Raw genomic sequence first — 576,716 nt, 5'->3', positions numbered from 1 at the left:
AAATATTCTTCAAAGTTGAATTAAAATCAACATTTTCAAATACATGAATGCTGAGAGAATTCTGTTGGAAAATCTGCATTTTAAGAAATTATAAAGACTTCAGGCTGAAGTGAAAATATATCAGTTGGAAACAGATCTAGAAATGGCAAATAAGTAGATAATTTTATGAATTGTTTTTGTTTTCATTTTCTTTTCAAAAAAAATTTTGAATGATATTCTATTGTTTAAAGTGAAAACAATAAAATTTTGTTTGGGGGTTTCTATCAAAGGTAGAAGTAAAATATATAGCCCAATGACACACAGGACCAGAGTGTGGGCAAATGGAATTATTTTATTGTAAGTTTACTATCTTAAACATAAAGTTATATAATATTATTTAAAGATAGGCTGAAGTGAGTTAAAGATGGATGGATAAAGAATATGTTGCACATATGTACAATGAAATTTTACTCTTTTGAGCTCTACTATAAAAGAAGTAAAGAAGGAAGTATAGGTAAAAATCTCATAGTTTAGGTAAAGTGCAATACTAAAATAATGTTCAAATAATTTACTAGAAAAAAGGATAGAAGTAACAATAAAATGGAGGAAAGAGAAAGCAATTAATGAGATAAGAGACAACACAACCATATGAATAATTACACTAAATGTAAATGGAGTCAACATTCAAAATACTATAATTTTTTAAAAAAGATGAGCGATAGATATAGATAGATTTGATTAGATTACATTTTTTAAACATCTTTATTGGAGTATAATTGCTTTACAATGTTGTGTTACTTTCTGCTGTATAACAAAGTGAATCAGCAATATGTACACATATATCTCCATATCCATTCCCTCTTGTGTCTCCCTCCCACCCTCCCTATCCCACCCTTCTCGGTGGTCACAAAGCACCGAGCTGATCTCCCTGTGCTGTGCAGCTGCTTCCCACTAGCTATCTATTTTATATTTGGTAGTGTATATATGTCCATGTCACTCTCTCACTTCATTACAGCTTACCCTACCCCCTTCCCGTGTCCTCAAGTCCATTCTCTACATCTGCGTCTTTATTCCTGTCCTGCCCCTAGGTTCATCAGAACGATTTATTTTAGATTCCATATACATGTGTTAGCATATGGTATTTGTTTTTCTCTTTCTGACTTACTTCACTCTGTATGACAGACTCTAGGTCCATCCACCTCTGTAGAAATAACTCAATTTAGTTTCTTTTTATGGCTGAGTAATATTTCTTTGTGCATATGTGCCACATCTTCTTTATCCATTCATCTGTCGATGGACACTTAGGTTGTTTCCATGTCCTGGCTAATGTAAATAGTGCTGCAATGAACATTGTGGTACATGACTCTTTTTGAATTATGGTTTTCTCAAGGTATATGCCCAGTAGTGGGATTGCTGGGTCATATGGTAGTTCTATTTTTAGTTTTTTAAGGAACCTTCATACTGTTCTCCATAGAGGCTGTATCAATTTACATTCCCACCAACAGTGCAAGATGGTTCCCTTTTCTCCACACCCTCACCAGCATTTACTCTTTACAGATTTTTTGATGATGACCATTCTGACTGGTGTGAGATAATACCTCATTGTGTTTTTGATATGCATTCCTCTAATGATTAGTGATGCTGAGCATCCTTTTGTGTGTTTGCCGGCAATCTGTACATCTTCTTTGGAGAAATGGCTACTTAGGTCTTCTGCCCATTTTTGGATTGGGTTGTTTGGTTTTGTGATATTGAGCTGCATGAGCTGCTTGTATAGTTTGGAGATTAATCCTTTATCTGTTGTTTCAATTGTAAATATTTTCTCCCATTCTGAGGGTTGTCTTTTTGTCTTGTTTATGGTTTCCTTTGCTGTGCAAAAGCTTTTAAGTTTCATTAGGTCCCAATTGTTTATTTTTGTTTTTATTTCCATTTCTCTAGGAGGTGGGTCAAAAGGGATATTGCTGTGATTTATGTCATACAGTGTTCTGCCTATGTTTTCCTCTAAGAGTTTTATAGTGTCTGGCCTCACATTTAGGTCTTTAATCCATTTTGAGTTTATTTTTGTGTATGGTGTTAGGGAGTGTTCTAATTTCATTCTTTTACATGTAGCTGTCCATTATTCCCAGCACTTATTGAAGAGGCTGTCTTTTCTCCATTGCATATTGTTGCCTCCTTTATCAAAGATAAGGTGACGATATGTGCATGAGTTTATCTCTGGGCTCTCTATCCTGTTCCATTGATCTATATTTCTGTTTTTGTTCCAGTACCATACTGTCTCGATTACTGTAGCTTTGTAGTATAGTCCGAAGTCAGGGAGCCTGATTCCTCCAGCTCTGTTTTTCTTTCTCAAGACTGCTTTGGCTATTCAGGGTCTTTTGTGTTTCCATACAAATTGTGAAATTTTTTGTTCTAGTTCTGTGAAAAATGCCATTGGTAGTTTGATAGGGATTGCACTGAATCTGCAGATTGCTTTGGGTAATACAGTCATTTTCACAATGCTGATTCTTCCAATCCAAGAACATGGTATATCTCTCCATCTGTTTGTATCATCTTTAATTTCTTTCATCAGTTTCTTATAGTTTTCTGCATACAGGTCTTTTGTCTCCTTAGGTAGGTTTATTCCTAGGTATTTTATTCTTTTTGTTGCCATATGATAATCTCAATAGATGCAGAAAAAGGTTTCAACACCCATTTATGATAAAAACCTTCCAGAAAGTAGGCATAGAGGGAACCTACCTCAACATGATAAAGGCCATATATGACAAACCCACAGCCAACATTGTTCTCAGTGGTGAAAAACTGAAACCATTTCCTCTAAGATCAGGAATATGACAGGGTTGCCTACTCTCACCACTATTATTCAACATAGTTTTGGAAGTTTTAGCCACGACAATCAGAGAAGAAAAAGAAATAAAATGAATCCAAATTAGAAAAGAAGAAGTAAAACTGTCACTGTTTGTACATGACATGATACTACACGTAGAGAATCCTAAAGATGCTACCCAAAAACTACTAGAGCTAATCAATGAATCTGGTAAAGTAGCAGGATACAAAATTAATGCACAGAAATCTCTTGCATTCCTATACACTAACGACAAAAAATCTGTAAGAGAAATTATGGAAACACTCTCATTACCATTGCAACAAAAAGATTAGTTTTTTTAAAATCCCAACTACATGTTGTTTACCAGAAATGTACTTTGAACACAAAAACACAGTTTCAAATTAAAAGAATGGAAAAATATGTACCATGCACACACTAGCTATGAGAAAGATACTGTTAATACTTAAAAACCAGACAAATAATTAAAAATGGAATATTGCCAGGGATAAAGAGAAAGATTTCATATTGATAAAAGGATTCATTTTTGTAAAAAACTGTGTATATATCTTATAATAGAATTTTATAGTAACTGAAGCAAACATTGATAGGACTAAAGAGAGAAATAGAAATGTGGAGATGTGTAAATTTCAGAAGAAATTGATGAGAGGGTCAAAAATGGTTGCCTCTGAAGAGAAGGCTGAGAAAAATGAAGGGAGTGTTCTAACTATCTCTCTTCTATACAAAAATATCTATATATGATAATGAGACAATAAGAGTTTTATTTTAGTATTTATATGCAATATATAATGGTTCTTGTATTAAGGTAATTTTTTTTAAAAACTAATTTGAGAAAAATATTCAAGGACCAGTCATGGTGACAACAAACATCATTTCTGTTCCAACTAGCATACTGTTTCTGCTCAATGGAAAAACACAAAACGAAGAAATATGTGGTTTGGACAAACTACTTCATTCACAGATTTTAATATTATATAGTTAACTCCATAGAAACTAACAACAAATTATTAAATTTAAAAAGAGATACTATCAAGATTGAGGTTAATAAATAATACAATTGCATTTTAACAAGGAAAAATGAGAATATTATCTAATATGATACAAATAATAAGATGCTCAGGAATAAATATAATTTTAAGAGTACAATAAGTTTATGAAGTAAATTATAAAACTTTCTTTGGAAAACACTAAATAAAACCTAAACTACTGAAAACAGATATTATGTCTATGGATAAGAAGACTCAGTATTGAGTATATGTATATATATATATATTTAGTAGGTAGATAGATAGATATTTATCCTTCCAATTTCTTGGTATGTTCAATGCAATTTCAATACAAGTCTCAATAACATTTTCCAAATACTTCAACAAACATATTTTAAATTTTAGTTGGAAGGATAAAGAAAAGACATTTCTGAAAAAAATAAAAATTTGGGGCTCCCTGCCTTACAATACAAGAAGATCATTTCAATTTTATGGACATGGAGATTAAGTTAATGAAAGAGGTAGAGAACTCAGACACATACCCACAGGTCAAAGAAGCTCAGAGAAAACCAAGCAGCATAAATACAAGAACAAACAAACAGACCTATGCATATCATACTTAAACTACTGAAAAACAAAGGCAAAGAGAAAAGGGTAGACAGAGAGGGCAAAAACACATCGCCTACAAAGGAACAAAGAAATAATTACAGCAGACTTCTCGTCAGAAATCAGTGAGGGAAGAAAATAAAGTGGCATCTTTAGGATAATGAAAGAAAAAAAAAATGTCAACCTATAAATCTATATATAAATCTCTCCATAATTTGAAGAGAATATCCTCCAAAAATGAAGAAGAAAAAAATAATCATACATTCTCAAACAAACAAAAACTGAAGGATTTAATTCCCAGTGTATCTAACCTACAAGTAATGTTAGTGGAAGTTCTTTAGATAGCATATTATTTGTTTAAAAAAAAAAGAATTTGGATCTAGAGAAAAAAAATAAAGACCATTGCAAATGGAATAAATGGAGAGAATATATAATTTTTTTATTTTTAATTGTTCTACTTGATAGTTGCTTGTATAAAATAATAATTATAAGAATGTATTAGATTTTTATAGTATATGTAAAAGTGAAATATATGACACAAAGGATAGGAGGCATGAATTTAGAGTATACTGTTATAAGGTCTTTACACAACATGAAAAGTCATATGACATTAGGTGAAGGTGGATGTAGAATACTTTAAAACGCGTATTTAAAATCCTAAGGCAAGAATACAAAATATTTTTCAAAGAAGTTATAAATTATGAGAATAATGGAAATATTTTAAAATGCCCAATTAAAGTCAGAGCAAGCATAAAAGGAGAAAGTAATGGGGAAATAGAACAAATAGAAAACAGCTAGCAAGAGGGTAAATTTTAATTCCACTATGTTAATAATAACTTTAAATGTGATCCACACCCACATGTTAAAGATAATCAGATAAAATAAAAAAGCAACTTAGGAAGGTTAAAAAGTAAAAGGAGTGAGAAATATATACCATGAGAACACTGATAAAAAGAAAGCTGGTGTAGACATATTAGTTTGAAACAAAGTAGAGTCCAGAACAAAGATAATCAGGGATAAAGAGGTCAGTTTTCCAAGAAGACACAAAATAATCCTAAATCTGTATGCACATAATAGCAGAGGAACAAAACACATGAGGATATCTGTGAAAATGGTGGAGTTAGCTTTAAGGGCCCATCCCTCCACAGAAACATAAAACAACCAAGAAAAACTGTCAGAATCAACTTTGTCAGAACCCTGGAGAGCAGCCAAAGGTTTACAGTAACCAACCACATAATGAATCAAAAATTACAATGAACTGAAAGGAAATGAAATGAAAATTTAATGTAATTTAAAGGGGCAACTTAAAAAGGTGGTAGCAAGAGTAGTAGTAGAAAGGAAGAGCTAAGTGATAGAATGAATGTGTATGTCTCCCAGGAAGATACTCCCTGGTCTTTGATTGGACTTGGCAGCATTCTGAAAAGTCCTGGGCAGATACTAGGGAAACTACTCAACAACTCATCTATAAAACCTCTCTTGGGTCCTTTCTTTTTAGAGATGGTCTATTGCTGATTTCAGATCATTCCAATTCTGACTTTATCCCCCAATGTTGGGATTGTCCTCTGAGAGCCTTGTCAACCAAAAACGCTATATCTGACAAAACTGTCCTTCAAAAATGAAGAAGAAATTAAAACATTCCTACACAAACAAATGCTGGGGGCATTGCTGTTTGCTCACCTCCCTACAAGAAATGCTAAAGGGAGTTCTTCAGGCTGAAATGAAAAGACACTGGACAGTAACTTAAGACCATACAAAGAAATAAAGAACTCTGGTGAAGTAATGACATAGGTAAATAGAAATGTCAATTTTATTATATTTTTGGTTTATAACTCTTCATTTTATTTCCTATATGATTTTTAAATGCATAAAACAATAATTATACATCTGTCTTAATCAGTACACAATGTATAAAAATGTAATTTTAGACAATAACTTCATAAAGGAGGAGACACAACTATTTATATAGGTTCAGAGATTTTGTATCGTATTGAAGCTAAATTGACATCACTTCAAATTAGATTGTTATAAGTATAGTATGTTAATTGTAACATAAATATGTATGTTAATGGTAACCACTAAGAAATCATCGAAAACTATACAGGAATGAAATGAGAAGAACAGAACAATATTACAAAGTATGCATTCTACCTCCTCTAGGAGGTGATGCTTAATTCCTCCCACCACCACCTCCCCCCTCCTTGAGTATAAGCTGATTTAGCAACTTGCTCCCAAAGAACAGAATGGAACAAAACAGAAGGAGGAAAAAAAAAAAAACTTTACCATGGATAAACCTGGAAAACACTACTCTGGCCAGGTGATCACGGAAAACATCACCAGTGACATCTTATTATCATGTACCCCCTAAGATGATGCAATATACAGAGTCCTTTACATGTGTAGTAGTCTTCCCCAAAATGTATAACCTCGGTCCAATCACGAGAAAACATAAAACAAACCCGAATTAAGGGAATCTCTATAGCATACCTGACCAGTACTTCTCAAGGTCATCAGCAGTGAGAAACTGCCACAGATCAGAGGAAACAAAGGAGTTATATGACAACTAAATGCGATGTTCTATGCTGGATTGCAAACGAGAACAGAAAAGTGCACTAGTGGAAAAACTGATGGAATTCGAATAAAGTCCACATTTTAGTTAACAGTGTTGTATTATTATTGTCTTAATTTTGGCAAAAATGGACTCTGGTCACTAACATTAGGAGAAACTGAATGAAGGGTATATGGCTATACTTGGTACTATCTTTGTAACTTTTCTGTAAATATAAATGTATTCTAAACTTCAGAAGTCTTTAAAAAATGGTTTGCCATCGGAGAAAAGGATTGACTTCCTGTGAAAAGGAACAACATATGCAAAGACCTGGAGGAAAGCGAAAATATATCTTGTTCATGTAATAGTGAGGAAAATGGCCTGGTTGGAATAGAGGATGCATGAGAAGTAGGCATGGTAGTTGAGATGAAAGAGAGTTTTGAAGGCTAGGCTGAGGAGAATGTGGCTGAGAGAATCAAACACCACACCCTGGGGAAGGCACAAAGCAAGTCTGAGCCTGGCCAAGGAGTGAGATTTCTCTGGGTACCAGAGATCTCTCAAGACCTCCTCTCCATCACTCAGCCCACTCGTTCCAAGACAACTGTTCTCTATTGTGTGCTGGGCCCTGGACTGGGCAGGAGGACAGAAGGACAAAGCTTTGTCCCCTGGGGCCACATCACCTGGAGAGAGCCACAGAGTCAGGCCTGGGTCAAAGTGACTGGGACGATGGGATGTGTGCCAGAGTGAGAGACAGAGGGGTGAGAAGGAGCCAAGCACTGGGTGGAGGCAGGGAGGGCTTCCCAGGGGAGGTGACGCCTGTGCTGAGACATGAAAGGGGGAGCAGGAGCTGGCCAGGTGTACGAGAAGGAGAAGGTTCCTGAGAAGGAAATGCTGTGATTTCCAAAGAATGGGGTCTGAGGCTAACTTGTGGAACGACAAGCAATTGCCAGAATAGAAGACTCTCACTATGGTTCCGTGACAGAAACTGACCCAGTCTCACTTTATAAAGAAAATGATTCAGAATGTATTGAACCGTGTGCGCAGGCTAAGAGCAAAACGTCACACTTACCACCTGAAACAGTATGTTTTAAACATGAAGTAAGCATTAGGGAAATAATTCGAATTTCACTGACTAAAAGAAAAAAAAAAAACTCACACAATTTAAAAACATAAAAGAATTTAAAGCAAAACACTTTGGACATGGAAACTGACTCCCACAGGGTAAGAAGAAAAGAGGAGGAAAGTAAACAGTATTCTAGGCAAGTTCTCAACTTGTCTTAAATATAAGCGCTGCACTGGGCAGTGCTTTTTTTGCTAAGCGACTTCTACCTAAATACAAATTGATAAAAATTGGAGAAGCTACCTAAGGTAAGAGTCCTGGAGCAGCTTGGATTTAAAAATAATAATAATAAATGCAAAATGCGAAACTTGTTTTTAGGCAAAGACACCGGAAAAAAAAAATAGTTACTAACTGTGATTCTCTATAATTACTGACCAGAAAACCATGCCCGTGCCACTTTGGAGCCCTTCCCCTGACAGCCCTCTAGCCTCCCTGGCTCTGCTCTGAATCAGGCTCAAGTATACAGTAGCCACAGTGAGGACCACTCAGATTCGCCAGGCAGCACACATGCCTACACACACCCCAGAACACAGACAAATCCAAAACAACCCAGTAATTAAATCTGGAGAGTCAGGCAACCATCATCTGAGACTCATAAGTATCTGGCAAGCAGATCGGCCAGTGACAGTGCATCAGACAACAGCTGTCACCTGCTATAATTATTTTGGAACTATCTTTAAATCTCTAAGAACTAACATTGAGTGACCAATGCAATCTTCTGTGACAGAATGCAAAAGACAAGCCCATTTTGAGGAGAAGGAATACCACACTTTACGCTGAAGAGCAGTGGCCATTGGCACCCAACAAATCTCATTCATCCTTCAGCTTGAGGAAGAGACACTGGACAAAGAAAAGGCTGTCCCCAAACTGTCAATTCTACACATTTTGCCCATCACAAGCCCAGCCCTATTGGAGGAGTTAATTTGTTCATTCTATTCTCCACAGTGACAGGACAGATGACTTTCCAGGATCACTATAACATGGGTGATGACCACTCACTACCACTGTTTTACCAGAACTTTCTGTCCCCTGTGTCTGAAGCTATGTTAGATGGTGCACACAGTATACACAGCAAACCACTTTTAGCATATGGGGATGTCTACTTGAGTGAGATATGCTAACTAGCTCAGTCCCAGTGTTAGAGCATGACTCCCCTAGGGATGTTGACGATGGCTATTCCAAACTCTCAGATCCTCTGGAATCACACCATGCTTCCTATCCTAGTGTCTTCCTGGTCCTAGTCCAAAACATGCTGCCCAGTCCTCCCAGGTACCAGTCCCTAAATGCCTGTTGATCTTCATACCCTATCAAATCCCCCAATACTTCCTTTGTGGCACTTCTGTCAGCCCTTACAGGTGTCAACTGTTCTTCAGAACACAAATGCATTGCAAAAAGGAAGGTTAGCGTGGAGTAAACATCACACATTAGAGAACACTTTCAACATCAGAAACAGCCATGGGGGGCTCAGGAGCAGAGAACAATCGCAATGAGCTACATTTATACTCAGGCCAAGTTTGCAATGGCTTGCACACTGGTTTTCATTGGCTGAGACTGTAAGACAGCAGTCAGAAAGAGGGGAAATTATATATATTATTTTTCTTTACATAAAGAGCCCAGATCCATGAGTGACCCTTTGGAAAAGAAGTACCAGGAATGTCAAGTAACTTGGCCACTTCAATGGTTACAGTCTGAAATAGGTGCAAGAAATACACTTGTGTTACCTCCATAGATTTGGTTACTTGTTAGAAAATACCAATACCAGTGACCATGTGTGTGACGTTCAGAGCCTGGCACGTGCGAGGGCACACGGCAATAGTCTCATGTCTTTACTTATTAAATCTAGAGGGAAAACTGCTGACACAAGGTAGGGTACCAATTTATCCAATTTAAAGCTTCTGTGCCAAGAACTGTGGTTTCCTGTGAAATGGGGGTGGGTGTCAGATATACTCCTCCTCTGGAATATCTAAACAATTGAAAGGTAAATCAATAGAAAATGTTTAAATTATAATTTGTTTTAAATTATCTGAAGATTTATAACCACAGCTTTCTCAAATAATTTAAACATGCACATGGTGGTTACAGGCATGGGCTTTGGAGTTCATCAGTAGACATTACTTACATTCAGGTTATACGTGTATGAGGTGGGTAAATGGGGAAAATGAGGTTAATGGGTTAATAAGGCTGTCTTAGACTTGTTCTGAAGATTAGAGACCACAGATTGTATCTGGAACATAGAGAGCACTAAATAAATACTGGTAATTCTTATTCTAGAAAACATTTTCTTAATTAAAATGCATTCAACCTGTCTCTGGTCTAAAATGGATAGATTAAAATAAAATGTAAAAGCCTGAGGAATCTGTAAAAATAAGTTCCTCAAAGTTTGATTTTACAAGGTAAAGAGAAACCCAAGAATTGTTTTCCATTTTGCAGAGTAATCATTTGAAGCTGTGGCTATACAAACATAGACAGAAAATCAATAAATTTATTTATAAGGAATAAATGTGCTATAATTCGGAAATTCTCAGAGAATACACCAAAATTAAAGTTAGTTAAATCGTGAGATTCTTATTTCCCCTAAAAATAGATTCTTTTTTGACAATCTAGTCATCATGGGTTATCTTTTAAATTGTTATGATGTCAGTGCATCCTTATGTGGGCACAGATACAAGCTCCTTGCTTGAGAGTCCTAGGAGCAGAAAAAGTACATAATTAAAATGTTAGAAGCTGCTGTCAATACAAATTCTAACCAAAATTAATGTAAAAATTTCTCTAAAGCTATAATCTGTCAGTGAACATAATCCTACCTCCAAAATTCCACTTAAGGGTAAGCTGTACAAAATTACATCTACTGTTGTTCTTAGTGTGAGGTTCACGGGCAAGTGCACTTGTTCAGCTGCCAGCAGGTCTCTTTCCAAAACAACTCTGCACTCTTTTTGGAGGCCAGCACACCATTCAGCCCCCTCAGTGGAACTGTAGTTTCTTTCACCACAAGGAAGCTGCACAGGGCAGATGAAAGAGCTCTGGGCTTCACAAAGGACCCTTCTATTCTTTTAAATATTGTTTCAATGAATCTTTTTGCATCTTTTGAGTTTTTGGCCCCCTCTTCTGGACAATCTGTTTCACAACTGCAAATTGCTTCCATAAAAGCTGAGCTGAGTACATGGATGACTGAAATGTTCTAGGCAAAATGAAATCAAAAACATAATTTCCAACAGTTAAGGGTAATTCTATTTCTAATGCCTTCGGAAAACTTGCTTGTCTTTCCAAGTAAATAACTATGCAAAACAGGAGTCAGTTATGTCCTAAGCTTGAGCCTATTTTTCACAGAGGTCCAGAAAGTTTGAGTTCCATCTGCAATTAGAGAAGGTCTTGTGCATTTTTAAAATAATGGCATCTGACATTATAGGATGTTGCTAACTTTCAGCCCAGAACTCTGACTACCAACTATTAGCCTGGGGCTCTGTAGATAAGCATTCTGCTGTAGAGAACACAGAGAGGCAGCAAAAGGGCTGTAAAATCAGTGTGTCCACACAACCCCAAATACTGCTCATTAGGGACATGAGGTCTGATGATGTAAATCAGGCCATGGTGAGAGCCAATTTCATCAGAACCCTTAGGCCAATGCAGGGCCCACATACATATACTCCATCAATCTTAGACAGGAGCTTCCCAGCACGCCCAAGAAAAGAGAGGCATCATGTATGGAATGCTAGGGTAATGAGGCTTTGAGGAAATGGCTGAGGGTAGGGGTGCATGTGGTATGCAGGTCAGGGGGCTAGACTCTCCTTCAGGCTCTCCCACCACCTGGGTGCTAGACCTTGGGTATAGCTAAGCTTCCTCATGTGTCACATAAGAGAATTGGGTCATAAGTGGTACCTGAGGTTGCTGCTGGCTCCTGCTGTCTACAGGATGCTCAAGCAGATGATTGAGATGAAATGAGCTGTGAAGCTGCACAATAACAAAAGTTTGTCCAGTCTTCACATGGCTCCTAGCAACTGGACACATCTGTAAGAACAAACCAAAGACAATACAGGCCAACACAGGACATCCCACTGCATGATGAAATGTGCTCATCACCAAACTCTTAGAATGATTCTAAAAGTCTGGCCTAGTGTTGTGGAGAAAACAGCAAGCCTTGCTAACAGGGTGAGAAACAGCCCAGTGCTGCGCTTTGGCTCTTCTGATTTGGGCAGATTCTCAGACATCAGAAACACAGTGGTGGGGAGGGGGTGTTAACATCTTCATTAAAAGCCTCATTATAAGCAGACTCATTGTTCTTGTCAATGCTGTTTGCTAAAAAGTTACTTTTTTTAAAACATCTTTATTGGAGTATAACTGCTTTACAATGTTGTGTTAGTTTCTGCTGTATAACAAAGTGAATCAGCTATATGTATACATATATCCCCATATCCTCTCCCTCTTGCATCTCCCTTCCACCATCCCTATCGCACTCCCATATGTGGTCACAAAACACCGAGCTGATCTCCCTGTGTTATGTGGCTGCTTCCCACCAGCTATCTATTTTACATTTGGCAGTGTATATATGTCCATGCCACTCTCTCACTTCGTCCCACCTTACCCTTCCCCCTCCCCGTGTCCTCAATTCCATTCTCTACGGCTACACTTTTATTCCTGTCCTGGTCCTAGATTCCTCAGAACAATTTTTTGTTTTGTGTTTTTTTTAGATTCCGTATATGTGTGCTAGCATACAGTATTTGCTCTTCTCTTTCTGACTTGCTTCACTCTGTATGACAGACTATAGGTCCAACCACCTCACTACAAATAATTCAATTTCATTTCTTTTTATGGCTGAGTAATATTCCATTGTATATATGTGCCACATCTTCTTTATCCATTCATTTGTTGATGGACACTTAGGTTGCTTCCATGTCCTGGTTATTGTAAATAGAGCTGCAATGAACATTGTGGTACATGACTATTTTTGAATTATGGTTTTCTCAGGGTATATGCACCGTAGTGGGATTGCTAGGTCATATGGTAGTTCTATTATTAGTTTTTTAAGGAACCTTCATACTGTTCTCCATAGTGGCTGTATCAATTTACATTCCCACCAACAGTGCAAGAGAGTTCCCTTTTCTCCACACCCTCTCCAGCATTTATTGTTTACAGATTTTTTGATGATGGCCATTCTCACTGGTGTGAGGTGATACCTCATTGTAGTGTTGATTTGCATCTCTCCAATGATTAGTGATGTTCAGCATTCTTTCATGTGTCTGTGGGCAATCTGTATATCTTCTTTGGAGAAATGTCTATTTAGGTCTTCTGCCCATTTTTGGATTGGGTTGTTGGTTTTTCTGATACTGAGCTGCGTGAGCTGCTTGTATATTTTGGAGATTAATCCTTTGCCAGTTGCTTCATTTGCAAATATTTTCTTCTGTTCTGAGGGTTGTCTTTTTGTCTTGTTTACGGTTTCCTTTGCTGTGCAAAAGCTTTTAGTTTAATAAGGTCCCATTTGTTTATTTTTGTTTTTATTTCCATTTTTCTAGGAGATGGGTCAAAAAGGATCTTGCTGGGATTCATGTCAAAGAGTGTTCTGCCTATGTTTTCCTCTAAGACTTTTATACTTTCTGGCCTTACATTTAGGTCTTTAATCCATTTTGAGTTTATTTTTGTATATGGTGTTAGGGAGTGTTCTAATTTCATTCTTTTACCTGTAGCTGTCCAGTCTTCCCAGCACCACTTATTGAAGAGGCTGTCTTTTCCCTATTGTATATTCTTGCCTCCTTTATCAAAAATAAGGTGACCCTATTGTGAGGAGAAAGATATCTTTTTCCACCCCCTCACTTTCAGTCTGTATGTGTCCCTAGGTCTGAAGTGGGTCTCTTGTAGACATCATATGTATGGGTCTTGTGTTTGTATCCATGCAGCCAGTCTATGTCTTTTGGTGGGAGCACTTAATCCATTTACATTTAAGGTAATTATCAATATGTATGTCCCTCTTACCACTTTCTTAATTGTTTTGGGTTTGTTATCATAGGTCTTTTCCTTCTCTTGTGTTTCCTGCCTAGAGAAGTTCCTTTACCATTGGTTGTAAAGCTGGTTTGGTGGTGCTGAATTAGCTTAGCTTTTGCTTGCCTGTAAAGGTTTTAATTTCTCCGTCGAATTTGAATGAGATCCTTGCTGGGTAGGGTAATCTTGGCTGTAGGTTTTCCCTTTCATCACTTTAAATATGTCCTGCCACTCCCTTCTGGCTTGCAGAGTTTCTGCTGAAAGATCAGCTGTTAACCTTAGGGGATTCCCTTGTATGTTATTTGTTGTTTTTCCCTTTCTGCTTTTAATTTTTTTTCTTTGTATTTAATTTTTGATAGTTTGATTAATATGTGTCTTGTTGCGTTTCTCCTTGGATTTATCCTGTATGGGACTCTCTGTGCTTCCTGGACTTGATTGACTATTTCCTTTCCCATATGAGGGAAGTTTTCAACTATAATCTCTTCAAATATTTTCTCAGTCCCTTTCTTTTCCTCTTCTTCTTCTTCTTCTGGGACCCCCATAATTCAATGGGGGTGCATAAATGTTGGTGCATTTAATGTTGTCCCAGAGGTCTCTAAGACTGTCTTCAATTCTTTTCATTCTTTTTTCTTTATTCTGCTCTGCGGTAGTTATTTCCACTATTTTAACTTCCAGGTCACTTATCCGTTCTTCTGCCTCAGTTACTCTGCTATTGATTCCTTCTAGAGAATATTTAATTTCATTTATTGTGTTGTTCATCATTGTTTGTTTGCTCTTCAGTTCTTCTAGGTCCTTGTTAAATGTTTCTTGTAATTTCAACATTCTATTTCCAAGATTTTGGATCATCCTTACTATCATTACTCTGAATTCTTTTTCAGGTAGACTGCCTATTTCCTCATTTGTTTGGTCTGGTGGGTTTTTACCTTGCTCCTTCATCTGCTGTGTGCTTCTCTGTGTTCTCATTTTGCTTAACTTTCTGTGTTTGGTGTCTCCTTTTCGCAGGCTGCAGGTTCGTAGTTCCCATTGTTTTTGGTGTCTGCCCGCAATGGCTAAGGTTGTTTCAGTGGGTTGTGTAGGATTCCTGGTGGAGGGGACTAGTGCCTGTGTTCTTTCTGGTGGGCAGGACCATGTCCAGTGGTCTGTTTTGGCATGTCTATGTCCTTATTATGATTTTAGGCAGCCTCTCTCCTAATGGGTGGGGTTGTGTTCCTGTCTTGCTAGTTGTTTGGCATACGGTGTCCAACACTGTAGCTTGCTGGTCTTTGAGTGGAGCTGAGTCTTGGCGTCGAGATGGAGATCTCTGGGAGAGCTTTCACTGTTTGATATTATGTGGAGCCAGGAGGTCTCTGGTGGACCAATGTCCTGAACTCGGCTCTCCCACCTCAGAGGCACAGGCCTGACACCCGGCCAGAGCACCAAGACCCTGTGAGTCACATGGCTCAGAAGAAAAGGGACAAAAAAAGAAAGAAAGAAAAATAAAATAAAAATTTTTAAAGTTATTAAAATAAAAAATAAATATTATTAAAAATAAAAAAATTAAAACGTAATAAAAAAAAGAAAGAAAGAAATGAGAGAGCAACCAAACCAAAAATCAAATCTACCAATCATAACAAGTGCTGAAAACTATACTAAAAAACAAAAAAAACAACAAAAAAAAAACGGACAGATGGGACCCTAGGACATATGATAAAAGCAAAGCTATACAGACAAAATCACACAAAGAAGCATACACATACACACTCACCAAAAGAGAAAAATATATATCTATACATAAAAAAAAAAAGGAGGAAAAGAGCAACCAAATCAGTAAACAAATCTACCAATGATAATAAACTCTAAATACTAAACTAAGATAAACATAAGGCCAGGAACAAATTAGATGCAGAAAGCAAACCCCAAGTCTACAGTTGCTCCCAAAGTCCACCGCCTCAATTTGGGGATGATTTGTTGTGTATTCAGGTATTCCACAGATGTCGTTTACATCAACTTGATTGTGGAGATACAATCCGCTGCTCCTGAGGCTGCTGGGAGAAATTTTCCTTTCTCTTCTTTGTTCGCACAGCTCCTGGGGTTCAGCTTTGGATTTGGCCCTGACTCTGCATGTAGGTCACCTGAGGGCATCTGTTCCCCACCCAGACAGGACAGGGTTAAAGTAGCAGCTGATTAGGGGGCTCTGGCTCACTCAGGCCAGGGGGCAGAGGGGTATGGAATGTGGGGCGAGCCTGTGGCAGCAGAGACCAGTATGACATTGCAACAGCCTGAGGCGTACTGTGTGTTCTCCCGGGGAAGTTGTCCCTGGATCACGGGCCCCTGGTAGTGGCAGGCTGCTCAGGCTCCTAGGAGGGGAGGTGTGGATAGTGACCTGTAGCTGCACACAGGCATCTTGGTGGCTGCAGGAGCAGCCTCAGTGTTTCATGCCCGTCTTGGTGTCCACGCTGATAGCCGCTGCTCGCGCCCAACTCTGGAGCTCGTTTGGCAGTGTTCTGAATCTCCTCTCCTCACACACCCTGAAACAATGGTCTCTTGCCTCTTAGGCAGTTCCAGACTTTTTCCTGGGCTCCCTCCCGGCTAGCTGTGGCACACTAGCCCCCTTCAGGCTGTGTTCACGCAGCCAACCCCAGTCCTCTCCCTGGGGTCTGACCTCTGAAGCCCGAGCCTCAGCTCCCAGCCCCCACCCACCCTGGCGGGTGAGGAGACCAGCCTCTCAGGCTGGTGAGTGCAGGTCGGCACCGATCCTCTGTGCAGGAATCTCTCTGCTTTGCCCTCTGCACCCCTGTTGCTGCGCTCTCCTCCGTGGCTATGAAACTTCCCTTCCCCCGCCGCCCAGCCCCTATCTCCACCAGTGAAGGGGCTTCCTAGTGCGTGGAAACTTTTCCTCCTTCACAGCTCCCTCCCAGAGGTGCAGGTCCTGTCCCTATTCTTTTGTCTCTGTTTTTTCTTTTTTCTTTTGCCCTACCCAGGTATGTAGGGAGTTTCTTGTCTTTTGGGAGGTCTGAAGTCTTCTGCCAGCATTCAGTAGGTGTTCTGTAGGAGTTGTTCTACATGTAGATGTATTTCTGATGTATTTGTGGGGAGGAAGGTGATCTTCACGTCTCACTCCTCCACCATCTTGAAAGTCTCCCAGTCTCTCTTCTTTTAATAGATCCATTCAGATATTCTACTTCTTCTACAGTCCTTTTTGGTAGTTTGTGTTTTTCTGGAAGTCTATTTCATTTGGATTTTCCAGTTTGTTGGCATATTGTTGGTTATAGTTTTCCCCTAACATTCCTTTGGTCATAATGGTCATAATGTCCCCTCTTTCATGTCTGATTTTTTAATATGAGATTTCCTTTTTCATGTTCAATTTAGGTAATACCTTGTCAGTTTGTTTATCTTTTCAAGGAACCAACTGTTGTGTTGTTTTTAACGTGTTATATTTTTATACGTTATTTCATTAATTTTACTCTAATCTTTATTTCCTTAATTTCAGTTGCCTTGAATTTAGTTACATTTGTTTCTAGCTTCCTAAGATGGAATAGGATATTGATTTGAGATCTTCTTTTTAAATGTAGGCGTTTAGAGTTATAAATTTACCACTGAGCACTGCTTTTGCTGTATCCCATAAGTTTTGTTTTTTAAATTGTTGTTGTTCTCTTTTACCTCAAAGTATTGTTTAATTTCTCTTGTGATTTCTTCTTTGTTTTATTTCCACATATTTGTGAATTTCCCAATTATCATCCTGTTATTGATTTTTAATTTTTTACAGTTGTGATTGCAAACATGCTTGGTATTATGGCTACTCTTGTTTTTGAACTATAGTTATTTAAATACATAAAATATTATTATTACAATATTATTTGTTACAAGTGTGCAACATAGTGATTCAAAATTTTTAAAGATTATATTCCACTTATAGTTAATATAAAATATTGGCTATATTCCCCATGTTGTACAATATATCTTTGTAGCTTATTTTATCCCTAATAGTTTGTACATCTTAATCCCCTTCCCCTATGTTGTCCCTCCCACTTCTCCCCACAGGTAACTACTAGTTTGTTCTCTATATCTGTGAGTCTGTTTATTTTTATATTCACTAGTTTATTTTTTTTAATTCCACATATAAGTGATATCATATAGTATTTGTTTTTCTCTGCCTTATTTCACTTAGCATAATGCCCTCCAAATCCATCCATGTTGCTTTAAGGGAACATACCTCAGCATAATAAAGACCATATATGACATACCCACAGCTAACATCATACTTCATGGTGAAAAGCTGAAAGCATTTCCTCTAAGATCAGGAACAAGACAAGGATGCCCACTCTTGCCACTTTTAGTCAACATAGTTTTGGAAGTCCTAGTCACAGAAATTAGAGAAGAAAAAGAAATAAAAGGAATACAAATTGGAAAGGAAGAAGTACAACCATCACTGTTTGCATATGACATGATACTATACATAGAAAATCCTAAAGACGCCACCAGAAAACTGCTAGAGCTCACCAATGAACTTAGTAAAGTTGCAGGATACAAAATCAATATAAAGAAATCTGTTGCATTTCTATACAATAACAACAAACTATCAGAAATATAAATTAAGGAAACATTTACCTTTGCAATAAAAAGAGTGAAATACCTAGGACTAAACCTACCTAAAGAAGTAAAAGACCTGTACTCAGAAAACTATAAGACACTAATGAAAGTAACTGAAGACGACACAAACAGATGGAAAGATATATCATGTTCTTGGATTGGAAAAATCAGTATTGTTAAAATGACCATACTACCCAAGGCAATCTGCAGAGTCAATGCAATGCCTATCAAAATACCAATGGCATTTTTCACAGGTTAGAAAAAATAATTTTTAATATTTGTATGGAAATAGAAAAGACTCCAAATAAGCCAAACAATCTTGAGAACGAAGAACAGAGCTGGAAGAATCACCTTCCCTGACTTCAGATTATTCTACAAAGCTACAGTAAAAGCTACAGTAATCAAAACAGTTTGGCACTGGCAAAAAAGAAACACATAGATCAATGGAACAGAATATAGAGCCCAGAAATAAACCCATGCACTTATGGTCAATTAATCTATGGCAAAGGAGGCAAGAATATACAGTGGAGAAAAGTCTCTTCAATAAGTGGTGCTAGGAAAACTGGACAGCTAGTTATAAAAGAATGAAATTAGAACATTCTCTAACACCATATACAAAAATAATTCAAAATGGATTAAAGACCTAAATGTAAGACTGGATACTCTAAAACTCTTAGAGGAAAACACAGGCACAACACTCTTTGACATAAATCATAGCAACATCTTTTTGGATCTGCCTCCTAAAGCAAAGTAAATAAAACCAAAAGTAAACAAATGGGATCTAATTAAATGTAAAAGATTTTGCACAGCAAAAGAAACCATCCACCAAATGAAAAGACAACCTACTGAATAGGAGAAAATATTTGTAAATGATATGACCAATAAGGGATTAATATCCAACATATATAAAGAGCTCATACAACTCAGTATCAAAACAAACAAACAGCTCAATTATGGCTATTCTTTTAAATTGATTGAGACTTGTTCTGTGATCTGTCCTCAAGAATGTCTCATAGGTACCTGAGAAAGATGTGTATTCTGTAGTTTTGAGTGAGTGTGCTATAGAAATCTGTTAAGTTTAATTGGTTTATAGTATTCACATCTTCTGTTTCCTTGTTAATCTCCTGTCTAGTTGTGCCATACAGTATTGAAAGTGAGCTATGATTATTGAATTACCTAGTTTTTCCTTAAATTCTATTGGTTTCACTTAATGTATTTTGGGGCTCTGTTTTTAGGTGCAAATATATTTATAATTGTTACATCTTCCTGATGAATTGATTCTGTTATCCTTTAAAATGTTCTTTTTTGTAGTGACAATTTTTGTCTTAAGGCCTATTTGATAGGATTAATATAAACACTCTAGCTCTCTTTTGCCTACCGTTTGCATAATATAGTTTTTTCCATCCTTTTACATTCAGTCTTTGTGTTTTTCGAAGTGAGCATGTAGTTAGATCATGTTTTATTTTAAATGTATTCTGTCAATCTTTGGCTTTTAACTGAAGAGTTTTAATCCATTTGCATTGAATGTAACTACTAATAAGGTAGGATCTACCTATGCTATTTTGGTAGTTTTGTATATGTATTTTGCCTTTTTTATTCCTCAATTTTCTCACATCTGCCTTTTCCCATGTTAAATAGATATGCTGTGTACATGTTCTAATATACCATTCCAATTTCCTTATTGTTTCCTTTGGAAAATGATTATTAATGCCCTTCCTCATTTCCCATGCTTCCTCAGGTGCTGGGATGTTGGGTTTTTATGGTCATCATTGTTACAAAATTAGTGTTGATGTGGTTCAGCATACACTACCCCAAAATATATCACCTTGGCATATTGAAAATTTTAAGCTCAAGGAGTCTGAGGAAACAGCACAAGCAGGAACATTACTTCAATCTTCCACTGCCCTTCTCATCATGAAACAGTTCAAAAAAACCCTCAGGTGATAGGTACCCTCCCTATACCTGGAAGAAAGGAACATCTTTTGAACCATTCAAAAATATGCACATCAGGTCAGGAAATCATTAAGCTCTGATTTTACTAGAGCTTATTAGCAACTAAAATCTCTTTTTTCAGAATTCAAAATTGTTTTATCATGTGGAGATTCCCCCTCTTTTTATGTTGTCTCCCTTTTCCTAGAGGCTCCAAGAGGGAAAAACCTTAGCAAAAATTATTACTTACCATATTAGTTTGCTTGGGCTGAAAGCAAAATATCACAGACTAGGTGGCTTAAACAGCAGAATTATATTTTCTCATGATTCTGGTGGCAAGAGGACCAGATCATGCCACCCAAAGCTATACTACTTTGGCATAAAGATTACGTTGAGCTTGTTATTTTGAAAAACTGCAGAATTAGGAAAAACTTTAAAACAGGGCATAAGTTTCCCTTTTGCAAAGGAAACTTACATTTGTAAAGGTATCCTCTCCTTTTCTCCCCTCCCTACCCTCAGCCCTGTCTCTGACCTTGCTCCTGCCATGGATTTGATGAACCAACTGTCTTATAGTTGGGTCTCTCATTTTAAAATTTTATAAATAATTTTTACCTCTGACAACAGAAAGCAGCAAAACCTATGCACCAAAGGTTTGTCATATGCCACCACTTCATTTTGTTCTTTTTCCAATTAGTGATTTTGCCACATTTTACTGAATCAGGGTCATTTTAGTGGCTGTGACTTTTCACACCAACTGTGTTGAGGGTCCCTGAGGCCACCATCAAATTGGATTATTTGCTAGCAGGCCTTAGAAGACGCATTCAACACCCATACTCATGGCTATGACTTATTACAGCAAAAGGATACAAACCAAAATTAGCAAAGAAAAAGGGGTACATTGGGCACAGTTTAGAGCAAATCAGATGCAAGTGTCCAAGAGCCTTTTCCCATTTAATTCCCCCAGCAAGGAGCTGTGATATAAAATGCTGTCTATCAGAGAAGCTCACTAGAGCTTCAGCACCCAGGGTTTTTACTGGGGTTTAGTCATGTAGGCATCCTCTGCCTAGTGGATACCAAAATTCCAGACTCCCAGGAATAAAGCAAGTGTTTGCTATAAACCACATTGTTTGCACAGTTTGGCACAATTAAACCATTCTTATCAGTTCCGAGAATGGCAAGAAACTTTCTGAAATCCAAGTTCCTAGATATCCGCCTTGTAAGCAAGTCTTGTAAAGGACAGCAGTCAGGCCTGTTATATTACCCGTTAAAAGATAAACTGAGGCATACTGTCAGTTTTAAGAGTTTGAGCAAAAATCAATTTGAATCAGGCAGCATCCAATGTAGCATACAGAAAGGAGCCCTGAGGATCTGTACACAATGAAAGACTTTTATAGCCAGCAGAGGGTGGGAACAAGGAAGTTATACTAGACAAAAAAGCATGTTGGTTATTGCAAGGTATTTTCCTTTAGGAGATGGCAGGGGTCTATCAGGCAGCTTACTTAACTAGTGCTGATAAGGCAATTCCTGATTGACTGGTTTAAGATTTCATTTCTGGCAGACCCAAAACTGTAATTAAGTATTGGTTTGGTGACATGGGGCTTAGTATAAGCAACTCCATTTTCATCCTATTGTCTTGTTTTTAACACTTCCACCTTTTGACCAGACTCTCAACCTGAGAGATGTAATAAAAAACACAGGCATAAGCACTACTCCCAGCTACTGCTCTGTAGTTCTCACAGTTTTTGCTCAGTCTCTGTGTGGCATTCAGCAGGTTACAACATCAGGTTCACATTCTTTAAATTGATCATTCTCTTTGTTTCTTTTCCAACATTCTATTTTTAGAGAGGTTATTTGCTTGGCAGTTAGTGGCTACAAACATGCTTTTAAAGCTTTTGAGAGAATACAGTGCACCAGGGAGACTGCTGTTACTATAAGCAAGATAATTCCCAATGTCTGCAGTGCACTTTGGAGCCATGGTCTCTAAGACTCAAACCAATCAGAATCAAATAAGTCAAAGAAAGACCCCACTGAAGGAGTCACTTTCTTAAGGTAACTGGCTTGTTTGTAGCTAATTCGCAGCTTCCTCAGAAGCATCAATCCAAGTGCAGCAAGTGGTGTTGGCCATAGCACAAACAGGTACTTACTCAGCTAAAAGATAATCAAGGGCTAACCTATTATTAAGAACTACTTTGGCCAGGGAGCCTAGGGGGTTTTGTTGTGCAGCTATTGCTTTAGTAGCAGATTCTGCAATATCTTTAAGAGTTAGGGAGAGGTTCCTGATCATAGCATAACCAAAAATTCGGTCCTTGTCCCCGATGCCTAATGAGAATAACAAGGACAAGGTTTTGAGTATAAAGGAAAGAGACATTTATTAATTTGTCAGCAAATGAGGAGGGTAGCAGAATGACATTTTGAAAACTACCATCCTTCTCTCTGAAAAAGGGCAGGTCTATTTAAGGAGAATTTTCAGGGTGGGGATCTACATGACCAAGGCCTTGATGAGCTGGCACTGCTGTTCTTGACATTTCCATGATTCATGGCCATTGTGGTGGTCTGTCTCCGGTCAAGATGTTCTGACTCTTTTTCTGCTGACTGCTTGATCCTACACACCTGTGACTCAAGATAAGCAGGACCAGCAAAACAGAAAAGAACTTATCAGCATAGAAAGCAGAGAGAAACAGCATGTGTACATTACTGGATTTAATGCATGAGTTAAAAGAGGTTAGTTGTTAAATTTTTAACTCTATATTTGACTACAATAGATTTTGTCATCTATGTTCATCAGTGATATTGGCCTGTAATTTTCTTTCTTGTGTGATATCTTTTCTGGTTTTGGTATCAGGGTGATGCTGGCTGGCTTCATAGAATTAGCTCAGAAAAGTTCCTTCATCTACAAATTCTGCAATAGTTTGAAGAGGATAAGTTTTAACTCTTCTGTAAATACTTGGTGGAATTCACCTGTAAAGCCATGTGGTCCTGGACTTTAGTTTGTTGGGAGTTTTTTTATTATTATTATTGCTTCAGTTTCATTACAGATAATTGGTCTGTTCATATTTTCGATATCCTCTTGATTTATGTGCACTTGAAAAGTATGTGTATCCTCCTGCTTTTGCATAGACTGTTCTGTATTTATCTACTAAGGCCATCTGGTCTAATGTGTCATTTAAGGCCAGTGTTTCCTTATTGATCTTCTGTCTGGATGATATGTCTATTGATAGATGTGGGATGTCAAAATGCCCTACTGTTATTGTGTTACTGTAAATTTCTTTATGCCTCCTAATATTTGCTTTATATAATTGGGTTGCCTGTGTTTGGTTCGTATGTATTCATAATTGTCATGTGTTCTTTGGATTGACTCCTTGATCGTTATGTAATGTTCTTTGTCTCTTGTTACAGTCTTTCTTCTAAAGACTTTGTTGTCCAATATAAGTATTGCTACCCTGCCTTTCTTTTCATTTCCATTTGCATGGAATACCTACCTTCTTTCATCCCTCACTTTCAGTCTGTATGTGTCTTTCACTCTGAAGTGAGTCTCTTGTAGGCAGCATGTATGTGGGTTTTGTTTTTGTATCCATTCAGCCACTCTGTGTCTTTTGATTGGAGCATTTAGACCATTCATATTTAAAGTAATTATTGATGTGTATGCACTTATTGACATTTTCTTATTAATTGATTTGGGTTTGTTTTTGTACTTCTTTTTTTGTTCCCTTCCTCTCTTGTTCTCTTCTCTTGTGGTTTGAGGACTATCTTTATTGTTATGTTTGGATTCCTCCCTCTTTTGTGTGTGTGTATCTATTGTAGGTTTTGGTTTACAGCTACCATGAAACATATATAGCAATATACACACGATTAAGTTGGTGATCTCTTAATTTCAAATGCATTTTAACAACCATGCATTTTTACCTTCCTCCCCTCATGATTAATATTTTTGACATATTTTATATCTATTTATTTTGTGTATTCCTTAACTGCATATTATAGATGGTTTTACTACTTTTGTCTTTTAACATTCCTACTAGTGTTTTATTGGTTGATTTACTACCTTTACTGTATATTTGCCTTAACAGATGAGCTTTTTCCTATCATAAATTTCATGTTTCTAGTTGTGACCTTTTCTTCTTCACTTAGAAGAAGTCCCTTTAACATTTCTTGTATAGCTGGTTTGGTGGTGCTGAACTCTTTTAGTTTTTGCTTTTCTGTAAACCTTCTGATCTCTCCATCAAATCTGAATGAGAGCCTTGCTGGGTAGAGTATTCTTGGTTGTATAATTTTTCCTTCCATCACTTTAAATACATCATGCCACTCCCTTCTAGGCTGTAGAATTTCTGCTGAAAAGTCAGCTGATAGCCTTATGGTAGTTATGGTATGTTATGTGTTGCTTTTCCTTTGCTGATTGTAATATTCTCTCTTTAAGTTTTTCCATGTCCTCTTTCGGTTAATCCTGTATGGGACTTTCTGAGCTTCCTGGACTTGGATGTCTGTTTCCTTTCCCAAGTTAGGGAAGTTTTCTGTTATGCTGTTTTCAGATATGTTCTCAGCCCCTTTCTCTCTTTCTTCTCCTTCTGAGAACCCTATAACGCAAATATTAATGTTTGATGTTGTCACGGTAGTCTCTTAAACTGTTCTCGTTTCTTTTCATTCCTTTTTTTTTTTTTTCTGTTCAGCCTCAGTGATTTCCACTACTCTCCCTTCCAGCTCACTGATCAGTTCCTCCGTATCATTTACTCTACTGTTGATTCCTTCTAGTGTATTTTTCATTTCAGTTATTGTACTCATCGTCTCTGGTTGTTCTTTAGATTTTTTAACTCCTTATTCTTACAGTTTATCCATTCTTCTCCCAAGTTTTTTGATCATCTTTATGATCATTACCTTGAAGTCTAGGTGGATTACTATCTTCACTTCACTTAGTTCTTGTGGGGTTTCATCTTGTTCCTTAATTTGGAACATGTTCCTCTGTTGCCTCATTTTGCCAAATTTGCTGTTTATATTTCTTTGTATGTGGTAGGTTGTATATATTTCCCAACCTTGGAGAAATGTCTGCATCCCAGCTGCACATTGCCCTCTGGTCACCAGAAATATATACTCTATGGGTGCTCCCCATGTGAGTTGCATGGGTCCTTCTGTTGTAGCAGGCTGATTACTATGGGTAATCAGCCTGCTACAACTATGGGTGGTCTGGTTGGTTGCCAGGCCCAGACTTGTGCAGAGCCTACCATCCACTAGTTGGTGGGGCCGGATCCCAAGGTGGCTGGCTGAGAAACCCTGGAGAGCCATACAGCTAGTTCCAGTTCACTGGTGGGCAGAGTTGGGTTCCAGGAGAGATCCCAAGGCTGCTGCCCACCCACTGGTGGGTATAACCAGGTCTTAGGGCTAGTGCCAGCCCACTGTCAGGCAAAGCTATGTCCTAGGGTCTGCCTGCAGGGCCCAGGTGTCCCAGAGCTTATGTTGGCCTGCTGGTGGATGAGGCTAGGACCCAGCCACTTCTAGGACTGATACTGGCCTGGTGGTGAGCGGGCTAGGTCCTGCCATGGCAGGATGCAAAGTGGCAATTGTTCTGCAGCTGGTGTCTGCCTGCTAGTGGGTGAGGTTTGTCCTGAAGCTAGAGCAGACTCACTGGTGGGTAGAATTGGTGCTGGCCTACTGGTGGGCAGAGCTGAGTCCCAGGGACTCTAGCTGCAGGGCCCTGGGTTGAGGGTGGGTGGTCCCAGCTCTAGTGTCTGCACACTGGTGTTTGAGGCCAGATCCTGGGCCCACTAGTGAGCAGGGATGTGTCCACGGGCACTGTGAGCTCAGGGGGCCTTAGGAGAGCCTGTTTGTTTGTGGGTGGGGCTGTGTCCCCCCCCCCGCCCAGTTAGTTGCCTGGCCTGAGGTGTCCCAGTACTGGTGCCTACTGGCTGGTGAGCAAAGGCAAGGCTGGGTCCTGAGGCTAATAAGCTAGAGGGAGGATTCCAAAATGGCACTTGCCAGCACCAGTGTCCAGGTGATACAAGTTCCCACAAATGGCTGCCAGCAGTGTCTATGTTCCCAGAGTGAGCTACAGTTGCCTCCTGCCTCTCCAGGAGACTCTTAAATCAGCAAGTAGGTCTGACCCAGCCTCCTTTCAAATTACTGTTTCTATTCTGGGTCCTGGAATATGAGACTTTGTGTGTGCCCTTTAGAAATGAAGTCTGTTTCCCACTGCCCTCTGGGACCCCCAAAAGTAAGCCCTGCTGGCCGTCAAAGCCAAACATTCTGGGGTCTCATCTCCCTGGCATGTGACCCCTGGGCTGGGAGCCCAATATGGGGCTCAGACCCCTCAATCCTTAGAAAGAACCTCTGTAATTGTCATTTCTCTACTGTTTGTGGGTCACCCACCTTCTGGTAGGGGTCTTGAATACATCATGACTCCCCTACCTGTCTCATTGTGGTTCTTACTATATATCTTTAGGTTAGATCTTTTCTGGTAAGTTCCAGTACTTTTCATTAATAGTTTTTGTGTAAGTAGTTGTAATTGTGGTGTGCCCATGAGAGGAAGTGAGCTCAGGGTTGATCCACTTGGCCATCTTGGGAACTCTCCTAATGATACTGAGCCCAAGCTCACTCTGCTCACCGCACATTATTCTTTGCCCCAACCACTGGGAGACAAGTGGTTGGGGCAAAGAATAATGACTTTCATCAGAAAGCTCACAGACCGAGATAGCAGACTAGTGTCTCAAAGAACCAACTTCCCTCATTCTAAATTCCAGCTCCTTTTATACAGAGGAAGAGGAGGGGGAGAGGCCCACTGGGATGCCAACCAATGGCTGAGCATGACTGCTTACAGCCGCTCGCTAACAGCCACGTGCCTGCCTTACCTCTATCACAATCCCCGACTAGCAATGTCCATTCCACAATCTTGTGAGAAAATGGACAATGATCTTGTTACCCAACACAAGCCCGTATGCCCGACACACAGCGAGGCCAAACAATACCAAAACATTGGAGTTTGGAACAGAGAAAGGTTTATTGCAGGGCCATGCAAGGAGACAGTGGCTCATGCCTTAAAAAGCCCAAACTCCCCGAAAGCTTTCAGCAAATCCCATTTACAGGAAAGGTGAGGGAGGGGCGTGATTAGTTGTGGCAAAATTTTTGGTGCCAGATCCTTTGTTCTTGAGGTCAGGTAATGATGTTCCTGTAAATCTCCACCAAAACAAATGTTATTCTTTGTTCTGACAGGGAAGCGCAAGGTCCTAAGGCCCAACTTTCACCCTCCGACGTCCAGGTCCTTCCTCATAAGAAGGGGGCCCCGCTCAGGCCAGTTATCCTGTCCCTGAGCATTCATCCAGCACTCAGTCTGGGTCCTCCCGCCAGTGCCCAGGCCCAGATGAAGAGGCAGATCTCAGCTGGTAGTGCCTTCAGGGTCAGGTTCCCAGACCCTACCCAGAAGTCATCACTGAGGGAGCAAGGCACCCAGGATCCAGCTGGCCCTCAGCTCTTCAGGCCACCCAAACATGGGGGTTGGGGGGTATGCCGGGTCCTGCAGACTACAATCCATGCAGACTGCTACTGCCACTAGGTCGCAGAGGCAGGGACAGGGGAGAGGTTAGCATTGCCCCAAGGCCTGGGCCCGGTCAGTGGGTGGCCGTGGCAAGGGCTCTGAAACTCTGCAGGACACAGCCCCCAGCCTTCTCCCCAGGCCCCCCAGCTCACCCACAAGCCAGAGGCTGGGGGGCCTACAGCAGCGGTCCCCAATCTTTTTGGCACCAGGGACTACTTTCGTAGAAGACACTTTTACCACGGACCGGGTTGGGGGAGAGTTCAGACAGTAATGCAAGCAATGGGGAGCGGCAGATGAAGCTTCAATCGCTCGCCTTCTGCTAACCTCCTGCTGAGAGGCCCAGGGCGTGGTAACCCCTGGCCTGGAGGACCCTGGGGAGAAGGCTGCGATCCACCTCTTACCACGCTCTCTGCCACAACAACCACCACCTGGCCGACCGTTGGCCCAGCGGGGCCTCTAACCACCGTGCTAGTGGTCTTGCGCTAACAGTTGCCTGGTAACGGTCGTTCAGGTGCATCTGCTAACAGCTGCATGCCACCTTGCTTCTATTACAATTTCTCCCTTTTCTTTGATATTCCTCAATGTTGAGGAGAAAACGTGGGTATGTTTTGGACAGAGCGGTTAATCATAAACTCAGTAGAGGAACTGGGTTTTAGGGGGGCTCGGTTTCAACCTCCAATCATGTTTCATCCTTCACAAATTCTTTCAGGGAATGGGGAGATAATCACTCTAGCTATTTCCTGATGAAAAAGGGGTAGTCCTCCCTTGATTTGGGGAATGGTACCGAGCTGGAAATATTCCCAAGTTCCAAGTACTGGATCCAACTCTTGTGTAAGAAAGATCTCATTCCCAGAGGAATTCAGGAGAATAAGCCTGAAAACCAGTCTAGACCTGGCACTTTGGGGGAGACTTGTTGCCACGTAGCCAGTTGTCCACTTTTATCAAAGTAGGCTTTAACTTCTGACATGGTATTAACATATACATAACAGGAGCTATTGGCCACTACACGTCTCCTTTCTCAGCTAACATCTGATCTAAAACAATTTCATTCTCTAATAATTTAATAGGTATAAGAGAAGACCCAAAGGTCATAAGGTTGCAGCCGCCATCGGCCAGCAGACACTGCTTTGAGAATGGCTAGTGGCATCCCAAGGATGACACAGCTCAGAAAATGCAAGTTCTCAGAAATACAGGAATGTGTCTGAAATCACAACCAATATGGCCACCTAGTTTTTACCTTGGATGTCTGAACCACTGTTATTAAATTTTTGAATGTCAAATGTATTCCCCTCCTCAGTGGCTAAGGCTGATGTACAATGCATGTCCAAAAGGCCACAAAACAGGCCGCTCTGGTCAGTAAAGTTTCACACATTATTCACCAGAGACGTATTAATACATCTTTTGTTACCCAAACGTGATTGACTGGAGATGTATCAGTACGTTTTTAGAGAGCGAAACAATTGACATCACTGTGCGAAGTTGTCAGAGCTTAAAATTGATCAAGGGTGGGTTTCTATTGGAGTAAATGCGGTTTATTCAATGTGTTTAAAATTTCTCGTACCCTTAATGCACAGAATAAAATGACTTAAAAGCTATTTTTGTTAGCAGTAGCTAGAGAATGGGTAACTGGCCATTCTCGTGAATGTAGTGGTAGTCTAGGACCTGGTCCTTCTTGTGGCATTTCTAAAAAAGCCCCCCATGAAGACACACTTAGACGAATATAAGGTAAAATAAAAGAACATATTCTAGAAGAAATAATACCCATGGGACTAAAAACAAAAAACAAAAAAAAACCTGCCTCCAGAAAGTGTAGAGTCTGCTCTTCCAGGGGAAAGCTCAGTGAAACACAGTATATTTGTAATAGATTTTCTGTTTCCATGCACAGAGGTGCCTGCTATACTGCCTATCACACTCTAACGAAATAAAAGAATGCTTTAGTAAGACATGTACAAAGTTTCCAATAACTACATTAAATGCAAAACAAGCTGTTGATATTTACTCAAATGCCAATGTTTCAATATTCACTTACATAACAAATTGCCAGCCACAGGTGTTAGTTTCTGCAAAAAACCCGCAGTATATAATGTGTTAAGTTAAATCATTTTTCAGCTGAGGTGAAGTGAAGATGGCAGAGTGAGAGGACGTGGAGTTCACATCTCCCCACAACTAGGGCACCTACCAGATGCTTTTGGGGGACCTTGACACTCAGGGGTACTGGAGGAACCCCTGAGCAACTGGGTGGGATGTGGTGAGGGGAGTGAGGGGGGAGAAGTGGAGGCCGGATGGAATTGGCGTCCCTGAGGGGTGGTATGGGGAAGGTAGGGGTTCCCACGCCTGGAGGGACCCCCCCGGGACTGGAGAATGAGAGAAGAATGTGCCTAGCATTTCCACTACCCACTCGGGCCCCAGGGACCTGCTGGGCTCCCGGGCCAGGGCCTCTGCCCTCCAGGATTCCCTCCAGCCGCACTGGTCCTAGGGGCGTAGGAGTGACGGGGGGGGAAGAAGAGGAGAGGCAGACAGGGAGGGGCCCTCCGGGACCGGAGGATCAGGAGAGAATGCACCTAATGTTTCTCCTGCCCACTCGGGCCCCAGTGAGCCTGCTGGGCTTCTAGGCCGGGTTCTCCGCCCTCCAGGGGCCCCTCTGGCCACATTGGTCCTAGGGGCATAGGAGGACGGGAGGAGGGGGGAAGAAGAGGAGAGGCGGACGGGGAGGGGAACCACCGAGACCAGAGGATCAGGGGAGAATGTGCCTAGCATTTCTCCTGCCCACTTAGGACCCAGGAAGCCTGCTGGGCTCCCGGGTCTGGTCCTCCACCCTCCAGAGCCCTCTCTGGCCACGTTGTTCCAAGGGAGGTAGGAAGATGGGAGGGGGGGAGAAGAGAAGGAGAGGTGGACGGTGGGGTGAAACCTCTGGGATTGGAGGCTCAGGGGAGAATGTGCCTAGCGTTCCCCCCACCCACTTGTGCCCCAGGAAGCCTCCAGGGCTCCTGGGTAAGGTCCTCTGCACTCCGGGGCCCCCTCTGCCACGTGGTTCCTAGGGGTGTAGGAGGAAGGGAGGAGGAAGGGGGGAAGAAGGAAGAGGAAGAGAGGCTGATGGGGCGGGTTCACTCAGGAACCAGAGGATCAGGGGAAGCATAGCTGGTGTTTCCCTCACCCTCTCCCTATGCCCTCTGGGGCCCCCTCTGGCCACGTGGGTCCTAGGGGCGTGAGAGGGAGGGAGGCAGGGAAGCAGAGGAGAGGCGAATGAGGAGGGACCCTCTGGGATCAGAGGATTGGGGGAACATGCCTAGCATTTCCCTCACCCACTCAGGCCCAGGGAACCTCCTGGGGTCCCGGGCCTGGTCCTCTGCCCTCCTAGGCCAGGGGAACTCCGGGGGCCTCCAGCCTCCCTGAGTCTAAGCCCCAACCCCCACCCCCAGGGCCTTTTCTGGCCACATGGGACCTAGCCTAAACCCCGCCTGCTGCCTAAACACCACCCCCCCATAGCCAAGGCCTTTTACGGGTTTTTTTTTTTTCCATTTTTTGCTACTGTGGTTCTGTTTTACCTCCTGGTTGTTGTTTCATCTTTATTTTTATTTTTTTCTAACATATCTGTTTGTTTTCTAATCTTATTTTTTACTCTTTCTTATTGTTGTGCTCCTTTTTTGTTTTTATTTTTCATGGCCACCCCACACGGCTTGCAGGATCTTGGTTCTTGGACCTGGGGTCAGGCGAGCTCCTGTGGTCGGAGGTCCGAGTCTGAACCACAGGATGAACAGAGAACCTCAGACCACAGAGAATATTCATCCGAGTGAGGTCTCCCAGAGGTCCTCATCTCGGTATCAAGACCTGGCTCTACCCAACAGCCTACAAACTCCAGTGCTGGAGGCCTCAGGCCAAACAACCCATAAGACAGGAAAACAATCCCACGCATCAAAAAACAAAAAAAATGAAACGACAAAAAAAAATCTTACAGTTGAAGAAACAAGGTAAAAACCAACAAGAACAAATAAATGAAGAGTAAATAGGCAACCTACCTGAAAAATAATTCAGAGTAATGATAGTAAAGATGATTCAGAACATTGGAAATATAATGGAGGCACGGATCGAGAAAATACAAGAAATGTTTAGCAAAGACCTAAAACAACTAAAGAACAAACAAACAGAGATAAACAACACAATAACTGAAATGAAAAATATACTAGAAGAAATCAGTGATAGAATAATGAAGCAAAAGAACGAATAAGTCAGCTGAAAGACAGGATGGTGGAAATAACTGCCAAGGAGCAGAATAAAGACAAAAGAACAAAAAGAACACAAGACAATCTCAGAGACCTCTGGGACAACACTGAACACACCAACATTCGAATTTTAGGGGTCCCAGAAGAAGAAGAGAAAAAGAAAGGGTCAAAAAAATATTTGAAGAGATTATAGTTGAAAACTTCCCTAATGTGGGAAAGGAAATAGCCACCCAAGTCCAGGAAGCAAAGACAGTCCCATACAGGATAAACCCTAGGAGAAACACACCAAGACACATATTAATCAAACTAACAATAAATTAAATTCAAAGAAAAAATATTAAAAGCAGCAAGGGAAAGGCAAAAAAACACTTATAAGGGAATCCCCATAAGGTTATCAGCTGATTTTTCAGCAGAAACTCCGCAGGCCAGAAAGGAGTGGCAGGACATACTTAAAGTGATGAAAGAGAAAAACCTACAACCAAGATTACTCGACCCAGCAAGGATCTCATTCAGATTCGCTGGAGAAATCAAAAGTTTTACAGACAAGCAAAAGCTAAGAGAATTCAGCACCACCAAACCAGCTTTAAAACAAATGCTAAAGAAACTTCGCTAGGCGGGAAACATAAGAGAAGAAAAAGACCCACAGAAACAAACCTAAAATGATTAAGAAAATGGTAATAGGAACATACATATTGACAATTACCTTAAATGTAAATGGATTAAATGCCCTACCAAAACACAAAGACGGGCTGAATGGATACAGAATCGAGACCCATATATATGCTGTCTACGAGAGACCCACTTCAGACTTAGGGACACATACAGACTGAATGCGAGGGATGGAAAAAGATATTCCATGCAAGTGGAAAACACAAGAAAGCTGGAGTAGCAATACTCATATCAGATAAAATAGGCTTTAAAATAAAGACTGTTACAAGAGATAAGGAAGGACACTACATAATGATCAAGGGATCAATCCAAGAAGAAGATTTAACAATTATAAATATTTATGCACCCAACACAGGAGCACCTCAATACGTAAGGCAACTGTTAACAACCATAAAAGGGGAAATCGACAGTAACACAATAATAGTAGAGGACTTTAACACCCCACATAAACCAATGGACAGATCATCCAAACAGAAAATAAATAAGGAATCATAAACTTTAAATGACACAGTAGAACAGATATTTAATTGATAGTTATAGGACATTCCACCCGAAAGTGGCAGAATACACTTTCTTCTCAAGTGCACATGGAACATTCTCCAGCTTATATCACATCTTGGGTCACAAATCAAGCCTTGGAAAATTTAAGAAAACTGAAATCATATGAAGCATCTGTTCCAACCACAACACTATGAGATTAGAAATCAATTACAGGGAAAAAAACTGTAAAAAACCCACAAATATATAGAGGTTAAACAGTGCACTGCTAAATAACCATGAGATCACTGAAGAAACCAAAGAGGAAATTTTAAAAATACATAAAAACAAATGACAATAAAAACACGAAAACTGAAAATGTACAGGACACAGTAAAAGCAGTTCTAAGAGGGACGCTTATAAGCAATTCAATCTCACCTCAAGAAACAAGAAATATCTCAAATAAAGAATTTAACCTTACACCTAAAGCAACTAGAGAAAGAAGAACAACAAAAAACAAACAAAAAAAACAAACTTAGCAAAAGGAAAGAAATCATAAAGATCAGATCAGAAGTAAATGAAAAAGAAATGAAGGAAACATTACCAAAGATCAATAAATCTAAAAGCTGGTTCATTGAGAAGATAAACAAAATTGATGAACCATTAGACATACTAATCAAGAAAAAAAAGAAGACTCAAATAAATAGAATTAGAAATGAAATAGGACAATTAACAGCTGACACCACAGAAATACAAAGGATCATGAGAGATTACTACAGGCAACTATATGTCAATAAAATGGACAACCTGGAAGAAATGGACAAATTCTGAGAAAAGTACAACCTTCCAAGACTGAACCAGGAAGGAACAGAAAATATGAACACACCAATCACAAGCACTGAAATTGAAACTGTGATTAAAAATCTTCCAACAAACAAAAGCCCAGGACCAGATGGTTTCACAGGCAAACTCTATCAAACATTTAGAGAAGAGCTAACACCTATCCTTCTCACACTCTTCTAAAATAAGGGAGGAACACTCCCAAACTCATTTTCCGAGGCCACCATCACCTTGATACCACAACCAGACAAAGATGTCACAAAAAAAGAAAACTACAGGCCAATATCACTGATAAACATAGATGCAAAAGTCCTCAGCAAAATACTACCAAACAGAATTCAACCACACATTAAAAGGTCCATACACCAAGATCAAGTGGGGTTTATCCCAGGAATGCAAGGATTCTTCAATATATGCAAATCAATCAATGTGATACACCATATTAACAAATTGAAAGATAAAAACCATATGATCATCTCAATAGATGCAGAAAATGCTTTTGACAAAATTCAACACCGATTTGTAATAAAAACTCTCCAGAAAGTAGGCACAGAGGGAACCTACCTCAACATAATAAAGGTCATATATGACAAACCCACAGCCAACATCATTCTCAATGGTGAAAAACTGAAACCATTTCCTCTAAGATCAGGAACAAGACAAGTCTGCCCACTCTCACCACTATTATTCAACATAGTTTTGCAAGTCCTACCCATGGCAATCAGAGAAGAAAAAGAAATAAAAAGAATCCAAATCGGAAAAGAAGAAGTAAAACTGTCACTGTTTGCAGATGACATGACACTATACATAGAGAATCCTAAAGATGCTACCAGAAAAGTACTAGAGCTAATCAATGAATTTGCTAAAGTTGCAGGACAGAAAATTAATGCACAGAAACCTCTCACATTCCTTTACACTAACAATGAAAGATCAGAAAGAGAATGTAAAGAAACAATCCCATTTACCTTTGCACCAAAAAGAGTAAAATACCTAGGAATAAACCTATCTAAGGAGGCAAAAGACCTGTACTCCAAAAACTATAAAACACTGATGAAAGACATCAAAGATGACACAAACAGATGGAGAGACATACGACATTCTTGGACTGGAAGAATCAATATTGTGAAAATGACTCTACTACCCAAAGCAATCTACAGATACAGTGCAATCCCTATCAAATTACCAATGGCATTTTTCACAGAATTAGAACAAAACCTTGTACAGTTTGTATGGAAACACAAAAGACCCCGAATAGCCTAAGCAATCTTGAGAAAAAAAAAAACGGAGCTGGAGGAATCAAGCTCCCCAACTTCAGAATATATTACAAAGCTACAGTAATCAAGACAGTATGGTGCTGGCACAAAAACAGAAATATAGATTAGTGGAACAGGATAGAAAGCCCAGAGACATAAACCCACACACCTATGGTCACCTAATCTACAACAAAGAAATCAAGAATATACAATGGAAAAAATACAGCCTCTTCAATAAGTGGTGCTGGGAAAACTGGACAGCTACACGTGAAAGAATGAAATTAGAACACTTCCTAACACGATACACAAAAGTAAACTCAAAATGGATTAAAGACCTAAATGTTAAGGCCAGATCCTATAAAACTGTTAGAGGTAAACATAGGCAGAATACTCTCTCACATAAATCACAGCAATATCTTTTTTGACCCCCCTCTGAGAGTAATGAAAATAAAAACAAAAATAAGCTAATGGGACCTAATGAAACTTAAAAGTTTTTGCACAGCAAAGGAAACCTAAACATGAAGAAAAGACAACCCTCAGTATGGGAGAAAATATTTGCAAACGAAGCAACAGACAAAGGATTCATCTCCAAAATATACAAACAGCTCATGCAGCTCAATATCAAATAAACAAACAACCCAATCAAAAAATGACCAGCAGACCTAAATAGACACTTCTCCAAAGAAGACATACAGAGGGCCAAGAGGCACATGAAAAGATGCTCAAAACTGCTAATTATTAGAGAAATGCAAATTAAAACTACAATGAGGTATCACCTCACTCTGGTCAGAATGGCCATCATCATAAAATCTACAAACAATAAATGCTGGAGAGTGGAAGTTCCTATGCAGAGCCTTTTTTAAAACTTCCACTTATGGCCAAGATGGTATAAAAGGAATAATGTAATAGGTCAAACAACTGGAAACTACACAAAATCAATGAAAAAAATGACCTTTAGACATTACACACTGGACAATGGCACTGGAAAACAAGGACCTCTGAGAGAAAGGAAAGAAATAGAATTTCTAGGTTATGGTACAGAAGGAAGACATCAATCACAGCCTGCTGATCTCAGTAACTACAGAAGGCAATGTTGGGAATTCAGGAAAGCCAAAACAATTAGAATTTCTGGCATAAAAAATTTCAGAGGAAAAGGTACAGTGAGAGAAACCCAGAAAGGCCACCTTGAGTAAATTTTACATTCAAAGGAAAAATTCCAACAATGGAGGAAAAAGAACCCAAATGCAATAGGTTGAAAATTACCCAAGCATACACAGAGACATGAAGTTTAGAAAGAGTGGAAAGATCTTCTAATGCATGAGTTATTAGACGTTCTGTTTCCAAAAAGGTATATTGTCCTACTAGTGTGACAAAATTAGCCCTACAGAATGCTCTAGACCTGAAATTATGACAAGTAAACACTGAAGTATTAATTGATTTACTCAAATTAAGTTAAATTACAAGCAAGCACTGAATGGATTGAAATTACAGCCAAGTCATTTACTGAACTCCATAAAAATGCCCCAAAGTATCTAAACAAATATAACAAAGTCTAGCAACCAACAATGTCAAATTCACTATATTCAACAGACTATCAAAAATAACCAAGTATAGAAAGGAGGAAAATATGATTCATGACCAGCAGACAAGTCAATAAATGGAAAAGAACAAGTAATATCACCTGAGATAAAATTAGCCCCCAAGGATATTAGAACTGCTATAATACACTCCATATGCTAAGGAAGATAGAGAAAAACATGAACATGGTCAGAAAACAAAGTTATTAAGAAATGTCCTAATTTCAAAGTCAAGGCAGGAAAATATACTACCCAGGAAAAAAACACTAAAAGACTCCAAAGCGTTCTGTGATATGGATTAACAATATTTACATTAGAAATTAAAACAGACATAGATCTCTTTAGTAAGACATCTAGGTTCTCATGTGCTTCTGCATTCTATCCATTGTTATCTTCCAGTCATGTATTTACTTGGAAATTTCATTGTTTACATATAAATGGTGAAAAAGGGTAATATCTTAGTGTCTTTGTGAAAAGCTGACCTCCAAGTCACTCTGAAAAGGTCACTGGCCTCCCACGTCAAAGGACTATATGGTCTTAATGCACCTGCCATATTCAGTGCCTCCAGGAATTCCTCATAAATTTCAACAGGCACCTGGCCAACTGAGCACTCTATTACTCTACTAGTTCTTAAGGTGTGCTTCTGGGGTGACACGTGAATTTGCATGTCTAACCAATTCCACGATGATTCACACTCTTTAATACTGGAATATAAGACATTTCTGTTCCCCTTTGATTTATTCTAAACAGCAGCTTTTAAAAAGGAGTCAATGTGCCCAAACACAGGATTTTCAAACTGTTTATGCTTATCTTATAAAATCAGTATGCCATTCACGTTACCAACTTTCTCTGCTAGATAAAGGACCCAAAATTAGTATTAAGTTTCAACTGCCCCCAAATCAAGTGAGGCTCCTCTTCTGTCCCCAAACCAGTTATTTGGAATCCTGAGCAAACTCAAACAGAACTCAGAGCGCTAGTAATAATCCAGAAAAAAATAACATTTTTAGACAAATAAATAAATGAAACCCCTTCCCAGCTGACCTGATCTAAAGAAAAGTTAAAAGAAGTTATGTAGATTTTAAAAAATGATATCAAGTGTAAATTTGAATCTACACAAAGAAATAAAGAGAACTAAAAATAGAAACCATGTAATTAAAACACAAGGTTCTCATTTAAAAAATCAATTAGAGTGTAAATGACATTTTATAAAAAGATAGTAACAGTGTATTATGTAACCACAAGATATGTAAATGACAACACCACAAAGGATGAAACACAAAATGAAAATATTCTGTTGTAATATTCTTACAACAAAGTTGAAGTAACAAGATATTATTTGAAGGTAGACTGTGACAGTTTACACATAGGTATGTAGCAACCACTAGAAAATGAAAACAGATATATGTAACACAAGCCGAAAGTGATTAAAATGGAGTCATTAAAAATAAGCAGTTAATCACAGAGAAGTCAGGGTAAAGGAAAAAAATATAGATAGAAAAAATTAGAAGGTAAATAGCAAGATGGTTTCAAATTCAACCACAAAGATAACCCTAAATATAAATGATATGACCATTTCAACTAAAACACAAAAACTGTCACAGTGAATAAAAAGCAAGACGTAAACATGTTGTTTCATAGAAACTGACTGTGACTATAAAGACACAGATAAGTTACAAATGAAAGAATAGAAAAAAGTATCTATCATACTAAGCACACACTCAGCAAATGAAAGTCTGACTGACTATACAGTACCAAACAAAATTCAGAAAAAGAAATCTCACTAGGAACACATATAAGCACTGCAATATGCTAAAAGGGACAATTCATTAAGAGGATGTAACAATCATAAAAGGTTTAACGCTTGAAAACAGAGCTTCAAAATGCATAAAGCAAATTCTATTAAAAAGGACAGAAGTTAACAGACAAATGAATTATACTTGGATACACTCCTTTCTCAATATTTAATAGAACAAGTAGATAAGATATTAAAAGGATACAGGGGACTTCCCTGGTGCAGTGGTTAAGAATCCACCTGCCAATGCACGGTACAAGGGTTTGATCCTTGGTCTGGGAAGATCGCACATGCTGCAGAGCAATGAAGCCCGTGAGCCACAACTACTAAGCCTGTGCTCTAGAGCCAGTGAGCCACAACTACTGAAGCTGGCATGCTTAGAGCCCGTGCTCTGCAGCAAGAGAAGCCACTGTGATGAGAAGCCCACACATCACAACAGAGTAGCCCCCACTCTCCACAACTAAAGAAAGCCCACACAGCAAAGAAGACCCAATGCAGCCAAATAAGTAAATAAATAAATAAACAAATCTTTAAAAAAAAAAAAGATACAGAAGCCTTGAACAATACGATCAGCCCACTGGAACTAATTCCGATCTAGAAAATGTATTCTTTTCAGTCACATATGGAACATTCCCCAGGATCATATGCGAGACCCTAACACAAGTTACAATACATAAGACTGAACCATGCATGAAATCTTGTCCAAAGTAACACACAAAGAAAGAAGTAAATAAAAAATTATAAGAGTAAAAAATTATAAAATGCACAAATATTTGGAAAGTAAACAAATTCTACGAAACCAATGAATCAAGAAGTCACAGACACAAACAGGCCCTGAACCAAGATGGCAGAGTAGAAGGACATGCTCTCACTCTCTCGTGAGAACACCAGAATCACACCTAGCTGCTGGACAATCATCGACAGCAAGACACTGGAATTCACCAAAAAAGATACCCCACATCCAAAGACAAAGGAGAGGCCACAATGAGGTGGTAGGAGGGGCGCAATCACAGTAAAATCAAATCCCATAACTGGTGGGTGGGTGATTCACAGACTGGAGAACGCTTATACCAAAAAGTCCACCCACTGGAGTGAAGGTTCTGAGCTCCAAGTCAGGCTTTGCAACCTGGGAGTCCGGCAATGGGAGGAGGAATTCCTAGAGAATCAGACTTTGAAGGCTAGTGAGATTTGATTGCAGGACTTCGACAGGACTGCGAGAAACAGAGACTCCACTCTTGGAGGGCACACACAAAGCAGTGTGCTCATCAGGACCCAGGGGAACGAGCAGTAACCCCAGGGGAGACTGAACCAGACCTACCTGCTAGTGTTGGAGGGTGTCCTGCAGAGGCAGGGGGTGGCTGTGGCTCACCGTGGGGACAAGGGCACTGGCAGCAGAAGTTCTGGGAAGTACTCCTTGGCGTGAGCCCTCCCAGAGTCTGTCATTAGCCCCACCAAAGAGCCCAGGTAGGCTCCAGTGTTGGGTTGCCTCAGGCCAAACAACCAACAGGGAGGGAACCCAGCCCCACTCATCAGCACTCAAGCGGATTAAAGTTTTACTGAGCTCTGCCCACCAGAGCAAGAGTCAGCTCTACCCACCACCAGTCCCTCCCATCAGGAAACTTGCACAAGCCTCTTAGATAGCCTCATCCACCAGAGGACACACAGGAGAAGCAAGAAGAACTACAATCCTGCAGCCTGTGGAACAAAAACCACAATCATAGAAAGACAGACAAGATGAAAAGACAGAGGGCTATATATTAGATGAAGGAACAAGATAAAACCCCAGAAAAACAACTAAATGAAGTGGAGATAGGCAACCTTCCAGAAAGAGAATTCAGAACAATGATAGTGAAGATGATCCAGGACCTCGGAAAAACAATGGCAGCAAAGATAGAGAAGATGCAAGAAATGTTTAACAAAGACCTAGAAGAAATAAACAAACAAACAGACATGAACAATGCAATAACTGAAATGAAAACTGCACTAGAAGGAATCAGTAGCAGAATAAGTGAGGCTGAAGAACGGATAAGTGACCTGGAAGACAGAATGGTGGAATTCACTGCTGCGGCACAGAATAAAGAAGAAAGAAAGAAAAGAAATGAAGACAGCCGAAGAGACCTCTGGGACAAGGTTAAACGCAACAACATTCGCATTATAGGGGTCCCAGAAGGAGAAGAGAGAGAGAAAGGACCAGAGAAAAATATTTGAAGAGATTATAGTCGAAAACTTCCCTAACGTGGGAAAGGAACTAGCCATCCAAGTCCAGGAAGCGCAGAGTCCCATACAAAATAAACTTAAGGAGAAAACGCCGAGACACATAGTAAGCAAAGTGGCAAAAATTAAAGACAAAGAAAAATTATTGAAAGAAGCAAGGGAAAAACGACAAATAACATACAAGGGAACTCGCATAAGGTGAACAGCTGATTTCTCAGCAGAAACTCTACAAGCCAGAAGGGAGTGGCATGATATACTTAAAGTGATGAAAGGGAAGAACCTACAACCAAGATTACTCTACCCAGCAAGGATCTCATTCAGATTCAATGGAGAAATCAAAAGCTTTACAAACAAGCAAAAGCTAAGAGAATTCAGTACTACCAAACCAGCTCTACAATAAATGCTAAAGGAACTTCTGCAAGTGGGAAACACAAGAGAAGAAAAGGACCTACAAAACCAAACTCAAAACAATTAGGAAAATGGTCATAGGAACATACATATCGATAATTACCTTAAACGTGAATCGGTTAAATGCTCCAACCAAAAGATACAGGCTTGCTGAATGGATACAAAAACAAGACCTATATATATGCTGTCTACAAGAGACCCACTTCAGACCTAGGGACACATACAGACTGAAAGTGAGGGGATGGAAAAAGATATTCCATGCAAATGGAAATCAAAAGAAAGCTGGAGTAGCAATACTCATATAACATAAAATAGACTTTAAAGAATGTTACAAGAGACAAGGAAGGACACTGCATAATGATCAAGGGATCAATCCAAGAAGAAGATATAACAATTATAAATATATATGCACCCAAGATAGGAGCACCTCAATACATAAGGCAACTGCTAACAGCTATAAAAGGGGAAATCACCAGTAACACAATAACAGTGGGGGACTTTAACAGCTCACTTACACCAATGGACAGATGATCCAAAGTGAAAAAAAAATAAGGAAACAGAAGTTCTAAATGACACAATAGACCAGACAGATTTAATTGATATTTATAGGACATTCCATCCCAAAACAGCAGATTACACTTTCTTCTCAAGTGTGCACAGAACATTCTCCAGGATAGATCACATCTTGGGTCACAAATCAAGCCTCAGTGAATTTAAGAAAATTGAAATCATATCAAGCATCTTTTCTGACCACAACACTATGAAATTAGAAATGAATTACAGGGAAAACATGTAAAAAACACAAACGCATGGAGGCTAAACAATACGATACTAAATAACCAAGAGATTACTGAAGAAATCAAAGAGGAAATTAAAAAATACCAAGAGACAAATGACAATGAAAACATGACGATCCAAAGCCTATGGGATGAAGCAAAAGCAGTCCTAAGAGGGAAGTTTATAGCTATACAAGCCTACCTCAAGAAACAAGAAAAATCTCAAATAAAAAAACAAACCTTACACCTAAAGGAACTAGATAAAGAAGAACAAACAAAACCCAAAGTTAGCAGAAGGAAAGAAATCATAAAGATCAGAGCAGAAATAAATGAAATAGAAACAAAGAACACAATAGCAAAGATCAATAAAACTAAAAGCTGGTTCTTTGAGAAGATAAACAAAATTGATAAACCATTAGCCAGATTCACCAAGAAAAAGAGGGAGAGGACACAAATCAATAAAATTAGAAATGAAAAAGGAGAAGTTACAACAGACACTGCAGAAATACAAAGCATCCTGAGAGACTACTACAAGCAACTCTATACCAATAAAATGGACAACCTGGAAGAAATGGACAAATTCTTAGAAAGGTATAACCTTCCAAGACTGAACCAGGAAGAAATAGAAAATATGAACAGACCAATCAAAAGTAACAAAATTGGAACTGTGATTAAAAATCTTACAACAAACAAAAGTCCAGGACCAGGTGGCTTCACAGGTGAATTCTATCAAATATTTAGAGAAGAGCTAACACCTATCCTTCTCAAACTCTTCCAAAAAATTGCAAGGAAGGAACACTCCCGAGCTCATTCTATGAGGCCACTATCACCCTGATACCAAAACCAGACAAAGATACTGCAAAAAAAGAAAATTACAGACCAATAACACTGACAAATATAGATGCAAAAATCCTCAACAAAATACTAGCAAACAGAATCCAACAACACATTAAAAGGATCATACACCGTGAGCAAGTGGGATTTATCCCAGGAATGCAAGAATTCTTCAATATACGCAAAACAATCAATGTGATACACCATATTGACAAATTGAAGAATAAAAACCATATGATCATCTCAATAGATGCAGAAAAAGCTTTTGACAAAAGTCAACACCCATTTATGATAAAAACTCTCCAGCAAGTGGGCATAGAGGGAACCTACCTCAACATAATAAAGGCCATATATGACAAACCCACAGCAAACATCATTCTCAATGGTAAAAAACTGAAAGCATTTCCTTTAAGATCAGGAACGAGACAAGGATGTCCACTCTCACCACTATTATTCAACATAGTTTTGGAAGTCCTAGCCATGGCAATCAGAGAAGAAAAAGAAATAAAAGAATCCAAATTTGAAAAGAAGAAGTAAAACTGTCACTGTTTGCAGATGACATGATACTATACATAGAGAAACCTAAAGATGCCACCAGAAAACTCCTAGAGGTAATCAATGAATTTGATAAGGTTGCAGGATACAAAATTAATGCACAGAAACCTCTAGCATTCCTATACACTAATGATGAAAAATCTAAAAGAGAAATTAAGGAAACACTCCCATTTACCACTGCAACAAAAAGAATAAAATACCTAGGTATAAAACTACCGAGGGAGACAAAAGACCTGTATGCAGAAAACTGTAAGACACGGATGAAACAAATTAAAGATGATACCAACAGATGGAGAGATATACCATGTTCTTGGATTGGAAGAAGCAATATTGTGAAAATGACTATACTACCCAAAGCAATCTACAGATACAGTGCAATCCCTATCAAATTACCAATGGCATTTTTTACAGAACTAGAACAAAAAATCTTAAAATTTGTATGGAGACACAAAAGACCCTGAATAGCCAAAGCAGTCTTGAAGGAAAGAAATGGAGCTGGAGGAATCAGACTCCCTGACATCAGACTATACTACAAAGCTACAGTAATCAAGACAATATGGTACTGGCATAAAAAAAGAAACGCAGATCAATGGAACAAGATAGAAAGCCCAGAGATAAACCCACACACCTATGGTCAACTAATCTATGACAAAGGAGGCAAGGATATACAATGGAGCAAAGACAATCTCTTCAATAAGTGGTGCTGGGAAGACTGGACAGCTACATGTAAAAGAATGAAATTAGAACACTCCCTAACACCATACACAAAAAGAAACTCAAAATGGATTAGAGACCTATATGTAAAACCGGACACTATAAAACTCTTAGAGAAAAACACAGGAAGAACACTCTTTGACATAAATCACAGCAAGATCTTTTTTGATCCATCTCCTAGAGTAATGGAAATAAAAACAAAATTAAACAAATGGGACCTAATGAAACTTCAAAGCTTTTGCACAGCAAAGGAAACCATAAACAAGATGAAAAGACAACCCTCAGAATGGGAGAAAATATTTGCAAAGGAATCAACAGACAAAGGATTAATCTCCAAAATATATAAACAGCTCATGCAGCTCAATATTAAGAAAACAAACAACCCAATCCAAAAATAGGCAGAAGACCTAATTAGACATTTCTCCAAAGAAGACATACAGATGGCCAATAAGCACATGAAAAGCTGCTCAACATCATTCATTATTAGAGAAATGCAAATCAAAACTACAATGAGGTATCACCTCACACCAGCTGGAATGGGCATCATCAGAAAATCTACAAACAACAAATGCTGGAGAGGGTGTGGAGAAAAGGGAACCCTCTTGCACTGTTGGTGGGAATGTAAATTGATACAGCCACTATGGAGAACAGTATGGAGGTTCCTTAAAAACTAAAAATAGAATTACCATATGATCCAGCAATCCCACTCCTGGGCATATACCCAGAGAAAACCATAATCCAAAAAGACACATGCACCCGAATGTTCATTGCAGCACTATTTACAATAGCCAGGTCATGGAAGCAACCTAAATGTCCATCGACAGACAAATGCATAAAGAAGATATGGTACATATATACAATGGACTATTACTCAGCCAGAAAAAGGAACGAAATTGGGTCATTTGTTGAGACGTGTATGGATCTAGAGACTGTCATACAGAGTGAAGTAAGTCAGAAAGAGAAAAACAAATAACGTATATTAATGCATATATGTGGAACCTAGAAAAGTGCTACAGATGAACTGGTTTGCAGGGCAGAAATTGAGACACAGATGTAGAGAACAAACGTATGGACACCAAGGGGGGAAAGCAGCGGGGGTGTTGGGGCGGTGGTGTGATGAATTGGGTGATTGGGATTGACATGTATACACTGATGTGTATAAAATTGATGACTATTAAGAATCTGCTGTATGAAAAAATAAATAAAATAAAATTTTTCTTAAAAATGACACACACACACACACCAAAGGAAGTCACAGGATGGGAGTTCCTTGGCAGTCCAGTGGTTAAGAACCCGCCTTACAATGCAGGGGATGCGAGTTTGATCCCTGGTCGGGGAACTAAGATACCACATGCCATGGGACAACTATGCCCACACACCTCAACTACTGAGCCCACGCACCACAACTAGAGAGAAGCCCACACACCACACGAAAGATTCTGCATGCCGCAACTAAGACCTGAGGCAGCCAAAAATAATAAATAAATAAATATTAAAAAAAAAAAAGGTCACAGGACACTTAAAAAAGTATCTTGGACTAAATGAAAATAGAAACACAACATCAAAATCTGTGTGTGCAGGGACATCCCTGGCTGTCCAGTGATTAAGACTCCGAGCTTCCACTGCAGGGGGTGCAGGTTCAATCCCTGGTCAGGAAAGTAAGATCCCACATGCTGCATGGTACGGCCAAAAAAAAAAAAAAATTGTGTGATGCAGCTAAAGCAGTTTTCAAAGGAAAATACAGAGCCTTATGCCTACATTGAAAAAGAAAAACAAAGCCTCAATTCATGAGCTTAAATTTTATCATAAAAAAGCAAGAAAAGGAAGGGCAAGTTAAACCAGAGTACAGAAAATCCTAAGGAATCCAAAAACTAAATAAATAAAGCTAATAACCATGTTAACCAAGGTTGCAGAATACAAGATAAAGATGTAAAAATCAGTCGTATTTCTATACACTAGCAATGAACAAGCCGAAAATGAAATAAAGAAAACAATTCCACTTACAATAGCATCAAACAGAATAAAATACTTAGAATAAATCCAACAAAAGTATAAAACTTACCCACTTAAAGCAACAAAGTGTCATTGAAGTAAATTTTCAAAGACCTAAATATGTCAGTCCCAAACTCCCTATACACACTGCTATATTAAAAATGGATAACCAACAAGGACCTATTCTACAGCACAGAACTCTGCTCAATATTATGTAACAACCTAAATGGGAAAAGATTTTGAAAAAGAATAGATACATGTATAAGTATAACTGAATCACTTTGCTGTACACCTGACACTAACACAACATTGTTAATCAACTGTACTGTAAAATAAAAAGTTCAAATAAAAACAAATATAAAGTTCACATTTTCATATGTTTATAGAAATACACAACAATAAAGTGGCAGTTATGATAGTAAAATATAAAAAAATTTAAAATAAAAGACCTAAATAAATGGAAAGACACATACCTCATATTCAAGGATCAGAAAAGTTAGTATTGTCAAGATGGCAATACTCCAGAAATCGAGCTACAGATTCAACCCAACCCCTATCAAAATCACGGCTCTATTCTTTTACAGAAATTGACAAACTAATCTTAAAATTCATATGGAAATGTGAGTTACCCAGGATAGCTAAAATAATCTTGATAAAGAAAAGTTAGAGGGCTCTCACCTTTCAATTTCGATTACTCTATGTTTACAGAAAACACTCCTGTTTTTCCCCTGTATTACTGTAACACTCTAGTCACAGAATACTTCTGTATCTCAATACTACTTCACTGCTGGTCACTGAATGTGTAGAGGTTTTTCACATTACCAAACAATTCTGCAACACCAGCAGGGTGTCCTACAATTCAAGTCAGGCCTGACTCTACCTACCTGGACTCCACAACAGATCTTACCAGTTAGAAGTTCAGCTCAACAGGACTGCCCCTCCTTACACTTCAGATGCCAATTACAGGTCCAGATTGCCACCTGTGCTTTCGACCAACTTGCTATAAATGGGACAGCCTCATCCTCAGGTTCAGTTAATTTGCTAGAATGGCTCACAGAACTCAGGAAAATAGTTTACTTACTAGATTGCCAGGTTTATTACAAAGTATACAACTCAGAAATAGCCAGAGGAAAAAGCTGCAAAGAGCAGTCTTCTATGCCCTCTCCAGGAGCATAACCCTCCCAGCACCTCCACGTGTTCACCAACATCAAATCTGTCCAAAGCTCTCCATAGTTCAGAGATTTTTATGGAGGCTTCATTATGTAGGAATAATTGCTATTAGTGATTAAGTGAACCTCCAGCTCCCCCCCACCTCCCTAGAGGTCAAGGGGTGTGCCTTCAAGTCACAACCCTCTAATGACTTAATTGGTATCCCTGGCAACAAGCCTACATCCTCAGGGGGGGTTCCAAAGGTCTCCTCATTAACATGAATTCAAGCATGGTTGAAGTGGCTTGTTATGAATAACAAAAGACAACTTAATCTCTCTTATTACTTAGGAATTTGCAAGGGTTTTAGGAACTCTGTGCCAGGAACAGGGATGAAGACCAAATATGTCTTTCTTATAAATCACAATATCATACTATGCTACTAAGGTATAAGAACAGACATCATAAGAATAAAAAAACCTTAAAAGTACAATGGAATACAATTGAGAGGCCAGAAATAAACCCTTACATTTATGGACAATTGAATTTCAACAAGGGTGCCACAATTCAATCAGAAAAATAATACTCTTTTCAATAAATGGTTTTGGAACACCTGAATATTCACATGCAAAAGAATGAAGTTGGGGCTTCCCTGGTGGTGCAGTGGTTGAGAATCTGCCTGCTAATGCAGGGGACACGGGTTCGAGCCCTGGTCTGGGAAGATCCCACATGCCACGGAGCAGCTGGGCCCGTGAGCCACAGCTACTGAGCCTGCGCGTCTGGAGCCTGTGCCCCGCAACGGGAGGGGCCGCGATAGTGAAAGGCCCGCGTACCGCGATGAAGAGCGGTCCCCGCACCGCGATGAAGAGTGGCCCCCACTTGCCGTAACCAGAGAAAGCCCTCGCACGAACCGAAGACCCAACACAGCCAAAAATAAATAAATAAAGTAGCTATAAAAAATTAAAAAAAAAAAAAAAAAATTAAAAAAAAAAAAAAAAAAAAAAAAAGAATGAAGTTGTACCTCTGTCTCACACCATCTATAAAAATTAACTCAAAATGAGTAACAGACCTAAATGGAAAGACTAAAATTGTAAAAAATGTAGGGAAAAAAGAGGAATAAATATTTTTGATTTCTGGTTAGGCAAAGTTTTCTTAGATTTGACAAAAACAAACAAAAGAAAAATAGACCAACTGGATATTATCAAAATAAAAAATTTCTGTGCTTCAAAGAACTCCATGAAGAAAGTGAAAGCAACCCACAAAATGGGAGAAAATATTTACAAAAATTTAACTGATAAAGAGGCTTGTACCCAAATCATATAAGAAATCTTACAAGTCAACAACGAAATGACAAATAACCCAATTTATTAACGGAGAATGAATGTGAACAGACATTTCTCCAAGGAATATATACAAACAGCCAATAAAAAATTAGAATACGAAAAGATGCTCAACATTAGGGAGATGCAAATCATGACCATAATAAAATCCCACTTCACATTCACCAGGAGGGCTTTTAAAAAAAAGACAGACAATAACAATGACTAATGGTAGTTGTGGGAAAACTGTAACCCTCATTCATTGCTGATGGGGTGGTAAAATAGTTCCACTGCCTTGGAAAATTGTTCTGGCAGTTTCTAAATTTGTTGAACAGTTACCTTATCGCCCAGTAATTCCATTCTAAGTATATACAAAGTAGATTGGAAAACTGGGTACACACAAAAATGTTTACACAACTGCTCATAACAGTCAAAACAGTCATAACAGTCAAAACAGAAACAACAAATGTCTATCAACTGATAAACTGATAAACAAAATGTGATATATCCATACAACTAAATATTAGCTTGGCCAGAAACTGAACTGGATTACTGATGCGTATTACAACAGTGATGAACCTTAAAAAGGTCATGCTAAATGAAAGAAGCCATTCACCAAAGGGTACATATTTTGTGATTCCATTTATAGGAAACCTCCAAAATAAGCAAATCTCTAAAGACACGGAGTAGATTAGTAGTTCCTAGGAGCTTGGGAGCAGGAATGGAGAGTGACTACTAAAGAGTACAGGGTTTCTTTTGAGGGTGATGAAATTATTCTAAAATTAAATAGTGGTGATAATTCCACATCTCTGTGAACATAGTTTAAAAAAAGCACTGCACTGCACAAATTAAAAGGGTGAATTTTTGGTACAAGAATTGTACCTCAATAAAATTGTTATTTAAAAAAAAAAATTCTGACAAAGTAAACTTCAGGTCCACATTGTTTCTGTAGTGAATTCTAGAGTGAATTTTTAAGGAAGAAATGACACTAATTTTATAGCACTAGGAATAGGAGGAAAAGAAAAGATCTGACAATGAGAAGCTATTTAAGGCATATGACTAACATCATACTTAGCAGTGAATAAATGAATTCTTTCACATTAAATCCCAGCCTGACTGAAAAAGAAATTAAAGTGCACAGAGATAGAAAGAGATAAAAAAATATGCTTATTTACAAATCACACTATTTAGTATGTAAAATCAAAACCAAAAAACTAGAACCCATTAGCAAGTAGCATCCATACAAGAATTCAAGAGTAAGTTACCATTCTAAAATCCATTTCAGCTACCTCGAAAATTTGCAGATTAAAGAAAATAAGCTATACCTTTACTACAATACATACAAAAAGGTATTCAATATAACTCAAGAGTGTACATTCCTGACTCAAGTAAAATCTTAGCAAACTAATCATAAAAGGAAAATAACTTACATTGATAAAGAATGTATAAAACAGGCTGAGAGCAATCTGAAATCAAGAGTTAAATCCATCACACCACAAAGTGGGAAATGAATAGAGAGCTGACCTCAGATATGTTCATCTTCTGTAGCGTTTAGGAAGGTGCAGAGGACTGAAGATTCAGCTGGGGGGACAGAAAAAGGACACTGTCAGGACACCTGGCCTGCTTTACAGTTCCTACATTCATTCACCTCCCAATCACATCAGCAGCCCAGCTGAGAAGGAGCCTCCCTACAGCATCCCTTCAGCCCTTGAAATGGCAAGGGAAAGATCCTGTGGAAACACCATCTGTCCATCTACCAGTTTGAAATGATCACGGGGCTTAAACCTACCACTCTCATTTGGTAAAAATAATTTTGTCTATTGATTTAAATTGATTTAATTAAATACAAACAAAAATGGAAAAACAGATGATTGAAGTACAGCAAAGGATGACATTACTTCATTAAAATTAACAGTAAAAAAAAGAGACACAGGCTGCATCCTTTATCTATTTTCCTAGCAAAACTGTTTACCCCTTGAGTTAGAGAATCCACAGACTGCCCAATAAAAAGGATGCGGTGCTTTATGGCAAAGTGTTAAAACTTACTACTTTCTAGTGGGCTGAAGTTTCTCAAAAGGGACTCTTGATAAGTTTCTTTTGATTGACTGAACAGTATGAACGACTGTTCGACTCCTGGCTCTGTCACAATCCGGTTAAGCCTGGAGAAGTCACCGGCCCTCTCAAACTCAGGACCACCTCACCAACCTGAGACTCAGATTTGCTTTTTGCTTAACGTGTGTCTAATGCAGATGCTCATACCGTTATCACGAGATAATTGGGAGGCTTATGTAAACCACCCAATGAAAAGAACAAAGTGCCTTCTAAATAACAACATTATCACTTTTTCGACGGTTAGTACCTGGCACTTGGCTCTTTTTCCAAACGACCCATACAGATTTCTCAGAACAACGCCATGAAGCAGGCATTATTCATAGCCTCCTTTGCAGACCTGACTCGCCCCCAGGTTACTTCTCCCGCCCACAGTACAGGTGACACGGCTGTAACTGACCGGGTCTCTCCCGCTCCAGAGCAGGGCTGCCCAGCACACCCTCCGCCCGCGCTTTCTGGCCCGCTCACGGCCAGCGTGACCACCGCGCTTTCCCTCCCACTGTCCGCCCCGGCGTCCCCCCGTCAGATGCGGGCGGGGCCGGGCATTCCGTCCCCACACGCACCGTCCCCTCTCCTAACGGGTCTCAGCTCCACCGGCCCCCGAGACCACAAGGCCCGAACCGGGATCGCCCCACCCACCTTCCCAGGGCGGAGGTCCAGGCCAGACCCGGGCACTGCAGTCCCGCCTGGGCCAGAGGACGGCCCGAGACGTCCCGCGACGTCCCGCTTCTGCCCCCGCCACAAGAACGCCGCTCTCAGCGAAGCTTCAGGCCACGCAAGTCCTGCACCTGCCACGACCAAAGCTCCAGGTTCTTCTCACCTCGAGGCGCATGAAAGCGGAAGGGGTGAGGCGGGCCCTACGTTGCACATGCGCAGAGGAAGCCGCTAAAGACCAGGAAGACAGTAAGAGGGAGAAAGACTACATTTCCCTTGGCCCCCTGCACCCTGGGTTGACTGTGAACCAAGCAATCAATTTAGTACTTCAGAGTAGAAATACGGGGGGAAATGCTTATCCCAGGGTCCTGGGTGCCCTGAGACCCCTGACTGGGTGTGTGTCTGAGGCAGGAGATAGAGGGGCCCCAAGCCAGGCATTCACAACTAACCTCCCGTTTACATTTCATGGGGCAGGAAAAAGTGGGCTTCCGACACTTACAACTTAGTCTCCTGTTTACATTTGCTGAGACAGGAGATAGATGGGCTTCAGTTTAGACATTTAAAATCAGCCTCCTGTTTGCTCTCTGAAATGGAAGTAACTGCAGAAACAGGGTAAATACCCAGGCTTTGTCTCCCGTGAACACCTTAAGATAACAGTCATGGCAGGAATAGAGAGGGGCTAACCCTTGTTTGAGTCAAGGATCAAAAGGTCATATATTTCCCATCCTTGGGGCAAGGGAGACACTGCACATGTGCAGAAAGGTTCCTTGGGGGTCAAAAAGGAGGGCACACCACCCCAGAATGTGTGATGCTAAGGCCGTCTCATAGGCCTCTGGGCTGAAATCCATCTTGGAAAAAAGTTGCACAGGCATATTGGGGAGGGTCCTAGGGCAGGTCAGGTGTAGAAGAAGAAACCAGATAATTGGCCAAAGGTACACAAAGACCCAGAAGAACTGCCCTGTATAAATGATTTAACCACCTTTTTACTGCGCTTCTCCTCATTAGGGGGGACGCCCACACCCTCTCTATCCAGATGTGCATCTCTGCCTTGCTTCTGTCTTAACTAAACAAACTGTTTCTCTGTGTGCTATGTCTCTAATAATAAACTTTGTACCTGTTTTTACAGTTTTTGCCTCCGTGAGCAATGCATTTTTCACTGGGGGCAAGAGCCGGGGGTGTGGTGGCTAGGATTCCTGGTTTTCATCCAGGCTGCCCAGGTTCAATTCCTGGGCAGGGAATTAAGATCTCACTTCATGCCACCACTCACTGCTGCCTCTCCAAGATCATGTCCACACTGTGGCTCTTAGGCCATCTGTATACCTGGGTCCCAGGGCAAAACTAGGAAAGCTCGTAGCTGAAATCATATTCTCCAAATTGCTAGATCCTGATAGTCCCGAGAAAATATCCTCCTAATGGAATAGAATTTTCCGTCTCTGCATTAATTAACCTACTTGGCATCAAGGGGGCATCCTTTGTGAAGGACAAATAGCATATTTTCTCAAGAGTGAGTTCACTGGTTTAGTCATAATGGAACAGACTTCTTTTTTCATTTATTGCAATTTTCAAACCAAGCAGGATGCTGCAGGGCCTTTCTGGATACAAAAGCCTTTCCCTGTCCTCTGCTTCTTTGGAGGAAAAAGGTTTCAGCTCCTAGACTGTTGTCGCTGAGTTGCAAAGGACAGATTCAGACAGTTACTAATAAGGAAGAAGAGAAAATACAGAAGCAAAGGAGGGGCAGTCAAAAACAATAGGGTAGCTATAAAACGGGGACCTGTTTCCTCCTCAAGGGATATACATAGCAATATCTATGTATGTGTCTTGTTATGCATAACAATATGTGCAGGATCTAAAACTCCCACTCTGCTGGAGGATGGTAACTTCAGATTGAGTACAATATTCCTAAACACCACCCAGTCACCTCATTACCAACAAAAGTCACACATCCTATAGGCTTCGCCCCAAATTTTTACTATAAAAACTCTTCCACAAAAATCATCCAGGAGTTCAGGTCTTTTGAGCACGAGCCACCAGTTCTCCTTGCTTGGTCTTTGCAATAAATCTTTACCTGCTCCAAACTTCGACGATTTTGTTTGTTTGGCCTCACTGTGCATCAGGTACATAAACTGGCATTTGGCAATCATTTCCTATGTAAAAATCCATGAGCTCCTAACGTTAAAGGTAAATATGAAAGTATAATGAACTGACAGCCATACCATGTTTGTTTTATGCAAACCAGATGGCCCTCCTCATGACATAGGCCTAGCAAAATACTCAATATTGTTTGCAAATTTTTTGTTCATACACCTCCAATTCTGACCTGAGCAAGGCTGTTGAAAAATCATTATTCCTTCAACACTTGATGGAATATTTTCTGTGTTCTTTATTGTATATAAATATATTTCAACATTTTGTTTTAAATTATACAAAAACACAGGGTCAGTTTAATCAAAAGCATAGTGCTTGATGGGATTATTGGAGGAAATTTCCACTCTGCATCTCCTTCCCAAATGGAACCAATGTTCATTAGCCTCAACTTTATTCAGTGCAGTCCACTACACAAATACATTTTTCAAATAGGAGCTTTTCTTTTTTCCACTTATTTACAACTCATTTTGACTCAATTAAAGTGTAGTCATATTATCAAGTCAAATTATTTAAAACTACATAGTTGGGCTGCAACACAGAGGCTTGAAAGAATGAAAAAAGAGCCCAAAATCAGCGACAGAGACATCAACGATTTAATGGATGGAGGATCTTACATGTCTGAAGTGTGGTCCTTGAGTGACATCCCACCCTGTGCAGCAGACCACAGGAAGGACGTGGCAGTAGTCTTCCCTAGCAGGGGTTGGGGGGAAGATACCAGTTATAGGGGGAATTGACCTCAGATTGGTTCATCAGTTACCAGGGAAACCAACAGAGCTACATGATTCTCACCGTCCCTTTGATAAGCTATCAGCGTGGCGATGTTCTGCTCTAAAGCTAGAACAGTCATTGGCTGGGGCATGGGGCAAGTATGCAGGAAGGTTACTCTTCTGAGTAGGGTGTAGGTGAAGCAAGCACTGGTCAAGCAGGAGATGTACAAAGAGCAAGAGAACAGGCATTTTGAGTGGCCTGACCATACATACATCATACTTTTTCTTGGCTGCATGATATTTTATTGGAGGGGTATATGATTTACTTAATAAAAACCTTTTACATGGATGTTTAGTTTGTTTCCAAATTTCATTATTGTAAATATGCAGTAAATATTTGTGTCTATACTTCTTTGCATATTTGCATTATTTCTGCAATACAAATTCCAAAATATACAATTGCTAAATTAAAATAGATACGTAAAAGTTGGTAGATGTTAACAATAGGCCATCAAAGAAGCTATGCTAATTTATACTCCCACTAGGATTTGTGAAAGAAAAAGCCTTTCTGACACTTAGTAAAACAGTAAGACTTTTTTCAAGAAAATTACAATAGGGCAGAGAGATCAGACTTAACTCCAAATACAGCAAAGAAAGCTGGGGACTTATAGCTGATGAGCAAAGTGAGGGAATATGTGGATGGAAAATGACTAGAAGGAGACTTCAAAAGTAAAGGGATTCTTACTAACCTGACCTAACGAGATTCTTGCTAAAGAGAGGCCAAGTGCTTAGATGTCAAAGGTGAGGGATGAGGCTCAAGGATGAAGATTCTATCTAAACTGACTTAGCAGGATTCTTGCTAAAACTGGACTGTGTACCCCTGTCAAGGATGGGATGGATATGGAATGCTAAGGTCAGGGCTTAGTCTAAAAGAGGGTTTAGAGGAACCTGACTGAAGTTTGGTCAAGAAGGGCATTTGGGTCACATTACATGAGAGTTCCACTCCCCTCATCCCTATTCCAATACAGGATTTCACTGTTCTTTGATAAATAGTTATTACAGAGGCTAATCGAATAGATGATTTACATCTACATATTTCCATTGGGCATTATCTTACTGTATGTGTGAGAGTTACAAGTTCCAAATTTTTTATACAAATAGGTTCTGAGACCAGAGTCCTTTGTATTATTCTGAAAACCAACTTATATTACATATAAAATTCCATTATATATTTGGATCTATTGATAGAGTTTTGTTGTTGTTGTTCCCTTGGTCTATCTATCAATGCACCATTTACACAATGTGTTCATTACTTTAGCTTTCTTATAGATTTAACTATGGTAATCATATCTTTTGACTCAATTTTCAGAATTTCCCTAGCTATTCTCACAAGCTCTTCATCAAGAGAAACAGTATAACTTTCTAGGGCCAAATCTCTAAAAATAATCATGCTGAGGTTCTGATTAGCATCATACTTATGAATTGAAGTGAGACATAATATTGTTACAATGGTAAAATAATGACATTATCCAGTCTGCCAATAATATACTTCTGGCCACTGTATATCTCACTCTCCTTTAGATCCCTTATGTAGTTTAATAGTTTTCTATATATAGATATACATATAGGCAAACATTGATTCAGTTCTTTCAACTGGATTCTTATAGTAAATGAAACATTTTCACATATGGTATAATATGTATTTATTTGCACATGGGAAAGTTGTTGGTTTTGATATAGTAACAATGTTTTTTGCTTTATTCTCTGATTTATTTTTTCAACTAGTTTTAATGTTAATGATCTTGGATATTCATGCACATAATGACAAGCCACTGATTTTCAACATTTATCATTATTTGTACTTCTATTATGGGCTGAATTGTGCCCAACCCCTCAAATCAATATGTTGAAGCCCTAACCCTGAGTACCTTAGAATGTAACTATATTCAGAGTTAGAGCCTTCCAAGAAGTAATTACATTAAAATGAGGCTGTGAAGGTAAGCTCTAATCCATTCTACCTGGTGTTCTTATAAGAAGCTTTGGCTACACAAGGAGACACAAGGAATGCATACATACAGAAGAAAGACCATATGAAGACACAATAAGAGGGCAACACTAAAAAAGTCCCAGAGATCTCAAGCACGATATAGTGAATATAAACAACAGTATTGTATTATAGTCATCAAACTTGCTAAAAGACTAGATCTTAATTATCACAATCACCAAAAAGAAATGATAATTACATGACATGATCAAGGTGCTAATTGTCACTACAATGGCAATCATATTACGATACCTAAATCTACCAAATCAACATGTTTTACACCTTAAATTTACACAATATTATATGTCATATATTTCAATTAAAATTGAAATATATTTCAATTAAAATATGTCAAATATATTTCAATGTTATATGTCAAATATATTTCATCTCTCCTTGGCTTGAGACCATCTGCAAGCCAAGCAGAGATGCCACAGAAGAAACCAATTTACTGACACCTTGATTATGAATTTCTAGCCTCTCAAACTGTAAGAAAATACATTTCTCTTGCTTAAACACCCAGTCTACACTTTGTTGTTATGGCAGACCTAGCAAACCTATACACCTTATAATGAATTAAACATAATGAGCACAAAAAGTCTGGTGGAGCTATATTAAATAAGTCATAATAGACTTTAACATAAAGATTAATAATAGAGATAAAGTATATATAATCATATACTATATACATAATATATATAAAATATCTTTTCTGTGTATTTATTATTGATTCTTTGTAATTCTTATAACCTGTCGTGTGACACCTGGTCTTCCAGATGCCGGATTGACAGCAGGGAAAAAGAAATAAAAATCCCTCTACTCTGCTCTTGGGTTTGTGTTCAGGGTTGGTGTGGGGAGCCTATTAGATGGAGTCACAGCAAGAGAGCAAGGGAGTATGTCCCTACCTGGCAGAAAGTCCTGACGAAATGGGTGCTGCTCCCTTAGGTGGAGGTGCTTGGTCATGGCTGGCCCTTGGTTCAGTATAAGATAGACCAAAGATGAGCCTTCCTCTCATCTCACTTAACGAATCTTAATGGCAAAACACAAAAAGATCAAACAGGTTACAAATGACAGAAATACATCTCAGAACCAAGCTCAAGAATATTTATATGTCTACAAAATATCCACCACCCAGCAAGTCTGGAATCCAATTAAAAATGACCAGATTTAACAAGAAAATGGGACCCATGAGGAACAAAATAAATCAGTTAAGACTGTTGCTAATCTGGGAATTCCCTGGTAGACCAGTTGTTGGGACTCCATGCTCTCCCTGCGGAGGACCTGGGTTCGATCCCTGGTCAGGAACTAAAATCCCACAAGCCACATGGCATGTCTGGAAAAAAAATTTTTTTTAAATTGTTGCTAATCTGACACAGGTGTTAGAAGGGTATTAATACAGTCATTAGCACTGTATTCCATACAGTCATTATCCCTGTATTCCATAGATTCAAAAAGTTAAGTACAAGCATGAGAGATAAAACAAAAGATTCAAATTGAACTTCTAGATGTAGATAAAAACTACAATGCTTGATATAAAAAATAAAATGGATGGGATTAAACAGCACATTATACATTTCTACAGAAAAGACAGGAAAAAAACAGAGGAAAAATTAGCAATGAACAGCAAATGGTACAACAATTTCAAGTGGTCAGATAAATATGTAATTGGAGTTCTTACAGGAGTGTGAGGGAGTAGGGGAGAAAATTGAAAGAAATAATGAGTGAAAGTTTTTCAAACTGTAAATCCATACATCCATGAAGCTTAGTGATCTCAAGTATAAGAAACATAAAGCTACACTAAGGCACATCACAAACAAATTGATCAAAACCAGTGATAAATATAAAATATTAAAAGCAGCTGGAGGAAAAAAAATTGTTTGTACAAAGAAGCCAAGATCGGGGGGGACCTTCAAGATGGCGGAGGAGTAAGAGGTGGAGATCAACTTCCTACCCACAAATATATCAAAACTACATCTACATGTGGAACAACCCCTACAGAACATCTACTGAACGCTGGCAGAAGACCTCAGATTTCCCAAAAGGCAAGAAAATCCCCAGATACCTGGGTAGAGCAAAAGAAAAAAGAAAAAACAGAGACAAAAGAATAGGGACGGGACCTGCACCTCTGGGAGAGAGCTGTGAAGGAGGAAAAGTTTCCACGCACTAGGAAGCCCCTTCACTGGCAGAGACAGGGGATGGGCGGGGGAAACTTCGGAGCCACGGAGGAGAGCACAGCAACAGAGGTGCTGAGGGCAAAGCGGAGAGATTCCCGCACAGTGGATCAGTGCTGACCAGCACTCACCAGCCTGAGAGGCTTGTCTGCTCACCCACCAGGGCAGGTGGGGGCTGGGAGCTGAGGCTCCAGCTTCAGAGGTCAGATCCCAGGGAGAGGACTGGGGTTGGCTGTGTGAACACAGCCTGAAGGGGGCTGGTGCACCACCGCTAGCTGGGAGGGAGACAGGAAAAAAAGTCTGGACCTGCCGAAGAGGCAAGAGACCATTGTTTCGGGGTGCACGAGGAGAGAGGTTCCTTCCCTGTGTGCCCACAGAAGGCAGAGCACTGCCTAAGCAAGTTCCAGAGACGGGAGCGAGCTGTGGCTATCAGCTCGAACCCCAGAGACAGGCATGAAATGCTAACACTGATGCTGCTGCCACCAAGAATCCTATGTGCAAGCACAGGTCACTATCAACACACGCCCCCAACCCTGAGAGCCTGTGGAGCCCACCACTGCCAAAGTCCCTTGATCCAGGGACAACTTCCCTGGGAGAACACACGGCATGCCTCAGGTTAGTACAATGTCATGCCAGCCTCTGCTACCAGAGGCTCACCCCACATTCCAGTTATGACTACCATACCCCTCCTTCCCACCAGCCTGAGTGAGCAAGAGTGGCCTAATCAGCCGCTGCTTTAACCCCTCCTGTCTGGGTGGGGAACAGATGCCTGAGGGTGATCTACATGCGGAGATGGGACCAAAACCAAAGCTGAACCCCAGGAGCTGTGCAAACAAAGAAGAGAAAGGGAAATTTCTCCATGCAGCCTCAGGAGCACCAGATTAAATGCCCACAATCAACTTGATGTACCCTGCATTTGTGGTATACCTGAATAGACAACAAATTGTCCCAAATTGATGAGGTGGACTTTGGAAGCAACTGTACACTTGGGTTTTGCTGTCTGCGACTGATTTGTTTCTGATTTTTATATTTATCTTAGTTTAGTTTTTAGCGCTTGTTATCATTGGTGGATTTGTTTATTGATTCAGGTGCTCTCTTATTCTTTTTATATATTTTTTATTTTAATTACTTAATTTTATTTATTTTTTCTTTCTTTTTTTTCTCCCTTTCCTTCTGAGCCATGTGGCTGACAGGGTCTTGGTGCTCCTGCCTGGTGTCAGGCCTAAGCCTCCGAGGTGGGAGAGCCGATTTCAGGACATTGCTCCACCCGAGGCCTCCCAGACCCACGTAATATAAATCAGCGAGAGCTCTCCCAGAGCTTCTGTCTCAATTCTAAGACCCAGCTCCACCCAATGGCCGGCAAGCTCAAGTGCTGGACGCCCCATGCCAAACAACTAGCAAGACAGGAACACAACCCCACCCATTAGGAGAGAGGCTGCCTAAAATCATACTGAGTTCACAGACACCCCAAAACACCACCAGACGTGGCCCTGCCCACCAGAAAGACAAGATCCAGCCTTATCCACCAGAACACAGGCACCAGTCCCCTCCACCAGGAAACCTACACAACCCACTGAACCAACCTTAGCCACTAGGGGCAGACATCAAAAACAATGGGAACTACGAATCTACAGCCCGTGAAAAGGAGACCCTAAACACAGTAAGTTAAACAAAATGAGAAGACAGAGAAATATGCAGGAGATGAAAGAGTAAAGTACAAAATGAAGAGGATATAGGCAGTGTAACTGAAAAACAATTCAGAGTAATGATAGTAAAGATATCCAAAATCTTGGAAATAGAATAGAGAAAATACAAGAAACGTTTAACAAGAACCTAGAAGAACTCAGGAGCAAACAATGATGAACAACACAATAAATGAAATTAAAAATTCTCTAGAAGGAATCAATACCAGAATAACTGAGGCAGAAGAACGGATAAGTGACCTGGAAGATAAAATAGTAGAAATATCTGTCACAGAGCAGAATAAAAAAAAAAGAATAAAAAGAATTGCGGATAGTCTCAGAGAGCTCTGGGACAACATTAAACGCACCAACATTCGAATTATAAAGGTCCCAGAAAAAGAAGAGAAAAAGAAAAAGAAATATTTTCAGAAGAAAATATTTGAAGAGATGATAGTTGAAAACTTCCCTAACATGGGAAAGGAAAGAGTCAATCAAGGCAAGGAAGTGCAGAGAGTCCCATACAGGATAAACCCAAGGAGAAACATGCTGAGACACGTATTAATCAAACTAACAAAAACTAAATACAAAGAAAATATATTAAAAGCAGCAAGGGAAAAGCAACAAATAACATACAAGGGAATCCCCATAAGGTTAACAGCTGATCTTTCAGCAGAAACTCTGCAAGCCAGAAGAGAGTGGCAGGACATATTTAAAGTAATGAAAGGGAAAAAATTACAACTAAGATTACTGAAAATCTGAAAAGTAAATTAAGAAAACAAACCCATTATCAACTTCAGTACAAAGAATACAATACTTAGAAGTAAACTTAACTAGAGGTGAAAGACCTGTACACTGAAAAGTGTAAACAATGATGAGGAAAATTAAAGAAGACACTGATAATATGGAAAGACATCCCATGTTCATGGTTACTATTTTTAGAATGTACATACTACCATAGTGGTCCACAGATTCAATGAAGTCCCTATTAAAATCCCAATGGTGTTCAATACAGAAATAGAAAAAGCAATCCAAAAATTCATAGGGAACCACAAAAGAGCCCAAATAGCCAAAACAATCTTTCGAAGAATAAAGCTCAAGGGATCACACTTCCTGCTTTCAAAACATATTACCAAGCTACAGTAATTAAAACAGAATAGTACTGGGTTAAATACAAACATATAGACCAACGGAACAAAATAGAGAGCCCAGAAAGAGACCCATGTATATACAAGAAACAAAATATCACCACTGAATACTCTCCATCAAATACTTATGAAAAGTCCTAAATACACTTTTGTCAAATGTTTGAATCCTAAACGTTAGTAGCATGGAACATAAAAATACATCCAAAAAAAACCAACACCATTTTATATTAATTTAAAATAAAGTCACAAAAAAATGGTATAGGCTTCTCATATCATAAAGCTTCCTTCCAACCTGTAACAACCATTACATCTTCCCAAATGCAATCTAGATTTCAACAAACAGGAGCAATACCACCACCACCACCATCACCACCACCAACAGCAACAAACAGCTGTAACAGAAAATCCTGATGGGAAGGGAGAATCTGATTTCCGGAATTTCTACTTTATGTTATTTAACATATAAATTTTCAACAAAGAGTTATGAGGTATGAAAATAAACAACAAAGTATGATCCATGAATGAGGAAAAAAATGTATATATACATATATATATATATTTATATATATGTGTCTGTGTGTGTGTGTATATATACATACACATTGTCCACACAATGTGGACATACACATATACACATTGTCCAGGCATAAAAAGACTTTAAATCACTCTCTTAAATATTCCCATAGAACTAAATGAAATTTTGGACAAAGAACTAAAGGAAATCAGGAAAATGGTGCCTCACCAAGCGATGAATACTAATAAAGAGAAAGAAATTACAAAAAGGAATCAAATATATATTCTAGAGTTGAAAAGTGCCACAACTGAAATAAGAAAGTCATTAGGGGGATTCATTAGCAGATTTAAGCAGGCAGAATAAAGAATTGGCACATTTGAAGAAGAACTGATTGAGACTATCCACTCTGAGGGGTGGAAAGAGGAAAGAGTGAAGAATAACGAGCAGAACGTAAAAGACCTACAAGACATCATCAAGTATGACAACATATCCATAATAGGAATCCCACATGGAGAGAAAGGGATAGAAAGTCAGGGAAAATATTTGAAGAGATAATTGTCCCAAACTCCTCAAATATGATAAAATACATGAAAGTACATATCCAAGAAACTCAATGAACTCCAACAGGAGATCTACACAAAAACACTATATTAAAATTGCAAAAACTAACAACAAAGAGAATTTTGAAAGCGTCAAGGGAGAAGGCTGGTGGATTTCATATTCACGTGTTGAAAGAAAAACACTGTTCACCAAGAATTCTATATCTGGTAAAACCATCTTCCAAAAATGAAGGACAGCAGTGATATAGGTAAGATGGCAGAATAGGAAGCTCCAGGTATGTAACCCCATGAAAACTCTGAACTAAACAATAGAATACAAATAGCTTTGTGGGAGCTCTAGAAACCAGCCAGTAATCTGAAGCAACAAAGTGAATGCCCAGTAAAGAAAGAGTCACTCTCAAAATGAGAGCAAATTTCGTGACATTTTTGCTCACTCTTATCCTAACCCATTCCTGGCTCAATATGGTGCAGTAGAGTGAAAGCTGCCCAATTACTGGTCCTCCATTGGGAGAAAAGTAAAAGAGTGCAACTTGATTGCAATGTGTGGCATGCCAGGCAATGTCTGAGAGTCTGATTTCTGTCTCACATGACTCAGAGCTGAGATAGGAATAGTGGAATATTTTGTATATCAGATTGGTGGCTGTGAAAGCAATGATGGATTCAATGGCCCATGAAAACTTCATGGCAACTGTAGACCTGCACACACCTGGAGGGCAGAGATTATTGACAGAGGAATACAACAGAACATTTAAGGGCCAAGAAGCCAGGGGTGAGGCTCTTGGAGAAATGAAACAATTAAAAACAGCTGTGTGTGTGGCAGAATTAGGGGCTTGAAGCTGGGCTTTACACACAGGCCCAGTGAAGGCACATCCTCATAAAAGATCGGAGACGACCTGAAGTCTTTACACCAGGCTGATTAGTGAAGGTTTTCCTCTGCAAGTATCCAGTCTACAAGGCTGGGAGAGGTGGCTGTTTTGTTCAATATGCAATTTTTGACAAAAACTCACAAAATACAGAAAAAACAGGGAAATGTGGCCCATTCAAAGGAACATAATAAATCTCTAGAAAGTGACACTAAAGAAACACAGGCTTCAGGGGCTTCCATGGTGGCGCAGTGGTTGAGAATCTGCCTGCTAATGCAGGGGACACGGGTTCGAGCCCTGGTCTGGGAAGATCCCACATGCCGCAGAACAGCTGGGCCCGTGAGCCACAATTACTGAGCCTGCGCGTCTGGAGCCTGTGCTCCGCGACAGGAGAGGCCGCGACAGTGAGAGGCCCGCGCACCGCGATGAAGAGTGGTCCCCACTTGCCACAACTAGAGAAAGCCCTCGCACAGAAACGAAGACCCACCACAACCATAAATAAATAAGTTAATTAAAAAAAAAAAAAAGAAACACAGGCTTCAGAGTTGCTAGATGAACTCTTGAAAACAACTGCCTAGGAAGTCAGGAAGGTGATATATCAACAAAGTGAGAATATCAACAAAGAGACAATTTATTTTAAAAAAGCAAATGTGGAGCTAAAAGTGTAAATTGAATATTTCACAAGAGGGGTTCAAAAGCAGACTGCAACAGGCAGAGGAAGGCATCAGCAAAGTTGAAGACAAATCACTTGAAATTATTAGTTCTCAGAGCAAAAAGGAAAATGAATGAAGAGACGTGAACAGACCCTAATGGAATTATGGGAATCCAAAAAAGAAGACATTATGGGAATCCAGGAAGAAAAAAGAGTGAGAAAACAGCGGAAACCTCGTCTGAAGGAATAATGGACAAAAACTTCCCAAGCTGTGAAATACTTGGATATAAAAATACAAGTTAAACGAACTGTAGGGTGAAATCAAATAGACCCACACTAAAACACAGAGCTCCTTAACAGATGAAACAAACATTGATGGAAGGGAGAAACAGTAAGAGTTGGAGACTTTGATAGCCTTCATTCAGAAATGGGAGAGAACAACCACACAGAAGATCAGGAAGGAAACAGAAGACTTAAACCACAGTATCAACCAAATGGACCTAACACACACATATATACACAGCTCTCTACCCAAAGACAGTAAATTATAGATTTTTCTCAAGTGTACATGTAACATTTCCAGAATAGGCCATATGTTAGGCCACAAAACAATTCTTAATAAAAATTAAAACTATTGCAATCACACAATGAATCTTTTTCTATCACAACGGAATAAAAGTGGAAATCAGTAACACAAGGGAAACGAAAATTCACAAACATGTGGAAATTAAACAGCACGCTTTTAAACAACCAATGGGTCGAGGAAGAAATTACAAGAGAAACTACAAAATACCTTGAGACCAAAGAAAAAAAATACAAAATACCAAAACTTACGGGATGGAGCACAAGCAGTGATGAGAGGGAAATTTATACCTGTAAAGGCTTACATTTAAAAAAGAATAAAGATCTCATATCCACAATCGAACATCTTCCTTAAGGAAGTAGAAAAAACTTAACCCAAGGCCAGCAGGTGGGAAAAATAATAAATATTACAGCATACATAAACAAAACAGAAAAACAATATGGACAGTCAATGAAACCAGGAGTCGGTTATTAGAAAAGATCAACAGGTACCTCAAGATGGACACAGAAGAGACTCCTGAATTTCCCTCCTTCCATGGATGCACTGAATATACAGCTACACACAGATCAATTCCCTCTGAAAGATATCAAGAAACTAACTTTAGTGACTCCTACACATTGGGAAACTGAGAAAATACCCACAAGGAAATGTGTAGGAAAGGATGAGACACACTCTTACTATAAACCCCACCCAAGAACAGCGCCTTATAATCTTTCTGAAACCACCAACTCCTAGCCTCTTCCCAATTAGCGCACTGTTTGCACCACATTTCTAATGTCCCAAATTTTAAGGCTGCCGCCTGAGGGATGGGCCCCCAAATCATCTAGCTCTGAGAGCCAAACGGGCTTCCCTTCACAAGTCCCATGGTATTAGAGCAAACAAATAAGCAGTTTTTACAAGGTGCTTGAGCACTCCCTCTGGCTATCTCCCCAAGCTCAGAGCAGAGGGAACACACACAAATGCTTATCTCCCAATTTCTTCCTGGAGGGTGTTGGACTACATACTTTCCCAGCTACTGTCTGAGGGCCCAGCTTCTAATCAGCTTGCATTTCAGCTGACTGGAATCCTGCCTAGAGCCCCAAAGAGCCAGTGGGTACTTACCCTGCTCTCTCCCCCCAGCTTCCTTCAACAATAAAGCCAAATCTCCTGCATGTCCCTGGAGGGAGCTTGTCTACACATTTAGAACCCTGACTTTTAAAACTGCCACCTGAGGGATGGACCCCAAAATAACCTGCCTCTGAAAGTCAACTGGGCTTGCATTCCTGAGCACCACAGTACTATAGCAAACAAAGAAGCAGTTTTTAAATGGATGCATGAGGATTCCCTGTAGCTATACACCCAGACCCAGCATGGAGGGAGATGACAAAATAATGCCCATCTCCCAGTTTCTCCCTGGAAGGAAGTTGTATATTTTCCTAGCTGCTGCCTGTGGTTCTGGCTTCCAGTTAGTCAGCATGTGGAAGCTCACTGGGATCCTTTTGTGAGCCTGGTAAACCTGGTGGACATGTCCCCTGCTATCTCTCCCAGCTCCAAGTAAGACCAAATTTTTATCTTCTCTCCTGAAAGGAGCTTGTCCACACCTCTAGCACACCAGTTTTCAACTGCCACCTAAGGGACTAGCCCCCAATTCACCTAGCTCTGGGAGCTGAAAGGGCTCAGCCTTCATGAGTCCCTGGGACCACTAAAAACAAAGGCTGTTTTACTTGGACAGAGAAGCATTCAGAGCAACTATTTCCCTTGGCTCAGCACAGAGTGAGGAAGAAAAAACTCTTCCAGCTCTGGATTCTTCTTCATAGGGGCTACCCGGCATATGTCATATTCTGACTTTTCCAACTCCTGCCTGATAACTGGGCTTCCAATTCACCTGCATCAGGGAGTTAAAGCAGCAGGCAACTGGCAGTTGTCCAGAAGCCTACACAGGCATATGAGCATTAACCACATCTTTGAGGACACTGATGGGTCTTGGAACACCCTCAACTACTGGAAGTCACTAAGAACAAAGACAATGATTTCAACAACCAGGCCAGGCTGATTAAGGAGGTTCATATCCTACACAAGGCCAATCTGTCAAAACTGGGAAAAGTGGCTGTTTTATACAAAAACCAACACAGAGAGTCAAAGAAAGTAAAGAAACGGGGATGTTTCAAACAAATAAACAGATCTCTAGGAGCTGACCTTAACGAAGTGGATATAAGTGAATTACCCAACAGGGAGTTCAAAATAATCGTAATAAAGATGCTTACTGACGTCAGGAGAATAAAGCATGAACAAAGTGTGAGTTTCAACAAAGAGACAGAAAATATTAAGAAGTACGAAACAGAAATCATAGATTTCAAGAATAAATGAACCGAAAAATTCAATACAGGGCTTCACAAGCAGACTAGGCCAAATGGAAGAAAGAATCAGACAAGGCAGTGGAAGTCATCTAATCAAAAGAGCAAAAAGAAAGAAGAACAGAAAAATGTGAAGATCACATAAGGGACACCAGTAAGTGGATCAATATATGCGTTACAGGTCTTCAAGAAAGAGAAGGAAAGAAAGGGCAGAAAGCATATTCAAAGAAATAATGCTAAAAACTTCCCTAATGTGGGGAAAGAAAGAGATACCCAGATCGAGGAAGCCCAAAAACTTCCAAAGAAGATTAATCCAAAGAGATCTACACATAGACACACTATAATGAAATTTTCAGCAGATAAAGACAGAATCGTAAAAGCAAGAACAGAAAAGCCACTTGTCTAATACATGGGAATCCTCATAAGATTAACAGATTTTTCAGCAAAAAATATTGCAGCCCATAAGGGATAGGAATGATATATTCAAAGTGTGCAAAGAAAAAAAAACTGCCAAGAATACTGTATCCAGCAAACTTGTCCTTTAGAATTGGAGAGACAGAATTTTCACAGACAAACAAAAGCTGAAGGAGTTTATAAAAAAGTTGTTAAAAGTTCTTCAATCTGAAACTTGAGGAGACAAGAATATACAATGGAGAAAAGATGGCCTCTTCAATAAGTGGTGCTGGGAAAACTGGACAGCTACATGTAAAAGAATGAAATTAGAATACTCCCTAACACCATACACAAAAGTAAACTCAAAATGGATTAAAGACCTAAATGTAAGGCCAGACACTATAAAACTCTTAGAGGAAAACATAGGCGGAACACTCTTTGACATAAATCACAGCAAGATCCTTTTTGACCCATCTACTAGAGAAATGGAAATAAAGACAAAAAAAACCCAAATGGGACCTAATGAAACTTCAAAGCTTTTGCACAGCAAAGGAAAACATAAACAAGACGAAAAGACAACACTCAGAATGAGAGAAAATATTTGCAAATGAAGCAACTGACAAAAGATTAATCTCCACAATTTACAAGCAGCTCATGCAGCTCAATATCAAAAAAACCGAACAACTGAATCCAAAAATGGGCAGAAGACCTAAATAGGCATTTCTCCAAAGAAGATATACAAATTGCGAACAAACACATGAAAGGATACTCAACATCACTAATCATTAGAGAAATGCAAATCAAAACTTCAGTGAGGTATCACCTCACACCGGTCAGAATGGCCATCATCAAAAAAATCTACAAACAATAAATGCTAGAGAGGGTGTGGAGAAAAGGGTGCCCTGTTGCACTGTTCGTGGAAATGTAAATTGATACAGCCACTGTGGAGAACAGTATGGAGGTTCCTTAAAAAACTAAAAACAGAACTACCATATGACCCAGCAATCCCACTACTGGGCATATACCCTGAGAAAACCATAATTCAACAAGAGTCATGTACCACAATGTTCATTGCAGCTCTATTTACAATAGCCAGGACATGGAAGCAACCTAAGTGTCCATCAACAGATGAATGGCTAAAGAAGATGTGGCACATACATACAATGGAATATTACTCAGCCATAAAAAGAAACGGCATTGAGTTTTTTGTATTGAGGTGGATAGACCTAGATCTGTCATACAGAGTGAAGTAAGTCAGAAAGAGAAAAAGAAATACCGTATGCTAACACATATATATGGAATCTAAAAAAGAAAAAAAAATGGTTCTGAAGAACCTAGGGGCAGGACAGGAATAAAGACACAGAGGTAGAGACTGGACTTGAGGACACGGGGAGGGGGAAGGATAAGCTGGGACGAAGTGAGAGAGTGGCATGGAAATATATACACTACCAAATGTAAAATAGATAGCTAGTGGGAAGCATGCACATAGCACAGGGAGATCAGCTCAGTGCTTTTTGACCTCCTAAAGGGCTGGGATAGGGAGGGTGGAAGGGAGAAGCAAGAGAGAGGAGATATGGGGATATATGTATATGTATAGCTGATTCACTTTGTTATAAAGCAGAAACTAACACACCATTGTAAAGCAATTATACTCCAATAAAGATGTTAAATAAATAAATAAATGGAATCATATGGTATTCATGATTAAGTATATCTGCTACGCCCAAATACATTATAAAAACACCTTCAGAGTGGAATCCAAAGAGAATCCCATAATAATATTGTAATTATCGAAATCTTTTTTTTGACACACAGGGTTAACATAAATTAAAATGGCACATAAATGATGCACATGGGTCCAATTATATAGTACAACACGTATGTAAAATCTGACAAAAATCTTTCTAACACCTACATCTAACAGCAGCTCTTTAAAGAAATTCCATAACATTTCAAAATCTGTGGCTCCTAAACCAGGTCAACTCCCAAAAAGAATATGGTGTAAGATTAGAAAAGTATATCTGGGGAGTGAAATTAATGAACAAAGCAGAAAGAACTTCCAGCCAGTAACATTTTTGGAACTTTCCACTTTATTAATAATAACCTCTTATGGCTCCTAAGTACTCACCTCAACATGAATATGTCTCCCCATTAAAGCAACAGCAATATAATTAACAACACTTCCTACACTCATGTTGTGCCTCTCTTTCCTTTTTCCTGTGGCCAACTCTTGAAAGTGTCATTTACGTTTCACATCCTCCACTTCCCAGCCCTACTGACACCCAGTCCATGGCAATCTGACTTGCGTCTTAACCCATCCATTAAAACTGCTCTCACTACAAGTCATTAACCGTCAATTATTCCTAAAACCAACAGACACGTTTCAGTCTCTGTCTTACTTGAAAGCTCAGCGATACTTGCCTCCTACAATTCTCCCTCTCAGTTTCCTTTGTGGGCTTCTTGCCCTCTGACCACCTCTCTAATATTTATGTTCCTTGGTCCTCTGGCCTATGTCCTATTCTCTCTCACTCTGTTTACTCTCGCACTGGAAGTACAAGCTCAGCATGTCCAAGGAACCAGGCTGATAATGCCAGAAGCTAGTCATTGATTTTAGCTTTACCACAAATGGGATGGCCAGACATTGTGTGCTCTGATGTGTTCAGTGTGACATACAAAACTAGTAAGAAATTACTCTTATTAGAAGCCGTTAATGCTCATTTTCAGTTGTAGGAAATTCAGGACATAGAGGAAGAAGTTAGAAAGCACCACGAGGAAACAGACAGATCTAGATTGTAGAACATCCTACAGGAGAGCAAATCAATGGTGTGGAAAACCACTCAGGATTAGAAGATATTTAAGAGTTAACCACAACATGCCATGTGTGGACCATTTTTGGATTCTGATTCCAAGAAATACACTGTCAAAGAGATGTCTTTATGATAATCAGCAATATTTTAATATGGACTATTGGATGGTAAAAAAGAATCATTGGTAATTTCTTCAGAGGTGGTAATAGTTTTATGAGAAAATGACCATATTTTTAGAGATGTATGTTAAGGTGTGTAGAGGTGGAATGAAAATAATGTTTGGGATTTTATTTCAAATACTTCAACAACTCAACAAAAAAGAAAAAAATTAAGTTATCATATTCCTTCCTCCTCTGCCCATCTGAATCTGTCCCACCTCGTGTTTTATTATCTCAGTAATATCAGTGGCATCACTCATTTGCTCAACTAGGAAATCCTGATTCTCTGGTCCCTGAGCTTCCACTTCTAATCAAAGCTTTGTAAAGCAAAGTTTTGTCAATTATATCTCCTCAATATCCCTCAACTTGTCTCCTCTCTATCCCAACTGTCTCTACCGTACATAATTTTAATCCACAATTTCTACAATGACCTCCTAGTTGGTCTCTTGGGCTCCAGTCTGATCTCTCGTTTATCGTTTACCTCACCACTAGAGCCTAGGCATTTTTCTGAAGTGCATCTCTAACCATGTCAGTGCGTCTGTGATCTGGCTCATGAGAACTCCTCCAGTCCCAATTCTTGAACTCTTATCTTGAACTCCATGTCTGAAACAGTGACCTTATTATAGTTCCTCACAAAATGCAGTATCAATGGCCTTTTCCAGTTATGACAGAGTTGTCTGCTATTGGAATTACCCTCCCACCATCAATAATTATAAAATGGACATAAAAATATAAAAATGGACAAGTCATATGAAATAACTGTTTTTAGGCATTAGTTAGTAGACAGCACAGGACTGCCATTCCTAAAAGAAGATAAATATATAAGGTGGGTCCCACATTCCGCTGTTTCTCTGCCTAACGGAAATCTCCAAAACTGCTATGTAGGAAAATGGAACCCAAGCAGAGAGTTGAAGTTTTGCCAGGCAGAGGAAACAGATTCTAATGTGTCTGGAATTTGCAAGGCAGAGTACACAGAGGAAAGAGCCACAAAGAAAGGTGTCCCAGAAATCTGCACAGCTGTTCCCTCGAAGTTCCTGGCCAAATCCAAAACTGCACACAGACAGAGCAAGATTCCACAAGACTCACGCAGAGCATTGAGAGTGAACAGAAATTTCATAGGTAGTACAGTGCTGGAAAGACATTAGATTTCTGAACCAGACAGAGTAGAGAGACATTGGTGAAAACCCTAGGCATTCAGTTGAGACCCAGAAAGGCCATTCTTTGGGCATGAGGACTAGAAGAAAAACCAAAATAGGCCCGCCCTAACAAAGTCTAATTCCAAGCCTCAGTAAAACTAAAGTGATCCATCAGTAGGTTAATTGTCTGTCAGAACAAAGCACACAACACTCTCTAGAGAAATACATAATATAACCCAGAGTCCCTGTATCATAGCATTCATAATGTCCAGCAAAGATAAAAAAATAATAAGACTTGTAAAAAAGCAGGAAAATAACAGCTTTAATCAAAAAAAAAAACATTCAGTAGAAGCAGACCCATAGAGGCCATATGTTGGAATAATTATAAATAATTGTATAAATAGTTTAAGACTGTGAAAAAATATAAACAAATTGGCAGAGAGGAGAAATCCAGCAAAGAAATGGAAATTTCAAAAAAATACTTGAAATTATAGAACAGAGGAATATAATACCTGAAATGCCTAAAAATCCCTGGACAAACCAGGGGTAAAAGATCGGTGAAACTGAAGATACAATCAATATAAATTATCTAAACTGAAGTAGAGAAGGAAAAAAAGATTTTTAAAAAACAGAGCCTCAACGATTTGTGGAACAAAGTCAAGAGGTCTAATATACATGTAATTGGATCTCCAGAAAAGAGAAAATAGGTTAAAAAAACTTTTAGAAAATATAATGCCTAAAAATTTTCCAAAATTAATGAAAGATAGCAATCTTCAGATCCAAAAAGTCCTGAAAATCCCCAGCAGAATATATACAAAGAAAATCACATGTAAGCACATCACAGTCAAATTGCTGAAAACCAAAGATAATGAGAAAATCTTAATGTCTGCCAAATAGAAAAGACAGAGGGAACAACAATAAAAATGGTTGATTTCTCACTGGAAACAATGGATACCAGAAGAAACTAGAATGACACTTTTTAAGTGCTGAAAGAAAAAAACGCTTCTTGCTTTTTTAGCTGGCCTTTCCAGACTCACCAGTTTAGATTGTGTCCCTCCTACGTGCTCCTGTAGAATACTGTACTCCCCTATCACAGCACTTGCTTAATTATTGATCTGATATCATGATTATAATCTCAATAAAGATACAGACTATTTCACCATGTTTAATATTGTGCCCTTAACTTTTAGCATAGTAAGTTCATATTAAGTGCTCAATTACTATTCTCTAAGTGAATAAAAAATGCTATAGTAAATTTATAAAATGATGGCCTGCATCAATGAAATATCAAATAGGCTAAAAGTATTTAGGAACATTCTATGTAGACTTTACATAAGCTAAATCTAAAAGGCAAAAAGTAATCTACTTAGTAACTATTTCTTATGGTTAATTAATGCTTATGTGGTTTTCAGTGACCATGAAGATATCTACTTAGGAGCTTACAAAAAGCAACAACCTGGATTAAGAATATATTCAAGGTAAATTATCCTATGAATATAGTATAAATTAAAGGCTAAGTTATTTCACATGTATGACTTAGATATAACTTCTTTAGAGCTATTCTACTTAAAAAGACATAGACAACTTAGGAAAATTCTTCAGTGATGTAGTTTTCAAAAATAAAACCGTCATTAACAACATTTAGTCATACGATATAGAATTGTAATAACAAGGTTGGAAATGTACAGAGAGACAAGGAAATAAATTGTAAGATAGCCTTACAGCAATAACTTGGAGTTGCTGGCCACATCAGTTCAGCTGGCCTAGATCTGAGGCCCCTGCTGTCAGTGTAAATTCCAATGCTCTTAAAACATAACAGATACTCAATACTAGAGATCTCAATTGCACAGAGAGCATCCACTGGTTGATGTGCAATAAATGACAGTGTAGGGTCATGGGAGTGCAGCATCCTGTATGGAATTCTTTCTCTCCTCAAGGGGTATCTCAGGAATCCTGATTGGAATCCTACACAGAGCTGTTCGCTGAAGATGCCCATCCACTGGACATTGGTTGGGATTTGGAGCTCTTTAAATTTTCTGTGAGAAATTTTCTTGCTCTGAAACAGCTTGTAACAGAAGACTTGGCTTTTCCTAGCCACACAGAGGCATGTATGGGCCCCTTGGCACACTGTTCCAGAAGTCACGGTCTGGCACCCTTTGGTTTCTGCCAGCTTGTGAATATCAGTCTTTCGTCCATCCAAAGCTGACATGGGAAACAGCTGCACATGGTGACTTCGTCCTGAGATCACTGCAACCATCTGGCCATGGGGGATAAGCTCAATCTGGTGAATCTTCTTCATGTAGCCAATGCGAATAATTTCTACACAAATAAGCATATTTGTAAGTCATTTTAAAATTCATAATAACTTCTGTTTACTTATTTCAACTGTTCTCCAAATTTTACTCATAAGCAACTAAGAAATTTTTCCCAATAAAAATGATCTGATAAATCTTCTTAGTGTCATCAACTTGAGTAATTTCTCTACAAATAAAACAGCAAGTCACCTTCAAATAGCAATGTTTTCTTATTTTTTTATTTTCTTTATTGAGGTATATTTGACATATAACATTATACTAGCTTCAGGTGTACAACATAATGATTCAATATTTGTGTGTATTGAGAAATTGTCACCACAATAAATCTAGTTAACATCCAACACTGTAGATAATTACAATTTTTTCTTGTAATAAAAAATTTTAAGATCTATTCTCTTAGCAACTTTCAAATACACAATATAGTATTATTAACTATGATCATGTTGCTGTACATGACATACCAAGGACTTATTTATTTTATGATTGGAAGTTTATACCTTTAAAACCCCTTCACCCATTTTGCCCATTACCCCCACCTCTGGCAACCACAGATTGTTTTCTGTATCTATGAACATGTTTGTTTAGATTCCACATATAAGTGAGATCATATGGTATTTGTCTTTCTCTGTCTGACTTCTTTCACTTAGAGTAACAACCTCGAAGTCCATTCATCTTGTCATAAATGGGAAGATTTCTTTCTTTTTTATGGCTGAATTATATATATATATATATATATATTATATATTATATATATTTTTTATATATAATATATATAATATATATATGTATGTATGTATATATATCTCACATCTTTACCCATTCATCCATTGGTAGACACTTAGGTTGTTTCCATATCTTGACTATTGCAAATAATGCTGCAAGGAACATGGAGGTGCGATATCTTTTCAAGTTAGTGTTTTTGTTTTATTCGAATAAATGTCCATAAGTGGAATTGCTGGATCACATGGTAGCTCTATTTTTAATTTCTGAGGAACTTCAATACTGTTTTCCATGTGGCCGCAACAATATACATTCCCATCAACAGTGAACAAGCGTTCTCTTTTCTCCACATCCTCACCAACACATTATTTCTTGGCTTTTTAATAATAGCTATCCTAACAGGTATGAGGTGATATCTTATTGTGGCTTTGATTTGCATTCCCCTAGTGATCTTGAGCACCTTTCATGTATCTGTTGGCTATCTGTATGTCTTCTTTGGGAAAATATCTATTCAGATCCTCTGTCCATCTTTTAATCAGATTGCTTAGGCTTTTTGCTATTGAGTTTTATGAGTTTTTATATATTTTGGATATTAACCCCTTATCAGCTATGATTTGCAAATATTTTTTCCCATTCGATAGGTTGCCTTTTCCTTTTGTTGATGGTTTCCTTTGCTGTGCAGAAGAATGTTTTCCTATTTTAAAATTCTTTCCGATTTTTACTCCAATGGATTTAAATCAGGTTCTAATAAAATCACAGACATAAACGCAAAGGGTAGGTTTGAGAAGGACCAAAAAGGGATAGGAAGAGGATAAGAGATCAAAAATTATATAGGTTAAAAAAAAAAAGATAATTATTCCATAGATAACATAATTACCTTAAACATAAAATTAGCATAATAAAGCACTAAATTCAGTCCTGAGATTCCAGACAGCAAGGCGAACACCCTCAATGTCTGACAAGTGGAAATATACTGCTTCTTCTTTTTTTTTTTTTTTGGCCTTGCCATGCAGCTTGCAGGATCTAGATCTGAACAGGGATCAAATCCAGGGCCCCGGCAATGAAAGTGCCGAGTCCTAACCACTGGACCACCAGGGAATTCCCAATATACTGCTTCTTTAGGGAACAAAACTGTCCTTTTTTTTCTGGCACTAAATTGATTCCTTTATTACACAAACATTTGTTGATTGACTACTATGTGCCAGGCACTGTTTAAGTGCATAGGATACAGTGCTGAACAAAGAGAGACAAGTCCCTGCTCTTATGCTGGCACCTGGTGGACCTTTCATGGGTCTCCTCACCAGGACTGAGTCACCCACACAGCATGGGAAGCCTTCAATGGAGAATAGCTAATGCCCTTCAAATGCAGGTTCTCCTTTAACTAACTTATCATTAGAGTGCAAGACATTCAAGAGAACATCTATATTACAATGACTCCTCTTCATTTCATCTACTCCCCCATTTCTCCCTCAAACAACCATGAGAGCCAAACAAAAACAAACAAAACAAAAACAGAAACAGAGAACTCTGCGGTCTTATCTGAGAAGTATTCACTTTATGTTGTTACTCTTTGTGGTGTCAATGTACTAGTGGGGGAGGGGGATTCAAGCAGAAGTGTTTCCTTTCATGCACCAACTTGAAGACGGTAAACTAAGTTCTTACAGCGCACTTATTAGATAAAATCACTTGTGAAGATATTTGGACACACTACTATATATAAAATAGATAACCAAGAAGGACCTACTGTATAGCACAGGGAGCTCTACTCAATCTTCTGTAATAACCTATATGGGTAAAGAATCTGAAAAAGAATGAGTACATGTATATGTATAACTGAATCACTTTGCTGTACACCTGAAACTAACACAACATTGTAAATCAACTATACTCCAATAAAATTTTTTTTCAAAAGATATTTGGACTCTGGAAGATTATGGATCTCTGAAAGGAGAAAAGTCATCAGTTGACTTGAAAACACATCGAACCAGATGTGGAAAATTTCTTTTACAGAAAAGAAGAGAAGAACCTGATATTATTACTATTAGAGTTTAAAGTTATTCCAGAACAGTAAATACTCTCCTTACCATCTATGGTAACGTGGACAACAAATAACCCTTCTTCATTTCCCAGAGCGATTCTTTTGTGATCTATATTTGACACATAAATTAAAATATCAAGTATTTTTGGGGGCAAACATTAAGTGAAGCTAATAAGATAAACTGGACAAGTTTATCAATGTTGAAAAAGTGTAGAAATCAAATTAAGTATATATTTAGCAATACTACAGTGAAAAGAAACATAAAAATAAATAATTGGCACTATGATTTTTCTTTCACATTACAGAAATAAGCATAATAAAACATTACTTTTCTCAACAGAAAGATCATTTTACAAAGTAATCTTTATGAATACTTAGAGAAAGTATAATATTCAAGTAATGATAAACTGTCAAATTTGCTATAAATAAGTGATGTTTCATGAATGAAAAAATTTTATAAAATAATTTGGTGACCTTGGCCTGAGCTAAAACAGCATGGGGAGGTATGTCACAACAGAGTGAGAACTAAAAAAGTGCAAAGATAGCACATTACGTGAAGGCTTTGAATACAAAGCACAGATATTACATATATAAGCTCATTTAATCCTCTCCATAACTGAAAAACTGGAATTATCTGCATTTAACACATGAAGTTTAGTAACTAGCTCCGTGACCCCCAGGAGGAAATAGCTAAGTGGCTCTATTGTCACCAGTATCTAATGCAGAAGAAATGCTGTTTAAGAGATGCAAGTATTCTTGTCTATTGATAAAACTTTCAGTATTGATCTTAGCATTTCATTCATTGATTCACTTGATTTTCACTTATTTATTGAGTATTGGGCGTTGGGATTTGAAAGACAGTCTCTGCCCTTAAGGCAGGTAGTTCACAGTTACACACAAGGTCACACCCCTTATGTGTTTGGGGCCAGATGTGTTTGGGAGCTCATAATTTTTCAGACTTGAAAAGGTAGATTGAAAAGACTTGAAAGGTAGATTAAAGAAACGCCCTTTTAGGCAGGACCTGGGGAGCCATCATATAATCAAATATATTTTTGCAGAGAATCTGATGAGTAGCTGTGGGATAGAAGTGGGAAGACAACCCTCCACCCCCGGGTAAGCCTCATTCACTCAGGTTTTGCTGACAAATGAATTGTGGATAAAGTTAAGGTTTTCAGATTTCAACATTGGGACTGTGGTGAAAGGTAGGAACCTAGCGGGATAAATGTTGTAAATCCATACCTATGATTGCAGCTGTCTGGGTGGTTTTGATCAGGGGTAGATTGTTGTCATAAGCCTCTTTCAGAACATAGACTGAGCGGTCTCCGGAATGACTTTTTCTCAATATTTTGTGCAATTCACTCAGCACGCTCACCCACTCACTCTTCTCATTCTCGCTATCTGCTAAGATTGGGATTGAATATCTATTACTAGGTGCTGAGAGCTGGGAAGCTGTGACCTAGAATGATTTAAGGAATATCTAGGTTATAAGAAAGCAAGCATTCTTTATGCCAGCCTGTCTAGCATTTTTCATAAAACTCACCATTGTTAAACGAAATGTTAAATAACATTACCCTCTTCCTGGTAGTAAAATAGATGACGTGAGTATCAGAAGCAGGCCCAAAGCAAAGTGTCAGAAGCACTTCTATTTTGATCCTCATAAAACCACCGGTGTTCTCTGACTACCTAAAGTCTTGTACTTCATCAAATGGAAATAGCTACCATTTATTGAATGCTGACTCTGTACCAGGAACTGCTCTAAGAAATTGACATGTGTTAATTGATTAAATCCTCACAGAAACCTCAGTGCCTAGTTACTGCTATTCTCTCCATTTTATCAGTGAGAGGACAGGAGCACAGCAGGGTAGAATGCAGGCAGTCTGATGCCAGAACCTCCACTCTGAGTCTCTCTATTGCTTTAATTCTAACACACAGCTTTGCATCTTTAGCTTATCTCTGAAACGGCAATGTGTTTTGCAATGGCAATCATCATAATCAATTGTGATATTACAGAATGTTCAGGAGTTTTTTGTTGTTAAGTTAGAAATATTCAAAAACACATGTTTTCCTTGTTGCTACATGCCTATAACTTACATTATACTAGTAAATGGCAAATCAGATTTAAATTTTAAGGTATATAATTAAGCTAGCAGAACTCTAATATATAAAACTTTCTTTTGTGAGCATGAAGTTAGCAGCAATGACATCATAAATTCCCACTGTAAGTCAGTTCCAAATGGCCAGGTCTTTGTAGTCTCTTGGTGGTTGGGTACAGTCTAAATAGATGTCTATCTTTGCACTAAGGAACTAAGAATACTCCTGTCTGGCCTTTGTTAAACCAAGATTCCTAGGTTGACTGTAACCACATGGGTCTCGAGGGGATAACAGTCCTTTGCTTTCTCTGTCACTTTATTTAATCCATTCCAGAATCACTTTTATTTTTTACATGAATTTTAAAGAGCAGAGTGTCTATTTTTTAGAGTTTGCAAAACAACATCATTCCCCAATTTTTCCATTTTGTACTCTTGGCTTGAATCTGAATTATGACTTCAAAATATTGTCTCAGAGGAGACTTATTTTACCAAGTACCTCTAGTTTTAGAAGTTGCACATTCATGCTATTGTAGGTCCATGAATCGGCGACCTTCCTCTATGTCTGACCCAGAAGTATATGGTCTCTCTTCCTCTGTTACTGTTTTTTCCTTCTTCTTTCACACCCCCCACCCCAGTACCATTCTGCTTTGTAAGCTTCCCCTGTTTTCAGCTATGAATTAGATCTGTCCTGTTACCTTAGTGTGGAATGAATGGACACCCTCAGGAACATTTGTATCTTAAGTCTCAGATTTAACTGTAGAATGAAAGATGTGACACCTGCCAAAAGCTATTTATAGTATTTTTGAATAAGAATAAAGGGCTAGATTTCTTGTGGCAAGTGGGAGAGGGAGGGAAACTATCCCACAGCACTTCTAAAACCTCAACCTCCAGGTACCTTCAGTAACCCAAGGAGCCCTGACCTCTAGGAACAGGCAGAAAAGGGATGAAACAAAACATACAAGGGATCCAATGACAGTATGCAAGCTTACCTTAAACATACGAGGCATTTCCTTTCTCCTTGCAGGAATAAAATCAGAGGGCCAGACTGAACTAACAGAAAACGCTCCATCCCTGAAGGAAAAGCAAGACACTGGGAGTGAGTAGAATCACCGGAAAGCGAGTAAAACAATACATAAACATAATCCTCAATTTTAATTTCCCTGATTTTTAACATTCTTTTTTGTAGTAACTGACAGTGGTCAAAACATTGTATCAGCAGTACCCGGCCTGTCGCATATTATCAGAAAACGCAAGTTAACTCTGGGCTGTCCCTGACTCACCATTCACAGGGAACTAGGAAGGAGCACCTGTCTGACTCCAAAGCCACGGTCCCTAGAAGATGGGCCATGTGCCCTCAGATCAGCTCATTTGTATATTTTTTAAATGTTACCGAGATAGACTTGACATATAATAAACTGCACGTTTTTAAAGTGAACAATTAGGTAAGTTTTGATCTATGTATACACCTGTGAAACCATCACCACACTGTAGGTAATGAACATGTCCATCACCCCCAAAAGTTTCCTGGTACAGCTTTGTAACCCCTACCCCCCATCCTTAGCACTCTTCCCTCCTCCCCCACTGATCTGCTTCCTGTCACTCTAGATTAATTTGCATTTTCTAACATTTTATAGAAATGAAATATACAATATGTGGTCTTTTTGTCTGGCTTTTTCTCAGCATAACAATTTTGTGATGCATTCATGTTGCCACATGGATGAACACTTCATTTCTATGTATTGTTGAGTAATATTTCATTGTATGGATATGCCACAACATATGCGTTCACCCATTAATGGGCATTCGAGTTGTTTCAAGTTTGGGGCTATTTTAAATGAAGCTGTTATGAATGTTCATGTATGTCTTTATGGACATATGCTTTCTCTGGTAGAAATACCTAGGAGGAGAATGACTAGATCATATATTAGGTGTGTGTTTAGCTTTTTATGAAACTGCCAAACTCTTTTTAACAGTGGTTATATGATTTACAAAGCAATATATGAGAGATCTAGGTCCCCCACATCCTCCCAATACTTGAAATAATCTTTTTAATTTTAGTCTTTCTTATGATGTGAAGTGGTACCTCATGGTTATTTTATTTGAATTTACCTAATAATTAATGGTGTTGAGCATGTAAGTATCTGTTATGTGCTTATTTGACATATGTATCTTCTCTATTGAAGTATCTTTTCAAATCCCTTGCACATTTTTTTTAAATTGGGCTATTTTCTTATTATTGGGGTGGCCAAAAATTGCCTTTGGTTTTTAAATAAAAATAAAAGACACATTTTTCATTTTCACCAAGAACTTTATTGTACAATGCATTCACCCTCTTTTTCCACTACCTTCTGCCATTTTTCAGGCAACTCCATAATTCCATCTTCCCAAAACTTTTTATCTTTTTGAGCAAAGAACTGTTCCAGGTGCCTTTTACAGTCTTCCAGGGAATTGAACTTTTTTCCATTAAGAGAATTTTGTAAAGACCGAAATAAATGGAAATCCGAAGGTGCAATGTGTGATGAATACGGAGGATGAATCAGAACTTCCCAGCCAAGCTGTAACAGTTTTTGCCTGGTCATCAAAGAAGCAGGCAGCCTTGCGTTATCCTGATGGAAGATTATGCATTTTCTGTTGACTAATTCTGGACGCTTTTCGTTGAGTGCTGCTTTCAGTTGGTCTAATTGGGAGCAGCACTTGGAATTAATCCTTTGGTTTTCCGAAGGAGCTCATAATAGAGGACGCCCTTCCAATCCCACCATATACACTTTGGTGTGGTTTGGTGGTGGTTCATTTCTCTTGCCCCACGATCTCTTCCATTCCACATTGTTGTACAGTATCCACTTGTCATTGCCCATCACAATTTGTTGCAAAAATGGAACTTTTTCATTACGTTTAAGTAGAGAATCACACACGGAAATATGGTCAAGAAGGTTTTTTTCACTTAACTTATGTGGCACCCAAACATCAAAGTCATTAACATAACCAGGCTGGTGCAAATGATTTTCAACACTTGATTTGGATATTTTGAGTATGTCGGCTATCTCCCACATAATCATAACGTTGATTGTTCTCAACTAATGTCTCGATTTAATCGCTATCAACTTCAACTGGTCTACCCGACCGTGGAACATCAGCCAGCAAGAAATCTCCAGCACGAAACTTCGCAAACCACTTTTGACGTGTTTGATCAGTCACAGAACCATCTCCATACACTGCACAAATCTTTTTTTGCATTTCAGTTGTGTTTTTACCTTTCTTGAAATAATAAAGCATAATGGGCCGAAAATGTTGCTTTTTTCCTTCCATCTTCAATATTAAAATGGCTACACAAAATTCCACCAATTTTGATAAGTTTTTTTTTAATGCACGCTGATATGACAGCTGTCACATACAATCTAACAAAACTGTTTCGAATGAAGTCAAAGACAACTTAGTGCTACTAGAGCCATCTTAGAGAAAAAAACAAATGAACCTTTTGGCCAACCCAATATTAAGTTTTAAGAATTTTTATATATTCTAGATATAAGTCCTTTACCAGATATTTGATTTGCCTCCAGTCTGCAGCTTTTATTACTTCTCTTGACAATGTATTTCAAGGAGCAGAAGTTTTAAATTTTGATGAAGTCCAATTTATCAATTTTTAAATTTTACCTGTTGTGCTTTATGTTGTATCTAAGAACTATTTGCCTTATCCAAGATCAGAAATATTTTCTCCCATGTTTACTTCTAGGTGCTTTATAGTTTTAGGTTTTACATTTAGTTCTATGGTCTATTTTGAGTTAAATTTTGTATATTGTAAAAAGTATAAATCAAAGTTGATTTTTTTACACATAGATATCTAAAATTCCAATTTCATTTGTTGCTAGATTTTGCAACTTGTTGAAAATATTGTATATATTAAAGTAACAGAAAATGCAGAAATATAGTTACAAATGTTTTATATATGAAAGTATATTTTATGTGCATGTTAAAAATATATATGTAAATATATTTTATATGTATATTAGAAATATATATATTTGTACATATATTTCTAGGTTTGTTTTTTTTTTTTTTCAAAGTTGTTTTGGCTCTTCTAACTCTTTTGCATTTTCCTATGACTTTTAGAATCGGCTTGTCAATTTCTACAAAAAGAATTAAGAAGCCTACTGGGATTTTGATTAAGATTGTGTTAAAACTATAGATCAATTTTGAGAACAATCACATTTTTAAAATATTGAGTTCTGCAATGCATGAACACAGTCTCTCTCTCTATTTATTTAGATCTTTGTTAATTTCTTTCATCAATATTTTATAGTTTTCAGTGTACAAGTCTTGCACATCTTTTGTCAGATTTATTTCTAAGTATTTTTTTAATATTTATTTATTTTATTTGTTTTCCTTATTTATTTATTTTTTAATTATTTTTGGCTACGTCAGGTCTTAGTTGCAGCACATGGGATCGTCCTTGAGGCATGAGGGGTCTTTTTGTTACAGCACATGGTCTCTTCGCTGTGGTGCTTGGGCTTCTCTAGTTGTGGTGTGTGGGCTTCTCCCTAGTTGTGGCACAAGGGCTCCAGAGCACATGGGCTCTGTAGTTTGCAGCACGCAGGCTCTCTCATTGAGGTGCACAAGCTCAATAGTTGGGGCTCGCAGGCTTAGTTGCCCCAGGGCATGTGGGATCTTAGTTCCCCAACCAGAGATGGAACCCATGCCCCCTGCATTGGAAAGCGGGTTCTTTACCACTGGACCACCAGGGAAATCCCTATGTTTTGATGCTATGGCAAATGGCATTACTTATTTAATTTTGATTTCTGATTATTTGTTGCGAGTATAAAGAAATGCAATTTATTTTATATATTGATCAAGCATCCTGCAAACTTGCTGAATTCATTGATTAGTTCTAATAGCTTCTTTGTAGATTACATTGAATTTTCTCCATAGATATTCATTTTGTCTATGAATAATTTTGCTTCCTTCTTTCCAACACGGATGTATTTTATTTCTATTTCTTCCCTGGCCTGGATTTCCAATACAATGTTAAATAAGTGTGGTGAGATCAAACATCTTTGTCTTGTTCCTGATCTTAGGGAGAAAGCATTGAGTCTTTTGCCACTAATTATGATGTCAGCTGTGGGATTTTCATAGATGCCCTTTATCAGGAGGAAGATGCTCCCTTCTAAGTGTTCATCAAGAATATATGATTTTGTCAAAAGTGTTTACTGTATCTACTGACATGATCTTTTTCATTTTTTGATACGGTAAAATACATTGATTTTTTAATATAAACCAGCTTTCCTGAGATACACTACACTTGCTCAAGATGCAATATAATTTTTACATAATATTGGATTCGATTTGCTAACATTTTGTAGTTTTCCTCACATGTATGTGCTGATCAGTAATCTGCTGAATCCTCAAGCTAGATCCTCTGTAGATCCATGCAGAGCTAGTGCATGCTCTCAATCTCTCCCTCCCTCCCTCTCTCCCTCTCTCTCTCTCTCTCTCTCTCACTCTCTCCTCTCTAGCTCTGTACTTTGTCCTGTGAACTCTGGCTACTGGGTCTCTCTGGACTCTCAGCTTCATCTCTTCAGTTCAGGGAGTTCACCTGGGTCTGCCTGGGATTCCAATTTCTGTGTTATATACTGGAAGCTCTCACAAGGCAGTAACCTGGGGCAAGTATAGAGCTCACCTCATTTACTTCCCTTCATTGTCTGATATCCAGAACCTTAAATCAGTTCTTTTGTTATTTCACGGGGAAGGTTAAATATAAATATGGCCCCTGTTACTCCGTCTTGGTTGAAAGTAGAAGTCTGTTTGATTCAGCTCACTTGATAATTTTTGGCTTCTCCAACACTTAAAACAAACTCATTTCTTTCCCCCAATGCTACCATTCTCCATTATATCCCTACAGCTGTCAATGTGACCCTCAGTTTTTCAGTCTTGATGACTTAAAACCTCAGTACCATCTGGTATTGCAACTCTTTTCTTCATCTTCCTTTTTCTGCCACTCACCATGTCCCATGAGGTCACTTTAGTAATATTTCCTGCACCTGTCTCTTCTTTTGTAATTCCTGCAGCCACCGCTTTAATGCAGACACTCATTTGATCTGAAGGATGGACAATTGTAAGCTGGACTCCTTGGCTCCAGCACCACTTTAATTTTCCCTGTCCCCAAAATGAAACACACACACACACACACACACACACACAAACACACACACTCCCAAACCAACTTATTAAAAATCTACATCAAGAGTAACTTTCTAAAGTCACCTTCAAGATTATCTAGTTTCCTGTATCAGTTATTTAAGGTAATACCAAATTTCTGACAAAGATGACATTAGCTGATGTGAAGAATACAAAACAAAGTTTGTGAGTAAGGAATCAAAATAAGACAGGATGAATGTAGAGACCCACAGAATCTGTGATAAGGAGAAAGTTCAGGCTGAGCAAGCACACAGCCATCACAGGGCAGGTTACACCTGGAAAAGAAGTGTAAGGGAATACTATGAATAAATGTCTCACTACCTGGAGCCACAGGAAGTGAAGGGACCACCCAGGGAGTGTGCAGAGAAGGAAGAAAAGAAGGCCAAGGACAGATGCTCAGAGACACTAAGAGAAAAGTGTAGAGGAGCCGAAAAGATGCAGAAGAATCAGGGGGAGCAGAGAGCATATTGCCTTTCCCCGAAGGATACACTTTCTATAAGTTCACCGATTCAATATTCTTTATTAAACACTTAAAGAGTGTCTGGAGTGACATTTGCAACAATGGCAGAGTAAGGATCTCTGAAGATTCTCTCCTTCATAAAAGAAATGAGAAAACTAGCAAAATTCATCAGAAACAACTTTTTTAGAACTCTATAAATTAACCAAGGTTTGTGGCAATCTGAGGAGGATTTATTTAAAATAAAAAAGTAAAAAAAAAGCCGAATCTTGGTAAGAAGTATGAGCTTTGTGGTAGCTTAACTCGCCCTAGTCCCATGCTCCATTTCCAGCTCCTCAGTAGCCTTGAAAAATGGCAGCCTGCATTCACAGTGCATCCTAGAAGCCACTGGACACCTGAGGGACCTGGAAAGAGGAGGAAGAAGGAGAAAGGAGCTGGAGTATTAGGCTTGATTCAGAGGTCTCCCAGGGAAAAGTCTATTCCCCAAGGGGAACTTATAAAAAACTATTTCATGCAAGCATTTTAACTGCATAGCTGCCTATGCAGTGCTTAACAGCTGGACAAAATAATAGATTAACCAAAACTCTTAAAAGGAAAAGTTAGAAAATGAGATATCCATAGGGGTTTTGAAAAGGTCTGACATATTGCTAAGAATCTAGAGCATCATGCACATGCATAGAACTGTGAACATGCCTAGGGTTATGCATATGCTCAGGAAAGACCAGAGAAGGACATAAGTTCTCACCTCTGGCTGACATTGGATGCATAGATAAATGTTTTTCATCAAATTTCAGAGGTTTTCTGCCATTATCTCTTCCAATATTCTTGAGGCTTTGCACAAGTATAACGTGTTGTCAACTGCCTGGCTGAGTGTTGAAGAAGTGACCCCACTTGCACACAGAGCTCTTCAGCAAAGTGTGGGAGATTCACTGGTTCCAGATGTTTAAAGAAATCTCTGCAAAATCATTAGCTAACTACTAAGCTAACAAAGTAGAGACATCAAATAACTACACATGACTAAGAATAAAGACTTTATAGATTAGTTTGAAAAATTCACTGAACAAACAAACAACAACTACAACAAACAACAATAACAAATCCTGGAGAAGAAGTAGAATTTGATAACTAGAGCTGACAATAGTATTATTTGAAATGTCCAGTTTAAAAAAATATATACTGTATGACTTGCAAGGAAGCATAAAAGTATGACCAATACACAGGAAAAAAGCAATCAATAGAAGCTATCTCTGAGGAAACCCAGATATTGGATTTACCAGACCAAGATTTAAATCAGCTATTTTAAATATGTTTGAAGACCTAAAGGAAATCATGCCTAAAGAACTAAATGAAAGTATGAGAATGATGTCTCACCAAGTAGGAAATATAAATAAGGAAATAGAAAATACAAAAAGAACCAAACAGAAATTCAAAGGTTGATGAGGACAATAACTGAAACGAAGAATTCACCAGAAGGGGTCAACAACAGAACTGAGCTGGCAGAAAGCAGAATCACTGAACTTGAAGACAGGTCAATTAACATTATCCAGTCTGAAGAAAAGAAAGAAAAAAGAATGAAGAAAAATTAATAAAACCTCAGAGTTCCTTGGGACACCATGAAGAATACTAAACTATATATAATGGGAGTCCCAGAAGGAGAGGAGAGAGAAAAGGGGTCAGAAAGGATAATTGAATGAAAATCTCAAATCAATATATAACCTAACTTTCCATCTTGAGAAACTAGGAAAAGAAGAGCAAACTAAACTCAGAACAAGCAGAAGGAAGGAAATAATAAAGTTTAGAGTGGAAATTAATAAAACAGAGAATAGAAAAATAAGAGAAAATCAAGAAAACCAAAAGTTGGCTTTTTGAAAAGATCAACAAAACTGGATAAACTTTTAGCTAAACTGACCAAGAAAAAAATGAAAGAAACCTCAAATTACTAAAGTCAGAAGTAAAGTGGGAACATTACTTCTGACCTTTCAGAAAATAAAAGGGAATACTATGAACAAGTGTATGCTCCCAAAATTAGATAATCTAAAGAAAATGGAAACATTCCTAGAAAAACACAAGGTACTAAAGCTGACTCAAGAAGATGTAGAAAATCTCAATAGACTTATAACAAGTAAAGAGATTGAACTAGCAATCAAAAAATATCCCATAAAGGAACCCCCAGGACCAGATGACCACACTAGTGAATTCTACCAAACATATTTAATACCAATCCTTCACAAACTCTTTCAAAAATAAAAGAGAAGAGAGTACTTTCCAACATAATCTGAGGTCAGTATTATCCTAATACCAAAACCAGGCAAAAATATCACAAGGCAACAAAACTATAGACCAATATCCTGTGTTAATATAGATGCAAATATCTTCAAAAATTCTATTGAACCCAATCCAACATATTACAAAAAAGATTAGATACCATGACCAAGTGGGATTTATCCCAGGAATGTATGATTGGTTCTATATACAAGTAACAATTAATGTAATACATCATGAGAATTAAGGGGAAAATAATCATGTGATCTTCTCAATAGACACAAAAAAAGCATTTGTCAAAATCCAACACCCCTTACAGATAAAAACACTCAACAAACCAGGAAGAGAAGGCTGTTTTCTCAACCTGATAAAGGGCATCAGCCATGAAAAATAATGAAGTATTGATACATGCTACATGGGTGAGTCTTGAAACATTATGCTTAGTGAAAGAAGCCAGTTACAAAACTCCACATGTTGTATGATTCCATTTATATAAAATTCAGAATAGGCAAATCCATAGAGATAGAAACAGATTAATGGTTGCTGGGGCTGGGGGCAGGGGTGAATGTAGAGTGACTGCTAACTAATAAAGGTTTCTTTTTGGTGTGATGAAAATGTTCTAAAATTAGATTGTAGTGATGGTTTTACAACCTTGTGAATATACTAAAAACCACTGGGTTGCCCATTTTTAAATGGTGAATTTTATAATATACGAATTATATCTCAATATAAAGAGCATCTGGTTTTAAGGTTGTATTTCCTTTTCTGCTACACACACACATACACACACACACACATAAGAATATAAACTTCTGACTAAAAAAAATAAATAAATAAACTATTACAAATATTACACAATTATAATCCATACCCAAGAGGTAATGATGCAAACTTTAGGCAGAAATCTTCTATTTTAAAGTTCACATGGCAATGGAGAAAATTAGAAACTTAACATAAGTTAAATGACAACACTATTTTTAAAAATTTCAGAAACCATTTTTATTCCCAGATTTTTTTGATAAAAAATACTCTCCCTTTCGAAGCTTACCTCATGTCAATCACTTGACTAACTACAACATTGGGTGTTGAGTCTTCTTCTTCATCCATATCATACAGGAAGAGTTTGAAGTCACACACTACAGCCAATGCCCTCTGCCATCCTTTTTTCATCCCTGCTTTCTTTGGAATCTTTAGTTTTTATTTTTCAAAAAACAAATAAAAGCAATCCAAGCTGAAACATCAAATACTACCCAATTATTACATATAAAATTAAAATAATAAAAATGAAAAAAAAATGTGTTATAAATCTACCACTTGTTAAAGATTGGAACAGAACTATATAACATAATTCCTTTGAGGACTAAACAATTCTTAGGTTGTGAAAATAAGATCAATACCATTTCCATTAACACTAGTCACAGCGTTGCCTCTACCTAAGATTAAATTCAATTTTGGTAGCCTCAAATTCAACTCAGATTTTAAATATTTCTGAAGAAGATTCTTTCACTTTTAGTTTCATAATTTATTATTACTGACTGGAAGTCAAATTTACACCATTAGAAGGGATTTTAGCATTCGTTCATTGCAAAGTAAGGTCTAAACAGAAAACTTTGGGAAATTTGAAAATATCCTATCGGGGACACTTAAACTTTATTCTGAAATCATATTCTTCAGATGATTTTCAATTGCATATAATTAATATCATATAACATATCATAAATATTTCTGAAAAATATTGTGCACACATGGTGAAAAGTGATTAATAAACTCTTTAAGACTTCATCTGAAACCAAAATATTGACACTTACCCAGACATGGCCTTCATAGGCTGTTCCCATGCCTTTCTGTGAGTCTAGACAGAAGGCACCTTTCTTCTGATGAAAAGGCACGGGACAAGTTTTTGGAGCTTTTTCTACACAGGTTGTGTGACATGAGAACCCACATGCTTTTTGAGGGAAATAAAGAGATATGATTGTAGGGGATATGATGGTTTGACTCCCTCAACCCCCATTGCAATTCTCTCTACTACTGTAGAGATGAAATGCTAAAAACTACATTTCCCAGACTCCCTTGGAACTAAGTTTTGGACCTGATGTAAGCTCCACTAATAAGATAACTCTCTGTAAGACTTTGAGTTGAGTCAAGATGGGAGAGATGCCTGATGTAGCACATCCATTTTACTGGCTTGGATCTTGACAGAGGGAGTGTGAGGTCACAGCTGCAGTGGTGGTTTCTGAATTTGATGGAAGCTCTCTTAACTCTGCAGCAACAGGGTCTTTCCTGACTCTGGCAGAAGTTGCAGGTTCTGAGGGCTGCAGCAGTGGTGGCAGCTTCCAGATTCACCATCTTCTTGTGACAAAGGTGGGGCTGTCCCAGGCTCAGCAGAGACTGAGTAATGCTGGCAGCAGGAGATGCTCCTGGGAGCTCAGCTCAGAGCCTGCCTCTGCTGCCCTAGGAGAATTGTATGGGCACATAATTCCCCATTTAAAATCCTATTTTCTTTAATATGCTAGGACACATTTATGGTTAAGGCATCTCTGACTGTCACAATGCTGAGGGCAGGAAAGTTGTCCTGCTCAGCACTGTGTGTCCCTGAGTGGACACTCGACAGGACTGGCTGGGGAAACCAATGAGTACGGAGTCTGTTCCCTAGGATGACGTATGAGGTGCCTGTGTAGCACTGTGATCCACTGTTTGATATTTCCAAAAAATATATTTCTTTCTTTCAACGATATCTGCTGTAATAAATTCATTGAGTAAAATAAAAGGATTACAGCTCAAGGATAGTATTCCATTTTCCTGTCACATAAGCTGGTGGATGTCATCCTCATACTCTACTGAGTGTGTACAGGGGCTACCTGCTTTTTCTCAGATCTTCAATTTATTCCCCTCTTTTCAGCACCACATGTCACCTCTGCCTCCTAAAGGACTTGGTGTCCCTAATCCCTGAATCCTTCTAGGTTTCCAAAGTATTAATTATCTTGTGACTTTTTGGCAAGTCATTTCTAAGCACCTGACATTCATATTTCTCAGCTCTCCTAACCCCTCACTCAGGTTCTTCCATCTTTCAAAATTATGTTGACTTATTTGTCTACTCTCTCTCTTTAGTCTGTTTAACAAGTTTCATTAGAAAGCAAAAGTGTAGGCATTTTTGAATCTACTATGTTTAACCAGAAGTCTCCAAGAAAAAAGGAAGAAAAGAAAGAAGGGAGGAAAGGAGAAAGGGAGGGAGGGAAGGGGAGGGGGAGGGAGGGAGGGGTTAGAGACCAAAACGAACTTATTCTCATTTTTCAAGGACCTGCTAAGTTTATAACTAAATCAAGTACCTGAGTTGGAAAGAGGATTCTATTATGATATTCCTTTCTCTTTATCGTTGGGGTGTGAACTGGAAGGTGAGCAGAATCTGTGATCTGAATCAAAGAGACAAAAATAAATATAGGCAAGTTACCTGTCACCAAAATTATAAGAATTAAATTATTTCTCAAGTAAGACAAAAGAATAATACTTGTTAGACAAAAACACAATAAAACTAAAATTCTCACAAAGCTGAAAATATATTTTAAGTAATTTAAATCTATGCTTTCAATTTCTACAAACAAAATACATGTATATTTCATATACTTTATATCAATTTGGCTATTTTTAAATGTGTGTCATAGCATGTGCATGTAGACTACATTAAAAGGAGAATATTAATCATACACGTATTTAAAGATACTTTCATTAAGTAGATATACGATCAGAATCTTCAAAAGATTTCTTCAACTACTTGTCTTATAAATGTAGAAGGGATTTATGGCTGTAAATATGTAGAAATACATTAAAATCAATTATAGAGGGTTCAGCAAGATTTTGTGAATACTACTAATCTAAAAATGGGTGCAGGTAACTTAGATTACATTTCTTAAATTAGACTTCAAAAGCATATGAAATTGGGCTGTTTATATGATATAAAATTTTTCTTTCCGAGGAAATAGTAGAAAATACGTTTTGAAATGGAAAGAATTGGATGCTTACAGATGTTACTGGGGAATAAGGTTTGATTGTAAGTGAAGATGCTGCACAGCTGAGCAGAGCATATAAGTATATAGACTTGAATAATGACAAATACAATGGAGAAAAAATACAAGAAATTGATAGTAAATGCAGGAGATTCAGAACATTTGCCAAATTTTCAAAGTTATGAAGAAAAAAATGCCTCTTTGTGACACTTGATGAACCTACACAGACACATCGTAATCACACGAAGTCCATAGTCTACATTAGGGTTTACTCTTGGCCCTGTACATTCTATGGGTTTGGACAGATGTATAAGGACATATGTTTATCAGTATGGCACCATACAGAATCGTTTCACTCTCATAAAAATCTTCTCTACTCTGCCTGCTCATCACCTCACCCCCAACCCCTGGAAACTACATGATCTTTTTACAGCATGTAGTTTTGCCTTTTCTAAAATGTCATATAGTTGGAATCATACAGTATGTAGCCCTTTCAGATTGGCTACTATCACTTGGTAAGATGCACTTTAGATTCCTATGTCTTTTCATGGCTCCATAACTCATTTATTTTTATCACTAAATAATATTCTATTGTCTTGACGTATCACAGTTTATTTATCCAGTCACCTACTGAGGGACATCTTGGTTGCTTCCAAGTTTGGGCAATTATAAATAAAGTGGCTATATACATCCACGTACAAGATTTTGTGTAGAGGTAAGTTTTCATTTCATTCGGGTAAATACCAAGGTGCTAAGCTGCAGGATTGTTTGTTTTCTTATTGTAGAGTTTTAAGAGTTCTTTGTATGTTTTGGATAACAAATCTTTATCAGATTTGTCTTTTGCAAATATTTTCTCCCTGTCTGTGGCTAGTCTTCTTAGTCCCTTGACATTGTCTTTTGCAGAGCAGAGGTTTTTAATTTTAATAAAGTCCAGCTTATCAATAATTTAGTGGATCATGCTTTTGGTTTTATATTTAAGAACTCATTACCAATCTCAAGGTCAATGAGATTTTCTCCTATGTTGTAGTTTTGCATTTTATATTTAGGTTTATGATCAATTTCAAATTAATTTTTATAAAGAATGTAAGGTCTGTGTCTAGGTTTATATTTTTCCATGTGGATGTCTAGTTGTTCCAGCACCATTTGTTGAAGAGACTCTCTTTGGTCCACTGTATGCTTCTGGGCTCTTTATTATATTCCATTGATCTACTTGTCCATTCTTTTGCCTTAAAAAGGATTGAAATTCTGACACATGCTATAACATAGATGAAATGTGAAGATATTAAGTGAAATTAGCCAGACAAAAAGGGGCAAATATTGTATGATTCTACTTATATAAAATATATAGAATAGGCAAATTCATAGAGACACAAAGTACTTCAGAGTTTACCAGGGACTGAAGGGAAGGGAAATGACAAGTTATTGTCTAATGAGGATAAAACTTACTTCTGTTCGGGGAGATGGAAAAGTTTGAGAAATAAATACTGTAATGGTGATGTTTGCAGAACATTGTGAACGTAATTTATGCCACTGAACTCTACACTTAAAATGAATAAATAGAAAATTTTATGTTATGTATATTTTACAACAAAACAAATAAGTAACTAACTAAAAATAGCTCGTACATGACAGAAGTGACATTACAAATTGTTAGGGAAATGATAGACTAGTCAGTGAATGGTACTTGGACAACTAACTTTCATGGTATCAGGGTGGCAAAAGTTAGATTCCTACTTCATAGCAAACAAAGATATAATTTCCTGGTGATTTAAGGACCTAAATGCAAAAAAGCAAAACTTTAAATCTTTTCAAACCTTTGGGGACAGAAGGATACTATAGAAATGGATTTCTTAGAAAAAAAGCTCAAGCAATAAAAGGAAAGACTGATAAATTTTAGTAATTAGAATTAAAAATCTCTGCATGACAAAATGAAAGCAATAATAAGACACCACTTCATCAGAACTACAAAATTTCAAATGTCTAGTAGCAGCAACGGTTGACATGGGTATAACAAAATGAGAACTCTTACATGCTGCTAAGTGAGAGTGGAAACTGGTTTTTAAAAACTCTATTGCCCAGCAAAGTGAGAAGAGCATGCACATGGAGGGTAATTTAAGGTGGGGACGCAGAACCCATGTAGTGTGAGAAGTGATGGGTTAGCTGCAGAGATGGCAGATTGGTCACAGAGAATAGAGCCACTCAAATAATAAGCATATTGAGAATAATAAAAGGCAAGTTTCTCACTATCATCACAGAAAGGAGCTACAAATATGGAAAGAGAGAAAACGAGAATGAACCCTATAATGTTGGATTGAAATTAGAGGTATGAATATGTGTATGAACTCATAGTTTTTATAGGTAAGTAAGTAGACAGCTAGGTAGGTAGAGATGATAGATGGACAAATAGATGATAAATAGATACATATAGAGAGACTGATATATAATATATTTTTCTCCATCTCTATCCAATAAAACGTTCTGGAATACTGATACCCCAATAGCAATAAGCACACCTAACACCCAGATATTGACTTCTAAATACCATTTTCCACTAAAAGCAATCAGAGTGCCTTGGAGAAATGGCTAAATCTAGGGCTGGGAAAATACAGATGAGCTGTACAGCCATTTGAATGCCAGAATAAATTAAGACTATAATGGATTATAAGCCATGGATAAAATTAAAAATACTATGTGTCCATACAGATATAAATAAATTGCAAGTTTGGTGAGAAATGGGGTACTTACCATTTCAGAGTACCTCTCTACAAAGTACTCATTAATTACAAAGGAGAAAAAGTAATTTCAACATGGAGAGGCCTGGAAAAATCTCACCTTAGTGCAGAGGTCAAAGTAAACATCATCAATAATGGAATAAGTCAAAATCATATACCACCTGACAGGATACAATGAGAAGACCCCAGTATCACTTCTGTGATATTCTTAACAAAGATGCATAATCTGAATCAAGTCGTGAGGAAACACTTGTATAAAAAGAGAGACATTCTCTTCTACACCAGCCTGTGACTTTCAAGAGTATCAAGGTAATGAAGTAAAAGAAAGACTAAGAAATTCTTCTATATGGAAAGAGACTAATGAGAGATGACAACCAAAAGCAAAGTACAATTTTGAACTGCATCCTTTTGCTATAATGGACACATGGGGACAGTTGGTGATACCTGAAGTGGTCTGAGGATTAGATGATAGTAATGCATCAATGTTAGTGAGATGGTTGTATTATATATTATAGGAAGTAGGAGAATATTCTTATTGGTCAGAGTACAAGATAAAGAACTCAAGGTGATGGAAAATCAAATGACAACTTTCAAATAGTCTAGGAAAAATAAATTTATACTCTACTTGAAATATTTCTGTAAAATTTGTGATTGTTTCAAAAACATTAAGCCATCAGTTGGCAAAATTTTACATTGAAAATATGCATTTCACCACCCAACAACTAACAAATTCTCCCATATGTATATAGGCAAGTGGGTCCCAACGGGCTCATTATAATAGAGAAATTGTAATAAGGAAAAAAAGTCATCAACTGATCAAAAGGAGCATGGTTATGTGAATCCAAGTATATTTATACACTGGAATACTACACAGAAGTTAAAATTAATGAGCTGTTTTGACATGAATAAATAGTGTGAAAACAATAAGTTGTAAAACAATAGGGATAATATTTGTGTGTTTTAAGCAGACCAAGAAATCCTGTGAACTTGAAGGATACATGCTTATGATATAAAATATAAGAAGGTGAAGGGAAGAATGCACACCATTTCAGAATATTCAATCACCTCCCAGGAAAAAGAAGAATGAAGCTAGATGGGCTCAACTGTTCAGTATCAAATTAATTTTCTTTTTATCTGAATCAAAAATGGCAAACTGTTTTGCTAAATTTGTGGGTAGTAGGTTAATGGGCTTGCGATAGATTATTCCTTGTACCTTCTTCCATGATGGAAATATTTTATTGTTAAAAATTTAAAACAATAGAGCAGCTCCCGCAGCTCCTGCTCTGGTCCGCCTCGGTCCGCGGCGGCCATCAGACCCCTCGGCTTCGGCTCGAGGGGCCGGGAGCCGCGCGCTCGGCTCGGTCAGACCGACACCACCCTCCCCGCGCGGCCCGCAGTCCGCCCCGCGCGCTCCTCCCCGAGGAGCCGAGCCCGCGCCCGGCCCGCTCGCCCGGCGCTGCCCCGGCCCTCTCCGCCCGCGTGAGGCCGCCCGCGCCCGGCCCCGCCGCCGCCGCCGCCGCCGCCGCCGCCGCCGCCGCAGCCCGGCCGCGCCCCGCGCCCCGCCGCCGCCGCCGCCATGGGCTGCCTCGGAAACAGTAAGACCGAGGACCAGCGCAACGAGGAGAAGGCGCAGCGCGAGGCCAACAAAAAGATCGAGAAGCAGCTGCAGAAGGACAAGCAGGTCTACCGGGCCACGCACCGCCTGCTGCTGCTGGGTGCTGGAGAATCTGGTAAAAGCACCATCGTGAAGCAAATGAGGATCCTGCATGTTAATGGGTTTAATGGAGAACAATATTACCCCTAGATGATGGCTTCAATTTCTCATCTTCCCGGCTATGTCCCATCACACTTTGCATGCTGGAATTGCCCGTCTTAGGAACTTCTAATAAGAATACTATTCTGTTGGGGAGGGGGGAGGGGGCCCTACCACCTAACCTCTAAAGATAACAAAAAACACCAAAAAAAAAAAAACAAAATAAAAAAACAAAAAAAGGAATCCCTAATTGACAAAACTGTAGTGTATCAACCATCCAAGGCATCTACATAAAAAGTGATTGACAGTTTACTGTACCAAAAGTTGGCATTTGAGAGCTATGACACATCCTTACTGAGCCACCTACTGTGTACTAGATGCTATGCTAGACCCCTGAACCCTTCTAATACCTACTAACAGCCTGCTCTTCTATCTGTGACTCTGTTCTACAAGTAGAAATAAGTATTAACATGTGATAAATAAAAATTATCTGCATGTCTCAGCAAAAAAAAAAAAAAAAAAAAAATTTAAAACAATAAAATAAAAGTGTTATCAAAATTTTAGAGGCTCTGAGCAGAATTTGAAAACAAGGTCTGGCCTGGCTATAAACCACACTGAAATTTTCCAAAGCAGACCACATGTCTCCAGAAGAACTCTCCATCTCGCCTCCAGAATTCCAAAGTGGGCAGCAAAGAACCCTGCCCAGATTATTCAGGGTGAATGAGATGCAGAGAAAGAAGGGAATAGCATTTTTGAAGAGGGAGAATATGAGCTGGGAGACACCAAACCCTTTCACTTGAGGAAACATTTTCTTTTGCAGAGAGTCAAGCTCTCTGATTAACATGAAGGGCAAATAGTTGTTTTATGTCCCATTATATAGGAGATATGAAATTATCTTTAATTTTAAGTGCAGTCACAAATGTATTTCTTTGTTTTGTTTTTGTTTGTTTGTGGTTTCTTGCATGACGGAAGGTCTCTGAGGGTTATTTGTATTTTTTGTTTGTTTTTTTTTTTGATTTTATATTATAGTTGATTTACAATGTTGTGTTAGTTCCAGGTGTACAGCAAAGTGATTCATTTATACATATAAACATATCCATTCTTTTTCAGATTCTTTTCCATATAGGTTATTACAGAATACTGAGTAGAGGTCCTTGTGCTATAAAGGAGGTCCTTGTTGATTATCTATTTTATATATACTAGTGTGTATTTGTTAATCCCAAACTTCTAGTTTATCCCTCCACCCCATGTTTCCCCTTTGGCAACCATAAGTTTGTTTTCGAAGTCTGTGAGTCTGTTTAGCAAATGTATTTTTATGCCTTACATAATACCAGACTTGATGTTATGATATGATTGTGTAAAATATTCCTGTTACAGCATGACTCTGTAATGTTAATTAAAACACTGCAAATAACAAGAAAATTTTCCCTGCCAGACCATGTCCCCTCATGCTTTGTACCACAAGTTTTACTGACCATTTCATCATTCACCTAACTGTGCTCTCTGCTCTTTTAAATCCTTGCTTCATAGTAGACCCCATCATTAAGTTCTCTGTTCAAGTGCAGGTAGAATTTTTTCTTTTTTCACTGATTTTCAGGAGCAGTTTTCTCATTTGAATTTCAAATCTTCCTGTGTTATCAGTTAAACTTAATATTCTCTATAGACTCTTCCTAAGCAATGCATCTGATTAGGAGAGAAACAGCAATGTTTCTGAATGGGATTCAGTCTCCCTTTGTTTGTTACAAGTGAAAAGTTCTGAAGCAAAGCTACCCCAGAGAGGCACCTTCACTGGGTCTGCTTCGTCTCCACTGTATGAGGATGGAGATGTGGATCTGGAACTGATGTAAAACTTGATATTTAGATTCTGTTCAAATATGTTCTCAATTGGATCAGCCTAGAAAAACAAGTTAGGGAAAACAAAATTTTAAGAGATCACTGTGAAGAATTCAGGACTCTTAATGGAAGTCATGAACATTACAATGCTTCCTAATAATGGGTGACAAAATTATTATTTTAGTATATTTGTTAGAAATATGTCAACCCACAAAACCATAGCCATAATGCTTCAATAGTGGACACAGCTGTTCCCACCTGCACCTTCTCTTTAGCAGGTGTTGTTTCACATCCATCATTCCATCCCATGTGGAGGTACCATGACATTAAAAAAAAAAAAATTGAGCAGGTAGATTTCATCCACAGTGGGTAATAGAGAAATGAACTAGAAACTAAAGATAAGAATTCTATCCCTGAGGGTACCTAGTAAAAAGATTCAGAATATATCACCCCAAAATATGCCACTTTGACATATTAATTATTTGAATTAAAATACTTGAGAAACAGCCATGCAAGGACACTGTGACCCTCCTTTGTCCTCCTGAAGGCAAGATATAGACCTCCCCTGTGAAAGGCACCCTCCCTGTACCAGGAGGAGGGAAGACATTCTTATCACCAGACACAGCGAATTTAAGGCCATGAAGGCTGCATAAACAAACCTTGTTAAACAACCCATATCTTCCTTGTTACTTCACCATTCATTACCCATAACCCAAACCACTTTGTCTATCAATTCTTCACAAATTTACTGTTTCTTTGACTAAAAAAGTGTAAAAGCTTCTTACTCTGGTCACTTCAGGTCTTCTTTCTCTTGGGAAGGCTCCCATGTACATGTAAAAATTCAATAAAATGTGTATGCTTTTCTCCTGTTAATCTGTCTTACGTCAATTTAAGTCTTAGGCCCAGCCAAAGACCCAAAGAAGGTAGACAAGAATTTTTCCTCCCCCACACCAGATTAGGCATTAAATGAAAGCAAAAGAAACTAATCATTGTGATTAATAATTGTGACTAATGGTGCAAATGCAAACCCCTGCTTATTTCACAGTGTAGAAATCCTGGCACTCAGGCGTCGCCATCTTTTATGTTTAGAAATTTTTAAACTTTACTTTGGAAGATCATATTGTTACCAAGCCGGCTTGCCACATGACAGGCCAATAAATTGGGAGACAAGGTGCTGAGGCAAGGAATAAGGACTTTATTCGGAAAGCCATCAGACTGAGAAAATGGCAGACTAGTGTACCCAAAAAACCCACCTTATGGGGTGTCTGGTTGCCAGTTTCTTTTATAGAACAGAGAGGGGGAGGAGGGGAGGAAGTAAAGTGAAAAGGCCATTTATCTTGCAAAATATCTCCTGCTCACTTGGCCTGCATTGGGGAGGGGATGTGTTAATTTCTTCTTTTCTGTAGCAACTCACAGGTGGGCAGGGTCAGAATGTCTCCCTGTGAGGTGAACAAAGGCCTTTTAGTTTAACAGTCAGGAAGAGGGGCAGGGTTCCCTGTGGCAGGCCAGTGATTGTAACAATAACAAAAACAATGAAAAGCAAACGTTAAAGTAAAAGAAACAGAATCATGGAGTCAGAGTTTGCTCTTCCCTGTTACACTATAGTGCATAATTTAGTGAGGAGGCTATAGGGCAGCCCTCCTGGAGTTGCATACACTCCATATGGTACTTCATATGGTTCTAGAGAATAAAAATAGTGTTTTGCTATTTTCTTTACACATAATATGTAATATACATGAGATGGTTGTGGTGGTGATAGCAGTTGTAACTGGGATTTAGGGGTGGGGGGAGCTGGTAGAGATTATAGAAAGGCTAACACAGCCCTGAGCACACCTTAGTCGTAGACTCTTAGAAAGTCCTATGGGTTTGTATGAGCACGTTTTTTGGCTAACAGAATAAACTCTCTTTAGAGAATAAGGCCAAATAATAAGGAACAGAAATAATAGATGATGTGCAAAGCAAAAAGCTTTGGTTAGTAAATTACTTCTTAAGCTTGCTGTCATTTCAAGGTGGCATCAGACATGTGGCTTAAATCCCCAAATGCCCAGTTTATTTTCTCAGTATCTTCCATTGTTAATTCATGTGACCACTGTTATGAAATACAGTGTACTACTATTCATATAACATTTGATTAATTTTTTTTTTTTTTTTGGTGTGGTGAATTTAAAAGTCTGCTTTTGGATTGATTCCTGGTACAATTTTCTATGTGGCTAATACTTTAGAGATCAACAAGTCTCCCAACAAAATACTTGAGCCTAACACTGAAGGCTGGAACTTTAAAACCAGCGAGATTTGCCTGTTGCTAATAGACGTGTTTCCTGGTAGGGCCATGAGCCTCACTGGGACAGAGTCCTCATCCACCTTGCGTGTGCAACTCTCAGCACAATGCCTGGCACAACTGAAACTCAAGTCTTCCCACCTCCATTAGCTGCCTTCTCCATATGCCACCCTCCCACCCTCAGATCACAGCAACATCCTTCACAATCACTACCCTCTACTTCACCAGCTGGTCTGTTTATATCCTCTCTCTCTCTCCTTTTTTTTTTTGCAAACTAGTTTTTCAGTGTGAGGTGTAGCAACTAAATGGAAAAAGGGCATAACTCAAATATATAATGCTAATTAAGTATTATGATGCAAACAACCAGGGACATACCGCCTATGGCAAAAGAAGCCCCTCTTGTGTCCCAGTCAACTGCCTTCCTTCCCCAAAGGAAACTACCTCTGATCATCTCTTTGCATTTGTTTAGAATTTTAGCACATTACATTTGCATCCCTAAACACTACTGTAGTGTAAGTGCCTGAGATTAAACTTTGGATTGTAGTGTAAGTGCATGATATTAAACTTTGGATTGCTGAGGCATCCATTACAAAAGACATCCATCGTGAATAAACATCTTGCCTGCCTATGACACAGCTACCAGCATAACAACCATATAAGGAGTTGTCACCCCAGCCATGAAGTTTCCTTTCAGAAAGCCCTCAGCAACCTAGATAACTGACCACTTGAGCCACCCGTTTATCCCTTCCCATGCCCTGAATCCTGCTCTTAAGCTTTAAATTAGACAATAGTGAAACCCTGAAACCCGAGACACCCTACCCTCCATCTTAACAAAAGCAGAGCCCTGGGTCCACTTTCTCTCCTGTTCTCTCTACCTGCCACCTCGTTGTGTGGCCACTGGGTATGCCATGTACCCTCCAGGACCTGTGAGTGATCAATCCTGTTCCTCAAAGTTCCCTGATAGTTTTTACTGAAGCACATCCTGCTATCATAATAAGAACCACAAGGCTTGGTCCAGCCACAACAATGGGCCCTGTGGTGGTGGAGAGGAATGTCTGTGGGACTCACTGCAAGTACTATGGCCCAGGTGAGTGCCCCGGGCATTCCTAGCCAAGAGCATCACTACCAATAGGCTGAAACTAACACAAAAACCATAGTTTAATTTTGCTCATAGTGTGTTCTTTTTTGTGCCTGGCTTTTTTCACTCAACATTATGCTGAGAGATTCATTCATGATGTTGTGTGCAGCTATAATTTATTCATTTTTATTACTATAGTGCATTCCATTATATTCACATAACATAATTTCTTTATTCATTCTACACTTTGATGAACACTTGTGTTTTAGCTGTTACAAACATTCTTCTACGTATCTCCTTGAATAAAATGTGCAAGCATTCCTGTAGGATGTATTTCTAGAAATGAAATTATAGTATATGCATGTTCATATTGCTTCAAATACGCACCAGCACTTGCTTTTATAGTCATTTTATTTTAATTATTTTAAATAGTGGCATCTCATTAGGTTTAGAACTTTTAATACGTTTATTGTCTATTTGGATTTCCTCTTTTATGAGTAGCCTGTTAAATTTCTTGCCACTTTCCCACTGGGTTGACTGTCTTTTTTGTATTGATTTACAGGGCTCCGCACATATTCTTGATATGAGCCTTTGTTAGTTGTATGTGTTACAAGTATCTATCTCCACTCTAAGGCTTGTGTTTTAATGGTCTTTTTCCCACTGTTCTACACTACTAGCATTATAATAAATTAAGTATTCCTAATACATTTTTTCTGGGAACTGTTGTGTTCCACTGGTCTATGTGTCTATGCTTTTGCAAATACCATACAGTTTTAATTACTGTAGTTTTATAATGTCTTGATACTTTTGAGTGCCAATTTGTTCTTCAAAAGCATTTTTACTTTCTTGGCTTTTTGTGTTTCCATATAAATTGCGAATTCCATAAAAAAATAGGATTTTAATCAAGATTATATTGAATCTTGATATATTATATTGAATCTTCAATCTTGGTGGAATCTTGATTGAACTGATATATTATCAGTTAAGGGAGAATTAATATCTTTATAATATTCAGTCTTTCAATCTAGGGTTATAGTGTTACTCTCTATTTAATTTAGGCCTTTTCAAGTGTCCCTCTTTAAATTTTATAATATTTCTTCCTAGAGGCCTTTTAGCTATTGTTAGATTTGTTTCTAAATACTTGATTTCTTATGCTATTGTAAATGGTGTTTAAAAAGGTAATTATTTAATATTTCTTCTTCGTCCATAGAAAGACATTTGAGTATATTGATGTGATATATATCTATTTCTGTATATTACATTGTAGTCAATATATTCTGTACATACAATATACTCTGTATATTGATTTTTGTACATTGACATGGTAGTTAACCACCTTGTGAAACTCTTTTATTAATTCTAAAAATTTATTGAAAGACCCTGCATTTCATAATGATTAGAAATAGTCATAGCAGGCATCTTTGTCGTGTCCCTAAATATAAAAATGGAAAAGTTTCAGTATTTTACCACTAATTACACTGTTTGCTATGAATTCTGTTGCTGGTGCTGATACCTTCCATCAGATTAAGGAAGTTCTTTTCTATTTCTAGTTGGGAAGAGGGGTTTTGCTTTTGTTTTTGTATCATAAAAGAATGTTGAATTTTATCAGATGTTCTTATGCTTTTATTGATATATGGTTTTTATTTTTAATCTGTTACTATGTTATGCTCATTCATTTTCTAAAGTCAAACTTTGTGTATCAGGGATAATACCAAATTAGTCATGCTGTGTTATTCTTTTTATATATAACTGGATTCCATTTAGCAATGTTTTTTAAAGAATTCATTATGTTCAGCATTTCATGGGAATTCCCACTGTAGAGCTAAGAGTGTACAAAAGATCAGATTTGGTATGTGTTTTATGAAGATGTTCTACCACTGGGCAATAACGATGAAATATACTGAAAACAATGTATATAATCTTTGAAGTGGTCCAAGGAATGTCATTGCTAGCAGCACAGATAAAGCCATACATGTTCTTGTTAAAATTCAAACTACAGTTCAAAGAATGCTTCTGTATTTTCAGCCCAAAGCCTGGATTGTGTACCTTTGTCTTTAACAGCCATAGGAACATTGTTATCCTAGCCTTACCCTCAATAATCTTTTAAATCAGTGGCTAAAAATTAAAGCTCTGTTTTCAGTTAAGACAAAACCTTTATTTTTCACAACAGGTATAAAACCAACAATATACTCATTAATGTCAAAAGAAGAATTCTGTATGTTCACAAGTAAGATGAGACTACAATCTTCCCTTCTAATATTGTCCTCATCGGGTTTTGGTATCAGGTTACAGGAGCCACATACAATAATTTGGAGAGTGTCTTAGTCAACTACAGCTGCCAAAACAAAATACCATGGACTAGGTGACTAAACAACAGGGATTTATTTCTCTTCGTTCTAGAGGCTGGAAGTTTCAGATCAGGGTGCCACCGTGGTTGGTTTCTGGTGAGAATTTTCTTTCTAGTTTGCAGACAGCCGACTCCTCACTATGCCCTCACGTGGAAGAGGCCACCAATACTATCAGACTAGGGTCTCACCCTTATGATCTCATTTAACCTTAATTACCTCCTAAAAACTCTATCTCCAAATACAGTCACACTGGGGATCAGGGTTTCAATATGAGAATTTAGCAGGAGACAAAATTCATTTCATAGTTTGCTGCCCCACAAAATTCATGTCCTTCTCATATGAAAAATACATTCATTCCAGCACAACAGTCACGAAGTCTTAACTCATTTCAGCATCATCCCTAGTGCCTGAAGTCCAAAGTCTCATCTAAATATCTAAATCAAGTATGTTTGAAATTTGAGGTACAGTTCATCCTGAGGCAAACTTCCTCTCCAAGCTGTGAATCTATAAAACCAAACATATTATGTGCTTCCAAAATACAATGTTGGGACAGGCATAGGATAGACTTTCCTACTCCATGAGGGAGAAATAGGAGAGAAGGAAGGGGTGGCAGGTCCCAAGCAAGTTCAAAACATAGCAAGGCAGACTCCATTAGATCTTAAGGCTCCAGAAGAATCCTCTTTGCCTCAATGTCCTACCTTCCTGGCCCACCGAGGTGGCAGCATCACCCTCACCCCCCACTCCTCTGTGGGGTGACCCTGCCCCTTCAGCTAGATGGGACCTGCCCACATGGCTTTCTACAGAAGCTCTGCCTCTGAAACAGAGGAGCAAATAGTTTTGTCCCCTGGGGCTATGATGTGAGTGGCAGCCCTCATGATCTCTGAATTGCCTTTCGGGTCATTCTTGCCTTTCCTTTAAGAATAGTGCAAGTTCACAGCCACATAGCTCTAGGTCCTCTTCTGTAGAACCCAAGAAGTCTGACAGCTTTCCTTCATTCTCCCTGGCTTTCTCTGTCCCCTTTACTTCAAACTGGCAGTGTCTCTGCTGGTTTAATGCCATCTCTATTCCTGGCCTCTGCTGAGATGACTCATTAAATCCCTGTGTCATACCCGTGATCTTGTTATCAAGTGGCTGTTCAGCCACACCCTCAGTGTTCTCTTCAGAACAAGCTTTCTTTTTTTGCAATATGATTGGGTTGAGAGTTTTCTAAATTTCTAATTTCTGGTTCCTTTTTGCTTAATAATTCCTTCTTCAATTCATATCTCTCCTCTTGCATTTTACTGTAAGCAGTAAGGCGAACCCAAGCCACACCTTCAATACTTTGCTTAGAAATCTCATTTGCTAAATATCCAATCTCATTGCTTGCAAGTTCTACCTTCCACAAAACACTAGAACACCCTTCAGCCAAGTTCTTTGCCACTTTATAACAAGGATCACCTTTCCTCCAATTTCCAATAAGCTCTTCCTCATTTCCATTTGAATGGCCCTGAACATCTACACTCCACCAATATTCTGTTCATGAATATTTATATATTTTTCTAAGTAGATGGAGGCTTTCTCTCCACCTCTCCCTTTTTCTTTTTGAGCTGTCAGCAGAATCACCTTTAATGTCCATATTTCTACCAACAATCCCTTCATAGCAATCTGGGCTTTTCCTAACATGCACCTCAAAACTCTCCCATCCCCTCTCCTTTACAGTTCCAAAGCCGTCCACATTTGTAGGTATTTGTTACAGCAGCACTTCTCTTCTAAGCACCAAAATCTGCCTTAGTGTTCTCGAGAGGAACAGAAACACCAGGAATGTATATCAGTATCTGTATCTATATATCTATATCTCCTATTGGTTATGTTTCATAATCATGTGAGCCAATTCTTTTTAATATCTGTATCTTTTTATGTATCCTTATGTATGTGTGTATATATATATATATATATGTTTTTGTCTTATATAAATATATATTTATATGTATATTTTATATATATTTATTTATTGTAAGGAATTGGTTCACATGATTATGCAGACTTAGAAATCTCAAGACCTGAAGTCAACAAGCTGGAGCCCCAAAAGAGTCAATGATGTAGTTCGAGTCAAATCTGAAGGCCTGGGAACCAGGAGAGCTGATGGTGTAAGTTCCAGTCCAAAAGCCAGCAGGCTTTTAGACCCAAGAAGAGCCAAAGTTCCAGTTCAAATCCAGAGGCAGGAAAAGACTGATGTCCCAGCTCAGTAGTCAACCAGAAGAAGTGATTCTCTGGAGGGTTAGTCTTTGTGACCTATTCATGTCTTCAACTGATTAGATGAGGCCCACTCACATTGGGGAGAGCAATCTTCTTTACTTAGTCCCTCAATTTATATGTTCATCTTATCCAAAAATACAGTCACAAACACACTCGAATAATGTTTGGCCAAATGTCTGAGCACCCTGTGGCCTACTCAAATAGATTTCAATAGTTATCTTTAACTATCTGCCCCAGATATAATGCCTGTTTTATCATTTTTCATATTGGTTTTATGTGTCTTTGTTTGTTTCTTAATGAACCATGTCACACTTTTGTCAATTTTGTTAGTTTTATCAAGGTTGAAACTATTGGCTTTACTGTTCCATTCTATTTTATGTTACTTTTTTACTTCATTATTTTTTTTACTTTTGCCTGCCACCTTCTTTGGGTATAAATTGCTTTTCTTTTTGTAACTTCTTAAAATGGATGCTTAGCCCATTAACTTTTCAGGCTTTCTTCTTGTCTAGCTTATGTACATAAGGGTATAAATTTTTTCTAAATACTGCTTTAGCTGCATTCCACAAGTGTTGATATGTAGTATTTTATTACTGACTTCAAACTATTTTCTAATATCCATTAGAATTTCTCCTTTGATTCATAGTTTACTTAAAAAGGTATTTCTTGATTTACATTAGGAATTTAACATATATTTTAAAATATTGATTTATAACTTAGCTTTCTCATGGTCAGAGAGCATACTTTCCATGAGTCCAATCCATTTACATTTGTTGTTGAGTCTTAGTTTGTGGTCCATCTGCTTATTTTTGTTAATGTTTTTGTGATTTTAAAGAGAAAATGCATTCAGCATGTGTTATGTGAACTGTTCTATATTTGTCCACTTTCCATATTTGTCCACTTTTGTTAATCATTTTATTCAAATATTGTCTGTCAATTACTGAGAAATGTGTGTTCAGATCTTCCACTATAGTTGTCAGTTTGTCTATTTCTTCTTGTAGTTCTGTCAAATTCCATATTATTTATATTTAGACTACATTATATGGTCAATATATATTTAAGATTAGTGTGACTTCCAGGTAAAATAACCTTTATTATATAATTGACTTGCTTTACCTACAATAATTTTTTTTGCTTTAGATTTTATTTTATCTGATATTTATGTAACTTGTTTTAGCTAATGTTTAGATATTAATGCTTTCTGTATACTTATGTTTTACATGTTTCCCTTATGGACAGTATATGTTAGATTTTATTTTTATCTAGTCTGACAATCTTTATTTTTTCACTGGAGTAATTTTCTTCCCTTTTAATCATTTTAGTTACTGACTTACTGAGATTTATTTCTATCATCTTAGTTTGTGCTATTTGTCCCATCTATTCCTTGTTTCTTTTCCTCTCCTTTCTTGTCTTGTTAGATTAGCCAAATATGGTTATAATTACTTTTTCACCTTTGAACTTGTTAATACTGTTCCTATCCTATTTGTAGTTTCCCTAGAAATTAAAGCATGTACAATTAACTCCACAAATCTGAATTTAATCAAATCCTTACCCTCCTCCTGAGCAATACATGGATCTTGGAACACTTTCAATTCATTTACCCCTCTTTTGAATTAAATGTTATTATCTCCATTTGAAAGTCCATCTTGGTTTGTTTTTTAATTCTGTAGAGATTATCACTGTTTTATTCAGTCAATGCTAATTTACATTTGCTTATATATTTACCACTTTCTTTGTTCTTTTTTCCTTTCCTATCTTAGACCTACCATTTGGGATCAGTTTCCTACTGCCTAAACTACACTCTTTAGAATTTCCTTTAATGAGATTTTGTTGCTGACAGATCCTCTTCTCTTAATTTTCATTTATCTGTAAATAAAAAATTCATCCTCATTTTTGATAGATAGGTTTACAGTTATTTTCTTATAGTACATTGAATATATCTTTCCTCCTCTAGCTTCTGTTGAAATTTTTAAGAATTCAGCTATCATTCCCTCTGTTATTATTTTTAGGGTAATCAATCTTTTTTCTCTGGATGACTTAAAGATTTTGTTCTTCATCATTTTCTGCAGCTCTACAATGTATCTAGACATGAATATATTCTCCTTTATCATGCTTGGAATTTCTAAGCTTCTTGCGTCTGTGGATCTAGTCTTGAGTCTGAAAAAGTCTCCGCTATGACATTTTTAACTATTGCTCTGCTCTCTCTACTCACCTTTCAGGACTTGAGCCAACTGCTGGGAATTTCTCACTTAATTCCTACAATTTTTATCCTCTCTGCTGTATTTTCTATTTTCTCTCTCCATTTTGTTCTGGTTTGTCTTTTAATTCACAAATTCTCCCTTCCACTGTCTTCATTTTGCTTCCAGTTATGTCCACTGATTCTTTTTTTAAATATGCCATGCCATATTTTATTATTGCTTCCCTGAATTTATTTCCAAGTTTATCATTGACCATATTTTACAACTTCTAAGATGCACATTTTTTTTTACATTTTAACATCTTTGAAATAGAGATATTTCTGAAAATCACTATTATTTTACAATTATCATCAGCCAAAAAAGCAACCAAATCATTTTGTGCACAAAACTGAACCTACAAATTGGTATAAAAGGAACAAAAGCATTTGTAAGATTGGTAACTATGAACCAGGTACAAGAGCTTCTTAAAATTTTTCTCCCATAAATATAAGAGATGCAGAACAGGAGCTGAAACTACAGCCACCATTTGATTAAGCTTCAATAAACTACGGCATTCTCCAATATCTATGTGCTTTTGCACAGGGCAAGTAGGTGATTAAAAGAGATTGAAAAAGACAACCAGCCCTGCATTTTTCAAATCTTTGCACTACCCTCTTCAACTGCCCCCAGGACATTGGTATTGCTTTTGCTTTACTATTTGCATTAGTTTTCTATTGCTGAGTAACCATTTACCACAAACGTGGCACCTTGAAACAATACCCATTTATTATCTCACAGTCATGCATGTCAAGAATCTGGGCTTGACCCAGCTCCCAGAGAAATGGAAATAAGAACACAAATAAACAAATGGGACCTAATGAAACTTAAAAGCTTTTGCACAGCAAAGGAAACCATAAACAAGACCAAAAGACAACCCTCAGAATGGGAGAAAATATTTGCAAATGAAGCAACTGACAAAGGATTAATCTCCAAGATTTACAAGCAGCTCATGCAGCTCAATAACAAAAAAACGAACAACCCAATCCAAAAATGGGCAGAAGATCTAAATAGACATTTCTCCAAAGAAGATATACAGATGGCCTACAGACACATGAAAGAATGCTCAACATCATTAATCATTAGAGAAATGCAAATCAAAACTACAATGAGATATCATCTCACACCGGTCAGAATGGCCATCATCAAAAAATCTAGAAACAATAAATGCTGGAGAGAGTGTGGAGGAAAGGGAACACTCTTGCACTGTTGGTGGGAATGTAAATTGATACAGCCACTATGGAGAACAGTATGGAGGTTCCTTAAAAAACTACAAATAGAACTACCATACGACCCAGCAATCCCACTACTGGGCATATACCCTGAGAAAACCATAGGTCAAAAAGAGTCATGTACCAAAATGTTCACTGCAGCTCTATTTACAATAGCCAGGACATGGAAGCAACCTAAATGTCCATCGACAGATGAATGGATAAAGAAGATGTGGCACATATATACAATGGAATATTACTCAGCCATAAAAAGAAATGAAATGGAGGTATTTGTAATGAGGTGGATGGAGTTAGAGTCTATCATACAGAGTGAAGTAAGTCAGAAAGAGAAAAACAAATACAGTATGCTAACACATATATATGGAATCTAAGGGAAAAAAAAAAAAAAAGGCCATGAAGAACCTAGTGGCAAGACGGGAATAAAGACACAGACCTACTAGAAAATGGACTTGAGGATATGGGGAGGGGGTGGGGTGAGATGTGACAGGGTAAGAGAGTGTCATGGACATATATACACTACCAAATGTAAAATAGATAGCTAGTGGGAAGCAGCTGCATAGCACAGGGAGATCAGCTCGGTGCTTTGTGACCACCTAGAGGGGTGGGATGGGGAGGGTGGGAGGGAGGGAGATGCAAGAGGGAAGAGAAATGGGAACATATTGTATATGTATAACTGATTCACTTTGTTATAAAGCGGATGCTAACGCACTATTGTAAGGCAATTATACTTCAATAAAGATGTTTAAAAAAAAAAAAAAAAAAAAAGAATCTGGGCTTGGCATGGCTGGGTAATCTGCTCAGAGTCTCACAAGGCTGAAATCAAAGTATCAGAAAGGCTGGTATCCCATTTGAGGTTTGGGGTCCTCTTTCCAGTTCATGTGGCTGTTAGCAGAACTCATTTCCTTGCAGCTATAAAACTCACGGGGGCTGCATTTTCAAGGTCAGCATAATAGCATCTCTCTGACACTCAACCTTCTTGTAAAGAGTTCACCTTATTATGTCTGGTCCACCTAGCATAGTCTCCCTTTTCATTAACTCAAAGTCAACTGATGAGTAACCTAATGATAAGAATGATATTCTATCATTTTCACTGATCCTCCCCACACTCAAGGGGAGGGGATTTTACAGGGTATGTACAGCAGGTGGCAAAAACTAATTCTAAAGGTCAATTCAAATTCTGCCTACCAGACTACCCCAAAGAGAAGGCCTCAGGGCTTCCATCTGGCTCTTCTTACCATAATAGGCCTCCCTCACTCCCCAGACTGCAGAGATCATGCATGGATCATACCAGTTTTTTAGTATATTTATTCAAATTATATATTCAGTAACCACAGGTTAGATTCACGGTCCCTTGGAGTCCACTGAGACACAGTCCCAGCCCAAAATGTCATTTACCTCCTGTATGATATAGCTCCAGGCTGACTTGTGGACATTGGTGGTGCTTTGTGTCCCAGAAATTAGCATTGACAAAGAGCCAGTGTTTACCATCTCTGAAAAGTCTGGTGTTTCCTTTTGCCTAGTGCACAACGATTCTGTAATTGCCTGCAGAGCCCTTCCTTCCAGCAGCAGTGGGTCCTGGTCCGCAGTCTCCTTCTACACTCTGTGAACCAGCCCCATCTTCTAAGCTTCTAGGTTCTTAAACCCCAACCCCTTCCTTTTGTTTTTCAAGCTCCAGAGATGGTAGCTTCTCCTGCCTCTGTGTCACCTCACCGTTTGCTTTTTGCATTTTTAGTCCTCCAATGTCTGTTTAACCAATTCTCTGTTTTAAAATAAAGGAATGAACCCAGAGGACATTATGCTAAGTGAAATAAGCCAGTCACAGAAGGACAAATACTGCATGATTCCACTTATAAGAAGAATCTAAAATAGTCAGACTCATAGAAGCAGAGAGTGGAATGGTGAATGTCAGTGACTGCGGGGAGAGGAAAATGGGGAAATGTCTGTCAGTGAGTGCAAAGTTTCAGTTACGCAAGATGAATAAATTCTAGAGATCTGCTGTACAACGTTGTGCCGATAGTTAACCATACGGTTAAATGCACTTAAGAACTTGTTAAAAGGGTTTATGTTAAGCGTTCTTACAGGAATTCCCTGGCAGTCAAGTGGTTAGGACTCTGAGCTTCCACTGCTGGGGCCCAGGGTTCAATCCCTGGTTGGGGAACTAAGACCCTGCATGCCACACAGCAAAGAAGCATAAAAAACAAACAAACAAAAACAGTGTTCTTACAACAACAAAGAAGAAGCACAAGGAAATTTTTGGAGGTAATTGATATATCTATTACTTTGTGGTGATGGTTTCATGGGTGTATGTGTATGTACAAAGTCATCAAACTATATACGTTAAATATGTACATCAGTTGTATATCAACTGCACCTAAATAAAGCTTTTCAAAATAAATAGATAAAATAAAATGTCTCCATTAAAATAACTGTTACAGTTCCTATTTTTCTGACTGGAGCCAGACGTATATCCAAGGGTTCCTCAATAATAGAATGGGTAAATAAACTACAATATATTCATATAATGGACCATCATATATATTGAAATACAGTTGAACATATTATTGCTGCACATGGATGAAACTCACCCATGCTGCGACACAAAAGGACATATACAGTATGATTCCACTTACATACATTCTAAAATTAAATCCTCTTGTGTAGGGATGCATACATCGTGTGTAAAAACATAACAAAAACAAGGACGTCCTTACCATGAGCAGCAGAGTAGCAGTTGCCCACAGCAGAGAGGGAGGGCTTGCTACCAACTAGAAGGGCACACTTCTGGGGCATCAGTCGTGTTTCCTGTCTTCACCTGAGTGCGGACTATAGAGGTGTTTTTTACACTTTGCTGTACGTGTGTCATAGTTCACAGTGTAAAATATTTTGTTTGTTATTTTAATTCTAATACAGATGACCTTGTAACTTACATAAACTTGCAGCCTTACTTTCCATGAAAACTGTTTCTTTCCTATGTGCTTATATCAAGACTTCAGGCCTCTCTCAGGGAATAATATTAAAAACAGTTTTATTGCAAGAAGAAAGTGCCACTCTGAGCACATCAGTGACTGCTGAAGTGGCTGTAGAACATACTCAAGAAGTTTAGTACTTACTTCACACTGAGCCACGGCATAGGTAGTTGTATTAAAACGTGCCAAGGAAGATGAACTTGGGTCTGGTAGCACTAAACCTGGAACACAACAGCAAACATTTATTAAACTCAGAAAATTGAAACTAACGTTCATGCCTTTTTGGACCTTAATCTCTTTAAAATTGTTCTCAAACCATATTTTCAGAGGTAATCTGATCTATCATCTATATATACTTAAGTCAAAGGATGTTTATATTTATTTGTGTATGTTAAGTACATTTAATATGTCTAAGCATTCTGCATCTCAAACGAAACAATAATTTTTAGCAAATTTATGGTAAACTTATCATGGAAGTATATAAATAAATTATATAAGTTTTCATGAATTAACTCCTGTGTGTCAAATCACAGCTTTCTTTTCCCTAATAGTATTAGGTTTATATAGAACTTGAAACAATTTTAGAAGCCCCAAGGGGATTTCAGCAATATGGTGATGCCAATGATGGCTGCTTTTCCTATGCTAGTTTCTCCCCACTTCAGGAATCAATTTCAAATGATTCCTCTTAGGTACCTAGTACAATTACCCCTCAGTATCCAGAGGAGATTCATTACAGTACCCACTGCAGATACCAAAATCCTCTGATGCTCAAGTTCTTTATATAAAATGATGTAGTATTTACATATAACCTACCCACATCCTCCTGTATACTTTAAATCATCTCTAGAATACTCATAGTACCTAATACAATGTAAATGTTATGTAAATAGTTGCTGGCAGGTGGCAAATTCAACGTAAATTCTATGTAAATAGTTGCTGGTGCATGGCAAATTCAAGTTTTCCTTTTTGGAACTTTCTGGAATTTTTTAATTTAATGTTTTTGATCTGAGTTGGTTGAATCCACAGATGCGAAACCCGCAGATATGGAGGGTCAAATGTATGCATTTCTTTGCCTAAGTTTCTATAAGAAGAACACAGGCAGACATAAAACAAATATTAATTATACTTAAAACTTTTATCATATTGTCAAGGCTTTGTTTATTTAGACAGAATAAAGTATCCAACTACAAGGTTTTTTTCCTTAAAGGAACTTTAAAGAAATTCCATGCATTATCATTTAGCAATTTTACTAACTTTAAATATATTCAAAATGAAGTCTTATTGTAAGATTATAATTTTACTTAAATATGAGAGAAGAAAAAGCACGAATTCAGACTTTCTCTAACAAGCATACCTTTAGCAACTGACATTGCCAGGAGTATGAATTTTCCAGCTATAAATCACTAAACCCAATTGCTTAATACTCAAACAAGGAAAGGTGTTCAGAAATGCCACATAATACCGCACAAAGATATTATTGCTCTGCAGCATTTAGAGAAAAACTAATGGTAAAAATAAAATTCCAGGATAAAAATGTTAACTTGATAAAGTATTGTGATTATATAGATATATAGAGATATATATAGATAGATAGATATGTAGTCTTTCTCTTTTAGGTTCCTTCTAAAAATTGTCAAACCTATCATTACTCCCACCTATCAATGTTTTGTTATCCAAAGTACCCCATCCGCTGGTGCTGTGTAGTGAGCGATACTCTGGCCTTGACTTCTTTGCTGCAGCCTGAGCCCCGGAAGCACCACCACCTGAGCACGCTACATCACTTACCCTACATTCAGTGCTTCCTACGCCTCTCTTGAATTAGAACCTGTCTTGGTTCTCATCTTTGCAAGGGTACTCAAGTTCTCTTTAATTGTTTCTTCTATTGCCCATAAAAAAGTCCACTCACAACTATTTATTGGACAAATATTTACTTCCAGAGTTTGCCTATCCTGAATTCCTTATGAGCCTACTCTCTCCCTTCCAGAATATTCATCAGCTGGCACAGGCCCAGAGTCATGGGACTCTAATCCAGGCCAATGTGAGCCAAAAAACTGGGGCATGAAAGGAAAGGGGAACTCAGACAGGTAGAAGCTCCACTAACTCATTTGCATAAGAAATGGCTTCTGTTAAGACAATAAAATATCCCTTCAGTTAAAAGTAACATCCACAGTTTTTTTAAAAAATTAAATTCTCATATTATTAATATCCTCATAATGAGAAAAACTTAAGAAACCCATGTACTGAAAAGGGTGACACATTCTTAGCTTCCAGAGTCATGGGCAAATGTCAGGAAATCTTAGTGGAGAACAAAAAGGTTAAGAGATAGTTGAAAATGGCTTAAAGCGGGATCGCGGAGGATGAAGAGCGGAGGAGGATGAGGGGCATCGTGATGCAAGTCTGAGGGAGTGTCCCATGACGTCTCCGCAGCTGCGCTTTGCCGTATCCCACTCTGCCTCTTACAGCTCTGAACACACGGACCCGTGTTGCCTCGACTCTGTCCAATTTGAACAACAGCCGACTTCCCCATCGCCAGAGTGGTTTGCCTCATGCTGCAACACATGGGAGCATTCCAAAACTGGGAAGTGATTGGTATGAATTGAAAACTTTTACCAATGACAAACATGTTTTATGAAATATTTCGTCATGCTGAAAAAAAGGTAGTTCCAGTTAAGCATAATATTTTGCTTTCTTTGTGATAGAAAAATCTCTAAATTGTATAAAATAAAACCCAACAAAATGGCTCTTCGAATATTTTACCAAATGAGAGTAGAAACACACACACACACACACACACACACACACACACAGTAACCTTGGGCTCTAAGCTGGCTTCCAAGAGCTAATCTCCCACCTTCATAGTAACCTGGCTCCCTTGTAGCCAGCTGGGCCCATGGACGTGTAGCGCAATAGGTCCTGATTTAGGCAACACTGAGCCCCATACCCTTTTAGGTCTGAGTTCCTCACCCTTATTCAGGTGTTCAATTTCTAACCACAGGTCAGATTGGTACTTCTCTCTGGCTTTCATTTTACTAAAAGAGGCAGAAAGAAGGGAAGACATCATTAAGTGCTAAGTGCAAGAGACTGACCTATAATTGGATCCCACATAACTGGAATGTGGGGCTAATACAGTTAGTCTTCAGTCAAGCTGAACGTCTTACAACATTCCAAATAACATTCCTTGTTTCATAAGGAACCCAAATAATGGAGCAAATAAATGTGTATATTTATTAACTTTCAATCTGATTTACATGCCTACTTTTGAGCAGATATGAGAACTGAGATGCCCTAAGCATAAGATGAAATAACATGTTTATTGTGGACGATTACACAGATGTTATTTGATAGCTCTTTACACTGTATCATTCACACAATGAGAAATGTCTTTTCCTTTTCATGTTTAATAAAGTATACTGGTCTTATAACTGGATCATTTGCAGCATATAAAGCTTTTGGCTTTAAATAATTCAACTTCTTGCACTGAAGTTGATCCACATGTTAACGATTACAGTTAAGTGAATAAGGCTTTAGGCATGAAAGTGGCCCTCAGAGGCTTATGTTTCTTCTCATCTCACTAAAATGACTCTTTTGGAGCATGTTTATATAAGAAATGGATGTCATATATAGTTTTTCACACTGGTTTGAATTTTCTTTCTTTTCTTCCTTTTACTCTGATGTATTCATTAGCTATGTTTATTGTCTATTTGTATGATTATCATCTACAGTGTTGGAGTTTAATTTGCTCTATTTTTGTGGTAAGAATGAAACAAACTGCTTCACTAACCAGCAAACAGAATGGAGAGAGGAGCCCTTTAAAAAATATACATGTTGCAATATACAAGTTACAAGCTATAATTAAAAATATGAGAAAACCAACCTCAGTAGACCCTTTAGAAGTTAAAGGTCTATGGGAAATAGGCCACATTTTGAGTTTACCTCATTCTATTTTCATTCAAAAATTTTTTTCCTACATATACGAGGTGTTTCTTACTAGAGGATTTTGGGTGCCTGTGAATCAAGGAAATTTTGCAAATAAGGAGAAAACAACAGAAACTTCATTCACAGATGATTCAGTTTTCAGTATTATTGATACCATTTTGTAGAGATGCCAGAATCAATTAAAGCCTGTTGAAAGTACATATGTTATGGGCTTCCCTGGTGGCGCAGTGGTTGAGAATCTGCCTGCTAATGCAGGGGACACGGGTTCGAGCCCTGGTCTGGGAAGATCCCACATGCCACGGAGCAGCTGGGCCCGTGAGCCACAATTGCTGAGCCTGCGCGTCTGGAGCCTGTGCCCCGCGACGGGAGGGGCCGCGATAGAGAAAGGCCCGCGCACCGCGATGAAGAGTGGCCCCCGCTTGCCGCAACTGGAGAAAGCCCTCGCACGAACCGAAGACCCAACACAGCCAAAAATAAATAAATAAATAAATAAATAAAATAAGAAAATCCTTTAAAAAAAAAAAAAAAAAAGAAAGTACATATGTTAAAAGTAACTAATTGCTTTCAAATTTTCATTACTTTTCATTTCATAGAAAAAAACTATTCTTTAAAAAAAAAACACTAAACTTTATGTCATAGGAAGAAACTAAACACATAACTATGCTTTAAGTACTTTGCAACCAGATTATAAATAAGTCGTTTTAAAAATGGTGTCAGTCGGTCTCACCAGTTTAGAGTGCTTGGAGCAGCCTCTGGGAGGATCTTTCTGGAAATTCGCTCTCTGTCGAAAGCCAGCTCCAACTTAAGCATAGCTGACATATCCAGTTTATCAAATCGCTCCATTGCCCCTGGCATTTTCTACAAAATCAGATAAGAAGGTTTTGATTTCCATCTTATATTTACAAAATTTTAAATCACTTCTAGAAAAACTTAGAAGGTGCTGGGGACCATTAGTTTTCTTGAATAGTGAATAGAAAAACTGATTGTTAAATTGTATTATTTTCATTAAATTTGGGGATATTATTAAAGATTCATATGAACAGTCTCATTTTTCTGCTTATAACTATGATAGCTGCCTCCCCTCCCAAAAAAGCAGGGCTCATCTCTTATGAAAAGGCATTTTTCAGGTTGAGATCTAGACAAATTGACATTATTCAGCAACTTTATTATCATCATTTTTAGCTTTCCTTTTTTCCATTCTATGAGTCTTCCTGGGCTGTGACTGACACTCACTCTTGCTCCTTTAACCAAGCTGGAATTTCGTAAAGACTCCACTTCTTTGGTTTTTTCTAAGATCAAGTCCTGGGCATCCTTTTCATCCTTGATGCTGCAATATAGAAAGAAAAAACAGATATAAAATGCAAACATGGAAAAAAATTAATCAACCTAAATGAGGATATGAGAAAGATACATGACAGCAAATCTTAGCATAAGACTATTTAAGGAGTCATAACAAGTAATTTACGACCAACAGAAAAGAGTAAAAATCTAGAGATGCTACCAAAATATATAGCCCTGGATTTTCACAATGCTCTTAGAAAATGTGAAGTGGCTGGCTGGATTTAAGGAACATTGGACAGGAGTAGACGAATTCCTAGGTTCAGACCATGTAGTTGGGGAAATCATTAATTCAAGGCAAAGACAGTTTTATGGACTTAATTAAGAAATGTCACTATTCCGAACTGTTTATTCTTAATTAGAGATTAATGTAAATATTAATGTAAGCATTGAAAATCTACACTACACCCATCTGTAAAATAGCTTACTGGTAAGCATTACGTACAGTCTACACCACTTATTACTATAACGGCCTTAAGCCTCCATTCCCAGAAGGATTGCTCAGTTAATGAGATGGTTAGTCCCATCACTCCCTAGCAAGTTCTGTGCTGGCAAATAAAAACTCAGGTATAAAAGAGAACGAAAGAAAATTTTAGACATACAAAGAGGTAGAAAGTTTATAACACACAGACTTTTCTGAAAGAATTCTTCCAGGATGTTCTCTAGTGCAAAACAAAAGCTGAATTCAAGAGAGAGGGAAACAGGATACAAGAACAGTGGCAACAACTATAATTGTAACTTATGATTAAGTCTAATATACTGTCAATAAATTATAATCTGGATCTAAAATCCCATATGATATCAGCGTTAGATCTGGAGTGGAACTCTCAGAGTTCTGGGCCAAATGCAGGGAGAACACAAGAGCCCTACTCTCACTGTCTCCACTGGCCATTCAATCTTCGTGAAGCAGCAGTCGTCATAGAATAATGACTCTGCTGGATCAAAATCAACGCCTACCAGTAAATAAGCAAATTCTTTGAGCACCTTAGAAAAGATGTGCCTTATAGAAACAAATTACACAATTTTGAATATTTTTATTGTTAATGAAAACTTAGAGCATCTTGTATCCTTACAGTAAGACGTAATATCACAGATTCTCATATAACTGAACTTGAAAAATACATTTCTTCGAATCTGATCTCCAGAAACTTTGTTAGGCTCAATTATGATGTTTTTGTATTAAGTGTGATTATAGTGGAAATTTTTGAAATAAAGCTGCATCTCACATATACTTACATGTGATACATGATATGAAGGGCTTTCAGGAGAAAAAAATATTTCTTGTGTGGCTTTCCTGCATGTTAATAATCAAAGAAGCAAACTGAGCACAATGCTTGAACAAATTCTTATGGAATTTAAAAGGAAATAACTGCCTACGAACAAATCACAACTTAAAAAGTTTAGGCAAAACACAAGACAAACACAAACCAAAATATGTGCAGGGAAGAAACAACAGTGAAACTAGTATAGGCATTGGGTCACATATTCCTGGGAACCAATTTGGTTCTAGCTTCTAGGATTTATGTGAACCTAAGTATATTAAAAGCATCTCTGGGGACTTCCCTGGTGGCACAGTGATTAAGAATCTGCCTGTCAATGCAGAGCGCACGGGTTTGATCCCTGGTCTGGGAGGATCCCACATGCTGCGGGGCAGCTAAGCCGGTGCGCCACAACTACTGAGCCCACGTGCTGCAACTACTGAAGCCTGAGCACCTGGAGCCCGTGCTCCACAACGAAAGAAGCCACCACAGTGAGAAGCCTGCGCTCTGCAAAGAGGAGTGGCCCCCACTCACAACAATTAGAGAAAGCCCATGTGCAGCAACGAAGACCCAACGCAGCCAAAAAATAAATAAAAATAAGAAATAAAATTTTAAAACAGCATCTCTGAATTAAGACACAAAATGGAGTATTAATATGTATTTAACTGGCAGAGTAGTTAGAAGCATCTGAAATATATACATTCAAAAAATTGTGTGTGTGGGCTTCCCTGGTAGCGCAGTGGTTGAGAATCCGCCTGCCAATGCAGGGGACACGGGTTCGTGCCCCGGTCCAGGAGGATCCCACATGCCACGGAGCAACTAGGCCCGTGAGCCACAGCTGCTGAGCCTGTGCGTCTGGAGCCTGTGCTCCGCGTCTGGAGCCTGTGCAACGGGAGAGGCCGCGACAGTGAGAGGCCCGCGCACCGCGATGAAGAGTGGCCCCCGCTCGCCACAACTGGAGAAAGCCCTCGCACAGAAACGAAGACCCAACACAGCCAAAAAAAAAAAAAAAAAAGAACACTTCTTACATACTCACAGTACAAAAATAAAAACCTGGAAATCCAACATCAACACAACACTATTAACTAAAATATAGCCTATATTTAAATTTTGTTAATTTTCTTTATATATGTGTGTGTGTATATATATATATTTGCACATTGTGGACACACAGCTTTTTTGTTGTTATTGTTAAATACACACCAAAAAAGAGCTTACAGAAATTGTCTTAATTTTTAATCTCAGTCAAAACTTTAGACTTGATAATTCAGGAAAGTGAGCTGAAGAATGTTTAAGAGTAATAAACACATTTAATTTCCTAATTCATTAATTTCATGATGTATTTAAATATAGTGCTACCTGTATTTCAAAGCACCATTTCCTGTTATAATTTGTAAGAAAAGAAAATAGAAATTTAGCTAAAAAAAAAAGTATTCTTTTGAAAGCAGAAGCCCTGAAACCCAGCTCTAAGTATAAACACTATTTAGCATATATTTTTAAAAAGTGTAATTGAGTTATTACTGGTAAATTAATAGGAAAAGAACTGCAGACATGGGCCTTAAGTACCTTCCTGAGGCATTCTGTAGGGGCTTAAAATCATTCACCCTACAGAACAAGGGCGTTCTGTCCTTGCTCATAGTGACACAAACAGTCCCAGGGTTTCCCCTCCTGGAGATCTTGGTGGAGCAGGGAGGCCTGAAAGTCTAGCTCCAAGTCCTGCAACTGTCCAAAGGAGCTGCCAGTGTGAGGCCAACTGCTGCTCCCTGAGGCTGGAAGGGTCCTGCCCCAGGATTCCAAGGAAGGCACTGGCCTCAGTGGCAGTTAAATGAGAAGACCTAACTGTACAGGCTTGATGGGCATCCATGTATAATGGCCCATCCTGTGGGAAAGGAGGAAATCCTTCCCTGGATCATAGGGTGGGAGAAATCCAAAAGGGCATTCTGGTGATGACATTGTGATACTGAATCATTCAACATAGCCTTTGAACTCTGAACTTTCATATACATACATATATATACAAAATATATATGATTTTATATATATATATAGGACAAGCAGAAATCACTCTAAGTCATTTCATAATTTTTTTATTCTGTTTTGTTTTGTTGAGATATTTCCTTTTGGTAACCATTAATTTTGATAAAATTTCAAACTTGCAGAAAAGCTTAAGAATAGACAAAGGCCTCCTGTAAATTCTTTATCAAATTTACCATTTTAAACATTTTGCCCCATTTACTTTACCTCTCTCTTATTCTCTCACTCCATTTGTTTCTTTGTTTTGTTTTGTTTTTTTTCTGAATCATTTGAAAGTAAGTCATAGACATTAAGCTTTATTACCCCTGAAATACTTAAGAATTAGGACACTCCTTACATAATCACAGTACAAAATTAAAAACCTGGAAATTCAACATCAACACAACACTATTAACTAAAATATAGCCTCTATTCAAATTTTAATTGTCCTAATAATGTCCTTTGTAATTATTTTTCTCCAGGTTCAGGATGGAATCCAGGACTGCTAGCTGCATTTAGGTGACATCTTTAATCTGGAGACGTTCCTCAGTTTGTCTTTGTCTTTTATGACTTGGAGGCTTTGACAAATACAGATCAATTATTTTCAGTTTGGTTTCCACATGATTAGATCCATGTTAGCAGCTTGGAGAGGAATTCCATAAAACTGACGTTCTGCCCAACTGCACCCTCTAAGATGGCACAAACTCCAACACCATGCGCCCCAGGGACACTTGATGTCCATTTGTTGGTGATATTAACTTTGGGTAACCAGATTGTTTCTTTACTGTAAATTTTCTGTTCTCCATTTCTAACTAATAAGCTGTTCTGTAGGAAAATATTTCAAAACTAAGCAGTTATCCTGTTCCTCATCAAACTTTCATCCACTGATCATTCTTACCTGAATGTTATTAATATGCTCTGAAGACAGGTTTCCAATGCCATCATTCCCTCTACATTTGTTAATTGGCATTCACTATAAGAAACAGCTTTTCCTTTTCTCTCACTTATTATGTATTCATTAATTTATTTATACCTGAATATACTAATGGGCTCCGATTTCATCTTATTCCTTATTTATTTTGATGCTCAATTGTCTCCTGTATTAGTCAGCTCAGGGTACTATAACAAAATACCATAGGCTGGGTAGCTTAGACAACAGAAATGTCTTTCTCACAGTTCTGGAGGCTACAAGCCCAAGAACAAGGCATCATAAAAGTAGGTGTCACCCTGAGCCTTCTTCTTTTGGCTTGTAGGTGGCTGCTGTCTCACTGTGTGCTCATATGGCCTCTTCTTTGTGTGCGCTTGGAGAGAGAGAGAGCGGTTTTGATGCCTCTTATAAGTGCCTCACTCTCATGACCTCATCAAACCTAGTCACCTCCCAAAGCCCCCACCTCCAAATCCCATCACATTGGAGGTTAGGACTTCAACATATGAATTTAGGAGGGGAAAATATATTGATCCCGTCTGGACAATTATCTCCTATTGGTCAGAGGGAAACACTTCAAGCCGACTCTTCAGTCCTTTTCACAAGCTCCAATATTATTGGAAGGCTTAATTGTTTTCTGGCATAAGATGTACCAAGGTCATCTTGTTCTTTCATTGTCCTAGATATGGAATCAAGAATTTTCCAAGGACCCCTGTTTCTTTTTATGGGGAGTGATATTTAGAAAACAGCACACTATATGTGATGTTTGCTACTGGCTTATTGCTCACTGCTACTGGCTTATCCCTGCTCTCGGTCCTCTCAGCAGAAAGAACTAGGTGAACATGCAGATATATGCACACACATATACATATACGCACACACATGTACGTATACAAACATACATATACACGTACACGTACCACTCAAATACACATACCCATGTACACACACATGCTTGTATGCATACCACACATGCACAAACTTATATATACACACACAGACACAGAGACACAGACATATATACATGTATATAAGCTTTGTAAAAATAATAAAATGAAACACAAAATAGACATTTTAAATCTGATTCCTGAACCTGACACTATCACAGAAGCATATCTCTTAGGAAATGGAGTAGGAGCTAGACAACATGGTGAACAAACCTCATAGAATCAGGAGTCATTGACTCTTACCACACCTGTTCACCTGAGAAGCAGCTGTGAAGCATGCTAAGCAGAGTGGCAGCTGTATCTCTTAGCAATACCTTGAGTCTTAAATGTTCTGTGTTCAAAATCTCTACTCTTATAGTCACAAAGGTCATATTCACATTTACTTTAACGTTGGAATAAATATGGCTATATAACAACAACTCTTAGTCTGTAAAACATAGAGATGAATACCTGTTTTCCTTGGGGACTTTGCTAGTGCAAATCCTTCATTTGGTTGGGCTCATACTGAATGATGCACAAAGAGGCAAGTAGTGGATCAAGGGAAGGCAAGACTCCATGGGACACAATCTAGTCCCTAAATCTCAACTCTAGACCATGAGGAAATTCTCATTTAAATGAGAATTAAATGCAGTTCATTCAATGCTCTTAGCTATATTAAATTAATAGGTAATATTCTATATTATAAATCTCTTTTATAATGTAATCTTTGAGGGCAGGATTGATACACTCATAGCATTTTAGTGGACCTTCTGAAATTTGCTTCGAGAAGACTGGAAGGCAGTGTGAAAGAATGCTGTATCAAGGCTTGCTGAATGATGGATGTTATCAATGAGACCATCCAGTGTGGGTCAGCTCAGGGACACTCCAGATGATGGTTTCCAAGACAAGAGTAAATAAGGACCAGTTGGTCTGAAAAGTGTAATTGGAAACTGTTCTATATACGTCAAATTGTTTAAGAAAATTAATTAATTCAAGGAAGATAAATGATTATCCGCCACCATATGAAGTTTTGCTTGTTAGTGAGGGATTACACACATACACAACCACACACAATATTATTGAAAAAATTTTAATGATGGTTCTTTCCAGAATACTGTGTTCACTACTACATCTGGATAAGAGGACCTGTGTAGAAATCGTATACAAACTCCTCTAACCTCTTCCAACAAGCTCTAGTTTCTCCCCATTTTAAGCCAAAAAGAAAAATGATAAAACTTCAGCCCTCAGCTAAGTTTACCCCAGAATGACTATAAAATAAGACTAAAATAGCATAAAACAAAAATCCAGGTCTTTGAAGCCATTTGAGGACAGCCAAAGCCACCAAGATACCAGAGTAAAGGGAAATACATAGAGTGGGCCTTATATTCACCACAACCCTTTCCTTCAGAGCATTTGTTAGTTTGCCATTCTGCGCACAGACACAAAACAAAAAATAGCAGCCCAGAGCTTACAGCAATCTCACTGGGCTGCAGGAGCTGATGGCCAAAATTTGAGAAGAAAGGGAACCAAAGAGGACTTGACATTCTGCATGCAACTTCCTTCTGCACAGGGCATTTGATAAATTCTAGGCTGTACGTATGGATCAAAGAAGACAAGCAAAAAAGCAGTTTTAAGAGACTATAAAATGAAAGCAGAGTTTCAGCTGTTTAATAGTGCTGGAGAAATGGAAGTTGGAGTTCAGAGCCTATCAAAGAGCAGAAGTCCTGGTCAACATTCGAGGTTTTCATTTGAGACCTCAGAAAGTCTTCACCATGGGAGTCAGAACAAACTAGAAAATGCCAGCTTTAACAATGTCTGAAATACTATCTGAACTGGATTCAGGTGAACTACCCACTCTCTATCTGCCTACCAGCAGAAAATCCAATCTAAGGAAAGACAGCTTCATCCTGAGCCTCTATAATTGCTTATGAAATTTCTGTTATTTAATGAAAATGCAGTGCACTAAGAATTCCAGAAACATGATCAGGTAAACAAAAATACAAAAGTAAAAACAGACAATAGAGAAAACCCACAGGTAAACCATATCTTGTCATGTCTCCAATCCCGCAGAGGCCAACTGTGAGTCAGAGTTTATTCAGAAATGCACTCGTGAGCAATAATTATGGAAGGGAGGGTACAGGGGCAGTACTGGGAAGAGAGAGAAGTTGAGTCATCATGAAGACCCAATTATAGTTTAACTGACTCCATGGAGAACTCTAGACCAAGAATGGGCTTTCTGAGTTGTGTTAACTTGCGCAAAGATAGGCAGACATTTATGTTCCTGATCAGTCAATGGATGTGGGCTCCCCTAGGATGGTAAGACCTTGGCAAAGTGGTTCTGCATCTACAGCTGAGGCAATCCCTGGAGTTACTGAGAGCTGAAAGCTGTCTGCTGACAGAACTCTGAGCAGTGGAGCCAACAAACGTTTCAGTGAAGAGGGAATGTGGGTACACATCACATGTTCAAGAGGATGTATAAAAGATGAAAGATAGATACAACTAAACTGGGATTTAAAAAAGATGTCGTGTTATTGGGACCTACGAAAAAACAGAAGCCAAGACAAGATTCAATGTGCAAGATATTTATTGGGAGAAACACTTGTAAGAGTGTATTAATCATGTTTGTTATTTTCTATATTTTATGATGCTTTGACATCTTGAGGCCTTATGGACCCAGAGAGAGATTGACCCTTGCAGGGTTAACTAACTCCTAGAGATAGCAAACAACTTGCCTGAAAGCATGCCTCTGATATGCAAACCAACTAATCCAGAGCCTATATTCCCAACTACTTCCTTTATCTAATTCTCACACACACCAAGCCAGTACTCCTCCTGCCCTACATCACCTCCGTGCCAGGTACCAGACAACTAGGGATGACTTTTATAGCCCAGAGTCCACCAAAATCATTCAAACTATCCAATCTTAGACCTGCTCAGATGCTTAGCCTGTCTTAACTTTCCTCCCCATGAAACCACACTAAATTCTCTGGCTCATGCTTTCGCCTCTCCTTCTCCCTCCTGACTGACCCTGGTGCTTCCCCATGTGGCCCTGCAGGGCACAGTATGCTCCCTCCCCTCGGGAATTTTAAGTAATAAACTCCTCCTTCAAGGCAGTCATCAGTCCATATCTGTCATCTTACCATACCTAATTAAACCAAATCCAAGCACCCACCATAACAGAGAGGAAATGGAGAGGGACCCTGGGAGAACCCAGATATGACCCCAGGAGAAGGAAAGAGAGAAAAAAGGAACATGTGTGGAAGGACCTTATACTGAAGTGCAGTTCTAAGGTATGCCTGGCAAGGATGTCAGGGACACCTTAAGGCAAACTCTCCTGGCAAATGAGTCCTCCATCTCTCAGGGCCATCCTGACCTTGGTATTCCTACAAAGCTCACTGTCTGGGATCAGCCTGTGGGAATCACAGCCCCAGTACAAACACTGTGATGAATTTAGAATGCAGCTGCTGAGACCAATGGTCAATTAAATATAGTCCCTACTTTGGGAGGTAAGAGGTGCATTCTCATGGCCACAAAAAATGGTAATTCTAGAACACAAAACATGTAACTTGAAACAGAGATTCAACAGATGGGATATTAGTGAACAGGAAAATGGGTCAATAAAATTTTTTTCGATAGAAAAATTATGGGAAGGGAGAAGGAAAATACAGAAAGTTTGAAGACTGTACATGAAAAGCAGTGAAAATGTATAACAAAAATATTTATAGTAGAAGAATAATGAAGAGGGAGAATTGGACAAAAGTAGTATTAGAATAGGTACTGATCAAGAATTTTCCAAAATTAATATCAAGTGACAAATTCAGAAAGCGCTACAAACCTCAACTCTGGCAAACAAAAAATAAGCCAAATCTAAGTTTATCTTACTAAAATTGCCGATAATCAGTGACAAAGAGGGGGAAAAGAATCATTTTGCTTTCAAACAGAAAACAATAACATTTTTCAGAAAAATTATGGGAGTAGCTCTCTCATTATTTGGTCAATAAAAGAACAACATTTTTTAAGTGCTTAATGAAAATAACTGCCAACTTACAATTCTATACCCAGTAAAGAATATACTTCAAAAAAGCATGTGGTTATACTGGAGATATAATATGGAACATGATGAGTATCGTTTACATGGCTGTATGGTATATTTGAAAGTTTTTAAGAGAGTAAATCTAAAGAGCTCTCATCACATGGGAAAAAAAAACCATTTTTAGCTATATGAGATGATAGATGCTATCTGTAACAATTACAAATTCACATACTCTTTCACTCAGCTATTCCACATATAAGAATTTATACTACAAATAAACCCTCAAATGTTTGCAAGAATGTACGGATAACATTATTATCCGTGGCTTTTGTTTAAGGACAGTAAATGGTTAAATCAATTTTCATACTTTGACTCAATGGAATACTAAGTGGCCATATCAAGGAAATGATCGTGTATTGATAGATTGATCGCCACTATACTCTTAAGTGAAAAAAGCAAAACATATAACAGAATACACAGTATGCTATCTTTTGTGAAAAGGAGAGTATAGAAGTATATATGAGTATTTGTATCTTCCCTGAATGTATGCATAAATTTTCTTTGAACAAATATGTTACAAATTAATAATATTGCTTGCCAGCAGGGAATGGGATTGATTAAGTGGGAAACAGCAGAATAAGGGAGATTTTTCACTGTATGCTCTTTTGTAACTTGTAAATTTATTATCTATTCTGTCCATTATTTTTTTTTAAGTAAACACTGGAAGTTTCCAGTTCTGGTAAAGATGGAACAAGTACGCTCCATCTTATTGAAGGCAAATAAAATCCTAGGGCAGAATAAATGGAACAGCTATCTGAGGACTCTGAAATGTAAATGGTAAAAGGTAGATTGAAGAAACAAACCAGAATCCAAGTAAGAACAATCCAGCAGTGAGGTTCATAGATATTTCCCCCCCCCCTTTGGTATCTCCTGACCTGAATTCAAAGTCAGCTTGAAACCTGAAATTGCACACAAGGTGTAGAGAGAATGAATTCCAAGAGAAGCCTTTTCTTTCTGATCTACCTTTAACAATAAAGAAGGGTGACTTGTGGGGGATACTCAAGATCAAGAGGTGAAGTCAAGGGCCAAGGAGAGTTATTTCTAGACCTTGAAACCTAATTGAGGAACCCCCAATATTTACCTGGCTAGATTTCAGAACGTGTATGGTAAAGAGACTACTTTTTTACCTTCCATTTTATCTCGTTTTGAATCACAATGTCTAAAGCTTCTATCCTATGCCTGCTATCATGCCCTTGTATAATTCCATTCTGCTGAAGGTGGGTGGGCCACGTGACCTGCTTGTAGCCTATAGAATATGTCAAAAGTGATAGCATGTTACACCTGTGACTATATTGCCTTATATAAAATTCTATCTTGCTAGCATAGATTCTCCTTCAGAGCATGATGAAGTAAGTATCCATGCTGGAGAAGCTCACATGACAAAAGCAGATGGCCTATAAGGTCTGAGAGAGCCTCCAGCTGATAGCCAGCAAAAGTCATATAGCTGCAAGAAAATACATTCTGCCAACAACATGAATGAGCCAGAAGTAAATGCTTCTCCAGTTAAGCCTCCAGATGAGAATACAACCTGACCAACACTTTGATTGCAGCCATATGAGACACTAAGCAGAAGACTCATCTAAATTTTATCTGGACTCTCCTGACTCACATAACCTCTGAGATAATAAATGTATGTGCTATTTTAGCCACTAAGTTTAAGGCCATTTGTTATGCAGCAATAGAAAACTGAATATAGTGGAATGAAATGCACTGAACCACAGAGAGAAAAATAGATTGGAAAACAAAAAAGGAACAGAGCCTCAGACTTATTAGACAACATCAAAGGGTTTAATATTTGTGTCACTGCAGTCTTAGAAGAGAAGAGAATGTGTGCAGAAAAAATATTTTAAGAAATCATGACTAAAAACTTCCCAACATTGGCAAAAGACATAAACTTCCACATTGAAGAAACTCAGTGAATCCAAATAAATCCTTACTCAGATACATCATGAGCAAACTGCTAAAAAAAAAAAAAACAGAGAAAAATAATGCATAATACAGAGAGAAACAGTGATTTGAATGATGACATGTTTCTCATCAAAAACCATAGTGGCATAATTCAAAAAGAGTTATGTACCACAATGTTCATTGCAGCTCTTTACAATAGCCAGGACATGGAAGCAACCTAAGTGTCCATCGACAGATGAATAGATAAAGAAGATGTGGCACATATATACAATGGAATATTACTCAGCCATAAAAAGAAATGAAATTGAGTTATTTGTAGTGAGGTGGATGGACCTAGAGTCTGTCATACAGAGTGAAGTAAGTCAGAAAGAGAAAAACAAATACCATATGCTAACACATATATATGGAATCTAAAAAAAAAAAAAAAAGGGTTCTGAGGAACATAGGGGCAGGACAGGAATAAAGACGCAGATGTAGAGAATGGACTTGAGGACACAGGGAGGGGGAAGGGTAAGCTAGGATGAAGTGAGAGAGTGGCATGGACTTATAAATACTATCAAATGTAAAATACATAGCTAGTGGGAAGCAGCCGCATAGCACAGGGAGATCAGCTCAGTGCTTTGTGACCACCTAGAGGAGTAGGATAGGGAGAGTGGGAGGTAGACGCAGGTGGGAGGAGATATGAAGATATATGTATATGTATAGCTGATTCACTTTGTTATAAAGCAGAAACTAACACACCATTGTAAAGCAATTATATTCCAATAAAGATGTTAAAAAAACAAAAAAAACATAATGGTCAGAAGACAGTGGAACACATGTTATGCTAGGAGAAAAAAATCCATGTGCATGTAAAATATTATTCAGGAATGAAGGCAATAAAAAGATATTCTCAGGGCTTCCCTGGTGGCGCAGTGGTTGAGAACCTGCCTGCCAATTCAGGGGACACGGGTTCGAGCCCTGGTCTGGGAAGATCCCACATGCCGCGGAGCAACTGGGCCCGTGAGCCACAACTACTGAGCCTGCGCGTCTGGAGCCTGTGCTCCGCAACAAGAGAGGCCGTGATAATGAGAGACCTGCGCACCGCGATGAAGAGTGGCCTCCACTTGCCACAACTAGAGAAAGCCCTCACACAGAAACGAAGACCCAACACAGCCATAAATAAATAAATAAATAAAAATTAAAAAAAAAAAGATATTCTCAGATGAAGGAAAATTAAGAGAATTTGTCACCAGCAAACCCACTGTAAAAGAAATGCTGAAAGAAGTTCTTGTGAAATAACACCCGAAGAAAATATAGAATTTCAGGAATAAGAAAAGAGAAAAATAAATAGTATCTATTTAAATATTTTAAAATTTTCTCTGCTTAAGTTCTTTTCAATATGTGTGACAACTAAAATCAGAAATTATAACATTGTCTTATAGGATTTTGAATATATGTCTACAACATAAATGGGGGAAAGTTAATGGACTCTTGTTGTGGTAAAGTTTCTATATTCAACTTGAAGTGGTAAAATGTAAAATTCTTAGTATAATAAGAAATGTTAAATATGTATATTTTAATACCTAGAGCAATCAATAGAAAATTACAGAAATATTATTTTTAAAATTCAATAGATAATTTTAAATGGAAACCTAAAAACAATTCAAATACTTCAAAAGAAGTCAAGAAAGAATAACCAGGAACAGAAAACAGAGGGAATAAACAGAAAACAAGTAATAGGAGAGTAGACCTAAATGCACACATATCAATATTATGTTATTTGTTAATGGTATAAACACACAAATTAAAAGACAGAGATTGTTGGAATGGATTTAGAACTGACTGTATGCTGCTTGGAAGAAATGCAGTTTAAATAAATGATACACACAGGTTAAATGGGAAAGGTTGAAAAAAGGATAAACCATGCAAACACTGGTGAAAGCAGGAGTGGTTACACTAATATCAGACAAAGTAGATTTCTGAGCAAGGAAAAACAGCATGAATAAAGAAGAACATTAAATAATGACAAAAGTGTCAAATAACAAAGAATACATAACAGTCCTAATGTGTATGCATCAAACAACAGAGATTCAAACCGCATGAAGCAAAAACTGAAAGAATGGGCAGATCTACAGTTACCGTTGAAGACTTCAGTATTCCGTTCTCAGTAATCAATACAACAATCAGAGAGTAAATCAGCATGAATATAGAAGAACTGAACAATATCATCTAACAACTTGATCTAATATTTATAGAACACTTCATCCAACAGGAGCAGAATTTTCATCAAGAGAGATCATATCCTAGGTCATAAAACAAACCTCAACAGTCAGACAGACTGTTCTCTGACCATAATTAAACTATCTAGAAATCAATTATAAAAAGATAACTGAAAATTCTCCAAATATTTAGAAACAAAAAACACACTTTTAAATAATCTATGTGCAAAGAGGAAGTTTCAAGGGAAATTAGAAAATATTTTGAACTGAATGAAAATGAAAATATAGCTCATCAAAATTTGTGGAATGTAGCTAAAGCACTAGAGAGAAATTTATAGATTTAACTGTTTATTTAGAAAAGAAGAAAAAATTCAACTCAGTAATCTTAAATTTCCAACTTAAAAACTAGAAAAAGAAGAAGGAAAAAATGCAAAACTAGTGGAAAAAAAAGAATTAGTACAGATAAGAACAAAGGTCAGTGAAACTGAAGACAGAAAAACAGTAATGAAAATGAATAAAACCCAAAACTGATTCTTTTTTAAAAATTAATAACTTTGATAGACCTCTAGCCAGAATAACAACGAAAAAGAAAGAGAAGACACAAATTATCAATAACAGGAGTGAAAAAAAAAGATACCACCCCAGACCTCACAGATATTAAAAGGATAATAAGAGAGAAATATAACAATTCTAGGCACATAAATTAGACTTAGATAAAATAGACAAGTTCCTTGAAATCCATAAACTATACTAAAGCTCACCCAAGAAAGACTAGACAAGCCAAAGAGTACTATATCTAACAAGGAAATTAAACTCATAATTTAAAAATACCCCTTCACAAAAGACTATAGGCCCCAATAGCTTCACTGGAAAATATTATCAAATCTTTAATGAAGAAATAAATCTTCATAAATAAATGGTGCCAGAACAATTAGTTACTTGTATGCAAAAGAAAAAAACCCTCAAACTAAACTTCACACCTCATACAAATAGTAACTCAAAAGTGTACCACAGATCTAAGTGTAAAATGTAAAACTATAAAACTTTTAGAAGAAAACATAGGAGACAATCTTAATTACCTTGGTTGGGCAAAGTGTTCTTGGCATGTTTTAAAAGAAAAAAAATAATAAATTGAATTTCATCAAAATTAAAAACTCTTGCTCTGTAAAATATATTATTAAGAGAAAGAAGAAACAAGGTATAGACTAGGAGAAAACATTTACAAAACACTTATCTGACAAAGAACTTATATCCAGAATATACATATATTTTTTAAAATTTCCAAATCTCAACAGTAATAAAACAAACCAACTTTTTTAAATGGCAAAACATTTGAACAGACATTTCACCAGAGAAGATGTATTGTTGGCTCATCAGAAGATTCTCAGTATAATTAGCCATTATCTATTTGGGAAATGCAAATTAAAATCATAATGAGTTATAGTTTCACACCTATTAGAATAGCTTAAATTTTTTAAAATGTCAATGCCATGTCTGGCAAGAACACAGGGTAACTTGAATTCTCATACATTGTTAGTAAGAATGCAAAATGATACAACCACTGTGGAAAAGAGCTTGGTAAGTTCAAGAAGTTAAATATACAAACACTATATGACCCCAAAATCCTAATCCTGTGTATTCACTCTTGATAAATAAAAACATGTTGACAGAAAATCTATACACAAATGTCTATAACAGCACTCTTTATAAATCATCAAAAGCTGCCAACTAGAGAAATGTCTTTTAATAGGTTATTCAGTAAATTCTGATACATCCATACAATGGAATATTACTGAACAATAAAAAAAACCTAAACTATTACAATACACAACTTTGATAAAACTTAAGGACATTACACTCAGCACAAAAATCCAACCTCAAAAAATTATATACTCTATGATTCCATTTATACAGTACTCTACACACATGCTCAAACTCATATACAACTGTACACAAAAGAAAGCCGACTTACTATATGTAAAATTTTTAAATAATATAAATTAAAATAAACAATGCAAATGAAGCTGTAGGCAAGAAGCACAGGATTCCTCAAAGACTTTCTAGTTGATAGTGTGTGTTTTGTCCTGGTGCTTCTCTAAATTCTTTAAAAAATTTTTTTCCTATCTGCAAACAGCAAATGCTGGAGAGGGTGTGGAGAAAAGGGAACCCTCTTGCACTGCTGGTGGGAATGTAAATTGATACAGCCACTATGGAGAACAGTATGGAGGTTCCTTCAAAAACTAAAAATAGAACTACCATACGATCCAGCAATCCCACTACTGGGCATATATCCTGAGAAAACCATAATTCAAAAAGAGTCATGTACTCCAATGTTCACTGCAGCACTATTTACAATAGCCAGGACATGGAAGCAACCTAAATGCCCATCGACAGACGAATGGATAAAGAAGAAGTGGTACATATATACAATGGAATATTACTCAGCCATAAAAAGGAAAGAAATTGGGTCATTTGTAGAGAGGTGGATGCACCTAGAGTCTGTCATACAGAGTGAAGTAAGTCAGAAAGAGAAAAACAAATATTGTATATTAACACATGTACGTGGAATCTAGAAAAATGCTACAGATTAACCAGTTTGCAAGGCAGAAATAGAGACACAGATGTAGAGAACAAACGTATGGACACCGAGGTGGGAAAGCAGGGAAGGGGTGGTGGTGGTGGTGGGATGAATTGGGAGATTGGGATTGACATTTATACACTAATATGTATAAAATAGATAACTAATAAGAAGCTGCTGTATAAAAAATTAAATTAAATTAAAAAAAAATTTCCCTACAGTTGTGGGTGAGCTAGGAATCATTCCCCATTTGGCTCATTTGTGGTTCAATGAACCAATCTCATAATTGGCCACTTGAGAATGGAAAATTCTCATTTGGGCTTTCCCTTTAGCCTTGTCCAAGTATCCTACATTTTGACTGCACTAAAAGATTACTAAATACAAGAAAGGAAAAGGAGAAAGGAGAAACATATTAACCTGTGCACTTACCATATTTTATACAACTATCATCAATCTACAGGAGGGCCAGTTCCACAGCTAAGGTGCTAAGGTCTCCCAGAGCCTTCTGCTATGGCCCAACTGCACCAGAAGGTTTGAGGTGAACTGACTATATGTAATAGAGGTTTAATTCTCGTGGTAAGGTAGCAAGTGAAAGATGAAGTACAGCAAGGGACAGGTACGGCCAGAAGAATTTTTCAGCAAACTTTCTTTAATTTTCTACTCAACATTAGTAATAATCAGATATTCTGGGGGTGATATTTCCTTCCTTGAATGGTTTATGGAAAAAGCCATCACCTACCCTTCCTGAGACAGGCAGAAAAAGAGACAGACTTGTGTACACACAACTCCATAAACATGACATGGAGGTCAGACCCCTGCCTCACTCACTCATGTCTGAGATGACTGACAGTAATGCTATCTGATTCTAACTCCTTCTTTCTCATTTGGGACTCAGGGAAGTGGGCCACCTTTAAGAGAAATATCACCAAGTAGGAAGCATATAAAAGTTCCCTTGGCAAAGAACAGACACACAGACTTCACCAGGTCTCTCATGCTTTTATTCCCTCTCTTGTAACTTAGGTAAATGGCCTTTTGGGAAGACAATGGTCCCGCCTCATGGTATTCTCAAGTGACAGCTTGGCATATCTATCTTTTCTGAAATGAAAAAGAATTGTTACAGCACAAATGGCCAAAAATCTTGTCCTGCAAAGTGGTATTTTCCAAGGGGCCACTGAACACCAGGCAGGCTTGAGTTTCCTTAATAAAGTCCCAAACCATTGTCAGTGCAGCTACAGCCAAACTCAGCTACAGCCTTGGCCTCTGTCATAGTCCCCCAACATCCAGCAGGTACCCCAGACACTCACATCTGTCTAATTGTTACCACTTTTGTGGCCTTTTCCCAGCCCACACATTTGCTTCTGTCTTTCCCCTGACTTCATATTTGCCCCTGTTCATACCCTTGTTTCCTCCAGCCTTTTCCTACCCAGTCCCCACCACTTCTCCCCATCCCCCCTGCTCACTTATTTCAGGATTTTCACTCAATCCCTTTTCTTCTCAACAGTTCTTTTCTGTTTTTCTAGTCCCTCCCGGTCACTTGGTCATTGATCAAAAGACATCTTTTGAGAGCGATAATAAAAAGTTTTGGCAAGGATGTGAAGAAATTGGAACCCTCATACAACGCTGGTGGGAATATGCAATGGTGCAATTGTCAGAGAATAAAGTCTGTCAGGAGGGAATTCACAGAACCTGTGGAGTAGGATGTGCCAGGAATCTGTCTCTCCATCTAGACAAAAATTGCACTGACAGAATCTGTCTGGTGTAACTATGTGGGAAATCTGGAGCCTATTGAAGGCTTGCAACTTCCAGGGAAGTCTTGGATGGTAAATTGCAGTCAATTTGGGGCAATTTCAGCTCTTACCACAGTAGCAGCTACCCATCCCCCAACTACAGCCATGTGGCAGGCAGCTGTGCACGTGTTCTATGCACAACCTGAACAGAGCTTGTAGGAGATGGGATGAGGAAAAAGGAGTCTATCCTCCAAATATGGGGGGTCTGTGCTCTAATTGTTTTTGGGGGTTTTTTGGTAATGTATTTTTTTAACATCTTTATTGAAGTATAATTGCTTTACAATGGTGTGTTAGCTTCTGCTGTATAACAAAGTGAATCAGCCATACATATACATATATCCCCATATCTCCTCCCTCTTGCATCTCCCTCCCACCCTCCCTATCCCACCCCTCTAGGTGGACACAAAACACCGAGCTGATCTCCCTGTTCTATGAAGCTGTTTCCCACTAGCTATCTATTTTACGGTTGGTAGTGTATATATGTCCATGTCACTCTCTCACTTTGTCCCAGCTTACCCTTCCCCCTCCCCGTGTCCTCAGGTCCATTCTCTATGTCTGTGTCTTTATTCCTGTCCTGCCCCTAGGTTCTTCAGAACCAGTTTTTTTTTTTTTTTTTAGATTCCATATATATGTGTTAGCATACAGTATTTGTATTTCTCTTTCTGACTTACTTCACTCTGTATGACAGTCTCTAGGTCCATCCACCTCACTACAAATAACTCAATTTCATTTCTTTTTATGGCTGAGTAATATTCCACTGTATATATGTGCCACATCTTCTTTATCCACTCATCCGTTGATGGACACTTAGGTTGCTTCCATGTCCTGGCTATTGTAAGTAGTGTGCTCTAATTGTTGATTGCTGCTTCTGGTCACAGAGGCACAGATGAAGAGGCATGCAATCATTGTTGCTGCACCTTTGCCCACTGTTGCAAGCCCCTCCTATTTTGGCTAATGTGATTTCCAGGAAATTTCAAGGGCTGGTGCCATTTTATCCCACTACATGTTTTGCTTTTCCTCATTCAGAAGCCAGACATTAAAGACTAGGACATCCAAAAACAAGCGCACATACAGGAAAAATTTAGAAAGTTGCTGGGCATGCCTAAAGTATCAGAAAAGACAGAAGAAGACATTAAGTTTATATCACAGGCTGATGCTCAGCACAGAGAGGCTGCAATAGTCAACAAAAACAAAACCAATAGACAAAAACAATGACAAAAAATAACAAGCCCTGGGGAAGGCTAGAAACCCTGATTTCCAGAGTTACTGAATTATTAAATTCAAGTGTCCAGTGTTCAGAAAAACCACAAGGCATACAAAGAAACAAGAAAGTATGGCCCAGGGACTTCCCTGGTGGTCCATTGGGTAAGATTCCATGCTCCCAATGCAAAGGGCCTGGGTTCAACCCCTGGTCAGGGGACTAGATCCCACATGCATGCCACAAGTAAGAGAAGTCCACATGCCGCAACTAGGAAGTCTGCATGATGCAACCAGAAGATCATGCATGCCGGACTTCCCTGGTGACGCAGTGGTTAAGAATCCACCTGACAATGCAGAGCACACGGGTTCGAGCCCTGGCACGGTAAGATCCCACATGCCGTGGAGCAACTAAGCCCGTGTGCCACAACTACTGAAGCCCGCGTGCCTAGAGCCCGTGCTCCGCAACAAGAGAAGCCACCACAGTGAGAATCCCGCACACCGCAACAAAGAGTAGCCCCCACTCGCCGCACCTAGAGAAAGCCCGCGCACAGCAATGAAGACCCAATGCAACCAAAAATAAATTAATTAGTTAATTAATTTAAAAAAATAAATGGATATTAAAAAAAAAGATCCCGCATGCCACAACTAAAGATCCCACATGCCATAGCTAAGACCCAGCACAGCTGAAATAAATAAATAAAAATAAATAAATAAATAAAATATTACACACAATAAAGAAAGTATGCCTCATCCAAAAGAAAATAATAATTCAACAAAATTTGTCCCTGAAAAAGACTTAACATAAGACACATTAGACAAAGTCCTCAGAATGACAGTCTTAAAGATGCTTGAAGAATTAAAGGAAGATGTGGAAAAAATCAAGAAAACGATGTATGAACAAAATGGAAATATCGATAAAGAGATAGAAAACCTTAAAAGAAATCAAAATGAAATTCTGGAGCTGAAAATTAAAAAAACTGAAATTTAAAAATTTACTAGAAGGATTCAAAGACAGTTTTGAGCAGGCAGAAGAAAGAATCCATAAACTTAAATACAAGACAATGGAAATTATCAAGGTTAAGGAACAAAAAGAAAAAAAAGAATGAAGAAAAGTGAACATAGCCTAAAAGAAATAGGGACACCATCAAAAGAACTAACATATGCATCATGGGAGTCCTAGAAGAAGTAGAAGAAAGATAAATGGGCAGAGAGGATACTCAAAGAAATGATGACTGGAAACTTCTCAAATTTGAAGAAAGACATGAAAATAAACATACAAGAAACTTGATAAACTCCAACTGAGATGATCACAAAAAACCCACACCAAGACACATTAGAATCAAACTTTCGAGAGTTAAAGATAAAGAGCAATCTTGGAAGCAGCAAAGGAGAAATTAATCATCACTTACAAGTGATCCTCACTAAGATTATAAGCAGATTTCTCATCAGAAACTTTGGAGGCCAGAAGACAGTGAGCTGATTTATTCAAAGTGCTAAAAGGAAAAAAAACTCTCAAGCAAGAATACTATATCTGGCAAACTGTTATTCATAAGTGAGAGGAAAATCAAGACATTCCCAGAGAAACAAATGTTAAGGGAGTTTCTGACCACCAGACCTTCCCTGCAAGAAATGATCATTAAAGTCCTATGAAGTGAAATGAAAGGACAAAGATGGTAACTCAAAGGTGTGTGGAGAAATAAAGATCTTAATAAAGATAGATACATGGACAAATATAAAAGCTTGTATTACTGTGACAATGGTTTGTAACTATACTTTTTGTTTTCTGTATATTTTAAGAGACAAATACAGTGGGATAGATTTAGAAATCAATAACACAAAGAAAACTGGAAAATTCACAAAACGGTGGAAATTAAACAACACACTTTTAAACAACAAATGGGTAAAAGAAGAAATCACTAGGGAAATTCAAAAATAGAGATGAATGAAAACAAAAACATACCAAAACTTATGGCTCTCAATGAAAGTGGTGTTAAGGAGGAAATTTATAGCTATAACAGCTTACATTTAAAAAACAAGAAAGATCTCATATCAACAACCTAACTTTACAACTTTAGGAACTTAAAAAGAAGAACAAACTGAAACCAATCTAGCAGAAGGAAGGAAATAAAGATTAAGCCAGAGATAAATGAAATACAGTATACATAAACAATAAAGAAAATCAATAAAACCAAAAAGTGTTTCTTTCAAAAGAGGAACAAAATTGGCAATACTTTAGCTAGATGGACCAAGGGAAAAAAAGAGAGAAAACTCAAATTACTAACACCAGAAGTGAAAGTGGGGGCATTACTCTCAATTCCACAGAAATAAAAAGGAAAGTACTGTGAATCTTTGTACTCAAAAAAATTGAATAACTTAAATTAAGTGGACAAATTCCTAGAAACACAAAACCCACCAAGACTAAATCACAAAGAAATAGAAAGAGAATAGACCTGTAACTGGTAAGGAAATTGAATCAGTAATCAAAAATGTCCCCAGAAATAAAAACCCTGGATCTGTTGGCTTCACTGTGAATTCTACCAAACATTTTAAAATGCACTAATACCAATCCTTCTCAAATTTTTCAAAATATTAAAGAGGAAGGAACAGTTCCTAACTCATTCTATGAAGCCAGCATAACCCTGACACCAAAGCCAGACAAAGATACTACAAGAAAACTACAGACCAATATCTCTTATGAAACTTGATGCAAAAATCCTCAACAAAGTACTACCAAACAAAATTCAGCAGCATGTTAAAAGGATTACACACCTTGACGGAGCAAGATTTATTCCCGGAATGCAAGGATGGTTCAAAATATGAAAATCAATCAATGTAATATGCCACATCAAGAAAATGAAGGGAAAAAACCACATGATCATCTAAATGGATGCAGAAAAATTATTTGAAAAAAATTGAACATCTTTTTACAATAAAAACTGTCAACAAAATAAGAATAGAAGGAAACTACTTCCACATAATAAAAGCCATATATGAAAAACCCATAGTAAACATGTGATGAAAGATGGAAAGCTTTTTCTCTAAGATCAGAAACAAGACAAGGATGCCCACTTTCACTACTTCTATTCAACGTAATACTGGAAGTTCTAGCCAGAACAATTAGGCAAGAAAAAGAAAAAAAAAGACATCCAAATTGGAAGGGAAAAAGTAAAATTATCTTTGTTTGCAGATGATACAATCTTATATGTAGAAAATCCTGACAACTCCAAAAAAATATGTTAGAACTAATAAATGAATTCAACCAAGTGATACAAAATCAACACACAAAATTACTTGCATTTCAGTACACAAATAATGAACAACCTGAAAAGGAAATTACAAAGACAATTCAATTTACAATAACATCAAACAGAATTAAATATTGATACTTAGGAATTATCTTAACCTTAACCAAGGAAATGGAAGACTTATACAATGAAAATGACAAAATATTGGTGATAAAAATGAAAGATGACAAAATAAGTGGAAACACATTCCACATTCAAGGACTGGAAGAGTTAATATTGTTAAAATGTCAGTATTATGCAAAGCGATCTACAGATTCAATGCAATCCTTATTAAAATTCCAAAGATATTTTTTGCAGAAATAGAAAAATCCATCCTAAAATTCATATAGAATTTCAAGGGACCCCAAATAACTGAAACAATATTGAAAAAAAAAGAACAAAACTGGAGGACTCACACGTCCTAATTTCAAAACCTAATACAAAGCTATCATAATCAAAACAGTGCAACAAGTGCAACATTGGCATGAAGACAGACATATAGATCAAAGGAATAGAATAACGAGCCAGAAATAAGCTCTTTATTATATGGTGAAATGATTTTTGACAAGGTGCCAAGACCATTCAATAAAGGACAGTCTTTTCAACAAAAGGTACTGGGAAAACTGGATATCCACATGCAAAAGAATAAAGTTGGAAAGTTGGACCCTTACTTAACACCGTATATAAAAATTAGCTCCAAATCAATCAAAGATTTAATGTAAGACCTAAAACAGTAAAACTCTGAGAAAAAAAAAAAACAAAACATGGAACAAAAGCTTCACAACTTTAGATTTGCCAGTGATTTCTTGGATATGACACCAAAGGCACAGTCAACAAAAGTAAAAGTAGACAAATTGAACTCCCTGAAAATTTTAAATTTTTTGTCAAGACATTATTCACAGAGTAAGAAGGCAACCCACAGATTGAAATAAAATATTTGCAAATCATATGTCTGATAAGGGATAATTATCCAGAATACACAGAGAACTCCTAAAACTCAACAACAAAAACAAACAACCTGATTCAAAAATGGGTAAAGGACTTTAATAGATATTTCTCTAAAGAAGCTATACAAAAGGCCAATAAGCACATGAAAAGATGATCAACTTCACTAATCCTTCAGGAAACGCAAATGAAAGCTGCAATGAGATACGACCCTACACCCATTTAGATGGCTACCATCTAAAACAACAACAACAAAACAATGTGTTGGTGGTGAAGTGGAGAGATTGGAACCCAGTGCAGTGTTGGTGGGAATGCAATATGGTATAGTCACTGTGGAAAACACCATGAGGTTCCTTGAAAAATTAAAATTGAATTAGCATATGATCCAGCAATTCCATGTTTGGGTATATATCCAAATGAAATGAAAGCAGGGTCTCAAGGAATATCTTCACACCCATGTACATAGAAGCATTATTCACTACAGCTAAAATATGGAAGCAACCCAAATGTCCATCACCAATGAATAGGTAAGCAAAATGTGGTACATACATACAGTGGAAGATTTTTCAGCCTTAAAAAGGAAGGAAATTCTGCAATATCCTACAACATGGATGAGCCCTAAAGACATTATACTAAGTGAAATAAGCCAGTCACAGAAAAACAAATATTATATGAGTCCACCTATATGAGGTACTTAGAGTAGTCAAAATCATAAAGCGAGAAAGTAGGATAGTGGTTGCCAGGGGCTAGAGGGAAGGGAGAAAGGAGAGTTATTATTTAATAGGTAATAGAGTTTCAGATTTGCAAGATTTGTTGGAGGGGATGATGGTGATGGTTATATAGCAATGTGAAAGTATTTAATACCATTACACTTAAACGTAGTTAAGAAGGTAAATTTTACGTTATGTGTATTTTAACACAATTTTTAAGAAGGAGGAAAAAGTCTGGCAGTTCCTCAAAAGGTTAAACTTAGAAATACCATATGATCCACCAGATGGTGGATCAACTAGACAAAGACAACTGTCTTTGAAATAACTGTCTTAAGGATGTTCAAAGAACTCAAGGAAGATGTGGTTAAAGTCAAGAAAACAATGTACAAACAAAATGGAAAGTGTCAATAAAGAGATAGAAAACATAAAAAAAATCAAAAGGAAATCATAGAGCTGAAAATTACAACAACTGGCAAAAAAAAAATCACTAAAGGAATTCAAAGGCAGATTTAAGCAGGCAGAATAAGGAATTTGTGAACTTGAGGAAAAGAAATTATTGAAGCTGATGAACAGAAAAAGACTGAAGAAAAGTGAAAAATGCCTATGGGACTTATGGGGTACTATCAAACAGATCAACATACCCATAGTTGGGAGTCCTAGGAGGAAAACAAAGAGACAGAGAAATTATCTTAAGAAATAATGGCTGAAAACTTACCAAGTTTGATGAAAGATATGAATACAAACATCCCAAGAGCTCAACAAACTCAAACTAGGATGAGCTCAAAGAAATCCACACCAAGACACGTTATAATTAAACTTTCAAAAGACAAAGACAAAGAGAGAATCTTGAAAGCAGCAAGAATGAAGCAACTTGTCACATACAAAGGATCCTAACTAAGATTATCAGTAGATATTTTTCATCAGAAACTTTGGAGGCCAGAAACAGTGGGCTGATACATTCCTAAGTGCTAAAAGATAAAAAAAAATGAACAGCTAACAATCCTATAACCAACAAAACTGTCTTTCAAAAGTGTGAAAGTAATTAAGACATTTCAGGTAAACAAAAAATAATGTAGTTTGTGACACTAGACCTGCCTTGCAAGAAATTCTAAAGGGAGTCCTACAAGTTGAAATGGAAGGACACAGACAGTAGTTTAAAGCTGAATGAAGAAATAATCCTCAAGAAATGTAAATATATGGGCAATTATAAAAGCTAGTATTATTCTAACAACAGTTTGTAACTCCACTTTCTGTTTCCTCCATGATTTAAGAAACTAATACATAAAAAGTTATTAGTCTAAATGCTAATATTATTCAAACTTTGGTTTGTAACTCCACATTTTGTTTTCTACATAATTTAAGAGATAAATGCATTTAAAAAAAATTATTAGTTCATGTTTTTGGACACACAATGTATAGATGTAATTTCATGACATCAGTAACTGAAAGGAGTGGGGACAGAGCTGAAAAGGAGCAGAGTTGCTTTATGTTATTGAATTTAAGCTGTTATAAATTCAAATTAGAATGATTTAACATGAGGATGTTAAATGTAATCCCCAAGGTAACCACAAATAAAATAGTTAAAACATGAAAGCAACCCAAGTGTCCATCGATAGATGAATGGATAAACAAAATATGGTGTATGAATACAATGGAACATCTTTCAGCCTTAAAAAGGAAGGAAATGCTGCCACAGGCTACAACATAGATGAACACTGAGGACATGATGCTAAGTGAAATAAGCCAGTCACAAAAAGACAAATTCTGTGTGACTCCACTCATATGAAGTGCCTGGGGTAGTCAAATTCATAGAAACAGATAGTAGAATGCTGGGGGCCTGGGGGAAAGGAGGAATGAGGAGTTATTGTTTAATGGGTAGAGACTTTCAGTTTGGCAAGATGAAAAGAATTCTGGAGATGGATGGTGGGAATGGTTGCACAACAATATGAATCTATTTAATGTCACTGAACAGTACACTTGAAAATGGTTAAGATGGCAAAAACTATGTTACATGTATTTTACCATAATAAAAAAGAGCAAGGGAGTGGCTGAGTTCCTGAAAACAGGTGTGTGGGTGAGGGGACTGCTCAAGCCTTCAGAGCTTGGAAGTATGAGCTCTGGAGTGTAGTCTTCCCTGTGCTTTCATGTTGATGATTTTGCTTGGACCTCACAGTCATCTGTGCAGAAGGCAGACCCTTACTTCCCCATTTTAAAGATCAGACTAGAAACAATAAATGCTGGAGAGGCTGTGGAGAAAAGGGAAAACTCTTGCACTGTTGGTGGGAATGTAAATTGATACAGCCACTATGGAGAACGGTATGGAGGTTCCTTCGAAAACTAAAAATAGAACTACCATACGATCCAGCAATCTCACTACTGGGCATATATCCTGAGAAAACTAGAATTCCAAAAGAGTCATGTACCAAAATGCTCATTGCAGCTCTATTTACAATAGCCAGGACATGGAAGCAACCTAAGTGTCCATCAACAGATGAATGGATAAAGAAGATGTGGCACATATATACAATGGAATATTACTCAGCCATAAAAAGAAACAAAATTGAGTTATTTGTAGTGAGGTGGATGGACCTAGAGTCTGTCATACAGAGTGAAGTAAGTCAGAAAGAGAAAAAGAAATACCGTATGCTAACACATATATATGGAATCTAAGAAAAAAAAAAAAAGGTCACGAAGAACCTAGGGGCAAGACGGGAATAAAGACACAGACCTACTAGAGAATGGACTTGAGGATATGGGGAGGGGGAAGGGTTAGCTGGGACAAAGTGAGAGAGTGACATGGACATAGATACACTACCAAACGTAAAATAGATAGCTAGTGGGAAGCAGCCGCATAGCACAGGGAGATCAGCTTGGTGCTTTGTGACCATCTAGAGGGGTGGGATAGGGAAGGTGGGAGGGAGGGAGACGCAAGAGGGAAGAAATATGGGAACATATGTATATGTATAACTGATTCACTTTGTTAGAAAGCAGAAACTAACACAGCATTGTAAAGCAATTATACTCCAATAAAGATGTTAAAAAATAAAATAAAATAAAAAAAGATGTTCTTCGGGGAGAAGGAAAATAATACAGGTCAGAAACTCAAATCTACATAATAAAGAGTATCAGAGAATGAATAAGTTGAAGGTGAAATAAAAACATATTTTTCTTATTCTTTTGTTCAAAATAATATTAGCAGCAAGGTATTCAGTTATGTATGCTTATGTGTGTATGTATGTGTATATAGTAAACATACTCTTACCAAAAAATCCAACAATAGCACTTTTTGGTATTTACTCAAATGAACTGAAAATGTATGACTACGCAGAAATCTGCACATAAATGTGTACAGCAGCTTTATTCATTCATAATTACCAAAACTTGGAAGCAACCAAGACATCCTTAAGTAGGAGAATGGATGAATAAACTGTGATACATCCACAATGGAATACTATTCAGCACTAAAAAAATGAGCTATGAAGCCATGAAAAGACATGGAGGGACCTTAAATGCATATCTCTAAGTGAAAGGAGCCAACCTGAAAAGGCTACAAGCCACATGATTCCAACTACTGTATATGACATTCTGGAAATACTAAAAACTATGGGGACAGTGAAAAGACTAGCGGTTGCCAAAGGTTAGAAGAGAACAAGGGATGAATAGCTGGAGCACAAAAGATTTTTAGGGCAGTAAAACTTCTGTATCATACTATAATTGTAGATACCTGTCATTATAAGTTTGTCAAAGCCAGTAGAATGTATAACATCAAAAGTGAACCCTAATATAGCCTATGGACTTTGGGTGATAATGATGTATCAGTGTAGGTTGATCAATTGCAACAAACAGACCTCTCTGGTCGGGGACGTAAATAGTGGATATTGATAGTGGAATAGACTGTGCCTTGTAGGGACAGGGAGTAAATGGGAAATTTCTGTGCTTTCTGCTCAGTTTTGCTGTGAACCTAAAACTGCTCTAAAAAAGAACTTATTCATTAAAAAAAAAAACATAACCACAGGTAGCAAAGACATGAACAGTATTGTTCTGTTGTTATTTTTATGGTGATTACATTGTTAATTTTCCTTACAGGAAGTGAGGAAGTGTTTTAGCTATATTAGTAAATTTCTAACCACCTGCTCATTCCCTTGGGAATTCTAAGAGGTTTTAGAACTCATTGGGAAAACCACTTACTCTCCACAGAAATGCAGCTTTAGTATTTAAATCCACATTTAATCACGGAAATAAAAAGGAACACAGTGTTAAGTGGGTAGCCTTGCAAACGTCTTAAACACTATTGTGCAAACCTGCCATTGAGAAGTCCAGCTCAAAGAAATCCAGCAAAGGGGATTGGCATGTTGTCAAACTCGTCCTACTCCCTGTGGATCCTGAATGTTTGACTCCAGAAACCTGGCACTTCATTTTAATCAAGATTTTCAAGAAGACACAGGACATTCCTACTTTCCTTGGCTCCTTCCCCATTTCCAACACAAATAAGATGTGCTCTGGGCTCAGGACTAGCATGGCCACACACCCGAACACTCAAATGTTTGGAATGAAGAAGGAGTGGTTATTAATTTCCTCCAGTCTGTGACATAAAAAACAAACAAACAAACAAACAAACTCAGTTTGAGAGCTCAAGGTTGCAGACAAAAAGCACAATAGGATTTCATTTTAAAAATCTGATTGAACACAACTCGGTCCAGAATTTGGGAGAAGGAAAGATTTTGGGGCTCCACCTAGGAGGGTCTGGACCCTGCATTTGGAGGGCACTTTGCTCAAGATGGAGAACAAGCTGACTTTCAAATCAAGTAATTATGAGAAACGAGGAGAATAGGGACTATAAGGAGTTTAGAGCCTCCCTTGGCCTCCGCTTGGCGCTGCCCTGATTCCACCACCTCCTTTCTGAGCGCCTCTCTGAGTCCCTACCACTTGGACCAACATGGCAGCTCATGATGGGCTTTTATGTTGCCCTATACATAATTTGGCTTGAACTTTATGCTAACTAGAACAACCCGTCTTGTGGTCTATGAAACATACATTGTACATCTGCTTTAACCATTAAAGAAAAGGGTGCATTGTCCAGGGGTAAAGAGTGTCCATCTGGAAGACAGAGATAAATGCCTCCCTTCCTGGGGCGCCTTTGATGGTAAGGCTTCCTTCCTACGAGCTAAGGCCATACTGACTCGCTGTGGATGTGCCAATCTGTCTTTCTTGAAACCTTGAAGAAATGTACCCCCATCAGGTTTGATGTTCTGTTCCGACAAAATATCAAACTGTCCTGAAAACCATGCTTCTCTGGAGCATTTCCTCAGAGCTATCTGAGAAGCTGTCTTCTGGGCTGTAGTCCCCAGTTTGGCTTGAATAAAACTCTCCTCTATTCTTACTATAGATTGGTTTATTCAGTGTTTCCAGTGACATCAGCAATCTTAGCGAGCACCCTGTCAAACCCCTTCATCTACAGATCAGGAAACTGAGGTTAAGAAAGGTGGAATGACTCACCTGAGGACACCAAGAAAATAAGCAGCAAGCACAGAAGGGAGGTCAGTCACCAATAGGTTACCCTTGTTCACTGTGCCAAGATGAATTGTGCCAACTGTCTGACTCCTTCCTTTAAACCTTGCTGATTGAGGTGGGAGGAAGAAAGGGCGTGAAATATAAACATGACACAGAGGGTCCTTTTGCCTTATTCTCTGATCATATTTTTGTTCAGGGTACATATGAATGCTTTCTTCAACCTAGATGACCCAGAGGAAGCCACAGGTGTGCATGTCTGGTCCACCTCTGCTGGGGATCCTGGCAAGTCACCTAGTAACTCCCTAAATTGGCTCTGAACACATCCTCCAACTTCCAGGTAATGGGTCCCTGCCCTTCTGTCACCACTGAAACTGGAACTTCTCCAATGATTACAATAACTGCCAGTTATTACTGTCTATTACTGTGCTAGGTGCTTCATATTTATTAAACCATTTTCTCTTCATGATAATCCAAGAGGGAATTACCATTTCCATGGTACAGATGAGAAAACTAAGAAAGCAGAGGGATTCTTTTAAATGTGCGGAGAAGGTTAAAGCTAGGACAGGAGACCAGACCCATTCACCTGGGCCTGGGCTACACTCATTCCCCCGCTCTGGGGACTGTGGCCTTCTGTCCCCACTCCAGCTCCCAGACATGGGCCTGCAGCCTTCCCAAAAGAATCAAACTTAAATCTTTTTTTTATTCCATGAACACATCACAGCTGGAACCCAAGCTAGACCCAGAGCCTGGGGCTCCTTGACTATCTAATAAAGAAGATTGGTATGATTACTTTGTTTCAGGGTCTTCATCTAATAAAGAAATGTAATAGATGGAAAAATAGAGAGAAGAAAGGAGAAGTGAGGAAGGGAGAGAGAAAGATACTAAAGCAAACCTCCCTATACTGGCTTATCTCACTACCCTGGGGGTATTCATAGTAGTGCAAAGCAGTGCATCAATACATACATGCATACATATACATACACACATGCATGCACATACAAACACATGAATGCATGTGTATATGCAGGAGTGCGTAGACATGAATATATATGTAATGTATATATTTGACTCTAATGTATAAAACTAGTAAGGATTGGTTGTACATGATTGTGAGTCATTGAAATGGAAATGCTAAATGCATGTGAAAAGATGCTTCCTGAATGACAAATGCAAGTCATCCATCTCAACCAGTGGAACAGGAAGAGGGGACACTTGGGCATCCCACGATCACCTGGTGGGATCTGAATAGCTCCGACTTCTCTTTTTCCCTGTCACTGGGGAAGGTCGTTAACTGTGCTGGGTGGAAGGTGCCCCGCCCCTGCCTCTGTGCCTTTGCCCACGCTGTTCCTGTCTCCTGAAAACCTCATTCCCAACTCCCTACTCAACCCCTCAGTTCATCCTCCTCCTCCTTAAACGGCCCAGCTTAAGTCTTCCTATTCCAGGAAATTTTTTCCTGATCAACACAAGCTCACAACTCTTTTCTTGTCTGAAACCCTATACAATGAGTTCTTCTTTACTGTTATTTATTGTTGAGATTGTCATGAGGAGTTAGGGAGATAAGTGACATAAAAGCTCCCAGCACTAAGTCTAAAACATGATAGGTACTCAACAGTGAAGACTGCTATGACTATGCTGGAAATAACATAGAACAGGAAGCAAAATAAAAACAAAAATGTAAGTTTCTTGTAGAAATGTTTCATTTTAAAACATCTGGATTTTTTTTCCCACACAATAGTATTAAGGGTCTAGGTGAATGTAGGTTACGTGCTAGACACAGTTCTGAGCACTTAGCATGTGCTGTCTTGTTCTGTCTTCTTTATTCCCCCACGGTCATCCTTGGAAATGAGTTCCACCATCATCCTTGCTTGACAGATGAGGGAACGAGGCACACAACTAGGAAGAGGGTGTATGGGGCTTAACCCATCCTCCAGACCACTCTGCACCCCCTTGCTCTCCCCAACACGAAGCACAGATCTTGTAAGGTCAGAAGGTTCACCTTCAAAATAGCATTTCCTTTAAAAAAATGTTTTTTTTAATTTTATTGAAGTATAGTTGATTTACAATGTTGTGTTAGTTTCTGCCACACAGAAAAGTGACTCAGTTATATATATACATATCGTTTTTCATATTCTTTTCCATTATGGTTTATCACAGGATATTAAATATAGTTCCCTGTGCTATACAGTAGGACCTTATTGCTTATCCTATATATAATAGTTTGCATCTAAAATAGCATTTCCTTTTGTCCAAGCCCAAAGCCCAAAGCCCAAAGCCCCTGGTGACTTTAAGTTCACGGATCTGTTTGTATGACCAGCAGAGTTGAGAATTGCAGTGTGCCTGGGACTTCCCTTTAAACAGCATGCTTCCCACTGCCTAGTACAAAAGCACAACACAGGAGAACAACAAACATTATCAACAGCATTTTTTCTCTTGAGTGTATTCATTTTAGCAGTTCAAATTCATTTTTCAAGTTTCCTATAAGCAGTTTCTCTATTAAATTGGACTCCTCAGAACTCACGTAAACTCTTCACTCTTTTTTCCTTCCCTAGTAAATTACATTTGTTTTGTTTTGTTTTGGAAATAGGATTTTGACTAATTTTGTTTCCTTTGAAAGAATAAAGCAGTGAAAAGAATAAAACACTTTTAAGCAGGTAAAATTCTATTCTTCTCAGGAAGTGGAGAAAAGTTCACCAGCAGAACCCAGGGAAGATCTGGGCTGATTCCAGGCTGGCGTTGGGTTAAGCTGCAGTGCCTGATTCAGGGGCAACCGCACTGGGCAACCGTCCATCTGAGAGATGAAAATCCCTCAACTGCTGCTGGCGTGAGTCTCCTTGGTGGCCCAGATGCATTTCAGGGCCCAGCGCTCACTCCTGGCAGAAGCACTGCCCTGCAGTGGGCCCTGGAGCTGCCTCCAGTTCAGACACGGCCAGCTCACTCAGGGATCACTCAGGGGCCATTCAGGGCTCCCCCATTTGGCTCGATGAACCTTCAAGAGAAGGTAGGCCACTAGAATCATTTTCTACATTCCAGATATTTATCTGATATGACCTTTGAGCCCTTTATAAAGATATTCTCTACAGGTGCATAGTAGTAGTATTAAAGATCACCAATTAAGAGAAGACATTTTAATTAAAAACTAATATAGTCATTGGAAAGAATGTTTATATTTTGCTCATTATAGGGAACAGAGATAGAGTTTGCTAAGGACCAAGGACTCCTGGCCCTGGGTCCTCTCAGTGGCTTCAGAACCAGGATGGCCTCTGCCACAGTGTTTCCCAGAGCTGCTCCCATCCATCGACTCCTCCTATTCAGAGAAGCGGAGAAAACCTGTCTATAACAGGTCTCCTAAAAGACAGTGAGGGGTCACGGGGTCCCAGCTCATGCAACTAACTTATTCCTGCCTCTCTGTACCTTGATGGGTAATGGCCGGACCACAGGAAGTATTTGCAACTCCTAGAAAAGAAGGGGATTACAAATTAACACAATGTAAATATAATAAAGTAAAATGTTATCCTAAAACAGAGAGGTGCACAACTGTTTTTCTTTTACAACGTGTCTCTGTCTCTAACTAGCTAGGTGACTTTGAACAAGTCACTTTATCCCCTGTCCTTCCGCCCCTGAGTTGTTCCCTCTGAAAAATGACTGAATTTGAACTTGATGGCTCCTGCATGCCCTTCATGCCCCGCAGTCCCGGGCACTCTGGGCTGCCATGCGGGGATGATGGCTTCTTGGCAGGCTGAGGCATCAAGTGAGAGCAGCATGGTGTACCAGGTACTTGCAGCCACAACTTGATTTAATTTAAACTGTATTTCATGAGGTAGATATTAATATCCCCATTACAGATGGGAATACAGAGGTTTAGAGAGAATAAATGATATACCAAGATTCCTAGAGCTGGTTAAGTGGTAGAGCCTGGATTCAAACCTTGAAAACCCATGCTTTTGGTGGCTCTGCGTTGAGATCCTGCCACTATGCTAGACATTGGAGTAACAACCCCAGGTACACAGCACTTACCAGGAGCCAGACACAGTTCTAAGCACTTTGCATATACTAATTCGCCTAATCCTCACAACGGTCTCATGCCATTTCACAATTGAGGAAACTGGGGCACAGAGAGATTAAACAACTTGCCCAAGGTCACAGAGCTGGTATGTATAGGAGGGATATTCATAAACACAAACGATAACTTAGAACTGGGTTTCTCCTTTAAAATAAAGTATGGAAATACTATTTTTTTACATCTATCTGTAGAATATTGGCACAGAAATTTTTCCAATACCAAATCATCTACCTTTCAAAACTTCCTCCAATACTAAGATTCTGTTCCCCAAGAAACCTAGTCTCAGCGTCACGCCAGGACCCTCAGGTTGGGTATACTATAAAATACATTCGTTTCTAGAACAATTAATTTATCCTTCTTTAAGAGGGCTCTCCTAATTATGTTAATCTGCACTTTTAAAAAAAATGTGTAACGTAGTTATCCAAAACTTGAAAGATGAATAGGATTCTATAACATTATAAATTGTTTATTTGTAGTATCCTGAACTGCAACTTAATAATTTCACCAAGCATAAAATAAGCTCTTGTTTAAGTAAAATGCTGGACAATCATTGCTTGGACAATCTAAGATCACCCTTTTGAAGTTTTTCAGGATTTAGGATTCAAAATAACATTTTTAAATGACTCAGTGTTTATACAACACCAGCACAGGGAGATGTGGGTGAAGGTGAGAGAGCAAAACACAGTGCTCATATATTTTATAATTATTTATTGAGTATGCACTAGATACTTGTGAATACAGTGATGGAAATATTGTCACAGCTCCTATCTTTGGTCAATGGAGAAGGCAGACATTAATTCATACATACACAACTACATACTTAGGTTTTATTACGTGAACCCAAGAAGTGCAGAGTCCTGAAAAATAAAGAAGTGCAGAGTCCTAAGAGAGCTTATAACTCAGGGAGGGGAGAGCTCCCTGAGAAAGTAATGTTTGAGCTGAGATCTGAAGGATATATATCTCAGATCGTGGTTGAGAGATGAGAGCATCCTAGGTACAGAGTGTGCATTCCAGGTACATGTGCCAAGATGCACAGCAGAGGAAAGGAAGGGCTAGTGGGGATGGGACGCAGGAGGAAGGGCGCTTAAGGATGGGGCTTCAGGTAACGGCGTGGCTGGCACAGTGGCACATCCAACTCTACTCCCTCTTTCCCGAAAACAGAACCCCACTTTATTCAGGCAGTGGGCAGAGACCCCTTGATCTCAGGGAAGGCAGGCCCAGCCCCCAGACTCAAAAGATACGTCATAACCGGTTGGCTAATTCTTTGCCTCCTTTCCCAGTGACCGGAGAGGGGTTGGCAAGTGGCCAGTTCTGACCAATAAAGGAAAAATGCAAGAATGCTGGAGGGTTCTTGGGAAAAATTAGATTTCCAAATAAAACCTCAGAGATCAAGAGAAGACATCCTTTTTGCCTTGCCCCTCTTGTCCTGACTGTATGTGGCAGTGCGGCACTGTGGTCATCTGGAATGCATGACAATCTTAACAACACAAAGCCACCGGGTGGAGGATGGCAGAGTGGAAAAGTAGCATCTGGGTCCTTGACATTTCCAAGCCTCTGAGCAAACCCTGGAACTGCCTCCCCCAGGCTCCTTGATATGTAGGATCATGGAAGGCCTTTGTTTAAGTCATTATTGCTCAGGTCCTCTTATTCACAGCCAGATGCAACCAAAACTGATATGTGGGGGAAGACATTTGTTTCAGTGGTCTATTGTTAAGTCATGAACCACCTCAGAACTTGATGGCATAAAGCACCCATTTATTATTATCTCTCACAGTTCTGTAGGTTGACTGTGCCCAGCTGGGCAGTTCTCACTTGAAGTCTTACAGGTGGTTGCCGTCATACAAAAGCTGCAGTCATGTGAAAACTCGACCAGGTTGGATGCCCAAGGTGGCTCACTGACGTGTATGTTGGCTGGGTGCTCAGCTGGGGCTGTCAACCATTGTGCCTATTCATGGCTTTTTCACGCAGCTTTAGCAGCTCACAGTATGGTGGCTGGTTTCCTAGAGGGAGTATTCTAAAAAACAGTGTTCTAGCAGAAACAGTAAAGTTTTTTATGACCCACTTTCAGAAGCCACATGGCATCACTGGTCAAAAGCAAATTGCAGAGCCAACCCAGATTCAAGATGTGAATACCAGGAGGTGTAATTCAGTGGGAGGGTCGTCTTTGAAGACTAGGTGCCATACAGTTGAAGGATTTTAAGTGATGAGTGATGTAGTCAGATGGTTGCTGTATCGAATGGATCGGTGGAAAGGAAGATAAAATCGGGAGACCAGTGAAGTGGCTTTCGAGGATTGTGATTGACTCCAATATCCATTCTGTTCCTCCCATCGGGTATCAGCAAATCATCCCTTCTCTCCTTTACACTGACTGATTCAGGTGTGGACAGATCCAAGTCATGCAGACCAGGGAGACTTGAGCAGAACTCTCAGGGTCTCTTAGAAAATTCGTTCCTTGCTCTTAAGAAAAAACCTCTTGAAACCAGTCTCTCTCTTTGCCTGGACGTGAACATGGAATCATGCAGAACTGATTACCATCAGCTGCTGTCTTATAGCCAGTGAGGAGTACTGGTCTTAAAATTATCTTGATATTGGTCTTACAAAGAAGTTGATGCTGTGGGTAGTGGAACAAAGATCTCAGAAGAACCAGAGGCTTCAATAGCTTTGTTGAGCCACAGGACTGGAGTTATCCAGGGATGACCTGAACCTCACTTTTTAAACTTTTCACAAATTATTTGATTGATTGATTATCACTGCATATTTTGCAAGGCTACGGGTATAATTAAAGACATTAGAGCATGTGTCCAGAAGGACAAGGGATGAGAATGGGAGTGGGGACTGGAGACAAAGTGGGGGGAAATGAATGGATGGATGAATAAAGAGACTACAAGTGATTTATAAACTTAGCAGTCTGAATAACTCAACTTTATACCCCTACAATAATAAAAATAATACTAATGAATTGAGAGCCCTTAAGAAATATTATCTAAGAAAGGGTTGCAGGAATGGATTCAAGGGTGTGTATACAAAACTACCTGTTTGATATACTGCAGGGTAATGGGAGATTTAAGGGATTTTCAGTTAATTTTAATAATATGCCAACAAATCTATTTGATTTTAGATCCAAACAGAAGTTTTTCTACATCCCACAATAAGATATTTTTCCACTGTTCAATACACATAAATCACTGATAACAGTGACTGACACATAATGCTAAATACGTTAGGTAAAATATTATAAAGAACAATTAAAGATACAACTTGGCTTAATTTTGATTTTTTTCCCATTTAGTACATATACTATATACACATATACATATATACTTACGTATATTATAGCTTAAGAATTCAGATAAAAGCACGAGGTTTATAAAAATAAAAATCTGTCCTGGCCCACCCTTCCCCAGCCCAGATTCCCATTTCCAAAAGGCAACTACTTCTTTGAGTTCCTTCTAAAAATTTCTTTATATTTTTAAGCAGCTTGCTCTTCTTGTATTTATGATGTTTTCATTTTGCTGTTATTCGTTAACAACATGTTATAGAAGATGAAGATTCAGGTGTCTTAACATTATCCCTCACACACATTTCAACATTTCACCAACTCCCATCTTCTCAATATAGTTGAACCCATTTTTCAGTTAAGTTCATTCACAGTGTTTCTATTATTAAATGACTTTAAACGTTGTTCACTGTCAAGCCAAATAGTGATTCCTCTCTGTAACATTTTTCTTCTGGGTTTAATTGCCTCTTTTTGTTAATTTTCTTGATGTTGGACCCACTTAGATCCATTCCTTCTGTCCTCCATCCCGTTAATCCAATTTGGCCTAGTCACACTTAGGCCTGCCCACAGCTGTCATCCTGGAATCTCCTTCCCTTCTTTTCTGTGTGAGGTGTCCCATGCCATCTTCTTTCTTGTTTTGCTACTCATTTGGGAGTGGCATATCACCCAGGAGTTTCTTGAGAAAGAGTACCAAGGTGGATCGGTTATTAAGAACTTGTGTGCAGGCATCAGTGCTGTTCTGTTTTCCAGACATGGAGTAACATCACACCTCCTCGCCACATGAGTAGAAGTGGCATGTCACCTTCATGCCACAGCACTAATTGCTAGTGTGAAACTGGCAGTAACACAATGATAGGTGATGTCCAGGATGGTGGCTGTTGTGTTGGCCTGGATCATGAAAAAGGGCAGTGTTGCAGAATCTCCCCTACTCTCAGATTTACAAAGGGGTGTAGCATAAGCAAGAAATAAACTTGTTATAATAAGCCACAAAGATTTGGGGGATGGTTGTTACGGTAGCATCACCTAACTGATGCTAATTGATATACACTGTATGTCTTCATTCTACTTTTATTATTGAGTAATAGTTAATGATAGACTCCTTTGTTGGAAATCATTTCCTTCAGAAGTTTGAAGGCATTGAGGACTTCCCTGGTGGCGCAGTGGTTAAGAATCCGCCTGCCAATGCAGGGGACAGGGGTCCAATCCCTGGTCCGGGAGGATCCCACATGCTGCGGAGCAACTAATCGCATGTGCCCAACTATTGAGCCTGCGCTCTAGAGCCCACGAGCCACAGCTACTGAGACCGTGTGCCACCACTACTGAAGCCTGCATGCCTGGAGCTGGTGCTCCGCAACAAGGGAAGCCACTGAAATAAGAAGCCTGCGCACCGCAAGGAAGAGTAGCCCCTGCTCGCAGCAGTGAAGACCCAACACAGCCAAAAATAAATAAAATTAATTAATTAAAAAAAAAAAGTTTGGGGCTTCCCTGGTGGCGCATTGGTTAAGAATCTGCCTGCCAATGCAGGGAACACGGGTTCGAGCCCTGGTCTGGGAAGATCCCACATGCCTCGGAGCGACTAAGCCCGTGAGCCACAACTACTGAGCCTGCGCGTCTGGAGCCTGTGCTCCGCAACAAGAGAGGCCGCGATAGTGAGAGGCCCGCGCACCGCGATGAAGAATGGCCCCCACTCGCCGCAACTGGAGAAAGCCCTCGCACAGAAACGAAGACCCAACACAGCCAAAAATAAGGATAAATAAATAAATAAATTTAAAAAAAACAAAAACAAAAAAACAAAAAAACAAACAAACAAAAAAAGTTTGAAGACATTGCTCTATGCTGTCTGGCTTCTAATATTGCTAATGAGAAGTCTGACCCTATATTTACACTTGATCCTTTTTATATGACCTGTCCTCCTATCCCCCCTTTTAGAAGATTTAGGAGCTTTCTTTATTTTCATTTTTCTTTAACTTTACAATGGTATAAGTAGTTGTGGGACTTCTTATAATCAGTATGTTGGGCACTTGAGGGAGCCTTTCAATCTGGAAACTCATGTCCTTTGGGGAATTTTCTTCTATTATGTCTTAGATTGTTTCCTCTCCATCTTTTCCTATGTGCTGTCTTTCTGGAACTCAAGTATATGAATCTTGCAATTCCTAAACTGTTTCTCTCATCTGTATGTCTTTTGTCCCTAATTTCTATCTCTTTGTTTTTTGGTTATATTTTCTGGGACATTTCTTTAACTTTATCTTTCAATACTTTTAACACATTCTTTCATTTCTGCTTCCATGTTTTTTGTGTGTGTTTTTTTTTAATTTATTTTATTTTTATTTTTATTTTTGGCTGCATTGGGTCTTTGCTCTCTCTAGTTGCAGAGAGCGGGGGCCACTCTTCGTTGTGCGGGCTTCTCATTGCGGTGGCCTCTCCTGCTGCAGAGCACGGGCTCTAGGGGCGCGGGCTCCAGGGGCGCGGGCTTCAGCAGCCACGGCCCGCGGGCTCCAGAGCGCAGGCTCAGCAGTTGTGGCACACGGGCCTAGCTGCTCCGCGGCACGTGGGATCCTCCCGGACCAGGGCTCGAACACATGCACCCCGCATTGGCAGGCGGACTCCCAACCACTGCGCCACCAGGGAAGCCCTGCTTCCATGTTTTTAATTCCCAAGAGCTCTTCCTTATTACCTAGATGTTCCTTTTTATGACATATGGCTCTTGCCTCATGGTTGCATTATATTCTTCTTCTTTCCATGAAACTATATTTTTTCCTTCTTCATTTCACATTAACCCTGTTTCCCCAAGTTCCTTTTTTGTAAAATAAGCTTTTTATTTTACAGTAGTTTTAGATTTACAGAAAAAATTGTGACGATAGTAGAGTTCCTATATAACTCACAACTAGTTCCCCTATAATTAAACAGCTTATACTAGTATGGTGCATTTGTCACAACTGCAAAGCCAGTTGTGCCAAGCTCTTTTTATTCTTTGTTTTGGTGTTTTTCTTTCATGTTAAATTATTTTTTCAACTCTGCGGTGACTCTTGGATGACCATTAATATTTAAGAGTTAGGAAAATCCTGATATATAAAGTAAATGGGATTTTACTGGGCTTTAATAAAACAGTCTTTTCAGTGACTATGGTAAAGTCTGTCACTATATTAACATTCACTTTATTCAGTGTCTGAGTGGGCAGCAGTCCAAGGTAGGAAAAAATTAAAATTTTAGAAAATTTTTTTAAATTTTAGAAATTTTTTCAAATGTGCTGGAAACTAATACCTAATATGACCAAATAGAAGTAATATCTGAGGAAATATGGTTAATAGGGAAAACAGGAGGCCATCTTAAAGTAAATGTAGTTAATATACCCAGAAAGTGGTGCTTTAAGGCAGAGCCTTTATACCTCTTTTCTCCTGTATCTACACTCATTTCCATTTCTATTCCTTACCTCTCTTCTGAACTTCAGATCCAAACATCCACCTGCCTATGGGACATCTCCATGTAGATGTCTAACATTTGCTTTCAAACTTGCTCACCTTCAGTCTTCCCCATCTCAAAAAATGGTAATGCCATTCACTCAGTGATTCAGGCTAAAGACCTTGGAGAATCCTTGATCTACCTTTCTCTCCCATCCCACAGTGGCAAATCTTATCAGTTCTATCTTGAAACTGTCTCTGGTATGATGACTTCTCACCTCATCCAACTCTACCACCAGCGTCTAACTAAGTCAGGGCCTTTGCAGTAGCTCCCCTCATCCTACACCAGCCACACTCTCGTCTTTGGTATTTCTTGAACTCCCAAAATATTTTCTCATCCCTTGGTCTTTCCCCTACCTATAACACTCTTTCACCAAACATTCATAAATTTCATTCCTTTATTAAAAGTTCTGCCCAGGGCTTCCCTGGTGGCGCAGTGGTTGAGAATCTGCCTGCCAATGCAGGAGACACGGGTTCGAGCCCTGGTCTGGGAAGATCCCACATGCCGCGGAGCAACTAGGCCCGTGAGCCACAACTACTGAGCCTGCGCGTCTGGAGCCTGTGCTCCGCAACGAGAGAGGCCGCAAGAATGAAAGGCCCGCGCACCGCGATGAAGAGTGGCCCCCACTTGCCGCAACTAGAGAAAGTCCTCACACAGAAACGAAGACCCAATGCAGTCATAAATAAATAAATAAACCCAAAGTTTAAAAAAAAAAGAAAAAGTTCTGCCCAAACAACAACTCTTTAGAGAGCCTTCCCTGTCCACTTTCTGTAATTCTTTATCTCTATACATACTTTCCCTTTCTTCATAGCATTTCATGACATTAAGCCGTATATTTTGTTGTTTATCTGTTTATTACCTGTCTACCCACTAGAGTGTAAGCACCAAGAGGGCAGGGATGTGACATTTTTTGTGCATTTCTATGCTCCAGTGCCTTAGGAAGTAAATGCTCAATAAATAAATGTTGATGAATTCCACATCTAGAATTTTAAATAATTTACTTCTCTAGAAATTAAAAATGATCACTGAAATTAGATTTTAAATCAATGACCTGATGGGCTGAATAGGCACAACTAAAGACAAAATGGTGGACTAGAATATTGACACCAGGAATTTTACCAAAATGAAGCTTAAGAGGACAAAAATTGGAAATGTTGGAAAAAAAGTTAATCTATACAAAATTTAAATACATACATATAAAGAAAAAGGAGTTCTTTATTGTGGTAAAACATACATACATAACAAAATTTACCATTTTAACCACTTTTAAGTGTATAATTCAGCACCATTAAGCATCCTTTTATGTGCTTAGTGACTATTTGTATACCTTCTTTGGTGAAATATCTGTTCAAATCCTTCGCCCATTTTTTAACTTGGTTGTTTGTTTTGTTGTTTTTGTTCAGTTGCAGGAGTTCTTTATACATTCTGGATATTAATCTCTTATCACTTACGTAGTTTGCAAATATTTTCTCCCATAAATAAAAAACTGTTTTAAAGGTAACATAAATAATGAGGTAGAAATAGTCAAAAAAATTGTTCTAGAACTGAAGAAAGACATAATGCTTCAGCTTGAAAGAAACCACCTAGTACCCAGCAAAATAAATGAAAAATGTTTAACATTACTACATATAATACTTGTGTGTGTTGTGTTAGTCTCAGACTCTTGATAGTGATGCTTATGGTTAGGAATGCCTGAGACACTTGCCCAGGGCCTATATTACAAGCAGCCAGTCCCCACAGACATTTCCCTGACCTGAGCCAATGTTGTGGCTGGTCTGGTCCTTGCAGTACTTATTATGATTGCAGGATGCACTTCAGCAAAAACCATCAGGGAACTTTAAGGAACAAGGTTTATTACTCACAGGTCTTGGAGGGTACACGGCAAGCTCCAGGGCCACACTGTGAGGTCATGGAGAGGGAGGGAGGGAGGGAGGGAGGGATGGCGGGGCGTGGGGGGGGGAGAGAGAGAGAGAGAGAGAGAACCTAGCAAGAATCAGGGGCTCTGCCTTTGTTAGGGTCCCAGGTTGGGGTGTGTAGGGTTTTGCAGGTTCACTCTGTCAGGAGGAAGAAATTTTTCTCTACCCTTCTAGGTTCTTCTGGCTGGTCTAAGAATTAAATTGACATGAAACAGATTAACAGGAGAAAATCACACAAAATTTTAATAACATGTATACATTGGAGAGACCCAGGAAAACCGCATAACTCACCAAAATGGCAGGAACCCTCACCTTACATATCATCTTCAGCTAAAGACAAAATAGGATGTTGGGGATAGCAGTTTGGGACTTCAAAGAGGGGGAAGGCAATTTACATGGAGATGGAAAAGCAACTGTTTGGTAAACAGATGTTTGCTGGCCATGCAGAGACAGTGAGACAGAGAGGAATTTTAAAAAACACACTGCTAGGTTCCTCCCTGTGTACACACCCAGTTCATACCATAGTTATCTATGGTGATAGCTCCCTTCCTGAAACAGGTCCTCTATCTACATTCTTTAGGCAGTTAGGAGGAAGGTCAAAGGTTCTTCCTGAGTCTTTTGGGCTTTGATTTTTTTCAGCTCAAAATAATCTGCATGCCAAAGAAACATTTTGGGGTGAGAAATTTTGCTCCTCTGTAGTCCCACTTTTGAAACTTCAGTTTCACAGTCCAGAAGTTAAGTTGATAGATTGCTTTATATCTCACTGAACCAGTATCTCAGTCCTGATCAGTTCAGTTACTCATTTCAGGAAGCAGAGATGCAGGTGGGCTCCCAAAGCTAGGCCTATAGGGTGTGAGAAGTTGGGTATTTAATAAGAGGCATTTCTACAGAGACAAAGGAAAAACAATGGTTAATGATTGGAGCAAGTTATAAACTCACTGTCTGAGTGAGTTCTGATTGCTGCCAGTGCAGAAGGTTTCTTGATGTCAGGATTGAAGCATCTTTTGCAGTTTGAAATGTCTCTGAGGATGTCATCAGGTGTTCAGGTAAACTTTCTGAGTGCCTTACACAGCAATAAGCACAGAGATGGTCTAAACATGGGCTATTGAGGTAACCTCTCTTAAGTTTATTCAAGTTGTTCAGTTTCAGTTCACAGGGCTTCAGGAAAAGGGCAGTTTTAGTTCTCAACGATTCCAAGTCCAAAGTGGGAGAAAAATTGGAAACATTAGTTTGAAAAGTTGTAGTAAAAGATTTGAGTAAACTAGAAGAATTCAGGATCCAGACCAGCTAACGAGTGGAAAAGCAAAACCTTGAAGACAATTAACAGAACTAGAATCTAATACCCATGACTGTGTAGTAAAGTTCTACTGAAAAACAACTTTTTTCTCTAAAGTCATCCTCATTTCTAACAAAGATAGCTGAATTAACATTTAATTTGTTTGCCAAATAAATTTAGTTTCATTAAACCTAGCCTGATTACTTAAATCCAGAAAGAATAGTGATTGACCATAAAGACTATTTTATTTTATTTTATTTTTTATTTATGGCTGTGTTGGGTCTTCATTTCTGTGCGAGGGCTTTCTCCAGTTGAGGCAAGTGGGGGCCACTCTTCATCGCGGTGCGCGGGCCTCTCACTATCGCGGCCCCTCCCATTGCAGAGCACAGGCTCCAGACGCGCAGGCTCAGCAATTGTGGCTCACGGGCTTAGTCGCTCCGCGGCATGTGGGATCTTCCCAGACCAGGGCTCGAACCCGTGTCTCCTGCATTGGCAGGCAGATTCTCAACCACTGCGCCACCAGGGAAGCCCATAAAGACTATTTTAAATTTGCTTCACTGGAACTTTTCACAAGGAATCCCAGATTAAATTTTTATTAGCCTATGGAGGCCAGGAAGCCATGAAGCCACACCAAGGACTTGCCATCTGACTTGCCTGTAATACCTATATATTTGGGTGAATTCCTCTCTTCTTGAGGTCCCCCAAATATTCTGAGATTCTTGTGCCTGCCAGGAAGTGACCTTCCTTACTCACCTGGTAAGGCCACTGAGAACCTGTTAGCAGGGTACCAGGCTAACTTTCCAAGGGATTTTATGGCTCCCTAAAGTCAGCCTCAGTTCCTTAAGGCTGTCTGGTTGTATCTGATTCTATGCACATTCTCAAATATGACTTTCCAGCCAAAGCCATAGCCAAAGTTTCCAATTGGGTCCTGTTATAAGGGGAACAGATTCTTAGTGAACTTATACAAATAACTAGATTGCCATGAAAATAAGAATACTCACGAAGAGTCTCCAAATTCTGGAGCAATCAGGTAGGGAGAAAAAAAGATAAATGTTTCAATGCTACTTACAAATGTATAATTTACCAAGTAGCTATAATATTGTCAGCTTAAGAGGAAAGATTTCCTTATATCTGGAAAGCAAAGATTAAAAAGCCTGTAATAGTTCAGATGAAAAATCATAAAACTTATGATCATGTTCATCAGTTCATTCAGTTTGGTATAATTAATTCTTATTGATCTTGATCTTTGTTAGCAGTTTTATGAAACCATCAGGGTTTTCATTAGAGTTCTGTAATTTCTTACTCAGTTAAGTATATGATTTGAAAGTTATCAGACAGGTATATATGTCAAAAAATTCTTTCTATAAATCTTCTTGAACATGAAGCATTTTTGTAAAAGCATGAGAGTAAAACAGTAACTGTCTATAAATGACAAAATACTTAAAATGGTATGGTTAAAGATCTTATTATAATGCAATTGACAAGGAAATTTGGTTATTTCTGTGACATACAACATTATAAAATAATAACTAGAATTGTGATGGATATTATACCAGGACATATCTGAGTTTTAAGAATTTTATATAATTTCTATAACATTTATATTAGTAACATTCATTCATACAATATAACCTAAGGTTTATCTCAAATTATCACTCATTTGACAATGCTTTCCATGTAATTTAACATACCAAATAAGCCTAATAAGTTTAATATCTCTCTTTGAGGTTTTTCAGGGGCGCTCTGAAAACCTCAAAGTTAGCTAGAGGTCAAAAAGACTTCATCTAGAATTTGATTTGGGGAAATTTGTCAAAGATATCAAAAGGTTTAAAACACTTGGTCAAATAGGATCATAGGTCACTGTGAAAGAATACTTATTCACTTAACCGAAGTGACAATAAGATATTTCAGGGGCTTCCCTGGTGGCGCAGTGGTTGAGAATCTGCCTGCTAATGCAGGAGACACGGGTTCGAGCCCTGGTCTGGGAAGATCCCACATGCCACGGAGCAGCTGGGCCCGTGAGCCACAGCTGCTGAGCCTGCGCGTCTGGAGCCTGTGCGCCGCAACGGGAGGGGCCGCGATAGTGAAAGGCCCGCGCACTGCGATGAAGAGCGGTCCCCGCACCGCGATGAAGAGTGGCCCCCACTTGCCGCAACTAGAGAAAGCCCTCGCACGAACCGAAGACCCAGCACAGCCAAAAATAAATAAATAAATAAATTAATTAATTAATTAAAAAAAAAAAAAAAAGAATTGTTTAAAAAAAAAAGATATTTCAAAGGCAAATACAGAAACTTACAACAGATTATTTAAAAGGTAAAGAAATTTTACAATCTGCTATCAAAAACAGATCAATATTGCAAGATAACTTTGTCCACTTAACAGAGAGAAAAATTCAAATTCTAGTTTTGAAACAGCTTAGTTTTAATATTAAAATTCATTCACTCAACTAAATTTATTATATTTATTCTAGATTTATTCTATTTTATTCTTAGCCAGTCCTAACCACGCACAAAAATTTTTCTCAGGGTTTCTTTTCCGTAAACCTCTATAACACCTTTCTTTTGTATATTCAAATTTTGTCTTATGCTTTCCCTTTCTCTCTCTCTCTCCTTTTTTTTTTAACTTCTTTTTAGGACAAAATGACTTGTTTTCCCCTTAAGAAAATGCATTTCCATTCCTTATACTTTTTTCGCCTTACATATAAAGATGTTTTCCGTATTAATTTTAATAATTTTAATTATTTATATTAATTAGAGTTCTTAACCCATAGAAACCTTAATTTCTAGTGAAAACTAAGGAGTGAGCAATTGTGACCTGTTTGTTATACCAGTATTTTTTGGTTGGCAAACATGTGAATACATTTCATAATTTCTAGAAACATACATTTCCTCATAACATAATAATTTTTTTTCAGTGTGGTACATGACGTGTTTCTAATAAATCTAAACATATTCAGTTTTTCTGTAATAAGAAGACAAAAAGTAGGTACATTTATACTTGTTTAGCAATTAATATTTCAGCAATTTATCATATTTGGAAATGATCTAGACATTCGATGAATTTTCATCATTTAATTTAACTTAGCAAAACTGTACAGTTTTGTTACCAAATTATTTTGGAAGCTGTTTTTAAGATTTAGCTTACTTACATTTATCTACATCACTTGTTCCCCAAAATTATGTTTAGATCACCCTTGAAAACTTCAGGACACATTAGACAAAGTCGATCAACATCCCAAGCTATTTTTCTTGCTGGCAAATTTTGTATCAGAGATAACATAAACTTATTTGACTTTTAATACATTTTTTGGGGAATTATTTATTTATTTATGGCTGTGTTGGGTCTTCGTTTCTGTGCGAGGGCTTTCTCTAGTTGCGGCAAGCGGGGGCCACTCTTCATCGCGGTGCGCGGGCCTCTCACTATCGCGGCCTCTCTTGTTGCGGAGCACAGGCTCCAGACGCGCAGGCTCAGTAGTTGTGGCTCACGGGCCCAGCTGCTCCGCGGCATGTGGGATCTTCCCAGACCAGGGCTCGAACCCGTGTCCCCTGCATTGGCAGGCAGACTCTCAACCACTGCGCCACCAGGGAAGCCCCCTTGACTTTTAATAAACCTAGGTTGAATAAAAGTTTTACATTTAATGCTGACAACTCTAAACACATGCCTATTTTAATTGAACTGATAACCTTAAATTTACTTTTATTTGTTAAAGATTAATCCTGGATCACATGAACTTGAAAAATATTTGGGTTTGTTTCTATTACATTTAAAAATATTTAATTTGTAAGCACTTTTAAGCAAAGTAAACAGAGCTCTTTTACAAATTAATTTCAATAATACTATCAGAGGTAGAAAAAAATACCGTATCTCCAACATACACCACAGACATACAGACACAACCAGTGATCTCATAGCTTCATTTTAAAACTTCAGTCATGAATCAGGTATTACAATATAAAACTCACTAGTTTCTAAATAACAGTTGGAATAAGCTGTTTATCTGCTCAGAAGACTAAGGTTTTTTACTATTTGTGGAAGAGACTTTTAAGATTTGCATTTGTCCTTGAAAAATCTTTACAGAGAGTATGAATTAGATTTTGGGGCAAGGAAGTCTTTCCAGCAGGTTGTACTTTTTGAAAGCTCTCTTTCCCTCTTTTTTCCCCCTTTGGTTTCAGGTACTACCTGACTGAGGTCACAGGGCCCAGTCTTAGGCAATAATGAGCTGTGTTTACATTTCTGATTAGGTAGAGATTACAAGACAATGTTTTCAATTTCCCCAAAGAACTGGGTTGCTGCCTAAATGATATGAAAAGGCTGACTTGCTGGTCCCATTACATTTTCTTTCACTTGCTTCTTTATATCAAGGAGATTTCCAACAACTAAAATGGAAATCAAAATATTTCTATGTTCTAGAATTTCGGGGTTTATGTACCACATCTTTAAAAAATCTGCACAAGGCATTCAACAAAGGCCCTCTATCTGAGTGCATAAGTCAACCCTAAACCAGTTCACCCTAGGGATAAAAATCCTCCGCTACTACTCCTGTCAACCCCCAGTTTCCACCTTACACTACGTGGGATCAGGCAACCCTATTGACTTCTTTTAGTATCTTCAATTCACGTACGACGTTGCCCAAAAGGTGGATTTATATGGCCTGTCTTACAATACCAGGCAGGGGAAGCATTCCACAGTGAGACACAAAGTTCACTCCCACAAAACAATCAGGCAAAAGAGACACAATCATTTTACATAAAGCCCATTCAAATATTCCCATTTTCTCCAAACTGAGGTAAATAGAGCAGACTTGTTTGGGGCCCTTTAATGTTGGGGGGATGAGTAGGGGAGTAAGTACCCACATCAGTGTTTGTTTTATATATCACACTTCTTAATAATTATCAAAAGATTTTCATTCCTCTGTGATGAATCCCATGATTCTTCCTTTTTTGATTCCTCTTTATTCTGCCTCTAGCAATATTTGTTAGACGTAGGTTGTTGTGAGGTTGCCCCTGAGCAGAGCTATTTACTTAGGTGGCAGCTGCCATTAAAAGTGCTAAAGAAATTCAGGCAGGGCAAACTTGACTCAGAGCAAAGTGTCAGGTTTGCTTTCTCACCACTCAAGTGGCTTATTTTTCCTTGTTAGACCCTAGCTGATACATTGCTTCTAAAATGATCCCATGAATCAATTTTCAAAGAGCTGGCAGAGAAATCCTGGCAAATGCAAGCCAGAGCATGTCTCTCTTCTGTTCAGAACCCTCCAACAGCCCCCATGTCATCTGGGAAATGGCAGAGTCCTGAGAGCGACCTACAATCCCCATAAGACCAGGCTTCTTCCTCACTCCTAACCTCACCTCCTACTCTTCTGTCCTCTGGCTCAATCCAATCCAGCCAGATTGGCCCCTCATTCTGCCTTGAGCATTCTGAGAATGCTCCAACCTTAGGGCCTTGCACCTGTTAGTCTCTCTACCTGCAAAGTTCATAGGAGCTGAGAAATTTTTGTAGTGTGTAGCACAAAAGACAATAGTATTGACTAGGTATCTGCATGGCTAGCTCTTTCATTTGCAGCTAGGATTTAAGTCAAAAGTTAACTTCTCAGTAAGCCTTCCCTGGTCATCCGATCTAAAATATCAACCTCGCAAACAATTTATAATCCCCTTCCCTGCTTTATTACTTTCTCTCTAGCATTTATCACTATCTAAGACACTATATATTTTCCTTGTCTGTCTTGTTTCTTTCTGGTTCCCTTAGTAGGATATAAGCTCCAGGAAGAAAAAGATCTTTGAAGATTTTGTTCACTTCTTTGTCCCTATCTCCTTAGGCTTATAGTGGGTACTGGTTAAATATCAGTTGAAAAAGTAAATGAAAAGAAAATGTAACCTCATGAAAGAAGAACTGACTGTTATGAATAAGAAATAATGAGCCAACTGAATTGCTACATTCACCAGAACAAAATACCACAAAACTACAGTGAATTAAAAAAAACATGGTGCAAACCACTTAATGGCAAAGGAATAGTATCTAGATTACACAAAGAACTCTTAAAACTGAACAGTTAACATAAAATCCAGTTGGAAAATGGGCAAAAGACAGAAATAGACATTTTACCAAGGTTGATATACAGACCTCTCTCATCCTTATTTAATAACAAATAAACATATGAAAATTGGAAAATGCAAATTAAAACTACAGTGAGATATAATTACATACCTATCAGAAAGGCCAAAGTAAAAAATTGTGACAACACCTGGTGAGGATGTAGAGAAACTAGATCACTGATATGTTGCTGAGGGGAAAGCAAAATGGTACAGGCACTCTGCAAAATAGTTTGGCAGGTTTTGTAAAACTAAACATAAAATTACCATATGACCCACCAACTTCACTCCTGGGTATGAATCCCAGGGAAATGAAAGTTGATGTCCACACAAAAATCTGTACACAAATCTTAATAGGAGCTCTAAAACTGGAAACTACTCAAGTGTCCTTCAACATGTGAATGGCCTAACAATGAGCAGAGCTAACAATGGCCTAACAATGACCTAACATCCATATCACAGAATACCACTCAGTAATGAAAAGGGAAACACGATTGATACATGCAACTTCCTGGATGAATCTTAGGGAATTACGCTGAAATTTCAATGCCAATCTTAAAATTTCCCCTATGGTATGATTCCATTTATATAAAATTCTAAAAATGCAAAATTATAGAAATGGAGAACAGATTAGGGGGTGTCAGGGGACAGAGACTGAGGAGGGAGAAGGGGAAGTGGGTGTAGCCATAAAAAGGCAAAATGAGGGATCCTTGTGGCAAGGGAATGCTTCTGTATCCTGACTGTATCAATGTCAGTATTCTGGTTTTAATATTGTACCATAGATTTGCAAGATGTTATGATTGAAGAAAACTGGGTAAAGGGGACATGAGATCTCTCTGATTTATTTCTTACAACGCCATATGGACCTGAAAATATTTCAAAATAAGTAATTTATTTTTTTTAAGTAATATTGTATCAGAATGGGCACAAATAAAATAGATTAATGGAATCAAATAGATGCTCCAGAAACAAACTCTATCAAGTTTGGTTTTCCAGAAGCAGACTACGAGGCAAGGATATGTGTGAAAATGATTTGTTAAGAAGCATTCTCGGGAAAAACTGGTGGGAGAGATTGGTGGTAGGATCAGAAAAGAAAGGAGGCTGTAGTAAGTTGAATAGTGGCCCCCAAAGACATGGTTTTATCCCAATCCTAATCCTACATTGTAAATGTCACCTTATTTGGAAAAAGGGCTGTAACAGTTGTAATTAAGGATTCTAAGATGAGATCATCCTAGATTATCCAGATGGGTCCTAAATCCTGTGACAGTATCTTTATAAGAAACACAGAGGAGACATACACAGAGAAAGAGGAGAAGACCATGTGAAGATGGAGATAGAAATAAGAGTGATGCAGCCACAAGCCAGGGAATGAATAGAGCCACCAGAACCTGGAAGAAGAAAGGACACATTCTCCCCTAAAGCCTTCAAAGTGAGTACAGCCCTGCAAACAGCTTGATTTTGGATTTTTGACCTCTCAGAATATAAGAAAATAAATTTCTCTTTTTTTTTTCTCCCACCCCATTCGTGGTAATTTCTTATGACAGCCCTAGGAAACTAATACAGATTTTGGTACTAGGAAGTGAAGTGCTGCTGTAACAAATACCTAAAACCATGGAAGTGGCTTTGGAATTAGGTAATGGATAGAGGTTGGAAGAATTTTGAGGTGCATGAGAGAAAAAGATTTGAAGAGTCTGCAAGTAGAAATATGGGCTTTAAGGATAATCCTGGTGAGATCTCAGAAGAAAGTGAAGAGCATGGTAGAGAAAATGTCTGTCATCTTAGAGAATGGGGATCCCATCATGACCAGAATGTTAGTAAATATGGATGTTAAAGTCCTTTCTGTTGAGGGCTCAGAAGGAAATGTGGAACATGTTATTAGAAACTAGAGGAAAGGCAATGGTGGTGATACAGTGGCAAAGAACCTAACTGAATTGTGTCCTGTAGCTACGGTGGAAAGCAGAACTTTTAAGTAATGAACTTGGATAATTAGCTGAGGAAATTTCTAAGCAAAGTGTTGAAAGTGTGGTCTGGTTCCTTCATGCCGTTTCTTCAAAAATATGAGAGGAAAGAGGTAAATTGAGGAAGGAACTGTCAGGCAAAAAAGAACACAGCACTTGATGACTTGGGAGGTTCTTGGGTTATCCATATTGCAAAGGATGAAAAAATTAGTAGAGTCACTGTTGGGAAAGTATGCTCTGGAGAGAGGGCCAAGGATGCAGCTGGACAAACTTTTTGTAAAGAGATTAACTATGTGACTCATGGATCCACTCAATCATCTCAGCAGAGCCAGAAGTAGAGACGGGGTTATTCAGACAAGATCTCTGGAGGACTCTCTGTTTATGGCACAGTCTCATGACGTACATGGGAGACCCACAAGGTTTCTGAGAATGTTGTATCAGCAGAAACACGGTCAGCTTGGCCTGAAGGGACAGAGACAGGACAAAGTGAAAGAGTGCTGTTGAATTTCCAGAATTCTGTTGAATTTCCAGAGTTCTACAGGGCTGTTAAAGCTTCTTAGCTATAAGCATATGCTCCCCTTCAAGAAAAATGAAGAATGACTATAAGGGCAGAGCCATGGACTCAAGAGGTAGAAGCTGGAGGTGTAGGAGCAGAGACCTACCAATCTACCATAGGTGCAGAGGCCTATGGAGCTGTGTGCCCAGATGATGTAGCTTCATAACACAGAATTATTCTCAGGTCTTGAAACAAAATGAAACTGGCCCTGCTGGATTGCTAACTTTCTTGGGACTGATGACTCCTTTACTCCTTGCATTTTCTCCCTTTTGGAATGGAAATGTCTATCCTATTCCTGTCCCACCCTTGTATTTTGTATGTGACCTTCTGGCTTTACAGGTCAATAGATGGAGGATTTTGCCGTTGGATGGGTTATACCTAGAGATTCATTCATATCTGATTTAGATGACTTAGATGATGAGATTTTGGACTTTTTGAACTGATTTAGATGAGGGTTGAAACTTGTGGAAATGTTGGAACGGAGCAAATGTATTTTGCATGTGGGACAGATGTGAATTGTGGGCCAGAGATTGGACTGTAGCTGAGATGAATGGTGGGCCCCCAAAGTACATGTCCATGTCATAATCTCTGGAACCTGTGAATATGGTCTTATTTGGAAAAAAGTTTCTTTGCAGATATAATTAAATTAAGGCTCTTGAGATGACATCAGCCTGGATTATCAGGATGGGTCCTAAATCCAATGACAAGTGTGTGTAAAGAGACACATATAGGACAGAGAAGATCATGTGAATACAGAGGCAGAGATTGTAGTTGTGCAGTCACAAGCGAAAGAATGCCAGGAGCCACCAGAAGCTGGAAGAGACAAGGAAGGATTATTCCCCAGAGTCTTTGGAGGGAGTGCAGCCCTGTCGACAACTTGATTTTGGACTTCTGGCCTCCAGAACTGTGAGAGAATAAATTTTTGTTGTTTCAAGCCACCCAGTTTCTGATAATTTGTTATGGCAACCTTAGGAAAATAATACAGGGACCATGCAAGAGTGCAAAAGCCTGCAAGGTTCCACAGGGTACCCATTCCAGTGATCTATTGTAGCAGATAACTTCTACATAGCAACCAATCCCAAAGCAGTGGCTTAGGACAATAACAATCATTTGTCTTGCTCACAAATTTTGGGGTTGTCTGAGCTTAGCTAGACATTTTTCACTCAAAGTCTCTCAGGTGGTTGAACCAGAGGGTGATTAGAGCCAGGGTCATCTTGAAGGCAACTTCCCTTACATGTCTGGCACCTGGACTGGTAAGACTCAAACAGCAGGGGGCTGGAGCAGGTGGGGTCACTTCGCCATCTCTTTTCCTGTGTATGAGGTACCCACATGATCTCTCCACATGGCAGCAGCAATCTACTGTAGAAGTTGTCACAAGGTACACCCAGATTCAAGCAAAGAGAACATAGACTCTACCTCTTGATGGGTGTGTCAAAGAATTTGCACACAGTACCCTTGACTCAATCTAGAGGAGATGGTGAGGTTCACCCCTTCGAATTGTCTTGCTCTGTGCGGCCAGGAAGCTCCAATATTTTACACCCCAGCAACCATCAGTCACCCACCCAGTAAAGGGCTGCCTGAGAAAACATGTTCTCAGATCCTTCCAGTTCTCCATGAGAGTAGGAAACATGGGTTCTGGCAGCCTGAAGGTAGGCCTCTGAAAATTGCAGGAGCTGGCTGTTGGGAGTGAATGCACCTGGGCGAGGCAGCGTGCGCAAGCGTGGTACTGGATCCCAGGGCACCAACATCATCGGGTACATAGTGGCAACTTCATGTGCAGTGCATAGTGCTGGTGCCATTTCACAGAATTTGGGAAAATCAGGATTACTCAGATAAATGGCACTGAGAAAAATGGTTATTCCTTTAGGAAAAAATAAAGGCCCATACCTCTCATCATACAAAAATATAATTTCCAGAATAATTAAAGAGCTAACTATGAACAACAAACTGAAGCATGGGAGGAAAACCTAAGTGTGGTGAAGATGGTCTTTCTAAGCAAGATACAAACCCACAGGCAATAAAGGAACAGACTGACACATTACATAAAAATTAAAATATAGGTATGACAAAAGACAATGTAAACAACTAGACAGAAATTGGGCAAAAATAATTGTCACATATGAAATAGGAAAATATAAGATATTCAGAATGCATAAAGAACTTCCATACATCCATTAGAAAGTGAAAAATAACTAATAGAAAACTGGGCAAAGAATATGAATTGATGATTCACAAACGGACTACAAATGTCAATAAACATATAAGAATAACCATGAATAATTTTACTTTCCAGCAGCAGGGAAAGTAAAATTCAGTGGAGACATTTTATCTCCATTAAATTAAATTGGCCAAAAATTTTAAAAGATTGATAATATCCATCATGAGATAGAGTGTGAATACACTTTCAAACATTTAAAATTGGTTGAGCCATTCTGGAGAGCAGTATGGCAGTATTTATCGACATTAGCGTGCATATTGAGTAAAATTCGACTCTGAGGAAACTTGTCAGATATACCCCAACACGCACAGAAAGACAATAGGGCACATCAATGTTTACTGTAGCATTGTTTGTAACAGGTGAAAAAGTAGAAAAAACCTAAGTGTTCACCAATAGGAAAATGTTTAAATAAAACGGAAAGAGAAATACACATAACAAATTATTCCAATCAATAGGCTTCTTCGTTGATTAAAAACACAAGATTTATAGCCAAAAAAAGAATGGAAGAAAAGCAATTGTAGAACAATATTGTCCCTATGCTCCCGGTTATATTGAAGAATTCCAACCGAAGTGTGTGTGCACACCACGTTGGGATACAGAGGCTCTTGAAGGTTCCACACCAAACTCCTATATGGCTTAACACCTGCAAATCCTTAGGCTAGGCTTTATACACAGTAAGTGCTATATAAGAGTTGTCTATTTTTTTTTACGATAATGCATTCCTGCATTACTTATGTAATTTAAAAGTAAAGAATATGTTTGCGATTGCATTAATAACTCCCTGCACCAAACTGCCTCACAAGCGCGAGGACCATTCATTAAAATCTCTCCATCCTGAGAGCCTAGCACGGGGTCTGGCACATAAGGGCCACGTTGTGAACACCTGCTGCGGGGACCAGCCTGCCGCTTCCCACCCCTCCCCGCACCCAAGCGAGACCTCAAGTTGACCTTCCACCCCGAAACTTTCCTCAGCCAGCGCAGCCACCGGCCGCCCAGTACGCAGGCGCGAGAAGGCGGGGCCCAACTCACGGCAGCCCCGCCTTCCGGGCGTGTAGACGTCACTGGACCGCGCCGCGCAATATCTGACGTGCCTGCGGCCCGCCTTCCGGAAGGAAACCCTGGCGGCTAACTATGGCGACGGTGGCGGAGCAGTGGGTGCTGGTGGAGATGGTCCAGGCGCTCTACGAGGTGAGCTTGGCGGCCCCAGGGGTCCACGACCACACCCAGCCCTGGGGAGGTGGGACGTTTTGTGTGGATTTTTGGTCTGAGGCCTGGGCAGGCCTGGCCCGGTTACGCCCGGACCCCCGGCGTCCCTCGCTGGAAAGGCTCATAGGCGCACCCATTTCCCAGTGGCGGAATGTAGGGAGGCACGGGCGGGAGCCGGAGCCGGGGGTCTCGTATTGCGCTGCTGCGAGCGCGGAGCCCTCTCCAGGTCCTGCCCGGATACAGGAGAGAGGCTAGTCAAAAACAAGAGCTGGGACTGATGGTAAAACGGAGTGATGAAAGTAGAGTGGAAAATCTCAGTCTGGAGAGGTCCCAGGGAAGACAAGTTCTCGGAACTGTGGAGCAGGGAATAGGGGAAAGAATTGTAATAAGTTGGACTTTGTTTTTGTTGGGACGTGGGGTTAGAAAGGAAGCCGAATGATTTAGGTATGTGAAATAGTTTGTCATTCTTCCCGCCTACGTCCCATCTTCTGTCTCGTAAAGATAAAATTATTTTAGTAAAAATCTAAAGAAAGACCAGTTCGGAGCTTTTTTGAAAGGCCAGCTGTTTCAAGTAGGTAAAATAATATGAAATTTAAATGTCAGTCTTGGAGAATGTTCATTCATTTGACATTTAGTGAGTTTCCATGCACTGTGCAATGGAACTTTCTGCGTGTTCTCTGAGCTGTTCAGTACAGTAGCCCACTAACCACATATGGCTGTTAAGCACTTGAAACGTGGCTAGTGCAACTGAGGGGCTGAATTTTTCATTTAATTTAATTTAGATGTGTATTGAAATAGTTGAATGATGCTAGTGACTACAGTATTGGACAGCAGAGATCTAGATGCTAGGAATAGTGCAATGAGGGAACAGGTAGAAGTCCCTGTGCTTACAGAGCTTACATTCACTTAAAGTGAATCTGTTTTCTTTTGATAATTTTCTTAAAACTTAATATAGCGTTTACTGGTAAGGGTGATGATGCAAGATGTATTATTGCAAAACCCATCAGGACTTTTTGAAAAAAAACAGTTAGGAGAGCAAATAGAGCTTAGGTGATGTCCAACCTTAGGTAGATTATAGTGACTAAGAAGAACCACTAAAATCTAAGATTTCTTTCTTAGAAATGAATAATTTCTACTATATGTTGTTGCTGCCTTTTTGAAGACTGCCCTTTGACTATGTAACTTCTCATACCCTGATATTGACCATGAGTGAGACTTGAGAGAAGGTCTCCTTGATGTAACATTTCCTAGGGAAGAAAAGAAGCCACATTTGTGATTTTTATTAATTCAGTAGACATTTCAACTTTTCTTAGGATTTCTTTGTGGAGTGGAATGTTTAGTGACTTGGACATATGTTTGTCAACTATAATCCAATTATTGATAAAACCAAAAGGATTTTTTTAGTCGAGTCCTCATTCTTAAATGAATTATAGTCAGGAGGGATCAGCAAATTTTAAAAATAGTCTTAGATTTCTGGTTTTGCTTCTAATTTCTGTGCACAGTGTATGCAGAATTTGAGGAGTCTTGCTGTGTACCCATACATATGTAACATGTATGTAGTTTTAAAGTTATTTGTCCAATGACCTGAAAGTTTATTTATGAAATAGTCAGCAGTTTCCCTGGTCCCCGCTTCTGAACTTTTTTAACTATTGTGAATCATCATTGCTTTTTTTTGTCTAATGTTTGAAAATAATTTGTATTTACGTTTCTAAATACCTCTTTTTTTTTAACATCTTTATTGGAGTATAATTGCTTTACAATGGTGTGTTAGTTTCTGCTTTATAACAAAGTGAATCAGCTGTACATGTACATATCTCTTCCCTCTTGCATAAATACCTCTTTTTTTTTTTTTTTTTTTTTTTTTTAAGGGGTGACAACGTTTTTATAGCTACTTTTATTTATTTATTTATTTATTTTTGGCTGTGTTGGGTCCTCGGTTCGCGCGAGGGCTCTCTCCAGTTACGGCAAGCGGGGGCCACTCTTCATCGCGGTGCAGGGACCGCTCTTCATCGCGGTGCGCGGGCCTCTCACCATCGCAGCCCCTCCCGCTGCGGGGCACAGGCTCCAGACGCGCAGGCTCAGCAGTTGTGGCTCACGGGCCCAGCCGCTCCGCGGCATGCGGGATCCCCCCAGACCAGGGCTCGAACCCGTGTCCCCCGCACCAGCAGGCAGATTCTCAACCACTGCGCCACCAGGGAAGCCCAAATACCTCTTTTAAATGACTTTTCAATGACAACCTATTGGAATGTAGCACCCGATAACTGACTTATGGAGGTTTAGTTGATACCTGGAATCTTTTATATGCACTTACTGTATCTAGTTGTGTAAGACATAGAAGTCAGCCTGGCTTTTATCCTGGAAATGTTCAGTTGAAAAGAAGACCTGATGTGGATAATTTCATTAAAGTACCTTTGTGGATGTTGACATGGAACACACTACATACTTTCGGGGAACTGTGGTAGAAAAGAGACCTGCTATTTCTTTAAGCACTTATAAAGTCTTTTTTTCTCTGCCACGTTCCAAGGAGAATTTAAAGAGGCCTATTGGGGATACAGGAAATATAGTAAGTTGAGCAAAAGTCTTTGAGAATTATGGAAACTGGTGTCCAAATAATTCTCAATTTATCCATGGTATGTGGGGGTTGTAGAAGGCTTGTGAAGCTGTGAAATGATTGTTACAGTCATTTCCCACCAGTAAAAATATAAATTACCTGAAGGATCTGATAGTTGATATTGTTTGACTATTGGAATTCTGTGTCAGATTTAATTTTAAAACTTAATTTTATTCCTAAAGATGTTTTTATTCCTAACGCTGCAGTTTTAGAGATTTTTCATGTAGGAGAAATTGCCTTCTGTTAGAAATGGGAAAAGGAATGAGTAGAAATGAAGTGCGCTTTGAAAGTAAATTTTAAGAAGTAATAAATAGGTTAAAGGTCATGGGAGCAGTATGTGCAAGTGAATTAAATTTTATGTGCAGGTTTTGGAAATGTTTATTTCACTTCTTGTTTTGCTTCTGTTTTTGACTGACTCCTAGGCTCCTGCTTATCATCTTATTTTGGAAGGAATTTTAATACTCTGGATAATCAGACTTCTTTTCTCTAAAACTTACAAGTTACAAGAACGATCTGATGTTACAGTCAAGGTAAGAAGTTAAATCTCTATTTTATTATTTGGTGTATGATTATAGTTGCTACATCTTTCGAAAAAGGACTTGTGGTGGCTCAGCTATAAATGTTAAAAGATTTTCTGGAATGTAAGGAAATCAGGGTAAGCAAAATACGCGGAAGCCAGAGATAAAGTGAATACACAAAGGAGTACCATGTTACAGGCCTTTATACTTTGCTAGGAGTAAACAGCAGCCTGGGAACGTACTAGATGCTGGACGGGAAGCATGGATGCATGCTGCATTTCAAATGTCCGTATACAAGAAAGATTACATGAGTTGCTCGGGAAAAGCACCACTATTCCTGAAGCCTGAATGAAAGTTTTCCCTGTAGTCTTTATAAAGGAAATTCAGAGTTAGAAAGAATCCTCCCCATCCCACTGCTCTCCACCTTCCCACCCCAAATCAAATTTTGATGTGTTCTGTATGGTAAGGGACCCAGCTCCAGCCCAAGCTAGGCAAACCTTAGGAAGCAGAAGTGTCGAGAGGACTTGCAGTCCTGCCCACTTCGAGTCTGTTAGTATGAGGGACCAAGGGGTTTGTGGCATCCCCTACCTTCTCACGCAGGTAGGAACGCTTAGTAACTGTGCCCCAGGTGTGAGAGGAAGAGCAGTTTTGACTGCAGTGTGGTTTCTGTAGCTTGGATGGTTTCCTTATCCGGCCTCTGTAGCAGTGTGCCAGCATACTACTTAGGGATACAGAGACGGTGAGAGATGTTTTCCCACAAAAATGCCTGAAACTTTGGTTCACAAGGCAGCATTGAGTGCGGCACAATGATGGAGCACAGCTCTCTTCTGGAGCATTCACAGAAGGAAGTGCAAGTGGAATGGAATTACAGCAATGTGGCGATTGTTTCCCTGGTTTCACTGGCTGCCCCTGCTGTCCTGATCATTCATATTTGTCATGAGATGGTCAGGCAGTATCCCCCCTAGGGGACAAGGGATATGCAGCAGATGGTTCTTAGGGCAAATAAGTTTTGGAAACCTGGGTAAAGAAGACTAAAGAGGTGTCTCATTGCATGATTTCTTGTAACCTTTAATATGACAGTGGCTATCTGAACTGCTGTTTGGAGAACTGCCCTAAACTTGACCGTAGATCCGCAGCCCCGCCTGTGTTTTATGAATACCGTGTGAGGCGAGTGCGCCATAGAACACACCTCTGATGGTGTCGCAGCAGGATCGGGCTCTCCGGGCCAGAAGCCCTGTCGCTGCTCTTTTCCCTTGGTATTCAGGAACTCCACGTGAATGACCGTGAGGCCATGGAATAGATTTCTAGCCCAGCTTTTTAAGGGGTTGATCATTGCTAATATTCTTAGTTTCAGTTTAAACAAGTCAGTCCACACAAATATGCATTTTAAAAGAAGGATACTGAAACATAATTTTAGGATAACCCTCTAAAAGCAGAACTTACCTAGAGCAAGATTCAGTAATCACTGACATCTTACCCTAAAAGCTGTGGAAGAAAAAAAAACGATATGAGTGTTTCTAAAGCTTAACTTATGGCAGCAAAGAAGAAATGCCCTTCTCAGTTTTATAGGTCTGCAGAGTCTCTTTTTTTATTATTAATTAATTTATTTATTTTATTTTTGGCTGCGTTGGGTCTTCGTTGCTGTGCGTGGGCTTGCTCTAGTTGCAGCGAGCGGGGGCTACTCTTCGTTGAGGTGCGCAGGCTTCTCATTATGGTGGCTTCCGTTGTTGCGGAGCACGGGCTCTAGGTGTGCGGGCTTCAGTAGTTGTGGCAGGCAGGCTCAGTAGCTGTGGCTCACGCGCTATAGGGTACAGCCTCAGTAGTTGTGGTGCACGGGCTTAGTTGCTCTGCAGCATGTGGAATCTTCCCGGACCAGGGCTTGAACCCATATCCCCTGCATTGGCAAGCAGATTCTTAACCACTGCACCACCAAGGAAGTCCCCTGCAGAGACTCTTGAATACCAGGCAATCTTGAGTTGATTCTCAAATCTGTCTCTGTGGTAGCAAGTGGACAGTATGCATGATACATACTTCAGGCTTGTTCAGGCTGCTGTTCTGTGCAGTCATTGGCAGAAATAGATGAGGAATTTATTGGCTGATTTATTCAGCCAGCATTTTTGAGTGCCTGAGCATCAGGTGAATATGCTCCTAGCCATGCCCTAGAATTGCCTATTAGGAGAAAAGTGCACAGAAGCATTTAACAGGAGTGTGAAAATAGAAGTATTGAGAGTGGGCCTATGTAAGGCAAGAATTACTGTGGCTGTCATGTTCATCAGGTGCCTCATCTCATCCTGTACATCCAGACTACATTTTCAAAATTACATTGTTTTCTAGTTCAAGAAAGGATAAGAAACTCAAAATAGTCAAAATACTTGGAATGCATGAAATAACAGGTAAAAGGAATAAAGTGGTTTTTTATGAGAAATTTCCAAACAACTAAATCCTATTACAATAATTATTATAAGAGAGTCTTTTGGTATATTTCAGTTACTTCTGAATCCTTGCCAATGGCTTGTAGAAACAGTGCTTTGTAGTCTAGTTGATCCCTTCCTGTGACAGTCATGCCTGTAAGAACTTAAGGCATGGCTGTCTGTCATATCTTGCAGTAGAGGCTGAGCTCCCTTACCTGCAGTCATGCCTCTCACCTTTGTGTTATAGACTTTTTGTTTTATCATCAGTAGCAGTTATACTTCCTACTTCCCACAGTGAAAAATCCTGAACATAGAAATACAGTTTTTAAGAAATTTCCAGTCAGCCACAAAGCTTCATGGAAAAAGAGCCTTTAGCCTGAGATAAGGAAAGAGGTGAGGGGTTAAGAGCACAAAACTCAATAGTGATTCTGTGTCATTTCCAGGCACAGCAGCTGGACGTGTGTGTCTAGCAGTGTGTTCATTATGATGGTTCCATTACAACAAACAGCTTAGATACCGCTAGAGTTGCTGTCCAGTAATTAGCACTGCACTGTATTTTAACTGCTTTTCTCCTGTAGGAAAAGGAAGAATTGATTGAAGAGTGGCAACCAGAACCTCTTGTTCCTCCTGTCTCAAAAGACCATCCTGCTCTCAACTACAACATCGTTTCAGGGTAAATTGTTTTTGCTAGTCAAGGGCTTATATTTGGTTTCCTGTAGGAAACCAAAGTATACAGTGGTTTATATAGTATTCCTTTTTTAACTGAAATAAGATTTTTAGAAATTTCTGGAGATCAGAAACTGCTTTTTAATAGTCTCCAATTTGGGTTTCTGAGTTTGTCCCTTTTTAAAAAAAATATATATATATATTTTAAAGTAATACACACATGTAATATTTCAAATGGGAAGACAGTTAAAATGAAAAACAGCATTCCTACTTTTTCCCACCTGGATTGTTTCTGATTTTAGATCTGTTGAAGGTTACCTTCATAGCTAGATATTAACAGTATGCTTACACTACTGTTTCTTGATTGATTAATGATAGGCAGTGCCTGTTGACTTTCACAATATGAATTATGAAACTTCAGCTCACTTATGCTACCTACCTCCTGGCTTCCAATGTTTTATTTATTTTTATTTTTATTTCTTAAATTTAAGTATACAGAAAATATCAGGCACATATGTATCTGCCACCCAGAAGTAATAGGTATTAACATTTTGCTCTCTTTACTTTAAATCTATTTTTTAAAAGAAATAAAACATTAGAAATGCAGTTGACCCTTGAACAGTATGGGGGTTAGGGGCCCTGACCCTCTGGGCAGTCAAAAACCTGCATATAAATTAGAGTCAGCCCTCCAGATACCCAGTTCCTCCAGATATGTGGTTCTACATCCATGGATTCAAGCAACTGTGGATCATGTAGTACAGTAGTATCTACTGTTGAAAAAATCTGTGTATAAGTGGACCTGCACAGTTCAAACCCATGTTGTTCAGGGGTCAAGTGTATCACTAAAGAAATCCCTTCCCATCTATCACTTACTCTTGCCTCCCAGGCAAGATAACCACCATCTTGAAGTTGGTAGATGTTTTTCCTTTGCTTATATTTATACTTTTGCCACAGCATGCCTGTTGCCATGAAAGTGTTTAGTATTCTATTTAAAAATATGATGTAGGATAGTCTCCTGAGTATGTCCTTCTACTTCTGGTCTGATGTGAGAGAGGCTTGTATTCTTCACTTTCGCGAATTTCTTTGGTCTCATGAAAGTTTTACTTGTCCTGAAATCAGACTTAACCAATCATTAATGTTATGGTTATAAAATCCTTCCTACCACAAAGGTCTAATTTGCCTGTTTTCCGTATGACAGGTAGTTGTCCCAACATTATTAGTTGAATAGTCCATTTTTTACCTACTGATTGGAAATTTCCCTTCTTTCATATGTCAAGTTCCCTTATAAAGGATCTGTTTCTGGCTTTATTTCTATTCTTTTGGTATATTTATCTCTCCCTGTGCCAGAACCTCGCTTATACCACAGCTTAATAATAGGCCTTGACTAGAGTGAGTCCTTCACCTCCTTGTTCTTCACAATTGTCTAGGCTATCCTTGACTCTTCACTATGAGTTTAGGTTTAGCTGCTCAGATTTGACCAGAAAATGGGTTTGGGTTTGTGACTAGTAATGCATTGAATTTATGGATTAATTTGGAGAGAATTGGTATATTGCTAATACTGAATCTCTTCACCACGTACCTTGTGTGTCACTTGTATACTTAGGTCTTTTATGTCTCTGAGAGAAGTTACATAACGTTCTTCATAAAGATTTTGCTTACCTTTTTTTTTCCTACTTTTTATTTGGAAATAATAGTAGATTCACATGCAGTTGTAAGAAATAATACAGAGAGATTTCATATACCCTTCATCAGTTTCCCCCAATGGTAACATCTTGCTTAACTATAGTACAGTATCACAACCAGGAAATTAACATTGCATATCTTTTAATAGCTTCGTCTCTGGGTTCCAAAGAGTTTTCACTTCTGTCATGAGGCATCATTTTCTTCTTGTTTCTGTGTTATTGCATTGGCTAGGATACCTACCATGCAGTGTTGAATAGGAGTGGTAACAAGGGCCTCTGTATCTTGTTCCGGATGGCTTTTAAGGGATAACCTGTATGGTGTTATAGGCCTTCCTTTCTCTTCCTAGTTTGCTAAGGGAACTTTTTGTTAGTTTTAAAGTCAGTGTTAAATTTTATTAATTTTTTTTTTTTTTTTTATTGAGATGGTTGTGACTTTTCTCCTCTAATCCATTGCTATATTAAATTGTACTGATCGATGTTTTTTACATTAATTAAGCATATACATAAATTTTTATGAGAAAAATTGCAAGCAACCATGCCACTCATCCTCACCCCAGATCTCAGCTCTGTAGACTTGCAGAAAGATGGGAGATTTACTCTCCGGAAAGGCTAAATATCAATTGAAAGTCCTAAGAATGTGTGAGGAGGCGGGTGCCATTCTCGAACAGAAAGCAAGTATATAGTGAATAATGGGATGCTAATCCCGTTTCCTCCAACTCAGCTTTCAGAACGTTGGCAACCAGATTTATATCCTCATATACACCTCACTGGAGGATTCCTCTCTGGTGAAACTCAAAGTCAAGAGAATAAAAACAGAAAATTTTGAGTTTGGGGTCTCCACAGATGAATAAACAAGTCTGTGTCTCATTATCATAGAGTGAAGCCCACCATTTACAAAGAAGCCAAGCCCATTTACACAGTGCTTGCAATTAGCATTTCAGTGTCTTACTCTTAAAAATGTGTGGACAACCTTAAATTATGGTCCACTGATTTTCAACAGAATGCTGAGACAATTCAGTAGGGAAAGAATACTCTTTTTAACAGATTGTGATGGGACAACGGGATATACACATGTAAAAGAATGATGATGGAACCTGACCTCACACCATGTGTAAAAATTAGCTCAAAATTAATCATGGGCTTAAATTTAAGAGCAAAAACTATAAGTTCTTAGTTTAGAAGAAAGAAAACAAAAGAGTAAATCTTCATAATCTTGGATTGGCCAGAGATTTTTAGATACCACACAGAAGCACAAGCAGCAAAAGAAAAAATAGACAAACTGGACTTCATTAAAATTAAAAACATTTGTGCTTCAAAGTCCACTACTAGAGAAATGATACAAAACCCCACAAAATGGAAGAAAATATTTTCAAGTCATATATTTGTTAAGGGGCTAGTATCCAAAATATTAAATATATAAAAAGAACTCTTACAACTCAGTGATAAACCCTATTTAAGCGTGACTATTTGGTTAATTTTTATTAATTGTTGGATTTTTTTTTTTTTTTTTTGGCTAATATTTGGTATTTTTAGCATCAGTATTGAAAAATGAGTTTAGTCTTTTTCTTTTCCCTTACTGTGCTGGCCCAGCTTTGGTATCAGACGTATATTAGTCTTATAGTTTTCCGGGCAACATTATTTGTGTTTGTTCTGTTGAGCATAGATTTTTAATCATGAATTTAATGTCTTCAGTGAGTTTTTAAAGCTGTTCATATTTCCTTTTTGAGTAAGTTTTTGTTACTGCCATTTAGTAATTGTTCATTTCTTCTTTTGTTTTCAAATGCATTGGCATGAAGTAGTTCATAGAAGTAGTGCATGAAGTAGTTCATAGAAGTAGTTCATAGTAGCTCCTTTCATATTACTTCTTCTGCCCTGGGTCCTGGAGTGTTTGAGATTTTGTGTGCAGTCTCTGTTTCCCACAGCACTCTGGCTCTCCCTAGAGGAAGCTCCACTGACCTTCAAAACCAAATGTTTGGGACTTCCCTGGTGGTCCAGTACGAATCCACCTTACAGTGCAGGGGACCCGGGTTCAATCTCTGGTCAGGGAACTAAGATCCCACATGCAGTGTTGCAACTAAGCCCACGCACCACAACTACACCGAGCCCACGTGCCTCAACCAGAGAGCCCACGTGCTGCCAACTACAGAGCCCACGCGCTCTGGAACCCCTGCGCCACAACTACAGAGCCCACACACCCCAGAGCCTGCACGCCACAACTAGAGAAGAGAAAACCTGCACACCACAACTAGAGAGAAGCCCACGTGCCACAACGAAAAATCCCGCATGCCTCAATGAAGATCCTGCATGCCTCAACTAAGACCCGGTGCAGCCAAAAAATAAATAAAATAAGTAAATAAATAATAAATTTTTTAAAAAAACGCAAATGTTCTGGGGGTTCATCTTCCTGGTGCAGGACATCCAGGCTGGGGAAGCTCTTGTCGGGCTCAGACCCCTCACTCCTTGGGAAGGGCTTCTGCAAGTGTAATTATTCTCCCGTTTGTGGATCACCTACCTGCGGGTATCGGTCTTGACTATACCATGTCTGCACCTCGCCTACCCATCTCATTGTGATTCCTTCTTTATATCTTTAGTTGTGGAAGATCTTGTCTGCTAGTCTTCAGGTCATTCTCATTGATAGCTGCTCTGTAAATAATTGTAATTTTGGTGTGCCCATGGGAGGAGGTGAGCTCAGGGTCTTCCTAGTCTGCCATCTTGGCCACTCCCAATGCAATAAATTATTATTTATTTATTTATTTTTGGCTGCGTTGGGCCTTCGATGGTGCACGCGGGCTTTCTCTAGTTGTGGCAAGCAGGGACTACTCTTCGTTGTGGTGCACAAGCTTCTTGCTGTGGTGGCTGCTCTTGTTGAGGGCTCTAGGCGCACAGGCTTCAGTAGTTGCAGCATGTGGGCTCAGTAGTTGCAGCACACGGGCCCTAGAGCGTGCAGCTTCAGTAGTTGTGGTGCGTGGGCTCAGTAGTTGTGGCTCGAAGCCTCTAGAGCGCAGGCTCAGTAATTGTGGAGCACGGGCTTAGTTGTTCTGTGGCATGTGGGATCTTCCCCGACCAGGGATCAAACCTGTGTCCTCTTCATTGGCAGGTGCATTCTTAACCACTACACCACCAGGGAAGTCCCAATACATTATTTTTTAATTAAGGTGTGTACATTGTTTTTTAGACATAATGCTGCTGTACACTTAATAGACTACAGTATGGAGTAAACATAACTTTTACATGCACTGGGAAACCAAAAAATTCATGTGGTTCTCTTGATTGCTATACTTGCTTCATTGCGGTGGTCTGGAACTGACCCCGCAGTATCTCTGAGGTGTTCCTGTATACACAGTTTTCTTGAGTTCTGGATTCTTTCATTCGTCCGGTTGTCTGTTCTCCCTCAAGTGCCAAACCTGTTGTTAATGGGGGTCTGTAGTATTTGTTTCTTTCTGGTAAAGCACCATTGTCCTATTTCTAAGTTCACTTATGTAATTACTGACTCTCACTAATAGTGTGGTTGTGGGTTTTGGCTGGGAAGGGTTTTATTTTCCCTCCTTTGACTCTTCTGAAGCCTTGCTGTGGAGACGTCTTTCTGTATCGGTTTTATTTGCCTCTGTGAGCAACTTTGAAGTGTCTTCAGCTCCAGTATTCCTGTGTTAAGTGCCCTGTCTGGCTTGCTGCTGCAAGCCTGCATGGGGCACAGGTGTTAGCCTTCCACTTCTCATGGAAACTGTTCTCCTTTCCTGCCCCATGTGCTAGGCAGAAACAAGGTGTCTGCATCCCTACGTCATGCTGGCAGCTTATCGACTCTGGTCAGGGGCTTTGGGTGTACTTATTCCTGATAGTTTGATTTCTCTGTGTGTCACAGTTTTTGTAGAATGGCTTCAACTTTCACAGCAGCAACTGTTAGTACAGACTTGTCTATGTGGATATTTTGTTTTTTCATCTTTTTGTGGGTGCCAACACCTCCACATCAGGGAGGACTTACAAAACTGAAGAAGTCCTGGGAAGTGGGAAACTAAATAACAGTGGATTATTTGAAAGAGAAGAAGCTCTTGAAGCAATAGGAAAAAGGAAGAAAATATGTAATGAACACCTCTTATAATGACAAGTTGAGAGATGAAGTAATTGAGGCTTATGCAGGCCAGGTAACATCCCTGAGTTTCTGAAGTGGTCAGTAGCCATAATACTGATGGGATCTGCCTGACTCCACAACCATGTTCTTTTCACCGAGTCTTGTGTGAGTTCATCTGCTTTTGTGAATTTACTTCAAGTAGTCATTCTTTTCCTTCCCTGGTTTCCCAGCATCTTTCGTTATTTTTCTCATAGAAAACCAGTTCTGTTAAAACATACCAGTGAGAGTGGTGTTCCCCCGTCTTTTCTGACCACAGTGCATTTTACAGAGCAGCCCAGTGCACAGAGCAATGCATGTGTAGAACAGTTCCGTGCCACCGTCCTTTCCCTGGCCCTGTTGGTGCATTTCCATTCCGTCCTATTCTTATGGTTTACTTTAGGTGAAATAGGCTGGCTGTGACTAAGTGAATTGATCTCACAACCCTTTAAGAGCTCATGTCCCATAGTTTGGCCAGTGTTTTTGAAGCATGACTTAAAGCTAGAGTATTTGTCAGCAGAGGACATAATAGGTTGTCTCCTCAAGAGCCCATCTCTTGTCTCAGCTGAACTCAATCCATGCTTCTCCTATGCAACTGGCCACTCTATTTTCCCCCCTTTTTGGATGAGGGGGATTCCTTTTAAATGGTATTCCAGCATTAACTTTAGAAATTGGGAACAGCGCTTACTTATTTTGGTGGCTTCCTGTAGGTAACATGTAATTTTTTTTTTAATATTTATTTATTTTTATTTATTTATTTATTTTGGCTACGCCGGGTCTTAGTTGCTGCATGCGGACTTCTTAGTTGCTGCATGCAGACTTCTTAGTTGCAGCGTGCATGCGTGATCTAGTTCCCCACCAGGGATCAAACCCAGGCCCCCTGCATCGCGAACGCAGAGTCTTACCCACTGGACCACCGGGGACGTCCTAGTAACATGTATTTTTAAACCACTTAACTGTAAGATTGTTGCTTGCTCTGCCTCTTCATACCTTTGATCTTGATCTTCTTATGTTTCCTCCCTGTGTGTCTCATTCCAGGTACTTTATTTAGCAGCTTCTTTCTTAAGTGAGTTTTAGAGCTAAAGCAGCGGTGTGCCAGTAATCTAGGCGCCGTGGACTTCTAGCTCACTTCTTTATCTGAGTAGTGCGGGCGACCTATTCAGAGTAGAGCTGATGACCGAGTGTCTGACTTTTAATATGCTACTGTCTAATTCTACTTCTTAAGAATAAAAAGAGAGAGAGGAGGCTAGAGTGCAAACAGAGTAGAATGGCAACACTTGGGTGTCCTGTCGCCTTCCCTCTTCTGGACAGCTGATAATGTGTGTCCTGTAACAAGAATGACTGCTGAAGTATACCACTCTTGTCTCTTTCCCCAGCCCTCCAAGCCATAACATTGTGGTGAATGGAAAAGAATGTATAAACTTTGCCTCATTCAATTTTCTTGGACTGTTGGATAACCCTAGGCTCAAGGTAAGTAGCACATATGCTGAAGTGGACAGATAACATGACTGACATAAGCATCTGGACATAAAATAAGAGACAAATGCAGAATATCAGAAAGGGCTGTGTAAGTACTTACTCTTGACTCTTTAGTGACAGAGCTGTAACCTAGTTTTCAACAAAGGGAGGCAAGGGTGTCCTAATGTGGCTTAGTGTTGGGTGACAACCAGAGAACTATATGAACCAGACCCAGGTAATAGTTGGAGACGTATCTAGGAAATTGCTTCATCTCCTGTTGGGATTGTGGGCCAGTAAACATTTTTTGAGGAAAGACCTATGCCCACAAATGCCAGAAAGTGCGAATGCATTGAGTTAACCAGGTTTTAATGATCAAGCTAATATAACTTTTCCATGTTTTAAGTCGTATACCTAAGTCTTCCCATCCCTCTTTTCTTTATATCCTGTTAGAATGGTCTTAGTACTAAGAAAGGGAAAGCCAGGGTACTGGGGAGCTATGTGGGTTAAAGAATAGGAAATGTCATTTTTAAACTGTCGAAGATATATTATTACAGTCTAATTTTTTTTTTTTACTTTCACGAAGGCGGCAGCTTTGGCATCTCTAAAGAAGTGTGGTGTGGGAACTTGTGGACCTAGAGGATTTTAGGGCACATTTGGTATGTTTTCTGTCATATTTTTCAGACTCCTGCTTTCAAGAATTAAGATTCAGTTTGATTTCAGAACTCCTTGGAAAAGGTACCCTTAATGAGTTGTGGTAATAAGCTGGCGAACTTTCTAGATTTTGTGTTTGAGATCATTGGTAGGAGCTGCACTGGTCTGGGGCTGACTGTCCCTGTGGAGAAGAGCCATAGGTACCTAAGGCACACTGTCTCAGTAGGGCGAAGCCCGAGCTCTTGCTGCATTTGCCCCAGGAGACAGTGGTGTGAGGAAACTGTTTCTGCCGGGCATGACAGTTGTAAGGGGAGGCGTCCGGCTGTGAGTGGCTCTGCTCTTGGTAGTCGTGCAGGAGCCCAGATTCTCCCTGTCTCGTTGCTCTAGGCCTGAGGGCACCATCTTTGTCTGTGTGGCCGAAGCCAGGTGATGAGTATGGGGGAGCAGGCGTGCAGGGCATGGGTACCTGTTCAGGTGGGCGGGTGGGGTTGCTCATCATTCTGCCCACATTCTGTTGGTGAGAACATAACCCAGGTCACGTCTCCCAGCAGAGGGGCTGGAAAGTTGCTCTAGCTGGGCGGCCACCACGTGCCGGGAGGAAAGTGAGAACGGATTTGGGGGATGGGGCAGGTCATACACTGTGTAGCCCTTTTCTTTCTGGAATGAAGACAAAGGATCATTGATTTCCTTGTGTGTGAATGACCTGGAGATGGGCTAACTACATATTAGGATGAGAGTGTGATTTCAAACACTATGAACTCCCTAAATCAGAGTCATCAAAGAAGACCCTGGAATTTTTATGGTGGTTTTTTATTAAACGTATATTGTTCTTTGCTTCTGAAAATTTCAAAAATGTTGTTAAATAATTTTCCAAATGAGTGTATTACTGGAAATAACATTCTGGTTTACAAAATGTCAGAGGGTAGGGACAATGGGGCCAGGGAAGTCTCTTTTGTCTTCTCTACTTATTTTCATTTCTGGGTCTTTGTTGTTTTCACTTTAACAGTTAAGATGTTTTTATTTAAGGGAGCACCTTTCTTTATCCCTTAGCTAATTTAGTGGTTAAATTATTTTTATTGGAAACAGATGATGGGAGTTGGTGTCCAAGAATCCTACAGCTGGAAAGGATCTTTAAAATCTTGTATTCCAGCATCCCAGCTAGTCAGAAGAATAGAAAGCTCAGAGAGGTTAAGTGACTTCCTCATGGTCACATAGCTAATTAATTTCAGCCCTAAAACTAGAAAATAAGTATTCTGATTTGCAATATTAATGGCAAGCTCAAAGACTTAAAAGAGCTCAGATCAGAGGCTCCCTCTTTCCTCTAGCCTAGTGCAAACATGATTTGTTTGCCTGCTTTTTATTGGTAGGGTATTATTTCCTTCATAAGAATTAGAAAACCAGAAAAGGCATTTTTTTTACAGGGTTGTTTGTTGTAATCTGATCAACAAGGCTTTCTTTCCATGATCTGCTTGCGGGGTAAAGAAATTTTTTCTTGAAAGCCTCTCTTTCTAGTAGATTTTATTTGCATGTGTGGCCTTGGCTCTTGCTCGGGAGTTAAATCTGAGAAGACCGATAAGAGATTTATTGCTAAATTTAGTGGGAAAAAAGTTTCAAATCTTCAAGACCAGTTTTCCCAGAGCTATGGAAATATGTTGTTTTAATTGCCCAGTCAATTTTTCATTTGGGTCACCTGAAATACGTGTAATAGGATGCTGTGTGCCTCTAAACTTGGGGAGGGGGGTCGTTAAATTAATGATTTAAAAATTTTTTAAGTTAAATATAGTTGACATACAATATTATGTTAGTTTCAGGTATACTATATAGTGATTTGACATGCATGCATTATGAAATGATCACCATGGTAAGTCTAGTAACTGTCTGTCCCCAAAGTTATTACAATATTTTTGGCCATATTCCTTATGCTGTATGTTACATCACCATTGCTTATTTATTTTATAACTGGAGCTTTGTACCTCTTAATCCCCTACACCTAATTTTCCCCACCCCTGATCCCCTTTCCCTCTGGCAACCACCCCTTTGTTCTGTGTTTCTATGAGTCTGTTTTCATTTTGTTTTATTTTGTTTGTTTTGTTTTTTAGATTCCACATATTAGTGAGATCATATGCTATTTGTCTTTCTCTGTCCAACGTATTTCACTTTTCATAAAACCCTCTTGATCCATCCTAAATTAATTTTCTTGATTGAATAATTCAATCCATGATATAAACCTCAAAGATTTAAAGAGATAGTGAAGTCTTCTCCCCACTGCCATTCCACCCCCAAAAAAGCCAGCTGCTATCAGTAGTTTCTTGTTCATTCTTCCAGGCTTTTTTCAGTGTGTGCAAACCACTTCCATACATTTTCCCCCCCGTTTTACAAAAATGGTAGCATACCACATACGTGTGGTGTGCTGTTCAAGTGCGTTTTAAATTTAAATTGGATTTCATCTTTCAAGTGTCTGAATAGGCCACCAGAGTCAATATAATGAACACATAATTGTGTATTAGCTACTCTGAACTACTTATTGGTCACTGTGTCATCCTTATCCTAATGTAGTAGAAGGTTCAAACAGACTGTGGTATCTGGACAAAGGTTGAAGGTTAATTGGCAGTGTGATGGTTTTGTAATAAGACACCAAACCTACAGCTTGGAGTAATGTGTATTGTTTTTTGAGTACATTGTCCTTCCTGTAAACTTGTTTTGTTCCTTTTCAGCAGTTGCCCATGCTTGCTTATCATCTTTTTTCCTTTCTTTATGTGTATATCGTATGTATTTTTACTTGGTTTTCCAACAGGGTATTTTCTGTGTTTTTCCTTATTCTGGAACTAATCACTTAAATTACTGTAGTTGTGTTAAATTACCTTGAAATTTCAGTGTTAGATAAGTTCAAGAAGCTACTTGAGGTCAGCTAAGGCTATATTTTAAATCTCTAAAATACCCTTGGGACTTCCCTGGTGGCACAGTGGTTAAGAATCCGCCTGCCAATGCAGGGGACACAGGTTCGAGCCCTGGTCCAGGAAGATCCCACATGCCACGGAGCAACCAAGCCTGTGTGCCATGACTACTGAAGCCCGTGCACCACAACTACTGAAGCCCGCGTGCCTAGAGCCTGTGCTCTGCAACAAAGAGTAGCCCCCACTCGCCACAACTAGAGAAAGCCTGCGCACAGCAACGAAGACCCAACACAGCCAAAAATAAATAAATAAATTTATTTTAAAAATAAAAAAAATAAAATACCCTCTATAATTAAAGTATTCTGAATATTTAGGGTACGTTTGCCCTTTGTACTGAGCATTAAAGCAGAAGTGAATTTCCCTTTCCTCTCATTTTAGTAGCTTACATGTGAGGCTAGGGTCTCTTTCCCAGGCCCAACCAAAAGGTTGCTTTTGATTTTGGCTTTTTCTTTTCCTGGAAGTACTAATATCACTCAGGCATCTGTTTTCAGTGATGAAAATGCTCCCTCTTTTAGCTCTTTTCTCAACTTTTCAGATAGTGAATGAAAATCACTTATTGGAAAAGTAAATTTCCTTATTAAAACATTTTCTGTTTATTATTTCATAGTAACATAATAGATGATACTAGATGATTAACACAGAAAAAGAAAATTGACAGTTGAATTAAAATTCTTCTAGTTTCTGAGGCTAAATGTTCTCCTGCCTCCTGAAGGCCCAGCAGGTTCTTAAAATAGTCTTGTGAGGACTGTGTGGATCCGAAGTTTTCCACCTTCTCATCTTATTGTTTTAATGTGTAGTTTAGAATCAGTCAAGTGATTTTATCAGGTTGTGGAGCCTTCCTTTCCTCTAAGGCTAATGGGGCCCCTATGCACTTTGATAGTTTCTCTTGTTGAACCTCTCTGATTGTTTTGTTTGTAATGCATTCAGATCTCATTTACATGTGGTTTATCCCTGTGCCTGGGATCTGCTTTGCATACATGATGCCTACTTGACTCTTTGGTCTTAAACTAAATCAAAAGACAATTAGTGGCAGAGTTTCATGGTGAGAGATAGTGGCATGTAATTGTGTTCTAGAGCCAATAGTAAACAATTGTTCATTTGTTTATTTTAAAAAATATTTTCTCTCTGTTGTAGGACCATGACTACATGTTTTAGTAGGAAGGGCATTTGGTCATAAAATTCCTAGATCTGCCACTTCTTGCTACCAGTCATGGAATTGTAGTTTTCGCAGTGTAGGCAGGGAATGATCTTAGTTGCACAACTTAGAACATTTTGGTAAGAATCACATAAGATACCGTATGTGAAAACATTCTGGAAAACATTCAGCACTGTTTTTAATGTTCTAATGAGTACATAGGTGATATTTGTACTTTTAAGAAAATTGTCCAAGTCTCAAGGGATTTAAAAAAAGTATGTAACACAAAAATATGGAGATTTTAAGAGAAAATATAGTTGGTTGTTTTTAAACTGTTCTAAAGTTGGGTATTTCATAGTCTTTCCTCTGAAAAACAATCAAGAAGGCCATAACACCTCCTTTTATTCTGATAAGTAGGAACTTGAACAAGTGGCTTTAATATAAGATAGTCCTTAAATATCCAGGATTTGGATAACTTAATTAGCAGATAGCGTACCTTTTTTCCTTCTAAAAGATTACTTTTTTTTATTCTACAAATATTGAGTTAATTGAACAAACACCAGCATGTTGCTTTTTCGATGCCAGACATCGTTCTGAGTGTTTTATAAGCATTCTCTTGCGGTTCTCCTAACAATCCTTTGAGGCAGGTAGAACTGTTAACCATTTGACAGGGGAAGGACCTGAGAGGCACAGAGCAGTTTTGGGCCTGTCCCTGGTTCACAGCTGGCAATGAGGGAGCCCAGATCTGAACCCCCTGTGATGACTGCCATGGCCAGGCCTTGTGTTTGGTGTGGGGCATCCTGCCCTGGCCTTGCCTCCCATCTGTTACGTTCTGGTGAGGGAGCAGGTGCCAGAAAGGGCAGCAAGTGCTGAGAAGACACAGAGGCTTTCTGGTCACCTTCCTCCGTGGCCTCTTGCCTACCATATTGGTTCCTAACAGTGAATGAGAGAATGACGCATGCAAATCTGTGGCACTAATTGTTGAAATGGATCATACACACAGAAGATAGGCATCCAAAGTTAAAGAACATGCCCTGGTAGTTTTTCTGTTTGCTGCCTCCCCCGCCCTTGGGTTAAGAGTTTCTTCCTTGCAGAGTAGCTATCAGACATCAAAAGAAGTTATGCAACTGTCCGTGTTTACCTGTCACAAAACCTGCTTTGCAAGGCTGACATCAGCTAAAACCCAGTGTCTTTAGATAGGAGGAGGAAAGGCCCATCTTTTTTAAACTTTTGGGACTAGGCAAGAACCAGTAAGTCATTGATTTATTGTAGAGGGATTCTTCTTACCACTTTATGGCAATGACATAAAAATGGCTATGAGTATGTATAATGAGAATACTAACATAATTTTTATCAACTGGGTAGCTAACTCTAAAGCCCTAAAACAAAGCCAAGAATGTTTTACTGTTTTATTGCTAATCAATGAGGAGAGTCATTTAGAGCTACAGAATGATTTAAAATCCTTTTTTGTAGTTGGCAAAAACAGTTTGTCTGTATCCATAGCATGTTTTTTTCTTTTTAAAATGGAGATACTGAATGAGAGCAATTCACTGTGGCTTGGGTTGTCCATCTGCTAGCTAAATTGTTGAGATTTGGGATAGATAATTCCCAGTTCAGAGGCAGCATTGTAATTTGAAGGAGGCCTCCTATGGGGGACCTGGCCTCCTGTCTCATCAGAAGTGAGAGGCAGCAGAGTGGTGGGGACCTATCTGTGGGCAGGGTGCTCAGAGAGCACTAACAAAGAGGAAAGGAAGACATGCCTGAGACACGCCCGTGCTCAGCTGCATGGACGTAGCTGGTTCTCTGGTGCTTTGCTGCTTTCCTCGTTCTTGCCAGACTTTGCCTGCAACACTTCCCTGGCAGCATATCTCGTGGAAGGGCGGGCAGTCAGGAGCAGGATCAAGTCTTCAGACTTGGTGGTGTTGATGTCACAGATTTGATGCTTGAAGAGCTAAGCACTCTTTTGGTGCCATTTTGATCAACCGGGATGCATTCTTCTACACGTTACTGTGAAATCTCATATTTATTTAGTGTTGCTCTAATGAAAGTGTCACTTCTATAAAAATGACTACCTGATTGGTAATGGAAATCAAATGGTATTTCATGTGTTTTTTATGCAATAAGCTATGTTGGTATACATTTTAACTTATAAATGGGAAGAAGCATGCCTAGTTGTTTATCATTACTTGATGGGATAAATTGGAATGGGATAAATAGTTCATTTTCACAATTCTATATCATCCTTTAAGAAGTCTACAAGTGAAGTGGTCTTCAGTTTATTTTATTATTTGGATATTGCTGCTAAATTTTCTAATTCCTCACTATACCTCTCTTGCCATCAAACTGAGGTGTCGTTCGGACCCTCTGTGTCGTCTCATCTCTCACTCAGTAGCTGGCGCCCACCCCAGCAGCCTTTGGTTCACAATCGAGGGACCTCTGTGCCTTTAGTCAGAAGTCACTGTGAATGTGTTGTAGTTCTGAGTGTAGAAGGGCCCCAAGTGCTTCAGACCAGGGGAGTGAAGGCACAGCTTAGCCTTGTATCTGCCCTCTGGGCTCCGAGTTCTCCATTGACAGCTGCCAGATGCTTCTCTTAGCTGTCTCACTTTGTCAAGTGGCAGAAACCCTATATTTCTCTTTGATCCAGTGCTTATCAGAGTATTTTTATGTGATACTTACTAAATGTTTGATTAACAATTGAATGAGATTGTTGGACAGCCCTCATTTAACTACTTATTAAAATTTAGTCCTTTGTGAAGTTGTATCTTTTATAATTCTTAATTTTGTCTTTTACTAGTTAAAAAGCATCACAGTAAGATTAACTTGCCTCTGATAAATCAGTGAGTGGGTTTACAGATTTTAGACACTTTATTCAAATGTTCTAAAAAGTTGTTTATTCCTGTTGCTGAGCTGACCTTACTCACTTGTTCCTCCCTGGAAGTTGGTGGAAATCTCACACTTAACAGCTAACCAGGTCTCTGTTGGAAATATTTAGTCCACTCAGTGTCCAGCCTTGTATCCAGCTGGGTGAAGTTGTTTCTTTTGTATATCTCAGTCCTGCAGGTCTTTTCCCTCTCCCCCTTCTCACCAGGAATGTCTCTGGTAGGGAGGGGCATACTTGGAGGGAAGGCTGATGCTGAAGGGGTCTCCTGGAGCGAGGCTCCCAGCCACAGGTCCTCGACATCTGAGCCGGAGGGCTCTGCCGGGCCATCAGCCCTCTCCACCGCCCCTCCCTGGGGAACGTCTGGGTCCCCCTGCCACTGCCTACACTTCTGAGTTCCCCTCAGTGGACATGCCGTGGCTCTGAAAGTCTGCCTTTACTCCTCAGAGTTCCTCGTTTCTCCCATGAAGCTCCAAGGCTGGAGGGGCCTGGCTGCATCCTTCCTGTATCAACTTCTGAGTTCTCTTTGCGCAGAGCATGTGGTAAAACTCTGATCTCGTTCTCCAGACTTGGGTCCTGCTGTAGTTAAAAGAGCTAAAGAAAGTTTAAAAAAATTTTCTCTGCCTCATTTTAAGACACTTGGAAGTTTTCTAGTTCACAGCCAGCTGGTACACTATTTATTTTAGACATCGCTGGTCCCTCCATCCCAGGGTGTGAAGCCTCATGGCTTAGCCTGGGAAGGTGAAAGGCTATATGGAACGATGATGTAAGAGAGAAAAAAAAATACCAGTTTAATAATTACAGTTTATCCCTATAATTACATCAACATTCTTCTTAAGCTGCTTCCATAAAAGGACCATATTTCTCTTTGTACTATACGTTTGAATTCACCAGTACACTTCAAAAGAAATTTAGACAGAAACTCAGTACTGCAGAGTGATGGCAGGTGCCACCACTAAGTGCTGACACAAACTGTTAGAGGAGTGACCACCACAACTGAAAAAGTTCCTGTCTCTTGATGCAGAGTATGTGGGGTTCTTTTTAACTTAACTACTTTTCTTTTTTCTTTCTTTTCCTTTTAAAAGCTGGTTGACAGTTGTCTTCATGCCTGGTTTGGTCACTTCTCCTAAAATGCAAAACGGCGTTAATAAGTTAATGTCGTACATTGGTAAAGTCTTGGCATTGTTGGTTGAGGGAAGTTAAAGCAGGCAAGGTCACTGGACCTTGAATTCTTATTGCTAGAGTGATATAAAAGCAAAACCTAGAGTCAGAGCTGTCCCAGTCACATATTTATAGACAAATGAGTAGCTGATTCAGCTCACAGAGTATAGAAACAGTTTTGGCCCAGAATTATCTTAGTAGATATTGTATGACTTGTAACTTCAGAACAATTACATTTTGACCACAAGGTGACAGTATTAATAGCTAAACTGCTTATGTTATTTTATTTATTCTTTAGTCAAAGAAAAAGAATTATGAGACAGTTTAACCATTTAACTTTGTACTCTTGAACTAGATGTGCACTTGGATTTGGAAGACCGCCTGGCAAAATTTATGAAGACAGAAGAAGCCATTATATACTCATATGGATTTGCCACCATAGCCAGTGCTATTCCTGCTTACTCTAAGAGAGGGGACATTGTGTTTGTGTAAGTAATCTTTACTGACATTTCTTATCAGAATTCCTTTGGAAATAATATTGGCCCTCCTAGAGAATTCCTTTGTTAGAGGTCATCTGCCTAAAATAATATTGATTTTTTTTTTTTTTCATTTTTAAAGAAATATATAGTCACCCAGCCAAGTAGTTCTGCAGAACTAGTGAGACCTCCACTGGAAGGATGCCTTAAGGTGTCGGTACTTTGTTATCTGCCATTATGATTTTATTTATTGATGTTGAGAAGACCAAACTTATGTAGGAGCGGACCAGCCCTCTGTTTTCCCTGTGCAGCTCTGCGACAGTGTGGTGTCCTTGTGAGTCCATGGTCGTAGCCCACATAGCCACTCATACTACCTGATAAAGTCACTCCACTTCTCAGTACCCTCGCTGCAACTCTTGGTCTCTGCTGATCTTGCTTCATGGCTTGTTAAGAATATAGAAGTCATGAGTTGCAGACTTCCTTAACTTTCCAGGAACAAATTACACACTTGCATACATGTGCACTAAATGTATGGTGTTGCTTTTTACTGTGGAGGGGAAGAGCAGAGAGGAGTAGAGTGAGGGCTGGCATAGCCCAGGCAGCTGGTTATACCCGTCAGGAGCACCTGCCACTAGCCCGAGCCTCTGTTATCTTTTGAGTGGACAATTAAATGACTCTCTTCATTTAGGTCTCAGAGTGACTTTTGTTTCCTCTTTTCCTTTTTGACACCATAGCCAGACACTCCATTTAAGAGCTTCCATTGTTCCTAAAATAAATATCCAAGTTCTTATTATGATCTTGTACATTCTAGACTACTGTTTTAGGCCCATTTTCTACCATTTCCCCTTAGGTGGTCATGCTGTGTAGCCTTACCAGCCTTATATGCTAGTTTCCCCTCAAGGCCTTTGCACGTGCTAAGACCCTAAGTCCCTACGCCTAGAACGTTGTTCCTCCTCTCATCTCCTACTTAATTCCTGCTCATCCTGCACATGTACCACCTCTGCAGGAAAGCCTTCCCCAAGCTCTCAGACCAGGTCAAGACCCCTTGCTGCATGTGGAGAAAATTTTACAGCCAGAGGAGTTTGGTATCCTTGTGAATCCATGACCACGCAGGCATTTACGTGCCTGTCAGAATCACTGTTTCTCAAGCCTCCCTTAACTTACATATGCAGGTGTGTGCGTGTGTGCTCATGGGCGCCCGCACCGTCTGCTCTTGGCTCAGCTTGCCTCACGCTCACTGTACTCTTTTACACCACTTTCAACGGTTCATACCAGCCCGTTGCCTAGGATAGCATGTGCCATTTAGTGGTGCTCAGTAAATACCTTCAGTAAGAGAATGAATGGAGGCTGGGGCGCAAAAGAGGGGTCCAAGTGACTGGACTTCAGAGCCCGGCTCACCTCAGTCCCTGTACCATCCTGCTGCTTCTCACTCACTGTCGGAGCACCTGTAGTGCAACAAGCTCAAGCACACGCTGCAGGGCTGGCTCTTCCTGGGGGTTTTCAGCACGCTTGTGTCCCATTCTTCCCCACAGCCCTGTGACAGTTACCTGGGAGCACTCCAGCACATGGCCTGGGCCTGAGTAGAATTGTTTCCCAATGTGACCATGAAAATGAATGTTTCTATTAATTTCTTGCACATAGTTTAAAAAATCAGTAATAATAAAGACTCATCACAAATTTGAGAGCCAGTGATTTAAACAGTGATTCTAGGTTTTTAATAAAGCATAGTTGCAGACAACTACAATACAGTGTCAGCCAATATCGCTTTATACAAGCCCCCACCATAAATTCCTTTTTGAGTTTAAAGTCCAGAAGAAGTTTACAGTTACAGTTGAACTTGTATGCTTCCTTTGTCAGATAATAAATACTATATTGTCCTTTTGGTTTTCACTGCTAGGAAACCTAGTCTAAACTCACTTTCAAATCTTATGCCTGGTGTCTTAGAACTTCAGTTTCTAATGAGTCATTAGACAACTTAATTATTCCCTTATACATAATTTTAAATATTCCACCTGAAATTCATTTGAAAGTAGGAACACTAGAGGTAAAAATGGTGTTTAGTAAATTATTTGACAAATTGTTTTTGATAAATTCATTAGGCATAGACAATATGTTCGATGTTTTATTTTCTTTCTTTTCTAGTAAACAGTGATAATGCTTTGCCAGTAGGTCTCAGAACAATGGTTGTTTATATACCTAAGTCTTTCCTTGTCACTCTGTCTGTATATTACTTTGTGTACCCTTTTCTAATGAAATGTTTTATATTGAGATAATTGTGGATTCACATACACTTGGAAGAAATAATACAGAGATTTTATGTGCCCTTTACCCAGTCTTCCCCAATGGTCACCTCTTGCAAAACTGTAATACAGTTTGAAAAGTGGGATGTTGACATTGATAAAGTCAAGATAATCCCTCTTGTTGCCACACCCATATCCCTTCTACCCTACCCACTCTTTAGCCCCTGGCAACCACTAATCTGTTCTCCATTTCTGTAATTTCATGATTTCAAGATTGTTGTACAGGGACTTCCCTGTTGGCGCAGTGGTTGTGAATCCGCCTGCCAATGCAGGGGACACGGGTTCGAGCCCTGGTCCGGGAAGATCCCACATGCCACGGAGCAACTAAGCCCGTGCGCCACAACTACTGAGCCTGCGCTCTATAGCCCGCGAGCCACAACTACTGAAGCCCGCATGCCTAGAGCCTGTGCTCTGCAACAAGAGAAGCCACCGCAATGAGAAGCCTGCGCACCGCAATGAAGAGTAGCCCCCGCTCGCCGCCAACTAGAGAAATACCGTGCACAGCAACAAAGACCCAACACAGCCAAAAATAAATAAATAGCTTAAAAAAAAAAATGTACAAATGTGAGTCATACAGTAGGTAAAACATTTGAGGATTGGCTTTTCTCATTCAGCATTAATTATTTGGAGATTCTCCAGGGTTGTTATGTGAATCAAGAGTTTGTGCCTTTTGATTGCTGAGTCATATTCCATGGTATGGATACACCACAGTTTGTTGAACCATTCACCTATTAAGGATATCAGAGTTGTTTCTAGTTTGGGGCTATTACAAATAAAGGTGCTGTAAATATTCATGTATAGCTTTTTCTGTGAACATAAGTTTTCATTTCTTTGAGGTATATGCCAAGGAATGCAGTTGCTGGTCATAAAGTATTGTGCGTTAAGTTTTTTAAGAAATTGCCAAACTTTTCCAGAGTGGCTGTATTATTTTACATTTCCATGAACAGTGTATAAGTGATCTAGTTTCTCCAACATCCTCAGGAGCATTTGGTGTTGTTGCTTTTTTTTTTTTTTTTTAGCCATACTCATAGGTGTGTACAGATATCTCATTGTAGTTTTAGTCTATATTTCCCTGATGCTACCATACTTACTGTTTTTAGGCTTTGGTCTTGGCATCAGGGTAATACTTCATAAAGTCAATTTGAAAGTGTTCCCTCTTTTATTTTCTGGAGAAACTGTATAAAACTGTTGTTAATTCTTTAAATGTTTGGTAGAGTTCTCCAGTAAAAACAGCTGGACCTCGAGATTTTTTTTTTTTTTGGAAGTATTTTTACTATGAATTTAATTTCCTTAGTACTTGTAAGGCTATTCAAATATTGAGTGAGTTGAAGTAGTTTGTGTTTTTCAAGGAGTTGGTCCATTTCTTCTAAATCGTCAAATTTGTATGTGTAGCATTGTTTGTGATATTCCCGTACTATCCTTCTAATGTCTGCAGATCCCTGTTTCCTTCCTAACTGGTAATTTCTGTCTGCTCTCTTTTTTGTCATTTTTGCTAGAGATTTGTCAATTTTATTGATCTTTTCAAAGAATCAGCTCCTTGTTTCATAGATTTTTCTACGTTGTATTTTTGTTTTCATTTCTACTGATTTCTGGTATTATTTCCTGCCTTCTGCTCATTTGCAGTTTAGTTTGCTCTTTCTAGGTTCTTGAGGTGAGAACTTCAATTACTGATTTGAGACTTTTCCTCATTTCTAATGTATTAGTGCTATGAATTTCCCTGTCATCACTGCTATAGTTGTGTTCCACAAATTTTGATGCGTTTATTTTCATTTTCGTTTAGTTCATTTTTGTGTTTTATTTCTCTTTGACCCATGAGTTATGTAGAAGTGTGTTGTTTAGTTTCCAAGCATTTGGAAATTTTTAATTTGTTACAGTTTGTTTTATGGCTCATGATGTGGTCTATCTTGGAATATGTTCCATAGTCACTTAAGAAAGAATATTCTGGCAAATACAGAGAAAAGGCCACGTGAGGACACCAGTGAGAAGGTATCACTCCATGATAGGACACATGTGATTAATTTCCTTCTTTATACATTTCTGTTTTTCATATAATAGTATTCAATGATCAAATGTTACACTGATCATTATTTTTTAAAAGTCACTGATATGCAAATTAAAAACCAGAAAAAAACATACAAATTGTTCATTTGCCACTTCTATCCTTTAATCCAGTAAGAGAGAGCGCTAGTTTTGCATGTCAACTTCCTAAGGTATACTTATATAAAAGTTTTAGTGAGACAAAAAGCAATTTACATATGAAACTTTATTTACCTTTTGAGAGAAATTTTTTTTTGTCATTATCATTAAATAGAAAAAAAAATATTCTGCTGAATGGAGTGTTCTATAAACGACAATTAGATCTTCCTAGTTGATGCTGTTATTGAGTTCTTCTATATCCTTGCTGATTTTCTGTTTGGTAGTTCTGTCAGTTGTTGTAATTTGTCAGTTCCTTCTTTCACTTTTATCAGTTTTTGTGTCTTATCTTTTGTAGCTCTGTTATTTGGTGCACATTTAGGATAAGTTTTCCTGGTTAATTGAGTCTTTTTATCATTATATAACATCCTTCTCTGTCTCTGGTAATTTTCTTTGTTCCAAAGTTTACTTTATCAGATATTAACATAGGCACTCTGCTTTCCCTTTTGAATGTTTGCATATGTTTATTGTATGTAATATATATGTATACCCTTACTACCTATATTATTGTATATAACATACATACATATATATAGCATATAACTATATATATATACATATAACTACATGTGTGTGCTCATGTGCGCCCTCAGTGCGCCCTACACACACACATTCCCTTACTACCCATCTCATTACATTTGAAGTGAATTTCTTATAGGCAGCATGTTTAATCCACTCTGCCACTCTGTCTTTAAATTGTATATTTTAGCCATTTACATTTAATGTAATTATTGATATATGGGATCTTAATCTCCCAATTTTTATTTTTTGTTTCTTATTTGTTCTCTCTGTTTTTTGTTTTCTTTTTTCTTTTTCCTGCCTTTCTCAGGGTTAATTGAATGAGTTTTGGAGTTCCATTTTTATTTATCTTATTTATTTTATTTATTTGTTTTCAAGTGTTTCCCTTTGTATAGTTTTTTAGTCATTGCTGTATTCCTTTTTTAGCACTTTTATGAGTTCATCAGTTTTTCCTTAGAGTTCTGAAAATGCTTATTCATTCAGTTCAGCAGTACAGTCAGTTACCAGAAACCTGTACTTGTCAGAGCCTTTTCCATGAATTTCTTGAAGATGAAACCCTTTTATAGGAACATATTTGCAAATTCATCAGAGTACACCCAGAACTGTCTGTAAATGACAAAAGACTTAAAAATGACCATGGTTAAAGATTTGATGAAAGTTCATAATAATGCAGTTGACAAGAAAATTAGTTATTTCTGAGATATACATTTTAAAGTAATAACTAGAATTATTATAACATTATACCAGAACATATAAGATTTTGAGAAGTTTCCTGTAATGTCTGAAACATTTATATTAACATATTTCCATACATATTTCCATACAAATACAAATATAAGATTTTTAGAAATTTCATGTAATGTCTGAAACATTTATATTAACATATTTCCATACATATTTCCATACAAATACAAATATAAGATTTTTAGAAATTTCATGTAATGTCTGAAACATTTATATTAACATATTTCCATACAAATAACCCAATGAAAGTTTAGTATTAGTTGTTTTGTTTGTTTTTTTATACTGCAGGTTCTTATTAGGCATCAGTTTTATACACATCAGTGTATACATGTCAATCCCAATCGCCCAATTCAGCACACCAGCATCCCACCTCACCGCAGTTTTCCCCCCTTGGTGTCCATATGTCCATTCTCTACATCTGTGTCTCAACTTCTGCCCTGCAAACTGGCTCATCTGTACCATTTTTCTAGGTTCCACATACATGCATTAATATACGATATTTGTTTTTCTCTTTCTGACTTACTTCACTCTGTATGACAGTCTCTAGATCCATCCACGTCTCAACAAATGACTCAATTTCGTTCCTTTTTATGGCTGAGTAATATTCCATTGTATATATGTACCACAACTTCTTTATCCATTCGTCTGTTGATGGGCATTTAGGTTGCTTCCATGACCTGGCTATTGTAAATAGTGCTGCAGTGAACATTCGGGTGCATGTGTCTGTTTGAATTACGGTTTTCTCTGGGTATATGCCCAGTAGTGGGATTGCTGGGTCATATGGTAATTCTATTTTTAGTTTTTTAAGGAACCTCCCTATTGTTCTCCATAGTGGCTGTATCAATTTACATTCCCACCAACAGTGCAAGAGGGTTCCCTTTTCTCCACACCCTCTCCAGCATTTGTTGTTTGTAGATTTTCTGATGATGCCCATTCTAACAGGAGTGAGGTGATACCTCATTGTAGTTTTGATTTGCATTTCTCTAATAATTAGTGATGTTGAGCATCTTTTCATGTGCTTCGTGGCCGTCTGTATGTCTTCTTTGGAGAAATGTCTATTTAGGTCTTCTGCCCATTTTTGGATTGGGGTGTTTGTTTCTTTGATATTGAGCTGCATGAGCTGTTTATATATTTTAGAGATTAATCCTTTGTCCGTTGATTCATTTGCAAATATTTTCTCCCATTCTGAGGGTTGTCTTTTCGTCTTGTTTATGGTTTCCTTTGCTGTGCAAAAGCTTTGAAGTTTCATTAGGTCCCACTTGTTTATTTTTGTTTTTATTTCCATTACTCTAGGAGATGGATCAAAAAAGATCTTGCTGTGATTTATGTCAAAGAGTGTTCTTCCTGTGTTTTTCTCTAAGAGTTTTATAGTGTCCGGTTTTACATATAGGTCTCTAATCCATTTTGAGTTTCTTTTTGTGTATGGTGTTAGGGAGTGTTCTAATTTCATTCTTTTACATGTAGCTGTCCAGTCTTCCCAGCACCACTTATTGAAGAGATTGTCTTTGCTCCATTGTATATCCTTGCCTCCTTTGTCATAGATTAGTTGACCATAGGTGTGTGGGTTAATCTCTGGGCTTTCTATCTTGTTCCATTGATCTATGTTTCTGTTTTTGTGCCAGTACCATATTGTCTTGATTACTGTAGCTTTGTAGTATAGTCTGAAGTCAGGGAGTCTGATTCCTCCAGCTCCATTTTTTTGCCTCAAGACTGCTTTGGCTATTCGGGGTCTTTTGTGTCTCCATACAAATTTTAAGATGATTTGTTCTAGCTCTGTAAAAAATGCCATTGGTAATTTGATAGGGATTGCATTGAATCTGTAGATTGCTTTGGGTAGTATACTCATTTTCACAATGTTGATTCTTCCAATCCAAGACCATGGTATATCTCTCCATCTGTTGGTATCATCTTTAATTTCTTTCATCAGTGTCTTATAGTTTTCTGCATACAGGTCTTTTGTCTCCTTAGGTAGGTTTATTCCTAGGTATTTTATTCTTTTTGTTGCAATGGTAAATGGGAGTGTTTCCATAATTTCTCTTTCAGATTTTTCATCATTAGTGTATAGGAATGCAAGAGATTTCTGTGCATTAATTTTGTATCCTGCAACTTTACCATATTCATTCATTAGCTCTAGCAGTTTTCTGGTGGCAGTTTTAGGATTCTCTATGTATAGTATCATGTCATCCGCAAACAGTGACAGTTTTACTTCTTCTTTTCCAATTTGTATTCCTTTTATTTCTTTTTCTTCTCTGATTGCCGTGGGTAGGACTTCCAGAACTATGTTGAATAATAGTGGTGAGAGTGGACATCCTTGTCTCTTTCCTGATCTTAGAGGAAATGCTTTCAGTTTTTCACCATTGAGAATGATGTTTGCTGTGGGTTTGTCATATATGGCCTTTATTATGTTGAGGTAGGTTCCCTCTATGCCCACTTTCTGGAGAGTTTTTATCATAAATGGGTGTTGACTTTTGTCAAAAGCTTTTTCTGCATCTATTGAGATGATCATATGTTTTTTATTCTTCAATTTGTTAATATGGTGTATCACATTGATTGATTTGCGTATATTGAAGAATCCTTGCATCCCTGGGATAAATCCCACTTGATCGTGGTGTATGATCCTTTTAATGTGTTGTTGGATTCTGTTTGCTAGTATTTTGTTGAGGATTTTTGCATCTATATTCATCAGTGATATTGGTCTGTAATTTTCTTTTTTGGTAGTGTCTTTGTCTGGTTTTGGTATCAGGGTGATGGTGGCCTCATAGAATGAGTTTGGGAGAGTTCCTTCCTCTGCAATTTTTGGAAGAGTTTGAGAAGGATGGGTGTTAGCTCTTCTCTAAATGTTTGATAGAATTCACCTGTGAAGCCATCTGGTCCTGGACTTTTGTTTGTTGGAAGATTTTTAATCACAGTTTCAATTTCATTACTTGTGATTGGTCTGTTCATATTTTCTGTTTCTTCCTGGTTCAGTCTTGGAAGGTTATACCTTTCTAAGAATTTGTCCATTTCTTCCAGGTTGTCCATTTTATTGGCATAAAGTTGCTTGTAGTAGTCTCGTAGGATGTTTTGTATTTCTGCGGTGTCTGTTGTAACTTCTCCTTTTTCATTTCTGATTTTATTGATTTGAGTCCTCTCCCTCTTTTTCTTGATGAGTCTGGCTAATGGCTTATCAATTTTGTTTATCTTCTCAAAGAACCAACTTTTAGTTTTATTGATCTTTGCTATTGTTTTCTTTGTTTCTATTTCATTTATTTCTGCTCTGATCTTTATGATTTCTTTCCTTCTGCTAACTTTGGGTTTTGTTTGTTCTTCTTTCTCTAGTTTCTTTAGGTGTAAGGTTAGATTGTTTACTTGAGATTTTTCTTGTTTCTTTAGGTAGGCTTGTATAGCTATAAACTTCCCTCTTAGAACCGCTTTTGCTGCATCCCATAGGTTTTGGGTCGTCGTGTTTTCATTGTCATTTGTCTCTAGGTATTTTTTTATTTCCTGTTTGATTTCTTCAGTGATCTCTTGGTTATTTAGTAACGTATTGTTTAGCCTCCATGTGTTTGTCTTTTTTATGTTTTTTTCCCTGTAATTCATTTCTAATCTCATAGCGTTGTGGTCAGAAAAGATGCTTGATATGATTTCAATTTTCTTAAATTTACTTAGGCTTGATTTGTGACCCAAGAGTGATCTATCCTGGAGAATGTTCCGTGTGCACTTGAGAAGAACGTGTAATCTGCCGTTTTTGGATGGAATATCCTATATATATCAATTAAATCTATCTGGTCTATTGTGTCATTTAAAGCTTGTGTTTCCTTATTTATTTTCATTTTGGATGATCTGTCCATTGGTGTAAGTGAGGTGTTAAAGTCCCCCACTATTATTGTGTTACTGTCGATTTCCTCTTTTATAGCTGTTAGCAGTTGCCTTATGTATTGAGGTGCTCCTATGTTGGGTGCATATATATTTATAATTGTTATATCTTCCTCTTGGATTGATCCCTGGATCATTATGTAGTGTCCTTCCTTGTCTCTTGTAACATTCTTTATTTTAAAGTCTATTTTATCTGATATGAGTATAGCTACTCCAGCTTTCTTTTGATTTCCATTTGCATGGAATATCTTTTTCCATCCCCTCACTTTCAGTCTGTATGTGTCCCTAGGTCTGAAGTGGGTCTCTTGTAGACAGCATATATATGGGTCTTGTTTTTGTATCCATTCAGCCAGTCTATGTCTTTTGGTTGGGGCATTTAATCCATTCACGTTTAAGGTAATTATCGATATGTATGTTCCTGTGACCATTTTCTTAATTGTTTTGGGTTTGTTTTTGTAGGTCCTTTTCTTCTCTTGTGTTTCCCACTTAGAGAAGTTCCTTTAGCATTTGTTGTAGAGCTGGTTTGGTGGTGCTGAATTCTCTTAGCTTTTGCTTGTCTGTAAAGCTTTTGATTTCTCCATCAAATCTAAATGAGATCCTTGCTGGGTAGAGTAATCTTGGTTGTAGGTTCTTCCCTTTCATCACTTTAAGTATATCATGCCACTCCCTTCTGGCTTGCAGAGTTTCTGCTGAGAAATCAGCTGTTAACCTTATGGGAGTTCCCTTGTATGTTATTTGTCGTTTTTCCCTTGCTGCTTTCAGTACTTTTTCTTTGTCTTTAATTTTTGCCACTTTGATTACTATGTGTCTCGGCGTGTTTCTCCTTGGGTTTATTCTGTATGGGACTCTCTGCGCTTCCTGGACTTGGGTGGCTATTTCCTTTCCCATGTTAGGGAAGTTTTTGACTATAATCTCTTCAAATATTTTCTCTGGTCCTTTCTCTCTCTCTTCTCCTTCTGGGACCCCTATAATGCGAATGTTGTTGCGTTTAATGTTGTCGCAGAGGTCTCTTAGGCTGTCTTCATTTCTTTTCATTCTTTTTTCTTTAGTCTGTTCCACAGCAGTGAATTCCACCATTCTGTCTTCCAGGTCACTTATCCGTTCTTCTGCCTCAGTTATTCTGCTATTGATTCCTTCTAGTGTAGTTTTCATTTCAGTTATTGTATTGGTCATCTGTGTTTGTTTGTTCTTTAATTCTTCTAGGTCTTTGTTAATCATTTCTTGCATCTTCTCAATCTTTGCCTCCATTCTTATTCCGAGGTCCTGGATCATCTTCACTATCATTATTCTGAATTCTTTTTCTGGAAGGTTGCCTATCTCCACTTCATTTAGTTGTTTTTCTGGGGTTTTTTCTTGTTCCTTCATCTGGTACATAGCCCTCTGACTTTTCATCTTCTCTGTCTTTCTGTAACTGTGGTTTTTGGTCCACAGGCTGCAGGATTGTAGTTTTTCTTGCTTCTGTTGTCTGCCCTCTGGTGGTTGAGGTTATCTAAGAGGCTTGATGGGAGGCTATGGTGGTGGGTAGAGCTGACTGTTGCTGTGGCGGTCAGAGCTCAGTAAAACCTTAATCCACTTGACTGTTGATGGGTGGGGCTGGGTTCCCTCCCTGTTGGTGTGGCAGTCAGAGCTCAGTAAAACCTTAATCCACTTGACTGTTGATGGGTGGGGCTGGGTTCCCTCCCTGTTGGTTGTTTTGCCTGAGGCAACCCAACACTGGAGCCTACCCGTGCTCTTTGGTGGGGTTAATGGCAGACTCTGGGAGGGCTCACGCCAAGGAGAACTTCCCAGGACCTCTGCTGCCAGTGTCCTTATCCCCACGGTGAAACAGAGCCACCACTTGCCCCTGCAGGAGACCCCCCCAACACCAGCAGGTACGTCTGGTTCAGTCTCCCCCAGGGTCACTGCTCCTTCCCCTGGGTCCCGATGCACACATTACTTTGTGTGTGCCCTCCAAGAGTGGGGTCTCTTTCCCCCAGTCCTGTCACAGTCCTGCAATCAATTCCCACTAGACTTCAAAGTCTGATTCTCTAGGAATTCCTCCTCCCGTTGCCGGACCCCCAGGTTGGGAAGCCTGACGTGGGGCTCAGAACCTTCACTCCAGTGGGTGGACTTCTGTGGTATAAGTGTTCGCCAGTCTGTGAGTCACCCACCCAGCAGTTATGGGATTTGATTTTACTCTGATTGCGCCCCTCCTACCGTCTCACTGTGGCTTCTCCTCTGTCCTTGGACGTGGGGTGTCCTCCTTGGTGAAGTCCAGGGTCTTCCTGTCAATGATTGTCCAGCAGCCAGTTGTGATTCTGGTGCTCTCGCAAGAGGGAGTGAGAGCACGTCCTTCTACTCCGCCATCTTGGTTCACCCTCATGAAACATTTTTATCATGACTGTTTTAAAGTCATTATCAGATCATCCTGACAACTCTGTCATCTTAGTACTGGCATTTGTTAATTGTTTTTTTTCTTTTTTTTTTTCATTGTTTGATATTTTCTGGTTATTGGTATGACAAGTGAAACATGAACAGTTTCATATTATGCTGTTATAGTTTATGCTTTATTTAAACTTTCTGTTTGAATTGGCTTTCTCTGACAGTCTTCCAACAAGGGCAGGGGGGCACTGCTGCCTCATTACTGTCAGGTGGAAGTACAAGTCCAGGGTCCCCACGGGGCCTCCACTGACACTGAGGTGGGGTTATTTTCATTTCTTCTTGTTGTTGGTGAGAGTCCTACTCTTGTCTGAGCCTCCCCTAACACAGCCTAACCATAGGCAGGGGAGAGTGTCTCTCCCTGCAGGAGATTGGAAGTTAGGTCTCTCCACATGGTCTTCACTAACACCACAGTGGGAGCCACTTGTTACTACCCAACGGAGATACAAGTTCTGGCTCCCTTCTCTGACAGCTCCCACAGGGGTATTGGGGAGCCTTGTTATGGCGTCGTGAAGGCTAGAGTCTGGGTCCCCCTCTCAGCCTTTGCTAGTGTGGAGGGGACAGGCCCAGGTTTTTCTGTGGTTTGGCTGCAGTAGAGACCTTTGCTGGGCTGCCCCCTTTCCTGTCCCTTTGGCTACAGAGAGCAGACTTTTGTCAGAGCTTTTCTGTCTCGCCTGTTGGCATTTCCAGTTTGCCAGCTGCATCAGTTCCAAGTTAGGAAAATCCAGGAACTTGTTTCATGTCATTTCTCAGATCCCTCGCTGGTCTGCCTTTTCTCTCCATTTTTCAGCATCATCTTATGTTTGTCTTATACATGATGTCCAGGATTTTTGGTTATACCCAGTGAGAAAAATAGGGAAAATATGTCTATTTTCTCAGAAGCAGAAGTGTTGCATGTACTTTTAAATAATACACTTAATTTAAGAAATATATCCTGCCCCCCATTAACTCAATTTAGGAGATCTTACTGAAGATTAATCTGCATGACTCAGAGTTCTCCCCTGGGTTATGTGGAGTCAGTAACCCAGTATTCCTTTTGATGGCAAAGTAATGGCAGAGTGGTGGCCAGTCAAATCAGAGATGCCACTGATGGTGAGATGCACCAATATTTCATTTATTTTTCAGAAAGAGAAAAGTACTTTGAATAAACTAATATGCCATCTGTATAGTAAGATGCATGCTGATTTCTCAGAGGTCAAAATATGGCAAGAGTTTGCTTCGTGGAACAGAATCAGTATGGTAGTTATGTGGAAAGGTTTGCAGAGTGAAGTGCAAACGATAATATATTAATGTTCAAACATGTTTTATTTATTTGCCATGTTCAGTTTAACAAGTGGATGTTGGTCAGCTTACAAAAGCAAGCATTCCTTTTCTGAGAATGTTGACAAGACCCTTTAAACCCCAATTTGGTGGGTCTTTCTTCCTTGCAGAGATAAAGCTGCCTGCTTTGCTATTCAGAAGGGATTACAGGCATCACGTAGTGACATTAAGCTATTTAACCATAATGATATGGATGACCTGCAGCGACTATTGAAAGAACAAGAGATTGAAGATCAAAAGGTATGATTCTTTTGAAGAAAATTACACAGTTCTTTTGTACTTTCTAACCAGCTAAATTATAAATGAAATGGTAATTTGTCATGAAAACTTGCCTGTGGATCACATGTGGACATTAAATAAGGGTGTTTCTGCTTATTAAATGTACCTCAGATTAGAGAGTCAAGCCTGATAGTAATTGCCTCATCATTGCCATAATTATATATGGCAAATGTGGGGGAAGGTTATCTAGGCAGCTTTCTAAAAGGGAGAGAGAAAAACAGCATGCATTTTGGGGGTGGAGGGATGTACACTCAACTCTACAGAAGTAACAACAGAACTCATTAGGGCATTAACAAGATGTATCTAGTGAATTCAAAATAGGCTTATTCATATCAGAATAAATCATGTATCGATTCACCAGAAGAAACCATGGCGGCAGATCTTAATTAATGAATTTATGAACAAAGTGAAGACTCTTTCTCCCTACCCCAACCTCATCCCAGATCTCTGAGCAGCTGCTCCCTGTGGGAAGCAGCTGCCTCACGCATGGTTTCCTTCTACGTTGCAACCTATTTACACTTCTTCTCAAGCACCTGTGTAGTCCCTTGGGACAGGGAGGGAATTAGGCAGGTGGAACTTGCTCCTTGTTGTTCTGATAGAGAGTGGAACAGAGGAAACGTGTTCAAAGCATCACTGTTAGAATTAGCATTTATTTGCCCCTGACAACATGAACAGAGAAGGTAGTTCTGTGGTCTGTGGTTCTGCAGCAGGAACCACTGTGTGTGAAGTGTACTGGGAACCTGGTCACCACATCCTTTGTCTCAAACACCACTTTCAAGTGGACTTTCCCAGTGTAACTCATCCGTTACTAGAGTAACTGATAAAAATGCTCATCACATCCTTAATTTTGTGTTAATTTCCATTTTTCCAGATATTTGAATTATTCCTTTTGGATTCTGTCATCTTTGTTTAGGTGATAGCCTAAGAGCAGCACTTCATGATTATACACATTCTTGTGATGAATATGCATAGACTTCTGCTATTTTATGCTAGGTGTGCTACAGACAGTGTTTTATAAGTATACAATGTAGAAGAATGTATAGGGAAAATCTTAAAATTGAGACCGTTCCACCAATGAATTCTTTCTACAGATTGTAAAAAGATGTCCCTTTTCTGATTCAGTAATAGAATGCTACCGTATTGAAAAACACTGCCTTAGAAAGTGTGACCAATGAACCAGTCTGCTGTAGAGTTATTTTGCCAAGTTAGCATTGTACAAATTTGGAAGACAACATATTCAAGTTCTGTGTGTGTGTTGTATAAGATTTATAATCTGTGGAACTTTTATTTTAATGAATAACAAGAAATAAAGTTATCTTAAAATTTATTTCCATTTTATAGTTTTTACCTTTTTACTAATTAATTTATACCACATATTCCTGCCAAGAGTAGGCTTTCTAAATTACTTTACATTTTGGTTTTTAGAAATAATTCTTTTTTAATTTTGTTTTCACAGAAATAATAAATGTTAAATTTTTAAATATTTTGTACTTAGATGCTTATATTTCCTTTGAAAGTAGGTTAAATAATCTGAGTTTGGATCAAACTCTTTTTGTCAGTTTCCCAACTAATGGAGTTCATATGTTTTTTCATTCCTTTTCTTATAGAGTTCTCTTATCCCGTATTAATCCTTCTTAAAAAAAAAAGATAATAGGTAAAAACAGCAGTTCATAGAAGAAATGCAGATAACTGAGCAAATAGAAAATAGTCTGACCTCACTAACAGTTACAGAAATTAGGGTAAGAGTTTTTGTCTGTCCAATTAGGGAAAACTTTTTATGGTAATAATCAGTTTCACACTGATGTACAAAGGGCCTTCCAAAAACTCTGAGGAGAGCTTCAGTTGGCACAGCCTTTCTAGAGGGTAAATGGGCAGGTATATTCTGGGATTCTTAAATATCTATACCCTCCGGAGTGCTATCTTTAGAAGAGAATCAGAAATGGTGTCAGAGATCGAAGGGTATTCACGTGATGTAAAAAAAAAAAATGAAGGAAACAACCTAAATCCAGCACTGTGGGAATAGTTAAATAATTTACGGTGTATCTGCAAGGTGGAATATTAAATCTCCATTAAAATTATGGTTTAAATAATATTAAATAATGTGAGAATGTTCACAACATAATATTTTAAAAACTCCGGTCCTAGAACGATTGCGGTAAAATCCTGATTTGAACAAGGTAATTTACAAAGATATTGTACTTACAAGAAAAAGTTACCAGTGTGTGGTGTAACGAGCTCATTTGTTAAATTCTTTTTTGTACTTTTCCATTTCCCAAGAATATTCCAAAAATAAAATATTCTTTCATTGAGTATTTTAAGATCATAAGAAAGATACTTTGTGTTTTAAAGGCAGGGAGAGGCGGGATGCCCCCAGGTCCTCAGCTGTGACCTCCCAGCAGACCCGCAGCCTCAGGTTTGACTTAGGGACGGAGTGAAGATGACCAAGAATGATGTAAACTTTCGCATGCTTCAGCCGACACTTTTTTCAGTATTACATACAGCTGTGGGTTCTAAAATACCCCTTAAAGAATAGCTCTGATATTTGAGTTTCTAGTTGTTCATTAGAAGCTTAGAGGCAAGAAACCTTTGAGTAGAAAGGTGGCGGCAAACTCTGTGGAATTTTTTCAGTGCAGTGTACCTGAAACATCTACAGATTCAGCAGTGGGAGTGGTTTATTAGTGATTTGACGTCAGTGGGGTGTGGGAAGGTGTGTGTTACTTGAAAGAGTCCCTCCACTGCACCACCCCCGAACATGACTGGGTGAGGGCATAGTCCAGTTTTACTTGAACCAGTAGTGAGGAGGCAGGAAGGAGAAGGGTTTCATCTGTTTTTTGGTAAGTAAGGGAGGTCAGGGTTTGTCTGTTTTTTAACTTTTTATTAGGAAAAATTCTGGCACATTCAAAGGAAACAGTAGTATAGTGAAGCCCCCTGTACCCTTCTCTCGGCTTTGTTTTCAATATTCTGCCACTCTTGTATCATCTGAACCTTCACCTAACTCCCCACTCAGTCTCTGTGATGATGATGATTATCATCATCATCATTAGAGTTCTTTTTATTTTAGGTAAAATTTACATTGAAATACATTAGTCCTAGTTATACAGTTTTGACCAGTGGTTATACCTGTGTAGCCCAGGTATCATGGCCCCCATCATGACATAAAACGTCCCCATCTCCCCCAGAAAGTTCCCTTGGGTCCCTTCCTAGTCATTCTGGGCTTGGAGGGTTTTGTTTGTGTTTTAGTATTCTCGGTGTCTAAACAGTTTGTGTTTGTGTGTGAGGCCTCCTAGTTGACTGTGTGACCTGAAAACATGTCTGAGAGAAGAAAGCACTGTTTTTCATCTCAAAATAACAGGATCTCAAACCTTGAGCTTGAAATTGATTTAGTCTATCTATTTGTTGATTTATCTTGGTGAATAAATCTTGTAGGGTGAAAGTGCTAGAGAGCATATAACAGATTTTGTATTTGGAGTTACTGAAATTTAAAACATCTATTTTTTTTTTCTTTTAAAGAATCCTCGCAAGGCTCGTGTAACTCGACGTTTCATTGTAGTCGAGGGGTTATATATGAATACTGGAACTATTTGCCCTCTTCCAGAATTGGTGAGCAACCATGTTTATTTATTATTTCAGTATTCAGACTATTTGGCAGTTATGCCTTTTGTTTGTGACCATTTTCAATGTATAATGTCTGCATTGCTTTGCTTAATAGGTATCATAAACACATTCTGATCATACTAGGGAAGTAGATTAACATTAAATGCCAACCCTGACCTTTAAAGAGTAATCAAGACTGAGTTTTATAAAACCAACTTTATTGAGGTATAATTGACACATAATAAAATATACTCACCTTAAGAGTACAGTTTGATAAGTTTTGACAGATGTATACTCCCCTATCACCATCACCATAGTCAAGATATAAAACATTTCTGTCACCAGAAGTCCCTCATGCCCCTTTGTAATCAGTACCCCATTCCTGGCCGCAAGCCAAGTTGATCTGCTTTCTGTTCCTGTAGTTTTGCTTTTTGTAGAATTTCATATAAATGAAATCATATAATATGTATTTTGTAAAACTCAGCTTTTTAAAAGGGGATACAATACACTGTCTTTAGAAACCATGACTATTGAGATTTTTTTTTTTTAGGTGAAATTCACATAACATAAAACTAGCCATTTTAGAGTGTAGAGTTCAGTGGCATTTAGTACGTGCACAGCGTTGTGCACTCATCAACTAGCTAGTTGTAAAACCTTTTTGTCACTCCCAAAGAAGACCCAGTACCCATTAAGCAATCACTTCGCATTTTTCCTTGCCCCTAGCCCCCACCAGTCTGCTTTCTGTCTATATGGATTTACCTATTCTGGATATTTCTGATAAATGGAATCATATAATATATGACTATGGCTTCACTCACTTATAATGTTTTCATTGTTTATCCAATTTGTGGCATCATTTATCAGTACTTCATTCCTTTTTTCTTCTTTTTTTTAAAATTTATTTATTTTTGACTGCGTTGGGTCTTCGTTGCTGTGCGCGGGCTTTCTCTAGTTTTGGCAAGCAGGGGCTACTCTTCGCTTCATTCCTTTTTAAAGCTAAGTAATATTCCATTGTGTGGGTGTATCACATTTTGGTTTTTTTGTTAACAGATATTTGGATTGCTTCACCTTTTGGCATTTGTGAATAGTGCTGCTGTGAACATTCATGTACAAGTATTTGTTTGAATCCCTGTTTTCAACTCTTTTATGTATGTGCCTAGCAATGTAATTGTTGGATCATGTGGTAATTCTATTTTTAACTTACTGAGGAACTGCCATACTGTTTTCCACAGTGGCTTGTACCATTTTACATTCCCACCAGCAATGGAGGAGGGTTTCAGTTTCTCCACATCCTTACCAATGTATACTTTTTTTTTTTTTTAATTTTTGCCATTCTAGTAGGTGTGAAGTATATTTGCATTTCTGATTTGCATTTCTTGAATGACTAATGATGTTGAGCCACTTTTCTTGTGTTGGCCATTTGTATATCTTTGGAGAAATGCCTCTAGAAGTCCTTTGCCCATTTTTAAACTGGGGTGTCTTTTTGTAAAGTTCTTTATGTATTCTGGGTACTAGACCCTTAATCAGGTATGTGATTTGCAAATATTTTCTCTCATTCTATAGGTTGTCTTTTCATTTCTTTGATAGTGTCCTTTGATGCACAAAAGTTTTTAATTTTGGCAAAGTCCAATTTATCTAGTTTTTTGTTGTTGCTTGTGCTTTTAGTGTCATATCTAAGAAATACATTGCCAAATCCAGGGTATGAAGATACACCCCTATGTTTTCTTCTGAGGTTTTTATAGTTTTAGCTCTTATTTTAGGCCCTTGATCCATTTTGACTTAATTTTTGTATATTCTGTGAGAGAGGGATTCAACTTCATTCTTTTGCATGTGGTTATCCATTTGTCCCTGTACCATTTGTTGAAGAAACTATTGTTTTCCCATTGAATGGTCTTGGCACCCTTGTTGAAATCAGTTGACTGTAGGTATATGGGTTTATTTCTGGACTCTCAGTTCTATTCCATTTGTCTATATGTCTAGCCTTATGCCAGTACCATGCTTAATTACTTAATTCATGTAGCTTTGTGGTAAACTTTGAAATCAAGACGTGAGTTCTCCATTTTTGTTATTTTTCAAGATTGTTTTGGTTATTTGGCGTCCCTTGAAATTCCATTTGAATGTTAGGATCAGCTTTTCCATTTCTGTAAAAAATGGCATTGAGATTTTTTATAGGGATTGTAGATTAGGTGACCATAGGTGTGTGGGTTTATGTCTCTGGGCTTTCTATCCTGTTCCACTAATCTATATTTCTGTTTTTGTGCCAGCACCATACTGTCTTGATTACTGTAGCTTTGTAATATATTCTGAAGTTGGGGAGCTTGTTTCCTCCAGCTCCGTTTTTTTTTTCTCAAGATTGCTTAGGCTATTCGGGGTCTTTTGTGTTTCCATACAAACTGTACAATTTTTTGTTCTAATTCTGTGAAAAATGCCATTGGTAATTTGATAGGGATTGCACTGTATCTGTAGATTGCTTTGGGTAGTAGAGTCATTTTCACAATATTGATTCTTCCAGTCCAAGAATGTCGTATGTCTCTCCATCTGTTTGTGTCATCTTTGATGTCTTTCATCAGTGTTTTATAGTTTTTGGAGTACAGGTCTTTTGCCTCCTTAGATAGGTTTATTCCTAGGTATTTTACTCTTTTTGGTGCAAAGGTAAATGGGATTGTTTCTTTACATTCTCTTTCTGATCTTTCATTGTTAGTGTAAAGGAATGTGAGAGGTTTCTGTGCATTAATTTTCTGTCCTGCAACTTTAGCAAATTCATTGATTAGCTCTAGTACTTTTCTGGTAGCATCTTTAGGATTCTCTATGTATAGTGTCATGTCATCTGCAAACAGTGACAGTTTTACTTCTTCTTTTCCGATTTGGATTCTTTTTATTTCTTTTTCTTCTCTGATTGCCATGGGTAGGACTTGCAAAACTGTGTTGAATAATAGTGGTGAGAGTGGGCAGACTTGTCTTGTTCCTGATCTTAGAGGAAATGGTTTCAGTTTTTCACCATTGAGAATGATGTTGGCTGTGGGTTTGTCATATATGACCTTTATTATGTTGAGGTAGGTTCCCTCTGTGCCCACTTTCTGGAGAGTTTTTATTATAAATCGGTGTTGAATTTTGTCAAAAGCATTTTCTGCATCTATTGAGATGATCATATGGTTTTTATCTTTCAATTTGTTAATATGGTGTATCACATTGATTGATTTGCATATATTGAAGAATCCTTGCATTCCTGGGATAAACCCCACTTGATCTTGGTGTATGGACCTTTTAATGTGTGGTTGAATTCTGTTTGGTAGTATTTTGCTGAGGACTTTTGCATCTATGTTTATCAGTGATATTGGCCTGTAGTTTTCTTTTTTTGTGACATCTTTGTCTGGTTTTGGTATCAAGGTGATGGTGGCCTCGGAAAATGAGTTTGGGAGTGTTCCTCCCTTATTTTAGAAGAGTGTGTGGGCTTCCCTGGTGGCGCAGTGGTTGAGAATCTGCCTGCTAATGCAGGGGACACGGGTTCGAGCCCTGGTCTGGGAAGATCCCACATGCCGCGGAGCAGCTGGGCCCGTGAGCCACAATTGCTGAGCCTGCGCGTCTGGAGCCTGTGCCCCGTGATGGGAGGGGCCGCGATAGAGAAAGGCCCGCGCACCGCGATGAAGAGCGGTCCCCGCACCGCGATGAAGAGTGGCCCCCGCTTGCCGCAACTGGAGAAAGCCCTCGCACGAACCGAAGACCCAACACAGCCAAAAATAAATAAATAAATAAATAAATAAGAAAATCCTTTAAAAAAAAAAAGAAATTAAGCAAGTGCTGTGATAGGGGAGTACAGTATTCTACAGGAGCACGTAGGAGGGACACAATCTAAACTGGTGAGTCTGGAAAGGCCAGCTAAAAAAGCGAGAAGCGTTTTTTTCTTTCAGCACTTAAAAAGTGTCATTCTAGTTTCTTCTGGTATCCATTGTTTCCAGTGAGAAATCAACCATTTTTATTGTTGTTCCCTCTGTCTTTTCTATTTGGCAGACATTAAGATTTTCTCATTATCTTTGGTTTTCAGCAATTTGACTGTGATGTGCTTACATGTGATTTTCTTTGTATATATTCTGCTGGGGATTTTCAGGACTTTTTGGATCTGAAGATTGCTATCTTTCATTAATTTTGGAAAATTTTTAGGCATTATATTTTCTAAAAGTTTTTTTAACCTATTTTCTCTTTTCTGGAGATCCAATTACATGTATATTAGACCTCTTGACTTTGTTCCACAAATCGTTGAGGCTCTGTTTTTTAAAAATCTTTTTTTCCTTCTCTACTTCAGTTTAGATAATTTATATTGATTGTATCTTCAGTTTCACCGATCTTTTACCCCTGGTTTGTCCAGGGATTTTTAGGCATTTCAGGTATTATATTCCTCTGTTCTATAATTTAAAGTATTTTTTTGAAATTTCCATTTCTTTGCTGGATTTCTCCTCTCTGCCAATTTGTTTATATTTTTTCACAGTCTTAAACTATTTATACAATTATTTATAATTATTCCAACATATGGCCTCTATGGGTCTGATTCTACTGAATGTTTTTTTTTTTTGATTAAAGCTGTTATTTTCCTGCTTTTTTACAAGTCTTATTATTTTTTTATCTTTGCTGGACATTATGAATGCTATGATACAGGGACTCTGGGTTATATTATGTATTTCTCTAGAGAGTGTTGTGTGCTTTGTTCTGACAGACAATTAACCTACTGATGGATCACTTTAGTTTTACTGAGGCTTGGAATTAGACTTTGTTAGGGCGGGCCTATTTTGGTTTTTCTTCTAGTCCTCATGCCCAAAGAATGGCCTTTCTGGGTCTCAACTGAATGCCTAGGGTTTTCACCAATGTCTCTCTACTCTGTCTGGTTCAGAAATCTAATGTCTTTCCAGCACTGTACTACCTATGAAATTTCTGTTCACTCTCAATGCTCTGCGTGAGTCTTGTGGAATCTTGCTCTGTCTGTGTGCAGTTTTGGATTTGGCCAGGAACTTCGAGGGAACAGCTGTGCAGATTTCTGGGACACCTTTCTTTGTGGCTCTTTCCTCTGTGTACTCTGCCTTGCAAATTCCAGACACATTAGAATCTGTTTCCTCTGCCTGGCAAAACTTCAACTCTCTGCTTGGGTTCCATTTTCCTACATAGCAGTTTTGGAGATTTCCGTTAGGCAGAGAAACAGCGGAATGTGGGACCCACCTTATATATTTATCTTCTTTTAGGAATGGCAGTCCTGTGCTGTCTACTAACTAATGCCTAAAAACAGTTATTTCATATGACTTGTCCATTTTTATATTTTTATGTCCATTTTATAATTATTGATGGTGGGAGGGTAATTCCAATAGCAGACAACTCTGTCATAACTGGAAAAGGCCATTGATACTGCATTTTGTGAGGAACTATAATAAGGTCACTGTTTCAGACATGGAGTTCAAGATAAGAGTTCAAGAATTGGGACTGGAGGAGTTCTCATGAGCCAGATCACAGACGCACTGACATGGTTAGAGATGCACCTCAGAAAAATCCCTAGGCTCTAGTGGTGAGGTAAACGATAAACGAGAGATCAGACTGGAGCCCAAGAGACCAACTAGGAGGTCATTGTAGAAATTGTGGATTAAAATTATGTACGGTAGAGACAGTTGGGATAGAGAGGAGACAAGTTGAGGGATATTGAGGAGATATAATTGACAAAACTTTGCTTTACAAAGCTTTGATTAGAAGTGGAAGCTCAGGGACCAGAGAATCAGGATTTCCTAGTTGAGCAAATGAGTGATGCCACTGATATTACTGAGATAATAAAACACGAGGTGGGACAGATTCAGATGGGCAGAGGAGGAAGGAATATGATAACTTAATTTTTTTCTTTTTTGTTGAGTTGTTGAAGTATTTGAAATAAAATCCCAAACATTATTTTCATTCCACCTCTACACACCTTAACATACATCTCTAAAAATATGGTCATTTTCTCATAAAACTATTACCACCTCTGAAGAAATTACCAATGATTCTTTTTTACCATCCAATAGTCCATATTAAAATATTGCTGATTATCATAAAGACATCTCTTTGACAGTGTATTTCTTGGAATCAGAATCCAAAAATGGTCCACACATGGCATGTTGTGGTTAACTCTTAAATATCTTCTAATCCTGAGTGGTTTTCCACACCATTGATTTGCTCTCCTGTAGGATGTTCTACAATCTAGATCTGTCTGTTTCCTCGTGGTGCTTTCTAACTTCTTCCTCTATGTCCTGAATTTCCTACAACTGAAAATGAGCATTAACGGCTTCTAATAAGAGTAATTTCTTACTAGTTTTGTATGTCACACTGAACACATCAGAGCACACAATGTCTGGCCATCCCATTTGTGGTAAAGCTAAAATCAATGACTAGCTTCTGGCATTATCAGCCTGGTTCCTTGGACATGCTGAGCTTGTACTTCCAGTGCGAGAGTAAACAGAGTGAGAGAGAATAGGACATAGGCCAGAGGACCAAGAAACATAAATATTAGAGAGGTGGTCAGAGGGCAAGAAGCCCACAAAGGAAACTGAGAGGGAGAATTGTAGGAGGCAAGTATCGCTGAGCTTTCAAGTAAGACAGAGACTGAAACGTGTCTGTTGGTTTTAGGAATAATTGACGGTTAATGACTTGTAGTGAGAGCAGTTTTAATGGATGGGTTAAGACGCAAGTCAGATTGCCATGGACTGGGTGTCAGTAGGGCTGGGAAGTGGAGGATGTGAAACGTAAATGACACTTTCAAGAGTTGGCCACAGGAAAAAGGAAAGAGAGGCACAACATGAGTGTAGGAAGTGTTGTTAATTATATTGCTGTTGCTTTAATGGGGAGACATATTCATGTTGAGGTGAGTACTTAGGAGCCATAAGAGGTTATTATTAATAAAGTGGAAAGTTCCAAAAATGTTACTGGCTGGAAGTTCTTTCTGCTTTGTTCATTAATTTCACTCCCCAGATATACTTTTCTAATCTTACACCATATTCTTTTTGGGAGTTGACCTGGTTTAGGAGCCACAGATTTTGAAATGTTATGGAATTTCTTTAAAGAGCTGCTGTTAGATGTAGGTGTTAGAAAGATTTTTGTCAGATTTTACATACGTGTTGTACTATATAATTGGACCCATGTGCATCATTTATGTGCCATTTTAATTTATGTTAACCCTGTGTGTCAAAAAAAAGATTTTGATAATTACAATATTATTATGGGATTCTCTTTGGATTCCACTCTGAAGGTGTTTTTATAATGTATTTGGGCGTAGCAGATATAATTAATCATGAATACCATATGATTCCATTTATTTATTTATTTAACATCTTTATTGGAGTATAATTGCTTTACAATGGTGTGTTAGTTTCTGCTTTATAACAAAGTGAATCAGCTATACATATACATATATCCCCATGTCTCCTCTCTCTTGCTTCTCCCTTCCACCCTCCCTATCCCACCCCTTTAGGAGGTCAAAAAGCACTGAGCTGATCTCCCTGTGCTATGTGCATGCTTCCCACTAGCTATCTATTTTACATTTGGTAGTGTATATATTTCCATGCCACTCTCTCACTTCGTCCCAGCTTATCCTTCCCCCTCCCCGTGTCCTCAAGTCCAGTCTCTACCTCTGTGTCTTTATTCCTGTCCTGCCCCTAGGTTCTTCAGAACCATTTTTTTTTCTTTTTTAGATTCCATATATATGTGTTAGCATACGGTATTTCTTTTTCTCTTTCTGACTTACTTCACTCTGTATGACAGATCTAGGTCTATCCACCTCAATACAAAAAACTCAATGCCGTTTCTTTTTATGGCTGAGTAATATTCCATTGTATGTATGTGCCACATCTTCTTTAGCCATTCATCTGTTGATGGACACTTAGGTTGCTTCCATGTCCTGGCTATTGTAAATAGAGCTGCAATGAACATTGTGGTACATGACTCTTGTTGAATTATGGTTTTCTCAGGGTATATGCCCAGTAGTGGGATTGCTGGGTCATATGGTAGTTCTGTTTTTAGTTTTTTAAGGAACCTCCATACTGTTCTCCACAGTGGCTGTATCAATTTACATTTCCACGAACAGTGCAACAGGGCACCCTTTTCTCCACACCCTCTCTAGCATTTATTGTTTGTAGATTTTTTTGATGATGGCCATTCTGACCGGTGTGAGGTGATACCTCACTGAAGTTTTGATTTGCATTTCTCTAATGATTAGTGATGTTGAGTATCCTTTCATGTGTTTGTTCGCAATTTGTATATCTTCTTTGGAGAAATGCCTATTTAGGTCTTCTGCCCATTTTTGGATTCAGTTGTTCGGTTTTTTTGATATTGAGCTGCATGAGCTGCTTGTAAATTGTGGAGATTAATCTTTTGTCAGTTGCTTCATTTGCAAATATTTTCTCTCATTCTGAGTGTTGTCTTTTCGTCTTGTTTATGTTTTCCTTTGCTGTGCAAAAGCTTTGAAGTTTCATTAGGTCCCATTTGGGTTTTTTTTGTCTTTATTTCCATTTCTCTAGTAGATGGGTCAAAAAGGATCTTGCTGTGATTTATGTCAAAGAGTGTTCCGCCTATGTTTTCCTCTAAGAGTTTTATAGTGTCTGGCCTTACATTTAGGTCTTTAATCCATTTTGAGTTTACTTTTGTGTATGGTGTTAGGGAGTATTCTAATTTCATTCTTTTACATGTAGCTGTCCAGTTTTCCCAGCACCACTTATTGAAGAGGCCATCTTTTCTCCATTGTATATTCTTGTCTCCTCAAGTTTCAGATTGAAGAACTTTTAACAACTTTTTTATAAACTCCTTCAGCTTTTGTTTGTCTGTGAAAATTCTGTCTCTCCAATTCTAAAGGACAAGTTTGCTGGATACAGTATTCTTGGCAGTTTTTTTTTCTTTGCACACTTTGAATATATCATTCCTATCCCTTATGGGCTGCAATATTTTTTGCTGAAAAATCTGTTAATCTTATGAGGATTCCCATGTATTAAACAAGTGGCTTTTCTGTTCTTGCTTTTACGATTCTGTCTTTATCTTCTGAAAATTTCATTATAGTGTGTCTATGTGTAGATCTCTTTGGATTAATCTTCTTTGGAAGTTTTTGGGCTTCCTCGATCTGGGTATCTCTTTCTTTCCCCACATTAGGGAAGTTTTTAGCACTATTTCTTTGAATATGCTTTCTGCCCTTTCTTTCCTTCTCTTTCTTGAAGACCTGTAACGCATATATTGATCCACTTACTGGTGTCCCTTATGTGATCTTCACATTTTTCTGTTCTTCTTTCTTTTTGCTCTTTTGATTAGATGACTTCCACTGCCTTGTCTGATTCTTTCTTCCATTTGGCCTAGTCTGCTTGTGAAGCCCTGTATTGAATTTTTCGGTTCATTTATTCTTGAAATCTATGATTTCTGTTTCGTACTTCTTAATATTTTCTGTCTCTTTGTTGAAACTCACACTTTGTTCATGCTTTATTCTCCTGACGTCAGTAAGCATCTTTATTACGATTATTTTGAACTCCCTGTTGGGTAATTCACTTATATCCACTTCGTTAAGGTCAGCTCCTAGAGATCTGTTTATTTGTTTGAAACATCCCCGTTTCTTTACTTTCTTTGACTCTCTGTGTTGGTTTTTGTATAAAACAGCCACTTTTCCCAGTTTTGACAGATTGGCCTTGTGTAGGATATGAACCTCCTTAATCAGCCTGGCCTGGTTGTTGAAATCATTGTCTTTGTTCTTAGTGACTTCCAGTAGTTGAGGGTGTTCCAAGACCCATCAGTGTCCTCAAAGATGTGGTTAATGCTCATATGCCTGTGTAGGCTTCTGGACAACTGCCAGTTGCCTGCTGCTTTAACTCCCTGATGCAGGTGAATTGGAAGCCCAATTATCAGGCAGGAGTTGGAAAAGTCAGAATATGACATATGCCGGGTAGCCCCTATGAAGAAGAATCCAGAGCTGGAAGAGTTTTTTCTTCCTCACTCTGTGCTGAGCCAAGGGAAATAGTTGCTCTGAATGCTTCTCTGTCCAAGTAAAACAGCCTTTGTTTTTAGTGGTCCCAGGGACTCATGAAGGCTGAGCCCTTTCAGCTCCCAGAGCTAGGTGAATTGGGGGCTAGTCCCTTAGGTGGCAGTTGAAAACTGGTGTGCTAGAGGTGTGGACAAGCTCCTTTCAGGAGAGAAGATAAAAATTTGGTCTTACTTGGAGCTGGGAGAGATAGCAGGGGACATGTCCACCAGGTTTACCAGGCTCACAAAAGGATCCCAGTGAGCTTCCACATGCTGACTAACTGGAAGCCAGAACCACAGGCAGCAGCTAGGAAAATATACAACTTCCTTCCAGGGAGAAACTGGGAGATGGGCATTATTTTGTCATCTCCCTCCATGCTGGGTCTGGGTGTATAGCTACAGGGAATCCTCATGCATCCATTTAAAAACTGCTTCTTTGTTTGCTATAGTACTGTGGTGCTCAGGAATGCAAGCCCAGTTGACTTTCAGAGGCAGGTTATTTTGGGGTCCATCCCTCAGGTGGCAGTTTTAAAAGTCAGGGTTCTAAATGTGTAGACAAGCTCCCTCCAGGGACATGCAGGAGATTTGGCTTTATTGTTGAAGGAAGCTGGGGGGAGAGAGCAGGGTAAGTACCCACTGGCTCTTTGGGGCTCTAGGCAGGATTCCAGTCAGCTGAAATGCAAGCTGATTAGAAGCTGGGCCCTCAGACAGTAGCTGGCAAAGTATGTAGTCCAACACCCTCCAGGAAGAAATTGGGAGATAAGCATTTGTGTGTGTTCCCTCTGCTCTGAGCTTGGGGAGATAGCCAGAGGGAGTGCTCAAGCACCTTGTAAAAACTGCTTATTTGTTTGCTCTAATACCATGGGACTTGTGAAGGGAAGCCCGTTTGGCTCTCAGAGCTAGATGATTTGGGGGCCCATCCCTCAGGCGGCAGCCTTAAAATTTGGGACATTAGAAATGTGGTGCAAACAGTGCGCTAATTGGGAAGAGGCTAGGAGTTGGTGGTTTCAGAAAGATTATAAGGCGCTGTTCTTGGGTGGGGTTTATAGTAAGAGTGTGTCTCATCCTTTCCTACACATTTCCTTGTGGGTATTTTCTCAGTTTCCCAATGTGTAGGAGTCACTAAAGTTAGTTTCTTGATATCTTTCAGAGGGAATTGATCTGTGTGTAGCTGTATATTCAGTGCATCCATGGAAGGAGGGAAATTCAGGAGTCTCTTCTGTGTCCATCTTGAGGTACCTGTTGATCTTTTCTAATAACCGACTCCTGGTTTCATTGACTTTCCATATTGTTTTTCTGTTTTGTTTATGTATGCTGTAATATTTATTATTTTTCCCACCTGCTGGCCTTGGGTTAAGTTTTTTCTACTTCCTTAAGGAAGATGTTCGATTGTGGATATGAGATCTTTATTCTTTTTTAAATGTAAGCCTTTACAGGTATAAATTTCCCTCTCATCACTGCTTGTGCTCCATCCCGTAAGTTTTGGTATTTTGTATTTTTTTTCTTTGGTCTCAAGGTATTTTGTAGTTTCTCTTGTAATTTCTTCCTCGACCCATTGGTTGTTTAAAAGCGTGCTGTTTAATTTCCACATGTTTGTGAATTTTCGTTTCCCTTGTGTTACTGATTTCCACTTTTATTCCGTTGTGATAGAAAAAGATTCATTGTGTGATTGCAATAGTTTTAATTTTTATTAAGAATTGTTTTGTGGCCTAACATATGGCCTATTCTGGAAATGTTACATGTACACTTGAGAAAAATCTATAATTTACTGTCTTTGGGTAGAGAGCTGTGTATATATGTGTGTGTTAGGTCCATTTGGTTGATACTGTTGTTTAAGTCTTCTGTTTCCTTCCTGATCTTCTGTGTGGTTGTTCTCTCCCATTTCTGAATGAAGGCTATCAAAGTCTCCAACTCTTACTGTTTCTCCCTTCCATCAATGTTTGTTTCATCTGTTAAGGAGCTCTGTGTTTTAGCGTGGGTCTATTTGATTTCACCCTACAGTTCGTTTAACTTGTATTTTTATATCCAAGTATTTCACAGCTTGGGAAGTTTTTGTCCATTATTCCTTCAGACGAGGTTTCCGCTGTTTTCTCACTCTTTTTTCTTCCTGGATTCCCATAATGTCTTCTTTTTTGGATTCCCATAATTCCATTAGGGTCTGTTCACGTCTCTTCATTCATTTTCCTTTTTGCTCTGAGAACTAATAATTTCAAGTGATTTGTCTTCAACTTTGCTGATGCCTTCCTCTGCCTGTTGCAGTCTGCTTTTGAACCCCTCTTGTGAAATATTCAATTTACACTTTTAGCTCCACATTTGCTTTTTTAAAATAAATTGTCTCTTTGTTGATATTCTCACTTTGTTGATACATCACCTTCCTGACTTCCTAGGCAGTTGTTTTCAAGAGTTCATCTAGCAACTCTGAAGCCTGTGTTTCTTTTTTTTTTTTTTTAATTAATTTATTTATTTATGGTTGTGGTGGGTCTTCGTTTCTGTGCGAGGGCTTTCTCTAGTTGTGGCAAGTGGGGACCACTCTTCATCGCGGTGCGCGGGCCTCTCACTGTCGCGGCCTCTCCTGTCGCGGAGCACAGGCTCCAGACGCGCAGGCTCAGTAATTGTGGCTCACGGGCCCAGCTGTTCTGCGGCATGTGGGATCTTCCCAGACCAGGGCTCGAACCCGTGTCCCCTGCATTAGCAGGCAGATTCTCAACCACTGCGCCACCAGGGAAGCCCCTGAAGCCTGTGTTTCTTTAGTGTCACTTTCTAGAGATTTATTATGTTCCTTTGAATGGGCCACATTTCCCTGTTTTTTCTGTATTTTGTGAGTTTTTGTCAAAAATTGCATATTGAAAAACACAGCCACCTCTCCCAGCCTTGTAGACTGGATACTTGCAGAGGAAAACCTTCACTAATCAGCCTGGTGTAAAGACTTCAGGTCGTCTCCGATCTTTTATGAGGATGTGCCTTCACTGGGCCTGTGTGTAAAGCCCAGCTTCAAGCCCCTAATTCTGCCACACACACAGCTGTTTTTAATTGTTTCATTTCTCCAAGAGCCTCACCCCTGGCTTCTTGGCCCTTAAATGTTCTGTTGTATTCCTCTGTCAATAATCTCTGCCCTCCAGGTGTGTGCAGGTCTACAGTTGCCATGAAGTTTTCATGGGCCATTGAATCCATCATTGCTTTCACAGCCACCAATCTGATATACAAAATATTCCACTATTCCTATCTCAGCTCTGAGTCATGTGAGACAGAAATCAGACTCTCAGACATTGCCTGGCATGCCACACATTGCAATCAAGTTGCACTCTTTTACTTTTCTCCCAATGGAGGACCAGTAATTGGGCAGCTTTCACTCTACTGCACCATATTGAGCCAGGAATGGGTTAGGATAAGAGTGAGCAAAAATGTCACGAAATTTGCTCTCATTTTGAGAGTGACTCTTTCTTTACTGGGCATTCACTTTGTTGCTTCAGATTACTGGCTGGTTTCTAGAGCTCCCACAAAGCTATTTGTATTCTATTGTTTAGTTCAGAGTTTTCATGGGGTTACATACCTGGAGCTTCCTATTCTGCCATCTTACCTATATCACTGCTGTCCTTCATTTTTGGAAGATGGTTTTACCAGATATAGAATTCTTGGTTAACAGTGTTTTTCTTTCAACACGTGAATATGAAATCCACCAGCCTTCTCCCTTGACGCTTTCAAAATTCTCTTTGTTGTTAGTTTTTGCAATTTTAATATAGTGTTTTTGTGTAGATCTCCTGTTGGAGTTCACTGAGTTTCTTGGATATGTACTTTCATGTATTTTATCATATTTGAGGAGTTTGGGACAATTATCTCTTCAAATATTTTCCCTGACTTTCTATCCCTTTCTCTCCATGTGGGATTCCTATTATGGATATGTTGTCATACTTGATGATGTCTTGTAGGTCTTTTACGTTCTGCTCGTTATTCTTCACTCTTTCCTCTTTCCACCCCTCAGAGTGGATAGTCTCAATCAGTTCTTCTTCAAATGTGCCAATTCTTTATTCTGCCTGCTTAAATCTGCTAATGAATCCCCCTAATGACTTTCTTATTTCAGTTGTGGCACTTTTCAACTCTAGAATATATATTTGATTCCTTTTTGTAATTTCTTTCTCTTTATTAGTATTCATCGCTTGGTGAGGCACCATTTTCCTGATTTCCTTTAGTTCTTTGTCCAAAATTTCATTTAGTTCTATGGGAATATTTAAGAGAGTGATTTAAAGTCTTTTTATGCCTGGACAATGTGTATATGTGTATGTCCACATTGTGTGGACAATGTGTATGTATATATACACACACACACAGACACATATATATAAATATATATATATGTATATATACATTTTTTTCCTCATTCATGGATCATACTTTGTTGTTTATTTTCATACCTCATAACTCTTTGTTGAAAATTTATATGTTAAATAACATAAAGTAGAAATTCCGGAAATCAGATTCTCCCTTCCCATCAGGATTTTCTGTTACAGCTGTTTGTTGCTGTTGGTGGTGGTGGTGGTGGTGGTGGTGGTATTGCTCCTGTTTGTTGAAATCTAGATTGCATTTGGGAAGATGTAATGGTTGTTACAGGTTGGAAGGAAGCTTTATGATATGAGAAGCCTATACCATTTTTTTGTGACTTTATTTTAAATTAATATAAAATGGTGTTGGTTTTTTTTGGATGTATTTTTATGTTCCATGCTACTAACGTTTAGGATTCAAACATTTGACAAAAGTGTATTTAGGACTTTTCATAAGTATTTGATTGAGAGTATTCAGTGGTGATATTTTGTTTCTTGTATATACATGGGTCTCTTTCTGGGCTCTCTATTTTGTTCCGTTGGTCTATATGTTTGTATTTAACCCAGTACTATTCTGTTTTAATTACTGTAGCTTGGTAATATGTTTTGAAAGCAGGAAGTGTGATCCCTTGAGCTTTATTCTTCGAAAGATTGTTTTGGCTATTTGGGCTCTTTTGTGGTTCCCTATGAATTTTTGGATTGCTTTTTCTATTTCTGTATTGAACACCATTGGGATTTTAATAGGGACTTCATTGAATCTGTGGACCACTATGGTAGTATGTACATTCTAAAAATAGTAACCATGAACATGGGATGTCTTTCCATATTATCAGTGTCTTCTTTAATTTTCCTCATCATTTTTTACACTTTTCAGTGTACAGGTCTTTCACCTCTAGTTAAGTTTACTTCTAAGTATTGTATTCTTTGTACTGAAGTTGATAATGGGTTTGTTTTCTTAATTTACTTTTCAGATTTTCAGTAATCTTAGTTGTAATTTCTTCCCTTTCATTACTTTAAATATGTCCTGCCACTCTCTTCTGGCTTGCAGAGTTTCTGCTGAAAGATCAGCTGTTAACCTTATGGGGATTCCCTTGTATGTTATTTGTTGCTTTTCCCTTGCTGCTTTTAATATTTTTTCTTTGTATTTAGTTTTTGTTAGTTTGATTAATACGTGTCTCAGCATGTTTCTCCTTGGGTTTATCCTGTATGGGACTCTCTGCACTTCCTTGCCTTGATTGACTCTTTCCTTTCCCATGTTAGGGAAGTTTTCAACTATCATCTCTTCAAATATTTTCTTCTGAAAATATTTCTTTTTCTTTTTCTCTTCTTTTTCTGGGACCTTTATAATTCGAATGTTGGTGCGTTTAATGTTGTCCCAGAGCTCTCTGAGACTATCCGCAATTCTTTTTATTCTTTTTTTTTTATTCTGCTCTGTGACAGATATTTCTACTATTTTATCTTCCAGGTCACTTATCCGTTCTGCTGCCTCAGTTATTCTGGTATTGATTCCTTCTAGAGAATTTTTAATTTCATTTATTGTGTTGTTCATCATTGTTTGCTCCTGAGTTCTTCTAGGTTCTTGTTAAACGTTTCTTGTATTTTCTCTATTCTATTTCCAAGATTTTGGATATCTTTACTATCATTACTCTGAATTGTTTTTCAGTTACACTGCCTATATCCTCTTCATTTTGTACTTTACTCTTTCATCTCCTGCATATTTCTCTGTCTTCTCATTTTGTTTTAACTTACTGTGTTTAGGGTCTCCTTTTCACGGGCTGTAGATTCGTAGTTCCCATTGTTTTTGATGTCTGCCCCTAGTGGCTAAGGTTGGTTCAGTGGGTTGTGTAGGTTTCCTGGTGGAGGGGACTGGTGCCTGTGTTCTGGTGGATAAGGCTGGATCTTGTCTTTCTGGTGGGCAGGGCCACGTCTGGTGGTGTTTTGGGGTGTCTGTGAACTCAGTATGATTTTAGGCAGCCTCTCTCCTAATGGGTGGGGTTGTGTTCCTGTCTTGCTAGTTGTTTGGCATGGGGCGTCCAGCACTTGAGCTTGCCGGCCATTGGGTGGAGCTGGGTCTTAGAATTGAGACAGAAGCTCTGGGAGAGCTCTCGCTGATTTATATTACGTGGGTCTGGGAGGCCTCGGGTGGAGCAATGTCCTGAAATCGGCTCTCCCACCTCGGAGGCTTAGGCCTGACACCAGGCAGGAGCACCAAGACCCTGTCAGCCACATGGCTCAGAAGGAAAGGGAGAAAAAAAGAAAGAAAAAATAAATAAAATTAAGTAATTAAAATAAAAAATATATAAAAAGAATAAGAGAGCACCTGAATCAATAAACAAATCCACCAATGATAACAAGCGCTAAAAACTAAACTAAGATAAATATAAAAATCAGAAACAAATCAGTCGCAGACAGCAAAACCCAAGTGTACAGTTGCTTCCAAAGTCCACCTCATCAATTTGGGACAATTTGTTGTCTATTCAGGTATACCACAAATGCAGGGTACATCAAGTTGATTGTGGGCATTTAATCTGGTGCTCCTGAGGCTGCATGGAGAAATTTCCCTTTCTCTTCTTTGTTTGCACAGCTCCTGGGGTTCAGCTTTGGTTTTGGTCCCATCTCCGCATGTAGATCACCCTCAGGCATCTGTTCCCCACCCAGACAGGAGGGGTTAAAGCAGCGGCTGATTAGGCCACTCTTGCTCACTCAGGCTGGTGGGAAGGAGGGGTATGGTAGTCATAACTGGAATGTGGGGTGAGCCTCTGGTAGCAGAGGCTGGCATGACATTGTACTAACCTGAGGCATGCCGTGTGTTCTCCCAGGGAAGTTGTCCCTGGATCAAGGGACTTTGGCAGTGGTGGGCTCCACAGGCTCTCAGGGTTGGGGGCGTGTGTTGATAGTGACCTGTGCTTGCACATAGGATTCTTGGTGGCAGCAGCATCAGTGTTAGCATTTCATGCCTGTCTCTGGGGTTCGAGCTGATAGCCACAGCTCGCTCCCGTCTCTGGAACTTGCTTAGGCAGTGCTCTGCCTTCTGTGGGCACACAGGGAAGGAACCTCTCTCCTCGTGCACCCCGAAACAATGGTCTCTTGCCTCTTCGGCAGGTCCAGACTTTTTTTCCTGTCTCCCTCCCAGCTAGCGGTGGTGCACCAGCCCCCTTCAGGCTGTGTTCACACAGCCAACCCCAGTCCTCTCCCTGGGATCTGACCTCTGAAGCTGGAGCCTCAGCTCCCAGCCCCCACCTGCCCTGGTGGGTGAGCAGACAAGCCTCTCAGGCTGGTGAGTGCTGGTCAGCACTGATCCACTGTGCGGGAATCTCTCCGCTTTGCCCTCAGCACCTCTGTTGCTGTGCTCTCCTCCGTGGCTCCGAAGTTTCCCCCGCCCATCCCCTGTCTCTGCCAGTGAAGGGGCTTCCTAGTGCGTGGAAACTTTTCCTCCTTCACAGCTCTCTCCCAGAGGTGCAGGTCCCGTCCCTATTCTTTTGTCTCTGTTTTTTCTTTTTTCTTTTGCTCTACCCAGGTATCTGGGGATTTTCTTGCCTTTTGGGAAATCTGAGGTCTTCTGCCAGCGTTCAGTAGATGTTCTGTAGGAGTTGTTCCACGTGTAGATGTAGTTTTGATATATTTGTGGGTAGGAAGTTGATCTCCACCTCTTACTCCTCCGCCATCTTGAAGGTCCCCCCCGATCTTGGCTTCTTTGTACAAACAATTTTTTTTCCTCCAGCTGCTTTTAATATTTTATATTTATCACTGGTTTTGATCAATTTGTTTGTGATGTGCCTTAGTGTAGCTTTATGTTTCTTATACTTGAGATCACTAAGCTTCATGGATGTATGGATTTACAGTTTGAAAAACTTTCACTCATTATTTCTTTCAATTTTCTCCCCTACTCCCTCACACTCCTGTAAGAACTCCAATTACATATTTATCTGACCACTTGAAATTGTTGTACCATTTGCTGTTCATTGCTAATTTTTCCTCTGTTTTTTTCCTGTCTTTTCTGTAGAAATGTATAATGTGCTGTTTAATCCCATCCATTTTATTTTTTATATCAAGCATTGTAGTTTTTATCTACATCTAGAAGTTCAATTTGAATCTTTTGTTTTATCTCTCATGCTTGTACTTAACTTTTTGAATCTATGGAATACAGGGATAATGACTGTATGGAATACAGTGCTAATGACTGTATTAATACCCTTCTAACACCTGTGTCAGATTAGCAACAATTTAAAAAAAAATTTTTTTCCAGACATGCCATGTGGCTTGTGGGATTTTAGTTCCTGACCAGGGATCGAACCCAGGTCCTCCGCAGGGAGAGCATGGAGTCCCAACAACTGGTCTACCAGGGAATTCCCAGATTAGCAACAGTTTTAACTGATTTATTTTGTTCCTCATGGGTCCCATTTTCTTGTTAAATCTGGTCATTTTTAACTGGATTCCAGACTTGCTGGGTGGTGGATATTTTGTAGACATATAAATATTCTTGAGCTTGGTTCTGAGATGTATTTCTGTCATTTGTAACCTGTTTGATCTTTTTGTGTTTTGCCATTAAGATTCGTTAAGTGAGATGAGAGGAAGGCTCATCTTTGGTCTATCTTATACTGAACCAAGGGCCAGCCATGACCAAGCACCTCCACCTAAGGGAGCAGCACCCATTTCGTCAGGACTTTCTGCCAGGTAGGGACATACTCCCTTGCTCTCTTGCTGTGACTCCATCTAATAGGCTCCCCACACCAACCCTGAACACAAACCCAAGAGCAGAGTAGAGGGATTTTTATTTCTTTTTCCCTGCTGTCAATCCGGCATCTGGAAGACCAGGTGTCACACGACAGGTTATAAGAATTACAAAGAATAAATAATAAATACACAGAAAAGATATTTTATATATATTATGTATATAGTATATGATTATATATACTTTATCTCTATTATTAATCTTTATGTTAAAGTCTATTATGACTTATTTAATATAGCTCCACCAGACTTTTTGTGCTCATTATGTTTAATTCATTATAAGGTGTATAGGTTTGCTAGGTCTGCCATAACAACAAAGTGTAGACTGGGTGTTTAAGCAAGAGAAATGTATTTTCTTACAGTTTGAGAGGCTAGAAGTTCATAATCAAGGTGTCAGTAAATTGGTTTCTTCTGTGGCATCTCTGCTTGGCTTGCAGATGGTCTCAAGCCAAGGAGAGATGAAATATATTTGACATATAACATTGAAATATATTTGACATATTTTAATTGAAATATATTTCAATTTTAATTGAAATATATGACATATAATATTGTGTAAATTTAAGGTGTAAAACATGTTGATTTGGTAGATTTAGGTATCGTAATATGATTGCCATTGTAGTGACAATTAGCACCTTGATCATGTCATGTAATTATCATTTCTTTTTGGTGATTGTGATAATTAAGATCTAGTCTTTTAGCAAGTTTGATGACTATAATACAATACTGTTGTTTATATTCACTATATCGTGCTTTAGATCTCTGGGACTTTTTTAGTGTTGCCCTCTTATTGTGTCTTCATATGGTCTTTCTTCTGTATGTATGCATTCCTTGTGTCTCCTTGTGTAGCCAAAGCTTCTTATAAGAACACCAGGTAGAATGGATTAGAGCTTACCTTCACAGCCTCATTTTAATGTAATTACTTCTTGGAAGGCTCTAACTCTGAATATAGTTACATTCTAAGGTACTCAGGGTTAGGGCTTCAACATATTGATTTGAGGGGTTGGGCACAATTCAGCCCATAATAGAAGTACAAATAATGATAAATGTTGAAAATCAGTGGCTTGTCATTATGTGCATGAATATCCAAGATCATTAACATTAAAACTAGTTGAAAAAATAAATCAGAGAATAAAGCAAAAAACATTGTTACTATATCAAAACCAACAACTTTCCCATGTGCAAATAAATACATATTATACCATATGTGAAAATGTTTCATTTACTATAAGAATCCAGTTGAAAGAACTGAATCAATGTTTGCCTATATGTATATCTATATATAGAAAACTATTAAACTACATAAGGGATCTAAAGGAGAGTGAGATATACAGTGGCCAGAAGTATATTATTGGCAGACTGGATAATGTCATTATTTTACCATTGTAACAATATTATGTCTCACTTCAATTCATAAGTATGATGCTAATCAGAACCTCAGCATGATTATTTTTAGAGATTTGGCCCTAGAAAGTTATACTGTTTCTCTTGATGACGAGCTTGTGAGAATAGCTAGGGAAATTCTGAAAATTGAGTCAAAAGATATGATTATCATAGTTAAATCTATAAGAAAGCTAAAGTAATGAACACATTGTGTAAATGGTGCATTGATAGATAGACCAAGGGAACAACAACAACAAAACTCTATCAATAGATCCAAATATATAATGGAATTTTATATGTAATATAAGTTGGTTTTCAGAATAATACAAAGGACTCTGGTCTCAGAACCTATTTGTATAAAAAATTTGGAACTTGTAACTCTCACACATACAGTAAGAAAATGCCCAGTGGAAATATGTAGATGTAAATCATCTATTCGATTAGCCTCTGTAATAACTATTTATCAAAGAACAGTGAAATCCTGTATTGGAATAGGGATGAGGGGAGTGGAACTCTCATGTAATGTGACCCAAATGCCCTTCTTGACCAAACTTCAGTCAGGTTCCTCTAAACCCTCTTTTAGACTAAGCCTTGACCTTAGCATTCCATATCCATCCCATCCTTGACAGGGGTACACAGTCCAGTTTTAGCAAGAATCCTGCTAAGTCAGTTTAGATAGAATCTTCATCCTTGAGCCTCATCCCTCACCTTTGACATCTAAGCACTTGGCCTCTCTTTAGCAAGAATCTCGTTAGGTCAGGTTAGTAAGAATCCCTTTACTTTTGAAGTCTCCTTCTAGTCATTTTCCATCCACATATTCCCTCACTTTGCTCATCAGCTATAAGTCCCCAGCTTTCTTTGCTGTATTTGGAGTTAAGTCTGATCTCTCTGCCCTGTTGTAATTTTCTTGAAAAAAGTCTTACTGTTTTACTAAGTGTCAGAAAGGCTTTTTCTTTCACAAATCCTAGTGGGAGTATAAATTAGCATAGCTTCTTTGATGGCCTATTGTTAACATCTACCAACTTTTACGTATCTATTTTAATTTAGCAATTGTATATTTTGGAATTTGTATTGCAGAAATAATGCAAATATGCAAAGAAGTATAGACACAAATATTTACTGCATATTTACAATAATGAAATTTGGAAACAAACTAAACATCCATGTAAAAGGTTTTTATTAAGTAAATCATATACCCCTCCAATAAAATATCATGCAGCCAAGAAAAAGTATGATGTATGTATGGTCAGGCCACTCAAAATGCCTGTTCTCTTGCTCTTTGTACATCTCCTGCTTGACCAGTGCTTGCTTCACCTACACCCTACTCAGAAGAGTAACCTTCCTGCATACTTGCCCCATGCCCCAGCCAATGACTGTTCTAGCTTTAGAGCAGAACATCGCCACGCTGATAGCTGATCAAAGGGACGGTGAGAATCATGTAGCTCTGTTGGTTTCCCTGGTAACTGATGAACCAATCTGAGGTCAATTCCCCCTATAACTGGTATCTTCCCCCCAACCCCTGCTAGGGAAGACTACTGCCACGTCCTTCCTGTGGTCTGCTGCACAGGGTGGGATGTCACTCAAGGACCACACTTCAGACATGTAAGATCCTCCATCCATTAAATCGTTGATGTCTCTGTCGCTGATTTGGGGCTCTTTTTTCATTCTTTCAAGCCTCTGTGTTGCAGCCCAACTATGTAGTTTTAAATAATTTGACTTGATAATATGACTACACTTTAATTGAGTCAAAATGAGTTGTAAATAAGTGGAAAAAAGAAAAGCTCCTATTTGAAAAATGTATTTGTGTAGTGGACTGCACTGAATAAAGTTGAGGCTAATGAACATTGGTTCCATTTGGGAAGGAGATGCAGAGTGGAAATTTCCTCCAATAATCCCATCAAGCACTATGCTTTTGATTAAACTGACCCTGTGTTTTTGTATAATTTAAAACAAAATGTTGAAATATATTTATATACAATAAAGAACACAGAAAATATTCCATCAAGTGTTGAAGGAATAATGATTTTTCAACAGCCTTGCTCAGGTCAGAATTGGAGGTGTATGAACAAAAAATTTGCAAACAATATTGAGTATTTTGCTAGGCCTATGTCATGAGGAGGGCCATCTGGTTTGCATAAAACAAACATGGTATGGCTGTCAGTTCATTATACTTTCATATTTACCTTTAACGTTAGGAGTTCATGGATTTTTGCATAGGAAATGATTGCCAAATGCCAGTTTATGTACCTGATGCACAGTGAGGCCAAACAAACAAAATCGTCGAAGTTTGGAGCAGGTAAAGATTTATTGCAAAGACCAAGCAAGGAGAACTGGTGGCTCGTGCTCAAAAGACCTGAACTCCTGGATGATTTTTGTGGAAGAGTTTTTATAGTAAAAATTTGGGGCGAAGCCTATAGGATGTGTGACTTTTGTTGGTAATGAGGTGACTGGGTGGTGTTTAGGAATATTGTACTCAATCTGAAGTTACCATCCTCCAGCAGAGTGGGAGTTTTAGATCCTGCACATATTGTTATGCATAACAAGACACATACATAGATATTGCTATGTATATCCCTTGAGGAGGAAACAGGTCCCCGTTTTATAGCTACCCTATTGTTTTTGACTGCCCCTCCTTTGTTTCTGTATTTTCTCTTCTTCCTTATTAGTAACTGTCTGAATCTGTCCTTTGCAACTCAGCGACAACAGTCTAGGAGCTGAAACCTTTTTCCTCCAAAGAAGCAGAGGACAGGGAAAGGCTTTTGTATCCAGAAAGGCCCTGCAGCATCCTGCTTGGTTTGAAAATTGCAATAAATGAAAAAAGAAGTCTGTTCCATTATGACTAAACCAGTGAACTCACTCTTGAGAAAATATGCTATTTGTCCTTCACAAAGGATGCCCCCTTGATGCCAAGTAGGTTAATTAATGCAGAGACGGAAAATTCTATTCCATTAGGAGGATATTTTCTCGGGACTATCAGGATCTAGCAATTTGGAGAATATGATTTCAGCTACGAGCTTTCCTAGTTTTGCCCTGGGACCCAGGTATACAGATGGCCTAAGAGCCACAGTGTGGACATGATCTTGGAGAGGCAGCAGTGAGTGGTGGCATGAAGTGAGATCTTAATTCCCTGCCCAGGAATTGAACCTGGGCAGCCTGGATGAAAACCAGGAATCCTAGCCACCACACCCCCGGCTCTTGCCCCCAGTGAAAAATGCATTGCTCACGGAGGCAAAAACTGTAAAAACAGGTACAAAGTTTATTATTAGAGACATAGCACACAGAGAAACAGTTTGTTTAGTTAAGACAGAAGCAAGGCAGAGATGCACATCTGGATAGAGAGGGTGTGGGCGTCCCCCCTAATGAGGAGAAGCGCAGTAAAAAGGTGGTTAAATCATTTATACAGGGCAGTTCTTCTGGGTCTTTGTGTACCTTTGGCCAATTATCTGGTTTCTTCTTCTACACCTGACCTGCCCTAGGACCCTCCCCAATATGCCTGTGCAACTTTTTTCCAAGATGGATTTCAGCCCAGAGGCCTATGCGACGGCCTTAGCATCACACATTCTGGGGTGGTGTGCCCTCCTTTTTGACCCCCAAGGAACCTTTCTGCACATGTGCAGTGTCTCCCTTGCCCCAAGGATGGGAAATATATGACCTTTTGATCCTTGACTCAAACAAGGGTTAGCCCCTCTCTATTCCTGCCATGACTGTTATCTTAAGGTGTTCACGGGAGACAAAGCCTGGGTATTTACCCTGTTTCTGCAGTTACTTCCATTTCAGAGAGCAAACAGGAGGCTGATTTTAAATGTCTAAACTGAAGCCCATCTATCTCCTGTCTCAGCAAATGTAAACAGGAGACTAAGTTGTAAGTGTCGGAAGCCCACTTTTTCCTGCCCCATGAAATGTAAACGGGAGGTTAGTTGTGAATGCCTGGCTTGGGGCCCCTCTATCTCCTGCCTCAGACACACACCCAATCAGGGGTCTCAGGGCACCCAGGACCCTGGGATAAGCATTTCCCCCCGTATTTCTACTCTGAAGTACTAAATTGATTGCTTGGCTCACAGTCAACCCAGGGTGCAGGGGGCCAAGGGAAATGTAGTCTTTCTCCCTCTTACTGTCTTCCTGGTCTTTAGCGGCTTCCTCTGCGCATGTGCAACGTAGGGCCCGCCTCACCCCTTCCGCTTTCATGCGCCTCGAGGTGAGAAGAACCTGGAGCTTTGGTCGTGGCAGGTGCAGGGCTTGCGTGGCCTGAAGCTTCGCTGAGAGCGGCGTTCTTGTGGCGGGGGCAGAAGCGGGACGTCGCGGGACGTCTCGGGCCGTCCTCTGGCCCAGGCGGGACTGCAGTGCCCGGGTCTGGCCTGGACCTCCGCCCTGGGAAGGTGGGTGGGGCGATCCCGGTTCGGGCCTTGTGGTCTCGGGGGCCGGTGGAGCTGAGACCCGTTAGGAGAGGGGACGGTGCGTGTGGGGACGGAATGCCCGGCCCCGCCCGCATCTGACGGGGGGACGCCGGGGCGGACAGTGGGAGGGAAAGCGCGGTGGTCACGCTGGCCGTGAGCGGGCCAGAAAGCGCGGGCGGAGGGTGTGCTGGGCAGCCCTGCTCTGGAGCGGGAGAGACCCGGTCAGTTACAGCCGTGTCACCTGTACTGTGGGCGGGAGAAGTAACCTGGGGGCGAGTCAGGTCTGCAAAGGAGGCTATGAATAATGCCTGCTTCATGGCGTTGTTCTGAGAAATCTGTATGGGTCGTTTGGAAAAAGAGCCAAGTGCCAGGTACTAACCGTCGAAAAAGTGATAATGTTGTTATTTAGAAGGCACTTTGTTCTTTTCATTGGGTGGTTTACATAAGCCTCCCAATTATCTCGTGATAACGGTATGAGCATCTGCATTAGACACACGTTAAGCAAAAAGCAAATCTGAGTCTCAGGTTGGTGAGGTGGTCCTGAGTTTGAGAGGGCCGGTGACTTCTCCAGGCTTAACCGGATTGTGACAGAGCCAGGAGTCGAACAGTCGTTCATACTGTTCAGTCAATCAAAAGAAACTTATCAAGAGTCCCTTTTGAGAAACTTCAGCCCACTAGAAAGTAGTAAGTTTTAACACTTTGCCATAAAGCACCGCATCCTTTTTATTGGGCAGTCTGTGGATTCTCTAACTCAAGGGGTAAACAGTTTTGCTAGGAAAATAGATAAAGGATGCAGCCTGTGTCTCTTTTTTTTACTGTTAATTTTAATGAAGTAGTGTCATCCTTTGCTGTACTTCAATCATCTGTTTTTCCATTTTTGTTTGTATTTAATTAAATCAATTTAAATCAATAGACAAAATTATTTTTACCAAATGAGAGTGGTAGGTTTAAGCCCCGTGATCATTTCAAACTGGTAGATGGACAGATGGTGTTTCCACAGGATCTTTCCCTTGCCATTTCAAGGGCTGAAGGGATGCTGTAGGGAGGCTGCTTCTCAGCTGGGCTGCTGATGTGATTGGGAGGTGAATGAATGTAGGAACTGTAAAGCAGGCCAGGTGTCCTGACAGTGTCCTTTTTCTGTCCCCCCAGCTGAATCTTCAGTCCTCTGCACCTTCCTAAACGCTACAGAAGATGAACATATCTGAGGTCAGCTCTCTATTCATTTCCCACTTTGTGGTGTGATGGATTTAACTCTTGATTTCAGATTGCTCTCAGCCTGTTTTATACATTCTTTATCAATGTAAGTTATTTTCCTTTTATGATTAGTTTGCTAAGATTTTACTTGAGTCAGGAATGTACACTCTTGAGTTATATTGAATACCTTTTTGTATGTATTGTAGTAAAGGTATAGCTTATTTTCTTTAATCTGCAAATTTTCGAGGTAGCTGAAATGGATTTTAGAATGGTAACTTACTCTTGAATTCTTGTATGGATGCTACTTGCTAATGGGTTCTAGTTTTTTGGTTTTGATTTTACATACTAAATAGTGTGATTTGTAAATAAGCATATTTTTTTATCTCTTTCTATCTCTGTGCACTTTAATTTCTTTTTCAGTCAGGCTGGGATTTAATGTGAAAGAATTCATTTATTCACTGCTAAGTATGATGTTAGTCATATGCCTTAAATAGCTTCTCATTGTCAGATCTTTTCTTTTCCTCCTATCCCTAGTGCTATAAAATTAGTGTCATTTCGTCCTTAAAAATTCACTCTAGAATTCACTACAGAAACAATGTGGACCTGAAGTTTACTTTGTCAGAATTTTTTTTTTTAAATAACAATTTTATTGAGGTACAATTCTTGTACCAAAAATTCACCCTTTTAATTTGTGCAGTGCAGTGCTTTTTTTAAACTATGTTCACAGAGATGTGGAATTATCACCACTATTTAATTTTAGAATAATTTCATCACCCTCAAAAGAAACCCTGTACTCTTTAGTAGTCACTCTCCATTCCTGCTCCCAAGCTCCTAGGAACTACTAATCTACTCCGTGTCTTTAGAGATTTGCTTATTGTGGAGGTTTCCTATAAATGGAATCACAAAATATGTACCCTTTGGTGAATGGCTTCTTTCATTTAGCATGACCTTTTTAAGGTTCATCACTGTTGTAATACGCATCAGTAATCCAGTTCAGTTTCTGGCCAAGCTAATATTTAGTTGTATGGATATATCACATTTTGTTTATCAGTTTATCAGTTGATAGACATTTGTTGTTTCTGTTTTGACTGTTATGACTGTTTTGACTGTTATGAGCAGTTGTGTAAACATTTTTGTGTGTACCCAGTTTTCCAATCTACTTTGTATATACTTAGAATGGAATTACTGGGCGATAAGGTAACTGTTCAACAAATTTAGAAACTGCCAGAACAATTTTCCAAGGCAGTGGAACTATTTTACCACCCCATCAGCAATGAATGAGGGTTACAGTTTTCCCACAACTACCATTAGTCATTGTTATTGTCTGTCTTTTTTTTTAAAAGCCCTCCTGGTGAATGTGAAGTGGGATTTTATTATGGTCATGATTTGCATCTCCCTAATGTTGAGCATCTTTTCGTGTTCTAATTTTTTATTGGCTGTTTGTATATATTCCTTGGAGAAATGTCTGTTCACATTCATTCTCCGTTAATAAATTGGGTTATTTGTCATTTCGTTGTTGACTTGTAAGATTTCTTATATGATTTGGGTACAAGCCTCTTTATCAGTTAAATTTTTGTAAATATTTTCTCCCATTTTGTGGGTTGCTTTCACTTTCTTCATGGAGTTCTTTGAAGCACAGAAATTTTTTATTTTGATAATATCCAGTTGGTCTATTTTTCTTTTGTTTGTTTTTGTCAAATCTAAGAAAACTTTGCCTAACCGGAAATCAAAAATATTTATTCCTCTTTTTTCCCTACATTTTTTACAATTTTAGTCTTTCCATTTAGGTCTGTTACTCATTTTGAGTTAATTTTTATAGATGGTGTGAGGCAGAGGTACAACTTCATTCTTTTGCATGTGAATATTCAGGTGTTCCAAAACCATTTATTGAAAAGAGTATTATTTTTCTGATTGAATTGTGGCACCCTTGTTGAAATTCAATTGTCCATAAATGTAAGGGTTTATTTCTGGCCTCTCAATTGTATTCCATTGTACTTTTAAGGTTTTTTTATTCTTATGATGTCTGTTCTTATACCTTAGTAGCATAGTATGATATTGTGATTTATAAGAAAGACATATTTGGTCTTCATCCCTGTTCCTGGCACAGAGTTCCTAAAACCCTTACAAATTCCTAAGTAATAAGAGAGATTAAGTTGTCTTTTGTTATTCATAACAAGCCACTTCAACCATGCTTGAATTCATGTTAATGAGGAGACCTTTGGAACCCCCCCTGAGGATGTAGGCTTGTTGCCAGGGATACCAATTAAGTCATTAGAGGGTTGTGACTTGAAGGCACACCCCTTGACCTCTAGGGAGGTGGGGGGGAGCTGGAGGTTCACTTAATCACTAATAGCAATTATTCCTACATAATGAAGCCTCCATAAAAATCTCTGAACTATGGAGAGCTTTGGACAGATTTGATGTTGGTGAACACGTGGAGGTGCTGGGAGGGTTATGCTCCTGGAGAGGGCATAGAAGACTGCTCTTTGCAGCTTTTTCCTCTGGCTATTTCTGAGTTGTATACTTTGTAATAAACCTGGCAATCTAGTAAGTAAACTATTTTCCTGAGTTCTGTGAGCCATTCTAGCAAATTAACTGAACCTGAGGATGAGGCTGTCCCATTTACAGCAAGTTGGTCGAAAGCACAGGTGGCAATCTGGACCTGTAATTGGCATCTGAAGTGTAAGGAGGGGCAGTCCTGTTGAGCTGAACTTCTAACTGGTAAGATCTGTTGTGGAGTCCAGGTAGGTAGAGTCAGGCCTGACTTGAATTGTAGGACACCCTGCTGGTGTTGCAGAATTGTTTGGTAATGTGAAAAACCTCTACACATTCAGTGACCAGCAGTGAAGTAGTATTGAGATACAGAAGTATTCTGTGACTAGAGTGTTACAGTAATACAGGGGAAAAACAGGAGTGTTTTCTGTAAACATAGAGTAATCGAAATTGAAAGGTGAGAGCCCTCTAACTTTTCTTTATCAAGATTATTTTAGCTATCCTGGGTAACTCACATTTCCATATGAATTTTAAGATTAGTTTGTCAATTTCTGTAAAAGAATAGAGCCGTGATTTTGATAGGGGTTGGGTTGAATCTGTAGCTCGATTTCTGGAGTATTGCCATCTTGACAATACTAACTTTTCTGATCCTTGAATATGAGGTATGTGTCTTTCCATTTATTTAGGTCTTTTATTTTAAATTTTTTTATATTTTACTATCATAACTGCCACTTTATTGTTGTGTATTTCTATAAACATATGAAAATGTGAACTTTATATTTGTTTTTATTTGAACTTTTTATTTTACAGTACAGTTGATTAACAATGTTGTGTTAGTGTCAGGTGTACAGCAAAGTGATTCAGTTATACTTATACATGTATCTATTCTTTTTCAAAATCTTTTCCCATTTAGGTTGTTACATAATATTGAGCAGAGTTCTGTGCTGTAGAATAGGTCCTTGTTGGTTATCCATTTTTAATATAGCAGTGTGTATAGGGAGTTTGGGACTGACATATTTAGGTCTTTGAAAATTTACTTCAATGACACTTTGTTGCTTTAAGTGGGTAAGTTTTATACTTTTGTTGGATTTATTCTAAGTATTTTATTCTGTTTGATGCTATTGTAAGTGGAATTGTTTTCTTTATTTCATTTTCGGCTTGTTCATTGCTAGTGTATAGAAATACGACTGATTTTTACATCTTTATCTTGTATTCTGCAACCTTGGTTAACATGGTTATTAGCTTTATTTATTTAGTTTTTGGATTCCTTAGGATTTTCTGTACTCTGGTTTAACTTGCCCTTCCTTTTCTTGCTTTTTTATGATAAAATTTAAGCTCATGAATTGAGGCTTTGTTTTTCTTTTTCAATGTAGGCATAAGGCTCTGTATTTTCCTTTGAAAACTGCTTTAGCTGCATCACACAATTTTTTTTTTTTTTTGGCCGTACCATGCAGCATGTGGGATCTTACTTTCCTGACCAGGGATTGAACCTGCACCCCCTGCAGTGGAAGCTCGGAGTCTTAATCACTGGACAGCCAGGGATGTCCCTGCACACACAGATTTTGATGTTGTGTTTCTATTTTCATTTAGTCCAAGATACTTTTTTAAGTGTCCTGTGACCTTTTTTTTTTTTAATATTTATTTATTTATTATTTTTGGCTGCCTCAGGTCTTAGTTGCGGCATGCAGAATCTTTCGTGTGGTGTGTGGGCTTCTCTCTAGTTGTGGTGCGTGGGCTCAGTAGTTGAGGTGTGTGGGCATAGTTGTCCCATGGCATGTGGTATCTTAGTTCCCCGACCAGGGATCAAACTCGCATCCCCTGCATTGTAAGGCGGGTTCTTAACCACTGGACTGCCAAGGAACTCCCATCCTGTGACTTCCTTTGGTGTGTGTGTGTGTGTCATTTTTAAGAAAAATTTTATTTTATTTATTTTTTCATACAGCAGATTCTTAATAGTCATCAATTTTATACACATCAGTGTATACATGTCAATCCCAATCACCCAATTCATCACACCACCGCCCCAACACCCCCGCTGCTTTCCCCCCTTGGTGTCCATACGTTTGTTCTCTACATCTGTGTCTCAATTTCTGCCCTGCAAACCAGTTCATCTGTAGCACTTTTCTAGGTTCCACATATATGCATTAATATACGTTATTTGTTTTTCTCTTTCTGACTTACTTCACTCTGTATGACAGTCTCTAGATCCATACACGTCTCAACAAATGACCCAATTTCGTTCCTTTTTCTGGCTGAGTAATAGTCCATTGTATATATGTACCATATCTTCTTTATGCATTTGTCTGTCGATGGACATTTAGGTTGCTTCCATGACCTGGCTATTGTAAATAGTGCTGCAATGAACATTCGGGTGCATGTGTCTTTTTGGATTATGGTTTTCTCTGGGTATATGCCCAGGAGTGGGATTGCTGGATCATATGGTAATTCTATTTTTAGTTTTTAAGGAACCTCCATACTGTTCTCCATAGTGGCTGTATCAATTTACATTCCCACCAACAGTGCAAGAGGGTTCCCTTTTCTCCACACCCTCTCCAGCATTTGTTGTTTGTAGATTTTCTGATGATGCCCATTCCAGCTGGTGTGAGGTGATACCTCATTGTAGTTTTGATTTGCATTTCTCTAATAATGAATGATGTTGAGCAGCTTTTCATGTGCTTATTGGCCATCTGTGTGTCTTCTTTGGAGAAATGTCTAATTAGGTCTTCTGCCTATTTTTGGATTGGGTTGTTTGTTTTCTTAATATTGAGCTGCATGAGCTGTTTATATATTTTGGAGATTAATCCTTTGTCTGTTGATTCCTTTGCAAATATTTTCTCCCATTCTGAGGGTTGTCTTTTCATCTTGTTTATGGTTTCCTTTGCTGTGCAAAAGCTTTGAAGTTTCATTAGGTCCCATTTGTTTAATTTTGTTTTTATTTCCATTACTCTAGGAGATGGATCAAAAAAGATCTTGCTGTGATTTATGTCAAAGAGTGTTCTTCCTGTGTTTTTCTCTAAGAGTTTTATAGTGTCCGGTTTTACATATAGGTCTCTAATCCATTTTGAGTTTCTTTTTGTGTATGGTGTTAGGGAGTGTTCTAATTTCATTCTTTTACATGTAGCTGTCCAGTCTTCCCAGCACCACTTATTGAAGAGATTGTCTTTGCTCCATTGTATATCCTTGCCTCCTTTGTCATAGATTAGTTGACCATAGGTGTGTGGGTTTATCTCTGGGCTTTCTATCTTGTTCCATTGATCTGCGTTTCTTTTTTAATGCCAGTACCATATTGTCTTGATTACTGTAGCTTTGTAGTATAGTCTGATGTCAGGGAGTCTGATTCCTCCAGCTCCATTTCTTTCCTTCAAGACTGCTTTGGCTATTCAGGGTCTTTTGTGTCTCCATACAAATTTTAAGATTTTTTGTTCTAGTTCTGTAAAAAATGCCATTGGTAATTTGATAGGGATTGCACTGTATCTGTAGATTGCTTTGGGTAGTATAGTCATTTTCACAATATTGCTTCTTCCAATCCAAGAACATGGTATGTCTCTCCATCTGTTGGTATCATCTTTAATTTGTTTCATCCGTGTCTTACAGTTTTCTGCATACAGGTCTTTTGTCTCCCTCGGTAGTTTTATACCTAGGTATTTTATTCTTTATGTTGCAGTGGTAAATGGGAGTGTTTCCTTAATTTCTCTTTTAGGTTTTTCATCATTAGTGTATAGGAATGCTAGAGGTTTCTGTGCATTAATTTTGTATCCTGCAACCTTACCAAATTCATTGATTACCTCTAGGAGTTTTCTGGTGGCATCTTTAGGTTTCTCTATGTATAGTATCATGTCATCTGCAAACAGTGACAGTTTTACTTCTTCTTTTCAAATTTGGATTCTTTTATTTCTTTTTCTTCTCTGATTGCCATGGCTAGGACTTCCAAGACTATGTTGAATAATAGTGGTGAGAGTGGACATCCTTGTCTCGTTCCTGATCTTAAAGGAAATGCTTTCAGTTTTTTACCATTGAGAATGATGTTTGCTGTGGGTTTGTCATATATGGCCTTTATTATGTTGAGGTAGGTTCCCTCTATGCCCACTTGCTGGAGAGTTTTTATCATAAATGGGTGTTGACTTTTGTCAAAAGCTTTTTCTGCATCTATTGAGATGATCATATGGTTTTTATTCTTCAATTTGTCAATATGGTGTATCACATTGATTGTTTTGCGTATATTGAAGAATTCTTGCATTCCTGGGATAAATCCCACTCGCTCACGGTGTATGATCCTTTTAATGTGTTGTTGGATTCTGTTTGCTAGTATTTTGTTGAGGATTTTTGCATCTATATTCGTCAGTGTTATTGGTCTGTAATTTTCTTTTTTTGCAGTATCTTTGTCTGGTTTTGGTATCAGGGTGATAGTGGCCTCATAGAATGAGCTCGGGAGTGTTCCTTCCTTGCAATTTTTTGGAAGAGTTTGAGAAGGATAGGTGTTAGCTCTTCTCTAAATATTTGATAGAATTCACCTGTGAAGCCACCTGGTCCTGGACTTTTGTTTGTTGTAAGATTTTTAATCACAGTTCCAATTTTGTTACTTTTGATTGGTCTGTTCATATTTTCTATTTCTTCCTGGTTCAGTCTTGGAAGGTTATACCTTTCTAAGAATTTGTCCATTTCTTCCAGGTTGTCCATTTTATTGGTATAGAGTTGCTTGTAGTAGTCTCTCAGGATGCTTTGTATTTCTGCAGTGTCTGTTGTAACTTCTCCTTTTTCATTTCTAATTTTATTGATTTGTGTCCTCTCCCTCTTTTTCTTGGTGAATCTGGCTAATGGTTTATCAATTTTGTTTATCTTCTCAAAGAACCAGCTTTTAGTTTTATTGATCTTTGCTATTGTTTTCTTTGTTTCTATTTCATTTATTTCTGCTCTGATCTTTATGATTTCTTTCCTTCTGCTAACTTTGGGTTTTGTTTGTTCTTCTTTATCTAGTTCCTTTAGGTGTAAGGTTTGTTTTTTTATTTGAGATTTTTCTTGTTTCTTGAGGTAGGCTTGTATAGCTATAAACTTCCCTCTTAGAACTGCTTTTGCTTCATCCCATAGGCTTTGGATCGTCATGTTTTCATTGTCATTTGTCTCTTGGTATTTTTTAATTTCCTCTTTGATTTCTTCAGTAATCTCTTGGTTATTTAGTATCGTATTGTTTAGCCTCCATGCGTTTGTGTTTTTTACATTTTTTCCCTGTAATTCATTTCTAATTTCATAGTGTTGTGGTCAGAAAAGATGCTTGATATGATTTCAATTTTCTTAAATTCACTGAGGCTTGATTTGTGACCCAAGATGTGATCTATCCTGGAGAATGTTCTGTGCACACTTGAGAAGAAAGTGTAATATTCTGTTTTGGGATGGAATGTCCTATAAATATCAATTAAATCTGTCTGGTCTATTGTGTCATTTAGAACTTCTGTTTCCTTATTTTTTTTTCACTTTGGATCATCTGTCCATTGGTGTAAGTGAGCTGTTAAAGTCCCCCACTGTTATTGTGTTACTGGTGATTTCCCCTTTTATAGCTGTTAGCAGTTGCCTTATGTATTGAGGTGCTCCTATCTTGGGTGCATATATATTTATAATTGTTATATCTTCTTCTTGGATTGATCCCTTGATCATTATGCAGTGTCCTTCCTTGTCTCTTGTAACATTCTTTAAAGTCTATTTTATGTTATATGAGTATTGCTACTCCAGCTTTCTTTTGATTTCCATTTGCATGGAATATCTTTTTCCATCCCCTCACTTTCAGTCTGTATGTGTCCCTAGGTCTGAAGTGGGTCTCTTGTAGACAGCATATATATAGGTCTTGTTTTTGTATCCATTCAGCAAGCCTGTATCTTTTGGTTGGAGCATTTAACCGATTCACGTTTAAGGTAATTATCGATATGTATGTTCCTATGACCATTTTCCTAATTGTTTTGAGTTTGGTTTTGTAGGTCCTTTTCTTCTCTTGTGTTTCCCACTTGCAGAAGTTCCTTTAGCATTTATTGTAGAGCTGGTTTGGTAGTACTGAATTCTCTTAGCTTTTGCTTGTTTGTAAAGCTTTTGATTTCTCCATTGAATCTGAATGAGATCCTTGCTGGGTAGAGTAATCTTGGTTGTAGGTTCTTCCCTTTCATCACTTTAAGTATATCATGCCACTCCCTTCTGGCTTGTAGAGTTTCTGCTGAGAAATCAGCTGTTCACCTTATGCGAGTTCCCTTGTATGTTATTTGTCGTTTTTCCCTTGCTTCTTTCAATAATTTTTCTTTGTCTTTAATTTTTGCCACTTTGCTTACCATGTGTCTCGGCGTTTTCTCCTTAAGTTTATTTTGTATGGGACTCTGCACTTCCTGGACTTGGATGGCTAGTTCCTTTCCCATGTTAGGGAAGTTTTCGACTATAATCTCTTCAAATATTTTTCTCTGGTCCTTTCTCTCTCTCTTCTCCTTCTGGGACCCCTATAATGCGAATGTTGTTGCGTTTAACCTTGTCCCAGAGGTCTCTTCGGCTGTCTTCATTTCTTTTCTTTCTTTCTTCTTTATTCTGTGCCGCAGCAGTGAATTCCACCATTCTGTCTTCCAGGTCACTTATCCGTTCTTCAGCCTCACTTATTCTGCTACTGATTCCTTCTAGTGCAGTTTTCATTTCAGTTATTGCATTGTTCATGTCTGTTTGTTTGTTTATTTCTTCTAGGTCTTTGTTAAACATTTCTTGCATCTTCTCTATCTTTGCTGCCATTGTTTTTCCGAGGTCCTGGATCATCTTCACTATCATTATTCTGAATTCTCTTTCTGGAAGGTTGCCTATCTCCACTTCATTTAGTTGTTTTTCTGGGGTTTTATCTTGTTCCTTCATCTAATATATAGCCCTCTGTCTTTTCATCTTGTCTGTCTTTCTATGATTGTGGTTTTTGTTCCACAGGCTGCAGGATTGTAGTTCTTCTTGCTTCTCCTGTGTGTCCTCTGGTGGATGAGGCTATCTAAGAGGCTTGTGCAAGTTTCCTGATGGGAGGGACTGGTGGTGGGTAGAGCTGACTCTTGCTCTGGTGGGCAGAGCTCAGTAAAACTTTAATCCGCTTGAGTGCTGATGAGTGGGGCTGGGTTCCCTCCCTGTTGGTTGTTTGGCCTGAGGCAACCCAACACTGGAGCCTACCTGGGCTCTTTGGTGGGGCTAATGACAGACTCTGGGAGGGCTCACGCCAAGGAGTACTTCCCAGAACTTCTGCTGCCAGTGCCCTTGTCCCCACGGTGAGCCACAGCCACCCCCTGCCTCTGCAGGACACCCTCCAACACTAGCAGGTAGGTCTGGTTCAGTCTCCCCTGGGGTTACTGCTCGTTCCCCTGGGTCCTGATGAGCACACTGCTTTGTGTGTGCCCTCCAAGAGTGGAGTCTCTGTTTCTCGCAGTCCTGTCGAAGTCCTGCAATCAAATCTCACTAGCCTTCAAAGTCTGATTCTCTAGGAATTCCTCCTCCCATTGCCGGACTCCCAGGTTGCAAAGCCTGACTTGGAGCTCAGAACCTTCACTCCAGTGGGTGGACTTTTTGGTATAAGCGTTCTCCAGTCTGTGAATCACCCACCCACCAGTTATGGGATTTGATTTTACTGTGATTGCGCCCCTCCTACCACCTCATTGTGGCCTCTCCTTTGTCTTTGGATGTGGGGTATCTTTTTTGGTGAATTCCAGTGTCTTCCTGTCGATGACTGTCCAGCAGCTAGGTGTGATTCTGGTGTTCTCACGAGAGAGTGAGAGCATGTCCTTCTACTCTGCCATCTTGGTTCAGGGCCTGTTTGTGTCTGTGACTTCTTGATTCATTGGTTTCGTAGAATTTGTTTACTTTCCAAATATTTGTGCATTTTATAATTTTTTACTCTTATAATTTTTTATTTACTTCTTTCTTTGTGTGTTACTTTGGACAATATTTCATGCATGGTTCAGTCTTATGTATTGTAACTTGTGTTAGGGTCTCGCATATGATCCTGGGGAATGTTCCATATGTGACTGAAAAGAATACATTTTCTAGATCGGAATTAGTTCCAGTGGGCTGATCGTATTGTTCAAGGCTTCTGTATCTTTTTTTTTTTTAAAGATTTGTTTATTTATTTATTTACTTATTTGGCTGCATTGGGTCTTCTTTGCTGTGTGGGCTTTCTTTGTTAGTTGTGGAGAGTGGGGGCTACTCTGTTGTGATGTGTGGGCTTCTCATCACAGTGGCTTCTCTTGCTGCAGAGCACGGGCTCTAAGCATGCCAGCTTCAGTAGTTGTGGCTCACTGGCTCTAGAGCACAGGCTTAGTAGTTGTGGCTCACGGGCTTCATTGCTCTGCAGCATGTGCGATCTTCCCAGACCAAGGATCAAACCCTTGTACCGTGCATTGGCAGGTGGATTCTTAACCACTGCACCAGGGAAGTCCCCTGTATCCTTTTAATATCTTATCTACTTGTTCTATTAAATATTGAGAAAGGAGTGTATCCAAGTATAATTCATTTGTCTGTTAACTTCTGTCCTTTTTAATAGAATTTGCTTTATGCATTTTGAAGCTCTGTTTTCAAGCGTTAAACCTTTTATGATTGTTACATCCTCTTAATGAATTGTCCCTTTTAGCATATTGCAGTGCTTATATGTGTTCCTAGTGAGATTTCTTTTTCTGAATTTTGTTTGGTACTGTATAGTCAGTCAGACTTTCATTTGCTGAGTGTGTGCTTAGTATGATAGATACTTTTTTCTATTCTTTCATTTGTAACTTATCTGTGTCTTTATAGTCACAGTCAGTTTCTATGAAACAACATGTTTACGTCTTGCTTTTTATTCACTGTGACAGTTTTTGTGTTTTAGTTGAAATGGTCATATCATTTATATTTAGGGTTATCTTTGTGGTTGAATTTGAAACCATCTTGCTATTTACCTTCTAATTTTTTCTATCTATATTTTTTTCCTTTACCCTGACTTCTCTGTGATTAACTGCTTATTTTTAATGACTCCATTTTAATCACTTTCGGCTTGTGTTACATATATCTGTTTTCATTTTCTAGTGGTTGCTACATACCTATGTGTAAACTGTCACAGTCTACCTTCAAATAATATCTTGTTACTTCAACTTTGTTGTAAGAATATTACAACAGAATATTTTCATTTTGTGTTTCATCCTTTGTGGTGTTGTCATTTACATATCTTGTGGTTACATAATACACTGTTACTATCTTTTTATAAAATGTCATTTACACTCTAATTGATTTTTTAAATGAGAACCTTGTGTTTTAATTACATGGTTTCTATTTTTAGTTCTCTTTATTTCTTTGTGTAGATTCAAATTTACACTTGATATCATTTTTTAAAATCTACATAACTTCTTTTAACTTTTCTTTAGATCAGGTCAGCTGGGAAGGGGTTTCATTTATTTATTTGTCTAAAAATGTTATTTTTTTCTGGATTATTACTAGCGCTCTGAGTTCTGTTTGAGTTTGCTCAGGATTCCAAATAACTGGTTTGGGGACAGAAGAGGAGCCTCACTTGATTTGGGGGCAGTTGAAACTTAATACTAATTTTGGGTCCTTTATCTAGCAGAGAAAGTTGGTAACGTGAATGGCATACTGATTTTATAAGATAAGCATAAACAGTTTGAAAATCCTGTGTTTGGGCACATTGACTCCTTTTTAAAAGCTGCTGTTTAGAATAAATCCAAGGGGAACAGAAATGTCTTATATTCCAGTATTAAAGAGTGTGAATCATCGTGGAATTGGTTAGACATGCAAATTCACGTGTCACCCCAGAAGCACACCTTAAGAACTAGTAGAGTAATAGAGTGCTCAGTTGGCCAGGTGCCTGTTGAAATTTATGAGGAATTCCTGGAGGCACTGAATATGGCAGGTGCATTAAGACCATATAGTCCTTTGACGTGGGAGGCCAGTGACCTTTTCAGAGTGACTTGGAGGTCAGCTTTTCACAAAGACACTAAGATATTACCCTTTTTCACCATTTATATGTAAACAATGAAATTTCCAAGTAAATACATGACTGGAAGATAACAATGGATAGAATGCAGAAGCACATGAGAACCTAGATGTCTTACTAAAGAGATCTATGTCTGTTTTAATTTCTAATGTAAATATTGTTAATCCATATCACAGAACGCTTTGGAGTCTTTTAGTGTTTTTTTCCTGGGTAGTATATTTTCCTGCCTTGACTTTGAAATTAGGACATTTCTTAATAACTTTGTTTTCTGACCATGTTCATGTTTTTCTCTATCTTCCTTAGCATATGGAGTGTATTATAGCAGTTCTAATATCCTTGGGGGCTAATTTTATCTCAGGTGATATTACTTGTTCTTTTCCATTTATTGACTTGTCTGCTGGTCATGAATCATATTTTCCTCCTTTCTATACTTGGTTATTTTTGATAGTCTGTTGAATATAGTGAATTTGACATTGTTGGTTGCTAGACTTTGTTATATTTGTTTAGATACTTTGGGGCATTTTTATGGAGTTCAGTAAATGACTTGGCTGTAATTTCAATCCATTCAGTGCTTGCTTGTAATTTAACTTAATTTGAGTAAATCAATTAATACTTCAGTGTTTACTTGTCATAATTTCAGGTCTAGAGCATTCTGTAGGGCTAATTTTGTCACACTAGTAGGACAATATACCTTTTTGGAAACAGAACGTCTAATAACTCATGCATTAGAAGATCTTTCCACTCTTTCTAAACTTCATGTCTCTGTGTATGCTTGGGTAATTTTCAACCTATTGCATTTGGGTTCTTTTTCCTCCATTGTTGGAATTTTTCCTTTGAATGTAAAAATTTTTTACAGAAAGGTGACCTTTCTGGGTTTCTCTCACTGTACCTTTTCCTCTGAAATTTTTTATGCCAGAAATTCTAATTGTTTTGGCTTTCCTGAATTCCCAACATTGCCTTCTGTAGTTACTGAGATCAGCAGGCTGTGATTGATGTCTTCCTTCTGTACCATAACCTAGAAATTCTATTTCTTTCCTTTCTCTCAGAGGTCCTTGTTTTCCAGTGCCATTGTCCAGTGTGTAATGTCTAAAGGTCATTTTTTTCATTGATTTTGTGTAGTTTCCAGTTGTTTGACCTATTACATTATTCCTTTTATACCATCTTGGCCATAAGTGGAAGTTTTAAAAAAGGCTCTGCATAGGAACTTCCACTCTCCAGCATTTATTGTTTGTAGATTTTATGATGATGGCCATTCTGACCAGAGTGAGGTGATACCTCATTGTAGTTTTAATTTGCATTTCTCTAATAATTAGCAGTTTTGAGCATCTTTTCATGTGCCTCTTGGCCCTCTGTATGTCTTCTTTGGAGAAGTGTCTATTTAGGTCTGCTGGTCATTTTTTGATTGGGTTGTTTGTTTATTTGATATTGAGCTGCATGAGCTGTTTGTATATTTTGGAGATGAATCCTTTGTCTGTTGCTTCGTTTGCAAATATTTTCTCCCATACTGAGGGTTGTCTTTTCTTCATGTTTAGGTTTCCTTTGCTGTGCAAAAACTTTTAAGTTTCATTAGGTCCCATTAGCTTATTTTTGTTTTTATTTTCATTACTCTCAGAGGGGGGTCAAAAAAGATATTGCTGTGATTTATGTGAGAGAGTATTCTGCCTATGTTTACCTCTAACAGTTTTATAGTATCTGGCCTTAACATTTAGGTCTTTAATCCATTTTGAGTTTACTTTTGTGTATCGTGTTAGGAAGTGTTCTAATTTCATTCTTTCACGTGTAGCTGTCCAGTTTTCCCAGCACCACTTATTGAAGAGGCTGTATTTTTTCCATTGTATATTCTTGATTTCTTTGTTGTAGATTAGGTGACCATAGGTGTGTGGGTTTATGTCTCTGGGCTTTCTATCCTGTTCCACTAATCTATATTTCTGTTTTTGTGCCAGCACCATACTGTCTTGATTACTGTAGCTTTGTAATATATTCTGAAGTTGGGGAGCTTGATTCCTCCAGCTCCGTTTTTTTTTTCTCAAGATTGCTTAGGCTATTCGGGGTCTTTTGTGTTTCCATACAAACTGTACAAGTTTTTGTTCTAATTCTGTGAAAAATGCCATTGGTAATTTGATAGGGATTGCACTGTATCTGTAGATTGCTTTGGGTAGTAGAGTCATTTTCACAATATTGATTCTTCCAGTCCAAGAATGTCGTATGTCTCTCCATCTGTTTGTGTCATCTTTGATGTCTTTCATCAGTGTTTTATAGTTTTTGGAGTACAGGTCTTTTGCCTCCTTAGATAGGTTTATTCCTAGGTATTTTACTCTTTTTGGTGCAAAGGTAAATGGGATTGTTTCTTTACATTCTCTTTCTGATCTTTCATTGTTAGTGTAAAGGAATGTGAGAGGTTTCTGTGCATTAATTTTCTGTCCTGCAACTTTAGCAAATTCATTGATTAGCTCTAGTAGTTTTCTGGTAGCATCTTTAGGATTCTCTATGTATAGTGTCATGTCATCTGCAAACAGTGACAGTTTTACTTCTTCTTTTCCGATTTGGATTCTTTTTATTTCTTTTTCTTCTCTGATTGCCATGGGTAGGACTTGCAAAACTATGTTGAATAATAGTGGTGAGAGTGGGCAGACTTGTCTTGTTCCTGATCTTAGAGGAAATGGTTTCAGTTTTTCACCATTGAGAATGATGTTGGCTGTGGGTTTGTCATATATGACCTTTATTATGTTGAGGTAGGTTCCCTCTGTGCCTACTTTCTGGAGAGTTTTTATTATAAATCGGTGTTGAATTTTGTCAAAAGCATTTTCTGCATCTATTGAGATGATCATATGGTTTTTATCTTTCAATTTGTTAATATGGTGTATCACATTGATTGATTTGCATATATTGAAGAATCCTTGCATTCCTGGGATAAACCCCACTTGATCTTGGTGTATGGACCTTTTAATGTGTGGTTGAATTCTGTTTGGTAGTATTTTGCTGAGGACTTTTGCATCTATGTTTATCAGTGATATTGGCCTGTAGTTTTCTTTTTTTGTGACATCTTTGTCTGGTTTTGGTATCAAGGTGATGGTGGCCTCAGAAAATGAGTTTGGGAGTGTTCCTCCCTTATTTTAGAAGAGTGTGAGAAGGATAGGTGTTAGCTCTTCTCTAAATGTTTGATAGAGTTTGCCTGTGAAACCATCTGGTCCTGGGCTTTTGTTTGTTGGAAGATTTTTAATCACAGTTTCAATTTCAGTGCTTGTGATTGGTGTGTTCATATTTTCTGTTCCTTCCTGGTTCAGTCTGGGAAGGTTGTACTTTTCTCAGAATTTGTCCATTTCTTCCAGGTTGTCCATTTTATTGGCATATAGTTGCCTGTAGTAATCTCTCATGATCCTTTGTATTTCTGTGGTGTCAGCTGTTAATTGTCCTATTTCATTTCTAATTCTATTTATTTGAGTCTTCTTTTTTTTCTTGATTAGTATGTCTAATGGTTCATCAATTTTGTTTATCTTCTCAATGAACCAGCTTTTAGATTTATTGATCTTTGGTAATGTTTCCTTCATTTCTTTTTCATTTACTTCTGATCTGATCTTTATGATTTCTTTCCTTTTGCTAAGTTTGTTTTTTTTGTTTGTTTTTTGTTGTTCTTCTTTCTCTAGTTGCTTTAGGTGTAAGGTTAAATTCTTTATTTGAGATATTTCTTGTTTCTTGAGGTGAGATTGAATTGCTTATAAGCGTCCCTCTTAGAACTGCTTTTACTGTGTCCTGTACATTTTCAGTTTTCGTGTTTTTATTGTCATTTGTTTTTATGTATTTTTAAAATTTCCTCTTTGGTTTCTTCAGTGATCTCATGGTTATTTAGCAGTGCACTGTTTAACCTCCATATATTTGTGGGTTTTTTACAGTTTTTTTCCCTGTAATTGATTTCTAATCTCATAGTGTTGTGGTTGGAACAGATGCTTCATATGATTTCAGTTTTCTTAAATTTTCCAAGGCTTGATTTGTGACCCAAGATGTGATATAAGCTGGAGAATGTTCCATGTGCACTTGAGAAGAAAGTGTATTCTGCCACTTTCGGGTGGAATGTCCTATAACTATCAATTAAATATCTGTTCTACTGTGTCATTTAAAGTTTATGATTCCTTATTTATTTTCTGTTTGGATGATCTGTCCATTGGTTTATGTGGGGTGTTAAAGTCCTCTACTATTATTGTGTTACTGTCGATTTCCCCTTTTATGGTTGTTAACAGTTGCCTTACGTATTGAGGTGCTCCTGTGTTGGGTGCATAAATATTTATAATTGTTAAATCTTCTTCTTGGATTGATCCCTTGATCATTATGTAGTGTCCTTCCTTATCTCTTGTAACAGTCTTTATTTTAAAGCCTATTTTATCTGATATGAGTATTGCTACTCCAGCTTTCTTGTGTTTTCCACTTGCATGGAATATCTTTTTCCATCCCTCGCATTCAGTCTGTATGTGTCCCTAAGTCTGAAGTGGGTCTCTCGTAGACAGCATATATATGGGTCTCGATTCTGTATCCATTCAGCCCGTCTTTGTGTTTTGGTAGGGCATTTAATCCATTTACATTTAAGGTAATTGTCAATATGTATGTTCCTATTACCATTTTCTTAATCATTTTAGGTTTGTTTCTGTGGGTCTTTTTCTTCTCTTATGTTTCCCGCCTAGCGAAGTTTCTTTAGCATTTGTTTTAAAGCTGGTTTGGTGGTGCTGAATTCTCTTAGCTTTTGCTTGTCTGTAAAACTTTTGATTTCTCCAGCGAATCTGAATGAGATCCTTGCTGGGTCGAGTAATCTTGGTTGTAGGTTTTTCTCTTTCATCACTTTAAGTATGTCCTGCCACTCCTTTCTGGCCTGCGGAGTTTCTGCTGAAAAATCAGCTGATAACCTTATGGGGATTCCCTTATAAGTGTTTTTTTGCCTTTCCCTTGCTGCTTTTAATATTTTTTCTTTGAATTTAATTTATTGTTAGTTTGATTAATATGTGTCTTGGTGTGTTTCTCCTAGGGTTTATCCTGTATGGGACTGTCTTTGCTTCCTGGACTTGGGTGGCTATTTCCTTTCCCACATTAGGGAAGTTTTCAACTATAATCTCTTCAAATATTTTTTCGACCCTTTCTTTTTCTCTTCTTCTTCTGGGACCCCTAAAATTCGAATGTTGGTGTGTTCAGTGTTGTCCCAGAGGTCTCTGAGATTGTCTTGTGTTCTTTTTGTTCTTTTGTCTTTATTCTGCTCCTTGGCAGTTATTTCCACCATCCTGTCTTTCAGCTGACTTATTCGTTCTTTTGCTTCATTATTCTATTACTGATTTCTTCTAGTATATTTTTCATTTCAGTTATTGTGTTGTTTATCTCTGTTTGTTTGTTCTTTAGTTGTTTTAGATCTTTGCTAAACATTTCTTGTATTTTCTCGATCCGTGCCTCCATTATATTTCCAATGTTCTGAATCATCTTTACTATCATTACTCTGAATTATTTTTCAGGTAGGTTGCCTATTTACTCTTCATTTATTTGTTCTTGTTGGTTTTTACCTTGTTTCTTCAACTGTAAGATTTTTTTTTGTCGTTTCATTTTTTTTGTTTTTTGATGCGTGGGATTGTTTTCCTGTCTTATGGGTTGTTTGGCCTGAGGCCTCCAGCACTGGAGTTTGTAGGCTGTTGGGTAGAGCCAGGTCTTGATACCGAGATGAGGACCTCTGGGAGACCTCACTCGGATGAATATTCTCTGTGGTCTGAGGTTCTCTGTTCATCCTGTGGTTCAGACTCGGACCTCCGACCACAGGAGCTTGCCTGACCCCAGGTCCAAGAACCAAGATCCTGCAAGCCGTGTGGGGTGGCCATGAAAAATAAAAACAAAAAAGGAGCACAACAATAAGAAAGAGTAAAAAATAAGATTAGAAAACAAACAGATATGTTAGAAAAAAATAAAAATAAAGATGAAACAACAACCAGGAGGTAAAACAGAACCACAGTAGCAAAAAATGGAAAAAAAAAAAACCCGTAAAAGGCCTTGGCTATGGGGGGGTGGTGTTTAGGCAGCAGGCGGGGTTTAGGCTAGGTCCCATGTGGCCAGAAAAGGCCCTGGGGGTGGGGGTTGGGGCTTAGACTCAGGGAGGCTGGAGGCCCCCGGAGTTCCCCTGGCCTAGGAGGGCAGAGGACCAGGCCCGGGACCCCAGGAGGTTCCCTGGGCCTGAGTGGGTGAGGGAAATGCTAGGCGTGTTCCCCCAATCCTCTGATCCCAGAGGGTCCCTCCTCATTCGCCTCTCCTCTGCTTCCCTGCCTCCCTCCCTCTCACGCCCCTAGGACCCACGTGGCCAGAGGGGGCCCCAGAGGGCATAGGGAGAGGGTGAGGGAAACACCAGCTATGCTTCCCCTGATCCTCTGGTTCCTGAGTGAACCCGCCCCATCAGCCTCTCTCCCTCTTCCTTCTTCCCCCCTTCCTCCTCCCTTCCTCCTACACCCCTAGGAACCACGTGGCAGAGGGGGCCCCAGAGTGCAGAGGACCTTACCCAGGAGCCCTGGAGGCTTCCTGGGGCACAAGTGGGTGGGGGGAACGCTAGGCACATTCTCTCCTGAGCCTCCAATCCCAGAGGTTTCACCCCACCGTCCACCTCTCCTTCTCTTCCCCCCCCCCTCCCATCTTCCTACCTCCCTTGGAGCAACGTGGCCAGAGAGGGCTCTGGAGGGTGGAGGACCAGACCCGGGAGCCCAGCAGGCTTCCTGGGTCCTAAGTGGGCAGGAGAAATGCTAGGCACATTCTCCCCTGATCCTCTGGTCTCGGTGGTTCCCCTCCCCATCCGCCTCTCCTCTTCTTCCCCCCTCCTCCCGTCCTCCTATGCCCCTAGGACCAATGTGGCCAGAGGGGCCCCTGGAGGGCAGAGAACCCGGCCTAGAAGCCCAGCAGGCTCACTGGGGCCCGAGTGGGCAGGAGAAACATTAGGTGCATTCTCCCCTGATCCTCCGGTCCCGGAGGGCCCCTCCCTGTCTGCCTCTCCTCTTCTTCCCCCCCCCCGTCACTCCTACGCCCCTAGGACCAGTGCGGCTGGAGGGAATCCTGGAGGGCAGAGGCCCTGGCCCGGGAGCCCAGCAGGTCCCTGGGGCCCGAGTGGGTAGTGGAAATGCTAGGCACATTCTTCTCTCATTCTCCAGTCCCGGGGGGGTCCCTCCAGGCGTGGGAACCCCTACCTTCCCCATACCACCCCTCAGGGACGCCAATTCCATCCGGCCTCCACTTCTCCCCCCTCACTCCCCTCACCACATCCCACCCAGTTGCTCAGGGGTTCCTCCAGTACCCCTGAGTGTCAAGGTCCCCCAAAAGCATCTGGTAGGTGCCCTAGTTGTGGGGAGATGTGAACTCCACGTCCTCTCACTCTGCCATCTTCACTTCACCTCAGCTGAAAAATGATTTAACTTAACACATTATATACTGTGGGTTTTTTGCAGAAACTAACACCTGTGGCTGGCAATTTGTTATGTAAGTGAATATTGAAACATTGGCATTTGAGTAAATATCAACAGCTTGTTTTGCATTTAATGTAGTTATTGGAAACTTTGTACATGTCTTACTAAAGCATTCTTTTATTTCGTTAGAGTGTGATAGGCAGTATAGCAGGCACCTCTGTGCATGGAAACAGAATATCTATTACAAATATACTGTGTTTCACTGAGCTTTCCCCTGGAAGAGCAGACTCTACACTTTCTGGAGGCAGGTTTTTTTTTGTTTTTTTGTTTTTAGTCCCATGGGTATTATTTCTTCTAGAATATGTTCTTTTATTTTACCTTATATTCGTCTAAGTGTGTCTTCATGGGGGGCTTTTTTAGAAATGCCACAAGAAGGACCAGGTCCTAGACTACCACTACATTCACGAGAATGGCCAGTTACCCATTCTCTAGCTACTGCTAACAAAAATTGCTTTTAAGTCATTTTATTCTGTGCATTAAGGGTACGAGAAATTTTAAACACATTGAATAAACCGCATTTACTCCAATAGAAACCCACCCTTGATCAATTTTAAGCTCTGACAACTTCGCACAGTGATGTCAATTGTTTCGCTCTCTAAAAACGTACTGATACATCTCCAGTCAATCACGTTTGGGTAACAAAAGATGTATTAATACGTCTCTGGTGAATAATGTGTGAAACTTTACTGACCAGAGCGGCCTGTTTTGTGGCCTTTTGGACATGCATTGTACATCAGCCTTAGCCACTGAGGAGGGGAATACATTTGACATTCAAAAATTTAATAACAGTGGTTCAGACATCCAAGGTAAAAACTAGGTGGCCATATTGGTTGTGATTTCAGACACATTCCTGTATTTCTGAGAACTTGCATTTTCTGAGCTGTGTCATCCTTGGGATGCCACTAGCCATTCTCAAAGCAGTGTCTGCTGGCCGATGGTGGCTGCAACCTTATGACCTTTGGGTCTTCTCTTATAACTATTAAATTATTAGAGAATGAAATTGTTTTAGATCAGATGTTAGCTGAGAAAGGAGACGTGTAGTGGCCAATAGCTCCTGTTATGTATATGTTAATACCATGTCAGACGTTAAAGCCTACTTTGATAAAAGTGGACAACTGGCTACGTGGCAACAAGTCTCCCCCAAAGTTCCAGGTCTAGACTGGTTTTCAGGCTTATTCTCCTGAATTCCTCTGGGAATGAGATCTTTCTTACACAAGAGTTGGATCCAGTACTTGGAACTTGGGAATATTTCCAGCTCGGTACCATTCCCCAAATCAAGGGAGGACTACCCCTTTTTCATCAGGAAATAGCTAGAGTGATTATCTCCCCATTCCCTGAAAGAATTTGTGAAGGATGAAACATGATTGGAGGTTGAAACCGAGCCCCCCTAAAACCCAGTTCCTCTACTGAGTTTATGATTAACCGCTCTGTCCAAAACATACCCACGTTTTCTCCTCAACATTGAGGAATATCAAAGAAAAGGGAGAAATTGTAATAGAAGCAAGGTGGCATGCAGCTGTTAGCAGATGCACCTGAACGACCGTTACCAGTCAACTGTTAGCGCAAGACTACTAGCGCGGTGGTTAGAGGCCCCGCTGGGCCAACGGTCGGCCAGGTGGTGGTTGTTGTGGCAGAGAGCGTGGTAAGAGGTGGATCGCAGCCTTCTCCCCAGGGTCCTCCAGGCCAGGGGTTACCACGCCCTGGGCCTCTCAGCAGGAGGTTAGCAGAAGGCGAGCGATTGAAGCTTCATCTGCCGCTCCCCATTGCTTGCATTACTGTCTGAACTCTCCCCCAACCCGGTCCGTGGTAAAAGTGTCTTCTACGAAAGTAGTCCCTGGTGCCAAAAAGATTGGGGACCGCTGCTGTAGGCCCCCCAGCCTCTGGCTTGTGGGTGAGCTGGGGGGCCTGGGGAGAAGGCTGGGGGCTGTGTCCTGCAGAGTTTCAGAGCCCTTGCCACGGCCACCCACTGACCGGGCCCAGGCCTTGGGGCAATGCTAACCTCTCCCCTGTCCCTGCCTCTGCGACCTAGTGGCAGTAGCAGTCTGCATGGATTGTAGTCTGCAGGACCCGGCATACCCCCCCACCCCCATGTTTGGGTGGCCTGAAGAGCTGAGGGCCAGCTGGATCCTGGGTGCCTTGCTCCCTCAGTGATGACTTCTGGGTAGGGTCTGGGAACCTGACCCTGAAGGCACTACCAGCTGAGATCTGCCTCTTCATCTGGGCCTGGGCACTGGCGGGAGGACCCAGACTGAGTGCTGGATGAATGCTCAGGGACAGGATAACTGGCCTGAGCGGGGCCCCCTTCTTATGAGGAAGGACCTGGACGTCGGAGGGTGAAAGTTGGGCCTTAGGACCTTGCGCTTCCCTGTCAGAACAAAGAATAACATTTGTTTTGGTGGAGATTTACAGGAACATCATTACCTGACCTCAAGAACAAAGGATCTGGCACCAAAAATTTTGCCACAACTAATCACGCCCCTCCCTCATCTTTCCTGTAAATGGGATTTGCTGAAAGCTTTCGGGGAGTTTGGGCTTTTTAAGGCATGAGCCACTGTCTCCTTGCATGGCCCTGCAATAAACCTTTCTCTGTTCCAAACTCCAATGTTTTGGTATTGTTTGGCCTCGCTGTGTGTTGGGCATACGGGCTTGTGTTGGGTAACAAGATCATTGCCCATTTTCTCACAGGATTGTGGAATGGACATTGCTAGTCGGGGATTGTGATAGAGGTAAGGCAGGCACGTGGCTGTTAGCGAGCGGCTGTAAGCAGTCATGCTCAGCCATTGGTTGGCATCCCAGTGGGCCTCTCCCCCTCCTCTTCCTCTGTATAAAAGGAGCTGGAATTTAGAATGAGGGAAGTTGGTTCTTTGAGACACTAGTCTGCTATCTCGGTCTGTGAGCTTTCTGATGAAAGTCATTATTCTTTGCCCCAACCACTTGTCTCCCAGTGGTTGGGGCAAAGAATAATGTGCGGTGAGCAGAGTGAGCTTGGGCTCAGTATCATTAGGAGAGTTCCCAAGATGGCCAAGTGGATCAACCCTGAGCTCACTTCCTCTCATGGGCACACCACAATTACAACTACTTACACAAAAACTATTAATGAAAAGTACTGGAACTTACCAGAAAAGATCTAACCTAAAGATATATAGTAAGAACCACAATGAGACAGGTAGGGGAGTCATGATGTATTCAAGACCCCTACCAGAAGGTGGGTGACCCACAAACAGTAGAGAAATGACAATTACAGAGGTTCTTTCTAAGGATTGAGGGGTCTGAGCCCCATATTGGGCTCCCAGCCCAGGGGTCACATGCCAGGGAGATGAGACCCCAGAATGTTTGGCTTTGACGGCCAGCAGGGCTTACTTTTGGGGGTCCCAGAGGGCAGTGGGAAACAGACTTCATTTCTAAAGGGCACACACAAAGTCTCATATTCCAGGACCCAGAATAGAAACAGTAATTTGAAAGGAGGCTGGGTCAGACCTACTTGCTGATTTAAGAGTCTCCTGGAGAGGCAGGAGGCAACTGTAGCTCACTCTGGGAACATAGACACTGCTGGCAGCCATTTGTGGGAACTTGTATCACCTGGACACTGGTGCTGGCAAGTGCCATTTTGGAATCCTCCCTCTAGCTTATTAGCCTCAGGACCCAGCCTTGCCTTTGCTCACCAGCCAGTAGGCACCAGTACTGGGACACCTCAGGCCAGGCAACTAACTGGGGGGGGACACAGCCCCACCCACAAACAAACAGGCTCTCCTAAGGCCCCCTGAGCTCACAGTGCCCGTGGACACATCCCTGCTCACTAGTGGGCCCAGGATCTGGCCTCAAACACCAGTGTGCAGACACTAGAGCTGGGACCACCCACCCTCAACCCAGGGCCCTGCAGCTAGAGTCCCTGGGACTCAGCTCTGCCCACCAGTAGGCCAGCACCAATTCTACCCACCAGTGAGTCTGCCCTAGCTTCAGGACAAACCTCACCCACTAGCAGGCAGACACCAGCTGCAGAACAATTGCCACTTTGCATCCTGCCATGGCAGGACCTAGCCCGCTCACCACCAGGCCAGTATCAGTCCTAGAAGTGGCTGGGTCCTAGCCTCATCCACCAGCAGGCCAACATAAGCTCTGGGACACCTGGGCCCTGCAGGCAGACCCTAGGACATAGCTTTGCCTGATAGTGGGCTGGCACTAGCCCTAAGACCTGGTTATACCCACCAGTGGGTGGGCAGCAGCCTTGGGATCTCTCCTGGAACCCAACTCTGCCCACCAGTGAACTGGAACTAGCTGTATGGCTCTCCAGGGTTTCTCAGCCAGCCACCTTGGGATCCGGCCCCACCAACTAGTGGATGGTAGGCTCTGCACAAGTCTGGGCCTGGCAACCAACCAGACCACCCATAGTTGTAGCAGGCTGATTACCCATAGTAATCAGCCTGCTACAACAGAAGGACCCATGCAACTCACATGGGGAGCACCCATAGAGTATATATTTCTGGTGACCAGAGGGCAATGTGCAGCTGGGATGCAGACATTTCTCCAAGGTTGGGAAATATATACAACCTACCACATACAAAGAAATATAAACAGCAAATTTGGCAAAATGAGGCAACAGAGGAACATGTTCCAAATTAAGGAACAAGATGAAACCCCACAAGAACTAAGTGAAGTGAAGATAGTAATCCACCTAGACTTCAAGGTAATGATCATAAAGATGATCAAAAAACTTGGGAGAAGAATGGATAAACTGTGAGAATAAGGAGTTAAAAAATCTAAAGAACAACCAGAGACGATGAGTACAATAACTGAAATGAAAAATACACTAGAAGGAATCAACAGTAGAGTAAATGATACGGAGGAACTGATCAGTGAGCTGGAAGGGAGAGTAGTGGAAATCACTGAGGCTGAACAGAAAAAAAAAAAAAAAGGAATGAAAAGAAACGAGAACAGTTTAAGAGACTACCGTGACAACATCAAACATTAATATTTGCGTTATAGGGTTCTCAGAAGGAGAAGAAAGAGAGAAAGGGGCTGAGAACATATCTGAAAACAGCATAACAGAAAACTTCCCTAACTTGGGAAAGGAAACAGACATCCAAGTCCAGGAAGCTCAGAAAGTCCCATACAGGATTAACCGAAAGAGGACATGGAAAAACTTAAAGAGAGAATATTACAATCAGCAAGGGAAAAGCAACACATAACATACCATAACTACCATAAGGCTATCAGCTGACTTTTCAGCAGAAATTCTACAGGCTAGAAGGGAGTGGCATGATGTATTTAAAGTGATGGAAGGAAAAATTATACAACCAAGAATACTCTACCCAGCAAGGCTCTCATTCAGATTTGATGGAGAGATCAGAAGGTTTACAGAAAAGCAAAAGCTAAGAGTTCAGCACCACCAAACCAGCTATACAAGAAATGTTAAAGGGACTTCTTCTAAGTGAAGAAGAAAAGGTCACAACTAGAAACATGAAATTTATGATAGGAAAAAGCTCATCTGTTAAGGCAAATATACAGTAAAGGTAGTAAATCAACCAATAAAACACTAGTAGGAATGTTAAAAGACAAAAGTAGTAAAACCATCTATAATATGCAGTTAAGGAATACACAAAATAAATAGATATAAAATATGTCAAAAATATTAATCATGAGGGGAGGAAGGTAAAAATGCATGGTTGTTAAAATGCATTTGAAATTAAGAGATCACCAACTTAATCGTGTGTATATTGCTATATATGTTTCATGGTAGCTGTAAACCAAAACCTACAATAGATACACACACACAAAAGAGGGAGGAATCCAAACATAACAATAAAGATAGTCCTCAAACCACAAGAGAAGAGAACAAGAGAGGAAGGGAACAAAAAAAGAAGTACAAAAACAAACCCAAATCAGTTAATAAGAAAATGTCAATAAGTGCATACACATCAATAATTACTTTAAATATGAATGGTCTAAATGCTCCAATCAAAAGACACAGAGTGGCTGAATGGATACAAAAACAAAACCCACATACATGCTGCCTACAAGAGACTCACTTCAGAGTGAAAGACACATACAGACTGAAAGTGAGGGATGAAAGAAGGTAGGTATTCCATGCAAATGGAAATGAAAAGAAAGGCAGGGTAGCAATACTTATATTGGACAACAAAGTCTTTAGAAGAAAGACTGTAACAAGAGACAAAGAACATTACATAACGATCAAGGAGTCAATCCAAAGAACACATGACAATTATGAATACATACGAACCAAACACAGGCAACCCAATTATATAAAGCAAATATTAGGAGGCATAAAGAAATTTACAGTAACACAATAACAGTAGGGCATTTTGACATCCCACATCTATCAATAGACATATCATCCAGACAGAAGATCAATAAGGAAACACTGGCCTTAAATGACACATTAGACCAGATGGCCTTAGTAGATAAATACAGAACAGTCTATGCAAAAGCAGGAGGATACACATACTTTTCAAGTGCACATAAGTCAAGAGGATATCGAAAATATGAACAGACCAATTATCTGTAATGAAACTGAAGCAATAATAATAATAAAAAAACTCCCAACAAACTAAAGTCCAGGACCACATGGCTTTACAGGTGAATTCCACCAAGTATTTACAGAAGAGTTAAAACTTATCCTCTTCAAACTATTGCAGAATTTGTAGATGAAGGAACTTTTCTGAGCTAATTCTATGAAGCCAGCCAGCATCACCCTGATACCAAAACCAGAAAAGATATCACACAAGAAAGAAAATTACAGGCCAATATCACTGATGAACATAGATGACAAAATCTATTGTAGTCAAATATAGAGTTAAAAATTTAACAACTAACCTCTTTTAACTCATGCATTAAATCCAGTAATGTACACATGCTGTTTCTCTCTGCTTTCTATGCTGATAAGTTCTTTTCTGTTTTGCTGGTCCTGCTTATCTTGAGTCACAGGTGTGTAGGATCAAGCAGTCAGCAGAAAAAGAGTCAGAACATCTTGACCGGAGACAGACCACCACAATGGCCATGAATCATGGAAATGTCAAGAACAGCAGTGCCAGCTCATCAAGGCCTTGGTCATGTAGATCCCCACCCTGAAAATTCTCCTTAAATAGACCTGCCCTTTTTCAGAGAGAAGGATGGTAGTTTTCAAAATGTCATTCTGCTACCCTCCTCATTTGCTGACAAATTAATAAATGTCTCTTTCCTTTATACTCAAAACCTTGTCCTTGTTATTCTCATTAGGCATCGGGGACAAGGACCGAATTTTTGGTTATGCTATGATCAGGAACCTCTCCCTAACTCTTAAAGATATTGCAGAATCTGCTACTAAAGCAATAGCTGCACAACAAAACCCCCTAGGCTCCCTGGCCAAAGTTGTTCTTAATAATAGGTTAGCCCTTGATTATCTTTTAGCTGAGTAAGTACCTGTTTGTGCTATGGCCAACACCACTTGCTGCACTTGGATTGATGCTTCTGAGGAAGCTGCGAATTAGCTACAAACAAGCCAGTTACCTTAAGAAAGTGACTCCTTCAATGGGGTCTTTCTTTGACTTATTTGATTCTGATTGGTTTGAGTCTTAGAGACCATGGCTCCAAAGTGCACTGCAGACATTGGGAATTATCTTGCTTATAGTAACAGCAGTCTCCCTGGTGCACTGTATTCTCTCAAAAGCTTTAAAAGCATGTTTGTAGCCACTAACTGCCAAGCAAATAACCTCTCTAAAAATAGAATGTTGGAAAAGAAACAAAGAGAATGATCAATTTAAAGAATGTGAACCTGATGTTGTAACCTGCTGAATGCCACACAGAGACTGAGCAAAAACTGTGAGAACTACAGAGCAGTAGCTGGGAGTAGTGCTTATGCCTGTGTTTTTTATTACATCTCTCAGGTTGAGAGTCTGGTCAAAAGGTGGAAGTGTTAAAAACAAGACAATAGGATGAAAATGGAGTTGCTTATACTAAGCCCCATGTCACCAAACCAATACTTAATTACAGTTTTGGGTCTGCCAGAAATGAAATCTTAAACCAGTCAATCAGGAATTGCCTTATCAGCACTAGTTAAGTAAGCTGCCTGATAGACCCCTGCCATCTCCTAAAGGAAAATACCTTGCAATAACCAACATGCTTTTTTGTCTAGTATAACTTCCTTGTTCCCACCCTCTGCTGGCTATAAAAGTCTTTCATTGTGTACAGATCCTCAGAGCTCCTTTCTGTATGCTACATTGGATGCTGCCTGATTCAAATTGATTTTTGCTCAAACTCTTAAAACTGACAGTATGCCTCAGTTTATCTTTTAACGGGTAATATAACAGGCCTGACTGCTGTCCTTTACAAGACTTGCTTACAAGGCGGATATCTAGGAACTTGGATTTCAGAAAGTTTCTTGCCATTCTCGGAACTGATAAGAACGGTTTAATTGTGCCAAACTGTGCAAACAATGTGGTTTATAGCAAACACTTGCTTTATTCCTGGGAGTCTGGAATTTTGGTATCCACTAGGCAGAGGATGCCTACATGACTAAACCCCAGTAAAAACCCTGGGTGCTGAAGCTCTAGTGAGCTTCTCTGATAGACAGCATTTTATATCACAGCTCCTTGCTGGGGGAATTAAATGGGAAAAGGCTCTTGGACGCTTGCATCTGATTTGCTCTAAACTGTGCCCAATGTACCCCTTTTTCTTTGCTAATTTTGGTTTGTATCCTTTTGCTGTAATAAGTCATAGCCATGAGTATGGGTGTTAAATGCGTCTTCTAAGGCCTGCTAGCAAATAATCCAATTTGATGGTGGCCTCAGGGACCCTCAACACAGTTGGTGTGAAAAGTCACAGCCACTAAAATGACCCTGATTCAGTAAAATGTGGCAAAATCACTAATTGGAAAAAGAACAAAATGAAGTGGTGGCATATGACAAACCTTTGGTGCATAGGTTTTGCTGCTTTCTGTTGTCAGAGGTAAAAATTATTTATAAAATTTTAAAATGAGAGACCCAACTATAAGACAGTTGGTTCATCAAATCCATGGCAGGAGCAAGGTCAGAGACAGGGCTGAGGGTAGGGAGGGGAGAAAAGGAGAGGATACCTTTACAAATGTAAGTTTCCTTTGCAAAAGGGAAACTTATGCCCTGTTTTAAAGTTTTTCCTAATTCTGCAGTTTTTCAAAATAACAAGCTCAAAGTAATCTTTATGCCAAAGTAGTATAGCTTTGGGTGGCATGATCTGGTCCTCTTGCCACCAGAATCATGAGAAAATATAATTCTGCTGTTTAAGCCACCTAGTCTGTGATATTTTGCTTTCAGCCCAAGCAAACTAATATGGTAAGTAATAATTTTTGCTAAGGTTTTTCCCTCTTGGAGCCTCTAGGAAAAGGGAGACAACATAAAAAGAGGGGGAATCTCCACATGATAAAACAATTTTGAATTCTGAAAAAAGAGATTTTAGTTGCTAATAAGCTCTAGTAAAATCAGAGCTTAATGATTTCCTGACCTGATGTGCATATGTTTGAATGGTTCAAAAGATGTTCCTTTCTTCCAGGTATAGGGAGGGTACCTATCACCTGAGGGTTTTTTTGAACTGTTTCATGATGAGAAGGGCAGTGGAAGATAGAAGTAATGTTCCTGCTTGTGCTGTTTCCTCAGACTCCTTGAGCTTAAAATTTTCAATATGCCAAGGTGATATATTTTGGGGTAGTGTATGCTGAACCACATCAACACTAATTTTGTAACAATGATGACCATAAAAACCCAACATCCCAGCACCTGAGGAAGCATGGGAAATGAGGAAGGGCATTAATAATCATTTTCCAAAGGAAACAATAAGGAAATTGGAATGGTATATTAGAACATGTACACAGCATATCTATTTAACATGGGAAAAGGCAGATGTGAGAAAATTGAGGAATAAAAAAGGCAAAATACATATACAAAACTACCAAAATAGCATAGGTAGATCCTACCTTATTAGTAGTTACATTCAATGCAAATGGATTAAAACTCTTCAGTTAAAAGCCAAAGATTGACAGAATACATTTAAAATAAAACATGATCTAACTACATGCTCACTTCGAAAAACACAAAGACTGAATGTAAAAGGATGGAAAAAACTATATTATGCAAACGGTAGGCAAAAGAGAGCTAGAGTGTTTATATTAATCCTATCAAATAGGCCTTAAGACAAAAATTGTCACTACAAAAAAGAACATTTTAAAGGATAACAGAATCAATTCATCAGGAAGATGTAACAATTATAAATATATTTGCACCTAAAAACAGAGCCCCAAAATACATTAAGTGAAACCAATAGAATTTAAGGAAAAACTAGGTAATTCAATAATCATAGCTCACTTTCAATACTGTATGGCACAACTAGACAGGAGATTAACAAGGAAACAGAAGATGTGAATACTATAAACCAATTAAACTTAACAGATTTCTATAGCACACTCACTCAAAACTACAGAATACACATCTTTCTCAGGTACCTATGAGACATTCTTGAGGACAGATCACAGAACAAGTCTCAATCAATTTAAAAGAATAGCCATAATTGAGCTGTTTGTTTGTTTTGATACTGAGTTGTATGAGCTCTTTATATATGTTGGATATTAATCCCTTATTGGTCATATCATTTACAAATATTTTCTCCTATTCAGTAGGTTGTCTTTTCATTTGGTGGATGGTTTCTTTTGCTGTGCAAAATCTTTTACATTTAATTAGATCCCATTTGTTTACTTTTGGTTTTATTTACGTTGCTTTAGGAGGCAGATCCAAAAAGATGTTGCTATGATTTATGTCAAAGAGTGTTGTGCCTGTGTTTTCCTCTAAGAGTTTTAGAGTGTCCAGTCTTACATTTAGGACTTTAATCCATTTTGAATTATTTTTGTATATGGTGTTAGAGAATGTTCTAATTTCATTCTTTTATAACTAGCTGTCCAGTTTTCCTAGCACCACTTATTTTTTTTTTATTTTTTTTTAAAGCTTTTTTTTTTTTTTTTTAGAATTTTATAGCTACTTTTATTTTATTTATTTATTTTATTTTATTTTTTTGACTGTGTTGGGTCTTCGGTTCGTGCGAGGGCTTTCTCTAGTTGCGGCAAGTGGGGGCCACTCTTCATCGCGGTGCGGGGACCGCTCTTCATCGCGGTGCACGGGCCTTTCACCATCGCGGCCCCTCCCGTTGCGGGGCACAGGCTCCAGACGCGCAGGCTCAGTAGCTGTGGCTCACGGGCCCAGTTGCTCCGCGGCATGTGGGATCTTCCCAGACCAGGGCTTGAACCCGTGTCCCCTGCATTAGCAGGCAGATTCTCAACCACTGCGCCACCAGGGAAGCCCTAGCACCACTTATTGAAGAGACTTTTCTCCACTGTATATTCTTGCCTCCTTTGCCATAGATTAATTGACCATAAGTGCATGGGTTTATTTCTGGGCTCTATATTCTGTTCCATTGATCTATGTGTTTCTTTTTTGCCAGTGCCAAACTGTTTTGATTACCGTAGCTTTTACTGTAGCTTTGTAGAATAGTCTGAAGTCAGGGAAGGTGATTCTTCCAGCTCTGTTCTTCGTTCTCAAGATTGTTTGGCTTATTTGGAGTCTTTTCTATTTCCATACAAATATTAAAAATTATTTTTTCTAACCTGTGAAAAATGCCATTGGTATTTTGATAGGCATTGCATTGACTCTGCAGATTGCCTTGGGTAGTATGGTCATTTTAACAATACTGATTTTTCCAATCCAAGAACATGATATATCTTTCCATCTGTTTGTGTCGTCTTCAGTTACTTTCATTAGTGTCTTATAGTTTTCTGAGTACAGGTCTTTTACTTCTTTAGGTAGGTTTAGTCCTAGGTATTTCACTCTTTTTATTGCAAAGGTAAATGTTTCCTTAATTTATATTTCTGATAGTTTGTTGTTATTGTATAGAAATGCAACAGATTTCTTTATATTGATTTTGTATCCTGCAACTTTACTAAGTTCATTGGTGAGCTCTAGCAGTTTTCTGGTGGCGTCTTTAGGATTTTCTATGTATAGTATCATGTCATATGCAAACAGTGATGGTTGTACTTCTTCCTTTCCAATTTGTATTCCTTTTATTTCTTTTTCTTCTCTAATTTCTGTGACTAGGACTTCCAAAACTATGTTGACTAAAAGTGGCAAGAGTGGGCATCCTTGTCTTGTTCCTGATCTTAGAGGAAATGCTTTCAGCTTTTCACCATGAAGTATGATGTTAGCTGTGGGTATGTCATATATGGTCTTTATTATGCTGAGGTATGTTCCCTTAAAGCAACATGGATGGATTTGGAGGGCATTATGCTAAGTGAAATAAGTCAGAGAAAAACAAATACTATATGATATCACTTATATGTGGAATTAAAAAAAATAAACTAGTGAATATAAAAATAAACAGACTCACAGATATAGAGAACAAACTAGTAGTTACCTGTGGGGAGAAGTGGGAGGGACAACATAGGGGAAGGGGATTAAGATGTACAAACTGTTAGGTATAAAATAAGCTACAAAGATATATTGTACAACATGGGGAATATAGCCAATATTTTATATTAACTATAAGTGGAATATAATCTTTAAAAATTTTGAATCACTATGTTGCACACTTGTAACAAATAATATTGTAATAATAATATTTTATGTATTTAAATAACTATAGTTCAAAAACAAGAGTAGCCATAATACCAAGCATGTTTGCAATCACAACTGTAAAAAATTAAAAATCAATAACAGGATGATAATTGGGAAATTCACAAATATGTGGAAATAAAACAAAGAAGAAATCACAAGAGAAATTAAACAATACTTTGAGGTAAAAGAGAACAACAACAATTTAAAAAACAAAACTTATGGGATACAGCAAAAGCAGTGCTCAGTGGGAAATTTATAACTCTAAACACCTACATTTAAAAAGAAGATCTCAAATCAATATCCTATTCCATCTTAGGAAGCTAGAAACAAATGTAACTAAATTCAAGGCAACTGAAATTAAGGAAATAAAGATTAGAGTAAAATTAATGAAATAACGTATAAAAATATAACACGTTAAAAACAACACCAACAGTTGGTTCCTTGAAAAGATAAACAAACTGACAAGGTATTACCTAAATTGAACATGAAAAAGGAAATCTCATATTAAAAAATCAGACATGAAAGAGGGGACATTATGACCATTATGACCAAAGGAATGTTAGGGGAAAACTATAACCAACAATATGCCAACAAACTGGAAAATCCAAATGAAATAGACTTCCAGAAAAACACAAACTACCAAAAAGGACTGTAGAAGAAGTAGAATATCTGAATGGATCTATTAAAAGAAGAGAGACTGGGAGACTTTCAAGATGGTGGAGGAGTGAGACGTGAAGATCACCTTCCTCCCCACAAATACATCAGAAATACATCTACATGTAGAACAACTCCTACAGAACACCTACTGAATGCTGGCAGAAGACTTCAGACCTCCCAAAAGACAAGAAACTCCCTACATACCTGGGTAGGGCAAAAGAAAAAAGAAAAAACAGAGACAAAAGAATAGGGACAGGACCTGCACCTCTGGGAGGGAGCTGTGAAGGAGGAAAAGTTTCCACGCACTAGGAAGCCCCTTCACTGGTGGAGATAGGGGCTGGGCGGCGGGGGAAGGGAAGTTTCATAGCCACGGAGGAGAGCACAGCAACAGGGGTGCAGAGGGCAAAGCAGAGAGATTCCTGCACAGAGGATCGGTGCCGACCTGCACTCACCAGCCTGAGAGGCTGGTCTCCTCACCCGCCAGGGTGGGTGGGGGCTGGGAGCTGAGACTCGGGCTTCAGAGGTCAGACCCCAGGGAGAGGACTGGGGTTGGCTGCGTGAACACAGCCTGAAGGGGGCTAGTGTGCCACAGCTAGCCGGGAGGGAGCCCAGGAAAAAGTCTGGAACTGCCTAAGAGGCAAGAGACCATTGTTTCAGGGTGTGTGAGGAGAGGAGATTGAGAACACTGCCAAACGAGCTCCAGAGTTGGGCGCGAGCAGCGGCTATCAGCGTGGACACCAAGACGGGCATGAAACACTGAGGCTGCTCCTGCAGCCACCAAGATGCCTGTGTGCAGCTACAGGTCACTATCCACACCTCCCCTCCTAGGAGCCTGAGCAGCCTGCCACTACCAGGGGCCCGTGATCCAGGGACAACTTCCCCGGGAGAACACACAGTACGCCTCAGGCTGTTGCAATGTCATACTGGTCTCTGCTGCCACAGGCTCGCCCCACATTCCATACCCCTCTGCCCCCTGGCCTGAGTGAGCCAGAGCCCCCTAATCAGCTGCTACTTTAACCCTGTCCTGTCTGGGTGGGGAACAGATGCCCTCAGGTGACCTACATGCAGAGTCAGGGCCAAATCCAAAGCTGAACCCCAGGAGCTGTGCGAACAAAGAAGAGAAAGGAAAATTTCTCCCAGCAGCCTCAGGAGCAGCGGATTGTATCTCCACAATCAAGTTGATGTAAACGACATCTGTGGAATACCTGAATACACAACAAATCATCCCCAAATTGAGGCGGTGGACTTTGGGAGCAACTGTAGACTTGGGGTTTGCTTTCTGCATCTAATTTGTTCCTGGCTTTATGTTTATCTTAGTTTAGTATTTAGAGTTTATTATCATTGGTAGATTTGTTTACTGATTTGGTTGCTCTTTTCCTCCTTTTTTTTAATGTATAGATATATATATTTTTTCTTTTTCTCTTTTGGTGAGTGTGTATGTGTATGCTTCTTTGTGTGATTTTGTCTGTATAGCTTTGCTTTTATCATATGTCCTAGGGTCCCATCTGTCCGTTTTTTTTTTGTTTTTTTGGTTTTTTAGTATAGTTTTCAGCGCTTGTTATGATTGGTAGATTTGATTTTTGGTTTGGTTGCTCATTTCTTTCTTTCTTTTTTTTATTACGTTTTAATTTTTTTATTTTTAATAATATTTATTTTTTATTTTAATAACTTTAAAAATTTTTATTTTATTTTTCTTTCTTTCTTTTTTTGTCCCTTTTCTTCTGAGCCATGTAACTCACAGGGTCTTGGTGCTCCGGCCGGGTGTCAGGCCTGTGCCTCTGAGGTGGGAGAGCCGAGTTCAGGACATTGGTCCACCAGAGACCTCCTGGCTCCACATAATATCAAACAGTGAAAGCTCTCCCAGAGATCTCCATCTCGACGCTAAGACTCAGCTCCACTCAAAGACCAGCAAGCTACAGTGCTGGACACCGTATGCCAAACAACTAGCAAGACAGGAACACAACCCCACCCATTAGGAGAGAGGCTGCCTAAAATCATAATAAGGACATAGACATGCCAAAACAGACCACTGGACGTGGTCCTGCCCACCAGAAAGAACACAGGCACTAGTCCCCTCCACCAGGAATCCTACACAACCCACTGAAACAACCTTAGCCATTGCGGGCAGACACCAAAAACAATGGGAACTACGAACCTGCAGCCTGCGAAAAGGAGACACCAAACACAGAAAGTTAAGCAAAATGAGAACACAGAGAAGCACACAGCAGATGAAGGAGCAAGGTAAAAACCCACCAGACCAAACAAATGAGGAAATAGGCAGTCTACCTGAAAAAGATTTCAGAGTAATGATAGTAAGGATGATCCAAAATCTTGGAAATAGAATGTTGAAATTACAAGAAACGTTTAACAAGGACCTAGAAGAACTGAAGAGCAAACAAACAATGATGAACAACACAATAAATGAAATTAAATATTCTCTAGAAGGAATCAATAGCAGAGTAACTGAGGCAGAAGAACGGATAAGTGACCTGGAAGTTAAAATAGTGGAAATAACTACCGCAGAGCAGAATAAAGAAAAAAGAATGAAAAGAATTGAAGACAGTCTTAGAGACCTCTGGGACAACATTAAATGCACCAACATTTGAATTATGGGGGTCCCAGAAGAAGAAGAGAAAAAGAAAGGGACTGAGAAAATATTTGAAGAGATTATAGTTGAAAACTTCCCTCATATGGGAAAGGAAATAGTCAATCAAGTCCAGGAAGCACAGAGAGTCCCATACAGGATAAATCCAAGGAGAAACGCAGCAAGACACATATTAATCAAACTATCAAAAATTAAATACAAAGAAAAAAAATTAAAAGCAGAAAGGGAAAAACAACAAATAACATACAAGGGAATCCCCTAAGGTTAACAGCTGATCTTTCAGCAGAAACTCTGCAAGCCAGAAGGGAGTGGCAGGACATATTTAAAGTGATGAAAGGGAAAACCTACAGCCAAGATTACCCTACCCAGCAAGGATCTCATTCAAGTTCGACGGAGAAATTAAAACCTTTACAGGCAAGCAAAAGCTAAGCTAATTCAGCACCACCAAACCAGCTTTACAACCAATGGTAAAGGAACTTCTCTAGGCAGGAAACACAAGAGAAGGAAAAGACCTATGATAACAAACCCAAAACAATTAAGAAAGTGGTAAGAGGGACATACATATTGATAATTACCTTAAATGTAAATGGATTAAATGCTCCCACCAAAAGACATAGACTGGCTGCATGGATACAAACACAAGACCCATACATATGATGTCTACAAGAGACCCACTTCAGACCTAGGGACACATACAGACTGAAAGTGAGGGGGTGGAAAAAGATATCTTTCTCCTCACAATAGGGTCACCTTATTTTTGATAAAGGAGGCAAGAATATACAATAGGGAAAAGACAGCCTCTTCAATAAGTGGTGCTGGGAAGACTGGACAGCTACAGGTAAAAGAATGAAATTAGAACACTCCCTAACCATATACAAAAATAAACTCAAAATGGATTAAAGACCTAAATGTAAGGCCAGAAAGTATAAAAGTCTTAGAGGAAAACATAGGCAGAACACTCTTTGACATGAATCCCAGCAAGATCCTTTTTGACCCATCTCCTTGAGTAATGGAAATAAAAACAAAAATAAACAAATGGGACCTTATTAAACTAAAAGCTTTTGCACAGCAAAGGAAACCGTAAACAAGACAAAAAGACAACCCTCAGAACAGAAGAAAATATTTGCAAATGAAGCAACTGGCAAAGGATTAATCTCCAAAATATACAAGCAGCTCACGCAGCTCAGTATCAGAAAAACCAACAACCCAATCCAAAAATGGGCAGAAGACCTAAATAGACATTTCTCCAAAGAAGATATACAGATTGCCCACAGACACATGAAAGAATGCTGAACATCACTAATCATTGGAGAGATGCAAATCAACACTACAATGAGGTATCACCTCACACCAGTGAGAATGGCCATCATCAAAAAATCTGTAAACAATAAATGCTGGAGAGGGTGTGGAGAAAAGGGAACTCTCTTGCACTGTTGGTGGGAATGTAAATTGATACAGCCACTATGGAGAACAGTATGAAGGTTCCTTAAAAAACTAATAATAGAACTACCATATGACCTAGCAATCCCACTACGGTGCATATACCCTGAGAAAACCATAATTCAAAAATAGTCATGTACCACAATGTTCATTGCAGCTCTATTTACAATAACCAGGACATGGAAGCAACCTAAGTGTCCATCAACAAATGAATGGATAAAGAAGATGTGGCACATATATACAATGGAATATTACTCAGCCATAAAAAGAAATGAAATTGAATTATTTGTAGTGAGGTGGTTGGACCTATAGTCTGTCATACAGAGTGAAGCAAGTCAGAAAGAGAAGAGCAAATACTGTATGCTAGCACACATATACGGAATCTAAAAAAAACACAAAACAAAAAATTGTTCTGAGGAATCTAGGACCAGGACAGGAATAAAAGTGTAGCCGTAGAGAATGGAATTGAGGACACGGGGAGGGGGAAGGGTAAGGTGGGACGAAGTGAGAGAGTGGCATGGACATATATACACTGCCAAATGTAAAATAGATAGCTGGTGGGAAGCAGCCACATAACACAGGGAGATCAGCTCGGTGTTTTGTGACCACATATGGGAGTGCGATAGGGATGGTGGAAGGGAGATGCAAGAGGGAGAGGATATGGGGATATATGTATACATATAGCTGATTCACTTTGTTATACAGCAGAAACTAACACAACATTGTAAAGCAGTTATACTCCAATAAAGATGTTTTAAAAAAAGTAACTTTTTAGCAAACAGCATTGACAAGAACAATGAGTCTGCTTATAATGAGGCTTTTAATGAAGATGTTAACACCCCCTCCCCACCACTGTGTTTCTGATGTCTGAGAATCTGCCCAAATCAGAAGAGCCAAAGCGCAGCACTGGGCTGTTTCTCACCCTGTTAGCAAGGCTTGCTGTTTTCTCCACAACACTAGGCCAGACTTTTAGAATCATTCTAAGAGTTTGGTGATGAGCACATTTCATCATGCAGTGGGATGTCCTGTGTTGGCCTGTATTGTCTTTGGTTTGTTCTTACAGATGTGTCCAGTTGCTAGGAGCCATGTGAAGACTGGACAAACTTTTGTTATTGTGCAGCTTCACAGCTCATTTCATCTCAATCATCTGCTTGAGCATCCTGTAGACAGCAGGAGCCAGCAGCAACCTCAGGTACCACTTATGACCCAATTCTCTTATGTGACACATGAGGAAGCTTAGCTATACCCAAGGTCTAGCACCCAGGTGGTGGGAGAGCCTGAAGGAGAGTCTAGCCCCCTGACCTGCATACCACATGCACCCCTACCCTCAGCCATTTCCTCAAAGCCTCATTACCCTAGCATTCCATACATGATGCCTCTCTTTTCTTGGGCGTGCTGGGAAGCTCCTGTCTAAGATTGATGGAGTATATGTATGTGGGCCCTGCATTGGCCTAAGGGTTCTGATGAAATTGGCTCTCACCATGGCCTGATTTACATCATCAGACCTCATGTCCCTAATGAGCAGTATTTGGGGTTGTGTGGACACACTGATTTTACAGCCCTTTTGCTGCCTCTCTGTGTTCTCTACAGCAGAATGCTTATCTACAGAGCCCCAGGCTAATAGTTGGTAGTCAGAGTTCTGGGCTGAAAGTTAGCAACATCCTATAATGTCAGATGCCATTATTTTAAAAATGCACAAGACCTTCTCTAATTGCAGATGGAACTCAAACTTTCTGGACCTCTGTGAAAAATAGGCTCAAGCTTAGGACATAACTGACTCCTGTTTTGCATAGTTATTTACTTGGAAAGACAAGCAAGTTTTCCGAAGGCATTAGAAATAGAATTACCCTTAACTGTTGGAAATTATGTTTTTGATTTCATTTTGCCTAGAACATTTCAGTCATCCATGTACTCAGCTCAGCTTTTATGGAAGCAATTTGCAGTTGTGAAACAGATTGTCCAGAAGAGGGGGCCAAAAACTCAAAAGATGCAAAAAGATTCATTGAAACAATATTTAAAAGAATAGAAGGGTCCTTTGTGAAGCCCAGAGCTCTTTCATCTGCCCTGTGCAGCTTCCTTGTGGTGAAAGAAACTACAGTTCCACTGAGGGGGCTGGATGGTGTGCTGGCCTCCAAAAAGAGTGCAGAGTTGTTTTGGAAAGAGACCTGCTGGCAGCTGAACAAGTGCACTTGCCCGTGAACCTCACACTAAGAACAACAGTAGATGTAATTTTGTACAGCTTACCCTTAAGTGGAATTTTGGAGGTAGGATTATGTTCACTGACAGATTATAGCTTTAGAGAAATTTTTACATTAATTTTGGTTAGAATTTGTATTGACAGCAGCTTCTAACATTTTAATTATGTACTTTTTCTGCTCCTAGGACTCTCAAGCAAGGAGCTTGTATCTGTGCCCACATAAAGATGCACTGACATCATAACAATTTAAAAGATAACCCATGATGACTAGATTGTCAAAAAAGAATCTATTTTTAGGGGAAATAAGAATCTCACGATTTAACTAACTTTAATTTTGGTGTATTCTCTGAGAATTTCCGAATTATAGCACATTTATTCCTTATAAATAAATTTATTGATTTTCTGTCTATGTTTGTATAGCCACAGCTTCAAATGATTACTCTGCAAAATGGAAAACAATTCTTGGGTTTCTCTTTACCTTGTAAAATCAAACTTTGAGGAACTTATTTTTACAGATTCCTCAGGCTTTTACATTTTATTTTAATCTATCCATTTTAGACCAGAGACAGGTTGAATGCATTTTAATTAAGAAAATGTTTTCTAGAATAAGAATTACCAGTATTTATTTAGTGCTCTCTATGTTCCAGATACAATCTGTGGTCTCTAATCTTCAGAACAAGTCTAAGACAGCCTTATTAACCCATTAACCTCATTTTCCCCATTTACCCACCTCATACACGTATAACCTGAATGTAAGTAATGTCTACTGATGAACCCCAAAGCCCATGCCTGTAACCACCATGTGCATGTTTAAATTATTTGAGAAAGCTGTGGTTATAAATCTTCAGATAATTTAAAACAAATTATAATTTAAACATTTTCTATTGATTTACCTTTCAATTGTTTAGATATTCCAGAGGAGGAGTATATCTGACACCCACCCCCATTTCACAGGAAACCACAGTTCTTGGCACAGAAGCTTTAAATTGGATAAATTGGTACCCTACCTTGTGTCAGCAGTTTTCCCTCTAGATTTAATAAGTAAAGACATGAGACTATTGCCGTGTGCCCTCGCACGTGCCAGGCTCTGAACGTCACACACATGGTCACTGGTATTGGTATTTTCTAACAAGTAACCAAATCTATGGAGGTAACACAAGTGTATTTCTTGCACCTATTTCAGACTGTAACCATTGAAGTGGCCAAGTTACTTGACATTCCTGGTACTTCTTTTCCAAAGGGTCACTCATGGATCTGGGCTCTTTATGTAAAGAAAAATAATATATATAATTTCCCCTCTTTCTGACTGCTGTCTTACAGTCTCAGCCAATGAAAACCAGTGTGCAAGCCATTGCAAACTTGGCCTGAGTATAAATGTAGCTCATTGCGATTGTTCTCTGCTCCTGAGCCCCCCATGGCTGTTTCTGATGTTGAAAGTGTTCTCTAATGTGTGATGTTTACTCCACGCTAACCTTCCTTTTTGCAATGCATTTGTGTTCTGAAGAACAGTTGACACCTGTAAGGGCTGACAGAAGTGCCACAAAGGAAGTATTGGGGGATTTGATAGGGTATGAAGATCAACAGGCATTTAGGGACTGGTACCTGGGAGGACTGGGCAGCATGTTTTGGACTAGGACCAGGAAGACACTAGGATAGGAAGCATGGTGTGATTCCAGAGGATCTGAGAGTTTGGAATAGCCATCGTCAACATCCCTAGGGGAGTCATGCTCTAACACTGGGACTGAGCTAGTTAGCATATCTCACTCAAGTAGACATCCCCATATGCTAAAAGTGGTTTGCTGTGTATACTGTGTGCACCATCTAACATAGCTTCAGACACAGGGGACAGAAAGTTCTGGTAAAACAGTGGTAGTGAGTGGTCATCACCCATGTTATAGTGATCCTGGAAAGTCATCTGTCCTGTCACTGTGGAGAATAGAATGAACAAATTAACTCCTCCAATAGGGCTGGGCTTGTGATGGGCAAAATGTGTAGAATTGACAGTTTGGGGACAGCCTTTTCTTTGTCCAGTGTCTCTTCCTCAAGCTGAAGGATGAATGAGATTTGTTGGGTGCCAATGGCCACTGCTCTTCAGCGTAAAGTGTGGTATTCCTTCTCCTCAAAATGGGCTTGTCTTTTGCATTCTGTCACAGAAGATTGCATTGGTCACTCAATGTTAGTTCTTAGAGATTTAAAGATAGTTCCAAAATAATTATAGCAGGTGACAGCTGTTGTCTGATGCACTGTCACTGGCCGATCTGCTTGCCAGATACTTATGAGTCTCAGATGATGGTTGCCTGACTCTCCAGATTTAATTACTGGGTTGTTTTGGATTTGTCTGTGTTCTGGGGTGTGTGTAGGCATGTGTGCTGCCTGGCGAATCTGAGTGGTCCTCACTGTGGCTACTGTATACTTGAGCCTGATTCAGAGCAGAGCCAGGGAGGCTAGAGGGCTGTCAGGGGAAGGGCTCCAAAGTGGCACGGGCATGGTTTTCTGGTCAGTAATTATAGAGAATCACAGTTAGTAACTATTTTTTTTTTCCGGTGTCTTTGCCTAAAAACAAGTTTCGCATTTTGCATTTATTATTATTATTTTTAAATCCAAGCTGCTCCAGGACTCTTACCTTAGGTAGCTTCTCCAATTTTTATCAATTTGTATTTAGGTAGAAGTCGCTTAGCAAAAAAAGCACTGCCCAGTGCAGCGCTTATATTTAAGACAAGTTGAGAACTTGCCTAGAATACTGTTTACTTTCCTCCTCTTTTCTTCTTACCCTGTGGGAGTCAGTTTCCATGTCCAAAGTGTTTTGCTTTAAATTCTTTTATGTTTTTAAATTGTGTGAGTTTTTTTTTTTCTTTTAGTCAGTGAAATTCGAATTATTTCCCTAATGCTTACTTCATGTTTAAAACATACTGTTTCAGGTGGTAAGTGTGACGTTTTGCTCTTAGCCTGCGCACACTGTTCAATACATTCTGAATCATTTTCTTTATAAAGTGAGACTGGGTCAGTTTCTGTCACGGAACCATAGTGAGAGTCTTCTATTCTGGCAATTGCTTGTCGTTCCACAAGTTAGCCTCAGACCCCATTCTTTGGAAATCACAGCATTTCCTTCTCAGGAACCTTCTCCTTCTCGTACACCTGGCCAGCTCCTGCTCCCCCTTTCATGTCTCAGCACAGGCGTCACCTCCCCTGGGAAGCCCTCCCTGCCTCCACCCAGTGCTTGGCTCCTTCTCACCCCTCTGTCTCTCACTCTGGCACACATCCCATCGTCCCAGTCACTTTGACCCAGGCCTGACTCTGTGGCTCTCTCCAGGTGATGTGGCCCCAGGGGACAAAGCTTTGTCCTTCTGTCCTCCTGCCCAGTCCAGGGCCCAGCACACAATAGAGAACAGTTGTCTTGGAACGAGTGGGCTGAGTGATGGAGAGGAGGTCTTGAGAGATCTCTGGTACCCAGAGAAATCTCACTCCTTGGCCAGGCTCAGACTTGCTTTGTGCCTTCCCCAGGGTGTGGTGTTTGATTCTCTCAGCCACATTCTCCTCAGCCTAGCCTTCAAAACTCTCTTTCATCTCAACTACCATGCCTACTTCTCATGCATCCTCTATTCCAACCAGGCCATTTTCCTCACTATTACATGAACAAGATATATTTTCGCTTTCCTCCAGGTCTTTGCATATGTTGTTCCTTTTCACAGGAAGTCAATCCTTTTCTCCGATGGCAAACCATTTTTTAAAGACTTCTGAAGTTTAGAATACATTTATATTTACAGAAAAGTTACAAAGATAGTACCAAGTATAGCCATATACCCTTCATTCAGTTTCTCCTAATGTTAGTGACCAGAGTCCATTTTTGCCAAAATTAAGACAATAATAATACAACACTGTTAACTAAAATGTGGACTTTATTCGAATTCCATCAGTTTTTCCACTAGTGCACTTTTCTGTTCTCGTTTGCAATCCAGCATAGAACATCGCATTTAGTTGTCATATAACTCCTTTGTTTCCTCTGATCTGTGGCAGTTTCTCACTGCTGATGACCTTGAGAAGTACTGGTCAGGTATGCTATAGAGATTCCCTTAATTCGGGTTTGTTTTATGTTTTCTCGTGATTGGACCGAGGTTATACATTTTGGGGAAGACTACTACACATGTAAAGGACTCTGTATATTGCATCATCTTAGGGGGTACATGATAATAAGATGTCACTGGTGATGTTTTCCGTGATCACCTGGCCAGAGTAGTGTTTTCCAGGTTTATCCATGGTAAAGTTTTTTTTTTTTTCCTCCTTCTGTTTTGTTCCATTCTGTTCTTTGGGAGCAAGTTGCTAAATCAGCTTATACTCAAGGAGGGGGGAGGTGGTGGTGGGAGGAATTAAGCATCACCTCCTAGAGGAGGTAGAATGCATACTTTGTAATATTGTTCTGTTCTTCTCATTTCATTCCTGTATAGTTTTCGATGATTTCTTAGTGGTTACCATTAACATACATATTTATGTTACAATTAACATACTATACTTATAACAATCTAATTTGAAGTGATGTCAATTTAGCTTCAATACGATACAAAATCTCTGAACCTATATAAATAGTTGTGTCTCCTCCTTTATGAAGTTATTGTCTAAAATTACATTTTTATACATTGTGTACTGATTAAGACAGATGTATAATTATTGTTTTATGCATTTAAAAATCATATAGGAAATAAAATGAAGAGTTATAAACCAAAAATATAATAAAATTGACATTTATATTTACCTATGTCATTACTTCACCAGAGTTCTTTATTTCTTTGTATGGTCTTAAGTTACTGTCCAGTGTCTTTTCATTTCAGCCTGAAGAACTCCCTTTAGCATTTCTTGTAGGGAGGTGAGCAAACAGCAATGCCCCCAGCATTTGTTTGTGTAGGAATGTTTTAATTTCTTCTTCATTTTTGAAGGACAGTTTTGTCAGATATAGCGTTTTTGGTTGACAAGGCTCTCAGAGGACAATCCCAACATTGGGGGATAAAGTCAGAATTGGAATGATCTGAAATCAGCAATAGACCATCTCTAAAAAGAAAGGACCCAAGAGAGGTTTTATAGATGAGTTGTTGAGTAGTTTCCCTAGTATCTGCCCAGGACTTTTCAGAATGCTGCCAAGTCCAATCAAAGACCAGGGAGTATCTTCCTGGGAGACATACACATTCATTCTATCACTTAGCTCTTCCTTTCTACTACTACTCTTGCTACCACCTTTTTAAGTTGCCCCTTTAAATTACATTAAATTTTCATTTCATTTCCTTTCAGTTCATTGTAATTTTTGATTCATTATGTGGTTGGTTACTGTAAACCTTTGGCTGCTCTCCAGGGTTCTGACAAAGTTGATTCTGACAGTTTTTCTTGGTTGTTTTATGTTTCTGTGGAGGGATGGGCCCTTAAAGCTAACTCCACCATTTTCACAGATATCCTCATGTGTTTTGTTCCTCTGCTATTATGTGCATACAGATTTAGGATTATTTTGTGTCTTCTTGGAAAACTGACCTCTTTATCCCTGATTATCTTTGTTCTGGACTCTACTTTGTTTCAAACTAATATGTCTACACCAGCTTTCTTTTTATCAGTGTTCTCATGGTATATATTTCTCACTCCTTTTACTTTTTAACCTTCCTAAGTTGCTTTTTTATTTTATCTGATTATCTTTAACATGTGGGTGTGGATCACATTTAAAGTTATTATTAACATAGTGGAATTAAAATTTACCCTCTTGCTAGCTGTTTTCTATTTGTTCTATTTCCCCATTACTTTCTCCTTTTATGCTTGCTCTGACTTTAATTGGGCATTTTAAAATATTTCCATTATTCTCATAATTTATAACTTCTTTGAAAAATATTTTGTATTCTTGCCTTAGGATTTTAAATACGCGTTTTAAAGTATTCTACATCCACCTTCACCTAATGTCATATGACTTTTCATGTTGTGTAAAGACCTTATAACAGTATACTCTAAATTCATGCCTCCTATCCTTTGTGTCATATATTTCACTTTTACATATACTATAAAAATCTAATACATTCTTATAATTATTATTTTATACAAGCAACTATCAAGTAGAACAATTAAAAATAAAAAAATTATATATTCTCTCCATTTATTCCATTTGCAATGGTCTTTATTTTTTTTCTCTAGATCCAAATTCTTTTTTTTTTAAACAAATAATATGCTATCTAAAGAACTTCCACTAACATTACTTGTAGGTTAGATACACTGGGAATTAAATCCTTCAGTTTTTGTTTGTTTGAGAATGTATGATTATTTTTTTCTTCTTCATTTTTGGAGGATATTCTCTTCAAATTATGGAGAGATTTATATATAGATTTATAGGTTGACATTTTTTTTTTCTTTCATTATCCTAAAGATGCCACTTTATTTTCTTCCCTCACTGATTTCTGACGAGAAGTCTGCTGTAATTATTTCTTTGTTCCTTTGTAGGCGATGTGTTTTTGCCCTCTCTGTCTACCCTTTTCTCTTTGCCTTTGTTTTTCAGTAGTTTAAGTATGATATGCATAGGTCTGTTTGTTTGTTCTTGTATTTATGCTGCTTGGTTTTCTCTGAGCTTCTTTGACCTGTGGGTATGTGTCTGAGTTCTCTACCTCTTTCATTAACTTAATCTCCATGTCCATAAAATTGAAATGATCTTCTTGTATTGTAAGGCAGGGAGCCCCAAATTTTTATTTTTTTCAGAAATGTCTTTTCTTTATCCTTCCAACTAAAATTTAAAATATGTTTGTTGAAGTATTTGGAAAATGTTATTGAGACTTGTATTGAAATTGCATTGAACATACCAAGAAATTGGAAGGATAAATATCTATCTATCTACCTACTAAATATATATATATATACATATACTCAATACTGAGTCTTCTTATCCATAGACATAATATCTGTTTTCAGTAGTTTAGGTTTTATTTAGTGTTTTCCAAAGAAAGTTTTATAATTTACTTCATAAACTTATTGTACTCTTAAAATTATATTTATTCCTGAGCATCTTATTATTTGTATCATATTAGATAATATTCTCATTTTTCCTTGTTAAAATGCAATTGTATTATTTATTAACCTCAATCTTGATAGTATCTCTTTTTAAATTTAATAATTTGTTGTTAGTTTCTATGGAGTTAACTATATAATATTAAAATCTGTGAATGAAGTAGTTTGTCCAAACCACATATTTCTTCGTTTTGTGTTTTTCCATTGAGCAGAAACAGTATGCTAGTTGGAACAGAAATGATGTTTGTTGTCACCATGACTGGTCCTTGAATATTTTTCTCAAATTAGTTTTTAAAAAAAATTACCTTAATACAAGAACCATTATATATTGCATATAAATACTAAAATAAAACTCTTATTGTCTCATTATCATATATAGATATTTTTGTATAGAAGAGAGATAGTTAGAACACTCCCTTCATTTTTCTCAGCCTTCTCTTCAGAGGCAACCATTTTTGACCCTCTCATCAATTTCTTCTGAAATTTACACATCTCCACATTTCTATTTCTCTCTTTAGTCCTATCAATGTTTGCTTCAGTTACTATAAAATTCTATTATAAGATATATACACAGTTTTTTACAAAAATGAATCCTTTTATCAATATGAAATCTTTCTCTTTATCCCTGGCAATATTCCATTTTTAATTATTTGTCTGGTTTTTAAGTATTAACAGTATCTTTCTCATAGCTAGTGTGTGCATGGTACATATTTTTCCATTCTTTTAATTTGAAACTGTGTTTTTGTGTTCAAAGTACATTTCTGGTAAACAACATGTAGTTGGGATTTTAAAAAAACTAATCTTTTTGTTGCAATGGTAATGAGAGTGTTTCCATAATTTCTCTTACAGATTTTTTGTCGTTAGTGTATAGGAATGCAAGAGATTTCTGTGCATTAATTTTGTATCCTGCTACTTTACCAGATTCATTGATTAGCTCTAGTAGTTTTTGGGTAGCATCTTTAGGATTCTCTACGTGTAGTATCATGTCATGTACAAACAGTGACAGTTTTACTTCTTCTTTTCTAATTTGGATTCATTTTATTTCTTTTTCTTCTCTGATTGTCGTGGCTAAAACTTCCAAAACTATGTTGAATAATAGTGGTGAGAGTAGGCAACCCTGTCATATTCCTGATCTTAGAGGAAATGGTTTCAGTTTTTCACCACTGAGAACAATGTTGGCTGTGGGTTTGTCATATATGGCCTTTATCATGTTGAGGTAGGTTCCCTCTATGCCTACTTTCTGGAAGGTTTTTATCATAAATGGGTGTTGAAACCTTTTTCTGCATCTATTGAGATTATCATATGGCAACAAAAAGAATAAAATACCTAGGAATAAACCTACCTAAGGAGACAAAAGACCTGTATGCAGAAAACTATAAGAAACTGATGAAAGAAATTAAAGATGATACAAACAGATGGAGAGATATACCATGTTCTTGGATTGGAAGAATCAGCATTGTGAAAATGACTGTATTACCCAAAGCAATCTGCAGATTCAGTGCAATCCCTATCAAACTACCAATGGCATTTTTCACAGAACTAGAACAAAAAATTTCACAATTTGTATGGAAACACAAAAGACCCTGAATAGCCAAAGCAGTCTTGAGAAAGAAAAACAGAGCTGGAGGAATCAGGCTCCCTGACTTCGGACTATACTACAAAGCTACAGTAATCGAGACAGTATGGTACTGGAACAAAAACAGAAATATAGATCAATGGAACAGGGTAGAGAGCCCAGAGATAAACTCATGCACATATCGTCACCTTATCTTTGATAAAGGAGGCAACAATATGCAATGGAGAAAAGACAGCCTCTTCAATAAGTGCTGGGAATAATGGACAGCTACATGTAAAAGAATGAAATTAGAACACTCCCTAACACCATACACAAAAATAAACTCAAAATGGATTAAAGACCTAAATGTGAGGCCAGACACTATAAAACTCTTAGAGGAAAACATAGGCAGAACACTGTATGACATAAATCACAGCAATATCCCTTTTGACCCACCTCCTAGAGAAATGGAAATAAAAACAAAAATAAACAATTGGGACCTAATGAAACTTAAAAGCTTTTGCACAGCAAAGGAAACCATAAACAAGACAAAAAGACAACCCTCAGAATGGGAGAAAATATTTACAATTGAAACAACAGATAAAGGATTAATCTCCAAACTATACAAGCAGCTCATGCAGCTCAATATCACAAAACCAAACAACCCAATCCAAAAATGGGCAGAAGACCTAAGTAGCCATTTCTCCAAAGAAGATGTACAGATTGCCGGCAAACACACAAAAGGATGCTCAGCATCACTAATCATTAGAGGAATGCATATCAAAAACACAATGAGGTATTATCTCACACCAGTCAGAATGGTCATCATCAAAAAATCTGTAAAGAGTAAATGCTGGTGAGGGTGTGGAGAAAAGGGAACCATCTTGCACTGTTGGTGGGAATGTAAATTGATACAGCCTCTATGGAGAACAGTATGAAGGTTCCTTAAAAAACTAAAACTAGAACTACCATATGACCCAGCAGTCCCACTACTGGGCATATACCTTGAGAAAACCATAATTCAAAAAGAGTCATGTACCACAATGTTCATTGCAGCACTATTTACATTAGCCAGGGCATGGAAGCAACCTAAGTGTCCATCGACAGATGAATGGATAAAGAAGATGTGGCACATATGCACAAAGAAATATTACTCAGCCATAAAAAGAAACTAAATTGAGTTATTTCTACAGAGGTGGATGGACCTAGAGTCTGTCATACAGAGTGAAGTAAGTCAGAAAGAGAAAAACAAATACCATATGCTAACACATGTATATGGAATCTAAAATAAATCGTTCTGATGAACCTAGGGGCAGGACAGGAATAAAGACGCAGATGTAGAGAATGGACTTGAGGACACGGGAAGGGGGTAGGGTAAGCTGTAATGAAGTGAGAGAGTGACATGGACATATATACACTACCAAATATAAAATAGATAGCTAGTGGGAAGCAGCTGCACAGCACAGGGAGATCAGCTCGGTGCTTTGTGACCACCGAGAAGGGTGGGATAGGGAGGGTGGGAGGGAGACACAAGAGGGAATGGATATGGAGATATATGTGTACATATTGCTGATTCACTTTGTTATACAGCAGAAAGTAACACAACATTGTAAAGCAATTATACTCCAATAAAGATGTTTAAAAAATGTAATCTAATCAAATCTATCTATATCTATCGCTCATCTTTTTTAAAAAATTATAGTATTTTGAATGTTGACTCCATTTACATTTAGTGTAATTATTCATATGGTTGTGTTGTCTCTTATCTCATTAATTGCTTTCTCTTTCCTCCATTTTATTGTTACTTCTATCCTTTTTTCTAGTAAATTATTTGAACATTATTTTAGTATTGCACTTTACCTAAACTATGAGATTTTTACCTATACTTCCTTCTTTACTTCTTTTATAGTAGAGCTCAAAAGAGTAAAATTTCATTGTACATATGTGCAACATATTCTTTATCCATCCATCTTTAACTCACTTCAGCCTATCTTTAAATAATATTATATAACTTTATGTTTAAGATAGTAAACTTACAATAAAATAATTCCATTTGCCCACACTCTGGTCCTGTGTGTCATTGGGCTATATATTTTACTTCTACCTTTGATAGAAACCCCCAAACAAAATTTTATTGTTTTCACTTTAAACAATAGAATATCATTCAAAATTTTTTTTGAAAAGAAAATGAAAACAAAAACAATTCATAAAATTATCTACTTATTTGCCATTTCTAGATCTGTTTCCAACTGATATATTTTCACTTCAGCCTGAAGTCTTTATAATTTCTTAAAATGCAGATTTTCCAACAGAATTCTCTCAGCATTCATGTATTTGAAAATGTTGATTTTAATTCAACTTTGAAGAATATTTGCACTGAATATTCAATTCTAAGTTGACTTTTTTCTTTTAATATTTTAGAAATGTCATTCTTTTGCCTTGACTTGCATTGTTTCTAATGAGATGTTCAGCTACCATTGTTCGTAATTGTTTCCCTGTATTTTAAGTTTTTTCCCTCTATATTTGCTTTTAGAATTTTGGCTTAGAATTTGCTTTTTTTTTTAGAATTTGCTTTTTTATCAATTTGGCCATGAATTAATTACAGATTTAGAAATGTATGCAGTACTTGCTGACCTTCTTGAAATTGAGGATATATTTTTTCCTAAAATTTTGAATATATTCAGCCATTTATTGAAATTTCTTGTCACTTCCCAGCCCCAGTTTTTTCTGGGCCTCCAACCTGACCTGCACATAAGTTAGAGTACTTGATGTTTTTCCATATGTCACTAATACTTTGAGGATTTGGGGGGATTTTTTGCTCCACCTTCCCCCATGATTTATTTTGGATAACATTTTTGGATATGTTTGTTGACGTTTTCTTTTTCTGTGTTCCATTTGAAGTTGTATTAGGTACATACAACTATATGATAAATTATTCCAAAATCTAACAGCTTAAAATAGAAACATGTATCATATGGCTTAGTTGCGTGGTTCAGGCTCACAATCTCTCCTGAGATTGCAGTCAACCTTTCATCTGGGAATGCAGTCATCTCCAGGCTTGACTGGGGCTGGTGAATCCACTTCAGTTTCACTCACATGATTGTTATCAGCCCTCAGTTCCCCATTGGCTGTCACCAGAGATTTGGGTTCCTTAACATGTGTGCCTCTCCACAGGGCTGATTATAATATGTCAGTTTGCTTTCCTCACAGTGAGTGATGAGAGAGGGAGGGAGAGAGAGGGAGAGAAAGGGAGAGAGAGAGAATAATGGAAATGGAAATGGGTATCATTTATACACTAATCTCAGAAGTGACATACCATCACTTATACCATATGCTATTTTTTACATAGACCAACACTGGTAGAATATGAAAGAGGACTACACCAGGGTCTGAATACCAGGAAGCAAGGAACATCAAGAGGCTTGTTAAAGCTGTACAAGATAATTCAATTTGAGATTTTGTAGTTTCAGTTCCAGATGTACTGTTGTGTGTGTGTGTAGTTTTCACGTCTCTTCTGAGATAGGACAGTGTATTCAGTATCCAGATCTTTTATAGCATGTGGGTTTTTAGGCTATGCTGTTTCTTCCATTTCTGGAACTGGAATGCTCTAGTACATTCAACTCGATTATTTCTTATTTCATTTTGTTCTCACTTGTCATTTCTTACTGATAAATCCAGATCTGTTACTGTGTTTTCACCAGTGTCTACTTTTCTTTGTGCTGCCTTCAGTGGGACTGTGATAGTTTAATGTTTCACTTTACTAGTATCTTGAACTGGTCACTTCATGTTTCCATCTTGTTAGTTATTTGGTGGGTATTTCTTTCTTGTATCTCTGCTTTAAATTCTTGGTTTCACCCATTTCTCTGATTTCACGGTCATATTTTATTCATTATTTGCATCTACTTTATTTTTCCTGTCAGTGTGATTCAGTTGTCCCTTGTTTTTTCTATTTTCATCTTAAAAATTCTTATATAGTTATACAGAAGCTTGATCTTTCGAGTTTTATTTATTTGTGAAGGAGATCAGTACTTCCTGGACTAGGTAGTTTCCACTAAGCACTATTTCACCTTAGCAAGCATTCTCACTTCTTCCTGGGAGCTCCATATGACACAGGCTTGTATTTCTTTATGAGTCATCATAGCCTGTCCCTCTCCCAAGCCAACAGAGATTGACACTGTCAGGCTGCTCACATTTCAAGGTGTCTTTTTGCGTTGCCTCAAGGACAGACTGCTTCCTGCAAATATGGCATATCTGTAGGTATTCATTCAGCCTTTTCTGTTGTGCTACTTTGCATCATCGGACCAATCCTAAGGAAGTGTATGCTGCCAGCCTTTTAACCCTATTCCTTTTGTTCAAAATCAGAGCTTCATGGTTTTTCCACTCATGCTGAATCACCTTTTATGGAGACCTGAATTGTGCAAGCTTTGAGAGTTGTAGCCGTGGGGATGCTCTTTCTTTTTTCTTGCTTGATTTTCACTACCTTTAGTGGCTAGTCCTCATATTCTGTGCTTCAGTTTGGTAGATGGCTCCCATTTTTATTGAACATAGATTTATATTTCTTCTTTCTATGCCCTTTTATATGGGATATATTTGGGGGAGAAGAGGCAGAGTCATCGTATCCTACCACTTTAAAACCAGAAGTCTTAGCATTCTTTTGGTTCATACTTACTTAGTCCATTGTGTAGAAACATTAATATAATTCCTATTATTAGGAAGGAGAAAGAGTCTGCTGACGATTAGGCTCAACAGTTTACTGCCAGAATAATTTACTATATATTCTTTGTTTTTTGTTATTAAAGTATGAAAAGAAAAATAAACTTTACCTTTGGTAAAAGCTTTGCCTTTTACATTTACTGAGAAAATATGGAACAAAGGCAAGTCTGAGATAATGTGAGCTCAAAAAAGAAGAAAGGATGAACAGTTTACAATCAAACATTAAAGTTTTGGGTAAAATGGGAAATTGTTAGTAATTAAAAAATATCGTTTATGATAGAATGCCTTCCAACAATTGTCCAAGAATGTATCTGATTGCATTATGACCCATTTGGTATAGAAGACTTCATATTTGACATAGTTAAACCTATGTATTCATTACTATATATTAGAGAATGGTTTTGTTTTTATGACATAGATTTCTTTTTAAACAAATAGGTCTAATGTGATTAAAATAATTTCAAATTAGTTAGATGCAATTTAATGCTAAAATATTGGTAGAGATAAAAGAAAGCAAACTGAAGTGGAATTACGCTAAACATCTGGTATATACCTCTGTGCTGAAAGGTAAACATAAACTAAAACTCCTATATTAAAAATTAAAGACTTTAAAACCACAGGGTACATATGCACTGCTGGCTTTTCAGTACTGGCACATCTGTTGGATGATAGATACAGTAAACCTAGTATATCAAGAGAACTCTGAAACGACACAGAGGGTAGTTTCATGACCCTAAAAGAGTAAATTTTTATGAAGGAAATCTTTATGGACTTTTTTGAGCACCAAAGAAGAAAATCAGGTTATAAAACTTTTCTCTAATAATACACAGTTGGTAATGCTCTGAATCCCATTCAGTAATGTGAAATTTACTGTTTCACTTGTTTATGAAGCAAACATCCAGTGCTTCTGGGAAGTGCAAATATGACATAAAATTTTAGACATGTAGGTTGGTTGCTGTGAGTGTTATCTAAAAGTCATTTACAAAATAAGTGTCCTCTTAATTATGTTTATTATTGAAAAAACCAAAAAAAAAGGCTAGCTAATAAATGTATGAATAAATGAATAAATAAGATCTCTCATACTTTTGTACTACATAGCAATGAATACATATTATCTTTTTGTAAATATATATAATATATTATGTATTTTCTTTCCATTTTCTATTTTATTAAATACTTTGGACAAGATCATTTTAAATGCTTCATATTGTCAAGAATGTGAATAAACATGCACTTTACTGCCTTTGGGAGAAAATTCAGTATCAGGCAACTTTTCCAGTGGCATAGTGCTTTTACTTTTAGGAACATATTCTAAGGAAACAACCATAGATATGTGCAAATATTAGGTATTATTTATAATAGTGAAATCTGGTAATTGACCTCAATGTCCAGCAATTGCAGACTGATTTACGGAGTGTTGGACAGGTAATCAAGGTCAATATTCTGATCCCTCAGGATCATAGCAGGGAACAGAGTAACTGAATCAGTTGGTGAAAGACAGAAATGCAGGAAAACATTTCGGAGTTTTGTCAAAGGAAGTCAGAACAAATTAAATGGAGAAAGGAAAGTGTAAGTTAAGCCAGTGGACTTCAAAGGAGATGCCTTTGAGAGTTAGTGACAGAATCAGGGTCATGAGAGGGAGGAGGAGCCTCCACTGGACAGAGCTGCATGGGTGAGGAAAGAAAAATGCGTAAAAATGACATTGAAGAACAAGTTGGCTCCACATGGAAAATGATAAAGGCAATGTGCAAGGATCTACTAAGCTATTTTTCTCTATAAAGGGTATTATGTGGGACCCAGTTAATGAGCACTAGCCCTGCTTGCTGAGAAAATTGGCTTCAAGTAGCTCGTTCATTCCCCAGGGTGATGGTCCAGGTTGCTGATGCTGCCACCACCATCACCCACCAGAGATGTGGTGCCAGCCGGGCAAGAAAGATCACTTTGCTGAGTGCTGGGAGGACTGATTCAATAGGTATAGGGGCTGGGGGCTCCTGTGGCCGCCTTTAGCATCTGGATGAATGATGTAACCTGAAAGTTTGGGTGAGTCAACACCAATGGGAGAAAGAAAATAGTAAGGAGTCAGCAGATAAACTCTTCTTTTCCATACTGTCCTGAGAAGTTCTGGTATTATTGGCATCTCTAAAATTATCCTTTGTGATTGAGCATTTGGCTGAACTTGCTGCCAAATGTTGGTCTGTTGAGTAATACTTCCCTTCCTATTTGCTCTCCCTTCTTCCCTGCTTTTTTTCCCCCCCATCTCCTGCTTCTCTAAGATTGCACTCCCCACCCTGTGCAATGTTAGCATATAGGTTGATTTTCAGGGAACCAGAAGTATCACAGTATATAAAGATAGGTCTTTAGAACACAGAACAGCATAAAAATAAAAAGTAAAAGCACATAAATTATATGATGAGATTATGAGACACAAATACTTAACTGAACAAAAACTAAGGAGAATAATAAGACAATGGGGAATAAAGCTCCAAGTACTAGATTATTGTGAAGAAAACTACTAAAGGTAATTAAAGGGAAAACAATTGAGTGTTGAAGTAGAAACAATTTTGAGTTAGATAAGATAAAATTTCTCTTATGGTGGGTGATTTTAAAGACTCAGTGAGCTAGTCAACAGGTACTTATTGAGCTCCAACTTTGCAGGAATGTTAGGGAGCATGGACACTTCTTTGGATATTTTCAATCTTTATTTTTTGTCCGTGCCACGTGATTGGCAGTATCTTAGTTCCCCGACTAGAGATCGAACCCTTGCCCCCTGCAGTTGAAGTGTGCAGTCTTAACCACTGGCCTGCCAGGGATGTCTGGATATTTTCAAGTTGGAAAAAATAAAACCTCACAAAAACACCAGAAAGGATAATCCTTAAAAGAACAAAACAGGTACAGAGTTTCATAGGCGCCTAGTCTCTCTCATTCTGTGACTGTGTGTTTTGGTAAAATATAAGAGTTTGCCCACTTTCACACAGAACAAAAGAGAAAATGCCAGAATTTTCTTGTGAGTACCAAAGCTCATGGCCAAGGCAGGAGAGACACTGATTGGGGAAATGAGACTTGAAAATGAGAAAAAGAAGAATCACAGGTGACAGATGTACCAAGAGAAAAATAGAATGGCTTAAACTTAGGACAAATGATCAGGAAAAATGGAGAGAAATAAGACATCTGCAAAGACCAAAAATAAAACCAAGTTCATAATGAGCAAATCAAGGGAGGAGGAAATGTCGTAACACACAAAGACAGTCATTCACTGTCCTCAAAGTACCATTTCTGAAGCATTAGAGAAGAAATTAAAGTATTCATGTGGCTATAAAGCATGAAGCTGTCCTTCTGATGGTTTGGTATTAGTTGTTCCTGGAGAACTGAGACTACCCTTATGGGCCTCTATTGCTCTCCAGGTAGGAAACCTCTCACTACCTGCATACCCTCAGGTCCTTGAAGTGTTGGTGGAAAAAACTTTATGCTTGACATTTGAACATCCAACAAAGAAAATTAATCTTCCCATAAAACTAACAGGAGAGTCAAATTGATTTTAGGATTTTTTCTTTTTTCATTTTTTAAATTGAAGGCTAGTTGATTTACAGTGCTATGTTAATTACTGCTCTACAGCAAAGTGATTCAGATATATATATACACACACATTCTTTTTTAAAAACAGTCTTTTCCAGTATGGTTTATCATAGGATATTGAATATATTTCCCTGTGCTATACAGTAGGACCTTGTTGTTTATCCACTCTATATATAAAATCCTACATCTGCTAACCCCAGCCTCCCACTCCATCCCTCCCCCAGCCTCCTCCCCCTTGGCAACCACCAGTCTGGATTTTTCTTAAAAAGAAATCATCCATTGTGTATTTCTAAATAATATGATGTGTTTATGAATACGAGTAAATCAATCTGAGGAGAAAAGTGAAGGACGTAGAGGATAGTCATGGAGACCAGGATTAGTCTTAGGCATGCTGAGAAAGTAAGGAACATTTAACTGTCTCTTCCTACTGTGTCCCTCTCTTCTCCTTGGTGAGTGCTATAGACTGAATGTTTGTGTTCCTCCCTCCCCAAATTCATACGTTGAAACCTAATCCCCAATGTGATGATATTTGGACGTAAGTGCTTTCAGAGATGATTTAATCTTGAGGATGGAGCCCTCATGAATGGGATTACCAGCACACTTTGGCGATATTGTGGGTTTGGTTCCAGACCACTGCAATAAAGAGAATATCACAACAAAGCAAGCCACACAAGTTTTTTGCTTTCCCAGTGCATGTAAAAGTTATGTTTACACTATACTGTAGTCTATTAAGTGTGCATTATGTCTAAAAAATGTACATACCTTAATTTAAAATACTTTATTGCTAAAAAATGGTAACCAGCATCTGAACTTTCAGCCAGTCACAATCTTTTTGCTGGTGGAGGGGTTTGCATGCATGGATGGCTGCTGACTGATCAGGGTGGTGGTTGCTGAAGGTTGGTGTGGCTGTGACAATTTCCTGAAATTAAGACAACAATGAAGTTTGCTACATCGATTCACTCTTCCTTTCATCACCATTTTCTCTGTGGCATGCAATGCTGTTTGATTGTATTTCACCCACAGTAGGACTTCTTTCAAAATTGGAGTCAGTCCTCTCAAACCTTGCCACTGTGTTATCAACTAAGTTTATGTAATATCCTAAATCCTTTCTTGCCATTTCAACAATCTTTGCAGTGTCTTTACCAGGAGTAGATTCCATCTCAATAAACCACTTTCTTTGCTCGTTTAAGAAACAACTCCTCATCTATTAAATTTTTATCAAGGGGTTGCAGCAATTCAGTCACATTTTCAGGCTCCAGTTCTAATTCTGGTTCTCTTGCTACGTCCACCACATCTGCAGTTACTTCTTTCAATGAAGTCTTGAACCCCTCAAATCATCCATGAGGGTTGGAATCAACTTATTCCAAAATCCTGTGTATGTTGATATTTTGGCCTCTTCTTATGGATCATGGATGTCTTTAATGGCATCTGGAATGGTGAATCCTTTCCAGAAGGTTTTCAATTGATTTTACTCAGATCCATCAGAGGAATCACTATCTATGGAAGCCATAGCCTTACAAAATGCCTTTCTTAAATAATAAGACTTGAAAGTCAACATTACTCCTTGACCCATGGCTGCAGAATGGATGTTGTGTTAGCAAGCATGAAAACATCATTAATTTCACTGTACATCTCCATCAGAATTTTGGGGTGATCAGGTGCATTGTCAATAAGCATTCATATTTTGAAAGGAATTTTTTTTTCTGAGAAGTAGGTCTCCACAGTGGACTTATATTCAGTAAACCATATTTTTATACAGGTGTGTTGTCATCCAGGCTTTGTTGGTCCATTTAAAGAGCTCAGGCAGAGTCAATTTCGTGTAATTCTTAAGGGCCCTAGGATTTTGGGAATGGTAAATGAGCATTGGCTTCAACTTAAAGTCACCAGCTGCATTAACCCCTAACAAGAGAGTCAGTCTGTCCTTTGATGCTTTGAAACCAGGCACTGACTTCTCCTCTATATCTATGAAAGTCCTAGATGGCATCTTCTTGCTTGCAATAGAAGAGCATTTCATCTACATTAAAACTTGTTGTGTAGTGGAGACACCTTCATTAATCTTCTGAGCTAGATCTTCTGGATAACTTGCTATAGCTTCCACATCAGCACTTGCTGCTTCCTCTTGCACTTTTATGTTATAAAGAAGGCTTCTTTCCTTAAACTTTATTTGCCAACTTCTGCTAGGCTTAATTTTTTTTCTGCAGTTCCCTTACCTTTTTCACCCTTCGTAGAAGTGAAGAGAGTTAGGGCCATCCTCTGGATTAGGCTTTGGCTTAAGGGAATGTTGTGGCTGGCCTGATCTTCTATCCAGACCACTACGTATTCATTCAGCCAGTCTGTGTCTTTTTGTAAAATTTACTGATTTTTATTTTATTTTTTAAAATTTATTTTTGGCTGTGTTGGGTCTTTGTGGCTGCATGTGGGCCCTCTCTAGTTGTGGTGAGTTGGGGCTACTCTTCATTGCAGTACATGGGCTTCTCATTGTGGTGGCTTCTCTTGTTGCAGAGCACAGGCTCTAGGCGCGTGGGCTTCAGCAGTTGTGGCACATGGGCTCAGTAGTTGTGGGTCACGGGCTCTAGAGCGCAGGCTCAGTAGTCGTGGTGCACGGGCTTAGTTGCTCCACGGCATGTGGGATCTTCCCATACCAGGGCTTGAACCCACGTCCCCTGCATTGGCAGGTGGATTCTTAACCACTGCGCTACCAGGGAAGACCCAGTCTGTGTCTTTGGGTTGGAGTGTTTAATCCATTCACATTTAAGGTAATTATTGGTATATGTGTTCCTATTACCATTTTCTTCATTGTTTTAGGTTTGTTTTTGCAGGTTTTTTTCTTTTCTTGTGTTTCCCACTTAGAGAAGTTCCTTTAGCATTTGTTGTAGAGCCTCGTTTGGTGGTGCTGAATTCTCTTAGCTTTTGCTTGTCTGTAAAGCTTTTGATTTCTTTGTCGAATCTGAATGAGATCCTTGCTGGGTAGGGTATTCTGGGTTGTAGGTTCTTCCCTTTCATCACTTTAAATATATTGTGCCATTCCCTTCTGGCTTGCAGAGTTTCTGCTGAGAAATCAGCTGTTAACCTTATGGGAGTTCCCTTGTATGTTATTTGTCATTTTTCCCTTGTTGCTTTTAATAATTTTTCTTTGTCTTTATTTTTTGTCAGTTTGATTACTGTGTGTCTCGGTGTATTTCTCCTTGGCTTTATCCTGCCTGGGACTCTCTGCACTTCCTGCACTTGGGTGGCTATTTCCTCTCCTATGTTAGGGAATTTTTTGACTATGATCTCTTCAAGTATTTTCTCAGGTTCTTTCTCTCTCTCTTCTCCTTCTGGGACCCCTATCATGCGAATGTTGGTGTGTTTAATGTTGTCCCAGAGGTCTCTTAGGATGTCTTCATTTCTTTTCATTCTTTTTTCTTTATTCTCTTCTGCAGCAGTGATATCCACCATTCTGTCTTCCAGGTCACTCCTCCGTTCTTCTGCCTCAGATATTTTTCTTCATTCTATTTTTTTCTGTTTTTCAAATTGTATAATCTCTATCCATTTATGTGTCTTCAAGATTGTTGAGTGTTCCTTCTCTCAGTTCAAATCTACTGGTGAGTCCTTCCAATGAATTTTTATTTTTATTAATATTTATACTACTTTTCAATACTAAAATTTCCATTTTTTAAAAAATAATTTCTGCCTCTTTATTGGTATCTCTGATGAAACTGTGTCTTCATATCAGGCTTTACTTCTTTAAGCATGATTTACTTTAGTTGTTGATATATTTTTCAATGGTTGTTTTGAAGTCTTTGTCTGTTAAATCTGGTCCTTCTCAAAGTCAGTTTCTGTTGCTTGCTTTTTTGCCTGAGTATGTGTCAAACATTCCTCTTCCTTTGCACTTCTCATATGGTTGTTTTTGTTGTTGTTGAAAGCTGAACATTTTGGGTAATGTATTATAGCAACTCTGGATACTGATTCCCCTCCCTGCTCTCCTGGCTTGTTGTTATTTGCTTTTTTATTTGTTTTGTGACTTGGCTAAGATTATTTTTGTGAAGTCTATTTCTTCCACAGTGTGAAGCAGTGTGAAACCTCAGAGGGTCCATGAATGGGTTCATGGAGCTTCTCACATTGTCAACCTGGAAATGGACTTTATGTGTTTTGTCTACTACTAAGATTTTTCTTGTGTTTATCTTGAATAATTAAAAAAATTGGAAATAGCAGCGTTTAGTATTCTGATTTTCTCTTTTCCTATCCTAAACATGTTCCTTTTTAAAAATAGCATTTTGTGTTTTTTTTTAAGATCATGATTTTAATGGCTGCTCTGCCATTTTACTCTGTTGGTACAACCAATTCTCTAGGGAGGCCCTTAACCATTCTTGCTGTTACAGTTTTCTGTCTTCTTGCTCTGTGATCCTATGCTCTGTTAGCAGAGTTGTCAGTCTAAAGCAAAGATATTGATCTTTACCAGGGTTCTGTTGTATATAAGCAAGGCTACTGGCTATGGTGACATATGGCTCAAGCTACTCACTTCCAAGGTGCTGGTCCTGAGTGCAGGATGCAGTTCTGCAGCCTTATCTTGGCGCTTAAGACCTTCACATACTACCCCAGCAACTTCTTTAACCTTTCTCACTAATGAATCCTTCATTTTCTACCTGTATGGGCACTTGCCCTCCCTTGCGCTACCCCAAATATTCTTGCCTCTGTGCTGTGGTTTTGCATTATGTTACCATAAATTCTTATCTCCCTTCTGTTACTGTTAGAGAATTACTGCTACAGACATTTTCCTGGGGCTTCCAGGCAAAAACTCTTCTTTCTCTCCTATACTGTAGTCGGTCTTTGTGATGAGTATTTTCTAGGGAGATTTATGCTCAGTCAAAATTATCACTTTAGATGACTGTAGTCATTTAGTAATTACTTTAGGTGTCTGGTCATTCTCTCCTATTTCCTTCCTCCTTTTTATTTGTTAAAGACCTCCTGTGTGCCTAGCACCTCGCTTTGGAAGTGCTGGCATACCTTTTACACCATTAGAATAACAGTGTAGAGAAATGGACCTACATTAATTTTCTTCCTAGGGCAATCATTGTGGTTTTTCAAGCATAACATCCTTGTTTTTCATTAATTAAAACACATGGAATGTTTTATTCTTCATAAAAGACCTTGGTTGTTACTGGCAATTATGTAGTTTTTTCAAAAATAAAAACAATGTGGGGGTGGTATGGGGTTTCAAGCAGCGAGTGTCCCCTTCAAAGAATAGCAAGAAGCAGGACACCGTGAGACCTGACTGTTTTGGGTGTAGATGTGGCAGCTTCTTTTTATGAAATCTAAAAACAGTTTTATCCTGTAGACAAAAGGAGAAAAAAACTTTAGAGACACAGATATTAACAGGTAACTCTGTATTCATTAAATAACTATGCATAGAATTGTGACCCAGTAGCTTACAGATCAAAATTTGAGTCAGGCTACAAGCCTGCCTCCTTCAGGATCACCTCATAGGCTATTTTTCAAGTATGCTTGTGATGTTGGTGGAGAGGGCAGGTGTATCAAGAAGAAGGAGCTAATTAAATACTTTGTTACTGCCATGTTTAGTGAAATTGAGATAAATTCTCGCCCGGAACGTTTTTCTTTATTAACTTGACCTTAAACGACTTTTTCTCTGACTCTACCCAGGACATCTTAAAAGCCTATGCCATTTTCTCCCTACAAAATATGCCTAAAAGGATCCCAAAATAGTACAGACTATCAAGACAGAGATGTCTTCTGTTTGCTCTTTGGGTGGAAGGTTTTTAAGCACTACAAACTTTGCTAACAATCTGATGCCCAATGCCTTAGGTAAAGGCACTTAAGCGTAAAGAGGGTAACGCACTGTAAAGATGCCCAGAGATGACATATTAATCTGCTTGGGCTGCTTTAACAAAACACTACCGACTGGGTAGCTTAAAGAATAGATATTTATTTCTCATAATTCTGGAGGCTTAAAATCTAGCATCAAGGTGCTGGCAGATTCAGTTCCTGGTGAGGACCCTCTTCCTGGCTTGCAGGTGGCCACCTTCCTGCTGTGTCCTTACACAGTGGAGAGAGAGTGCGCAAGCTGTATCTCTTCTTATAAGGACACTAATCCCATCATGGGGGCCCCACCCTTATGACCTCATCTAAACTTAATTTCCTCCTAAAGGCCTGCCACCAAATAGCATTACTTGCGGGCTTCAACATATGAATTTGGGGAGTACATAAACATTCAGTACATAACAGGTGATCGCCCCCACATTTATCATTGGATTTTAAGATAATCATAGAGTCCACATCCCCAGCTAATGTAGGATGTGTGCACCTGTACACTGGGAGAGGGTTAACAACTCCTCTCTGAGAATCAGAGTTCAATAGTCCTGAGAGAAAACTTGGCAGGCAGGAAACTCTCTCTCTTTCTCTCTCTCTTTCCTCTCAGACCTCTTTTGGGATATAATCAACATACCATGCAATTAATCCATTTCAAGTGTGCAATTCAACAGAGGAGTCCCTTTGTAAGTGTTGCGGGAAGGCTATTCTTAAATGAAACAAAAATGTGATAAGAGAGAATGTTTGGGGATCTTTCTCACATAAAGAGAATTGATTAGTGACAATGACACCACCAGCTCAAAAACAGGAACACTGATGCTGTGAACTAGACACCTAGGTTATTTTGTGAGAAATGCTTCATAGATAATTCTGAATGAATGTTGGCTGTTGTTCTTTGTTGGTTTAAATATAGGTCTTGGCCACTTGTATGCGTATATTGTTTTGGATGTTTTCTTGTATTCAGTTCAATTCAAAATGGGGTTATTTGCGATTGAACAAAATGGGGGATAATTTCACTGTGGGTCTAACATTTGGCTAGGACACAGGTAAGATGAATGTTATGAGAAAGATAGAGTGGAGGCATTGGCTAGGTCCACACTAACTAAGTCTCTAACAGGAAAACTTCTGTGTTTAGTTTGGAGTTTTGTAATGTAGACTCTAATTCCATTGTCCGTCTTGTTTAGGCTGCTTTGGGGGGATGGTGACTGTCTTCTTCCCTGTACTCTGTGTGCTCTCACTACCTGCTGCCTCTGTACACAGACAGGCAGCTGCAATAATGAGGTGTAATAAATCAGGTGCTGAGCTCATGGCAGGAGTTACAAATTATTCAAGACTTTCACAGGGGAGCTTGGACTAAGACTATCCAGGTAATGCTGCAATCAATCACAGAGTAGAAAAACTGCCTCAGTCTGCCAAGCGAAATCAGAGAAGGCTGTCTCAGAACATTGCCAAGCGACCTTGTGGTGGGTGAAAGCAGCATGAAAATCATAAGGTGATAGGATACTCTTTGGGCTGCCTCTCCTAATGGAAATTTTGAGTGTATTACCTGGACTTTCCCTCTTTTCTAGCAGAAACAATTGTGATAAAATTACCTTGGAAGAACATTGGAAGTTTATTTTTGAGACTAGTCATCTCTTGTTCAATAGTAAGTGAATTTCACTGTGCTTGAAGTATTATAGTCAGTTTGAGTTATAAACAAACGCAAAACACATTGTCTTTAATTAGGAGATTGAAAAACGCCAATATTTTCTTATTTCTATCCCTCTTGTCAAGGAAACAGAAACTGCACATTGTAATATAAAAATCAGAATTACTCATTTGTTCATGGTCACTTACCTTCAAGTGTCTGAAGGAGGAGGGGAAGTATTGACAGGTGGGTCTCCATGAAAAGTTACATGTTTAAATAAGTTGTTTCAACCTAATTATATAGGATTTGTACTTTTCACTGATGCCTTTAAAATTAATGTCAAATACAAAAAAGTGTTATGTTAATCAGAAGTCCTCAGATGCTGGCCCTAGTAGCAGGGAATAATTTTGGAACAAGGAACATGCTTATTATTATCCTTATTACCTACTTTAGTAATTCACATGGCAAGAGTGCTGTACTTAGCCTGTGTGGTAAAAATGTTAAGTTATCAATACAGGTGCTGTATAAACATGTTTATTGATAAAGCTAGTATGTTTAGAGTTTAGAGATTTCTATATGAAATTAGGAATATTTACACTGTGAATAGTGAGAAGTGAGAAGAAAGGATCTTTCAGTTGTGAAAATTAGATATTTGGAGTCCTAAATGTTAAGACATTGTTAAATTGATGACTACAACAAGTCTCCATTTCCTGTAGACACACCTCTTTGAAATACATGGCTTTACTGTCCATCTTTTTAAGAGGTAGAGTCTTTTATCCTGTTTATTTACCTAGAATGGCCTTGTGACTGGCTTTGACCAAAAGAATGTGGAGTGAGTAATATTTGTGACAATCTGATCTAGGACTCAAGGGGACTTTTGACTTCCTCTTACCCCATAGAATGTAGTGTGTCTGTGTGAGGAAGCTTGGTAGAGCCTCATAAAGGGTGAGACCACGTGGAGCTGAGATGGGATCTTCCAGCTGAGGTCCCTCTGGATGAATCAGTCCCCAGTTGAACAGCCACATGAATAATCTCAGATGAGACAAGCAAAAGAACTTTTCAAAAGTTCTTTTCAAAAGTTGAGCCTGGCCCAAATAGAATTGTGAGCAAATATAATCCTGTTTTAGCCCCTTCTGGGGTACTTTGTTATGCAGTGATAGATACCTAACACAGTTATTCTAAATGCCAGCATGCAGGGTTAAGTCTAGTAAAAGGACTAAGAATTCATGATCTTGCTCTTTGTTTCTCTTAAATGCTCCATTTAACTAGTTTTCTGTTTTTGATCAACTGTTGTAAGGTACTACATGGTTAGGAAAGCTCAGCATTATCAACTTACAATCAGCTGTTCTTAAGGCATTTTATGTATTAGGCAGTCCCACTATATGACTCCCATTACCTCCCTGTGTTTAATAATACCTCTCCTTCCAGTCTGGCGTCCTCTCTTTGTAGACAAAAAGACTACAGGGTCTATCGTTTGTTGATCTTCCAGTCTCCGGTTCTCAGTAGAGTGCCTTCCACATGTACTGTTCAGTGGGCGATTATTGATTGATTGGGTACATCTTTGTTGTGCTTCTGCCAGAGTCTATGGTCTTTGCTGGCAGGTAACTCATTCTCTGACTCCAGGATCCAGATAACTGCCTGGCCCATGGCAGATAATCAATGCATTCTTGGGATTGATGGATGCCTTTTGCTTATTTCTCTAATCTCTGTCAAGGAAAAGTAGAGGAAAGTTATATACAAAAATAAATGATTTTACTTTTGTGAGAGCCAAAAAAGTACAGTGTGAATCCATCACCTTCAATGAATTCCTGGCTCAGACCACTGCATGTTAAATGGTAAAGTAACTGCAAGTACTCTAAGACTTCTGCAGTGAGAAGGGGAGCACCATTTCAGGAACAGATAATTGTAAGTTACCTTTTTTTTTTTTTTTAATTTATTTTTAATTTATTTATTTAATTTATTTATTCTTGGCTGCACTTGGTCTTCACCGCTGTGTGCAGGCTCTCTCCAGTTGCGGCGAGCGGGGGCCACTCTCCGTTGCGGTGCACGGGCTTCTCATTGCGGTGGCCTGTCTTGTTGCGGAGCATGGGCTCTAGGCGCGTGGGCCCCAGCAGTTGTGGCACTTGGGCTCAGCATTTGTGGCTCGTGGGCTCTAGAGCGCAGGCTCAGTAGTTGTGGCGCACGGGCCCAATTGTGCCGTGGCATGTGGGATCCTCCCGGACCAGGGCCTGAACCCATGTCCCCTGCACTGGCAGGCGGACTCCCAACCACTGTGCCACCAGGGAAGCCCTGTAAGTTACCTTTTAAAATCTCCAGTTGGTGCATATATTTAAAAGTGAAATATGTATTGCTAGTGGGCTCCATCTCACAAAAGTGAGAGCTTCCTGCTCTTCCTGTCAGTGCCTGACAGTTGATGTTTTTCTTAATACTCATCAGTATGCCTTCTGTCCCCTACTAGAATAGGTGACTTTAAGAAGAGGACCTCCACTGTAATGATGATGGACTGGAAGGGTTCTGAAGGAGATGTGAGAACAAGTTGCCTCACTTCCGTTCTGAAAGTGAGCAGAAGCACAGCCAAGTAGTCGGGAAGAGCCAGCAGGGCTCTTGGGTTGTAGGCATTGTCCCATTGTGTTCAGAAAATCCCCTCTGGCTTTGTTGGATATTCCCTGTTAGATTCTTTAAAGTAACAAAACAACCCTCTGTTTTGAGGAAGAGAGGAAAGTGACTGATGTGTGACATATGGACTGCCCACATACTCATTAAGGGTCATATAATGTATGCAGTCAAAACTTTGGAATTAATGAAAAGAATGTTGGTGGTAGAGATTTAGGAAGGATCTAGAAGCAGGTACTCTCTTCAGGGGGTTGCACGTTCTAGTGACCACCTAAAGAGCTAGAACTCATGCACGTGAATCATTAGCATCAGACCAGTGAAAGAGGATTCTGGGAACAAGCCAGCTCTGAAGATGGAAAAGCATTCCTTTTACCAGATAAGTATGACCCTAGGCCTAAATGAAATACATTTAGATCTCACTTAGATTGTGACATCCAGATGTCTGAATTAGGAAAATTACAAGTTTGCTGGATGTTCCTATTTCAATATGGATTGAGGGGATAAACATCACATGCAAAGATTTTTGGAAAGTACAATTTGATGACCTCAGCATGCAAGGCATAGACCAGAATTCCAAATCTCACAGATGTTTTCTTTTGGCTGATATTAAAAATAGTCCTTCCAAACTTTGTTTTGGTTTGTTCTCACCTTTTGGCTATTGTGAATAGTGTTGCTATTAATATTTATATAGAAGTTTTTACTTACACACCTGTTTGGAATACATACCTACGAGTAGAATTGCAGTAATTCTAAGTTTAATTGTTTTAGGAAATGTCAGACTGTTTTCCATACTGATTGTACCATTTTCTATTCCCACTAGCATTGGACAAGGGTTGTGATTTTTCCGCATCCTTGCCAACAGTTGATATATTCCACTGTTTTGATTATAGCCATCCTAGTGGGTGTAAAGTGGTATCTCATTATGGTTTTGATTTGCATTTCCCTAATGAATAATGATGTGGAGCATCTTTTCATGTGCTTGCTGGCCATTTGTATATCTTCTTTGGAACAGTATCTATTCAAGTGCTTTGCTTATATTATAACTGAATTGTTTGTCTTTTTGTCATTGAGCTGCACGTAGCTTGATATTTCCTGTTCTTGTCCTTTATATGAGTGAGATGGTGCAGCATGTACGCTCTTGTCATGGGTTCCTTTTGCATAGTATTGTGTTTTTGTATTCATCTGTATTATTACACATAGTGGTAGAGCATTTATGCTCGTTGCTGTGTTATTTTCCACTTTACATTTGTAATTTACTCTCCTTTATGTTTTTGATGGACATTTTATAGTTTCCAGTTTTTGGCTATTCCAAATCACACTGCAATAACAATTCTAACGGCTCATAGTGAGCATTTCTGTACATGCCTGTTGGTGCTGGCAGCTGTGGAAGGATTGACTGACAGCAGTTTATACCACAAAGCAATTAGTCTGAGTGATCTGGAGCCTTGGACACAGATGTTATCATGGGTTATTATTATTTCTAACGGAGTTGTTTCCTTAAAGGAGGACTCATGACACTTAGCAACCACCTCTCTCTCCAGTTGAAAGCATGTTGACGCGTAGGTGTCTGTACCTCCAGGTTATAGGGTTTCTTTTTTTCTTTTTCTTTTTTTTATTGAAGTATTCTTGATTTTCAATATTATATTATCAATAGTTTCAGGTGTACAACATAGTGATTCACTATTTTTATAGATTATACTCCATTTAAAGTTATTATTATAAAATATTGGCTATATTCCCTGTGCTGTACAATAGATACTTGTAGCTTACTTATTTTATACATAGCAGTTTGTGCCTCTTAATCCCCTACCCCATTTTACCCCTCTCCCCTTCTGTCTCCCTGTTGGTAACCAGTAGTTTGTTCTCTATAACTGTGAGTCTATTTCTGTTTTGTTGTATTCATCTGTTTGCTTTATTTTTTAGATTCCGTATACAAGTGAGAACATACAGTATTTGTCTTTCTCTGTCTGACTTATTTCACTAAGCACAATACCCTCCAGGTTCATCCATGTTGTTGCAAATGGCAAAATGTCCTTTTTTTAGTGGTTGAGTAATATTCCATTGTATATATATATACCACATATTCTTCATCCTTTCATCTGTTGATGGACACTTAGGTTGCTTCTATATCTTGGCTAATGTAAACAGTGCTGCTATGAACTTTGGGGTGCATGTATCTTTTTGAATTAGTGTTTTTCTTTTCTTTGGATATATACCCAGAAATGGAATAACCGAATCATATAGTAGCTCTATTTTTAGTTTTTTGACGACTCCATTCTGTTTTCCACAGTGGCTCACCAATTTACCCACCACCGTGTATTAAGATTCCCTTTTCTGGGCTTCCCTGGTGGCGCAGTGGTTGAGAATCTGCCTGCTAATGCAGGGGACACGGGTTCGAGCCCTGGTCTGGGAAGATCCCACATGCCACGGAGCAGCTGGGCCCGTGAGCCACAACTACTGAGCCTGCGCGTCTGGAGCCTGTGCCCCGCAACGGGAGGGGCCGCAATGGTGAAAGGCCCGCGCACCGTGATGAAGAGTGGTCCCCACACCGCGATGAAGAGTGGCCCCCACTTGCCGCAACTAGAGAAAGCCCTCGCACGAACCGAAGACCCAACACAGCCAAAAATAAATAAATAAATAAATAAAGTAGCTATAAAAAAATTAAAAAAAAAAAAAAAAAAAAGATTCCCTTTTCTCCACATCCTCACCAACCAGGTAATAGGGTTTCTCAAGGTCAGAAATAGCCTTATTTTTGTTAGTTCCTCTGTCACAAACAGGATTGTGCCTTCTGTAGATTTAATAGATGCAATGGAGGCGTATGGACTAGATACTTATGGAATATTAATAAAAATGAAAGATCCACATACAAGAAACATCTTAAGACTTGCTAAGACATGGTGTTTTCTTTCTTTTCTGCTTGTCCCTAGAACTTTTGAGTCTGTAATTTCTTGGACTCCTGTATGGAATGCTCTTATATGCAGCTAATCAGCATCTTTAACTCCTGCTCCATGTGGATCCAGAGTGTAGACTTTCTGCAGCAGCCCTCTATGGACATCTTTACACTAGTACTAGACAGCTATTTCTTAGCACTTTAGCACTTTAAAAATACTTTAGATTAATAGTGATGAGAGTGGACATCCTTGTCTTGTTCCTGATCTTAGAGGAAATGCTTTCAGTTTTTCACCATTGAAGATGATGTTTGCTGTGGGTTTGTTATATATGGCCTTTATTATGTTGAGGTAGGTTCCCTCTATGCCCACTTTCTGGACAGTTTTTATCATAAATGGGTGTTGAATTTTGTCCAAAGCTTTTTCTGCATCTATTGAGATGATCATATGAGGTTTTTTTCCTTCAATTTGTTAATAAGGTGTATCACATGGATTGATTTACGTATATTGAAGAACCCTTGTATCCCTGGGATAAATACCACTTGATTATGGTGTATGATTCTTTTAATGTGTTGTTGGATTCTCTCTGCTAGGATTTTGTTGAGGATTTTTGCGTCTATATTCATCAGTGACATTGGTCTGTGATTTTCTTTTTATGTGATATCTTTGTCTGGTTTTGGTATCAGGGTGATGGTGGCCTCATAGAATGAGCTTAGGAATGTTCCTTCCTCTGCAATTTTTTGGAAGAGTTTGAGAAGGATAAATGTTAGCTCTTCGCTAAATGTTTGATAGAATTCGCCTGTGAAGCCATCTGGTCCTGGACTTTTGTTTGTTGGAAGATTTTTAATCACAGTTTCAATTTCATTACATGTGATTGGTCTGTTTATATTATCTATTTCTTCCTGGTTCAGTCTTGGAATGTTATACCTTTCTAAGACTTTGTCTATTTCTTCCAGGTTGTCCATTTTATTGGCATACAGTTGCTTGTAGTAGTCTCTTATGATGCTTCGTATTTCTGTGGTGTCTGTTGTAACTTCTCCCTTTTCATTTCTAATTTTATTGATTTGCATCCTCTCCCTCTTTTTCTTGAGGAGTCTGGCTAAAGGTTTATCAATTTTGTTTATCTTCTCAAAGAACTAGCTTTTTAAAAAATTGATCTTTGCTATTGTTTTCTTTGTTTCTATTTCATTTATTTCTGCTCTGATCTTTATGATTTCTTTCCTTCTACTAACTTCCATGCTAGCACTGGAAGTCCTATCCACGGCAATCAGAGAAGAAAAAGAAGTTAAAGGAATCCAAGTCAGAAAAGAAGAAGTAAAACTGTCACTGTTTGCAGATGACATGATACTGTACATAGAAAATCCTAAAGATGCCACCAGAAAACGACTAGAACTAATCAATGAATTTGGTAAAGTTGCAGGATACAAAATTAATGCACAGAAATCTCTTGCATTCCTATACAGTAACAACAAAAGATCAGAAAGAGAGATTAAGGAAACACTCCCATTCACCATTGCAACAAAAAGAATAAAATACCTAGGAATAAACCTACCTAAGGAGGTAAAAGACCTGTACTCAGAAAACTATAAGACGCTGATGAAAGAAATCAAAGATGACACAAACAGATGGAGACATATACATGTTCTTGGATTGGAAGAATCAATATTGTGAAGATGACTATACTACCCAAAGCAATCTACAGATTTAGTCCAATCCCTATCAAATTACCAATGGCATTTTTCACAGAACTAGAACAAAAAACCTTAAAATTTGTATGGAGACACAAAAGACCCTAAATAGAAGATGTGGTACATATGTACAATAGAATATTACTCAGCCATAAAAAGGAACAAAATTGGGTCATTTGTAGAGACGTGGATGGACCTAGAGACTGTCATACAGAGTGAAGTCAGAAAGAGAAAAACAAATATCATATAGTAACACATACATGTGGAATCTAGAAAAATGGTACAGATGAACCAATTTACAAGGCAGAAATAGAGACACAGATGTAGAGAACAAATGTATGGATACCAAGGGGGGAAAGTGAGGAGGGGTAATGAATTGGGAGATTGGGATTGACCTATATACACTAATATGTATAAAATAGGTAACTAATGAGAACCTGCTGTATAGCACAGGGAACTCTACTCAATGCTGCGTGGTGACCTAAATGGGACGGAAATCCAAAAAAGAGGGGATATACTTATACGTATAGCTGATTCACTTTTCTGTACAGAAGAACCTAACACAACATTGTAAAGCAACTATACCCTAATAAAAAATACTCTACATTATTTTGTTAGTTATTTCGTAATGACTCTGAAGCAGATAAAATTCTTAAGCGATGAATTTGCCTTTATTTCCTTCAAAGTAAGAAAAAACATCAACATGACTCCTCTTTTCTTATTAGGTTGGAGGATAAAAAATACTTCTTGATTTATAGTTTGAAGGGACAGGGTGTATAATATATATGTCCTTATCATTATCTTTTTATCTTGTATGCCACTAATAAAGAGACCAAACAAGATTTCTTTAGAAGAAAAATATCCGAATGGGAAAATAACATATTTTTGCAAGAAAACTTTTCTTAAAACTCTCACTTGGCCATATGAGTTTGTTTTTTCGGAAGTTCTATTCCTATGACTTTGAAAACATTTCTCTATTCATTATGAACATATGATACATATGAGATATTTAGTCCATTTATGAACTATTCTCTGTCCTGGCTTAATTGTGGTATGTTATAGATAATTTAGTAGATTTATTTGTTAAATGTATGTGCCTCCTGTTCTCAGACACTGCTTAGCACAGTGAAAAAAATGGGGATTTTAGAATTGGACAGACCTAGATCTCTTTATTTGTGGAGTGTCCACTGACAACTTACTTAATCTCCCTGAGTCTTAGCTTCTGCATATTTAAAATAGGAATGATAACATTTGCCATGGAGGGTTGATATGAATTAAATTCCATTAGCAAAAACAGTACAAAGAGCCTACAACATACTAATCAAGGAAGAATTACCTTTCCTTGCAAAAGTGTTCCATGCACACAGGAAAGAAACATGGTACCTAAAAACAAGAAATGCTAAACCCTTAAGGATTTGAAGGAAGCGTTCACAAAGAGAAAGATGAAACATTGCCAGAAATCAAGGGCTGGCTCAGTCAGGATTAATGTGAACACGGGCATTGTTCTTTCTCTGACTGGGTGGTGGTGTGTGTGCAGGTAGGGTCAGTCTGGGCCGGACCTGCAGAGCTGTGTGCACGGTGGGGTTGGCTCTCCTCACTTCGCCCTCAGGAATGGATGCTCCTGGGAGTGGACAGTGGGAGGGGTTCTTAGAAGAAAGAAACCTAGAAGGGTTATATTTCTTTAGAGTGTTTTTAATTGATAAACCCTGCAATGTGCCTTTGGTGACTAGGTTCTCCCATTCTTGGAGGATGAGAGCAGGCAGGAGGAATAGCTGTCCCTCAGGAGACAGAAGGATCCTATTCTCCTTCCTTTTCATCTCACTTGTACAGAGAATCTGTCTTTTTTAGGGGTATACAGAGTAAGAAGACCTTCTAAAAACCAGTCAAGCCAGAGCGACTCCAAGTTTTGGAGAAGTGGCTGACAACTGTGGCAGTTGTAATCAGAGCCTCTCCTGGGAGCCCTGAGACACACCACTGTCCTGTAACTTCCAATGCAGCTCCTCAGGCTCTTTTCCCAGGAACCAGAGTTCTTGCTCTGCTCACTGACTTGGTGGCCCTGCCTGTGTCATCATACTTTTTTTCTGGGTCCTTCTTCCTTGGTTTTATAAATATAATGCATCCTGAACAACATGTAAATAGTAAAATATGCATCATCAGAAGTTAATTCCAAGCTGTCTTCATTATTTATCCCTTATGTAGTTTGGGAAGGTATTTTAGACTTTTCAAGGTGCTGTTACCTGCTGCCTTGTCCTCTGATGATGAGTTAGGGCCATGGTTTCTGTTTATTACTGGGTCCATTGCATATTCTGAGCCACTGCTCTCCATGTGAGCTATAGCATTGGGAGGAGGTTTCAAGGTGTGTAGCATCTGCTGCAGTAGATGCTGGACAAATCTTGTCGAAGGGGCACAATATGTTTACCTAGTAACTCTCAGACACAGTGAGCCCCGCCTAGAGGTGAGTTCTTTTTCTTTTCTGAGGATGTCTCTGGGATCTCTTCTTTCCATTTTTACAAGTAATTCTGCTCTGAAATTGGGAAGGCAATTCAGTTATGTTTCTGGCCATATATTGGGTGTCTTGGGCATTGCTTCAGGCCCTGTATCCTAACCACTTTACTAGAACGGACCTGGGTGTATTTCTCTAAAAAGTGGCACTTTGTTATGTGACAACCGGAAAAGGTTGGCATGTAAAATTCTTACTTTCGTAGCATAGAATTTCATGTGGTCTATCATGATCCATTTTTTAGTACCCTTACCTTACAGAAAGAAAAGAAAAGATAAGGCAATCAGTGCTGATGTTTCCATTTGCTTCAGTTAAGATTGATGTCAGGAATAAATCACAGATCCCAGGTCTAGGATCCCTGGAAATCATTCCCTCTAAAGTCTCTGATGGTGAAATCATCACTTACTTTGCTCTCTTCCTGGTAGAACACTTTTGTATGTAATGGAAGTTAAACAGTATTGTTTATCCACTGGCTTCATGCAGCAAATTGTGTGAAGGTGGTTATGTTATTATAATTGCTGTTTTTGTTTTATACGTTCAGTCATTATTTATTTAGTGCCTCCCATATGTCAGGCACAATTCTTGGCATCAGCTATATAATAATGAACAAAATGGCCCAGGATACCTGCTCTCAGGGAGCTCTGTGATTGGAAGTACTCCAGCTTCATGGAGAAATAAACACAATGCAGAGAGATTATGTAACTTGCACAGTCACCACCATTAGCAGGTCAACAAAGTTGGGATTTAAATCTGAGACTTATCTTAAAGCTAAGATTCTATTGATTTGTCTTGAAAGCTGTAAACGATCCAAGTAGTGGGCATAAAAAAACACATTCCATGGGGAAAAAGTAGTATAAATATTATTTTAAGTGTAAAAAAAAAGGGAAGAACAAATCCCCACTAAAAAGTTTATGATTTATTCCTGACTTCAACCTTAACTGAAACCAGTGAAAACATTGGCACTGATTATGTTTTCTTTTCTTTTAGTAAGGTAAGAATACCAGGAAAATGGAGGCAGACCTATTTTAGGGAATACGCCAGATAATAGAAGTGGTGGGGACAGGTAAGTGTATGTCAACCACTGAGTGTAATTCACTCATAGAAGAACATTACCCCTCACGGATGAACTGCGAAACCTCACAGGGGGACGGTGAAGCAGAAAGAGCCTGCAGAGGAATTCAAAATACAATCATACCTGCTTAATATGATAGAATTTTCTGAGGGCCAGAAAAAGAAAATCAGTGGGGAAAAAAGTTATTTTTTCAGGCCCTTGGTAGAAACCAGAGAGTAATTCTCTGGACTTGGGGTATCAGTAGAGAAGTTGAAATAGATCACGAGTTACTTAGTAGGGACATAATGTTATGAATAGGCATATTCTCTGCCCTTCACAGCACTCTGTTTTTCTAGAATAGAGGTGTACTTGGATTAATGATAATTAGGCCATGGTTTTTCTTGTCTCAGTGGTTAATGTCCTGTCGCTTGGGAGGCTGCTTGATACAGTACTCCATTCCCATATCTGTGGGTCTGGAATAGCAGGGGATGGCTTTCTGAGGAGCAAAAAAGTTGTAACAATCAAAGGCTTATAATATTAAAAGGGATGAGATATTTTTTACATTGCCTGCTTTGGTCAGTAAAATGTTTCAGTACTAAGAGGGGAGGGGAATCCTGTTTTCAAAGTGAAAACATAATACATTTCAGTAGAAAAACAAAGGGATAAAAAGAAGATCGTACACTTTCCTTTGGCATTTGGCAAAAATCAGTGAGTTGATTTTAATATTCTTAGAAGGTACCTGTTTTGCAGTTTGGCAGTTTCTTAAAAAGCCAAGCAGAAATCCATCATATAAAGCCATCATATAATCCAGCCATTCTGCGCCTAGATATTACCCACGACAAATAAATCATATATCCACACAAAGACTTGTGTATGGATGTCCATAGCAGGTTTATTTGTAACAGCCCAAACCAGTAAATATCCCATATATCCGTCAACAAGTGAATGGAGAAAGAGAGTATGATATATCCCTACAGTAGAATAATACATGACAATAAAAGGAAGTAAACTATTGGTACACACAACAGCATGATTAATCTCAATTATGCTGAGAGAAAGAAGCTAGAAAAAAATACTGTATGAGTCTATGTGTATGAAGTCCTAGAAAATGCAAATAAATCTGTCATTACAAAAAGTAGTTAAATGTTTGCCTGGGGATGGAAGGAATGAGGGGAGTAGGAAGGGGTTGCAGAAGGGCATGAGGAAACTTTTGGGGGTGATGGATGTGTTCACTATCTTAATTAGGCTGTTGGCTTCATGGGCACACATATATCAAACCTATGAAACTGTACACTGTAAGTGCAGTTTATTTTATGTTACTTCGACTTCATTAAAGGTTTTAAAACATTTCTGTTTTGAAAATAAGTCTAAAACCATGCTTAAGTTTCATCGTTGCAGTCCAAAAAGCCAGTAAAGGAGGCAAAATTGTAATTTAAAAAATATCTCATTTTTCATCATAACATTTCATTTCTCCTTGACAGTAGAAAATAATCTAGTCAATTTCAGATTTCTCAGTTCATTGCAGAAATTTCTCAGTCAATGTAAGGTTTTGCTGTGGGAATCCAAGTTCTTTGTGTATCTGTTTTTATATGAGGGGCTCACATGCATTATGGAATGGGGAGTTGGTAAGGGGTGGAAAGGAGCCCCTGACCCATGCCTTGCTGGCCTCTGCCATCGATGCCATTTCTATACATTGTTCCTTGGCATAAAGATGTCCAGGTCACCTTGGGCAGTGATACTGGTCAGTCTGAGCACTTGCTCAGTTCCCTCTGAGTCTTCTGGAATTGGCATACGCCTCAACTTTTTGTAATGCCAAGAATGTTGCATTTTGGAGCCTGCCTGCCCTATGACCTTGCCAAATAGCAGTTACATGTCTCATATATCATTTGAGGGATGAGCATAAATGGAGAAGGAAATACGCACTGATTTGGAGCTCAGTTGTTCTCCCAAGATCCACAAGGCAGAGTACCTCGGGCCATTTTCTTTCTTTTTTTTCTTAATGTGATTTGGTTAATTTATTGTTTTCTTTATTTTTATTGAAATACAGTTGATTTACATTTTTGTGTTAGTTTCAGGTGTACAGTAAAGTTATTCAGTTATACATATGTATAAATATATGTATTCTCTTTTATATTCTCTTCCATTATAGGTTATTACAAGATATTAAGTATAGTTCCCGATGCTATACAGTAGGCCCTTGTTGTTTAACTGTTTTATATATAGTACTGTGTATAAGTTAGTCCCAAACTCCTAATTTGTCCCTCTCCTCCCCTCCCCTTTGGTAACCATAAGTTTGTTTTCTATGTCTGTGAGTCTATTTCTGTTTTATAAATAAGTTCATTTGTATCATTTTTTGTAGATTCCACATATAAGTGATATCATACAATATTTGTCTTTGTCTGGCCTACTTCACTTAGTATGATAATCTCTAGATCCATCCATGTTGCCACAAATAGCGTTATTTCATTCTTTTTTATGGCTGAATAATATTCCATTGTCTGTGTGGGTGTGTGGGGGTGTGGGTGTGTGTGTATATATATATATATATACACACACACCCACACCCCCACACACACATCACTTGGGGCCATTTTCTTGATTCTTGGGAACCTCTGTAAAATGCCGGTAACAGCTGCCTCACAGGGTAGAGGTTAGCAGTGAAGATGCTGGAGAAAATACTTGGACTTCAGAGGCGCTCAACACATGGCTGTTACTTCTCTCCTCACGTAATTATCTGTCAAAGGAACTGTAGCAAAGGTCATGCAGAATCGTGGTGTTAGGATAATCCTGATGTCTTTTTTTCTTAATAATCTGCATCTCATGGCTTTCCTACAGCAACAGTTCATGAAATACTTCAAGATTATTAGAAAAAGAAAAGCTGCTAGAAAAATGCAAGAACATTAATATACTAACAATGCTACTTTAGTTTTATTTTTCCCACACCTACAAGTCTTTTCTTCCTTCTCCTCTTCTCTTCTTCAATGCTTGGTTTGCTCTACGTTCTGCATGACAATTAAATTATAGCCAAAATTATTATCCCAGTGAGGCTAGAGATGATTTCATTTGTACAGAGCACATTCAAAGAATAAAATAGCTCATAAATGTTCTTTGTGAAAATATTTATACTGAAACTATTAAAACATTGGAGGAGAAAACTGTAATCTTGAAGAAATTATACTTCTGTTGGCTGGTGCTAAAGTCACTGTCCTTCTCCACATCACATAATTCAGCTTTCAGAAGTGCTCCACAAAGAAATGGCTGAATGAAGTGTAGAAGTGGTTAGTTGTGGGAGATCAAAATTCAGTCTGCCTGTCCTGGCCCTCAGGCTCTGGGGGAGCTGCCTAAAGGCCCCCTACAAGGGACTGCTAGGAAGGCTGGCCATGCACATCCTGGAGAGGTGAAGGATTCGTCTTCACTTGAGCATGTTTTAGGGAGTGACTCTAATCCTGAAACCTCATGGAAACTGCTTCACAATCTATATTTTTTGTTTAATGAATTGATGCCGTATTGACATTTTATCTATAAGACAATGAGAGTCATCTTAGAATAAATTCTTTCACTTCAGGACATTTCCCACTCCAAAAGGGCTTCTGCTTAATGAGAAACAGAGGAACAAGGTATGTAATAGCTAATATGCTTCATGTAACCACCACTGAACCTGTTAGGTCAGGAAGAGGACTACTTTAAGAATCAGTAGAAGCAAATGTCCATCAACAAAGAAATGGATAAAGAAGATTTGGTATATATATATATATATATACACACACACACACACACACATAGATATACACACACACACAGACACACACACACACACACACACACTGGAATATTACTCAGCCATAAAAAAGAATAATGCCATTTGCAGCAACATGGATGGACCTAGAGATTGTTATACTGAGTGAAGTAAGTCAGAGGAAGACAAATATCATATGATATCATATGTGGAATTTAAAAAAATGGTACAAATGAACCTATTTACAAAACAGAAATAGAGTCACAGATGTAGAAAACAAACTTATGGTTACCAGGGGGGAAAAGGGGGGGGGGATAAATTGAGAGATTGGGATTGACATATACACACTACTATATATAAAATAGATAACTAATAAGAACTTACTGTATTGCACAGAGAACTCTACTCAATAGTCTGTAATGGCCTATATGGGAAAAGAATCTAAGAAAGAGTGGATATATGTATATATATAACTTATTTCCTTTGCTGTACACCTGAAACTAACACAACATTGTAACTCAACTAGACTCCAATAAAAATTTAAAAAAAAAGAATAGGTAGAATATTCCATGCAAGGGCCAGGCCGAGCCTCTTCCTTTTTAGTCCACATGCAGGATTTACTTTAAGCATCCCACCTGTGTGTGATCAGCATTCTACTGCCCTTTTAAAAAATAATGGCAGGTGTAAATCCCCTCGTGTTTTTTCAGATGCAGACACTGACTTAAGGAGATTGTTGCTCTCTCCATTCCCTGGTGCTTCTACCTTAACTGCATACATACAATGCAGGGATAATGTTTTTGGATTACCTTAAAGTTCCACAAAGGCAAGGGTGTGGAGAAAAGAAAAGCCTTGTACACTGTTGGTGGGAATGTAATTTGGTACAGCCATAATGGGAAACAGTATGGAGGTTCCTGGAAAATTTAAAAATAAAACTACCATATGATCCAGCAAAAAAGTGAAGGAAATAGGACTGTCACTGGGAAGCTGAATCAGGATAATTTAGCAGTGATTGGAAATGCTAATATTTTCCAATATTAGCATGTTTAATGTTTTGAGCTATTTCTTTTATGCCCCAAATGTGTATTGTTGTTGTTGTAAAACATTTAATCCAGTCCTTAAAAAACTTACTCAATGAACACTTCTTTCTGACCACTCACTACCAATCCTGAGCTGTCAGAGGAAGGGGTGCTCAACAGCCTTAAGGCCTCTCTGAAAAGCCGTGATCCTGTTTCTCCCTGGATGATGGCACGTAGACATAGGAGACCTGTGACTCCCACAAAGCAGACAGCTGGGTAACATATGTGTCTGTGCTTATGCACGGTCCTTAATGGACACAGCCAGACACTAACAAAGGATTAAGGCGTTGATTCTATTTTTTCCAGTATGTACAAAGTTTATAGAAATTATGTTTAAAAAACAACTTGAACTATGAATCATCCCTCCTACATCTTTTTTTTACTTCCTACTAGAATTTGGGCAGTTACTGAATTCCATGTTTATTCAGAGTTTTTAATAAAACAGATTTGCACTAAGGACTGCCGAAAATACAAAAAGGTTACATAAAGCAGAGCGTATCCACTACTTTGTTGTACATGAAAGCAATGGAACAAAACATCAGCTAAGGAGGCAGCTGTGGGATCCATGAGTCATTTGGGTGAAAGATGGTAGTACCCGAGCCAGGAACATTGGAGTAGAAGTAGAGGGGGAGGGTGAAACAGGTGTCGACTTTTCCTCCTCTGCACTCCCAGTATTTATGCCTCCCTTCCACCTTTCCCTACACCACACGCCTGCTGCTCCTGGTCTGTCTTAATTCAATGTCCAAAAATAAGGCCCCAAAGTTAAGCTTTTCATCTGTACTTAGTCCTGGATTTAGAGTAGACTGTTATTTCAACTTAAGCTGATAATCAATTCTTTGTCAATTTCCATAACATAACATATTTTTAAATGGTTTTGAGTCTATCATCTATTTAAAATTCCAGAGAGGAAAGAGTTTTGATTTTTCAAATTATTATAGAGGATTGCACTGCTTTAAAGTTAGATTTGTTTTCCCAATTTATTAGCCACGCTGCACTGGTAGAATTTAAGAATCTTTAAGTGAAAAATAAGATTAGTTGTATCTTTTAACTATTCAGCCTTCTGCTGTGAGCTCTGTGGATAAATGTAAAATGACCCAAGACAGTGCACATGTGTCCAGGCCCGAGGAAGTTTCTCTCAAGGAATCTAATATTGTGCATTTCCTGGCAGTGTTTCAGTTCTTATGGTGGAGCAAGCCTAGAACACAAATGACTAGGAATTGCTGCATATTAGAGAAATAAGCTTTTTCTTCTGATCACTGCTTGCCCGGTGGTCCATCCTCGTGCTCCTCTGCATCTCCTCTCCATGCTGCCCCTGTTTCTTCCACTGAGTGGTTGAGAATCACAGCAAGTCAGTGATGGTCTTTGTGTAAGTCAAGATGGGGCTGTGAGGCAGCTCATTTCCTTATACAGAGCCTTCTCCCTCAAAAGGAAACTGGATGAAGTAGTCAAAATAGTTTCCCATGGTTTCTTGAGCTTGCTTCTAGCTGCAGTGTCTGCTCATTTCCAAGCATGATTTAATACACAGTAGTTTGTTTTAATATCATTACAATGAAGACAGAGAATTCTTTCTTTCTCTCTACACCTGGAATGACATTAACTAGAGTGGAATGCTAGAGTTTATTAAGCCATTTTTATTTCTACTAATAGCTCAGCAATGGCAATCAGCCTGTAAAATGCTGGTTACTTTCAGCATTAAACTTCTGCTGCTTTCAAGTCAGGGATGAAACGTCGTGGGGGGAGAAGAGAGAACTGGGGCAGAGACAGAATAAGAAAAGATGATAGGATGAAATGGAACAGCTCTACAAATGAGAATATTTGAGCTTTGTATTATAGGGTACATTTGTACTCACGGCTCATAATAATCACAATATTTTCAAGGACATTTCTTTTGCTAAAGGTTCTGTTGTCCAAATGAGCATTTACATATTTTACTTGGTTTTAATGCAGCATTTATTGGGATGTTTCCATATTTTCAAAACCCCAATCTTAAAAATTATTTTTTGGACATCTATACACACACCCTGTAGTGTGTGTGTATGTGTGGTAGGGTATGTGTGTGTAGTATGTGTATGCATGCATGGGTGTATGTGTGTGTAAGTAGGTGTGCATATGTATAAATATGTTCTTGTGTATAAGTAGGTGTTTATGCGTGTAAGTGGAAATGTATGTGTGTATATATCTATGTGTACGTTTCTGTTTGTTTTTGTGTTTACATGTGTATATACATGTGTACATATGTATTTGTGTGTAAGTGGGTGTGTATGTGTGTGGATGTGTGTGTGTGTAATTCTTTTGTGGCATATACATTCAAATGTCACAAATGTGACGCATGTGACAGCGACCACAGGATCAAAGTTTTCATGTTTGTTATATTTTCTGAACACTATAACCTCAACTTTCTGCACCATGTTGCTTGGAAGACATAAAGTGACAAAACGAATGATCTAGTTTGTACATTTGACTAATCCATTTGTTGACAGCTCCTGTTAACGTGGATGTCATTTTTTTCTTGTTCTTATATCAGTCAAGTGGCTTCAGAAAGGTAATTTTTTATTCTAAACACATAGTAACTTGAACAGTATTACAGTTATCAGGTTTGGAAGATATATATCTTCATACCTATGATCACTATTAGTATGCTGAATTCATGTTTTCTTTTACTTCTTTTTGTTGTTATTGTTGGAGGCTTTATGTTAAGTGACACAATCCCTGGAGATAAAAGAGTTTTTACTCCATAGCTGCTGAAGTCAGAACCAAGAAAAAATGTCCTGGACATAGGTTTTGAGCTATGAGAATGTCTTCAGTCTTGTGATGTCTGCTGAAAAGCATTAAATGAATGAATTAGGTTTTTAATCTCACAACTGGCTATTTGGAATGGATGAAACATTCTAACTCACATTTTTATAAACCCAGAAATAATTAGTTGCATCTTCATTTTTTCCATTATTAACTGCATTCTAAAATAAATGCTCTGGAATGGAAAAAACGTGAAATGAGGGACAGCACAGAGTTTTGTGAGCCCTATATATGACGGGGTATGGAGGGTGGGAAGATCTTCTTTCAGATCCAGATTCAAAATGTCCCTTGATAGAAGGTTTCCAGATTATAAGAAAAATTTACCAAATGCCACTGGGTTTATTAATTTTATAGTCTTTCTAAGGACTAGTTTTAGCAATGTTAAAACTATGTATGTTTCTTCTTCATTGATTTCTGCTCTCATCTTTATTTTTTCCTTCTTTCTTTTGCTTTAGCTGTTCTTTTTCTTGCTTACACAGATGGATGCTTAGATTATTGTTTTTAAGAAATTCTTTTCAGATATGCACATTTAAAGCTATTATAAATGTCCCTCTAAGCCATCCCACAAGTCTTTTCTTAAAAAATTATTTATTTATTTATGGCTGTGTTGGGTCTTCGTTTCTGTGCGAGGGCTTTCTCTAGTTGCGGCAAGCGGGGGCCACTCTTCATCGCGGTGCGCGGGCTTCTCACTATCGCGGCCTCTCTTGTTGCGGAGCACAGGCTCCAGACGCGCAGGCTCAGTAGCTGTGGCTCATGGGCCTAGTTGCTCCGTGGCATGTGGGATCTTCCCAGACCAGGGCTCGAACCCGTGTCCCCTGCATTGGAAGGCAGATCCTCAACCACTGCGCCACCAGGGAAGCCCCATCCCACAAGTCTTGATTTTCCATTATTTCATTAGCATTCAGCTCATAATATTTAAAAATATCTCTTGCATTTTATTCTTTGACCATTGGATTATTTAGATTGCTGTTTCACAATTTTCTAACATAAAAATGTTTTTAGTTCCCACTTTGATTATTATTTATTGATTATTATTGATTATTAACTTAATTCCACTGTGGTCATAGAAAGTACTCCATGATTTCATTCCTTTGAAATTGTGGAGGCTTGATTTATGGAACAGCATTTGGCAATTTTCACATATGTTCTATGTACATATATAAAAAGAATATGTATTCTGAAGAATTGGACACAGTTTTCTTCCTAGATGTGTCCATTAGATTCAAATTCTGTCTGATCTATTCATTTAACCTATCCACTAAGCTCCTAATTTCAATTATTACATTTGTACGTCCTAAAATTCCTACTTAATTATTTTATGTAGGTTTAGTTCTTGGCTAAATTTCTTAACCATTTCTTCACCAGACCTGCTTCAGTTATTTTAATTTTATTCTTTGAATGTCAATTGAGTTTTTCGTTCTATTGACTATAAATTTTATTTTGAATTTACTTGTTCTTTTTAATTTGATTTTATTTCTTTGTGATTATCTCTAGACCTTCATTTCTTATTCTGACATATTTAGTCCATTGTCTCATTCATGTTTACATTTTCACAAATTCTTATTGTTTCAGTTTTCTTGTGGCAGAATTTTATTTTATTTATTTTTTATAACTATTTGTTCAGATTCTTTTATTTTTTAATTTTTTTAACATCTTTATTGGAGTATAATTGCTTTACAATGGTGTGTTAGTTTCTGCTTTATAACAGAGTGAATCAGCTATACATATACATATATCCCCATATCTCCTCCCTCTTGTGTCTTCCTCCCACCCTCCCTATCCCACCCCTCTAGGTGGTCACAAAGCATCGAGCTGATCTCCCTGTGCTATGCAGCTGCTTCCCACTAGCTATCTATTTTACATTTGGTAGTATATATAAGTCCATGCCACTCTCTCACTTCGTCCCAGCTTACCCTTCCGCCTCCCTGTGTCCTCAAGTCCATTCTCTACGTCTGCGTCTTTATTCCTGTCCTGCCGCTAGGTTCTTTGGAATTTTTTTTTTTTTTTTAGATTCCATATATATGTGTTAGCATATGGTATTTGTTTTTCTCTTTCTGACTTACTTCACTGTGTATGACAGACTCTAGGTCCATCCACCTCACTACAAATAACTCCATTTCTTTTTTTGGCTGAGTAATATTCCGTTGTATATATGTGCCACATCTTCTTTATCCATTCATCTGTCGATAAGACACTTAGGTTGCTTCCATGTCCTGGCTATTGTAAATAGAGCTGCAATGAACATTGTGGTACATGACTCTTTTTGACTTATGGTTCTCTCAGTGTATATGCCAGTAGTGGGATTGCTGGATCATATGGTAGTTCTATTTTTAGTTTTCTAAGGAACCTCCATACTGTTCTCCATAGCGGCTGTATCAATTTACATTCCCACCAACAGTGCAAGAGGGTTCCCTTTTCTCCACACCCTTTCCAGCATTTCTTGTTTGTAGATTTTTTGATGATGGCCATTCTGACTGCTGTGAGGTGATACCTCATTGTAGTTTTGATTTGCATTTCTCTAATGATTAGCGATGTTGAGCATTCTTTCATGTGTTTGTTGGCAATCTGTACATCTTCTTTGGAGAAATGTCTATTTAGGTCTTCTGCCCATTTTTGGATTGGGTTGTTTGGTTTTTTGATATTGAGCTGCATGAACTGCTTGTATATTTTGGAGATTAATCCTTTGTCAGTTGCTTCGTTTGCAAATATTTTCTCCCATTCTGAGCGTTGTCTTTTTGTCTTGTTTATGGTTTCCGTTGCTGTGCAAAAGCTTTGAAGTTCCTTTGGGTCCCATTTGCTTATTTTGGTTTTTATTTCCATTTCTCTAGGAGGTGGATCAAAAAGGATCTTGCTGTGATTTATGTCATAGAGTGTTCCGCCTGTGTTTTCCTCTAAGAGTTTTATAGTGTCTGGCCTTACATTTAGGTCTTTAATCCATTTTGAGTTTAGTTTTGTATATGGTGTTAGGGAGTGTTCTAATTTATTCTTTTACATGTAGCTGTCCAGTTTTCCCAGCTCCACTTACTGAAGAGGCTGTCTTTTCTCTATTGTATATTCTTGCCTCCTTTATCAAAAATAAGGTGGCCATATGTGAGTGGGTTTATCTTTGGGCTTTCTATCCTGTTCCATTGATCTATATTTCTGTTTTTGTGCCAGTACCATACGTTCTTGATTACTGTAGCTTTGTAGTATAGTCTGAAGTCTGGGAGCCTGATTGGAGCCTGATTCCTCCAGCTCCGTTTTTCATTCTCAAGATTGCTTTGGCTATTCAGGGTCTTTTGTGTTTCCATACAAATTGTGAAATTTTTTGTTCTAGTTCTGTGAAAAATGCTATTGGTAGTTTGATAGGGATTACATTGAATCTCTAGATTGCTTTGGGTAATATAGTCATTTTCACAATGTTGATTCTCTCAATCCAAGAACATGGTATATCTCTCCATCTGTTTGTATCATCTTTAATTTTCTGTCATCAGTGTCTTATAGTTTTCTGCATACAGGTCTTTTGTCTCCTTAGGTAGGTTTATTCCTAGGTATTTTATTCTTTTTGTTGCAGCGGTAAACGGGAGTGTTTCCTTAATTTCTCTTTCAGATTTTTCATCATTAGTGTATAGGAATGCAAGAGATTTCTGTGCATTAATTTTCTATCCTGCTACTTTACCAAATTCATTGATTAGCTCTAGTAGTTTTTGGTAGCATCTTTAGGATCCTCTATGTATAGTATCATGACATCTGCCAACAGTGACAGCTTTACTTCTTCTTTTCCTATTTGGATACCTTTTATTACTTTTTCTTCTCTGATTGCTGTCGCTAAAATTTCCAAAACTATGTTGAATAATAGTGGTGAGAGTGGACAACCTTGTCTTGTTCCTGATCTTGGGGAAATGGTTTCAGTTTTTCACCATTGAGAATGCGGTTGGCTGTGGGTTTGTTATATATGGCCTTTATTATGTTGTGGTAAGTTCCCTCTATGCCTACTTTCTGGAGGGTTTTTATCATAAATGGGTGTTGAATTTTGTTGAAAGCTTTTTCTGCATCTATTGAGATGATCATATGTTTTTTCTCCTTCAATTTGTTAATATGGTTTATCACATTGATTGATTTGCATATATTGAAGAATCCTTGCATTCCCGGGATAAACTCCACTTGATCATGGTGTATGATCCTTTTAATGTGCTGTTGGATTCTGTTTGCTAGTTATTTTGTTGAGGATTTTTGCATCTATGTTCATCAGTAATATTGGCCTGTAGTTTTCTTTCTTTGTGACATCTTTGTCTGGTTTTATATCAGGGTGATTGTGGCCTCATAGAATGAGTTTGGGAGTGTTCCTGCCTCTGCTATATTTTGGAAGAGTTTGAGAAGGATAAGGTTTAGCTCTACTCTAAATGTTTGATATAATTCGCCTGTGAAGCCATCTGGTCCTGGGCGTTTGTTTGTTGGAAGATTTTTAATCACAGTCTCAATTTCAGTGCTTGTGATTGGTATGTTTATATTTTCTATTTCTTCCTGGTTCAGTCTCGGAAAGTTGTGCTTTTCTAAGAATTTGTCCATTTCTTCCTGGTTGTCCATTTTACTGCCGTATAGTTGCTTGTAGTAATCTCTCATGATCCTTTGTATTTCTGTAGTCTCAGTTGTTACTTCTCCTTTTTCATTTCTAATTCTATTGATTTGAGTCTTCTCCCTTTTTTTCTTGATGAGTCTGGCTAATGGTTTATCAATTTGTTTGTCTTCTCAAAGAAACAGCTTTTACTTTTATTGATCTTTGCTCTGTTTCCTTCATTTCTTTTTCTTTTATTTCTGATCTGATGTTTACGATTTCTTTCCTTCTGCTAACTTTGGGTTTTTTTGTTCTTTCTCTAATTGCTTTAGGTGTAAGGTTAGGTTGTTTATTTGAGGTGTTTCTTGTTTCTTGAGGTAGGATTGTATTGCTATAAACTTCCCTCTTAGAACTGCTTTTGCTGCATCCCATACGTTTGGGTCATCGTGTTTTCATTGTCATTTGTTTCTAGGTATTTTTTGATTTCTTCAGTGATCTCTTGGTTATTTAGTAGTGTATTGTTTAGCCTCCATGTGTTTGTATTTTTTGCAGATCTTTTCTTGTAATTGATATCTAGTCTCATAGCACTGTGGTCGGAAAAGATACTTGATGATTTCAATTTTCTTAAATTTACCAAGCCTTAATTTGTGACCCAAGATATGATCTATCCTGGAGAATGTTCCATGAGCACTTGAGAAGAAGGTGCATTGTGTTGTTTTTGATGAAATGTCCTATAAATATCAATTAAGTCCATCTTGTTTAATGTATCATTTAAAGCTTGTGTTTCCGTATTTATTTTCATTTTGGATGATCTGTCCATTGGTGAAAGTGGGGTGTTAAAATCCCCTACTATGATTGTGCTACTGTTGATTTTCCCTTTTATGGCTGTTAGCATTTGCCTTATGTATTGTGGTGCTCCTATGTTGGGTGCATAAATATTTACAATTGTTATATCTTCTTCTTGGGTTGATCCCTTGATCATTATGTAGTGTTCTTCTTTGTCTCTTGTAATCATCTTTATTTTAAAGTCTATTTTGTCTGATATGAGACTTGCTACTCCAGCTTTCTTTTGATTTCCATTTGTATGGAATATCTTTTTCCATCCCCCCACTTTCAGTCCATATGTGTCCCTAGGTCTGAAATGGATCGCTTCAGACAGCATACAAGCAGGTCTTGTGTTTGTATCCATTCAGCCAGTCTATGTCTTTTGGTTAGAGCATTTAATCCATTTACATTTAAGGTAGTTATCGATATGTATGTTCTTATTACCATTTTCTTAATTCTTTTGGGTTTGTTATTGTAGTTCTTTTCCTTCTCTTGTGTTTCCTGCCTAGAGAAGTCCCTTTAGCATTTGTTGTAAAGCTGGTATGGTGGTGCTGACTTCTCTTAGCTTTTGCTTGTCTGTAAAGGTTTTAATTTCTCTGTCGAATCTGAATGAGATCCTTGCTGTGTAGAGTAATCTTGGTTGTAGGTTTTTCCCTTTTATCACTTTAAATATCTCCTGCCACTGCCTTCTTGCTTGCAGAGTTTCTGCTGAAAGAGCAGCTGTTAACCTTATGGGGATTCCCTTGTATGTTATTTTTTGTTTTTCTCTTGCTGCTTTTAATATTTTTTCTTTGTATTTAATTTTTGATAGTTTGATTAATATGTGTCTTGGCCTGTTTCTCCTTGTATTTATCCTGTATGGGACTCTCTGCACTTCCTGGACTTGATTAACTATTTCCTTTCCCATATTAGGGAAGTTTTCAACTATAATCTCTTCAAATATTTTCTCAGCCCCTTTCTTTTTCTCTTCTTCTTCTGGGACCCTTATAATTCGAATGTTGGTGCGTTTAATGTTGTCCCAGAGGTCTCTAAGAGTGTCCTCAATTCTTTCCATTCTTTTTATGTTATTCTTCTCTGTGGTAGTTATTTCTGCTATTTCATCTTCCAGGTCACTTATCTGTTCTTCTGCCATTGATTCCTTCTAGGGAATTTTTCATTTCATTTATTGTGTTGTTCATCATTGTTTGTTTGCTCTTTAGTTCTTTTAGGTCCTTGTTAAACATTTCCTGTATTTTCTCCATTCTGTTTCCCAGAGTTTGGATCATCTTTACTATCATTACTCTGAATTATTTTTCAGGTAGACTGCCTATTTCCTCTTCATTTGTTTGGTCGGGTGGGTTTTTACTTTGCTTCTTCAACTTCTATGTGTTTCTCTGTCTTCTCATTTTGCTTAACTTACTGTGTTTGGGCTCTCCTTTTTGCAGGCTGCAGGTTCGTAGTTCCCCTTGTTGTTGGTGTCTGCCCCCGTTGGCTAAGGTTGGTTCAGTGGGTTGTGTAAGATTCCTGGTGGAGGGGACTAGTGCCTGTGTTCTGGTGGATGAGGCTGGATCTTGTCTTTCTGGTGGGCAGGACCACGTCCAATGGTGTGTTTTGGCATGTCTATGTCCTTATTATGATTTTAGGCAGCCTCTCTGCTAATGGGTGGGGTTGTGTTCCTGTCTTGCTAGTTGTTTGGCATAGGGTATCAAGCCCTGTAGCTTGCTGGTCATTGAGTGGAGCTGGGTCTTAGCGTTGAGACGGAGATCTCTGGGAGACCTTTCGCTGTTTGATGTTATGTGGAGCTGGGAGGTCTTTGGTGGACCAATGTCCTGAACTCGGCTCTCCCACCCCAGAGGCACTACCCTGACAGCCGGTTGGAGCACCAAGACCCTGTCAGCCACATGGCTGCTGAGCCCCTTTGAGCTGCTGCCTGCTCGCTGCCTCTGGAGGTGTGGGGACATCCCCCTGGATCCTGGTCCTTGTTTAGCAGCTTTGCTTCATGAGCTTTCAGACTCTGAGCATTTTTTTTCCCCAAACTGTGTCCCAAAACCACCTGGATTTGGCCTAGGTCCGACTCAGAAACCCCAGAATTTTAATTCTCCTTCCTTCATAGAATCCTTGTGCTGTTTGCATTGTTTTTTTTTTTTTTATTTCAAATTCTTCTTCAGTGCTTTTGATTTGTCTTTATAGAATCTTCTATGATTTATGTCAGTTCTGGGATTTAACTTGACCCTATTAAGTCTAATAAGTTAGTTTTATTCCAGTAATGCAAAGCTAGTTTCGTATTTAAAAATCAGTCAGTATAATCTACTATGGAAACAGTACAAAGAAGAAAGACAGTATGATCCTATCAATTATGCAGAACAATCATTGGAGAATAATCAATACCCAGTCTCTTAGAAAACTAACATCCTCAACCTGATAAAGAACATCTATAAAAATCTCTACAGATAGCATCATACTTAATGACTGATTATTTTCCCTGTAAGATCAGGAATAAGTCTCACTACTGTTTAGGGGGACTTCACAGTGAGGCTATGAATTAAACTATTATGTGATTCAGCACACAATTAAATTTTGTGTTTAATTTTCAGCAGTATCAGTCTTGTGGCTACAAGAAATAGGAGATGTTTCTTTAGGGATGACGTGGAAGCCATCTGGTTCTCAGACCATCTGAGCTAAGAATTAAAACACCTGAGCTTGTTCTTTTTAATATATAAATAATTATACTCGAATTAATTCATCCCACACCACAGTCATCATCACTGCTGTAATGGTCAAGGGCAACAGTCACTTGGGCTCCCAAAGCACATGTTTCAGTTGGTGCATCATCACAATTAACCATGGGTAGTTAGTGTGGATTAATTAAATTTTATGTCATTGCATGCCATGGATTACTAGCATCTCATCTTCCATTAGGCAGGAGCTCAGCACCATGCCAAGCCCGAAAGCATGAGCAAACTAACTCCCAAACCCATCTTTATGGTTTATCTTCTAACACCACTCTCACTATCAAGTTGGACCCAATCAGGAGACAGAAACTACACAGGTGTAAACAGGGGAAATATAAGGAATTATTATACTATGATAGGAAAATAACTCTAGAAATGGAAGGAGAACTCTAAAGGGTACCTTAGGGCTTACGAAGAGGACCCAAGGCAGGCCAAACTTGGAAGGGGAATTTGGACTTTGTTGAATAAGTTGTGGTTACAGACCACCACTGGAGAGAAGTTTACTGAATTGCCCAAGCTAGAGCTGGTCCATAGTCACTGAAAAAGCAAGAATAACACTCTGGGTGGGACACACATGAGCAGAAGCTTGTAGGCAGGCATGCAGAGGGAGTTGGGGCACTACCGTAGACACTTTTGGAACTTGGAGTTGGATTGGCCTTGGTCTGCAGAAACCAAGCATACTTACATGTATGGCCCAGGCCAGGGTGGTTCTGGTCCACTGTGTGGAATGAAGATCAAGCTTACACCAGCTTGGTGTGGCTTACCTAGTCGAGAAGTGGGTGCTAGGGAGCCATGACCTGGGCTGGGGCAGTCCTTTGCTTGCTGGGGCTCCCTGCTCTTCTGCTGTTGCCTGAATCAAGAGTTGGAGAAAAAGTGCTGTGTAAGCCACACCCTGAGGCATGGAGCACTGGAGAAAACTGTATAGTCAGTAGTAAAGAAAAAATCATACTCTCCAAGAGGCTGGTGAATGAGCATAAGGACCCATGAAGGAAAACTTCTTATTCCTGCAGTGTCTCTCCAGAGCACTCTCCTGACAAAACTTAACATCAAGCCAGCTGGCAAGGGGAACATTTAAAATGTCCAACTACCTTGTCTCGGATTAGGCAATTAAGTAAGAATTTATAGTAGAGAATCATTAAATTGATAACTGGCACACCACACCTTTTTTACCTTTTACCATTTCTGTCTCTGTCTCTCTGTCTCTCTGTCTCTCTCTCTCTTTCTCACACACACACACACACACACCCCTCATATATGTATTTATGTAAGTATTTGTAGTGTCTAAATGAAAAATTAAAATATATAATTTTCAATAAAATATGCTCAGCCATAAGTATGTTAAAGACATCATGCAGTGGTCAGATGCATTCATCTATACGGGGAATAACTATGAATGTGGTGTTGAGTGCAGAATGATGCAGGGGTCTTGGCTTAAATATCTCAGGGTCACCGGTGAAGTAATTTTTCCAAAATGCAAACAACCGTTGATAAATTTCAAACAAATAAAGAATTATCATTTGATATAAGTGGCAGTTGCATTCCTGGAAATTTCTACATACATTATACACATGTAAAAATCATCTATAAATACACAAAACAGAGTTGGTACTAGATTCTTGCTGTAGTGTAAGGGCCTGACATTAAGCTTTTGATTGCCGAGGCATCCATTTCAAAAGACATCCTTCTTGAATAAACATATTGCCAGCTATATGACACAGCTACCAGCAAAACAACCAGATAAGGAATTAGGCTGCCCTCACTCATGAATTTCCCCTTTCAGATAGCCCTGCATAACCTAGATAACTGACCACTTGAGTGATCCCATCTCTTCCTCCCTGTGCCCTAATTCCCACTCTTATGCTTTAAATTAGCTAATAAGGAGTGAAGCTGCAAAATTCTAGATATCCCACCCTCTGACCCTAATAAATGCAGAGCCCCAGGTCCCCACTCTCTCCTTCTCAACCCACTACCTTGCTGTGTGGCCCTCAGGCATGCTGTGTATCCTTCAGGACCTGTGAGTAATAAATATTATTTCTCAAAGTTCCCTGATGGTTTTTGCTAAGATGTGTCCTGCAATCATAACAAGAACTACAAGGGCCAGTCTAGCCACAGCAGTGGCCTGAGTGGGGGAACTGTCTTTGGGGCTTGTTATGAGCAGTATGGACCCAGGTGAGTGCCTCAGGTATTTCTAGACAAGAGGATCATTATCAAAAGGCTGGGACAGTCACAACATATGTAAACACAGTGTTTTCACCCATATGAATGTATATTTGGACAATCAGAAGTTGACTGTGATAATTCCATGTGTGACAGGATGTGCAGTATCCCTGACCCTTTCCCACTCAGTGCCTATCACTGGGCCAAACACACATAATTTCATTACTTTTCCAAATGACCCATGGGGTTCAGTCCTCCACAACCCTTGGGAACCACTGCTCTGCCTTCTTCATGCCTCTTTGCATTGCACTCCTGCTTTCTTTCAGGTTCCCTTTTGGCACTGAGTGTCTGTCTTCTGACCTATGATGTTTGTACTTCAGAAAGAAGCTTGGTGGTAAAGAGGACGGCTCCCCATTACCACAAATTTTGCTGATACCACAGGGAAGCATATGTGGATCAGTCTGGCAGCCCTCCTTTCTCTGCATGTCATGACTGAGGAAGATCAGGGCCGTGTTCTGATCCTCACCATTCCTCTATCGCAACCCATTTTTTTCTTCAAAGATGCTGTTAAATCTTTCATTAATGTTGTTTTGCCTGCATACTGTGATTTTTTTTTTTCTTGGCTTTGGAATCAAACTGAACTGAGTTGAAATATGGATGTATGGTTTTCATCAAAAGAAACAGCCAATCCACAATATTGTTTGAGACAAGACTATACCAACACCAATTATTTTCACTACATTGAGAGGGAGAGAGGTTGCTTTCATCTTACAAAGGGTAAACTTTATTTTAGTTTTTATTTTATATTGGAGTATAGTTGATTAACAATATTGTGTTAGTTTCAGGTGTACCACAAAGTGATTCAGTTATACATATACATGTATCTATTCTTTTTCAAATTCTTTTCCCATTTAGGTTATTACAGAATATTGAGCAGAATTCCCTGTGCTGTACAGTAGGTCCTTGTTGGTTATCTATTTTAAATATAGTAGTGTGTACATGTCAATCCCAAATTCCCAGTCTGCCCCCCCCCACCACACTTCCCCCACTGGTAACCATAGTTTGCTCTCTAAGTCTGTGAGTCTGTTTCTATTTGGTAAATAAGTTCATTTGTATCATTTTTTTTTTTAGATTCTGCATATAAGCGATATCATATGATATTTGTCTTTTTGTCTGACTTACTTCACTTAGGATGATAATCTCCAGGCCCATCCATATTGCTGCAAATGACACTATTTTGTTCCTTTTAATGCCTGAGTAATATTCCATTGTATATATGTACCACATCTTCTTTATCCATTCATCTGTTGTTGGACATATAGGTTACTTCCATGTTTTGGCTATTGTAAACAGTGCTGCAGTGAACATTTTGGGGCATGTATCCTTTCAAACCATGTTTTCCTCTGGATATACGCCCAGGAGTGGGATTGCTGGATCATATGGTAGCTCTATTTTTAGTTTCTTAAGGAACCTCCATACTGTTCTCCATAGTGGCTGTACCAAGTTACATTCCTACCAACAGTGTAGGAGGGCTCCACAAAGGATAGACTTTAACGAGAAGGGACATTTGATTTGGTTACCAAAAATAAGTATGTACATACACACATATATACATTTACCACAGGCTTCCAGTCTGAGTAACATGACTCTCCTAAAAACTGTTTTTTGCTGATGATACTCCAATTTATAATTATGTTTATGCAAATGGTTCCAATGAACTCTAAGACTTTTGTTGACCAAAGAGAGAAAAGAAACACATGTATACTGTACCCAAAGATTAGAACTTCCTGCTTTTTAATTCCTCATGCAGTTTTAAATATTCTTTATGGCTTTCATTCCCAAAGGTAATCAATGATTATGCAGACATGCACATTACACTCCATGGGAGCTGCCCTTTCAGGAACTTGGTTTTGAGCCGTAAAGACTCCCACTATGTCTCCTGAAGGTCATGGTAAGATGTTTAAATCACAAATACAGCCGTGTGATCACTGAATTCTCCTAAGAAGCATCTTTCTTTTGACTTTTACTTATATATGTTTTCTTTTAAGTGTCTCAAAGAAGCCTGAGGCATTGTAGGCCCTTTGGGTACTTTGACTTTTTTGTAAAGTGTTAATGATACTTTATAATAATGACATCAAATGAATTGACATTTGATCACACACACAAAATTTTAACTTAACACTTTTTTATTCATTTACTGGCTTTCAATGGACTTCCAAAACTTCTAGGGACCTATACAGAAAATGACCCTTTAAAATGAAAATATACCACTCTGTGTTTGTCATAAATATGTTATCAAAATATAAGAAAATCTATTAGTGGGGAAAGACAAGTAGAAGAATGTCAAAAAGTTGTGTAGAAAGAGATCATATCTACTACTTTGCTCAGTCATCCACTCTGCATTTTAAGAGAGACATTGAATATTTCTAAAATAAAGTGACCCACATGGTAGACTATCTAGAAACCAAGTCAAGTGATTATTAATTTAAGGAAGTGCATGTGTTTAAAATACAGAATAGAAAATAAAATTAGGGCCAATTTTGAAAATTGCATAATTTTTGGAAGCAAATTTCATCACAATAGTTCTTGTTTTGTAACAATTAGATCAGTCCAAAAGGGAGATAGTGTATTCCTTATTGTATGAATTTAAGAAAAGGCTTTTTCTTTTCCTCCAGGAGTCATAGATGTTGTATTGAATATAAGCTTTAGATGGAACATCAAGCCAATGCCTTTCACGTTTCCTTTTAATGTTTGTGTTCGGTGTTTTTAATCGGGATCAGTACGGAGACTCACTCATGGTAGATCTGCAGTATTTGTTTACTTCTGCTGTGAATTCATGTCATTTATGTTTATTGATGGTTCTTGATTCATGGGATGCTTATTATTTTCATGCAATAAAAAATAGATATTAGGCACTTTATGTATGTTGCATCTGGGTAATTCCCAACTGCATTGTTTATCATCAATGCAAGTGTCACATTGCCTGAGATACCTTCTCCAGCTCTCTCAGTCAGAGCAACTGGATGCCTTCTCTGTTGCCTTTAGAACTTTGGAAAATTCATACATACACAGAGATCTAAAATGCACACACACATCTATACATATAAACATGTATATGTACATGTATATGTATATATATCCACCCACATAAATATTTTACTTTTTCTTTCAATAAGTTTTTTCATATTTGTGTGATTTTTAACAACAGTAACAGAACCCTATGGGGTCAAGTATACCATAGGCAGACTTTAAAGCAGAGTGTGAATATCTTAAAATTAACATATTATAAAGATAGAAAATATAATATGAAAATTGAACAAAGCAACTTGATAATTCCAGAATAAATGCTTAAGAATTATGTGACTTTGATAATACAACTAAATAACACTTTCATATATGTACAATACAGTTTTCTGTTTCTCTAGAACAAAAAAAGGATTACATGGCTTCCAATAAATGTGTCCCTTGGCTCTTTTTTTTTTCGAGTTAAGTTTTATTTGGGGCAAAATGAGGACTGCAGACCGAGAGACAGCAGTTCAGATAGCTCTGAGAAGCTGCTCCGAGGAGGCAAGGCGGGGAGCCAGGTTATATAGAAGTTTTGTAACAAAGGGCAGGTAGTCTGAACATCAAAAGATTATTGTTAATTAAGGAAAACCAGATATCTCAAGTTAAGGAATTGAGGGCTTTTCTATCTGTATCACGTGACTATACGATGCACACCACAACTTTTTGCCAAGCTATCAAATCCGTATTAGGGCTTTGTTTGCTTGCTTGATTGTTTATATATCCATAGCTATTTCCGTGTTCTCGCCAAGTTCCAGCTTGTGTTACACTTACATTTCTTTAAGACTTTAGAATAGTATTACCGTGTCGTCAACAATAACTCAATTTCAGCTTTTCTACTAAAAGCTGAAATTGAGTTATTGTTGACGACACGGTAATACTTTAGAATAATATTTCTGATGGAATCAGGAAAGCTGAAATTGAATTATTGTTGATGACAAGGTAATACCATGCTAAGAAAAGACTAAAGGCACCCTGCATCCTTGATACAAATTAAAAGATAGATCAAATGCCTTCGAAGAGGAAAGTCCACCCTCTTTCTCTGAAATAGACAAGAAGAAATACTATCTACTAAGGAATGTGAAAGAGAGATTTTGATTTGTAATGAATATATCATTTTGGAAGTGTGCTTTGGTATCATTAAGTATTCATTTATTTTCTTACTGATTTACTCAGCCCCCATTATTGTCTGCCATATGCATTACCCCATGTTACGTGCTGAAGTGGAGAGGGGTGATAGCAAAGACGAATTGGGGAAAATGGACATTAACAGTGTACCAAAGAAAACTTAAAGGTCTGCAGAAAATCGTAAGGACATCTGGAAGAGGTGGTCACTTGCTCTGACTTGAGGGAGCTGGAGAAAGCATTTCAGGTGAGGCCATGCACGTCTTGGTCCAAACATTGCAGTGTGACTTCACCAGGTGAAAAGGATAGGTATTCCTAGAAGACACACTAGAAATCACAGAGTGGGGAGAGGAAATCAACAGCAACAAAAATATAACAGTGCATTAGGCAATAATAAAAGTTTTCAAAATGACTAGTCATAGGGTTTGGGAAGAATTGCAAGACAAGGTGACTAACAAAAGAGATAGGACCACACTGTATAAGTTTTTGTTGTTGTTTGCTTCATAATTCCTAAAGAAAATGGCAGAGTCAGCCAGTACAGTAAAATGTAATGTTTACAGCCAAAGAGGTCTCAAGGTAGGGTAAGAAGCAACAGTAGAGCTCTGGTCTGCAGTGTCATGCATTCCAGCTGCCTCTTCTGTGCTTTTTTTCCTTTTGTGCTCTCTGCAAGTCACTTAGTGTTCTTATGTTATCTTCTGTGTTTCCTCTTCTTAAAAACATCCGGCAAAACCAATTCAACCTAAGGTGTAGAGCCCCAGAGTGAGGACCATGCTAAGCCATAAGAAATGACACACAGATTATGGAATCAGGATTATTAAAGAAATACCACTGGGGAGAATTAAGGTCGTGTCTATGCTAATTACCGACATCCAAAGGGATTATGAACTCCTACGTTTTTACTCAGTGGCATTACTTAACACACATTTCTACAGTGAGGCAGGAGGAGAGGTAATCATCCTCAGAGATGTAGTTGTGAACATATTCTTAGTTCTAACACACCACTCCTACTTGTCCTGCTCTCCCAATTCACTTGGCCACATGACTTGTTTTGACACTACAGGCCATTGGGTACCAACCATCACAGATTAGTCTGTAAATATGTTTTCTACTTTAGGTGCCTAATTTCTCATTCATTATTTGCTTTGTTCCCTTCTATGTCCAATCATTCTCCTATCTATTTTCTCTAGTCTCTAAAAACCTTGACAGCAAATTTATGGTAATTATTTGATTTTTATTCATAAATTTAACTTACATATCACAACAAAGTACCTTGCGAGCAGAGTGGAAGGTCATTGCCATAAGGAAGTGGAGGGGCACTAAAAAGAGATTTTGTGGAAACTGTAATGTTTAACCTGGATATACCTATAGGTAAGATTATAAGGTGGCAGAAGAGGGAGTGTCAGGCAAGAAGTTTGGAAACCAGTAGCATTAGGGGTATTTAAGAAAGTCATAACCAGGTGGCTTGAAACTGTCATAAAATGCAATAATCAACCATTGTCACTGGTTGGGTTCTCTGGAAGTAGATGTTGAGGATGGGGTGTGGTGTGCAGAATATTCAAGAAGAATCAACACCCAATGAAAGACAAAAACAAGGATTGCCTCAGGAATAAAAATGATAAAACTTTTAGAAATTATTAGTGTAAGCCACTGTTAATAGATTAAAAGAGACATGATACTTTTGATTATCTCAGTATTTACAGAAAACGACACATGACACCATTTAACATCCTTTCATAGTAACCAGAACAACAACAATAAACCTCAGCAGACTAGAAATGAAAAGATACTTATTTCAACTTGATAAAGACAAAAATCAAAAAACAAAACAAAATAAACATCATACTGGAAGGTGAAGGGTTTAAACCATTTCTTTTAAAATTGGGAACATGAAAAGAATGCCCACTGTCACTGCTCTATTCAACGTTGTGCTAGGAAGCCTAGCTAAGGTAGTAAGACAAGAAACGAAACTATCATGTATAAGAAATATAAAGGAGGAAACAAAATCATTATTAGCAGTAGATAAAATAGTTGTCAACATGGAAACAAAACTCTAAACAAATTTTTGAATTTCAAAGACAGTTTAGCATGTTTGCAGGATATAAGAATATTACCCTAAAAATCGATTGCAGTTAGATATCACAGCAACAAATTATTAGGAAACATGAAGACATCATTTACAGAAATATATAATGCCCAAGAATAAATCTAAAAGAATATGTGTTTATGTCCTTTATGGAAGAACATTTTCAAATTTTATTGAAAAACATTGGATAAGTCCCAAGACATTATTAAAGGAATATCAATTTTCCTCAAATGTGTCTAAATACAATTCTAATAAAAATCCCAAAGGTGGTACTTACCTAGCTGGCAAGAATATTCCAAAATGTATATGGCAGAAATAGGGCCAAAATAGCCAAGAAAACAATATTTTTAAGATGTTAGTTCAAAACAATTGTGATAAATAAGAACAGAGTTGGGAATGTTACCCCAACTGATTTTGACTTACTATAATCATGTCAGTATGAGACGTGTAAAGATGGATATGTAAATCACTGAAAGAGAATAGAGTCCAGAATTAAATCCACACATAAAGGGATGGTCTGTTGATTTTCAACAAATGTGCCAAAGTGATTCAAAGGGGAAAGACATATTTTCAATAAATGGTGCTAGAGCAATTAGATATACATATTCAATAAAACGATCTTTGACTCTTACCTCAAAGCATATATGAAGATTAACTCAGAATGGATCATAGACCTAAATGGAAGAGCTAAAACTATAAAACTTGTAGAAAAAATATGAGAAGATATTTGTAGTTCTGAGTTTCTATATAGACTCATAAAAATTTTTATTGATATATGGGACACAACATACTAATAAACTAGATTTTGTTACATTTAAAAGCTTTTGCTCTTCAAAATACTCTGTTAAGGAATTAAAAAGACAAGTCACAGACTGAAAGCAAATACTTGTAAAACATATATTGGACATAGGATTTATATTCAGGATATGTAAAGAAGACTTGCAGCTCAGCAATAGAAGAAAAAAATCCAGTAAGGAAATTGGCAAAATATTTGTATAGAAACTTCACCATAGAGGAAATATATAAATAAATGGTAAAATAAGCCTGTTTTTTTTGAGCCTGTAAAATACCAATGGTAATTTTTTTTAATGTCCTGTTTTTTTAATTTTTGAAGTGTGAGTGTGGTGCGAAGGTGTGTCTGGGTGTGAATCTGCACCTGTGCCCTGCAGTGTGAAATGTGAGGAGAGACATGGAGGGGGCGAATGAAGCCCAGGGACTAAGGTCCACTGGAAAGACCAGCAGCCTGGTAGAGGCCATGCAATTTAAGATAAACAATAAGGGAGGGGAAATGGTTGATGACAGAAATAAGGAGGGACTGGGAGAAGTATGAGAATCTATATAACCTGATCACTCAGAAATAGGAACTACGAAATGTCAGTTATGCAAAAAGGGGAACTCTGAATTACCAACTTCAGCCTTGACCAAGGTCTTATTCCTCCTCCCAGAATTAAAATACAGATTTTCTTTCCCTTTAGAGATACCTGAGTAATGGTGGCATAGTGATTGTAAATATATTAAAATATTTTCTAATTTCCCAAAAGTCATTGACAAACTATAGTGACTTCAATAAAAACTAAAAGTATCTAAAATAAAAATGGTATAGACAACAATATTTTGCTTCAAAAATTTACTATATTCTTAGTTTTATCATATTTAATTTCCTTATAAAATTGATTAGCCATTTTCAATTTAAAATTTTCTATTATGCATATGTATAAATATATTTTTAATACCATTTCCATGCTTAACTTATTTACATAAATCATGAAAAAATAACTTTTAGTTTGTATAAAGATATAATTTAATATCTGGTGGGAAGAATAGGTATGTAGCTGAAGATCTTTCTTGTGGGTTACATTATGTATGGTCTCTGGATATGAATGTGATCTCCAGAACTTTTTCTGCATTGGATGAATACACCTAAGGACTTGCTTGACCACCTTACATATATGAGTATTTGTAGACACCTAAATGTTTTCTGTTTGAATCAGAATAAATAGAGCTGAATTTGTTTTAGGTTGTAGAATTTCTCCAGCATAAAATGGGGCTAAACTCCTTCAAATCACTTGTTTTTCAACTTGGACATACATGAATAGGCAGGATTATCTATGTATTTCATTTGAAATACACTAAATGCTTCAATCCGATATCAGTGCTTAATTTTCTCTCTGAACATCTGTCTAATTTTATAGTGAACTAGGCTAAAAAAAAGCACAAAAAGGGACTTCCCTGGTGGCGCAGTGGTTAAGAATCTGCCTGCCAATTCAGGGGACGCGGGTTTGAGCCCTGGTCTGGGAAGATCCCACATGCCACGGAGCAACTAAGCCCGTGTGCCACGACTGCTGAGCCCACATGCCACAACTACTGAAGCCCACGCACCTAGAGCCCATGCTCTGCAACAAGAGGAGACACTGCAATGAGAAGCCCGCACACAGCAACGAAGAGTAGCCCCCGCTCGCCGCAACTAGAGAAAGCCTGCACGCAGCAATGAAGACCCAACACAGCCAAAAATAAATAAGTAAATAAGTAAATAAATAAACAAAACAGAAAAATATAAAGAAAAGCCCAAAAGAAGTAATATTTATGAGCAGAAATCCTAATGGGTCATGATTTTCCACCAAAGAGACTAAAATATGTCGTCAGTTTAATACACCACTCAGTAGGAGCACTGTACAATAATTCCACCTCTTCTTCATCTGGGTACAATTTCTGATAACATTATTCACTTGTTCTTTGGATGTAGTAAACTTTTACCTCTTGAAAATTTGCTTCACATTCTCCAGGTCGGAGGATGCATGATGATGAAGAAACGAGTAAGTATTCCTTTACCCAGCTCTGTCCAGGGCTGCTGCAATATTCGATGCACAGACTGTACAATGAAAAGCATGCACAGCCATACACAGCAGCCCGTGCGCACTATCACCCCTGTTTTCTTCCTTCATCTGTGGAAATCTGCAGGAAGCCAAGTGTTGCCATAACTGTAGCCTGTTGCCTCAGCTTCTTTGCTAATCAGAGACCAGAGCACCACCACCAAGCTATAAAGTGGGTGGGGCTGGGCTGTTTCTTTCTGCTCTGTACCCGAGCTGTGGAATTTGGTTCCAAGAAAGGAGCTCTATCATGAAAATAAGCTATTCTTCCAATCATTCAAATGGGAATTTCAAAACTTGGACTTGAAAGGACTTCCAACATATTCTAATCAAGATCTCTTCTCTGTCCAGATCCTCTCTTTTCCTATTTTCAAAGGCAGCAAATAAACATCCTGACCCAAATGTTCCAAATTGCTAAAGAATTCATATGATGGTACTGGATTGACCTCCAAATGAATGTAAGGTGGTGTATTTTCACCACTTGCCATGCTTACACAATAGAATATGTACCCAATGAGATTTTTAGTTGCATATGTCTTGGCCTCTACTGGACTAGTTTGAGCCTTAGAATCTTTTAAAATTCAATAAAGTCTAGAATAAGGACACTCAGAGCATCTCTGCTGTTTTTGCTTTTGCCCACCACCACTTTCTTTGGTGACAACAAGCACTAATAAAGTGTATCTCTCTTTAATATTCATGTGTGTTAGACATGAAAAAAAGAGAAGTGTGTGTAATGTGTGTGATCCTTGTATCTTAAGTAAAAACTCAAATTTATCAGCTAAATATGCATTTTCCTAGCGCCATTTTGCCCATTGAGATGGTATGGATACATTTCTTTAAGCGCACCAATGATAAATGATGAGCAGTGACAATGACTTGAGATCAACTTGTTAGTTGAAGATCTGCCTAGAATGCCTGGGTCAGAGGGCTCTCACACTTTCTCTCAGATCTTTCACCTGCTCTCTGGTGCAGTTCAGGGGCCTTTTCTCCAGCTTGTCCAGCCCTCTGAGCCTGCATCGACTCTCTGCAGGGTGCCATAGACAGAGAGGTAAACCCAGTCCAATCCATGATTTCAAGAGAATTTTAAGAGAAGTAAGCATGCCATGTAATGCGCGCCTTGAAAGAGGTATGTCTCCAATGCCAGAGAAGTTAAAAACAAGAATCTCATTTTCAGGTAGGGCAATAAGAGGAAAGCTGCCTGGAAGAAGTGACATTTAGGCCAACTTTGAAATGTGGGTATTATTTTAATGGGCAGAGAAGCACAGGGGCTCTTGTGACAGAGAGCATGGCATTAACTAATGTGTGGAGGAATGTTTGGGACTAATGTGAGTAGTCCAGTTTGCCAGATGAGTGGAGCAAAATATAAGGCAGGAACCAAGAAAGTTGAGATCTGGAGAACCAAGAAAGTTTAGATCTGAATACAACTTATTGAGGAACAGGGATGTGATGTAACTGGGTTTTAGCAAACTCATCAGAAGGTGGTTTTCATATGGGATGAGTAGTAAGAGGCTAGAGGCGAGAAGGCCTGGTAGGAGGTGAAAGGTGAGAAGGGGATTTATAGGAAGGATGATGCATAGACAGATGGCTCTAAGAGTCTTAACTAATTAATTAATTACTGCTGAGCACTGGGGATATGTGCTGAGCAAAAATTCAGTCTAATACAGTGGGAGAAATTAAATAATCACACATCTGAGCAGAATCACATCTGTGCTGAATACTTGACAGAAGCAATTTGACTCTAGGAGGATTTCAGAACTTGGGGGAGTGATTGGCAATATTATATTTTGAGCCCCAGATAATGTCGCATTAAGGAATTTGGGTTTGTCTTTTAGACTGTGAAAAACCACTGAAAATTTTGGATCAGAAACTAAGATTAAGAAAGCAGCCTTTCTCTTGGTCCATGTGGTCTTCTTTCTAGAGTTGGGATATTACATTATATACACCATGAAATTCTGGAAACAATCAGAGATGGTAAATCCTATATATGCCTCTTCTACCTTGAGTTGATGTCCAGTGGTCATTCAGTCAAATGCTTTTTAAAAGAATACTTCTGTTAAAACTTCAGTAATTCATTCAGAACAGTATAGCAACTCTACTTATGTTATAGTGCCTTGGATAATTAACGGATTCTACCTTTCCAGCATTGTGTTGTTTAATTTTCTGGAGTTACTGTTGGACATATCTGGTTATTTTTTCTCAGGTTGACATAAAGTCAAAATGAAAATAAGTAAGGAGAAGCATAGTGACCTTAAAAACTGTAACTTTAACAAGTACTTCTGTGACTTATGGAACTTCTATCAAGGATTTTTATCTATTATGTTTATCATTTTTTACTGTATAGGTCCAATTTAAACACTTCCTTTAAAATTTATTGCCAAAAAAACTTTCTCTCAATTAACATATATTTGTAGTTTTTTTCCTAAAACTCAGTATTCTCACCTGTTTATCTTAACTTCAAAGAAATTGAGGATCTTTTCTTTATAGTGGTAAAATATGCATAACGTAATATTTATCGTTTTAACTGTTCTGAAGTGTGTAATTCAGTAGCATCAAATAACATTTACAATGTTGTGTAATCATCACCACTATATCTAAAACTTTTTGGTCATCCCCAACAAAAACTTTGTATCAATTAAACAATAATTCCTCTTTCCCCTTTAACTCTATTCTACTTTCTGTCTCTATGAATCACCAAATGATTGTTGTTTTGTATCTGGACAATTTCACTTAGCATAATGTTTTCAAGATACATCCATGTTGCAGCATATATAAAAATTTCACTTCTTTTTATGGCTGAATAATATTCCTTTGTATGTATATATCACAATTTGTTTAGACATTCCTTTGCTCAAGGACACATGTTATTTACACCTTTTGGCTATTGAGAATAACTTGGCTATGAACATTGGTGTACATATATATGTTCAAGTCCCTGCTTTTAATTCTTTTGAATGTATACCTAGGAATGAAACTGTGGGTCATACGGTAGTTTCATGTTTAGTCTTTTGAAAAAACAACAAACTGTTTTCAACAGCAGCTGTACCATTTTACAGTCCCACCAGCAATGAACAAGAGTTCCAACTTCTCTACATCCTTGTCATCACTTGTTTTCTTTTTTTTTTTTTAACCCATCCTAGTAGGTATAAAATGCTATCTCCTTGTAGCTGTGATTTGCATTTCCCTAATGACTAATGATATTGAGCACATTTTCATGTGCTTATTAGCCATTTGCATATCTCCTTTGAGAAATGTCTATTCAAGTCCTTTGCCCATTTTTGAATTGGGTTATTTGGTGTTATGGAGTTGTGGGAGCTCTTTATATATTCCGGATATTAATCCCCTATCAGATGTTATTTGCAAATATTTTACCCCATTATTTATTTATATATTTTGATAGTATCCTTTGATGCACAAACAATAATTTGATCAAGTCCAATTTATCATTTGTTTCTTTTGTTACCTGTGCTTTGGTGTCATAGTCATTAAGTCGTTGCCAAATCCAATGTAATGAAGACTTTAAAATTTTTTTCCCTGAGTTTTACAGTTTGAGCTCTTAAATTTAGATCTAAAATTTAGATCTTTGATCCATTTTGAATTGACTTTTGCATTTAATATGAGGTAAGGGTCCAACTTCTTTTGCATGTGGATATCCAGTTTTCCCAGCACCATTTGTTGAAAAGACTTTCTTTTTCCCATTGAATGATCTTGGCACCTTTGTCAAAAATCAATTTACCATATATGTGAGAGTTTATTTCTGAGCTCTCTATTCTATGCCAGTGGTCTATATGTCTGTCCTTATGCCAATACCATTCTGTATTAGTTACTACAGCTTTGCAGTAAGTTTCAAAGTCAGGAAGTATGAGTCTTCCAGTTTTCTTTCTTTTTTTTAGGACTGTTTTAGCTATTTAAGGCCCCCTAAAATTCCATTTTTGTGAAAAGAACTATTGGTATTTTGATAGGGATTACATTGAACCTGTAGCTTGCTTTGGGTGGTATTAACATCATAAAAATATTAAGTCTTCCTAGCCATGAATATAAATATCTTTCCGTTTATTTTTGTCTTCTTTAGTTTCTTATTTAGTTATTCATTTATTTTTTGGCTGCGTTGGGTCTTCGTTGCTGCGAGCGGGCTTTCTCTAGTTGCAGTGAGTGGGGGCTACTCTTTGTTGCAGTGCGCGGGCTTCTCATTGCGGTGGTTTCTCTTGTTGCAGAGCAGGGGCTCGAGGCACGTGGGCTCAGTAGTTGTGGCACGTGGGCTCTAGAATGCAGACTCAGTAGTTGTGGCGCATGGGCTTAGTTGCTCTGCAGCATGTGGGATCTTCCCGGACCAGGGATCAAACCCCTGTCCCCTGCATTGGCAGGCGGATTCTTAATCACTGCGCCACCAGGGAAGTCCCTTCTTCAGTTTCTTTCAGCAATATTTTGTAGTTTTGAGTGTACAACTCTTTCACCTGCTTGGTTAGATTTACTACAAAGTATTTAATTCTTTTAGGTGCTATTATCAGTAGGATTGCTTTCCTAAATTTTTTTTGGCCTTTTTTTATTGCTGGTATTTAGAAACACATCTGATTTTTGCGTGTTGATCTTGTACTCTGCAACTTCGCTGAATTTATTAGTTTCTACTTGGTGTATTCTATATACTGGATGGTGTCATCTGCAATAGTTTTAGCTCTTTCTAGTTTGGATGCCTTTTATTCACTTTTCTTTTCTGATAGCTCTGGTTAGAACTTCCAGTAGAATGTTGAATAGCAGCAGTGAAAGTGGGTATTCTTGTTTTTGTTCCTTATCTTAGGTGGACAGTTTTCAGTCCCTTACCATTGATTATAATGTTAGCTGTGGGTTTTTGTAAATATTTTTTAATATGTTGAGGGATTTTCCATTTCCAGACTTCTGGAAGTTTTTTATCATGAAAGTGTTTGATTTTGTCAAATGCCTTTTCTGCATCAATTGGGATAATCATGTGGTTTTTTTCCCTTGTTCTATTAATGTGACACATTACATTGATTAATATTCTTATGTTGAACGACTCTTACATTTCAGGAATAAATGCTGCTTGGTCATGGTAAGTAATGATTTTAAAATGCTATTGGATTCAATTTACTAATATTTTGTTGAGGATTTTTGCATCTATCTTCATAAGGGCTATTGATCTGTGATTTACTTTTCTTGTGGTATTTTTTTTTCTGGCTTTGATATAAATTAATGCTGGACTCATAAAATGAGGTAGGGAGTGTTCCCTCCTTGTCAATGATTTGGAAGAGCTTGAGAAGGATTGATATTAATTCTTCTTTAAATGTTTGGTAGAATTCTTTTGTGAAGCCACCTGGTCCAGGACTTCTCTTTGCTGGTAAGTTTTAGATTAATAATTCAATCTCTTTACCTGTTATAGGTCTGTTGAGATTTTCTATTTCTTTGTGAGTTGGTTTAGGGCATTTGTGTGTTTCAAGAAGTTTGCCCATTTCTCTAATGGTTATCTAATTTGTTGGCTTACAGTTGTTCATAGTATTCTTCTATAATTCCTTTTTGCCTCTATAAGGTTTGTAGTAATACTTCCATTGTTATTCTGATTTTAGTTATTTGTGTCTTCTCTTTTTTATTTTGTCAGTCTAGGTAAAGGTTTGTCAATTTTGCTTATTTTTTCAAAGAACCAATTTTTGGTTTCATTAATATTTTTCTATTGTTTTATTTCTCTATTTTGTTAACTTTGCTCTAAACTTTATTGTTTCTTTCCATCTGCTAGCTTTGAGTTTGGCTTTATTTTCCTTTTCTAGTTCCTTATGGTATGAAGCTGTTGATTTGAGATCTTACATTTTTTTACAATGTAAACATTTACACCTATAGATTTCCCTCTGAGCACTACTTCCACTGCATCCCATAAATTTAGTATGTCGTGTTTTTATTTGTTTCTAAGTATTTTCTAATTTATCTTGTGATGGCTTCTTTAAGAGTATGTTGTTGAGTTTCCACAAATCTGTGAATTTTCCTGTTTTCTTTGTTACTGATTTTTAACTTCGTCCTGTTGTGATTGGAGAAGGCACTTAGTATGATATCTGTCTTTTAATCTATTCAGACTTATTTTGTGGTTTAACATGTGATCTGTCCTGTAGAATGTCCCATGTGCACTTGAAAAAAAACTGTATTCTGCTGTTTTGGGGTAGTGTTCTATATATCTTTTATATCTAGTTGGTTTATTGCATTTTTCAAGTCCTCTATTTTCTTACATCTCTTATGTCTGACTGATCGATCCATTACTGAAAGCAGGGCATTGAAATCACCACTATTATTATAGAGCTCTCTATTTCTCACCTTCTGTTCTATCAATATTTTGCTTCATATATTTTGAGGTATTTTATTAGGTGCATAAATGTTCATAATTTCTATTTTCATTGTGATATCGAACCTTTTTTAATTTAATTTTTTATTGAAGTATAGTTGATTTACAAGATTTTATTAGTTTCAGGTGTACACATAGTGATTCAATATTTTTATAGGTTATACTCCATGTAAAGTTATTACAAAATAATGGCTATATTCCCTATGCTGTACAATATATCCTTGTTGCTTGTCTATTTTGTATATAGTAGTTTGTATCTCTTAATCCCATACCCCTATTTTGCCTTTCTCCCCTTCCGTCTCCCCACTGGTAACCACTAGTTTGTTTTCCATATCTGTGAGTCTGTTTCTAATTTGTTATATACCTTTGTTTTATTTTTTCAGATACCACATATGTGATAACATAGAGTATTTGTCTTTTTCTGTCTGACTTATTTCACTAAGCATAGTACTCTGTAGCTAGGTCCATTCACTTTGTTGCAAATGGCAGAATTTTATTCTTTTTTATGGCTGAGTAATATTCAGAGTATATATATACCACATCTTTATCCATTTATCTGTTGATGAATACTTAGATTATTTCTTGAGACTTTTATTAAGATACATCTTCTTTGTCTCTTGTAAACTTTTTAGAGTTAAAGTCTATTTTGTTTGATATTAGTGTAGCCACTCCAGCCCTATTTTCATCATCATTTGTATGAAATATTTTTTCTATCATTTTACGTTCAACCTATTTGTCTTTAGAAGTAATGTGAGTCTCTGATAGAGACCACATAGTTGAATTATAAATACTTATTCATTTTGCCAATCTCTGTATTTTTATTGGAGAGTTTAATCCATTTACACTTAAGGTAGTTACTGATAAGGAGGGATTTACTTCTGCCATTTTTCAGAAAACAAATATGTTTTCTATATGCCTTTAGGTTTTTATGTCCCTCATTTTCTCCATTACTGCTTTATTTTTAGTTAACTTTTTATAGTGAAATATTTCAATTGTCTTCTCAATTCTTTATACGTATATCCTATAGATATTTTCTTGGTGGTTACCATGGGTATTATATTTAATATCCCAAAGTTATAATAATCTAATTTGAATTGATGCCAACTTAACTTCAATAACATAAAAAAGCTCTACTACTATACCACACCACCCTCAGTTTCTGTTATTAATGTCATAGATTACATCATTACACATTTTGTATACAATAAAATAGATTAATAATTTTTATGCATTTGTATTTTAAACCCTTTAGAAAATAAAAGTCAGGCTCAACCAAAATTATAGTAATAGTAGCTTTTACAGTTGCCCATGCATTTACCTTTACCCTAATTTCTTTATATGGCTTCAAGTTACTATCTTCCTTTCATTTCAACCTGAAGCACTCCCTTTAACATTTCTTGGAGGGAAGGTCTGGTGGTAATGACCTCCCTCAGCTTTTTAAAATCTAGGGGGGTCATTTCTCCCTCATTTTTGAAGAGTAGCTTTATTGGATATAAAGTTGCCCATCGACAGTTTTTTTTCCTTTAAGCATATTGAGTATATCAACCCACTGACTTCTGGCCTTCAAGCTTTCCGATGAGAAATTGACAGATAACCTCATTGCGGATCACTTGTATGTGATGAGTCACTTCTCTCTTGCTGCTTTCAAGATTGTCTCTTTGTCTCTGTCTTTCAACATTTTGATTATAATGTATCTCAGTGTGAGTATTTTTGAGTTTATTCTATTTGGAGTTTTTGAGCTTCTTGGATTTGTAGATGCATTTATTGCAATTTCAATCCTTTAAATTTGGGGAGTTTTCAGGCGTTATTCATTTCGTTCCTTTCTCTCTCTCTTCTCCTGATGGCATTCCCACAACGCCTATGTTGGTCCACTTGATGGTGTTTCACAGGTCTCTTAGGCTCTGTTCAATTTTCTTCATTCTTTTTTCTTTCTGTTCCTTAGACTTGATAATTTCAGTTGTTCTTTCTTTATGTTCACTTATTCTTCCACTTGCACAAATCTGCTTTTTAACCCTTTTGAGGTATTTTTCATTTCAGTTATTGTACTTTTCAGCATCAAAATTTCTTTTTGGTTCTATTTGAAAATAATTTAATCTCTTCATTGATATTTTTTAATATATTGTTTTCCTTTGTCCATGTCTTCCTTTAGCTCTTTGAGTGTCTTTAAAAGAGTTGTTTTAAAATCTTTGTCTAGTAATTTTGACATCTATGCTTCCTCAGGTACATTTTCTGTTGCTTTATTTTGCTTCTTTGAATCAGCTATACATTCTTGTTTCTTTGTATGCCTTGTTGTTTTTTTATTGACAATTGGACTTTTGAATTTGATAACATGGAAACTGGGGAAATCAGATTTTCCCTTTTCCTCAGAGTTTGGTACTTTAAAAAGTTGCTATAAGGTGTCTCTGTATTGGAGTAAAAGCTTAAGATCTTCTGCATGTCTTTTCTGAGCTCCATATTTCCCTAGGTATGCATGGTGGCTTTCTAAATTCCCCCATATACATAGTTGCTTTTGAATATCAAAAACAAACAAACGAACAAAAAGCAAGCAAACAAAAAAACAGGTGGCTCTTTTAAATCTCCTGGAAATTACTTCAGCTGGTGGAAGTTGGAACATTGGTGGCCAGCCTCCATATCCACACTTCAGCAGTGAGAGCAGTAATTCACAGTTAGAACCAAGAACCTACATGTGGATGACAAGGATCTTATTGGCCACCCTAGCTCCAGAGGAAGCTGCTCCAGAAATTTGGGTTACGTTCTTCACAGCTGTCTGGTATGGGGCTGGGGTAGGGGGCTGAGTAGCTGCAACCACCCTAATGGCTGAAATAAACCAAAATTAATGAAAACGTCCTAGCCAAGCTATCCCCTTGAAGTTACAAGTGTTCAAATAAACTCCAAAGTTCCAAAATATCCACCTCTGATAGTTTCTCCTAGTACAGTTGCTGTCCAGGTAGAGAGGTGAATTCTTGGTGCTTCCAACTTCACTATCTTCCCTGACTTCATTCCCTTGAGGTTTAATCTTAATAGTAATGCATGATAACTTTTTAAACTATTTTGGTTTCCCTGTATTGGAGATCCTGATTTTCTCCTCCTTTATTAAATTTAATGTCTATCACCCGTTTATTGGCTACATTAAATATATAACTTTAAGAAACCTAGATATTTTAATTAATCAGAAAATTACAGTGCACTAACATCCTAGTCAATCAAGTGTCTTCACGGCACTATAGTACCACTTTGTGGGGTAACTGAAATCACTTTTCTTTGCTATTACTAACTGTCATGCAGTATGAAATAATTTAAAAAGTATAAAGGTTCTTGAGGAGAGAAATTTACCTATGTTCTTTTTAAAAATCTTTTATTGGAATATAGTTGATTTACAATGTTGTGTTAGTTTCAGGTGTACAGCAAAGGGAATCAGTTATATATATACATGTATCCACTTTTTTTTTTTTTTTAAGATCCTTTTCCCATATAGGCCATTACAGAGTATTGAGTAGCATTCCATGTGCTATACAGCAGGTTCTTATTAGTTATCTCTTTTATATATAATAGTGTGTATATGTCAATACCAGTCTCCCAATTTATTCCTCCCCCCCCCCTTATCCCCTGGTAACCACAAGTTTGTTTTCTACATCTGTGACTCTACTTATATTTTGTAAATAAGCTCATTTGTATCATTTATTTAGATTCCACATGTAAGTGATATCATATGATATTTGTCTTTCTGTGTCTGGCTTACTTCACTCAGTATGACAATCTCTAGGTCCATCCATGTTGTTGCAAATGACATTATTTTGTTCTTTTTTATGGCTGAGTAATATTCCATTGTATATATATATATATCACATCTTCTTTATCCATTCCTTTGTTGATGGACATTTAGGTTGCTTCCATGTCCTGGCTATTGTAAATAATGCTGCAAAAAACATTGGGGTGCACATATCTTTTCAAATTATGGTTTTCTCTGGGTATATGCCCAGGAGGGGGATTGATGGATTATATTGTAGCTCTATTTTTAGTTTTTTAAGGAACGTCCATACTGTTTTCTATAGTGGCTGAACCAGTTTACATTCCTACCAACAGTGTAGGAGGGTTCTGTTTTCTCCACACCCTCTCCAGCATTTATTGTTTGTAGGTTTTTGATGACAGCCATTCTGGCCAGTGCGAGGTGATACCTCATTGTAGTGTGATTTGCATTTCTCTAATAATTAGTGATGTTGAGCATCTTTTTATGTGCTTTTTGGCCATCTGTATGTCTTATTTGGAGAAATGTCTGTTTAGGTCTTCTGCCCATTTTTTGATTGAGTTATTTGTTTTTTTGATATTGAGCTGCATGAGCTGTTTGTATATTTTGGAGATTAATCCCTTGTCAGTTGCTTCATTTGCAAATATTTTCGCCCATTCTGAGGGTTGTCCTTTTGTTTTGTTTATGGTTTCCTTTTCTGTGCAAAAGCTTTTAAGTTTCATTAGGTTCCATTTGTTTATTTTTGTTTTTATTTTCATAACTCTAGGAGGTGAATCGAAAAAGATCTTGCTGCGATTTATGTCAAAAAGTGTTCTGCTTATGTTTTCCTCTAAGGGTTTTATAGTGTCTGGTTTTACATTTAGGTCTTTAATCCATTTTGAGTTTATTTTTGTGTATGGTGTTAGGAAGTGTTGTAATTTCATTCTTTTACATGTAGCTGTCCAGTTTTCCCGACACCACTTATTGAAGAGGCTGTCTTTTCTCCACTGTATATCCTTGCCTTGGATTAGTTGGATTAGACCAAGCCCAGCTACTTATCAACTGCATTATTATTCTCTTCCTTGGGCCTTGGTTAACTCATCCATGGAATTGTGGAGTCACACTAGATATCCTTAAAGTCCCTCTTAAATGCATGTCCTCTGGTCACACACATGTCAGTCCTCTAGTTAAACTTTCTGTGCCACAGATGTTGTTTTGTATAGCATCCTGCAAGTGTTGCCCAACTCTGCTGAGAGGGCTCCAGGCAGACCAGGAGAGTCTGGGTTCATTACAGACATCCCTCTTTGAAAACCAATGTCCGTGGTATTCACCTATCTTTTCTTAGCTAGTTGGATCTTACTTCCATATGTTACTCCTCCTCCTTTAGGTCTTATACTTTCAGCCAATCTTAGACATGGCCATTGAGTTCTAAGGAAAAATTTTCAGAATCCTCATCTCCTGTTTGTTTTCCTCTAGAGCTACATTTGTTCATTAATGTGCCTTTTGTAATGTGGTATTCACCCTGACTGAAGCTACTAAAATAGTCTAATTACTAATCAGTATGTTGAGACTGTTGCTGTGATCCTTCAGTGGTTAGACATGTTCTTCATACTTACTATTTCATACTTACTAGTCAGTATGAATTTTAAAATTAAAGTGCATATTTAATCTAGTATTTATTTTTCCTCTTTTAGTCCTCTTAAAGTATTAATGGTGTCTCTTATAATCAATAATTCTTGTGCTGGAAAAGTAATAAGGTGCTCTGATGTTTGCACAAGTTTCTAATAATGTACCAAAAGATAAAGTATATAAAGTACAACTATCTTGCCATAATCAGTCCTAAGGAATTGGTTTTCATTCTGGAATTATACTTGAATTTCAATTTATTAAACCCACGCCCATTTTTCTCCCCTGTGATACTTATATTTATAATCATATGAGTATTATTTTAGCTATTACAGATCCAGGTAGCTGCTATTTGATGTTGACTCTCCACTTCTGTTCAACTGCTACTGATAGTAGGAGCTCTGTGGTCCCATAGGCCTCATATTTTATTATATTGCTATGGCTGCCTTGCTTGTTATTTCCTCAGCCTCTTCTGCAGAATGAATTCTGTAGGAATTTTTACGTACTTTCAATTTTGAATTTTGTTTAACATAACAGCATGCTTACTTTTAAAAATAAAGGAAGGAGACTGATTGATTTCTACTCTTTGCCATCCTATTTATTTATTTATTTATTTATTTGTGGTCTAGTTGATGTACAATGTTGTGCCAATCTCTGTTGTACAGCAAAGTGACTCAGTTAAACACATAGAGACATTTTAAAAAATATTATTTTCCATTATGGTTTATCCCAGGAAATTGGATATAGTTCCCTGTGCTTGGGTATAGTTCCCTGTGCTATACAGTAGGACCTTGTTGTTTATCCATCCTGTATATAATAGTTTGCATCTGCTATAAAATAAAATTCATTTAAAATAAAATTTATTTTCAGCTATAAAATAATTAAGTCATAGGGATGTAATGTACAGCATGGTGACTACAGTTAATAATACTGTACTGCGTATTTGAAAGTTGCTAAGAGAGTAGATCTTAAAAGTTCTCATCAGGACTTCCCTGGTGGTGCAGTGGTTAAGAATCCGCCTGTCAATGCAGGGGACATGGGTTCAAACCCTGGTCCGGGAAGATCCCACATGCCTTGGAGCAACTAAGCCAGTGAGCCACAACTACTGAGCCCGTGTGCCCTAGAGCCCACGTGCTGCAACTACTGAAGCCTGCGCGCTCTAGGGCCCATGTGCCACAACCACTGAGCCCACATGCTGTAACTACTGAAGCCCGCGTGCCTAGAGCCCGTGCTCCACAACAAGGGAAGCCACTGCAATGAGAAGCCCCCGCCTGCCGCAACTAGAGAAAGCCCACATGCAGCAACAAAGACCCAGCACAGCCAAAAGAAAATAAATTTTAAAAAAAAAAGTTCTCATCACAAGAAAAAAATTCTTGTGTATGGTGATGGATGCTAACTAGATCTGTTGTGGTGATCATTTTGCAATATATGTAAATATTGAATCATTATGTTGTATACTTGAAACTAATATAATGTTCTATGTCAATTGTACCTCAATTTAAAAAAAGAAAATTTCAAGTATATATGTAAGTTGGAGAAGAGAAATGGAGGAGTATTTAGAGGTGGATATGGAGATCAAAAGAGGTATTATGTATTTATTTTTTAAGATGCAAAAAGTATGGTACCATTGTATGCTGATTGTAATGATTAAATAAAATTTTTATTGTTTATCCATGAGGTGGTGTCGTTGAATATCTGGGGCAGTACACTGCCTTGTATCTTTTTGTTGGAGAGAGTAGATAGATTCTGGTGCAAAGTGGAAGGTTTGGTCTCTGAACGGGGCATGGACAGTGAATCCACTGTGTCAGGAGGGAAGGCAGGGTGCATGGACACAATGGCCTGTAGGTGGGCAGATGTGGGGAAAATAGGGAAGTTGCCTTCCGATTGCTTCTGTCTTCTCAGGCCTATGGAAATGTCACATACAAATTGGCACTTGCCATCTACCTCTACAAAAATTAAATTATGAGCCGCTGCATCTGCTGACCTTCAACACCCCCAGAAAGGAATTCAGGGTAGAGATCAGAAATGAGGCACTCTGTGCTCTGGAAGAAACTGGCAGAACAGGTCCTTAGACAGATATTTTCAGGAGATGATTTTATGAGCCCAATTCTTGCATCTCCTCATATTTAGAAAAGCACTAAAAAATTCTTCATGGTGATGTCTGCTCCTCATGACTAGCAGTAACCTTCACGAAACTAGCAGAACCTTCTGCAAAAAATACCTGCTTGATTGCATGTACTCCCCCTTCACCAAAATCACATATATACTGACCTTCCCCACTTCCTCTTTGGAGCACTTTCTCAGAGCTATTTGATATGCTGTTTCCCAGGCTATAGTCCTCATTTTGCCCCAGATAAAACTTAACTCACAACTCTCACGCTGTGCAATTGTTTTTAGTCAGCAGAAGCAAGTCATCAGCTGAGGGTGGTCACTGAGGAGGAGACTTGGAAAGTTTTCAGAAAGGGAAGATGTGAAGTATGAAATAATTTAGGAGCATGAGAGAGTGAACAGACAAAGGAATATGTTAGAATTGTTGGGCAACAATGAGGGCCCTTGTGAAGTTATTGGTCGTGAGTTAAAGTGAGACCAAAACTTAGACATCTTAGAGGAGGTCTGGTCCGGGTCAAACCCTGGTTGTTCCTGTTAGTTAGATTCATCACCTGGACCAGGTCCATTCATTGATGCCTGAGCCCCATGGAGGAGAGGACAAAGAGTTAGACGTGAAAACAAAAAAACTGTCAACAAAAGCTCTGAAATTTTGATACGTCTTTAAATTTTGTAAACCAAAGCAGAAAAGAAGACCATGTCCTCTCTCCTGCCCCTCATCAAGGGGCACCTCAAGGAATCTCCTGCTTTGCCACTGGTGGAATTTTCGGCCACACCAGGTGAGGATGGTAGTGCCTTTGAGGAACTTTATGGAACCTGATGAATGTGGAAGAGCTGGAGGACATCGCAGGTCCCAGGAAGATGTAGAGGATTAATGTGTAAATATCACATGGTAACTAACTAGAATGTTTCATCATCAACTACAAGACCCCTCTGGGAAATCCCAGAAGGGCTTAAATGCACTTAACTCATTACAGGCTTATAGTAGGAAGATTTCTAAACCTGGTCTTCCAAGATTCCTGTTCTCTGATTCTTCATTCAAACACTAATCTGGATACTGCTGTGAAGAGAATTTGCAGTTGTAGTTAAAACTGAATGGATTGATCTTAATACATAGAGTTTATCCAGGTGGACTGGACCCAATGAGGTAAGCACTTTGCGTACAGAGTTTGCTCCATCTGGCAGCAGAAGAGAAGGTCAGAGAGATTTGATGTACAAGGTGACTTGATAGATCATTGCTGGCTTGAAGGCAGAGGAAAACACATGAAAAGGAATGTGGGTGGTCTTAAGATGCTGAGAAAGGACTCTGGGTGACAGCCAGAAAATAAGGGACCTAGCACTTCCAACAGCAAGGAACCGTACTCTAACAACCTAAATGAGCCTAGAGGCAGATGTCTTCCTAGAGCCTCCAGACAAGGAATCTGCCTTGCTAACACCTTCCTCTCAGCCTTATGATACTCTGACCATTGAATCCAGCCTGCTGTAAACTATACGTTAATAAATGGGTGTTATTTGAAGCCACTTAGCTTGTGGTAATCTGTTATGCATCAACAGGAAACTAATACATAGTCCTTTACATTTCGTTTGCTCAGGAGCCAGATGAGTTTCAGAACTGGGTCATTTGTGCCTATGCAGGTGGCACTCAGCCAAGTAAACTGCGGCCATGTGCTATCAAGTTCTCTCTCAAATTCACCAATATACCTGGGAGTTGTGCTGGTCTCCATAGCGGTTCAGTTAACGAGGTCTTTTTCTCAAACTTGGTGGGTTGATTTTGAGCATGATTCAATTGCAAAATTATTGTTTAACATAACTCTATCCATAAATTGTTATTTGTTTATTAACGGAGAGATATTAAAACTTTTTTACAAAGAATAAAAATCTTCACTTTCAGTTTTATGTTTCATTTTTTTGTTCACTTTACTAATTTCGTTCTGAGAGAGGAAGCCTAGTCTTTTTAACAAATGATACTGGAGAAAACGGATGTCCACAGGCTAAAAAAACTCAACCCAAACTTCACCCCTTTCACACTAATTAACTCAAAAATGGATCACAAAATTAAATATAAAATATAATACTATAAAACTTTTAGAAAAAATCCTGGGAGAAAACCTCTGGGATCTAGGGCTAGGCAAGGAGTTCTTTTTTAAGTACTTTTTTTTTTTTTTATAAAGTTGTGGGGGTTTTTTTGTTTTTTGTTTTTTTTTTAATTTATTTATTTATTTATTTTTGGCTGCGTTGGGTCTTCGCTTCTGTGTGAGGGCTTTCTCCAGTTGTGGCAAGCGGGGGCCACTCTTCATCGCAGTGCGCGGGCCTCTCACTATCGTGGCCTCTCTTGTTGCAGAGCAGAGGCTCCAGACGCGCAGGCTCAGTAGTTGTGGCTAACGGGCCCAGTTGCTCTGCGGCATGTGGGAATCTTCCCAGACCAGGGCTCGAACCCGTGTCCCCTGCATTGGCAGGCGGATTCTCAACCTCTGCGCCACCAGGGAAGCCCCTTTAAGTACATTTTAATGATATTTTATTTTCCATTGTAGATTGATGTGTACCTTCACTTATTCTGAGAAAAAATAAAATCTATTCAATTTGCCCTTCCAGGTTTATAGACAAATCACATGAATTGATCATATTATAAACCCATAGTTGGTCAACAGTAGAACCATGCAGTGTTTTCCTGAGGAGAAACCTTTCTTTATGTTCATGAAATTTTTGGAGGATTAGGGCTGTAACTAGAGGGTCGGGGTAAGCTGGGGATTCTGCCAGTGGAGGTGAGAGCAGGGAGGGAATTCACCAAACCCAAGGACAGGCAAACCTGTCAGAAACTGCTGGAGAGAGAGGACAGTTACTTGGGATTCAAATCTGCTGATCAACCTTGGTGTGCTATGTTTTGTGGAGCAATAAAAATAGTATTTTCCAGCAAAAACTGGAATAGGTAATGCAAATTTAAGGATGCTAAAACGCACACATATGTATGTGCATATATACATACACAAAACATATATATGTATACATGTATATATCTGTATATATACGTCTGTGTATTTTTTCCAGCTTTATTGAAGTATGATTGACAAATAAAAATTGTATATTTTTAGGTTGTACAATATCATGTTTTGATCTACATACACATTGTGAAAATGATTCCACAATCATTTCACAAAGTGAAATCAGGAAATCATACCATAATCAAGCTAATTTACATATTCATTATTTCCCATAGTTATCTTTTGTGTGCGTGTGTGCCTGTGTGTCTGTGTGTGTGGTGAGAACACTTGAGATCTATTCTTCTAGAAAACTTCAAGTATACAGTACATTATTACTAACTATAGTCACCATGCTGTACATGAAATTTCTAGAACTACTCATCTTATAACTGAAAGTTTGTACTCTCCATATTTGTAATTTAAATTGTTAGGCAATAAATATGCAGGCATATTTTCCTATCCTCTCTCTTACACATCTTTCAAATAATGTTGTGAAACATTTTCAGTTTTTTCAATAATTCAAATATAATTTTCAAACAGTCAAAAAAGCACACGGAGTTGTTTTTCACTACCCTATTTTACATATATTTGTTAGTAAATAAATGGTTCTCCAGACTGTTCAGCATATTAAATGTTAAAGTAAACAAGGGATAATTGCTCCTTATTTTTAGAACAGTAGATTTACAATATATGTAGCTGTTACAAGTCACATATTTAAATTATTTTAAACATCTTCTTTGGTAATAGTTTTTTTTTTTATGACTTTGTGTCAAAATAGAAACAATACCTCGAAGTAAATTTGCTTTTTAATCCATGTTCTGTGAACACCTAAATTTTACAATGAAAAATTTCAAAAGCTGCAAGGATATCCATATTTGAAATATAAAATAAATGATAAATTCAGTAATTGGGAATTTTCTTTGCCCTATTAAACATCAATTTTTAATGCTGTTTTATTCTTACAGATTCTTCTCAAAATATATTGGCTACTTGAGAGATGTCATTACACTCCTGTGATTTATACAGAAGGTAAGTTAGAAAACTTTAATTCTTGTGTCCATTAATTAACAAACTTTTAATAAACACTTTTCATCAGGGACTAGAGTAAGTACTGGCAATGTGGTCAGACATGCTTCACTCCTCTCTCTTGCCTGCAAGGAGCTTTCAGTGTAGTGAGGTGGATGGACCTAGAGTCTGTCATACAGAGTGAAGTAAGTCAGAAAGAGAAAAACAAATACCGTATGCTAACACGTATATATGGAATCTAAGAAAAAAAAAAAAAAAAAGGTCATGAAGAACCTAGGGGCAGGACGGGAATAAAGACACAGACCTACTAGAGAATGGACTTGAGGATATGGGGAGGGGGAAGGGTAAGCTGTGACAAAGTGAGAGAGTGTCATGGACATATATACAATACCAAATGTAAAATAGATAGCTAGTGGGAAGCAGCCACATAGCACAGGGAGATCAGCTCAGTGCTTTGTGACCACATAGAGGGGTGGGATAGGGAGGGTGGGAGGGAGGGAGACACAAGAGGGAAGAGATATGGGAACATATGTATATGTATAACTGATACACTTTGTTATAAAGCAGAAACTAACACACCATTGTAAAGCAATTATACTCCAATAAAGATGTTAAAAAAAAAAAAAAAGATATGCAGTGGTTGTCACAGGGGAGAAGTGCAAAGTGGTCTAGGCAACACAGCACAGGGGACCAGTCCTCATTGGGGCAGTAGAGAAGGCTTTCTGCAGTAAGCAGTGTTTAGTGAAAGGGCTGAAGAATGGGGGTGTTCTCCACGGGGTGCCAGAGTTAGCTGGTTAGGATGAGATCATTCCAACGTCTATGTTCTCCAGCCAAACAACCAGGAACATACCTGGGAACCAGTTTAGTCTAGAACAAGTTGGATTGATTACTCATGGCAGTGAGGGAAGACACACACCATGGGGAATCCTGGGGTGTCTCAGTAAGAGGGTGTTAGAAAAGAGCTACTACAAGATTTGGGCTTTAGTTGGGTGACTTGGGAGAGGGTCTAAAAGTGATGGGCCACTTTAAATTGGATGCTGAAAGCCAAGGCAATTCTATAATTCATCTCAATAAATTTTAGCTACAAGAGGGAAGACTATAGTCAAAATAAAGCCATTACTGGAAACAAAGTAGATGTCACTCATTTTAACCAAGAGAATGGAGTGTTTGGTATTTTGGGGGGATGGCACAGTGACTTCTTTTTCTGTACTTAGAAAACAGTTGTGAATTGCCTTCACTTTATCTCACTTCATCATTATCTCAGAGTAATCTTGCTTGGCATTGGTATTCTGTGATACCTTTTGGTATTTATGTCCAGGCTTACCTCTGGATATCATCAGGGCTGTTGTTGTTTTTGCTTTTTTTTTTTTTTCCTCTCACAAGACAAATGAAGCATGGGGGAAGCATTTAGCTTCAATTGGAAGGCATCATTCTAGAATTTTAGAAATCAATGGAAAAGTACAGGTCTTCTAGCCAAACCCATACATCTGTTTGTATGAAGGACAGATTAACAGAGTAAGTGCATTGGTAGCTTGAATTTGTTTTCTAAGATTTGCTTAGCTCCCCTACTCCCATATTTTATACTTGTTATATTTTGATACAGTAAACATTCATAAATGTGAAAACCACCAGTAAGATTTCAGTTCATCCATCTTCCCTTAAATACTTTCTCAGCCTGGGCACGTTGATTCCCTTTGCTTAGGATTTAAATCTCTTATCAGTCCACCTCCCCAACTCTATTCAGTAGGAAACTGGTGAAATGATATCAGAGTGGGATGACATAAAACAAAGAAGACATCCACATGCACAAATAAACTGTATATAAAGTCTGCTCATAATTTGAATACAAAGTGTTTTAATAAAAAAGAATTTAACCACTGCTAAATTATCCATATACTGAGTAAAAGCAAAAATGTTACCCTAATAAAAAGAGTGTAGACATGATAGCCCATGAAGCCATGTGGGATGAAATTAAAAATAGAGTATGTCTCCAGAGATTATCAGGCAACACTTTTTTCAAGTTTGTAATGTATAGTATTTTTTTTACCATTCCTTTTTGTATTGATAAATCAAGCATGTCATATCATATCATATATTTTGTATTATATGTCATATCATATCATATCAATCAGTATTTTTTACCATTCCTTTGTGTATTGATACATTAATCATGTCATGTCATATTATGTATCATTTATTATATATCATATCATGAAATGTTTCATTTGATGGTCATCTATCTGAGAGCAAGTTGCAAGATTTTCACACTTTCACTGAGTGCTTCACTGACATCCAGCTTGACCTTGACAAGTATATCTGACCTTCCCGCTGTGTTAGAGATCAGAGTGTGTGAAATATTGACAACTACTGAAGATTACTGGGTAATGTAGACAGTGTGCAGTGGATCGACCAGTATAGACTCTTAAGTCCATTTTCTACATCTAGTCATGTGTTCAAGTGATTGGTTTTGGCATCAAAACTGAAATACTTCTCTTTCTCAACTTGCTGTTCACACATTATCTTCCAATGGCAAGTGCTGACAACTACAGATGCTGCTTTCACTAAAACTTCATTATTGACTAAACTCCCCTCATCTTAGCTTAAAACCCCTGAATTGGGAGAAAGTGTATCCGATCTGCCTGTGCTTAAGCTGGATCACAGCAGTTGCTTGGCCTACTAGCTGAGACCCTTTCTCAATATGCCAGCTTGTGAGTGTGATCAGTGGTTGTGCACCCTAGGTATATTGATCTGATGTTTAATTTTGTCTAATATTTTTACTCTCCTGCTTACTAGTCAAGTCACTATATCCATAAATTTGACTTAATGAGTCCATTTTTCTTTTCTTTCTTCAGAACTGTTTACCTGATCCAAAACACCTTCCAGTGGATTTTCTATATGTAAATCCTGTTTTTTAAATTAGTAAATAAAACTACTGCCTTCAGAATTTTGCCTCGAAAGCAACAGGATGCTTTCAGCAATCTAATGTAAATGCAAACCACTGCATTCTTAACTAAAAGCCATTCTCCTGGGTATGGTGTGTGCTGCTGTTCACCAATCTCTGCTAGATGCTGCCTGAGGTCCCCCTTGCTTCTACACCCTCACACATTCCCCCTGCAGCTCTGATGCTGCTGGAAGGTCCGGAAGTTCCTGCACTGTATTCTAACTGGATCTGTGCTCTTACTACAGACTTGGGGTCCCTACCAATCCACAGCTGCATGGTGTTTGCAGGCCAGTGGGGGGAGAATGGTCCCCTTACGTGTGTTACCTGCCCTCTGCCTACAAGGTGAAACTCAGGGCTGACGGGGTCCCTCTGAGTTTCAGAGTTTGGTGAAACAGATATTCTAGAGTTTCTTCATGGTTCTCCTTCTCCCTGGACAGGCCACACACATGTGCTTTGCCTGACAGAGCCCAGAGCCCATGGCTGTTTTGGATTCTGGTTTGATTCCTTAGAAAAGGCCAGGAATCTGGTTCATGTCAGTGTTCTCCAACATTTCTATCCTTCTCCTACTCAGTAAAAAGTTTTCTGAGCATGAAGATCCAGTGTGTAGATTTATGCATTTGCAAATTAAATGCATGTACTATGGTTCCGTAATTTATATGCAAGACAAAGATTATACAGATATAGGAATTTTAAAAGAATGAGATGAGGAGGAATGCAAATGGAAGTTCTAACATTTTCTTCCTGCATTCTAGCATACTGTCTTGTCCACTCTGACTGGCGGGCTTCCCCATCAAGAAGTCTCTTAGTGAAACTCCATGCCGCTCAGGTGAGGGGGTGTGTGGGGACATGGGGGCAAAGCAGGGATGGTATTTCCAGGAACTGGATTTTGTGTACTTTTGCCTTCAACTCTCGAAATCTGCATGGATGACCTTGAATTGCAGGTGGATTCAAGATTCAGAGAGTTAATGTTTTTCATGATGGAGTTCTATCCAGAGAGGTGGATGTGGATCACACTACATTGCATTGTTTTTCCTGGAAGTTTCTTTCTCTTGTTATTCTTTTCCTTTTAAGCCATGCTATGATGAAAAATAACAGACTGTTATCAAAGAAGGGTAGTATACTCTTAAATACTTTAAGTGGCAAAACGATTTTTTTTTTTTTTTTTTTTTTTTTTTGCTAAAACAGTAATACGTGCCATAACCTCGTGGTGGTGGAAATAATTTACACTAGGTTTATCATCTGGATGATCTATGAAAAGGATTCTTTCACACAGGTTATATGATGTAGCAGAGGAAGCATTTGGTCTGCGTCAGTTGTGGAAAGCGAATATCTGTATGGTTTGGGGAATCCCTCTCTGTCTCAGGGTCCCCATTTGTTCATTAGGTGACCAGACTACAGAAGAGGCCACAGTCATTTTTTGGTAATGACTTTCCTTCATCATCCTCCTTCTCCTGTTCCCTCCCCACTCCTGCTCTCCTCCTTCTCCTCTTCTTCTTCCTCACCTAATCTCCTTCATCTAAAGTCCGCAGTTAAGTCCCCAGACAGACAATGAAGGAGGGCTCTAGGGTGTAGGGTGGTGAAAGGCAGGGTCATCTAGGAGTAAATAGAGGGAAGGAGCAGCACCCATCACTTTGGCCAAGTTGTAGTTCCTCCTTCAATTATGGACAAATCTTTTAGGTGGTATCCTGGCCATGGCCAGCAGACCCGAGACCTGCCTGTCCTTCTTGATCTACTCTTTGCAAATCCTTTCATCAGATAGCTTTGGGGGAGTCCTTCCAGTTTTAATAGACTAAAATTTATGTACTTATTTGTGGGGCAAATGTATCTCAGCTGCCTACCTGAAGTCCCCACCTTTTTTTCTTCTACTGGGAAAGTTCAAGGAAATGTAATGGTTTTTCCAGAAACTGTTTGTGCCGGTTGTTCTGTTTACCCTCATGTTCCATTCCATGAGGGATGAGAATGGCCATAGAGCCTAATTTATAAACCGCATATCCTATGCATCCCTTATGTAAAATTATTCTAGCCCACAAATCTTAAAAAAAGAATGTTAATGCATCCCATCCAGAGGACCAGCTGAAGCACACACACACACACAAATGCTTAGACCAAAGAGCTGTGTCACTCAAATTTCTTGTTATCAGGATGAGATGAGGCAACTGTGTTTTCCTATGAAAGATGCCAGTATTTCCTAAATCCTCATATATTTTGTTGGGAATTACATTATTTTATAATGCCTCTTACTAGAATTTAGTTTTATCTCAAACACATGGTTCAGAAATATTGGCTTAAACTTCCAAGAAGAGAGTGTCATTTTCATGAATGTGAGATGTTGTAGTTGTGGGTATCTATAGGAAAACAACGAGCTAGTCTAGTTAGTAAATACTATTGATTGGCTATTAGAGGACATCTGTGGCTACTTTCCCAAGTTCTGTGATTCAGTAACATAAGAAAATGTCACAAAGGGAGCACATTTCAAAAAATTAATAGCTATGATTTTGTAAAATATTTTACAGCCTGAATATTTGTTTTTCTTAATTAAAGAAAATACACAGGGCCCTCACATCAGCTCACTCCTCTCTTTTGAGAGAAAGGACCATGACACTGTTACCCCACAGAGTGACCTGAGAGACTTAACCAGACATAATACTTGACATCTGTACATTATCCAGTTTTTACCATGTAAAGGGCAACAGAATTTATGACCAATGAGAAATATGTAGTCTCAACTGAGTGCAAAATTTGGAAAGTATTAGGCAGACAGTGAGACCTCTATTATTATTATAATAGAAATGCTGATTAAAGATATACTTTCTTTAACAGATGTTAAAATGCCAATTCCCAAGCGATATGAGGTAATATATATTTCAAGCACCAATTAAGTGACATATTTTCTAAGATTTCAAAATTCTTTTAAGCAATGTATCCTTTTTGTAGCCCTATAATAAATAAATAAAATATAAATTTCCTGAGTCTTGGAAAATGCACATTTCTTATTAATTATATAAAATATGAATTCTTCTAAATGGTTCAGAAGTTTAAGTTATCACAGGTGAACATTAGGATTTTTTCACGTTCTAGAGACATGCATACCATACAACCATCTTGACTGTACTACTGTATTTTAAAAGGAGTAAAATAAACAATATCATTTAATATTAGGCAGTTAAGTACAAATATGCCAGATAATGTAGTAGAGATATTGCCAAAAATCTGTCACATTTGTGAATAAGCTTCTTGTGTCTGATAAGGTGGCTCACTTCATTGAAAAATAAAGCAAACCTCACAAACCTGACACAAGCTATTCTGTGCGAAATCCCACGCCATTTGCACAGCTAGGAAGTAGGGGTTAGATGCCTCTTTGCTGGTTCATTTCACCATGGATCCCACTTGCTGTAGGCCTCTCTACATCATGTTTCCAAAGGAGAGAAGTCACTTTGAGTGCAGGAACTTGTCCCCAGCAAAACAAAGCATGTGACCCCCTGATGCCATTTGACTGAACGATATTTAAAATTGGACAAAGATTTTTCCCTCATTAGATGCTGGCAAAGTTTTACTTCTTTTCAAAGTCTGTCATTCTTTCAACTGTGAGTCAGAGCTCAAGCTAACTAAAACCTGTGAAGGAAAGGATTTTGCGGGTTTTCATGGGGAATCTGTAATTCTTCTTTTTCAGAAGTGGGTGAGTGGGTGTCAGGGTGTCATTTGAGTGGGTGTCAGGCCGCTGTTTGAAGGGTCTCTGTGGTCTCGCTGGGGCGCTGGGCGCCTGTGTGTGGACTGCATGGAACTGTGTGCAGGTCCCTTGCGATTTCTCTTCTCAGCGAGGGCTCTGTATAAGGCTCCTGTGAGAGGTCTCTGTGAAGTCTATGTATTATCTCTGAGAGGTCCCTGTGTGGGGTGAGTGTGGGTCCCCGTGTAGGGTGAGTGTGGGTCCCCGTGCGGAACCAGTGTGGGTCGCCATGTGGAATCAGTGTGGGTTCCCATGTGGGGTGAGTGTGGGTCCCCGTGTGGGGTGAGTGTGGGTCCCCGTGTGGGATGAGTGCAGGTCCCCGTGCGGAACCAGTGTGGGTCCCCATGTGGAATCAGTGTGTGTCCCCATGTGGGGTGAGTGTGGGTCCCCGTGTGGGGTCAGTGTGGGTCCCCGTGTGGGGTCAGTGTGGGTCCCCCTGTGGGGACTCTTAGTGGGGGGCCCTCCATTGCTGGCCTTTCTGCACCTCACAGAAGGAGAAGGGCAAAGGGACTTGCAGCTTCTTGTTTCTTGCTGCTCTGTCAGTGTCCCTCTGTGTCACTTCTCCCGACAGGTGCCTTGGGCGTCCAGCACCCTCAAACCCAGCACTCACCTCTTGGTGCCCCTGAGAGGACCCGGCAGCAGTCAGGCTCAGGGGCCCCGCTCTGTGCCAGCCTCTGCTGAGCTCTGGAGGTTGTGCTGTGCTCTGGGTCCCAGCCCCTCCCAGGGCCCCTGGCTGTGCCCCCAGTGCGGTGTCGGCCCCGGAGGAGGGGCCCAGAGGTGAGACCTGGCTCCAGGGAGAAAGCACAGCACAAGCAGGCCTGTGGCCGCTCCCCCTCAGCAGGTCCTGGTCCCGCATGTTGGGGTCCTGACAGGCGTAGGGCAGGGCCATTCAAGCTGTCACCTGGATCAGGGGACCCTCCTGGAGCAGGACTCTGCAGCACGGGAGTGACTGTGACACAGAGCCCCGGGTTGCTCTGTGGAATTGCTCCTGTCTCCCTGGTTTCCCGTGTGGACGGGCCGGGGAGGAAAGCTGACGGCACCCTTGTTCTCCGCAGGTCACTTCCAGCCCGCTGGGTGACACATCCTGTCTGCTGGCCTCTTCCCCCTCCAGGCTCCGGGGTGAGCAAGGCTGACAGCAGGTGAGACTTGCTACGACCCCAGCACAATCCCTGAGCCTGTGAAGTCCCACTTGTCCCCTGGGGGCCTCCTTGGGCCACGCGTGTAGGTAAAGGTCACAGACCGCGAGTCTGTCGTGAGCTCCCAGTCCTGTGAAAGTTGATTAAATACATTGTGGGGAAGTGAACCTTCCCTGCTTGGGGGCTCCACGGCCTCTGGGAGCCTGGCCCTCCGTGGAGGAGCTCCAGGGGCCTTCCCTCTGTCTGGGCTCTGGGAGCTGGAGTAGGGGGAGAGTCTGGGCTGGGGCCACCATAAGCCACTGGCCCCTGACTTCTTTTCTCTGGGCCTGTACACGGTGGTGGGACGCCAGGGGCTCCTTGGTCACTGCGCCATTTATGGGCGCCTCTGCCACTTGCCTCCTTCCCCTGCATCCCACCCTAGGGGCACATGACAGACAGTGAGGTGACTGCACACACAGTCACACCCCTGCTCGTTCCCCAGGGGGCGGTGAGCACTGTGAGTAGGGCTGTCCTCTCCTCCGGGGCAGGGGTGGATGGCCCTCGGCGGCCTCCATGCTCGTCACCTCACACCCTCAGACCTGGGAGTGCGCGGTCCTCCTCCTCACCGCTGCTCCAGAGTGTGAGAAGGACAGAGGATGGGTGACGCTCCCGGCCCACCTCAATCCCAGCTCCATCGGGGAGAGAAGGAGCTTCCAGGGCAGGCATCATCTATCCCCACCAAGACATGGGGGCAAGGTTTCTGCCACGTCTGGACTCTGGGCTCCCTCCTTATTCTGACATGTGAACTTGTCTCTGACACTTGCTGGAGCCTGAGGGGAATTTCAGCCTCTGCAGACCCCTCCCCTACAGTCCCACAAGTTCAGGGTAGAGAGAGAGCAGGAGAGGACTGAGCCGGTTCCTGAGAAGGGGGAGGTCTTTAGGTTTAGTTCACCTTGACACGTCCTGAATGCTGTTGCTTGTTTCTGTAATGCTGCTATTGTGGAAACTTAAATGCAGTGAGGGAATTGAGGTGAGGATGGGTATTCCATGCTGGGATCAACCTCCCTCCATGGCCCCATCCCATCTGGAAGCCAAAGCAGGCACCTGGGAAGAGTGGACCCTGATCCCTTCCCTTCCCCCCAGCAGGGCACAGACAGAGGCCACCACCTCTCATGAGAAGAAACATTTATTTTGGGAAACAAAAATTGTGGTAGGAAGAAGCCATTAACACATAGACAATGTGTTAACATGAGAAGAAACAGGTTTTCTTTTTATGAACTGCACTTGTTCTTGCACTGCTTTCCTACCGGGAGAGGCACGAGAAGCACGCTCTGGTTGACCAGAGGGAACACAGATGGCGCAGGTGGCCTGAGTCACCTGCCACCCTTGGTCTGTGCTGGCAGGGTCTGACTGGGGACTCCAGTTCCCTGGGTGGGAAGGCCAACTTGTCGCCCCTGCCTCTGGTATGCCTGCTGTTGTTAAGGTAGCTGTGGTCCTTGCGGGTGGCTTGGTGACTGTAGGCTGTATCTTTCAACACTCTTCTCTGTTCTGAAGAGGAGAGAACCCTGTGGTAGTGGGAATGCCCCTCTGCTGGGGCCTGGAGCTGTTCTGGGTGCTGATTTAACTCTGAGGCACAGAGTCCTTGGTGAAGCCCCAGTTTGTCTACTAGGGCCTGTCCAACAGCTGTTCCAATCGCCCGAGGATCAATAGCCCTGCTCTCTACAACAGATTTGCCTTTGATTGGCTCCTGGTGGTGAGCAGTGGCTGATACAGGCTTGCCTTTTTGAAGGGATTCTTCTGTTCTTTTGCCTTTTTTATTGCGGCTAAGATACTGCAGAAAGCGCCTTGTCCATTTTTTGCTTTCTGGTGAAAGCTCTCTCTTCTCTGGCGAGAGCTGGGGGTGTTTGCTCCCAAGGGACTCTCCTCTTTCCCTGACCTGAGAAGCGTGGCTCATCCCACTTGCTTGAGAAGCCTTTAGTGCTGAAGACCTTTCTTCATACTCTCCCGGTTTGGGCCTCCAATCGTCCTCCCTCTCATCAGTTGGGGCAAACATCTTGCTCTGGCTGTTCATTTCTTCATCCTCTTCTGGTTTGAGCCTCTCACAGACCTCCCCATCATCAGTTGAGGCAAACTGGCCCTTACACGGGTCCCTAACCTTTGCTTTCCTGGGTTCCTGTTGTCCCTGGTTGCTTCTCGTTTCTTCGTGTTCTCCTGGTTGCAGTCTCCTAACGCTCCTGCACTCCTCAGCTGGGGCAAGCGTCTCGCTCTGGCTTCTTGTTTCTTCATGCTGTCCTGGTTGGGGCTTCGTGAAACCCCTCCACTCCTCAGCTGATGCGAGCACCTCCGTCTGGCCCTTCATTTCTTCATGCTCTTTCGGTTGGGGCCCCTTAAAGTCCCTCCGCTCCTCAGTTGGGGCAGACATCTTGCTCTGGCTGTTCATTTCTTCATCCTCTTCTGGTTTGAGCCTCTCACAGACCACCCCCTCATCAGCTGAGGCAAACTGGCCCTTACACGGGTCCCTAATTTTTGGTTCCCTGGGTTCCTCTTGTCCCTGGCTGCTCCTCATTTCTTCATGCTTTCCAGGTTGGAGCCTCTTAGAGCCCCTCCGCTCCTCGGTTGGGGCAGACATCTCGCTCTGGCTCTTGAATGAGCCCGTACGTGTTGGGTTTCTGAACTCCCGCGGCCCCCGGCTGCTCCGTTCACTCGCGTTGAGGTCACATGGCACCGCCTGGAACGCGGGCGCGTCCTCACTGGCACGTTCCCTCTGGGAACTGGAAAGAGACCTATGAGAAGCCAAGGTGTCTGCAGGAAGGAGCACATCAGCGTGAGAGTCTTGAAGGAGCTCCCCAGTGGCACGGCCTTGAGCCACCTGTGTTTTAAGGCATGGCTCCTTTGGATGTTGGGCAACTGACTTTGTTGTTAGTGACAGGGTTTTCCTAGCGGCTGGAAACCCCAAGACAGTCCCATTCTCCCAGCTTCTGCCCATGAGGTTGACTGTGGGCATCTGATAAGGCAGTCTGCCCTCCTGTCCAGTCAGAGGGGCCTCTGAGGGCCCATAGCTGTCACCAGGTGAAGTCTTTCCCAGGGCCCTCTGGATTTCTGTATGCTCAGGTGAGGGAACAGGGAGGGGACTCACCAGGGTGGGAACTGTTGCTTTTGTTATCACTTTCATTCCCTGATGGGGCTGAGGTTTTCCCAAGAACTTATTAGCAAAGTTGGCTTTTGAGTGTGCCCCAGATTGCCAGGTGGCAGAGGGGGAAAAGGTGGACCTTGGAGAGGACAAGGGTTGAGCCCCACATGGCTTGAGATTTATGGGCTCAAAGGCCTGTTTGGGTAGGCCCCACCTGTGCCTTACCCACCACCTTAGAATATGTGTTTCCAGCATCTGCCGAATGCTTGGACTGAGGAAGGAAAGCATACGGGAGGAGTTTACACAGGGTTTCCAAGACTTCAAGGGTGCTAGATTTCTGATTCCCTCGTGAGGGTGGGGCTTAGGAAAAACACAGTTGGCAGCAAGGCAGGATTCACGCACAATCACAGGGATCAAACCTTGATTAATCTGCGTCGACTTTGTGCTCAAATGGGCTTTCAAGATTTCTTCTAGATGTTTCTTCTCTGGGCTACTGGGTAAACAGTTTCCAGAGTCACTCATCAAGGGCCTCATCAGGTATCTTTCAGACTCCTTTTCAGAGTTTCTTTGCAGAAACTTCCCTGGGAGCCTGGCCCTGGAGGAAGCTTTGGAGATCCTCCTCAGACATGGCCTTAGACCCTTGCCGAAATCCTTCCCTGGTTGAAATTGCATTTGACCCTTCCTATGGGATCTCCTAGGGCGCCTGGACCTTATCTTCTGTGGGTCCAGTCTCCTTTTGCCTGTAAAAGCAGAGGGCTGCCAGGGTCCCTGCTTGCCCTGTGCCTGATAAGTCCTTAAAACTTGGCACTGAGAGGAACTCAATTCCAGAGACAGAGACAGGTGGATACTGAGGCACAGGCCCCTCTTGGTTTGATCTTTGATGAGCCTCTTTTGAAGATGTTGCTTCTGGAGATCAGGGCCAATTAAGTCCTCATGATGAATAGAAACTGACCTTTGGGCCTGAGAGCGCCCCCTCTCTTGGGGAAGGTTGAGACTGAGTTGGCTAAAGCCTTTCTGAGATCTTTTGACCACAGAGGATGAAGGCTTCCCACTTTTCAGTTGCTTCTGCAACAAGGGGCATTTCAGCCATTGAGTTTCAGTTGGGATAAAATATGGTGTCTTGTTCTGAAATGTAGGACAGTCTAGTCCACAGGTACTCATCTGGGGTGGAGAATAAGGTGGTCTGAATGGGAGAGAAGATGGGAGGTAGGGCTGGGCCTGGATCTGAGCCAGAGGTGGGGACTGGCACGGAGGCAAGGTTTGAGTGAAAGGCTGGGGTGGGACCCCCGGGCAGGGCAAGACTGCGGCCTGGGAAGGGCCTAAAGGTATTCTAGGTTGAATTGAAACTGGAAAGCCATTAGAAACTCCACTGAATAAAACAAAGGGTGCCTGCTGTTGAGTAGAGCTCCTAGTAGCCACCAGGGGCTCGCTGTGCAGAGAGAGGTGACCCCAGTAGAGCTGGGTGTATGTCAGTTCCAAGTGGTCCCTCAAGACCTCGGAGTGTAAGAGCTGCCGAGGACCGGGTAGCTGCTCTGTTTTGTCTTTCCTGTTCCAGAAAGATTGAGGGGTTGTGTTGTCCTGCTCAGCACCCAGTGATTTCCACACATTCCCTAAAGTGTTCAGGTGGTAGTCTGAGCTCATTTGTTCCGAGAATGACCCATCCTTTTCTTTCCCCTTATGAATCTTTAGTTCTACTTTCATGGTGATTAGAATCTCCAGCAGCTTCTGGACTTCAGGGTTGACAAGTGAGGGGCTACCAGTCTCTACCTGCTTGTCTGTGGGCTCTTCCTGGAAGGGGGCCCCTGGTGGCTGGTGGGACAGGTGTTCTTGCCGGGACTCACTCTGTGATGAGGTGGGGAAGAACAAGGCCTTGGTAGTCTTCCACCAGAAGGACAGGAACAAAATGGGATAGCATGCGAGGCCAAGACTCAAGATGGCTGCGATGGTAGATGCCAAAAAAGAGTTACCTGGAGGTGAGCTCTTGGCAACAGTGCCAAGGGTGATTTTCTTCAAGTTGGATTGGTCTTGAGGTTCTTTTGACAGGGTGGAGGCCACAGGTAAAGAACCCTGGGTCAGAGGAGCCAGGGCAGCTGATGGGCACGTGGCAGGAACAGCCTCTTCTGCAGGTTCCCTGCAGGGCGGGTGGGCTCCAGCAGACGCTGCTCTGCACACCTCACCAGGGGGGTCTTGATAGGAGAGCTGATGAGAGCTGCCCTTGTCAGGGAGCCTGCCCAGGTGGCTTGAGGAGACATGAGGCACAAGCTGCAGCCAGGAGCGCCCAGGGCCAGGAGGGCTGGGCAGGCCAGGCAGGGGTGGGCACCTGTGGCCCACGGCCCTCCATGGCCCCCATGCTGACTTCACAGTGCTCCTGCTGTCCCTTACCCCAGGGCTTTGGCCGTACCCCACCCTCAGCGCTCCCCCTCCCAGCTCAGCCCCAGGCTGCCTGCAGCCCAGGTGTCACACCATAGGCTTTGGGTGGAAGAAGAACCCAGGAGAGAAGGGGAAAATTCTTTACCTTTGTAGACGTGAAGTCAGGGCCCGAACCTCTTCCAGGCAATCTCTGAAAACTGGAAAAGAGCAGACTGGGTCATGGTGGTGAAGGCAAGGGCTTAGGGGGTCTTACAGGAGGCTAAGTGCTGTGTCCCTTTAAGGGGACACCATTGGGAGATTGGAGCCCGAGCACCAGCGTCCAGGGCCACATGATCCCTGACAGTGATGGCGAAGCTCATGAAAGGGTTTATCATTTACAAAGTACTTCCATATCCATTACCCCTTGCTGCCCTCCCATCCTCCCTGTGGGGGACAATGGGCAGGGGTCACATCACACAGGAATCTGAGCAAAGTTAAACAACTTGTCCACGGTCGGACCTGGAGGTCCCACCTCCCAATCCAGGCGCTATTGGTCCACTGTAGCCCACACACCCCTGCTGGGCCACACCCTTTTCCGGGCCCCTTACTGCTTCATTGTGCACATGGACTCTGGGAAGTATCTGGGTTCTGCTCTCCTTCCCAGGAACCTCCCTGAGGGTTCTGTTTCTTGAGGCACAGGCCCTGCCCCTGGCCTCCTCGGAGCCTGTGGAGTGGGCCCTCAGGGCTGGGAGAGATGGGGCCCAACCCTCGGGCCACACAGGGCTGGATGGCACAACTTACCTTGCAAAGCTCTGTTTTTCATCTTAACCTTGTGTTTCCCCCTCCACTCCGTCTGATGCTGAGAGACAGAAAAAACGAGGACCTGGGACCCAATTCTCACTCTCCCCTCTCTAGACAAGCATCAGACACTCAGTGTCCATACATAATAGGACTTTTTACATTTAACTAACAGAGCTCTGTGGTTTTTCTTTCCTTTCACTCATTTTTAAAGAGGATAAAAATATTTTCTGTTTTCCTTCTCTGTGAAGGACATAAAGAAGGATTTTCAATGTGAGATTCACCCTGGATTTCTTTTGTCACTGTTCCTCTGCTCAAGAAACACACACGTTCTCTGAACTACGGGTTCATCTGAGCTCCAGCAGGTGGGTCTCTGCTTCCCGAGGCCAGGGCCACTCCAACCCCCGCTCTGAGGCTCTCAGGGCCTCAGCACTGCCAGCAGATCAGCCCTCATCCGAGACACGTGTTCACAGCTGGTGATCCATTGCTCATGGGCCTGTCCTCTGGCTGAGATTGAACTCAGTATCCAGTCCTCGACCTCTGGTCACTGTGTGTGAGACTTGCCCTGGAGCCCTCTACCACACCTGGACAACTGGTCTGAGATCTTTGGATACAAATCCTAGTGTTCACTCTATCCCCTGCCCAGGCTGGCTTGCCCTTAGAGGGATGACGTCCTATTCTTAGGAGTAGATGTCCTATTCTTTCCCATTTCAGGAGTCTCTGAAGTTGATTCAGAAAAGTGGAAATAATAATAGAAAAGAAGGGAGAAGCATGTGCTTGTGGGTCTGGCCCAAGGGTTCCTTACCTTCGTGATGTTTCCATGTTTCCTAGGAGGTGGTGAAGATAGATTATTCTGGAGGTAGGAGACTAACAGGAAATAGAGCCCCAGTCCACACAGAAAGCCAAGGATGGTGGCACTCGCCCAGGAAGTGCGACTGGAGTACAGCCAAGTATCAAAAGTGCTTTTCAGAGAAAAGAGAGGATTCTCCATCATCTGAATCACATTGCTGGCTTCAGGCAACTGAGCACAGGATGTGTACTTGGGGACTGATGTCCTAGGCCTACATCATAGAGCTGTGGTCTAGTCACAAAGGGCTCCTGAGGGTGGGGGAGGGAGTAATAGAGGAGGAGGCTGGACCACGGCCCCTCCCCACCATCCGCCCCACAGCTCCATCCCTCCACCCTCATGGGTCTTCTAGACCTTAGTCAATTTTCTATTCATTCCACCTGGAAATCACATTTTTCCTGGTTCCTCAGATCTCTTGGGGATTTCGAAAGATTCCCTTTCTCTCCTATTGAATCATTACTTATTTCAGCAGAAGCTGAAGATACAATAGGAAGGCCATTAATATGCATTACACTTTTTGCTTCCCTTTCCAATTTTAGTGATTCTGGAATCATCATTTAATGTTGTGATAATATTCAATTGAGAAAATTAAGTTTTCTGTTTTTTGACAAATAATTTGAGCCCTCAACAAACAAAAGTTTTTTGTTTTTTTTTTATTAAATCAAGTGGTCTGCGGATTATCCAGTTCATTTGGATAATACCCGCCATAGGTATGGATCTCTTTCTAATTAATGTTGTCTGGAGAGAAAGATGAAAACAGCTTTTTACAATTTAAATGTCATCGGTCTCCTGTCAGAATACGTTTTTATTGTGCTTTATCTTACAAGATGGTACATTTCCCTACTACTTCCTCAGCATCTGTCAGGTATATTAGGAAATGGGTTTTTTCCTCAGGTAATTGCTCAAATCTATAAGATGGTTTTAGGTCTACTCTCTCTGACCTGTTTTGACCTTTAAACCTCTTCGAGTCCTAGATGCACGTTGCATCTCTTTCTAAGATCCTGGGAGGTGTGGCCATTTGAAAAGCCTTCCCTTTTTATCGCCATTGATATTTACTGTTATACCTCTCTGCGAGGGCTGCTTGATGGGGGTGTCACGTGAACATTCCCCCTGCTTGTTTTCTGTGCTTTATGGGAGTAATGTGAGCTTTCTGTTTTAGATAATTTACTATGTTCTCCACTGTGGACAAAGCAGGGAGTGAGCATATTGCTGTAAGGCAAAACAGCATGATTGATAAGGTGGGTGTAAAACAAGCCAAGAGTCGTGGTCCTCATGTGTGTAATAGGTTCCATCAAGTGAGGGACAAGTGGAAGTGATGCAAAGAGAGAGAATGGAAATGAAACTAAGAAATAATCTGTCCATTTTTATTTTCTTTAATGTCACCAGCCTGGATGAAAAGACTTCAAAGCACATAGAACCAATGAGTCAAAAATTATATTGTAATTATACATCCATTATTTTCATGTGAGTTCTTAGATCATGTTTTACCAGGTATTTTTCTGAAACATTTTTCTGAATAAATGGAAAGGTGTTCCTGATAGGCAGGAAAGGCAGATATCAACATTTTACAATTGACTTCAGAGATGTAGAGAGCTGGAAAGAGTGTTGTTGGAAATTAATGACTTTTTTCAAACCCTTCCTAAAACTGAGGTTGCAGGACAAGCAACCAACAGGAACTCTAGAGAGTGACAGGCACCTGCAGGGAGAAACAGCAACTTGACATTCATTTACTTAAAACAGACACAGACTGAATGAATTATAAGCCCAGAGATTAAACTAGACAATTTTAACAAATTGAGCAACAAAACAAACAACCAAATACCGGATTATAAACCAAAGAATAAAATAAATGTCCATGAGTCCATACTTATATAAATAAATCATTGACCAGAAAAATAAATTACAGAAAAATTACAAATAATATATAAAGATATTTAGATATTCCTGCCTCCAAGAAGTGGAGTTTTATTTTGACCATGTATTGGGTTTAGTGTTGGGTTTCTAGCTAACAGAGATTTGAGAGAGAAAAAGAATAACTTTACAGTGAATAAACCTGGCAGGTACCACCTAAGTCTAGTGGTCCTGATAACATCCTCAATTATGTCGTCTTGAAATCATGTACCCTCTGATATGATGCATAAGAAAAGCATTCACCTCTGTACTATGCTTCCCCCAAACCCATAACCCAAGTCTAATCATGAGAAAATATCAGAAAAAAGCAAAATGAGAGATATTCAAACTTGAAAAAGTCATGAAAGTCAAGAAAAGACTGAGAAGCTCTCACAGATTGAGGATGACTAGGCAGATAGATAACTAAATGCAACATGTTCTTATTTGGATCTGGATCAGACAAAGGACATTAATGGAAAGGCTTGGTGAAAGTAGAATGAAGTCTGCAGTTTACTTAATAGTGTAGTACCAATGTTAATTTCTTAGTATTAACAACTGTAGTATGGTTATATAAGATGTTAACATTAAGAGAAGCAGTTTCCAGAAGTCATCACTCCTATCCTTACGATAAGGAAAATCTGGAAAAACTGGAAATCAACAATTCTTTCCCATTTCAGGAGTCTCTGTAGGTGATTCAGAAAAGTGGAAATAATAATAGAAAAGAAGGGAGAAGCATGTGCTTGTGGGTCTGGCCCAAGGGTTCCTTACCTTCGTGATGTTTCCATGTTTCCTAGGAGGTGGTGAAGATAGATTATTCTGGAGGTAGGAGACTAACAGGAAATAGAGCCCCAGTCCACACAGAAAGCCAAGGATGGTGGCACTCGCCCAGGAAGTGTGACTGGAGTACAGCCAAGTATCAAAAGTGCTTTTCAGAGTAAAGAGAGGATTCTCCATCATCTGAATCACATTGCTGGCTTCAGGCAACTGAGCACAGGATGTGTACTTGGGGACTGATGTCCTAGGCCTACATCATAGAGCTGTGGTCTGGTCACAAAGGGCTCCTGAGGGTGGGGGAGGGAGTAATAGAGGAGGAGGCTGGACCACGGCCCCTCCCCACCATCCGCCCCACAGCTCTATCCCTTCACCCTCATGGGTCTTCTAGACCTTAGTCAATTTTCTATCCATTCCACCTGGAAATCACATTTTTCCTGGTTCCTCAGATCTCTTGGGGATCTCGGCTTGAACCCACCATTTTCATAGCCTTTGAAACTCTGAAATTCTCCCAGGATTTTGGCTGTTTCCCAACGATTTTAACTCTCAGAATCTCCTTTGTTCACAATTCCATCGTTTTTTCATCTCGCATATTTACATTTAAGTTGTATCAATACTTTCTCAGCAAATTTCAGTTATACAATACAGTATTATCAGCTCTGGTCACCACGTTGTACATTAGATCCTAAGACTTTCATCTCATACAAAGTTTGTACCCTGTTGCCACCCTCTCCTTATTTCCCCCAACCCTAGCCCTTGGCAAACACTCCTCTGTTTCTATGAGTTTGACTGTTTTCTGTGTGGATTCTGTATATAATTGATAATAGGCAGTATTTGCCTTTCTCTGTCTGGCTTTCACTTAGCATGATGTCCTCTAGATTCATCCACATTGTTGCAAATATGAACACCACTTTTCCCATATAATAAGTTTTTTACTTTCATCAACCCAGAAATAGAACTTTTTTTAGACTTATTTAATTTTGAATATTTAATTTGTTATAGTTTCCATCCACCTTTGCCGACTTCACTCAGAATAATTAACACAAAAATTCAAACTAATGATGATTATTTCAAATTTACAAAACCAAGTATAACAAAAAGATAAGTAATTTAACCTCTAAATGATATGTTTTGTGTTAGTAACATTATATACTTCTGAAGTTAGAAAAGCTTCACAAAAACTGTACACACACACACACACACACACACACACATTTTGACAGACGAATGCAGTATATTCAAATCCAAAAATTAAGCATGTCCTCATTTTCTCTAAATCTTTTGTATATTGTCTTGACCACATTTCTTCTCACTCTGCCCAAAATAGACAGTCTCCATTCTCCAGAGTTTAGAAACATGTGTGGATCACCCAGAAGTCAGAAATGGGTTAGGTGAGCTTAGGTTCTCATCTTTAGAGTAGACACTGGGACTGGAGGACCAAGGCCTGGGTTAAAGTCATCTACGGTAGCCTTTTCTGATATCCCTAGTGTGTTCTACACATATTCTCTTTTTCATAATACACCTTGCCTTCCCCCTCCTACCCTACCCTCTCCAGACCCTGGAGCTTCGAGTCTTGCCTGTACCTTATAGAGAGGGCACTTTGAGTCTTATAGGAAATCCCCTATGACATCATTGGACATCCCTTTTGGCAGGTGGAATTGGGTATTCACTTAGGGATTGTACTTTTTAATCACTAGCTGGTTAATTTTTCTTAATATGTGATATATTTATTTGGCTATACTGTCATGAATGTACATGTTCAAGAACATGTCTCTAGCATCTACTGTTGCTTTTATTACAGTCTCTTCACCCTTTATGATATTGTCACTGGGGCATGACAGTCCTCAGTGTGAACAACTAGGGCACCTGAGGAGCATGGAGGTCCCTAATTTAGACAACTAGAATCAATGGAGATCATGGTGGGTCCTGATTTCTGCTTCATTTGCAGGGGGACTTATGACTGAAATGTGAGTCTCATCTTGACCTAGAAAATCAGGCTTGGGCATGCAAGGAATCACCTTCCAATATGATTCTGTGAGATAATGGAAAATATATATTGGTCTCTGCCACCAGTGCCTGGCACAGAGCTCCTGAAGCTCTTGTGATTTCCTGGGTGATAGGAGTGTCTTTTTTTTTTTTAATTAATTTTTATTGGGTTATAGTTGATTTGCAATGTTGTATTAGCTTCTGCTGTACAGTAAGGTGAATCAGTTATACATAGACATATACACACTCTTTTTTCGATTCTTTTCCCATATAGGTCATTACAGAGTATCGAGTAGAGTTCCCTGTGCTATACAGTAGGTCGTTATTAGTTATCTATTTTATATAAAAGTGTCTTTTTGTGATAGGGATGGGGCAGGCACGTGGCTATGAGCGAGCAACCATCAGCAGTCCCACTCAGCCACTGGTTGGCTTTGCAGTGGGCCCCTCCCCCTCCCCTTCCTCTGTTTAAAAGGAGCCTGAATTCAGACTGGAGGAAGATGGTTCTTTGAGACACTAGTCTACCATCTTCTCAATCTGCTGGCTTTCTGAACAAAGTCATTATTCCTTACCCCAACACCTCGTCTCCTGATGTACTGGCCTGTCGTGCAGCGAGCAGAGTGAGCTTGGGCTTGGTTTCATTTTGCTCTCGTGAGGTGACTCTGGGTGGGCTCCTGGATGGCTCCTGGGTGAGGGCTGGTCACCAGAAAGACCAAGCCATGATGCAGGCTTGACCTTTTTAGCCCCACCCCACTATTCTCTTGAGAAGGGAGAAGGGCTAAAAAGGGAGTTAATGACTGATCACATGCCTACATGAGGAAGTTTCCGTAAAAATCCCTAAAGCACAGGATTTGGAGAGTTTCCAGGTGGGTGAATACATCCACATTCTGGGAGGGTGACACACCCCAACACTGCGGGGACAGAAGCCCCTGAGTTTGCGACCTTCTCAGATATCATCCTATGTATCTCTTCATCTGAATGTTCATCTATATCTTTTCTCATATCCTTCGATAAACTGGTAAATATAAGTATTTCCCTGAATTCTGTGAGCCACTTTGGCCAATTAATGGAACCCGAGGAGGGGGTCTTGGGCATCATTTCCTGAGTACAAATTATTGATTCTCTGAACCCTTTTGTACACATGAGTGCTTAGATATTCACCTTTGTAGGTATTAGACAGTTACACATACAAACACTTACAGATTATGGAAAGATGATTTTTTACTTGATAAAAAGATAATCTTGGTTATACCAAAAGAGGTCTTGTATAAGTTGTTCTTATTACCCTAAGCTAGTATATTTATTTCCAATTTATGCATATTTTGATCAGAGAATAATTTGTTGCATAGTTAACTCTCTTAGTAGTCACCAAAATCATGTTTAATGTCTTCCTCAAGAGATAAGACAACTTTATACTTAACAAGTCAAACAAAGGTCTCTTTCTGGAGCTGGGACTGAAATTCAAGTCTGCTACTTTATTGCCTCTTATCATCAAATGATGTAGGAACAAATTAAGAAAAATATAGAAGAATGTCAAGTAAGATAGTGGGTATACTGTGAGTTATTTTATTTACTTCGTATTTAAAAACACATAACACTTGTGAAGCGTCAGGTATGGTTCCATTTCAAATACTGACCATTTAATAGTTTAATAGTTTATGTGTGACATAAATAATGTATATCTGTGGGATCTAACACAAAAAAAGAGCATCACAAGCATGTCTGAAAATAGAATTGCTCTTAGCAATGTCAGACCATAACTGTGCAGTTTGTCAAGGTGTTCTTACTATGAAATTCCCAGTGTATCACTTTTCACTGAAACTTCTGATGATATGCATTTCAACCCTACTTTGCTGTTTTGATCAAGGTTTTCCTTCTTTCTACACTTTTACAACAGTACTGTAACATCGTAAGCATGATTCAAAGTGTAGTTCTTTAAAAACTTCCTTTAAGAGAATTTTAGAGAATCCTGCAAAGTACATGTCTCCACATGTATCATCCTACTTCTGTCAAACCACTTAGCATTTGCTTGATAGCGGAATCATCTATGGATATGTCTGACTTTTCTCCTAGATAGCAAATTTCTGGAGAGCAGGGACAGTTTTGGGCAGATTCAAGCAACATGGAGAAACCCTGAGATTCTGTGGGCCCAGGCGTCCCTCTTGCATGCAAGGCCTAGGTAGGGTTTGAGCCGGGTGACTTGCCCAAGATCATATGTCTAGTTTGTGGCAGAAATAGGCCTATCACACAGTCCCTTGACTCTTAGTCCTGTATTTTTTTTTTTTTTAATAAATTTACTTATTTATTTATTTATTTTTGAGTGTGTTGGGTCTTCGTTTCTGTGTGTGGGCTTTCTCTAGTTGCGGCGAGCGGGGGCCACTCTTCATCGCGGTGCGCAGGCCTCTCACTATCGCGGCCTCTCGTGTTGCGGAGCACAGGCTCCAGACGCGCAGGCTCAGTAGTTGTGGTGAACGGGCCTAGTTGCTCCGTGGCATGTGGGATCTTCCCAGACCAGGGCTCGAACCCGTGTTCCCTGCATTGGCAGGCAGATTCTCAACCACTGCGCCACCAGGGAAGCCCAGTCCTGTATTTTTATACCACACAGCTCAAGCCAACTGTGACCTGATTGTCCTTGTATAATGAAGATGGCCTTCCAATAAGCCAATAAGTAGATATTGGGCACTAAAATATGCCTAACATAGCAGCATGGGACTAAGGAGGAAATAAAAGAAAACTAATAAGAACCATCATGTATTTATTATTATGCCACCAAATAGAATTTTTTAGCCTTCATCCTTATAGTAAAGTACCAGTTTGGGGAAATAGCCCACTACCTTTGCTCATTTATGCACCGCAGATGATATGAATTGTCATTGGATCTGAAGACAATGTATGTGTTGACTTTAGTATCACAGATCTTATCTTCACTGTGCTATATTTTGCTTATGATCTGTTTATGAATTATGCATCTATGTTTATGAGGGAGATTGTGGTTCTTCCTGAAATGAAAGGTTCCTGGTCTTATTAACAGCTATGCCACGACCTCCACCATAGTCTTCCAGTTTGCCTGTTTCTTTGGTCTCAGCATTCTCTGCTACGACACACAATGCTAATGTCTGGATTGCGACGCATGTAAATTCCAGCAAGGTGGAAGGAATGAAAGAGGATGAGAGAAATCTAGCACTGCCAGAAATTAAGAAGTGAAAAATCTTGGGGAAATGGGAATGGACACAAAAACCATTAAAGAGAGTTTATTTCATGAAGACAAGGTTGTTTTCACATTCAAAAAAATCAATCATTATTACACATCATATTTATAGGATAAAGGAGGAAAGTCCAATGATCACCTTAGTAGATGCAGAAAAAGAATTTGGTGTAACCCAGTATGTTAAATGACTTATTTTTCTATTGCATCATATTCTTGACAATCCTAATGTTGTTTCTTGTATTTCACAAACTCTAAAACCTAATCCTGCTCAGTACTTTTCTAGGCTTACATGTATATTTCTTATGAAACCTTTAGGGCATGTGTTTAGAATGTAAATCAATAAGGAAACTCTTCCAGAAAACCTAATCCAACTAGGATAGTGTGTATAGTAGAGAGGAACCCTCGTGTTAAATAAAGACCCCTCCCCTAAAAAATTAAGCAGTATTATATTGGATTATTTCCCTGACCTATGTGATGATTTTTATCTCTGTAATAAAAGAAGCCATAAGTATAGGAAGTGCCTGCTGCTCAGTTATTAAGGTGAATTTCAGAAAGATTCCCTTTCTCTCCTATTGAATCATTACTTATTTCAGCAGAAGCTGAAGATACAATAGGAAGGCCATTAATATGCAGTACACTTTTTGCTTCCCTTTCCAATTTTAGTGTTTCTGGAGTCATCCTTTAATGTTGTGATAATATTCAATTGAGAAACTTAAGTTTTCTGTTTTTTGACAAATAATTTGAGCCCTCAACAATCAAAAGTTTTTTTTTTTTTTTTTTATTAAATCAAGTGGTCTGCGGATTATCCAGTTCATTTGGATAATACCCGCCATAGGTATGGATCTCTTTCTAATTAATGTTGTCTGGAGAGAAAGATGAAAACAGCTTTTTACAATTTAAATGTCATCGGTCTCCTGTCAGAATACGTTTTTATTGTGCTTTATCTTACAAGATGGTACATTTCCCTACTACTTCCTCAGCATCTGTCAGGTATATTAGGAAATGGGTTTTTTCCTCAGGTAATTGCTCAAATCTATAAGATGGTTTTAGGTCTACTCTCTCTGACCTGTTTTGACCTTTAAACCTCTTCGAGTCCTAGATGCACGTTGCATCTCTTTCTAAGATCCTGGGAGGTGTGGCCATTTGAAAAGCCTTCCCTTTTTATCGCCATTGATATTTACTGTTATACCTCTCTGCGAGGGCTGCTTGATGGGGGTGTCACATGAACATTCCCCCTGCTTGTTTTCTGTGCTTTATGGGAGTAATGTGAGCTTTCTGTTTTAGATAATTTACTATGTTCTCCACTGTGGACAAAGCAGGGAGTGAGCATATTGCTGTAAGGCAAAACAGCATGATTGATAAGGTGGGTGTAAAACAAGCCAAGAGTCGTGGTCCTCATGTGTGTAATAGGTTCCATCAAGTGAGGGACAAGTGGAAGTGATGCAAAGAGAGAGAATGGAAATGAAACTAAGAAATAATCTGTCCATTTTTATTTTCTTTAATGTCACCAGCCTGGATGAAAAGACTTCAAAGCACATAGAACCAATGAGTCAAAAATTATATTGTAATTATACATCCATTATTTTCATGTGAGTTCTTAGATCATGTTTTACCAGGTATTTTTCTGAAACATTTTTCTGAATAAATGGAAAGGTGTTCCTGATAGGCAGGAAAGGCAGATATCAACATTTTACAATTGACTTCAGAGATGTAGAGAGCTGGAAAGAGTGTTGTTGGAAATTAATGACTTTTTTCAAACCCTTCCTAAAACTGAGGTTGCAGGACAAGCAACCAACAGGAACTCTAGAGAGTGACAGGCACCTGCAGGGAGAAACAGCAACTTGACATTCATTTACTTAAAACAGACACAGACTGAATGAATTATAAGCCCAGAGATTAAACTAGACAATTTTAACAAATTGAGCAACAAAACAAACAACCAAATACCGGATTATAAACCAAAGAATAAAATAAATGTCCATGAGTCCATACTTATATAAATAAATCATTGACCAGAAAAATAAATTACAGAAAAATTACAAATAATATATAAAGATATTTAGATATTCCTGCCTCCAAGAAGTGGAGTTTTATTTTGACCATGTATTGGGTTTAGTGTTGGGTTTCTAGCTAACAGAGATTTGAGAGAGAAAAAGAATAACTTTACAGTGAATAAACCTGGCAGGTACCACCTAAGTCTAGTGGTCCTGATAACATCCTCAATTATAAGTCATCTTGAAATCATGTACCCTCTGATATGATGCATAAGAAAAGCATTCACCTCTGTACTATGCTTCCCCCAAACCCATAACCCAAGTCTAATCATGAGAAAATATCAGAAAAAAGCAAAATGAGAGATATTCAAACTTGAAAAAGTCATGAAAATCAAGAAAAGACTGAGAAGCTCTCACAGATTGAGGATGACTAGGCAGATAGATAACTAAATGCAACATGTTCTTATTTGGATCCGGAACAGACAAAGGACATTAATGGAAAGACTTGGTGAAAGTAGAATGAAGTCTGCAGTTTACTTAATAGTGTAGTACCAATGTTAATTTCTTAGTATTAACAACTGTACTATGGTTATATAAGATGTTAACATTAAGAGAAGCAGTTTCCAGAAGTCATCACTCCTATCCTTACGATAAGGAAAATCTGGAAAAACTGGAAATCAGCAAGTTTTCATAGACTCATCAAAGAACTAAAGTTGCAAGGCTAATTGTCACCCCAAAATTTGGAGAGACAGGCACATCCAGAGAGATATAGGAGCCAAGATCTGCTTACCTGCAGCAGGAGCCATAGACTAGCAGGATGACTTAAAAGGTAATTTTGACAAACTGCTGGAAGCCAAGGATGACTAGTTGAGAGGGAGAAAATCCTGGGAGCCAGACTCTTGGAGGGCATTACCTTCAGGAACCCCTGCAGGCTCTCATGGTGAGGATGGAGAGAGGTACCCTGGTGGCTCTGGAGGGGGTGGGGACGAAGGGGTGGCAATGGAGCTTTCTATGTAGCAGAATCTTACTCTCCAGAGAAAGGACTTGGCCAGAGTGCAATTCTGAAATCTTATCCCAGCTAGAGGAAATAAATTCTCCCCCAATTCAGCCTTCTACATCCTTCCTTTCTCATGTGATGCGGTGTTTTGGGGGAACATGTCAGCAGGGGATAGGGCTTCAAGGAAATGCTGCAGCCAAGGGAAGGCGTAGGGGCAGGGGAAAGAGCCATATCCTTGGGGAGAGTCAGAAACAGTTGTGAAGGCCACACCCTCAAACAGAGTCCCACTAGAGACTGGGATTTACTGCAAGATTATAGAATGTTTTCCCTCCCGCACAGTTCACCATCACACCCGCAGGCCTCCAGGATAGTTAAGAGTAGATCACAGCCAAGAGAACTGCAAGACACAGACTCAAGCTGAGCAACAGTACTTAGGGAAACCCCAAATCAAGATGAGAGACAAGGGACTTCCCTGGTGGTCCAGTGGTTAAGACTCTGTGCTCCCAATTCAGGCGGCCCAGGTTTGATCCCTGGTCAGGGAACCAGATCCTGAATGCCGCAACTAAAACCCGGCTCAGCCAAATAAATAAGTATTAAAAAAAAAAAAAAGAGGAGAGACAAAAACAAGGACATTAGAGGAATTTGAAGCCTTTGGCACCTATGTTACCACAAACATTAAAAACAGAGCAACTGACAAAGATCAGAAAATTATATCTACATAAAGGAGGAACTTCCAAGGAGAAATGAATGCTGGTAAAATGAAATCCTTGAGTTTTCTGCTTCTTAATCAATCTAAAAAATAACTTTTATCAGCCCTGGTGGCCTAATGGATAACATATAACTGTTTTAAGGGACAATAGTAACAATGTGTTAAGGAATTATGGCACATGGATAAGTGAAATTAATGACAGCCACGTCACAAGGATGGGAGAAAAGAATTGGGAATACTATGTTATAAAGTTCCTGCACCCATCAAGTGGTGTAGTGTTATTTCAAGGTGGGATTAGATTATTTTAAAAATGCATATTGTAAACTCTAAGGAAACCATAAAAAATTTAAGGAGTATAACTTACACTCTTAAGTGAGGAGATAAAATGGAAACATTAGGGGAAACTGGGTACAAGGAACAGTCTGTACTATTTTTGCAACTTTGCTGTTATTCTAAAATTATTCCCAAAGTAGTAGTTTAATATGTTCCTTAAGTGTACTTGCTTAATTATGAAACTGTCTCAAATAAATTAATGGTGCATCTCTTGCCCTCAGTTCCTAATTTTTGAAAAGTAAAAAATCCTGGAAAAATTAGCACATTTAAGTCAGTTTCTCCACTCAGTAAGTGTTCCTTATAGCTACTAACATAATTAGGATTTTTACACAAGATCCCTTGCTTTTAAACAGCTGATTTCTCAGGCAACCAAAATTCCTCAGCCAAACTGTGTAACATGATGTGCTCCGGATTTGTACATGAGCCTATTTTCTCTGAGTCCATTCTTTCTTTAAATACCAAACTCATCCAGTATAAATTCCTATTAAAGCAAAGGCCAGCTTGTAAAAATAACGGTTCAATCAACCCACAGATCCCTCTCTGCCTCTGAGCACAGGACTATCTGAACAACTAACCCGAGATTTATAGCCTTCCAAATATTATTCCTCCCCCTCCACCCCTCCACCTCACTTCCAATATTAATGTCACTCAAAAATCTCAGAGGATCATTTCACATGTTTAACGGCCTCATTTAATTTTTTTTCTTCTTACCAAACATGAACCTGGGTTCCTACAATACCAATTTAGCCAAGTCTCCAGACAAACTTGTTCCCTTTGACAGCTGGAGATACAAATTCTCATTCCAGCTGCTTCCACCAGCGTGCTCAGGTCTTTAAGCCCACCAGGTGGAGGTGGGAAGGTGGAAGGGGTGGACCCAGGCCCCCCACCCAGTCTTAGATTCTGCTTCCTCTGACCTCACTGGAAAGGTTCCTCTGCACCCCTTACAGTGTCTGTTGTGCACTACCGGGTGGAATTGAGGGAGAGAACGACCGACTGTCAGCTCCCACATTTACTGAACGTGCCTTTTTCTGCAACATGTTTGACGAGCTGGTTGGGACCGCTCTGAGCAGCCAAGCCCCCCCCCCCCCCGCTGCCCCGCATCTGCCCCACTGAGGCCACCTACCCCGAATGTCTGCAAGTAACCAAAGGCCCTCCCCAGCGCCCAGAAATCCACAACCCCTAAGAAGACACTCTGTGTTAAATGAAAGTTTGAAGAGATATTTCTTTCCCCTTTGGAGTAACTCATAAAATGTTAGAAAAGAATCTAATCCTTAGTGAATTACATATGAGATTTTATTAGGACCCAAATATTGATATCGAGCATACTGTCTGATTCGAAAATTCTGGGACTACGATGTACATTTTTATTCTGTAACTTTAGGCCTTTGTATGTATTTGAGAATAAGCACTGTGCTTTACCCTCCCGCATGAGAATGCAGAGAGGGGAGAAGGGGCAGAGTCCAGTGGAGGAAGCTGACATCTTCACTCAGCAGGCATGTCCTGAACACCCACTATGCTTCAGATGCCCTTCCAGGAGCCTGGGGGATACATCAACAAAGGGAAGGAGGATCTCTGCCCTCGGGCTGGGAAGCAGACAAAAAACGAACACATCATCAATAGATGAAGTAGATGGTATGTTCAAAGGGAACATACCAAAGACAAAGTGTACAAAATGGGAAGTGGAACCCAGTAAGGGCACCAAGGAGAGATGTGAAGTGAACATAATTCAATTACTGTGGCCGCAATCAGGTATAAGCCAAGGGATGTGCCTCATTGGTCTGTAACAAAATAGAAGTTACGCACAACTAGAGAAAGCCTGCGCGCAGCAGTGAAGACCCAATGCAGCCAAAAAAAAAAAGTAAAAAAATAAAATAAAATAACACCAACAGGAAACAATCTGAAAAAATCCTTAAAGTGAGCCACTTTTCATGACAACTGGCCTGGTCTCTCCAACAAGCCAATATCATGCAGATATAAGGGGTTGGGAGGGCTAGTTTAGATAAAAACAGAATGCAATGCTTGGATCGTGGTTCTAAAAACCAACTAGAGCAGAGGTCCCCAACCCCTGGGCCGCAGACGGGTAGTGGTCCACAGCAGGAACCAGTTAGGAACCAGGCTGCACAGCAGGAGGTGAGCGGTTGGCAAGCGAGAGAAGCTTCATCTGCTTCTCCCCATCACTCGCGTTACCGCCTGAACCCCACCCACTGTCCATGGAAAAATTGTCTTCCACGGAACCCATCCCTGGGGCCTAAAAGGTTGGGGACGGCTGAACTATAGGACATGTTTGGGGTGGACAACTGGGGAAATTTGAATATGGACTGAGCATTAGATTATATCTGGAAATGATTCCTTATGAAGTATTCAGGGGTAAAGTGTCATGAAAGCTACAACCTATTTTATAATTGTTCAGAAAAAATACATACATAGCCTTATACTGGGGAGTCATAGCAGAAAAAACAAAATATTATAAGACTTGGGAACATGACAGTACTCTCAAATAGGCTTTGCTATAAATTCCAAAAAGCCTCTTCCTTGATGCTTTGTCTTAGTCAAACTATGTCTTTCCCCTCAAACTAGCACAGTGCTCTGCTCGGAGCAATTGCTCCACTATTTTTTGTTGAATTGAAAATGTTCAAAGACATTAGGCCACCTTTGGGCTAAATATGGCTTCAAAAAAAGAAGGGCTTCTTTTTCTTATAGAACAGGAAGTCTGGAGATAACAGTTGCCGATGTAGGTTCAGCTGCTCTGTGATGTACCCCGAGATCCCGGATCTTTCTGTCTCCCTGCTCCTCCATCCTTGGTGTGATGGATTTCAGATTCACATTTGCTGCCCCCTGTTTGGAGGTGGCTGCGGTGACCTTCAGTGCAAGAAGAAGGGGACACCTCCCATGGGACCTTCACTGACATATCTTTGGCCATAACTGCTCCCATGGCACACTGAGCTGCAAGGGAGTCTGGGAAACAAGTATTAAGCCATTCTTTTTAAATTTTTTATTGAAGTATAGTTGAATTACAGTGTTGTGTTAACTACTGCTGTACAGCAAAGTGACTCCGTTTTATAGATATATACATTCTTTTTCATATTCTTTTCTGTTATGGTTTATCACAGGATATTGCATATAGTTCCCTATGTTATATAGTAGGACCTTGTTGTTTATCCAAGTATTAAGCCATTCTAAACTCTCTTAGGGGCAAGCAAAGGAGTTGACTTTATGAATTGGGTTCTGGAGGAGCTAACAAACAAGTTTGCCCTCCAACTCTTTCCTACCCTATCGAAATGTATCTTCTAAGTAGATTTCTTTAGTAGGTATCCATACAGAAATTAAAGGAAAACCAAAATGGAAAAAAACCTAGCTTGGAAAAATTACTGCATTTAGTATGGATGGAGCATTAATCCATTCCATAAACATTTCACAAGGCCCTGACTACGTACCAAGCACTGGGCTGAAATCCCTGGAGACAAGGATGACTGAAGGATGTCCCATATCCTTCGGAAGTTTACAGTACAACTGTGGAAACAGGCCTATAAATAGATAGTTACAATATAATGTGGGAAAGGTCCTGTAAAAGAAACACTAAACAGACAGTGACAAACTAGCACGGGGACTCAGAAACGTTTCAGAGAAAATACGGCACAAATGAAGGCCTGGTGGTGAGGATAGCTTGGCACCCCGAGGAGCTGTGAGCGGCTTTATGGACCAGTCTTGTGAGGGCTTGTGTGTGTTCTTCTAAGAACTTTCATTTCTTAGCTTTGCAGAAGATGTGCAAGACGTGGAGTCAAGAGTCTCCTTCTGGTTCTGCTGCTGACTAGCTGTGGGAGATCAAGTTTGAAATTTAACTCAGGGAGTCCCTTTATTTAGCACTGCAATCTTAGAACGGTTCCCATCCTGTAAGAACACTCGTGCTTTGTGTGCTGGTTCTTAACTGCGGAGCTGCCAATGGTGGTTGCAATTGTAGCCATCTGCTAGCACTTGGTAAATTTTTTTTGCAGAACAAGCCAGACATAACTCACTATGGCAAGTTTGTACCTGGAAATCACGGAGATGTGATGGCAGACAAGCGCTGTGGTCTTGGAGGAGTCTCGCCAAACTGTGAAGTGAAACCTGCAGAATTTCCTGTGACAGCACTGACTTCCCAATGCCTAGCAGCACCAAAACCAACAACACCAGGAGGAAAACACTTTAAATCAGGAGATACTGAAATGACTTTGTATCTGCCAAATTAGGAGAGAGAGATTGCACGCTGCCATGGGTGCTCTAATTTCATTTCATTTTTTTTTTTAATAGAAAGCCTTCACCTCTCCTTTTTTGGTCACTTAAGCTTTTCTTGCTGGTGGTTTAAAAATGTCTTTTATTCCATGACATTATAGGAAAGGCTCTTTTGGAGCCATAGTTTAGTTATAAATGACTCTTGCACAACTGTTTTTTATTTCCATTTTGTTTCACTGATTGAGAATGTAAATTGAACTTTAGTGCTATTGTGCTTTGTTCTGCCTCTCTTTGTGGAAATGTGTTCTGAATTAAAGCCCACGAATAAACCAGAGCCGTCCCAAATATTGCCCTTCAGCTTTTGACTAGCCTGAGAGCCAAGAAAAGATAGAGAATGTGGTTTTATGAGCCCCAGATGGCGTAGTGGGTGTCATGATGTCTTTATGCGGAGAGGTCATGGGTTCAGTCTCCATCTGGAGCCGTCTCAGAGCCACTTTGTATCCAGAGGAGTCAAGATGGGATCTTGGGAAGGGGACGCAGTGCCCCCTCTACCTCCCCATGCGACCTTGATCAGGGTCCATCATCTGTGCCTTTGATGTAGAACAAAACGCTATCCTGAATGACTTCCCCACAATCACTGTCTCCACTGACTTTATCTTTGCTAGGACCCCATGTTAGCTTCTTCCCTGTTCATCACTGGGAAACTCACGGCATCCTCTCACTCACTCACTCCTGAAGCAAGTACAAAGGCTTAGAGAACTATTTTTCTGGTCATCCCTATGCTGTGGTCCTTGGAGAAAGAATAATTAAAAGAAAGTTTCTGAGACCATTTTCTGCTTCTCTCCAGAGCAGGCATAAATCCAGACATAGTGATGGCATTTCATTTTGCTTTTGAATAGTACTGGTACAGTAAAGTCATAATTGATTTGTGGCCATGTTATTAATTCATGTACCTTTTTTTTTCATTTTCAATTTAAAATTTTAAAAATTGTGGTAAAGTACACATAACCTAAAATTTACTATCTTAACCATTTTTTAAGTATATGGTTCTGTGGCATTAAGTACATTCACGTTGTTATGCCACTACCATCCCTCCACAGAACTCTTTTTATCTTGTAAAACTGCAACTCTGTCCCCATCAAACACTAACTCTGCATTCATCCCTCTCCCCAAGCCCCTGGCAACCTTAATTCATGTAGTTTTGCTAGACTTTTAGATATAAGCCGTAGGGAAATCATCCTCCCTTTTTCTCCCCCCAGCGTTCTGAGCTTAGCCCAGGAGCAAGGAATCTCTTCTCCTTCACTCCAGTCAGCACAAGGGAAGAGGGGAATTTCTCTGATGGGTGTTTGGGGGAAGCCGAGGGTTTCTGGATCATCCACGACTTTTGGAGGTAACAGGCTCTCCAGATCTGGTCATTGGGCTCTTCTGCCTTCTCAGGGGCTGTGGTGGCTCAGATCTGCCTGTGACTGGATGGGGCTGGGGGAGGATATTAAGAAAAAAAGCCCTTAGAAAGTAAAGGAAAAACTCTTTTCTCCAATCCACTTTAACACTTGTAAAACTGGTATCCTGGTCACTGACTGTCTTATTTGTCAATTAGTTCAGAATTCAGGAGAAGCAAAGAGGGGTATTATTTGCTGCCCCCCAGCAATCTCAACACAAGCTTGAGAACATCATGCATGCCTTCCATTTTAAATTATGAACACATTTTAGTCAATTTGTTGGCATATCTTTGAAGATTCCTTAATTCGACTTTCTGTTCAAGTCATACGCCAGTCTTGGTGATCAAGAGCCAGTTCTCTTATTACTAATAACTGGCACCTTTCCATTTTTCATGAGACTAAATAAATCTTGCCCTTGATTCTCCTGGGGCTGTTCCAGTTGCCCATGAGAGATTCAGCCAGATCACTGATCACAGATCCACGCCAGCGACGGAGAGCGGCCACCCGTGGGACTCGTGATTTGGTGCTCAAGTGGGAGGAAACCATTCTCTCTGTTGCCATTGCTTCTTTTCTTTATATTTTTTTTTATTTTGACCTTATTTTAGTCTTGCAGAAAAGTTGTATAATAGGGCTGAGAGTTCCTGCATACCATCACCCAGGTTCCTGTAACATCTTCCAAACCATGGTGATCAAATCCAGGAAATTAGCGTTGAAAGGTTGCTACTACACAAATTACAGACCTTATTCAAGTCTCACCAGTTTTCCCACTACGTCCCTTCTTTGTTCCAGGATCCCACCTTGCATCTAGTTATCATGGCTCCTTAGTCTCCACGGTTCTGGGACAGTTCCTCAGTCATCTTTGTCCTTCATGGCCTTAACATAGTCTTGAAGAGCACTGGTCAGTTATTTCTATAGAATGCCTCTTGATTTGGGTCTGATGCTTTTTCATGATTAGGTTGAGGTTACACATTTTCAGCAGGAAAACCACCCAAGCGGTGTTGCACCTTTCTTAGTGCAAGGTGCCCTCTCCGGGTTCCTCATGTGGGTCTGTCCGATCCTTGGTGAGGTCACCCTCAGTCCCCTGGGGAAGGTTGTCTGTTGGGGTCCCCACTATGCAGTGTCATTATTGGAGGGGGGGGGGGATATTTTGAGACAATGCAACTATCCTATTTCTTCTCAAACGTTTCCTCACTAATTTTCACACCCATCGGCGGATCTTGCCTACAACGATTATTATGTCTGTATCCACCTAATGTTGATTTTCTATTTCCCTCGTTCCTTATACCATTGTTAACTGGAATTCACCTGTAAGAAAGAGCTGTTGCTACTTCCCCATTTATCTACTTATTCAAGTTTTTATTTGCACCAGTATGGACTTGCAGATACTTATTTATTCAAAGGGTTAGACTCCATTCTGTACGTGGCTGCTGCATTCGTCATCCCTTGGGTCCAAAATCCGGTGCCTCCCTCCTGGTGTGTGTAACTGATGCAAAACAGTTCTAAAGTCAGAGGTAGCCTTTGTTTTATGCTAGTTACCATTTCAACGGGTGCTCCATGCCAAAGGCACTGGATTTTTTCTAATATCTTAATACAATATCCTGCTAATTAATCTTGACCTAACGATTAAATTTTTAGTCATAAAAAGTTTGTTATTCGTGAGAGGTTTTGCCTGGTTTTTGAGGCAAAATCAAAATAAGTGCTTGACAAAAAAATCAAAAAATCAAAAAATCAAATAAGTGCTTGACAAAGTGTAGGGCTCATTAAATGCTAATCATTAATTATGGTTATTGCTCCAATCACTCAGGAACAGTGTCATTATAAATAGGACAATTCATAAAGATGCCAGCAGAAATTCATTCAGAAAAACATTTCTCATTTATACAATGGGGTGAATACCTACTCCACGGAATTAAAATATATTATATATATATATATATATATATATATATATATATATATATATATATATAACTATTATTATTATTATTATTTTGATTTTAAGTGTTATGTGGACCATCTTCAAGCATTTCTTCTTTAAATGTTACTCCCCTACCGCCTAAACTAACTCTATCACTAATCAAGTTACTCGTTGCAAGTATTAATAATAATTGGTTTGTTACCTTTGTGGGGAAGGATCAAGGGTGATTTTTGTCCTTGATGCTTTCCTGAACAATTTAAAGTTTTTATACAATGAACATATATTTATTTCTATCATAATAAAATGTTCTTTAAAAGATTTTGTAGTGTAACCCTTAAACCATGCTCAAAATGAACTAGAAATCTCCCTTTGTTGAAGAGACAGGATGTCTTTTCCGTTTTGCTCCTCATATTGAAATGCACAGTTGTTTCCCCCTTGGGCACCCACACTTGTTTGTTTATACATCAGAACGGTGTTAGGGAGATTATTATGTTAGCTTGTAAAATACACACAATTGGATTCATCGTTCTCCTTTTGAAAATAGTACCACCAGGAAAATGTGATCTGTTCAAATTTCCCCAATACAGTAAAGAATTTTAATTTACTTATGTTTCGGCTTTGAGAAATAGGATTGCTTAAACAAACTCCCTCCAGACCTTGGAGTGCTGTGGGCCAAGTATTGGATTAAATTCAACAAGCCCACGAGTTTCCTTACCTAAGTGTAACCGTATAGGCGAATTAGCATTTGTTCACCAAGCTCTGCTAAAACCTTGAATGGATTTTAACCTAGATGGGTTTAATTCAGAAAACTCTTTCTATAGCAATAAACCTCGAAAGCATTGAAGAAAGCACTTGGAATATAGCTGCCCAGCCTGAATTCCAGTTGAGATGGAATGAACTAAGTGGCTGTAAACAGTGCCCCTGATGGTTCAGGGAAAGGGGGGGGTGGGCAGCGGAGGCCTTGACACTGGGAAGGTCCCCCCAGGGGCCCAAATCCCAGGGCCTCACAACGTCTGGTCATTGAGCAGAGCTCATCCAAGTCCCCAGAGCATTTGTTTGCATAGAGTATCCATTCTGGTTAAAAATCTCCAGGCTGTTTACCTGCTTAATGAAAGTGAATGACCCTGTCCTGGGAGAAGGCTGGTGGGATGGGGCAGGTGGGGAGGGGAGTGATGGAGATACCCCTCACTGAAAAATCAGAATACGCCACTGCAAAAATGCCACTTTGGCATATTGATTATTTTGAGCTTCAAACACTTGAGAAACAGCAGGTGCAGAAAGGGCTCTGGCCTCCTCCTTCTCACCTAAAAGCAGGCCATCAATTTCCAGTGATAAAGTGCTCTCTCCATACTAAGCAGAGAACATTCTTATCACAGAGTCAATACCGAGATGGATCCCCACCAACAAACCTTACTAAAACAACCCTTATCTTCCATTAGTTTCCCCCATATATTTATCTTCCCTCAATTTACTGCCCCTAGAAACATAAACCCCCTTTCCTTTGTCCTGTTTCCACAATCTTTCACTCATTTTTTCATTTCATTTCTGTGAGGCTCCCTCATTTGTATATGACATAAACTTTTTCTCACCTTAATCTGTTTTGTTTTTTTTTTTGTCAGTTTAATTTGCAGGATCCCAGGAACTGAACATAAGAGTGTGAAAAAATGGATTTTTTTTCCCCCTCTCATTACACCACCACTTGACTCTCTTTTATCCACATGAGTAAATCTTGCTCAAGGAGCCCCTGCAGCTCAGGGAAACTGGAGCTCTTTTCATTGTAAAAGTAAAAAGAAGAAAGTTCTGTCTCTTAGGTTTTTGCGGGGAGCTTAAGTTTTAGACTGGTAGCTTGTTTAGTAAATTAACCTTGTTTGGGATGATAAGCCCCTTTGAGAATCTGATGGAAGCTACAGACTCTCTTCCCAGAAGAGCACAGTTGTGTATAATGAGGGTGGGTGGTCCCTCCTTACAGCATCCAAAGGCATTTCTTGCAAACTTATGGGAAATGATCAGGGAACACTGCCTGGGGCGCTGTGGGCTTGGGAGGAGGACTGTAGCTGACACTTCAGGTCTGGGTTCATGGCTCCTTGCACCCTGGTGTAGGTCCCAACCTATAGTTCTTTAGAAACTTGAGATGTCTTTGCAATAGCTAAGGAGTGGTTATCAGTCCTTTTCAAATGATCTCCTGTTTAAACAACATTCTTTTTTTTTTTCTTAACTGAATTGTTGCGAGCACTCCTCCCAGTTGATAAAAGAGCAGAAATTGTATCAATAGCTTTATCTTGCTTACCCACTCCAAGATGTCTTGGGCAAGTGTCCTAGTCTCTTTGTTTCTCAGTTTTCTCATACTAAAATTGGGGTAATAATAGTATCTATTGAATAGCATGGTTGTGAGGATTAGACAGGCTAAATGTGTAAAACTCTCAAAACTGCCCCTGGTAGCTGGTAAGTGTTGTCTAAATAGCATTGATTTGATGATCAATGGACTCAATGATTTCTAAGGTTCTTTCTTGCTCTAAAAATCACAAAAGCTACTTCCATATATTAATCTACTACCCTGTTGACATACTTTATTTCACTTAATGCCCCAAACAGTCCTGTGAGTTGGGTTATATCACCTGGTTAGAAAAGAGGAGGCTGAAGTTGAGTAATTTGCCTAAGATCACAAAGGAGTTGGTTCAGTCTCAAAGATGACACAACCAATCTATAAGGGAAAAGAATCTGAAAGGGAATATATATATATATATACATATATATATGTGTGTATGTATATATGACATATATATATAACTGAATCATTGTGCTATATACCTGAAACTAACACAATATTGTAAATCAACTATACTTCAATTTAAAAAAGGAAGAAATAACTCAGTCTAGAAATGCCTACATACTGGATGATTCTGACTATACCACATTCTGTAAAAGGCAAAACAATGGAGACATTAAAAACATTAGTGGTTGTCATTGAAGGGGGAGAGAGCAAGGGATGAAGAGGCAGAGCTTAGAAGATTTTTAGGGCAGTGAAACTATTCTGTATAATACTATCATGATGAAGATATATCATAATACATTTATCCAAACCCATAAAATGTACAATTATCAAGAGTGTACTCTCTATCTATCTATCTATCTATATAAAGTGGAATACTACTCAGCCATAAAAAAGGACGAAAAATGCCATTTGCAGCAACATGGATGCAACTAGAGATTATCATATTAAGTGAAGTAAGTCAGAAACAGAAAGACAAATATTATATGATATTACTTATATGTGGAATCTAAAATGTGGCACAAATGAACCTATCTATGAAACAGAAACAGACTCACAGACATAGAGAACAGACTTGTGGTTGCTAAGAGGGAGGGGGCGTGGGGGAGGGATGGATTGGGAGTTTGGGGTTAGTAGATGCAAACTATTATATATAGAATGGATAAACAACAAGGTCCTACTGTATAGCACAGGGAACTATATTTAATAGCCTGGGAAGAGAATATAAAAAAGAATGTATATATGGGTATAACTGAGTCACTTTCCTGTACAGCAGAAATTAACACAATGTTGTAAATCAACTATACTTCGATAAAAAAGATAAATGAAATAAATGAAAAAAAGAATGTACCTTAAGGTAAACTATGGATTTGGGGGTGATTATAATGTGTCAATGTCGGTTCATCCTCAGTAACAAATGTACCATTATGGTGAGTGATGTTGATAAGGGGAAAGGCTATGCATGTGAGGAGGTAGAGGATATATGGGAAATCTCTGTACCTTCTCAATTATGTTATGAACCTAAAACTGCTTTAAAAAACAAAGTCTTTAAAAAAAAAAGATGACACAGCCAGAATGCAAGCCCTAATCTCCCCAAATTACAGACTGAGAAGTTATTTTCAACATAGAGAATAAGGGATTAGTACCAGAAGACAAAAGGAAATTTACACATCAGTAAGGAAAGAGCAAGGAATTCAAAGTGTATAAAATGAGTGGACAGTTCCTAGAAGAAGAAATCTACATGGCCAATAAATCTGGGATAAATGCTCAGTCTCACTGGCTATCAGCAAATATAAATTAAAATGACAATGAGAAACCATGGGGTACCCACTGGAAGTGCTGGTGAGGACAGAGGGAAATGCGCACTCTCTACTAATCTCTTACTCTTTTAACTTCTCATATTGCTGCTGAAAAGTTCCATGCTACTATTGTTTCTGATTTCTTTGTATGTGTATTAATTAAGCTGCCTTGGGTAGCAAGGAGCTGTAGGGGAGGCAAAACTTTTCCTCTACCCTCTTAGTTTCTGTAGCTGCATTTGCAAATGAAACTGGCAAAAGACAGATTAACAGGAGAAAACGCACACAAATTTTATTTGATGTTCATTTTAATTTTTATGTGTACATGGAGACCTCTACAGAAAAAAAGTAAAGGCCCCAAGGAGTGGTTAGACCTGGGGACTTCTATGTCATTTTAACAAAGTGATAAATTGTGGAGATGCAATTAGATAAAGGAGAGGGGTTTAGGCTTCTAGAGGCAGTAAATTCTGGGGAGGTAAATATACGGGAGAAAGTAGTGAAAGATAAGGATTATTTAGTAAGGTTTTTTAATGCAGACTTAGCACCTCCATCTCCAGCGATAAAGGTGGTTCTTCCCTTCCTGGTAGGGGAGAGGGGTACAGCTTCACGAAGGGAAACTTATGCCCTGTTTTTAGGCAGATAGGGGGAGGCTAGAGAGCCTTTCCTATATCTGCTGCTTCTCAACTGCTTTCAGCTCAAAATAATCCTTATGCCAAAGTGGCATATTTTGGGGTGCATGGTTCTGATTCTCCCCAGAACATAACATCTGTCTAAAAGTAGCATGAGTACACTGATTGCTCCCTTAAAGAGAGGTCTAGAAGGAAGCAATCCCAAGGTTGGATTGGCACCTTCCCATGCTCTTCAAGGCTCCAGGTTCATTCCAGCTCTGTTCCTCCCTCCTCAGTGTGTCAGCAATGGTGCTCCTCATTGGGATAAGACGGCTGCACCAGCTCCACACATCACAGCCCGAGCAACAAGGAGAGTAGCAGTAAGAGTAAACAGTCCCAGTAGATGTCTCCCTGCATTTCCTTGGTTAGGGCTGTGCCACAACACACCCTGTCCAGTAACTGGCCAAGGGGCCCTGGCTGACCATGATTATCCCCCCAGGAGGGTCCATACTGCAGGCTTCTGATCTGGGGACATCCACAGTGTCTGTCACAATAGAAGATCTGTATTTTTTTTCTCTATGGAAGTTTAAGATTATCGATTCTCCCTGGTGTTTTGGGCGGAAGTAGATAACTCTAAGCCCCATATTCTTTAATTCAGCTTCGGCTAGAATATTTGACTGAAGCGGAAGCATTTAATTAAAAAAACCCAAGTGAATGTGAATCCGCTAACATTTAACATTTTATTTTCCTGTTCGTTCTTTCTATACCTTTGGTAATTCGATATTGTTCCTCCTAGAATGATTCTCTAATTTTCTTATATTTTCTATTTTTTCCATCCTTCTTACCCTGATATTCCCTTAACTTTATCTTCCATGCCACCTACTGAACTTAAAAAAAAATTAATTTCGGCTGTTTTTTTGGGGTCTCTGATAATTCTTCTCAATTCACAAATGCAGAATTTTCTCTTCTATTTCTGATGATATCCAACCACGGGAATGTGTGTGTAAATAATTCTTCACCTGATTATGTTTGATTTGTCCATTTGTTTTGGTCCCGCCCACGACGGTGACCCTCATCCATCTGCTTGTATTGAAGAGTCAGGTGCTGAGAAGCCGGCTGAGGGAGTTTGGGGCTAGTGGCCTCCTAGGAGTGAGCCAGTTCTTTCACTCCACATGTCAGTGCTTGGAGGTTTTTTCTCCAAAGAAGGACCCTCAGAGGGGGTGGCCCTGGGCAGCTGAGAGCCTGCCTGCCAGAATTCTAGAACGTACTGGACAGACACGCCATCAAGTTACTCCTTGAAGGAAGGGCTTGTTGCCCCTAGCTGTCAGCTCCTTCAGGGTCTGTCTCAGTTGTAGCGAGCTCCTTTCCTTGGGAGCGCAACTCGCCCAATGACTGATTGGGGTGAAGGCCTGCTGTCGGTGCCTGGAGTCGAACTTGAGCATCAGGCCAGGCCTGCTCACCGTGCAGAGAACAGGGAGAGGCGGCACACCAGGCAGGGCGCTTCCAGGTCCTCCGAAGTCCTAGGTTTAACCCTCTGCTGAAAGTGACCACTGTCCCCTTGGAGACTCGCTAAATGCTGAGTCCTCTTTTGCAAAACCTGTAACAGCAGTCGTAGCAGACGCTGTGGATGCCACATTCTCTCAGAGCTCATGTCTGCCCATCTGTGACACCTACAGCCAGCGCCTGTGGCTGCGGAAGCTTGTGCAGAGTGGGCAAGAATGTGCTGAGCAGCCCTCAGCCAGAGGGGCAGGAGTAGGGCCACTAACCAGCCCTCTGACTCTCCAAGCAGTCAACTGAGAGGTTCCCAGCAGGACTGAGCCCCTGATGTCCACAGCGTGACCCTCTCACTGATATCCGTCCCTGGAGAGATGTCAGTGCCTCCCGCTCCCCTGCAGGTGCTTCCCGGGATCACCTCCCAGATACACTGCTGTCACTTTCATCTTCATTTCAGGGTCTGCTTCTGAGGGAGCCCAAGCTCAGCCACAGTCAGTCAGTAAGACATTCAATCAGCACCAGGCTGGATGCCCTGCGTGACCCGCTTAGTCAGAGCTGAGTTTGAGGCTGGCTGTGGGCGCCCATTCTGATTGGCCGTCAGTTTTGTGCTTCCATTCTGATTGGCCATCGCTGGAATCAGGGCTCTGCCCTAAGTGGGTCGGGTATCTGATTACCTCTGCCTTGTGGAATTGCCCCACACCTCTGGGAAGCAGCTTGTCCCACCTCATTTCATAGAAGGGGAAACTGAGGCTCAAAACGTTGCCTGAGGTCATAGAGCTAAGAAACTGGGAGACCCTTATTGACATTCTATCTTCCTGAAAAACTCCAGAGTCCTCTGTTCTTAACGTGGAAGAGTCTGCCCTGCCTGTCCAGAAACAGATGAAAAGGGATTCGGAAACAATAGCCCAGGAATATCAATAATGTTCCCAAGACTCTAAACAGCTATTCTCTAACAAATAAATGCGTTTCTCTCACTTTGTGATTTATAAGTTATTTTTTGATACACACACACACAAAAAAAACCCACAAAAAAACCCCAAACACCATCATTTGAAGGGAAAAAAAATCCCAAATTTAAAAGTAAGTGAGTGGGACACAAAGACTGTTACAGTTCAGTGGAACAAAGGAAAGTCACGTTGGTTAGAAATTAAGGGAGATTCGAGGGCCCTTTGGGAAATTATTGTTTTCCCAGCATTTTATCTTCCAGGGCTATTTTTAGCCCATTTTGGATTGCTGTGTGATAGAGAAAAGTAAAGCAAATGGAGTGAATAGGAGTCAAGAACAGGTCTTGGTGACATCCTGGCTGTAGGACGAGAGGCAAGTTAGTTTCCCTGTCTCTTTTCTCATCTGTAAGTGGGTTTTGGGTGGGTTTAAATGAGTTCAGTTTCTTGGAGAGCTTTGAGATATAATATGACAGATGCTAATAGTCTACACCCTTGGGTGCTTTTAAGCTAAGTCTTGGGGAGAAGAATAAGTGGGATCCAATTGTGTCACCCTGACGTGTGGGTACAAATGAAGATCCGCATTCCATATCTTCTTGGTGCACAATCTCTTCCCAAAATATTTGTTATAAAGCCCTTTCAAATTTGAAAGCTCATCAAAATAACCCATTCATCTTTGAAACATAAACACACTTGGAATTTGGTTTCTATGAAATTATTTAAGAAATGTCTGTGTGACTATTTCTGAAACAACATAAAAGAGGAAGTACAGTTGGTAAACTCTTTAGATGTTAAAGTGTATTTTTTTCTTTCTTTTTTAACCAGACTCTGATTCTGAAAAATCAACTTTCAAATATAAACATTCCTGAAATCAGAAAACTGTACATATTAGCTGCCGAAAACTGGGTTTAAACCCAATTTTACACCCTCTTGTTTGACTGCAGTCAGGGTGGAGTGAAGGAGACAGTTGGGTTTTGAATTCCTGAACACTGGAGATGGAAAGGGAGTGAAGCCCGTGGGACAAAGTGTGCAGGTAGCCACAAAGCTGCCCACGGACCTCCTGGAGCACAACTGCGTGTTCTTAATGGTAGATTACCTTGGGGTAATTTTCCATTCGTTTAATAAATATTTGCTGAAGAACCTATTTAGTGTCACTTATCCTTCTGAAGGAAGAAGTTAAATATTAATAAAATGCTCCAGGTTTAATTTATCTTTGGCATGAAAGCCATCATTACTAATGAAAGATAATAGGTGACATTCTAAAAGCTTATAAAAACGGGGTACTGAAACAACAAAGTTGAGAATTAATATAAAAGTTTATTTCTAAGTATTCAGAACTCATCTAATCTGTCATATCATCTCGGGGAACAAGGGCTGTCTGCAGTAGCAGTTTTGCAGAGGGGTGGATGCCAGCACCCCACAACCTAATTTAAAATAATCGAGTCCAGATGCCGTTGCCAAAAAAGAGGTTTGCACCATTCACCACTGTGACCTAGATCATATTTCAAAAGTGTCAAATCAAAGTTGTCCCACCAAAGCCTGATTTCTTAATGAATTCCTTATGTATTTCATCTCTTGAATACAAAAAGTGGGGTATCCACTGGGGAGTAAAATTCAGATTGACAAAAATAAAACCTGCGAGTGTGATCCTTTGTGAAACACACCCCACACAGCTGATCCCCTCACTGTAGAATTATTTACTGCTTCATTAAGATGTTTTTATTTAAAAAGCCACATCTGAGAGGCAGCATAATATTCACAGAGAAAAGGAAATATGAGCTGAAGGCAATCTCATTGAAATCTCAACATTAACATCTTTAAAAAACGCTGACATTCTGTCATGTTCATCTGGTGTTACTAAGAGTAAAATTTCAAAAATTTTATCATTTCTGTATCTTAAATACTGGCCTTTTTCTTGAAGAAAGTTTCTAGCTAAGGGGGTGTTTTCGAGTCCTGACTTATTATGCTAAGTATGTCTGAATACTTAAGAGCAAGTTTTCTTCTTTTTGGAAAAGAGAAAAGAATAATGATCCTCGAGGTGATTATATATATACAGAGAGATGGATGGATGGATGGATGGACAGACGGATGGATGGATAGACAGAAATAAGGACATAGTCGTGTCATCCGCTTTTGAACAATAGCAATCTCCTACCTTCAGGCCACCAGTTCATTGTGGTCTTTTCTCAGAAAGATGAAGCCTAAAAGCCCTGAGAAGTACTTGTCCAAGAATTCAGGAAAACAGGGCTCTGTCTTACACATGCCCCCAGGACACTGAAATTAAAGTATGAAAACTCCATTTTTTTCATTCATTCAACCAATAATGATTACAGAGTGCCCACTCTGTACCAAAGCCCAGAAATGGCTCTTGCAGCCATGCAATTTAAATGGTTCATTCCTCTTTCCATATGCAAAATCTTTAATAGCATTTCCAGTTCCAGAACAAGAAAGTGTAGGCTCATTTATCCCTCCTCCACCACCCCCCCCCCAAAAAAGCAACTAAATAGCCTGGAAATAATCCAACAGACAAGAATAAAGGATTCTGAAAGCTGGAAAGAAGAGGTGGACTAGTTAGAGACCTCAGGACTTCAGGACTGATGATGTGGTGAGTTCTTTTATCTCCTATATGCCTCATATGGGTGCCAGAGAGGCCTGAAACCTGGAATCACCAATGTGCATAGACAAGCAAACAAACAAACAAACAGACAGACAAGAAAGGCATTGGCCAAAGAACCCAGAAAGGAGAAACCCAACAGAGCCAAAATGGTGGGGGGTGGGGTGGAATGCTAACTCCCACTTCACAAGGGGGCACAGCAGAGGGTGCCACTTGCCTTCAAAGTCACACTGGGCTGACCCAACCCCTTCTCCACCCCTTCTGGGCACTGGTGGGTAGACTGATCCACCGCGGGGCAGCATCAGCACAGCCTGTCATGGCTCCACTCTCCACCCAATGGCATGAGAAGATCCAGGCCCTGTGGTTTCAGTCCCTCCACCTCCCTTGGCTGAACATGGCCTTGCACTCTAGGTGACCCAGGAAAGCAACTTCCACCCCTTCAGGCAACACCTGCAGGGACTGAGCAAGAGCCCCAGAAATGCCAAAGAATGAAGCAGACCAGAATAGAATGTCAAGAGCTCTGAGAACTAAACTGTCACTGGAACTACAGCTCACAAAAATAGGCCAGAACCTAGACATTAAACTTAAAAAGGGTGAGTGTCTAATAAAATAGATTTAAATAGCATTTAAAAGTCTCTTAATAACCAAAATGTGTAGGATACAATAAAAGTTCACTCATCTCCTAATATAATAACCAAAATGTGTAGGATACAATAAAATTTCACTCATTATACCAATAACCAGGAAAACCACACTTTTAATGAGGAAAAAAAAAAATCCAATACTAAAATTTAAAAAATGCCAGTACTGAAATGACTATGATGCTGAATTTATTTGATAAGGATTTAAAAATCCTTGTATTTAATAAGAATGCTTCAACAAGCAATTATAAATTCTCTTGAAAAAAATGAAAAAATAGAAAATCTCAGCAAAAAATAGAAATTATCAATACAAAAGACAGCCATATGGAAATTATAGAACTGAAAAATATAATGAATATTAAAAAAAAAAACCTCACGTGGTAGACTCAATAGTAGAGTAAAGATGACAGTGGATAGAATCCATGAACCTGAAGACAGATCAACTGAGTCTATACAGTATGAAAAAAACAAAAATATAGACTGAAAAAAAATGAACGGAGCCTCAGGGATCTATGAAACAGATATGTAACTAAATATTTAAAATATATAACATTCTATCATCAGGGTCCCAGAAGGGAATGAGAAAGAGAGTGTGGCTGAAAAAATACTCAAATAGTTCTTTCATTATATCAAAGAAATAATGCTTAATTACTTCATAAATTTGGCAAGAGACATAAAACTCCAGAGTCAAGAAGCTAAGTGAAACCCAAATAGGATAAACCCAAACAAGTCCAAACTAAGACACATCATCATTAAACTCCTGAAAAACTAAAGACAAAAAACAAACATCTTAAAAACAATCAGAGAGGAATGATGCATTAACTATACAGGAAGACCAAATTAATGACACCGTATTTCTCATCTGAAACCATCAAGCCAGAACTTAGCAGCACAACACCTTTCAAGTGATAAAAGAACTGTCAACCTTGAATTCTATATCTCGCAAAATTATCCTTCAGAAATGAATGGAAAATAAGACTTCTCAGATGAAAGAAAATTAGGAGAATCTGTTGCTATCTGATCTACATCTAAAGATTGGTTAAAGGAAGCTCTCCAAACATAAAAAAAAAATGTTATGGATTGAATTGTGTCCCCCAAAATTCATGTGTTGAAACCCCAATCCTCAATGAGACTGTATTTGGAGATAAGATATTTAAAGATATAATTAAGGTTAAGTGAGGTCATAAGGGTGGGGCGCTAATTCGATAGGGCTAATGTCTTTACCGGAAGAAGAGACACAGGGGCACATGAACATAGAAAAGTCTATGTGAGGACACAGCATAAAGATAGCCATCTATGAGTCAAGGAGAGAGGCTTCAGGAGAAACTAAACCTGACAACACCTTGATCTTGAACTTCCAGGCTCCAGAACTGTGAGAAATAAATTTCTGTTGTTTAAGCCGCCCCACTCTGTGGTATTTGTTACGGCAGCCTGAGCAGACTAAGACAGAAAATGACAGCAGACAAATGATGGGACCTTCAGAGAGGGAAAGAACCCTGGAATGAAGAAATATAGAGGTGAACCCAACAGACTATTCTACACCTCTGAGTTTCTTTCATTATACTTTAAGTTTGAAGCTAAAATCATAGTACCATTTGATATGGTGCTCAATGTATATAGTGGAAAACACTTAAGACAATTATATTTAACAAGTGGGTAGGGTAAAGGGATCTAAATGGAAATAGGGTTTTTATACTTCACTCAAAAGGGTAAAAACCCTGACACCATAGGTGGTGATAAATTACATAGGTAATTTACCTAAAGCAACCACCAATAAAGTTATACAAAGTGGTATATGAAAAAATATTACAAATAAAGAAGAATCTAATGTTAAAAAACGTTCAAGTAACTCACAAGAAAGCAAGAAAAAAATAGAGGAGTGAGAAACAAAGGGACAAATAGAAAACAAATACCAAATGGCAGAACTTAAGCTCTAACACATCAATGATTAATTTAAATAAACCAGTTAAAAGAGATCAATTATTCTTCAGAAGTTGGAAAAAAATTAAAAATAGATAGAGTGAATAATACACATTTATCAATTATATACAGACTAAGAAAATGACTTCACAGATAGCATAGATAAGTAGGAAGTAAAAGGATAGAAAAAGATGTATCATGTAAATAGGAATTAGAAAATAGTAAGAGTGACCATAATAATATCAAATAAAGTAAATTTCAGAGCAAGGAAAATTATTTGGAACAAAAGTGGGCATTGCATAATGATAAAGGATTAATCAACCCACCAGGATGTAGCAATCCTGAGTATGTATGCAGCACCTAGCAGCATTTCAAAATACATGAAGCAAAAACTGATAGAGATGAAAAGAGAAATAGACAAATTCACAATTGTAGTTGGGTATTTCAGTACCCAACTTGCAGTATTTGGTAGCACTACCAGAGATAAAATCATGAAGAATACAGATGAGTGAACAATACCATCAGCCTAGTAGATCTAACTGACATTTATAGAACACTCCACCCAACAATAGCAGAATACTCATTCTATTTAAGTGTTCATGGAACATTCACCATGATGACTATGTCCTAGGTCATATAACAAACCTTAATGAATTTAAAAGAATTGAAATCATAGAGAGTATGTTTTCTGTCCATAACAAAATCAAATCAAGAAGTCAGTAGCTGAACAGGGGAGATCAGCTCAATGCTTTGTGACGACCTAGAGGGGTGGGATAGGGAGGGTGGGAGGGAGGCTCAAGAGGGAGGGGATATGGGGATATATGTATACATATAGCCAATTCACTTTGTTGTACAGCAGAAACTAACAAAACACTGTAAAGCAATTATACTCCACTAAAGATATTTAAAAAAAAAAAAGGCAGTAGATGAAAGACAACAGAAAACTTTCCAAATTCTTGGAAATTAAACAATACACTTCTAAATAATCCATGGGTCAAAGAGGAAGTCTCAAAAGAAATTTAAAAATAAAAATAAAAAAATTGCATAAATGAAATAAAAAATACAACATATCAAAGTTGGTGGGATTCATCTAAAGCTGGGCTGAGAGGGGAGATTTATAGCACTAAATCCTTACATTAGAAAAGAGAAAATATATCAGTAGTCTAAATTCCTAACTCAAAAGACTGGAAATAGAAAAGAAAGGAGAAAACAACAACAAAAAGCAAACAGAAGGAACAAAACAAACAGCAACAACAAAAAAGCAGAAGTCAATGAAAATAAAAACAAGAGAGAAAATTAATGAAACCAAAAACTCATTTGTCAAAAAAAAATCAATAAAATCGGCAAACCTCTTGACAAAAAGAGAGATGACACAAATCACCAATGTCACAAAGGATCCTGCAGCCATTAAAATAATAAGAAACAAATACTACAAGAAACTCAATGCTCATAAATTTGATAACGTAGAAGAAATGGACCAATTCCTTAAAAACCACAAACTACCAAAATTCAGCAATATAAAATAGATACATGAATAGTTCTATAATCATTAAAGAAATAGAATTTGTAATAAAAGCTCCTGAAAAAGAAACCCCCAGGTTTCAGATGTTTTCAAATAGACAATTTCTCCAAACATTTAAAGAATTAATACCAATTTTTACAAATTGCTCCTCTTCCAGTAAAGAGAAGAGGAGAGAACACTTCCCAACTTATTTTATGGTTAATTACAAGATAAACGTGCCCACTACCACTGCCACCATTTAATCTTGTTCTGGAGATCCTGGACAATGCTACAACGAAAGAAAAAGAAATAAGAGGTATAATGAACATCTAACTAGAAAAAAACAAGAGTCAGCAAATGATTCAGTAAGTTTTCAAAATCAACTTATAAAAATCAGTGCTGGAGTCATGCTGGTCATCGTGTGGTTCAGAGTGTGCTTGGAACTTTGAATTATAATGCCAAGACAGTTTCTGAATGTTTCTGCTCTCAACTGCTCATAACTTCTTAATTATTTACTGAACGCATAAAGGAATAAGCCAGAGATAAATTAAAGGGAAGCCCAGAGCCTCAAGCTTCTCCAACATCCATCAAGGAAGCTCAAGAATGTCAACTGAAAAAAAAATTTCATCTTTCTTCTCTTCAAATGTCCAGCTGCAGTCTTAACCAGTGGTATCTAATACAAATATGATGTGTATATCATATATATAATGAATTGTTTTCAGTACCTACAAGAAATGAAAATGGAAAAAAGTGTCCTTTCTAAGGACCGTTTCTGCCTTCCTGAGGAAAACACAGAGGCAGAAAGGATGATGACTGAGTGTCTGAGAAATTGTTCTTGGGACTCAGTGACCTTCGCTGATGTGGCTGTGGACTTCACCCAGGAAGAGTGGACTTTACTGGACTCTTTTCAGAGATGTAATGCTAGAGAACTATAAGAACCTGACCACAGCAGGGTATCAATCATTGAAACCCACTCTGATCTCTTGGTTAGAACAAGAAGAAGATTTGAGGACAGTGGAGAGAAGAGGAGTCCCCCAAGACCCAGCAATTCAGCAGGATAATCCTGGGGGAAAAACATCTGTTGGAATTGAAGCAGTAACATCGAATTGAAAAATGCAGCGAGGAACTTGGAAAGACGAGCTCATCTCTCCCATTGAGACAACAAGCAGGCTTGGTTCCTACTTCAAAGAAACTGAAATAAATCCCACAGCCTCAGCATTCCTCTCCTGTGAGACAACCAAGTGTATGTGCAGACTTCACGTGGGCCCTCTGTGTCACCCCGGAGAGACTCAGAGACAAAGGGAACCAAGACAAACAGGCTAACTTTCCTTGGAAGAAGGGAATAATCAAGTCACAAGTCCAACAGTTTTGGTGATGGAGACGTGGCTTCCTGGAAGAGGCAGAACTGTAGTGGCCAGTCTGGGTGGAAAGACAGAAAAGCATCTGGAATCCAGTTATGAAAACTCTTCCCCTAGACATCTGCCCGTGTTTGGGGCAAGAAGAGGGAACAAGGATCCCTGCTGTCCTACTTCTTAATGACGCTCATCAGTAAGTATATCAGTAGTTATATCAGTTTGCTTTTCCTTAATTGCTCAATCTTATACTACCTTACTTTTTTTTTTTTAATTATTAGCACCTTTAATTATTATTTATTTATTTATTTATTTTTGGTTGTGTTGGGTCTTCGTTTCTGTGCGAGGGCTTCCTCCATCTGCGGCAAGCGGGGGCCACTCCTCATCGCGGTGCGCGGGCCTCTCACCGTCGTGGCCTCCCTTACTGCGGAGCACAGGCTCCAGACGCGCAGGCTCAGCAGTTGTGGCTCACGGGCCCAGTTGCCCCGCGGCATGTGGGATCCCCCCAGACCAGGGCTCGAACCCGCGTCCCCTGCATTAGCAGGCAGATTCTCAACCACTGCGCCACCAGGGAAGCCCTACCATACTTTTTTAATGTCACTTTACACACAGTGGACATTATGTGGAGTTTTAATATACCTAAGTTTTTGCTATCCAATCTTAAAATTCTTTTCTTTTACTTGGAGCATTTACTCTATAATAAATTCCTAATAAATTTGAAAAAAAAGTCAATGCTTTCCTACACCAGCAAAACTGGCCAGTACATACTATAAAAGTAAAATACAAATTACAATAACTAAAAGTATAAAATATCTAGAAATTATCCAAGAATCCAAAAATCCCTCTATGGGAAAACTTAACTCTAATAAAGGAGATTGAAGATCTGAATAAATATTTACAAAGATACCCCATTCTCTTAGATTGGACAATTTAATATTATAAGATGTTGATTCTTCCTAAATTAATCTATGAATGAAATGCAATATCAGAAAATTCCACTTGGATATTTTTTGAGGAACTCAACTAAAATTTATTTTAAAACATATATGAAGGAAGAAAAATCTATGAATAGTGAAGTCAATTTTAGAGAAAACAAAGGGTGAGTGTGCCCTGCCAAATATTAAGAAATGTTGAAAGATGATAATTTAATAAAGACAGTGAAATTGGCACAAGAACAGATGAACAGACCAAGGGAACATAATAACTTAAAGACTGATCCTTGTTTGTATGAGACTTAATATAAGATAAACTATAAGAATAAATTAATGGAGAAACAACAGTTTGCTTAGTGAATGATTTGGGAAAACAATCTCACCATGTGAAGAAGAATAAAAATGAAATTTGACCCTTACCTAATCCTGATACAGGGATAGACTTTAGCTGGATTAAAGACCTAAATGTGAAAATAAAGATCTGAAATCAGTGGAGAGCTAAGAGTGTTGAAAAGTCCTTAAACTAAACTTCAAAAGCAAAAACTGTAAGGAAAAAATGTTGATAGCTTTCGTTACATCAAAATGCACGCTTCTGCTCAATGAGACAGCTAAGATATAGAGGACAGATAGAAATGCAATTGCATGAAACTATAAGGGGTTATTACCTGGCATAAACCAGGAACTCCTAGAAGAATGAACAGATGAAAGGTAGTAATTCAAATAGAGAAATGGGGAAAAGATATGTACAAAATATTTTCGAAATAGGAGATCCTAATTAAGGCTGATAAATTAGGAAATAGAGACATAACATTATTTAGATAAATGTTTGGTTCTCCAGAAGAAATAAAGAGAAAAAGGTTTAAGTGGTTGCCTCGTGAGAGTGTGGCTGAAGGTGGGAACATTTGGAGTAGAAATCCTTCAATATAATTTGATTTTTAAATTTAAAAGAAAAAGAACTAATGTCAAATAGCCTCATCCATATCTTTCAAAAAATTAAAGGAAATATCTCACTTAGAGTCATCTAGTCAGTAGTAATTACACTGAAAATGTTGCATAAGAATAAAAATTTTAAGATATAATTTCAAAAATGATGGCAACATACTATTTACAAAATAGAAGGATTCAAATAGGTACACACAAGTGACAAATAAAAAACAGATCTAATAAATCTTATACAGGAATTAAATATATCATATTTTATAAGACTTTTTAGCAGATTACAAGAACACAAAAATACATTGAACAGAAAAAATTATATTGAAAATGAAATAGATATGAAATACAAATGCGAGAGTGCATAAAAATATAAACCAAGAAATCATTTTTGGGGGGGGGGGGATAGGTAATAAAACAACAGTAATTTATTCTCTCACAGTTCTGAAGGCCAGAGTCCAAAATCAAGATGTTGGCAGGTCTGCACTCCCTCCAGAGGCTCTGGGGTAAGATGACCAGCTTGTGACGGCTGTTGGTAATCCTTGGCTTTCCTTGGCTTGTAGCTACATCTCTCTGATCTCTACCTCTGTCTTCACGTCTTCTCATCTCCCCTGTGTCTCTCTTCTGAAGATACTTATCATTGGACTTAGGTACCCCCCCCCCCGCGCCAATTCTCAATACTCCAGAATGATCTCTTCATTTCAAGAACCTTAAATTAGTTACATCTGCAAAGACCCTTTTTCTAAATAAGGTAGCATTCACAGATTCCCGGAATTAGGATGCAGAAGTCTTTTTTTTTTTTAACTAATGAATTTTTAAAATTGAAATTTAGTTGATTTACAATACTGTATTTGTTTCAGGTATACAGCACAGTGATTCGTAAACCAAATAAATCTTCTATGTTTAAAGTACGCTATAGTTTCCAAAGCATTTTCATTTTGAATATGAATTAACATTAACATTAGCTGAACATCACTCCAAACACCTTACTTTGGAGGTAAGTATCAATATATACCTCTTAGATGGATATCTAAGATTCTTAGGATCCTCAGATACATGTAACCAACAGAGAGAGAAGGCACATTGAAAATGTGATTTTGCATAAGAAGCAGTGTGATTTGGTGGATGGGCACATAGTCGCTGGAGCCCAACTACCTGGGTTCTATGTAGATCCTACCTCTTATTGGTTGTGTGATGATGGGCAAGTCACTCCACCTCTCTGTGCCTCAATTTCCTCAACCATAAAATGTGGATGTCAATAATCCCCACCTCACAGGGTTTCCTTGAGGATGAAAAAGTGCTTAGAACACCATCTGGTACATTGTAAGCTTTCAGTTAAGGACCATCGTTTTCCTTGGTCTGATTTCCAACAGACAGAAGGCCAAGGAGGAGCAGAGACAGGTAAGGATAAGGAGAGAAGGAGTCATTGCTGGGTCTGGGCTCTGTACGCTCTTCTGCAATTCTGTCAGATGTTTTAAGCAGAAGTTCATCCATCATTTTTGGAGGTGCTTTACTCCCCCAGGTCCCAGGCAGCTCCCTAAGACTTCCAGGGATCCTGAGAACAGGATGTCTTTTGTCTCTTCTAGAGCCTTCTGTGGGTGGTTGGGGGATGGGTAGCAAACAGTCTAAGGAGAACATTTGCTTTCTTGTCGAGCTTTTACCTGTCTTTCCACCTCGTCCCCTTTTCATTTCATTAGACAGGGAGTTTCACCTTAGCTCATTCTCTTCGTGCTCTGACACCGCACGGCACACATTTGGTTTGAGAATCACCGAGAGGTAGGCAGGACTTGTAAGACTGTGACCATATTACTGATGAGAAAGCCAACTGTCATAAAGTAAAGCTATTTACTCAGGGTTGTACAAGGCTGTAAGGAAGAGCCAACGCCGTGAGTCTGTAACAAGAGCTCATTGCTCTTGTCCTAGAATCTATTCACTCAATGTTTACCGGGTCAATGAGGGTCAGGTTGCACTGATGCAGGGGGCAGAGGGGACAAAGATTAATAAATATAGATCTTCTTTTTAAAAAAAATTTTGTTCTTTGGCTGCACTGTGGAGCATGTGGGATCTTAGTTCCCCGACCAGGGATTGAACCTGTGCCCCCTGCATTGGGAGCGTGGAGTCTTAACCACTGGACCGCCAGGGAAGTCCCTCCCTGTGGATCTTCTAGCATGTTCAGAAGAGGTTTCCATCAGCACAGCTGGTTGGAGCATTTGATCTCATCGGGTAGTTTGTGCCTGAGAGAATTAAGGTCTCCATCAACATGTTTGAAGGCTGTATGGTGCAGATACAACTGTGCCGATTTTAAAATATGATAAGTTGATTCTAACATTCTTCCAGAAGAGAAAAAGTGTGAGAATGTCAAAGAATATTTCGAACAAGAGAAAGATAGGAGACTTGTCCTACCAGATACAAAAACATATTAGAAATCAACAATAGTTGGAAAGTTCTGACATTAGCCAAGGCAAGACAAACGGCTCACCAAGCGGCTATGGATCCATACGAAGAAGTATTTGAGGGAGAAAGGATGGCCTTTTTATAATTGTGGAGTGGGGACACCTTTTTAGCAAGGCAAAATTTCCAGGCCATAATGGAAGAGACTGGCGGACTTGATAGCATAAAAATTTGAAATAGTTGTAGAGAGAAAGATAACAAAGTCAAGAAAAGAAATTTAAAAAAACTTGTCATATAGATACCTGATAAAACTATTTGTTGGTACCTATCCAAAGAAAGACTTTGCAAACTCTTGGACTCAAGATTCCAATTCTAAAACCCACATCGTAGAAGTCCCCACAGAGGCACATATAGTTACATGTTCCAGGATGTTCATTTCAGCATTGTTTGTCGTAGGAAAAAAATAAGAAACTTAAATGTCTACGAAAAGAAAATTAGTCAAATAAATTGTAACACATCCAAACTACAGAATACTCTTCATAAAGTAAAAGGAATGAAGGCCTGGTATAGAAAAATTCCTAGGTTAAGTCAGAACAAGGAACAAGAACAAGGCTGTTGTTCTGCATTTAAAAAAATCTATTTGAATATAGGTATATATGTAAATAGAAACTGGTCCTGGAGGATCTCCAATGAACTGTGAATAAGAGTTACCCCTGGGAAGGGGAGTGGAATGGGTGGAAATAGGATTTTCAAGTTTTATTCTTCATGCCTCCTTATTGTTCGGATGTTTAATTTGAACATGTAATCACTGTGTAATTTTAAAAATGTAAACAACGAGGAAGCAAGGCTCCTCATCCCCAGGGACGAAGAATAAGGACTTTGCACATCCATCTAAGCTGGGGAGTCAGACGAGCCGGGAGGCCACCCAGCCACTAAGGGACAGAAAACAGATGTGGAGGAACCGTGAGCCACGTGCACTCACCAATCCCCTGGTGCTCAGCTCCAAGCAGAGACTGTGGGTCGACTGCACAGGGCAAATGAGGGTTTTCTCTTCACTTGAGCAAAAGAAATCAAGAATGTGGAAGAGGCAGATGTGACAGCCATAAAATGATGTATCACCCACAGATCTGAAGCCGTGGAAATGGCAACTCAGCCCTGTTCTAACTCAACTCAGCTCAGCAGCAGCAGTGTTAGGATGCGTAGGTAGAGAGACATCTCTGCTATCCCGGTAGGGCACTCAGGCCTGCCTGCATGGAGGCAGCCTGTTGGGAGGTCTGGCCTCCAGACCTCTACTAGTTCTGAGCTTGTGAGCTGAGAAAGGGCCAAGCTGCAAATACAAGTCTTTCTTACCTGCAAGGAGCTGGGAAACCCGACAACACACACTTTCCCTGCCTCTTTCACTTTCACTGGCATCAGAGCCTAAACACGCTGGGAATTTGAACAGAGGTCTCTCTCTTCAGCTCCAGCCCCCAGGGTGGGTGGGACACTCCGTTTCTCAGCTATCAGCCCCCGTGTGGGAGATGGAGGGGTGGGCTTGGAATTAACCGCCAGGAGATCTGGATTGTCAACAGAACATGCAGGAAGCTGGTTCTAAGCCGTGCATGTGAATTAAGGGGACAGAAATACTCCTTCAGTCTTCAGTATTTGGGGTGGCTTCCATAAAGCAGTTGCAGGAAAAATCACGGACCTGGATGCCATGTAAGTCCTAAGCCCTCCTGGAGTGATTTCCTACTGGATCATGTAAGAGGTAAGAGATCTGCACTCCTGTATCGAGTTCTTTTTGCCAATTTGTCTCAATCACATTATTATCATTAATAATAATAATAACACATATTTTGTACTTACTACACATCAGGTGCAATTTAAAGTATTTCCATGTATCGTCTCACCTACCTAATTCTCACAACGGCTCTGTGGGCTGGGGCACGATTACTCTCATTTCACAGATGGAGAAACTGAGGCACAGTCAGTTTAAGCCACTCTCCAGGTTCACACGGATGGCAGGTGGTGATGCTGGTTCTCCTCTAGATGACCTGACTCCAGGGCTTCCTCTGCACTGTGCATGGAACCCTCGGCAGCCTCCTCAGATGTCACGGGGTCTGTGGACTAAATGAGGGTGAGAGGACAAAGGGGCCCATGGTGACGAGCAGCATGGAGGGTGCCTCCAAGGAAGTTCTTGGAAGCCATTAAGCAGGGGAGGGATGGCGTGGGGCTCAGGGCACAGTCACTCTGAGGATAAGTACCAACAATCGGGGGAATGGAACCCAAGATTTGAAGTTTTCTGGCTTGTGCATTGTCATCAAAATAGGACATTGGTTGGTGTGAGGCCGAACAAAGGGGCCTCCACATCCCCTGCGGGAAAGGTGTGTATGGGTAGTTCTTTCTCAGTGACAGGTCTGTCTGGAGACAAGGAGAATTTTCCAACTTGGCCTGGGAAACACTAAGACAGCAGGAGGATTTAAGATAATTCAAATATAGTCCTTCAGCCCAACTCTCTATTTCACAGAAAGAACTTGTTCAGTGAGGAGTAGGGTCTTGTCCAAGGACTCATGGCTATTGAGTAAATGAGCTACGACCAGACCCTGTTCTGTTTTCGAATTTGCCTTGGGCTGCCTCCTGTTCTGTTCTGGCATACTGTCCTCTGTGCTGACGCCTGCCACCCACTCCAAGTCATAGACTTCCAAATGTTCATCATGGACAACACAGATAAGAAAGTATTTGATGTAATGACTGGAAGAAAGTCAGTTCATTAGTAGCTATGTTCATTATCAGAGATTCGTACTTGATTCAACGGTTTCTAGTATATTCAGAGAGTTGTGCACTCATCACCACAATCCGGTTTTAGAACACCTCCTGGAAAGGTCCCTGGTGCTGACAGTCTTCATCAGTCAATCTCATTCTCACCCCCAGCCGCAGGCAACCACTAACTTATCTTCTTTTTAGATTGGCTTTCTCTGGACATTGAATATACATGGAATCACATAATTTCATGGTTGTTTTCATCTGGTTTCTTCACTTACCAAAATTCCATTGTATGAATATACCACTTTTTGTTTACTCATTCATCAGTTGGCAGACATTTGACTATCATGAATAATCCTGCTATGACTAGGGCTTCCCTGGTTGCACAGTGGTTAAGAATCTGCCTGCCAATGCAGGGGACACGGGTTCGAGCCCTGGTCGGGGAAGATCACACATGCCGCGGAGCAACTAAGACCATGCGCCACAACTGCTGAACCTGTGCTCTAGAGCCCGCGAGCCACAACTACTGAGCCCACGTGTTACAACTACTGAAGCCCGTGCGCCTAGAGCCCGTGCTCCACAAGAGAAGCCACTGCAATGAGAAGCCTGTGCACTGCAATGAAGAGTAGCCCCCGCTCGCCGCAACTGGAGAAAGCCCGCGCGCAGCAACAAAGACCCAATGCAGCCAAAAATAAATAAATAAAATAAATTTAAAAAAAAATCCTGCTATGAATACTTGTGTACAATTTTTTGCACAAACGTTTGTTATTATTTCTCTTGGAAGTGGATTTGCTGGCCCACATGACAAATTTGTATTAACTTAAGAAACTGCCAAACTTTTCCAAAGTAGTTGTACCATTTTACCTTTCCACCAACAATGTAGTTTCCAATTTTTTCCATATCTTGCCAATATTTGGTGTTATCTTTTTGATTATAGTCATTCTAGTGTGTAATAGTATCTCTTTGTAGTTTTAACTTGCATTTCTCTGATGACTAATGAGGTCGAATACGTTTTCATGAGTTTAGATATTTGAATGTCTCTCTTGATGCAATGTCAAGTCTTTCACCATTTTAAAATTATGCTTTTGGATTTCTTATTTTGGGGTTGTGTTCTTTATACTTATGGATACACATCTTTTATTATATATGATTGGCAAATATTTTCTCACAGTCTGTGACTTGTCTTCATTTCTTTCAAGCTGTCTTTTGAAGAACAAATTAAACAATGAGTTAATGAAGCTTAATTTACCAATTTTTCCTTTTATGGCTTACGCTTTTGGTATTGTATCTATGTTTGCCTAACCAGAGATTTAAAATATCTCCTCCTGTGCTTTCTCTTAGACGTTTTGTAGTTTTAAGCTTTATATTTAGGCCTGTGGTCCACGTGTCCTAACCTGACTCAAAGCCCCACTTTTCCTGAGCTAGAGCCTCCTGTGGACAACAGAAAGGGAGCCATTGTGGGTGGCTTCTTTCTCCCCTGGGGGCAACTGTTGAGTGGAAACCAGCTCAAAAGGTTTCCATGCTGCTCACCCAGCCACTGCCTTTCTAAACAGAGGTCCGTTGATAGAGCACTTCAGAACCCTCTCTCTCTGTTTCTAAAACAGCAATTTGTAACCTGCTTGAGGTTTGAGATGACTGTTGTTTCTCAACATCTTGCTTGCTTCATACAAATTTACTGCTTCCAGTAGATATTTTCTGTGGTGTATATTACCAGATTGTGGTCACTGTATAGCTTTAATATAAAGACTCTATTTTTGGTTCGTGTTGATGTGTTTCAAGGATTGAAGTTAAATAATGTGTGAGCATTAAATAATGTTAATAAAGTTAAATAATGTCCACCATCTTTTCCAGGAACGTCCAATCATTTTTTAAATGTAGCAATAAACAACTAGATTATTGCAATTTTGACTTACAGAGTATTATAAAAGTAGCTGAAAAGTTACAATCCTAATCTGTTTATAAAAATAATAGGTCTGGTATTTTTGTAGTCATAAGCGGCCAAGGGTTAAATCAGTAGGAACCAAGGAAATTTCAGATACTGTACATTGAAGAAAGGCACTAAGAAATTAAATTAATATTTTCCAAAAACCCCCAAGACACAAACACACACACACACACACACACAGAGAATACTACCCTAGGTCTGCAGAATTTAAAATCAAAAGACTATTCTGTTGAATAGATTACATATGCAAAAGACTGATTATCAGGAATGTAGGTTTATTTCATTAAAAAACAAAACAAAACAAAACAGATTCATCCCCCAAAGAGTACTGTATCCTTTAAAGCAGCAGCAATCACAAGGCACATATGTACAAAATACCTCAAGCAAAATAGAAACTAAACATTAAAAAAAATGTTATTTAAAAAGATGTTGAAGACCATTTGTTAATATGAACATATATTATAAAATGACATTTTTAATATAATTTTATTCCTTTCCCTTTAATAAGAGATGGAGTAATAGTGTAATATTTATGTACTACCTTGTGGCACATATCACAAACATTTACACCACCCAACTTGGTTTGCTAAAGAAAAAACAGATAGCTAAAGCACAGCTTAAAAATTTTAATTTTAGTGCTTTCACATCTTTTTTAGATATTTGGAATTCATAAGCTGAAAAGAAATAAAGGTCTCATTTTCTTTAGCTTAGAAAAAAAGCTTGTAGTTATACGTCCCTATACAAAAAAGAATACATTCTAGATATTCTAAAGTATCAAGGACATGATTTCTATTTTGGGATCATCACAATAATCCTCTTCTGAAAAGATTAGAAGTCAACGCATAACGAATGTAAAGGTCAATTATACTAAAATAAAATAGTATTTGATTTAAAATATTGCTCACTTAGGAAGTATAATGACTATTCTCTGGTTAGGGATGCTAAGATTCACTGTTAGAAATGGTGCAACATCAGTATTTAGCGTATATAAAAATTCTAGGATTCAAATATATTATAATGAAAAATTTGTAATAATCACACATAAAGTATTCCTTTATATATTAGCCAATATATACATTGAGCTTCACATGACGAAGACTGAAAAAGATGTGTTTGAATTAGATCTTCAATACATTTTGTATCATATATGCTGAAGTGCCTCTAAGCCTTAACGTTGCAGACAATTTTCTATGAGATATTAAGGAGTGCTCACAATCTTTATCATTAGAAGGGAAAGAAGATACACTGAAGCTCCATTTTTAAACAATGACAACAAAAAAAAGAATATAAAATACTAGTATTAATAAAACGTTTAAATAGTACTAAATAGCACAATTTAAATATCAGTTATATGCTGTCATTAGTTTTTCTCTTAAGAAAATCAGTTCTTGGGCTTTTGGATTTGTTTTCTTTTAAGTACCCAGCATCCTTCTCGTGGTCATACACTGAGTCGATACCCACACCATCTAGTGACGCCCCATCTGGTACCCGCAGGCCCCCTGTGGCTCACTGTGCAGTGACTCAGGCCTGTCTGCGTGTTGCGTGGTGAGAGGACACCAGGCCCCAGACTAAAGCAGCACGGTCTGGGCCACCTTGCTGATTGTGGTCGCAGCTTTCTCCAGTTCCTCTTCTGTTTGTTCCACTGTGACCACAATCCTAATGCTGAGAAATAATAAGGGACACAAAAGATAGTCAAATGAGAGTCTATACCAAGGGTCAGCCTGCCACCTGTTTTCGTGAATGAAGCTCTTCTACTGGAACATGGCCTACTGTCCCTAGCCACTTTCTCACTGCCCCGGTAGGGCTGCGTAGTTGTGGCAGGGACCTGTGTCCTGCAAGCTGGAAGCACTTTACTACCTGCTATTGACAGGAGTTTGCCGTTCCCTGCCTGCACTAGTAGCGATCTAGTCCAGGTAACCTTGCAGTAGGGCTCTGCCCAGGCCGGCAGGGAACTCTGTCCTTTAAATCTACCACTGCAAGCAGTATCAGGCCCAAAGCAGGAAGTCAACGTTTCCCATATTAATGAGCGTGTGGTTGTTCACAAGCGTAATTCAGTAAGTCATACAGAAGTCCTACAATACTTTGATGCGGGGCAGAAATTTTCAAGTTTTCAGGAAACTGAAGACAAGAAATATCAGCCTGACAGGGCACTTCTACCCGGGTCCCTCTCACTCCCCTCTGCAAACATCTGCATCAGCCACTGGACACATACACACTGAGTTGGGCTGTGCCCAGAGTCCTGAGGGCACGAGGGTGGCCCCCGTCCTCATGAAACACAGGATCACAACTTTGGATGGTGTAATTGGAACGGAGAGAGCAGGATCTTTAGGGTGCTTTCGAGCTGCTGCCAGAACAGCCTTCCCGAACCCAGCCCAGGGCCCCACGCCTGCACAGCGCTGACTCTGAGTGCTCTCTGGGTCTCTCCCAGACTCCTCCAGGCTCCCTCTCCATCAAACCCGTGCTCTGGGCTCCCCAGATGCACCTGTAGGTCTCCACACCACTGCAGACCCTGCTGGAAGGCCCGATGCCCACCCCAGCTTGTTTGATACGCTTGATTCTGCAGGCTCGGCTTAAGCGTCTCCTGCTCTAGGAAGCCTCAGTCCCTCCCAGGCCAGAACTAACCATCTAACCATGCCCTCCTCCTCTGTGACCTCCCTGACCTGTGTCATGACCCTGAAACCCTCAAGCTCTGGGTGTCTACCTTCTTGGACTACACTGTTTAAGTGCTTAGGGGACAGAATCAGGTGTTGAATGAACGCCAATTTTAAATCATGAGTCGAGGTGCCTCCCCACTGAGGGCCGCTTGAACCTCTGTAGAGGTTTTCCCCACTGTCACTTTGCTTTTCCTTGGGTGCTTAATACGTGTTTGTCAGATGAAGTACCACACAGCACTTGGGCCAGAGGTGGGATGAGCAGCGCCCCCCAGACTGTGCCACCCCCGCCCCCCGTAAGGACTATCCTGGTGGTGGAAACAGCTGGCCCAGCACACGCTACCGCAGCACAGTGGCAGGTCGTCGCCAATGCGAACCTGGGCTGTCCCAGGTCGTTCTTGGGATCGCAGATGTTTCATTAAGTTAATTACAGAGTCCTGAGGGGATTTTCAATTAAAATGGGAAAACATCTCGTTTAAGAACAGAAACAGGTGATGTTCTATCTTTTAACAATACACATTCTTCCTTATCCTGTGACAGTCTTTCAAAAAATTTCAAAACATAATACATTTCATACAAAGTTTAAAGTAGAAAACAATGACTCAGGTCATAATTTTAAGTCTACCAACCTCGGAGGAGGGAGATACTTCTCTTCTTTCTCCAGGTAGCGTGCCAGAGTTAACGCGATGCCTCTGTCCATGCACTGTATGAGGAAAAGGAATACATTTGCAGCCTGGACTGCAGACACTGGTCATTAAAACAGGAAGGTGCACTGAAATGCTCCTCTCAAGAGTAGTTTTAATTCACCTTTCCAACTATAACTGCTAAAAGACAAAACAAAACACCACAGAATCATCTTATCATCTTGAGAGCACTGCTCTACAGGACTTCCTGCAATGATGGAGGTGTCCATCCTGTGCTGTCCACGACGGCAGCCAGGGGCCCACGTGGCTCTCGGGCACTTGGAGATATGGCTAGTGCAACTGTAACACTGAACTTTGAATCTGACTTAATTTAAACAGCCATAGGTAACGAGTGATTACCACTTTAGGCAAAGCAGAGTTAGGACAAGGGGAAACAGGACCAACAAAGCCCCGGAGGCTAACCAAGAGCTGGACTTAATAACGCCAGCAGAATCATTTCAGAGAGGAATTGCTCACACGTCAAATATCAACAACACCTCTGATTCCCATGTGCTACACTTGGACACAGTGCTACCAAGCACAGAAGAGTCTGGTGTCACATTCTGCACAGCTTTCCAATACATCAGCTACCTGCCAACATTTTTTTTTAAATTAAATAATTACTATCAAAATAAAGCATAAAGTCAGACGAGGGTAATGGTTTATAAGGGTTTCTTCCTTGGGGTGATGAAATGTTTTGAAATCAGATAGTGATGGCTGCACAACCCTGTGAGGATACTAAAAACCACTCAACAGTATACTTTAAAGAGTGAATTTTATGGAACGTGAATCGTATTTTTAAACAAACAAACAAACGAACAACCAGCTAGAGCAAGGGGTGCTGTAAAGGAAAGAACAATCACTGCCAGCGTGTGGCAGTGCAGGTATTTGCCTGAAGAGGGGCCATTCTGTAAGCTGTGAGGCAAGGTTTTCCTCTGCTAGGAAAAGATGGAAAACAACGGCAGGCAATGTCTTTTGCTGATTCTACATTCTGGAAGTGTACTTGGAAAAGTTAACTCCTTCTGCAAACATCTGGACTGGCTCCGTTTCTAGTCCTGTCTAATTAAGAAACAGTATAAACCATAGCTCAGTTTGTAAAAACTGTTTTATCAAGCAAGTCAACAAAAATTTGGCAGAACTGCTCAGTTCTGCAAACCTTAAACAAGAACTACGGTGTCACGATCCTTTTTTCTCTTTCAAATATTGAAAAGAAAAAGCAAAGAGGAACAGGACAAAAGACTTATTAAGATGGAAGCTGCAATGATGCAAAGAAACTCTAAGAGTTTTCCTCCTCCTTCCTACAAATGCAGTTTCCAGATAGTATTCTGTTCCCTTCCCCAGAGCCTGTTCTCTCCTCATTCAACTCTCAAGGTGATTTCCTGAAGACAGCCAATATCCAGTGGGAGCCCACAGATGTAATTTTGGGATCTGTGAATTGTCCAGACTCACTTTTTCTTTTTGTTATGAGGATAACCTATGTAAGAGAAGTATCGAGTCACTTGATTCACATGCCCTTTCTGAGTCTCCCTCTGGAACAGAGCAGCAGTAAGACCTTAGCTGTTGCTACCCAGTGAGAAAAGAACTGAGGTGGATCTGACTGGAACTGACACCCTGGCACCTAGAGAAGGCCCACGTCCCGTGACACAAAGTGTGTAGAGAAGCACCCTGAGGGGGTTCGAGGGGAGGCTCTGGGATAATAACGGCGTCACCACAGACTCCAACACAGGACATGCAGCTTCACAAGGCTGCTCTGGCGGCGGTCAGCATCAGTCACACCACCCGGCAACTCAGTTAGAAAACAAACTCAGCTGTCACATGAAGGTAATGTCATAATTTGACTCTTAACTAGGCTTGTCTGTTCTGCTTATGTTTAATTTCTAAATTTGTTTTGGTATTACATTTGTACAGGAGCTCTAATTAAAAGGATGCTGTACTTCCTTTTATAGCTTATACATTTAAGTAATATGACAATAAAAACACCGAGGCAGTAAAAAAGGTCTGTGGGATGCTTTTCCCCTTTAAAGAGTTTTTTTTCAAGTCTGCAGAGCTGCACCTGAGGAGACATCTGTGACCTTTCCTCACTCAGCAAGGCAAGAGCCACTCCAGCCTGTTCATTCACAATCTGACACGTTTCCTTAATTAGGAATCTCATATTCTGGGTTTGGTTTTATTTTGTTTTTTTAGGACAACTGATTCTGGAAGGCCACAAGTTGCAAGAAGCTCTCCACGAATCAATGATCCACAAGTTGCAAGAAGCTCTCCATGAATCAATGACTGCAGGTACTGTGGTTCACACATCGTCGGGTACAGGTCAGCTGAAGCCAGCGGTGAAGCCAGAGGCTGGCTTAGCACCACAGTCTCCACACTGAGCAGCCACGTGACTGCCTGCTGTGCCACAGCCGGGCAGGGGCACACGGCAGACTTGACCAGCACCACTACCCTGACGCCTGGCAGCACGGACTCGGGGAAGGAGCCTCTGAAAGGAACCGTCAGGACAAGCAGGACAGGGAAGCAGGGTGAAGCCTGTCTTCATTCTCAAATACGTACGCCATGTATTTCAGATTCAAGTACAAGGCAGCACCACCCTCGGTGCTCAGTGCTGCAGGGCCACTTGACCGTTCTTCAGAAGGAGGAAAGTGAGGAGAGAGGACTTGGGTGAACGCAGCTCTACTGAACAGTAAAGGCCAAGGGATCTTCCCTAGTGATGCGTTTCTTAGTTAATAACTAAGGTACACTTAGTAGTAAGACTTTCAGAAGTCAGACATTTAAATCAAGCTCCCAAGTTAGGCATGGTAAAGAAGTGGCTCGTCTTCCTTCCTTTTTGCTTACAAGATTATTTCGACCTGTTTCTGAGCTATGCTGGGTGTTCAGCCCCAGACAGTCAGCTGTCCGGTGTTGTGCGCCATCACCATACAGAATGCCATCCCCACCTACATGTGCGAAAGCCTGGCTTTGTAAATAGGAAGCAACTGGGTTTTCTGGAAGACTAATTATTCAGAGTGGAAGCAAAGCGTATTTTAATACAATGTGGCAAAGAACACAACTTCAATGTGAGCTGAAAATTGACCCAATGGAATAACCTGCAGCCTGTCAGTAGAGACGTGCTACAGACTCCACTGGGCAGGGACAGACGTCAGGAAGGCTGGGCATCAGAACAAGTCCATGTCACCAGAGGGATAACCACAACTTCTGTTGTACCCAATCTCTTAGGGCAAAGAGAGCATTCTTAAAAATGACCTTAAAAATTCCTTGGGTTCAGGGTAGAAGGGTATGAAGAGATTCGCCCGAATAACTGGATACTCACTTGAGTTACTATTTCCTGAAGTAGTTTAACGTCTCTTTCTCGACACCCAGTGCTCTCTTCCAGCTGGAGGTGAAATGCTGGAGAAATGGACTCACCCACCACTTTTAATCCAGAAATGCTGAGGAAGGGAAACACACACACAAGCATAAATCCTCTTCCGAGCTCAGATTTCTCACATATAAATAATTTTACAAAGTCTGCATTAATGAATGTGACAGAAACTTGGGACTTCCATGGGAAACATCATGTGGTGGGATTCCAGATCTGACAAAGGGAGGTAAAAACGCACGCTCTGGGCAGTGCTTCCTAGTCTAGGACACCCTGCAGCACGGCGGGGAAGAGGATTCCCGGTCCCGCAGGACCCTCCGGCTCACATTTCACAGAGAACACGTGCGTCATCCCCAGCCTCCCACCAGACGGTCTACATGCCTCACCCACCTTGGCTGGGGCCACCCCCTCCTCAAGGGGCCCCTTGCAGGCCCACTCAGCCCTGGGCCTCTGCCCTGTCGCTTCCTCTCCTCACCTGCTCTCTCCTGTTCTTGCACGGCTAGCGCCAGACACGCCCGGTCCCAGGTCCAGGGTCACTCCTCTGAGGGCCTCCCTCATCACCCACTTTAGGGAAGTGTCTGCACCATCATTTTCTATTACTTCTGTTTCCTCCATGGATAACATATTATAATTGTTAATGCTGCTTCCTTATTTGCTAAATCTTTAGTTTGTATCTTGTCTTTTATAAACTTCAGGGATGATGTCTGACACTAAAATTTTATATTTTGGTCACCAACAATATATTTAGGTTGTAAAGCTGTCTTCTTGTGTACATGTTTAATTTTAAATTTTTCTTGAATTACGATGATTTTCTTCTCTCTTAGGATTAACAGCACAGAAATCTGCTGTTTCTCAGGAAGGAAGAGAGATTTCTTTAGGGGTGAAAGCCTGTATTTTCAAATGATTATTGCAGTGTTATGAGAACTGTAGGCCATATAATTTAGCCAGGTATGGTTTGATTTCTGACCTATCTCCTAGGACAAAAATAGTGATACATGTCTATTTGAAATTGGGCTAAACATTTTAAATGGCTTTCATTTAGTCTGCTTTACCTGGAAAGATCTGCTTTTCCCTTAGAATGAAATGAGCACAAAAAGCACTTGTTAGCATACTCAATTCTTCAAATATGTTTAGGACTCAACAAGCTTTTACTGAATGACTACCTGTGCCGAGTATCACATGAAGTGAGGAAGCTAAGCTCACCTGCCTTTCACACCACCCTTGAACATCATTAATTTGTGTCTACTTTCTTTAAATATAATGCATCACACTAGGATCTCTCAATAAATCAGATTTGAATCATGGAATCTCAGACTCTAGGGCTTCTGGAATATGGGGAAACCTTATAGATCAGTTGTTTTACTACTGTAGAAACTAAGAAATATGCTTTCAAAACCCATTTCCTAGGTGAATTCTGAATGTGTTAAACTTGTACACAAAGAAGTATTAATTGTTTTAGGTCATGTACTCTCAGGGAGAACTTAAAAAATTACTTTTCAAATTGCATTTCACATGAATTAAATGGCCTGGATTTTCCCTGATACAAACAAGGCACCTACAAACCCAACTGAGCTTACTATTCGATCAAATGGGCTCATCTCACATGTTAGGTGGAGCAAGTTGGTGAGAGAAGGAATGAAACAAAATGCTCTCTTTCTGGCTGCCTGGATGCTGAATGTCGCATTAAAGTTTAACTAAAACCAAACAGACAGAGAATTATAACTTGAGTTCAGAAAGTTAGAAGCTGTATTTCAGAGCCTGTTATACTTAAAAAAATTTTTCTGGAGAGCACATTATTTACCATATTACTTTACCCATTTTACCAAATGGAAATACTAAACACTAGTCTAGGTCCTAGGGATAGAACAATCAACAATTCAGACATGGTCTCCATCATGTGCTTAGTGTGGGGAAAGCGCTGGACATGAATAATTATCTGTTAGAATTTAGGGGCTTTTCAAGATTCCAGCAAGGACCCAAAGTAGCATAGGCCGCTGACTTCCTCTCCCAAATGCAACCTCAGAGATGAGAGAAGCAAATCACTGATTAGAGGAGACCAAAAAAAATTACTTAGAACTGAACACTGAAAATACTTACTGCTTTGAAATGTTTATCTTTAAGCTATTTATTGGAAAATAATAACACCAATAACCTAAATGTAAAAAGCTAAAAAAGAGTAAAAAAACACAATTCAATGAAACAAGGAAGCAGAAAAATAAGGGAAAAAAATCAATCAAAGAAAACAAAATATGAGTAAAAAACAAAACCAAACTTAAAAAAACGTGCTGGGCAAAATCCTGGAAAGATTATCGTAAGAATGAAAACGACAGAAACAGAAAATAAAAAGGGGAAATAATACAGACACAAGAGAGAGAATCACAGACTACACCCAGCCCAAAGGCCCCAAGTCTAGAGAGTCTTACAGAGGAGTCCTGCTCAACTTTGAAGAAACAAATAATCAAGCCTGGTCTTATACAATGGCTTCATAATGCAGGGAAGTGGAAAAACTGCTCAATACTTTATTGAGGCTACCACAACATTGATTTCTAGGTTATGTTAGGTTGTTGTAACAAAAGATTATAGGCTCATTTAAATTATAAATATGGATATAAAAATTCAAAATCCTAACTAACAGTGCAGAAAAATATACTGTAATCAAGGAGGGGTTTACTCAGGAATGCAAGGATGTTTTAACATCAGAAAATACAGTCATCCCTCGGTAGTCACAGGAACACTCTGAGTAAAGTGCAGGAGCAGAGGTGGGTTTCAGTAGTTTCAAGTGTACATGAGAGGTGAGGATGTGGAGAGGGCATAAACAACTCTGGAAAAAGACTGGCTACAAAGAGAAGCAGAGCAATGGGCTAGTTGCTAGAGGGGAGTATGGGGTCACGGGAAAGAAGAATTTAAGACAAGATAGGGCAGAGTGTACTTGAATGCTAATCAAATGACTCAGGAAAGGGGAGAGACTGAAGAGAAAGGAGAGGACACAACCAAAGGCACTCGGTCCTTAAGAAAGGAGAGCTGTGATGGATGGAGGAACGTTTCTTTGGCTATAACACGAGGGAAGACTGGTTCGGATACCCGCAGGTGTACAGGTTTGTGAGGGAAAATGAGGGAGTTCCCAAGTGACAGCATGAGGCAAGGCTGTCAGCTAAAAGCGGGTGGAGTGAGACAGAGGGTTAGGGATTTTGGAGAGAAGAAAAAGTGAGAGAGAGCTGGGAAAAGTAGAGGACTGGACTTAAAAAATAAACACATTAACACTCATAGAATAAAGGGCACCTGAGGTAGGTGTTCATGAATTGACAGTGACTCCAATGTGCTAGGCTGAGCTGGTTTATTAAGATTTCATAAGCTAATGTAACTGGAAACAATAATATCTCTCTACCACAAATCATGCAAGAACTTTTGTTAGGATCATAAGTCAGACCCAGACTTCAATTATTTCTCCCCCTACTTTATCTGGAACATCTGTGACCCGCTTATTTATTAACTGTCCTTTTTAGAAAAGTTTCTAGTTTCCATATCTGGCAATAGGGATAGGACTTCCACGACTGAGAAGGCAGGTTTCAACTTGGAAAGGCAAAAAGAAACCACAGGCAAGGTGAGATCATTTTCTGTAAGATAAGAAATCTGCCTGAAGATGTCACTAGCCTCAATGTTTTTCTCAATTCTAGAGGAATCTTAAAGAACTACTCTTGTGTAGTTAAGACAAAAGTAGACAGAACACTCGTAAGGTTCACTTTGATTTCACTTGTTTCTTTTTCTTGAAGTAACTTAAAAAAATGAGTAATTTTCTAAAAAGCAGCATGGACAGTATGAACCCACTGTCATCTAATTACATCCTTTTACCCGTACAGATGTGTGGGAATTCTCCAGTGTTTATGCTGGTTATTTCTGGTGGCAGCATGTTGTTATTTCTTTTCATCTTTGTTATCTTCTGTACTACTGTAATATTTTGCCAATGAGCTTGTATCATTTTTAGAAAAACAAAGTTATGATTTTTTAAAACAATGACAAAATGGATGCTCTGGTTTCACACACAGAGACAAATTTGAATGAATTGTGTTTTTGGTTTCTTAGTTGCGATTTAGACAAACTGACTCAAGCCTATTAAATGCACTGAAAACCAAAGAGGTGACACTCAAAATTTTTCACAAGTTGTTTAAATGTTGTGCAGATAAACTTTTGAGTTGGTTGAAAATATATAAAACTCACCCTTGTAAAGCTTTATGAATTCGTTTGCACTTTTCCTTCAACACTGCAAAAATACCTGAAGGAAACAAATACATTTGATAGTACACTTGGAAGACTGGATATACTAATCTAAAAATGTTTTTCAAGATCCACTTCATCAATTTAAAATGCAGCAAATCCTTCTGCCCACTAATAACACACAAATAGACAGCCAGTAACTCCTCTGAAGGTCCCCAACTTTCATCTGTGGCATATACTAGCTGGCACCTGCTCACCCAACTTTCAGCACAATCTGGGATGAAGTTTTCCACAACAAAACAATGGCTCTGTTCTTATTAAGATACTATAAATTATCTGGCCAAGAACAAAAGGGTACAAATATATTAAATGTTTCTGGACCCTAAACAATTTGGGAAAAAAATAGACACTGCAGTCATGTTTATGATCTCTTCTTGATATTTTCACTTTCTTTTAAGGAAAATCCACAAACTGAAAGATCTGAGGAGACAGGAGTGGCAGGGTATCTGACAAGTATATGAATGTGCACACAGAAACACTCACTTTTACTGATTCTCTGAATTAAAACCAATGCTGAATCTTTAGAAATTTATAAAATTTAAAATTACAAATACCAGGCCTGCTTTTCCATTTTCCTTTTAGTCTTTGGTGAGGAGGCACTATCACAGCCCAGAACCACATTTTAAATTGAGTCGACTGCCCATTAAGCAAGCTTTAATAGTTGGTAAACCTGTATGGCCTCAGCACCAACTCATGAATCAAAGGCTGATGGGGAAAACTAGACAACAGTTATAAAATTATAAGTACCAAAAATTAGCATACTTCAGCTAATTTCTCAAAAAAACCCGATAAACTAAATGATGACTGGCCCAGAGCTAGTCCCTCCTTTTTCTGGCATCTCTGCCCACCAAGGGAGCGAGCTTTGCTTTGGCTCTGGCTTCATCTCCAGAAACATGAGAGAAGCTCTAACCCGGAAACCCTGAGGCAGGGACAACTTCTTCACCATCATTTTTCCCATAAATTGCCAGATAATGTAATTCAGAGCCAGAGCTTTGTCTGGGAAATCATTTCCTCCAGCTAATTTCTCCAAAAAGGCAAACCAGCAGCATGGCTAACATGACTTGAAATAGCTTTGATTTCCTGGGTTTAAAGGTTATACCTGGATTTTCTTCCATGATGTTGAGGGCCTCAACTGCAGCAGCAGCTAAGAGGGGAGGTAATGAAGCTGAAAAGCAGTATCCCTGGCCGGAAAGTCGCTGAGAAGAAACAAACAAGTTATAAAACATAAACACTATTTTTGGCTCTGTTTTTCTTTGGCTAAAAAATCTAAAGGCACCAAATCTCTGCACTCCCTACCAAATAGCACGTACAAATGGTGAGGTGCTAAGACCCAGGCATGTACAGAAGTTATGTAACAAAACCAAAACTTTTTTAGAAAGGGAGATAATTTCTAAATGTAAATATTTTGAATGATTCTTTAACAAATCTACTTCTAAATAAAAATTGTGTGAAAAACTAAGTTAGAATGAAATTTTGTAATAGCGGTTACATTTTTAGTTGACCAGTGGAGCAACGGGTTTCAGTTTTTGCTTTTGTTTTTAAAAAGAACCCACCTGATGGTCAATTACGAAAGACCTGCCACAGCAGAAACCCCCAATAGAAGCAAGTGAATTCTCCATGTTGGCACTGATAAGATCAATATCATCAATCTGTCAGAAAAGAGGGACAGTGGGAGTTATTTCTCAATTTAAAGAAAAGGAGGGGGAAAAAAAAAGGCCAATGTCAATCCTAGAGACAAAATTTCAGCACTAATGTCAACATCTGGATTCAAACTACCTCCTTGAAAATAAAGGGTAAGTCATACAAAATCAATTGTTAAAAGGACCGATGTTTCATAGCCCACCTCTGAAGATGTCTCACTTTATACGTTTTTGCCATTCCATCATTCATCGACAATTTATTCACAGTGGAAGAGCTAGATAAAAGATGAAATCTAAAGTTGTTTGATACTAAACATATTCAGAGGTACAAGATAAGATCATTTCCTTGCTAAAACAGTGGTCTCAGCTGTCCTTCTCCATAGAAGGTACTTGAGAGAAATAAAAAGAAATCTATCAGGGTTTTGAGCACTTTGGAACAAGTACTACATTCCATTTACCTTTTCCACCTTTTCAAAAATGAAATCAATTTATCCAAACATGATGGCAATGGGCCATCATGGGCTCTGACCAAAGTGGACCAACTGGGCAGTGGATGAACCTAATGTGCCCACTGGGCTCCTGAGTACCCACGACCTTCTCAACGGCTCAGCACTCCTTTGGTCCTCACCGTCTGCTCCAGCCCCCAGCACCAAGTTCCATCCTGCATACAGTAGCCATTCTGTAATTACTCACTGATGGCCATAATAATGACTGGTCAGATCACATCTGGTGTTTTTCCAAGTGTTCCACAGATCCAACAAGGAAACCTGCGCACTCTTCTTCTTTTTTTTTAACCTTTCATTATGAAAAATTTCAAACATATACAAAAGTATAAAGAATCCCCATCACCAGATTCAATAATTATCAACTTACGGACAATCCTGTTCCACGTATAAGCCCCCTACTGCCCTCTTCATCTCTTTGGAGCAAATCTCAGACCTTACATGTTTTCATCTATAAATATTTCAGTGTGCATTTCTAAAAGATATGCCCTCTTTCAAAAACATTACCACACTTAAAAAATGAAAAATTTCTTAATATCAAATACTGAGTGTTCAAGTATCTCTGTCTCACAAAGCCTGTTTTTCACAGTATTTGTTTGAATTAGGGTCCAAATAAGGTCCATACATTCTGCACTCTTACTCAAGCCATTATAAATACTACCTCTGAGACAACTGCTGGAAGCAGTGAGAAAACGAGAACAGTGAAATTAGATAGTGCTTTTTCCTTCTTTAAAATTTTCATGCCTTAAAAATTGCTCTGGTGTAAATTTTACTTGAATTAATTTCCATTTATCTTAAATTCTTCAGTGCATTTCATTGCCAAATGTCAGTTTGTCTTTGAAGAGTATGCTTCAGTCAACTTGGTGTGATAGTCATTCTGCTCTACATTTTTCTCTAGGTCTGTATGGGTAGAGGGATGCAAATAATCTAAGGTGAGTTTATATTTTATAGTTCAACATTTTAACACAAGCTGCAAAACTTTTATGCACAAGATTTGGAGAAAACCTTCCTTCACATCAACCACACAGCGGTGGGTAAGGGCAGGTTACACAGTGGTCGGTGAGGACAGGTTCTGCAGATGGGCCCACACTGTTCCTCTCCGAGGCTCTAGGAGCAAAACCCACTAAGAGTAGGGCTAGTTGAGGCTCATTTCCTTTCAGCAAGAGAAAACATAAAAAACTCACTCCAGTTGTCTGGGACCTTGAGCGGCTTTGTGAATCCATGCTGGTGGTATTTCTAATATATATATATATATAAATCACCCCCATACACACAAATAACAATACAGAATTTTAAATATTAGAAAGAACATCTTTTCACTGCTATGATACTTTCTAAAGGACAACTTAGAGAATTCTTACTGATTTTAAAGAAAAAATGGAAGGCAAATTTAACTGTTTCTAGAGAAGAAACACTGAAAGCTGGGATCAAATGTTACCGTGTAAACAGAACACAAATTCTATGATTAGCCACTGAGTTCCAAGGGAAGATGGGGACCCTGGTCTGGCTGACCCAATCCTCTGTGGGCTCAGTGAAGTGACAGACACCAAAGCTGCACCCTGCACATCGATGAGGAACACTGTCTTGTGCCCATGAAACCTGCCCAGCAGGATGGAACTGCATGGTTACTATATGAAGGAATGTTCCAAAAAAGCAGAGCTTACATCGATTCCAAAATGTTCAGTGACTCCTCGGCCGTGCTCCCCCAGGACTCCAAACGAAAGGCTTTCCTCCAGAAAGATCCTTGCTTTATATCTGTATTTTAACTTAACCTAAGTGGTAAATAAACACAACTTTAAAATACTGAAAATTCATAAAATTCGTATTTGTGAATCTGCCTACTTGCTAAAATTTATTTGTAACCTCCAAATCAATACTTAGGGCATATGTGCAGGGTGGTGAAAAACTTTGAGTCACCTGAAATGCACCTTCCCAGCTGAGGTAACAGGCTACTGCTTCAGCTTATTTATACTGCAAACAAGTGTCCTTCTCACATTCTGTTTACTGCCACATTTTTCGCATTTTGTGCTTTTCGTTGTGATTCTGTTGTTCACAACGGCCCCCAAGCACAGCGCTGAAGTTCGGCCCAGAGGGCCTCAGCGCAAGAAGGCTGTGATGCGCCTTACGGAAAACATGCGTGTGTCACATAAACTGCACTCAGGCCGGAGTTAGAGCACTGCCGGCTGTGAGTTCAATATGGCTACGTCAACGATGTACACTAAATAAGGTGTCTTTACCCAGAAACACATATAAAACACGGTTATGTATTGAGTAACTGATGAAAACGTGGTGACTAGAGGGTTGCAGAAAACTAACTCTGTATTTGCCCTAGGAGCAAAAGTTCAGTATTTGGTAATTCAGTATTTGCAGCAGGTTTATAGAACATAAATATATATATATATATATATATATATATATATATATATATATATATATATACACACACACACACACACACACTCACACATACACACATATACACACACACTTTATAGAACATAACTACCATGAATAATGAAAATTAACTGTACTTTAGATGCTCTAAAATGATTCAATTTAACTCAGTAATATACACAGCACAATGCCAATTTTTAAAGAAGGAACTGTTAAGACACTATGAGTATAGACATGTAATCTATCTGTTAAATACTGGTCTGATTATACATAAAAACTCCTAGGGAAATATTGTAAATATTCTTCCCTCAGAGGCACTATTCCAATTTAGATTCATTTTTTTAATCCAGAAAAAGTTTTCATTAATATGTTTTTTAATCTTTTTTTTTCCCCTTTGTTTTCCAGCTTATAAGAAAGTCCTTTCCCATCTAAGGTTTAGATGCATATTTATCTATATGTTCTTCTAATTATTTCATAAATTTTTTGGTTTATACATTGGGAGGCTGAACATATGTACAGATTTTTTCCCCCTAGTGTTTAATTGATTTACCCCTTTATGATATGTATGTAATAAGTTTCACAGCTGAATTAAAATACAGTGATTATCAACCACTAAATTTTTTTTAATTAATTAATTTATTTATTTATTTATTCATTTATCACTTTTGGCTGCGTTGGGTGTTCGTTGCTGCACACGGGCTCTCCCTAGCTGCGGCGAGTGGGGGCCATTCCTCATTGCGGTGTGCAGGCCCCTCACTGCAGTGGCCTCTCTTGCTGCAGAGCACGTGCTCTAGGCGCCCAGGCTGCTGTAGTTGTGGCGCCCTGGCCTAGCTGCTCTGCAGCATGTGGGATCTTCCCGGACCAGGGCTCGAACCCATGTCCCCTGCATTGGCAGGCGGATTCCCAACCACTGTGCCACCAGGGATGTCCCTCAACCACTAAATTTTTATATATATAACATGAGAAGTTGGGCTCTTAAATCTTTCCATGACTCATGTAATCTTCTCTTGTGCCAGAATCATAATTTTAATTATTAAATGTTTAATTACTATGATTTTTTCCACTGAAACTATAGAAATAATGCACAGAAATATATAAGATGGGTTGATGTCTCATATCATGCGTCTGATAATTTATTTTTTAACCATCAAGATTTTACAGGCTAGGGCTTCCCTGGTGGCGCAGTGGTTGACAATCTGCCTGCCAATGCAGGGGACACGGGTTTGAGCCCTGAGTTGGGAAGATCCCAAATACCGCGGAGCAACTGGGCCCGTGAGCCACAACTACTGAGCCTGCGCGTCTGGAGCCTGTGCTCCACAACAAGAGAGGCCGCGACACTGAGAGGCCCGCACACCGCGATGAAGAGTGGTCCCCGCTTGCCACAACTAGAGAAAGCCCTCGCACAGAAACGAAGAACCAACACAGCCAAAAATAAATAAATAAATAAATAAAGAAGCTTTCATTAAAAAAAAAAAAAGATTTTACAGGCTAATCTTGTGAATCAACATCAAATTGGGAGAGGGGTCCTCACTGGGCTTTTACCTGAATTTTCATTAACAATGAACAAACTAATTTGGGGAGAATTACATCTTTTCAATACTAATTCTTTCCCATCCATTAATAAGAGGTATTATATGAGTGAGATAGTCTCTAAAAACCATGTTTTAGAAAATATTTAATAATATTATCACAGTACTGGAACACAAACAGACAGGTAAAACAAAACAGGAATCCTTTTGTCAAACCCTAATTTGTATACTGTAATTTTACATACTCAGTACTTTAGGTACTTGATCTGTTCCTACACTTTACATTTTGTTTCACTGGCTGGATATTTGCCCATCAGTACTGATTTATTATTGTACCCCTGTAACATACAGTTCTAACATCTTGTGGCCGACTATCTCTCCCCTACATTATTCTATCAGTCTTTGACACTCACAAAAGGAAGGAGAGGAAAACAAATCTCTTTTATTGACATTTAGGATGTATCTAGATTTCCTCAAGAAATAGTGAAAAACTTAAAAAAATAAGATATGAAACCTTTATTTTGAATCCCTATTCAATTGATGGACTCAGAGATTCAGATTTTAATGGTCAAATGCAATGGTGGTTTATTACAGGAAAATCAGTGTAATACACCATACTAATAGAATGAAGGATAACCACATGATTAACTCAACTGATGCAGAAAAAGCATCTGACAAACCCCAAACCTCTCATGAGAGAAGCATTCAACAAATAAGAAATAGGAGGGAACTTCCTCAACTTGATAAAGGGCATTTATGGAAAACCCACAGCTAAAATCACACTCAATGGTGATGGCCTGAAAGCTTTCCCTTTAAAGAGCAGGAAGGACACTCACTCTTGTCACTTCTAGTCAACACTGTACTGGAAGTTCTAGCCAGAGCAATCAGGCAAGAAAAAAAAAAGAAAAGCATCCATCCTTGGAAAGGAAGAAGCAAAACTAGCTCTATTCACAGATGACATGATCTTATATACAGAATAAGATCCACAAAAATACTGTTTCAGCTAATAAACAAGTTCAGCAAAAGTTGAATGATGCAAGATCAATACACAAAAGTCATCTGTATTTCTATAATTAGTAGTGAACAATCCAAAAAGGAAATTAAGAAAACAATTCCATCTATAATAGCATCAAAAAGAATAAAATACTTAGCATCAAAAAGAATACAATACTTAGGAATAAATTTAACCAAAGAGGTACCAGACTTTACAGTAAAAGCCACAAACAATACTGAAAGAAATTGAAGAAAACTGAAATAAATGGAAATACATTCCATGTTCATCAATGAGAAGACTCAGTATCATTAAGATGGCAATACTTCCCAGAGCAATCTAAATATTCACTACAATCCCTATAAAAAATCTCAATGCCATTTTTTACAGAAATGGAAAAGCTGATCCTAACATTCAAATGGAATTTCAAGGGACGCCAAATAACCAAAACAATCTTGAAAAAGAACAAAAATGGAGAACTCACGTCTTGATTTCAAAGTTTACCACAAAGCTACATGAATTAAGTAATTAAGCATGGTACTGGCATAAGGCTAGACATATAGACAAATGGAATAGAACTGAGAGTCCAGAAATAAACCCATATACCTACAGTCAACTGATTTCAACAAGGGTGCCAAGACCATTCAATGGGAAAACAATAGTTTCTTCAACAAATGGTAAAGGGACAAATGGATAACCACATGCAAAAGAATGAAGTTGAATCCCTCTCTCACAGAATATACAAAAATTAAGTCAAAATGGATCAAGGACCTAAAATAAGAGCTAAAACTATAAAAACCTCAGAAGAAAACATAGGGGTGTATCTTCATACCCTGGATTTGGCAATGTATTTCTTAGATATGACACTAAAAGCACAAGCAACAACAAAAAACTAGATAAATTGGACTTTGCCAAAATTAAAAACTTTTGTGCATCAAAGGACACTATCAAAGAAATGAAAAGACAACCTATAGAATGAGAGAAAATATTTGCAAATCACATACCTGATTAAGGGTCTAGTACCCAGAATACATAAAGAACTTTACAAAAAGACACCCCAGTTTAAAAATGGGCAAAGGACTTCTAGAGGCATTTCTCCAAAGATATACAAATGGCCAACACAAGAAAAGTGGCTCAACATCATTAGTCATTCAAGAAATGCAAATCAGAAATGCAAATATACTTCACACCTACTAGAATGGCAAAAATTAAAAAAAAAAAAAAAGTATACATTGGTAAGGATGTGGAGAAACTGAAACCCTCCTCCATTGCTGGTGGGAATGTAAAATGGTACAAGCCACTGTGGAAAACAGTATGGCAGTTCCCCAATAAGTTAAAAATAGAATTACCACATGATCCAGCAATTACATTGCTAGGCACATACATGAAAGAGTTGAAAACAGGGATTCAAACAAATACTTGTACATGAATGTTCACAGCAGCACTATTCACAAATGCCAAAAGGTGAAGCAATCCAAATATCTGTTAACAAAAAAACCAAAATGTGATATACCCACACAATGGAATATTACTTAGCTTTAAAAAGGAATGAAGCGAAGAGTAGCCCCTGCTTGCCAAAACTAGAGAAAGCCCGCGCACAGCAACGAAGACCCAACGCAGCCAAAAATAAATAAATTTTAAAAAAAAGAAGAAAAAAGGAATGAAGTACTGATAAATGATGCCACAAATTGGATAAACAATGAAAACATTCTAAGTGAGTGAAGCCATAGTCATATATTATATGATTCCATTTATCAGAAATATCCAGAATAGGTAAATCCATATAGACAGAAAGCAGACTGGTGGGGGCTAGGGGCAAGGAAAAATGCGGAGTGATTGCTTAATGGGTACTGGGTCTTCTTTGGGAGTGACAAAAAGGTTTTACAACTAGCTAGTTGATGAGTGCACAACACTGTGCACGTACTAAATGCCACTGAACTCTACACTCTAAAATGGCTAGCTTTATGTTATGTGAATTTCACCTAAAAAAAAAAAAATCTCAATAGTCATGGTTTCTAAAGACAGTGTATTGTATCCCCTTTTAAAAAGCTGAGTTTTACAAAATACATATTATATGATTTCACTTATATGAAATTCTACAAAAAGCAAAACTACAGGAACAGAAAGCAGATCAACGGTGGCTTGCGGCCAGGAATGGGGTACTGATTACAAAGGGGCATGAGGGACTTCTGGAGTGACAGAAATGTTCTATATCTTGACTGTGGTGATGGTGATAGGGGAGTATACATCTGTCAAAACTTATCAAACTGTACTCTTAAAGTGAGTATATTTTATTACGTGTCAACTATACCTCAATAAAGTTGGTTTTATAAAACTCAGTCTTGATTACTCTTTAAAGGTCAGGGTTGGCATTTAATGTTAATCTACTTCTCTAGTATGATCAGAATGTGCTTATGATACATATTAAGCAAAGCAATGAAGACATTATACATTAAAAATGGTCATAAACAAAAGGCCTAACTGCCAAATAGTCTGAATACTAAAATAATAAATAAACATAGTTGCTCACCAATTCTGGAAGAGGGCAAATAGTTCCAGTATTCATATATAACCCCTCGACTACAATGAAACGTCGAGTTACACGAGCCTTGCGAGGATTCTTTAAAAGAAAAAAAAATAGATGTTTTAAATTTCAGTAACTCCAAATACAAAATCTGTTATGTGCTCTCTAGCACTTTCACCCTACAAGATTTATTCACCAAGATAAATCAACAAATAAATAGACTATATTAATTTCAAGCTCAAGGTTTGCGATCCTGTTATTTTGAGATGAAAAACAGTGCTTTCTTCTCTCAGACATGTTTTCAGGTCACACAGTCAACTAGGAGGCCTCACACACAAACACAAACTGTTTAGACACTGAGAATACTAAAACACAAACAAAACCCTCCAAGCCCAGAATGACTGGGAAGGGACCCAAGGGAACTTTCTGGGGGAGATGGGGGCATTTTATGTCATGATGGGGGCCATGATACCTGGGCTACACGGGTATAACCACTGGTCAAAACTGTATAACTAGGACTAATGTATTTCAATGTAAATTTTACCTAAAATAAAAAGAACTCTAATGATGATGATGATAATCATCATCATCACAGAGACTGAGTGGGGAGTTAGGTGACGGTTCAGATGATACAAGAGTGGCAGAATATTGAAAACAAAGCCGGGAGAAGGGTACAGGGGGCTTCACTATACTACTGTTTCCTTTGAATGTGCCAGAAATGTTCCTAATAAAAAGTTTAAAAACAGACAAACCCTGACCTCCCTTACTTACCAAAAAACAGATGAAACCCTTCTCCTTCCTTCCTCCTCACTACTGGTTCAAGTAAAACTGGACTATGACCTCACCCAGTCATGTTCGGAGGTGGTGCAGTGGAGGGACTCTTTCAAGTAACACACACCTTCCCACACCCCACTGACGTCAAATCACTAATAAACCACTCCCACTGCTGAATCTGTAGATGTTTCAGGTACGCTGCACTGAAAAAATTCCACAGAGTTTGCCGCCACCTTTCTACTCAAAGGTTTCTTGCCTCTAAGCTTCTAATGAACAACTAGAAACTCAAATATCAGAGCTATTCTTTAAGGGGTATTTTAGAACCCGCAGCTGTATGTAATACTGAAAAAAGTGTCGGCTGAAGCATGCGAAAGTTTACACCATTCTTGGTCATCTTCACTCCGTCCCTAAGTCAAACCTGAGGCTGCGGGTCTGCTGGGAGGTCACAGCTGAGGACCTGGGGGCATCCCGCCTCTCCCTGCCTTTAAAACACAAAGTATCTTTCTTATGATCTTAAAATACTCAATGAAGGAATATTTTATTTTTGGAATATTCTTGGGAAATGGAAAAGTACAAAAAAGAATTTAACAAATGAGCTCGTTACACCACACACTGGTAACTTTTTCTTGTAAATACATATCTTTGTAAATTACCTTGTTCAAATCAGGATTTTACTGCAATCGTTCTAGGACCTGAGTTTTTAAAATATTATGTTGTGAACATTCTCACATTATTTAATATTATTTAAACCATGATTTTAATGGAGATTTAATATTCCACCTTGTAGATACACCGTAAATTATTTAACTGTTCCCACAGTGCTGGATTTAGGTTGTTTCCTTCATTTTGTTTTTTTACATCACGTGAATACCCTTCGATCTCTGACACCATTTCTGATTCTCTTCTAAAGATAGCACTCCAGAGGGTATAGATATTTAAGAATCCCAGAATATACCTGCCCATTTACCCTCTAGAAAGGCTGTGCCAACTGAAGCTCTCCTCAGAGTTTTTGGAAGGCCCCCTGTACATCAGTGTGGCACTGATTATTACCATAAAAAGTTTTCCCTAATTGGACAGGCAAAAACTCTTACCCTAATTTCTGTAACTGTTAGTGAGGTCAGACTATTTTCTATTTGCTCAGTTATCTGCATTTCCTCTATGAACTGCTGTTTTTACTTATTATCTTTTTTTTTTAAAGAAGGATTAATATGGGATAAGAGAACTCTATAAGAAAAGGAATGAAAAAACATATGAACTCCATTAGTTGGGAAACTGACAAAAAGAGTTTGATCCAAACTCAGATTATTTAACTTACTTTCAAAGGAAATATAAGCATCTAAGTACAAAATATTTAAAAATTTAACATTTATTATTTTTGTGAAAACAAAATTAAAAAAGAATTATTTCTAAAAACCAAAATGTAAAGTAATTTAGAAAGCCTACTCTTGGCAGGAATATGTGGTATAAATTAATTAGTAAAAAGGTAAAAACTATAAAATGGAAATAAATTTTAAGATAACTTTATTTCTTGTTATTCATTAAAAAAAAAGTTCCACAGATTATAAATCTTATACAACACACACACAGAACTTGAATATGTTGTCTTCCAAATTTGTACAATGCTAACTTGGCGAAATAACCCTACAGCAGACTGGTTCATTGGTCACACTTTCTAAGGCAGTGTTTTTCAATACGGTAGCATTCTATTACTGAATCAGAAAAGGGACATCTTTTTACAATCTGTAGAAAGAATTCATTGGTGGAACGGTCTCAATTTTAAGATTTTCCCTATACATTCTTCTAAATTGTATACTTATAAAACACTGTCTGTAGCACACCTAGCATAAAATAGCAGAAGTCTATGCGTATTCACCACACGAATGTGTATAATCATGAAGTGCTGCTCTTAGGCTATCACCTAAACAAAGATGACAGAATCCAAAAGGAATAATTCAAATATCTGGGAAAATGGAAATTAACACAAAATTAAGGATGTGATGAGCATTTTTATCAGTTACTCTAGTAACGGATGAGTTACACTGGGAAAGTCCACTTGAAAGTGGTGTTTGAGACAAAGGATGTGGTGACCAGGTTCCCAGTACACTTCACACACAGTGGTTCCTGCTGCAGAACCACAGACCACAGAACTACCTTCTCTGTTCATCTTGTCAGGGGCAAATAAATGCTAATTCTAACAGTGATGCTTTGAACACGTTTCCTCTGTTCCACTCTCTATCAGAACAACAAGGAGCAAGTTCCACCTGCCTAATTCCCTCCCTGTCCCAAGGGACTACACAGGTGCTTGAGAAGAAGTGTAAATAGGTTGCAACGTAGAAGGAAACCATGCGTGAGGCAGCTGCTTCCCACAGGGAGCAGCTGCTCAGAGATCTGGGATGAGGTTGGGGTAGGGAGAAAGAGTCTTCACTTTGTTCATAAATTCATTAATTAAGATCTGCCGCCATGGTTTCTTCTGGTGAATCGATACATGATTTATTCTGATATGAATAAGCCTATTTTGAATTCACTAGATACATCTTGTTAATGCCCTAATGAGTTCTGTTGTTACTTCTGTAGAGTTGAGTGTACATCCCTCCACCCCCAAAATGCATGCTGTTTTTCTCTCTCTCTTTTAGAAAGCTGCCTAGATAACCTTCCCCCACATTTGCCATATATAATTATGGCAATGATGAGGCAATTACTATCAGGCTTGACTCTCTAATCTGAGGTACATTTAATAAGCAGAAACACCCTTATTTAATGTCCACATGTGATCCACAGGCAAGTTTTCATGACAAATTACCATTTCATTTATAATTTAGCTGGTTAGAAAGTACAAAAGAACTGTGTAATTTTCTTCAAAAGAATCATACCTTTTGATCTTCAATCTCTTGTTCTTTCAATAGTCTCTGCAGGTCATCCATATCATTATGGTTAAATAGCTTAATGTCACTACGTGATGCCTGTAATCCCTTCTGAATAGCAAAGCAGGCAGCTTTATCTCTGCAAGGAAGAAAGACCCACCAAATTGGGGTTTAAAGGGTCTTGTCAACATTCTCAGAAAAGGAATGCTTGCTTTTGTAAGTTGACCAACATCCACTTGTTAAACTGAACATGGCAAATAAATAAAACATGTTTGAACATTAATATATTATTGTTTGCACTTCACTCTGCAAACCTTTCCACATAACTACCATACTGATTCTGTTCTACGAAGCAAACTCTTGCCATATTTTGACCTCTGAGAAATCAGCATGCATCTTACTATATAGATGGCATATTAGTTTATTCAAAGTACTTTTCTCTTTCTGAAAAATAAATGAAATATTGGTGCATCTCACCATCAGTGGCATCTCTGATTTGACAGGCCACCACTCTGCCATTACTTTGCCATCAAAAGGAATACTGGGTTACTGACTCTACATAACCCAGGGGAGAACTCTGAGTCATGCAGATTAATCTTCAGTAAGATCTCCTAAATTGAGTTAATGGGGGGCAGGATATATTTCTTAAATTAAGTGTATTATTTAAAAGTACATGCAACACTTCTACTTCTGAGAAAATAGACATATTTTCCCTATTTTTCTCACTGGGTATAACCAAAAATCCTGGACATCATGTATAAGACAAACATAAGATGATGCTGAAAAATGGAGAGAAAAGGCAGACCAGCGAGGGATCTGAGAAATGACATGAAACAAGTTCCTGGAATTTCCTAACTTGGAACTGATGCAGCTGGCAAACTGGAAATGCCAACAGGCGAGACAGAAAAGCTCTGACAAAAGTCTGCTCTCTGTAGCCAAAGGGACAGGAAAGGGGGCAGCCCAGCAAAGGTCTCTACTGCAGCCAAACCACAGAAAAACCTGGGCCTGTCCCCTCCACACTAGCAAAGGCTGAGAGGGGGACCCAGACTCTAGCCTTCACGACGCCATAACAAGGCTCCCCAATACCCCTGTGGGAGCTGTCAGAGAAGGGAGCCAGAACTTGTATCTCTGTTGGGTAGTAACAAGTGGCTCCCACTGTGGTGTTAGTGAAGACCATGTGGAGAGACCTAACTTCCAATCTCCTGCAGGGAGAGACACTCTCCCCTGCCTATGCTTAGGCTGTGTTAGGGGAGGCTCAGACAAGAGTAGGACTCTCACCAACAACCAGAAGAAATGAAAATAACCCCACCTCAGTGTCAGTGGAGGCCCCGTGGGGACCCTGGACTTGTACTTCCACCTGACAGTAATGAGGCAGCAGTGCCCCCCTGCCCTTGTTGGAAGACTGTCAGAGAAAGCCAATTCAAACAGAAAGTTTAAATAAAGCATAAACTATAACAGCATAATATGAAACTGTTCATGTTTCACTTGTCATACCAATAACCAGAAAATATCAAACAATGAAAAAAAAAGAAAAAAAACAATTAACAAATGCCAGTACTAAGATGACAGAGTTGTCAGGATGATCTGATAATGACTTTAAAACCATCATGATAAAAATGTTTCATGAGTAATTATGAACATGCTTGAAACAAATGAAAAAACAGGAAGCTGCAGCAGAGAAAAGGAAGATACAAAGAAGAATCCTGTGGGGATATTAGAACTAAAAAGCAAAATAGTCAAAAGAAAAAGCATAGTGGATGAATTCAGCAGCAGAATGGAGAGAGGAAAGAATCAGTGAGCTGAAAGATGTAACAGTAGAAATCAAGTCAATGTAAATCGCAGAGAGAAAGTAGACTAGAAAGGAAAGAACAGTCTCAGGGACCTGTGAGACTACAGTAAAATATGCAACATTCAAGTCTGTAGAGTTCTAAAGAACAGAATGAGGGTGGGACTAAAAAGGTACTTAAAGAAATAATGGCTGAAAACCTATAGATTAAAGAAGAGGCGTAAAACTATAGATTAAAGAAGCTGAGCAAAATTCTTGCAGGTAAACCCAAACAAATAAATGCCAATTCAATTATAGTCAAACTTCTGAAAACTAATGACAAAGAAAAAAATCTTGAAATCAGCACAAGAAAAATGACACCTTACATGTAAGAGAAAAGCAATTTGAGTGACAGTAGATTTCTCATCAGAAACCATGAACACCAGAAAAAAGTGTCCCAATGTATTTCAAATGCTGAAAAAAAAAGACCTGGCAACCAAGAATCCAAAACTAGCAAAAATATCCTTTAGGAATGAGGGGGAGAAGACATTCTCAGTTGAAAAAAAAACTAAGAGACTCTGTCCCAAGCTGACTTCCCCTAGAGGAATGGCTAGAGAAAGCTCTCCACATAGAAAAAATAAATAAATAAAAGAATCTTAGATTATCAGGAAGGAAGAAAGAATACTGTAAAAAGTATGAACAAACACACTAGGCTTTTCTTCCCCTCTTGAGTTTTCTAAGTCATTGTGGATGGTTAAAGTAAAAATTATAACACTATCTGATGTGGTTCTCAAAGTGTTTACAGGAAATACTTAAAACAACTGTATTATAAATAAGGAGAGTAAGGGGATGTAAAAGAAGATAAAGGATTCTATAACTGAACTGGTAAAATAACACCAGTAGAATGTGATAACTTATGCGTACATACAACATCATACTTACAGCAATGACTAAAAAACTATACAAAGGGAAACACTTGAAAACAAATAAATAAAATAAATAAGATAAATAAAAATGGAACTCCAAAACTCATTCAATTAACCCTGAGAAAGGCAGGAAAAAGAAAAAAGAAAACAAAAAACAGAGAGAACAAATAAGAAACAAAAAATAAAAATTGGGAGGTTAAGATCCCATATATCAATAATTACATTAAATGTAAATGGCTAAAATATACAATTTAAAGACAGAGTGGCAGAGTGGATTAAACATGCTGCCTATAAGAAATTCACTTCAAATGTAATGAGATGGGTAGTAAGGGAAAGTGTGTGTGTAGGGCGCACTGAGGGCGCACATGTAGTTATATATATATATATATATATATATATATATATATATATATATATATATATATATAGTTATATGCTATATATATGTATGTATGTTATATACAATAATATAGGTAGTAAGGGTATACATATATATTACATACAATAAACACATGCAAACATTCAAAAGGGAAAGCAGAGTGCCTATGTTAATATCTGATAAAGTAGACTTTGGAACAAAGAAAATTACCAGAGACAGAGAAGGATGTTATATAATGATAAAAAGACTCAATTAACCAGGAAAACTTATCCTAAATATGCACCAAATAACAGAGCTACAAAAGATAAGACACAAAAACTGATAAAAGTGAAAGAAGAAACTGACAAATTACAACAACTGACAGAACTACCAAACAGAAAATCAGCAAGGATATAGAACTCCATAACACCATCAACTAGGAAGATCTAATTGTCGTTTATAGAACACTCCATTCAGCAGAATATTTTTTTTCTATTTAATGATAATGACAAAAAAAAAATTTCTCTCAAAAGGTAAATAAAGTTTCATATGTAAATTGCTTTTTGTCTCACTAAAACTTTTATATAAGTATACCTTAGGAAGTTGACATGCAAAACTAGCACTCTCTCTTACTGGATTAAAGGATAGAAGTGGCAAATGAACAATTTGTATGTTTTTTCTGGTTTTTAATTTGCATATCAGTGACTTTTAAAAAATAATGATCAGTGTAACATTTGATCATTGAATACTATTATATGAAAAACAGAAATGTATAAAGAAGGAAATTAATCACATGTGTCCTATCATGGAGTGATACCTTCTCACTGGTGTCCTCACGTGGCCTTTTCTCTGTATTTGCCAGAATATTCTTTCTTAAGTGACTATGGAACATATTCCAAGATAGACCACATCATGAGCCATAAAACAAACTGTAACAAATTAAAAATTTCCAAATGCTTGGAAACTAAACAACACACTTCTACATAACTCATGGGTCAAAGAGAAATAAAACACAAAAATGAACTAAACGAAAATGAAAATAAACGCATCAAAATTTGTGGAACACAACTATAGCAGTGATGACAGGGAAATTCATAGCACTAATACATTAGAAATGAGGAAAAGTCTCAAATCAGTAATTGAAGTTCTCACCTCAAGAACCTAGAAAGAGCAAACTAAACTGCAAATGAGCAGAAGGCAGGAAATAATACCAGAAATCAGTAGAAATGAAAACAAAAATACAACGTAGAAAAATCTATGAAACAAGGAGCTGATTCTTTGAAAAGATCAATAAAATTGACAAATCTCTAGCAAAAATGACAAAAAAGAGAGCAGATAGAAATTACCAGTTAGGAAGGAAACAGGGATCTGCAGACATTAGAAGGATAGTACAGGAATATCACAAACAATGCTACACATACAAATTTGACGATTTAGAAGAAATGGACCAACTCCTTGAAAAACACAAACTACTTCAACTCACTCAATATTTGAATAGCCTTACAAGTACTAAGGAAATTAAATTCATAGTAAAAATACTTCCAAAAAAAAAAAAAATCTCGAGGTCCAGCTGTTTTTACTGGAGAACTCTACCAAACATTTAAAGAATTAACAACAGTTTTATACAGTTTCTCCAGAAAATAAAAGAGGGAACACTTTCAAATTGACTTTATGAAGTATTACCCTGATGCCAAGACCAAAGCCTAAAAACAGTAAGTATGGCAGCATCAGGGAAATATAGACTAAAACTACAATGAGATATCTGTACACACCTATGAGTATGGCTAAAAAAAAAAAAAAAAAGCAACAACACCAAATGCTCCTGAGGATGTTGGAGAAACTAGATCACTTATACACTGTTCATGGAAATGTAAAATAATACAGCCACTCTGGAAAAGTTTGGCAATTTCTTAAAAAACTTAACGCACAATACTTTATGACCAGCAACTGCATTCCTTGGCATATACCTCAAAGAAATGAAAACTTATGTTCACAGAAAAAGCTATACATGAATATTTACAGCACCTTTATTTGTAATAGCCCCAAACTAGAAACAACTCTGATATCCTTAATAGGTGAATGGTTCAACAAACTGTGGTGTATCCATACCATGGAATATGACTCAGCAATCAAAAGGCACAAACTCTTGATTCACATAACAACCCTGGAGAATCTCCAAATAATTAATGCTGAATGAGAAAAGCCAATCCTCAAATGTTTTACCTACTGTACGACTCACATTTGTACATTTTTTTTTTTAATCTATTTATTTATTTTTGGCTGTGTTGGGTCTTTGTTGCTGTGCACGGGCTTTCTCTAGTTGGCGGCGAGCGGGGGCTACTCTTCATTGCGGTGCGCAGGCTTCTCATTGCGGTGGCTTCTCTTGTTGCAGAGCACAGGCTCTAGGCATGCGGGCTTCAGTAGTTGTGGCTCGCGGGCTATAGAGCGCAGGCTCAGTAGTTGTGGCGCACGGGCTTAGTTGCTCCGTGGCATGTGGGATCTTCCCGGACCAGGGCTCGAACCCGTGTCCCCCGCATTGGCAGGCGGATTCACAACCACTGCGCCAACAGGGAAGTCCCTGTACAACAATCTTGAAATCATGAAATTACAGAAATGGAGAACAGATTAGTGGTTGCCAGGGGCTAAAGAGTGGGTAGGAAATTTCATGTAATGTCTGAAACATTTATATTAACATATTTCCATACATATTTCCATACAAATACAAATATAAGATTTTTAGAAATTTCATGTAATGTCTGAAACATTTATATTAACATATTTCCATACATATTTCCATACAAATACAAATATAAGATTTTTAGAAATTTCATGTAATGTCTGAAACATTTATATTAACATATTTCCATACATATTTCCATACAAATACAAATATAAGATTTTTAGAAATTTCATGTAATGTCTGAAACATTTATATTAACATATTTCCATACATATTTCCATACAAATACAAATATAAGATTTTTAGAAATTTCATGTAATGTCTGAAACATTTATATTAACATATTTCCATACATATTTCCATACAAATACAAATATAAGATTTTTAGAAATTTCATGTAATGTCTGAAACATTTATATTAACATATTTCCATACAAATAACCCAATGAAAGTTTAGTATTAGTTGTTTTGTTTGTTTTTTTATACTGCAGGTTCTTATTAGGCATCAGTTTTATACACATCAGTGTACACATGTCAATCCCAATCGCCCAATTCAGCACATCACCATCCCCACCTCATCGCAGTTTTCCCCCCTTGGTGTCCATATGTCCATTCTCTACATCTGTGTCTCAACTTCTGCCCTGCAAACTGGCATACAATAAATGTTTCAAGAATTTTACCTCTTTAAAAAAAAAAAAAAAAAAAAAGAGATATACTTAAAAAAAAAAAAAAAAAAAAAAAAAGAGTGGGTAGGGTAGAAGGGATATGGGTGTGGCAACAAGAGGGATTATCTTGACTTTATCAATGTCAACATCCCACTTTTCAAACTGTATTACAGTTTTGCAAGAGGTGACCATTGGGGAAGACTGGGTAAAGGGCACATAAAATCTCTGTATTATTTCTTCCAAGTGTATGTGAATCCACAATTATCTCAATATAAAACATTTCATTAGAAAAGGGTACACAAAGTAATATACAGACAGAGTGACAAGGAAAGACTTAGGTATATAAACAACCATTGTTCTGAGACCTACTGGCAAAGCATTATCACTGTTTACTACAAAAGAAAGAAAATAAAACATCGAACATATTGTCTATGCCTAATGAATTTATCAAAAACAATTTGTCAAATAATTTACTAAACACCATTTTTACCTCTAGTGTTCCTACTTTCAAATGAATTTCAGGTGGAATATTTAAAATTATGTATAAGGGAATAATTAAGTTGTCTAATGACTCATTAGAAACTGAAGTTCTAAGACACCAGGCATAAGATTTGAAAGTGAGTTTAGACTAGGTTTCCTAGCAGTGAAAACCAAAAGGACAATATAGTATTTATTATCTGACAAAGGAAGCATACAAGTTCAACTGTAACTGTAAACTTCTTCTGGACTTTAAACTCAAAAAGGAATTTATGGTGGGGGCTTGTATAAAGCGATATTGGCTGACACTGTATTGTAGTTGTCTGCAACTATGCTTTATTAAAAACCTAGAATCACTGTTTAAATCACTGGCTCTCAAATTTGTGATGAGTCTTTATTATTACTGATTTTTTAAACTATGTGCAAGAAATTAATAGAAACATTCATTTTCATGGTCACATTGGGAAACAATTCTACTCAGGCCCAGGCCATGTGCTGGAGTGCTCCCAGGTAACTGTCACAGGGCTGTGGGGAAGAATGGGACACAAGCGTGCTGAAAACCCCCAGGAAGAGCCAGCCCTGCAGCGTGTGCTTGAGCTTGTTGCACTACAGGTGCTCCGACAGTGAGTGAGAAGCAGCAGGATGGTACAGGGACTGAGGTGAGCCGGGCTCTGAAGTCCAGTCACTTGGACCCCTCTTTTGCGCTCCAGCCTCCATTCATTCTCTTACTGAAGGTATTTACTGAGCACCACTAAATGGCACATGCTATCCTAGGCAACGGGCTGGTATGAACTGTTGAAAGTGGTGTAAAAGAGTACAGTGAGCGTGAGGCAAGCTGAGCCAAGAGCAGACGGTGCGGGCGCCCATGAGCACACACGCACACACCTGCATATGTAAGTTAAGGGAGGCTTGAGAAACAGTGATTCTGACAGGCACGTAAATGCCTGCGTGGTCATGGATTCACAAGGATACCAAACTCCTCTGGCTGTAAAATTTTCTCCACATGCAGCAAGGGGTCTTGACCTGGTCTGAGAGCTTGGGGAAGGCTTTCCTGCAGAGGTGGTACATGTGCAGGATGAGCAGGAATTAAGTAGGAGATGAGAGGAGGAACAACGTTCTAGGCGTAGGGACTTAGGGTCTTAGCACGTGCAAAGGCCTTGAGGGGAAACTAGCATATAAGGCTGGTAAGGCTACACAGCATGACCACCTAAGGGGAAATGGTAGAAAATGGGCCTAAAACAGTAGTCTAGAATGTACAAGATCATAATAAGAACTTGGATATTTATTTTAGGAACAATGGAAGCTCTTAAATGGAGTGTCTGGCTATGGTGTCAAAAAGGAAAAGAGGAAACAAAAGTCACTCTGAGACCTAAATGAAGAGAGTCATTTAATTGTCCACTCAAAAGATAACAGAGGCTCGGGCTAGTGGCAGGTGCTCCTGACGGGTATAACCAGCTGCCTGGGCTATGCCAGCCCTCACTCTACTCCTCTCTGCTCTTCCCCTCCACAGTAAAAAGCAACACCATACATTTAGTGCACATGTATGCAAGTGTGTAATTTGTTCCTGGAAAGTTAAGGAAGTCTGCAACTCATGACTTCTATATTCTTAACAAGCCATGAAGCAAGATCAGCAGAGACCAAGAGTTGCAGCGAGGGTACTGAGAAGTGGAGTGACTTTATCAGGTAGTATGAGTGGCTATGTGGGCTACGACCATGGACTCACAAGGACACCACACTGTCGCAGAGCTGCACAGGGAAAACAGAGGGCTGGTCCGCTCCTACATAAGTTTGGTCTTCTCAACATCAATAAATAAAATCATAATGGCAGATAACAAAGTACCGACACCTTAAGGCATCCTTCCAGTGGAGGTCTCACTAGTTCTGCAGAACTACTTGGCTGGGTGACTATATATTTCTTTAAAAATGAAAAAAAAAAAAAATCAATATTATTTTAGGCAGATGACCTCTAACAAAGGAATTCTCTAGGAGGGCCAATATTATTTCCAAAGGAATTCTGTTAAGAAATGTCAGTAAAGATTACTTACACAAACACAATGTCCCCTCTCTTAGAGTAAGCAGGAATAGCACTGGCTATGGTGGCAAATCCATATGAGTATATAATGGCTTCTTCTGTCTTCATAAATTTTGCCAGGCGGTCTTCCAAATCCAAGTGCACATCTAGTTCAAGAGTACAAAGTTAAATGGTTAAACTGTCTCATAATTCTTTTTCTTTGACTAAAGAATAAATAAAATAACATAAGCAGTTTAGCTATTAATACTGTCACCTTGTGGTCAAAATGTAATTGTTCTGAAGTTACAAGTCATACAATATCTACTAAGATAATTCTGGGCCAAAACTGTTTCTATACTCTGTGAGCTGAATCAGCTACTCATTTGTCTATAAATATGTGACTGGGACAGCTCTGACTCTAGGTTTTGCTTTTATATCACTCTAGCAATAAGAATTCAAGGTCCAGTGACCTTGCCTGCTTTAACTTCCCTCAACCAACAATGCCAAGACTTTACCAATGTACGACATTAACTTATTAACGCCGTTTTGCATTTTAGGAGAAGTGACCAAACCAGGCATGAAGACAACTGTCAACCAGCTTTTAAAAGGAAAAGAAAGAAAAAAGAAAAGTAGTTAAGTTAAAAAGAACCCCACATACTCTGCATCAAGAGACAGGAACTTTTTCAGTTGTGGTGGTCACTCCTCTAACAGTTTGTGTCAGCACTTAGTTGTGGCACCTGCCATCACTCTGCAGTACTGAGTTTCTGTCTAAATTTCTTTTGAAGTGTACTGGTGAATTCAAACGTATAGTACAAAGAGAAATATGGTCCTTTTATGGAAGCAGCTTAAGAAGAATGTTGATGTAATTATAGGGATAAACTGTAATTATTAAACTGGTATTTTTTTTTCTCTCTTACATCATCGTTCCATATAGCCTTTCACCTTCCCAGGCTAAGCCATGAGGCTTCACACCCTGGGATGGAGGGACCAGCGATGTCTAAAATAAATAGTGTACCAGCTGGCTGTGAACTAGAAAACTTCCAAGTGTCTTAAAATGAGGCAGAGAAAATTTTTTTAAACTTTCTTTAGCTCTTTTAACTACAGCAGGACCCAAGTCTGGAGAACGAGATCAGAGTTTTACCACATGCTCTGCGCAAAGAGAACTCAGAAGTTGATACAGGAAGGATGCAGCCAGGCCCCTCCAGCCTTGGAGCTTCATGGGAGAAACGAGGAACTCTGAGGAGTAAAGGCAGACTTTCAGAGCCACGGCATGTCCACTGAGGGGAACTCAGAAGTGTAGGCAGTGGCAGGGGGACCCAGACGTTCCCCAGGGAGGGGCGGTGGAGAGGGCTGATGGCCCGGCAGAGCCCTCCGGCTCAGATGTCGAGGACCTGTGGCTGGGAGCCTCGCTCCAGGAGACCCCTTCAGCATCAGCCTTCCCTCCAAGTATGCCCCTCCCTACCAGAGACATTCCTGGTGAGAAGGGGGAGAGGGAAAAGACCTGCAGGACTGAGATATACAAAAGAAACAACTTCACCCAGCTGGATACAAGGCTGGACACTGAGTGGACTAAATATTTCCAACAGAGACCTGGTTAGCTGTTAAGTGTGAGATTTCCACCAACTTCCAGGGAGGAACAAGTGAGTAAGGTCAGCTCAGCAACAGGAATAAACAACTTTTTAGAACATTTGAATAAAGTGTCTAAAATCTGTAAACCCACTCACTGATTTATCAGAGGCAAGTTAATCTTACTGTGATGCTTTTTAACTAGTAAAAGACAAAATTAAGAATTATAAAAGATACAACTTCACAAAGGACTAAATTTTAATAAGTAGTTAAATGAGGGCTGTCCAACAATCTCATTCAATTGTTAATCAAACATTTAGTAAGTATCACATAAAAATACTCTGATAAGCACTGGATCAAAGAGAAATATAGGGTTTCTGCCACTTGACAAAGTGAGACAGCTAAGAGAAGCATCTGGCAGCTGTCAATGGAGAACTCGGAGCCCAGAGGGCAGATACAAGGCTAAGCTGTGCCTTCACTCCCCTGGTCTGAAGCACTTGGGTCCCTTCTACACTCAGAACTACAACACATTCACAGTGGCTTCTGACTAAAGGCGCAGAGGTCCCTCGATTGTGAACCAAAGGCTGCTGGGGTGGGCGCCAGCTACTGAGTGAGAGATGAGACGACACAGAGGGTCCGAACGACACCTCAGTTTGATGGCAAGAGAGGTATAGTGAGGAATTAGAAAATTTAGCAGCAATATCCAAATAATAAAATAAATTGAAGACCACTTCATTTGTAGACTTCTTAAAGGATGATATAGAATTGTGAAAATGAACTATTTATCCCATTCCAATTTATCCCATCAAGTAATGATAAACAACTAGGCATGCTTCTTCCCATTTATAAGTTAAAATGTATACCAACATAGCTTATTGCATAAAAAACACATGAAATACCATTTGATTTCCATTACCAATCAGGTAGTCGTTTTTATAGAAGTGACACTTTCATTAGAGCAACACTAAATAAATATGAGATTTCACAGTAACGTGTAGAAGAATGCATCCCGGTTGATCAAAATGGCACCAAAAGAGTGCTTAGCTCTTCAAGCATCAAATCTGTGACATCAACACCACCAAGTCTGAAGACTTGATCCTGCTCCTGACTGCCCGCCCTTCCACGAGATATGCTGCCAGGGAAGTGTTGCAGGCAAAGTCTGGCAAGAACGAGGAAAGCAGCAAAGCACCAGAGAACCAGCTACATCCATGCAGCTGAGCACGGGCGTGTCTCAGGCATGTCTTCCTTTCCTCTTTGTTAGCGCTCTCTGAGCACCCTGCCCACAGATAGGTCCCCACCACTCTGCTGCCTCTCACTTCTGATGAGACAGGAGGCCAGGTCCCCCATAGGAGGCCTCCTTCAAATTACAATGCTGCCTCTGAACTGGGAATTATCTATCCCAAATCTCAACAATTTAGCTAGCAGATGGACAACCCAAGCCACAGTGAATTGCTCTCATTCAGTATCTCCATTTTAAAAAGGAAAAAACATGCTATGGATACAGACAAACTGTTTTTGCCAACTACAAAAAAGGATTTTAAATCATTCTGTAGCTCTAAATGACTCTCCTCATTGATTAGCAATAAAACAGTAAAACAATCTTGGCTTTGTTTTAGGGCTTTAGAGTTAGCTACCCAGTTGATAAAAATTATGTTAGTATTCTCATTATACATACTCATAGCCATTTTTATGTCATTGCCATAAAGTGGTAAGAAGAATCCCTCTACAATAAATCAATGACTTACTGGTTCTTGCCTAGTCCCAAAAGTTTAAAAAAGATGGGCCTTTCCTCCTCCTATCTAAAGACACTGGGTTTTAGCTGATGTCAGCCTTGCAAAGCAGGTTTTGTGACAGGTAAACACGGACAGTTGCATAACTTCTTTTGATGTCTGATAGCTACTCTGCAAGGAAGAAACTCTTAACCCAAGGGCGGGGGAGGCAGCAAACAGAAAAACTACCAGGGCATGTTCTTTAACTTTGGATGCCTATCTTCTGTGTGTATGATCCATTTCAACAATTAGTGCCACAGATTTGCATGCGTCATTCTCTCATTCACTGTTAGGAACCAATATGGTAGGCAAGAGGCCACGGAGGAAGGTGACCAGAAAGCCTCTGTGTCTTCTCAGCACTTGCTGCCCTTTCTGGCACCTGCTCCCTCACCAGAACGTAACAGATGGGAGGCAAGGCCAGGGCAGGATGCCCCACACCAAACACAAGGCCTGGCCATGGCAGTCATCACAGGGGGTTCAGATCTGGGCTCCCTCATTGCCAGGTGTGAACCAGGGACAGGCCCAAAACTGCTCTGTGCCTCTCAGGTCCTTCCCCTGTCAAATGGTTAACAGTTCTACCTGCCTCAAAGGATTGTTAGGAGAACCGCAAGAGAATGCTTATAAAACACTCAGAACGATGTCTGGCATCAAAAAAGCAACATGCTGGTGTTTGTTCAATTAACTCAATATTTGTAGAATAAAAAAAAGTAATCTTTTAGAAGGAAAAAAGGTACGCTATCTGCTGATTAAGTTATCCAAATCCTGGATATTTAAGGACTATCTTATATTAAAGCCACTTGTTCAAGTTCCTATTTATCAGAATAAAAGGAGGTATTATGGCCTTCTTGATTGTTTTTCAGAGGAAAGACTATGAAATACCCAACTTTAGAACAGTTTAAAAACAACCAACTATATTTTCTCTTAAAATCTCCATATTTTTGTGTTACATACTTTTTTTAAATCCCTTGAGACTTGGACAATTTTCTTAAAAGTACAAATATCACCTATGTATTCATTAGAACATTAAAAACAGTGCTGAATGTTTTCCAGAATGTTTTCACATACGGTATCTTATGTGATTCTTACCAAAATGTTCTAAGTTGTGCAACTAAGATCATTCCCTGACTACACTGCGAAAACTACAATTCCATGACTGGTAGGAAGAAATGGCAGATCTAGGAATTTTATGACCAAATGCCCTTCCTACTAAAACATGCAGTCATGGTCCTACAACAGAGAGAAAATATTTTTTAAAATAAACAAATGAACAATTGTTTACTATTGGCTCTAGAACACAATTACATGCCACTATCTCTCACCATGAAACTATGCCACTAATTGTCTTTTGATTTGGTGTAAGACCAAAGAGTCAAGAAGGCATCATGTATGCAAAGCAGATCCTAGGCACAGGGATAAACCACATGTAAATGAGATCTGAATGCATTACAAACAAAACAATCAGAGAGGTTCAACAAGAGAAACCATCAAAGTGCACAGGGGCCCCATTAGCCTTAGAGGAAAGGAAGGCTCTACAACCTGATAAAATCACTTGACTGATTCTAAACTACACATTAAAACAATAAGATGAGAAGGTGGAAAACTTCGGATCCACACAGTCCTCACAAGACTATTTTAAGAACCTGCTGGGCCTTCAGGAGGCAGGAGAACATTTAGCCTCAGAAACTAGAAGAATTTTAATTCAACTGTCAATTTTCTTTTTCTGTGTTAATCATCTAGTATCATCTAATATGTTACTATGAAATAATAAACAGAAAATGTTTTAATAAGGAAATTTACTTTTCCAATAAGTGATTTTCATTCACTATCTGAAAAGTTGAGAAAAGAGCTAAAAGAGGGAGCATTTTCATCACTGAAAATAGATGCCTGAGTGATATTAGTACTTCCAGGAAAAGAAAAAGCCAAAATCAAAAGCAACCTTTTGGTGGGCCTGGGAAAGAGACCCTAGCCTCACATGTAAGCTACTAAAATGAGAGGAAAGGGAAGTTCACTTCTGCTTTAATGCTCAGTACAAAGGGCAAATGTACCCTAAATATTCAGAATACTTTAATTATAGAGGGTATTTTATTTTTTTTTATTTTTAAAATAAATTTATTTATTTATTTTTGGCTGCGTTGGGTCTTCGTTGTTGTGCGCAGGCTTTCTCTAGTTGTGGCGAGTGGGGGCTACTCTTTGTTGCAGAGCACAGGCTCTAGGCACGCGGGCTTCAGTAGTTGTGGTGCACGGGCTTCAGTAGTCATGGCACACAGGCTTAGTTGCTCCGTGGCATGTGGGATCTTCCTGGACCAGGGCTCGAACCTGTGTCCCCTGCATTAGCAGGCAGATTCTTAACCACTGCGCCACCAGGGAAGTCCCAAGGGTATTTTAGAGATTTAAAATATAGCCTTAGCTGACCTCAAGTAGCTTCTTGAACTTATCTAACACTGAAATTTCAAGGTAATTTAACACAACTACAGTAATTTAAGTGATTAGTTCCAGAATAAGGAAAAACACAGAAAATACCCTGTTGGAAAACCAAGTAAAAATACATACGATATACACATAAAGAAAGGAAAAAAGATGATAAGCAAGCATGGGCAACTGCTGAAAAGGAACAAAACAAGTTTACAGGAAGGACAATGTACTCAAAAAACAATACACATTACTCCAAGCTGTAGGTCTGGTGTCTTATTACAAAACCATCACACTGCCAATTAACCTTCAACCTTTGTCCAGATACCACAGTCTGTTTGAACCTTCAACTACATTAGGATAAGGATGACACAGTGACCAATAATGTAGTTCAGAGTAGCTAATACACAATTACGTGTTCATTATATTGACTCTGGTGGCCCATTCAGACGCTTGAACGATGAAATCCAATTTAAATTTAAAACGCACTTGAACAGCACACCACATGTATGTGGTATGCTACCATTTTTGTAAAACGGGGGGGAAAATGTATGGAAGTGGTTTGCACACACTAAAAAAAGCCTGGAAGAATGAACAAGAAACTACTGATAGCAGCTGGCTTTTTTGGGGGCGGAATGGCAGTGGGGAGAAGACTTCACTATCTCTTTAAATCTTTGAGGTTTATATCATGCATTGAATTATTCCATCAAGAAAATTAATTTAGGATGGATCAAGAGGGTTTTATGAAAAGTGAAATAAGTTGGAGAAAGATAAATAGCATATGATCTCACTAATATGTAGAATCTAAAAAACAAAACAAACAAAATAAAACAAAATGAAAACAGACTCATAGATACACAGAACAAAGGGGTGGTTGCCAGAGGGAAAGGGGATCAGGGGTGGGGAAAATTAGGTGTAGGGGATTAAGAGGTACAAAGCTCCAGTTATAAAATAAATAAGCAATGGTGATGTAACATACAGCATAAGGAATATGGCCAAAAATATTGTAATAACTTTGGGGACAGACAGTTACTAGACTTACCATGGTGATCATTTCATAATGCATGCATGTCAAATCACTATACAGTATACCTGAAACTAACGTAATATTGTATGTCAACTATATTTAAATTAAAAAATTTTTAAATCATTAATTTAACGACCCCCCCAAGTTTAGAGGCACACAGCATCCTATTACACATATTTCAGGTGATCCAAATGAAAAATTGACTGGGCAATTAAAACAACATATTTCCATAGCTCTGGGAAAACTGGTCTTGAAGATTTGAAACTTTTTTTCCACTAAATTTAGCAATAAATCTCTTATCGGTCTTCTCAGATTTAACTCCCGAGCAAGAGCCAAGGCCACACATGCAAATAAAATCTACTAGAAAGAGAGGCTTTCAAGAAAAAATTTCTTTACCCCGCAAGCAGATCATGGAAAGAAAGCCTTGTTGATCAGATTACAACAAACAACCCTGTAAAAAAAATGCCTTTTCTGGTTTTCTAATTCTTATGAAGGAAATAATACCCTACCAATAAAAAGCAGGCAAACAAATCATGTTTGCACTAGGCTAGAGGAAAGAGGGAGCCTCTGATCTGAGCTCTTTTAAGTCTTTGAGCTTGCCATTAATATTGCAAATCAGAATACTTATTTTCTAGTTTTAGGGCTGAAATTAATTAGCTATGTGACCATGAGGAAGTCACTTAACCTCTCTGAGCTTTCTATTCTTCTGACTAGCTGGGATGCTGGAATACAAGATTTTAAAGATCCTTTCCAGCTGTAGGATTCTTGGACACCAACTCCCATCATCTGTTTCCAATAAAAATAATTTAACCACTAAATTAGCTAAGGGATAAAGAAAGGTGCTCCCTTAAATAAAAACATCTTAACTGTTAAAGTGAAAACAACAAAGACCCAGAAATGAAAATAAGTAGAGAAGACAAAAGAGACTTCCCTGGCCCCATTGTCCCTACCCTCTGACATTTTGTAAACCAGAATGTTATTTCCAGTAATACACTCATTTGGAAAATTATTTAACAACATTTTTGAAATTTTCAGAAGCAAAGAACAATATACGTTTAATAAAAAACCACCATAAAAATTCCAGGGTCTTCTTTGATGACTCTGATTTAGGGAGTTCATAGTGTTTGAAATCACACTCTCATCCTAATATGTAGTTAGCCCATCTCCAGGTCATTCACACACAAGGAAATCAATGATCCTTTGTCTTCATTCCAGAAAGAAAAGGGCTACACAGTGTATGACCTGCCCCATCCCCCAAATCCGTTCTCACTTTCCTCCCGGCACGTGGTGGCCGCCCAGCTAGAGCAACTTTCCAGCCCCTCTGCTGGGAGACGTGACCTGGGTTATGTTCTCACCAACAGAATGTGGGCAGAATGATGAGCAACCCCACCCGCCCACCTGAACAGGTACCCATGCCCTGCACGCCTGCTCCCCCATACTCATCACCTGGCTTCGGCCACACAGACAAAGATGGTGCCCTCAGGCCTAGAGCAACGAGACAGGGAGAATCTGGGCTCCTGCACGACTACCAAGAGCAGAGCCACTCACAGCCGGACGCCTCCCCTTACAACTGTCATGCCCGGCAGAAACAGTTTCCTCACACCACTGTCTCCTGGGGCAAATGCAGCAAGAGCTCGGGCTTCGCCCTACTGAGACAGTGTGCCTTAGGTACCTATGGCTCTTCTCCACAGGGACAGTCAGCCCCAGACCAGTGCAGCTCCTACCAATGATCTCAAACACAAAATCTAGAAAGTTCGCCAGCTTATTACCACAACTCATTAAGGATACCTTTTCCAAGGAGTTCTGAAATCAAACTGAATCTTAATTCTTGAAAGCAGGAGTCTGAAAAATATGACAGAAAACATACCAAATGTGCCCTAAAATCCTCTAGGTCCACAAGTTCCCACACCACACTTCTTTAGAGATGCCAAAGCTGCCGCCTTCGTGAAAGTAAAAAAAAAAAAATTAGACTGTAATAATATATCTTCGACAGTTTAAAAATGACATTTCCTATTCTTTAACCCACATAGCTCCCCAGTACCCTGGCTTTCCCTTTCTTAGTACTAAGACCATTCTAACAGGATATAAAGAAAAGAGGGGTGGGAAGACTTAGGTATACGACTTAAAACATGGAAAAGTTATATTAGCTTGATCATTAAAACCTGGTTAACTCAATGCATTCGCACTTTCTGGCATTTGTGGGCATAGGTCTTTCCTCAAAAAATGTTTACTGGCCCACAATCCCAACCGGAGATGAAGCAATTTCCTAGATACATCTCCAACTATTACCTGGGTCTGGTTCATATAGTTCTCTGGTTGTCACCCAACACTAAGCCACATTAGGACACCCTTGCCTCCCTTTGTTGAAAACTAGGTTACAGCTCTGTCACTAAAGAATAAAGAGTAAGTACTTACACAGCCCTTTCTGATATTCTGCATTTGTCTCTTATTTTATGTCCAGATGCTTATGTCAGTCATGTTATCTGTCCACTTCAGCATATGTGCTACTTATCTTGAGCCTAGGGTTATCCAACAGTCCAAGAAAATTGAATGAGGCAAAGTTTATACATTCTTTTCCATTCACCACAATGTTATGGCTTGGAGGGCTGGGGAAAGAGACAAGAGTGGTATACTTCAGCAGTCATTCTTGTTACAGGACACACATTATCAGCTGTCCAGAAGAGGGAAGGCGACAGGACACCCAAGTGTTGCCATTCTACTCTGTTTGCACTCTAGCCTCCTCTCTCTCTTTTTATTCTTAAGAAGTAGAATTAGACAGTAGCATATTAAAAGTCAGACACTCGGTCATCAGCTCTACTCTTAATAGGTCGCCCCGCACTACTCAGATAAAGAAGTGAGCTAGAAGTCCACGGCGCCTAGATTACTGGCACACCGCTGCTTTAGCTCTAAAACTCACTTAAGAAAGAAGCTGCTAAATAAAGTACCTGGAATGAGACACACAGGGAGGAAACATAAAAAGATCAAGATCAAAGGTATGAAGAGGCAGAGCAAGCAACAATCTTACAGTTAAGTGGTTTAAAAATACATGTTACTAGGACGTCCCCGGTGGTCCAGTGGGTAAGACTCTGCGTTCGCGATGCAGCGGGCCTGGGTTTGATCCCTGGTGGGGAACTAGATCACGCATGCACGCTGCAACTAAGAAGTCTGCATGCAGCAACTAAGAAGTCCGCATGCAGCAACTAAGACCCGGCGTAGCCAAAATAAATAAATAAATAAAAATAAATAAATATTAAAAAAAATTACATGTTACCTACAGGAAGCCACCAAAATAAGAAGTAAGCGCTGTTCCCAATTTCTAAAGTTAATGCTGGAATACCATTTAAAAGGAATCCCCCTCATCCAAAAAGGGGGGAAAATAGAGTGGCCAGTTGCATAGGAGAAGCATGGATTGAGTTCAGCTGAGACAAGAGATGGGCTCTTGAGGAGACAACCTATTATGTCCTCTGCTGACAAATACTCTAGCTTTAAGTCATGCTTCAAAAACACTGGCCAAACTATGGGACATGAGCTATTAAAGGGTTGTGAGATCAATTCACTTAGTCACAGCCAGCCTATTTCACCTAAAGTAAACCATAAGAATAGGACGGAATGGAAATGCACCAACAGGGCCAGGGAAAGGACGGTGGCACGGAACTGTTCTACACACGCATTGCTCTGTGCACTGGGCTGCTCTGTAAAATGCACTGTGGTCAGAAAAGACGGGGGAACACCACTCTCACTGGTATGTTTTAACAGAACTGGTTTTCTATGAGAAAAATAACGAAAGATGCTGGGAAACCAGGGAAGGAAAAGAATGACTACTTGAAGTAAATTCACAAAAGCAGATGAACTCACACAAGACTCGGTGAAAAGAACATGGTTGTGGAGTCAGGCAGATCCCATCAGTATTATGGCTACTGACCACTTCAGAAACTCAGGGATGTTACCTGGCCTGCATAAGCCTCAATTACTTCATCTCTCAACTTGTCATTATAAGAGGTGTTCATTACATATTTTCTTCCTTTTTCCTATTGCTTCAAGAGCTTCTTCTCTTTCAAATAATCCACTGTTATTTAGTTTCCCACTTCCCAGGACTTCTTCAGTTTTGTAAGTCCTCCCTGATGTGGAGGTGTTGGCACCCACAAAAAGATGAAAAAACAAAATATCCACATAGACAAGTCTGTACTAACAGTTGCTGCTGTGAAAGTTGAAGCCATTCTACAAAAACTGTGACACACAGAGAAATCAAACTATCAGGAATAAGTACACCCAAAGCCCCTGACCAGAGTCGATAAGCTGCCAGCATGACGTAGGGATGCAGACACCTTGTTTCTGCCTAGCACATGGGGCAGGAAAGGAGAACAGTTTCCATGAGAAGTGGAAGGCTAACACCTGTGCCCCATGCAGGCTTGCAGCAGCAAGCCAGACAGGGCACTTAACACAGGAATACTGGAGCTGAAGACACTTCAAAGTTGCTCACAGAGGCAAATAAAACCGATACAGAAAGACGTCTCCACAGCAAGGCTTCAGAAGAGTCAAAGGAGGGAAAATAAAACCCTTCCCAGCCAAAACCCACAACCACACTATTAGTGAGAGTCAGTAATTACATAAGTGAACTTAGAAATAGGACAATGGTGCTTTACCAGAAAGAAACAAATACTACAGACCCCCATTAACAACAGGTTTGGCACTTGAGGGAGAACAGACAACCGGACGAATGAAAGAATCCAGAACTCAAGAAAACTGTGTATACAGGAACACCTCAGAGATACTGCGGGGTCAGTTCCAGACCACCGCAATGAAGCAAGTATAGCAATCAAGAGAACCACATGAATTTTTTGGTTTCCCAGTGCATGTAAAAGTTATGTTTACTCCATACTGTAGTCTATTAAGTGTACAGCAGCATTATGTCTAAAAAACAATGTACACACCTATGTTTACTCCATACTGTAGTCTATTAAGTGTACAGCAGCATTATGTCTCAAAAACAATGTACACACCTTAATTAAAAAATAATGTATTGGGACTTCCCTGGTGGTGTAGTGGTTAAGAATGCACCTGCCAATGAAGAGGACACAGGTTTGATCCCTGGTCGGGGAAGATCCCACATGCCACAGAACAACTAAGCCCGTGCTCCACAATTACTGAGCCTGCGCTCTAGAGGCTTCGAGCCACAACTACTGAGCCCACGCACCGCAACTACTGAAGCTGCACGCTCTAGGGCCCGTGTGCTGCAACTACTGAGCCCACATGCTGCAACTACTGAAGCCTGTGCGCCTAGAGCCCTCAACAAGAGCAGCCACCACAGCAAGAAGCTTGTGCACCACAACGAAGAGTAGTCCCTGCTTGCCACAACTAGAGAAAGCCCGCGTGCACCATCGAAGGCCCAACGCAGCCAAAAATAAATAAATAAATAATAATTTATTGCATTGGGAGTGGCCAAGATGGCAGACTAGGAAGACCCTGAGCTCACCTCCTCCCATGGGCACACCAAAATTACAATTATTTACAGAGCAGCTATCAATGAGAATGACCTGAAGACTAGCAGACAAGATCTTCCACAACTAAAGATATAAAGAAGGAATCACAATGAGATGGGTAGGCGAGGTGCAGACATGGTATAGTCAAGACCGACACCCGCAGGTAGGTGATCCACAAACGGGAGAATAATTACACTTGCAGAAGCCCTTCCCAAGGAGTGAGGGGTCTGAGCCCGACAAGAGCTTCCCCAGCCTGGATGTCCTGCACCAGGAAGATGAACCCCCAGAACATTTGCGTTTTTTAAAAAAATTTATTATTTATTTACTTATTTTATTTATTTTTTGGCTGCACCGGGTCTTAGTTGAGGCATGCAGGATCTTCATTGAGGCATGCGGGATTTTTCGTTGTGGCACGTGGGCTTCTCTCTAGTTGTGGTGTGCAGGTTTTCTCTTCTCTAGTTGTGGCGTGCAGGCTCTGGGGTGTGTGGGCTCTGTAGTTGTGGCGCAGGGGTTCCAGAGCGCGTGGGCTCTGTAGTTGGCAGCACGTGGGCTCTCTGGTTGAGGCACATGGGCTCGGTGTAGTTGTGGTGCATGGGCTTAGTTGCAACACTGCATGGGGGATCTTAGTTCCCTGACCAGAGATTGAACCCGGGTCCCCTGCACTGTAAGGTGGATTCGTACTGGACCACCAGGGAAGTCCCAAACATTTGGTTTTGAAGGTCAGTGGAGCTTCCTCTAGGGAGAGCCAGAGTGCTGTGGGAAACAGAGACTGCACACAAAATCTCAAACACTCCAGGACCCAGGGCAGAAGAAGTAATATGAAAGGAGCTACTATGAACTACTTCTATGAACTACTTCATGCACTACTTCTATGAACTACTTCATGCCAATGCATTTGAAAACAAAAGAAGAAATGAACAATTACTAAATGGCAGTAACAAAAACTTACTCAAAAAGGAAATATGAACAGCTTTAAAAACTCACTGAAGACATTAAATTCATGATTAAAAATCTATGCTCAACAGAACAAACACAAATAATGTTGCCCGGAAAACTGTAAGACTAATATACGTCTGATACCAAAGCTGGGCCAGCACAGTAAGGGAAAAGAAAAAGACTAAACTCATTTTTCAATACTGATGCTAAAAATACCAAATATTAGCCAAAAAAAAAAAAAATCCAACAATTAATAAAAATTAACCAAATAGTCACGCTTAAATAGGGTTTATCACTGAGTTGTAAGAGTTCTTTTTATATATTTAATATTTTGGATACTAGCCCCTTAACAAATATATGACTTGAAAATATTTTCTTCCATTTTGTGGGGTTTTGTATCATTTCTCTAGTAGTGGACTTTGAAGCACAAATGTTTTTAATTTTAATGAAGTCCAGTTTGTCTATTTCTTCTTTTGCTGCTTGTGCTTTTGTGTCATATCTAAAAATCTCTGGCCAATCCAAGATTATGAAGATTTACTCTTTTGTTTTCTTTCTTCTAAACTAAGAACTTATAGTTTTTGCTCTTAAATTTAAGCCCATGATTAATTTTGAGCTAATTTTTACACATGGTGTGAGGTCAGGGTCCATCATCATTCTTTTACATGTGTATATCCCGTTGTCCCATCACAATCTGTTAAAAAGAGTATTCTTTCCCTACTGAATTGTCTCAGCATTCTGTTGAAAATCAATGGACCATAATTTAAGGTTGTCCACACATTTTTAAGAGTAAGACACTGAAATGCTAATTGCAAGCACTGTGTAAATGGGCTTGGCTTCTTTGTAAATGGTGGGCTTCACTCTATGATAATGAGACACAGACTTGTTTATTCATCTGTGGAGACCCCAAACTCAAAATTTTCTATTTTTATTCTCTTGACTTGGAGTTTCACCAGAGAGGAATCCTCCAGTGAGGTGTATATGAGGAGATAAATCTGGTTGCCAACGTTCTGAAAGCTGAGTTGGAGGAAACGGGATTAGCATCCCATTATTCACTATATACTTGCTTTCTGTTCTAGAATGGCACCCGCCTCCTCACACATTCTTAGGACTTTCAATTGATATTTAGCCTTTCCGGAGAGTAAATCTCCCATCTTTCTGCAAGTCTACAGAGCTGAGATCTGGGGTGAGGATGAGTGGCATGGTTGCTTGCAATTTTTCTCATAAAAATTTATGTATATGCTTAATTAATGTAAAAAACATCGATCAGTACAATTTAATATAGCAATGGATTAGAGGAGAAAAGTCACAACCATCTCAATAAATAAAAAAAAAAAATTAATAAAATTTAACACTGACTTTAAAACTAACAAAAAGTTCCCTTAGCAAACTAGGAAGAGAAAGGAAGGCCTATAACACCATACAGGTTATCCCTTAAAAGCCATCCGGAACAAGATACAGAGGCCCTTGTTACCACTCCTATTCAACACTGCATGGTAGGTATCCTAGCCAATGCAATAACACAGAAACAAGAAGAAAATGATGCCTCATGACAGAAGTGAAAACTCTTTGGAACCCAGAGACGAAGCTATTAAAAGATATGCAATGTTAATTTCCTGGTTGTGATACTGTACTATAGTTAAGCAAGATGTTACCATTGGGGGAAACTGATGAAGGGTATATGAAATCTCTCTGTATTATTTCTTACAACTGCATGTGAATCTACTATTATTTCCAAATAAAAAGTAGGAAAAAAAAAGGTAAGCAAAATCTTTATGAAGAACGTTATGTAACTTCTCTCAGAGACATAAAAGACCTAAGTATACAAGTGACACACAAGGTACGTGGTGAAGAGATTCAGTATTAGCAATATACCAATTCTCTCCAAATTAATCCATAAATTCAATGCATTACTAGTCACAAACCCAAACCCATTTTCTGGTCAAATCTGAGCAGCTAAACCTAAACTCATAGTGAAGAGTCAAGGATAGCCTAGACAATTGTGAAGAACAAGGAGGTGAAGGACTCACTCTAGTCAAGGCCTATTATTAAGCTGTGGTATAAGCGAGGTTCTGGCACAGGGAGAGATAAATATACCAAAAGAATAGAAATAAAGCCAGAAACAGATCCTTTATAAGGGAACTTGACATATGAAAGAAGGGAAATTTCCAATCAGTAGGTAAAAAATGGACTATTCAACTAATAATGTTGGGACAACTACCTGTCATATGGAAAACAGGCAAATTAGACCTTTGTGGTAGGAAGGATTTTATAACCATAACATTAATGATTGGTTAAGTCTGATTTCAGGACAAGTAAAACTTTCATGAGACCAAAGAAATTCGCGAAAGTGAAGAATACAAGCCTCTCTCACATCAGACCAGAAGTAGAAGGACATACTCAGGAGACTATCCTACATCATATTTTTAAATAGAATACTAAACACTTTCATGGCAACAGGCATGCTGTGGCAAAAGTATAAATATAAGCAAAGGAAAAACATCTACCAACTTCAAGATGGTGGTTATCTTGCCTGGGAGGCAAGAGTAAGTGATAGATGGGAAGGGATTTCTTTAGTGATACACTTGACCCCTGAACAACATGGGTTTGAACTGTGCAGGTCCACTTATACACAGATTTTTTCAACAGTAGATACTACTGTACTACATGATCCACAGTTGCTTGAATCCATGGATGTAGAACCACATATCTGGAGGAACTGGGTATCTGGAGGGCTGACTCTAATTTATATGCAGGTTTTTGACTGCCCAGAGGGTCAGGGCCCCTAACCCCCATACTGTTCAAGGGTCAACTGCATTTCTAATGTTTTATTTCTTTTAAAAAATAGATTTAAAGTAAAGAGAGCAAAATGTTAATACCTATTACTTCTGGGTGGTAGATACATATGTGCCTGATATTTTCTGTATACTTAAATTTAAGAAATAAAAATAAAAATAAATAAAACATTGGAAGCCAGGAGGTAGGTAGCATAAGTGAGCTGAAGTTTCATAATTCATATAGTGAAAGTCAACAGGCACTGCCTATCATTAATCAATCAAGAAACAGTAGTGTAAGCATACTGTTAATATCTAGCTATGAAGGTAACCTTCAACAGATCTAAAATCAGAAACAATCCAGGTGGGAAAAGTAGGAATGCTGTTTTTCATTTTAACTGTCTTCCCATTTGAAATATTACATGTGTGTATTACTTTAAAAAAATATATATATATATTTTTTTAAAAAGGGACAAACTCAGAAACCCAAATTGGAGACTATTAAAAAGCAGTTTCTGATCTCCAGAAATTTCTAAAAATCTTATTTCAGTTAAAAAAGGAATACTATATAAACCACTGTATACTTTGTTGAGTTTACCTACAGGAAACCAAATATAAGCCCTTGACTAGCAAAAACAATTTACCCTGAAACGATGTTGTAGTTGAGAGCAGGATGGTCTTTTGAGACAGGAGGAACAAGAGGTTCTGGTTGCCACTCTTCAATCAATTCTTCCTTTTCCTACAGGAGAAAAGCAGTTAAAATACAGTGCAGTGCTAATTACTGGACAGCAATTCTAGCGGTATCTAAGCTGTTTGTTGTAATGGAACCATCATAATGAACACACTGCTAGACACACACGTCCAGCTGCTGTGCCTGGAAATGACACAGAATCACTATTGAGTTTTGTGCTCTTAACCCCTCACCTCTTTCCTTATCTCAGGCTAAAGGCTCTTTTTCCATGAAGCTTTGTGGCTGACTGGAAATTTCTTAAAAACTGTATTTCTATGTTCAGGATTCTTCACTGTGGGAAGTAGGAAGTATAACTGCTACTGATGATAAAACAAAAAGTCTGTAACACAAAGGTGAGAGGCATGACTGCAGGTAAGGGAGCTCAGCCTCTACTGCAAGATATGACAGACAGCCATGCCTTAAGTTCTTACAGGCATGACTGTCACAGGAAGGGATCAACTAGACTACAAAGCACTGTTTCTACAAGCCATTGGCAAGGATTCAGAAGTAACTGAAATATACCAAAAGACTCTCTTATAATTATTGTAATAGGATTTAGTTGTTTGGAAATTTCTCATAAAAAACCACTTTACTCTTTTTACCTGTTATTTCATGCATTCCAAGTATTTTGACTATTTTGAGTTTCTTGTCCTTCCTTGAACTAGAAAAAATGTAATTTTGAAAATGTAGTCTGGATGTACAGGATGAGATGAGGCACCTGATGAACATGACAGCCACAGTAATTCTTGCCTTACATAGGCCCACTCTCAATACTTCTATTTTCACACTCCTGTTAAATGCTTCTGTGCACTTTTCTCCTAATAGGCAATTCTAGGGCATGGCTAGGAGCATATTCACCTGATGCTCAGGCACTCAAAAATGCTGGCTGAATAAATCAGCCAATAAATTCCTCATCTATTTCTGCCAATGACTGCACAGAACAGCAGCCTGAACAAGCCTGAAGTATGTATCATGCATACTGTCCACTTGCTACCACAGAGACAGATTTGAGAATCAACTCAAGATTGCCTGGTATTCAAGAGTCTCTGCAGGGGACTTCCTTGGTGGTGCAGTGGTTAAGAATCTGCTTGCCAATGCAGGGGATATCGGTTCAAGCCCTGGTCCGGGAAGATTCCACATGCTGCAGAGCAACTAAGCCCGTGCACCACAACTACTGAGGCTGTACCCTATAGCGCGTGAGCCACAGCTACTGAGCCTGCCTGCCACAACTACTGAAGCCCGCACACCTAGAGCCCGTGCTCCGCAACAACGGAAGCCACCATAATGAGAAGCCTGCGCACCTCAACGAAGAGTAGCCCCCGCTCGCTGCAACTAGAGCAAGCCCACGCACAGCAACGAAGACCCAACGCAGCCAAAAATAAAATAAATAAATTAATTAATAATAAAAAAAGAGACTCTGCAGACCTATAAAACTGAGAAGGGCATTTCTTCTTTGCTGCCATAAGTTAAGCTTTAGAAACACTCATATAGTTTTTTTTTTCTTCCACAGCTTTTAGGGTAAGATGTCAGTGATTACTGAATCTTGCTCTAGGTAAGTTCTGCTTTTAGAGGGTTATCCTAAAATTATGTTTCAGTATCCTTCTTTTAAAATGCATATTTGTGTGGACTGACTTGTTTAAACTTAAACTAAGAATATTAGCAATGATCAACCCCTTAAAAAGCTGGGCTAGAAATCTATTCCATGGCCTCACGGTCATTCACGTGGAGTTCCTGAATACCAAGGGAAAAGAGCAGCGACAGGGCTTCTGGCCCGGAGAGCCCGATCCTGCTGCGACACCATCAGAGGTGTGTCCTATGGCACACTCGCCTCACACGGTATTCATAAAACACAGGCGGGGCTGCGGATCTACGGTCAAGTTTAGGGCAGTTCTCCAAACAGCAGTTCAGATAGCCACTGTCATATTAAAGGTTACAAGAAATCATGCAATGAGACACCTCTTTAGTCTTCTTTACCCAGGTTTCCAAAACTTATTTGCCCTAAGAACCATCTGCTGCATATCCCTTATCCCCTAGGGGGGATACTGCCTGACCATCTCATGACAAATATGAATGATCAGGACAGCAGGGGCAGCCAGTGAAACCAGGGAAACAACTGCCACATTGCTGTAATTCCATTCCACTTGCACTTCCTTCTGTGAATGCTCCAGAAAAGAGCTGTGCTCCATCATTGTGCCGCACTCAATGCTGCCTTGTGAACCAAAGTTTCAGGCATTTTTGTGGGAAAACATCTCTCACCGTCTCTGTATCCCTAAGTAGTATTCTGGCACACTGCTACAGAGGCTGGATAAGGAAACAATCCAAGCTACAGAAACCACACTGCAGTCAAAACTGCTCTTCCTCTCACACCTGGGGCACAGTTACTAAGCGTTCCTACCTGCGTGAGAAGGTAGGGGATGCCACAAACCCCTTGGTCCCTCATACTAACAGACTCGAAGTGGGCAGGACTGCAAGTCTTCTCGACACTTCTGCTTCCTAAGGTTTGCCTAGCTTGGGCTCGAGCTGGGTCCCTTACCATACAGAACACATCAAAATTTGATTTGGGGTGGGAAGGTGGAGAGCAGTGGGATGGGGAGGATTCTTTCTAACTCTGAATTTCCTTTATAAAGACTACAGGGAAAACTTTCATTCAGGCTTCAGGAATAGTGGTGCTTTTCCCGAGCAACTCATGTAATCTTTCTTGTATACGGACATTTGAAATGCAGCATGCATCCATGCTTCCCATCCAGCATCTAGTATGTTCCCAGGCTGCTGTTTACTCCTAGCAAAGTATAAAGGCCTGTAACATGGTACTCCTTTGTGTATTCACTTTATCCCTGGCTTCCCCGTATTTTGCTTACCCTGATTTCCTTACATTCCAGAAAATCTTTTAACATTTATAGTTGAGCCACCACAAGTCCTTTTTCGAAAGATGTAGCAACTATAATCATACACCAAATAATAAAATAGAGATTTAACTTCTTACCTTGACTGTAAGATCAGATCGTTCTTGTAACTTGTAAGTTTTAGAGAAAAGAAGTCTGATTATCCAGAGTATTAAAATTCCTTCCAAAATAAGATAATAAGCAGGAGCCTAGGAGTCAGTCAAAAACAGAAGCAAAACAAGAAGTGAAATAAACATTTCCAAAACCTGCACATAAAATTTAATTCACTTGCACATACTGCTCCCATGACCTTTAACCTATTTATTACTTCTTAAAATTTACTTTCAAAGCGCACTTCATTTCTACTCATTCCTTTTCCCATTTCTAACAGAAGGCAATTTCTCCTACATGAAAAATCTCTAAAACTGCAGCGTTAGGAATAAAAACATCTTTAGGAATAAAATTAAGTTTTAAAATTAAATCTGACACAGAATTCCAATAGTCAAACAATATCAACTATCAGATCCTTCAGGTAATTTATATTTTTACTGGTGGGAAATGACTGTAACAAACATTTCACAGCTTCACAAGCCTTCTACAACCCCCACATACCATGGATAAATTGAGAATTATTTGGACACCAGTTTCCATAATTCTCAAAGACTTTTGCACAACTTACTATATTTCCTGTATCCCCAATAGGCCTCTTTAAATTCTCCTTGGAACGTGGCAGAGAAAAAAAGACTTTATAAGTGCTTAAAGAAATAGCAGGTCTCTTTTCTACCACAGTTCCCCGAAAGTATGTAGTGTGTTCCATGTCAACATCCACAAAGGTACTTTAATGACATTATCCACATCAGGTCTTCTTTTCAACTGAACATTTCCAGGATAAAAGCCAGGCTGACTTCTATGTCTTACACAACTAGATACAGTAAGTGCATATAAAAGATTCCAGGTATCAACTAAACCTCCATAAGTCAGTTATCGGGTGCTACATTCCAATAGGTTGTCATTGAAAAGTCATTTAAAAGAGGTATTTATGCAAGAGGGAAGAGATATGTACATGTACAGCTGATTCACTTTGTTATAAAGCAGAAACTAACACACCATTGTAAAGCAATTATACTCCAATAAAGATGTTAAAAAAAAAGAGGTATTTAGAAACGTAAATACAAATTATTTTCAAACATTAGACAAAAAAAAAGCAATGATGATTCACAATAGTTAAAAAAGTTCAGAAGCGGGGACCAGGGAAACTGCTGACTATTTCATAAATAAACTTTCAGGTCATTGGACAAATAACTTTAAAACTACATACATGTTACATATGTATGGGTACACAGCAAGACTCCTCAAATTCTGCATACACTGTGCACAGAAATTAGAAGCAAAACCAGAAATCTAAGACTATTTTTAAAATTTGCTGATCCCTCCTGACTATAATTCATTTAAGAATGAGGACTCGACTAAAAAAATCCTTTTGGTTTTATCAATAATTGGATTATAGTTGACAAACATAAGTCCAAGTCACTAAACATTCCACTCCACAAAGAAATCCTAAGAAAAGTTGAAATGTCTACTGAATTAATAAAAATCACAAATGTGGCTTCTTTTCTTCCCTAGGAAATGTTACATCAAGGAGACCTTCTCTCAAGTCTCACTCATGGTCAATATCAGGGTGTGAGAAGTTACATAGTCAAAGGGCAGTCTTCAAAAAGGCAGCAACAACATATAGTAGAAATTATTCATTTCTAAGAAAGAAATCTTAGATTTTAGTGGTTCTTCTTAGTCACTATAATCTACCTAAGGTTGGACATCACCTAAGCTCTATTTGCTCTCCTAACTGTTTTTTTTCAAAAAGTCCTGATGGGTTTTGCAATAATACATCTTGCATCATCACCCTTACCAGTAAACGCTATATTAAGTTTTAAGAAAATTATCAAAAGAAAACAGATTCACTTTAAGTGAATGTAAGCTCTGTAAGCACAGGGACTTCTACCTGTTCCCTCATTGCACTATTCCTAGCATCTAGATCTCTGCTGTCCAATACTGTAGTCACTAGCATCATTCAACTATTTCAATACACATCTAAATTAAATTAAATGAAAAATTCAGCCCCTCAGTTGCACTAGCCACGTTTCAAGTGCTTAACAGCCATATGTGGTTAGTGGGCTACTGTACTGAACAGCTCAGAGAACACGCAGAAAGTTCCATTGCACAGTGCATGGAAACTCACTAAATGTCAAATGAATGAACATTCTCCAAGACTGACATTTAAATTTCATATTATTTTACCTACTTGAAACAGCTGGCCTTTCAAAAAAGCTCCGAACTGGTCTTTCTTTAAATTTTTACTAAAATAATTTTATCTTTACGAGACAGAAGATGGGACGTAGGCGGGAAGAATGACAAACTATTTCACATACCTAAATCATTCGGCTTCCTTTCTAACCCCACGTCCCAACAAAAACAAAGTCCAACTTATTACAATTCTTTCCTCTATTCCCTGCTCCACAGTTCCGAGAACCTGTCTTCCCTGGGACCTCTCCAGACTGAGATTTTCCACTCTACTTTCATCACTCCGTTTTACCATCAGTCCCAACTCTTGTTTTTGACTAGCCTCTCTCCTGTATCCGGGCAGGACCTGGAGAGGGCTCCGGGCTCGCAGCAGCGCAATACGAGACCCCCGGCTCCGGCTCCCGCCCGTGCCTCCCTACATTCCGCCACTGGGAAATGGGTGCGCCTATGAGCCTTTCCAGCGAGGGACGCCGGGGGTCCGGGCGTAACCGGGCCAGGCCTGCCCAGGCCTCAGACCAAAAATCCACACAAAACGTCCCACCTCCCCAGGGCTGGGTGTGGTCGTGGACCCCTGGGGCCGCCAAGCTCACCTCGTAGAGCGCCTGGACCATCTCCACCAGCACCCACTGCTCCGCCACCGTCGCCATAGTTAGCCGCCAGGGTTTCCTTCCGGCAGGCGGGCCGCAGGCACGTCAGATATTGCGCGGCGCGGTCCAGTGACGTCTACACGCCCGGAAGGCGGGGCTGCCGTGAGTTGGGCCCCGCCTTCTCGCGCCTGCGTACTGGGCGGCCGGTGGCTGCGCTGGCTGAGGAAAGTTTCGGGGTGGAAGGTCAACTTGAGGTCTCGCTTGGGTGCGGGGAGGGGTGGGAAGCGGCAGGCTGGTCCCCGCAGCAGGTGTTCACAACGTGGCCCTTATGTGCCAGACCCCGTGCTAGGCTCTCAGGATGGAGAGATTTTAATGAATGGTCCTCGCGCTTGTTAGGCAGTTGGGTGCAGGGAGTTATTAATGCAATCGCAAACATATTCTTTACTTTTAAATTACATAAGTAATGCAGGAATGCATTATCGTAAAAAAAAATAGACAACTCTTATATAGCACTTACTGTGTATAAAGCCTAGCCTAAGGATTTGCAGGTGTTAAGCCATATAGGAGTTTGGTGTGGAACCTTCAAGAGCCTCTGTATCCCAACGTGGTGTGCACACACACTTCGGTTGGAATTCTTCAATATAACCGGGAGCATAGGGACAATACTGTTCTACAATTGCTTTTCTTCCATTCTTTTTTTGGCTATAAATCTTGTGTTTTTAATCAACGAAGAAGCCTATTGATTGGAATAATTTGTTATGTGTATTTCTCTTTCCGTTTTATTTAAACATTTTCCTATTGGTGAACACTTAGGTTTTTTCTACTTTTTCACCTGTTACAAACAATGCTACAGTAAACATTGATGTGCCCTATTGTCTTTCTGTGCGTGTTGGGGTATATCTGACAAGTTTCCTCAGAGTCGAATTTTACTCAATATGCACGCTAATGTCGATAAATACTGCCATACTGCTCTCCAGAATGGCTCAACCAATTTTAAATGTTTGAAAGTGTATTCACACTCTATCTCATGATGGATATTATCAATCTTTTAAAATTTTTGGCCAATTTAATTTAATGGAGATAAAATGTCTCCACTGAATTTTACTTTCCATGCTGCTGGAAAGTAAAATTATTCATGGTTATTCTTATATGTTTATTGACATTTGTAGTCCGTTTGTGAATCATCAATTCATATTCTTTGCCCAGTTTTCTATTAGTTATTTTTCACTTTCTAATGGATGTATGGAAGTTCTTTATGCATTCTGAATATCTTATATTTTCCTATTTCATATGTGACAATTATTTTTGCCCAATTTCTGTCTAGTTGTTTACATTGTCTTTTGTCATACCTATATTTTAATTTTTATGTAATGTGTCAGTCTGTTCCTTTATTGCCTGTGGGTTTGTATCTTGCTTAGAAAGACCATCTTCACCACACTTAGGTTTTCCTCCCATGCTTCAGTTTGTTGTTCATAGTTAGCTCTTTAATTATTCTGGAAATTATATTTTTGTATGATGAGAGGTATGGGCCTTTATTTTTTCCTAAAGGAATAACCATTTTTCTCAGTGCCATTTATCTGAGTAATCCTGATTTTCCCAAATTCTGTGAAATGGCACCAGCACTATGCACTGCACATGAAGTTGCCACTATGTACCCGATGATGTTGGTGCCCTGGGATCCAGTACCACGCTTGCGCACGCTGCCTCGCCCAGGTGCATTCACTCCCAACAGCCAGCTCCTGCAATTTTCAGAGGCCTACCTTCAGGCTGCCAGAACCCATGTTTCCTACTCTCATGGAGAACTGGAAGGATCTGAGAACATGTTTTCTCAGGCAGCCCTTTACTGGGTGGGTGACTGATGGTTGCTGGGGTGTAAAATATTGGAGCTTCCTGGCCGCACAGAGCAAGACGATTCGAAGGGGTGAACCTCACCATCTCCTCTAGATTGAGTCAAGGGTACTGTGTGCAAATTCTTTGACACACCCATCAAGAGGTAGAGTCTATGTTCTCTTTGCTTGAATCTGGGTGTACCTTGTGACAACTTCTACAGTAGATTGCTGCTGCCATGTGGAGAGATCATGTGGGTACCTCATACACAGGAAAAGAGATGGCGAAGTGACCCCACCTGCTCCAGCCCCCTGCTGTTTGAGTCTTACCAGTCCAGGTGCCAGACACGTAAGGGAAGTTGCCTTCAAGATGACCCTGGCTCTAATCACCCTCTGGTTCAACCACCTGAGAGACTTTGAGTGAAAAATGTCTAGCTAAGCTCAGACAACCCCAAAATTTGTGAGCAAGACAAATGATTGTTATTGTCCTAAGCCACTGCTTTGGGATTGGTTGCTATGTAGAAGTTATCTGCTACAATAGATCACTGGAATGGGTACCCTGTGGAACCTTGCAGGCTTTTGCACTCTTGCATGGTCCCTGTATTATTTTCCTAAGGTTGCCATAACAAATTATCAGAAACTGGGTGGCTTGAAACAACAAAAATTTATTCTCTCACAGTTCTGGAGGCCAGAAGTCCAAAATCAAGTTGTCGACAGGGCTGCACTCCCTCCAAAGACTCTGGGGAATAATCCTTCCTTGTCTCTTCCAGCTTCTGGTGGCTCCTGGCATTCTTTCGCTTGTGACTGCACAACTACAATCTCTGCCTCTGTATTCACATGATCTTCTCTGTCCTATATGTGTCTCTTTACACACACTTGTCATTGGATTTAGGACCCATCCTGATAATCCAGGCTGATGTCATCTCAAGAGCCTTAATTTAATTATATCTGCAAAGAAACTTTTTCCAAATAAGACCATATTCACAGGTTCCAGAGATTATGACATGGACATGTACTTTGGGGGCCCACCATTCATCTCAGCTACAGTCCAATCTCTGGCCCACAATTCACATCTGTCCCACATGCAAAATACATTTGCTCCGTTCCAACATTTCCACAAGTTTCAACCCTCATCTAAATCAGTTCAAAAAGTCCAAAATCTCATCATCTAAGTCATCTAAATCAGATATGAATGAATCTCTAGGTATAACCCATCCAACGACAAAATTCTCCATCTATTGACCTGTAAAGCCAGAAGATCACATACAAAATACAAGGGTGGGACAGGAATAGGATAGACATTTCCATTCCAAAAGGGAGAAAATGCAAGGAATAAAGGAGTCTTCAGTCCCAAGAAAGTTAGCAATCCAGCAGGGCCAGTTTCATTTTGTTTCAAGACCAGAGAATAATTCTCTGTGTTATGAAGCTACATCATCTGGGCACACAGCTCCATAGGCCTCTGCACCTATGGTAGATTGGTAGGTCTCTGCTCCTACACCTCCAGCTTCTACCTCTTGAGTCCATGGCTCTGCCCTTATAGTAATTCTTCGTTTTTCTTGAAGGGGAGCATATGCTTATAGCTAAGAAGCTTTAACAGTCCTTTAGAACTCTGGAAATTCAACAGAATTCTGGAAATTCAACAGCACTCTTTCACTTTGTCCTGTCTCTGTCCCTTCAGGCCAAGCTGACCGTGTTTCTGCTGATACAACATTCTCAGAAACCTTGTGGGTCTCCCATGTACGTCATGAGACTGTGCCATAAACAGAGAGTCCTCCAGAGATCTTGTCTGAATAACCCCGTCTCTACTTCTGGCTCTGCTGAGATGATTGAGTGGATCCATGAGTCACATAGTTAATCTCTTTACAAAAAGTTTGTCCAGCTGCATCCTTGGCCCTCTCTCCAGAGCATACTTTCCCAACAGTGACTCTACTAATTTTTTCATCCTTTGCAATATGGATAACCCAAGAACCTCCCAAGTCATCAAGTGCTGTGTTCTTTTTTGCCTGACAGTTCCTTCCTCAATTTACCTCTTTCCTCTCATACTTTTTGAAGAAACAGCATGAAGGAACCAGACCACACTTTCAACACTTTGCTTAGAAATTTCCTCAGCTAATTATCCAAGTTCATTACTTAAAAGTTCTGCTTTCCACCGTAGCTACAGGACACAATTCAGTTAGGTTCTTTGCCACTGTATCACCACCATTGCCTTTCCTCTAGTTTCTAATAACATGTTCCACATTTCCTTCTGAGCCCTCAACAGAAAGGACTTTAACATCCATATTTACTAACATTCTGGTCATGATGGGATCCCCATTCTCTAAGATGATAGACATTTTCTCTACCATGCTCTTCACTTTCTTCTGAGATCTCACCAGGATTATCCTTAAAGCCCATATTTCTACTTGTAGACTCTTCAAATCTTTTTCTCTCATGCACCTCAAGATTCTTCCAACCTCTATCCATTACCTAATTCCAAAGCCACTTTCATAGTTTTAGGTATTTGTTACAGCAGCACTTCACTTCCTAGTACCAAAATCTGTATTAGTTTCCTAGGGCTGTCATAACAAATTACCACGAATGGGGTGGGAGAAAAAAAAGAGAAATTTATTTTCTTATATTCTGAGAGGCCAAAAATCCAAATTCAAGCTGTTTGCAGGGCTGTACTCACTTTGAAGGCTTTAGGGGAGAATGTGTCCTTTCTTCTTCCAGGTTCTGGTGGCTCTATTCATTCCCTGGCTTGTGGCTGCATCACTCTAATTTCTATCTCCATCTTCACATGGTCTTCTCCTCTTTCTCTGTGTATGTCTCCTCTGTGTTTCTTATAAAGATACTGTCACTGGATTTAGGACCCATCTGGATAATCTAGGATGATCTCATCTTAGAATCCTTAATTACAACTGTTACAGCCCTTTTTCCAAATGAGGTGACATTTACAATGCAGGATTAGGATTGGGATAAGACCATGTCTTTGGGGGCCACTATTCAACTTACTACAGCCTCCTTTCTTTTCTGATCCTACCACCAATCTCTCCCACCAGTTTTTCCCGAGAATGCTTCTTAACAAATCATTTTCACACATATCCTTGCCTCGTAGTCTGCTTCTGGAAAACCAAACTTGATAGAGTTTGTATCTGGAGCATCTACTTGATTCCATTAATCTATTTTATTTGTGCCCATTCTGATACAATATTACTTAAAAAAATAAATTACTTATTTTGAAATATTTTCAGGTCCATATGGCGTTGTAAGAAATAAATCAGTGAGATCTCATGTCCCCTTTACCCAGTTTTCTTCAATCAATCATAACATCTTGCAAAACTATGGTACAATATTAAAACCAGAATACTGACATTGATACAGTCAGGATACAGAAGCATTCCCTTGCCACAAGGATCCCTCATTTTGCCTTTTTATGGCTACACCCACTTCCCCTTCTCCCTCCTCAGTCTCTGTCCCCTGACACCCCCTAATCTGTTCTCCATTTCTATAATTTTGCATTTTTAGAATTTTATATAAATGGAATCATACCATAGGGGAAATTTTAAGATTGGCATTGAAATTTCAGCGTAATTCCCTCAGATTCATCCAGGAAGTTGCATGTATCAATCGTGTTTCCCTTTTCATTACTGAGTGGTATTCTGTGATATGGATGTTAGGTCATTGTTAGGCCATTGTTAGCTCTGCTCATTGTTAGGCCATTCACATGTTGAAGGACACTTGAGTAGTTTCCAGTTTTAGAGCTCCTATTAAGATTTGTGTACAGATTTTTGTGTGGACATCAACTTTCATTTCTCTGGGATTCATACCCAGGAGTGAAGTTGGTGGGTCATATGGTAATTTTATGTTTAGTTTTACAAAACCTGCCAAACTATTTTGCAGAGTGCCTGTACCATTTTGCTTTCCCCTCAGCAACGTATCAGTGATCTAGTTTCTCTACATCCTCACCAGGTGTTGTCACAATTTTTTACTTTGGCCTTTCTGATAGGTATGTAATTATATCTCACTGTAGTTTTAATTTGCATTTTCCAATTTTCATATGTTTATTTGTTATTAAATAAGGATGAGAGAGGTCTGTATATCAACCTTGGTAAAATGTCTATTTCTGTCTTTTGCCCATTTTCCAACTGGATTTTATGTTAACTGTTCAGTTTTAAGAGTTCTTTGTGTAATCTAGATACTATTCCTTTGCCATTAAGTGGTTTGCACCATGTTTTTTTTTAATTCACTGTAGTTTTGTGGTATTTTGTTCTGGTGAATGTAGCAATTCAGTTGGCTCATTATTTCTTATTCATAACAGTCAGTTCTTCTTTCATGAGGTTACATTTTCTTTTCATTTACTCTTTCAACTGATATTTAACCAGTACCCACTATAAGCCTAAGGAGATAGGGACAAAGAAGTGAACAAAATCTTCAAAGATCTTTTTCTTCCTGGAGCTTATATCCTACTAAGGGAACCAGAAAGAAACAAGACAGACAAGGAAAATATATAGTGTCTTAGATAGTGATAAATGCTAGAGAGAAAGTAATAAAGCAGGGAAGGGGATTATAAATTGTTTGCGAGGTTGATATTTTAGATCAGATGACCAGGGAAGGCTTACTGAGAAGTTAACTTTTGACTTAAATCCTAGTTGCAAATGAAAGAGCTAGCCATGCAGATACCTAGTCAATACTATTGTCTTTTGTGCTACACAGTAAAAAAATTTCTCGGCTCCTATGAACTTTGCAGGTAGTGAGACTAACAGGTGCAAGGCCCTAAGGTTGGAGCATTCTCAGAATGCTCAAGGCAGAATGAGGGGCCAATCTGGCTGGATTGGATTGATCCAGAGGACAGAAGAGTAGGAGGTGAGGTTAGGAGTGAGGAAGAAGCCTGGTCTTATGGGGATTGTAGGTCGCTCTCAGGACTCTGCCATTTCCCAGATGACATGGGGGCTGTTGGAGGGTTCTGAACAGAAGAGAGACATGCTCTGGCTTGCATTTGCCAGGATTTCTCTGCCAGCTCTTTGAAAATTGATTCATGGGATCATTTTAGAAGCAATGTATCAGCTAGGGTCTAACAAGGAAAAATAAGCCACTTGAGTGGTGAGAAAGCAAACCTGACACTTTGCTCTGAGTCAAGTTTGCCCTGCCTGAATTTCTTTAGCACTTTTAATGGCAGCTGCCACCTAAGTAAATAGCTCTGCTCAGGGGCAACCTCACAACAACCTACGTCTAACAAATATTGCTAGAGGCAGAATAAAGAGGAATCAAAAAAGGAAGAATCATGGGATTCATCACAGAGGAATAAAAATCTTTTGATAATTATTAAGAAGTGTGATATATAAAACAAACACTGATGTGGGTACTTACTCCCCTACTCATCCCCCCAACATTAAAGGGCCCCAAACAAGTCTGCTCTATTTACCTCAGTTTGGAGAAAATGGGATTATTTGAATGGGCTTTATGTAAAATGGTTGTGTCTCTTTTGCCTGATTGTTTTGTGGGAGTGAACTTTGTGTCTCACTGTGGAATGCTTCCCCTGCCTGGTATTGTAAGACAGGCCATATAAATCCACCTTTTGGGCAACGTCGTACGTGAATTGAAGATACTAAAAGAAGTCAATAGGGTTGCCTGATCCCACGTAGTGTAAGGTGGAAACTGGGGGTTGACAGGAGTAGTAGCGGAGGATTTTTATCCCTAGGGTGAACTGGTTTAGGGTTGACTTATGCACTCAGATAGAGGGCCTTTGTTGAATGCCTTGTGCAGATTTTTTAAAGATGTGGTACATAAACCCCGAAATTCTAGAACATAGAAATATTTTGATTTCCATTTTAGTTGTTGGAAATCTCCTTGATATAAAGAAGCAAGTGAAAGAAAATGTAATGGGACCAGCAAGTCAGCCTTTTCATATCATTTAGGCAGCAACCCAGTTCTTTGGGGAAATTGAAAACATTGTCTTGTAATCTCTACCTAATCAGAAATGTAAACACAGCTCATTACTGCCTAAGACTGGGCCCTGTGACCTCAGTCAGGTAGTACCTGAAACCAAAGGGGGGAAAAAGAGGGAAAGAGAGCTTTAAAAAAGTACAACCTGCTGGAAAGACTTCCTTGCCCCAAAATCTAATTCATACTCTCTGTAAAGATTTTTCAAGGACAAATGCAAATCTTAAAAGTCTCTTCCACAAATAGTAAAAAACCTTAGTCTTCTGAGCAGATAAACAGCTTATTCCAACTGTTATTTAGAAACTAGTGAGTTTTATATTGTACTACCTGATTCATGACTAAAGTTTTAAAATGAAGCTATGAGATCACTGGTTGTGTCTGTATGTCTGTGGTGTATGTTGGAGATACGGTATTTTTTTCTACCTCTGATAGTATTATTGAAATTAATTTGTAAAAGAGCTCTGTTTACTTTGCTTAAAAGTGCTTACAAATTAAATATTTTTAAATGTAATAGAAACCAACCCAAATATTTTTCAAGTTCATGTGATCCAGGATTAATCTTTAACAAATAAAAGTAAATTTAAGGTTATCAGTTCAATTAAAATAGGCATGTGTTTAGAGTTGTCAGCATTAAATGTAAAACTTTTATTTAACCTAGGTTTATTAAAAGTCAAGGGGGCTTCCCTGGTGGCGCAGTGGTTGAGAGTCTGCCTGCCAATGCAGGGGACACGGGTTCGAGCCCTGGTCTGGGAAGATCCCACATGCCGCGGAGCAGCTGGGCCCGTGAGCCACAACTACTGAGCCTGCGCGTCTGGAGCCTGTGCTCCGCAACAACAGAGGCCGCGATAGTGAGAGGCCCGCGCACCGCGATGAAGAGTGGCCCCCGCTTGCCGCAACTAGAGAAAGCCCTCGCACAGAAACGAAGACCCAACACAGCCATAAATAAATAAATAATTCCCAAAAAAATGTATTAAAAGTCAAATAAGTTTATGTTATCTCTGATACAAAATTTGCCAGCAAGAAAAATAGCTTGGGATGTTGATCGACTTTGTCTAATGTGTCCTGAAGTTTTCAAGGGTGATCTAAACATAATTTTGGGGAACAAGTGATGTAGATAAATGTAAGTAAGCTAAATCTTAAAAACAGCTTCCAAAATAATTTGGTAACAAAACTGTACAGTTTTGCTAAGTTAAATTAAATGATGAAAATTCATCGAATGTCTAGATCATTTCCAAATATGATAAATTGCTGAAATATTAATTGCTAAACAAGTATAAATGTACCTACTTTTTGTCTTCTTATTACAGAAAAACTGAATATGTTTAGATTTATTAGAAACACGTCATGTACCACATTGAAAAAAAATTATTATGTTATGAGGAAATGTATGTTTCTAGAAATTATGAAATGTATTCACATGTTTGCCAACCAAAAAATACTGGTATAACAAACAGGTCACAATTGCTCACTCCTTAGTTTTCACTAGAAATTAAGGTTTCTATGGGTTAAGAACTCTAATTAATATAAATAATTAAAATTATTAAAATTAATAAGGAAAACATCTTCATATGTAAGGCGAAAAAAGTATAAGGAATGGAAATGCATTTTCTTAAGGGGAAAACAAGTCATTTTGTCCTAAAAAGAAGTTAAAAAAAAAAGGAGAGAGAGAGAGAAAGGGAAAGCATAAGACAAAATTTGAATATACAAAAGAAAGGTGTTATAGAGGTTTACGGAAAAGAAACCCTGAGAAAAATTTTTGTGCGTGGTTAGGACTGGCTAAGAATAAAATAGAATAAATCTAGAATAAATATAATAAATTTAATTGAGTGAATGAATTTTAATATTAAAACTAAGCTGTTGCAAAACTAGAATTTGAATTTTTCTCTCTGTTAAGTGGACAAAGTTATCTTGCAATATTGATCTGTTTTTGATAGCAGATTGTAAAATTTCTTTACCTTTTAAATAATCTGTTGTAAGTTTCTGTATTTGCCTTTGAAATAGCTTATTGTCACTTCGGTTAAGTGAATAAGTATTCTTTCACAGTGACCTATGATCCTATTTGACCAAGTGTTTTAAACCTTTTGATATCTTTGACAAATTTCCCCAAATCAAATTCTAGATGAAGTCTTTTTGACCTCTAGCTAACTTTGAGGTTTTCAGAGGGCCCCTGAAAAACCTCAAAGAGAGATATTAAACTTATTAGGCTTATTTGGTATGTTAAATTACATGGAAAGCATTGTCAAATGAGTGATAATTTGAGATAAACCTTAGGTTATATTGTATGAATGAATGTTACTAATATAAATGTTATAGAAATTATATAAAATTCTTAAAACTCAGATATGTCCTGGTATAATATCCATCACAATTCTAGTTATTATTTTATAATGTTGTATGTCACAGAAATAACCAAATTTCCTTGTCAATTGCATTATAATAAGATCTTTAACCATACCATTTTAAGTATTTTGTCATTTATAGACAGTTACTGTTTTACTCTCATGCTTTTACAAAAATGCTTCATGTTCAAGAAGATTTATAGAAAGAATTTTTTGACATATATACCTTTCTGATAACTTTCAAATCATATACTTAACTGAGTAAGAAATTACAGAACTCTAATGAAAACCCTGATGGTTTCATAAAACTGCTAACAAAGATCAAGATCAATAAGAATTAATTATACCAAACTGAATGAACTGATGAACATGATCATAAGTTTTATGATTTTTCATCTGAACTATTACAGGCTTTTTAATCTTTGCTTTCCAGATATAAGGAAATCTTTCCTCTTAAGCTGACAATATTATAGCTACTTGGTAAATTATACATTTGTAAGTAGCATTGAAACATTTATCTGTTTTTCTCCCTACCTGATTGCTCCAGAATTTGGAGACTCTTCGTGAGTATTCTTATTTTCATGGCAATATAGTTATTTGTATAAGTTCACTAAGAATCTGTTCCCCTTATAACAGGACCCAATTGGAAACTTTGGCTATGGCTTTGGCTGGAAAGTCATATTTGAGAATGTGCATAGAATCAGATACAACCAGACAGCCTTAAGGAACTGAGGCTGACTTTAGGGAGCCATAAAATCCCTTGGAAAGTTAGCCTGGTACCCTGCTAACAGGTTCTCAGTGGCCTTACCAGGTGAGTAAGGAAGGTCACTTCCTGGCAGGCACAAGAATCTCAGAATATTTGGGGGACCTCAAGAAGAGAGGAATTCACCCAAATATATAGGTATTACAGGCAAGTCAGATGGCAAGTCCTTGGTGTGGCTTCATGGCTTCCTGGCCTCCATAGGCTAATAAAAATTTAATCTGGGATTCCTTGTGAAAAGTTCCAGTGAAGCAAATTTAAAATAGTCTTTATGGTCAATCACTATTCTTTCTGGATTTAAGTAATCAGGCTAGGTTTAATGAAACTAAATTTATTTGGCAAACAAATTAAATGTTAATTCAGCTATCTTTGTTAGAAATGAGGATGACTTTAGAGAAAAAAGTTGTTTTTCAGTAGAACTTTAATACACAGTCATGGGTATTAGATTCTAGTTCTGTTAATTGTCTTCAAGGTTTTGCTTTTCTACTCGTTAGCTGGTCTGGATCCTGAATTCTTCTAGTTTGCTCAAATCTTTTACTACAACTTTTCAAACTAATGTTTCCAATTTTTCTCCCACTTTGGACTTGGAATCGTTGAGAACTAAAACTGCCCTTTTCCTGAAGCCCTGTGAACTGAAACTGAACAACTTGAATAAACTTAAGAGAGGTTACCTCAATAGCCCATGTTTAGACCATCTCTGTGCTTATTGCTGTGTAAGGCACTCAGAAAGTTTACCTGAACACCTGATGACATCCTCAGAGACATTTCAAACTGCAAAAGATGCTTCAATCCTGACATCAAGAAACCTTCTGCACTGGCAGCAATCAGAACTCACTCAGACAGTGAGTTTATAACTTGCTCCAATCATTAACCATTGTTTTTCCTTTGTCTCTGTAGAAATGCCTCTTATTAAATACCCAACTTCTCACACCCTATAGGCCTAGCTTTGGGAGCCCACCTGCATCTCTGCTTCCTGAAATGAGTAACTGAACTGATCAGGACTAAGATACTGGTTCAGTGAGATATAAAGCAATCTATCAACTTAACTTCTGGACTGTGAAACTTAAGTTTCAAAAGTGGGACTACAGAGGAGCAAAATTTCTCACCCCAAAATGTTTCTTTGGCATGCAGATTATTTTGAGCTGAAAAAAATCAAAGCCCAAAAGACTCAGGAAGAACCTTTGACCTTCCTCCTAACTGCCTAAAGAATGTAGATAGAGGACCTGTTTCAGGAAGGGAGCTATCACCATAGATAACTATGGTATGAACTGGGTGTGTACACAGGGAGGAACCTAGCAGTGTGTTTTTTAAAATTCCTCTCTGTCTCACTGTCTCTGCAAGGCCAGCAAACATCTGTTTACCAAACAGTTGCTTTTCCATCTCCATGTAAATTGCCTTCCCCCTCTTTGAAGTCCCAAACTGCTACCCCAACATCCTATTTTGTCTTTAGCTGAAGATGATATGTAAGGTGAGGGTTCCTGCCATTTTGGTGAGTTATGCGGTTTTCCTGGGTCTCTCCAATGTATACATGTTATTAAAATTTTCTGTGATTTTCTCCTGTTAATCTGTTTCATGTCAATTTAATTCTTAGACCAGCCAGAAGAACCTAGAAGGGTAGAGAAAAATTTCTTCCTCCTGACAGAGTGAACCTGCAAAACCCTACACACCCCAACCTGGGACCCTAACAAAGGCAGAGCCCCTGATTCTTGCTAGGTTCTCTCTCTCTCTCTCTCTCTCTCTCTCTCTCTCTCTCTCTCTCTCTCCCCCCCGCCCCGCCATCCCTCCCTCCTTCCCTCCCTCCCTCTCCATGACCTCACAGTGTGGCCCTGGAGCTTGCCGTGTACCCTCCAAGACTATTCGATCAAATGGGCTCATCTCACATGTTAGGTGGAGCAAGTTGGTGAGAGAAGGAATGAAACAAAATGCTCTCTTTCTGGCTGCCTGGATGCTGAATGTCGCATTAAAGTTTAACTAAAACCAAACGGACAGAGAATTATAACTTGAGTTCAGAAAGTTAGAAGCTGTGTTTCAGAGCCTGTTATACTTAAAAAAACTCTTCTGGAGAGCACATTATTTACCATATTACTTTACCCATTTTACCAAATGGAAATACTAAACACTGGTCTAGGTCCTAGGGATAGAACAATCAACAATTCAGACGTGGTCTCCATCACGTGCTTAGTGTGGGGAAAGTGCTGGACATGAATAATTATCTGTTATAATTTAGGGGCTCTTCAAGATTCCAGCAAGGACCCAAAGTAGCATAGGCCGCTGACTTCCTCTCCCAAATGCAACCTCAGAGATGAGAGAAGCAAATCACTGATTAGAGGAGACTAAAAAAAATTACTTAGAACTGAACACTGAAAATACTTACTGCCTTTGAAATGTTTATCTTTAAGCTATTTATTGGAAAATAATAACACCAATAACCTAAATGTAAAAAGCTAAAAAAGAGTAAAAAAACACAATTCAATGAAACAAGAAAGCAGAAAAATAAGGGAAAAAAATCAATCAAAGAAAACAAAATATGAGTAACAAACAAAATCAAACTTAAAAAAACGTGCTGGGCAAAATCCTGGAAAGATTATCATAAGAATGAAAACGACAGAAACAGAAAATAAAAAGGGGAAATAATACAGACACAAGAGAGAGAATCACAGACTACACCCAGCCCAAAGGCCCCAAGTCTAGAGAGTCTTACAGAGGAGTCCTGCTCAACTTTGAAGAAACAAATAATCAAGCCTGGTCTTATACAATGGCTTCATAATGCAGGGAAGTGGAAAAATTGCTCAATACTTTATTGAGGCTACCACAACATTGATTCCTAGGTTATATTAGGTTGTTGTAACAAAAGATTATAGGCTCATTTAAATTATAAATATGGATATAAAAATTCAAAATCCTAACTAACAGTGCAGAAAAATATACTGTAATCAAGGAGGGGTTTACTCAGGAAAGCAAGGATGTTTTAACATCAGAAAATACAGTCATCCCTCGGTAGTCACAGGAACACTGGGTAGGGTGCAGGAGTAGAGGTGGGTTTCAGTAGTTTCAAGTGTACATGAGAGGTGAGGATGTGGAGAGGGCATAAACAACTCTGGAAAAAGACTGGCTACAAAGAGAAGCAGAGCAATGGGCTAGTTGCTAGAGGGGAGTATGGGGTCACGGGAAAGAAGAATTTAAGACAAGATAGGGCAGAGTGTACTTGAATGCTAATCAAATGACTCAGGAAAGGGGAGAGACTGAAGAGAAAGGAGAGGAGACAACCAAAGGCACTCGGTCCTTAAGAAAGGAGAGCTGTGATGGATGGAGGAACGTTTCTTTGGCTATAACACGAGGGAAGACTGGTTCGGATACCCGCAGGTGTACAGGTTTGTGAGGGAAAATGAGGGAGTTCCCAAGTGACAGCATGAGGCAAGGCTGTCAGCTAAAAGCGGGTGGAGTGAGACAGATGGTTAGGGATTTTGGAGAGAAGAAAAAGTGAGAGAGAGCTGGGAAAAGTAGAGGACTGGACTTAAAAAATAAACACATTAACACTCATAGAATAAAGGGCACCTGAGGTAGGTGTTCATGAATTGACAGTGACTCCAATGTGCTAGGCTGAGCTGGTTTATTAAGATTTCATAAGCTAATGTAACTGGAAACAATAATATCTCTCTACCACAAATCATGCAAGAACTTTTGTTAGGATCATAAGTCAGACCCAGACTTCAATTATTTCTCCCCCTACTTTATCTGGAACATCTGTGACCCGCTTATTTATTAACTGTCCTTTTTAGAAAAGTTTCTAGTTTCCATATCTGGCAATAGGGATAGGACTTCCACGACTGAGAAGGCAGGTTTCAACTTGGAAAGGCAAAAAGAAACCACAGGCAAGGTGAGATCATTTTCTGTAAGATAAGAAATCTGCCTGAAGATGTCACTAGCCTCAATGTTTTTCTCAATTCTAGAGGAATCTTAAAGAACTACTCTTGTGTAGTTAAGACAAAAGTAGACAGAACACTCGTAAGGTTCACTTTGATTTCACTTGTTTCTTTTTCTTGAAGTAACTTAAAAAAATGAGTAATCTTCTACAAAGCAGCATGGACAGTATGAACCCACTGTCATCTAATTACATCCTTTTACCCGTACAGATGTGTGGGAATTCTCCAGTGTTTATGCTGGTTATTTCTGGTGGCAGCATGTTGTTATTTCTTTTCATCTTTGTTATCTTCTGTACTACTGTAATATTTTACCAATGAGCTTGTATCATTTTTAGAAAAACAAAGTTATGATTTTTTAAAACAATGACAAAATGGATGCTCTGGCTTCACACACAGAGACAAATTTGAATGAACTGTGTTTTTGGTTTCTTAGTTGCAATTTAGACACACTGACTCAAGCCTATTAAATGCACTGAAAACCAAAGAGGTGACACTCAAAATTTTTCACAAGTTGTTTAAATGTTGTGCAGATAAACTTTTGAGTTGGTTGAAAATATATAAAACTCACCCTTGTAAAGCTTTATGAATTCGTTTGCACTTTTCCTTCAACACTGCAAAAATACCTGAAGGAAACAAATACATTTGATAGTACACTTGGAAGATTGGATATACTAATCTAAAAATGTTTTTCAAGATCCAGTTCATCAATTTAAAATGCAGCAAATCCTTCTGCCCACTAATAACACATAAATAGACAGCCAGTAACTCCTCTGAAGGTCCCCAACTTTCATCTGTGGCATATACTAGCTGGCACCTGCTCACCCAACTTTCAGCAAAATCTGGGATGAAGTTTTCCACAACAAAACAATGGCTCTGTTCTTATTAAGATACTATAAATTATCTGGCCAAGAACAAAAGGGTACAAATATATTAAATATTTCTGGACCCTAAACAATTTGGGAAAAAAATAGACACTGCAGTCATGTTTATGATCTCTTCTTGATATTTTCACTTTCTTTTAAGGAAAATCCACAAACTGAAAGATCTGAGGAGACAGGAGTGGCAGGGTATCTGACAAGTATATGAATGTGCACACAGAAACACTCACTTTTACTGATTCTCTGAATTAAAACCAATGCTGAATCTTTAGAAATTTATAAAATTTAAAATTACAAATACCAGGCCTGCTTTTCCATTTTCCTTTTAGTCTTTGGTGAGGAGGCGCTATCACAGCCCAGAACCACATTTTAAATTGAGTCGACTGCCCATTAAGCAAGCTTTAATAGTTGGTAAACCTGTATGGCCTCAGCACCAACTCATGAATCAAAGGCTGATGGGGAAAACTAGACAACAGTTATAAAATTATAAGTACCAAAAATTAGCATACTTCAGCTAATTTCTCAAAAAAACCCGATAAACTAAATGATGACTGGCCCAGAGCTAGTCCCTCCTTTTTCTGGCATCTCTGCCCACCAAGGGAGCGAGCTTTGCTTTGGCTCTGGCTTCATCTCCAGAAACATGAGAGAAACTCTAACCCGGAAACCCTGAGGCAGGGACAACTTCTTCACCATCATTTTTCCCATAAATTGCCAGATAATGTAATTCAGAGCCAGAGCTTTGTCTGGGAAATCATTTCCTCCAGCTAATTTCTCCAAAAAGGCAAACCAGCAGCATGGCTAACATGACTTGAAATAGCTTTGATTTCCTGGGTTTAAAGGTTATACCTGGATTTTCTTCCATGATGTTGAGGGCCTCAATTGCAGCAGCAGCTAAGAGGGGAGGTAATGAAGCTGAAAAGCAGTATCCCTGGCCGGAAAGTCGCTGAGAAGAAACAAACAAGTTATAAAACATAAACACTATTTTTGGCTCTGTTTTTCTTTGGCTAAAAAATCTAAAGGCACCAAATCTCTGCACTCCCTACCAAATAGCACGTACAAATGGTGAGGTGCTAAGACCCAGGCATGTACAGAAGTTATGTAACAAAACCAAAACTTTTTTAGAAAGGGAGATAATTTCTAAATGTAAATATTTTGAATGATTCTTTAACAAATCTACTTCTAAATAAAAATTGTGTGAAAAACTAAGTTAGAATGAAATTTTGTAATAGCGGTTACATTTTTAGTTGACCAGTGGAGCAACGGGTTTCAGTTTTTGCTTTTGTTTTTAAAAAGAACCCACCTGATGGTCAATTACGAAAGACCTGCCACAGCAGAAACCCCCAATAGAAGCAAGTGAATTCTCCATGTTGGCACTGATAAGATCAATATCATCAATCTGTCAGAAAAGAGGGACAGTGGGAGTTATTTCTCAATTTAAAGAAAAGGAGGGGGAAAAAAAAAGGCCAATGTCAATCCTAGAGACAAAATTTCAGCACTAATGTCAACATCTGGATTCAAACTACCTCCTTGAAAATAAAGGGTAAGTCATACAAAATCAATTGTTAAAAGGACCGATGTTTCATAGCCCACCTCTGAAGATGTCTCACTTTATACGTTTTTGCCATTCCATCATTCATCGACAATTTATTCACAGTGGAAGAGCTAGATAAAAGATGAAATCTAAAGTTGTTTGATACTAAACATATTCAGAGGTACAAGATAAGATCATTTCCTTGCTAAAACAGTGGTCTCAGCTGTCCTTCTCCATAGAAGGTACTTGAGATAAATAAAAAGAAATCTATCAGGGTTTTGAGCACTTTGGAACAAGTACTACATTCCATTTACCTTTTCCACCTTTTCAAAAATGAAATCAATTTATCCAAACATGATGGCAATAGGCCATCATGGGCTCTGACCAAAGTGGACCAACTGGGCAGTGGATGAACCTAATGTGCCCTCTGGGCTCCTGAGTACCCACGACCTTCTCAACGGCTCAGCACTCCTTTGGTCCTCACCGTCTGCTCCAGCCCCCAGCACCAAGTTCCATCCTGCATACAGTAGCCATTCTGTAATTACTCAATGATGGCCATAATAATGACTGGTCAGATCACATCTGGTGTTTTTCCAAGTGTTCCACAGATCCAACAAGGAAACCTGCGCACTCTTCTTCTTTTTTTTTAACCTTTCATTATGAAAAATTTCAAACATATACAAAAGTATAAAGAATCCCCATCACCAGATTCAATAATTATCAACTTACGGACAATCCTGTTCCACGTATAAGCCCCCTACTGCCCTCTTCATTTCTTTGGAGCAAATCTCAGACTTTACATGTTTTCATCTATAAATATTTCAGTGTGCATTTCTAAAAGATATGCCCTCTTTCAAAAACATTACCACACTTAAAAAATGAAAAATTTCTTAATATCAAATACTGAGTGTTCAAGTATCTCTGTCTCACAAAGCTTGTTTTTCACAGTATTTGTTTGAATTAGGGTCCAAATAAAGTCCATACATTCTGCACTCTTACTCAAGCCATTATAAATACTACCTCTGAGACAACTGCTGGAAGCAGTGAGAAAACGAGAACAGTGAAATTAGATAGTGCTTTTTCCTTCTTTAAAATTTTCATGCCTTAAAAATTGCTCTGGTGTAAATTTTACTTGAATTAATTTCCATTTATCTTAAATTCTTCAGTGCATTTCATTGCCAAATGTCAGTTTGTCTTTGAAGAGTATGCTTCAGTCAACTTGGTGTGATAGTCATTCTGCTCTACATTTTTCTCTAGGTCTGTATGGGTAGAGGGATGCAAATAATCTAAGGTGAGTTTATATTTTATAGTTCAACATTTTAACACAAGCTGCAAAACTTTTATGCACAAGATTTGGAGAAAAGCTTCCTTCACATCAACCACACAGCAGTGGGTAAGGGCAGGTTACACAGTGGTCGGTGAGGACAGGTTCTGCAGATGGGCCCACACTGTTCCTCTCCGAGGCTCTAGGAGCAAAACCCACTAAGAGTAGGGCTAGTTGAGGCTCATTTCCTTTCAGCAAGAGAAAACATAAAAAACTCACTCCAGTTGTCTGGGACCTTGAGCGGCTTTGTGAATCCATGCTGGTGGTATTTCTAATATATATATATATATAAATCACCCCCATACACACAAATAACAATACAGAATTTTAAATATTAGAAAGAACATCTTTTCACTGCTATGATACTTTCTAAAGGACAACTTAGAGAATTCTTACTGGTTTTAAAGAAAAAATGGAAGGCAAATTTAACTGTTTCTAGAGAAGAAACACGGAAAGCTGGGATCAAATGTTACCGTGCAAACAGAACACAAATTCTATGATTAGCCACTGAGTTCCAAGGGAAGATGGGGACCCTGGTCTGGCTGACCCAATCCTCTGTGGGCTCAGTGAAGTGACAGACACCAAAGCTGCACCCTGCACATCGATGAGGAACACTGTCTTGTGCCCATGAAACCTGCCCAGCAGGATGGAACTGCATGGTTACTATATGAAGGAATGTTCCAAAAAAGGAGAGCTTACATCGATTCCAAAATGTTCAGTGACTCCTCGGCCATGCTCCCCCAGGACTCCAAACGAAAGGCTTTCCTCCAGAAAGATCCTTGCTTTATATCTGTATTTTAACTTAACCTAAGTGGTAAATAAACACAACTTTAAAATACTGAAAATTCATAAAATTCATATTTGTGAATCTGCCTACTTGCTAAAATTTATTTGTAACCTCCAAATCAATACTTAGGGCATATGTGCAGGGTGGTGAAAAACTTTGAGTCACCTGAAATGCACCTTCCCAGCTGAGTTAACGGGCTACTGCTTCAGCTTATACTGCAAACAAGTGTCCTTCTCACATTCTGTTTACTGCCACATTTTTCGCATTTTGTGCTTTTCCTTGTGATTCTGTTGTTCACAATGGCCCCCAAGCACAGCGCTGAAGTTCGGCCCAGAGGGCCTCAGCGCAAGAAGGCTGTGATGTGCCTTACGGAAAACATGCGTGTGTCACATAAACTGCACTCAGGCCGGAGTTAGAGCACTGCCGGCTGGGAGTTCAATATGGCTACATCAACGGTGTACACTAAATAAGGTGTCTTTACCCAGAAACACATATAAAACACGGTTATGTACTGAGTAACTGATGAAAACGTGGTGACTAGAGGGTTGCAGAAAACTAACTCTGTATTTGCCCTAGGAGCAAAAGTTCAGTATTTGGTAATTCAGTATTTGCAGCAGGTTTATAGAACATAAATATATATACACACACACACACACACACACACACACACACACACACACATACACACATATACACACACACTTTATAGAACTACAATGAATAATGAAAATTAACTGTACTTTAGATGCTCTAAAATGATTCAATTTAACTCAGTAATATAGCCAGCACAATGCCGATTTTTAAAGAAAGAACTGTTAAGACACTATGAGTATAGACATGTAATCTATCTGTTAAATACTGGTCTGATTATACATAAAAACTCCTAGGGAAATGTTGTAAATATTCTTCCCTCAGAGGCACTATTCCAATTTAGATTCATTTTTTTAATCCACAAAAAGTTTTCATTAATATGTTTTTTAATCTTTTTTTTCCCCTTTGTTTTCCGGCTTATAAGAAAGTCCTTTCCCATCTAAGGTTTAGATGCATATTTATCTATATGTTCTTCTAATTATTTCATAATTTTTTTGGTTTATACATTGGGAGGCTGAACATATGTACAGATTTTTCCCCCTAGTGTTTAATTGATTTACCCTTTTATGATATGTATGTGATAAGTTTCACAGTTGAATTAAAATACAGTGATTATCAACCACTAAATTTTTATATATATAACATGAGAAGTTGGGCTCTTAAATCTTTCCATGGCTCATGTAATCTTCTCTTGTGCCAGAATCATAATTTTTTTTTAAAGTTTAATTTATTTATTTATTTATTTATTTATTTATTTATTTATTTATTTATTTATTTATAGCTGTGTTGGGTCTTCGTTTCTGTGCGAGGGCTTTCTCTAGTTGTGGCAAGTGGGGGCCACTCTTCATCGCGGTGCACGGGCCTCTCATTATTGCGGCCTCTCTTGTTGCGGAGCACAGGCTCCAGACGCGCAGGCTCAGTAATTGTGGCTCACAGGCCTAGTTGCTCCGCGGCATGTGGGATCCTCCCAGACCAGGGCTCGAACCCGTGTCCCCTGCATTGGCAGGCAGATTCCCAACCACTGCGCCACCAGGGAAGCCCCAGAACCATAATTTTAATTATTAAATGTTTAATTACTATGATTTTTTCCACTGAAACTATAGAAATAATGCACAGAAATATATAAGATGGGTTGATGTCTCATATCATGCGTCTGATAATTTATTTTTTAACCATCAAGATTTTACAGGCTAGGGCTTCCCTGGTGGCGCAGTGGTTGACAATCTGCCTGCCAATGCAGGGGACACGGGTTTGAGCCCTGGTTTGGGAAGATCCCAAATACCGCGGAGCAACTGGGCCCGTGAGCCACAACTACTGAGCCTGCGCGTCTGGAGCCTGTGCTCCGCAGCAAGAGAGGCCGCAACAGTGAGAGGCCCGCGCACCGCGATGAAGAGTGGTCCCCGCTTGCCACAACTAGAGAAAGCCCTCGCACAGAAATGAAGACCCAACACAGCCAAAAATAAATAAATAAAGAAAGAAAGAAGCTTTCATTTAAAAAAAAAAAGATTTTACAGGCTAATCTTGTGAATCAACATCAAATTGGGAGAGGGGTCCTCACTGGGCTTTTACCTGAATTTTCATTAACAATGAACAAACTAATTTGGGGAGAATTACATCTTTTCAATACTAATTCTTTCCCATCCATTAATAAGAGGTATTATATGACTGAGATAGTTTCTAAAAACCATGTTTTAGAAAATATTTAATAATATTATCCCAGTACTGGAACACAAACAGACAGGTAAAACAAAACAGGAATCCTTTTGTCAAACCCTAATTTGTATACTGTAATTTTACATACTCAGTACTTTAGGTACTTGATCTGTTCCTACACTTTACATTTTGTTTCACTGGCTGTATATTTGCCCATCAGTACTGATTTATTATTGTACTCCTGTAACATACAGTTCTAACATCTTGTGGCCGACTATCTCTCCTACATTATTCTATCAGTCTTTGACACTCACAAAAGGAAGGACAGGAAAACAAATCTCTTTTATTGACATTTAGGATGTATCTAGATTTCCTCAAGAAATAGTGAAAAACTTAAAAAATAAGATATGAAACCTTTATTTTGAATCCCTATTCAATTGATGGACTCAGAGATTCAGATTTTAATGGTCAAATGCAATGGTGGTTTATTACAGGAAAATCAGTGTAATACACCATACTAATAGAATGAAGGATAACCACATGATTAACTCAACTGATGCAGAAAAAGCATCTGACAAACCCCAAACCTCTCATGAGAGAAGCATTCAACAAATAAGAAATAGGAGGGAACTTCCTCAACTTGATAAAGGGCATTTACGGAAAACCCACAGCTAAAATCACACTCAATGGTGATGGCCTGAAAGCTTTCCCTTTAAAGAGCAGGAAGGACACTCACTCTTGTCACTTCTAGTCAACACTGTACTGGAAGTTCTAGCCAGAGCAATCAGGCAAGAAAAAAAAAAGAAAAGCATCCATCCTTGGAAAGGAAGAAGCAAAACTAGCTCTATTCACAGATGACATGATCTTACATACAGAATAAGATCCACAAAAATACTGTTTCAGCTAATAAGCAAGTTCAGCAAAAGTTGAATGATGCAAGATCAATACACAAAAGTCATCTGTATTTCTATAATTAGTAGTGAACAATCCAAAAAGGAAATTAAGAAAACAATTCCATCTATAATAGCATCAAAAAGAATAAAATACTTAGCATCAAAAAGAATACAATACTTAGGAATAAATTTAACCAAAGAGGTACCAGACTTTACAGTAAAAGCCACAAACAATACTGAAAGAAATTGAAGAAAACTGAAATAAATGGAAATACATTCCATGTTCATCAATGAGAAGACTCAGTATCATTAAGATGGCAATACTTCCCAGAGCAATCTAAATATTCACTACAATCCCTATAAAAAATCTCAATGCCATTTTTTACAGAAATGGAAAAGCTGATCCTAACATTCAAATGGAATTTCAAGGGACGCCAAATAACCAAAACAATCTTGAAAAAGAACAAAAATGGAGAACTCACGTCTTGATTTCAAAGTTTACCACAAAGCTACATGAATTAAGTAATTAAGCATGGTACTGGCATAAGGCTAGACATATAGACAAATGGAATAGAACTGAGAGTCCAGAAATAAACCCATATACCTACAGTCAACTGATTTCAACAAGGGTGCCAAGACCATTCAATGGGAAAACAATAGTTTCTTCAACAAATGGTACAGGGACAAATGGATAACCACATGCAAAAGAATGAAGTTGAATCCCTCTCTCACAGAATATACAAAAATTAAGTCAAAATGGATCAAGGGCCTAAAATAAGAGCTAAAACTATAAAAACCTCAGAAGAAAACATAGGGGTGTATCTTCATACCCTGGATTTGGCAATGTATTTCTTAGATATGACACTAAAAGCACAAGCAACAACAAAAAACTAGATAAATTGGACTTTGCCAAAATTAAAAACTTTTGTGCATCAAAGGACACTATCAAAGAAATGAAAAGACAACCTATAGAATGAGAGAAAATATTTGCAAATCACATACCTGATTAAGGGTCTAGTACCCAGAATACATAAAGAACTTTACAAAAAGACACCCCAGTTTAAAAATGGGCAAAGGACTTCTAGAGGCATTTCTCCAAAGATATACAAATGGCCAACACAAGAAAAGTGGCTCAACATCATTAGTCATTCAAGAAATGCAAATCAGAAATGCAAATATACTTCACACCTACTAGAATGGCAAAAATTAAAAAAAAAAAAAAGTATACATTGGTAAGGATGTGGAGAAACTGAAACCCTCCTCCATTGCTGGTGGGAATGTAAAATGGTACAAGCCACTGTGGAAAACAGTATGGCAGTTCCTCAGTAAGTTAAAAATAGAATTACCACATGATCCAACAATTACATTGCTAGGCACATACATAAAAGAGTTGAAAACAGGGATTCAAACAAATACTTGTACATGAATGTTCACAGCAGCACTATTCACAAATGCCAAAAGGTGAAGCAATCCAAATATCTGTTAACAAAAAAACCAAAATGTGATACACCCACACAATGGAATATTACTTAGCTTTAAAAAGGAATGAAGCGAAGAGTAGCCCCTGCTTGCCAAAACTAGAGAAAGCCCGCGCACAGCAACGAAGACCCAACGCAGTCAAAAATAAATAAATTTTAAAAAAAAGAAGAAAAAAGGAATGAAGTACTGATAAATGATGCCACAAATTGGATAAACAATGAAAACATTATAAGTGAGTGAAGCCATAGTCATATATTATATGATTCCATTTATCAGAAATATCCAGAATAGGTAAATCCATATAGACAGAAAGCAGACTGGTGGGGGCTAGGGGCAAGGAAAAATGCGAAGTGATTGCTTAATGGGTACTGGGTCTTCTTTGGGAGTGACAAAACGGTTTTACAACTAGCTAGTTGATGAGTGCACAACGCTGTGCACGTACTAAATGCCACTGAACTCTACACTCTAAAATGGCTAGTTTTATGTTATGTGAATTTCACCTAAAAAAAAAAAATCTCAATAGTCATGGTTTCTAAAGACAGTGTATTGTATCCCCTTTTAAAAAGCTGAGTTTTACAAAATACATATTATATGATTTCATTTATATGAAATTCTACAAAAAGCAAAACTACAGGAACAGAAAGCAGATCAACTTGGCTTGCGGCCAGGAATGGGGTACTGATTACAAAGGGGCATGAGGGACTTCTGGTGACAGAAATGTTTTATATCTTGACTATGGTGATGGTGATAGGGGAGTATACATCTGTCAAAACTTATCAAACTGTACTCTTAAAGTGAGTATATTTTATTATGTGTCAATTATACCTCAATAAAGTTGGTTTTATAAAACTCAGTCTTGATTACTCTTTAAAGGTCAGGGTTGGCATTTAATGTTAATCTACTTCCCTAGTATGATCAGAATGTGTTTATGATACCTATTAAGCAAAGCAATGCAGACATTATACATTGAAAATGGTCACAAACAAAAGGCATAACTGCCAAATAGTCTGAATACTGAAATAATAAATAAACATGGTTGCTCACCAATTCTGGAAGAGGGCAAATAGTTCCAGTATTCATATATAACCCCTCGACTACAATGAAACGTCGAGTTACACGAGCCTTGCGAGGATTCTTTAAAAGAAAAAAAAAATAGATGTTTTAAATTTCAGTAACTCCAAATACAAAATCTGTTATATGCTCTCTAGCACTTTCACCCTACAAGATTTATTCACCAAGATAAATCAACAAATAGATAGACTAAATCAATTTCAAGCTCAAGGTTTGAGATCCTGTTATTTTGAGATGAAAAACAGTGCTTTCTTCTCTCAGACATGTTTTCAGGTCACACAGTCAACTAGGAGGCCTCACACACAAACACAAACTGTTTAGACACCGAGAATACTAAAACACAAACAAAACCCTCCAAGCCCAGAATGACTAGGAAGGGACCCAAGGGAACTTTCTGGGGGAGATGGGGACGTTTTATGTCATGATGGGGGCCATGATACCTGGGCTACACAGGTATAACCACTGGTCAAAACTGTATAACTAGGACTAATGTATTTCAATGTAAATTTTACCTAAAATAAAAAGAACTCTAATGATGATGATGATAATCATCATCATCACAGAGACTGAGTGGGGAGTTAGGTGAAGGTTCAGATGATACAAGAGTGGCAGAATATTGAAAACAAAGCCGAGAGAAGGGTACAGGGGGCTTCACTATACTACTGTTTCCTTTGAATGTGCCAGAATTTTTCCTAATAAAAAGTTAAAAAACAGACAAACCCTGACCTCCCTTACTTACCAAAAAACAGATGAAACCCTTCTCCTTCCTGCCTCCTCACTACTGGTTCAAGTAAAACTGGACTATGCCCTCACCCAGTCATGTTCGGGGGTGGTGCAGTGGAGGGACTCTTTCAAGTAACACACACCTTCCCACACCCCACTGACGTCAAATCACTAATAAACCACTCCCACTGCTGAATCTGTAGATGTTTCAGGTACACTGCACTGAAAAAATTCCACAGAGTTTGCCGCCACCTTTCTACTCAAAGGTTTCTTGCCTCTAAGCTTCTAATGAACAACTAGAAACTCAAATATCAGAGCTATTCTTTAAGGGGTATTTTAGAACCCACAGCTGTATGTAATACTGAAAAAAGTGTCGGCTGAAGCATGCGAAAGTTTACATCATTCTTGGTCATCTTCACTCCGTCCCTAAGTCAAACCTGAGGCTGCGGGTCTGCTGGGAGGTCACAGCTGAGGACCTGGGGGCATCCCGCCTCTCCCTGCCTTTAAAACACAAAGTATCTTTCTTATGATCTTAAAATACTCAATGAAGGAATATTTTATTTTTGGAATATTCTTGGGAAATGGAAAAGTACAAAAAAGAATTTAACAAATGAGCTCGTTACACCACACACTGGTAACTTTTTCTTGTAAGTACAATATCTTTGTAAATTACCTTGTTCAAATCAGGATTTTACCGCAATCGTTCTAGGACCGGAGTTTTTAAAATATTATGTTGTGAACATTCTCACATTATTTAATATTATTTAAACCATAATTTTAATGGAGATTTAATATTCCACCTTGCAGATACACCGTAAATTATTTAACTATTCCCACAGTGCTGGATTTAGGTTGTTTCCTTCATTTTTTTTTTTTACATCACGTGAATACCCTTCGATCTCTGACACCATTTCTGATTCTCTTCTAAAGATAGCACTCCGGAGGGTATAGATATTTAAGAATCCCAGAATATACCTGCCCATTTACCCTCTAGAAAGGCTGTGCCAACTGAAGCTCTCCTCAGAGTTTTTGGAAGGCCCTTTGTACATCAGTGTGAAACTGATTATTACCATAAAAAGTTTTCCCTAATTGGACAGACAAAAACTCTTACCCTAATTTCTGTAACTGTTAGTGAGGTCAGACTATTTTCTATTTGCTCAGTTATCTGCATTTCTTCTATGAACTGCTGTTTTTACCTATTATCTTTTTTTTTTAAGAAGGATTAATACGGGATAAGAGAACTCTATAAGAAAAGGAATGAAAAAACATATGAACTCCATTAGTTGGGAAACTGACAAAAAGAGTTTGATCCAAACTCAGATTATTTAACCTACTTTCAAAGGAAATATAAGCATCTAAGTACAAAATATTTAAAAATTTAACATTTATTATTTCTGTGAAAACAAAATTAAAAAAGAATTATTTCTAAAAACCAAAATGTAAAGTAATTTAGAAAGCCTACTCTTGGCAGGAATATGTGGTATAAATTAATTAGTAAAAAGGTAAAAACTATAAAATGGAAATAAATTTTAAGATAACTTTATTTCTTGTTATTCATTAAAATAAAAGTTCCACAGATTATAAATCTTATACAACACACACACAGAACTTGAATATGTTGTCTTCCAAATTTGTACAATGCTAACTTGGCAAAATAACTCTACAGCAGACTGGTTCATTGGTCACACTTTCTAAGGCAGTGTTTTTCAATACGGTAGCATTCTATTACTGAATCAGAAAAGGGACATCTTTTTACAATCTGTAGAAAGAATTCATTGGTGGAACGGTCTCAATTTTAAGATTTTCCCTATACATTCTTCTACATTGTATACTTATAAAACACTGTCTGTAGCACACCTAGCATAAAATAGCAGAAGTCTATGCATATTCATCACAAGAATGTGTATAATCATGAAGTGCTGCTCTTAGGCTATCACCTAAACAAAGATGACAGAATCCAAAAGGAATAATTCAAATATCTGGAAAAATGGAAATTAACACAAAATTAAGGATGTGATGAGCATTTTTATCAGTTACTCTAGTAACGGATGAGTTACACTGGGAAAGTCCACTTGAAAGTGGTGTTTGAGACAAAGGATGTGGTGACCAGGTTCCCAGTACACTTCACACACAGTGGTTCCTGCTGCAGAACCACAGACCACAGAACTACCTTCTCTGTTCATGTTGTCAGGGGCAAATAAATGCTAATTCTAACAGTGATGCTTTGAACACGTTTCCTCTGTTCCACTCTCTATCAGAACAACAAGGAGCAAGTTCCACCTGCCTAATTCCCTCCCTGTCCCAAGGGACTACACAGGTGCTTGAGAAGAAGTGTAAATAGGTTGCAACGTAGAAGGAAACCATGCTTGAGGCAGCTGCTTCCCACAGGGAGCAGCTGCTCAGAGATCTGGGATGAGGTTGGGGTAGGGAGAAAGAGTCTTCACTTTGTTCATAAATTCATTAATTAAGATCTGCCGCCATGGTTTCTTCTGGTGAATTGATACATGATTTATTCTGATATGAATAAGCCTATTTTGAATTCACTAGATACATCTTGTTAATGCCCTAATGAGTTCTGTTGTTACTTCTGTAGAGTTGAGTGTACATCCCTCCACCCCCAAAATGCATGCTGTTTTTCTCTCTCCCTTTTAGAAAGCTGCCTAGATAACCTTCCCCCACATTTGCCATATATAATTATGGCAATGATGAGGCAATTACTATCAGGCTTGACTCTCTAATCTGAGGTACATTTAATAAGCAGAAACACCCTTATTTAATGTCCACATGTGATCCACAGGCAAGTTTTCATGACAAATTACCATTTCATTTATAATTTAGCTGGTTAGAAAGTACAAAAGAACTGTGTAATTTTCTTCAAAAGAATCATACCTTTTGATCTTCAATCTCTTGTTCTTTCAATAGTCGCTGCAGGTCATCCATATCATTATGGTTAAATAGCTTAATGTCACTACGTGATGCCTGTAATCCCTTCTGAATAGCAAAGCAGGCAGCTTTATCTCTGCAAGGAAGAAAGACCCACCAAATTGGGGTTTAAAGGGTCTTGTCAACATTCTCAGAAAAGGAATGCTTGCTTTTGTAAGCTGACCAACATCCACTTGTTAAACTGAACATGGCAAATAAATAAAACATGTTTGAACATTAATATATTATCGTTTGCACTTCACTCTGCAAACCTTTCCACATAACTACCATACTGATTCTGTTCCACGAAGCAAACTCTTGCCATATTTTGACCTCTGAGAAATCAGCATGCATCTTACTATACAGATGGCATATTAGTTTATTCAAAGTACTTTTCTCTTTCTGAAAAATAAATGAAATATTGGTGCATCTCACCATCAGTGGCATCTCTGATTTGACTGGCCACCACTCTGCCATTACTTTGCCATCAAAAGGAATACTGGGTTACTGACTCCACATAACCCAGGGGAGAACTCTGAGTCATGCAGATTAATCTTCAGTAAGATCTCCTAAATTGAGTTAATGGGGGGCAGGATATATTTCTTAAATTAAGTGTATTATTTAAAAGTACATGCAACACTTCTGCTTCTGAGAAAATAGACATATTTTCCCTATTTTTCTCACTGGGTATAACCAAAAATCCTGGACATCATGTATAAGACAAACATAAGATGATGCTGAAAAATGGAGAGAAAAGGCAGACCAGCGAGGGATCTGAGAAATGACATGAAACAAGTTCCTGGAATTTCCTAACTTGGAACTGATGCAGCTGGCAAACTGGAAATGCCAACAGGCGAGACAGAAAAGCTCTGACAAAAGTCTGCTCTCTGTAGCCAAAGGGACAGGAAAGGGGGCAGCCCAGCAAAGGTCTCTACTGCAGCCAAACCACAGAAAAACCTGGGCCTGTCCCCTCCACACTAGCAAAGGCTGAGAGGGGGACCCAGACTCTAGCCTTCACGAGGCCATAACAAGGCTCCCCAATACCCCTGTGGGAGCTGTCAGAGAAGGGAGCCAGAACTTGTATCTCTGTTGGGTAGTAACAAGTGGCTCCCACTGTGGTGTTAGTGAAGACCATGTGGAGAGACCTAACTTCCAATCTCCTGCAGGGAGAGACACTCTCCCCTGCCTATGGTTAGGCTGTGTTAGGGGAGGCTCAGACAAGAGTAGGACTCTCACCAACAACAAGAAGAAATGAAAATAACCCCACCTCAGTGTCAGTGGAGGCCCCGTGGGGACCCTGGACTTGTACTTCCACCTGACAGTAATGAGGCAGCAGTGCCCCCCTGCCCTTGTTGGAAGACTGTCAGAGAAAGCCAATTCAAACAGAAAGTTTAAATAAAGCATAAACTATAACAGCATAATATGAAACTGTTCATGTTTCACTTGTCATACCAATAACCAGAAAATATCAAACAATGGAAAAAAAAAAGAAAAAAAACAATTAACAAATGCCAGTACTAAGATGACAGAGTTGTCAGGATGATCTGATAATGACTTTAAAACAGTCATGATAAAAATGTTTCATGAGGGTGAACCAAGATGGCGGAGTAGAAGGACGTGCTCTCACTCCCTCTTGCGAGAGCACCAGAATCACAACTGGCTGCTGGACAATCATTGACAGGAAGACCCTGGACTTCACCAAGGAGGATACCCCACGTCCAAGGACAGAGGAGAAGCCACAGTGAGACGGTAGGAGGGGCGCAATCAGAGTACAATCAAATCCCATAACTGCTGGGTGGGTGACTCACAGACTGGCGAACACTTATACCACAGAAGTCCACCCACTGGAGTGAAGGTTCTGAGCCCCACGTCAGGCTTCCCAACCTGGGGGTCCGGCAACGGGAGGAGGAATTCCTAGAGAATCAGACTTTGAAGTCTAGTGGGAATTGATTGCAGGACTGTGACAGGACTGGGGGAAACAGAGACCCCACTCTTGGAGGGCACACACAAAGTAATGTGTGCATCGGGACCCAGGGGAAGGAGCAGTGACCCTGGGGGAGACTGAACCAGACGTACCTGCTGGTGTTGGGGGGGTCTCCTGCAGGGGCAAGTGGTGGCTCTGTTTCACCGTGGGGATAAGGACACTGGCAGCAGAGGTCCTGGGAAGTTCTCCTTGGTGTGAGCCCTCCCAGAGTCTGCCATTAACCCCACCAAAGAGCACGGGTAGGCTCCAGTGTTGGGTTGCCTCAGGCAAAACAACCAACAGGGAGGGAACCCAGCCCCACCCATCAACAGTCAAGTGGATTAAGGTTTTACTGAGCTCTGACTGCCACACCAACAGGGAGGGAACCCAGCCCCACCCATCAACAGTCAAGTGGATTAAGGTTTTACTGAGCTCTGACTGCCACACCAACAGGGAGGGAACCCAGCCCCACCCATCAACAGTCAAGTGGATTAAGGTTTTACTGAGCTCTGACCGCCACAGCAACAGTCAGCTCTACCCACCACCATAGCCTCCCATCAAGCCTCTTAGATAGCCTCAACCACCAGAGGGCAGACAACAGAAGCAAGAAAAACTACAAACCTGCAGCCTGTGGACCAAAAACCACAGTTACAGAAAGACAGAGAAGATGAAAAGTCAGAGGGCTATGTACCAGATGAAGGAACAAGAAAAAACCCCAGAAAAACAACTAAATGAAGTGGAGATAGGCAACCTTCCAGAAAAAGAATTCAGAATAATGATAGTGAAGATGATCCAGGACCTCGGAATAAGAATGGAGGCAAAGATTGAGAAGATGCAAGAAATGATTAACAAAGACCTAGAAGAATTAAAGAACAAACAAACACAGATGACCAATACAATAACTGAAATGAAAAATACACTAGAAGGAATCAATAGCAGAATAACTGAGGCAGAAGAACGGATAAGTGACCTGGAAGACAGAATGGTGGAATTCACTGCTGTGGAACAGACTAAAGAAAAAAGAATGAAAAGAAATGAAGACAGCCTAAGAGACCTCTGCGACAACATTAAACGCAACAACATTCGCATTATAGGGGTCCCAGAAGGAGAAGAGAGAGAGAAAGGACCAGAGAAAATATTTGAAGAGATTATAGTCAAAAACTTCCCTAACATGGGAAAGGAAATAGCCACCCAAGTCCAGGAAGCGCAGAGAGTCCCATACAGAATAAACCCAAGGAGAAACACGCCGAGACACATAGTAATCAAAGTGGCAAAAATTAAAGACAAAGAAAAAGTACTGAAAGCAGCAAGGGAAAAACGACAAATAACATACAAGGGAACTCCCATAAGGTTAACAGCTGATTTCTCAGCAGAAACTCTGCAAGCCAGAAGGGAGTGGCATGATATACTTAAAGTGATGAAAGGGAAGAACCTACAACCAAGATTACTCTACCCAGCAAGGATCTCATTTAGATTTGATGGAGAAATCAAAAGCTTTACAGACAAGCAAAAGCTAAGAGAATTCAGCACCACCAAACCAGCTCTACAACAAATGCTAAAGGAACTTCTCTAAGTGGGAAACACAAGAGAAGAAAAGGACCTACAAAAACAAACCCAAAACAATTAAGAAAATGGTCACAGGAACATACATATCGATAATTACCTTAAACGTGAATGGATTAAATGCCCCAACCAAAAGACATAGACTGGCTGAATGGATACAAAAACAAGACCCATATATATGCTGTCTACAAGAGACCCACTTCAGACCTAGGGACACATACAGACTGAAAGTGAGGGGATGGAAAAAGATATTCCATGCAAATGGAAATCAAAAGAAAGCTGGAGTAGCTATACTCATATCAGATAAAATAGACTTTAAAATAAAGAATGTTACAAGAGACAAGGAAGGACACTACATAATGATCCAGAGATCAATCCAAGAGGAAGATATAACAATTATAAATATATATGCACCCAACATAGGAGCACCTCAATACATAAGGCAACTGCTAACAGCTATAAAAGAGGAAATCGACAGTAACACAATAATAGTGGGGGACTTTAACACCTCACTTACACCAATGGACAGATCATCCAAAATGAAAATAAATAAGGAAACACAAGCTTTAAATGACACAATAGACCAGATAGATTTAATTGATATATATAGGATATTCCATCCAAAAACGGCAGATTACACGTTCTTCTCAAGTGCACACGGAACATTCTCCAGGATAGATCACTCTTGGGTCACAAATCAAGCCTAAGTAAATTTAAGAAAATTGAAATCATATCAAGCATCTTTTCTGACCACAACGCTATGAGATTAGAAATGAATTACAGGGAAAAAAACATAAAAAAGACAAACACATGGAGGCTAAACAATACGTTACTAAATAACCAAGAGATCACTGAAGAAATCAAACAGGAAATAAAAAAATACCTAGAGACAAATGACAATGAAAACACGACGACCCAAAACCTATGGGATGCAGCAAAAGCGGTTCTAAGAGGGAAGTTTATAGCTATACAAGCCTACCTAAAGAAACAAGAAAAATCTCAAGTAAACAATCTAACCTTACACCTAAAGAAACTAGAGAAAGAAGAACAAACAAAACCCAAAGTTAGCAGAAGGAAAGAAATCATAAAGATCAGAGCAGAAATAAATGAAATAGAAACAAAGAAAACAATAGCAAAGATCAATAAAACTAAAAGTTGGTTCTTTGAGAAGATAAACAAAATTGATAAGCCATTAGCCAGACTCATCAAGAAAAAGAGGGAGAGGACTCAAATCAATAAAATCAGAAACGAAAAAGGAGAAGTTACAACAGACACCGCAGAAATACAAAACATCCTAAGAGACTACTACAAGCAACTTTATGCCAATAAAATGGACAACCTGGAAGAAATGGACAAATTCTTAGAAAGGTATAACCTTCCAAGACTGAACCAGGAAGAAACAGAAAATATGAACAGACCAATCACAAGTAATGAAATTGAAACTGTGATTAAAAATCTTCCAACAAACAAAAGTCCAGGACCAGATGGCTTCACAGGTGAATTCTATCAAACATTTAGAGAAGAGCTAACACCCATCCTTCTCAAACTCTTCCAAAAAATTGCAGAAGAAGGAACACTCCCAAACTCATTCTATGAGGCCACCATCACCCTGATACCAAAACCAGACAAAGACACTACAAAAAAAGAAAAATTACAGACCAATATCACTGATGAATATAGATGCAAAAATCCTCAACAAAATACTAGCAAACAGAATCCAACAACACATTAAAAGGATCATACACCACGATCAAGTGGGATTTATCCCAGGGATGCAAGGATTCTTCAATATACGCAAATCAATCAATGTGATACACCATATTAACAAATTGAAGAATAAAAACCATATGATCATCTCAATAGATGCAGAAAAAGCTTTTGACAAAATTCAACACCCATAAAAAAAAAAAAAAAAAGCATTTCCTTTTTAAAAAAATTTTTTTTAATTTTATTGAAGTATAGTTGATTTACAATGTTGTGTTAGTTTCTGCTGCACAGAAAAGTGACTCAGTTATATATATATATATATCCTTTTTCATATTCTTTTCCATTATGGTTTATCACAGGATATTAAATATAGTTCCCTGTGCTATACAGTAGGACCTTATTGCTTATCCTATATATAATAGTTTGCATCTAAAATAGCATTTCCTTTTGTCAAAGCCCAAAGCCCAAAGCCCCTGGTGACTTTAAGTTCACGGTTCTGTTTGTATGACCAGCAGAGTTGAGAATTGCAGTGTGCCTGGGACTTCCCTTTAAACAGCATGCTTCCCACTGCCTAGTACAAAAGCACAACACAGGAGAACAACAAACATTATCAACAGCATTTTTTCTCTTGAGTGTATTCATTTTAGCAGTTCAAATTCATTTTTCAAGTTTCCTATAAGCAGTTTCTCTATTAAATTGGATTCCTCAGAACTCATGTGAACTCTACACTCTTTTTTCCTTCCCTAGTAAATTAGATTTGTTTTGGTTTGTTTTCTTTTGGAAATAGGATTTTGATTAAATTTTGTTTCCTTTGAAAGAATAAAGCAGTGAAAAGAATAAAACACTTTTAAGCAGGTAAAATTCGATTCTTCTCAGGAAGTGGAGAAAAGTTCACCGGCAGAACCCAGGGAAGATCTGGGCTGATTCCAGGCTGGCGTTGGGTTAAGCTGCAGTGCCTGATTCAGGGGCAACCGCACTGGGCAACCGTCCATCTGAGAGATGAAAATCCCTCAACTGCTGCTGGGGTGAGTCTCCTTGGTGGCCCAGATGCATTTCAGGGCCCAGCGCTCACTCCTGGCAGAAGCACTGCCCTGCAGTGGGCCCTGGAGCTGCCTCCAGTTCAGACACGGCCAGCTCACTCAGGGATCACTCAGGGGCCATTCAGGGCTCCCCCATTTGGCTCGATGAACCTTCAAGAGAAGGTAGGCCACTAGAATCATTTTCTACATTCCAAATATTTATCTGATATGATCTTTGAACCCTTTATAAAGATATTCTCTACAGGTGCATAGTAGTAGTATTAAAGATCATCAATTAAGAGAAGACATTTTAATTAAAAACTAATATAGTCATTGGAAAGAATGTTTATATTTTGCTCATTATAGGGAACAGAGATAGAGTTTGCTAAGGACCTAGGACTCCTGGCCCTGGGTCCTCTCAGTGGCTTCAGAACCAGGATGGCCTCTGCCACAGTGTTTCCCAGAGCTGCTCCCATCCATCGACTCCTCCTATTCAGAGAAGCGGAGAAAACCTGTCTATAACAGGTCTCCTAAAAGACAGTGAGGGGTTACGGGGTCCCAGCTCATGCAACTAACTTATTCCTGCCTCTCTGTACCTTGATGGGTAATGGCCGGACCACAGGAAGTATCTGCAACTCCTAGAAAAGAAGGGGATTACAAATTTACACAATGTAAATATAATAAAGTAAAATGTTATCCTAAAACAGAGAGGTGCACAACTGTTTTTCTTTTACAACGTGTCTCTGTCTCTAACTAGCTAGGTGACTTTGAACAAGTCACTTTATCCCCTGTCCTTCCGCCCCTGAGTTGTTCCCTCTGAAAAATGACTGAATTTGAACTTGATGGCTCCTGCATGCCCTTCATGCCCCGCAGTCCCGGGCACTCTGGGCTGCCATGCGGGGATGATGGCTTCTTGGCAGCTGAGGCATCAAGTGAGAGCAGCATGGTGTACCAGGTACTTGCAGCCACAACTTGATTTAATTTAAACTGTATTTCATGAGGTAGATATTAATATCCCCATTACAGATGGGAATACAGAGGTTTAGAGAGAATAAATGATATACCAAGGTTCCTAGAGCTGGTTAAGTGGTAGAGCCTGGATTCAAACCTTGAAAACCCATGCTTTTGGTGGCTCTGCGTTGAGATCCTGCCACTATGCTAGACATTGGAGTAACAACCCCAGGTACACAGCACTTACCAGGAGCCAGACACAGTTCTAAGCACTTTGCATATACTAATTCGCCTAATCCTCACAACGGTCTCATGCCATTTCACAATTGAGGAAACTGGGGCACAGAGAGATTAAACAACTTGCCCAAGGTCACAGAGCTGGTATGTATAGGAGGGATATTCATAAACACAAACGATAACTTAGAACTGGGTTTCTCCTTTAAAATAAAGTATGGAAATACTATTTTTTTACATCTATCTGTAGAATATTGGCACAGAAATTTTTCCAATACCAAATCATCTACCTTTCAAAACTTCCTCCAATACTAAGATTCTGTTCCCCAAGAAACCTAGTCTCAGCGTCACGCCAGGACCCTCAGGTTGGGTATACTATAAAATACATTCGTTTCTAGAACAATTAATTTATCCTTCTTTAAGAGGGCTCTCCTAATTATGTTAATCTGCACTTTAAAAAAAAAATGTGTAACGTAGTTATCCAAAACTTGAAAGATGAATAGGATTCTATAACATTATAAATTGTTTATTTGTAGTATCCTGAACTGCAACTTAATAATTTCACCAAGCATAAAATAAGCTCTTGTTTAAGTAAAATGCTGGACAATCATTGCTTGGACAATCTAAGATCACCCTTTTGAAGTTTTTCAGGATTTAGGATTCAAAATAACATTTTTAAATGACTCAGTGTTTATACAACACCAGCACAGGGAGATGTGGGTGAAGGTGAGAGAGCAAAACACAGTGCTCATATATTTTATAATTATTTATTGAGTATGCACTAGATACTTGTGAATACAGTGATGGAAATATTGTCACAGCTCCTATCTTTGGTCAATGGAGAAGGCAGACATTAATTCATACATACACAACTACATACTTAGGTTTTATTACGTGAACCCAAGAAGTGCAGAGTCCTGAAAAATAAAGAAGTGCAGAGTCCTAAGAGAGCTTATAACTCAGGGAGGGGAGAGCTCCCTGAGAAAGTAATGTTTGAGCTGAGATCTGAAGGATATATATCTCAGATCGTGGTTGAGAGATGAGAGCATCCTAGGTACAGAGTGTGCATTCCAGGTACATGTGCCAAGATGCACAGCAGAGGAAAGGAAGGGCTAGTGGGGATGGGACACAGGAGGAAGGGCGCTTAAGGATGGGGCTTCAGGTAATGGTGTGGCTGGCACAGTGGCACGTCCAATTCTACTCCCTCTTTCCCGAAAACAGAACCCCACTTTATTCAGGCAGTGGGCAGAGACCCCTTGATCTCAGTGAAGGCAGGCCCAGCCCCCAGACTCAAAAGATACGTCATAACCGGTTGGCTAATTCTTTGCCTCCTTTCCCGGTGACCGGAGAGGGGTTGGCAAGTGGCCAGTTCTGACCAATAAAGGAAAAATGCAAGAATGCTGGAGGGTTCTTGGGAAAAATTAGATTTCCAAATAAAACCTAAGAGATCAAGAGAAGACATCCTTTTTGCCTTGCCCCTCTTGTCCTGACTGTATGTGACAGTGCGGCACTGTGGTCATCTGGAGTGCATGACAATCTTAACAACACAAAGCCACCGGGTGGAGGATGGCAGAGTGGAAAAGTAGCATCTGGGTCCTTGACATTTCCAAGCCTCTGAGCAAACCCTGGAACTGCCTCCCCCAGGCTCCTTGATATGTAGGATCATTGAAGGCCTTTGTTTAAGTCATTATTGCTCAGGTCCTCTTATTCACAGCCAGATGCAACCAAAACTGATATGTGGGGGAAGACATTTGTTTCAGTGGTCTATTGTTAAGTCATGAACCACCTCAGAACTTGATGGCATAAAGCACCCATTTATTATTATCTCTCACAGTTCTGTAGGTTGACTGTGCCCAGCTGGGCAGTTCTCACTTGAAGTCTTACAGGTGGTTGCCGTCATACAAAAGCTGCAGTCATGTGAAAACTCGACCAGGTTGGATGCCCAAGGTGGCTCACTGACGTGTATGTTGGCTGGGTGCTCAGCTGGGGCTGTCAACCATTGTGCCTATTCATGGCTTTTTCACGCAGCTTTAGCAGCTCACAGTATGGTGGCTGGTTTCCTAGAGGGAGTATTCTAAAAAACAGTGTTCTAGCAGAAACAGTAAAGTTTTTTATGACCCACTTTCAGAAGCCACATGGCATCACTGGTCAAAAGCAAATTGCAGAGCCAACCCAGATTCAAGATGTGAATACCAGGAGGTGTAATTCAGTGGGAGGGTCGTCTTTGAAGACTAGGTGCCATACAGTTGAAGGATTTTTTTTTTTTTTTTTTTTTTTTAAAGGATTTTCTTATTTATTTATTTATTTATTTATTTGTTGTTTTTATTTTTGGCTGTGTTGGGTCTTCGGTTCGTGCGAGGGCTTTCTCCAGTTGCGGCAAGCGGGGGCCACTCTTCATCGCGGTGCGGGGACCGCTCTTCATCGCGGTGCGCGGGCCTTTCTCTATCGCGGCCCCTCCCGTCACGGGGCACAGGCTCCAGACGCGCAGGCTCAGCAATTGTGGCTCACGGGCCCAGCTGCTCCGTGGCATGTGGGATCTTCCCAGACCAGGGCTCGAACCCGTGTCCCCTGCATTAGCAGGCAGATTCTCAACCACTGCGCCACCAGGGAAGCCCCAGTTGAAGGATTTTAAGTGATGAGTGATGTAGTCAGATGGTTGCTGTATCGAATGGATCGGTGGAAAGGAAGATAAAATCGGGAGACCAGTGAAGTGGCTTTCGAGGATTGTGATTGACTCCAATATCCATTCTGTTCCTCCCATTGTGTATCAGCAAATCATCCCTTCTCTCCTTTACACTGACTGATTCAGGTGTGGACAGATCCAAGTCATGCAGACCAGGGAGACTTGAGCAGAACTCTCAGGGTCTCTTAGAAAATTCGTTCCTTGCCCTTAAGAAAAAACCTCTTGAAACCAGTCTCTCTCTTTGCCTGGACGTGAACATGGAATCATGCAGAACTGATTACCATCAGCTGCTGTCTTATAGCCAGTGAGGAGTACTGGTCTTAAAATTATCTTGATATTGGTCTTACAAAGAAGTTGATGCTGTGGGTAGTGGAACAAAGATCTCAGAAGAACCAGAGGCTTCAATAGCTTTGTTGAGCCACAGGACTGGAGTTATCCAGGGATGACCTGAACCTCACTTTTTAAACTTTTCACAAATTATTTGATTGATTGATTATCACTGCATATTTTGCAAGGCTACGGGTATAATTAAAGACATTAGAGCAGGTGTCCAGAAGGACAAGGGATGAGAATGGGAGTGGGGACTGGAGACAAAGTGGGGGGAAATGAATGGATGGATGAATAAAGAGACTACAAGTGATTTATAAACTTAGCAGTCTGAATAACTCAACTTTATACCCCTACAATAATAAAAATAATACTAATGAATTGAGAGCCCTTAAGAAATATTATCTAAGAAAGGGTTGCAGGAATGGATTCAAGGGTGTGTATACAAAACTACCTGTTTGATATACTGCAGGGTAATGGGAGATTTAAGGGATTTTCAGTTAATTTTAATAATATGCCAACAAATCTATTTGATTTTAGATCCAAACAGAAATTTTTCTACATCCCACAATAAGATATTTTTCCACTGTTCAATACACATAAATCACTGATAACAGTGACTGACACATAATGCTAAATACGTTAGGTAAAATATTATAAAGAACAATTAAAGATACAACTTGGCTTAATTTTGATTTTTTTCCCATTTAGTACATATACTATATACACATATACATATATACTTACGTATATTATAGCTTAAGAATTCAGATAAAAGCACGAGGTTTATAAAAATAAAAATCTGTCCTGGCCCACCCTTCCCCAGCCCAGATTCCCATTTCCAAAAGGCAACTACTTCTTTGAGTTCCTTCTAAAAATTTCTTTATATTTTTAAGCAGCTTGCTCTTCTTGTATTTATGATGTTTTCATTTTGCTGTTATTCATTAACAACATGTTATAGAAGATGAAGATTCAGGTGTCTTAACATTATCCCTCACACACATTTCAACATTTCACCAACTCCCATCTTCTCAATATAGTTGAACCCATTTTTCAGTTAAGTCCATTCACAGTGTTTCTATTATTAAATGACTTTAAACGTTGTTCACTGTCAAGCCAAATAGTGATTCCTCTCTGTAACATTTTTCTTCTGGGTTTAATTGCCTCTTTTTGTTAATTTTCTTGATGTTGGACCCACTTAGATCCATTCCTTCTGTTCTCCATCCCGTTAATCCAATTTGGCCTAGTCACACTTAGGTCTGCCCACAGCTGTCATCCTGGAATCTCCTTCCCTTCTTTTCTGTGTGAGGTGTCCCATGCCATCTTCTTTCTTGTTTTGCTACTCATTTGGGAGTGGCATATCACCCAGGAGTTTCTTGAGAAAGAGTACCAAGGTGGATCGGTTATTAAGAACTTGTGTGCAGGCATCAGTGCTGTTCTGTTTTCCAGACATGGAGTAACATCACACCTCCTCGCCACATGAGTAGAAGTGGCATGTCACCTTCATGCCACAGCACTAATTGCTAGTGTGAAACTGGCAGTAACACAATGATAGGTGATGTCCAGGATGGTGGCTGTTGTGTTGGCCTGGATCATGAAAAAGGGCAGTGTTGCAGAAACTCCCCTACTCTCAGGTTTACAAAGGGGTGTAGCATAAGCTAGAAATAAACTTGTTATAATAAGCCACAAAGATTTGGGGGATGGCTGTTACTGTAGCATCACCTAACTGATGCTAATTGATATACACTGTATGTCTTCATTCTACTTTTATTATTGAGTAATAGTTAATGATAGACTCCTTTGTTGGAAATCATTTCCTTCAGAAGTTTGAAGGCACTGAGGACTTCCCTGGTGGTGTATTGGTTAAGAATCTGCCTGCCAATGCAGGGGACAGGGGTCCGATCCCTGGTGCGGGAGGATCCCACATGCTGCGGAGCAACTAAGCACATGTGCCCAACTATTGAGCCTGAGCTCTAGAGCCCACGAGCCACAGCTACTGAGACCGCGTGCCACCACTACTGAAGCCTGCATGCCTGGAGCTGGTGCTCCGCAACAAGGGAAGCCACTGAAATAAGAAGCCTGCGCACCGCAAGGAAGAGTAGCCCCTGCTCGCAGCAGTGAAGACCCAACACAGCCAAAAATAAATAAAATTAATTAATTAAAAAAAAAAAGTTTGGGGCTTCCCTGGTGGCGCATTGGTTAAGAATCTGCCTGCCAATGCAGGGAACACGGGTTCGAGCCCTGGTCTGGGAAGATCCCACATGCCTCGGAGCGACTAAGCCCATGAGCCACAACTACTGAGCCTGCGCGTCTGGAGCCTGTGCTCCGCAACAAGAGAGGCCGCGATAGTGAGAGGCCCGCGCACCGCGATGAAGAGTGGCACCCACTTGCCGCAACTGGAGAAAGCCCTCGCACAGAAACGAAGACCCAACACAGCCAAAAATAAGGATAAATAAATAAATTAATTAAAAAAAACAAAAACAAAAAAACAAAAAACCAAACAAACAAAAACAGTTTGAAGACATTGGTCTATGCTGTCTGGCTTCTAATATTGCTAATGAGAAGTCTGACCCTATATTTACACTTGATCCTTTTTATATGACCTGTCCTCCTATCCCCCCTTTTAGAAGATTTAGGAGCTTTCTTTATTTTCATTTTTCTTTAACTTTACAATGGTATAAGTAGTTGTGGGACTTCTTATAATCAGTATGTTGGGCACTTGAGGGAGCCTTTCAATCTGGAAACTCATGTCCTTTGGGGAATTTTCTTCTATTATGTCTTAGATTGTTTCCTCTCCATCTTTTCCTATGTGCTGTCTTTCTGGAACTCAAGTATATGAATCTTGCAATTCCTAAACTGTTTCTCTCATCTGTATGTCTTTTGTCCCTAATTTCTATCTCTTTGTTTTTTGGTTATATTTTCTGGGACATTTCTTTAACTTTATCTTTCAATACTTTTAACACATTCTTTCATTTCTGCTTCCATGTTTTTTGTGTGTGTGTTTTTTTTAATTTATTTTATTTTTATTTTTATTTTTGGCTGCATTGGGTCTTTGCTCTCTCTAGTTGCAGAGAGCGGGGGCCACTCTTCGTTGTGCGGGCTTCTCATTGCGGTGGCCTCTCCTGCTGCAGAGCACGGGCTCTAGGGGCGCGGGCTCCAGGGGCGCGGGCTTCAGCAGCCACGGCCCGCGGGCTCCAGAGCGCAGGCTCAGCAGTTGTGGCACACGGGCCTAGCTGCTCCGCGGCACGTGGGATCCTCCCGGACCAGGGCTCGAACACATGCACCCCGCATTGGCAGGCGGACTCCCAACCACTGCGCCACCAGGGAAGCCCTGCTTCCATGTTTTTAATTCCCAAGAGCTCTTCCTTATTACCTAGATGTTCCTTTTTATGACATATGGCTCTTGCCTCATGGTTGCATTATATTCTTCTTCTTTCCATGAAACTGTATTTTTTCCTTCTTCATTTCACATTAACCCTGTTTCCCCAAGTTCCTTTTTTGTAAAATAAGCTTTTTATTTTACAGTAGTTTTAGATTTACAGAAAAAATTGTGACGATAGTAGAGTTCCTATATAACTCACAACTAGTTCCCCTATAATTAAACAGCTTATACTAGTATGGTGCATTTGTCACAACTGCAAAGCCAGTTGTGCCAAGCTCTTTTTATTCTTTGTTTTGGTGTTTTTCTTTCATGTTAAATTATTTTTTCAACTCTGCGGTGACTCTTGGATGACCATTAATATTTAAGAGTTAGGAAAATCCTGATATATAAAGTAAATGGGATTTTACTGGGCTTTAATAAAACAGTCTTTTCAGTGACTATGGTAAAGTCTGTCACTATATTAACATTCACTTTATTCAGTGTCTGAGTGGGCAGCAGTCCAAGGTAGGAAAAAATTAAAATTTTAGAAAATTTTTTTAAATTTTAGAAATTTTTTCAAAGGTACTGGAAACTAATACCTAATATGACCAAATAGAAGTAATATCTGAGGAAATATGGTTAATAGGGAAAACAGGAGGCCATCTTAAAGTAAATGTAGTTAATATACCCAGAAAGTGGTGCTTTAAGGCAGAGCCTTTATACCTCTTTTCTCCTGTATCTACACTCATTTCCATTTCTATTCCTTACCTCTCTTCTGAACTTCAGATCCAAACATCCACCTGCCTATGGGACATCTCCATGTAGATGTCTAACATTTGCTTTCAAACTTGCTCACCTTCAGTCTTCCCCATCTCAAAAAATGGTAATGCCATTCACTCAGTGATTCAGGCTAAAGACCTTGGAGAATCCTTGATCTACCTTTCTCTCCCATCCCACAGTGGCAAATCTTATCAGTTCTATCTTGAAACTGTCTCTGGTATGATGACTTCTCACCTCATCCAACTCTACCACCAGCGTCTAACTAAGTCAGGGCCTTTGCAGTAGCTCCCCTCATCCTACACCAGCCACACTCTCGTCTTTGGTATTTCTTGAACTCCCAAAATATTTTCTCATCCCTTGGTCTTTCCCCTACCTATAACACTCTTTCACCAAACATTCATAAATTTCATTCCTTTATTAAAAGTTCTGCCCAGGGCTTCCCTGGTGGCGCAGTGGTTGAGAATCTGCCTGCCAATGCAGGAGACACGGGTTTGAGCCCTGGTCTGGGAAGATCCCACATGCCGCGGAGCAACTAGGCCCGTGAGCCACAACTACTGAGCCTGCGCGTCTGGAGCCTGTGCTCCGCAACGAGAGAGGCCGCAAGAATGAAAGGCCCGCGCACCGCGATGAAGAGTGGCCCCCACTTGCCGCAACTAGAGAAAGTCCTCACACAGAAACGAAGACCCAATGCAGTCATAAATAAATAAATAAACCCAAAGTTTAAAAAAAAAAGAAAAAGTTCTGCCCAAACAACAACTCTTTAGAGAGCCTTCCCTGTCCACTTTCTGTAATTCTTTATCTCTATACATACTTTCCCTTTCTTCATAGCATTTCATGACATTAAGCCGTATATTTTGTTGTTTATCTGTTTATTACCTGTCTACCCACTAGAGTGTAAGCACCAAGAGGGCAGGGATGTGACATTTTTTGTGCATTTCTATGCTCCAGTGCCTTAGGAAGTAAATGCTCAATAAATAAATGTTGATGAATTCCACATCTAGAATTTTAAATAATTTACTTCTCTAGAAATTAAAAATGATCACTGAAATTAGATTTTAAATCAATGACCTGATGGGCTGAATAGGCACAACTAAAGACAAAATGGTGGACTAGAATATTGACACCAGGAATTTTACCAAAATGAAGCTTAAGAGGACAAAAATTGGAAATGTTGGAAAAAAAGTTAATCTATACAAAATTTAAATACATACATATAAAGAAAAAGGAGTTCTTTATTGTGGTAAAACATACATACATAACAAAATTTACCATTTTAACCACTTTTAAGTGTATAATTCAGCACCATTAAGCATCCTTTTATGTGCTTAGTGACTATTTGTATACCTTCTTTGGTGAAATATCTGTTCAAATCCTTCGCCCATTTTTTAACTTGGTTGTTTGTTTTGTTGTTTTTGTTCAGTTGCAGGAGTTCTTTATACATTCTGGATATTAATCTCTTATCACTTACGTAGTTTGCAAATATTTTCTCCCATAAATAAAAAACTGTTTTAAAGGTAACATAAATAATGAGGTAGAAATAGTCAAAAAAATTGTTCTAGAACTGAAGAAAGACATAATGCTTCAGCTTGAAAGAAACCACCTAGTACCCAGCAAAATAAATGAAAAATGTTTAACATTACTACATATAATACTTGTGTGTGTTGTGTTAGTCTCAGACTCTTGATAGTGATGCTTATGGTTAGGAATGCCTGAGACACTTGCCCAGGGCCTATATTACAAGCAGCCAGTCCCCACAGACATTTCCCTGACCTGAGCCAATGTTGTGGCTGGTCTGGTCCTTGCAGTACTTATTATGATTGCAGGATGCACTTCAGCAAAAACCATCAGGGAACTTTAAGGAACAAGGTTTATTACTCACAGGTCTTGGAGGGTACACGGCAAGCTCCAGGGCCACACTGTGAGGTCATGGAGAGGGAGGGAGGGAGGGAGGGAGGGATGGCAGGGCCGGGGCGGGGGGAGAGAGAGAGAGAGAGAGAGAGAGAGAGAGAGAGAGAGAGAACCTAGCAAGAATCAGGGGCTCTGCCTTTGTTAGGGTCCCAGGTTGGGGTGTGTAGGGTTTTGCAGGTTCACTCTGTCAGGAGGAAGAAATTTTTCTCTACCCTTCTAGGTTCTTCTGGCTGGTCTAAGAATTAAATTGACATGAAACAGATTAACAGGAGAAAATCACAGAAAATTTTAATAACATGTATACATTGGAGAGACCCAGGAAAACCGCATAACTCACCAAAATGGCAGGAACCCTCACCTTACATATCATCTTCAGCTAAAGACAAAATAGGATGTTGGGGATAGCAGTTTGGGACTTCAAAGAGGGGGAAGGCAATTTACATGGAGATGGAAAAGCAACTGTTTGGTAAACAGATGTTTGCTGGCCATGCAGAGACAGTGAGACAGAGAGGAATTTTAAAAAACACACTGCTAGGTTCCTCCCTGTGTACACACCCAGTTCATACCATAGTTATCTATGGTGATAGCTCCCTTCCTGAAACAGGTCCTCTATCTACATTCTTTAGGCAGTTAGGAGGAAGGTCAAAGGTTCTTCCTGAGTCTTTTGGGCTTTGATTTTTTTCAGCTCAAAATAATCTGCATGCCAAAGAAACATTTTGGGGTGAGAAATTTTGCTCCTCTGTAGTCCCACTTTTGAAACTTCAGTTTCACAGTCCAGAAGTTAAGTTGATAGATTGCTTTATATCTCACTGAACCAGTATCTCAGTCCTGATCAGTTCAGTTACTCATTTCAGGAAGCAGAGATGCAGGTGGGCTCCCAAAGCTAGGCCTATAGGGTGTGAGAAGTTGGGTATTTAATAAGAGGCATTTCTACAGAGACAAAGGAAAAACAATGGTTAATGATTGGAGCAAGTTATAAACTCACTGTCTGAGTGAGTTCTGATTGCTGCCAGTGCAGAAGGTTTCTTGATGTCAGGATTGAAGCATCTTTTGCAGTTTGAAATGTCTCTGAGGATGTCATCAGGTGTTCAGGTAAACTTTCTGAGTGCCTTACACAGCAATAAGCACAGAGATGGTCTAAACATGGGCTATTGAGGTAACCTCTCTTAAGTTTATTCAAGTTGTTCAGTTTCAGTTCACAGGGCTTCAGGAAAAGGGCAGTTTTAGTTCTCAACGATTCCAAGTCCAAAGTGGGAGAAAAATTGGAAACATTAGTTTGAAAAGTTGTAGTAAAAGATTTGAGTAAACTAGAAGAATTCAGGATCCAGACCAGCTAACGAGTGGAAAAGCAAAACCTTGAAGACAATTAACAGAACTAGAATCTAATACCCATGACTGTGTATTAAAGTTCTACTGAAAAACAACTTTTTTCTCTAAAGTCATCCTCATTTCTAACAAAGATAGCTGAATTAACATTTAATTTGTTTGCCAAATAAATTTAGTTTCATTAAACCTAGCCTGATTACTTAAATCCAGAAAGAATAGTGATTGACCATAAAGACTATTTTAAATTTGCTTCACTGGAACTTTTCACAAGGAATCCCAGATTAAATTTTTATTAGCCTATGGAGGCCAGGAAGCCATGAAGCCACACCAAGGACTTGCCATCTGACTTGCCTGTAATACCTATATATTTGGGTGAATTCCTCTCTTCTTGAGGTCCCCCAAATATTCTGAGATTCTTGTGCCTGCCAGGAAGTGACCTTCCTTACTCACCTGGTAAGGCCACTGAGAACCTGTTAGCAGGGTACCAGGCTAACTTTCCAAGGGATTTTATGGCTCCCTAAAGTCAGCCTCAGTTCCTTAAGGCTGTCTGGTTGTATCTGATTCTATGCACATTCTCAAATATGACTTTCCAGCCAAAGCCATAGCCAAAGTTTCCAATTGGGTCCTGTTATAAGGGGAACAGATTCTTAGTGAACTTATACAAATAACTATATTGCCATGAAAATAAGAATACTCACGAAGAGTCTCCAAATTCTGGAGCAATCAGGTAGGGAGAAAAAAAGATAAATGTTTCAATGCTACTTACAAATGTATAATTTACCAAGTAGCTATAATATTGTCAGCTTAAGAGGAAAGATTTCCTTATATCTGGAAAGCAAAGATTAAAAAGCCTGTAATAGTTCAGATGAAAAATCATAAAACTTATGATCATGTTCATCAGTTCATTCAGTTTGGTATAATTAATTCTTATTGATCTTGATCTTTGTTAGCAGTTTTATGAAACCATCAGGGTTTTCATTAGAGTTCTGTAATTTCTTACTCAGTTAAGTATATGATTTGAAAGTTATCAGAAAGGTATATATGTCAAAAAATTCTTTCTATAAATCTTCTTGAACATGAAGCATTTTTGTAAAAGCATCAGAGTAAAACAGTAACTGTCTATAAATGACAAAATACTTAAAATGGTATGGTTAAAGATCTTATTATAATGCAATTGACAAGGAAATTTGGTTATTTCTGTGACATACAACATTATAAAATAATAACTAGAATTGTGATGGATATTATACCAGGACATATCTGAGTTTTAAGAATTTTATATAATTTCTATAACATTTATATTAGTAACATTCATTCATACAATATAACCTAAGGTTTATCTCAAATTATCACTCATTTGACAATGCTTTCCATGTAATTTAACATACCAAATAAGCCTAATAAGTTTAATATCTCTCTTTGAGGTTTTTCAGGGGCGCTCTGAAAACCTCAAAGTTAGCTAGAGGTCAAAAAGACTTCATCTAGAATTTGATTTGGGGAAATTTGTCAAAGATATCAAAAGGTTTAAAACACTTGGTCAAATAGGATCATAGGTCACTGTGAAAGAATACTTATTCACTTAACCGAAGTGACAATAAGATATTTCAGGGGCTTCCCTGGTGGCGCAGTGGTTGAGAATCTGCCTGCTAATGCAGGAGACACGGGTTCGAGCCCTGGTCTGGGAAGATCCCACATGCCACGGAGCAGCTGGGCCCGTGAGCCACAGCTGCTGAGCCTGCGCGTCTGGAGCCTGTGCGCCGCAACGGGAGGGGCCGCGATAGTGAAAGGCCCGCGCACCGCGATGAAGAGCGGTCCCCGCACCGCGATGAAGAGTGGCCCCCACTTGCCGCAACTAGAGAAAGCCCTCGCACGAACCGAAGACCCAGCACAGCCAAAAATAAATAAATTAATTAATTAATTAATTAATTTAAAAAAAAAAAAGAATTGTTTAAAAAAAAAAAAAAGATATTTCAAAGGCAAATACAGAAACTTACAACAGATTATTTAAAAGGTAAAGAAATTTTACAATCTGCTATCAAAAACAGATCAATATTGCAAGATAACTTTGTCCACTTAACAGAGAGAAAAATTCAAATTCTAGTTTTGCAACAGCTTAGTTTTAATATTAAAATTCATTCACTCAATTAAATTTATTATATTTATTCTAGATTTATTCTATTTTATTCTTAGCCAGTCCTAACCACGCACAAAAATTTTTCTCAGGGTTTCTTTTCCGTAAACCTCTATAACACCTTTCTTTTGTATATTCAAATTTTGTCTTATGCTTTCCCTTTCTCTCTCTCTCTCCTTTTTTTTTTAACTTCTTTTTAGGACAAAATGACTTGTTTTCCCCTTAAGAAAATGCATTTCCATTCCTTATACTTTTTTCGCCTTACATATAAAGATGTTTTCCGTATTAATTTTAATAATTTTAATTATTTATATTAATTAGAGTTCTTAACCCATAGAAACCTTAATTTCTAGTGAAAACTAAGGAGTGAGCAATTGTGACCTGTTTGTTATACCAGTATTTTTTGGTTGGCAAACATGTGAATACATTTCATAATTTCTAGAAACATACATTTCCTCATAACATAATAATTTTTTTTCAGTGTGGTACATGACGTGTTTCTAATAAATCTAAACATATTCAGTTTTTCTGTAATAAGAAGACAAAAAGTAGGTACATTTATACTTGTTTAGCAATTAATATTTCAGCAATTTATCATATTTGGAAATGATCTAGACATTCGATGAATTTTCATCATTTAATTTAACTTAGCAAAACTGTACAGTTTTGTTACCAAATTATTTTGGAAGCTGTTTTTAAGATTTAGCTTACTTACATTTATCTACATCACTTGTTCCCCAAAATTATGTTTAGATCACCCTTGAAAACTTCAGGACACATTAGACAAAGTCGATCAACATCCCAAGCTATTTTTCTTGCTGGCAAATTTTGTATCAGAGATAACATAAACTTATTTGACTTTTAATACATTTTTTTTGGAATTATTTATTTATTTATGGCTGTGTTGGGTCTTCGTTTCTGTGCGAGGGCTTTCTCTAGTTGCGGCAAGCGGGGGCCACTCTTCATCGCGGTGCGCGGGCCTCTCACTATCGCGGCCTCTCTTGTTGCGGAGCACAGGCTGCAGACGCGCAGGCTCAGTAGTTGTGGCTCACGGGCCCAGCTGCTCCGCGGCATGTGGGATCTTCCCAGACCAGGGCTCGAACCCGTGTCCCCTGCATTGGCAGGCAGACTCTCAACCACTGCGCCACCAGGGAAGCCCCCTTGACTTTTAATAAACCTAGGTTGAATAAAAGTTTTACATTTTATGCTGACAACTCTAAACACATGCCTATTTTAATTGAACTGATAACCTTAAATTTACTTTTATTTGTTAAAGATTAATCCTGGATCACATGAACTTGAAAAATATTTGGGTTTGTTTCTATTACATTTAAAAATATTTAATTTGTAAGCACTTTTAAGCAAAGTAAACAGAGCTCTTTTACAAATTAATTTCAATAATACTATCAGAGGTAGAAAAAAATACCGTATCTCCAACATACACCACAGACATACAGACACAACCAGTGATCTCATAGCTTCATTTTAAAACTTCAGTCATGAATCAGGTATTACAATATAAAACTCACTAGTTTATAAATAACAGTTGGAATAAGCTGTTTATCTGCTCAGAAGACTAAGGTTTTTTACTATTTGTGGAAGAGACTTTTAAGATTTGCATTTGTCCTTGAAAAATCTTTACAGAGAGTATGAATTAGATTTTGGGGCAAGGAAGTCTTTCCAGCAGGTTGTACTTTTTTAAAGCTCTCTTTCCCTCTTTTTTCCCCCTTTGGTTTCAGGTACTACCTGACTGAGGTCACAGGGCCCAGTCTTAGGCAATAATGAGCTGTGTTTACATTTCTGATTAGGTAGAGATTACAAGACAATGTTTTCAATTTCCCCAAAGAACTGGGTTGCTGCCTAAATGATATGAAAAGGCTGACTTGCTGGTCCCATTACATTTTCTTTCACTTGCTTCTTTATATCAAGGAGATTTCCAACAACTAAAATGGAAATCAAAATATTTCTATGTTCTAGAATTTCGGGGTTTATGTACCACATCTTTAAAAAATCTGCACAAGGCATTCAACAAAGGCCCTCTATCTGAGTGCATAAGTCAACCCTAAACCAGTTCACCCTAGGGATAAAAATCCTCCGCTACTACTCCTGTCAACCCCCAGTTTCCACCTTACACTACGTGGGATCAGGCAACCCTATTGACTTCTTTTATATGTTCAATTCACGTACGACGTTGCCCAAAAGGTGGATTTATATGGCCTGTCTTACAATACCAGGCAGGGGAAGCATTCCACAGTGAGACACAAAGTTCACTCCCACAAAACAATCAGGCAAAAGAGACACAATCATTTTACATAAAGCCCATTCAAATAATCCCATTTTCTCCAAACTGAGGTAAATAGAGCAGACTTGTTTGGGGCCCTTTAATGTTGGGGGGATGAGTAGGGGAGTAAGTACCCACATCAGTGTTTGTTTTATATATCACACTTCTTAATAATTATCAAAAGATTTTCATTCCTCTGTGATGAATCCCATGATTCTTCCTTTTTTGATTCCTCTTTATTCTGCCTCTAGCAATATTTGTTAGACGTAGGTTGTTGTGAGGTTGCCCCTGAGCAGAGCTATTTACTTAGGTGGCAGCTGCCATTAAAAGTGCTAAAGAAATTCAGGCAGGGCAAACTTGACTCAGAGCAAAGTGTCAGGTTTGCTTTCTCACCACTCAAGTGGCTTATTTTTCCTTGTTAGACCCTAGCTGATACATTGCTTCTAAAATGATCCCATCAATCAATTTTCAAAGAGCTGGCAGAGAAATCCTGGCAAATGCAAGCCAGAGCATGTCTCTCTTCTGTTCAGAACCCTCCAACAGCCCCCATGTCATCTGGGAAATGGCAGAGTCCTGAGAGCGACCTACAATCCCCATAAGACCAGGCTTCTTCCTCACTCCTAACCTCACCTCCTACTCTTCTGTCCTCTGGCTCAATCCAATCCAGCCAGATTGGCCCCTCATTCTGCCTTGAGCATTCTGAGAATGCTCCAACCTTAGGGCCTTGCACCTGTTAGTCTCTCTACCTGCAAAGTTCATAGGAGCTGAGAAATTTTTGTAGTGTGTAGCACAAAAGACAATAGTATTGACTAGGTATCTGCATGGCTAGCTCTTTCATTTGCAGCTAGGATTTAAGTCAAAAGTTAACTTCTCAGTAAGCCTTCCCTGGTCATCCGATCTAAAATATCAACCTCGCAAACAATTTATAATCCCCTTCCCTGCTTTATTACTTTCTCTCTAGCATTTATCACTATCTAAGACACTATATATTTTCCTTGTCTGTCTTGTTTCTTTCTGGTTCCCTTAGTAGGATATAAGCTCCAGGAAGAAAAAGATCTTTGAAGATTTTGTTCACTTCTTTGTCCCTATCTCCTTAGGCTTATAGTGGGTACTGGTTAAATATCAGTTGAAAAAGTAAATGAAAAGAAAATGTAACCTCATGAAAGAAGAACTGACTGTTATGAATAAGAAATAATGAGCCAACTGAATTGCTACATTCACCAGAACAAAATACCACAAAACTACAGTGAATTAAAAAAAACATGGTGCAAACCACTTAATGGCAAAGGAATAGTATCTAGATTACACAAAGAACTCTTAAAACTGAACAGTTAACATAAAATCCAGTTGGAAAATGGGCAAAAGACAGAAATAGACATTTTACCAAGGTTGATATACAGACCTCTCTCATCCTTATTTAATAACAAATAAACATATGAAAATTGGAAAATGCAAATTAAAACTACAGTGAGATATAATTACATACCTATCAGAAAGGCCAAAGTAAAAAATTGTGACAACACCTGGTGAGGATGTAGAGAAACTAGATCACTGATATGTTGCTGAGGGGAAAGCAAAATGGTACAGGCACTCTGCAAAATAGTTTGGCAGGTTTTGTAAAACTAAACATAAAATTACCATATGACCCACCAACTTCACTCCTGGGTATGAATCCCAGGGAAATGAAAGTTGATGTCCACACAAAAATCTGTACACAAATCTTAATAGGAGCTCTAAAACTGGAAACTACTCAAGTGTCCTTCAACATGTGAATGGCCTAACAATGAGCAGAGCTAACAATGGCCTAACAATGACCTAACATCCATATCACAGAATACCACTCAGTAATGAAAAGGGAAACACGATTGATACATGCAACTTCCTGGATGAATCTTAGGGAATTACGCTGAAATTTCAATGCCAATCTTAAAATTTCCCCTATGGTATGATTCCATTTATATAAAATTCTAAAAATGCAAAATTATAGAAATGGAGAACAGATTAGGGGGTGTCAGGGGACAGAGACTGAGGAGGGAGAAGGGGAAGTGGGTGTAGCCATAAAAAGGCAAAATGAGGGATCCTTGTGGCAAGGGAATGCTTCTGTATCCTGACTGTATCAATGTCAGTATTCTGGTTTTAATATTGTACCATAGATTTGCAAGATGTTATGATTGAAGAAAACTGGGTAAAGGGGACATGAGATCTCTCTGATTTATTTCTTACAACGCCATATGGACCTGAAAATATTTCAAAATAAGTAATTTATTTTTTTTAAGTAATATTGTATCAGAATGGGCACAAATAAAATAGATTAATGGAATCAAATAGATGCTCCAGAAACAAACTCTATCAAGTTTGGTTTTCCAGAAGCAGACTACGAGGCAAGGATATGTGTGAAAATGATTTGTTAAGAAGCATTCTCGGGAAAAACTGGTGGGAGAGATTGGTGGTAGGATCAGAAAAGAAAGGAGGCTGTAGTAAGTTGAATAGTGGCCCCCAAAGACATGGTTTTATCCCAATCCTAATCCTACATTGTAAATGTCACCTTATTTGGAAAAAGGGCTGTAACAGTTGTAATTAAGGATTCTAAGATGAGATCATCCTAGATTATCCAGATGGGTCCTAAATCCTGTGACAGTATCTTTATAAGAAACACAGAGGAGACATACACAGAGAAAGAGGAGAAGACCATGTGAAGATGGAGATAGAAATAAGAGTGATGCAGCCACAAGCCAGGGAATGAATAGAGCCACCAGAACCTGGAAGAAGAAAGGACACATTCTCCCCTAAAGCCTTCAAAGTGAGTACAGCCCTGCAAACAGCTTGATTTTGGATTTTTGACCTCTCAGAATATAAGAAAATAAATTTCTCTTTTTTTTTTCTCCCACCCCATTCGTGGTAATTTCTTATGACAGCCCTAGGAAACTAATACAGATTTTGGTACTAGGAAGTGAAGTGCTGCTGTAACAAATACCTAAAACCATGGAAGTGGCTTTGGAATTAGGTAATGGATAGAGGTTGGAAGAATTTTGAGGTGCATGAGAGAAAAAGATTTGAAGAGTCTGCAAGTAGAAATATGGGCTTTAAGGATAATCCTGGTGAGATCTCAGAAGAAAGTGAAGAGCATGGTAGAGAAAATGTCTGTCATCTTAGAGAATGGGGATCCCATCATGACCAGAATGTTAGTAAATATGGATGTTAAAGTCCTTTCTGTTGAGGGCTCAGAAGGAAATGTGGAACATGTTATTAGAAACTAGAGGAAAGGCAATGGTGGTGATACAGTGGCAAAGAACCTAACTGAATTGTGTCCTGTAGCTACGGTGGAAAGCAGAACTTTTAAGTAATGAACTTGGATAATTAGCTGAGGAAATTTCTAAGCAAAGTGTTGAAAGTGTGGTCTGGTTCCTTCATGCCGTTTCTTCAAAAATATGAGAGGAAAGAGGTAAATTGAGGAAGGAACTGTCAGGCAAAAAAGAACACAGCACTTGATGACTTGGGAGGTTCTTGGGTTATCCATATTGCAAAGGATGAAAAAATTAGTAGAGTCACTGTTGGGAAAGTATGCTCTGGAGAGAGGGCCAAGGATGCAGCTGGACAAACTTTTTGTAAAGAGATTAACTATGTGACTCATGGATCCACTCAATCATCTCAGCAGAGCCAGAAGTAGAGACGGGGTTATTCAGACAAGATCTCTGGAGGACTCTCTGTTTATGGCACAGTCTCATGACGTACATGGGAGACCCACAAGGTTTCTGAGAATGTTGTATCAGCAGAAACACGGTCAGCTTGGCCTGAAGGGACAGAGACAGGACAAAGTGAAAGAGTGCTGTTGAATTTCCAGAATTCTGTTGAATTTCCAGAGTTCTACAGGGCTGTTAAAGCTTCTTAGCTATAAGCATATGCTCCCCTTCAAGAAAAATGAAGAATGACTATAAGGGCAGAGCCATGGACTCAAGAGGTAGAAGCTGGAGGTGTAGGAGCAGAGACCTACCAATCTACCATAGGTGCAGAGGCCTATGGAGCTGTGTGCCCAGATGATGTAGCTTCATAACACAGAATTATTCTCAGGTCTTGAAACAAAATGAAACTGGCCCTGCTGGATTGCTAACTTTCTTGGGACTGATGACTCCTTTATTCCTTGCATTTTCTCCCTTTTGGAATGGAAATGTCTATCCTATTCCTGTCCCACCCTTGTATTTTGTATGTGACCTTCTGGCTTTACAGGTCAATAGATGGAGGATTTTGCCGTTGGATGGGTTATACCTAGAGATTCATTCATATCTGATTTAGATGACTTAGATGATGAGATTTTGGACTTTTTGAACTGATTTAGATGAGGGTTGAAACTTGTGGAAATGTTGGAACGGAGCAAATGTATTTTGCATGTGGGACAGATGTGAATTGTGGGCCAGAGATTGGACTGTAGCTGAGATGAATGGTGGGCCCCCAAAGTACATGTCCATGTCATAATCTCTGGAACCTGTGAATATGGTCTTATTTGGAAAAAGTTTCTTTGCAGATATAATTAAATTAAGGCTCTTGAGATGACATCAGCCTGGATTATCAGGATGGGTCCTAAATCCAATGACAAGTGTGTGTAAAGAGACACATATAGGACAGAGAAGATCATGTGAATACAGAGGCAGAGATTGTAGTTGTGCAGTCACAAGCGAAAGAATGCCAGGAGCCACCAGAAGCTGGAAGAGACAAGGAAGGATTATTCCCCAGAGTCTTTGGAGGGAGTGCAGCCCTGTCGACAACTTGATTTTGGACTTCTGGCCTCCAGAACTGTGAGAGAATAAATTTTTGTTGTTTCAAGCCACCCAGTTTCTGATAATTTGTTATGGCAACCTTAGGAAAATAATACAGGGACCATGCAAGAGTGCAAAAGCCTGCAAGGTTCCACAGGGTACCCATTCCAGTGATCTATTGTAGCAGATAACTTCTACATAGCAACCAATCCCAAAGCAGTGGCTTAGGACAATAACAATCATTTGTTTTGCTCACAAATTTTGGGGTTGTCTGAGCTTAGCTAGACATTTTTCACTCAAAGTCTCTCAGGTGGTTGAACCAGAGGGTGATTAGAGCCAGGGGCATCTTGAAGGCAACTTCCCTTACATGTCTGGCACCTGGACTGGTAAGACTCAAACAGCAGGGGGCTGGAGCAGGTGGGGTCACTTCGCCATCTCTTTTCCTGTGTATGAGGTACCCACATGATCTCTCCACATGGCAGCAGCAATCTACTGTAGAAGTTGTCACAAGGTACACCCAGATTCAAGCAAAGAGAACATAGACTCTACCTCTTGATGGGTGTGTCAAAGAATTTGCACACAGTACCCTTGACTCAATCTAGAGGAGATGGTGAGGTTCACCCCTTCGAATTGTCTTGCTCTGTGCGGCCAGGAAGCTCCAATATTTTACACCCCAGCAACCATCAGTCACCCACCCAGTAAAGGGCTGCCTGAGAAAACATGTTCTCAGATCCTTCCAGTTCTCCATGAGAGTAGGAAACATGGGTTCTGGCAGCCTGAAGGTAGGCCTCTGAAAATTGCAGGAGCTGGCTGTTGGGAGTGAATGCACCTGGGCGAGGCAGCGTGCGCAAGCGTGGTACTGGATCCCAGGGCACCAACATCATCGGGTACATAGTGGCAACTTCATGTGCAGTGCATAGTGCTGGTGCCATTTCACAGAATTTGGGAAAATCAGGATTACTCAGATAAATGGCACTGAGAAAAATGGTTATTCCTTTAGGAAAAAATAAAGGCCCATACCTCTCATCATACAAAAATATAATTTCCAGAATAATTAAAGAGCTAACTATGAACAACAAACTGAAGCATGGGAGGAAAACCTAAGTGTGGTGAAGATGGTCTTTCTAAGCAAGATACAAACCCACAGGCAATAAAGGAACAGACTGACACATTACATAAAAATTAAAATATAGGTATGACAAAAGACAATGTAAACAACTAGACAGAAATTGGGCAAAAATAATTGTCACATATGAAATAGGAAAATATAAGATATTCAGAATGCATAAAAAACTTCCATACATCCATTAGAAAGTGAAAAATAACTAATAGAAAACTGGGCAAAGAATATGAATTGATGATTCACAAACGGACTACAAATGTCAATAAACATATAAGAATAACCATGAATAATTTTACTTTCCAGCAGCATGGAAAGTAAAATTCAGTGGAGACATTTTATCTCCATTAAATTAAATTGGCCAAAAATTTTAAAAGATTGATAATATCCATCATGAGATAGAGTGTGAATACACTTTCAAACATTTAAAATTGGTTGAGCCATTCTGGAGAGCAGTATGGCAGTATTTATCGACATTAGCGTGCATATTGAGTAAAATTCGACTCTGAGGAAACTTGTCAGATATACCCCAACACGCACAGAAAGACAATAGGGCACATCAATGTTTACTGTAGCATTGTTTGTAACAGGTGAAAAAGTAGAAAAAACCTAAGTGTTCACCAATAGGAAAATGTTTAAATAAAACGGAAAGAGAAATACACATAACAAATTATTCCAATCAATAGGCTTCTTCGTTGATTAAAAACACAAGATTTATAGCCAAAAAAAGAATGGAAGAAAAGCAATTGTAGAACAATATTGTCCCTATGCTCCCGGTTATATTGAAGAATTCCAACCGAAGTGTGTGTGCACACCACGTTGGGATACAGAGGCTCTTGAAGGTTCCACACCAAACTCCTATATGGCTTAACACCTGCAAATCCTTAGGCTAGGCTTTATACACAGTAAGTGCTATATAAGAGTTGTCTATTTTTTTTTACGATAATGCATTCCTGCATTACTTATGTAATTTAAAAGTAAAGAATATGTTTGCGATTGCATTAATAACTCCCTGCACCAAACTGCCTCACAAGCGCGAGGACCATTCATTAAAATCTCTCCATCCTGAGAGCCTAGCACGGGGTCTGGCACATAAGGGCCACGTTGTGAACACCTGCTGCGGGGACCAGCCTGCCGCTTCCCACCCCTCCCCGCACCCAAGCGAGACCTCAAGTTGACCTTCCACCCCGAAACTTTCCTCAGCCAGCGCAGCCACCGGCCGCCCAGTACGCAGGCGCGAGAAGGCGGGGCCCAACTCACGGCAGCCCCGCCTTCCGGGCGTGTAGACGTCACTGGACCGCGCCGCGCAATATCTGACGTACCTGCGGCCCGCCTTCCGGAAGGAAACCCTGGCGGCTAACTATGGCGACGGTGGCGGAGCAGTGGGTGCTGGTGGAGATGGTCCAGGCGCTCTACGAGGTGAGCTTGGCGGCCCCAGGGGTCCACGACCACACCCAGCCCTGGGGAGGTGGGACGTTTTGTGTGGATTTTTGGTCTGAGGCCTGGGCAGGCCTGGCCCGGTTACGCCCGGACCCCCGGCGTCCCTCGCTGGAAAGGCTCATAGGCGCACCCATTTCCCAGTGGCGGAATGTAGGGAGGCACGGGCGGGAGCCGGAGCCGGGGGTCTCGTATTGCGCTGCTGCGAGCGCGGAGCCCTCTCCAGGTCCTGCCCGGATACAGGAGAGAGGCTAGTCAAAAACAAGAGCTGGGACTGATAGTAAAACGGAGTGATGAAAGTAGAGTGGAAAATCTCAGTCTGGAGAGGTCCCAGGGAAGACAAGTTCTCGGAACTGTGGAGCAGGGAATAGGGGAAAGAATTGTAATAAGTTGGACTTTGTTTTTGTTGGGACGTGGGGTTAGAAAGGAAGCCGAATGATTTAGGTATGTGAAATAGTTTGTCATTCTTCCCGCCTACGTCCCATCTTCTGTCTCGTAAAGATAAAATTATTTTAGTAAAAATCTAAAGAAAGACCAGTTCGGAGCTTTTTTGAAAGGCCAGCTGTTTCAAGTAGGTAAAATAATATGAAATTTAAATGTCAGTCTTGGAGAATGTTCATTCATTTGACATTTAGTGAGTTTCCATGCACTGTGCAATGGAACTTTCTGCGTGTTCTCTGAGCTGTTCAGTACAGTAGCCCACTAACCACATATGGCTGTTAAGCACTTGAAACGTGGCTAGTGCAACTGAGGGGCTGAATTTTTCATTTAATTTAATTTAGATGTGTATTGAAATAGTTGAATGATGCTAGTGACTACAGTATTGGACAGCAGAGATCTAGATGCTAGGAATAGTGCAATGAGGGAACAGGTAGAAGTCCCTGTGCTTACAGAGCTTACATTCACTTAAAGTGAATCTGTTTTCTTTTGATAATTTTCTTAAAACTTAATATAGCGTTTACTGGTAAGGGTGATGATGCAAGATGTATTATTGCAAAACCCATCAGGACTTTTTGAAAAAAAACAGTTAGGAGAGCAAATAGAGCTTAGGTGATGTCCAACCTTAGGTAGATTATAGTGACTAAGAAGAACCACTAAAATCTAAGATTTCTTTCTTAGAAATGAATAATTTCTACTATATGTTGTTGCTGCCTTTTTGAAGACTGCCCTTTGACTATGTAACTTCTCATACCCTGATATTGACCATGAGTGAGACTTGAGAGAAGGTCTCCTTGATGTAACATTTCCTAGGGAAGAAAAGAAGCCACATTTGTGATTTTTATTAATTCAGTAGACATTTCAACTTTTCTTAGGATTTCTTTGTGGAGTGGAATGTTTAGTGACTTGGACATATGTTTGTCAACTATAATCCAATTATTGATAAAACCAAAAGGATTTTTTTAGTCGAGTCCTCATTCTTAAATGAATTATAGTCAGGAGGGATCAGCAAATTTTAAAAATAGTCTTAGATTTCTGGTTTTGCTTCTAATTTCTGTGCACAGTGTATGCAGAATTTGAGGAGTCTTGCTGTGTACCCATACATATGTAACATGTATGTAGTTTTAAAGTTATTTGTCCAATGACCTGAAAGTTTATTTATGAAATAGTCAGCAGTTTCCCTGGTCCCCGCTTCTGAACTTTTTTAACTATTGTGAATCATCATTGCTTTTTTTTTGTCTAATGTTTGAAAATAATTTGTATTTACGTTTCTAAATACCTCTTTTTTTTTAACATCTTTATTGGAGTATAATTGCTTTACAATGGTGTGTTAGTTTCTGCTTTATAACAAAGTGAATCAGCTGTACATGTACATATCTCTTCCCTCTTGCATAAATACCTCTTTTTTTTTTTTTTTTTTTTTTAAGGGGTGACAACGTTTTTATAGCTACTTTTATTTATTTATTTATTTATTTTTGGCTGTGTTGGGTCCTCGGTTCGCGCGAGGGCTCTCTCCAGTTACGGCAAGCGGGGGCCACTCTTCATCGCGGTGCAGGGACCGCTCTTCATCGCGGTGCGCGGGCCTCTCACCATCGCAGCCCCTCCCGCTGCGGGGCACAGGCTCCAGACGCGCAGGCTCAGCAGTTGTGGCTCACGGGCCCAGCCGCTCCGCGGCATGCGGGATCCCCCCAGACCAGGGCTCGAACCCGTGTCCCCCGCACCAGCAGGCAGATTCTCAACCACTGTGCCACCAGGGAAGCCCAAATACCTCTTTTAAATGACTTTTCAATGACAACCTATTGGAATGTAGCACCCGATAACTGACTTATGGAGGTTTAGTTGATACCTGGAATCTTTTATATGCACTTACTGTATCTAGTTGTGTAAGACATAGAAGTCAGCCTGGCTTTTATCCTGGAAATGTTCAGTTGAAAAGAAGACCTGATGTGGATAATTTCATTAAAGTACCTTTGTGGATGTTGACATGGAACACACTACATACTTTCGGGGAACTGTGGTAGAAAAGAGACCTGCTATTTCTTTAAGCACTTATAAAGTCTTTTTTTCTCTGCCACGTTCCAAGGAGAATTTAAAGAGGCCTATTGGGGATACAGGAAATATAGTAAGTTGAGCAAAAGTCTTTGAGAATTATGGAAACTGGTGTCCAAATAATTCTCAATTTATCCATGGTATGTGGGGGTTGTAGAAGGCTTGTGAAGCTGTGAAATGATTGTTACAGTCATTTCCCACCAGTAAAAATATAAATTACCTGAAGGATCTGATAGTTGATATTGTTTGACTATTGGAATTCTGTGTCAGATTTAATTTTAAAACTTAATTTTATTCCTAAAGATGTTTTTATTCCTAACGCTGCAGTTTTAGAGATTTTTCATGTAGGAGAGATTGCCTTCTGTTAGAAATGGGAAAAGGAATGAGTAGAAATGAAGTGCGCTTTGAAAGTAAATTTTAAGAAGTAATAAATAGGTTAAAGGTCATGGGAGCAGTATGTGCAAGTGAATTAAATTTTATGTGCAGGTTTTGGAAATGTTTATTTCACTTCTTGTTTTGCTTCTGTTTTTGACTGACTCCTAGGCTCCTGCTTATCATCTTATTTTGGAAGGAATTTTAATACTCTGGATAATCAGACTTCTTTTCTCTAAAACTTACAAGTTACAAGAACGATCTGATTTTACAGTCAAGGTAAGAAGTTAAATCTCTATTTTATTATTTGGTGTATGATTATAGTTGCTACATCTTTCGAAAAAGGACTTGTGGTGGCTCAGCTATAAATGTTAAAAGATTTTCTGGAATGTAAGGAAATCAGGGTAAGCAAAATACGCGGAAGCCAGAGATAAAGTGAATACACAAAGGAGTACCATGTTACAGGCCTTTATACTTTGCTAGGAGTAAACAGCAGCCTGGGAACGTACTAGATGCTGGACGGGAAGCATGGATGCATGCTGCATTTCAAATGTCCGTATACAAGAAAGATTACATGAGTTGCTCGGGAAAAGCACCACTATTCCTGAAGCCTGAATGAAAGTTTTCCCTGTAGTCTTTATAAAGGAAATTCAGAGTTAGAAAGAATCCTCCCCATCCCACTGCTCTCCACCTTCCCACCCCAAATCAAATTTTGATGTGTTCTGTATGGTAAGGGACCCAGCTCCAGCCCAAGCTAGGCAAACCTTAGGAAGCAGAAGTGTCGAGAGGACTTGCAGTCCTGCCCACTTCGAGTCTGTTAGTATGAGGGACCAAGGGGTTTGTGGCATCCCCTACCTTCTCACGCAGGTAGGAACGCTTAGTAACTGTGCCCCAGGTGTGAGAGGAAGAGCAGTTTTGACTGCAGTGTGGTTTCTGTAGCTTGGATTGTTTCCTTATCCGGCCTCTGTAGCAGTGTGCCAGAATACTACTTAGGGATACAGAGACGGTGAGAGATGTTTTCCCACAAAAATGCCTGAAACTTTGGTTCACAAGGCAGCATTGAGTGCGGCACAATGATGGAGCACAGCTCTCTTCTGGAGCATTCACAGAAGGAAGTGCAAGTGGAATGGAATTACAGCAATGTGGCGATTGTTTCCCTGGTTTCACTGGCTGCCCCTGCTGTCCTGATCATTCATATTTGTCATGAGATGGTCAGGCAGTATCCCCCCTAGGGGACAAGGGATATGCAGCAGATGGTTCTTAGGGCAAATAAGTTTTGGAAACCTGGGTAAAGAAGACTAAAGAGGTGTCTCATTGCATGATTTCTTGTAACCTTTAATATGACAGTGGCTATCTGAACTGCTGTTTGGAGAACTGCCCTAAACTTGACCGTAGATCCGCAGCCCCGCCTGTGTTTTATGAATACCGTGTGAGGCGAGTGTGCCATAGGACCCACCTCTGATGGTGTCGCAGCAGGATCGGGCTCTCCGGGCCAGAAGCCCTGTCGCTGCTCTTTTCCCTTGGTATTCAGGAACTCCACGTGAATGACCGTGAGGCCATGGAATAGATTTCTAGCCCAGCTTTTTAAGGGGTTGATCATTGCTAATATTCTTAGTTTCAGTTTAAACAAGTCAGTCCACACAAATATGCATTTTAAAAGAAGGATACTGAAACATAATTTTAGGATAACCCTCTAAAAGCAGAACTTACCTAGAGCAAGATTCAGTAATCACTGACATCTTACCCTAAAAGCTGTGGAAGAAAAAAAAACGATATGAGTGTTTCTAAAGCTTAACTTATGGCAGCAAAGAAGAAATGCCCTTCTCAGTTTTATAGGTCTGCAGAGTCTCTTTTTTTATTATTAATTAATTTATTTATTTTATTTTTGGCTGCGTTGGGTCTTCGTTGCTGTGCGTGGGCTTGCTCTAGTTGCAGCGAGCGGGGGCTACTCTTCGTTGAGGTGCGCAGGCTTCTCATTATGGTGGCTTCCGTTGTTGCGGAGCACGGGCTCTAGGTGTGCGGGCTTCAGTAGTTGTGGCAGGCAGGCTCAGTAGCTGTGGCTCACGCGCTATAGGGTACAGCCTCAGTAGTTGTGGTGCACGGGCTTAGTTGCTCTGCAGCATGTGGAATCTTCCCGGACCAGGGCTTGAACCCATATCCCCTGCATTGGCAAGCAGATTCTTAACCACTGCACCACCAAGGAAGTCCCCTGCAGAGACTCTTGAATACCAGGCAATCTTGAGTTGATTCTCAAATCTGTCTCTGTGGTAGCAAGTGGACAGTATGCATGATACATACTTCAGGCTTGTTCAGGCTGCTGTTCTGTGCAGTCATTGGCAGAAATAGATGAGGAATTTATTGGCTGATTTATTCAGCCAGCATTTTTGAGTGCCTGAGCATCAGGTGAATATGCTCCTAGCCATGCCCTAGAATTGCCTATTAGGAGAAAAGTGCACAGAAGCATTTAACAGGAGTGTGAAAATAGAAGTATTGAGAGTGGGCCTATGTAAGGCAAGAATTACTGTGGCTGTCATGTTCATCAGGTGCCTCATCTCATCCTGTACATCCAGACTACATTTTCAAAATTACATTGTTCTCTAGTTCAAGAAAGGATAAGAAACTCAAAATAGTCAAAATACTTGGAATGCATGAAATAACAGGTAAAAGGAATAAAGTGGTTTTTTATGAGAAATTTCCAAACAACTAAATCCTATTACAATAATTATTATAAGAGAGTCTTTTGGTATATTTCAGTTACTTCTGAATCCTTGCCAATGGCTTGTAGAAACAGTGCTTTGTAGTCTAGTTGATCCCTTCCTGTGACAGTCATGCCTGTAAGAACTTAAGGCATGGCTGTCTGTCATATCTTGCAGTAGAGGCTGAGCTCCCTTACCTGCAGTCATGCCTCTCACCTTTGTGTTATAGACTTTTTGTTTTATCATCAGTAGCAGTTATACTTCCTACTTCCCACAGTGAAAAATCCTGAACATAGAAATACAGTTTTTAAGAAATTTCCAGTCAGCCACAAAGCTTCATGGAAAAAGAGCCTTTAGCCTGAGATAAGGAAAGAGGTGAGGGGTTAAGAGCACAAAACTCAATAGTGATTCTGTGTCATTTCCAGGCACAGCAGCTGGACGTGTGTGTCTAGCAGTGTGTTCATTATGATGGTTCCATTACAACAAACAGCTTAGATACCGCTAGAATTGCTGTCCAGTAATTAGCACTGCACTGTATTTTAACTGCTTTTCTCCTGTAGGAAAAGGAAGAATTGATTGAAGAGTGGCAACCAGAACCTCTTGTTCCTCCTGTCTGAAAAGACCATCCTGCTCTCAACTACAACATCGTTTCAGGGTAAATTGTTTTTGCTAGTCAAGGGCTTATATTTGGTTTCCTGTAGGAAACCAAAGTATACAGTGGTTTATATAGTATTCCTTTTTTAACTGAAATAAGATTTTTAGAAATTTCTGGAGATCAGAAACTGCTTTTTAATAGTCTCCAATTTGGGTTTCTGAGTTTGTCCCTTTTTAAAAAATATATATATATATTTTTTAAAGTAATACACACATGTAATATTTCAAATGGGAAGACAGTTAAAATGAAAAACAGCATTCCTACTTTTTCCCACCTGGATTGTTTCTGATTTTAGATCTGTTGAAGGTTACCTTCATAGCTAGATATTAACAGTATGCTTACACTACTGTTTCTTGATTGATTAATGATAGGCAGTGCCTGTTGACTTTCACAATATGAATTATGAAACTTCAGCTCACTTATGCTACCTACCTCCTGGCTTCCAATGTTTTATTTATTTTTATTTTTATTTCTTAAATTTAAGTATACAGAAAATATCAGGCACATATGTATCTACCACCCAGAAGTAATAGGTATTAACATTTTGCTCTCTTTACTTTAAATCTATTTTTTAAAAGAAATAAAACATTAGAAATGCAGTTGACCCTTGAACAGTATGGGGGTTAGGGGCCCTGACCCTCTGGGCAGTCAAAAACCTGCATATAAATTAGAGTCAGCCCTCCAGATACCCAGTTCCTCCAGATATGTGGTTCTACATCCATGGATTCAAGCAACTGTGGATCATGTAGTACAGTAGTATCTACTGTTGAAAAAATCTGTGTATAAGTGGACCTGCACAGTTCAAACCCATGTTGTTCAGGGGTCAAGTGTATCACTAAAGAAATCCCTTCCCATCTATCACTTACTCTTGCCTCCCAGGCAAGATAACCACCATCTTGAAGTTGGTAGATGTTTTTCCTTTGCTTATATTTATACTTTTGCCACAGCATGCCTGTTGCCATGAAAGTGTTTAGTATTCTATTTAAAAATATGATGTAGGATAGTCTCCTGAGTATGTCCTTCTACTTCTGGTCTGATGTGAGAGAGGCTTGTATTCTTCACTTTCGCGAATTTCTTTGGTCTCATGAAAGTTTTACTTGTCCTGAAATCAGACTTAACCAATCATTAATGTTATGGTTATAAAATCCTTCCTACCACAAAGGTCTAATTTGCCTGTTTTCCATATGACAGGTAGTTGTCCCAACATTATTAGTTGAATAGTCCATTTTTTACCTACTGATTGGAAATTTCCCTTCTTTCATATGTCAAGTTCCCTTATAAAGGATCTGTTTCTGGCTTTATTTCTATTCTTTTGGTATATTTATCTCTCCCTGTGCCAGAACCTCGCTTATACCACAGCTTAATAATAGGCCTTGACTAGAGTGAGTCCTTCACCTCCTTGTTCTTCACAATTGTCTAGGCTATCCTTGACTCTTCACTATGAGTTTAGGTTTAGCTGCTCAGATTTGACCAGAAAATGGGTTTGGGTTTGTGACTAGTAATGCATTGAATTTATGGATTAATTTGGAGAGAATTGGTATATTGCTAATACTGAATCTCTTCACCACGTACCTTGTGTGTCACTTGTATACTTAGGTCTTTTATGTCTCTGAGAGAAGTTACATAACGTTCTTCATAAAGATTTTGCTTACCTTTTTTTTTCCTACTTTTTATTTGGAAATAATAGTAGATTCACATGCAGTTGTAAGAAATAATACAGAGAGATTTCATATACCCTTCATCAGTTTCCCCCAATGGTAACATCTTGCTTAACTATAGTACAGTATCACAACCAGGAAATTAACATTGCATATCTTTTAATAGCTTCGTCTCTGGGTTCCAAAGAGTTTTCACTTCTGTCATGAGGCATCATTTTCTTCTTGTTTCTGTGTTATTGCATTGGCTAGGATACCTACCATGCAGTGTTGAATAGGAGTGGTAACAAGGGCCTCTGTATCTTGTTCCGGATGGCTTTTAAGGGATAACCTGTATGGTGTTATAGGCCTTCCTTTCTCTTCCTAGTTTGCTAAGGGAACTTTTTGTTAGTTTTAAAGTCAGTGTTAAATTTTATTAATTTTTTTTTTTTATTTATTGAGATGGTTGTGACTTTTCTCCTCTAATCCATTGCTATATTAAATTGTACTGATCGATGTTTTTTACATTAATTAAGCATATACATAAATTTTTATGAGAAAAATTGCAAGCAACCATGCCACTCATCCTCACCCCAGATCTCAGCTCTGTAGACTTGCAGAAAGATGGGAGATTTACTCTCCGGAAAGGCTAAATATCAATTGAAAGTCCTAAGAATGTGTGAGGAGGCGGGTGCCATTCTCGAACAGAAAGCAAGTATATAGTGAATAATGGGATGCTAATCCCGTTTCCTCCAACTCAGCTTTCAGAACGTTGGCAACCAGATTTATATCCTCATATACACCTCACTGGAGGATTCCTCTCTGGTGAAACTCAAAGTCAAGAGAATAAAAACAGAAAAGTTTGAGTTTGGGGTCTCCACAGATGAATAAACAAGTCTGTGTCTCATTATCATAGAGTAAAGCCCACCATTTACAAAGAAGCCAAGCCCATTTACACAGTGCTTGCAATTAGCATTTCAGTGTCTTACTCTTAAAAATGTGTGGACAACCTTAAATTATGGTCCATTGATTTTCAACAGAATGCTGAGACAATTCAGTAGGGAAAGAATACTCTTTTTAACAGATTGTGATGGGACAACGGGATATACACATGTAAAAGAATGATGATGGACCCTGACCTCACACCATGTGTAAAAATTAGCTCAAAATTAATCATGGGTTTAAATTTAAGAGCAAAAACTATAAGTTCTTAGTTTAGAAGAAAGAAAACAAAAGAGTAAATCTTCATAATCTTGGATTGGCCAGAGATTTTTAGATACCACACAGAAGCACAAGCAGCAAAAGAAAAAATAGACAAACTGGACTTCATTAAAATTAAAAACATTTGTGCTTCAAAGTCCACTACTAGAGAAATGATACAAAACCCCACAAAATGGAAGAAAATATTTTCAAGTCATATATTTGTTAAGGGGCTAGTATTCAAAATATTAAATATATATAAAGAACTCTTACAACTCAGTGATAAACCCTATTTAAGCGTGACTATTTGGTTAATTTTTATTAATTGTTGGATTTTTTTTTTTTTTTTTTGGCTAATATTTGGTATTTTTAGCATCAGTATTGAAAAATGAGTTTAGTCTTTTTCTTTTCCCTTACTGTGCTGGCCCAGCTTTGGTATCAGACGTATATTAGTCTTATAGTTTTCCGGGCAACATTATTTGTGTTTGTTCTGTTGAGCATAGATTTTTAATCATGAATTTAATGTCTTCAGTGAGTTTTTTTTTTTTTTTTTTTTTTAATTTATTTATTTATTTATTTATTTATTTATTTATTTATTTTTGGCTGTGCTGGGTCTTCGGTTCGTGCGAGGGCTTTCTCTAGTTGCGGCAAGTGGGGGCCACTCTTCATCGCGGTGCGGGGACCGCTCTTCATCGCTCTTCATCGCGGTGCGCGGGCCTTTCACTATCGCGGCCCCTCCCGTTGCGGGGCACAGGCTCCAGACGCGCAGGCTCAGCAGCTGTGGCTCACGGGCCCAGCTGCTCCGTGGCATGTGGGATCTTCCCAGACCAGGGCTCGAACCCGTGTCTCCTGCATTAGCAGGCAGATTCTCAACCACTGCGCCACCAGGGAAGCCCCTTCAGTGAGTTTTTAAAGCTGTTCATATTTCCTTTTTGAGTAAGTTTTTGTTACTGCCATTTAGTAATTGTTCATTTCTTCTTTTGTTTTCAAATGCATTGGCATGAAGTAGTTCATAGAAGTAGTGCATGAAGTAGTTCATAGAAGTAGTTCATAGTAGCTCCTTTCATATTACTTCTTCTGCCCTGGGTCCTGGAGTGTTTGAGATTTTGTGTGCAGTCTCTGTTTCCCACAGCACTCTGGCTCTCCCTAGAGGAAGCTCCACTGACCTTCAAAACCAAATGTTTGGGACTTCCCTGGTGGTCCAGTACGAATCCACCTTACAGTGCAGGGGACCCGGGTTCAATCTCTGGTCAGGGAACTAAGATCCCACATGCAGTGTTGCAACTAAGCCCACGCACCACAACTACACCGAGCCCACGTGCCTCAACCAGAGAGCCCACGTGCTGCCAACTACAGAGCCCACGCGCTCTGGAACCCCTGCGCCACAACTACAGAGCCCACACACCCCAGAGCCTGCACGCCACAACTAGAGAAGAGAAAACCTGCACACCACAACTAGAGAGAAGCCCACGTGCCACAACGAAAAATCCCGCATGCCTCAATGAAGATCCTGCATGCCTCAACTAAGACCCGGTGCAGCCAAAAAATAAATAAAATAAGTAAATAAATAATAAATTTTTTAAAAAAACGCAAATGTTCTGGGGGTTCATCTTCCTGGTGCAGGACATCCAGGCTGGGGAAGCTCTTGTCGGGCTCAGACCCCTCACTCCTTGGGAAGGGCTTCTGCAAGTGTAATTATTCTCCCGTTTGTGGATCACCTACCTGCGGGTATCGGTCTTGACTATACCATGTCTGCACCTCGCCTACCCATCTCATTGTGATTCCTTCTTTATATCTTTAGTTGTGGAAGATCTTGTCTGCTAGTCTTCAGGTCATTCTCATTGATAGCTGCTCTGTAAATAATTGTAATTTTGGTGTGCCCATGGGAGGAGGTGAGCTCAGGGTCTTCCTAGTCTGCCATCTTGGCCACTCCCAATGCAATAAATTATTATTTATTTATTTATTTTTGGCTGCGTTGGGCCTTCGATGGTGCACGCGGGCTTTCTCTAGTTGTGGCAAGCAGGGACTACTCTTCGTTGTGGTGCACAAGCTTCTTGCTGTGGTGGCTGCTCTTGTTGAGGGCTCTAGGCGCACAGGCTTCAGTAGTTGCAGCATGTGGGCTCAGTAGTTGCAGCACACGGGCCCTAGAGCGTGCAGCTTCAGTAGTTGCGGTGCGTGGGCTCAGTAGTTGTGGCTCGAAGCCTCTAGAGCGCAGGCTCAGTAATTGTGGAGCACGGGCTTAGTTGTTCTGTGGCATGTGGGATCTTCCCCGACCAGGGATCAAACCTGTGTCCTCTTCATTGGCAGGTGCATTCTTAACCACTACACCACCAGGGAAGTCCCAATACATTATTTTTTAATTAAGGTGTGTACATTGTTTTTTAGACATAATGCTGCTGTACACTTAATAGACTACAGTATGGAGTAAACATAACTTTTACATGCACTGGGAAACCAAAAAATTCATGTGGTTCTCTTGATTGCTATACTTGCTTCATTGCGGTGGTCTGGAACTGACCCCGCAGTATCTCTGAGGTGTTCCTGTATACACAGTTTTCTTGAGTTCTGGATTCTTTCATTCGTCCGGTTGTCTGTTCTCCCTCAAGTGCCAAACCTGTTGTTAATGGGGGTCTGTAGTATTTGTTTCTTTCTGGTAAAGCACCATTGTCCTATTTCTAAGTTCACTTATGTAATTACTGACTCTCACTAATAGTGTGGTTGTGGGTTTTGGCTGGGAAGGGTTTTATTTTCCCTCCTTTGACTCTTCTGAAGCCTTGCTGTGGAGACGTCTTTCTGTATCGGTTTTATTTGCCTCTGTGAGCAACTTTGAAGTGTCTTCAGCTCCAGTATTCCTGTGTTAAGTGCCCTGTCTGGCTTGCTGCTGCAAGCCTGCATGGGGCACAGGTGTTAGCCTTCCACTTCTCATGGAAACTGTTCTCCTTTCCTGCCCCATGTGCTAGGCAGAAACAAGGTGTCTGCATCCCTACGTCATGCTGGCAGCTTATCGACTCTGGTCAGGGGCTTTGGGTGTACTTATTCCTGATAGTTTGATTTCTCTGTGTGTCACAGTTTTTGTAGAATGGCTTCAACTTTCACAGCAGCAACTGTTAGTACAGACTTGTCTATGTGGATATTTTGTTTTTTCATCTTTTTGTGGGTGCCAACACCTCCACATCAGGGAGGACTTACAAAACTGAAGAAGTCCTGGGAAGTGGGAAACTAAATAACAGTGGATTATTTGAAAGAGAAGAAGCTCTTGAAGCAATAGGAAAAAGGAAGAAAATATGTAATGAACACCTCTTATAATGACAAGTTGAGAGATGAAGTAATTGAGGCTTATGCAGGCCAGGTAACATCCCTGAGTTTCTGAAGTGGTCAGTAGCCATAATACTGATGGGATCTGCCTGACTCCACAACCATGTTCTTTTCACCGAGTCTTGTGTGAGTTCATCTGCTTTTGTGAATTTACTTCAAGTAGTCATTCTTTTCCTTCCCTGGTTTCCCAGCATCTTTCGTTGTTTTTCTCATAGAAAACCAGTTCTGTTAAAACATACCAGTGAGAGTGGTGTTCCCCCGTCTTTTCTGACCACAGTGCATTTTACAGAGCAGCCCAGTGCACAGAGCAATGCGTGTGTAGAACAGTTCCGTGCCACCGTCCTTTCCCTGGCCCTGTTGGTGCATTTCCATTCCGTCCTATTCTTATGGTTTACTTTAGGTGAAATGGGCTGGCTGTGACTAAGTGAATTGATCTCACAACCCTTTAAGAGCTCATGTCCCATAGTTTGGCCAGTGTTTTTGAAGCATGACTTAAAGCTAGAGTATTTGTCAGCAGAGGACATAATAGGTTGTCTCCTCAAGAGCCCATCTCTTGTCTCAGCTGAACTCAATCCATGCTTCTCCTATGCAACTGGCCACTCTGTTTTCCCCCCTTTTTGGATGAGGGGGATTCCTTTTAAATGGTATTCCAGCATTAACTTTAGAAATTGGGAACAGCGCTTACTTATTTTGGTGGCTTCCTGTAGGTAACATGTAATTTTTTTTTTAATATTTATTTATTTTTATTTATTTATTTATTTTGGCTACGCCGGGTCTTAGTTGCTGCATGCGGACTTCTTAGTTGCTGCATGCAGACTTCTTAGTTGCAGCGTGCATGCGTGATCTAGTTCCCCACCAGGGATCAAACCCAGGCCCCCTGCATCGCGAACGCAGTCTTACCCACTGGACCACCGGGGACGTCCTAGTAACATGTATTTTTAAACCACTTAACTGTAAGATTGTTGCTTGCTCTGCCTCTTCATACCTTTGATCTTGATCTTTTTATGTTTCCTCCCTGTGTGTCTCATTCCAGGTACTTTATTTAGCAGCTTCTTTCTTAAGTGAGTTTTAGAGCTAAAGCAGCGGTGTGCCAGTAATCTAGTCGCCGTGGACTTCTAGCTCACTTCTTTATCTGAGTAGTGCGGGGCGACCTATTAAGAGTAGAGCTGATGACCGAGTGTCTGACTTTTAATATGCTACTGTCTAATTCTACTTCTTAAGAATAAAAAGAGAGAGAGGAGGCTAGAGTGCAAACAGAGTAGAATGGCAACACTTGGGTGTCCTGTCGCCTTCCCTCTTCTGGACAGCTGATAATGTGTGTCCTGTAACAAGAATGACTGCTGAAGTATACCACTCTTGTCTCTTTCCCCAGCCCTCCAAGCCATAACATTGTGGTGAATGGAAAAGAATGTATAAACTTTGCCTCATTCAATTTTCTTGGACTGTTGGATAACCCTAGGCTCAAGGTAAGTAGCACATATGCTGAAGTGGACAGATAACATGACTGACATAAGCATCTGGACATAAAATAAGAGACAAATGCAGAATATCAGAAAGGGCTGTGTAAGTACTTACTCTTGACTCTTTAGTGACAGAGCTGTAACCTAGTTTTCAACAAAGGGAGGCAAGGGTGTCCTAATGTGGCTTAGTGTTGGGTGACAACCAGAGAACTATATGAACCAGACCCAGGTAATAGTTGGAGACGTATCTAGGAAATTGCTTCATCTCCTGTTGGGATTGTGGGCCAGTAAACATTTTTTGAGGAAAGACCTATGCCCACAAATGCCAGAAAGTGCGAATGCATTGAGTTAACCAGGTTTTAATGATCAAGCTAATATAACTTTTCCATGTTTTAAGTCGTATACCTAAGTCTTCCCATCCCTCTTTTCTTTATATCCTGTTAGAATGGTCTTAGTACTAAGAAAGGGAAAGCCAGGGTACTGGGGAGCTATGTGGGTTAAAGAATAGGAAATGTCATTTTTAAACTGTCGAAGATATATTATTACAGTCTAATTTTTTTTTTTTACTTTCACGAAGGCAGCAGCTTTGGCATCTCTAAAGAAGTGTGGTGTGGGAACTTGTGGACCTAGAGGATTTTAGGGCACATTTGGTATGTTTTCTGTCATATTTTTCAGACTCCTGCTTTCAAGAATTAAGATTCAGTTTGATTTCAGAACTCCTTGGAAAAGGTACCCTTAATGAGTTGTGGTAATAAGCTGGCGAACTTTCTAGATTTTGTGTTTGAGATCATTGGTAGGAGCTGCACTGGTCTGGGGCTGACTGTCCCTGTGGAGAAGAGCCATAGGTACCTAAGGCACACTGTCTCAGTAGGGCGAAGCCCGAGCTCTTGCTGCATTTGCCCCAGGAGACAGTGGTGTGAGGAAACTGTTTCTGCCGGGCATGACAGTTGTAAGGGGAGGCGTCCGGCTGTGAGTGGCTCTGCTCTTGGTAGTCGTGCAGGAGCCCAGATTCTCCCTGTCTCGTTGCTCTAGGCCTGAGGGCACCATCTTTGTCTGTGTGGCCGAAGCCAGGTGATGAGTATGGGGGAGCAGGCGTGCAGGGCATGGGTACCTGTTCAGGTGGGCGGGTGGGGTTGCTCATCATTCTGCCCACATTCTGTTGGTGAGAACATAACCCAGGTCACGTCTCCCAGCAGAGGGGCTGGAAAGTTGCTCTAGCTGGGCGGCCACCACGTGCCGGGAGGAAAGTGAGAACGGATTTGGGGGATGGGGCAGGTCATACACTGTGTAGCCCTTTTCTTTCTGGAATGAAGACAAAGGATCATTGATTTCCTTGTGTGTGAATGACCTGGAGATGGGCTAACTACATATTAGGATGAGAGTGTGATTTCAAACACTATGAACTCCCTAAATCAGAGTCATCAAAGAAGACCCTGGAATTTTTATGGTGGTTTTTTATTAAACGTATATTGTTCTTTGCTTCTGAAAATTTCAAAAATGTTGTTAAATAATTTTCCAAATGAGTGTATTACTGGAAATAACATTCTGGTTTACAAAATGTCAGAGGGTAGGGACAATGGGGCCAGGGAAGTCTCTTTTGTCTTCTCTACTTATTTTCATTTCTGGGTCTTTGTTGTTTTCACTTTAACAGTTAAGATGTTTTTATTTAAGGGAGCACCTTTCTTTATCCCTTAGCTAATTTAGTGGTTAAATTATTTTTATTGGAAACAGATGATGGGAGTTGGTGTCCAAGAATCCTACAGCTGGAAAGGATCTTTAAAATCTTGTATTCCAGCATCCCAGCTAGTCAGAAGAATAGAAAGCTCAGAGAGGTTAAGTGACTTCCTCATGGTCACATAGCTAATTAATTTCAGCCCTAAAACTAGAAAATAAGTATTCTGATTTGCAATATTAATGGCAAGCTCAAAGACTTAAAAGAGCTCAGATCAGAGGCTCCCTCTTTCCTCTAGCCTAGTGCAAACATGATTTGTTTGCCTGCTTTTTATTGGTAGGGTATTATTTCCTTCATAAGAATTAGAAAACCAGAAAAGGCATTTTTTTTACAGGGTTGTTTGTTGTAATCTGATCGACAAGGCTTTCTTTCCATGATCTGCTTGCGGGGTAAAGAAATTTTTTCTTGAAAGCCTCTCTTTCTAGTAGATTTTATTTGCATGTGTGGCCTTGGCTCTTGCTCGGGAGTTAAATCTGAGAAGACCGATAAGAGATTTATTGCTAAATTTAGTGGAAAAAAAGTTTCAAATCTTCAAGACCAGTTTTCCCAGAGCTATGGAAATATGTTGTTTTAATTGCCCAGTCAATTTTTCATTTGGGTCACCTGAAATACGTGTAATAGGATGCTGTGTGCCTCTAAACTTGGGGAGGGGGGTCGTTAAATTAATGATTTAAAAATTTTTTAAGTTAAATATAGTTGACATACAATATTATGTTAGTTTCAGGTATACTATATAGTGATTTGACATGCATGCATTATGAAATGATCACCATGGTAAGTCTAGTAACTGTCTGTCCCCAAAGTTATTACAATATTTTTGGCCATATTCCTTATGCTGTATGTTACATCACCATTGCTTATTTATTTTATAACTGGAGCTTTGTACCTCTTAATCCCCTACACCTAATTTTCCCCACCCCTGATCCCCTTTCCCTCTGGCAACCACCCCTTTGTTCTGTGTTTCTATGAGTCTGTTTTCATTTTGTTTTATTTTGTTTGTTTTGTTTTTTAGATTCCACATATTAGTGAGATCATATGCTATTTGTCTTTCTCTGTCCAACTTATTTCACTTTTCATAAAACCCTCTTGATCCATCCTAAATTAATTTTCTTGATTGAATAATTCAATCCATGATATAAACCTCAAAGATTTAAAGAGATAGTGAAGTCTTCTCCCCACTGCCATTCCACCCCCAAAAAAGCCAGCTGCTATCAGTAGTTTCTTGTTCATTCTTCCAGGCTTTTTTCAGTGTGTGCAAACCACTTCCATACATTTTCCCCCCCGTTTTACAAAAATGGTAGCATACCACATACGTGTGGTGTGCTGTTCAAGTGCGTTTTAAATTTAAATTGGATTTCATCTTTCAAGTGTCTGAATAGGCCACCAGAGTCAATATAATGAACACATAATTGTGTATTAGCTACTCTGAACTACTTATTGGTCACTGTGTCATCCTTATCCTAATGTAGTAGAAGGTTCAAACAGACTGTGGTATCTGGACAAAGGTTGAAGGTTAATTGGCAGTGTGATGGTTTTGTAATAAGACACCAAACCTACAGCTTGGAGTAATGTGTATTGTTTTTTGAGTACATTGTCCTTCCTGTAAACTTGTTTTGTTCCTTTTCAGCAGTTGCCCATGCTTGCTTATCATCTTTTTTCCTTTCTTTATGTGTATATTGTATGTATTTTTACTTGGTTTTCCAACAGGGTATTTTCTGTGTTTTTCCTTATTCTGGAACTAATCACTTAAATTACTGTAGTTGTGTTAAATTACCTTGAAATTTCAGTGTTAGATAAGTTCAAGAAGCTACTTGAGGTCAGCTAAGGCTATATTTTAAATCTCTAAAATACCCTTGGGACTTCCCTGGTGGCACAGTGGTTAAGAATCCGCCTGCCAATGCAGGGGACACAGGTTCGAGCCCTGGTCCAGGAAGATCCCACATGCCACGGAGCAACTAAGCCTGTGTGCCATGACTACTGAAGCCCGTGCACCACAACTACTGAAGCCCGCGTGCCTAGAGCCTGTGCTCTGCAACAAAGAGTAGCCCCCACTCGCCACAACTAGAGAAAGCCTGCGCACAGCAACGAAGACCCAACACAGCCAAAAATAAATAAATAAATTTATTTTAAAAATAAAAAAATAAAATACCCTCTATAATTCAATTATTCTGAATATTTAGGGTACGTTTGCCCTTTGTACTGAGCATTAAAGCAGAAGTGAACTTCCCTTTCCTCTCATTTTAGTAGCTTACATGTGAGGCTAGGGTCTCTTTCCCAGGCCCAACCAAAAGGTTGCTTTTGATTTTGGCTTTTTCTTTTCCTGGAAGTACTAATATCACTCAGGCATCTGTTTTCAGTGATGAAAATGCTCCCTCTTTTAGCTCTTTTCTCAACTTTTCAGATAGTGAATGAAAATCACTTATTGGAAAAGTAAATTTCCTTATTAAAACATTTTCTGTTTATTATTTCATAGTAACATAATAGATGATACTAGATGATTAACACAGAAAAAGAAAATTGACAGTTGAATTAAAATTCTTCTAGTTTCTTAGGCTAAATGTTCTCCTGCCTCCTGAAGGCCCAGCAGGTTCTTAAAATAGTCTTGTGAGGACCGTGTGGATCCGAAGTTTTCCACCTTCTCATCTTATTGTTTTAATGTGTAGTTTAGAATCAGTCAAGTGATTTTATCAGGTTGTGGAGCCTTCCTTTCCTCTAAGGCTAATGGGGCCCCTATGCACTTTGATAGTTTCTCTTGTTGAACCTCTCTGATTGTTTTGTTTGTAATGCATTCAGATCTCATTTACATGTGGTTTATCCCTGTGCCTGGGATCTGCTTTGCATACATGATGCCTACTTGACTCTTTGGTCTTAAACTAAATCAAAAGACAATTAGTGGCAGAGTTTCATGGTGAGAGATAGTGGCATGTAATTGTGTTCTAGAGCCAATAGTAAACAATTGTTCATTTGTTTATTTTAAAAAATATTTTCTCTCTGTTGTAGGACCATGACTACATGTTTTAGTAGGAAGGGCATTTGGTCATAAAATTCCTAGATCTGCCACTTCTTCCTACCAGTCATGGAATTGTAGTTTTCGCAGTGTAGGCAGGGAATGATCTTAGTTGCACAACTTAGAACATTTTGGTAAGAATCACATAAGATACCGTATGTGAAAACATTCTGGAAAACATTCAGCACTGTTTTTAATGTTCTAATGAGTACATAGGTGATATTTGTACTTTTAAGAAAATTGTCCAAGTCTCAAAGGATTTAAAAAAAGTATGTAACACAAAAATATGGAGATTTTAAGAGAAAATATAGTTGGTTGTTTTTAAACTGTTCTAAAGTTGGGTATTTCATAGTCTTTCCTCTGAAAAACAATCAAGAAGGCCATAACACCTCCTTTTATTCTGATAAATAGGAACTTGAACAAGTGGCTTTAATATAAGATCGTCCTTAAATATCCAGGATTTGGATAACTTAATTAGCAGATAGCGTACCTTTTTTCCTTCTAAAAGATTACTTTTTTTTATTCTACAAATATTGAGTTAATTGAACAAACACCAGCATGTTGCTTTTTCGATGCCAGACATCGTTCTGAGTGTTTTATAAGCATTCTCTTGCGGTTCTCCTAACAATCCTTTGAGGCAGGTAGAACTGTTAACCATTTGACAGGGGAAGGACCTGAGAGGCACAGAGCAGTTTTGGGCCTGTCCATGGTTCACACCTGGCAATGAGGGAGCCCAGATCTGAACCCCCTGTGATGACTGCCATGGCCAGGCCTTGTGTTTGGTGTGGGGCATCCTGCCCTGGCCTTGCCTCCCATCTGTTACGTTCTGGTGAGGGAGCAGGTGCCAGAAAGGGCAGCAAGTGCTGAGAAGACACAGAGGCTTTCTGGTCACCTTCCTCCGTGGCCTCTTGCCTACCATATTGGTTCCTAACAGTGAATGAGAGAATGACGCATGCAAATCTGTGGCACTAATTGTTGAAATGGATCATACACACAGAAGATAGGCATCCAAAGTTAAAGAACATGCCCTGGTAGTTTTTCTGTTTGCTGCCTCCCCCGCCCTTGGGTTAAGAGTTTCTTCCTTGCAGAGTAGCTATCAGACATCAAAAGAAGTTATGCAACTGTCCGTGTTTACCTGTCACAAAACCTGCTTTGCAAGGCTGACATCAGCTAAAACCCAGTGTCTTTAGATAGGAGGAGGAAAGGCCCATCTTTTTTAAACTTTTGGGACTAGGCAAGAACCAGTAAGTCATTGATTTATTGTAGAGGGATTCTTCTTACCACTTTATGGCAATGACATAAAAATGGCTATGAGTATGTATAATGAGAATACTAACATAATTTTTATCAACTGGGTAGCTAACTCTAAAGCCCTAAAACAAAGCCAAGATTGTTTTACTGTTTTATTGCTAATCAATGAGGAGAGTCATTTAGAGCTACAGAATGATTTAAAATCCTTTTTTGTAGTTGGCAAAAACAGTTTGTCTGTATCCATAGCATGTTTTTTTTCTTTTTAAAATGGAGATACTGAATGAGAGCAATTCACTGTGGCTTGGGTTGTCCATCTGCTAGCTAAATTGTTGAGATTTGGGATAGATAATTCCCAGTTCAGAGGCAGCATTGTAATTTGAAGGAGGCCTCCTATGGGGGACCTGGCCTCCTGTCTCATCAGAAGTGAGAGGCAGCAGAGTGGTGGGGACCTATCTGTGGGCAGGGTGCTCAGAGAGCACTAACAAAGAGGAAAGGAAGACATGCCTGAGACACGCCCGTGCTCAGCTGCATGGACGTAGCTGGTTCTCTGGTGCTTTGCTGCTTTCCTCGTTCTTGCCAGACTTTGCCTGCAACACTTCCCTGGCAGCATATCTCGTGGAAGGGCGGGCAGTCAGGAGCAGGATCAAGTCTTCAGACTTGGTGGTGTTGATGTCACAGATTTGATGCTTGAAGAGCTAAGCACTCTTTTGGTGCCATTTTGATCAACCGGGATGCATTCTTCTACACGTTACTGTGAAATCTCATATTTATTTAGTGTTGCTCTAATGAAAGTGTCACTTCTATAAAAACGACTACCTGATTGGTAATGGAAATCAAATGGTATTTCATGTGTTTTTTATGCAATAAGCTATGTTGGTATACATTTTAACTTATAAATGGGAAGAAGCATGCCTAGTTGTTTATCATTACTTGATGGGATAAATTGGAATGGGATAAATAGTTCATTTTCACAATTCTATATCATCCTTTAAGAAGTCTACAAGTGAAGTGGTCTTCAGTTTATTTTATTATTTGGATATTGCTGCTAAATTTTCTAATTCCTCACTATACCTCTCTTGCCATCAAACTGAGGTGTCGTTCGGACCCTCTGTGTCGTCTCATCTCTCACTCAGTAGCTGGCGCCCACCCCAGCAGCCTTTGGTTCACAATCGAGGGACCTCTGCGCCTTTAGTCGGAAGCCACTGTGAATGTGTTGTAGTTCTGAGTGTAGAAGGGACCCAAGTGCTTCAGACCAGGGGAGAGAAGGCACAGCTTAGCCTTGTATCTGCCCTCTGGGCTCCGAGTTCTCCATTGACAGCTGCCAGATGCTTCTCTTAGCTGTCTCACTTTGTCAAGTGGCAGAAACCCTATATTTCTCTTTGATCCAGTGCTTATCAGAGTATTTTTATGTGATACTTACTAAATGTTTGATTAACAATTGAATGAGATTGTTGGACAGCCCTCATTTAACTACTTATTAAAATTTAGTCCTTTGTGAAGTTGTATCTTTTATAATTCTTAATTTTGTCTTTTACTAGTTAAAAAGCATCACAGTAAGATTAACTTGCCTCTGATAAATCAGTGAGTGGGTTTACAGATTTTAGACACTTTATTCAAATGTTCTAAAAAGTTGTTTATTCCTGTTGCTGAGCTGACCTTACTCACTTGTTCCTCCCTGGAAGTTGGTGGAAATCTCACACTTAACAGCTAACCAGGTCTCTGTTGGAAATATTTAGTCCACTCAGTGTCCAGCCTTGTATCCAGCTGGGTGAAGTTGTTTCTTTTGTATATCTCAGTCCTGCAGGTCTTTTCCCTCTCCCCCTTCTCACCAGGAATGTCTCTGGTAGGGAGGGGCATACTTGGAGGGAAGGCTGATGCTGAAGGGGTCTCCTGGAGCGAGGCTCCCAGCCACAGGTCCTCGACATCTGAGCCGGAGGGCTCTGCCGGGCCATCAGCCCTCTCCACCGCCCCTCACTGGGGAACGTCTGGGTCCCCCTGCCACTGCCTACACTTCTGAGTTCCCCTCAGTGGACATGCCGTGGCTCTGAAAGTCTGCCTTTACTCCTCAGAGTTCCTCGTTTCTCCCATGAAGCTCCAAGGCTGGAGGGGCTTGGCTGCATCCTTCCTGTATCAACTTCTGAGTTCTCTTTGCGCAGAGCATGTGGTAAAACTCTGATCTCGTTCTCCAGACTTGGGTCCTGCTGTAGTTAAAAGAGCTAAAGAAAGTTTAAAAAAATTTTCTCTGCCTCATTTTAAGACACTTGGAAGTTTTCTAGTTCACAGCCAGCTGGTACACTATTTATTTTAGACATCGCTGGTCCCTCCATCCCAGGGTGTGAAGCCTCATGGCTTAGCCTGGGAAGGTGAAAGGCTATATGGAACGATGATGTAAGAGAGAAAAAAAAATACCAGTTTAATAATTACAGTTTATCCCTATAATTACATCAACATTCTTCTTAAGCTGCTTCCATAAAAGGACCATATTTCTCTTTGTACTATACGTTTGAATTCACCAGTACACTTCAAAAGAAATTTAGACAGAAACTCAGTACTGCAGAGTGATGGCAGGTGCCACAACTAAGTGCTGACACAAACTGTTAGAGGAGTGACCACCACAACTGAAAAAGTTCCTGTCTCTTGATGCAGAGTATGTGGGGTTCTTTTTAACTTAACTACTTTTCTTTTTTCTTTCTTTTCCTTTTAAAAGCTGGTTGACAGTTGTCTTCATGCCTGGTTTGGTCACTTCTCCTAAAATGCAAAACGGCGTTAATAAGTTAATGTCGTACATTGGTAAAGTCTTGGCATTGTTGGTTGAGGGAAGTTAAAGCAGGCAAGGTCACTGGACCTTGAATTCTTATTGCTAGAGTGATATAAAAGCAAAACCTAGAGTCAGAGCTGTCCCAGTCACATATTTATAGACAAATGAGTAGCTGATTCAGCTCACAGAGTATAGAAACAGTTTTGGCCCAGAATTATCTTAGTAGATATTGTATGACTTGTAACTTCAGAACAATTACATTTTGACCACAAGGTGACAGTATTAATAGCTAAACTGCTTATGTTATTTTATTTATTCTTTAGTCAAAGAAAAAGAATTATGAGACAGTTTAACCATTTAACTTTGTACTCTTGAACTAGATGTGCACTTGGATTTGGAAGACCGCCTGGCAAAATTTATGAAGACAGAAGAAGCCATTATATACTCATATGGATTTGCCACCATAGCCAGTGCTATTCCTGCTTACTCTAAGAGAGGGGACATTGTGTTTGTGTAAGTAATCTTTACTGACATTTCTTATCAGAATTCCTTTGGAAATAATATTGGCCCTCCTAGAGAATTCCTTTGTTAGAGGTCATCTGCCTAAAATAATATTGATTTTTTTTTTTTTTCATTTTTAAAGAAATATATAGTCACCCAGCCAAGTAGTTCTGCAGAACTAGTGAGACCTCCACTGGAAGGATGCCTTAAGGTGTCGGTACTTTGTTATCTGCCATTATGATTTTATTTATTGATGTTGAGAAGACCAAACTTATGTAGGAGCGGACCAGCCCTCTGTTTTCCCTGTGCAGCTCTGCGACAGTGTGGTGTCCTTGTGAGTCCATGGTCGTAGCCCACATAGCCACTCATACTACCTGATAAAGTCACTCCACTTCTCAGTACCCTCGCTGCAACTCTTGGTCTCTGCTGATCTTGCTTCATGGCTTGTTAAGAATATAGAAGTCATGAGTTGCAGACTTCCTTAACTTTCCAGGAACAAATTACACACTTGCATACATGTGCACTAAATGTATGGTGTTGCTTTTTACTGTGGAGGGGAAGAGCAGAGAGGAGTAGAGTGAGGGCTGGCATAGCCCAGGCAGCTGGTTATACCCGTCAGGAGCACCTGCCACTAGCCCGAGCCTCTGTTATCTTTTGAGTGGACAATTAAATGACTCTCTTCATTTAGGTCTCAGAGTGACTTTTGTTTCCTCTTTTCCTTTTTGACACCATAGCCAGACACTCCATTTAAGAGCTTCCATTGTTCCTAAAATAAATATCCAAGTTCTTATTATGATCTTGTACATTCTAGACTACTGTTTTAGGCCCATTTTCTACCATTTCCCCTTAGGTGGTCATGCTGTGTAGCCTTACCAGCCTTATATGCTAGTTTCCCCTCAAGGCCTTTGCACGTGCTAAGACCCTAAGTCCCTACGCCTAGAACGTTGTTCCTCCTCTCATCTCCTACTTAATTCCTGCTCATCCTGCACATGTACCACCTCTGCAGGAAAGCCTTCCCCAAGCTCTCAGACCAGGTCAAGACCCCTTGCTGCATGTGGAGAAAATTTTACAGCCAGAGGAGTTTGGTATCCTTGTGAATCCATGACCACGCAGGCATTTACGTGCCTGTCAGAATCACTGTTTCTCAAGCCTCCCTTAACTTACATATGCAGGTGTGTGCGTGTGTGCTCATGGGCGCCCGCACCGTCTGCTCTTGGCTCAGCTTGCCTCACGCTCACTGTACTCTTTTACACCACTTTCAACAGTTCATACCAGCCCGTTGCCTAGGATAGCATGTGCCATTTAGTGGTGCTCAGTAAATACCTTCAGTAAGAGAATGAATGGAGGCTGGAGCGCAAAAGAGGGGTCCAAGTGACTGGACTTCAGAGCCCGGCTCACCTCAGTCCCTGTACCATCCTGCTGCTTCTCACTCACTGTCGGAGCACCTGTAGTGCAACAAGCTCAAGCACACGCTGCAGGGCTGGCTCTTCCTGGGGGTTTTCAGCACGCTTGTGTCCCATTCTTCCCCACAGCCCTGTGACAGTTACCTGGGAGCACTCCAGCACATGGCCTGGGCCTGAGTAGAATTGTTTCCCAATGTGACCATGAAAATGAATGTTTCTATTAATTTCTTGCACATAGTTTAAAAAATCAGTAATAATAAAGACTCATCACAAATTTGAGAGCCAGTGATTTAAACAGTGATTCTAGGTTTTTAATAAAGCATAGTTGCAGACAACTACAACACAGTGTCAGCCAATATCGCTTTATACAAGCCCCCACCATAAATTCCTTTTTGAGTTTAAAGTCCAGAAGAAGTTTACAGTTACAGTTGAACTTGTATGCTTCCTTTGTCAGATAATAAATACTATATTGTCCTTTTGGTTTTCACTGCTAGGAAACCTAGTCTAAACTCACTTTCAAATCTTATGCCTGGTGTCTTAGAACTTCAGTTTCTAATGAGTCATTAGACAACTTAATTATTCCCTTATACATAATTTTAAATATTCCACCTGAAATTCATTTGAAAGTAGGAACACTAGAGGTAAAAATGGTGTTTAGTAAATTATTTGACAAATTGTTTTTGATAAATTCATTAGGCATAGACAATATGTTCGATGTTTTATTTTCTTTCTTTTCTAGTAAACAGTGATAATGCTTTGCCAGTAGGTCTCAGAACAATGGTTGTTTATATACCTAAGTCTTTCCTTGTCACTCTGTCTGTATATTACTTTGTGTACCCTTTTCTAATGAAATGTTTTATATTGAGATAATTGTGGATTCACATACACTTGGAAGAAATAATACAGAGATTTTATGTGCCCTTTACCCAGTCTTCCCCAATGGTCACCTCTTGCAAAACTGTAATACAGTTTGAAAAGTGGGATGTTGACATTGATAAAGTCAAGATAATCCCTCTTGTTGCCACACCCATATCCCTTCTACCCTACCCACTCTTTAGCCCCTGGCAACCACTAATCTGTTCTCCATTTCTGTAATTTCATGATTTCAAGATTGTTGTACAGGGACTTCCCTGTTGGCGCAGTGGTTGTGAATCCGCCTGCCAATGCAGGGGACACGGGTTCGAGCCCTGGTCCGGGAAGATCCCACATGCCACGGAGCAACTAAGCCCGTGCGCCACAACTACTGAGCCTGCGCTCTATAGCCCGCGAGCCACAACTACTGAAGCCCGCATGCCTAGAGCCTGTGCTCTGCAACAAGAGAAGCCACCGCAATGAGAAGCCTGCGCACCGCAATGAAGAGTAGCCCCCGCTCGCCGCCAACTAGAGAAAGCCCGTGCACAGCAACAAAGACCCAACACAGCCAAAAATAAATAAATAGATTAAAAAAAAAAATGTACAAATGTGAGTCATACAGTAGGTAAAACATTTGAGGATTGGCTTTTCTCATTCAGCATTAATTATTTGGAGATTCTCCAGGGTTGTTATGTGAATCACGAGTTTGTGCCTTTTGATTGCTGAGTCATATTCCATGGTATGGATACACCACAGTTTGTTGAACCATTCACCTATTAAGGATATCAGAGTTGTTTCTAGTTTGGGGCTATTACAAATAAAGGTGCTGTAAATATTCATGTATAGCTTTTTCTGTGAACATAAGTTTTCATTTCTTTGAGGTATATGCCAAGGAATGCAGTTGCTGGTCATAAAGTATTGTGCGTTAAGTTTTTTAAGAAATTGCCAAACTTTTCCAGAGTGGCTGTATTATTTTACATTTCCATGAACAGTGTATAAGTGATCTAGTTTCTCCAACATCCTCAGGAGCATTTGGTGTTGTTGCTTTTTTTTTTTTTTTTTTAGCCATACTCATAGGTGTGTACAGATATCTCATTGTAGTTTTAGTCTATATTTCCCTGATGCTACCATACTTACTGTTTTTAGGCTTTGGTCTTGGCATCAGGGTAATACTTCATAAAGTCAATTTGAAAGTGTTCCCTCTTTTATTTTCTGGAGAAACTGTATAAAACTGTTGTTAATTCTTTAAATGTTTGGTAGAGTTCTCCAGTAAAAACAGCTGGACCTCGAGATTTTTTTTTTTTTTGGAAGTATTTTTACTATGAATTTAATTTCCTTAGTACTTGTAAGGCTATTCAAATATTGAGTGAGTTGAAGTAGTTTGTGTTTTTCAAGGAGTTGGTCCATTTCTTCTAAATCGTCAAATTTGTATGTGTAGCATTGTTTGTGATATTCCCGTACTATCCTTCTAATGTCTGCAGATCCCTGTTTCCTTCCTAACTGGTAATTTCTGTCTGCTCTCTTTTTTGTCATTTTTGCTAGAGATTTGTCAATTTTATTGATCTTTTCAAAGAATCAGCTCCTTGTTTCATAGATTTTTCTACGTTGTATTTTTGTTTTCATTTCTACTGATTTCTGGTATTATTTCCTGCCTTCTGCTCATTTGCAGTTTAGTTTGCTCTTTCTAGGTTCTTGAGGTGAGAACTTCAATTACTGATTTGAGACTTTTCCTCATTTCTAATGTATTAGTGCTATGAATTTCCCTGTCATCACTGCTATAGTTGTGTTCCACAAATTTTGATGCGTTTATTTTCATTTTCGTTTAGTTCATTTTTGTGTTTTATTTCTCTTTGACCCATGAGTTATGTAGAAGTGTGTTGTTTAGTTTCCAAGCATTTGGAAATTTTTAATTTGTTACAGTTTGTTTTATGGCTCATGATGTGGTCTATCTTGGAATATGTTCCATAGTCACTTAAGAAAGAATATTCTGGCAAATACAGAGAAAAGGCCACGTGAGGACACCAGTGAGAAGGTATCACTCCATGATAGGACACATGTGATTAATTTCCTTCTTTATACATTTCTGTTTTTCATATAATAGTATTCAATGATCAAATGTTACACTGATCATTATTTTTTAAAAGTCACTGATATGCAAATTAAAAACCAGAAAAAACATACAAATTGTTCATTTGCCACTTCTATCCTTTAATCCAGTAAGAGAGAGTGCTAGTTTTGCATGTCAACTTCCTAAGGTATACTTATATAAAAGTTTTAGTGAGACAAAAAGCAATTTACATATGAAACTTTATTTACCTTTTGAGAGAAATTTTTTTTTTGTCATTATCATTAAATAGAAAAAAAATATTCTGCTGAATGGAGTGTTCTATAAACGACAATTAGATCTTCCTAGTTGATGGTGTTATTGAGTTCTATATCCTTGCTGATTTTCTGTTTGGTAGTTCTGTCAGTTGTTGTAATTTGTCAGTTTCTTCTTTCACTTTTATCAGTTTTTGTGTCTTATCTTTTGTAGCTCTGTTATTTGGTGCATATTTAGGATAAGTTTTCCTGGTTAATTGAGTCTTTTTATCATTATATAACATCCTTCTCTGTCTCTGGTAATTTTCTTTGTTCCAAAGTCTACTTTATCAGATATTAACATAGGCACTCTGCTTTCCCTTTTGAATGTTTGCATGTGTTTATTGTATGTAATATATATGTATACCCTTACTACCTATGTTATTGTATATAACATACATACATATATATAGCATATAACTATATATATATATATATATATATATATATATATATATATATATATAACTACATGTGCGCCCTCAGTGCGCCCTACACACACACTTTCCCTTACTACCCATCTCATTACATTTGAAGTGAATTTCTTATAGGCAGCATGTTTAATCCACTCTGCCACTCTGTCTTTAAATTGTATATTTTAGCCATTTACATTTAATGTAATTATTGATATATGGGATCTTAACCTCCCAATTTTTATTTTTTGTTTCTTATTTGTTCTCTCTGTTTTTTGTTTTCTTTTTTCTTTTTCCTGCCTTTCTCAGGGTTAATTGAATGAGTTTTGGAGTTCCATTTTTATTTATCTTATTTATTTTATTTATTTGTTTTCAAGTGTTTCCCTTTGTATAGTTTTTTAGTCATTGCTGTAAGTATGATGTTGTATGTACGCATAAGTTATCACATTCTACTGGTGTTATTTTACCAGTTCAGTTATAGAATCCTTTATCTTCTTTTACATCCCCTTACTCTCCTTATTTATAATACAGTCGTTTTAAGTATTTCCTGTAAACACTTTGAGAACCACATCAGATAGTGTTATAATTTTTACTTTAACCATCCACAATGACTTAGAAAACTCAAGAGGGGAAGAAAAGCCTAGTGTGTTTGTTCATACTTTTTACAGTATTCTTTCTTCCTTCCTGATAATCTAAGATTCTTTTATTTATTTATTTTTTCTATGTGGAGAGCTTTCTCTAGCCATTCCTCTAGGGGAAGTCAGCTTGGGACAGAGTCTCTTAGTTTTTTTTTCAACTGAGAATGTCTTCTCCCCCTCATTCCTAAAGGATATTTTTGCTAGTTTTGGATTCTTGGTTGCCAGGTCTTTTTTTTTCAGCATTTGAAATACATTGGGACACTTTTTTCTGGTGTTCATGGTTTCTGATGAGAAATCTACTGTCACTCAAATTGCTTTTCTCTTACATGTAAGGTGTCATTTTTCTTGTGCTGATTTCAAGATTTTTTTCTTTGTCATTAGTTTTCAGAAGTTTGACTATAATTGAATTGGCATTTATTTGTTTGGGTTTACCTGCAAGAATTTTGCTCAGCTTCTTTAATCTATAGTTTTACGCCTCTTCTTTAATCTATAGGTTTTCAGCCATTATTTCTTTAAGTACCTTTTTAGTCCCACCCTCATTCTGTTCTTTAGAACTCTACAGACTTGAATGTTGCATATTTTACTGTAGTCTCACAGGTCCCTGAGACTGTTCTTTCCTTTCTAGTCTACTTTCTCTCTGCGATTTACATTGACTTGATTTCTACTGTTACATCTTTCAGCTCACTGATTCTTTCCTCTCTCCATTCTGCTGCTGAATTCATCCACTATGCTTTTTCTTTTGACTATTTTGCTTTTTAGTTCTAATATCCCCACAGGATTCTTCTTTGTATCTTCCTTTTCTCTGCTGCAGCTTCCTGTTTTTTCATTTGTTTCAAGCATGTTCATAATTACTCATGAAACATTTTTATCATGATGGTTTTAAAGTCATTATCAGATCATCCTGACAACTCTGTCATCTTAGTACTGGCATTTGTTAATTGTTTTTTTTCTTTTTTTTTCATTGTTTGATATTTTCTGGTTATTGGTATGACAAGTGAAACATGAACAGTTTCATATTATGCTGTTATAGTTTATGCTTTATTTAAACTTTCTGTTTGAATTGGCTTTCTCTGACAGTCTTCCAACAAGGGCAGGGGGGCACTGCTGCCTCATTACTGTCAGGTGGAAGTACAAGTCCAGGGTCCCCACGGGGCCTCCACTGACACTGAGGTGGGGTTATTTTCATTTCTTCTGGTTGTTGGTGAGAGTCCTACTCTTGTCTGAGCCTCCCCTAACACAGCCTAAGCATAGGCAGGGGAGAGTGTCTCTCCCTGCAGGAGATTGGAAGTTAGGTCTCTCCACCTGGTCTTCACTAACACCACAGTGGGAGCCACTTGTTACTACCCAACAGAGATACAAGTTCTGGCTCCCTTCTCTGACAGCTCCCACAGGGGTATTGGGGAGCCTTGTTATGGCCTCGTGAAGGCTAGAGTCTGGGTCCCCCTCTCAGCCTTTGCTAGTGTGGAGGGGACAGGCCCAGGTTTTTCTGTGGTTTGGCTGCAGTAGAGACCTTTGCTGGGCTGCCCCCTTTCCTGTCCCTTTGGCTACAGAGAGCAGACTTTTGTCAGAGCTTTTCTGTCTCGCCTGTTGGCATTTCCAGTTTGCCAGCTGCATCAGTTCCAAGTTAGGAAATTCCAGGAACTTGTTTCATGTCATTTCTCAGATCCCTCGCTGGTCTGCCTTTTCTCTCCATTTTTCAGCATCATCTTATGTTTGTCTTATACATGATGTCCAGGATTTTTGGTTATACCCAGTGAGAAAAATAGGGAAAATATGTCTATTTTCTCAGAAGTAGAAGTGTTGCATGTACTTTTAAATAATACACTTAATTTAAGAAATATATCCTGATGAAAGTTCATAATAATGCAGTTGACAAGAAAATTAGTTATTTCTGAGCTATACATTTTAAAGTAATAACTAGGATTATTACTTATAACATTATACCAGAACATATAAGATTTTTAGACGTTTTTTTGAACTTTCATCAAATCTTTAACCATGGTCATTTTTAAGTCTTTTGTCATTTACAGACAGTTCTGGGTGTACTCTGATGATTTTGCAAATATGTTCCTATAAAAGAGTTTCATCTTCAAGAAATTCATGGAAAAGACTCTGACAAGTACAGGTTTCTGGTAACTGACTGTACTGCTGAACTGAATGAATAAGCATTTTCAGAACTCTAATGAAAAACTGATGAACTCATAAAAGTGCTAACAAAAGATCAAGATGAAAAAAAAGAAATTAATTACATGGGACTGAGTGAACTGATGAGGATGAGTATAATTTTTGTGACTTTCTGTCTGAATTAAAAAAAAAAAAATCCCACAAGGACTCAGAGGAAAAGAATATACAAATCAATTTTCACTGCAAAGTAAAGGAGCTGTTACAGTGGAGGATTACTGGACTGAATGTCAATATTATGACATAGTATAAGTGTGTTTCATGTTTGGTAATTGCAATCATTGTTGCTTTTGTTGTGGTCATCCATGTACAATGCTTGGTGTCAGTCTATCTATCTCTTGTAAAAATAAAATACAGTGTGTGTGTGTGGAAAAAAAAAAAAAAAAAAAAGAAATATATCCTGCCCCCCATTAACTCAATTTAGGAGATCTTACTGAAGATTAATCTGCATGACTCAGAGTTCTCCCCTGGGTTATGTAGAGTCAGTAACCCAGTATTCCTTTTGATGGCAAAGTAATGGCAGAGTGGTGGCCTGTCAAATCAGAGATGCCACTGATGGTGAGATGCACCAATATTTCATTTATTTTTCAGAAAGAGAAAAGTACTTTGAATAAACTAATATGCCATCTATATAGTAAGATGCATGCTGATTTCTCAGAGGTCAAAATATGGCAAGAGTTTGCTTCGTAGAACAGAATCAGTATGGTAGTTATGTGGAAAGGTTTGCAGAGTGAAGTGCAAACAATAATATATTAATGTTCAAACATGTTTTATTTATTTGCCATGTTCAGTTTAACAAGTGGATGTTGGTCAACTTACAAAAGCAAGCATTCCTTTTCTGAGAATGTTGACAAGACCCTTTAAACCCCAATTTGGTGGGTCTTTCTTCCTTGCAGAGATAAAGCTGCCTGCTTTGCTATTCAGAAGGGATTACAGGCATCACGTAGTGACATTAAGCTATTTAACCATAATGATATGGATGACCTGCAGAGACTATTGAAAGAACAAGAGATTGAAGATCAAAAGGTATGATTCTTTTGAAGAAAATTACACAGTTCTTTTGTACTTTCTAACCAGCTAAATTATAAATGAAATGGTAATTTGTCATGAAAACTTGCCTGTGGATCACATGTGGACATTAAATAAGGGTGTTTCTGCTTATTAAATGTACCTCAGATTAGAGAGTCAAGCCTGATAGTAATTGCCTCATCATTGCCATAATTATATATGGCAAATTTGGGGGAAGGTTATCTAGGCAGCTTTCTAAAAGAGAGAGAGAAAAACAGCATGCATTTTGGGGGTGGAGGGATGTACACTCAACTCTACAGAAGTAACAACAGAACTCATTAGGGCATTAACAAGATGTATCTAGTGAATTCAAAATAGGCTTATTCATATCAGAATAAATCATGTATCGATTCACCAGAAGAAACCATGGCGGCAGATCTTAATTAATGAATTTATGAACAAAGTGAAGACTCTTTCTCCCTACCCCAACCTCATCCCAGATCTCTGAGCAGCTGCTCCCTGTGGGAAGCAGCTGCCTCACGCATGGTTTCCTTCTACGTTGCAACCTATTTACACTTCTTCTCAAGCACCTGTGTAGTCCCTTGGGACAGGGAGGGAATTAGGCAGGTGGAACTTGCTCCTTGTTGTTCTGATAGAGAGTGGAACAGAGGAAACGTGTTCAAAGCATCACTGTTAGAATTAGCATTTATTTGCCCCTGACAAGATGAACAGAGAAGGTAGTTCTGTGGTCTGTGGTTCTGCAGCAGGAACCACTGTGTGTGAAGTGTACTGGGAACCTGGTCACCACATCCTTTGTCTCAAACACCACTTTCAAGTGGACTTTCCCAGTGTAACTCATCCGTTACTAGAGTAACTGATAAAAATGCTCATCACATCCTTAATTTTGTGTTAATTTCCATTTTCCCAGATATTTGAATTATTCCTTTTGGATTCTGTCATCTTTGTTTAGGTGATAGCCTAAGAGCAGCACTTCATGATTATACACATTCGTGTGGTGAATACGCATAGACTTCTGCTATTTTATGCTAGGTGTGCTACAGACAGTGTTTTATAAGTATACAATTTAGAAGAATGTATAGGGAAAATCTTAAAATTGAGACCGTTCCACCAATGAATTCTTTCTACAGATTGTAAAAAGATGTCCCTTTTCTGATTCAGTAATAGAATGCTACCGTATTGAAAAACACTGCCTTAGAAAGTGTGACCAATGAACCAGTCTGCTGTAGAGTTATTTCGCCAAGTTAGCATTGTACAAATTTGGAAGACAACATATTCAAGTTCTGTGTGTGTGTTGTATAAGATTTATAATCTGTGGAACTTTTTTTTTAATGAATAACAAGAAATAAAGTTATCTTAAAATTTATTTCCATTTTATAGTTTTTACCTTTTTACTAATTAATTTATACCACATATTCCTGCCAAGAGTAGGCTTTCTAAATTACTTTACATTTTGGTTTTTAGAAATAATTCTTTTTTAATTTTGTTTTCACAAAAATAATAAATGTTAAATTTTTAAATATTTTGTACTTAGATGCTTATATTTCCTTTGAAAGTAAGTTAAATAATCTGAGTTTGGATCAAACTCTTTTTGTCAGTTTCCCAACTAATGGAGTTCATATGTTTTTTCATTCCTTTTCTTATAGAGTTCTCTTATCCCATATTAATCCTTCTTAAAAAAAAAGATAATAAGTAAAAACAGCAGTTCATAGAAGAAATGCAGATAACTGAGCAAATAGAAAATAGTCTGACCTCACTAACAGTTACAGAAATTAGGGTAAGAGTTTTTGCCTGTCCAATTAGGGAAAACTTTTTATGGTAATAATCAGTGCCACACTGATGTACAGGGGGCCTTCCAAAAACTCTGAGGAGAGCTTCAGTTGGCACAGCCTTTCTAGAGGGTAAATGGGCAGGTATATTCTGGGATTCTTAAATATCTATACCCTCTGGAGTGCTATCTTTAGAAGAGAATCAGAAATGGTGTCAGAGATCGAAGGGTATTCACGTGATGTAAAAAAACAAAATGAAGGAAACAACCTAAATCCAGCACTGTGGGAACAGTTAAATAATTTACGGTGTATCTACAAGGTGGAATATTAAATCTCCATTAAAATCATGGTTTAAATAATATTAAATAATGTGAGAATGTTCACAACATAATATTTTAAAAACTCAGGTCCTAGAACGATTGCAGTAAAATCCTGATTTGAACAAGGTAATTTACAAAGATATGTATTTACAAGAAAAAGTTACCAGTGTGTGGTGTAACGAGCTCATTTGTTAAATTCTTTTTTGTACTTTTCCATTTCCCAAGAATATTCCAAAAATAAAATATTCCTTCATTGAGTATTTTAAGATCATAAGAAAGATACTTTGTGTTTTAAAGGCAGGGAGAGGCGGGATGCCCCCAGGTCCTCAGCTGTGACCTCCCAGCAGACCCGCAGCCTCAGGTTTGACTTAGGGACGGAGTGAAGATGACCAAGAATGGTGTAAACTTTCGCATGCTTCAGCCGACACTTTTTTCAGTATTACATACAGCTGCGGGTTCTAAAATACCCCTTAAAGAATAGCTCTGATATTTGAGTTTCTAGTTGTTCATTAGAAGCTTAGAGGCAAGAAACCTTTGAGTAGAAAGGTGGCGGCAAACTCTGTGGAATTTTTTCAGTGCAGCATACCTGAAACATCTACAGATTCAGCAGTGGGAGTGGTTTATTAGTGATTTGACGTCAGTGGGGTGTGGGAAGGTGTGTGTTACTTGAAAGAGTCCCTCCACTGCACCACCTCCGAACATGACTGGGTGAGGTCATAGTCCAGTTTTACTTGAACCAGTAGTGAGGAGGAAGGAAGGAGAAGGGTTTCATCTGTTTTTTGGTAAGTAAGGGAGGTCAGGGTTTGTCTGTTTTTAAACTTTTTATTAGGAACATGTCTGGCACATTCAAAGGAAACAGTAGTATAGTGAAGCCCCCTGTACCCTTCTCCCGGCTTTGTTTTCAATATTCTGCCACTCTTGTATCATCTGAACCGTCACCTAACTCCCCACTCAGTCTCTGTGATGATGATGATTATCATCATCATCATTAGAGTTCTTTTTATTTTAGGTAAAATTTACATTGAAATACATTAGTCCTAGTTATACAGTTTTGACCAGTGGTTATACCCGTGTAGCCCAGGTATCATGGCCCCCATCATGACATAAAATGCCCCCATCTCCCCCAGAAAGTTCCCTTGGGTCCCTTCCCAGTCATTCTGGGCTTGGAGGGTTTTGTTTGTGTTTTAGTATTCTCAGTGTCTAAACAGTTTGTGTTTGTGTGTGAGGCCTCCTAGTTGACTGTGTGACCTGAAAACATGTCTGAGAGAAGAAAGCACTGTTTTTCATCTCAAAATAACAGGATCGCAAACCTTGAGCTTGAAATTAATATAGTCTATCTATTTGTTGATTTATCTTGGTGAATAAATCTTGTAGGGTGAAAGTGCTAGAGAGCACATAACAGATTTTGTATTTGGAGTTACTGAAATTTAAAACATCTATTTTTTTTTCTTTTAAAGAATCCTCGCAAGGCTCGTGTAACTCGACGTTTCATTGTAGTCGAGGGGTTATATATGAATACTGGAACTATTTGCCCTCTTCCAGAATTGGTGAGCAACTATGTTTATTTATTATTTTAGTATTCAGACTATTTGGCAGTTAGGCCTTTTGTTTATGACCATTTTTAATGTATAATGTCTTCATTGCTTTGCTTAATATGTATCATAAGCACATTCTGATCATACTAGAGAAGTAGATTAACATTAAATGCCAACCCTGACCTTTAAAGAGTAATCAAGACTGAGTTTTATAAAACCAACTTTATTGAGGTATAGTTGACACGTAATAAAATATACTCACTTTAAGAGTACAGTTTGATAAGTTTTGACAGATGTATACTCCCCTATCACCATCACCACAGTCAAGATATAGAACATTTCTGTCACTCCAGAAGTCCCTCATGCCCCTTTGTAATCAGTACCCCATTCCTGGCCGCAAGCCACCGTTGATCTGCTTTCTGTTCCTGTAGTTTTGCTTTTTGTAGAATTTCATATAAATGAAATCATATAATATGTATTTTGTAAAACTCAGCTTTTTAAAAGGGGATACAATACACTGTCTTTAGAAACCATGACTATTGAGATTTTTTTTTTTTTAGGTGAAATTCACATAACATAAAACTAGCCATTTTAGAGTGTAGAGTTCAGTGGCATTTAGTACGTGCACAGTGTTGTGCACTCATCAACTAGCTAGTTGTAAAACCTTTTTGTCACTCCCAAAGAAGACCCAGTACCCATTAAGCAATCACTCCGCATTTTTCCTTGCCCCTAGCCCCCACCAGTCTGCTTTCTGTCTATATGGATTTACCTATTCTGGATATTTCTGATAAATGGAATCATATAATATATGACTATGGCTTCACTCACTTAGAATGTTTTCATTGTTTATCCAATTTGTGGCATCATTTATCAGTACTTCATTCCTTTTTTCTTCTTTTTTTAAAAATTTATTTATTTTTGGCTGCGTTGGGTCTTCGTTGCTGTGCGCGGGCTTTCTCTAGTTTTGGCAAGCAGGGGCTACTCTTCGCTTCATTCCTTTTTAAAGCTAAGTAATATTCCATTGTGTGGGTATATCACATTTTGGTTTTTTTGTTAACAGATATTTGGATTGCTTCACCTTTTGGCATTTGTGAATAGTGCTGCTGTGAACATTCATGTACAAGTATTTGTTTGAATCCCTGTTTTCAACTCTTTCATGTATGTGCCTAGCAATGTAATTGCTGGATCATGTGGTAATTCTATTTTTAACTTATTGAGGAACTGCCATACTGTTTTCCACAGTGGCTTGTACCATTTTACATTCCCACCAGCATGGAGGAGGGTTTCAGTTTCTCCACATCCTTACCAATGTATACTTTTTTTTTTTTTTTAATTTTTGCCATTCTAGTAGGTGTGAAGTATATTTGCATTTCTGATTTGCATTTCTTGAATGACTAATGATGTTGAGCCACTTTTCTTGTGTTGGCCATTTGTATATCTTTGGAGAAATGCCTCTAGAAGTCCTTTGCCCATTTTTAAACTGGGGTGTCTTTTTGTAAAGTTCTTTATGTATTCTGGGTACTAGACCCTTAATCAGGTATGTGATTTGCAAATATTTTCTCTCATTCTATAGGTTGTCTTTTCATTTCTTTGATAGTGTCCTTTGATGCACAAAAGTTTTTAATTTTGGCAAAGTCCAATTTATCTAGTTTTTTGTTGTTGCTTGTGCTTTTAGTGTCATATCTAAGAAATACATTGCCAAATCCAGGGTATGAAGATACACCCCTATGTTTTCTTCTGAGGTTTTTATAGTTTTAGCTCTTATTTTAGGTCCTTGATCCATTTTGACTTAATTTTTGTATATTCTGTGAGAGAGGGATTCAACTTCATTCTTTTGCATGTGGTTATCCATTTGTCCCTTTACCATTTGTTGAAGAAACTATTGTTTTCCCATTGAATGGTCTTGGCACCCTTGTTGAAATCAGTTGACTGTAGGTATATGGGTTTATTTCTGGACTCTCAGTTCTATTCCATTTGTCTATATGTCTAGCCTTATGCCAGTACCATGCTTAATTACTTAATTCATGTAGCTTTGTGGTAAACTTTGAAATCAAGACGTGAGTTCTCCATTTTTGTTCTTTTTCAAGATTGTTTTGGTTATTTGGCGTCCCTTGAAATTCCATTTGAATGTTAGGATCAGCTTTTCCATTTCTGTAAAAAATGGCATTGAGATTTTTTATAGGGATTGTAGTGAATATTTAGATTGCTCTGGGAAGTATTGCCATCTTAATGATACTGAGTCTTCTCATTGATGAACATGGAATGTATTTCCATTTATTTCAGTTTTCTTCAATTTCTTTCAGTATTGTTTGTGGCTTTTACTGTAAAGTCTGGTACCTCTTTGGTTAAATTTATTCCTAAGTATTGTATTCTTTTTGATGCTAAGTATTTTATTCTTTTTGATGCTATTATAGATGGAATTGTTTTCTTAATTTCCTTTTTGGATTGTTCACTACTAATTATAGAAATACAGATGACTTTTGTGTATTGATCTTGCATCATTCAACTTTTGCTGAACTTGTTTATTAGCTGAAACAGTATTTTTGTGGATCTTATTCTGTATATAAGATCATGTCATCTGTGAATAGAGCTAGTTTTGCTTCTTCCTTTCCAAGGATGGATGCTTTTCTTTTTTTTTTCTTGCCTGATTGCTCTGGCTAGAACTTCCAGTACAGTGTTGACTAGAAGTGACAAGAGTGAGTGTCCTTCCTGCTCTTTAAAGGGAAAGCTTTCAGGCCATCACCATTGAGTGTGATTTTAGCTGTGGGTTTTCCATAAATGCCCTTTATCAAGTTGAGGAAGTTCCCTCCTATTTCTTATTTGTTGAATGCTTCTCTCATGAGAGGTTTGGGGTTTGTCAGATGCTTTTTCTGCATCAGTTGAGTTAATCATGTGGTTATCCTTCATTCTATTAGTATGGTGTATTACACTGATTTTCCTGTAATAAACCACCATTGCATTTGACCATTAAAATCTGAATCTCTGAGTCCATCAATTGAATAGGGATTCAAAATAAAGGTTTCATATCTTATTTTTTAAGTTTTTCACTATTTCTTGAGGAAATCTAGATACATCCTAAATGTCAATAAAAGAGATTTGTTTTCCTCTCCTTCCTCTTGTGAGTGTCAAAGACTGATAGAATAATGTAGGGGAGAGATAGTCGGCCACAAGATGTTACAACTGTATGTTACAGGGGTACAATAATAAATCAGTACTGATGGGCAAATATACAGCCAGTGAAACAAAATGTAAAGTGTAGGAACAGATCAAGTACCTAAAGTACTGAGTATGTAAAATTACAGTATACAAATTAGGGTTTGACAAAAGGATTCCTGTTTTGTTTTACCTGTCTGTTTGTGTTCCAGTACTGTGATAATATTATTAAATATTTTCTAAAACATGGTTTTTAGAGACTATCTCACTCATATAATACCTCTTATTAATGGATGGGAAAGAATTAGTATTGAAAAGATGTAATTCTCCCCAAATTAGTTTGTTCATTGTTAATGAAAATTCAGGTAAAAGCCCAGTGAGGACCCCTCTCCCAATTTGATGTTGATTCACAAGATTAGCCTGTAAAATCTTTTTTTTTTTTTTTTTTTTAATGAAAGCTTCTTTATTTATTTATTTATTTATTTTTGGCTGTGTTGGTTCTTCGTTTCTGTGCGAGGGCTTTCTCTAGTTGTGGCAAGCGGGGACCACTCTTCATCGCGGTGTGCGGGCCTCTCAGTGTCGCGGCCTCTCTTGTTGCGGAGCACAGGCTCCAGACGCGCAGGCTCAGTAGTTGTGGCTCACGGGCCCAGTTGCTCCGCGGTATTTGGGATCTTCCCAACTCAGGGCTCAAACCCGTGTCCCCTGCATTGGCAGGCAGATTGTCAACCACTGCGCCACCAGGGAAGCCCTAGCCTGTAAAATCTTGATGGTTAAAAAATAAATTATCAGACGCATGATATGAGACATCAACCCATCTTATATATTTCTGTGCATTATTTCTATAGTTTCAGTGGAAAAAATCATAGTAATTAAACATTTAATAATTAAAATTATGATTCTGGCACAAGAGAAGATTACATGAGTCATGGAAAGATTTAAGAGCCCAACTTCTCATGTTATATATATAAAAATTTAGTGGTTGAGGGACATCCCTGGTGGCACAGTGGTTGGGAATCCGCCTGCCAATGCAGGGGACATGGGTTCGAGCCCTGGTCCGGGAAGATCCCACATGCTGCAGAGCAGCTAGGCCAGGGCGCCACAACTACAGAAGCCTGGGCGCCTAGAGCACGTGCTCTGCAGCAAGAGAGGCCACTGCAGTGAGGGGCCTGCACACCGCAATGAGGAATGGCCCCCACTTGCCGCAGCTAGGGAGAGCCCGTGTGCAGCAACGAACACCCAACGCAGCCAAAAGTGATAAATGAATAAATAAATAAATTAATTAATTAATTTAAAAAAATTTAGTGGTTGATAATCACTGTATTTTAATTCAGCTGTGAAACTTATTACATACATATCATAAAGGGGTAAATCAATTAAACACTAGGGGGAAAAAAATCTGTACATATGTTCAGCCTCCCAATGTATAAACCAAAAAATTTATGAAATAATTAGAAGAACATATAGATAAATATGCATCTAAACCTTAGATGGGAAAGGACTTTCTTATAAGCTGGAAAACAAAGGGGAAAAAAAAAGATTAAAAAACATATTAATGAAAACTTTTTCTGGATTAAAAAAATGAATCTAAATTGGAATAGTGCCTCTGAGGGAAGAATATTTACAATATTTCCCTAGGAGTTTTTATGTATAATCAGACCAGTATTTAACAGATAGATTACATGTCTATACTCATAGTGTCTTAACAGTTCCTTCTTTAAAAATTGGCATTGTGCTGTCTATATTACTGAGTTAAATTGAATCATTTTAGAGCATCTAAAGTACAGTTAATTTTCATTATTCATGGTAGTTATGTTCTATAAAGTGTGTGTGTATATGTGTGTGTGTGTGTGTGTGTGTGTGTGTGTGTGTGTGTATATATATATATTTATGTTCTATAAACCTGCTGCAAATACTGAATTACCAAATACTGAACTTTTGCTCCTAGGGCAAATACAGAGTTAGTTTTCTGCAACCCTCTAGTCACCACGTTTTCATCAGTAACTCAGTACATAACCTTGTTTTATATGTGTTTCTGGGTAAAGACACCTTATTTAGTGTACATCGTTGATGTAGCCATATTGAACTCACAGCCGGCAGTGCTCTAACTCCGGCCTGAGTGCAGTTTATGTAACACACGCATGTTTTCCGTAAGGCACATCACAGCCTTCTTGCGCTGAGGCCCTCTGGGCCGAACTTCAGCGCTGTGCTTGGGGGCCATTGTGAACAACAGAATCACAAGGAAAAGCACAAAATGCGAAAAATGTGGCAGTAAACAGAATGTGAGAAGGACACTTGTTTGCAGTATAAGCTGAAGCAGTAGCCTGTTAACTCAGCTGGGAAGGTGCATTTCAGGTGACTCAAAGTTTTTCACCACCCTGCACATATGCCCTAAGTATTGATTTGGAGGTTACAAATAAATTTTAGCAAGTAGGCAGATTCACAAATACGAATTTTATGAATTTTCAGTATTTTAAAGTTGTGTTTATTTACCACTTAGGTTAAGTTAAAATACAGATATAAAGCAAGGATCTTTCTGGAGGAAAGCCTTTCGTTTGGAGTCCTGGGGGAGCACGGCCGAGGAGTCACTGAACATTTTGGAATCGATGTAAGCTCTGCTTTTTTGGAACATTCCTTCATATAGTAACCATGCAGTTCCATCCTGCTGGGCAGGTTTCATGGGCACAAGACAGTGTTCCTCATCGATGTGCAGGGTGCAGCTTTGGTGTCTGTCACTTCACTGAGCCCACAGAGGATTGGGTCAGCCAGACCAGGGTCCCCATCTTCCCTTGGAACTCAGTGGCTAATCATAGAATTTGTGTTCTGTTTACACGGTAACATTTGATCCCAGCTTTCCGTGTTTCTTCTCTAGAAACAGTTAAATTTGCCTTCCATTTTTTCTTTAAAATCAGTAAGAATTCTCTAAGTTGTCCTTTAGAAAGTATCATAGCAGTGAAAAGATGTTCTTTCTAATATTTAAAATTCTGTATTGTTATTTGTGTGTATGGGGGTGATTTATATATATATATATTAGAAATACCACCAGCATGGATTCACAAAGCCGCTCAAGGTCCCAGACAACTGGAGTGAGTTTTTTATGTTTTCTCTTGCTGAAAGGAAATGAGCCTCAACTAGCCCTACTCTTAGTGGGTTTTGCTCCTAGAGCCTCGGAGAGGAACAGTGTGGGCCCATCTGCAGAACCTGTCCTCACCGACCACTGTGTAACCTGCCCTTACCCACCGCTGTGTGGTTGATGTGAAGGAAGCTTTTCTCCAAATCTTGTGCATAAAAGTTTTGCAGCTTGTGTTAAAATGTTGAACTATAAAATATAAACTCACCTTAGATTATTTGCATCCCTCTACCCATACAGACCTAGAGAAAAATGTAGAGCAGAATGACTATCACACCAAGTTGACTGAAGCATACTCTTCAAAGACAAACTGACATTTGGCAATGAAATGCACTGAAGAATTTAAGATAAATGGAAATTAATTCAAGTAAAATTTACACCAGAGCAATTTTTAAGGCATGAAAATTTTAAAGAAGGAAAAAGCACTATCTAATTTCACTGTTCTCGTTTTCTCACTGCTTCCAGCAGTTGTCTCAGAGGTAGTATTTATAATGGCTTGAGTAAGAGTGCAGAATGTATGGACCTTATTTGGACCCTAATTCAAACAAATACTGTGAAAAACAGGCTTTGTGAGACAGAGATACTTGAACACTCAGTATTTGATATTAAGAAATTTTTCATTTTTTAAGTGTGGTAATGTTTTTGAAAGAGGGCATATCTTTTAGAAATGCACACTGAAATATTTATAGATGAAAACATGTAAGGTCTGAGATTTGCTCCAAAGAGATGAAGAGGGCAGTAGGGGGCTTATACGTGGAACAGGATTGTCCGTAAGTTGATAATTATTGAATCTGGTGATGGGGATTCTTTATACTTTTGTATATGTTTGAAATTTTTCATAATGAAAGGTTAAAAAAAAAGAAGAAGAGTGCGCAGGTTTCCTTGTTGGATCTGTGGAACACTTGGAAAAACACCAGATGTGATCTGACCAGTCATTATTATGGCCATCAGTGAGTAATTACAGAATGGCTACTGTATGCAGGATGGAACTTGGTGCTGGGGGCTGGAGCAGACGGTGAGGACCAAAGGAGTGCTGAGCCGTTGAGAAGGTTGTGGGTACTCAGGAGCCCAGTGGGCACATTAGGTTCATCCACTGCCCAGTTGGTCCACTTTGGTCAGAGCCCATGATGGCCCATTGCCATCATGTTTGGATAAATTGATTTCATTTTTGAAAAGGTGGAAAAGGTAAATGGAATGTAGTACTTGTTCCAAAGTGCTCAAAACCCTGATAGATTTCTTTTTATTTCTCTCAAGTACCTTCTATGGAGAAGGACAGCTGAGACCACTGTTTTAGCAAGGAAGTGATCTTATCTTTTACCTCTGAATATGTTTAGTATCAAACAACTTTAGATTTCATCTTTTATCTAGCTCTTCCACTGTGAATAAATTGTCGATGAATGATGGAATGGCAAAAAAGTATAAAGTGAGACATCTTCAGAGGTGGGCTATGAAACATCGGTCCTTTTAACAATTGATTTTGTATGACTTACCCTTTATTTTCAAGGAGGTAGTTTGAATCCAGATGTTGACATTAGTGCCGAAATTTTGTCTCTAGGATTGACATTGGCCTTTTTTTTTTCCCCCTCCTTTTCTTTAAATTGAGAAATAACTCCCACTGTCCCTCTTTTCTGACAGATTGATGATATTGATCTTATCAGTGCCAACATGGAGAATTCACTTGCTTCTATTGGGGGTTTCTGCTGTGGCAGGTCTTTCGTAATTGACCATCAGGTGGTCAGAAATGAAGACAGCCTAAGAGACCTCTGCGACAACATTAAACGCAACAACATTCGCATTATAGGGGTCCCAGAAGGAGAAGAGAGAGAGAAAGGACCAGAGAAAATATTTGAAGAGATTATAGTCAAAAACTTCCCTAACATGGGAAAGGAAATAGCCACCCAAGTCCAGGAAGCGCAGAGAGTCCCATACAGAATAAACCCAAGGAGAAACACGCCGAGACACATAGTAATCAAAGTGGCAAAAATTAAAGACAAAGAAAAAGTACTGAAAGCAGCAAGGGAAAAACGACAAATAACATACAAGGGAACTCCCATAAGGTTAACAGCTGATTTCTCAGCAGAAACTCTGCAAGCCAGAAGGGAGTGGCATGATATACTTAAAGTGATGAAAGGGAAGAACCTACAACCAAGATTACTCTACCCAGCAAGGATCTCATTTAGATTTGATGGAGAAATCAAAAGCTTTACAGACAAGCAAAAGCTAAGAGAATTCAGCACCACCAAACCAGCTCTACAACAAATGCTAAAGGAACTTCTCTAAGTGGGAAACACAAGAGAAGAAAAGGACCTACAAAAACAAACCCAAAACAATTAAGAAAATGGTCACAGGAACATACATATCGATAATTACCTTAAACGTGAATGGATTAAATGCCCCAACCAAAAGACATAGACTGGCTGAATGGATACAAAAACAAGACCCATATATATGCTGTCTACAAGAGACCCACTTCAGACCTAGGGACACATACAGACTGAAAGTGAGGGGATGGAAAAAGATATTCCATGCAAATGGAAATCAAAAGAAAGCTGGAGTAGCTATACTCATATCAGATAAAATAGACTTTAAAATAAAGAATGTTACAAGAGACAAGGAAGGACACTACATAATGATCCAGAGATCAATCCAAGAGGAAGATATAACAATTATAAATATATATGCACCCAACATAGGAGCACCTCAATACATAAGGCAACTGCTAACAGCTATAAAAGAGGAAATCGACAGTAACACAATAATAGTGGGGGACTTTAACACCTCACTTACACCAATGGACAGATCATCCAAAATGAAAATAAATAAGGAAACACAAGCTTTAAATGACACAATAGACCAGATAGATTTAATTGATATATATAGGATATTCCATCCAAAAACGGCAGATTACACGTTCTTCTCAAGTGCACACGGAACATTCTCCAGGATAGATCACTCTTGGGTCACAAATCAAGCCTAAGTAAATTTAAGAAAATTGAAATCATATCAAGCATCTTTTCTGACCACAACGCTATGAGATTAGAAATGAATTACAGGGAAAAAAACATAAAAAAGACAAACACATGGAGGCTAAACAATACGTTACTAAATAACCAAGAGATCACTGAAGAAATCAAACAGGAAATAAAAAAATACCTAGAGACAAATGACAATGAAAACACGACGACCCAAAACCTATGGGATGCAGCAAAAGCGGTTCTAAGAGGGAAGTTTATAGCTATACAAGCCTACCTAAAGAAACAAGAAAAATCTCAAGTAAACAATCTAACCTTACACCTAAAGAAACTAGAGAAAGAAGAACAAACAAAACCCAAAGTTAGCAGAAGGAAAGAAATCATAAAGATCAGAGCAGAAATAAATGAAATAGAAACAAAGAAAACAATAGCAAAGATCAATAAAACTAAAAGTTGGTTCTTTGAGAAGATAAACAAAATTGATAAGCCATTAGCCAGACTCATCAAGAAAAAGAGGGAGAGGACTCAAATCAATAAAATCAGAAACGAAAAAGGAGAAGTTACAACAGACACCGCAGAAATACAAAACATCCTAAGAGACTACTACAAGCAACTTTATGCCAATAAAATGGACAACCTGGAAGAAATGGACAAATTCTTAGAAAGGTATAACCTTCCAAGACTGAACCAGGAAGAAACAGAAAATATGAACAGACCAATCACAAGTCATGAAATTGAAACTGTGATTAAAAATCTTCCAACAAACAAAAGTCCAGGACCAGATGGCTTCACAGGTGAATTCTATCAAACATTTAGAGAAGAGCTAACACCCATCCTTCTCAAACTCTTCCAAAAAATTGCAGAAGAAGGAACACTCCCAAACTCATTCTATGAGGCCACCATCACCCTGATACCAAAACCAGACAAAGACACTACAAAAAAAGAAAAATTACAGACCAATATCACTGATGAATATAGATGCAAAAATCCTCAACAAAATACTAGCAAACAGAATCCAACAACACATTAAAAGGATCATACACCACGATCAAGTGGGATTTATCCCAGGGATGCAAGGATTCTTCAATATACGCAAATCAATCAATGTGATACACCATATTAACAAATTGAAGAATAAAAACCATATGATCATCTCAATAGATGCAGAAAAAGCTTTTGACAAAATTCAACACCCATAAAAAAAAAAAAAAAAAAGCATTTCCTTTTTAAAAAAATTTTTTTTAATTTTATTGAAGTATAGTTGATTTACAATGTTGTGTTAGTTTCTGCTGCACAGAAAAGTGACTCAGTTATATATATATATATATCCTTTTTCATATTCTTTTCCATTATGGTTTATCACAGGATATTAAATATAGTTCCCTGTGCTATACAGTAGGACCTTATTGCTTATCCTATATATAATAGTTTGCATCTAAAATAGCATTTCCTTTTGTCAAAGCCCAAAGCCCAAAGCCCCTGGTGACTTTAAGTTCACGGTTCTGTTTGTATGACCAGCAGAGTTGAGAATTGCAGTGTGCCTGGGACTTCCCTTTAAACAGCATGCTTCCCACTGCCTAGTACAAAAGCACAACACAGGAGAACAACAAACATTATCAACAGCATTTTTTCTCTTGAGTGTATTCATTTTAGCAGTTCAAATTCATTTTTCAAGTTTCCTATAAGCAGTTTCTCTATTAAATTGGATTCCTCAGAACTCATGTGAACTCTACACTCT

At 39.1% G+C, this 576,716-nt stretch overlaps 4 protein-coding genes and 2 pseudogenes across 14 annotated transcripts; 3 read left to right on the top strand and 3 right to left on the bottom strand.

Annotated features, from left to right (window-relative positions):
• Positions 1 to 48,980: 48,980 nt before the first annotated feature.
• On the bottom strand, positions 48,981 to 120,429 carry LOC130708400 (serine/threonine-protein kinase MRCK alpha-like). Its single transcript, XM_057548349.1, has 13 exons — positions 120,359 to 120,429; positions 117,429 to 117,522; positions 116,923 to 117,053; positions 115,224 to 115,288; positions 112,404 to 112,480; positions 90,899 to 90,982; positions 88,621 to 88,760; positions 79,654 to 79,735; positions 77,814 to 78,030; positions 76,621 to 76,683; positions 73,224 to 73,820; positions 57,410 to 57,533; positions 48,981 to 50,426 (listed from the first exon to the last, which is right to left on the bottom strand). Exons 1-13 carry the CDS (start codon positions 120,427 to 120,429, stop codon positions 50,423 to 50,425), a joined length of 1,749 nt encoding a protein of 582 aa, XP_057404332.1. The 3' UTR covers positions 48,981 to 50,422.
• LOC130708362 (guanine nucleotide-binding protein G(s) subunit alpha-like) lies at positions 95,573 to 96,548 on the top strand. Its single transcript, XM_057548172.1, has one exon. The coding sequence runs from the start codon at positions 95,882 to 95,884 to the stop codon at positions 96,107 to 96,109; it is 228 nt and encodes a 75-aa protein (XP_057404155.1). The 5' UTR covers positions 95,573 to 95,881; the 3' UTR covers positions 96,110 to 96,548.
• A 52,102-nt stretch (positions 120,430 to 172,531) lies between the features above and the next one.
• On the top strand, positions 172,532 to 414,460 carry LOC103000102 (serine palmitoyltransferase 1-like). 10 transcript variants are annotated; one of them, XM_057547879.1, is made up of 14 exons: positions 172,532 to 172,867; positions 175,919 to 176,026; positions 179,004 to 179,098; positions 186,252 to 186,345; positions 186,917 to 186,989; positions 195,468 to 195,594; positions 209,048 to 209,177; positions 212,727 to 212,816; positions 231,673 to 231,796; positions 238,780 to 238,836; positions 357,997 to 358,060; positions 361,751 to 361,824; positions 380,637 to 382,176; positions 409,856 to 414,460. In XM_057547879.1, exons 1-5 carry the CDS (start codon positions 172,811 to 172,813, stop codon positions 186,977 to 186,979), a joined length of 417 nt encoding a protein of 138 aa, XP_057403862.1. In that variant the 5' UTR covers positions 172,532 to 172,810; the 3' UTR covers positions 186,980 to 186,989; positions 195,468 to 195,594; positions 209,048 to 209,177; positions 212,727 to 212,816; positions 231,673 to 231,796; positions 238,780 to 238,836; positions 357,997 to 358,060; positions 361,751 to 361,824; positions 380,637 to 382,176; positions 409,856 to 414,460. The 10 variants fall into 10 exon arrangements, with proteins under 10 accessions (XP_057403862.1, XP_057403867.1, XP_057403863.1 ...); XM_057547875.1 differs by lacking the exons at positions 172,532 to 172,867; positions 175,919 to 176,026; positions 179,004 to 179,098; ... (2 more) ...; positions 380,637 to 382,176; positions 409,856 to 414,460 and adding an exon at positions 388,839 to 389,389 and having other exon boundaries at positions 186,283 to 186,345; positions 195,468 to 195,600; XM_057547876.1 differs by lacking the exons at positions 172,532 to 172,867; positions 175,919 to 176,026; positions 179,004 to 179,098; ... (3 more) ...; positions 380,637 to 382,176; positions 409,856 to 414,460 and adding exons at positions 186,366 to 186,442; positions 388,839 to 389,389 and having other exon boundaries at positions 195,468 to 195,600.
• Positions 414,461 to 416,749: 2,289 nt separating this feature from the next.
• On the bottom strand, positions 416,750 to 472,281 carry LOC130708343 (serine palmitoyltransferase 1-like; annotated as a pseudogene).
• Positions 472,282 to 476,330: 4,049 nt separating this feature from the next.
• Positions 476,331 to 502,333, bottom strand: LOC130708339 (serine palmitoyltransferase 1-like). Of its 2 annotated transcripts, XM_057547885.1 has the most exons (9): positions 501,057 to 502,333; positions 500,589 to 500,718; positions 496,950 to 497,039; positions 491,202 to 491,309; positions 488,948 to 489,043; positions 488,494 to 488,590; positions 487,338 to 487,392; positions 476,497 to 476,658; positions 476,331 to 476,383 (listed from the first exon to the last, which is right to left on the bottom strand). In XM_057547885.1, exons 2-8 carry the CDS (start codon positions 500,637 to 500,639, stop codon positions 476,601 to 476,603), a joined length of 555 nt encoding a protein of 184 aa, XP_057403868.1. In that variant the 5' UTR covers positions 500,640 to 500,718; positions 501,057 to 502,333; the 3' UTR covers positions 476,331 to 476,383; positions 476,497 to 476,600. The 2 variants fall into 2 exon arrangements, with proteins under 2 accessions (XP_057403868.1, XP_057403869.1); XM_057547886.1 differs by lacking the exons at positions 476,331 to 476,383; positions 476,497 to 476,658 and having other exon boundaries at positions 484,667 to 487,392; positions 500,589 to 502,329.
• A 19,463-nt stretch (positions 502,334 to 521,796) lies between these two features.
• LOC130708334 (serine palmitoyltransferase 1-like) lies at positions 521,797 to 574,345 on the top strand (annotated as a pseudogene).
• The last annotated feature ends 2,371 nt before the right edge of the window (positions 574,346 to 576,716 follow it).

This window comes from Balaenoptera acutorostrata, chromosome 6 (assembly GCF_949987535.1).
Source record: "Balaenoptera acutorostrata chromosome 6, mBalAcu1.1, whole genome shotgun sequence".
Classification (NCBI taxonomy): Eukaryota; Metazoa; Chordata; class Mammalia; order Artiodactyla; family Balaenopteridae; genus Balaenoptera; species Balaenoptera acutorostrata.
This window is presented reverse-complemented; position numbering and strand designations above follow the sequence as displayed.

What these genes read in the sequence shown, in the direction of transcription:
- LOC130708362 (XM_057548172.1), top strand. Translation starts at nt 95,882, where the DNA reads ATGGGCTGCCTCGGAAACAGTAAGACCGAGGACCAGCGCAACGAGGAG.
- LOC130708400 (XM_057548349.1), bottom strand. Translation starts at nt 120,429, where the DNA reads ATGAGCAAGGACAGAACGCCCTTGTTCTGTAGGGTGAATGATTTTAAG. An exon ending in AGTCAAGTGATTGACATGAG is followed by an intron (nt 79,736 to 88,620) that starts GTAAGCTTCGAA and finishes CTTTTCCTTCAG; the next exon opens with GGATGGAGCGTTTTCTGTTA. An exon ending in CCAGACAGCTGCAATCATAG is followed by an intron (nt 76,684 to 77,813) that starts GTATGGATTTAC and finishes TGTCAAATATAG; the next exon opens with ATCACAAAAGAATCGCTCTG.
- LOC103000102 (XM_057547878.1), top strand. Translation starts at nt 195,506, where the DNA reads ATGAAGACAGAAGAAGCCATTATATACTCATATGGATTTGCCACCATA. An exon ending in AGAGGGGACATTGTGTTTGT is followed by an intron (nt 195,601 to 209,047) that starts GTAAGTAATCTT and finishes TCTTCCTTGCAG; the next exon opens with AGATAAAGCTGCCTGCTTTG. An exon ending in TTTGCCCTCTTCCAGAATTG is followed by an intron (nt 212,817 to 357,996) that starts GTGAGCAACCAT and finishes TTATTCTTACAG; the next exon opens with ATTCTTCTCAAAATATATTG.
- LOC130708339 (XM_057547885.1), bottom strand. Translation starts at nt 500,639, where the DNA reads ATGGATGACCTGCAGCGACTATTGAAAGAACAAGAGATTGAAGATCAA. An exon ending in AAGAGATTGAAGATCAAAAG is followed by an intron (nt 497,040 to 500,588) that starts GTATGATTCTTT and finishes TTTCTTTTAAAG; the next exon opens with AATCCTCGCAAGGCTCGTGT. An exon ending in CATCATGGAAGAAAATCCAG is followed by an intron (nt 487,393 to 488,493) that starts GTATAACCTTTA and finishes TGTTTCCTTCAG; the next exon opens with GTATTTTTGCAGTGTTGAAG.